Below are 452,080 nucleotides of genomic sequence, written 5' to 3'. Positions count from 1 at the left end.
GAACAAAAGGTTCCCCACCCCTGTTCTAGCCCCTGGCAACCTCCCTTCTACTTTCTGTCTCTATAGGTTTGACTATGCCAAGCATCTCATAGAAGTAGCTGTCAACATTTCAAAATGAGACATTCATAGCAGTATTATTGGTAATAGCAAAAAAATAGAAATAACCTGAATGTCAGTAAATGGGGAAAAAATGTCTATTCATATAATGGAATATTATTCAGCCATAAAAAGAAATTGATTTATGCTACAACACGGACAAACCTTGAAACATTATGCTAAATGAAATGAGAAAAGAACCACAGACGGTCACATATTGTATGACTCCATTTAGATACCACGCACAGAACAGAATTGTGGTTGCCAGAGACTGAAGGACTTGGGAGAAAATGGAGAGTAACTGCTAATGGATTTGGAATTTCTTTGAGGTAATGAAATGTTTCTAGAAGTGAGTGTGGTGATGGTTGTACAACCTTGGAACTAAAACCCACAAAATTGTACACTTTAATGCTGAGTTGAATTGTACGTAAATATCTCAATAAAACTTACCTCAAAAATGACGTATCACTCCACATAAACAATCTGGATGCCGCCCTTGTTGGTGCTGTTCAGTGGTTAGGGATCGGCCCTCAAACTGAAGGGTCCCAGGTTTGATTCCAGTCAAGGGCATGTACCTGGGTTGCAGGTTCCCTGCACCAATTGGGGTGTATGTGGGAGGTAACCAATTGATGTGGCTCTTTCACATCTATGTTTCTCCTCTCTCCCCCTCCCTCCCACTCTCTCTAAAATCAATGGGAGAAATATCCACCAGTGGGGATTAACAGCAAAAAGTGTCAGGTTTGATTCCTGGTCAGGGCACATACCCAGATTTTGGGTTTAAGCCTCGGCTGGGGCGTGTGCAGAAGACAGCCGGTGGATGTTTCTCTCACATTTGTTTTTTTATCTCTCTCCCTTCCTCTAAAATCAATATTTTAATAAAAGTCTATTAAAAATATATGGATGCCCAGCTTCTCTTGGAAAGCACAAGCTATGGCAGCACTGGGTCTGAATTCCTGCATTAACCCCCTACCCTGCCTTGGGGAGCTGAAGAGTGGCTGTCCCCTTTACTGGTAAACAGGGCAGCCAGTCTCCACTCCCTACTATCTCCTGGGCACTGAAGCTGCAGGTCAGGGCCCCCTTTGTTTCTTTTTTGTGTGTTAATCCTCACTGAAGGATATTTTCCCACTGATTTGGAAGAGAGGGAAGGAGGAGGGGGGAGAGCGAAAAACATCGATGTGAAAGACACATTGGTTGGTTGCTTCCCCCATGTGCCCCGACCGGGGCCGGGGATCAAACCTGCAACCCAGGTACGTGCCCTTGACCAGGAATCGAACCCGCGAGCCTTTGGCTCTGACCGGTGATCCACACTGGCCAGGGCTCACTTTGTTTCTTTATGTAAAGTTCCTTGACTGGGCCATGTGTTTGACCCGTCACAAGGATCATGTCAAATAAGCAGAACTGGTTAAAAGATACAAAGTTCAGGTTTCACAGTGTTTATTAACAAGAGTGCCACATGCCTCCCACAAAAGCTGTGACAGCTGATATGACAGTATTCAGTGAAGGGCTCCGATTTTACAGAACGAAGTAAAGGGCAGGGACAGTCCTGGGGAGCAGGCTTGTGGGATTGGAGAGATTCTTATACACTGAGGGGGGTTTTCATGACAGGGAAGTAACGTTGCACTCAAGTCCACCAGAGCCCAAAGGCCTGAGGAGGAGGATGGCTCAGGTGGGAAAACAAACCAGAACAGAGGCCTGCAGGGGGGGATGGAGACAAGGTTCAGTGCCCAAGCTGGCCTCACCCCCATGTGACCCTGCCTTCCCTCATCCATCCTAACATCTCAGCAAATGCTCAACACCCATCTACCTTTGCCCCCCCTCTCAATCTCCAAAGGCTTGGGGCCTAGAGATCATTTTTTTTAATGCCTCATCTCATGCTCCAGCCCCAACTCAGGCTGCAAAGTTGTCTGGTGACAAATGCCTCAGGAGCCAACTGTGGGAATAAGCCCAATCCAAGCCTTGAGTGGGACTTGATGCTAGATTTGCACCGGCACCTTCCTACATCTGCGGGAAGGACCCTCGTAAGCAATGATGGTATTGTTAGCAAGAAAACCCCCGTTTCTCTTTCAAAATTTTTCTCTAGACTTCTTTCAAAAAACAGGACATGAGTGGGACTCCGCTGACTTCTATAGGAGATAAACTAAGCTGTCAGGAGCTGCTCCGCCTAGCTTCCTGCTGCTGTACCCGGGTCTGGATCATGAAGGGACCCATGCTGAGAGTCCACAGCAGACACTCAGTAAAACTGCTTGAATGAATGACAAGCATCTAAACCTGGCAGGAGGTCACTGCTAAGCTCCTTCTTTGCCCATCAAGTCTTTCCCATCCTCTTCACCCAGCCCAGCCAGTGTGCTCCAACTGCTCAGCTCAGAGCCCAGGGGCTGGTGGGAGAGATGTGCGCGGGACCCACTCCAGCTGTGCAGCATTGGGGCTTTTGTGAGACAGTCTCTGCTGGGAGCCCAGACTATCAAACTACAATGAGCAAAAATTTTCACACACACACACACACACACACACACACACAACACACACACACACACACACTTAATATTCCTCTAAACATAATGGGGGAGAACTAAATCTAGCAAGGGAGACAGTGATGTAGGAGGCTATACTGCACATCTCTCATGGCACAGGCTCCCCCAAAAGAAGCTACCCACCAAATTCTAGGACATTCATTCAAATCAGCACGTTGTTCCATGGCAAGCTCCCTGCTCCAGGACCTGGGCTTGAGAAGGTTAGTTTTTGTCAGAGCACACACACCCTTCAGTGTGCATGTGCCCGCAGGCAGGCGTGACTGGGTCAGAAAGGCCAGCAGGAGTGTGGCGCAGCTGGATCTGCTGAGAACACCATATAGCCCCTGCGAAGCCGCCTGCAGAAAGCTGCTGGAACGCTTTCAAAAAAGAAGTAACCACAATGTAGGTTTTAAATATCTTTTTGCAGTAGATAATCTTTTACATTGATACAGAATCATTTTACATTCGTAGATCAGACACTAATAGATGCTTTATTTTAGTAAATTATGAAGGGAAGCTATTCAGAAGTGTTCTCCATTAGCCTGTCTTACCACAACGGGAAGGTCTGGAAACGGAATCTACACATCCTAGAAGCTGAGGCTGAGGAAACTGTTTTGCTCTGGCTGGATGGTGGAGAGCCTTCACCTGCTTAGACTGTGCTTTCCTTTTCTGAACAAACATTTACACAGGAAAAGACAATGCTTCTTAGCATTAAATAATTGAAACACACTTCTGCAAACATGTGTCAACAGTGTAAGTGATGAGAACCAAGCTGTAACGGGCAGTGGGGTAAGGCTCTGGGATAAGGAGACCATTAGCTAGGCTGTGGCCAGGGATGGCTGTGGTCCAGCAGAAGGGCAGGCTCCACTCACACCTGGCTTCAAACAACAGAACTCAACAGTCATGGACAAGAGGCCACCCCAGTGGGGTGGGAGGACTATCCATCCTGACAAAGATCACAGCCCACGTCAGGAACAGTATCTCCAGGGACCCTCTGTGTGGGACTCCCCAGGACCCAAGGCCCTCACGTTCCAGCTGCTTGGTACCCTTGGGAATTAAAACAAATTCCAAGAAGAGCAAGGGCTACGTCTACTGAGGGGGGCTTGCAGGGCCCTAGTTCCTGGAAAAGACAACCTGTCAGGAAAGACTCATTCCAGAACCTCCCAGAGGTTTGATGAGAGGGAAATTAATCACTTCACAACTTGGTGCGGCTTCAGGCTTCATTTTAAAGCTGTAAGCATAGCCTTTAATTCTTTACTAAGATTTCCACCACATTTGATTCCAAATTAGAGTTTTGGCTCTGCAGGATGTATCCAGATGTCTTACTCTGTCTGAGCCAGAAGAGGCTGAGTTACACCCATGGAACAAAAACTTCTACCAGCCCTCAGGCATGCCATGCCTTACTGCCCAGGGGCTGTCCACCATCACCATTCTGTGGAGAGGCGTGTTGTCACATGATTTTGCTATTGCCAAGGCGGTCCAGAGGGCCTCTGTAGGCAAGGCTCGGTGCTGCAGTTCTGGAATCCTCCTGCTTCCAAGGTGCCCTGGCCATGAGGAGGAGCCGCTGCTCCCAGCCTAGTTTCCAGTGGACCGTTTTCCTGAGCCAAGACACAAATGGTTACAGTTTACTGGCACTGCAAGGACAGAAAACTCCTGTGGGTGAGCTTCTATCATCCCTGGGAAGGAGCTATGCCAGGAGCTGCAGCCATCAGGAACCCACACAAGTATAAAGTTGGTCCCAAGAACCCAGTTAGCAAGCACAACTCCTGGCAGCCCCTGGAGGTTACATGGTGCCCTGCATCCCCAGGAAGAACAGGTGTTATGAAACAGGCAGGGAGTTGGGGAGATCTGAGTTCTAAGCCTGGCTCTGCTATGACTCACCCTCTGTGACTGTGGGCAACAGATTCCCACCACTGTGGGATGCAGCCCCCTAGGAGCTGGTGGAGGGAGGGCTGAGAGGCAGCCCCCAGTGCAGCCTCCCCCTATGTCTGCTTCAGCCCTGCACTGCCACTGACTCTGCCACATTACCTAATGCAGGTGTCTCCATGGGCCAAGAAGCTTGGTCCAAGGGGAGCCAGATACACCATGCCTGAGCCTGGTACCTCTTCCAACTCTGGGGGCATCGGGGGGCATGAGGGGCATGAAATTGGTTAAAGTAAGGGAAAACAAGGATTAGTTAACAGAGAAAAACAAAGGGGAGAAACCTCAAGGGTTTTCCTACCTCGGCTAGGTATCAGGAGGTAAACATTTTCTTAAGTTTGGAAAGGAATCCCTCCTTGTCCTCCCCAGCCTCAGGCCTAGCCTTGCCTCCTGCGGAGCTATCCATGGTGCTGCCACCTGGGCACAAACAGCAGAAAAAACTGGGGTCAAGGGCGCACACCTCCAGGCGTCCCATCCCAGGCCCCGCCTACCCCCACCTGGTCACCCAATAGCTCAACAATCAGGAAGCCACCAACAGGAGAGGGGGCAGCTCCCAGGTTGGCCAAGGCTGTCTTGCCTTTTCAGATGCCTGAAGCAAACAGGCGCTTCAGTGTATCCCAACTGCTACCTGAGTCACTGGCCCGGAGGAGGGAAATAAAAACAGCCAGACAATCACCAGATATCTCCATCTTAACAACTGTAACAAAAAATATAACCCAGTGCCAGATGCCTTCCTGGCCAGGCCACAAAGTTTCAACATTAGTTCATTTAATCCTAAGGGATAACCTTACAGGTAAATTTCAGAGGGAAAAACAAAAACAAAAAAACGGGTCACAGAGAGATGGTTTGCGTAAGATCACACAGTAAATGGGAGTTCAAACCTAAGCTGTCGACTCCAAAGCCTAGGTTTTAACCACCATGCCACTGACTCTAAGAAAGTGAAGAGCAATGTCAAGACTAACCGACCAGCTTCCATACTCCTCACTTGCACACGTCTCTGGGATACTCAGGGAAGGATTCCCTGCCTTTCAGAATCCCAGGACATAGCACTTATCTGTAACAACAGGGGTGGAGGACCCTGTATGTTACTGGGCAAGATCTCCCATCTGGGACATCTAACCCTAAATGCTCCAGAAAAAGGGAGATTGCTCCCTGTTTCTTTAGGGCCCAAGCTGAGACTAACGGGAGTAACTCTGTTGTACAAATGCATAATTTTAAAGATCTACCAACCACTAGGTAGGGAGGGCAAAGTTTTGTTATGAGTTAGATTACAGACCTGTACTCAACATTTTAAAGTGTGGGGCAGGTTTTTAACATGCTAGGAGATGTACGCTAAGCACAATGCACAACAGAAGAAAAAAAGGTCATGGTCCCCAAGATCACAGTCTAAGACCCTTTCCTCAATGAGAGGCCCAGGACAACAGGCCCCCAGCAGAAGTGGGACAAGGTTGTCCTAGGTCCAGCCCCTGGGCAGTCCTTTGGACTGGCATGCTCTCACAGCTCAGGAAATGTCCTCAGAAACAGCAGTGGCCCTGAATAAGGACCTGCTAACAGGGGTCTGAGCAATCACCAAAGCCCAGGCAGCAGGGTGACTTCTGATTCCTAGGGCTCCCCAGCTGAGGACCTGGCACTGCAAAACTGGCACAGCAAGCCCCTGTGAGAGGCACCCACTGCCATGTGTGCCCTCCCTCAGTCTTTCACATCCCCTTTTCTTACACAGAGACTTAACAAAAAGGATTCTCCTAACACAAAGGGATCCAGGAATCAGAAATGTCCCATTACTCCTGGCTTCCTAGAGCAAGGGATAGCAAGAGTATTGGATTTCACTATGCCCTGGGTAAGGAGATGGCAAACCTTCATGTGTGTGTGTGTTTGAGAGTTTACATGTGTCACAGATTTACCACTGATGGAGCTTTTAACATGTGCCATGTACCATGTTAAATGCTTACCTATGTGATCTCATTTAATCATGTAGAACCCTATGAAGTAAGTCCTACTATTATCCCAATTTACAGATGAGGAAACTAAGGCTCAGAGAGGTGAAGTAATTTGCCTACTAAGGCTTCACTGCTAATAATGGCAGAGATGGGTCCTGAACCTTCTGACACCAGAACCCAAGCTCTTTACTAGTTATAATGAGGCACAAAAACATTCAGTGACTGCTGACACTTCCTCCCCAACTCTGCTCTCCTCATCACCCCATGGCAGGTTGTGAAGTAGTTGTGCCCCATGGCCACGGAGGTATTGAGCCATGGTGGCCGGTCTGGGAGAGCCAGAACAAGCACCTGGTTAGCTGGTTAATAATTCACAACAGGTGCTCTCCCCACAGGGAGCATACCCACACCTTTCCTTTTCCCTTCCCCTCTACTCCCCACCAGGGCATTACCATTACCTTCCCCACTCCCAAGCTCCTAGAGCCCTTCTTTTGCCTCTATAACTTATTTCCTCAGCCCATTTCTTCTACAGAGTTCTTCTTCCATCTTTGTAGTTTTATAAATAAACTAGAGGCCCAATGCACGATTTTTGTGCCTTGGCCCTCACAACCCCGGCTTTGTCCAGAAAGTCATCCGGATGGTCGTTCTGCTGTTCGGTCTAATTAGCATATTAGCTCTTTATTATATAGGACTAGAGGCCCAGTGCATGAAACTAGTGAGGGGGGGTGGTCCCTCAGCCCAGCCTGCACCTCTCGCAGTCCTGAACCCCTCAGGGGTGTCCACCTGCCCAATCTGGGATCGGGCCTAAGCTGGCAGTCAGACATCCCTCTCACAGTCCAGGACCCCTTGCTCCTTACTGCCCACCTTCTCACTGCTCCTTACCGGCTGACTCGCTGCTCCTTAGCACTTCTGCCACTGCGCTTGCCAGCCGTGAGCCTGGCTTTTGACTGAGCGGCACTCCCACTGTGGGAGCACACTGACCACCAGGAGGACAGCTCCTGCGTTGAGCATCTGACTCTTGGTGGTCAGTGCACATCATAGCAACCGGTCGTTCTGCCAGCCATTCCACCGTTCGGTCAATTTGCATATTAGGGTTTTATTATATAGGATGTTCTCTTACCAAAAAATAATAACAATAATAATAATAATTCACACACACACAAAAACAGACACACACCCAGAAATTCTCACTCCATACTACCAGGAACACAGTCTTACCTCTCTTTCTATTTTAAATCTAGCTAAAAGGGGAATGGGTTCCTTCAGAAGTATTTACTGAACAGGACATCAAAAGGATTTAAGTACTGAACTTAAAATTCTAATCCAAAAATTAGGAATAAACTGTGAGCCTCTGCACATAGATGACAAAGTCTATAAATACATGGCTCTTCTCTCTCTCTCTCTCTCTCTCCCCCCCCCACCCCCCTCTCTTTCTCTCGTGTGTGTGTGTGTGTGTGTGTGTGTGTGTGTGTGTGTGTGTGTGTATGTGTGTCCTGATTTCTCTGAAGACAAGCCTGGGGTAGAAGCTACGTGTCCTGGGCACCCAGGTGTCTTCTGTTCTCATTACAAGATACAAATACAAGTGCTGTACTATGTACAAAGCTGCTTTCAATAAAACTGGCACCTGAATTTTGCACTTTATAATAAATAGGAAATGCCCCATTGTGGAAGTCCACCCCAGCCAAATAAGCATTTCTAGCCTGCACTTTCAGAAGGTGGGCCTGCTCAGTCTACCACAGACAGAGATCAAATCCAATGCCAAAGAATTCCTCTATTAGACCATGCATGGCTTTCCTTAGAAGGGTTGTTTTCTCTCTCTTCCTCAGAGTGTTTCCCAGCCAATGGTTAGGAAAATAAATTCAAAACAACTTAGCTAACATTTACCATGAACCAGCCTTGGGCCAGGTACAGTGCAAAGTGCTGGGGGTTCAAAGATGAAAAAAACACTGTAGTTACTATAGGAAGAGATTCCAAGTCAGAACTATATGATGGCTGTTCACAGGTGAAGCCAGGGGAAGAATAACCAGGTAATATTCATTCTATGAATCTGTACTACCCTTCTGGATCAAACTCCTATTGTTATAAGAAAGGTCTAGCTGACAGCCGTGGGCAAACTACGGCCCGCGGGCCGAATCCGGCCCGTTTGAAATGAATAAAACTAAAAAAAAAAAAAAGACCGTACCCTTTTATGTAATGACGTTTACTTTGAATTTATATTAGTTCACACAAACACTCCATCCATGCTTTTGTTCCGGCCCTCCGGTCCAGTTTAAGAACCCATTGGACCCTCAAGTCAAAAAGTTTGCCCGCCCCTGGTCTAGCATGTATTTGGGGGTTCAATGCTTGTCCCATCTTCCCCATTTGTACTGTAGCTGGATGAGGGCAGAGATCCTGTCTCTGTGCATTACTTCCTAGCACACAGGAAATGCTAAATGAACATCTGTTTGAAGAAACAGGGGCCAACAGTACTCCAGGATCTGACTTCTAGGGACGGGACCCACCCCACAGGTGGAGGTACAGGTCTACACTCACAGCCTGACTCCCTGCGCCATCTACACACACAACCTGAGCTAGCAGAGTGCCTCTCATTCTACTAATGTATCTTTTCCCTCACCTGCCTCTGCCCTGTGTAACGGGGGTTTATAGTCAATAATATCAACCACATCAGAGAATAGAACATGCAGGAATTCTCAAATAATTAGCTCAGGAATAACACACAGCTAAATGTACATGTGTGTATTATCAGAAGAATTAATGATGGTCCAGAAACAATGAGCCACATTGTGTCTATAACTAAAAAAGTCACAAAGTAATCTGAAAGTGTCCCAATATCCTGTGTCTTTTTGCTTAAGCGCTAAGAGTCCCTAAGTACACTATAAGTCTTTGTGGTTCAGACTGGGAAAGAAGCTAGGGACAGCCATTAAGGTTTTCAGCAGCTGCATTAGGGAACAAAAATAAACAAAGGATGCTAAACCCACCAAAAACTTTAGGTCAATTTCCTATGTAATTGTGTCTATTTCAAATGCCTTCCAGGTACTCTTTCCCATAATGAAAGCAAAGACACTCAGGAATCAATCTGTATCTACAATAACTCTCCTGGGTCTCTAATGACTCTAACTCACATGTACTTAAAGGCTATTGAAAAAAGTCCATTTTATCCTAAGAACTACTGATAACTGAACACAACTGCTTCTAGTATGACTTCAGTTAATACCTTTTGTTAAATGCTTGAAATAAAAGAGATTGAGGCTCTACTCAAATAAACAGGAACCACTATTAGTGAAGATGCCAGGAAATGGGAATTATATGTACTGTCATATTTTTCTACGGGGACTACAAAAGTAACTTTCTTCCCAGTGTAAATGGAAGCTTAACTACACCCAGATAGCAGACGGATAGTGCATTCCTTGAAGCCAATTCTAAGATTCTTTTTTTTTAAAGAATAGTTTATTGATTTTTTTTAAAGAGAGAAAGAGAGAAGAGAGAAACTCGATGTGAGAACGTAACAGCAATAGGCTGCCTCATGCATTCCCCCAACCAGGGGATCAAATCTGCAACCTGAGCATGTGCCCTGACCAGGAATTGAACCAGCAACCCTTTGGTACACAGGACCACACCCAACCACCTAAGCAAGCCACACTGGCCAGGCCCAATTCTAAGATTCTTTTTTTTTTTTTTTAATTAACATATTTTTATTGATTTTAGAGAGGAAGGAGAGGGAGAGAGAGAAAGATCAATGATCAGAGAGAATCACTGATCGGCAGTCTCCTGCACACCCCCTTCTGGGGACTGAGCTCCTAACCTGGGCATGTCCCAACCAGGAAATCGAACTATGACCTTCTGGTTCATAGGTTGACACTGAACCACTGAGCCACACCGGCTGGGCCAATTCTAAGATTCTTAAATGCCATTTATGTCCCAGCCAGGTAGCTCAGTTGTCCTGATAGGCCAAGGTTGTGGGTTTGATATGAATCAGGGTGCATAAAAAAATCAACCAATGAATGCATAAATAAGTGGAACAAAAAATTGATGTTTCTCTTTCTCTCCCTTCTTCTCTCTCCCAAATCAATCAATCAATCAAAAATAAATTTTTAAAAATTTATGCCCGGGAGCCAAATTTCCTATTGGAATACAACTCTGAAATCACAATGGGAATAGAAAAGTTATATAATTTGGCATACGCATTTCATTCTATAAACAACTTTTCAGAAGTGCATCCAATGCATATATTAAAAGTTAATCTAGCCCTAACCGGTTTGGCTCAGTGGATAGAGCATCGGCCTGCAGACTGAAGGGTCCCAGGTTCGATTCCAGTCAAGGACATGTACCTTGGTTGTGGGTGCATCCCCAGTAGGGGGTGTGCTGGAGGCAGCTGATCGATGTTTCTCTCTCATCGATGTTTCTAACTCTCTATCCCTCTCCCTCCTCTCTGTAAAAAATCAATAAAATATATATTAAAAAAAAAAAGTTAATCTATACTCAGTAAAACTGTCAATAAAAAAAATAAACTTAAAAATAAATCCCCACCCAAGGATATATATATATATATATATTTTTTTTATTCTAGAGAGGAAGGGAAACATGAATGTGAAAGTGAAACATCAATCTGTTGCCTCCCACATGCGCCCTGACTGGGGATTGAACCCACAACCTGGGTATATGCCCAGACCGGGAATCGAACCCAAGACCTTTCTGTACATGGAACAATACTCTAATCACTGAGCTACACCAACCAGGGTAATATAAATCTTAAAGGAAGAACTGGCAAAGTACTGTATCAAACACACAAGAAGCTCCCAATAAATTCTGGCTGAATAAGACAAGAGGGAATTAGCTATCAGGACAAGGAACCATAAAAATAGTGAGGGTTCTAAGAACACTCAGAAGCTAACTATGATCAACTCTCAATTTAAATGGTCAGAAAGGGGTTTTAAAAAGCAACAACAGGCCCGACCAGTGTGATATAGTGATTAAACATCAACCTATGAACCAGGAGGTCACCATTCAATTCCCAGTCAGGGCACATGCCTGTGTTGTGAGCTCGATCCCCAGTAGGGGGCGTGCAGGAGGCAGTCGATCGATGATTCTCATCATTGATGTTTCTCTTTCTCCCTCTACCTTCCTCTCTGAAATCAATAAAAACATTAAAAAAAAAAAGCAACAACTGGTGACTACTAATACCCAACATTCTAATATAGTGTACAAGGCCCATGTGCTTGTGCAGGGCTTAGCTCAAGAAACCCCAAGTTCTGGGTGGGTGCAGAGAGGAGGGCAGGCGAGAGCTGTCTGCAGAACAAATCTCACATGCTATGCGATTATGGTAACATTTGGGATTCAGAAAGGAGAAGCTGGAAGTGTACATTAAAATTACACGGAATAACTATTCCCACTGTTTCCACTTCTTTTTTGTTCAAGGGTATAACAAGAAAATAAGGAAAAAATATACATATGTATCACACCATTTAAAACAAGTATCTCATCCATGCTTGGTTAAGCCACGGGATTTGTGGTCACTACTTTTTCACAGAGGACTTGGTCTCCTGGACTCAACAGGAGTTCAGCAAAGTCCATGCAAAGGCTGCTCCTGCTGGGACACCCCTCCCTGCTGGGTGGAGTGGGAAGTGAATCCAAGACCAAGCCCTCTACTTCACTGGGAAACCGACCCTCTGCCCCCGTCACCTGCTCTGAATGACCATATACAGTACTAATCTACTACTCTTCAAGTTCTGAAAACACAAGAGGTCCAGACAGAAACAAAATGATGCAACAAGGACGAAACATGTTTACAGCTGAAGCCAATTACACTCTCAGTACAGCCTGTCCTGACGGGAGCAGACGTCCAACCAACAGAGAACCAGCATCTCCACAATACAGCAACCCCCTCCCATGGGAAAAGGGCTGTGGTCACCGTTTCCCATCTCCAGAGCTTCTGCCTGAAAGCATTTGGTATCAAATATCACTAATATTTAACTATACTCTGTAGACAGAGCGTGACATTTGAGCTCAGGGTAAATAAGGCATCTGTTCATTGCCAGAGGAATTCAAAGTTAGACCTGCTGGGAATAGGCAGATTTGAAGCCACGTGACGACGGTTTTTATTGATGTGGAAGATGTTATCAAACACTCTGCAATCTTGGTGAAGCGTTCTGGGTCAGGAATGCATAAAGCCTACCATCCCTCTTCTTAAGCTGTTACAAGGAACTCTATGTGGTGATGTGCCCAAGGTCACAAGGCAAGTGGCAGAACCAAGGATAGAACTCAGAAGAGCAGCTCTCTGACACACCAGGCTGCAATCAGGCAGGAAGCCATCCAGTACTCTAACACAGAGGAAGGAGGAGCAGCTGTGCTCTGGAGCACAGTTACACTTGGCTGCTCTGAGCCCTCAGCTCCCCTCTTTCTTCTGTGCTCTCTGGAGGCCCCATGAAGATCCCCAAGTGGAAACAACATGCTTCAAAGGGACTGAGGATGCACATGTGCCGTCGTGCCACCTTACCGGTGCTTGTGCTGGTGATGCCATTCACTGTCCCCTCCACGTCAGTCTCATCCTCAGCATAGCTCAGGATCAGGTTGTGTTGCCGGCTTGTCAGTCTCCTGTGGAGCAAGTACAGTCAGTGTCAAGTGTTTCCTCTGGGCAGCTCTTTGAAGGATGAGACCTAGGCTAGTGTAGGAAATGTGGGACCCCCAACCCAGACAGAATGTACAGCCTGACCTGAAGAACCACATCACATCCTCAAAGCTTCTGTAAAAAAAATCTCCTAAAATACCCTAAGTGTTTCAAACAACTGCCTCTATGGCTGTACTAAACAGTTTACTGGGGCGGGCCAAGGAGCTTTAGTAAGCGCGCGTGCGTGCGTGCGTGCTTGCCTGCGTGTGTGTGTAGGGAATTAAAAGGAGTGCTGGCAACTTAGTTCTCCCCAACAGAGTCAGCATGCCTGTTCTGGATGCCCACAGCATTCTGCTTGGATCTTTCTTCCAGAGGATGTGGGCATCCTGTGCCATGATCTGGTTATACATCTGTTTCTCCCACCAGAATGTGAACACCCTGAGAGCAATAATAATAAAAGCAACAGCAGCAATAGCTAAGCATTCCCTATGTATTATTTATTTAATTCTCCAACTCAAGGAGGTCAACCTTTTTCATTATGTCCACCTTGCAGATGGAAAACCTGGGCAGGACACACTGACTTAAAGAAGTAGCCTGCCCAAGCCCCAGCACTGTGGTGGTGCTAAACCACCACACTGTCACACTCAGCATAGGACCTGGCACGCAAAAGGCCCTCAAATGGCCCTTGCTTGATGGTGAAAGTGTGCAGGGATCCCGCAGGCCTTGCCATGGCTAAGTGGGCGCTTACTTTGGAACTCTTATCTTGATGTGAATGTAGTGATCTCCGTAGCCATAACTGTTAATCCGAGGGATGCCTTTCCCACTCATCCGAATCTTCTGGTCTGCCTGGACCCCAGGGGGGATCTACAAGGAAAAGAAGCCTGTGGTTTTCCTCGCTCCAGTTGCCCACTTGGGTTTCTAGACAGAGCCCACCACCAACAACATGAAAACTGGCTAAGCTGGGGTCCACCCTGAGCAGAGCCAGTAATAAGGATATAGGGGCAGGTGACCGGGGAGGTGAGCCAAGGGAGGGAGCACGGAGAGCCAGACCTCAAGAGGCAAAGCCAATACAGAAGTGTACTACCGAAGCTGCTCCCTGGCTCAGCAAAGGAGGGAATGGGACTTCAGAACCGCTGTCCCTGGTGATGACACCATCAGGCCCAGAGTTTGTGACCCAAACTCAAGGAATGGCCAGACATTCCTCCTGTCTCCCCCATTTCCATTTCCCCTGAATCCCTGACATGTTGGTTGTTTACAGGTTCTAGCCACTTGTCAGCCATTTTCCATTTCAAGATAAAAAAAAAAAAAAAAAAAAGGAAGCAATGAAGTAGGAGGGTGGTGAAGACAATTTTGCCCCTTACCGTCACGCTGATTGTCTCGTACAGGCCTTGGGCTCTGGCTGTACCCCCAAGAAGAGCCTGAGCTATGGAAATAAAGAGGTCAGAGTGGATGTCTGCGCCGTCCCTCCGAAACACGGGGCTTTTCTCCACCTAGGGTCAAACACAGGACATGGGCATTATACACAGAGGCCTTCTGGAAACAACATCAGCCTGTGTCAGCAGCCCGAGCCCAGGGCCTAAGATGCGCTACACTGCCTCTATGCTTGGGGTGTAGCATGAGGAGGAGAGCATACTCACCAAAGAGAAGCACTATACCAAGTTACACAGATTCATTTCTATACTATAATGCCAGAGTGCCTAGATTTCCTCAGGCTCAGATCAAGCCATTCAAGTATGAACAGAAATAAAGTAAAACTGGCTTATTGAACATTAAAAAAAATCTTACTTTACTAGAAAGTAAAGAGGAACACAGACTAATAAATCCATAAAGGCAAAAATGGTTTTCCAAATGGTCATTTGGCACAAACTACCTTTAAGACAGCTGTCAACACTAGAATTATTTTGATTTCATAAGTACTGTTTTTGGGTGTGTAAAATTTAAAATACTTTTACTGATTTCAGAGAGAAAGGGAGAGGGAGAGAAAGATAGAAACACCAATGATGAGAGAATCATTGATTAGCTGCCTCCTGTACACCCCCTATTGGGGATTGAGCCCACAACCTGGACATGTACCCTGCCCAGGAATCGAACCATGACCTCCTGGTTCAGACATCATGAACTGAGCAACACTGGTCGGACTACCAAACTTGTCTTATCTATTGGCTTCCAGCTTGCTGTCTTTGTCTTTCTCAGTCTAGAATATTCACCCTTTAGTTTTGTCTGTTTCAAATTATGAAATATTTCACATGTATATAAAGTACAAAGTAAATAACATAATACTACAAATAAGATGTTATGAATGCAGGTGAAGTCTCCTTGCTTCCTCCTCACCTCTCCAGAGTTAACTACATTGCTGAATTTAGTATTTATCATTCCTACAAGCATCTTTTAACTTCTACAACATATTTACATGTCCTTATTATATTACATCAACTCAAGTGGTTTAAAAAGTTATATAAATTATCTTCCTTACACCCTCTTGCAACCTTTCTTTCCCTCCTCTTTGTAACTGAGAAGTCTTGTTACACATGTGGCTCAGTTTCTTCCTTCTGACTGCTCTTCAGTTGTCTGCAACCACAGAGAAGTTCACCCACTATTCTCTTCTCCAAGGACAGAGGGTTGTCGTGTCTTACTACAATGAATGAGGCAGTCACACACACCTTGTGCCTCTGCCTGCTGCACCTGTGTGGGCGTTTCTCAGTTATGTAGCTAGTGGAAATGCCAGTAGAAGCCATTATCTCCTATAAGGTTTCCCTTATCTAAGAAAACCACGTTTGCCCTTGTATATAGTGGGTAAAATTGTACCTTTGAGACGTACTGTCCCTACCAACAATTTGATACATAAGTAAAAACACAAGATGTTTTCTGTATTTTTATGTTGTTGTTGTTTTTTGTTTACAACTTATAAGTATCTTAAAGCAACTCTATTCTCTCCACACCTGGCACAAAAGATTGATAACACATTTAATAACCCCACCAAGATGGCCACTGCTCTCCTTGGAAACTGGATGGCAGGACGTATCCCAGGAAGCTCCCACTTCTCCATGACAGCAAGGCCCAACAGAGACTGTGCAAGCAGAGCACCTACCCTGAACGTGATGAAAATTTCTCTTTTTCCTACAGGCATCCTCACAGTCTGGCCATCCTCAACTCCTGCGAGTGAGAACAAAAGTTCAAAAAAGAATGATTATTTGGAGATCTCCCATGGCATTTTCCACTCAAGATTCAAGCCACTGAAAGCCTTCCTCATTCCTGTTTCTCGTTAATGAGAACACCAGTTATTCAATATGGCAACAAGTACTTTTCAACATTGCACCATACAATAACTCATAACCAAACGAGGGCACCTTCTATTTATTAATTGAACCCTGCTGAACACCTGCCTCTTACCAGGGCCACATAGTGCCTCAAGGAGTGTCCAGTCCAGTAGCAGAGAAGAATATTAATCAAATAACAACTCTAAAAATGAGTTATCTCAAATAGAGCCATGTTCTCCGAAGGAAAATGTCACAGCTCCAGGCTAACGTACATCTAAGGAACAGGAAGGGTCTCAGGTGGCTTCCCTGGGGAAGCCCAAAAGACCAGAATTAACTGCTGAAAAGATGATGGAAGCAAGTTTCAGACCCAGGGAACAGCAATATGCAAAGACTGTTCTAGGAGGCATTATGTCTTGTTCAAGGAGCTGGAGGAAAGTTGGGAAGACTGCAGGGCAGGCAACAAGGGAAAGGCTCCTAAGAGAGGAGGCTGGAGAGGCCAGCACAGACCAAGAGAGGAAGCCTTTTCTTTGCCCCTGAGAGTCACTGCAGGATCTTCAACAAGGTGAGTGGCATGATCAGACTGTCCTGTGAAAAGAGCACCCTGGGAATAAGAGCCAATTGGGGAGAGCAGTCTCAGGCGGCCCCTGCCTCCAGGAGGGATGGTGGTGCAGACTGGGCTAGCAACGGGGACCACACTGGCCTGTGGAGTAGACGGAGATGAAGGAGCTGCTTCGCCATGCACGGGGAAGAGTGAACATGCCAGGTCCCTGCTCCCCAAACTGACATGTAAGTACAGACTTTAAGGCTAACTACGGCAGAGAGGAAAACGCAAGCAGATTCTAATTCCTCCTCCAGCCCGGGGCTCTAGGGCCTTCACACGGGCTTTTACAACAGCCAAATCACAAGGAGACAATGTTTCAGCTCCAGTCCTGTGTGTGGAGGAGCCCGAACTCACCTGCAGGCACAGGGATAACCACTTTCTTCTTCTGCTTGGCTTCTCCTGCTCCTCTGCATATAACACATGGAGTTGTGATGATGGTGCCTCGGCCACCACATCTCCGACACGTGGAGCGCATCACAAAAGGGCCCGTATTTATGGTTTCCTGATAAAAGGAGTAGAGAAATGAAACCCTTAAGTACACAGGTAAACTCTGACAGCCAAGGCTTTTGGACCACAGTATGTACAATATAAATGTTTCATTAAAGACTCTTGTTCTGCTCTGCCCAGGTAGCTCAGTTGGTTATAGTGTTGTGCTGATATGTTAAGGTTGCAGGTTCGATCCTGTCAGGGCACATAAAAGAAACAACCAATGAATGTATAAATAAGTGAAACACATCAATGTGGTTTATTTCCTCTCTAAAAAGAAACGCGCAACTCATGTTCTGTGTGCATACGCACTAAAACATACTGCCTGAGAACACAGGTGCAGGTGCACGGGCTCAAACTGTTAATCTGACCTCTGACCTAGAACCCACTGACCTCTGAATTCCAAATCACTAAGTTCCCAAAACACCTGGGAACTGAGCAAATACATTTATTTTATTTACCAGAGGCGCGATGCAGGAATTCGTGCATAGGGGGGAGAAGGGGGGAGAGGAGGAGAGGGGCAGACTGTGGGAGGTTGGCCACCAGGCCCGAGGAAGGAGCCAGCCTTCCTGAGAAAGGGACTGCGTCTGCCACCACCCCGACCCCGCCACCATGGTGGGCGGCCCCCAGGGAAGGGAGAGAGGACTGGAGTGAGACAAACCCTTGTGTGGAGGGCTTTCAATAGATCGCAACGAGGGAGCTGCTCTGCTATGTACGAAACCCCGACCCAGAAGCAGGTCTCTACAAATGGTTTAGCACCAGGGGCTGATGGGGGCCGGCCAGGGGAGGAGCCGAGGGAGGTTGGCAGTACACATCATAGCGACTGGTGGATTGGTCCTTCAGTCATAATGGCCACTTAGGCTTTTATATATACATAAATTTACTTCTTTTGAGCAAATACATTTTAAAAAGAGTGCTCCCCCTCCCATTACAAAAGTGATAGCTGGGAAAACAGAAACATAAAGAGCAGAATGACAACTGAATGCAATCCCGGCCTGGTCACTGACCCTGCTATTTAGACCACTCCAAGGGGGGAGCAGCACAGGCCTCTACTCCCTGATGGCCATAGAGGAAGAACTGGGCTGATTTCACCAACCCCTCCCACCTATCCCAGGCTCCCGTCCTACTGTCCCCACCCCCTAGCATGGGTACCTGGGAGCAGTGAGGCCAGCAGCTACTCTTATAGGCACTGGTGCTCCTCAGGCTCCTCCTCCTGGAATGTCTTTTCCCTGTTTCCCCTCTATAATCCCCCAATCCTTCAGGAGTCTCCCCAGCTCCTCCCAGAGCTGGTGAAGCCTTAGGATGTATGGCCACTATCAGCTCTTCACTTGCATTTTAATTAACCTAACAGCTTTGATTTTTTTTTTATATTACCAAATATATGTGTATCAAATACACTGTTGTGGCAAATCAAAGGACACAGAGATATACAAAGAAAAAAGTTATGCCCTAGCTGGTCTGGCTCAGTGAATAGAGCATTGGCCTGCGGACTGAAGGGTCCCAGGTTCAATTCCGGTCAAGGGCACATGCCCAGGTTGTGGGCTCAATCCCCACTGTGGGGCGTGCAGAAGGCAGCTAATCAATGATTCTCTCTCATCACTGATGTTTCTATCTCTCTCTCTCACCCTCTCCTTCCTCTCTGAAATAAATAAACGTTTAAAAAAATAAATAAGAAAAAAGTTATGTCCTGGATGGTGTATTTAAGTGGTTAGAGCATCAGCCCATGTACCAGAAGGTCACAGGTTTGATTTCCGATCAAAGGCACTTACCTGGGTTGCAGATTTGATCCCCAGCCACAGTTGGGGCACGTGGGGGAGGCAACCAATCTCTCTCTCTCTTCCCCCGCCCTGCTTCTCTCCTTTCCACTCTCTAAAAATCAATGGAAAAAATATCCTCAGGTGAGGATTAACCAAAAAAAAGTTATTAATCTCCCCATTTTGACTCCCAAGGTTAACCAATCTATTAAGTTCATAGTTTGAAGTATTCTTTCCACAATTTACTCTCTATATAAAAAAGTCTTTTTAAAGGTAAAAATATTAGTTTATTGTACACATTGCTCCGAAACTTTCTTTTCTTTCCTTTTTTTAAAAAAGGTTTTTATTGATTTTAGAGAGAGAGAAAGGGAGAGGGAGATAGAAACATTGATTAGAGAGAAATATTAATCAGCTGCCTCCTGAACAACAACTAGTGGGGATCGAGCCTGCAACCGGGGTGTGTATCCTGACTGGAAATCAACCAGCAAACGCTTGGAACATGGGACAACCAAGTGAGCAACACCAGCCAGCTGGTACCTTTATTTTTATTCATTTCAGAGAGGAAGGGAGAGGGAGAGAGAGATAGAAACATCAATGATAAGAGAGAATCATTGAGCCGAAACCGGTTTGGCTCAGTGGATAGAGCGTCAGCCTGCGGACTGAAAGGTCCCAGGTTCGATTCCGGTCAAGGGCATGTACCTGGGTTGCGGGCACATCCCCAGTGGGAGATGTGCAGGAGGCAGCTGATCGATGTTTCTCTCTCATCGAAGTTTCTAACTCTCTCTCTCTCCCTTCCTCTCTGTAAAAAATCAATAAAATATATTAAAAAAAAAAAAAAAAAAAAAAAGAGAGAGAGAGAATCATTGACTGGCTGCCTCCTGCACGCCCCCTACTGGGAGTCAAGCCCGCAACCTGAGCATGTGCCCTTGACCAGAATCGAACCTGGGACTTCAGTCCACAGGCCGACGCTCTATCCACTGAGCCAAACCAGCTAGGGCAATATCTTTATTTTTTATAAGACAGATTCCCAAAGGAGAAATCACTGGGACAAATAATTACTATATTTAAAACTTTGCATATTACACTTATTTGAAAAGCTAGCATATATGCATGGTACAAAATTATAAAGTAGAAAATGGAGGTGCAATTAAAAGTTAAGTGTCTCCCCTCATTCCTGAGCCCTGATTATTCCAGGTACCTTTCCTGAAGGCACATATTTCAAGTCATCTACATGCATTACAAGTTGTCAGTTAAGCCAAAGTTGTATACTATGTATACGGTTCTGCAGCTTTTGTTTTGTTTTTACAATTTAATATCCTAGGCAAGCATTTTCCATCACTGTAGTTTTCCATTATATGGATGCACCATGATTTTCCAGACAACTCACTCGTGATGGTCACTGAGGTTGTCCAGGCCTTTACTATTATGCACAGGCTGCAAGGGACAGCCTCTGCATGTGCAGCTTCCCTTCCCAAAAGCCAGACTGGTTTCTACTTTCACCATCAGGGCACGTGAATGCCTATGGCCCACAGGCTTGTCAGCATGGACTGTGCCAATCTTTGAAATGTATGCCAATTTGGAGGATGAATCAAAGGCATATTCTTATTTCCACTTGCATTTCCCTGACTGCTAGTGAGAAATGTTTACTGGTCACTTGCATTTCCTCTTCAGTTCATTTTGATCAGTTTTTCCAATGAGCTGTTGGTCTTTTTCTCATTATTCTGAAAGAGACCTTGACATACAGTATTAGAAATATTAATCCTTTAGCAAATGTGTTGCAAATGTTTTTCCCAGTCTCAAATATTACATTTTAAAAGAAATACACTTTAGCTTTACTATCTTACCTCAATGCTCACTTCAGAAATGTTTTTTAAAAATTCACAGCAATTCAAGGACTCAGAAAAAAGACCTTAGAAGTGAGAGGGAACTGGAAGCAATCATAAAACATATCTAAATATCTGCAACAAGTGAAAGTAACTTGGCTCACACAACTGTAGCCACAGGAATTCATCCTCTCCAAGAGCGCCCTCTCTCAGAGGAATGCAAGCTCACTACAACTTTGTTACTAATTTCAAAGGAAAAAATAACTTTATATGAAGAAACCTCATAGACACTACCTTAACTGATTGTGATCAAATGTAACATTATCACTAATGGGACAAACTGACACTTTATGACCATTAATATGATCCACTGAAAAAGGCACTATATCTCTGAGGTATGAACCTAAAATGAGAGGAGTTCTATTAAAAATAGCTGTCTTATAAAGGGAAGAGATCAACCAAAGGACTTGTATGCATGCATATAAACCAAACCGATTGACATGGACAACAGGGGGATGAGAGCATGAGTGGGGGGGGGGGGGGGGAGGATAGGGGTTAATGGGGGGGATGAGGACACATTTGTAATACCTTAACTAATAAAGAATTTTTTTAAAAAAATAGCTGTCTTCTAATCCTAAAAAAAAAAAAACAGTCAAGGTCATAAAAGAGAAAGAAAGGATGAGAAACTGTTCCAGATTAAAGGAGACAAAAGGAAAGATAAGCAAGTGCTATACAAGGTCCCCATCTGGATCTTGGACGGGGGGGGGGGGGGGGGGGGACACACATAGTAAGGACAGTTGAATTAATCTAAGTACTGTATAGATAATGGTAGTGTAACAACATTAAATTTCTTTATTTTGAAAACTGTACTGTGGTTATGTAAAAGAATGTTCTTGTTTTTAGAAAACACACACTGAAGTATGCAGTAATAAAGAAACAGAATGTTTGCAACTTACTCTCAAATGTTTGGGGAAATGTGTGTACATGCATGCATGTATGCAGAATACATACACAAGGAGAAAGGGGGAGGAAATGAGCATACCAAAAATGACAAAGCAAGTAGAACAAAATGCTAACAATTGGTGAAGCTGAGTAAAAGGAATAAAGGAGTGGTTCTTTTTTTTTTTTTTTTAATATATTTTATTGATTTTTCACAGAGAGGAAGGGAGAGAGATAGAGAGTTAGAAACACCGATGAGAGAGAAACATCGATCAGCTGCCTCCTGCACATCTCCTACTGGGGATGCGCCCACAACCCAGGTACATGCCCTTGACCGGAATCGAACCTGGGACCTTTCAGTCCGCAGGCCGACGCTCTATCCACTGAGCCAAACCGGTTTCGGCAGGAGTGGTTCTTTATACTGTTCTATAAGCTTGAATTACATCAACAAGTTACAAAAAAATAAAAATGATTACACTTCAAGCAAAGTGTCCCCCAACAACACCAACTTGGATTCAAATTATCAAATATCAGCCTGGCTGGCATGGCTCAGTGGTTGAGCATCGACCTATGAACCAGGAGGTTATGGTTCAATTCATAGTCAGGGCATATGCCCTGGTTGCAGGCTCGATCTCCTGGGGGTGTGTGCAGAGGCATGTTTCTATCTCTCCCTCTCCCTTCTCTGAAACCAATAAAAATATATTTTTAAAAAAATTACAAAAATCTCCCAAAGCATATTTTTAGAGAAAGAAGCTAAGTTTCTTTGCTTTGTCTGTATTACTGACCAAGACATAGCATGCTTGGAAAAATACAAAAGGTTCTAGATAAAACAGTTCCATGTAGTTATGAATTCTCAAAGCCGTAGGTACTGCTCAAAAAAATATTCAAACATAGAAAAAAGGAATGGTGGAAAGTATGGATGGGCATGAGGTCAGAGTCCCCTGAGTAGGTGGGAGGTTGAGGGTGGTGGGGGGGGGCAGGGGCGGGCGGGCAGCTCTAACTTGCTCTTACCATGCCGGAGCCACCGCAGTAGTGGCAATGCTGCACCTTCGTGCCAGGCTCATTCCCCTTGCCATTGCACCGCTCACAGGTATCGGTGATGTTCACAGTGAACTCCTTGTTGACACCCTTGGCAGCTTGATTGAATGTCAAATCCATGATATACTAGAGAAATCAAGGAATGGCCTGTCATCTTTCTTAAAATAGGGGAGGGTACTAGCCAGCAGTTTGCAGTTACTTTACTTTTAAAGACTTAATTTTTTAGAACAAAAATTGAAAAGAAGGTACAGAAATTTCCCACATACACCCTGCCCCCACCCATGTACAATTTCTCCCATCATCATCACTCACCAGAGTGGTACATTTTTTAATCAAGGGTAAACCTACACTGACACATCATAATTACCCAAAGCCCACAGTTTACATTAGGGTTCACTCTTGGTGTTGTACATTACTAGTATATGGATGTAGACCAGCGGTTCTCAACCTGTGGGTCACGACCCCTTTGGGGGGGTCGAATGACCTTTTCACAGGGGTCGCCTAAATACATCCTGCACATCAGATATTTACATTACGATTCATAACTGTAGCAAAATTACAGTTATGAAGTAGCAATGAAAATAATTTTATGGTTGGGGGTCACCACAACATGAGGAGCTGTATTAAAGGGTCGCGGCATTAGGAAGGTTGAGAACCACTGGTCTAGACAAATGCATAATGACAAACATATACATCATTATAGATCAAAGAGAATATTTTCACTGCCCTAAAAATCCTCTGTGCTCTCCCTATTCATCTCTTCCCTCCCTAGTTACTTTGCAACTGCTCTACTTATCTGTACTCTGCCAAGTAAGAATAGATGGGACTTAACTGTTTATGCCCTACTCCTTAGGATTTTAAAGAGGTAATGTTTGTTTTAAGTAAAAATGCATTTTTCAACAAATTGTTCACAAATAATACTTGTATACAGTCCTTACAGACAGTTCAAATAATCCATAATCATAACTTAAGTCATAAACATTCCCCCTTCCTCGTCAACTCTGAGAATGTCTTATTAGGACATAAACATGGAATTAGGACTGGGAATGTCTTCCCACTAGATTGAGCTCTCCTGGATAAAATATACCCTAATAAGGGACTCTGAGAGCCTTAGGTGCTGCCTGGTTAAGCAACAGTAATACTCAAGTCAAAATAGATGTACAATATACATTCCCTATATGATTTTTTAAATTTTTGAATATTTCTTATCAAAATGGCTGCCTCCAGACCATTCCATTTAAGCTGCTTTGCCTTTTCTTTGAGAAACAGAAACTGATAAAATCTGTTTACACCACATTTAGCAGCTAAAATTTGAATGGTTCTTCAAAATGAGCTCACCTCCTGAGGCTGACTGAATACGCTCTGGAAATCCCCAAAGGAAGATGATGAGAATTCCCCAAAGATCTTCCTGAAGAGCTCCTCTGGGTCGACGGTGGGGCCTCCTTTCCAGTAGCTCTGCCCAGAGCCACCAGCCCCAGGATCAAAGCCAGTGGAGCCGTAGGCATCATATTGCTTCCTCTTCACTTCGTCACTCAGCACCTTCCACAAAAGGCAAGTAGTCAGGTGCTCCCAGGTCTCCGGAGACCCAGGGACAGACACCCGTACAGACAATGACACTATTAACATTAAATGTTCTGACTTTGACAATCCTGTAGTTATGAGAAAGAATGTTCTTATTCTTAGAAAATATTGAAATACTTGGGAATAGAGAGATACAAAGTCTGTGACTTACTCTCAAAAGGTTGAGGGCCAATGTACATACACAGAGAGCAGATATATCTTATATGTCCTGATATCCTATATATTCTGATATCCTATACATCCTGATATCCTATACGTCCTGATATCCTATACGTCCTGATATCCTATGTGTCCTGATATCCTATGTGTCCTGATATCCTATACGTCCTGATATCCTATGTGTCCTGATATCCTATGTATCCTGATATCCTATACGTCCTGATATCCTATACGTCCTGATATCCTATACGTCCTGATATCCTATACGTCCTGATATCCTATACGTCCTGATATCCTATGTGTCCTGATATCCTATATGTCCTGATATCCTATACGTCCTGATATCCTATACGTCCTGATATCCTATACGTCCTGATATCCTATACGTCCTGATATCCTATATGTCCTGATATCCTATACGTCCTGATATCCTATATGTCCTGATATCCTATATATTCTGAACTCTTTTTGCATGGTCAGAATCTGGGAAGAAGGCTCACTTTTTAAAATTTATTTATTTATTTATTTATTTACTCCTCACCTAAGGATATTTTCTCCATTGTTCTTCAGAGAAAGTAGAAGGGGGGAGAGAAACATCAATGTGAGAGAGACACATCAATTGGTTAACTCCCGCACGCACCCTGACTAGGCCTGGGGATTGAACCTGCAACCCAGGTTTGTACATTTGACCAGAAATTGAACCTGAGACCCTTCAGTGCTCAGGCCAACGCTCTAACCACTTAGCAACACTGGTCAGGGCAAGAAGTCCACGTTTAAAGGCCTCCGGAATTGTTCAGTAGCTTCATGTTCTGTCCCGGATCACACTTTAAATTCCTCCAGGGCAGTGGTGGTCTTCTACTTTTACAGGATCCACCATCCCCTCCAAAAAGCAATGCCCTAAGTAAGAGGGGGTGATCAAATAGGTGCAGAATTCATCCAGCAAGGTGTTCCCAGACCCAGCGACAAGTCCAAGCTTTGTTAATATAGACTGGACCTTGTGTGTTTTTTGTTGAGATTCCAAGTTAGATCTAGCATGAGACCTGGGAATCTCTTTTTTCTTTAACAAGATGAGCTGGTGCAGGGACAAAGCCTTCATACTGGAACTTAGGACACATCAGGTTGCCCTGTGCAGCACACTCTGATGCATACATGCAGCTGAATGACAGTAACTGCACACACCGGTGGTTCGGGTTACCTCATAGGCTTCTGCCAGCTGGGAAAACTTCTCCTTGGCTTTGGGATCGTCCTTATTTGTGTCTGGGTGATATTTCTTGGCAAGCTATGGGAGGAAACGGTAAATTACTATGAACACAAAATGATTACTAAAACTGAATCCCAAATACCTGTCACAATTTTGTCTCCTTCATAGTAGTTGTCTCTCTATAACTTTATAAAAAATAGCAATAATACAAGGTTTAAGACATCAAAATAAACCATGTCTTCAAATCTGAGGTATGTACACATTTTTCAACTACAACAAATCTCTACCAAAAATAACAATTAATTATTTAGAACTCGAGCACCTTTGTGAAAGATGCAAAATAGTGTGTCTGGTACACTTTCATCTATGTAAAAAAGAGAGGAAAATAACTGGATGAAGAGATTTCTGGAAGAACATACAATAAACTGGTAACACTGCTACAGGAGGAATATGGATGAATGGAAAAAAGACTTCAAAAAAAAAGAAAAAGAAAGAAAAAAAGACTTCAATGTTTACTACCTTGTCCTTTTTGCATTCTGAGTAAGAGGAATATATTCAAAACATACATTTAAATATTAAGAACAAAACTACATCTTGCTCTTTGGTCCCAGCAGCAGAAGCAAGACGATGAAGGGGACGTCATCGTTCAGCAGGCGCCACAACCCGACGCACACACTGTGCCGTCCAGTGGCTCGAAGCCTACCACCCGTCCAAGTCCACCTACGGCCAGTGCGGCTACCCCGCCAATGCAAGAGGGAGTATAAGTGGAGCGCCCAGGCTAGCCGACGAAACACTACCGGAACTGGTCACATGAGGCACCTAAAAATTGTGTACCGTGGATTCAGGCATAGATTCCGTGAAGGAACGACACCTAAACTCAAGAGGGCAGCAGTGGCCGCATCCAGTTCATCTTAAGGATTTCAATGGTTAGCCATGCAACAAATATCATGGTTTAACATTTTTTTAATTAAATGAAATTTTTAAAAAACCTAAATCTCACCTGGCTGTCCTGAGCATACAGGTGTGCTGAGCAGCTCTAAAACGAAGCCTACCTTCTGGCTGTGCTGAGTAGTGCTGTGTGCTTTGTAGGTGTTCACCACTGTTGGCTGGACGCCTGGCCTTCCAAGTTTGGATTACCACAGGTCCCTTATATGACGGCAAGGAGGTGCACAGAAACAGAATCCTAAAGCTGACAGTGTCTGGGGAGGCCGTTTGGCTCCATCACTGCCAGCAGCTGGCTGCTTAATCTGCTTTCTGGAGATGCTGGTCCTCACACCAGCATATGGATGCATGTCAGAGGCTGTGAGCTAAGCACTGAAGGCGGGGGGGGGGGGGGGGGGGGCGGTCTCAAGCATGGCCAGGCTACAAGGCAAGATATGTCTATCTACTGGCTGGTCCCAAACTCCAAGACAAGATATATTAAAACATGAGACTCGCACAAGGAGCCGAGAGGCCTTTTATAGTCAGAAAGATCTGTACTTTCGTCTCACGTACACCATATATTAGCTGTGTCCGCCTTGGATGTGTGTCATAACCTCACCAAGCCTCTTGCCATTAGGATTTATCAAGATCTGAGTCCAGCCTGGCCAGGTATGGCTCAGTGGTTGAGTGTCGACCTATGAACCAAGGGGTCACTGGTTTGATTCTTGGTCAGGGCACATGCCTGGGTTGGGGGCTCGATCCTCAGTGGGGTATGTGCAGGAGGCAGCAGATCAATGACTATCTCTCATCGTTGATGTTTCTATCTCTCTCTCTCCTTCTCCCTTGCTCTCTGAAATCATTAAAAATGTATTTTTAAAAATGATCTGAGCCCTAGCTGGTTTGGCTCAGTAGATAGAGCATTGGCCTGTGAATTGAAGGGTCCCGGATTCAATTCCGGTCAAGGGTACATGCCCGGGTTGCAGGCACAGTCCCCAGTGGGAGGCGTGCAGGAGGCAACCAAACGGTGATTCTCTCTCATCGTTGATGTTTCTATCTCTCTCTCCTTTCTCCCTTCCTCTCTGAAATAAAAATATATCAAAAAAAAAAAAAAAAAAAAAAAGCCAAAACCGGTTTGGCTCAGTGGATAGAGCGTTGGCCTGCGGACTGAAAGGTCCCAGGTTCGATTCCGGTCAAGGGCATGTACCTGGGTTGTGGGCACATCCCCAGTGGGAGATGTGCAGGAGGCAGCTGATCGATGTTTCTCTCTCATCGATGTTTCTAACTCTCTATCTCTCTCCCTTCCTCTCTGTAAAAAATCAATAAAGTATATTTAAAAAAAAAAAAAAAAGGAATGAAGTACTTATACATGCAACAACATGGATGAACCTTGAAAATATGCTAAAGTGAAAGAAGACAGTCATTAAAGGCTATATGTTGTATGATTTCATTTCTGTGAAATGTCTGGACCAGGCAAATACATAGATTGAAAGGTTAGCAACTGCAAGGGCAGAGGAGAAAGAATGTGGTCTAAGTGCTAATGGTATGGGGTTTCTTTCTTCTTCTTCTTCTTCTTTTTTTTTTTTTTTAAATATATTTTATTGATTTTTTACAGAGAGGAAGAGAGAAGGATAGAGAGTTAGAAACATCGATCAGCTACTGGGGATGTGCCCGAAACCAAGATACATGCTCTTGACTGGAATCGAACCTGGGACCCTTCAGTCTGCAGGCCAACGTTCTATCCACTGAGCCAAACCGGATAGGGCTGGGGTTTCTTTTTGAGTTGTTGAAAATGTTCTAAAATTGATTGTGATGATGACTAGAGAACTAAATATATTAAAAACCAGTGTACTGTACACTTTTTAAAAAAATTAGGAAAAGGAAGTAGCAATCCAAGCCATAACCTGTTAAGTCTGTCTTGATCAGTACTTGGTTCACATACATTGGCCCTGGAAAAAGTTTTTGCTCACCCACAAAAAACTTTTTTTTTCAATTTAAACAATCTTGTAGTGAATTTTTCATAAAGGTAATTTATTTTTGTATTCAATTCATATTTTATTTAATTTAAAGATCTTCTTTATTCTGATATTGTGGCTTTCCTATTTTTATGGTGTTTAGATCCTCTTTCTCTTACCAACGACATTAATAGATTGTACTTGTTATTTTTTATATATATTTTTTTTATTGATTTTTTACAGAGAGGAAGGGAGAGAGACAGAGAGCTAGAAACACCGATGAGAGAGAAACATCAATCAGCTGCCCACCCCCCGCACGCCCCCGACTGGGGATGTACCCGCAACCAAGGTACATGCCCTTGACCGGAATCAAACCTGGGACCCTTCAGTCCGCAGGTCGACGCTCTATCCACTAAGCCAAACTGGTTAGGGCTGTACTTGTTATTTTTAACATCGATATTAGACAAAATACAAAAGTTGGCACTCCTACACTGGTGTCCCCATTTTTTATTTTAAATTTTTGATCAGAGCAAAAAATCTGGGAACCATTGGTCTAAATAACACACATGCCACTTTACAAATTGGTCCTAATATATTCTGGGATGTGATGATGGAAATTTCACACTTTCTGAGTTAAGAGAAGAAATAATTCTAAGGCCATAAACTCATATCTAAATGCAAAAAATGACTACCTAAAACTTAAACCAGCATGCCTACTACAGAATAAATTTAAGTACAAAACCAGCTATTTTAAAGAAAAGAAAAGGAAAAAAACACAACCAGCTGTGGCCAGGCCAGCATGGTTCGGTGACTGTGTCGACCTATGAACCAGGAGGTCACAGTTCGATTCCCAGTCAGGGCACATGCCCGAGTTGTGGGCTTGATTCCCAGAGTGGGGTGTGCTAATTCTCTCTCATCATTGATGTTTCTATATCTCCCACTCCCTTCCTCTCTGAAATCAATAAAAATATATTTTTTAAAAAAACACACACACAGCTGTGAAAAAAAGTTTTTTTAATCTCTTTTCTGAAGCATTAATGGGTACAGTATCATGCACTGAAAAACACAGTCCAACAAAGCCCATCTTTATCATATCATTCTATACCAGTGATGGTGACACGTGAACTCATTTTTTTGGTTGATTTTTCTTTGTTAAATGGCATTTACATATATAAAATAGATATATAAATCTTTGTTTTACTATGGTTGCAAATATCAAAAAATTTCTATATGTGACACGGCACCAGAGTTAAGGTAGGGTTTTTCAAAATGCTGACACACCGAGCTCAAAAGGTTCGCTATCATTGTTCTATACTATCAGCAGCCTGGGTCCTATTTGTATGGGCGTATACACATGGCACTAATCAGTATCAGACTAAGTCAACAGCATTCCTTCTACAATCTTGTCTCTAAAAGCTGGCTTTCATACAGACCTGGTAATAGGCTTTCTTGATCTCTTTCTGGCTGGCATTTCGGGGCACTCCTAATATCTGGTAATAATCCTCTTTGGCCAGAGGGGTACTCGTGTGGAAAGAGGCAGTACAAACAAAAGGGTAACTTTTTACTCCTAAAAAAGAAAAAAGAAAAGAAAATCACTTAGGGAATATGCTCAACAAAAGGAAACTGTGAGTAAACTAGCCAGGTTATACCTGTGAAGTAGCAAATAGATCACAACTTTAGAGCCTGTTCTCCGCTGCACTTCAAAAATGGCTAAGGTGCCTGGCTGGTGTGGCTCGATGGTAGAGCGCTAACCTATGAACCAGGAGGTCACGGTTCGATTTCAGGTCAGGGCACATGCCCGGAGTTGTGGGCTTGATCCCCAGTGCGGGGGCGTGCAGGAGGCAGCCAATGAATGATTCTCTCTCATCACTACTGCTTCTAACTCTCTCTCCCTCTCCCTTCCTCTCTGAAATAAATTTAAAAATATGTGTGTGTGTGTGTGTGTGTGTGTGTGTTTATCATTTATTTATTTATTTATTTATTTATTTATTTATTTATTTATTTATTTTAAATGACTAAAGCCAGCACAGCTGGTGTGGCACAGTGGTTGAGCATCAATCTATGAACCAGAAGGTCACGGTTAGATTCCTGGTCAGGGCACATGCCAGGGTTTCGGGCTCAATCCCCGGTGTGCGGCGTGCAGGAGGCAGCCAATCGATTCTCTCTCATAATTGCTGTTTCTTTCTCTCTATCTTTTTCTCCCTTCCTCTCTGAAATCAAAAATATATTTTTTAAATGGCTAAGGTCACTGTATACAAAGATTTTAAAACATGTCAATATAAAACTGGGTGGGGCTGATCCTCCTGGATTAAACTACCAATGTAGCTCATTAAACCACCAAACAAACGATACCCCAGATGGGGGCTGCACCTGGAGATGATTAAAAAGGGAGTTAGCTCCCGTTCCACTGCTTGAGAACGCACCACATGCCAGGTATTTTCATAGACTTTACCTCACTTAATGCTTAGTAACTCCTCAGGTTCTTTCCCTCTACCAAGCAACCTTGGATATCTGCTCACGGGGTAGGGTGGTGCCAGAGTGTGGTCCCAGGAACAGCACCATCAGCCTATTACAAGCGCACATTTTCAGGTCTTCCCCCTCGCCTGACTCAGAAACTCTGAAGGTGGCTCCCAGCAGGCTGTGTTCAACAAGCCCTCCCGGTGATGATCCTGTTGAATGCTCAAGTTTGGGAACCACTATGTTTATTAAATGGTTCTCAGTAGTCTTTAGAGTCACGCATCTCTCAGAGAATCTAATAAAAGCATTGATCTCCTCCCCTAAAAATAATACATGTATAGACACACAAGACTAAAAAGCTCTGTGCCAGAACCTCTGTTTACCACAGAGCAGACAACCTGAAAGGAATCAAAGCAAAGGCAGGCAGCCATATGCCCTGCCTCTTTTCAGGCCTCTTGCATCAGCAACTAGGTGGCAAAGCCAACAGACACAGCTACTCAACTGCCCTTTGTGCATGAAGCAGAGTGCTAACATCACTGTCACAAAGTGAAGCCTGGGGAGCTGCTCTATAATCTCCAGTGCTGCTCCTAACACACAACCCGTCCTGTGACAACTGAAGAAAGGGGAGTGGGGGGTGGGGGGGAGTTAAGGCAGAAGGGATAAAAGGGTCAAAAATGAAGATCATGAGGCAGCTACGTGTTTAAGTCAAACATTAGTCTGGAGAGGATAAGCTTCTGTATTCACCATTCATTCATTCATTCATTCATTCATCAGCAAATGCTCACTGAGCCCCTACCAAGCACTAGGCTTTACACTGGGGATATGACAGCAAGCCATTCAAAGGCACTGCCCTCCTGGAGATTATATTTACTCAAGATCTTAAACCACTGTACCAGGCACTGAGGATATAAGATGAGGAAAAGAGTCAAAACCAATGCCTCCAAGTTCAGCAGTCCCACAGGGCAGTCTGGAAGGCAGTGTGAAGATATATTAGCACAAGGACAGCAGAGTGAGAAATACACAAAAGGTTCACCTCACCAGGGTTTCTCAACCTCCCACAGTGGAGGACTGGATCAGTTTCAGCAGGGGAGGGAAGTAGGAGCTGTCCTATTGTTGGTCAAAACCATTTTGAGCCCCACCTGCAAATCCCTATGTTGGCGTCCTAACCTCCAGCACCTCAGAAGGTGAATGTATTTGGTGATAGGATCTTTGAAACAATCCTGACAAAACACTGGACTTCTAGCCTCCAGAACTAGGAAAAAAAGGGAAATGTTTCTGTTTTTTAAATCACCCAGTTTATAGTACTTTGTTATGGTGACCTTAGCAAACTAATATACCTAGTATGTATTATAGGATGTTTGGTAGCACTCCTGGCCAACTAGTCACCAGTAGCATCACCTACCCCTTCTCCCGCACTATAGTTGGCAGCTAAAAATGACATGACTACACATCCCTTGGAGGGTAAAAATGACCCCACTGGCAACCCCATCTAAGAAGTTCAGGGAAGGTCTTCTAAGGCTCCTGCTGTTAAACTGTAGACTAAGGAGGGGTTTAAATCCATCCAGATTTACCCCGGTCATCCTGGCATTATCTGCAACAGCATCCCCTTTGGCTTTCAAAAGTGCCCTGTTTGGTGACTAAATCGTATGATCACCTTTGGTTTAGAGGCAGTGGCTCATTCCTGTGCACTTAGGAACTGCAGGTACTAGACTCCAGACATGTGTGCATGTGAGGCTCCAGCCTCTGTATGGTGTTTGTAGTGATGGCAGGGATGATGGTTAGAGGTGGGGTGATTAGAAATAATGATGATTAATGGGGCCTAGAAATAAACAGAAGGGCTCTAAGCTATGCTAAGAGTCTAGATTTTATACTGAGGGTAATAGGAAGCCACTGCAAGTGTTAAATAGAGAAGCGATCAGGTTTGCATGAGGAAGAGCTCTCAAAAACAAAACAAACAAACAAGGAAGATTGGGACACTACTTAAAATTAATCTGAGCATAAAAGACAACCAGGGTGTTAAGCATATGGAGGAAGGAGGCAAGATAAGGGATAGCCTAGATAGACTCAGTTAGTTGGAGCACTGTCCTGTACTCCAAAAGGTTGTGGGATTTCTGACCAGGGCACATACTGGCTAGGGAAATAACTGCCTTCTTTCTGTGCTTGGGAGAAAAGTCAAATTTAAAGTGTTTCTAGCCGAAGCAGGTTTGGCTCAGTGGATAGAGCGTCGGCCTGTGGACCGAAAGGTCCCGGGTTCGATTCCGGTCAAGGGCATGTACCTGGGTTGCGGGCACATCCCCAGTAGGAGATGTGCAGGAGGCAGCTGATCGATGTTTCTCTCTCATCGATGTTTCTAACTGTCTATCTCTCTCCCTTCCTCTCTGTAAAAAATCAATAAAATATATTTTAAAAAAAATAAAGTGTTTCTATGTCACCTAATTGTACTACTTGATTTGAGATGAAGTCGCAGACCAGTATTTGGGAGCTAAGTTGATGACTTTAGATGTGATATCAGAATGCACTCTGAAGGATGCCACCTCTCACCTGATACAAAACATACCTATTTTGGGCTGTGGGCTCTCTTGGGATACCAATGAAAGGATAGCTGAGCGCAGTTCCTTAATAATGGCTGCATAGAAGGCTCAGCACTTAATACTTGTCTGTCTGTCTCTCTCTTTCTCTCTCTCTCTCTCTCTCACACACACACACACACACACACACACACACACACACACTGCTCTCCAGCCCAGCTGGTGTGGCTCAGTGGTTGAGCATCAACCCATGAACCAGGAGGTCATGGTTGGATACCCGGTCAGGGCACAAGCCCAGTATTGCAGGCTGGATCCCCAGGAGGGCGTGTGCAGGAGGCAGCTGGTGGATGATGCTCTCTCACCACTGATTTTCTCCCTCTCCCTTCTTCTCTCTGAAATCAATAAAAACATATTTTTTAAAAAATGCTCCCCAACTTGTACAAATGTAATATGAACAATTTTGTTGTTGTTGTTAATCCTTACCCGAAGATATTTTTCCATTGATTTTTTTTTTTTTTTTTTAGAAAGTGGAAGAGTGAAGGAAAGACAGAGAAAAATACATTGATTGGTTGCCTCCTGCACGCACCCTGACCAGGGCCCGGGCCCAAGAGGAGCCGGCAACCAAAGTACGTGCCCTTGACCAGAATCAAACCCAGGACCATTCGGTCTGCAGACTGATGCTCTATCTACGGAGCCAAACCGGCTAGGGCTGTAATATGAATAAATTTATCTAGACATTAGAAAATGTTAGCAAAATATAAAAATGGCCACTTTTACTCATACTGAGAAATATAAAATGATACCACTCCAAATAACCCTGGGCAGACAACTGCTCCGTCTATGAGGCAATACAGATGGCAAGAACAAAATTTAAAAAATGGGATAACATGACCAAAATCACAGCCAATCTTGTATTCCCCAATACCTAGAACAGTGGCTTTGGCATAAGACACTCTCAGTACATACCTGCAAATGAATAAATTTTCAGTTAGGGAAAGAGGCTCAAGGGATTAAATAATTCATTCATACACACACACACACACACACACACACACACACACACACATTGGTAGAGATAAGTGCGCTCACTGTACGAAGTAATCGCAATTACTAATACTTGAATGACAGCATTAACAAAACTGGGACCCAATAGGAAATTATCTTGTCGGGGCCCTTTAATTACCCACCTTTGTAAGGTTACAGATAGCTTAAACACCATTTACACAAATTCTAGGGGACAGAAACAACTAGCACAAGTCAGGCACATTCAGGTTCAACGATTCCTCCTTCCTTCTCTCACAATAATGGAAGCCATCCAACACACAACATGAAAAACTACCATGGCGAACGAAGCACCTAAAGCCTGAATAAATGTTAATTCACTATCACCCGGGCTGTTAAGCAAGCGGCAGGTTTTGAATCAAGGTTTTACCACTTTTTAGCTTTGTGACGTTCTAAGTTGTTTAACATCCAAGCCTTTTTTTTAATCTACAAAATGGAAATAAGTGTCTATCACTTGAAAATGTTCATGCTTGGTGCAGAGTAAGGGCTCAGGAAGTGTTTGTATCTTTCATACAGTTACCAACTTAAGGACTTCTCAAAGAGACCGTTCAGTGTAACCTTCAACTTACACCATGTGGTGGGAACGCGTGCAAATTATGAAAGTACAGTTCTGGGCTTGGGACAGCTTTTCTGATTCTAACTTTGTGACCTTGGGCAGGTCAGCTCCTCTGCTAGAATTCCAACTTCCCATTCTTTAAAATGGGGATGACAATTCCCATCTTGCAGGGTGTCGCTGCTGGGAAATAAGACGAGGTACGAAGTGCCTAGCACAGAGTGGATGCTCGCGGAATGGCAGTGACCGCCTCCCCTCCGCACCGGCTGGAAGGAGCAGGGAAGAGGAGGGAATGGGGATAGGGAGCCGCGGCGGGCAGGAGAGAGGCCTCCGGAGATGTTGACCCAGAGGTGAAGGGTCACGGCCCACGGGACGTTGCACCCCCGCCGCCGGGAGCTCCATGCAGCAAATCTCGTTCACCGAGTAGTCACTGGGGCCTCCTGCTTGCCCGCCTCCCCCAAGCAATTCCGCATGCGCCTCGGAAAACACCCTTCACCCCGCTACTCCCGTAACTGGCGCGAGGTGAGTCCCTCCCTTCCAGGCCTTGGAGCCCCTACTCGGGCACCGGAACCTGCCCTCACCTGTGAGGCTGACACCGGGTCTCAATGTCAGTAGCGCCCCTTGGCCGCGAGCTCCCAGGGAAGGCGCGAAAGCAATAACGCTCAGCTTGCGGCCCAGCGACGCCCCCACCACGCCCCCCCTGGGCGGCCGGGCCCCTGTCCCCGCTGCAGCCGGCGGCCGAGGGGTCCCCACAGCCACCAGCAACCAGCGTGTGGAGCACCGCGCCGCCATCTTGGCCCGGGGACACTGCGCCTGCGCCACCCGGCTCTAGGCGGCCTCACGTGGACAACTCGCGCATGCGCCGCGCCGGCGCACCCGGGAGCGGGAGGAGGTGCGGCCCGCTGCACGCGCACGCAGGAATTCAAGCGTGCGCACGTATAGCGGTATCTAAGGTGTCTTCTTGGTAGCCAAAGCTGAAATGAGATTTGCTCTGAAGACTACTACCAGACATAGTTGCCCTGGAGAACCTTGTAATTACGTGCTGGATAATCAAGACTGCACTTTACCTGTATATAAGGATGTGGTTGAATGTAGCCGAATGTAACTGTTTGAGGCGTCTGGCAAGGAACAGGACTACAAATCCTGGCATGCCTTGCGGCGTCTGTCGCGCAGATCCCAGCATACAGTGCGCGGCTTCCTTTCTCCTGACCCTGACTTTTGGCATGAGCGTTCCTCACCCGGTGTTTGCGCAAGAGCTCGGAGTTCCTACTCCCAAAGCCTTTCCTCGAGCTCACTTTCTCTGGCTAATTTCCCACGCAGCTGCCTTTGGTCGCTCAGGTCTCTCCCAAGCAAATTAGTCTCCAAACCAGTAGTGAACTTGCAGGTCGCGGAGTAAGATCCCCGTTCCCCCAAACAAACTTAATAAATGTTGTGAGGCTTTATCTACTACGTATAGAATGAATGACATAACATCCCTGCTCTGGAGGAGCACAACGATGAGTCGAGAGAGGCAGGCACCTCAGTAACTCACTGCTATGCTGGTAGGTATTTAAGAGATTGCAGGCACACAGATGAAAGGGTTTCTCAGAGGTTGCGGGGTTGAGGTGTCAGGGTGGGCATCTGAGAAGTATCGTTCCGGTTTAAAAAAAAAAAAAGTGAGTCAGGTAGGCGTTGAGGTGAAGAGTATTCCAAGGAGCAAGAGGTTCAAAAGCAGATGTCTAGAGATGGAAAGTGCGTACGTACCCTGTTTGCTTAAACCCTAAACTTAGGGTGTGTGATGGGGATGAGGCCAGAAAGGTAAAACCTTGCCTCTTAAATCTGCACACTCCCACCACCGCCGCAAATAATAGAAAGGGAACCTGAAGATTCATGAATGGATTTAAGATGATCTGTGCTCTTTCTCTCTCCCCATTATACACTGAATTTTTGTGTATGTGTATATTAAGCCATAGCTTTTATCAATAAAATTCTCCACAGGCTCTGAGATTCAAAGAAGTTTAAAAGCCACTGCCCAGACCCTGGCCAGGTAGCTCAGTTGGTTGAAGCATCCTCCAGATACGCCAGGGTTTCAGGTTCAGTACCCAGTCAGGGCAAATACAAGAATCAATCAAGGGTATGGATTCAGTCCCCAGTCAGGGCTCATATAAGAATCAAGCAATGGATGCATAAATAAGTGGGACAACATATTGATGTTTTTCTCCCTTCTTCTCTCTAAAATCAATCAATCCATCAAAAATTAATAAATAAAAAACAACAACAACCACACACTGGCCCAGTGAAGGACAGTTACAAAGCTATTGTAAAATGCAAGGAATAGTTGAGAATTTGGTCTAGGGAACATAGAGCACTGAGGTGAGCAAGGGACATTTTAGAGAAAAAAAGGAAAGGGGTGTCATGGGGATGAAAATGAGTAAAAGAGCTCTTTTGATATATTCAACCAATATTAAAATGTTTCCAGCATAGTAGTTAAGAGTATGGGCTCTGGAGTCACACTGCCTGGGATTGAATCCCAACTCTGCCCCATTACCAGCCATGTATCTGTAGGCAACTTATTTTTACCTCTGTGCTTCAGTTTCCTTTCTCTAAAACGGGGACATAACAGTAAGTACCACTAAGGATCATCTGGAGAATGAGACAACCATGTAAAAGCTTCATATAGTACTTGGCACATAATAAGTGTTCAGTATACCTAGTATATTAGTCCTGCCCGGACAGTATGGCTCAGAGGTTGAGCATGGACCCGTGAACTAGGACAGTGATGGCAAACCTTTTGAGCTCAGCGTGTCAGCATTTTGAAAAACCCTAACTTAACTCTGGTGCTGTGTCACATATAGAAATTTTTTGATATTTGCAACCATAGTAAAAGACTTACATTTTTTAAAATATATTTTATTGATTTTTTTACAGAGAAGAAGGGAGAGGGATAGAGAGTTAGAAACACCGATGAGAGAAACATCGATCAGCTGCCTGCTGCACACCTCCTACTGAGGACGTGCCCGCAACCAAGGTACACGCCCTTGACCAGAATCGAACCTGGGACCCTTGAGTCCGCAGGCTGACGCTCTATCCACTGAGCCAAACCGGTTAGGGCAAAGACTTATATTTTTGATATTTATTTATATATTTAAATGCCATTTAACAAAGAAAAATCAACCAAAAAAATGAGTACACGCGTGTCATAGGTTCACCATCACTGAACTAGGAGGTCACTGTTGGATTCCTGATCAGGGCACATGCCTGGGGTTTGGGGCTCAATCCCTAGTAGGGGGTATGAATGAGGCAGCCAATCGATGATTCTCTCTCATCACTGATGTGTCTATCTCTCTCCCTTCCTCTCTCTGAAATCAATAAAAAAAAGTATTAAAATATTCCTTACCATTATATATGCCAAGCAGAGCTCAGACACAGTTACTTCCCACAGGGAGCCCAAAACCTACAGGGAAAGAATGGGGGGAGGGTGTTGGTTGGGAAGAAAAACTTTCAGGAATAAAAACTGAAAACAAGCCCTGGCTGGTGTTGCTCAGTGGATGGAGCATCGGCCTGTGGACCAAAGGGTCCCAGATTCGATTCAGGTCAAGGGCACATGCCTGGGGTTGCGGCTCGATCCCCAGTAGGGGGCTTGCAGGAGGCAGCCAATCAATGATTCTCTCTCATCATTGATATTCTATCTCTCTCTCCCTCTCCCTTCCTCTCTGAAATCAATAAAAAATATTTTTTTAAAATATATTTTATTGATTTTTTACAGAGAGGAAGGGAGAGAGAGATAGAGAGTTAGAAACATCGATGGGAGAGAAACATCGATCAGCCGCCTCCTGCACATCTCCTACTGGGGATGTGCCCGCAACCCAGGTACATGCCCTTGACCGGAATCGAACCTGAGACCTTTCAGTCCGCAGGCCGACGCTCTATCCACTGAGCCAAACCGGTTTCGGCAAAAAATATATTTTTTAAAAAAACAACTGAGGCCCTAACTGGTTTGGCTCAGTGGATAGAGCGTCGGCCTGCGGACTGAGAGGTCCCAGGTTCGATTCTGGTCAAGGGCATGTACCTTGGTTGTGGGCAACATCCCCAATAGGGGGTGTGCAGGAGGCGGCTGATTGATGTTTCTCTCTCATCAATGTTTCTAACTCTCTATCCCTCTCCCTTCCTGTCTGTAAAAAATCAATGAAATATATTAAAAACAAAACAAAAACAACAACTGAGAACAAGAGGCAAAGGAACTTGCATTTACCACCTCAGGGTGAGTTAGGAACTAGAGCAGAGCTCACTAATATGAAAACTTTGTCGGTCTTGTAACTTCCTCATTTTGGGGTATTTTAGTTTCCTCCTCCCCCGTCTAGTTCCCCATGGTGATTTTTAATTTTTACAAATGTTTTACAATTACAGTTGACATTCAAAATTATTTTATATTAGTTTCAGTTGCATAGTCCCCATAGTTATTAACAGGAAAAATCCTTCACATTGAAAGGATGGGTGTGTTCTTGTTTTAGGGGATAGCAAGAAGGCTGGTTATTCTTTGCTTTTAGGAAGGAGAGAACCCCAAGGTAATGGAGTGGGTGATGGTGGCTACTAATGGACCCATCCTAAGCTTGTTAGCAAAAACTGGAATGAGCACACAGGCCCCACGAACCCACACTCCCAGGCAGGATAAGTTGTGTGCCTTCCCCTACCCCAACTCCCTTCTCCAGTCTAAAGCCGAAAACTTTAGCTTTAAAGAGAAACAAATGTTATTTGCAAAAGGCACAGAGGTTTCTCAAGCATCTCCCCCTCTGCCCTTTTCATTTTAATGTTCCACTGGACCCTTGCTGCTCCCCTGAGGTAGTGAGATCTGTGAGAGCTGGCAGGAAGTTTTAAGTATGCTCTACTCTGTAATATCCTGCAGATACTGACTGTCCAAGGTACAATGGGACTGGTAAAGTCCATGGCTAATCCATGGGGGGACTGCTTACCTCCTCATGTGAGGAACCCTTTCAGGGAGGGCAGAAGGTCCTCAGTCAGTCTCTTCAGAAGCAATAACAGCTAGCTCACAATTTCTCCAGTTGTAGCATTTCCTCTCCTCCCCAGGAGAGTAGGGGATGATTCCAAGCGGGTGTGAAATACATAACCCAGATGTTCCCGGACATGACATCTGCAGTGTCTGCAGTTCCCTGCAGAAGAAGGACGTGAACTGTGTCCTCCTCTCAGTTGCCTGGGTTTTCTGTGCTAATGATTTCCTAAAAGGCCCTTTAAACAACAGGTGGCTCCAGCTCGAAGCTAAATATTCTTCTGCCCAAACTAGGCTTAAACTAATGTTTTGCAAACCTGAAAAATGAAAGGAACTTTCTCCAAGGGAAAAAGAAAGATCACAGACACTGAGAATAAAGTTCTGGATCCTCTGGCAATCAGTAGACTCTAATGTGAAAAGCATCACCTTATTAAAGAATGATCTTTTCTTTTAATATAATGTTATTGGTTTCAGAGAGGAAGGGTGAGGGAGAGAGAGAGAGAGAAACATCAATGATGAGAGAGAATCATTGACTGGCTGCCTCCTGCATGCCCCCTACTGGGGCTCGAGCCCACAACTGAGCATGTGCCCTTGACCAGAATTGAAATCAGGACCCTTCAGTCCACAGGCTGATGCTCTATCCACTGAGCCAAACCAGCTAGGGCAAGGGTGGTCTTTTCTATGAAACTTCCCGTTAGTTGTGAATTATCATTTTGTGTTACTGTTAAAATATTTTGCAAGTTACTGCAAAAAAAAAAAAATCTAACAAAACAGCTCTCGGTGGGCTTAAGCTGGTTTTGCTCAGTGGATAGAGCGTTGGTTTGTGGACTGAAGGGTCCCAGGTTCAATTCCAGTCAAGGGCATATATCTCGGTTGCAGGCTTTTCCCCAGCCTGGGCCCTCGTCAAGCCTCGTGCAGAGGCAACCAATTAATGTGTTTCTCTCTGTCTTTCCCTCTCTCTTCAATTCCCTCGAAAAATCAATGGAAAAATATCCTCGGGTGAGGATTGAAAAACAGAACAAAACAAAACAAAATACCCCAGCTCTGGCTGGGTGGCTTAGTTGGTTGGAGCATAGTCCCTTACACTAAAAAGTTGTAGGTTCGATCCCTGGTCCGGGTGCATATGGGAGGCAACCAATCTGTGTTTCTCACATTGATGTTTCTCTCTCCCTTCCTCTCTCTCTAAAATCAATTTTAAAAACAACATCCATGGGTGAGAATTATAAACAAAAATAAAAACAAATCATTAGGTGTAGTAGTAAAACTTCAGGGCTCCAAGAACACATGAGTATACCTCCATTTGAGAAACAACAAAGTCATGCTGTCAAGGAAGAATTATGAGAGTTTTTCCCAATTTTTAAAATGTATTTTGTTGCATATTGTTTGTTTCCTATGCTAAGATAACCGCATATGCCTTTCTGCTCCATCTCTTGAAATGAACAAGGCAGGGCTTACCTATAAAAAAGTTTTCAATGTGCATCTTTAAAGATATATATATTTTTAAAGGAGAGAGAGATAGAAACATCAATAATGAGAGAGAATCATTGATTGGCTGCCTCCTGCGCACCCCACACTGGGGATCGAGCCTGCAACCAGGGCATGTGCCCTGACCGGAATCGAAGCGTGACCTCCTGGTCCATAGGTGGACGCTCAACCACTGAGCCGCCAGGCCAATATGCATCTTTTTTTTTTTTTTAAGTTGGGATGTTTATTACTTTTTCTACCAGCAGCATGAAAATCACTAGAAATGGTACTTTAGTCCTTTCAAATAATCTGCATTAAAATCATACTTTTCCAAATAATTGATATAGAAGATAAAATTCAGTTTAAAAATCCTCAAAATATTTAGACATCAAAGACAGAAATACTGATTCTTTTATTCCATCAATGATGAGAACAAGAGATCCAGTTTAATCAAGATCTGACATTTATAAATTTTAAGCATTTAAGTGAGCTAAGAGATCAAAGGATTAATATCAATTACAGATAGAGAAGATTATCTGTGCGTTTTCTAGATTCATTATGGTAGCTATGTATTCAGATCATCACAGAAGTTCTCAGATCCAGTGTCAAATTAATGGGATTGGACCAAATGCTCTTGACATCACCTTTATTTAACAGGCACTACATGCGCATGATGCAGGTAGGGGGTGTTTATGAATCCATGCAGTAAAGACAAGACAGACTGGACTGCTGCCCAATGTGCACTGAGCCAGTCAGGGTGCTGCTCTACATTCCTCATGCTCAGTGGTTTCCATGGAAATAAAGGCAGAAGCAGAAATGTGTGCACACGCCACAGCATCCTCTTCATTTGTTCTCCCGTGCTTTCTTTGCATTCTGTTTTTCTTTTACCTTTTCTACTAGTGGTATTACCTGCTGGTGTTCTGCTAACATCTTTAACAATTCCATAATGAATGGCAGGTAATTATGTTTCCTTCTGATATTTTCAATCTTATATCTTTTTCATTTCTGTACTTCTTCAATGAGCATCTGATTTTTGGTGAGTTCTGACTGAATAGTGCTTAGCATACTACCCTGATCTGTATCCATGGGTTCCTCCTCAGCAAGGCATCTCTGTAACTCTGCTATCTTCTGTTCATATATCATTTTTCTGTCAGACACGATGGCGATTAAGTTAAATCGAATTTCACCTTCACTGTACTTCTGTATCCTCTTCTCTATGACAGGCCTCACGGCGCTGATCCAGTCGTCCTGACTGCAGGCCCCTAAGTCAATCGGTCCCTCCCGAAGTCCATCCAGTTCCAATGTGCATCTTAATAAAACATTTCAGGGCCAGATAATTAAATCTAAGGAACTAAATCTAAGGCACTGAAGCTGCTTCATCTATCCCTCTCTTGCAAAAACTCTGATCTATGGAAACCACTGACTTTAGAAAAAATTAAGGGAACATCCTACAGAAAATGTCTTTATTGGTGTCATAGGTTTGTTTTTTTTATCCTCACCCAGGGAGATGTGTGGGTTTGTGTTTTTTTTCATTGATTTTGAGAGAGAGAGAGAGAGAGAGGAACATCAATGTGAGAGAGAAACACCCATTGGTTACCTTCTGCAAATGTCCCCACATCCTAGGTATGTGCCCTGACCGGGAATTAAACCCAAAACCTTTTGGTGTACAGGACAATGCTCCAACCAACTGAGCAACCTGGCCAGGGATAGTGTCATAGTTTAAAATAAGAATACTTCCTGCTGGGGTGGGTTAGGGGGCGGGAGGAGGGGGTAAGAGATCAACCGAAGGACTTGTATGCATGCCTATAAGCATAACCGTGTTGACGCGATGTGATTTCTGCCCAGTGCTCTGAATGTCAAAGTGAACAAATTCAATGAAGCACGGGTAAATGGCGGGAGTAACTATGACTAAAAAAAAAAAAAACGATAAAAAAAAAAAGCATAACCAATGGACATAAGACACTGGGGGGTCGGGGAGGTTGGGAGAATGTCAAGTGGGGGGGGGAAGGAGACATATGTAATACTCTTTGTAATACTTTAAGCAATAAAAAAAAAAGAATGCATCTTAAGGCTATTTGATGCTTTTGTGCAAGTTTTTGCCTTCTTTTTCCTTGATGGTCATTTTTCTTTCTGCTAATGTTTCTTTCTTCAGTTACATGAAGTGCTTTGAATTTTCTAAAATGAGGACTTCAGCCCTAACCGGTTTGGCTCAATGGACAGAGCATCGGCCTGCGGACTCAAGGGTCCCAGGTTTGATTCCGGTCAAGGGCATGTACCTTGGTTGCAGGCACATCCCCAGTAGGGAGTGTGCATGAGGCAGCTGATCGATGTTTCTCTCTCACTGATGTTTCTAACTCTCTATTCCTCTTCCTTCCTCTCTGTAAGAAAGCAATAAAATATATTTTTAGAAAATGAGGACTTCAGTACAGTGGCCTCCAAAATTCTTGTTATTAATCATTCTTGGAAACAGGCCCTGTGAAATTGAAATCATCCTGCCATTTACCAAGCTAACCAGACATTCTCATATTGCTGGCACTTGACCCACATTTGATAGACCGCCTTTTGGAGTGGAGAGGTGTCTTCCGGGGTTCTTAAAGACAGTGAAATGGAATTACTAGGAGCATAAATGAACAAAGCTGGTCATTCATAGGCTCATGGGACTGGAAGGATCTTAGAGATGTCAGTTCAACTTTGCAATTTATGAAGTAACTTATTGTGCTCAAGTTTGCAGCAGCCTTAGAGCTCTGAACTTTCTACTCGAAAGAATCACTTTCTACAGCCAGAATGGATCTAGGAACATGTAAGATGGTCACTCTCTGGGTCTTCATGTCATTTTGGCCTTTCCTTCTCCCCTGCTGTGGAGCTCAGGTTGGTCACTGTGGGAATGGGGAAGAGGACACTCTCCAACGCTGCTTCTACCAGCCCCCAGTTTGTGGAAATACAGTCACATGATCTAGCACAGCCAGGTCATGGCTTCTCTCTCTCCTGTGAGTGAAGATCAGGGGTTTTGTTTTTCAAGAGAGGCAGAAATCCAAACTTTTAGGAAGTGTCCCAATTTTTAAAACACTAAGTGAATCAACTAAAGTGGACCAGATTTAGCCTAGGTTACCTCTGTGGATGAAAGACTTTCTCACTTGATGACTGTGCCTATTTAGGCAAAAAAACAAAAGCGAATTTAGGGATAACAATGAAGTGACATAAAGCAAATATGGGAGGTTTACATAAACTTTGCAATAGTTGTATAGTTGATTTATATTTTAAAAATTTTGTGAGGCCAAAACCGGTTTGGCTCAGTGGATAGAGCGTCGGCTTGCGGACTGAAAGGTCCCAGGTTCGATTCCGATCAAGGGCATGTACCTGGGTTGCGGGCACATCCCCAGTAGGAGATGTGCAGGAGGCAGCTGATCGATGCTTCTCTCTCATCGATGTTTCTAACTCTCTATCTCTCTCCCTTCCTCTCTGTAAAAAATCAATAAAATATATTAAAAAAAAATTTTGTGAGAAAAGGCACATAAAATTTACCTTCTTAAGAACATCTGATAGGGAACTCATACAACTTAACAAAAGGAAGATAAACAATCCAATCAAAAAATGGGCAAAGGACCTAAATAGACACCTTTCAAAGGGGGACATTCAGAAAGCCAAGAGACATATGAAAACATGCTCAAAGTCACTAATCATCCGAGAGATGCAAATCAAAACAACAATGAGGTACCATCTCACACCTGTCAGACTGGCTATCATCAACAAATCAACAAACAACAAGTGCTGGAGAGGATGTGGAGAAAAAGGAACACTCGTGCACTGCTGGTGGGAATGCAGGCTGGTGCAGCCACTATGGAAGACAGTATGGAGTTTCCTCAAAAAACTAAAAATGGAACTCCCATTTGACCCTGTGATCCCACTTCTAGGAATATATCCCAAGAAACCAGAAACACCAATCAGAAAGGATATATGCACCCCTATGTTCATAGCAGCACAATTCACCATAGCTAAGATCTGGAAACAGCCTAAGTGCCCATCAGTAGATGAATGGATTAGAAAACTGTGGTACATCTACAGGATGGAATACTACGCTGCTGTAAAAAAGAAGGAACTCTTACCATTTGCAACGGCATGGATGGAACTGGAGAGCATTATGCTAAGTGAAATAACCCAGTCAATGAAGGAAAAATACCACATGATCTCACTCATTCATGGATAATAGAGACCATTATAAACTTTTGAACAATAATAGATACAGAGGCAGAGCTGCCTCAAACAGATTGTCAAACTGCAGCGGGAAGGCCGGGGAGGGTTGGGGGGCAGGAGGGAGGGGGTAAGAGATCAACCGAAGGACTTGTATGCATACATATAAGCATAACCAATGGACATAAGACACTGGGGGGGGGGGGGTAGGGGAGGCCAGGGGATTGTCAAGGGCGGGGTGGGGGGGGGGAAGGACACATATGTAATACCCTTTGTAATACTTTAAGCAATAATAGAAAAAAAAGAACAGGAGAGGAGAAAAAAAAAAAAAGAACATCTATTGTACAACCCTGTAAATGTCCTTAAGACTACTAAACTGCACACTTTAAAATGGTAAACTTTAGCCCTGGCCAGGTAGGTCAGGTGGTTATAGCATCATCCTGAGATACCAAGGTTTCCAGTTTGATGACCTCAGAGCACGTACAAAAATCAACCAATGAATGCATAAATAAGTGGAACAACAAGTCAGTGTTTCTCTCTCAAATCAATAAATAAAATTTAAGCCCGGCCAGCATGTCTCAGTGGTTGGGTGTCAACCTATGAATCAGGAGGTCAAGGTTCCATTCCCAGTCAGGGCACATGCCCATTGTGGGGCGGGCAACAGACAGCTGATCAATGATTCTCTTTCATCACTGATGTTTCTATCTCTCCCTCTCCCTTCCTCTATGAAATCAATAAAAATATATTTTTAAAAAATAAATAAAAATAAAAATAAATAAAAATGGTAAATTTTGTTACATGTTTTTACCACAATTTTAAAAAAAGAAAAGAAAAAGAAGCAATAGCTATACATCACAACCAACTCAAGACTGCACTGATGGTGCCTCTTCCAAAGCTGCTGGAATTTAAGTCTCATGTGCTATGAGAAAGCTGCCAGACTGCATAGAATTCCAAATCCTAGGCTTTAGTCAACAATACTGAACTCCTATTTTTATTTTATTTTTAATATAGTTTTATTGATTTCAGAGAGGAAGGGAGAGGGAGAAACAGAAACATTAATGATGAGAATCATTAATCCGCTGCCTCCTGCACGCCCCACACTGGGGGACGAGCCCACAACCTGGGCACGTACCCTGATCAGAACGGTGACTTCCTGGTTCATAGGTCCATACATGCCAGCTGGGCTGACCTCCTATTTTAGTTTATGGAGAACAAAGTTACTCTTAATTCACTTAGTGGGATACTGTTAAGTTGCCTCTTTGTCCTCACTGAACTGAGAAGAGAACTTGCATTTTGGTATCCATCTGTGCCCATTGCCAGGCCAAGCTTTCATTATCATCCTGTGTATAGCCTACCCCAGTGAAGTTGTCTGCGGCAGGCTATGCAAAGGAAATTTTCACAGCAGTTGGCATTTCCAACCAATTATTCCCATTCCTCAGATCAAAGTCCGTTTTTCAGACACACCTAACCAGGTGTCTGTCCTTATTCAGAAAGCAAAATTCTGGAATCATGGAGTCAGTTTTTATTTATTTTTAAAAATATTTTTATTGATTTCAGACAGAGGGACAAACATCAATGATGAGAAAGAATCATGGGCCCTAACCGGTTTGACTCAGTGGCTAGAAAGTGTCGGCCTGCAGACTGAGAGGTCCCAGGTCCGATTCCCGTCAGGGGCGTGTACCTTGGTTGCTGGCACATTCCCGGTGGGGTGTGTGCAGGAGGCAGCTGATTGATGTTTCTAGCTCTCTATCCCTCTCCCTTCCTCTCTGTAAAAGATCAATAAAAAATATATATATATATATTTTTTTTTAAAAGAATCATGGATCGGCTGCCTCCTGCACGTCCCACACTGGGGACCGAGTCCGCAACCCGGACATGTGCCCTGACCGGGAACTGAACCTGGGACCCTTTAGTCCGCAGGCCGAAACTCTATCCACTGAACCAAACCAGCTAGAGTAGAGTCGACTTTTAAAGTAAGAGAAATGCTTGTGCAATGAATGAATGGCCTCAGGTGAAATGAACCCGCTCTCTTTTCTCCTGAGTTGTCCTGGACTAAATAAGCAAGCAGCGCCGGTTGGGCACATTTACTATTTAAAGGATTCGCCATTGCCCCTATCTTTTGCCCCTTCCACTTATCTGTAAATGATACATTGATTTACTTAGAGGAGTCCCGCCTCACAGCGCCCCAGGCCTGAAGCCAAGGCATGCCCTAATAAGGGGATGCTGAAGGTCCCATCCCTTCCGCAGAGACCACCTGGCCTAAGCAGGGTGGGTGGGATGCAGAGGCTGTAGGGTAGACCCCACGGGCAAGGATTGGAGTCCGACCTGGGCTCCTGTTCCCCCGCTGCCATTCACCATCTGTGCGACTTGGACCGAGTTCCCGTCCCTGAAATGCAGCGAGTTCATTCCGGCCCTCACTTCTCCCCCGGGTGGGCGCGGCGCCCCGCCTCCTGGAAAGCCTCGGCAGGCAAATCCCTGCACACAAAATCGCAGCTGCAGCCCCTAGTCCCCACGCACGCGCCGCTGGGCCGGGGGCGGTCAGCGCACGTACGTGACCTCCCCACTCGCGCCGCCAACCCCTTTGCCATCCGGTCCCGGCCTCGGCGGCGGGCGATTGAGCAGCGATTGGTCGGGGGGGGTGGGGCCGGCGGCGCGCGCGCGGTGGGAGCGAAGCAGGGGGCGGGGCCCAGCGGGCCGGAGCGGACTACGATTGGCCGAGGTGTGCAGGGGCGTGGCCGAGGCGGCGGGCCGCGGGTGGAGCCGGAGGCCGCGGGATTCGCGGCTGCTCGCAGTGCACCTGAGAGCCGACGCCCGCGTCCTCGAACCTGGGCTTGTCACCGTCCCTGTCGCCATGAGCCGCTTCAAGGTGTCCAAGTTCCGGCATACAGAGGCCCGGCCGCCCCGCCGTGAGGTGAGCCCGGCCCGCAGACCCCGCACCCCCTTCCCCCCGAGCCCGTCTGTCCCGAGGCGCCCCCTTCAGGCCCGGGACCGGCGTCCGGGCCGCCCCGTCGTCACCCGGCAGGCAGTGTCCGCAGCTCCCGGGACGCTCTCAGGCCGCTCGGTGAGCCCCGCGGGCGGTCGGCCCGCCTGCCCGGCCCCGGGCCCCCGAAGTGGCATAGCCCACCCGGCCAGTCCGAGGCCTGAAGCCCGCAAGGCTGCCTGCCTTCTCGGCTTCCGGTCGTCCTCGCCGGGGAGCCGCGGCTCGGCCGCTTCTGGCGCCAGCTCCTCCTCCCTGACTCCCAGTCACTCCTGCCTGGGGCTAGGGTGTGGGAGATGCCCCTTTCTGCCCTGGCCTTGACGAGTCCCGCTGTGTCAGATGGACGCGGGGAGCCGCACCGCTCCTTCGGGTTTCCGCCGGCGCTTCCTCTCCCTGCTGGCTCTTCCCTTCCTCGGGGTGATGCTGCCAGGGGCTGGGTGGGGCCTGGGGAAGCTCGAGGAGGTGGAGCCCAGAGGTACTGGGGGACTTCTCAGGCCCCTGGAAGGCAGCGGGCCTCCCGAGGAGTGTGCTTCAGGGCGGATGCCACCCCTGGTCTGCTGCTCCTCATGTTATTTGGAGGGCCTGGCAGTGTGGTTCAATAAGTGGGCCTAGGAACTGACCCTATGTAGTGACCCTTTCAGGGGCCAGCGCACATCAGCACAGCTGGGGGCAGAAGCCTGGTTTTCACCTCCTGACAGTATTTCCCCTGCATCTCCCATGCACTGTGCCCAGCTGCTGGAGCCACAGCAGTGACTAGGACAGCACTTCCTTCCTGTGTTGCATACAGCCTCACGAGGGAGACCGCCAGCAAGCAGACCAGGCATACAAGGGCATTGCAAGTTTTAATAAATGCCCTGCATCATCAGGGCAGGTTGCAGAGATGGAGATAGACAGTGAGGTGGGGGTTAATCTCACCAGGGTGATCAGGGCGGGCTGCTGGGAGGAAGTGACATTTAAGCTGAGGCTGGAAGGGTGGGATGCAGCCAGCTAGAGGGAGAGTGGGGTGGGAAAGTGCCTGGTGGAGGAACGGAAATGGGCCATGGTGGATGGAAGGCAGTGATGGGGAAGCATGTTGCCCAATGAGTCCAGAGCGATCTTGCAGAATCCGAAGGCCACAGGAAGAAGTTGGCTTTTCTTCTGAGTGCAGTGGGGAGTTAGGAAAGGAAATGGGGTGGGGTTTGGATTTGCATTGAGATCATCCCTCTGAGTGCAGTAAGTACTGCTTGGCGGGGTCTAGGGTGTCCCTGAGGGTTCCTGGGGCTTGTTCCCAGGTGGTCCTCATTCCAGCAAGGTAAACAGACAGGCATGGAAACAGATTATGGAGGGAATTTAAAACAGTTTATATTAGGGAAATGGGAGAACAGGTGATCTGTTCTTGTTTTCAAAAGTATTTCCTGTCACTGTATTTGTACTGTAAACATGAAGCAGGAAGGAAAAAGAATGCAAAATGATAATGTTCTTTTATCAGAGGCAGGTGAACATTGAAAATGAAACGCGTGGTGGAGGTGGTTTCCGGGACACTGTGGGGGGGTAATTGGGGATATGTGAGTGCTCGATTGTTAGGTGGCAGGAAGGAGTGTTGAATGATGTTTTGATACCAACAGAGAAAACATGTGGACCTCGCCTATCTTAGTCTCAGAAAAAGTGCTCCTCTGCTCCTTCGGGTGTGGGGGTGTTAACACTATTGCCTTTTCTCGGCAGTGTGTCATTCACTATGGGATTTCCGGGGAAGGCCTTGCTTTTACCCTCCTCTGGGCTTGGGGGTTTTCTCCTAGTGTTTGGAAAAGACCCCTGGACTCCGGTGGAGGTCTTCAGCAATACAGTTGAGGAAGCTGAGTCTGTATTCTGTCTAGGTGCTCACTTCTCTGTCCTCTGTTTCTCTCTATTCCTTTTAACAGAAACAACACACAAATGTGAGTGAACACTGCCCAGTTAGCCCCTTGACTTCGTTCAACCTGAGTTTCCTTTTGACAGCCTCCTCTCCCTTATCAGAGAACTGATTTAATAAGCGAATCTGGTCCCTTTTTGACTTAGCTTATCATTTCAAGAACTTTTGCATTTTTTAAGGGACTGTGTGAATGGGGACAGAGTTTGATCCAAAGGAATGCATCTCTAATGGTGCAGCTTTAAGGTCCCCTGAATCATGCCTCAACCCTTGTTTTAGGCAGTTGCAGAGCCCTGGCCTGCAGGGTTCTTATTGTTTATTTCCAGGCCTGGATCACTGACATTCGAGCAGGAACTACCTCCTCTTGTGGGAACCATATCAAATCCAGCTGCAGCTTGATCGCCTTCAACTCCGACCGTACAGGTAGGGAGGGGGACATGGGTGTGGAGATTCAGACATTGTCACCCAAATAGGATGGGGCAGAAGGGCAGACTCATTGCAGGCTGGAGGCTTGAAGGTAGCTCAGAAGTTAGCACTATGCTGGGCCTTAGATCCCTACAAACTGGTCGACATGCGGTAATCAGATCGGTTTTGGTGAGAATGTGTGTGTATACTTTGTATAAACCATGTTGGCTCTGGTCTTCGAGAGCACGGCCCAGAGGGTGGGGAGGGAGCTGTTGCCTTTGTTTTCCAGTTGTCTCCATATGCTCCCCACTCCTTTTCTGGGAGCCTAGTGTGGTTAGGATCAATAGGAACCAAGATTTATAAAACTCCTTGCGTTAGTTGGGACTCTTTTAGTTGCCAGTGATAACTCAAACCTCAAACTGAATTCTTTTTAAAAAAAATATGTTTCTTTTTTTTAAAAAATATATTTTATTGATTTTTTACAGAGAGGAAGGGAGAGAGATAGAGAGTTAGAAACATCGATGAGAGAGAAACATCGATCAGCTGCCTCCTGCACATCTCCCACTGGGGATATGCCCGCAACCCAGGTACATGCCCTTGACCGGAATCGAACCTGGGACCTTTCAGTACGCAGGCCGACACTCTATCCACTGAGCCAAACCGGTTTCGGCAAAAATATGTTTCTTTATTGATTTCAGAGAGGAAGGGAGAGGGAGAGAGAGAAAAACATCAATGATGAGAGAGAATCATTGATTGGCTGCCTCCAGCATATCCCCCACTGGGGATCGAGCCCGTAACCTAGGCATGTGCCCTTGGCCGGAATCGAACCTGGCACTCTTCAGTTCACAGGCCAATGCTCTATCCACTGAGCCAAACCAGCTAGGGCACAAACTAAATTCTTTTTTTTTTTTTAAATATATTTTATTGATTTTCTACAGAGAGGAAGGGAGAGGGACAGAGAGTCAGAAACATCAATGAGAGAGAAACATCGACCAGCCGCCTCCTGTACACCTCTCACTGGGGATGTGCCCGCAACCCATGTACATGCCCTTGACCGGAATCGAACCCGGGACCCCTCAGTCCGCAGGCCGACGCTCTATCCACTGAGCCAAACCGGTTTCGGCGCAAACTAAATTCTTAAGCAAGAATGATATCCTTTTGACTTGTATATCTAAGAAGCCCAGGGACTTCAGGCAGAGCTGTATCCAGAGGCTCACGCGTGCTGTAAATCCTGGCTTCTCTCTTGCCCTCAGCTTTGTTGCCCTTGGGTAATGACTTCTTTCTTAGGTAAAGCTGGAGAAAATGGCAGCTGCTGGCACCTTACCTCTTATGATCCCCAGTGCCAGAAAGAGTCTCTTTCCCCACTACCTTCTATATCCAGTGTCACGGAAGGTTCTTGTGTGGGGCAAGCACCTAATCCTGGGCCAATTATTATATCTAGAGGGATGGGATCTCACAATTGGTGGAGGCTCTAGGAAGGTCCAAGGCTGAGCTTTTACTAGTAGATCTTGTGTACCCTGGGAGTCCTAGGCTGGGAGGTAGATGGTCCCCATTAGACTGGAAGTCAGAGCAACTGTGTTTATTTGGCAGGTGTGCTGGGCATTGTGCCTCTGGAAGGCCAGGGAGAGAACAAGAGACACGTGACCCACCTGGGCTGCCATTCTGGTGAGTGGGGGCTGGATCCAGGAAGTCTGGAACTTGCTCCGCCTCCTCTGGGGCCAGGGATTCATACTCACCTGGTCTCACAGGCCCGTGACTTTCCAGGTCCCTCCTGTTGTTGTCACTGTTCCTTCTGACAGGTGGGGTCCTGATTAGAAGGCTAAATCCTGGTAGAGAATTCGGGCCTGGCAGAGAGGAAGAAGGCTGGGTGCTCCATGTGTTAAGCTGGGGGGAAGGGGGGTTTGCACCACCAGCCTGCACCAGACTCCCTGATGCTGGCTTCTTATTACTGCAGAGGACTCCACTTTATGTGGTTCTTAGCCCCGTGTCCTTTCCTGGAGCTTAGGAGACCACCCCTTACCACCAGGCCTCCTCCCCAGCCAGACTCCTCAGAGCTCTCCAAGGAAAATGTGGGCTGGGCTGCAGGGCCAGAGATAAATTGTCACAAAGAGAGCTTTTGTCTGCCACAGTTACTTCTAGGGGCTCCCAACAACCTGCCTGGCAACCTGCCCACTTTCAGGAAACAGTTTGCTCTCCTAGGACGGCTCCCGGCTATCTCCTTGCTCCCTGTCCAGCTTTGGGAGCTGTGGGCCAGTCCTGGCCTGCATTCCTGGCTGTCTGTTGGATGGCCTTAGGTGAGAGAAGGGGGCTAACCTTTGGTCCCTGATGTGGGTGTGCAGCTCAATGTAGGAATCATGATGATGATGATGATGATGGCAGTTCTTAAAATAACAGTAATGAAGATTGATGGAGCCCTCTCTATGTCCCCCCCCCCCCATTTTCTCATCTAATCCTTTTTTAAAGCTTTTTACAACTTTATCAAGATATCATTTACATATCATTAATGTTACCTGTTTTAAATGAAGAATTTGATGGCTTTTATTAAAGTTACAGGCTTGTATATACCACCATTCAGTTTTAGACATTTCCCCAGAAGATTCCTCATGCTCCTTTGTGCTTAAACCATTTCCATCTCAGGACTGCAGCCTCAGGCAACTGTTGATATACTTTCTGCCTCTGCAGCTGGGGTCTGCAAGCTACTGGTGTGGCCAAATCTGGCTTGCTGCCTGTCTTTGTAAACTGTTGTTTTGGAAAACTGCCAGGCCTTTTCATCGATGGCCAGTCTGTAGTCACTTTCTCTCAACAACTGCAGCGTTGAGCAGAGACCATATGGCCCTAAAAGCCTGAAATATTTACTACCTCACCCTTTCCAGAAAATGTTTGCCAGCCTCTGCTCTATAGACTGGCTTTTTCTGAACATTTCACATAAATGGAAAATACCGTGCATGGTCTTTTGAATCTGCCCTCCTTCACTTAGCATAATACTTTGAGATCCACCTGTGTTGCAGCATATGTAAGAAGTCTGCTTTCTCATCTACTCTCATGCCTTTTTCAAGTATATTTAAAAGCAACCCACTTTTCAGCTAGGAAAACTGAGCCTCAGGTTAGGACCTTGCCAATGTTGATATTGCTGCCGGCAGAGCCAGGACTATCTGACCTTGTGCTCTTAGGCACCCTTCTGCTTGCTTCTAGATATTTTTTATTCATGGGAGAGTTGCTCCAAATTGGTGGAGTTTGTGAGGTGGTGAGTGCCCTGTGACTTGGGGGTTCCAAATAGAAGCTGGACCAGGTTTCTGTTGGCAGGTGGTAGCCTCACTGTAGCTCCAACTATTCAGAGCCTCTTTTTGCAGGAGCAACCTTGCTGGGAAGCTGCAGTGAGAATAGCTGAGCTCCAGCTCTCTCAGAACCTGCCTTCAAGGCACCAGTCCCAGTGGTGGTGGAGAGACTGTGTTGCTGGGCTCTGGCTACTGCCCTGTCTTCAGGATGCCCAGACTTTGGGGTGCCTTCTATGTCTTGCCTCAGGGCCAAGTGGCTCTTTGGGCAGGGAGGCATTTAGAGGGCCTTTCTGCATGTCTAGGCTGTGGGGTGAGCTGGGGATGTGCCCCAGTTTGGGAAAGACAGTGTGATGATGTGCTGAGTCTGTAGGTTCTGAAGCTGGACAACCTGGCCTGACCCTCAGCTTTGCCCTTTCTTCGCTGTGTAGCTCTAGACAAGTTACTTCATATCTCTGTCCTGTGTCCTTGTCCTCTACTTGGGTGATGATGCCACAGTGCCATCCTGGTGGGTCACTGCGGTTTTGGTGAGATAAATGCACATGAAGGACTCAGGCTTCTCACATCGGTCACATTAGTACCTCTTACTCCCTCAGCATGCCAGACTGCCTACATTGGCTGTTGCTCCGGGCCTGTGCCCTGCCCTGTCCAGTTCGGAGCCTGCAGGGTGGGGCAGCAGGGGTTTGTGGCCAGGAGTCCAGGCTGAGGCTGTCCCAAGGTGTACCTGTCCTCATACTCCCCTTTCTCTTCCTTATCTCCGGCCGGGAGGAAAATGTAATGCTTGGCCTGTGGAGAGGCAGGCAGTAGGGTGGCCACTCTGCTCTTTGCTCTGGTGATACAGGCCTGGCTGTCCTGCTTACATTCCCCTCAACACTCAAGCCCTGGCTTTGTCTCTGCCACCCCCGCTTCCCCCAGACTCATTTCCCCTCTGGGCTCTGGTTCACTCTGTGTACCCCAACCCCCACCCGCCAGAGCTGGGAAGTTCAGGTTCTTTGGTCGCAAAGAACAGACCAATTCCAGCTTGCTTAAGACAAAAATAAATTTATTGGGAGATTCCTGGGAAGCTTCCAGAATCAAAGGAGCAGCTAGATGTGCAGATCTTAGGAGGGACCTGGCATGGAAGCTGTCAGCTCCCTTTGAGCTGGTGACCCTCCACCTAGGCCAGTCCCTAAAGCACCCTGTTGCTAGGCCTTCCCATTCCAGGTTTGATTCTCCTAAGAGAGAGCTGGCTGCTGGGGCACACAGATCAGGTGCATTCCCACATTGGGACTGGTCAGCCCTAGCTTTGGGGGGAGTAATGGGGTAGAGAATGCCTAGGTCAGGCATGTGACAACCACCTTCCTCCTCCCCCTACTGCCTCCTCCAGGATTCACCATGCACCTCATTGAAGGCTTCCCTACCCCTGATCTATGGGTCACCCCTGTGGGCAGAACTTGCTCCTTGTTGCATCTGCACAGATGTATATGTTTCCCTGAGGAAGTGCTGAGGGACAGTCAGACTGAGTGGTTTGTGAATCCCACTCAGTCCGACTACAGTGGGGCCAGAACTGTGTTCATTCACATATTCTTGCCAAGCCTTATGCTAGGCTCTGGGCTTTAGGTGACTTCAGGTTCCTGGTAATCCAAGGATTTTTGTTGTTGTTTTTATAGAAATACCTTTTATTTTATTTTTTTAAATACATTTTTATTGATTTTAGAGAGAAAGGGAGAGGGGAAGAAAAAGAGAAACATCAATGTGAGAGAGAAACATCCACTTGTTGCCTCCCGTAGGCACCCTGATTGGGGATTGAACCCTAAACCTGAATATGAGACCTGACTGGGAATCGAACTGGTGACCTTTTGGTGCATGGGATGACACTCAACCAACCAAGCCACGTCAGCGAGGAGCTCTTTTCCCATTGCCCTGCTGACCTCTCCATGCCAGGTCTTTGGCCACCCTGGGTCCACAGGGCTCTTGGGGAAATGTGTTGCAGGCAGGCCTATTGCAGTTGCCCATAGTTTGCAGAGATGCCCTCCTTCTGGGACTTTGAGCCTGCTTCCATGTGTGCAGATGTCACCTCTGAAGCCCTGGGCTTTGATTCCAGGCCTTGGGAAAAGAGCATGTTGGGCTGGAAACAGGATGTTCTGGCGGGTTCTTGTTGGGCCTGAGTCAACCATTCCTCTCCCGCAGACCTGATCACGGACTTGGACTTCTCTCCCTTTGATGACTTTCTCCTGGCCACAGGCTCAGCAGATAGGACGGTGAGTGGAACCATTAGAAGAGCTACTCAATGCCTCACCCACTCCTATTTGGGGCCTTCTGAATCCCCTGAGCCTCTGGGGCCCTGACCCTTCCTAGTCCAACCCCTCCCACTACCCCTTCAGCTCCTCCACGGATTTGCAGGGCTAGGCCAGCCCAGACTTTCTTAGTTCCTTAACTCACACCAACTCCCACATACTCCTGTGCACTTGCCGGAGCCCTGCCTATGATGTACTGTCCTACAGCTTGACTCCTAAAGACATCAGGGCTGGGGTAGTGTGGGAGGCTCAGAAGAGATGGATCAGAACCCCTGATTTCCCTGCTCCCATTTCCCCCCAGCCTTTAACCACACTCATGATCCTGAGCCAGGTCTTCCTCCTTTTCCCAACACAGACACACAGCCTCATGCCCAAGCATGACCCCTGGAGTTGGGGGCAGTGAGGACCCTCCCTTTCCTGGGCTTACAAACTTACTCTTTCCCGCAGATGAAACTATGGAGACTGCCAGCCTCTGGCCAGGCGCTGCCCCCGGGACCTGGGCTGGTGCTGGGCCCCGAGGACACTCGAGTAGAGGTGCTGCAGTTCCACCCCACTGTGGATGGCATCCTGGTGAGCACGGCAGGCACAGCCGTGAAGGTCTGGGATGTGGCTAAGCAGCAGCCCCTAACAGGTATGAGCCACACTAGCCACGTCACTTTCTGGGCAGCCCCCTTCTGGAAAATGTTCTGTTTCTTTGTTTATGTGTTTGATATCATGAGTTGTAAAGTATCAAAAACTCACTTGTACATAGTATAAAACCAAGTCTTAGGAACACTCCACCATCTCCATTTCCTGTGGCACCTGTTTTATTTTTTTATTATTATTATTATTTTTTTTTAAATATATTTTATTGATTTTTTACAGAGAGGAAGGGAGAGAGATAGAGAGCCAGAAACATTGATCAGCTGCCTCCTGCACATCTCCCACTGGGGATGTGCCCGCAACCCAGGTACATGCTCTTGACCGGAATCGAACCTGGGACCTTTCAGTCCGCAAGCCGATGCTCTATCCACTGAGCCAAACTGATTTCGGCACACCTGTTTTAATTACAGCTATTGTTTCTACTTTATCCTCCACATGTCTAAATAACTTTTTAATACTGTTCTTTCTTGAGTTGTATGTCATTTCAGTTTTGAAAACAATCTATTGACTTCTACCCATGAGATGAGAATTTGCTCTCTTATAGTCCCAACCCATCCCTGCCTCGCCATGTTTTTCTTCCTCTCATCTTCCCAATATAGATTGACCTTGTCTGTATGGGCTTCTATAACAAAATCCCATGGACTGGGTGGTTTATAAACAGTAGAAATTCACTTCTCACAGTTCTAGAGGCTGGGAGTCCAAAATCAAGGTGCCAGCCGATTTGGTGTCTGATGAGAACCTACTTCCTGATTCATCGTCAGCCATCTTATTCCCTGTGTCTTCACATGGTGGAAGAGGGGAGGGAGCTCTCTTTTATAAAAGTACTAATGCCATTCATGGATGCTTCCCCCCTCACGATCTAATCACCTCACAAAGGCTCCCACCTCCAAATTTCATCACAATGAGGGTTAGGTTTCAGCATGTGAAATGTGGAGGGGACACAGACATCCAGAGCATGATAACAACTTTGAGCCAGACACCTCAGTATTTGACTTGTTATGACGTTGCAGTATGAACCTCAGCTGAGCCCAAGTGTTTTTTTGTGGTAGTGTCACTGAGTCCGTTTTGCAGAGTCCTTCCTTTTTAGGGGAAAGACACAAGGCTCAGCTCTGGCCAGCTAGATCAGTTAGTTAGAATGTCATCCACATACACCAAGGTTGTGGGTTTAATCTGTTCAGGGCACATAAGAGCCTCAGTCAATGAAGGTATAAATAAGTGGAACAACAAATTGATATTTCTCTTTCTCCCTTCCTCTCTAGAATCAATAAATTAAACACATACAAACACATACAGAAGGCTCAGAGAGTTGAAGGACAAACTGGCACCCCAGAGCTGTGCAGTGTCCAGGATACACCAAGCTCACAGTGGGGCTGAGGCCAAGGGTCATTAGTAGCATAACTAGGAGTCTCAGGATTCCTCTCCTGACAGCATTAGTCAGTGCCCACCATGGAGGCATCTTGTGCCACAAGGAATGGAAAGTACAAGGTGCAGGCTTGCCCCCAAAGAGTTCCTGGCACAGTTGAAGAGACCAGCCTGACCCTTGAAGCAGAGGTGAAGGTCACTAGGCAGATGTCATTAGGGAATCACCCCACCTGTAACTATCATCTCAAGCCCTTATCACATGCCCAGCACTGTGCTGAGAGTTTAATTATTCCTCAGCACAACACAGCAGTTCCATGAGGGTGGGGTGCAGGAAACCTTGGAAGGTTTCAGAGTAGGAGCATGGCCTGACCATGGTAGGGCTGAGGAAGGAGCCCCTGGATATAGTACAGAATATCTGGAAGGAGCTGCTGCCTTTGTTCCTCCCACCTGAGAAGGGACTCTGGCAGTTGAGGCCTTCACCCCAGAGAGTTAACTCCAACTAGGCCCATCTACTTCCCTGTGTTCTCATTGCCCAGGGCAGGGTGTGGGGCCCCTGCTGCCCCTCTTGACCTTGGCTGCTTCTCTGCAGAGCTGGCAGCCCACAGGGACCTGGTGCAGGGTGCTGTCTGGAGCCGAGATGGAGCCCTGGTGAGCACAACATGCAAGGTAAGCAGGTGGGAGGTGAGGCTCAAGTCAGTGCCTGTGGTGGGCCTGAGGCATGCCCTCTTCCTCTCAGGGCCATGGTGTCATGGAGCACACATTCTAGGCTGTATTTGTCAGGCTGGGTGGTATTTATGGGATAGAAGGCACATGAGCCCCTCCCTCACTTCAGCTGGCCTCCCACCTCAGGCTCACACCTACATCTGCAAACACCTATCCCACCTTGGTACCAGGGCCTGGGGTCCCTATTGGATGAGGGCCCAAGTAAAGCCCCACTCTGGCCCTGCGGGGCTCTGGTTGGTGCCATTTGGCTCCCATCACCAACTTCAGGCAGCCTCACCTGCCTGCCTATCTGCTTTGTCCGAACTTTTAGGAGAATTCAGACTCAGGACACTGTGTCAACCCTTATACCCAGTATGCAGATCTTGTAGTCCTCGCTGACACTAGGCCGCATGCTTGCCCAGTCCTGTGGGGGTAGGGGCAGCCATTGTGGATCAGGGAATCAGACAGATCTGTAATAATAAAAGCATAACATGCAAATTTGACCAGACATCTTTCTGGACAACCTTCGGATGAAGCAGGGGCTGTGAAGGCCTCCATGGCGGGGTGAGGGGGGTGGGGGTGGGGCAGAGTCCCTTGCATGAATTTCATGCATCAGGCCTCTAGTTAAACAATAACTGACCTGTGAGATGGGATCTGAGTGAGAGACATGAAGTGCTTTAAGCAGGTCAGAGGAGCCGGGAAGGCTTGGCCATAGACAGTGGACTTGGGTACAGGCTCTGAAGAAAGGGTTAATGACATAAGACATAGAGAGGTTCCGGGAACTGCAGGTTTGGGTGCAGGGGCCAGGGCAGGGCTGTGTGCAGAGAGCAGAGTCGAGTGCACAAGGGTTGTGCTTGTTATTGTAGAAACAATCAGAAAACACTGGAGTGATTAAAGCCAGAAGAGGGGCAGCCTATAGTGTGAAGTGAACAGATTTGCATTTTGAAAACTCCCCAGCTGCCTTGTGGACAGAGCACTGCAGGGCCCATATCCAAAAGTAAAGGTGCTACAGCTTCTGGGGGAGGAGAGGAGTGTCCTCAGCCAGGGTGGTACAGAGGGGCAGACTTGGGGATGACAGCTGTGGGTTGGTGAGGGGCTGGATGTGAGGAGTGGACGGTTATGATGCTGGCTTCTGGGTATTGGCTATAGGCCTGTTGGGTTTGTGTTACCTGGGACATTCAAGCAGAGATACCTTTTGAGTTCATGGGTTAGGGCTCTGGGCAGCAAGCTGAGCTGAAGATAGAAGGGTGGGCACTATCTGTGTTATGTGGTAGAGTCTGTAAGAGGTGACGGACACTCACTTGTTGGATTTGGGGACATGGGTGACCTTCAGGACCTTTTGGAGTATATTGTGGCCTAAAGCCACATGTGAAGAATGGGGGGAAGGCAAGGAAAAGCCTGCAAGGGCAGTTGTGGGAAGTGTGGCAGGGATAGGGAATGGGGGACAGGAGCTAGTCGGGAGGGGGTATGCAGGTAAGGACACCTCTGAAGGAGAAAATGTGTCTGCATACTTGGTGGAATCTATTTCCATTTCTACTATTTTTTTCCACCTTCTTGGAGGCCCCATTTCCTGGTTTTTTAAAACTGAATTTATTTGTGTGGCATCCTATATAATAATGCAAATTGATCATCACACCCTCGCACAAGATGGCCGCCACAAGATGGCTGGCAGGGGAGGGCAGTTGTGGGTGACCAGGCTAGCAGGGGAGGGCAGTTGGGGGTGATCGGGCCAACAGGGGAGAGCAGATAGGGGTGACCAGACCGGCAGGGGAGGGCAGTTAGGGGTGACCAAGCCGGCAGGGGAGGGCACTTGGAGGCCACCAGGCTGGCAGGGGAGGGCAGTTAGGGGTGACCAGGCCTGCAGGGGAGGACAGTTGGGGGCGACCAGGTTGGCAGGGGAGGGCAGTTGGGGGCAACCAGGCCGGCAGGGGAGGGCAGTTAGGGGCAACCAGGCCAGCAGGGGAGGGCAGTTAGGGGCAACCAGGCCAGCAGGGGAGGGCAGTTGGGGGCGATCAGGACGGCAGGGGAGTGGTTAGGGGGTGATCAGGCTGGCAGGCAGAAGCGGTTAGGGCAGGCAGGCCAGCAGTTGGGAGCCAGCAGTCCCGGATTGTGAGAGGGATGTCTGACTGCCGGTTTAGGCCTGATCCCTGGGGGGGTCCCAGATTGGAGAGGGGGAAGGCTCAGCTGAGTCCCTTTCCCCCCCCCTCCAGTGCATGAATTTTGTGCACCAGGCTTCTGGTCTATATATATAAAAGCCTAAGTGACCATCTGACCAGTAGCTATGATGCACACTGACCACCAGGGGGCAGATGCTCAATGCAGGAGCTGCCAAGCTGCGGTGACTTGGCAGCTGTGGTTCTCGGGTGACACACCTGGAACCATAGAGGAGGGAGCCAGGAGAACTGCCCTCTTGCAATCTGGGACGCCTCAGGGGATGCCGGAGAGCTGGTTTTGGCCTGATCCCTGTAGGCCAGGCCGAGGGACCCCACCAGTACACGAATCCGTGCACTGGGCCTCTAGTTGGTTAATAAAATTACTTCGGTTTCAGGTGTTACAATTCTGTGATACATTATTCATGTATTGTGTATTCACCATCCCAAGTCACGTCTCCTTCCATCACCTTTTATACCCACTTTACCCTCGTCAACCTCCCCCTACTCCCCTTTCCCTCTGGTAATTACCATGCTGTTGTCTTTGTCTATGAGGTTGTTTCTTTTTGTTTTTTGTTTTGTTGATTGCTTAATCCCTTCACCCTTTTCACCTAAACCCCTCTCCTCTGACACCTGTCAGTTATCTGTATTTATGAGTCTGTTTCTATTTTGTTTGTTTGTTTATTTTGTTCATTAGATTCCACATATATCATATGATACTTGTCTTTCTCTGTCTGGCTTATTTTACTTACCTATTTCCTAGTCTTTATTAACTTTCCCCCTCATTTGGTTCATTAAACAATAGGTTCCAGACATTGGCCTGAGCTTTGGGTGTGAGGAGGTAAATAAGACTGGGCTGCTGGCCCCTAAGAAGCTGCTGCTCGAGGACAAGGTGGTCATGTGGCAGCCGTTGCTCAGGCTAAAGGCTGGTGAGCATGACTTTCAAAGGGACAGTGAGGTCAGGGCTGGTCCTCTGGTATGAGCCCTCACTGAGGAAGGGACAGGCATCTCAGGCAGGGGAACCGGCCTGTCAGAGTCCTGCGTTTAGGCTGTGAACTCCGCCTCCAATGAGAAACCTGTGTTTCCTTGACGTGTGAGAGAGACAAGCACAGAATGAAAGAGAGGAAGGGAGAGGGAGGGTTGGAAGGAGGAAGCTGGAAGATGCTTCCTATCAAAGCCTCCCCCCTCTCAGCACCATCTCCCTGCTGGTGAGGAAACCTCCCTGATGCCTGGCCTGACTCCCATCCTACCATGGAGCAGCTCTTCCTCTCAGGGCCTGTGATTCCCCTGCTAGGCCTGGGCCCAATTCCACCAAAGTCCTTTCCTGTCCCCCTCCCAGCTTCTCCAGGCAGCCACTAGGGGGTGCACCTGCCTCATGGATAGTTCCCCAACTCTGCTACTGTGAGCCCAGAGGACATGCTGTCCCCCACAGCCTATGCCACCCCCTCTGTCCGTCCCGTAGACCCCCATCAGCACAAGACCAGCCTCCAGTGTCCAGCCTGAGCCCTGGTTAGATGGCCCAATTACCTTTAGGGACTGCTCACGTACCAAGACTGTTACTGACTTGTGAGAGGCACTGCCATTGTCCTCAATCTACCAAGGGCTCTGGGTTTGCCCAGATCACAGAGCACCTGAGTGGTGGAGTTGGTGTTTGAATCCAGGTTGCTGGCTCTCCAGCGTGGCTCTGCCACTCAGGTGTGAGTTGCTCCTGCTGCCAGGAGGGGATCTCTCTTGCTTGGCATTTCTTTGTCTCTCCCTATCCTCTGTCTGTCTCTTGCTTCCCTGTCTCTATCCCTTGTTATCTTTCCTCTGTCTATAGTTGTCCTCTTTCTATTGTTCTGTCTCTCCCTGTCTCTCCCTGTCTCCTGTGCCTCTCTGTTCCCTTTCTGTCTCTCTTTGTCTCTTGTCTCTCTCTGCCTCTCTCTGTCCTCTCACTTCTCTCACACTGTTCTTTCTGCCTGTCTCTGTCCCTCAATGTCCTTGGCTGTCTGATCTCTGTCTCTAAATGACATCCTGAACATCAGGCTTTGGAGTGGAGTGGTGCTTTCGAGCTAATCCTGGACTGTGTGTGGTGTCCGCCTGACACATAGCAAGTGCTCACTAAACTAGCAGGGAAAGCTTTGCCAGGAGTGACCCAAAGAACCCTGGGAACCTGCTGAGGTGTGTCAGGAAAGCCTGGGACGGTCCGCCAAGGGAGGTGTGGCTTTCCAGGCCATCTCTGAGCTGGCCCCTCCCTTGTTCAGCTGCCCCTTTATTCCTGCCACTCACTTTCTTCACATGGCAATCTCTTCCCCTCCACATCACATGTCAGCAAGCTCATGTCTCCACATCTTTTTTCATGCTTTCCCCCCCCTTAAATATATTTTTATTGATTTCAGAAAGGGAGGGTGAGGGAAAGAGATAAGAACACCAATGATGAGCCCTAGCTGGTTTTTCTCAGTGGTTAGAGCATTGGCCTGCAGACTGAAGGGTCTCAGGTTCGATTCTGGTCAAAGGCACATGCCCAGGTTTCGGGCTTGATCCCCAGTAGGGGGCGTGCAGGAGGCAGCTGATCAATGATTCTCTCTCATTATTGGTGTTTCTTTTTCTTCCCTTTTTATTTATTTTTATTTTTTAAAATATATTTCATTGATTTTTTTTAAGAGAGGAAGGGAGAGGGATATAGAGTTAGAAACATCTATGAGAGAGAAACATCGATCAGCTGCCTCCTGCACACTTCCTACTGGGGATGTGCCCGCAACCAAGGTACATGCCCTTGACCGGAATAGAACCTGGGACCTTTCAGTCTGCAGGCTGACGCTCTATCCACTGAGCCAAACCGGTTAGGGCTCTTTCCTTTAAAAAAAAAATTACTGATTTCAGAGAGTAAGGGAGAGGGAGAGTTAGAAACAATGATGAGAATGGGTTTTGACAAATGCATAATGCCATGTACTCACCATTATAGTATCATACAGAATACTTTTACCAACCTAAAAGGCCCTGCGCTTCACCTATTCATCCCTCCCTCGTTGTCCCCAAACCACTGGCAACCACTGATCTTTTTGCTATCTTTTTCAGATTTGCCTTTTCCCAAATGCCATAAAGTTGGAGTCACATTGGCGTCTTTCACTTAGTAATATATATTTTTGGTTTCTCCATGTCTTTTTGTGGACTGATAGCTATTTTTTAAAATTATGGTAAAAACACATATCAAACTTAGCATCTTAACCATTTTTAAGTATACAGTTCAGTAATGTTAAGCATTTTTACATTGTTGTGAAACAGGTTTTCAGAACTTTTTCATCTGTAGAACTGAAATTCTACACCCATGAAGCAACTTTTCTTTGCCCCTCCCCCAGCCCCTGGCAACCACCATTCTAATTTCTTTATGTCTATGAATTTGACTACTTTAGATACTGCATATGAGTGGAATCATACAGTATTTGTCTTTTTGTGATTAGCTTATTTCATTTAGTGTAATGTCCTCAAGATTCATCCATGTAGCATGTGACAGGATTTTCTTCCCTTTTGAGACTGAATAATATTCCATTGTATGTATATACCACATCATTTTGTTTCTTTATCCATCCATAATGGTCACTTGGGTTGCTTCCATGTTTAGTTTAGCTACTGTGAATAATGCTGCTTTGAATGTGGGTGTGCAAATATCTCTTTGTGACCTTGTTTCCAATTCTTTCTTTTTTAAAAAAAATACTAGAGGCCTGGTGCATGAAATTCATGCACGGGGGTGGGAGGTCCCCTCAGCCCAGCCTGCACCCTCTCCAGTCCAGAACCCCCCAGGGGATGTCCGACTGCCAGTTTGGATCGGGCCTAAACCGGCAGTTGGACATCCTTCTCACAATCCAGGATGCTGGCTCCTAACTGCTCACCTGACTGCTGCCTGATTGCCCCTAACTGCCCCCCCCCCCCGCCGCCAGCCTGGTCGCCCCCAACTGCCCCCCCGCCCCCCCCCCAATGCTGGCCTGGTCACCCTCAACTGCCCCCTCTGCTGGCCTTGTTACCCCTAACTACTCCCCCTGCCAGCCTGGTCACTCCCAACTGCCCCCCTGCCGGCCTGGTTGCCCCCTACTGCCCCCCCTGCTGGCCTGGTTGCCCCACGCAGCCTGCTGTTCAGTCATTTGGTTGTCCCTCACTAACCCCCCCTGCCGGGCTGGTCGCCCCACGCAGCCTGCTTTCAGTCATTACTGTGATGGTGTCCTGGACAATTTGCATATTCCTCTTATTAGTATAGATATTTTTATTGATTTCAGAGAGGAAGGGAGAGGGAGATGGAAACATCAATGATGAAAGAGAATCATTGATTGGCTGCCTCCTACACACCCCCTACTGGGGATCAAGCCCGCAACCCTGGCATGTGCCCTTGACTGGAATCGAACCCGGACCCTTCAGTCTGCAGGCTGATGCTCCATCCACTGAGCCAAACCAGCTAGGGCTCCAATTCTCTTTGGTATGTACTCTAAAGTGAAATTGCTGGATCATATGATAATTCTATTTTTACTTTTTTGAGGAACTACCACACTATTTTCCTAGTGGCTTTACTATTTTACATTCGCACCAACAGTACCCACGTGTTCTGATTTTGCCTCATTCCCACCAACACTTGTTATTTTCTGGATTTTTGATAGTTATCATCCTAATGGGTGTGAGATAATATCTCACTGTGGCGTTGATAAGCATTTATCTGAAGATTAGTAATGTTGAATATCTTTTCATGTTTTTTGACCATTTGTATAACTTTGGAGATAGGTCTATTTAAATCCTTCGCTTATATATATATATTTTTAAAATATATTTTATTGATTTTTCACAGAGAGGAAGGGAGAGGGATAGAGAGTTAGAAACATCGATGAGAGAGAAACATCGATCAGCTGCCTCCTGCACATCTCCTATTGGGGATGTGCCCGCAACCCAGGTACATGCCCTTGACCGGAATCGAACCTGGGACCCTACAGTCCGCAGGCCGACGCTTTATCCACTGAGCCAAACCGGTTTCGGCCCTTCGCTTATATTTTAATTGGGTTATTTGATTTTTTTGTTGTGGAGTTGTATGAGCTCTTTATATTTTCTGGATGTTTACCCCTTATCAGATATATGATTTGCAGATGTTTTCTTCCATTCCATAGGTTCTTTTACTCTGTTGTGTTCTTTGATTATAACAAAAGTTAAGCTTGATGTAGTACCACTTGCCTATTTTTACTTTTGTTCCCTATGCTTTGGTATTATATCTAAGAAGTCATTACCAAGTCCAACATCATGGAGCTTTTCCCCTATGTTTTCTTCTAGGAGTTTTATGGTTTGGGCTATTAGCTGTTTCTTTTTGTCACTGAATGATATTCCATTATGTGAATGCACCACAATGTATTTATTCACCTACTGGGGATATCTTGGTTACTTTCAGTTTTTTTGCAGTTATGATTAAGTTGCTATAAACATTTATGTGGACTTGAGTTTTAACTCATCTGGGTAAATACTTTAAGAGACAATTGCTGTATCATATGGTAAGAATTTTCTTTGCTTTGTAAGAAACTGCCAAACTGGCTTCCAAAGTGTCTGCATGATTTTGCATTTCTATCAGCAGCAAATGAGAGTTCCTGTTGCTCCACACCCTCGTTAGCATTTGGTATCTTCATTTTTGTTTTTATTTTTAGCTATTCTAGTAGGTGTGTAATTGTAACACATTGTTGTTTAAATTTACAGTTCTCTAATGAGATGTGATGTTAAGCATTTTTAAAAATATATTTTTACTGATTTCAGAAAAGAAGGGAGAGGGAGAGAGAGAAACATCAATGATGAGAGACTCATTGAATGGCTGCCTCCTGCACGCCCCCTACTCCGGGTGGGGGGATCAAGCCCGCAACCCAGGCATGTGCCCTTGGCCGGAATCGAACCTGGGACCCTTTAGTCCACAGACCAACGCTCTATCCACTGAGCCAAACCGGCTAGGTTGAGTTAATTTTTATGAAAGGTGTAGTCTAAGTCTAGATGTATTTTTTTACATGTGATGTCTAATTGTTCTAGTAACATTTGTTGAAAAAACTATTGTCTTTGCTCCTTTGTCAAAGATCAGTTGACTATATGGGATCTATTTCTGGGCTTTCTTTTCTACTCATTTAATTTGTTTAGTCTATTCTTAGGCCAATACCACATTGTCTTGATTGCTTTTGCTTTAGAGCAAATTCAGGTAGCATCAATTCTCTAACTTTGTTCTTCTCCTTTAATATTGAGTTGACTATTGTGAGTCTTTTGTCTGTCCATATAAACTTTAGAATCAGTTTGTTAATACCCACAATATAAGTTGGAATTTTCACTGGGAATGCATTGAATCTGTAGTTTAAGTTGGGAAGAACTGACATCTTGATAACATTGAGTCTTCCTGTTCATGAACATGGACTATCTCTCTCTCCATTTATTTAGTTATTTGATTTTTTCATGAGCGTTCTATGGTATTCCTCATAGAGATCCTGTACATATTTTGTTAGGTTGATAGCTAAGTATTTCACTATTTTGGGTGCTATTGTAAATGGTATTGTGCTTTTAATTTCAAATTCCAGTTGTTCATTGCAGGTTCATTGTTGTTCAAAATATGAAAGTGTGAATCCATAGTGATTGAAACAAAGTGGAACCATCCCAAAATTTAAAAAGGAAAAGCTGCCCTGACCGGTTTGGCTCAGTGGATAGAGCATCGGCCTGCGGACTGAAGGGTCCCAGGTTCGATTCTGGTCAAAGGCATGTACCTTGGTTGCGGGCACATCCCCAGTAGGGAGTGTGCAGGAAGCAGCTGAATCGATGTTTCTAACTCTCTATCCCTCTCCTCCCTTCCTCTTTAAAAAAATCAATAAAATATATTTTAAAAAATAAAAAGGAAAAGGAAAAGCTAATCAATCCCCACATCCCCCAGCCCTGGTACCCATCTTTAACACATGGCTTGTACTAGTCGACATCTTTCTCCTTGCTCAGCAAACTTGCAAAACCTATAAATACATGATTAGACAAATAGGGGATTTTGTTTCTTTTTACCAAGTAGGATTGCACCATGCCATGTTATTCTGCATCTTCCTTTTAGCACTTAAGAATTTATCATGAATACCCCAGCCAGATAGCTCAGTGATTGGAGAATTGTCCTGTTCACCAAAAAAGTTGTAGGTTGGATGCCCTGTCAGAGCACATACCTGAGTTGCAGGTTCGATCCTGGTCAAGGGCGCATACGGGAGGCAGCTGATCGATGTTTCTCTCTCACATCAGTACTTCTCCTCTTCCCTCCCTTCCTCTCTCTCTCAAATCAATTAAAAAATAAAGAACTTGTCATGGCCAAGCCTGCAAATAATGGATTCAGATTCTGCCCCCTCTCTCCCAGTTCTTTATGCACATATGTTTATGTATGCACACACACAGATATAAAGTCCTTATATAGATATAGGCATTTTCTTTTTTTCCTTTTTGTCTGTTCCTATTGCCATCTTGGGGTAATCTGGAACTGTGTGCTAAGTGATGGCTAAGATGTGTAAGCTCATCATCTTGGTTAGACATCAAATTTTTTAAGTGTAGAAATGACATTGTCCCGTGAGCCCCTCTGGGCCAGCACAGGGCTGGACACACATGTAGTAGCTGGTAACCTAGAGTTTTGTTCTGGGTTTCAGTTTCTCCATCTGTGAAGGGGTCATGGTGATAACACTGCCTCACGAGGTGGTTGGAAAGATGGGGCGAGATCCTGCATGTAACATGCCTGATACTTAGGAAATGTGGACTCTTGTCAGTGAGTTCTCTATTGTGAGTGACTAAGGCAGGAAAAGGAGCCTGTCCCCTGTGGTGAGAAGGAGGAACCAGCCTGGGGAGGGGTCTCCTGGTGCTGAACACCAGCCCTGTATACTGAGGAGTGGGACCATCAGAGCCTGGGATCCAGGAGACAGGCTGGCCCCCAGGGACCCAGCCCACCCTAATTGCACTCTTGTTGCCTCCTCTTTGCTTTTCCAGGACAAGCAGCTGAGGATCTTTGACCCCAGAGCAAAGCCTGAGGCCTCCCAGGTGAGTTGTGTGGGCAGCAGGGCTTGGTTGAGGCCCAGTGGCTCCAATATGAACAGGCAGGAGCAGGTTCAGCCTCCTGCTTGACAGATTCTGCCACACCCCGTGCCCCTGGCCAAGGCCCATTGGGTGGGTGTGGGTCACCTAAGAAGTGGGCTCCAGCTCTTTCCAAGAAGCATATTCTGGGTCCTGGGAGGGTCTGGCTTTGATCTCAGGGTGGGGCACAGCCGGGCTGCCCACAGCCCTTCACTGGAGGTGTCCTGTGGCTTCAGGAAACTAATTTGAGATTCCAGCTTCCTCTCCTTTAAGACCCTCATCCCCACCCACCCTTCCTGGCATGGCCAGCAGAGGCTAGCCACAGAGGAACCAAAAGACACAGTGCTGCCTTCTGCAACCCTCCAGTCTCATAGTAGGCAGACTCTAAGTCTTTGTCCAGGGTCTGTGGGCTGTGCTGTGGGCCTGCCCGATCTGAGGGACACAGTAATGACCTTGTTTGGTTTTGTCTATTGTGAATGAGGTGTGTATGGCCCTATGAGTTCTGAGTGAGAAGGCTGACCCCTGGGTTCATGTTATAGGCATTGAGCTACTTCAGAGTCATTCCTTCATTCTATAGCAGCTTGGTGCCAAGCTTGGAATGTTCTGTGGTGAACAAGACAGACACATGGGGTACTTTCCAAGGGGTTTCTCTTGCTGAGGCAGTTTAGTGCTTCCCTGAGGAGATGGCTCGGAGCGGAGGCCTGAGTGTTGCAAAGGGGACAGCCAGAGGTGGGATGAGCTTGCTTCAGGAGTGAGTGCCACAGAGGAGAGCCAGGGCCCATGGTGAAGGACCTCTCACCTTTGCTGTAGGAAGCCACTAGAGCGTTTTAAGCATCAATGAGCAGATTTACATTTTGTAAAAGATTTTTTAAAAAGAGATGAGGGGGTTTGCACTTTTTAAAGGATTTTTCTAGAACCTGAGGAGACTTCTTCCCTGGGAAAGGTGAAGTTTAAGGCCCTGTTGCTAGCTCGGGAGAAACTCCCAGCGAAGCCCCGGTCTCATCACAGATGTCCTGGTCTCCATTTCTAGAGCTTGTTTCCCCACCTAAGTGGAGGAAGGGATAATCCACCAGCTTAAACCCAACCAGCAGTAGTTAGGGGCCCTGGCAGCCCCCTCCCACCCCCACCCCCCCCACCCCCCCTCACACACCCACATAGGTGTGCCTACACAATCCCCCTCATTAGCCATTCGCAACTTTTTGCCCAAGACTGTCCAGTCAGTTCCACTTCTGGCTGGCTGAAGACCAAAAGGAGGCTCTGCCCTGACAGGTGAACCAAGCTGGGCAGGAGTGGTTTTAGCACTCCCCTCCCCCAGGCCGTGCCTCTGTGGCTGGTGGCGATGGCTGAATCTGAGAGTTAGGGCAGTGAGGGTGTGAGCAGTGAGCTTCACTGTAACTTTCTGTGGCTAGTCGCCAAGCTTTTGCCTGGAAAGAGGGTCCCAGGCTCAGCTTGAAAGAGGGAATCTGAAGCCCTGTTCCCCCAGCTTTCTCAGGTTGCCCTCTGCTACCCAAGGCTTTGGGGAACAGTGTGTGGCACCTCCATTCCTGCCCTGACTGGGCATTGCCAGCTTCCCTGGCCTGAATGTTTTCTTCCTTTTCTTCGTTTTCCTCCTCTTTTTCCTCCTCCTCCTCCTCCTCCTCCTCCTCCTCCTCCTCCTCCTCCTCCTCCTCCTCCTCCTCCTCCTCCTCCTCTCCTTCTCATCCTTCTCCAGCAAGGAGGGGATGGTAATGGTGCTGAGGAAGAGATTCAGTGGCTGTTGTCCAAGGGGTTCCGAGTGCCTAGAAGAGGGAGGGAGAAGATCTGGTTTTGGAGGGAGCCCCCCTAAAGGGGCTTCTCAGTGAGGAGACCTGGGAAGAGCGTGGGTGGCTCCCACCCACTCCCTGCTGCTGGGACAGTGCCTGTGCTTGTGTGGGGGCAGTGAGCCTGGAATGCTGCCTGTGCATGGCCCTGCCCCCCTACTTCCGCCCAGGGCATCTGGCCCACACCTGGCTTCTATTAGGAAAACTGCTGCTGGCGGCCAGGGTTGGTGTGAGCCGAGGGGCCAGCTCCAGGGATAGGCCTTCTGGGAACACCATCTCCTGAGATCCTCTTTCCCCACTAGAGGGGAGCGTTTGCTGGAGGAGGGGTCAAGGAAAGAAATGTTGCCCTTGGTCCAACTTCTGTCCTCCCTGCTCCAGTGGCTGTCCGTCCCCACAGCCTGGAGGCTGGTTGGGGAGGCCTGGGAGTCCTTCCTCCGCTGCCTTTTTTACCCTGTATCTGACATGGAGTAGGGGATGCTTGGGCAGCTCCCTCCTATTAGCATGCCCTACTTTGTTTTTAGATTACACTTATGTCCCAGGCCCTTGGCATGAGCCACCTCCTTCCACCCACCACCGCCTTCCACCCTTATGACTGGCCTATGAAGTCTGCCCTTTGATCATTTCTGCCCCAAGATCACACAGCTGAGTAGCAGAGGCAGGTGTGGTCTGGGAGCCCCTGGACCCCTCTGCTGTCCCTTCCCTATACCAGGTGGGGGTGTCTGAGTCCCTGAAACCATGGGTGTGCCATGGAAAGTATCAGTCCATAGCTGAGGGGGTGTCCAGGGAGTAGTGAGGCTTTAGTACACTGTCAGGGGCAGGAGTGGGGCTGGGACAAGCCTTCTAACCTCTGGTGTGGGCAGGTGGACCTGTACCTTCTGAGCACCCTTGTGTGTTGGACAGGCCTGGGGGGAAGGGCATCTGGAGCCCAATACTGAGCCTAGCTGAGAAAGGAGCATGGGTGAATGGGGTGGGTGTCTTGCCATTGGAGAAGGCCCTCTCACTTGAGGAGGGAGCGCAGGTCAACTCCTCCAGCTGCCCTGTCCCATATAGGAAGTGTTGCTATGGCAGCAGAGGAGGGATTTGCCTGCACTGCGGCCAGAATGCTATGCTCCTGGTGCCCCACTGCTGGGCAAGTACTACTGCCTGATCTCAGCCCTTCCTTTTCTCTTATGGAGCCATGGGTGAGTGAGACATGGGGGAAGGGGGACTTCTCCACAAGCAGGGTACCCTGCTGGCTGTTCCCTGTGAGAGGAAAACCCCCAAGGCCTGGCCTGCAGGTTTGGAATTACCACCAGTGGCTTCCCCTGGGCCTCCTTTTATAGGGCTGGAGCTTGGGTTAGCAGGATGCCTGGGTCCTAGCTGCAGCCTCCCTGCTGCCCCAGGAGAATGAGAATCGGGATCTGGAAAAAAAGGCTCCCTTCCCTGCCCTGAGTCCCACTGAGGTGCTGAAAGAACTTGCTATTTTTTTTTTTTATTGACCTCAGAGAAGAAGGGAGAGGGAGAAAGAGACAGAAACATCAGTGATGAGAGAGAATCATCGATTGGCTGCCTTTGCATGCCCCACACTGGGGACTGAGCCTGCAACCCAGGCATGTGCCCTGACCAGGAATTGAACCATGACCTCCTGGTTCATAGGTTGACGCTCAACCCCACTGAGTCACGATGGCCGGGTGAACTTGCTATTTTTGAAAATGAAAATCACACCCATGATCAGGAGATAGAGGAGAGGGGATGGGGTCAGTGGCCTTCCCTTCCCCACCCATGGCCCCTGGGGAGACTGAACTGGGTATGCCCACCGTGTGCACTCTGGGCTCAGCTTAGGCTCTTACCTTGTCTTCACTTCTTGGTTTGGAGACTAGAAGGTGCAAGTGGAAAGCTGCAGGGCAAGCGGGACTCACCAGCCCACACTGCCCACCCCAACTGTCTGGGCCTGTTTCCTCCAGTGGGAGTTTGTTCAAGGACATTTGTTGGATATCCAAGGTGGCCCAGACGCAGCCAGGACCCTGGGCTTTTTGTGGCCCAGGCTCTGCTGCCTTCTAGCTGTGGCTCTGTCTCCTCACCTGTCTTCATCTCAGGTTCCTCTTGCATAGATAGAGAGCAATAACCATGGACTTAGCCCACAGAGGGTAAGAGGCTCAAATAACCAACAGGTGACTTGGGGTAGATAGCTCCTGCTCTCTGGGCTTTTGGTTTCTGCATGTGTACATAGGAAGGTAGGAGATACAGGCTAAGGTATGTTCCAACCCCAGCCTGTGCCTCTGAATGAAAAACTACTCCATCACTGCCTGAGGACCCTGCTAGCTGGGTGTCACCTCCTCTCCCTTGCTCCCACCCATCCACCCTCTGCACTGGGCCCTTTGCTTTCCTAGGCCCCCTGCACTTCTGGCATGGCTCACATCTGCTGATCCTTCATGTCTTAACTCAAATGTTACCTTAAATCTATTTCTCTCAATTATACTCTTTAAAAAGATACATATACACACACACATATTTATTTGTGTGTTGTTTTTTGTTTGTTTTTTCAGAGAAGAAGGGAGAGGGAGAGAGAGATAGAAACATCAATAATGAGAGCGAATGATCAGCTGGCTGCCTCCTGCACACCCCTCACCGGGGATTGAGCCTGAAATCTGGGCATGTGACATGACCAGGTATCCAACCATGACCTCTTGGTTCATAGGTGGATAATCAACCACTGGGCCACACCAGCCGGGCTCAATTATCCTCTTATTGTACTCTGTTGTCATGCTTTAAAATAATGCACATTAGACCCTGAGCACACTTCACCACTATTAACACTCCTTGAAACTACCCTCCAGAGTAGGTCCCACTATGGTGCTTGTTTTACAGATAAGGAAACTGAGGCACAGAGACTCTGAGTATCTCATACTGGGATGAGGCTCTCAGTGGCCAGGCAGGGTTTTCACCCAGGCAGTTTGACTCCAAAGTTTGCAACCTTAACTGCCACCTTACCTTTTCATGGCATTTGTCATAGCATATCTACACTAATAAAAGAGAAACATGGTAATTAGTGTCACTCCGCTACCCTTCCCATTGGCTAATCCCCCTGTCACTCACAGAGTAGGGCCGAGATATGCAAATTAACTGGCAGCCAAGATGGCGGCCGGCAGCCAGGCAGCTGATGTGAACAGGGAGGCTTGCTTGCTTCAGTGACGGAGGACTCCAACGTTCCCCGCCTGACTTGCCGGCCTCTCAGCTGCAACTCTCAGCAACTATGTTGCGAATAAAGAAGCTAAAAAAAACCCCAGAAACCTGCTTTACTCAGAGGAGCTTCAGCCAGCCGGACCGCAACATTGTATCAAATACAGACAGTAAACAAAGGCCAGAAACCTGTTTTCAGCAGCCTAGGCCTCAGAGCTAAAGCTGACCCAGAATAAAAAAAAACAAAACAAAAAAACGGAGCGGTTGGGAGCTTCAGTCCCAGCCTGAAAACAGCCCTCAGCTCCTCAGCCAGACTGGCCAGGCACCCCAGTGGGGACCCCCACCTGAAGGGTGTGTGACCAGCTGCAAACAGCCATCATCCCCTCATCCAGGCTGGCCAGGGGCACCCCAGTGGGGACCCCCACCCTGATTCGGGACACCCTTCAGGGCAAACCAGCCGGCACCCACCCATGCACCAGGCCTCTATTCTATATAGTAAAAGGGTAATATGCCTCCCAGCACCAGGATCAGCGGAGCCGCGAGGCCTCCCGGCACCGGGATCAGTGTGACGGGGCAGCGCCCAAACCCCCTGATCGCCCTGCAGCTCTGTGTGTGACAGGGGGCGGGGCCCCAACCCCCCCGCCCCCCACGGGCCCTGCTCTGTGTGTGACGGGGTAGAGCCATAACCTCCCCATTGGCCCTGCCCTGAGTGTGCCCCAACCACCTGATTGGCCCTGCTCTGTGGGTGATAGAGGGCGGCGCCCCAACCCCCTGATCCGCCCTGCCCTGAGTGTGACAGGGGACGGTGCCCCAACTCCCCTATCGGCCCTACTCTGTGCATGACAGGGGGGAGCTCCCCAACCCCCTGATTGACCCTGCTCTGTGCATGACAGGGTATGGAGCCCCAACCCCCCAACCGGCCCTACCCTGAACGTGACTGAGGGTGGCATCGCAACCTCCCAATCTGCCCTGCTCTGTGCATGACAGGGGAAGGCGCCCCAACTCCCCAATCGGCCCTGCTCTGAGCCTAACTAGGGGCTGCACCTAGGGATTGGGCCTGCCCTCTGCCACCCGGGAGCAGGCCTAAGCCAGCAGGTCGTTATCTCCCGAGGGGTCCCAGACTGCTAGAGGGCACAGGCCAGTCTGAGGGACCCCCCCTTCCCCCGAGTGCACAAATTTTTGTGCACCGGGCCTCTAGTCTATATATATAAAAACCTAAGCAACCATTAGGACTGGTTGACTGAATGATCAGTCGACTGGTTGCTATGACGTGCCCTGACCACCAGGGGGCAGATGCTCAATGCAGGAGCTGCCCCGTGGTGGTCAGTGTGTTACCACAGCCAACCTCCTGTGGTTGGCCAACCTCCCATGTCCCTCTCCCCAGCCGGCAGCCCTGATCAGCCCCAATTGGGACTGGGCGAGATGGGCCCCGATTGGCCCCAATCACCAGCCAGGCCAAGGGACACCACCCATGCACGAATTTGTGCATTGGGCCTCTAGTGGTGATCCTTTATTTGGTTCACATCTGTCTCCTGACTTGTATATTCTATGAGTTTGGAGATCTTTTCTGTTCACTGACCCAGTACCTACTATAGTGTGCAGCTCAAATGCTTGTATTGAGGGAAAGATTAGCAGTCCTGCTTCACCCAAGTACATGACTATTCATCTGAGATCTCTTTGGTCCACCACCAGCTCTTAGCATAGTGCGTGTCCTTTGAGAGGCTTCCCATGTCTATTGAATGAATAGTGTTCAGATGCATTGTGAGCCATCTGGTTTGCTGCTTACACATGGGGTATTTGCATGCTGTTGAGAGGACGAGAGCCCATGTGACACTTCTGACCTACTCTAGGGTGTTGGGGATGGGGCTGACCTTCACCCTGACCCCACAGCTCCTTTTGTGTGGAGAGAGAGGAGTGTGGGTTACTGGTTCTCAGGCTCTAGCTTTGACTTCTCTGTGCCGGCTGTGGCTGGGTGGGAAATAAGCAGTGAGAAAAGCCCCTTGAATGACGCTGAGCTGTTTCCGATGGTCTCCCACGCTGGGGTCTGCCTCTGCGGGCTGGGGAGGGGGCTCTGGGCCAGCTCCTTACAGGCTGCCTCCCTCCCTCATTCATTCCCAAGGAGATCGTGGGAAGCTTGGAGGAAGCTGGCCACAGTTTGGGGTGAGCTATTTTTGGTAACAGGGTCTTTTGTCTCAGGCTCTAGAGGCCAGGGTGACTGGGAGGGAGCTGTTTGCATTTCCTCTGGCCTCTTGGACTCCCCCCCGTCTGGGCCCAGGGGACAGGGTTGCATATGGTATGAACTCAAGCCTCTCCTTCCTGGGTCCCAGTGAGCCTTCCAGCTGGCAGCTCTAGCACCATGGGAGGGCGAAGAGGGGTACTGCTATGCCTCTCCAAGGACATTCCACAGAGCTTGGCACCAGGCCCTCTCCCCGGCCCCCTGGCAGCATCAGGAGGCAGCAGTAATTCTAGTAATCCCTTGATTTGCACAGCGCTTTGCAACAGGCCTGTTTCTCTCAGTTGATCCTCATATAGTCTCAGCTGATCCTCTCCACAGTCCTGGGTAGTAGGCAGCCTGGGCAATATGAGCCCATGCATAAGTGAGAAAAATGAAATTCTGAGAGGCCACACAGGTCCCCAGAGCCTGGGATGGTGACAAGAAGCTGGGTGATACCTCCAGGACACCTGCAGGGGCAATGACATGCTACCCTTCTGAGTCGCTGTAGCAAGGGGGCCCAATAGTGAGCAGGACAGCCTGACAATTCCCTTACGAGGAGGGAGACTGAGCCCAATCTGGGTGCTGGGTCTTCTCTCCAGGTATAGCACTGCCTTCAGCTGAGGTCCACCCTGTAGTGATATGAGGCTTCCTCAGTCTCTAACCAGCTCCCAAGGTACCCCGACCTGGCCCCTCCTTTGCTCTGTTGGGCTGTCAGGCTAGTGGCCCTGGGATGATTCAGTTTTCTCTCCTGCCTCCTGCAGAGCACACAGGCCCATGAGAACAGCAAGGATGGCCGGCTGGTGTGGACAGGCACCCAGGAGCACATTGTGTCCACTGGATTCAACCAGGTAGGGCTCCTTGAAGGTGAGCAGGGACTCATGCCAAGAGAGCAGGGATGAGGCCCACTGGGAGGCAGGGGCCGCAGGCTAGCTCCAGGCCTGTCCATATATGGCCCTGAGTGCAGCCGGGTCTCAGAGCCCCAGGGGACCAACTACTGCTGAAAACTGGTAGATTCCATTTGTAATAGCTAAGCCTGACCCTGGGAACTGTGGCAGCTCCCCCAGGGACCAGAGTCCATGCAAGGAAACGCCCCTTGTCCCTGTCACCTAAGGGCTCTTAAAGGGGCAGGACCTAAAAACCCAAAAATCTCCCATCCTTGCATGTTTCCCCCTACCACCACTGCCTTCTAAGCTCTTTCTGGGGCAAGTGCCTCTGTGCCAGGCTGTGTCCCTGGGCACGAGGTTCCTGGGGAGCCCTGGGGGCTGACAAACGGACCTCTGAGCCTCTCTCTGTCTCCTCCCCACAGATGCGTGAACGTGAAGTGAAGCTGTGGGACACCCGGCACTTCTCCAGCGCCCTCACCTCCCTCACCCTGGACACCTCACCTGGGTAGGAGCAACCAACATGTTGGGATGGACTGGGGGTGGGGTGGGGCAAGGGCCCAGACGATGTCTTGATTCCAAACCTGTGAATGGGCACCAATGCTAAGGGCTCCTAATGTGCCATGGCAGGGCCATCTGCAGACTACAGGGCTCAGTCCAGCTATAAGGGCTTTACCTGGCTCAGATCCTGTCAGAGACATGACTCATCACCGGAGCAGTCAGGGGGCGTCTGAGGAGCCCCCTGGAGCTTCACCATCAGGGAGTGGTGAGGCAGCCCAGAGTAGGTGAATTAACCCAACTGACCCATCTCACGTGGCACTTAGTCATGGGGCAGACTTTTGGCCTAGGGACTCAGGTTGGTGTATTTTGGCATTTGGGGAGGAGACTGTGACACGGTGGATGCGTGGGTCGTCGACATGAGAATGCACTTGATTTTGCTATGGGTGTTTTGGGGGGGCTGAGGCTACAATAGCAAGGTGGACTTGGGATGGATGTGGGGACAGATGGGCTGGCAGGTTTGGAAGCACAAAGAGCAGAGGGAGGCAGGCCTTGAAATTGTGGGCTTTATGGGGCCTCCTCAGCCCTGGCTACATGCCCATCCCTTCTTGTCCTTGGTGAGGGGTATGCAAATGCACCTCATCCTCCCATCCTCCCAAGAAGTATGCAGGAGGATTTGTGGTGGTGCCCGTGGGGCTCTGGGCTGAGTCCACTCTGTGCAGAGATGGCTCAGGGTCACTGTGGCTCACTAAGTGCTGAGGAGTGACCCATCCCTTCAGTCTACATGGACCCCTTGTACAGCTGAGGAAAGAGGCTTCAGAGTGTAGGGGACCAGCTAAGCTGGGACGGGAGGAGGCAGGGACCTGGCACCTGTTCCAAAGCCTTAGCCTTGCTCAGCTATGACTCTCAGAGGGACTTGCTGGGACCCTCAGCACCACCACCAGGCAGGGGCCTGCAAAGGTCAGAGCAGGGAGAGGCCTTGGTCCTTGGATATCCTGTCAGCCACTTCCTCTTCTGTTTCACAACTGGGGAAACTGAGTCACGAGGAGTGCTATGACGTCTCCAAGTTCCAGGAGCAGCAAGGGCTGTGTCTGGGGTCTGAGTGCCATAAGAACTGGCAGGGTACTCCCCGGTTGAGTTTTCAGCGAAGGGGTAAAGGTCAGGGTGGCATTGACCCTCCACTCCCATCCTCTCACAGCCCTGGAGAGGCTGAAAAACTGATGAAGTCCATTTTGCAAATAAGGAAGGTGAGGCTGAGCGAGCTCCAGTGCCTTCCTTGGAATTACAATTGGGTGAGGCTTTTGCCTGCTCTGGGCCCTGGGGTTTCAGGGGCGTCACTAGGACCCACATGCACTGGAGGAAATGGAGCTCCCTGGGCTCTTGGCTCTATTTCCAGCATCCCCTCCTCTGGTGCAGATTCTGTACTGGCATCTTGTCCTCTTTGCTTCCCTACAGGGCCCCCAGCAGGGGGAGGGAGATGGTCAACCTGGAAAAGGGACCCAGCACTAGCCATTAAATGCTCCCCATCCACCACTTCCTGCCTTTCAGGCTCCACCATTGGCCTGTGAGGGGTCGCCCTCCCCCTGAAGAACAGCCCCACCCCACCCAGCCCAGCATAGCCTCTGGAGGAGTTAACTGATGCCCAAACACCACAGTACCAATGGCCAAGGCTGACCCTGTAATTATAGCAGTTAAGAATAGCCTTGTAGGGCCAGTGAGGCCTAGAATTTCTCAAATTACTCCCAGATGGGCCAGCCAGGCCAGTGTCCCACCCTCTCCATCCCCAGGTCCTGGTCCCTGCCTCCACACCGGGCCCACACCCTTGGCAGAGGAATTGGGACTCTCCAGTTCTCTACAAAGCTGGTGGACGACAGGGATGTATGCCAACCTCCAGGCTGGCCTGAGAGGTGGCAGGTCCCCTGCCCCCCAAGGTCCCTGGAAGCTAGAGCCCTATACTGCCCTCCTGGGGTGAGAGAGCTGCTCAGTGAACTGAATGGAGAGGAAAAGTGGATGGGTGGGCACGGCCATGGGCCTCCACTGGATGCCCTCAGTTTCTTCTCTGTTTACATGTTTTCCATCTCAATTTAGGCAGAATGGTGTATGTTCTTATAAGAGCTAGAGGGGGCCAGGGATCAGGCACACAGCCCTCCCCAGCCTCTTCATGGAGAACCCAGGGCCCCACCCTCCCAGAGACCTCTGTCTCAGCTCCCTATGCCTTTCTCTTTGTCATCCCTGTCACTTGTGGAGTGCACCTCACTAAAAGGAGATGTGTCATGGTGAGAAGAACAGGACACCAGCGTCCTATCTGCAAAGCCAGATTCAGGCAGCAGGTCCATAGATGGCTGTCCTGCACTTCCTGTGTGTCTGGCCTATGCTTGGGCTAGTGTAGGGTGGAGGTGGGGGGGCCTGATGTAAGTGGAGGTAAGGGGCTGGTGGAGGTGGAGGTGGGGGGCTGGTGGAGGTGGGGGGCTGGTGGAGGTGGAGGTGGGGGGCTAGAAGGATCTGGTGATGAAGCAGCTTGTGCTCCATCCAGGAGACACACAAACACCACCTGTCACAGGTTTGGTGCTTCCGGACTGGGTGCATGGTCAGGCACCTATGCTGTAGGCAGGTAGGGATTTTTTCCCCTCCATGTTACTGAAGAGGCGGCTGAAGCCAGAGAAGTGGGTCCTCTGTTGAGATCATCCCAGCAACAAACTTATGCAGGTTGAAGGCTGGGATTGGATTTGCTTCTTCACACCAAAGTGTCCACCTCTGGCCAGACCCCTAACCCAAGCCCATTCATCAGCCAGAGGCACGAGATCTGTCAGCTAAGAAACCTCCAAACCTATAGAGAATGTTTGAGTTTATTTGAGCCAAACTGATGATAATTGCTGGGAAGCAAAACCTCAACAGACTGAGAAAATGCTCTGGAGAATGCCAATTTTACAGCTTATTTTATGCATTACAATCAAAGGAGAAGTAAGGGGTTAAATGAAATGAATTGGTAGTAGATTAGGAAGGCGGGAGAAAGCAAAGAGGGTAAATCTCTGGGATTGGATAAAGAATATAATAGACACATGCTTCTTTTACATTGGTAGGTATGGGGTAGTTACCCGTTACCATTTACAGCACCTAGGGATGGTATTCAGGGAACAATAGCAATGAAAGTCTCTGTGGTCTCTGCTCAGGTGCCATGGGTATGCCCTGAGGGATCTGGAAAAGGACTTTACTCTGACATTTCAAAAGTAATGCTATCTTAGATGCAAAAAGACTACCCAATTTGAGCTAGAAATTTTTATGTTCAGACCATCCTATGTAGTTACTTTCGGTTTCTAAGTGTGTAAGGCCCACCATGCAGGCCTCCCCCTGAGTTTGTCAGGTTTAGTATATGGCCCCTTTTTGTCCATAGGTCCCACACCCAGCATGTTCTTAGAGATTGGGTGCCCCCTCCCCGCCTGAGTAGTTTTTGCTCACAGTGGCCCCACCCCTCTTCTGGCAATCCAAGCCCTCCCCCATGGCTCACAGTGCTCTCCTGGCCAGGGAGTGGATCTTGGGTGTTGGGAGCCATCCTCGCCTGCTGTAAGCAAGCTGCTGTCTCTCCTCTCCCAGCCTGTCTCCCTATAGCAGCCGTGGGCAAACTACGGCCCGTGGATCCGGCCCGTTTGAAATGAATAAAACTATTGGGAAAAAAAGACCGTACCCTTTTATGTAATGATGTTTACTTTGAATTTATATTAGTTCACACAAACACTCCATCCATGCTTTTGTTCCGGCCCTCCGGTCCAGTTTAAGAACCCATTGTGGCCCTCGAGTCAAAAAGTTTGCCCACCCCTGCCCTATAGGTATGGGCATGAAATGGGAATGTGTATAAGCCCATGTGGCACAGGCCCTATGGCAGCAAGGACTCAAGAATGTAGGGGCTGGCATTTGTCCACATCCATCCCTGGCCTGGCCTGGAGCCATTGGGATTGCCTTGACTAGGGGCTACATCTTGGCTTGCCATCCCCCGCCCCCCCCCCACACACACACACATTTAGGCCGACCCTCCCTTCATCCCCCAGTGCTTTTTCTGGGAGGGCTCACACCAGCCCCCTTTCTTTAGGTCCCACCCACCCCCTGCTGGCCCATGAGGCCAGGGTTGGCTTTGCAGGGAAAACATTTATTCAGCAGCCACCGTGTTCAGCAGCAGCCCACAGGCCCACAATGGCCCCTTTGACTGGGCTGCCGAGGTGGGGGGCTAGGCCTCAGCGTAGCCGTTCCAGTAATGAGACCCAGGCCCACAGGAAATCCACCTGGGCTGCCGCTACTGGCTCAGGAAGATGGGGCCCCACCCAGGCCCGCTGCCACCATCCTCTGCCCCCGCGACCCATTGCTCACCTCCTTCCTTCTCATGCCAGAACCCTCAGCAGCCACTAATTGAATCCAGAGCCTCGCGTGGCCAGGCCTAACTCAGCACTGACATCAACGCCCCAAGCCGCAGGGCCTATTCCCCAGGCTTGACTGAGCTTCCTCCTTTTTTGCCAGGGTGAGGCTAGGAGCCAGGGGCTGTGACCCACAGAGGGGCACAGGCATGGGGCTTTGGGGAGCCTTGCTCCAGCATCTGCAGGACCTCTCTGTGGCCCCAGGGACCACCATCTGAAGTTACTAGGAAAAGGTGCTCTACATCCATCACTGTCCCCAAGCTCCCAGCTCCCATCATCCCTGGTCCTGCCCCTGTCTGTGGTCTTCCTGGAAAACACTCCCACTTCCGGGGTTTTGGAAAGCCAGGCACATTCCAACTGCAGAGAGTAAAGGGACACTGACGGGCCACCAGGTCTCCACAGGCCAGACTCAGATCTCTGATCCTGATCCTTGGCCACCAGCTCCTAATAGTCTCTTACAGCCTCCTCACCCACCAGAGGGCTCCTGCCATTCAGGATCTGTGCTGCCCTTGACTAAGGCTCCTTCTCTGCAGCTGGAGCAAGAGCCCATACAGAGGGGCAACAGGACTGTAGGGAGGGTGAGCTGTGTGTGCTGCCTGCACCATCCATGAGGGCCTGGCAGGACATAGTTCAAGGCATCCCCTCCACAGAGGAAGGCAGGCATGGACTAGCTGTCCAATCCGTCCCTGAGAAAGGGCCCTTAGAGATCCTCTTGGCATGTATCTGCCATGAGCCTCTTACAGGAGCACTGCAGCTGGGTAGGTTAAGGCTGCCCTGTTATTTTTCACTGAGGTTGGAAACTGCCCAGCTTCTGTTGCCCCACTGGGAGGTTGGACTGGGTACCTCAGTGGAAACTGGGTGGACACAGCCCAGGATAGGACTTGTGGGAATGCCACCCTACCCACCATGGCCCTCCCAAGCCCAAAGAATGCTGGCCAGGGCCTGGTGTCCACTGGGGAGAGGGGTCCTGGCCCCCAGTTCCCCAGAGGGCTGTCCCTTTATACCTACCCTGTACCCCTACCCTCCCTCCACGCAGTCCAGGAACCTGGGGTTATGCCAGAAAAACAATCATTTTATTTTATTTTTTATTTTTCTTATAAAAGGCCTTCATATCATCGTTTGTCTTACAAAAACCAAAGTCCTTGTCTCTGAATTTGAAAACTATTTTCCCAAAATAAATGGGAAAGGATCTCTTATAAATATATTTTAAAAAAACAAAAGCAAAACTTGTTCCTAAAGCGTCTTTCTTTCCAGTTTCATTTGTTACTTCACTCCCTGGGGCCAAGGCTGGGCTACATACCCATCCTTACCCCCACTCTCCCTTTTCTCTCTTTCTGGGGGCTTCCTTCACTGGCCCCCAGAGTCTCCTTGGGTTGAGGGCCTGGCAGCCCTAGGCCTGTGTTACCAGCACACAGCAGAACCTGCCTGCCCTGCTCTACCCCAGAGGTTGCACATGGCAGAGGACAGGGCAGACGCCATCCTCAGAGGCACTTGGGCTCTGGAGGTGTCCTTAGAGGTCTTCACCTGGGTCCTAGCATCTTAGATGAGGAGACCAAGGTCCAGAGAGGGCCAGGGACTTGCTGTAATCACCACAGCCCATGCCCTGATGTGACCTCATCTTATGGATCTGAGAACTTCTTGATCTTATAGCAGGAGGGCGCTATTCAGTCCCAGCAGGGCTGAGAGCCCAGCCCAATAGTCCATCACTCCCAGCTTAGATGTAGGGCTTAGTAGGAAGGGGCCCTTGGAGCCCAGGCCCTGGGTAGCCCATGAGTGGCACCTCACACTCAGGCCCACCAGGTGGGGCCTCCCCACCGCCCTCACTTGCCATGGGGCCTGGTTCTAAGGGGGCCTTCACCCCCTCCAGCTCTAGGGGCCCAGGCCCCACCCGCCCTTTGCCTTGAGCTGCAGCTGCCGCGGCCCGCCCCCGCCGCACGAAGTAGGCTGCCCCTACAGCAGCTAGGACAGCCAGGAGTATGGCAGCCAGGGCAGGCGCAATAAGAAGCGGCAGGTTGCCCTCTCGGGCCTGTGTGACCGGGGCATGGTTGGAGCGGACAGCTGCGGGGGTGCGGGCCTCTCCACAGGCCTCCTCGCCCTCAGGCATCCGCCCAGCCCCCAGGGGACTGACACAGATGGAGTAGGTGGCATTGGGCCGAAGTTGTGTGACCGTGTACTCAGCAAGTGAGGCGGGCAGCCTCAGTGTCACCGGCCGCTTGTCAGGGCCTGACAGGTTTCGGTAGGTGAGGCGGAGGCCCCTGAGTTGCACAGTACTGCCTTGCAGGTAGCGCTGCAGCCCTACCCTCAGGGAGGTGGGGCTTATTGGCTCGATCCCGAGGGGCAGAGGCCCTGGAGGCCTCAGCGTGGCTGGGGTGGGCGAGGGCCATAGTCCCTGCCTCATCAGGCTCTCACAGTACAGACCAGTAAAGCCTTCAGGGCACTGGCAGGCTAGGTGGCCCCTAGCCCCCCGGTGGCAAGTACCCCCATTGAGGCAGATAGATGCTGGGCAGTCCTGGGGCTGAGGGTCAGCTCCCACAATGGGTGGGGTGGCAGGTGGCAGACTCGGGGCTTTGACAGCAGGCTCCGTGGGGTTTTGCCAGGTGGGGGCTGGGCTGGAAGACGAGGGTGTGGGTTCCCACGCCAAGGACCTTGTGGTGGGTACTGTGGCCGTGGTGGTGGTGGCTGGGCAACCAAAGTCGGCATAGTCGAGGTCCAGGAGCATCTGGCCGGCGTTCTTGGGTGGGAAGTGGCAGCGTGTCTCCTCCGGGCTGGCCAGTGCCACTCGGTTCTCCCGCACCCAAGGGCTGAACCAGCTCAGGGGGCACACACAATTGAAAGGGTTTCGCGCAGCTGCCAGGAGCCGCAGGCGGGGGAAGAGGCCCGAAAGCTCATGTGGTAAGGCCTGCAGGCTCAGGTTGCTCAGATCCAGCTCCTGCAGGGCTGCCAGGCCAGCCAGGTCCTCAGGCCGCAGCTGGGCAATGCGGGTGTTGCCAGCCAACCGCAGGCGTGTCAGTCCCTGTAGACCCCGGATGGCAGGTGGCACACACTCCAGCTGGTTGTCTGACACATCCAGGTCGTGTAGATTGCGCAGGCGGCCAAAGAGCCCCTCATCCAGATGCCGTAGCCCCAGGCCAGCCAGCCGCAGCGCCTCTACATTGGCAGTGTCCAGGGCACCCGGCTCAAGGGCCAGGAGGCTGTTGTGACTGAGATCCAGCAGCAGCAGGCTTGGCAGGCGCAGCGGGGGCAGTGCCCGAAGCTCGTTGTCTTGCAGCTTGAGTTCCAGGAGGCGGTCAAGTGCATCAAAGGCACCAGGCTGGATGTGGTGGATTCGGTTCTTGCCCAGGTAGAGGCGCTCCAGGCACCGCAGGCCACGGAAGGTCTCATTGGTGATCTCACGCAGCCTGTTGGCAGTGAGGTCCAGGTTGCTAAGGTTGGCAAGTGGCCGGAAGACCCCACTGGGCAGGCTGGTGATCTGATTCTGTGATAGGTCCAGGAGCTGCAAGCCTGGTAGGCTGGCAAAGGTACCTGGTTCGAGTGTAGTAATGCCGTTGTCAAAGACGTACAGGCCTGCTGTGTTGGACGGCACATCTCGGGGCACTGTGGTCCCCTGGCGGGCAGCGCAGAAGACTGTCTGTGGCTGGTTGCACTGGCAGCCAGATGGGCAGCCCTGCACCCCAGGCCCTGGGGCTAGCAGCAGCAGCAGCAGTGGCAGGGGCAGGGGCAGGGGCACACTGGAGCGCATCTTTTGGTCCCTGGGAGCAGAGAGGAAAGACAGGAGACCATGAGTCAGGGGCCCAGGAGACAGCCATGCCAAGAAGTACTGAGAAGGGAATTCCAAGCCCCCTTCACTCCCTGCCCCCAAATCCTACAGCACACTGTAGTTATGAGTCAGGTCTGCAATGCCTGGGCCCAGTTCCTGTCCCAGTCGCATCACTCTCTTGCTGTGTGGCTTTGAACAGTCACATGACCTCATTATGCTATCAGTTGATACTTCCTGCACTGTCACCATGGTTCAGTGGGTTGATGCATGCAGAACAGGGCCCAGCCCCCAAATACTCAACGACCACAAAGGACCTCTATACCTTCACCCAGTTCTCCCACCTCTGCGGCTTAGAGAGAACATGATCAAAAAGCATCAGGCTGTGGCCCTTCCCCCAGGCTCGCACCCCAAAATCTCTGCTGAGGTGGACAGGGAAGCAGGGGGAATGGCGGCTCCCTCCCCGACGCTTCTTCGAGATTGGTGGGCAGTCAGCCCAGTGCGTAAGTAGAGAAGCTGGCTGCCCCAGGCCACCGGCCCCTGCCGCCACGCTCTACATCCTCCAAGTGAGGAGAGACCGCAGTGGGAAGACTTCACATGGAAACTATGGGATTGGTGTTTTTCCACTTGTGAAGTCAGACCTGCCCAGGACGGGAGCTGTGGGATGGCCAGGATGTGGCCAGTAGGAAAGTTCCTAGGGAAGGGAGCAGAGGTGCTGAGCAATTGGCAGGGGGAGGGTATAGGGAGGGAACCCTGTGTTCATATCCCCTTATGGGCACAATGATAGAAGTAGAGGTGAGGGGATCCAAGCCTCCCTGGGTTGACCCAGGGCTCAAGTTGGGTGGACATTGGTTGCATGGTGGCCCCAGAAGCAGTGCCAGACCTGGAAATACTCCCCAGATTCCTTCATCTACCATTTCTTGGGTTCCACTGTGGGCTGGGCACTGAAGCAGAGCCGCAGCCCTTCCCATGTGCCGGTGTCACTGAGCATTTAGCCACCTCTTGTGGTTTCCCCAGCAGCCATTCCAGGTGGAAACTATTTTCATCACTCCCAGATGACAGAAAAGGGGGGCTCCTAGAGGTGCAGTGACTTGCTGCCGTTGCACTACTGAGAAATCTGAGCCAGAGCCCCGGTCCTTAAGCAGGTCCAGGTGTGGCTGTGCCTGCTGCCTGATGCGGGGCCCAGTCTGGCAGGGGTAAGTGGGAGTGGCTCCCCCAGTCATTCCAGGCTCTAGCTTGTAGCTTGACCTGCCCAAGAAAGGATGGGGCCACAGCTGGGGCCCACCTTCATTCAGGCTCCTGGGGAAAATCTAGGTGCCACCCCCAGCAGTAGTCCCCACGATCTGAACCTGTATAGCCCGAGAGAGGCCAGCACCCCTCCCTTCCAGGCACCTCTGCTTACACAAGGGCCTTTTGTGCTGGGCGCAGCCTCCCCTTCCCCCATACTGGCCGGCTGTCAGGCAAAGGCAGGTAACATGGCCCCCCCCACCCAGGGTGCCTTCTGCCCCACTGCCATCTATTTGGGTTGTCCCTCCCTCAAATAGGGAAGTGTGCTGGAATATGAGGTGGAAGATGGGCAGGTGGTCCGAGGATGGATTCAACAAGTCACTGGGGAGGCTACTGTGGTCTTAGGCCAGTTCTAGGTAAAGGCCTGCCGCCAGTTTTGGTACCCTGCCCACCTGCAGGGTCATCCTTGCCTGGGAAGTGGGGCCATTGGTCTTGCCCTTCACTAGTTCACACTGATGACTGCCCTTCACAAGTGAGCCAGGGAGGCCTTCCCTGACCCCTAGCCAGTGCCCCTTCCCCTGCTCTCTAGATTCCTGGCTGTCACATGCATCCCTGGCCCTGCCAGTGCCATCTCAAGGGGGATCTGTGCACCCCACCCAGCCTACTCCCCTGTGAGGACCTACTCCACCCTCACTGACTCAGAGTTCAGCCTGGCCTCCAGATGTGGGCTATGAGCATCCCCCACCCCCACGTGGACGTGGGGGGTGAGCCACCTCCCCCTGAATCAGCTCTCCTGGAGGAACAGGCCGGGGTCAGGAAGAGAGCAGCCAGACTCAGGGTGGGAGGGGACCCCTCCATGTGGCCAGCTTGGTCACCCGTGACGCTGGCTTCCCATAGGACTTGTATAAGGTCATGGTTAAGAACTCATGCTCTCGTCAGGCAACCCTGGGCCATGGGTGTCAGAGCTGTAAGGTGTAGACAGCGGCTTCTCCCAGCGCCTAGGCTTCTTCATCTGTCCCCCAGACGTTTCAGAGGAGACACCTCCCAAGACTGGGGCACTGCTGGGGGCACTCCCCACTCTGCATTAAGGAGGGGGCCAGCATGGGCTCTAGGCTTCGCTCCCTTGAATCAGCCAAGTCCTCATGGGGGAGGAAGGCAGTGACTGCTATGACTCTGTCTGGACCTGAGTGGCAATCTGGCTGAGTAGCTGGGAGCAAAGGCTGCATGAGGAAGAGCGACTGGCATCCTGGGCTGGGGAGACTTCAACAGGCAGCAGCTAACCTGCTTCCCACTCCCTAGGAGGCAGGAGTGAGCGCCTTGGCCTGAGCCCAGATCCATCACTCAGCAAGGACTGGCACAGGGGCTTTGGAAAACAGCAAATGAGGGCGGGTAGCTCCACGGGCTCTCCCACAAGGGCCTGGCACCAAGAACAGAGCAGACATCAGACAACTCCCCCTCCCAAAAGAAGGGGCACAGAGGGCCAAGACTGACCGTGGAGGAGCAAGCATCAGGTAGTAGGATAATAGGAGACAGAGGCTTGAATTTGGGCCCAAGTTCTGCCCCTAAATTGTTTCCTGGGTTTCTCAGCTGCCTTGCTTCACCCTTCAGAGTTGTTCGGAGCACCCAGTATTCTGTTTGTTTTCAAATGCGCAAGTTCTTCTAACAAGTTCTGGAAGCGATTCTGCTTGTCTGGGCCCATGCTGGTGTGTGAGTGCATTGGGGGTGGGGGTGCCTCATGAGGGGGGTTGGGTCATGGCTGCCCTTGTCCAGCCAGTTACAATTTCAGCAGCTCTGAAGGACCAGGGGCCTGGGCTTTGATATCTGATCCGCTGACCTGAGGCAGGGAGGTGGGACCTTTCTCTCTGAAAAGGGTTTGGGGAGAGTTCTGGAGGCAACCCTGGCATTTGGAGGGGGCGGGGGGGGGGGGGGCGGGAGACTAGAGGGAGAGGGCAACAGGGTCCAGGGCTTCGGTCCTCCATCTAGATTCAACAAAGCCCTACCTTGGCCTGGCCCTGCCATGGTTTGGTGGAAAGAGGCAGCAGGCAGAGGCCTGGGCTCTGCTGCTGCTGGCCTTGCCAAACCCCAAGGAACAGTTTTTGGGATGGTACTTTAGGGTCTGACTACCTGTGTTTGCAACCTGGCCATGGGCCTTCACCTCAGCTCCCATCTGTTAAGTTGGGGGGCTGGTAATAGCACCTGGTTTTCAGGGTTGTTTAGTTTGTACTTGGAGTACATTCTGAGTGGTCAGTCAACATTCGCTACTGAGGGTGTTACCCATAATACCTGAGTCCGCTCTGGGAAGGATGCCATAGTGTGAGAGGCTTCATGCTACTTTCAGCACAGACAGGAAGCCTCCTGGGCTGAGGGTAAAGCCTCCAGGTAGAGGCTGCCCACCCCCCTCCCCCACCTCCACCCTTGGGTATGGGCGTAGGAGAGCAGCCTGATGGAGAGGAACCTTTAATTTTGGAGGGGGTAAGGGGTGAGCTGTCTTCTGGCCAGTCCCCTTCAGCATATGACTTCAGGGTGAGGGGAGAGCAGAGTGAGGGCTCTATGAGTAAGGACATCCATCATCGCAGCTCTCAGAGGACCCAGAGTGCCCCCACCCACTCCCAAGTATGGGACACACAGAGGCATCTGCCCTGGGTCAGGCAGGGACTGGAAAATGGGTGGGACCTGGGCATTTGGGTGACTGCATCAGATCTAAGGCTGAAGCATCTCACTGCTCCTGGGGAAGGACAGGACAGCATACCCCCCTCCTGTGCCCAACGCTACAGAGTAAGTGCAGGGGTCGGGTACTATAGGCCTGACCCTGGGGCCCTGGGCCTCTGGCTCCCAGTGTTGGCCCGCCCGGGCTAAGCACTGCCGGCCAGGCCTGGCAGCAGCCCAGCCCAGGAGTCTGCCAACCCTCCAGGCAGGCGGGACTGTGCCGGCGGCCAGGACAGCTGGCTCCAGTTTCGCTGACGTGTCTGAGGAGGTTCAGGGCCCAGGTCGGGCCCACCCGTCTCCCCATCCCCAGGACAAAGCAGGCCCTGGCCCAGCAGGACAGAGCGGTTGGAGTCTCTCTCCTGGGTCCTCAGAGAAGGGGCCAAGAGGGCAGAGCCTCAGGTCCTCAGAGAGGGCCCTCTGTCCAGGTGGGGGCCAGAGCCCTGCCCTATGATTAAGCTGGAGGTCCCCACCAGTCTCGGTGTCTCTGCCTTGCCCCATCCACCACTCCAACTGGCTCTGCTCATTTACAGATAAGACCCTGACACTCAATTCGTTACCTCATCCAGTTCCCTTCCCTTTCTGGGCTTCCATCTCCCACCTGGAACCCCAAGGGCTTCTCAGTCCCAGCTGCACATCAGAATCACCCTGACAGCTCTGGAAAGTTCCTGATGCCTGGGCCCCACCCCCAGGCTCACTAAATAAGAATGTCTGGGGTGAGGTCTGGCAAGCTGTGTTTTGGAAAAGCTCCTTGGTTGAGTCTCCCCTCCAGCCAGGGCTCAGACCCTGGGACAGGAGGCTGCAAAGGGGACAATCTGGACATCAGCTTGTTTCTCCCAGTCAAGGCAAGATCCCTGAGCAGGTGTGGGGGAAGAGCAGCAGCCTGCCAGGCCTCGGGTGGGGACCTTCTGTGACACTGTGGGTGACTTGGTAGCTACCAGACCTGTCAGCCCAGGGCAGGAAGATCAGTGACTAAGGCCAGTCCACAGCTGAAGTGAGCCCTCAGGGCAGCGGGACGTGCCATCTCAGTCAGGAGAGGTGCCACTCTGTTGGGAGAGGACACCTGCTGCCCCGGGAGCTATGTGGTGGCTGGGGCCCAACTAGAAATGGGCCAGTCCAGATGCCTCTCCTGGCACGCGCAGGTGTGATGCCACCAGGGCTGGGCTCAGACACTGGGCCCCTCACTGCCCTGTCCCCACCCAGGGCCAAGCACCCATCAAGAAAGGTCCTAACCCTGCAATTAACCCTGACTTTGCCAGAGGAAGGCCTTAGTCACCAAGGGAGGCCACCAGCCCCACGCCAGCTGGGCCCAGGCTGTCTGGGACCTAGACAGGGTCTGAGAAGGAAGTGACCCCAGAGGAGGTCTTGCCCTTCTCATGCTCACCATGCATAGAGATCTAAGTCGCCTTGTGGCAGAAGTGGCTGGCCCTTCCTGGGATCTGTGAACTGATCAGTGGGCAGGGATTGATAAGGGGAGCTACCCCCTGCCCCCACCTCCCCTCACTTCTCACTGCTGTCTATCCAGTGACCGCCCCAGCCCCAGCGCCAGCCCCTTCTCAAGGCAAGCCAGCTCTCTCCTCCCTCCTTAATTAAATCTCTCAGGCAGCCTCAGAGGAATGTCAGAGCCTTATTGCATTTCTCTGGAGGAGACTGGTGGGGGGGCCTTCCCCAACCTTGGAGAAGAACTGGCTCCTCGCCTGCCCCCACCCCCTAAAACCGAGGTGGTCTAAGGGAGCCTGCCCCAGCCTCCTCATACCCAGGGAAGCTGGAATGAGGAAAAGCGGGGGAGGCCTGCAGGCCTGGCCGGCCAGGCGGCCCAGCCAGCTAAGGGAAAGCAATCCGGCTGACTCTGGAATGTGGAAACCGATAAAAGGAAGAAGGCTGAGCCTGCGCCCGCCCGCCTGTGGTGTATGCAGACTCCCGCAGCACCCCTGCCCGCCCCCAAACATAGCCCTGCTCCAGTCACGCGCACACATACACCCACGCCCAAAACACGCCCAGTGGGCTGTGTTCTTACACACACACACACACACACACCCTCCCTCCCCATTCTCCAGGAACTCTCACAAATTCCACAGCAGTGAGGGGAGCTGGTTTTCTTGGCAGTGCAGACAGAGCCTTGGGCTCCCCAACCCAGGGAGGAGACTCTAAGGAGAGCTGAGGGGGGCTCCGGAAGGGGTCACTAACCCATTTAGGTGGCATTGCTGCCCTTCCCATGAGTTGAGGGCTTGCCAGTGGTCAGGGATGCTTCTCTCTGGTCACCAGGGGGTACTGGCCGGCTGGCCTGCTGAGGTGGAAGCTGCCTCCTGGGCCCAGCTGGGACCCCGCTTTCCTGTTTCCATGAGCTGCCTAGCCCGGGGATAGGGTCAACTTAGAAGCCCCCATGAGGACTCAACTCTCTTTACCTGGGACTTGTCCCAACTCCCTCAGGGCTGTAGTGGGGGGTGTCAGGACTCATCTTCTGCCCAGGGCATCTCCCTGGCCCTGGGGCTGCCTGCCAGGAGGGCCTTCTTGGGGAAAGCAGAGCATGTCTAAGGGTCTTCTCGTGTTGAACTGCCTTCCCCATTTCCAGAGTCGAGAGTGGTGCCATCCCAGCAAATGCCCTGAAACACTGGCCCCCAATGGTCCCATCTGACTCTCTGGACCCACAGGTCCCAGGGTGGCTGTTTCAGTTTACAGCAGCACAAAGCCAGGGAGGTGGGGTCAGGCCATGCCTAGGCCCCCAGCCTGGCATGAGTATGCTGGTTGTCCCTCCCTGGGCCCAGGAGAGACCAAATAATGGTCTGGAGGGAATCCAGCTGGGCTGCTCATTACCAGAGTCCTCTTCCTGCCTCTGACACTCTGTTTACAGAAGCTCTGGGGCCTGATTCCCCTGGGAGAAGACAGCAAACTCAGGGGACTGCTCTCCCATCCCCCTACCCGCTTGCCTTAGTGCCGTTGGGCCCTGCCAACAACTGGGCCCTAACTGGATTCACTGTCTGCTGGACCAGCTTGAATGGACCCTACTTGGAGGGTACCAGCCCAGCCACCCCTTTGTACCCTTAACATCCAAAAGTCCAGCGTAGTGAGAAGGGTCCTTTGATGTCCAGTCCGGTTCCTCTAGCCCCAGAAGCTCTTGGCCTGGGGAGGGGGGACACTGGGACCTGGTGCCTCTCTCCAGAGCCTCACCTACCCTTGGTGCAAAAGGCAAGCAGGGGACACTGGGACCCTCAGGGCCTCTTCTCTTCCTCCTTCCCACCTTGCAGATTCCATCCCTATTCCCCAGGGTGGCGAAGTGGTCAGCAACCCTGGTGTGGGAATGGTTAAGGAATGGTTGGCACCAATCAGCTGATCTGCCAGTGACCACAGGGGGACCTTGGCAGCCCTCAGGCCCCAGTGCTGCCAGCCCTGGGACACAAAGAACTAGGCTGGCTCCAGGCCATTGGGTTCAACGCCCCTTCTCTGAAAGAGGCAGAGATGATAATACCTGGGGCCCAGGCACTCAAGGTCTGCAGTGTCTTGGAGTGGAGGGGGTGGGAGGGCGGGTGGCGGTGTGGAATGGTGCATGAGTACCTGCCAGCCACCCGCTTACACCTCCCTGGGTTGCATACTTGTGCCCCCTCCACTTCAGCTCTGTCCTGAGTGACAAGGGCCCTCAGGACCCTAGCGGGCCAATCTGCACAGGGGCACCGGGGTTCTAGGTACAGAACTAGACCGTCCCACTTTACGAGGTAAAAGTAACCCAAGACTGGCGTGGCCATCCCCTCAAAGGGATTTGATTCATAAAACTGGTCATGCCGGAGGGCCCAGCCGTGGGAGGAGGAAGCGAGGGAGGGGGTGTTTATTTTGTCTACTCGCAGCCCCGCCGGCCGGTCGGCTAGCCCTTGTACACACACATCGGCGCGCGCACCCGGCCAAGGGACTGTCCGCGGCCGGGTCGGCCCAGGTGATGGTGCGGGGCTGAGGGCGCATGCCCGCCCTGAGTGCGTGTGCGTGCGGAGGGGGATCTGCGCGTGTGGTCGGCGCATGTGCATAACCCGCCTCCGTAGCGCCCCCCATTCCCGTCCGCAGCCCCCCAGCCCAGCAGACACTCACCGGACAGCAGTGGCGGGAGCCGGGCGGGGCGGGCCACGGCCTCAGTCCTTCCCCGCCGGCCAGACCGGAGGGTTCCTGGGTCCCGAGGCAACCGCGTCCACGTACCCCCGCCGTGGGCTCAGGCTGCGAAGGCAGCTCGCGGGAGGCGGGTCGCGCCTTTAAGGCAGGGGGGAGGGGCTGCCGCTGGCGGGGGGGCGGGGTTGCTCCCCATTGGCCGGGGCGGAAAGGGGCCAAGGGAGACCCGCCTCCCCTACCCACTGAACGGGTCATTTGGCTGGGCGTCCTGGTCCTCACCCCGCAACCTCCCTAACTCGGGGGCGGGAGAGATCGTGTCTTTCCCGGTGCGGAATCAGGAGTCCAAAGCTCCAGGCCGGCGAGCCGTGTTTGCCTTATGACCCGGGACAGGTCCCTGTTTTTCCGTATAGAAAGCAAGCGAATTTCAGTGAGACAGAGTCCCAAACTCGGATGCTTGTGACATAGCAGACAGGTGATATAAATCCGAGGAGCAGACCCCAGAGCCTGTGCAGACCTGGACAGGCAGGGGAGGAGGGGAGTGGGGGCAGGTGTAGGAACTCAGCCCCCACGACCTGCTTCAGCCTGCCAGAACTTTGGGTTTTTCAAGAGAAACTGGAAATCTGGATTTTTATTATATTTTTTAGGTGAAATCTCTGAATGTGCTATTGTTGGTAGTTAATCCCAATTTCAACAACTCCTGGGCAGGCTCTTCTGAGAGCCTCCTAGATAACAAACTCTTAACACCAAATCTGAGTTCTGGGGTCCTTTTAGACATGACGACTTTCAGACTGTGAGCATCCCTGGGTCACCTTTCCCGTGTTTTAGATGAAGGGACTGAGACACAGAAGGGGAAGTGACCTTCTGTCCAAGGCACCACAGTTACAGGCAGCTCCAAAGCCAGAATGTGTATGTGGGGGTGGGGGGCCTGGGATGGGGAGGGAGGTTGGGCCTCACCGTCAGTGGGTGGGGCCTGAGTGCAGCTGACAGTGGCCCTTGATGGGGCAAGAGGGACGTGTGCCAGGGGCTGGACTAGTCCAGAAAAATCCCCTGCCTTGGAGGATTCCAGGAAAAGGCTCTGCCCTCCTCCCATACATGTTTGTGGTCAGAGGCATGCCTCAGCTTTGGGACCCAGCTCAGCTCCTAAGTTCCAGAGGCCCCCTGGACACCCGCCTCTTCTAGCCTGGCCTGCAGCCAAGGCCTTTGCCTGGGGCAGCGTGAGTCTCAGGCCCAAGGGCTTGTCCCATGAGGCTGGGCCACACCATGGGGGGGGGGGGGGCAGCATAGGTGGTCTTTGCGGGACTTGATCACCTCCAGAAGATGGACAGCCTCCATGTCCAGTTGCTAATTAGCTAAGTAGGGTCCAGCTGCAACACTTACCTCCCAGACTTCCCCTCTCAGCTCCTAGCTTCCTCAGGGCTTCTCCCCCACAGGGCCCCTTTCCAGGATAGGCAGGGGTCTGGACGCCACACCTGCCCTCCTTGATTATCTTGATATTTGTGTATGTGTAGCATAACTTTTGCACCACTGTTCCTGTGCCAGAGCTGGCCCTTGGGTGTGTTTCATTTGGCCTATATGGGGCTTTTTAAAACTTTGATGCCATTGCAAACATTAAAAATTCGGTGGTTTCACATTAAAGTGGGACTTCCCAGCCTGCCTGAACAGGAACTCTCAGCTGGAGCCAGTGGCAACTGCCCCCTCTGACCAAACCTCAGGCTCACAGGTCACCGCAGTCCCTACCACTCCCAGTTGTTTCACATGAGGCTGCTTCACTCACTCAGTTTCCTGAAGCACCATGTGGCTCGGGTCAGACTGTCTTTATGTCTCTGCCTTTGTGTCCTGTGTCCCCTAACACCTTCAGGAGTGTCCACAGATACTGTAGGAGGGAGTGGGTGTTCTGAGGACCTCCAGCCTGACTTTTCACAAAGAAGAGGCCCTTGAAGCCTCTTACCTCTGCAGCCAGTTCTCCATGATGGAGAGACCCTATTTGCCTAAATGGTCCATCTCCTGCCATGATCTTGCACCCTGGACTCAGGCCATACTCTTATCCACCTAGAGATTCAAGGGCAGCTTCCAGGAGACAACTCCCAAGTTTGTCCATCCTTTCCTCATATGCCTTCAAGATACCACCTCCCTTTAGAACCTGGTTACCTGGAGCTTCTTTGAGGAGTGTGAGGCCGAGCTTAGTCCAAGGTCCCCACAGCCCAGCCTGGGTGACGGAGACAGATCCAAGGGACCTGACTGCTTTGGACCAGTGGCATTGCCAAGATGTGGGCTGATGGGGAGAACCAGAGAAGGCCTAATGAAGCAGGCACACCTCACTACTTCCTGTGTTAATTGTCAGAATATTGGGAGAGTTGATAGAATTATCAGAGATTGATCCCCTGTGTGACCCACTCTGTACCACCATCATCCTGCATCTTCTGGGAACTTGGGCTCAGAGCTAGGAGGCAGATCTGAGCTCTAGACCGGACCCTGGTCAGAGCCCTTTTCAGTGGCAGGCCCAGATGTTAGTCCTCCCCCTGTGCCATAGCAGCAGGAGAGGTGACTATGCCAGCTCTCACCACCTCTGGCCCTCTGCCAGGCAGGGGCTCCATTCTGCATTCCAGACCCAGACCTAGCATGGCTTTCTTGGTAAGGCCTGGGGTCAGGCCCATGCTAGCTGTTGGCCAACCCTTGGGGCTGGTGCCATGACCCTATTTCCTGGCCAGTGCCTTGGCAGGCAGGTGCTCCCGCCTTACCGAGCTGCTCAGATAGCTCTGCCTGAGGTGAGGAAGACTGGCTTGACCTGTTGGAGGAGCCAGCCCTGCCCTCTATGACTTCCTGCCCCCGCACCCGAGCACCTGAGTCAGTAAGCTGGCCAGCTGGGACTGATGGGGGTGTGTGCAGGGAGGCCAGGTCAAACCTCTTAAGGAGGTTGGTGTAGAGCACAGGTGAGCCATAAATGCTGTGGTGGAAACTACAGTCCCACCTGTTCTCACCAAGGCAGCAGGAGTGCCCAGCCCACTTGTCCTCAGACTCTGCCCTGAACCCATCACCTCTTGTTTCCACTCCCCCTACCCATCTCCACATGGTAACCTCTGCACATCGGCTCCTATCCCTGTTTTAATACTTCAGATGTGCCATCAGCTTTTCGTTGCTTATCTGATGGAGGCAGAACACTCCTTCTGATGTATTAGATCCCATCTTGTCTTGCATCTAGCCTCCCCAAGCCTCAGACCTTCACCGTAATTGCCCAGGCCACCAACTACATTGTCCTCATTCTTCAAACAGCCCCTGCACCTACCTGCCACAGGCCATTTGCTCATGCTGCTCTTTCTGCCTGGAACTCTCTCCCCTGGACTTGGGAATATCCCCTCTGCTCTCTGCTGTGTGTCCTCAGAGAACTTTCCCTTCACATATTTATCTGTGGACTGTGTCTGCCTCTCCAGGTTGGGAACTTCTGGAGGTCAGAGGTGGGGTCTTTTGTATCCACCTCCAGTCATGCCTGTAGGTGGAGTCAAGGGCTGGGCACAAACCAACTTGCCTAAGGAATGAATGATTGAGAATGAATTGAGTGAAAGCCCTGTTAGAGCTGCTGGATGGACCTGTGTCCAACCCCTCTGAAGCCAGCATCAGTGTGGGGGGCACCCCAGGCCACACATTCCTTTGTCCCTCCTGCCTGCCCCTGCCCCAAGGCAGGCAGTGGTCAGACCAGGTCAAGAAGGGCAGTCCTAGCCCTGGCTGATTTGGCTCAGTAGATAGAGTGTTAGCCTGTGGACTGCGGGGTCTCGGGTTCGATTCTGGTCAGGGGCGCATGCCTGGGTTGTGGGCTTGATCCCCAGCAGGGGGCATGCTGGAGGCAGCTAATCAATGATTCTCTCTCATCATTGATGTTTCTGTCTGTCCCTCTCTCTCTCTCCCTTCCTCTCTGAAATCATTAAAAATATATTTTAAAAAAAAGAAAAGAAGGGCAGTTCTGAGCCAACTCTCCCTGCTGGGCTTGAGAGTAATTAGAGGCTGTATTACTCACAGGTGACCAGCCCAGGGTCTTCCAGGAAGCTGTGGAGACACCCAGGGCCCCACCCAGCTGCTCAGCTCACTCTGTAGCTCCCAGCAGGGTATGTGTGTGGGGTGTAGGTGGGCAGCAGGCAAGCTTTGGGAAGTTGGCTGGGAGGGGTGGACAGGCAGGGGAGGAGAGGGCTGGGCCCTTTGTTGCTTGGGTGGGGATAGAGGCAGCTGTCACAGCTGGGTGACTGCTGACCACTGGGACCACAGTAAGGACAGGATTCTGTGTGGAGACAAGTGTCAAAATGGGGACCCAATCCTGTGGGTCCCCAGGGACATGAAACCAAGACCAGGAAACAAATGGATGAAGGCACCTGCCAGAGTTCTGGACCCCCTGCCCCTGAGATCGTGGGCTGGAAGGCAATGTTCACAGGGCTGGGGGCTGCGAAGGGCCTCCTCAGGGCCTGGAAAAGGGGCATCGTAAATCCCTGGCCAGCCACAGGCCCTTGGCCAAAATCAGATGGGTACAGAGCAGCAGGGGTGCTGGGAGCCTCCAGCCTTCCCTCCATGTCCCAGCCACCGCCCCTCCCCAGACACGCCTTGGGAACGGGGGGGGGGGGGGGGGCGGGGGGGGATGAAGAACGGGGAGGCAGGGAAGCCTGGCAGCAAAGGAAGCCCTGCTCTGGCTCAGGCTTGGCCGCAGGGGATCAAGGTTGGTGTGGAGGGGAATTTGAGTCTCTAAGATGTCATCAAGGCCCCAGGAGCCTGGGGTGACTGAGGAGATGGCCCCCAAACCCTAGTGCAGACCTGGAACATCCACCCAACTGCACTGGATGGGGATGGAGGGAACCCCCGAGTTCCAGCACCTTCTCACCTGCCCTGGTAATGCTGGCATGATGTCTAGGCTGCTTAAGGTGGGACCAGGGACAAGGGACAAAATGTGGGGTCTGCCTGGGGTGAGATTGGGGCTGAGGTACAGAAAGAGGGGATGGATTCCCTGTGCCCAGGGCCCAGCACAGGTTCTAAGTGAAGCAGGTAGCAGATGGAGGACTCTGGAAAAGAAAGTTTAGGATGTTGGACATGCTTGGTGTGTTGGTAGCACAGGGAGATGAGACGGAGGGTTCTGGGGGACTAGCTGAATGCAGCTGGAGGGACCACATCCCTCCCAGCCACTGTGATGCTTGGCCTGAGCCCTTATCTGGGTCACAAGGCTCACAGACCTCTTACTGCCCTTGGACCTCGGGTGGCTGGCTCCACCCATCAACCAGTTCTCTCTCCCACAGGTCTCTGATGCCCCTCTTGGACCCAGACTCTGGGCTCCTGGTCCTGGCAGGAAAGGTAAGGGGGAAGCTGGAACCACCCCACCACTAGCACCCCTACCCATGTCCACCCACGTCTGGCCCCTGGGGCTCATGCCAAGCCTACTGCTGACCTTAGACCTAAGCAGACATCTGGGAGAGTGGGGAGTACAGGATGCTACCGCCCTCAGAAAGGAGGAGCCAGAACAGTGTTCCCCAGGCTCCACTAGTGCCAGGCTGAGCAGCCTCCTGCCAGCATCTAGGCCTCCAAGTCTCCATCCGTGGATGTCAGCGTCATGAGAACGGTGAAAATAGGGCAGTGTGGTACAGAGTAGGCAGTCTGTAAATACTGAACGTATACTCCCAGTGCTGATGAAGAACAGGTGAAGTGAAGTCCACTGAGGGCTCAGCTCATTGCCCAGCGCATGGTGTCTGCCATGCTTCTGTAGCTTGGGTCCTTAGAGAGGAATGGGAGAGCTGGTACTGGGCCTGGGGCTGCCCCAGGTCACCGGAGTTTGGTCAATGAGGTTCCTTAGGCTAGGCTCATTTCAGGGTGAGAGTCAGCTGTACTGCTACGAGGTGGCCCCCCAACAGCCGGCACTGAGCCCAGGTAAGCACTGCCCTTCACCCTCCCCTCCCCTCTGTTTTTTTGTTTTCTTGGTGTGTGTTTTTCTCCTCCCTTTCTCTTTCTTCCCCTGCCCTCTTTCCCTTCCCTTCTCTCTCCTCCCCCTATCCCCTCCCCTGACCACCCTGATTCTTTTCCTGTGGTTTCCCCAATAGTGACCCAGTGCCTCCTGGAGAATGTGCTTCGGGGGGCTGCCCTTGTGCCACGGAGGGCGCTGGCTGTCATGGGCTGTGAGGTACTCCGAGTCCTTCAGCTGACTGACACAGCCATCGTGCCCATCAGCTTCCACGTGCCCCGCAAGGTGAGGGGGGCCGGGGTGAGTGGCTGGGAGGGCCTGGGGGCCTCGTGCCTCACTGACCACATACCTGTCTGCCACCAGGCTGTGGAGTTCTACGAGGACCTATTCCCCGACACTGCAGGCTGCGTGCCTGCCTCTGAACCACACTCCTGGTGGGCTGGGAGCAACCTGCAGGTAGGACCAAGGCCTGGCTGGCTGCTCCTGGTCTCCACCAGCCCCTGGAAGCCCTCCTGACAGCAGCCCCATGCATGCCCTCACAGTCCAGCCGTGCACTAACTCAGCTGTCCTGTGTCCCCCATCCCTTCCCACCCCTCAACTGCTGCCTCCCTCACAGGTACAGAAGGTCAGTCTCAACCCGACCTGCCAGCCACACCCCAGCTTCACTTCCTACCTGGTGCCCCCTGCAGAGCCCTCCCCTGATGCAGTCCAGCCCGCGAAGCTGCCTACAGGCAACAAGGACCCCAGTGTGAGTGCCAGTGGGAGGCCCCTGGTCTTTTTAACCTTTTCTAGCTGTCAGGCATGCCCAACATGTAGTAGAAAGTGAGACTGTCACATCAAATCTAGACTTCTGGCTTCTCTTGAAATACTGGCAGATCTTAACCACCCTGCACCCGCCTTCCCACAAATGCTGGGAGCCAGCAGCTGCCACCTGCTGTCCCATGGTCTGAAGTTCCCTTAACCCCCATGTTATTCCCACCCCCCGTCAGCATCTGCCATTATGCCCCTTCCTCATATCCCAGAGCCAGGCTTCATGCCCAGCTCAGTGTGCCACAGTCCAGGAGGAGGGGCCCAGAGTGATGATCCAAGCATCCCCTCTCTTTGGCCAAAATGCCAAGGGGCCTGTGACTGATCCCAGGTGCTTTGCCCCCAGGAGGGCTTCTCCTCCCCTCCCAGCTCTCTGATCTCACCCTCCACGCCATCCAGCTTGGAGCCCTCGCTCTCCAGCACCAGTGGCATTGGCACCAGCCCCAGCCAGAGGTCACTGCAGAGCCTTCTGGGTAAGTGGGGGGTGAGGGGGCAGCTAACCCTTCCACCCCCAGCCCAGTCATTCTCCTCTGTACCCCAGCCTGTCTCCCCTCCTGGTGGAGTCCCATGTCCTGTGGTATGAAGTCAGTCTCATCTGGAAGAGGGTGGCCTGGACCTTCCCTGGTGCCCTTCGCTTTCACTGAGATACCTCGAGTTTCTTTCCATTTTGGGCCAGTTGTGTTGGCTGGAACAGCAGGGGTCTGGGCCTGGGCACATGCCCTGCATGGTTCTGCAGTGAGGGGTCCTCCTGCAGGGAGCCCAGGGTGGTCAGGTAGGGTATCCTTATAAGGCTCTGTGTCCCTACTGCCCACCAGGCCCCAGTTCCAAGTTCCGCCATGCTCAGGGTACCATCCTACACCGAGACAGCCATATCACCAACCTCAAGGGGCTCAACCTCACCACCCCCGGTGAGAGCGACGGCTTCTGTGCCAACCAGCTACGTGTGGCCGTGCCCCTGCTCAGCAGTGGTGGGCAGGTGGCTGTACTCGAGGTGAGAGCCCCACCCTACTACAGCTGCCCCTAAGTCCCTGTGGGACACTAAAGGCATCCATATTCACACCAGTCCACATTCCTGAGCACAAGCCATGTGCTAGGCATCTACCCAGTGTCCCCTTTAATACTCCCAGCTGCCCCATGTGGGGTGCCACTCTTATCCCCATTTTACAGATGAGAGTGGTGAGGCACAGAGAGGTTTAGGGACCTGCCGGGACAGCTGTGTAAGTGGTGGAGCTGGGGATTTGAACCCAGGCCACCTAAGCCCTACGCTGGAGCTCTTTCCACCATCTCACGCTTCCCCACAACCTCCCCCCCCCCCCCCACACACACACACTTTCTGGGGCCTCACAGTTGTCACTTAAGACTCAAAGCACAAGGTGGGTAAGGCAAAGAGTTTGGGCCACCCAGCAGTGGGGCATCGGCTACAGGGGGTGGGGACCCAGGCATGCTGTTTGCCTTGCAGCCCTGCCTGTTACTAATGGTACTTGGGGTGGGGGCACCTCCCACAGCTTCAGAAGCCTGGCCGCCTGCCTGACACAGCACTGCCCACCCTTCAGAATGGGACAGCCGTGACCGATCTGGCCTGGGACCCCTTTGACCCCCACCGCCTTGCCGTGGGTAAAGAGGCTGGGTGCTGGGCTTGAGGGACGGTCCCAGGATCTTGAAGAGGAGCAGGGGGAGCCTGGGTGTCTTGGGCCCAGCAGTGGTGAGCCTTTGCTTTCTGCAGCTGGGGAGGACGCCAGGATTCGTCTGTGGCGGGTGCCCCCAGAGGGCCTAGTGGAGGTGCTTACTACGCCGGAGGCTGTGCTGACAGGTCAGGTGGGCCCTGGTAGGGCAGGAGGCGGAGGGACAAGCAGTGGCTCCTAAGGAGCTCAGTATCACCCCATGCCTTGTCCTCAGGTCACACAGAGAAGATCTACTCTCTGCGCTTCCACCCCCTGGCGGCCGACCTACTGGCCTCTTCTTCCTATGACCTTACCATTCGCATCTGGGACCTTCAGGCTGGAATTGAACGGTTAAAGCTGCAGGGCCACCGGGACCAGGTAGGATAGCTGTGGGGGCAAGCGCCCAGCCACAGAGCAAGAGACCACCTCTCACCTCCCTACCTGCCCCCAGATATTTGGCCTGGCGTGGAGTCCTAATGGGCAGCAGCTGGCCTCTGTCTGCAAGGATGGATGCTTGCGGGTCTATGAGCCCCGGAGTAGCCCTGAGCCCCTGCAGGTAAGCAAGATGGGATGGGGGCAGTCCTCAGGCCCATTGGGGGCCTGGCTGACCCTCATGTGCTGTATTCCAACAGGAAGGCCCAGGGCCTGAGGGGGCCCGTGGAGCCCGCATTGTCTGGGTGTGTGATGGTCACTGTCTGCTGGTGTCTGGCTTTGACAGGTGAGGACTCAGGAGCTATCGTACCTATTTCCAGACTTTAGGAGCCACTTGTGTCTCCCTCTCCCAGACACACATACACCTGTCAGGCATGCAGAAGCTGTTTTCACCCATCACTTACTGGATGGATGGATGGATGGATGGATGGATGGATGGATGGATGGATGGGAGGGAGTTAGGGATGTGGGAAGGGAGGGAAAAGTGAGTCAGCTGGGGGCCCAGAGGGATGAAAGCTGGGAACTAGTTGAAACACACTAAACAGAAGCAAGCCTACTGGGAGGGCCAAGGATTGGGCATTTGTCACTTAGGAGGAGGGATCAGGGAGAGCCTCCTAAGGGAGGTGTAGCAGGGAACTGGGTCACAAAGGAGCTAGTAACCAGAGGATATCAAGTGTGGGTGGAAAGACCAGGAAGCTGACCAGCCTGGCTGGAGCAGAGGGCAGGAAACAGACCCTGGGGAGAAAAATCTAGACTTATTGGGCCACAGTGGCCATGGGACAGGTATCAGGGCCCGGACTGCTGAGGAGCATTGGAGGGCAGTGAGGGTTGGGGGGAGTAGTTAGGGAAGAGGGGTTGAGGCAGGCGACTAGTTAGGACACTATTGTATTAGGCCAGACCACTAATTCTAACGGCTGGATCAAAAAAGAGGATAGGCAGGGGCCACTCCTCTGGCCCTGAGGCCCCCCGCTTGACAAGATCAGGGTCTTTATTGGAGTCCTTGCCCTGCCTCATGCCCCTCCAGCAATATGAACCTGTTTCTGCACCCCCCCAACCCCCAACCCGCTGTAGCCGAAGTGAGCGCCAGCTACTCCTGTACTCAGCCAAGGCCCTGGCTGGTGGCCCCTTGGCAGTGCTGGGGTTGGACGTGGCTCCTTCCACCCTGTTGCCCAACTATGACCCAGACACCAGCTTGGTGCTACTCACGGGCAAGGTAAGCAGGGGTGCACAGGTGCGGGGCAGGGGCCAGATGAGAGGAGATTGGGTGAAGACAGCTTTAGCTGACCACCTCACTCTCCCCTCTATCACCCCCTCCAGGGTGACACCCGAGTGTTTTTGTACGAGCTGCTCCCTGAGGCCCCTTTCTTCCTGGAGTGTAACAGCTTCACTTCGCTTGACCCCCACAAGGTGAGCCCTGAAATGCCATTTACCCGGTCCTATATGGCTCCCCCGCCCTCTCATGGCCATCTGGGGAAATGCAGGGGCGTGTCAGGTGTGCTCAGCAGCTCCTAGGAGCTGGTGGTTAAACTCAACCATTATTGGAAGTTAAACTATATAAGGTTAAGTTATATAAGCCTGCAAATAAGTTACACTAAAAATGAAGGCAAGAGAACCAAGATGGCGGCATAGGTTAACGCCGGAGTTTGCTGCTTTGAACAACTACTTCAAAAGTGAAACCAAAAAACGGAAGGGACATCACCCAGAACCACAGGAACGCTGGCTGAGTGGAAGTCCTACAACTAGGAGGAAAGAGAAATGCATACTGACACTCAGAGGAGGCCCAGTGCTTAAGTCAAATTCTGAGGTGCGGAGTGCGTGGAGCGGGCTGGCGGCGGAGGGCGCGTTTGTTGTTTTCAATCGGGAGGGAGTCGCAGACTCTGAGCTCCAGATACAGGCGAGTCTTTAGGGACCCAGGCTCAAACGGGAGAAGCGGACTGTCTGGCTTCGGTCAGAGCGAGTGCAGCTTTCTCTCCGAGCCTTGCAGCGGGTGCTGGGACTCAGAGAGGCAGAGCCCCTGGGGACAGGACTGAGAGCCGCCATAACTGCTCTCTCTGGCCCACCCTGTTGATCCTGTGCGACCCGCCCCGCCCAAGCCCTGCACAGAGGCATTTACCGGATAGCCTCAGGCAAAGGCTAGATTAGCACCTCCCTAGAGGACAGAAGTTCTCTCACTGCTGACACAGCTGATTCTCATAGCCACTTGGCCTGGAGGTCAAACCCTCCCTGGAATTAGCTACAACAATCAAGATTTATCTATAAGACTGCGAACAAAGACCACTAGGGGGTGCACCAAAGAAGCATAACAAAATGCGGAGACAAAGAAACAGGACAAAATTGTCAATGGAAGAAATAGAGTTCAGAACCACACTTTTAAGGTCTCTCAAGAACTGTTTAGAAGCTGCCGATAGACTTAATGAGATCTACACAAAAACTAATAAGACCCTCGATCTTATATTGGGGAACCAACTAGAAATTAAGCACACACGGTTTGAAATAAAGAATATTAAACAGACGCCCGACAGCAGACCAGAGGAGCGCAAGAATCAAGTCAATGATTTGAATTGCGAGGAAGCAAAAAACATCCAACGGGAAAAGGAAAATGAAAAAAGAATCCAAAATTGCGAGGATAGTGTAAGGAGCCTCTGGGACAGCTTCAAGCGTACCAACATCAGAATTATAGGGGTGCCAGAAGATGAGAGAGAGCAAGATATTGAAAACCTATTTGAAGAAATAATGACAGAAAACTTCCCCCACCTGGTGAAAGAAATGGACTTACAGGTCCAAGAAGCGCGGAGAACCCCAAACAAAAGGAATCCAAAGAGGACCACACCAAGACACATCATAATTAAAATGCCAAGAGCAAAAGATAAAGAGAGAATCTTAAAAACAGCAAGAGAAAGTAACTCAGTTACCTACAAGGGAATACCCATACGACTGTCAGCTGATTTCTCAACAGAAACTTTGCAGGCCAGAAGGGAGTGGCAAGAAATATTCAAAGTGATGAATACCAAGAACCTACAACCAAGATTACTTTATCCAGCAAAGCTATCATTCAGAACTGAAGGTCAGATAAAGAGCTTCACAGATAAGGAAAAGCTAAAGGACTTCATCACCACCAAACCAGGATTATATGAAATGCTGAAAGGTATCCTTTAAGAAGAGGAAGAGGAAGAAAAAGGTAAAGATACAAATTATGAACAACAAATATGCATCTATCAACAAGTGAATCTAAGAATCAAGTGAATAAATAATCTGATGAACAGAATGAACTGTTGATTATAATAGAATCAGGGACATAGAAAGGGAATGGACTGACTATTCTTGGGGGGGAAAGGGGTGTGGGAGATGCGGGAAGAGACTGGACAAAAATTGTGCACCTATGGATGAGGACAGTGGGTGGGGAGTGAGGGCGGAGGGTGGGGCGGGAACTGGGAGGAGGGGAGTTATGGGGGGGAAAAAAAAGGAACAAATGTAATAATCTGAACAATAAAGATTTAATTTAAAAAAATTAAAAAAAATAAAATAAAAAATATATTTTTTAAATAAATAAAGAAAAAAGAAAAAAAAAAAAATAAAAAAAATAAAAATGAAGGCAAGCCATCGAACATACTGTCCAACCTATGAGGGAAGTCGGGGGTGAGGGGGTAAGAGATTAAGCAAAGGACTTGTATGCATGCATATGAGCATAACCAATGGACACAGACAGCAGGGGAGTGAGGGCATGTGCTGGGGGGTGGGAGCAGCTGAGGAGAGGTCAATGTGGGGGAAAGGGAGACTCATGTAATACTTTAAACAATAAAGAATTAAAATTAGCCCTAACTGGTTTGGCTCAGTGGATAGAGCATCAGCCTGCGGACTGAGGGGTCTCAGGTTTGATTCCGGTCAAGGGCATATACCTTGGTTGTGGGCACATCCCCAGTGGGGAGTGTGCAGGAGGCAGCTGAATTGATGTTACTCTTTCATCAATGTTTCTAACTATCCCTCTCCCTTCCTCTCTGTAAAAAGTCAATAAAATATATATATTTTTAAAAGAATTCAAATTAAAAATATAAATAAATAAATAAATAAATAAAAGCAAGCTCTGGCCAGTGTGGCTCAGTTGGTTGGAGCATCATCCTGTATACCGAAAGGTTGGGGGTTCGATCCCCAGTTGGGGCACATATGGAAGGCAACAAATAGATGTTTCTCTCTCTTTCTCTCTCTCTCTCTCTCTCTCTCTCTCTCTCTCTCTCTCTCTCTTTCTCCCCCCCCCTCCCTCCCCCCTCTCTTTATCTTACCTGGGGCTCAGTGATTGAACATCGACCTATGAACCTGGAGGTCATGGTTCGATTCCTGGTCAGGGCACATGCCCCATTGATTGTGGGCTTGATCCCCAGTGGGGAGTGTGCAGGAGGCAGTCAATTGATGATTCTCTCATCATTGATTTTTCTATCTCTCTCCCACTCCTTTCTCTCTGAGGTCAATGAGATATATATGTTTTAAAATTAAGGCAATAAAGCCCTAGCCAGTTTGGCTCAGTGGATAGAGCGTCAGCCTGTGGACCAAAGGGTCCCAGGTTCGATTCCAGTCAAGGGCACATACCTTGGTTGCAGGCTCCTCCCTGGCCCAGGCCCTGGTCAGGACTCATGCAGAAGGCAACCAGTCGATGTGTTTTTCTCACATCGATGTTTCTCTCTGTCTTTCGCTTTCTCTTCCCTAAAAATCAATGGGAAAATATCCTTGGGTGAAGATTAACAAAACCAAAAAAAATGAAGGCAATAAATACTCAATTTATCATTTCCTAATTATTTCACCTGACTTTATTATCTTTTGTGCCATTGAGGTTATTTACATCTGTCAGAGCTGTCCAATGGAAAGTACTATATGATGGTATGCTACTGTACATTCCTTCCCACATCTGTATGTAACAAGTCAATGAAATCAGCCATGGCAGTAGCTTTCAAACCCTGGGAATAGGCAATGAATCAGGGCATTTTCCTCCAGAGAGCCAGTTGTTAAACATGTAACAGCCCTGACTGATCTGTTCAGAAATGGGCCTTGGTCCTGGTGCTCCTAAGTGAGGAGTACTGGCACCCTGGGGGTCGGTGCCCAGCTGTGAGCTCTGGGCCCCAGACCCAGCTTGACTCCCCTACCCCCTCAGGGCTTTGTACTCCTGCCCAAGACAGAGTGTGATGTGCGCGAAGTAGAGTTTGCCCGATGCCTGCGGCTTCGCCAGACCTCCCTGGAGCCCGTTGCCTTCCGGTTGCCCAGAGTCAGGGTGAGGATGGGGGCCCAGTATGCCAACACCCAGCCCCTTTCTGGGGCTTTGGGGCTTGTGTGGCCCTTCCCAAAACTGCCCCCCCCTCACTACTTTTTGGGGCACCTGTTCCCTTACCCTGCTGAGATTCTGAAACTCACAGAAACTCCAAAGTGGAGCCCCTCCCCATGCATGGCAGTGTGCACTGGGCCTCTGGTCAGTGCCTCTGGGCAGCCTCTTCCTCCCTCCCTGCAGAAAGAATTCTTCCAGGATGATGTGTTCCCAGACACAGCCATGAGCTGGGAGCCCGTGCTCAGTGCCAAAGACTGGCTGGGAGGTGCTAACGGACAGCCCCGGCTTCTCAGCCTGCAGCCCCCTGGCATGACCCCAGGTCAGAAGAGGGACTGGGGTGGGTAGGAAGCAGGGAGTGGGTCGGGGTTAGAGAAAGGGGCAGAAGACAGATCCTCTGTCCCTGCTGGCATGCAGAAACCTCTGGTGCTCCTAAGGATGGGATGGCTGTGTCTCCAGGCTCAGTCACTAAACCACTGGAGGGCAGGGTCCAGAGTCTATGTTGCCATCACAAGTCCCCACCCCCAATACATGCACACTCACATACTCACATACTCATGCTTGCACACAGCCTGGTATTCAGGGCAGGCCTTATGAACAGAGGGTTGAGTAGTTGTTAATGCCACCTCTGGGGGTCTCTGCCACAGAATCCCCTAGGTGGCTGGTTCCAAAGGTTGGGCAAAGATCCCCCACCGAAGGGACTCTTATGCCTGATGCTTGTCCTTGCCCCGCCCCAGTGAGCCAGGCCCCCCGGGAAGCTCCTGTCCGGAGGGCCCCATCCTCAGCACTCTACCTGGAAGAAAAGTCAGACCAGCAGAAGAAGGAAGAGGTAGGCACAGGAGAGGGCTGGCCGTGGGGAGGGGATGGGGTCCCCTTAGTTGCCCTTCACTTCTCTAGCCTGACCCACATTGGGCAAAGTAGAACAAAATGCCTCTTTCACAATCTTGATGGGGTTCAAAGTGGGGTCCGACATTCTTGGGGTCAGAGATCCTATTCCCTTCCCACCTCTTCTCCTGTCCACTCTCCTAGCTGCTGAGTGCCATGGTGGCAAAGCTAGGGAATCGCGAGGACCCGCTCCCCCAGGACTCCTTCGAAGGTGTGGACGAGGACGAGTGGGTGAGTGAATTAGTGGGCCTGGCATCCCATCCCTCCCTACTCACCCCTGCAGCATGTGCCACCTCCCTTCTCCACACCTTCTCAACTCCCACCCACTTTTTCCTTTATCTCTCCAGGACTAGTCTGCCTACCAAGCCACCACTGGCCTCACCTGCCGTTGCCACCTCCTAGAACCACCTAGTGCCCCTGCACACCTCATATCTTACCCTCAAACTGGAAGGCACCTTTTGGCTCTGGCATAACTCATCCCAGAAACCCTGGCTTTCTTTGGGCCTTGAGCACTTCCATGCCCTCCAGGCCTTGCTAAAACACCCGTGGATTGTCTGCACCTCTGCTTTCTCTGGTACTGCCAACTTCTCAGCTGCCTGCTAGCATGTGGAGCCAGAGTCATGGGGGTGGAATGAGTATGGGGGTCAGTAGCATGTCCCTGAGCAAGCCCTGGAATCCCGGTTTCCCTACTCGGACATGGGCTGCTTTCGCAGAGCACCTTCAGTTATTACATGCCACCTCATCTTGCCTGCTGACCCAATTCTGGTCAATGGCCTTTGGGGGCTGGCCCCCTGCCAGACCGTTTGGAGCAGGACCGGCCTCAGGGGTCTGGGACAGTCACCCTGCTCCCCAGGCTTGAAGCCAGGAGAAGCAGGCATCACAGGCTCATGGCCTGTTAAGGGAGTGTGAGCCCCACAGGGGCTGGCCTGCACATGCCTGGGATATTTTCAGCAATTAAACTTTTCTAAGCTTGCCAACCTCTTGTGCTGCTGTGGTCTCTGGGATGGCTGGGAAGGGAAGGGGACAGGAGTATAGGTGAGGGTTCCCTCTGGTCCCAGGTTCCATTGTGCTCCTGAGGCCGTTTCCAGCATGCTCAAAAGTCCATTCATTCATCCAACACAGAGGTATCCAACAATGCTCTGCATGGTAGATACTGTAAAACAGATGGGGGTGACATGGGCTTCTCAATGTACTTAGCATAGTCTTATTATGTAGGGTAGCCAGATTGTGTGCAAGTAAGCAAATAGAGAGCCATAAAGAAGATAAATGATGTTGAAGAGAGTGACTGGGATGCAGGCGAAAGAGTTTTTAGGGTCTGGGAAGGTGACATTTAAGAAGAGAGCTAAGACCCAAAAGCTGAGAAGCCACAGAGAGAGCCATGAAAATGTTTCAGACAAAGGGCAGGATGGCCTGGGTGCTGAGGGAAGAAAGAATTTGGAGAGTTGGACGAAAGGAAAGAAGGGCAGTGGTCCATAACGTAGCACAAAGCAGCCTGTCTTTCATTCATTCAACAAACATTTGGTGCCTTCCAGGTGCTGAACTTCCAGAGTGGAGTAAAGAGATAAACGTTATCCACCAGGAATCCACATTCTAGTGGAAGGAAAGATTATAAACAAAAATAAAAATAAGTGAATAATATAATATGGTAAAAGATGATAATGTAACCAAACCCAAGTTTGGCTGCTTGCCACCGCAAAAAACAAACTCATTAGACAGGTGCTAGTGAAAAGGGAAAGAGGTATCATTCAAGTGCTGGTCATGTGAGGAGATGGAGGGCTGTTGTCACAAAGCCCATCTCAACATCTCAGTGTAGGCAGGGTTATTGTTTTTTGTTTTGGTGTTTGTTTGTTTTTAAATATGTTTTCATTGATTTTAGAGAAAGAGGAAGGAATAGGGAGAGAGAAAGAGAAATATTGATTGACTGCCTCCTGCACACCCCCCACTGGGGATCAAGCCCACAACTCAAGTGCACTGGTAACCTCTTGGTGCATGGGATGATGCTCAACCAACTGAGCCACACTGGCCAGGGCCAGGCAGAGGCTTTTATAAGGAGGGAGAGGCAAAGCATAACAAAGAAATCAAGGGAAGGGAGTTGAAAAGTTCTCTCCTTGCAGTCCAGTCCATTCCAATAAGGACCTCAAAATTGGTCAAGTGATGGTCTAGTGCAGTGGTCGGCAAACTGCGGCTTGCAAGCCACATACGGCTCTTTGGCCCCTTGAGTGTGGCTCTTCCACAAAATGCCGATTTCTGTGCATGGGCCATGAAGTTTCAATCGCACTGTACGTGCTCACCCACATGTGGTATTTTGTGGAAGAGCCACACTCAAGGGGCCAAAGAGCCGTATGTGGCTTTCTAGCCGCAGATTGCCGACCACGGGTTTAGTGCAGTGGTTCTCAACCTTCTGGCCCTTTAAATACAGTTCCTCATGTTGTGACCCAACCATGAAATTATTTTCGTTGCTACTTCATAACTGTAATGTTGCTACTCTTATGAATCGTAATGTAAATATCTGATATGCAAGATGGTCTTAGGCGATCCCTGTGAAAGGGTCCTTTGACCACCAAAGGGGTCGCGACCCACAGTTGAGAACCGCTGGTCTAGTGTGTGTGTGTCATTCTGGTCTTCATCATCCTGGTTTTTTGTCCTTCTGGTTCTATGTTTGAAGATCAGCAGAACTCCCAGACCTGGCCCTAGCAGGTTTGGCTCAGTGGATAGAGCGTCGGCCTGCAAACTGAAGAGTCCCAGTTTCGATTCCAGTCAAGGGCACATGCCCAGGTTGCGGGCTGGATCCCCAGTCAGGGGTGTGCAGGAGGTAGCCAGTCAATGATGCTCTCTCAACATTGATATTTCTATCTTTCTCTCCCTCTCCCTTCCTCTCTGAAAATCAATAAATATATTTTTTTAAAAAGAATTTTTAAAAAAGTTAAAATTAAATTTAAAAAAAATCCCAGACCTAGGATGACTGAAGGTCAGAGTCTGTATCTTCTGAAGTTAGTTCCTAGGATTTGTATACAAATATGCTGTTTATCTACAAGCTACATATTAAAGTCAGCACTTACAGAAACAATGTCAAAAGAATAGTGGGGTGGGTTATAATTTTCCATTGTTACAGTTCCCCACTATCAATTTTTTTTCCATTTCCATGGAAGTTAGGGAAGTTGTAGACAAAATATTTCAGAAAACTAGAAAAATTCAGGATCTAGTCTAGTTCATAAGTGAAAAAGAAAATTTTACAATTAACTGAACTAGAGTCTAATATTCATAACTGTGTATTATAGGTTCTATTGAAATATATCTTTTCTCCTAAAATCACCCTCATTTTTATCAAAGAGCCAAATTAAGACTAACTCATTTACTATATTAAGTCCAGTTTCAATTTGGCCTGATGGTTTGCATAAACACAATAGGAATAGCAATTGATCATATAGGCTTTTTAAATCTGCTTTGCTGGAATCTCACAAGAAAGTTTCCTCAGGACAAAGAAGCCAAGTCACACAGTTGCCATAAGGCTTTTCCTGCAACACCTATAGGTTTGGGTAAATTCCTCAAGTTCTTGAAGTCCCCAAAATGTCTTGAGGTTCTTTTCTTGCCATCTGCTAGGAAAGCAATCTGTCCCTTACCTGGAAAGACTGCCATGAACCATATATATAAGCAAGGTACCAGGCCATTTTTCCAAGGGGCTTTTATAGGCTTCAGAGTCAATCTTCATTCCTTAAAGCCTTTTTGCTGATATCCAGAGTCTAGGCTTGTCTTTCTCAAACTCCACATTCCAGTCAAAGTCTTGATTAAGAAAACAATAATTGGGAATTGGCTTTATGTGTCCTGTTATTAAAAAAATCAGATTTCTATTGGGTTCATACAAATAAATATATTGCCATGAAAATAATAATACTCGAAAGATAGAAACCAAGATGGCGGCATAGGTTAACGCCGGAGATTGCTGCCTCGAACAACCACTTCAGAAAAACCATTAAAGACGGAACGGACATCATCTAGAACCACAGGAAGGCTGGCTGAGTGGAAATTCTACAACTAGGAGGAAAGAGAATATCATACCCAGACTCAGAGGAGGCACAGTGCTGAAGTGAAATACTCAGGTGCGGAGTGCACGCGAGCGGGCTGGCGGTGGAGGGCGTGGTTGTTGTTTTCAATCGGGAGGGAGTTTCAGACTCTGAGCTCCAGATCCGGGCGAGTCTCTAGGGACCCAGACTCAAACGGGAGAAGCAGGACTGTCTGGCTTTGGTCGGAACTAGAAGGCAGCTTTCTCTTCCGAGGTTTGCAGTGGTTGCTGGGACTCTGTGAGGCAGAGCCCCTAGGGATGGAACTGAGAGCAGCCATAACTGCTCGCTCCTGCCCGCCCTGTAGATCCCCAGGGACCCGCCCCGCCCAAGCCCTGCGCAGAGCTATTTGCCGGATAGCCTCAGGCAAACGCTAGATTAGCACCGCCCTAGAGATCCAGCACAGAAGCTCTCCCACTGCAGACACAGCGGACTCTCATAGCCAGTTAGCCTGGAGGTCAAATCACCCCTGGTATTGCCGACAACAATCAAGGCTTAACTACAACAAGACTGCGCACAAAGACCACTAGGGGGTGCACCAAGAAAGCATAAAAAATGCGGAGACAAAGAAACAGGACAAAACTGTCAATGGAGGATATTGAGTTCAGAACCACACTTTTAAGGTCTCTTAAGAACTGTCTAGAAGCCGCCGATAAATGTAGTGAGATCCTCAAGAAAACTAATGAGACCCTCGATGTTATGATAAGAACCAACTAGAAATTAAGCATACACGGACTGAAATAACGAATACTATACAGACTCCCAACAGCAGACCAGAGGAGCGCAAGAATCAAGGCAAAGATTTGAAATGTGAAGAAGCAAAAAACACCCAACCAGAAAAGCAAAATGAAAAAAGAATCCGAAAATACGAAGATAGTGTAAGGAGCCTCTGGGACAGCTTCAAGCGTACCAACATCAGAATTATAGGGGTGCCAGAAGAAGAGAGAGAGCAAGATATTGAAAACCTATTTGAAGAAATAATGACAGAAAACTTCCCCCACCTGCTGAAAGAAATAGACTTACAGGTCCAGGAAGCGCAGAGAACCCCAAACAAAAGGAATCCAAAGAGGACCACACCAAGACACATCATAATTAAAATGCCAAGAGCAAAAGACAAAGAGAGAACCTTAAAAGCAGCAAGAGAAAGAAACTCAGTTACCTACAAGGGAATACCCATACGACTGTCAGCTGATTTCTCAACAGAAACTTCGCAGGCCAGAAGGGAATGGCAAGAAATATTCAAAGTGATGAATACCAAGAACCTACAACCAAGATTACTTTATCCAGCAAAGCTATCATTCAGAACTGAAGGTCAGATAAAGAGCTTCACAGATAAGGAAAAGCTAAAGGAGTTCATCACCACCAAACCAGTATTATATGAAATGCTGAAAGGTATCCTTTAAGAAGAGGAAGAGGAAGAGAAAGGTAAAGATACAAATTATGAACAACAAACATGCATCTATCAACAAGTGAATCTAAGAATCAAGTGAATAATCTGGTGATCATAATAGAATCAGGGACATAGGAAGGGAATGGACTGACTATTCTTGGGGGGGAAAGGGGTGTGGGAGATGCGGGAAGAGACTGGACAAAAATCGAGCACCTATGGATGAGGACAGTGGGTGGGGAATGAGGGCGGAGGGTGGGGCGGGAACTGGGAGGAGGGGAGTTATGGGGGGAAAAAAGAGGAACAAATGTAATAATCTGAACAATAAAGATTTAATTAAAAAAAGAAAAGAAAATAATACTCATTAAGAGTTTTTAAATTCTGGAAGAATAAATAGGGAGAAAAATATAAATGCTTTAATATTGCTTATCAAGGTACAATTTACCAGTTTGCTCTAAGAAAACAAATGTTTTTAAAAATCAATATTGTCAACAGCCTTCATAAGAATAATAATTAGCTTCAGTTTATTCAGTCCCATAATTAATTTTTGTTTATCCTGATTATTTTCCAATATTTCTATAAATCCAGTTATTCCTTAAGAGTTCTATAAATTTTATCTATTTTAACAATATGATCTGGAACTTTACTGTCCAAAATTCATACATTGAAATAAGTTAGAAGATGTAACATTTTTGCAAATGCATCAGAGTAATACAATGACTGTCTCTAAATGACAAAAAATACTTAAAATACCATGGTTATAGATCTGATTACAGTGCAGTTTATTTTATAACAACATTTGAAGATAACACTCAGAATTACAATGAAAGTATATCAGACTAAGAAATCAATTAATTTGTTCCCCACTGTCAATTGTACCTGGGTTTCTTGTGTGGAAATTACAGTTGGTTTTGAAAAATATAAGGGAGCTTCCTGGCCTTTTCACTTATTAAAATTATCATTCCCCGTCAGCAGGGCATGTGCCCAGGTTTCGGGCTCAACCCCTCAGTGGGGGATGTGCAGGAGGCAGCGAATCAGTGATTTTCTCATCATTGATGTTTCTATGTCTCCCACTCCCTTCCTCTCTGAAATCAATACAAATATTTTTTCAAAAAAGAATGGAGGTTTTAGTCAGACACAACAGGCCACATATAATATGATACCATTTACATGAAACTTCCAAAACACAAGTCCACCGAGACAGAATAGATTCGTGGTCACCAAGGGTAGGGGGAAATGGGCAGTGACTGCTAATGGTGAGGTTTTTTTGGTGGGGGCGGGCAGGGAGGGTGGATGATGAAAATGTTCTGGAGCTTGTAACTGTGAATATACTAAAAAGCACTGGCCCTAGGCAGTTTGGCTCAGCTGATAGAGCCTCGGCTTTCGGAGAGAAGGGTCCAGGGTTCCATTCCGGTCAGGGGCATGTGCCTCGGTTGCAGGCTCCTTCCGGGCCCTGGTTGGTGCGAGTGCAGGAGGCAGCCAATGTGTTTCTCTCACATCGATGTTTCTGTCTGTCACTCTCTCTTCCACTCTCTCTAAAAATCAATGGGAAAATATCCTCCGGTGAGGATTAAGAAAAAATAAAAAGCATTGAATTGTACATTTAAAAAAGATGAATTGCCCTAACTGGTTTGGCTCAGTGGATAGAGGATTGGCCTGTGGACTGAAGGGTCCCAGGTTCGATTCCAGTCAAGGGCATATACCTTGGTGCAGGCACATTCCCATTAGGGATGTGCAGGAGGCAGCTGATCAATGTTTCTCTCTCATCGATGTTTCTAACTCTCCATCCCTCTCCCTTCTTCTCTGTAAAAATCAATAAAATATATTTTAAAATAAAATAAAATAAAATAAAAAGATGAATTGGTCCTGGCTGGTTTGGCTCAATGGATACAGTGTTGGCCTGCAGACTGAAGGGTCCCAGGTTCGATTCTGGTCAAGGGCGCAGGCCCGGGTTCTGGGCTGGGTCCCCAGTGGGGGTCCTGCCCATCAGTGATTCTCTCTCATCATTGTTTCTATCTCCCTTCCTCTCTGAAGTCAATAAAAATATATATTTTAAAAAGATGAATTGTATATGTGAATTACACCTCAATAAATCAATTAAAAAACGGCCTCATTGAGAAGGTGACATTTGAGCAAAGAATTGAAGGAGGGAATGAGCCCTATTTTGAAGTTTTCTCTTTTCTTAAATATTTGTGAGAACTTGGTATCAAACTCCTTATGTTCGGGTGATGTGTATTTATTGCTTATCTCTTAGTACCACATCTTTTGGCAAAATCAAGGGGGAAAATTGGCCCACTTCTGACCCATGCATTGGGTGACTCCTAGCGCACCGGGATAAACTCGAGGTCACAGAGGGTCCTGGGACCGCCTGTCACCCGCGCCGGATTAGCTCCGGAGCCCAGCGCGACGCAGGACCCGCCCCCAACTTCGCCCAGGCCTCCTGCGTAACCACTGACACTCCGCCCCGCTGGATCGAGGCTACGCGCATGCCCAGCGTGGCGTCGCGCACGCGCTCTCCGTAGCTCTCTTCGACCTTTGACCTGCCGGCCGCCCTTGAGCCGGGGCCGCGAGGCGTGGAAGACGGAGCCCGCGCCCCCGAGGCAGAGCGGCTGCCATGGTGAGGCCTGAGTCGGGGGCTGCCCGGGGGTGGGACGGGGGAGGAGGCCGTTTCGGGGCGAGGGCGGCGAGTTCCCCTTACGTGCCCGGCGGGAAGCGGGGCCAAGGGCGTCGCACCTGGGGGTACCTAGGCGGGCGCTGGCGGCCTGGGAGCCGGGGAGAGCCGACTGGCTGGAAGGCAGGGCTCCAGCGGACGCGATGGCCGTGCACCAGCCACGTGCGAGCAGCCTGAGGCGGAGCTGAGCCCTGCACGCGAGCCTGCCCTGTCCTGGAGCTAGTTGTTGGTGCGGTCCTGTTAGTGTCCCCACTTGGAAGCTGGCGAAACGGCCCCGAGACTTTCACAATAAAGTGGTAGAACTGGCTGGGGCTTGAACCAGGCCCCGCGACCCTGAAAACGGTGTTTCTGCGGTACCATTGGCACCTCGAGCCAGTGCACACACCTGGGCCACGCTGGCTGCGTCAGGGCACTTGGGACCCCCTTAAAAATGCAGGGTTCTGCTCAGTTGTTTACAGCGTCGTCCCCATACCAGTGAATGCACGAATGGGTGGAACAACAAATCTCTCCCTCTTCCTCTCTCTCTCTCTAAAATCAGTAAATTAAAAATGTATATTTTTAGAAAATACAGGGTCCTGAGCTCTGCCCCGTCTTAAAGTGATTGATGCAGGGGTTTGAGGAAACACTTCTTAACTGAAAGTGGGAAGAAAAACAGAAGAGCTTACAAGTGCCAGCCCCTGCGCTGAGGCTTTAAGTAGATTTTCATGGAATTCTTTCTTTTTCTTTTTGATCTTTATGTAATTCTTAAAGAAGTCGGTGCTTCTCACTGTCCCCATTTCACAAGAGAAGGAACCTGAAGCTCTGCATGTTTGACTCCTCCAGGGTCACTCATCCCACGTGTGCCTGGGATGGCACCACTCCTTCTGTGTCCCAAGACTTGACGTTTCCCATCACATGATTTCTGCCTTGTAATGGTCACTGCCGTTTGTTGGGGCCCTATGATGAGCCCTCGCTCCCACATGTAACTCTGAGCCACCCTCAAGGGCTGAGTAAAATGTGGCTCTGGAGGAGTTTGTATCCTCTAGGAGAAGGTAGGCCAGTCTGTCAATTAAGACAACTTGATAAGATATTAATAGGACAAGAACAAGTGCTATGGGAAGGTAGAAATGGGAGGAGACTGGGAAGGTTTCACTTGGGTGGGGGTCACGTGAGTAGGTCTTGAAGGATGTTGGATTTTGATGGTATTGGAGTGGAAACGAGGATATTCAAGGTTATGGGTATGGAGTTTTTTTTTGGTGGAGGCAGGGGATGAAAATGTTTTGGAACTAGTGATGATGGTCACATAACTCTGAATACACTAGAAAGCACTGCGTTGCCCACTTTAGAAGAATGACTAATGCGGTGTGTGAATTCAGAGCTGTAGAGATTTCAGGTAAAGAAGTAGAGGCGCTGATGTAGTAGGAGTGAATGGTGGAGAGAGGTGAGGGAAGAAGAAACCAGAGAAGTCATCTGTGCCTGGACCGAACTGGAGAGTGGACTGAATTTGCAGGCGGTGTTGGTGGAGAGTTGTGTGTGTTGTCAGGGGAGGCTAGAGCCCTCCTCAGCAGAGGGTGTGGGGGGCATTTGGAAATTCTGTCTGGGGACTTAGAGATTATGAGACTTCAGTTTGCCCAAAGCAGAGCCGACAGTGTCTTGGTTAAATGTCACATTCATTCAAATATGTATCAGGCACCTGCTGCGCCAGCCACAGGCCAGGCCCACACATACCATGGTAAATTGGACAGTTGTGGTCTTGACCTCCCTCCTGCTTAGTTGTGATACCAACAGCTGTTTGCAGGGGCCCTGTATGAACAGAGCCCCATCCTATCTCAGTGCATCCTTGAAAGAAAGGGGTGAATCTCAGTGGCTGTCTCTGCCCACCAGCCTGAGGGCCTGGAACTGTTCCTCGAAGGAAACATTGCACATGGGTTTGTCTGAAAGCCAGGCTCCCTTGTTGATGCACTTGATTTGGGATAAACCACATTCCTGAGTGCTCTCCCACCCCCAGCTGCGGACCTTTGGTCCTGCATTAGGCCAGGATGCTTCCCAGGTGAGAAAGCATGTGTGCTGTCCACAGCTCGGAATCCTGGCTCTGACCTCTGCTCCTTAACTGTCAGCTTGGCCTGAAGTTGGATGCTGTGTCAGCCAATTGCTCTGGCCCAGGGTCTTCAGGCCCAAATGTCAGTCTGTGGACTATGGGCTTTCTGAGAGAGGCCTCAGCCAGTGGCTGTCTTCATCACCTGTGGTAGCTATAGTTGGCAGAACTCTGCTCCCCCATCAATCTTCAGCTCTGAGCGTAGTTGACCCACAGTTGGTGCTTAGCAGGTGTCTGGGTCTTGAATAGATGAATGAGAGACTTGGCTATACCTCTCATCTCTAGATTATTCAACACCAAGTAGGACCTGGTGCAGAAGCAAAGGCAGCTGTTGAGTTGCTCTGGACCTGCCACTGTCTGTCTGTCCTCTTGGTCTTATGTGCATTGCCTCCTGAGGGTCTTACAGCTCTCCTGTGAGGAAGGTATTATTCTCCCCATTTTGCAGATAAGAAAACAAATTCAGCCCTGGTTGGATAGCTACTTCAGTTAGAGCAGTGGTCGGCAAACTCATTAGTCAACAGAGCCAAATATCAACAGTACAAGGATTGAAATTTCTTTTGAGAGCCACATTTTTTAAACTTAAACTATATAGGTAGGTACATTGTTATTAACTTAATTAGGGGACTCCTAAGCTGGCCTTTGCTAAAAACGTCCTCAATCTGATTGAGGTACGTTCGCTGAGGTAGACCCCTTCCAACTCTCCCATCCACACTCGTCTTGTATACCTGTTTCGTCTATCTCCTTTCCGAAAACCGACTTCTGCGCATGGGCCACGAAGTTTCAATCGCACTGTACGTGCGCGCCCACATGTGGTATTTTGTGGAAGAGCCACACTCAAGGGGCCAAAGAGCCGCATGTGGCTCGTGAGCCGCGGTTTGCCGACCACTGGGTTAGAGCATTGTCCTGATATGCCAAGGTTGTGGGTTCAAATCCCCGGTCAGGACACATACAAGAATCAACCAATGAATGTGTAAATAAGTGGAACAGCAAAGTGATGTTTATCTCTCTCCCTGACCCCTCCCTTCATCTCTCTCTAAAATCAATAAGTAAACAGAAAAAAAATTCAGAGAGGTTGAGTAATTTGCCCAGTGCCACACAACTAACAAGAAGCAAAGCTGGGGCCTGGCTGGCATGGCTCAGTGGTTGGGTGTTGATCTATGAACCAGAAGATCAAGATTTGATTCCCAGTCAGGGCACATGCCTGGGTTGCAGGCTCAGTCCTCAGTTGGGGATGTGCATGAGGCAGCCAGTCGATTATTCTCTTTCATCATTGATGTTTCTCTCTCTCCCTCTCCCTTCCTCTCTGAAACTGATACAAATATATTTTTTAAAAAAAGAAAAAGAAGAAGCGAAGCTGGGGATTCCAGGTTATGTCAGCCCAGCTCCAAAGCAGCATTCTCACTCTGCTTTCACATTGCTTCTGAGGTCCCTGGCTTTTTGCAGCCTTCTCCCCTGAGTAACTAGAGAATCTATTAAATGAGCTGCTTTATTGGGAGAAGCTTTGTTACTCCATAGTGACTGGCCATTGTCGAGTTTTTTTTAATAGTAATAAATGAAAACCAACATTTATTGATCACCTACTGTGTCATCAGGCTCTGTATCAGGCACTTTACACACATTACCTCATTTAATCCTTATGGCAGTCCCATTGTTGGTGAGGAATCGGAGACTCGGGGGGTTGAGAACTTGTCCAGGGCACACAGCTGGGATTTGCACACAGGTAATCCCAAAGCTTGCCTGTGTAACCACAAGACCACACGGCCTCCCCTGGGAGTTGGCTCTCCCGGGAACCTTGTAGTCTAATTCGGCTCACCAGGCAGCTCCCTTAGCTACTGGGAAACTGCAGAACAGCCCAGCCTTCCCTGCAGCCACAGAGCTCTCGCAGCTGGAACCATGGAGCCACCATGCCACTTTGGTTTGAAGCCTAGAGGGGATGGTAGGGGGAATTGCCCATTACAGCCTTGTTCTTAACATTCATTTTTTTAGCAACAGTTACTACCCTGGGCAGAGTGCAAGGTGGTACAGTGGTGGTGCACTCAGGCATGTGGCAGCAAAGGAGGGTATGTTCTGAAGGCTGAAGGTGCCAGGCCAAGGAAACCCTCTGGAGTCACCTAGTGGCCTATCAGTCTCTCTCTGTCACTCAAACAGGACCAGCAATTCATCCCAGAGCCTCCTGTCCCACTTGAGAGCGGCTTTAGGTGGGGTTGGGGAGGCAGGTGAGGCTTCCCAGTCAATAGCATGTCCATTGTTTGTCTTCACACCTGCAAGGCAGCTGGCTGGAGCCCTGACCACAGGAGTCTTCACTGAGCTTTGGTTTCTGGTGTGAAATACAGGACTTAAGAAATTTCCACCCACTCGTGAAATCCAAACCCACTTCCATTTATTAATTCCTGACAATGGCCCAGAATTACTAGGGAAGGGCAGGTTCAAGGGAGGCCAGTTCTGGAGTCTGGATTGCACTGGAATCTGACAAGACCCTCTGGCCTCTGGGTTGGGTCCTTGCTTCTTGTCAGGTTGCTTTGTTACCCTTCCTGCAGATCCCAGAACCCTGTGTGAGATGGGCGACCTAGGGATGCCATGGCTGATAGCACTGGCTTTGGGATCCTTGCCCACCTTCCCCTGAGTACTAGCTGTGTATCTTTGGGCTGGTCTCTAAATACCTCTGTGCTTTAGTGTCTTTTTTTGTTTTATTCTTTTTGTGTTGTTATTTTTTATGTCTCAGTGTCTTGAGTTGTTAGGGTTAATGGCACAATAGCCCTAGCCGGTTTGGTCCAGTGGATAGAGCATTGGCCTGCGGACTGAATGGTCCCAGGTTTGATTCCGGTCAAGGGCATGTTCCCGGGTTGCGGGCTCAATCCCCAGTAGGGGGCGTGCAGGAGGCAACTAATCAATGATTCTCATCATTGATGTTGCTGTCGTTCTCTCCCTCTCCCTTTGTCTCTTAAATCAATAAAAAATATTTGTTAAAAATAAAAAATAGCACAATAAACAGAATGTGTTTGGCATGGTGCCTGTCACTCTTGCTTAGATACTTGTTGCCGGATAGGAAATCTAAAGACAGAAAAGTACAAAGAACAGGGGAAACCACTTGGATGTGCCCCATGAACAGTGTTGACCTGCAGTGAGCATTCTCCAGGTGTCCTCTACCAAGTTTGTACCATCTCTCACACACAGCCATTTTCACATGGGCAGGCTATATGTAATCTCTGTTCACTGTAAGATCTGCACATTTGCCCATCTCAGCTGCCTTCCTGGTCCCCTAGGCTTTTGGCTGCTACCTGGACATTTCTTATGCTTTCTCCCAGTTTTGGCTCCCCTTGGTCCCTCGGCCCAGGAAGCCCCAGTATCCCCATCATAATTCTACCTGCCCTTCAAAGTCCATCCCAGTAGACATACTATTGTCTCCTAGTAGCTCCATCTCATTCCTGGGTTCCCATCCATGCCTCTGGTCACGTGCTTAATGAGACTCCCCACTTGCCTCTGGGGTGCATGGACCCCTGTGGCCTCAGGGTGGGACACTGCCATGTGGTGCCTTGGAGGATTTCCCTGCAAGGCCTGGAGGTGTGGGAGCTCCAAGGACAGGGGCCCCTGCATCTGATTTTATTTTATTGATTTTATTGATTGATTGAGTTTAGGAGAGGGAGAGGGGGGAGGTGGGGGTGAGAGAGAAATTGATTTGTTGTTCCATTTATTTATGTATTCATTGGTTGACCCCTGTCTGTGGCCTGACCAGGGATTGAACCCACAACCTTGGAGGAATAACACTCTAACCAACTGAGCAACTCGGCCAGGGTTGGGCCGTGTATCTTTGTAGTCTAAATGTTGCCTCTCAGTGAGTGAGTGAGTGAATGAGTGAGTGAGTGAATGAATGAGTGAGCCGGTGGAGGAATACGTAACAGCCCTGCGCTCCCTCATTACTTGGTCCTTGATGTGTTTGTCTAAATGCCTGCCTCATGGCCTTTCCCTCCTGGAAGGTACAGAGTTTTTGCTGTGTTGTGTTGAATGGAGTACACTTGAATAGTGTTGGGAAAATTAGAATGTCACCAGTAGAATGAGGGTTGGACCAGCCGGTCCCAGAAACACGGAAAGTGCCCTCGTTGGCCTAGATGCCAAAGTGAGTTAGTGGGCGAGTCTGGGACTGGCCCTAGTTCTGGCTCCTGGCCAGTGTTATTCCTGAAGCCAGTGGCTTCTGTGCCCTGCAGCCACTTTGCCTTGGCTCCTGTCTGCCTCTCCCAGAGGCCAAGGGAGAAGCCAAGTGGTGTGCCTCTGGGGACCTGGTCAGGTTTACCCCCTCACCTACTCTCTCATGAACGCCTGAAGCCACCCAAAGTAGCTTTTCTTTAGAAAAGGCCTGTGGCTGCCGTTTTGTGTTTTATTACCTCAATTTTCTGGGGGCCACTCCGCAGCCATTTCCAGGGTGCCACCTCTGGGGGCCGCAGCCTGCTAACCAAATGCCTGCTTTGCCAACAGGCCAAGTACCTGGCCCAGATCATTGTGATGGGGGCGCAGGTGGTGGGCAGAGCCTTTGCCCGGGCCCTGCGGCAGGAATTTGCAGGTAAGCTTGACCCCTGTCTCCCCCTGGGGTGGGAGCTCCTGCCCAGGTCAGATTTTCCCCATAGCAATGGGCCCCCGCATGCTGGGCCAGTTGTGAATGCAGGATTTCTGTGGGTTGGGGTTCTGGCAGCTTGGGTAGCCTGGGGCACTTCCCATGGTTGGGGGCAATGATGGACTGTGAAGCATTCCCATAAGAGAGAGACCTGGTTGACAGGAGCATACAGGCAGGAGTTGGCAAACTGGCCTACCTAGCCATTTGCTTTTGTAGATAAAGTTTTATTGGAACACAGCTATACCCTCTGGCTGCTTTTAAGAGAGTCCAACACGGACTAATTGGCCTGCAAAGCCCTCTGATCCCTTAAGTGAAAGTGTACGGGCTTCTGTATCTAGGGTCATTGAAAAGGAAGTGGTCACTGGAGGCAGCCTGCTTTGGTGTCCTAGGTAACCAGTGGGCAGAGCTATTGCTGCCTCCCCTTGCCACAGCTTCGCTCTGCTCCCCTTAGCCTAAAGATCCCCAACTTTCTAAGTGCCCAGATGAGGGTGCAGTAGAGAGAAGAGGGACAGGGTAATCTTTGTGGTCTAGGCAGGGGACTAGGCTCCAGGTTTGGTGACTAGACCCTGCCCCCTAGTGGAGCAAATCTGTCCTCACTTCAATACCCCTCCAACACTACCCCCCCCCCCCCCCCAAAAAAGAAACCACTCCTGGAGAAATGCCCTCTGGCCACTTGGGCCTCCATGTGCCACTTGGCAGGGGCGAGCCACCTACATGGAAGGCCAGGTGAGCTCTGGGCTACTGAGGGTGAGCACTAACCCCATGTTCACACAGCCAGCCGGGCAGCAGCTGATGCCCGGGGACGTGCCGGACACCAGTCTGCGGCCGCCTCTAACCTCTCCGGCCTCAGCCTCCAGGAGGCGCAGCAGATTCTCAATGTCTCCAAACTGAACCCCGAGGAGATCCAGAAGGTGAGGCCACTGGGCTGGCTCTGAGACAAGCAGACCAGAAAGGGGGGTGGGGGGACAGGCCAGCAGCGTGGGTAAGAGTAAAGGAGGCCTGGCAGGAAGGGGTAGGGTAGACTTGGGGTACAGCCAGCTGGGACTCCGACTTGTGGGAGCCAATGTCCCTTGTTAGTTTTTAGGCCCAAGGGAGGCAGTAGCAGGGGCATTGAGCAGTTGGTGGTAGCAGCCAAACCCCTCCCTCCGTGGGTACCTGTTCACCTTTCTGCCCCTTAGTGGTTGTAGGGGCTTCCTGTGTGGCGTTTCAGGCATGCAGGGCGGAGGGATCGAGCCCTTTTGCTTTCCTTCTTTGTCATCTCCTAGCTTCCCCCGCCTCTGTAACCCAGAGACTGCACACCTCTCACCGTCTCCCCTCCTCTGCAGAAGTACGAACACCTATTCAAGGTGAATGATAAATCTGTGGGCGGCTCCTTCTACCTGCAGTCAAAGGTGAGTAGTGTTTGCTGCTGGGAGGAGGGCAAGCCATGTTCCAGGTAGTTCAGGACTTGGCAGGTAGAAAGATGTGTGGGCCTTTCCCTGGTGCCCCAACCTCAGGGAGACCCCCTAAACTGTCACTCCTTTTGGCTGCCTCGGCTGTTGGGTTCTGTCAGGCTGAGTCCTGCATCAGCCTGGACAGTGGCCCTCCCAATAGCCATGACTTTGAGGGAAGAGGACCATTAGCTGGTGGGTTGCTAGAAGCAGCTTCAGATCCCATATGACAGTCCACATGCCCTGGGTTGTCTCCTTGTAGGGGGAAGTCCCCAGGCCACTTTTCCCACCCCAGGCACTAGACCTGCCTCATGCTGTCCGGACTCACAGCTGGAGCTGGACCATCTTGTGTAGGCCACCCTACCTAGCTGTTTGTAACTCCTTCCCCAGGTGGTCCGAGCGAAGGAGCGCCTTGAGGAGGAGCTCCGAATCCAGGCTCAGGAGGACAGAGAGAAAGAGAAGAGGCCACAAACGTGACCACTGGCTCCTCCCACCCCCCCCCTTCCACCTCTAATTTATAGCTCGTTAATAAATGTCTTTTCCGCATTTCTCAATTGCATGTCTAGATTCCAGAAAACAGACTGCTCTTCCTGCCAGCCATGGGCTGGTGGGAGAAGGGCAAGGGGCTGGGTGGGTAAGTTTGGCAAGAAGCCAGGCAGCCTACCCACCTGGCCTGGCCTGTCCGTGGAGAGCCAGCCAAGTTCTGTTATGTACTGGACACAGCCACTCCTGCTGTCAGTGCCAGCACCAGGTCCCTCCTATAGTACGACCATCCTTGGATCTGGGGACAGATCCATCCTTCTCACCGGGGACAGATCCCTGGGCACCCAAGCTCTGTCACAGAGCACCTCTCCACACTGAGTGTGACTCTAGCGTCTCAGTGACTGGGGCAGAGAAGCCTCTCATTGCACGGAGGCCCTGCAGCTGGGTCTTCCTAAGGGCTAAGCCACTTACCAAGCCACAGCAGGTACTGCAGGACAGGCAGCTAAGCCTGTGCGCTTTGTCTGGAATCTTGCTTTTCAGCTCCTAGCACTCCTGCTCCCTCAGCACCTGACCCCTCCTACCCTCCCAGCTCCCAGCAGGATGTTGAGGTGATGGCACCCACAGGGTTAGGAGGAAACCCCAGAACGGCCTCTGGGTGCCGCAGGCTGGAGTGGGTGACCTTAGAGCCAGACACAGGACAGTTGGAAGTGATCTCTTGTTGGGTGGCTCAGCCTCTGGCACATCCACAACAGAAACCATCTTTGCAACTCACTTTTATTGTTTCTTTATAAACTTCCTCTCACATGGAGGAATATATTGTTATAGTCATTAGCTTATCTTTTTTTTTTTTCTTTTTACTCTATGCTAACAGCAGTGGAGCCAAGAGGAGGAAAAACATAAGCTACGATAGAAAGGCACTTAGAACCTGTTAAAATACTGATATCCTGGAATGTGCAACAACAAACCAACAACAACACATATACCAGCTCTCTTGAGCCTGGTCTATCACTGAGTCACATGCTGAGCTAATGTCATCTTCCAGTGCCCTGTTCCTCTGCTCCCGGGGCTTCCACTGCAAACCCACACCCCTCATCCCCCAACTGGGGACTTAAAGGGCCTGGGGCCCTTCATGGGGTGGGGATGCCTGGGTCCTGGATGAAGCCTGAAGGAGGCCAGCTCCTTCCTGTTCTGCTCACAGCCCCTTCGAGAGGCAGAGCCAGCACTGCCAGGCCCTGTTAGGGCGGGCTGGGTCAGGGTGACCCCTCTAGGACAGAAGGGCAGTCCAGAAAAGGGTAGGGGTCAGCAGAGCTGCTGAGGAACAGTAGGGGGACTCTGGAACTGCAGGGCTACTGCGGACCCCACTGCTGTCCAGCAGCTCCCTTGTTCTGTCAGGGAAAGGGAGGGGTTGCTCACTGATGCCAAGGACTGTGCAGGCCTGGAGCCAAAGCTCCTGTGCCTAAACCAGTGCCTCGGCACAGTGAGGGTTCAGGGTGGGGAAGCACTTGCTGCGTCCCCAGGGCCTGGTGGGAGAGCCCATTCCTGGGGTCAGGTAGTGGGCACCTGGAACACCAGCATCCTTGGCTTATTCTGGCCCCTGGGATTAAAAAAAAATGTCTAGGACAGGGGCTCAGATGGAAGAAGCCAGAGGAAGCAGCATGTCTTAAGTCCAGGCTTCCACCAACTTCCCCGTCCCAGGTGGAAGGGCTGGGCCTCCCATAGCCAGTCTTGACTGCTTCACCATCCCCCAAGCCCAAGGCCTCAGTCCATGGCCTCTGGAAAGCTCCTGTGCCCAGCACTGGCCTGTAGCCCTCCCTTACCTGTGTGCTGGCTGTGACTTGGCACCCCCAGCATGAGAACTGTCCCAACCTGGGGTCATCCCCAGCCAGCTTCCAGCCTCCTACCGGCCTGCAGGTGTCTGCAGTCCCAAGTGCAAGAGGGACACTGCCCCAGGCCAGGCCCACCCCACCTGTTCCCTGAGCCAGGCCTGCCCGAGGTCCTGGCACCTCCCTTCCCCACACTCCAAGGCTCCCTACAAGGTAGAGGGGAGAGGCCAGTGGTAAAGAGGCAGCTGAGTGGTCAGCTGTTCCCTCATTTTGGAGAGCACCGTCCAAACCAGAGAAGGGCTGCTTCGGATAGGTAGGTAGGTGGTGAGGGGCAGTGGGCCGAGCAGGCCTCCCTCTCTGAGCAGGAGGCACCTTGTCATAAGGATAAGGTGGCTCTTCCTGTGGCTTTGCAGGGGCCTGCGTCTGTCTTGCTCTCCCTCTGGAGGGTGGGCCAGAGGGAAAGGGGTCCAAGGAGCCCCCGAGCGGGAGCCTGGTGAAATCGGGCAGGATGGGTAGGGGCCTCAATCCCAGGGCCCCTCGTCACAGCTTACCACATGAAGGGGTGTGGAAGCCCTCGGCCAGCAGAGGGGGCAGATGCCACCCCACCTGCCCCCACTGCTGGGATGTGGCTGGCAAGTGACAAGGTAGGGAGGGAGGGTGACCTGTCCAGGTTGGCCACTGGGTGAGGGAGGCACCAGGGTGGAGGACAGGGCCAGGAGACTGAGGGCCAGAGGTGAGCAAGGCCTCAGCACTCAGGGGCTCGGGTCTCTCTGGCGAGTAGGCAGTTCCTCCTTTGGGAGCCGGGGACACCAGCAATGACCTAGCACCATCCTTGCCACCCAGCTTGTCTGGGGCTGGGGCTGGGGCTGCCAGGGGAACACAGCCAACCAGGCCCTGGGGGCAGGACATTATTGCTATTTCGCAGAAAAGTTTCCGTTCGTCGGGGCAGGGCTGGGAGCTTCGGGTCGTTGTCCCTGGGATGAGTTCAATTCACCACAGCTGGTTTGAGCAGCACTGAGCCCGGCGGAATGACCACCCAGCCAGGGGCCAGGGCCTCTGGGCTGCTGGCCGCCGAATTGACGCCTGTGGACAGGTCCAGCACGGTGCCTGGCAGCAGGGGGAGTCCTTCCGGGCGGGGCCGGGAGCGGCCACTCTCAGTCCTCTCCAGGGGGGTCTTGCGGCCCTCCAGGCCAAGGGCCCTGACTGGCACTGCCCCACGCCCCTTCTCCCCCTCGGCCTTGCCACCCGTGGAGCCAGCCAGGAGGGAGACCACAGGCAGGCCCAGTCCACCAACCCCAAAGGGTGAGGGCATCAGTGGATTCTTGGCCAGATTGAGGGGCAGGACAGGGCCTGGCAGCTCATGGCCCATGCCCGCCCCACTCCCCCCACCCCCACCATTGCCACAGGCCAGGGCACTGAGGTCAAGGGGGCCGGGGGCCAGAGGCAGGGGCAGGCCGGGCAGGCCAGGGCCTCCGAAGAGGGCAGCCGGGTTGGGGATAATGATCTGGGCCCCACTGACATAGGGGCTGCCATCGGGGGCAGGCAGTGGTGGTTTGGGGGGTGGGCGCAGTTGTAGGAGCTCCTGCTGCTCATGGGACACGAAGTGGCCATGGGCCTTGATGTGCTTGCGCAGCGAGCTGGGGTCCGTGTAGCGCTTGTGGCAGCCAGGCATCTTGCAGTAGTAGGGCTTGTCCACGTAGTGGGTTCGAGTGTGCTTGAAGCGGTCACTGGAGTTGGAGTAGCGCTTGTTGCAGCCCTCATATGGGCAGACGTAGGGTTTCTCACCTGCGAGTGGGGCTGGTGTGAGAGGTCTCCCAGCCCAGTGTCCTGCCCGCACCTACTACCTACTCGGCAGACCCCAGACCAAAAGTACAGACTCCCATTTGAGGGGCAGTGTCCTCAGCACCTGGCATGAGATGTGACTCTATGTCGAGGCAGCAAGGCACAGCCACTGAACAGCCAGCCTGGTTACCCTCAGAACCCCTGTGCACTGACTGTGTGCCTTGGCCTTAGTGCTATGCTTCACATTGCAGGTGACAACAGCCACGTCAATAAGAGAACTGATAAACCTGACTACAGACTTCCATAAAGCCCCTACTAGAGGCAAGCCCACAGTGAGCACTGCATGAATGCCGACTGCCCTTTATGCAGCCTTTACTCAGCAGAATGGCTCCAGATTTACTAAGCGTCTGCTCCCTCACTGGCCAGGATGGAGCCACGTGAGGCTATGGGCCTCTGAAGTGTGGCCACTCCAAACTGAGATGTGCTGTGGGTGTAAAATACATACCAGATTCTGCAGACTTCAAACGAAATGAAGATTTTCAGTGTCTCATTGATATATTTTTAATTTTGAAATGATAATACTTTGGACATAATTGGGTTCCAGAAAATATATGATTACCGTTCATTTCACCTATTTCTCTGTACTTCAATGCAGCAATCAGGAATTTTAAAATCAGGTGTGTGGCTCTGTTGGCCAGTGCTGGCCCTACTGTGTGCTGACATATGGTGAGGAGCAAAGCAGACAGAGTGAGTGCAGTCGCAGGTGGCATGAGTCAGACAGTCTTACAAACAACAATGCCGAGTGTGGCGGGAAGACCTGCCTGTGCTCCGGTTTACTGAGGGTCTCACCTACAGGAGAGGCTTCCCCCAGCAAGTGGAGCTCGAAAAGGGACCGTCAACAATGGGATGCATCCCTGTCTCTTGGGTGCCCGTGGATAGCCAGGCGCCTGCCCAGCTGCTACCCTCCAGCACCCCCTCACCTGTATGTGACCGGTTGTGGATTTTCAGGTTCTCCAGGCGGGAGAAGCTCTTGCTACAGGTGGGGCAGCGGTGCGGCTTCTCATTGGTGTGCGTGCGGATGTGGATGAGCATCTTGTACCTGCTCCAGGGAGGGCATAGAGCACAGCTCAGCTCAGTGGACACCTGTGCCCCCTCCCTCCTGCCGGCTCTCGCCCTTCCTCACCTGGCATTGAAGCCTCGACCGTGACGGGCGCAGCCTTCCCAGTGGCAGCAGTACCCCGCATCCTTCTCTGGCTTGACATGGTAATCATTAACATGATCCACCAAATCTTGCAGGAGCTCGAAGAGCTGGTTACACTGCGGGGCCAGGGAGGGTTCTGAGCCCATGTGAGGCCACCTGCCCCAGGCCCTGTCCCACTCTTCCTGGCCCACACTCACCTTGGCCCAACGACAAACGAGCTGCTTGGGCAGGGGTAGCTCTGGCGAGAGGCACTTGTCCTTCGGGGGGGTGAGGAAGGAGGAAGCAGGCAGATGCAGGGCTCCCCCCGAGCCCAGAGGCAGGAAGAACTGGAAGGAGCTGGGGACACTGTCCAGGTAGCGCAGCGGCTGGAAATCCTGGGAGGAGAGGGCGAGGGGCAGAGGTGGTCAGTGCCCCGTGGGGCCAGCAGGCCCAGACCCCTTCTGTCTCCTATAGCAAGTTGAGTTGTCCCCACAATATGTCCTAGTCCTAACCCCCGGTACGTGTGTGACCTCATTTGAAATAAGATCTTTGTAGATGTGATCAAGTTAGAAGTGTGGTCTAGACAGTGGGGGGGGGGGGGGGGGGGTGCGGTCCTAAATCCAGTGACCGGTCTTATAAGAGAAAGAAGGAGATTTGGATAGAGACACACATAGAGGGAAAGAGGCCATGTGACAACAGACAGACAGATTGGAGTGATGTAGTTCAAAACCCACACCTCTCCTTACCGGGGCAGTAGGGACTGTGGGCAGGTCACCGTTGCCTTGGCGCTCGGGGGACAGCGAGCTGCTGCCATTGGGGGAGTCCAGTCCTGATGATGGTGACAAGCTAAGGTCTACCAGTGGGGCCGCTGAAAAGCGTCCCTCCACCTTCTCGGGGAACTTGGGGTTCAGTAGGAAGCCTAAAAGAGAAGCACAATTCAGGGGAGCTGGAGTCAGGAGTCCTGGTGGGCTAGGCCCTCCCACCTCTGAATCCGAAGCCATGACCCTGGAAGCAAACCCCAGGCACGCCACACCCCCGGCCACCTGGGACCCCAGGTATCTGAGCAACAGCCTATATAACTGACATGTGATCGTGGCCATCATGAGAGCTCCGCCATCAGTTGCCATGAAAAGTGGGAAGTATCCATTTTACAGATAGAATGATCTGGTACATAGGGTGAGCAGCTGACCAGGAACGTGAAGCTAGGAGCTTCCCATCACATTGGCAGATAGGGACCTTTTTAACTTGCCCCAGGCCCCGTCCGCCTCAGTGCTCCCCTCCAAAACGTGAGGTTTGGCTAGGTCACTTCTAGAGCCTTCAAGCTCAGAAGGGGTAGATGTGGTTCTCAGGAGCACCAGAGGCAGAGCAGGAGGCCTGGGCCCGAAGCAGCCTAAGAAACACTTGCTGGGCCAGGTCCCCAGCTCTACTGACTGCTGGCCACCCAGGAGCTGGGTCTCAGGGCCTTTTGTTACCACACAGAACCTCTGCTTCCCCTTCTCAGCTCCTCCAACTCCTCCCAGAGACCTCAACTTGAATCCGGACTCTGCTGTCCCAGCTTTATAAACTGGGCAGGTAACGTCCTTCCTCCTGGGGACAATGTGACCTCCAGAGATAAACTGCTGGGAGGATGAATGGCCAGAGTGTGGGGAGCACTCTAAGCCAGAAGCTGTGAGGGACTGCAGTTACGTCCTGGTGGGCACACCTTGGACATTCTTCCTATTGCCACAGCTCCATCAGGGCCCAGAGACCATGGCCTGACCCGGTGCAGTACCTGAGGGCGGGGAGCCCGGGGAGCATGGGGTGGGGCTGTCGTCCACCAGGCCAAGCTCCCTGTGCAGAGCTCGGTGCCGGACCACACTCAGCGTCCTCTCCCGCTTTTCTCTCGCCGCCCGGAGCTTGGTGATGCTCAGCTTCAGGTCAAGCGGCTCGTCCAAGGAGTGCATAGTGGTGGGGGGCTGGGGTTGGAGGTGGCAAGCTGGTATTCAGGCAAGAACCTAGGGGAGGACAGGAGCTGTGCTGTGACACTGATCCCAAGTCCTCCTTGGGCTACATTCATTAAAGCCCACAGGAGAGGGAGGCAGTGTGTGTGCAGGTGTGTGAAGGCTGTCTCCCCAGGTAGGGAAACCTTCTGAGTGGCCTGGCCAGCAGGTATCATGAAGAGAGCCAACCATCTACTCAGTTCTTCCATGTCCACTTCCCACAAGTCTTTTCTGGTAGGCAAAGCTCAAAGAGTCCATTTTGCCATAAAACCGAGTTTTAGAGACCCTGCCTCAGGTCACAGAGCTAGGAAGTGGTAGAGCTACCAGATTCAAGGTCAGATCTCCCAAGAAATAACCAGCCAAGTCCCAGCGGTCATTTCTGACTGAGTGGCAAGTCATACCTGGAGCACATGCCTGGTTTGAGCCGAAAGACCCAAAACCAGGCCTGAGAAGCAATAGGTGTTCTCCAAGGTGCCATGAGAGGTCCTCAGCTACTGACTGCTGAGGGATGACTGGGATCTGTGGTCACCTCTAAGGGAACAAAGCTGAGAGATGGCTGAAAAGCCTGGCCCCAAGGGATGGGGGTGCAGACAGGTGGCATCGCCTCACAGGTGAGATCAGAAGAGGTGTCCATAGGCACAGGGAGCCGGAGGGCTCTGGGCCGCCACTAGGGGGCAGCTGGGGGCTGTGGCCCAGCCAGGCCAGCCAGGGGCAGGGTTGGAAGGAAGTGGACCAGCTCTGTCTGGTGGTTACTAAAAGATATGCATGTATCATTTTTGTGTGTGTGTGTGATGACATTCTTTTATTACGAGTTCTCATGCTGGAATTTTTACCATTTTCTTAGAATGTCTCAGTGATGTAATTTTCTTCACATAAAAATGACCCAAAAGCAAGGTCAGCTCCTCATTCCAAATTAAAACTTCTTACAGAGGCAGTCTTTTCGCATGCGGGGAAGCAGCCACAGCGTTTCCTTGCGTTTGTTAACTGAGATGATTACTCCCTGAAAACCTATCTGCTAAACAAGCCAACACTGAGATACTCCCTGCCATCCACTGAATCCAGGTTTTCACAATTTATATATTTTTAATTTTTAAAAGAATATATTTTATTGATTTTTTACAGAGAGGAAGAGAGAGAAACACAGATGAGAGAGAAACATCGATCAGCTGCCTCCTGCACACCCCCCACTGGGGATGTGCCCACAACCAACATACATGCCCCTGACCGGAATCGAACCCGGGACCCTTGAGTCCGCAGGCCGACGCTCTATCCACTGAGCCAAACCGGTCAGGGCAAGGTTTTCACAGTTTAAAACAGAATAATCCCATCAGCACCATGTGGTAAGAGACTGTGCATGTTTTGTTTGGTGTGTCTCCTGGGGGCCAGTGTTGCCTACAGAGCTGTGTGGTGCTCTCTCCACGGAGCAGGACAGGGGAGGACAGCCCCCACATCCCCACTCGTTTTCTCCAGGTCAAGCCCCTCAGCAATTTAAACAGTCCTCACCTAGTCCCAAGCCCTGGCTCATCTGTTTCCTAGGACAAGCTCCACTTTTTTGTTGTTGTTAATCCTCACCCAAGGATATTTTTTCCCCATTGATTTTTAAAAATATATATTTTTATTGATTTCGGAGAGAAAGGGGCAGGGAAAGACAGAAACATCAATGATGAGAAAAAAATCACCGATCGGCTGCCTTCTGCATGCCCCCCATTGGGGATCGAGCCCGCAACCCCGGGCCTGTGCCCTTGACCAGAATCGAACCCGAGACCCTTCAGTCCAATGGGCCGTCACTCTATCCACTGAGCCAAACCAGCCAGGGGTTCCCTTTGATTTTTAGAGAGTGGAAGGAAGGGAGGGAAGTGGAAAGTGAGAGAAACATTAATGTGAGAGAGACACATCGATTGGTTGCCTCCCACATGGGCCCATTCGGAATCGGACCTGCAACCCAGTTAGATGCCTTTGACTGGGAATCGAACCCAAGATCCTTCAGTGAGCGGACTGACCCTCTAAGCATTTAGCAACGCCGGCCAGGGCTAGGCCAAGCTCCACTTTTGCTAAGACCCTCCAAGCACACAGAGAACTTAGGACCCTCAGCTACTGGGGACACATACAAAGGCCCACCAGCACATGCTAATATTAGAGTCTCTAAGCCTAGTGTGTGTGTGGGGGGAAGGGTATTGCATTATCAGAGCACCGTTGGCTGCACTTGGCCATGGGGCCCAGGTCTGTGATTTGACTTGTTCCTGTTAAACTCCATCAGGTAAGAGCCAGCAGATCCGTTTGGATTTGCCCCCCAGGCCATGCATGGGCCAGGAGCTCCCAGCCATGCAAGGGGGGCTGGGACCAGACTGCCTCCCTGCCCTTCAGGAGCCCCAGATCCAGGCAGGCAGGTGAGTGAATGACAGTGATGAGTAGCCATGGGCCCCCTCCACTCTCCTGGATGGGGGAGGAGCTGCCCTCTGCCTAACCCACCCCCTAGTCATGTCAGTTTGTCTGTGTGTCTGCCTGTCCCTCCACCTGTTTATTTTTAGACACAGGCCCCTTCCAACCTCCCTGAAGCTCCTCTGTGTTAGGAGCCTGGAAAGAGAGGAAGGAAGTAAATATTTATGCTGATTAAGAATTCAGGAGCCAGGAAGGGCTGGTGGCCTGGCCCTTGGCTGGCCTGGGGCCACAGGCCTCCCCAAAGCCTCCACTTCCCACCCCCAACCCCCAACCCCACCTTGCAGAGAAGGGGACCATGAGGGCAGAATCGTTTGGAGATGAGAATTCAAAGTGACACTGACTCTCATTGGCGTCGTTGTCCAAGCAACATCCTTTGGCACTTGCCCCACTGCCCTCCTCCCAGACCAGAGGGGACCAGGGAGGAGCCCTGAGCCCTGGGTCACCTTGTTCTGAAGACCTGAAGGAGATACTGCCTCAATCCAGGACCAGGGAGGGCCCCAAAAGGAACCTGTCCCCCAGGGTGGGGCCCAAGGTGGGAGGGGGTACCCCTGCCCCCCACTACGGCCCTTGGGTTTCATTCTGATGGGAGCCAGAGCCCAGCCTCTCCACTCCTGGAAAAGGAGGAAGGTGCTGCCCCCAAAGCCCACAGTCCCAGCAACCTCATCCCCAGGCTGGCCTCACCCCAATTTCCCTCCCAATGGGGGCCCCACTCCAAGGGGAAGATGCCGGTGACCCCACTCCTTGGCCAACCTCAGTGTCCTCTTTCACCCCCATCCCCCATCCCCCAGCCAGCGGCCAGTGCTGGGCTCCAGCTCTGCTCTTTGTTCCTGGGCTGGGTGAAGGGGGCGGGTGAGAGCCGGCTATGCTCGCGGGAGGCTGAGGGGGCAACCCGGCTGGAGACCCTGGGGCTGGCGCTGTGATAACCCGCAGAGGCCAGCCAGCCACCACCCGATTTAATGCCGGGCAACCAGGGAGGTGGGAGGATGGAGACGCTCAAAAGGGCAGCTGTCTTGTTCTGAGGGTGCAGACAAGTTTCTTAACCAGTGGTGGGGCCCGCAATACACCCCGTGCGGGCACTCAGCAGGCACCCCGTGGGTGCAGCGCGGAGTCCCCTGGGAACCTGGCTTGATGATGTGACTCCGCTCTGCGGGTGCTGGTGCGGGGTGGTGGGGCTCTGTGTGGGCGGGATGCTGGGTGGGGAGGCAACGCAGAGGTGGTTACGCTGCCTGCCGGGTGCTGCACAGCAACTCCAGCTGCGAAAGGAACTAATTAGAGTGAAGGGAGCTGAGGGAGCGTGGGGCTGTGTGGGGACCACCGAAGTGGTGGGGGCGGGCAGGGGTCATCTGGGGGTGGGCCACGCTGGCCCTCGGGCCCGCCCCTCCCCCTGCCCCACCGCACCCTCCCAGCCGGCTGAGCCTAGACAATGGCTGCTATTGTGTGTTGCCTGTGGCCCAGCAACCGGCCTCAGCTGCTGGGCCCACCAAGACCCCCCCGCCGCCCCATACCCCTGGCCTACCTGGCAGGTCCCCCCAACACTTCTCCCCTCCACAGGCAGAGCACTACATGGGGAAACTGAGGCCCTGTGGCTAGGGTGGATGGCATACAGAATGGGGGATCAACATCCATTAAATACCTACCCTTCATGTACTGTTTGTCCATGAATTCTCTGAACCCTCGCAAACCCCTACTGTGAGTAGATGTAGTCATTTCCCCTCATACAGATGGGGAAACTGAGGCTCGACGTCACCAGGCTAATAGGCGCAGGTTGGAATCTGCTCTGGATAAAGCCCCTCCTTGCCTGCTCAGGGGAGGACGGTGGGCTGCCCTGAGCCGGGAGGAGTGCCTGTGTAGGCGGAGGGGGCTCTGCACAGCCACCTAGAAGCACTCAAGGTCTCCTTGGCAGAAGCAGAGAGAGGGTGGGGCCCTTGGTAAGTTGGGGGCTCTCCTCACAGTAGCGTAGAACCAGGTCCCTGACCACCAGTGTTGTCAAGGTCAACATGAGGAACACCCCTTATTCTCAGAGTAGCCCTGAAACTACCCTTTGGTCAGCCATGGCTCATCCAGCTTAGGACTTACGGACAATTCCAAGATGCAACTCTCGGAAGCCCATGTGGCTTTCTTGATACAGACTGGAGAGAGGAAGCAAGTCCCTGGCCTCCCTTGTGCTCCATGGGTGCCCTGTGTCTGGTGACTAGGACCATCACTGCCGACATGCTGGTCATACAAATGGAGAAACTGAGGCCCAGAGAGAGAGAGCACTGCCTCAGGTCACACAGTGGGTGGCAAGCCCAGGACTGGAAGCCATGGGTGAATATTACAGGATAACAGTATCAACAGCCAGTTGTTGATAGTTGGGGAACGTGCTAGCATGTGTTCAGGCAGGTGCTCTTTCGTCCCCATTTCACAGATGCAAAAACAGAGGCTCAGGGAGATTAAATAATCTGTCCAGGGTCACACAGCTTGTCTGTGGCAGAGCTGGGCTTTAAGCCCAGGTGAGTCCAGAAACTGTGTTCCCCATTAGCCTCTCCCTCCTGTGCCAGTGGATGTGGGGAGAAGCAGGCAAAAAGGCTCCAGCTTGGCACCCTCTCCCTGCCTAGGGGTTTGCCTGAGCTAGGTGCAGAGCCTAGGAGGGGCAGAAGGCAGTGGGTGGGCGCTGGAGAGGCCGGCTGGGGGGTGGCCACAGGGAAGCTTGGAGAGCTGCAGGCAGATATGCTGCCAAAGCAAAGGGCCCACAACCCTGCATTCCTGAGAACCACAGCAGCTCCACCCTGCTCTGGCTAAGAGTTCCACCCTCCATGGCAGCCAAGCAGCAGGGGCTAGGGACAGGGGCAGGCCTCCTCCTCTCCTGGCCCCCTTTCCTGACTGGGCAGCAGAGCATACCTAGGCTCTAAGCATGGGGTAGACCACCTGGGTCTCCAACATGGTTCTGCCACTTCCTACTCATGTGACTTAGGGCAAGTGGGATGGTAATAATAGTAATAACCCACTCCCATTGGGTTTTGGGGAGAAACCAATGCAATGGTGCACAGTCAATGATTACTTAGTGTTTCCCATTGGTAAGCGACATTCAGCACCTCGAACAGTACTGGGTGCACAGTAGGTACGTAATCAGATATGGAATAAATTGTCACCATAGCTGAGTTCTCCAGCCTCTGGCCAGTCTAGTAGAGTTGTGAGGGCAGCTGAGGAGAGGACTGGCCCTCCCGCTGTTCCCACAGACACTGCAGTCTCACACTCATCTGGGAGCATGTGGGCTTCGGTTTAGGGCAGCCGTGGGCAAACTACGGACCGCGGGCCGAATCCGGATCCTGCCGTTTGAAATGAATAAAACTAAAAAAAAAAAAAAGACCGTACCCTTTTATGTAATGATGTTTACTTTGAATTTATATTAGTTCACACAAACACTCCATCCATGCTTTTGTTCCGGCCCTCCGGTCCAGTTTAAGAACCCATCGTGTGCCCTAACCAGTTTGGCTCAGTGGATAGAGCGTCGGTCTGCGGACTCAAGGGTCCCAGGTTCGATTCCAGTCAAGGGCATGTACCTTGGTTGTGGGCACATCCCCAGTAGGGAGTGTGCAGGAGGCAGCTGATCGGTGTTTCTCTCTCATCGATGTTTCTAACTCTCTATCCCTCTCCCTTCCTCTCTGTAAAAAAATCAATAAAATATATTAAAAAAAAGAAAAAAGAACCCATTGTGGCCCTCAAGTCAAAAAGTTTGCCCACCCCTGGTCTAGGGTGTAACTGAACAAGTGTGTGCCCCGCAGAGAGCCTCAGGCCTCTGCTGTCCTGTGGAAGGGCCACAGCAGACCGTGGTCACTTCCAGAGACTGACTGCTTCAAAGAAAGAACACTGGGAGGCCCTGGAGAGGTTCTGAGCGGCCCTGGAAGGAGCAGGCCTCCTCCCAGGATGAAGGGGAGGGGCTTATCCTGAGGCCTCTGCCCAGCAGGTCCCAGGAGAGGGGCCAGGGCAGGCAGCATTTCCTGGAAGAGCATGGGGTTTGACTTCCCTGGGAACCTCCTGCTCCCAAGACAGGCCCCTCCCCCATCACCACAGGGGTGCTCAGCCAGGACCCTGGGCGTTCCCCATCCTCTGCGAGCACCCCCAGGTGAACCAGCCAAGGCTAAGCGCTCTGCTCTGCGCTATGGGGGCCTCGGAAAAGGCCCCGCTGGGCAGCACCTGCGCAGGCATGTTCAGACAGTGCTACCCAGGGCCAGGCTACCGGTTCCAGTCCTCTATGCCTCCACCCCTGGCTGTGGGGCCTCAGACGGCTCCCTGTAGCCCCCTCCCAGCCTTGGTTCCCTCCACCGTCACAGGTACCACAATCACAGGCACAGTCGGGGCACCCTGCAGGACTTGCCTGGCTGGGTGCCTGGCACACAGGAGGTGCCAGCAACTGGTAGCCCTGAGGATTCTTGTTCCTGGCCCCAGGCTGGAGTGCCCCATGCAGTAACTTGGCCTGCCAAAGTCACCCCGATAGTTCAGGCAGCACTGGAGCTGGAAGGCATGCAGCTGGCGCCCCCAACACTTGTGCTCCCCAGGTGTACTTCCTTCTCCAACATCAGCAGGGTGACACCGGCTGGGGGCAACAGCTCACACATGGGCCCTAACCAGCAGATGAACACACACACAGATGTGTGTGCCCATCCAGCTGCAGGGTCCAGCCCGGCACAGAGGTCTCCCTCAGACCTGGTGGCTCTAGGCGCCCTAGTGCAGCCCCCGCCCCTGCCGCCCGCCTGCCTGCAGCCACCTTTGCACAACTATGTCTGGTATTTTCCTGTCTGCCCAGCTTGGGGGGGAGGTGGTATGTGGGGCTATGAGCACTGCCTGCACCTGGGCCTCAGCCAGAGGCGAGCCCGCCAAGCAGCCCCCACACCAGCCCGCCCACACACCCACTGGTCAGCAGGCTGGGAGGGAAGGGCTGGGCCCAGGCTGCCCAAATCCCTGGGAGGGGCCAGCACTGGGGAGCCAGACAGGACACACACCCAGCAAGGCCTAGACACTGGACCCCGGGCCCTGCCAGTCAGAACCGCCGTTCTCAGTGGGCAGCAGGGCACTCCTCCAGAGCTCTCTGGGGCCAGCAAAGGTGTTGGTCAGTGTCCCACAGGACATGGACGGGCACCCACAACACCCCGCGACATACAGGTACGTGCATGTGTTACACCTGTGCACATACAGGAGACACGCAGGACATGGCAGGTAACCAGTGTCAGAGTCTTAGGCTATGGTAGTGAGCAGGGATGAGGCCTGTGGCCCACCCCTCCCATCACCAAAGGATGGGCACCAGGCCCACTGAATAGCACCTGCCAAGTCCCAGCAGGAGGGGAGGTGGGCAGGACAGGCTCCGGACTTTGGCCTTTCCCTCCCAGCTCATTTACCCCCTCACTCAGTTATGCATTCCAATACCAGGCCCTCCACTCCGTTCCGGAGAATGAAGGGCATCCAGACTTCAGTGGGGGAACCGCTGGCAACAGAAAAACAGTATTAGGGGTGAGTTGCTCCTGCCAAGTGTGTGTGGGGGGGGCGGGGGGGGGATCCAAGTTGGCCACGTGGACATGGGGTAAAGCAAGAGGGAGCCTTGGGTCCTAACAAGTTCTGCAGGCTACAATGGCCGGCATGCCTCCCCTCACCATCTCCATTCACCCTCACCACCCTGCCCATTAGGTGCTACTCTCCCCATCTTCCAGGTGAGGACACACGGCGGCTCAGGGCAGTTCAGCCGCCTGCCAAGGTCACAGAGCTGTAAGGGGCACGGTTGGGATTCACCTCCAGGTCCGAAGCCCACACTCTAGGTCCAATGCTGCAGAGGCCAGGAGTGTGGCCTCAACTCGCCCACAAGGAAGCTGTCTCTCATTCAGCAGAGGAGGAGGAGGCGGGGGGGGGGGGGGGGGCTAGGCCAGGCCCTGGGGGCACTGAGGAGCCACGGAGTATCCTGCACAGAAAGTGCCATCATCCTTTCCAGCCCAGGATCTCTTGTCCCCAGACTCCCCCCTGCAGGACCTCCTTTCTCAAGATTCCCTGCCTCCATGAGCTTGGGGCCCATCTCTTAAGTGGCAGCTCCTGTTTTACAACCCCCTGTCCCTATAATCTCCTCCAGCTGCCACTCCCTTTCGACCCCCTACTTCAGCAAGTCTTCCCTGATGCAGCCTCTGGCAGCTGTACATGAGCTGTTCTTCCAGGTGCCTGAGAGCGGAGCAGAGGCCCTGGCTCTGTCCCACACTCCAGGGCAGCATCCCTGGCCCCGCCATGGCCCTGTACTGCATGTGACACTCACCCTGGGTCCAGGTCCTCACTAATGCCACAGTGTCACCAGCGCTGGAGCATGCCCTCAGTGCCCAGCCCTGCACATGGTGTCATAGTCATTGCCCCCAACCTTCAGCCGCAAGTACTCACCTCCCCTGCACCTGGCATTCAGAGCCTCTTTCCAAGAAGGGAGGCTTAGGGCGGGCAGGGACGTCTCTGGGGCCCCAGGCAGCTCTGAGCCTTCTAGGGGTGCTGAAAAGCAGGCCTCAAGGAGCAGACCACTGCCCCCTCTTTCACAGCCCCCCACAGCCCACTCCATCCACCAGCGTGAACTGGGCATTGATGCAAAGTGCTGGGGCTCAGAGCCAGAAACCAGGCCTGCCCAGTGTGGTGTGGGCCAGGCTCTGGGCCTCGGTTTCCCCATCCAAGAAAAGAGGAGCTGGCCTAGGACTGGAGCTCAAGCATCCTGACCATGCTCCTAACAGCAATTGTCCTTCACTTTCCCTGATACTTGGTCTTCAGTACATGTTTGCCGCGTGAATGACTCAATCTGTGGTGCCACCAGCCAGGTGAGGTGGGCAGGTATGGAAGGGCTTACAGCCCAAAGAAGGAAGTAGCCTGCCCAAGGTCAAGGTGAGAGGCAGGGCCTGGACACCGATTCTTCCTCCTCCCCTGGAGCAGGGCGAGGGTGGGGCAGCCAGAATCGCCCTGGTCAGTTGGGATGACCAGAAGGACCCAGTTTCCCCAGCTTCATCTCCTGCCACTCCCACCCAGCAGCGGCTGGGGGCCTACCCCAGAACAGCTGGACAAGACCAGGCCCAGCGGGGGCTCTACCACAAACCCTGGCTCCACCCCATGCCCTTCTTACCAGCCGCCCCACCCTCCCCTGCTTGTCCACTCCAGGCAGCAAAGCAAGTCCAGAAGCCAGGGGGCAGCCTCCAAGCCCAACAGGAAACATGCCAGGCCTGGCCTACTTCAGGCCCTTGGGGCCCAGGGTCCATAAGACCATGCAGGGTGACCACTCGGTGTTCTGAGGTGGTGCCGGGGGCTCGGCCTGGAAGAGGGTGGGGCTGGTAGGCAGACAGCCAGCAGTACTGGGGTGGGGGTACTTTAAAACAGGCAGAACAATGGAGGGCTCCATAACCTGGGGGGAGGAGGACATCGCAGCTGGGGTTAGTCAGCCTGGAAGGGTGGTGGTGGGTTGGGGGGGTTCTGGATGCAGGAGGAAGTGGACCAGAAGAGAAACGGCTCAGGCAGGCTGGGACTTCCCAGCAAGACGCAGGTGGATATGGGAATAAGGGAGGGAGGCTTGATCCAGACACAGCTGTGCCCCATGTCAAGCCCATGCAGTGGATAGGAGGGCAGGAGTGGAGCTGGGGGGATTCCCAGGCTGAATTGACATTTCAGAGGCCAGGGCCAGAGAGCCCTAGGCTCCAGTCCCTTCTCTCTGTCCCTCCCTAAGGGACCCCAGGCAAAGCCCTCAAATCTCTGAGCCTATTTCCCCCCACCGGTGCCCACAGGCAGCCTCCTTACTCCCAGGGTCCCAGTGGGGCGCTGGCCTGTGAGCACACTGTGCAAATGGTGGCCACCCTCTGTCAGCGGCAGAACTGTTTTCCCTGAGGCACCCAGGGCTGACTCAAGCAGCTCAGCAATCTCCAGGGGCTTCTGCAGGCTCCCCACCGCCGTTGGCCATGACTGGAAGAGGGGGCCAGAGGCTGGCCTGAGTGCCCTCCCCAGGCAGCCATCTGCCAAGGCAGTGGTACATGTGCACACATAAGTCAAATGTCAGGTGACTTCTTAGGCAGTGAAGTCAAAGGGCTGAGGAGATCCGAGCCAACCCCCAGTTACGGCCTGGAAGCTTCTCATTCCCTTACCATCTCCCACCAGAGAGATGGCATCTGGAACAGACAGGGAACCCCCCCCCCCCCCCCGCATTATACTTCCCAGCTCTGTGCTCCCAGGCTCCTCCCAGCCTGGCCACCAGTTAACCAGAACCCTCCATCCCACCTTGGAGGGGGCATGGAAGGCCAGTGCTCCCCCCATCAAGATGCCCAGAGCCAGGGCCTGTCCTATGCCCAGCATGAGGAAGTTTGTAGAAACATCCCAGTCAGGATGGTCAGACAACTGGGGCTCCCTGGGGACCAGCTGTGTGGAAGCTCCCAGAGCTCCCCTGGAGGAGTACCCGAGCTAGAAGAGAAAAAAGGGCCAGGGACCCTAGCAGATCTGGGCCAGGCCTCACGTCTTCTATGGACAGGTCTGGAGTAGAGGCCAGGAGGATCAGCGCAGGGAAAGGATAGATGCTTGGGGCCCAGTGTGCACAGCTGCTGGGGCCGATTCGGGCTCCCCTCAGGAGCAGGGTCCCTTTTCACTCCAGGCTGGGAAACTGGCCATCAGACACCACCACTGCAGCCATGGCGGACCCCCAGGAACTTGGACCCCCCTGATGCCCGCGGGCCCTTTTCCATCCTGAGCTTCAGTTTCCTCATTTTTCTAATAGGGATCAATGGAACGCTCTCACAAGGTGAAGATGTCAGTGCCTGCAAAGTGCATGGGGCCATTGGAAGGCACTGTTGATTTTTTTCAGGGAGTTGTTACCAGGGGATCCACCCATGCTGCTTTATCCCTGACCCACTTCTCCCCCACCCACTCCCTGGGGACCTAAGATGGCATTTTTGTTAGTTGCAGAGACAGCAGAGGTTTACGGGGTTACGTGGGAGCCAGGAGAGAAAACGGGGTCTACTCCAAGCTGTGCCCCTCAAAAAGACCCCCACTCCCCCAGCAAGTCCTTCTTTGTCCTAGCATCAAAGCAGCTGCCCCAACCCTGGCTATCAGCAAAGCACTAGAGGTCCTGGTTGACCATGGGAGCCCTGCCTAGCCACACCTGATTTAGAATTCTCCAGGTGTGAGCTGAGGCATCCACCTGCGAAATCCTGGGCAGATGTGTCCCCAGGGCCTTGAAGGAGCTGTGGTCGCCCACACTCAGGGCTGGGGCAAGGTTGGATGTGCTGGCATTCTCAGAGAGGTGAACCTTCAGACACGTGTCTGGGCCTCAGCCTCTCTCTAGGGCCCTTTCACAGACCCTGGAGGGGGTGGGGGATCCACATCTTTCTGGCTGGCCTCAAAGAGCCCCTCACCAGCTAGCGGTGTTCCCCACCTCTGAGAAGGGCCCTTGTCTGGGTGAAGGGAGGATCCCTCAGTACCTTCCAGGGCTCACCCCTCTGACCTTAGTCATCTGTGTGAAATGCACAATGACAAAATAGCCCTGAATAGAGGAAGGATTCTCTCAGCTTCAGAAAAGGCAACCTCACTCTTCATCCTCCCATTCCACCTGGCTCAGGCCTCTCCACTACACCCCGAATTTCCCACTTGGGTAAGAAGCCTCTTCCGCTGGCCCCCCCTGGGCCCCAGGAACCTGGGAAGCACACCCCACTGGAGGGAAGAGGTAGGAGCAGGAGTCTTTCCTGCCCTGTCCAGCCCCTCCCCCCTGCCCAGCATCAGGGGCCCACCCCAAACACCTTCCAAGGAGCTCAACTGCAGGCCCCACTCCCCACATCTGGTCACCCAGCCACAGCTTCCCCCCCCCCCCCATCCTGGGATTGCCCCAAACTCTGCCCAGCACCCGTACCCGCCCCCTTGCCGAAGTGGGAAATTGGATGGAAAACCCACATGGGAAAATATCAGGAAAACACATTCTTCCTTCTATACCACAGCTCAGACCCTGGGAGGATTAGGTGGCAGGAGACACTCCCACTGCCCAGGGCCAAGGCCAGGCCAGGGAAGGAAGGCAGAGAAAAGTGGGGGCCCCAAGGTGGGGCTGAGAGGGGTCTAGCCCCCCCCCCCCCAACAAGCCCTAGGAGGGGCCCTGGAGAGCTCTGTCTCCTTCGAATCATTTCAGCCTGTCACCCTCCACGGGCACTCCCAGTGAGGCAGCCAGGGGAGCCCAGGCAGGAGGAGACATGGCTGTGGCTACCCATTCGCAGCTGGGCTTTTAGAAACAACAAAAGCTTTGGGGGGAACGTGGTTCACACGATTGTTTAAAATGAGGTTTTTGGATGTCTGTGGCATCCAGTTATTCATACTGGCTCCACCCACGGACAATTGAGAGTTGGCTTTTGTTGGCCTTACCCCTCTCTCAACATGCCTCCGCCCCCCACGTCTTCTCATGGACTCTGGAGCTCAGGAAGCTCACCTTGTCTGACCCTTGGTTTGACAGATGAGGAAACTGAGACCCAGAAAGGGGAGGAGCAGGGCTCAAACACCCCTGGGAGTTGGTGGCCCAGCCAGGACTAAATTCCAGGATGTCAGACTTCTAGGTGGGGGCTTTTCCCACTCACCCTCCAGGCTGTGGCCCAGCTCCGGCGTATCCCCCAAAGTCACTAACCCCCAAAGCAGTGGTGCCTAGAAGTGGGGTGACTCACTGTCTGGCTTCCTGGTGTTCCCCCTCCCCAGCAGTGAGGGAGGAACTGGCAGGTGTCCCTGTGTAGAGAGCCAGGAGCAGGGAGAGGCCCCCCAGGGGGCCTGTGCCAGGGTCACTCAGAGGGCGAAGAGCCCCAGCTGGAGGGATTTAACACCAAAGGTTAAAGGTCACAGACGGAATGGTGGGCAGGCATGGGGGGGGGTCAGGGGGTCAGCACTAATGGCAGCTCCGGAAAGAAGGGGGAGGACAAGGCGCTGAGGAAAACAGGACTGCTTCCAAGAGGTCCTCAACCCCCATAAATGGTGGCCCAAATCCCTGGCCACTGCCTCCTGCTTGGTGGGCTACAAACAGTGCCACGCTGAGCGGGGAGTGGGCTGTGAAATGAGCTGGGCTGAAGCTCAGAAAGGGGTGTCCTGGAAGGGGCCCCCAGGTGCAGCCCCTCCCCCAATACAGGCCAAGACCAGCTGGGAGGCCCAGCTGTGGCCCAGAGGGGAGAAGGAGGAGCAGAGAGGGGGAAGGCGCGGAGGTCATGGGGAGGGATGTATGGGCTGGGCTGGAACAGCTGTGGCACTGTGGCACTGGTGGGTTGGGGGAGGGATGGGTGGGTGGGCAGACTGAGGGAGCCCGTTTCCTCTTCCCTGAGTCTGGGGGCTGAGAAAGCCCTGGAGGGAACACTGGGGAGCAGAGCGTCTTCCCTAGCTGTCTGTTAAGCCCCACCTTCTCCCCAGGCAAGTAGGACCCTTGGGATGGCTGTCTCCCACGACCACAGCTACAGTCCTGTCCCTGGTCCAGACCAAGAATCACAGCAGCCCAAGCCGTGGCCAGGTCCAGGTCCAGATCCAGGGCTGGCCTGGCTGCCCCTTCAGTGTCAAACATTCCCTTCAGAGCCAAGATCCTGGGCTGAGATGGCTGGGGGCCCAGGGCTCCTCCCAGGATCCCTTCCCGCTTCCCAGGCCCCTGGGCAGGGCTGCAACCATAGTGGACCTGGGGGGAGGAGGGGGGGGAGACAGGCCAGGCAGGCCCTCCTGGACAAGCGACAGGCGGCATGCTGCCCTGCTGTGGCCTGAGTACCCGGCTGGGCAGGGCAGTGTGCCAAGGCCTCCAGGTGCCAGCCTGGATTCCAGCCCCATCCCAGGGGGACAGGGGGAAGCAGGGCACAGGCATTTCCCTCTCTCCAGATGCACCTGCCTCACCCCCTCCAGACCTTTCCTCAGGAGGGTTAGGGACCCCTGCCCTCCCCACTCTGCCAGGCCCTCTGCTTGCACGGAGACAGCAGGGGTTGGCACAAGTGCTGGACGGGACTCTAGCTCCTGGTCCAAACGCGGCAGCACCCTGTCCTGAGCCTCAGGGGCGCCTCCCTCCCCTGCCCAAGGAAGGGTCGGGTCTAACCAGGGTCAGAGACTTTCGGGGACAGGGAAGAGACACCTTCCAAACCCAGTTTCAGAAACAGCCCCGACGCAGCCGTGAAAAGAGGAGGCTGCCCAGCAGCCCCAGACAACTTCTTGCCCAGGCCGGAGGGGAGGGGGGCTCCCACCGCAGCGCGCCCCCCCTGCGGCCGCCCAACTTCCCCGCCGAAGTTTGCTCCTGCCCCGGGTCTGGACCCGGCCCCGGCTCGGCCCGGCCGCAGGACCGACGGACGGACGGAGGGCAGAGGGAGGAGAAAGACAGAGAGACCAAAGGACGGAGTCGGGGAGCCGGCGAGAGAGGGAGCGCGCAAGCCAGCGAGCGAGGGAGCGAGCGCAGGGGCCCCGGCGAGGGCTCACAATGGCCCGGGGCGAGGCGCGGACGCGGCAGGGGGAGGCGACCCTCTCGCCCTGCAGCCCCCGCACGACAAGCCGGACCCCCGCCCGGTCCCCGTCCCCACGATGCGACGCCAGGGGGCTTCCTACCTCGGCGGCGGGGCGGGAGGCTCCCGGCTGCGGGCTCCGGCGGTCGGGGGGCGGCGGGGAGTGAGCGGGGGAGGGGCCGGAGCGGGCGGGGGCCGGGACGCGAGGCTCACCCGGCGCGGGCTCCCCTGGCACGGCCGCCCGGCACCCGGCCGCTCCGCCACATCTGCAGCTCCGGCGGGGAAGGTGGCCGCGGCGGCCGGGCCGGGCCGGGATGTCTTGCGGAGGGAGGGAGGAGGGCGGAGGGAGGCGGCGGGAGGAGGGCCCGGCGGGCTGCGGAGGAGGGGAGGAGGAGGGGCGCGGGGGGCAGCCGCCCTCCCTCCGCCCTCCCCCGCTGCTTCCCTCCAGCCCTCCCAGCAAACCCCTCTCGCCGCCGCGGCCCCAGGCCCGGGGCGCCAGCTGCCAGGCGGGGAGTGCGCGTCGGGGGGAGGGGGCGGCCGCGCGCGGGCGCTGGGCCGGGGGAGGGGAGGGCCGAGGGCAGCCAGGCGGCGGGGAGTCGGCACCCGGAGGGAGGGAGGGGGCGCGGGGCCGGGAACGTCCTCTCCGTCCCCATCCTCGGGCTCGCCCCCCCGCGGCCCCGCCCCCAGACCGAGGGCAGCGCTAGGACACGGCCTGGAGGTGGCCCGGGGGTGGCGGGGGGGAGGGAGGTCCCGCCCTCGGGGAAGCCCGGGGAGGGGGCGGGCTCGCAGTGGACCGAGGGGGTGGGGGGGCGAGGGGGGACGTGCGGGTCCAGAGGAAAAGCCCCGAAAACCGGGAAGATGAAGGAGGGGGCGGGGCCCATCACCTCCCTCCCGCGGGGTCACCTTGGCCAGGCCCCCCGCAGCCCCCGGCGACGGGGAGGGCAGCTAGAATGCCTCTCCGCCGGCCCAGATTTCTCCGCCCAGCCCAGTTCCAGGAACGCGCGGGCAGCACCCGGCAGGCAGAGGCCCCAGCTCCGCATGCGGGGCAGCGCACGCCGGGGTTCGAGGCTGGGCTCAGCGCCTCCCGCCCGTCCAACGCCGCCCTGGTTCCCCCACCCCCGCCTTTCCCTCGGCCTCAGTCCCCTCACAATGGAAGGAGGACCAGGTCTGACCCGGAGCGGTCCGGGCGTCCTCTTGGCCCCAGTCTTGGTCACAGCAGTTGGGGGCAACCTGGGTCCTCCAGCTGGAGCGCCAAGGGGTCCTTGATTGAGCATGGCCCCGCAGCGCCCAGCGCAGTGCGGGTTGGAAAGTGGAATGAGCGGATAGAAACGAGTGAGAAAGCCCCCAACCTGCACCCGCTAAATTGTTTCTACCTCCTGATGTTGAAACCGGACTGGCGTTCTTGGGTGTGTTTTGTTTGAGCCCCCAACCACTTGTCTTCTTGCTGCTCTGCAAACCTTGGTTTAAAAAGGGCCCTGCATCTGTTGGCCAGCCCTGCCACTATGCAGCTGGCCTTGAGGAGTCTAGCGGACAAAAAGCATCTTCTATAGGTGAGGCGTCTGCCTCGGGGCCTAATTCTACCTGCATCCTCGTTTTGCGGAGCGTCTGGCCGAAGCACACAGCATCCCCAGGGCCTGCCACAGTGCTGGGCACATAGTAGGTGCTCATGAACTGTTACGTGGATACACAGTAGATACTCATTATATTTTGGGCAAATGGATATATAGTAGGTGCTCATGACTGTTTCGTCAATGGACACAGAATATGTGTTCATTCCATTTTAAGAGAATAAACACATAGTAGGTGCTCCTGGCCTGTTGCATGAATGGACACATAATAGCTCTCATGACTGCTGCGTGAATAGACACAGAGTAGGTGCTCAAGAACTGTTTAGTGATAGATGAAAGACCAGTAGGCCCGGAAGGTAGTGATTTGGAAGTGACCCCACCCCCACCCGGGTTTCCCTCGTGCGGATAATGTGCAGTGAAGTCGGGTTAAACATTAGCGAGCAGATGGGCCCGGTGGGAAGTCCAGCTTCGCTACCTAGAGCCTTCCAGGAGAGGGCTGTTAAGGGCCGACTCACCGGGTCCAGCGGGTGCGTCGGGGAGGGGGGCAGGGGGAGGGTGGAGGCTGAGGGACGCAGAGCCCCCCTCCCGGCGTCCGGGATCGTGGGGATTCAGCCCGCAACTCAGCCCTGCATCCGTTGGTGTCATAAAAGTTTGATCTCTACCAGGCTAGGCTCCAGGCCCCCGGGGAATCCACGTGTATGAAAATGGTACACAAGGGGCTAATTTTATATCAGTGGAAAATGCTTACCGAGTGTTTGCCGGATGCCAGGCACTGTGCAGTAGTGCAGTAAAGAGGGACAACCTCAGTTGCCCTTGCTCTCCTGGAGCTTATAGTCCAACAGGAACTGAATCCGGTGACCAGGGAAATCCAATGATCTGCGAACCATAAAGGGGACTTGACTATAAGGAACCTTCACCCTTTAGGGCAGCGGTTCTCAACCTGTGGGTCGCGACCCCTTTGGGGGTTGAACGACCCTTTCACAGGGGTCGCCTAAGACCATCGGAAAACACATACATAATTACATATTGTTTTGTGATTAATCTCTATGCTTTAATTATGTTCAATTTGTAACAATGAAAATATATCCTGCATAGCAGATATTTACATTACGATTCATAACAGTAGCAAAATTACAGTTATGATGTAGCAACAAAAATAATTTTATGGTTGGGGGTCACCACAACATGAGGAACTGTATTAAAGGGTCTCGGCTTTAGGAAGGTTGAGAACCACTGCTTTAGGGCCTTTCTTATACTTCTCTACATACACTTGTTTTCATGGACAAGCAGGTTGCTTGCAATGAGAAATGTGATTTGGCATTCCCACCTTGGGATGGTGAGTAATAGCATCTTCTTTCTGAGGTTGTTTCGAAGACGAAGTGCATTCTCAATACATACGGTATTAGCGATCGCTACCAAGTGTCAAGCCTGATCCAAGGCCTGTCAATTCCAGGACCCAGCTAGTGTCCCCTTGGCTGCAAATAAGCCCTTAAATTGGCTCCTGCAAATCCAACAAGAGTGAAGGACGCTGTAATTTTGGTGGAGTTGTCAGTCGGTACCCAGTTCTTTGCACCAAATGCTGCCTGATTTTCACTATATCCACAACAACCCTGAGGGCGGGTCCTATTATTATTGCTGTTTTACAGAGGAGGAAACTGAGGGCACAGGGAGGTTAAGTAACTTCGTCCAGTTCTTAGAAGCTGGTAGGAGGCATTGCAATCTCAGTCAGTCTGATTCCAAAGCTTGCGTTATAATTCACTGTGTCCCTGGGGCATCGGATGGCAGGATGGGGTTTTGTGACATCCAAGAGGGCCAGGCTCTGAGCGGGCTTCAGGGGGGTTGCCTTTTCCAGGAGGCAACACCTACTGTAGCAGTCTGTCCAGGCCTGGCTTCCTCCTTCTTAGTAAAAAGTAGGTAAGGAGAGAGAGGTGTCCTCTTTCCCCACATCATGCTGAGTTTTCTCCCTGCAGAGTCCTTACTCGGAGCACTCATTCTTTGCTACCTGTTCCCTCCCATGTGTAATGGACTATCTCCCCTGTTATATCCTAAACTCCCCAAGGAGTAGGATACACGGGCATTATTTGCTTTGTCACTCCCTCTGCAGAGTTCCTCCCAGGATCTGGAATATAGTAATGCTTCATAAATATTGCTCTTATGGCCCTGACCGGTTTGACTCAGTGGATAGAGTGTCAGCCTGAGGACTGAAGGGTCCCAGGTTCGATTCCAGTCAAGGGCATGTGCCTTGGTTGTTGGTTGCGGGCACATCCCCAGTAGGGGGCGTGCAGAAGGCAGCTGATCGACGTTTCTCAACCATGTTTCTAACTCTCTATCCCTCTCCCTTTCTCTCTGTAAAAAATCAATAAAATATGTTTTTTTAAATGTATTGCTGTTATGAACTGAATGTTTGTGCCCTCCCTAAATTCACAGGTTGAAGCCCTAAACCCCAGTGTAACTATATTTGCACATGGAGCCTTTAGAAAGTAACTAGGTTTAAATGAAGTCATAGAGGTGGGGTCCCCATGATGGGATCAGCACCCTGATAAAAAGAGAGATAAGCCCTAGCCAGTTTTCTCAGTGGATAGAGCATCAGTCTGTGGACTGAAGGGTCCCAGGTTCGATTCTGGTCAAGGGCACATGCTCAGGTTGTGGGCTTAATCCCCAATGTAGGGATGATTCTCTCTCATCATTGATGTTTCTATCTCTCTCTCCCTTTCTCTGTGAAATCAATAAAAAATATTTTAACGGCTCCCACCCGGCTCCCAGGGCTGGTCCCATCCACGTGGTCCTGACCCGCCCTCCAGGAGCGACAGCAACAGGACTGGATTGGGGGCTCCTGCCCTAGTGGACGCAGGAGACCACAGTTGCCAGTACAATACCGGCTGTCCGCGAGTCTCGTGCGGGGGCCCGCGAGATGGCCGGCGGGTGCCCTTGGCCGCACTTGAACCCTACGTTGTGCCTCAAAAAAAAAGAAAAATAAAAAAATAAATAAGCCGAAACCGGTTTGGCTCAGTGGATGGAGCGTCGGCCTGTGGACTGAAGGGTCCCGGGTTCGATTCCGGTCAGGGGCATGTACCTGGGTTGCGGGCACATCCCCAGTGGGGGGTGTGCAGGAGGCAGCTGATCGATGTTTCTCTCTCATTGATGTTTCTGACTATCTCTCTCCCTTCCTCTCTGTAAAAAATCAATAAAATATAGTAAAATAAATAAATAATAAATAAATAAATATTTTAAAAGAGAGAGATAAGATCTCTCTTTCTCCGTCTCTCTTGCTCTTTCCTCTCTCTCTCTCTCTGCCATGTAAGGACACAACAAGGTGGCCATCTGCAAGCAAAGTAGGGAGCCCTCACCAGGAAGTGAATCTGCCAGCACTTTTACCTTGGATTTCCTAGCCCCCAGGACCCTGAGAAGTAAATGTGTGTTGGTTAAGTTCCCCAGTCTATGGTATTCTGTTATAGCAGCCTGAGTTGACTAAGATAATTACAGATAGATATATTTTGGGGACTGAATCTTGTCCCCTAATCTTTCATCAATAAACATTTATTGAACATCTGCTAGGTTCCCATTCATTCAACAGATGCTTATTAAGCTATCATTATGTGTTCATTCAACAACATTTATTGAGGGTCTACTGTGTGCCCAGGGTTAGACAACCCCATCCATGTCTTCAAGGAGATATCTCAATCTAGTGGGTACCCCCTGTCTGTCAGCACCCAGAGGGGAAGTGGCTAATCTATTCACATACATTGTTCTTTAATGCACAATGCTAGTTCCAGCAGGGAACTCAGTATACGCAGTTTCTCTTTTTCCAGACCTTTATCCAAGGAGCTGAGAGTGAGCATAAAGAAGTGAGCCTTAAAAACTACATTGCAGGCCCTAGCCCAGCCGTGGGCAAACTACGGCCCGTTTGAAATGAATAAAACTAATAAAACAAAAGACCGTACCCTTTTATGTAATGATGTTTACTTTGAATTTATATTAGTTCACACAAACACTCCATCCATGCTTTTGTTCCGGCCCTCCGGTCCAGTTTAAGAACCCATTGTGGCCCTCGAGTCAAAAAGTTTGCCCACCCCTGCCCTAGCCCATTTGGCTCAGTGGATAGAGTGTCGGCCGGCCTGCGGATTGAAGGGTCCCAGGTTCGATTCAGGTTAAGGGTACATGCCAGGGTTGCAGGCTCAGTCCCCAGTAAGGAGTATGCAGGAGACAGCCGAACAATGATTCTCTCTCATCATTGACGTTTCTATCTCTCCCTCTCCCTTTCACTCTGAAATCAATTTAAACCAGCGTTTCTCAACCTGTGGGTCGCGATCCCTTTGGCAGTCGAACGACCCTTTCACAGGGGTCACCTAAATACATCCTGCATATCAGATATTTACATTATGATTCATAAGAGTAGCAAAATTACAGTTATGAAGTAGCAACGAAAATAATTTTATGGTTGGGGTTCACCACAACATGAGGAACTGTATTAAAGGGTCGCGGCATTAGGAAGGTTGAGAACCACTGATTTAAACAAAACAAAACAAAAACCCTACATTGCAGGCATAGGAGAAATGACAGGAACTAAGATAGATGCATGGCAGCAGACCATGACCTCTGGCCCTTGAACTTAGCCCAGCCATTGGATCTCTCTGAACCTTAGTTTCCTATCTGTAAAATGGTGATTCTCATGCCTGTTACAGGGCTGTGTGAGGCTCAGGGGAGAGGGTACACAGGGGACTTCCACCAATGCCTGGTAGGGAGGAGCAGCAGTGCAACAAATGGTAGCTATTGTTATTGAGGAAGCCTGCAGCCTTCTGTGAGTGGAACCAGGCACCAAGGATGGAATGATGGAGGGAGTGCGAGCAGGATGACTTATTAACCTCGAGCTGGCAGCCTGATGAACATCTCTCCAGTTGGCACTGTCTTGCCATGCCTGCTGGCTTGCTGTGCCTGCAGGGCTGGGACAGACTATGGGTGGGGTGTTTATTCTGGGAAGCAGCCCTGACTGCTCCTCACACCCTGTGCCAGTGAGAAAGGAGGGCTTCAAGTCAGAACTGAGGCCCCTTCTGGGCCTGGCCTGGCCCTTAAAATCCTGCCCAACTGCCTAAAGGGCCCGGGGCTGAGAATGCCCAGGAGGCACAGCCCCAAGGATCAGCTGGGTCTTTCAGGGTTGGGACACTCTCCCTGTGGGGCTCACCTGACCCTCAGGGAACGGGTCCTAGAGGGCTGGAAGTACTCTGCTTTTGGAGTTCTGGAGGCCAGGCTTGGATGTCAGCGTGGAGGTGACGCTCCAGGGCTGAGAGGTGGGGATGGGTGACCCTGGAGCTGAGGTTGTGACTTCTCTGCTCCTAGAAGAGACCCTGAGTGCTTTAATCAGGGTCAGCTTCCTGATTTTCACCCGTGCAGTCCCACAAGCTTGGCACTTAGAAGGGCTCATGCTTTGGGGCTTCATGTTCTCCCATCACCATCTTGAAATTCTTAATTTTTTGTTGTTGTTAATCCTCACCCCGAAGATATTTACCGCACTCCCCCCCCCCCCAATGACTTAGAAAAAGTTGGAGGCGGGAGGGAGAGAGGGAAACATCGATGTGAGAGAGACACATGGATTGGTATGTGCCCTTGACTTGGAATGGAACCTGCCACCCTGCCGTGCCCAAGCAGGTGCTCTAACCACTGAGCCATCAGCCAGTGTTAATCATTTATTAACACACGGCCCTATTTTCCTTTTGCATTGGGTCCGGCCAAAGGTCCAGCCTGTCCAGCCTTCATGCTCTGGTTTCCCTCCAACGGGGCGTTCACGCCCACCGCTCGGCCACACCCACCCCTCCAGCAGTGCCCAGGTAAGCCCATTCGGGAAAGGTGGCGGCGGGCTAGCCCCTCGGAATGGCCCAAGGCCTGCGGTGTAAATGGCGGGTATGTCCCTCGACCTTTCTGAGCCTCTGGATGACAACATTGTACTGACCTCGGTTGGACTGTTAGTACAACAGCCCAACTGCGGGAGGGTTAAGAGAAAAGTTCATACAAAGGGTATGGTGCCTGGTACAGAATCCGCGCTCAATAAAGCAGAACTATTATGTTTTAAAAATGAGGATTATTGCAGGCGCTATCTTGGAGGGAGCCAAAGAGGGAGCGGTCAGCCCCGGATCCCCACGGACCTGCCCCGGGAAGGAGGAGCCGCCCCTCCCGCCTTCCCGGCTTCCCTGGGAGAGACCCTCCGCTCTCTCCCCCGCCCCCTTGCCCGGGGCAGGGACGAGGGGGCGGAGGAGCGGGAGCGACACATTTTTGAGTCGTGACCAAGTGGAAACTCCCTCCCCGAGGCGGAAGCCGGGGGCGCCCCACTGGGGCCGGAGCCTCCGCCGGGGCTGGACTGGCGGCCGGGGGGCCGGGCACGGCGGGGGGCCCGGGGCCCGCCCCTGACCCTCCTCATGAATATGAATGAGCGGCCCGGCCAGCGGAAGCGGGAGGCTCACCCGGCCCGGCTGGCCCCGCCTCCGCCGGGGGCGCGCGGCCGGGGGGCGTGGCCCGGCGGCGAACGCCCCGCCCCTCCGCCCCTCCCGCCCCTCCCGCCCGCCGGGGCCTTTTCCGGCTGGCACGCCCCGGACGTGACCTCGCGGGTGCGCGTTGGAGCCGCCCGCGGGGAGGTGCCTGCGCCCCCAGCACAGGTAGGGCAGTCCTTTGTCCCCGGCGCCACCCCCGAAAGCCGGGCGCTGCCGCCGGCCCCGGACCGCGGGTCCTGTGCGCGCGGCCCCTCTGGCTGCGGCCCAGGGCGGGTCCGGCCCCTGAGCCAGGCTCCTGGGCGCGCCCGCAGCCCGGGGGACGTGGTAGGAACCCTTGGCTCGCCCCGGCGAGCACGGGCACAGGGTAGAGGCTGGGGCAGAAGCCTTGCCCGCAGAGGGCTTGCGGGCCCGGGCGAGGGAGGCCCGCGGGCGCATCAGAACCATGTCCAGTCTGTCAGATGCGCGAGGACAAAGGCGGGGAAGGGCACCGACCGGGCGACTAGGGAAGGCTCTCGGGGGGGATGACTTTTGAGTCAAGACCTGAAGGAAACCAGGGCACCAGCCGGCGCGGGGGAAGGGGTGGGGGTGAGGGGGGTGCAGTGCCCGTGTGGCTGGAGTGGAATCATGACAATGGCTCACGTGCTGAGCAGGTGCCAAGCCCAGTGCTCGATGCTTTATGCATATTATTCCCTGTCATCATCAGGACAACCTGGACCTGGGCACTGCTGTCAGCTAAGAGGAACTCGGGGTCAGGGAGCCCAAGGAGACTGATGTCATTGCCTGAAACACACCCAAGAGACCCAGGGTGGGGTGACCTTAACCAAGATAGGTTCCCCAGCTACTCCTGTTTCCTCCCAGAGTACCAGAGGGAGGGGCGGTGAGCGACTTGAAGGGAAGGGTGGGCTGTCCGGGCCCTTTTTGCTGACAGTCTGCCCCCCCAAAATACAATTTACCCAGCAGTTGGGGCCCTGAAACCCGGCCTAAGATTAGTGTACAGAACAAAGGTGTCCAGGAGTTTTCCTGGACGGAAGTCTTTTCTCTCTGTTCTCCTGGGAGAGCCTTGTGTTGTCTGGGAAGCACTTGTCACTCTAGGCCCTGGAGCAGGTACTAGTGGCTTTGGGGAGGGAGGGTAGAACTGGGAAGAGGCTGCTGCTGGCGCTGGGCTGGGGGGAAGCCTCGTGCGCTGGAACAGTAACAAAGATGGTGTCAGCCAGGCAGGCTGTGTGTACCCACCAGCAACTGCAGGACAAGCAGAGTCACCGAAACATCCCTGTGAGCCTGGATTGATTAAAGCACAGCCCCAGAGCTCACCCAAGTCTGCACCGGCAAGCAGGTTCTCTGACCACCGACCAGACGTAGTGGGAAGGGCCTCGGGGTTGCCGATCAGGGCTTCCTTTGCTGGCTGTACCCGTCGCTTCTCTGCTGTACAAGTGGAGGATGAAGGCCTGTGGGTTTCTCATGGAGACCTCTGCTCCAGCCTGGCAGAGCTTCAAGTCTTGGCCTTTGGGTTGGGGTGTAAAATGTGGAAGATTAGGAGTGGGACCTAGCCCTGTGAGTTTGAGCCTCGGGAGACCAGTGAGTCAGGTCCTGGTGGTACAGGACCACAGGGGAACTTACTGCTAGGCCATTTGGTAGGTAAGAAGGAGACTCAGAGGTTAAGTGGTTCACCTGAGAGCCCACAGCTATGAAGGAGCAGAGATGGATCCAGGTGCAAACCACTGGAGTCCAGAGGCCAAGCCCTGCCCCTTAGGGAGTGGATTCACCCCAACAGAATATGTGGCCATGTGCTTGCTATAGCGGAGACCCTCCCACCCAACACACACACACACACACACACACACACACACACACCACTCTGTGGGGACATAGGGATGGGGAAGTGATGATCCCCAAAGGGGACAGAGACACTTTCTATTCTCAGATTCTCAGCTATGCAGTCCAGGCCTCATCCCTGGGCCTTTGCATCTGGGCTGAATTGGCCTCTCCCTTCTCAGGGTGGACTGGTGTGGGAGGGACCAGAGGCACTGTAGCGGTCGTCTGCCAATGTCTTCTGCCAGGGGACTCTTCCCGATGAGGTCTCAGTCTTTGGTCTTGGGCCCGGGCCCAAGGGCAGAATGATGCCACCTGGGCACCTGGAACCTACCTGCACGCCCTGGCCTTGAACTAAGGGTGCAGTTGAAGCTATGGCCACTGAGTGTGAGGGTGCCAGGATGGAGGGAGAGAGGTCTGAGGTGGCACATGTGAGTCATGAGACTTGAGTGAATAGAATGCCAGGAGATGGGAGCTGGTCCCCTCAAATGACCCCTGTGGGCCAGGAGTTGTGAACACTCTGCACATTGCTTCCTGTTGATCTGGTCCCTCCTTCCCTTTTTTCTTCCTTGGAAATATTCTGAGTCTTAGAACCCCAGTGGGCTCTCAAACTCAAGATGCTGACCAATAAGTCTGGGGCGAGGTTCAGGGATTTGTTTTTTAAAATATATTTTTATTGATTTCAGAGAGGGAAGGGAAGAGAGAGGGAGAGATGGAAACATCAATGGTGAGAGAGGATCATTGATTGGCTATCTCCTGCACGCCCTCTACTGGGGGTGGAGCCTGCAACTACAGGGCGTGCACCCTGACTGGGAATCAAACCGTGACCTCTAGGTTCATTGGTCAATGCTCAACCACTGAGCCACTCTGGTTGGGCTGAGGATCTGTATTTTTAACAAGCTCACATGACTTGTGATGCATGTGGTCCTCTGACTAGACCTGGGAAACTTCTGTCCCAGGCCTCCCAGCCAGGCCGCTGTGAGGAACCCCTTCCAAGCCTTCGGGCAGATAAGAGACTCGTGTGCCTGATGGTTTTCCACAACTAAAGTTAGATGCATTCTCACTTTGCTGTCATCAACTGAGCTTCTCCCCTGTTGAAAATAAATGATGGAGCCCAGTTGGAGTGGCTCAGTTGGTTGAACATAGTTTTGTGCATCGAAGTGTTGCCAGTTCGATTCCTGGTCAGTGTACGTACCTGGTTGTGGGTTTGATCTCTGGTCAGATACATACAGGAGACAACTGATGTTTCTCTCTCCCTCTCTCTAAGCATGTCCTCGGGTAAGGATTAAAATAACAATAAATAAATGATGGAGTCTCAAGCAATAGCCCTGTCTTTAACCTTCCCCTGCCGAGTATCTCCAAAGATCCGGCTACCCTGGGTCACCCACTTATTTCTGAGCTCCTTGCTCTGTCCCGAGCTCTCCCCTCAAAGCACATCATGCCAGATTCTGCTATGTCCTAAAGCCCCATGGTCCCTGGAACAGGTGTTCCCCTAAGGTTCCATCTTTGGACCTCTTCTGCTTGACAGGTGTCCTCATTTGAAGAGCAAAAGGGAGAGGAACACTTCTAATCCAATATTTATACCCAGCCTCTGGGGGGTGCCAGCCCCACTTTTTTAGGGGCTACCTTAATGTCTCCCCTAGGCCAGCCCACTGGAGCTCTTCCAAATAGCCTCTTTGATTTGAGGGGAATCTAGCCACATCTGTCACTTAGGGTGGTCCAGCTGGGTGGGACTGTCTGGCTCCTTCCTGAGCTGCAGACCCTGAGAGAGAAAAGAGGGCCTGCCATCTTTAAGAGAGCCCCTCTTAGTAGCCAGGCTTCCCTGTTGGAAACTTCTGACTTCTTGTTGCTTTCCCTGTTAAAACCATTAGTCCTGGCTTATCTTCCTGACCTCTGGCCTCTGAGCCTCCACCCCCATTGGTGTCTGTTCTAGTGCCCCAGACTTGCAGCCCCAGCATCTCTTCATACCCTACCACCCTACCCCACCCTGCCAAGGCACTATCGTCCCTTGTTTGGGGGTCTTTGAAACTTACCATCAGCCTGCTCGCTTCGCTCAGAGCCAAACACAGCCCAGGGATGTATGACGAGCACTTTGGACTAGTTTGTCTGTTGCCCACTCAGAGACTGCCCAGCTCTGCTCCATACTGCATTGGGCCACACTGCCCCTGCCTGGAGTTAGGGGTGTTGGTTCAGACCCCGATTTTGCCCTAACCAGGCTCACGACCCGACAGATTCCTGGAGCCCTCAGTTCCTGTTTTCTCCTCTCCAGTGTGGAAGGTGGTAATAACAGTCCTGACTCCCAAGGCTCTTGTGAGGATTGACATTCTGTGGCTTCATCTCTGAGGGTCCTTGGAATATAATATTTCCTGATCTGTGTCATGTTATTTAATCCTCAAAACTACCCTGTCAGATAGAGTGTTGCTGTCAGGCCCATTCTGTAGATGAGAGGGCGACTCAGAGAAACCAAGTGATTTGCCCAAGAGCACAGCTAGCTATAAACCAGCAGAGGTGGGATTATTCTAAGGCAAATCATTTCACGCCAGAGCCCAAGTTTCTAACCACTAACAGCTCTACCCCTGTACCCCTGTGCTATGGCTTCTCTTTCTTCATCTTGAGTTCATTCATTCAAGAAATATGTTTGGCATGTCTACTACCTAGGGATATAGCAGGGAATGAACAGAGGAGGCTCTGCCCTTATGGAGCTTACATTTTGGTCAGGACACATCGGAAGAAATGGATAGGAACTATAGATACTTGCCCAAGGCCTCTCTTCCTCACTGTCTGACCTGGGGGCACAGACCAGGACCCCCTATCTCGCCTCCTTACTGTTTCTTGCACCTGAAGACCTCAGGAGGTAGACATTGGCTGAATTGGACTGGTGTGGGTTTGACCCTTGTGGAGGTGGAAGTGGATCACAGCAGGACCTGGTGTAGGGCTTGAAGGCCTTGGAATCCTAAGGGGATGGGAGCAGTGGCAGTGCTGGCATGGAAGGAATGGGAGTACAGTTGGGCACCACCACCCAAGCCAGGCTGAGGATACACTTTATTAGGGAACTACAAATCAAAACCATACTGCTTTACACCCACCAGGATGACTATAACAAAAAAAGAGAAACAATAATAAGTATCAGGAAGATAGGGAGCAGTTGGAACCCTCTCATTGCTGGTGGCAATGTCAAATGGTGCAGCCGTTTTGAAATAATCTTGCAGTTCCTCAACATAGAGTCACCATTTAACCCAGCACTTTCACTTCAGGAGAATTGAAAACATATGTCCAGGCAAAAACTTGTACATGGGTGTTCATAGCAGCATTATTCTCTTGACTAGAATCGAACCTGGGACCCTCCAGTGTGCAGGCCGACGCTCTATTCACTGAGCCAAACCAGCCAGAAGCAGGAAACAACTCATATGTTCATCAACTGATGAGTGGGTAAACAAAATGTGGTCTAGCCATACAATGGAATATTATTCAGCCATGAAAAGGAATGAAGTTCTGATAGATGCTACATGAATAAACCTTGAAAACATTATGCTGAGTAAAGAAGCCTTACACAAAAGACCACATATTGGATGGTTCCATTTCTATAAAATGTCTAGAATAAGTAGATCAATAGAGATGGAAAGTAGACTACTAGTTGTCAGGGGTAGTGGGCACAGGGATTGGAGAATACTGTTAATGGATGCAGGGTTTCTTTGGGGGGTGATGAAAATATTCTAAAATTGATTGTGTTTAAAAAAAATTTTTTTAAATCAATTTTGGAGAGGAAAGGAGAGGGAGAGAGAGATGGAAACATCAATGACGAGAGAGAATCATTGATCGACTGCCTCCTGCACACCCTGAACTGGGGATTGAGCCTGCAACCTGGGCATGTGCCCTGACCAGGAATCAAACTGTGACCTCCAAGTTCATAGGTCAACACTCAACCACTGAGCCATGCCAGCCGGGCATAAAATTTATTGATTTCAGAGAGGAAGAGAGAGATAGAAATATCAATGATGAGAGAGAATCATTGATCGGCTGCCTCCTGCATGCCCCCTACTGGGGATCGAGCCTGCAACCATGTGCTCTTGACTAGAATTGAACCTGGGACCTTCCAGTGTGCAGGCCGATGCTCTATCCACTGAGCAAAACCAGCCAGGGCTGAATTATATACTTTAAAATGGTAAATGGTATGGTATGTGAATTACATCTCAATAAAGCTCTTACTCAAAAAATATTAACCAGACTTTCCTGCATTAATGCTGACAGAAGGCACCAGGAAGTGGATTCAAGAACTTGCTGAGTGATGGGGGAGAATCTTTGTGGTTACATTGCTGTAATTCTCATGAAATGGTTGTGGAGAAGTGATTGTGGAGGAGGCTTTGATTCATCCTTAAGGCCTCAGCTTATGTGATATCCCTGAGCTTGCCCGCCCCCTCTCCCCACAACCTCATAACCCTCCCTTTGTCACTTGCCATCACTCCTAGTCCCTTCTTTCCACTTTAGCACTTCCCACACTTGGAATTATTTTCTGTGGAGCCGATTTTGTCTGACTCTTGCTGGGCTGAGTTCCATGAGGCCAGGGGCTTGTCTGTGTCTGGTTTACCCCACAGTAGGTGTTCAATAAATACCTGTAGAGTAAATGAGTGAATGAATCCATACAGGATAGGGGAAAAGTAGTTTATAGTTGTGAGGACCTGAAACCCAAAGTCTATTCTTGTATTATTATTTATTAATTATTGTATTATTTCCTATACAAACAATTATAAACCCACATTTGCCCCACCCTGTATATACTGATAACTGGGGGAGGTCTGGGCTAGGGTCCATGATTGCTGCAAGGGAGGGAGTGAGCAGAGTGGATCAGGGTGTCTCCTGGCCCCAGTGGCTTTCTTTCTCTCTGTTTCAGTTCCAGGAGAATGTCTCTGGAAAGGAAGCCCAAAGCCTGGTCTGGCTGGGAAGAGGGGAGCGGGGTGGGGAGCAGGAATGGGGGCTGGGCGGGCCTGGGGAGGAAGTCTGCAGCCCCAGGCTGCCGAGGGCGTGGTGTCTGTGTTTGCACCTTTGGAATGTGGCTGATTCACTCTGGGGAGAGCCATGTGCAGCCACTGTTGCTGCCTTGGATCTGACATCTGGAGGCTGAATTCCCGGAGGAGACAGATTCTTGCTAAGCAGATGCCAACTTTGAAGGTCAAACTGAGTGATGGAGGTGCTTTAGAAGGAGGTCCAGAGACTCCCTCCCCCCTGCCCTTCCCCCCCCCGCCCCCCAGCATTCTGGGAGAGAGGTGAGGCCCCATCCCCAGCCGTGTTCCAGCCCCTAAGCTACCAGAGCTCTGCAGTCAGACCTGTGTTCAAAGGCCAGTTACTTAACAATTCATATCACAGCAAAGGCCGAGGCCCTGGCTGGCAAGTGCTCAACAGTGGTGCTGGGACATTGGAGTGCATCGCTCCATCCACTAGGCTCTCTGTCACCCAGCTTGGCTCTCCCTGAGTTCCAGCAAGACCCCAGGCTTCCCTCTTGTTGGGTCTCAGCTCATCCCTGACGCTGATTGGACAGGTCTGGGTCAGGAGCTTACTCCAGCCCAGGGTAGGCACCCCTAGTGCCACACAGGGAAAGTGGGAGTGAGGGGTCCCCCAAAGGAACCAATGCCAGGACGTGGGCAGAAACAGCACACAACCCCACTCGGCTCAGCTGCCTCCATAGCACTGGCTTCTGGGGCTCATGCCAGGCACTGTGCTCAACTTCATGGCTCTTACCTACTGAGTATCCCGCTGGCTATGTTCCTTAAGTTCTCAAAAGCTCATTTTCTTTCTTTCTTTCTTTTTACTACTCACCGGAAGATATTTTTTTCCATTGATTTTCAGACAGAGTGGAAGGACCTGGGGTAGAGAGAGAAACATTGAAGGGAGAGAGACACATCAATTGGTTGCCTCCCTCAGGTGCCTGGTATCAAACCTGCAGCTGAGATGTGTGCCCTTGACTGGGAATTGAACCTGAGACCCTTTGGTCCATGGGCTAGCTCTAACCACTGAGCAACTGGCCAGGCAGAAGCTCATTTTCTTATCTATGAAATCTCATAGGCTTCTTTTAAAGATTGAATTAGTCAGTAAGTGACAATCCCTTGGTACCTGCTTGGCCCACAGGAGGCAAGGTGCTAACATGTCTAGTTCCCTTTCTCTTCCCTGTATCTAGATATTATGTGATCTGTTCTGTGATGGTGCAGGCAGGTGTGTGCACACGTGTGCACACATGTGTATGTGTGTACACGTGTGCACATGCATGTAGCATGCCCTTTTCTCTCCTCCAAGGAGTTCTGTATTGTTTGGCTTTCCCCCAGAGGCTTAGGGACTATATAGGACAGAGGGTAGAGGCAGGAGGGAGAGGGAAGGGGTTGAAGGAGAAGTGTATGGGCCTCCCTTGCTGGTCTGCAGGCTCAGGCCTGCCTCTGGGAGTCACCTCACTGTTCCCTCAGTTCTCCCTGGGGCTGGAGGGGGCCCAGGCTCTGAGGAGTGGCTGCCTCTGTCCCTCCCATGTCACGTTAAATGCATGTTGGTCATTTGACATTGGGGGACAGCACTGAAACAGGCTTGCTGATCTCATATTCTCTCCTCTAGAACCCTGGAACCTGGGGGTGAATCAGAGAGGAACCCAGGCTTGGGGCTTCTCAGAAGAAGAAACCGGTGCTCAGAGTGTTCTCAGCCTCTGGACGCCTCGGAGAAACAGGGGCTTCTGGGGAGGCGGAGAGCAGGCCTGCTGTAAGCTTTCCAGTTTTTGCCAGCTGAGGTAAAGCGCCTCTCAGACCCTGCCTGGCCATGGAGCACTAGGCCGCGTGTTCCGCCTCCTTGGCGCAGTGTCCTCCCCTCCTGCCGGTCCCGCTTGGTGCCACACCTCTGAGCTGCCCCAGGGCTGTGGGTGCCAGCTCATCCCCACCCAACCACCCAAGTCCTTCAACTCTTTTCCCAAACGCCACCACGTGCATCTGGTTTTTCTCATCTCCATGGCCATTCTGGCGTTTCATATAATGGAATCATGCCATATGTGACCCTTCGTGTCTGGCTTCTTTCACTGAGTGTCATGTTTTCAAGGTCCATCCATATTGTAACACCTGTCAGTACTTCATTCCTTTTTTTGTTAATCTTCACCCGAGGATATTTTTTCTATTGATTTTTAGAGAGAGTAGAAGGGAGGGAAAGAGATAGAGAGAGAAACATAGATGTGAGAGAGACACATCTATTGGTTGCCTCCTACACATACCTCAACCCAGGGCCAGGGTAGGTGCCCTTGACCAGAATCGAACCCACAACCCTTCAGTCCTTAGGCCAACGCTCTCTAACCACTGCTCGGGGCTTAACCCGCTAGGGCAGTACTTCATTCTTTTTAATGGTCAAATAATATTCCATTGTGTGGATAGATCAGAATTTGTGTATCCATTCATTGATCAATGGATGTTTGTGTTGTTTCTACCTTTTGTGAATGATGCTGCTATTCCTGTATAGTTTTTTTGGTAAAGATGAAGGTTTTCAATATAAGTGCTTTTTTTTTTTTTTATTCCTCACCCAAGGACATGCTTAGAGAGTGGAAGGGAGAGAGAAGAGGAGAGGAGAGAGAGAGGGAGAGAAAGAGAAGAGAGGCATCGATGTGGGAGAAACATTGACCAGCTGTATATGTGCCCTTACTGGGAATTGAACCCCCAGCCTTTCTTGGTGCATGGGATGATGCTCCAACCAACTGAGCACTCTGGCTGGGCTCAATATAAGTGTGTGTTTTTTTTTTTGACAAATACTTCATTTAATCCTCACAACAGCCCTGTGTGTCAGTGCTGGCATGCTCTCCTCCTGCAGATAAGGAAACTGAGGCTCAGAGAGGTGAGTCAAGGTCACACAGCTGGAAGCACTGGGATTCTCTAGCTCTTGGCCATCAGGCCCCATGATGCCTACTGAGGTGTTTCGGTTCGTTTTCAGCAGAGCCTTGCCAAGTGCTATCCCACAGTAAATATTGCTTATTCTTCCATGAAGGCTCATGCAGAACTGAAGCCCCAGATGTGCTCCAGGCTCTGTCATGGTGAGTGCCAGTCATGTGCTCAGTGGTAATCCTGTGGCTCCACAGAAGCAACCTCAGGTGGTTATGGGAAGTCCCTACTGTTGCAGATTCATCCACACATCTGGGACTGGGCATTTCCTGCTGCCTCTGAGTACATTTTCAGCCTGCTTGCTTTCCTAGGGTCCCAAGGCTGTCTTTCATCTCTTGCCTTGGATCTGGCCACTGACATGTGTTTACCTGCTGGTGACCTTTGCTTCTTCCACCTTCCTTCCTTGTCATACAAGCCATGGTTCAAGTCGGCTCTGCCACTCTGGCTCTGTGGCTTCAGGCAAGTTTCTCAACCTCTGAGCCTCTATTTGCTCACCTGTGGTGGAGGAGTCATAATACTACCTATTGATACACTGATTAGGTGGCTGTGGAACTAAGAAAAGGGAGATGAAGTCCGGCCGGTGTGGCTCAGTGGTTGCGTGTTGACCCATGCACCAAGAGGTTGCTGGTTTGATTCCCGGTCAGGGCACATGCCCAGGTTGTGGGCTTGATTCCCAGTGGGAGTGTGCAGAAGGCAGCTGATGGATGATCGTTTTCCCTCATGTATGTTTCTATCTTTTCCCCTCCCTTCCTCTCTCTGTAAAAATCAATAAAAAAATCTTTAACAAAGACAAGGGAGCTGTGCCCGCTCAGTATCCAATTCCTCACACACACTTGGGAAGCCACCCATCTCTGGTCATTCCTCCCTGCAAAGGCAGGCTGGCACCTGGCCCGGGGAGGGGGCAGGAGCTTTGTGTCTCTCCCTGCCCCGGGACAGTGGGAGGCTCCCATGACTCAGTTCTGCCCAAGGAGGGGGAAGTCAAGGCCAGGCCTCTGAGGTAGGGAACCTAAGGGACCTCCCTGTCCTCCTCACTCTGCTCTCTGCCCATCTCCCCATCTCCCATCTCCCCATCCAGTGCTTCCGGCAAATCAGGGCAGGGCCCAATGCATTCTCTGCTGGTTGTCCTGGCCCGGTCCTCCACTCCGTCCGTCCCTAGATCTGCAGCACAAACCGGCTGCCCGGTGGACCACCCTGAGTGGGTGCCATCGCCCACAGCCCGAGGGTGGAGAGGCAGTCATTCGGAGGGGATGTGGATCAAGGATGGGAAGACCTCTAGTCGCCAGAGTGGAGCCTTCAGCTCCTGCCAGGGAAACCCTCCCAGCCACTGCTTAGCCTTTCCCAGCCCTGCCCTCCTCCTTAGCTGCTCACATTTCAGCTTCTGAGTTACTGGCACCACCTTGTGCTGCTGAGGCCACCGCACCAGACAGACGTTAACCCCCCACGTGCTGGCAGCGGGCTCCCTGGAAATAGCGGAGGGGCTCGGGGTCCACAGGGGCTGAGGGAGGAAACAGCTGAAACCAGTCCCTGTGCTCTAGCCTGGCTCCCCTGCTGGGCATTATCTCCCTGTCTGCCCAGCTGAAAGCGAAGCCTCCCTGACCCCTAGGGGTTGTCCCTTTGGCTGCCTGGACACTGACAGTCGGCCACGGGATGTGGTGTCTCTATCACCAGGTACTTGACCTTGTCCTTTCTTGTAGACTCTGTCTTCTCCCTCCATATTTCTTGCCACACCCAGCTGGGCTCCCCTCTTGTACCTGGACCACTAGTCCCAGCCAGTCTTGAGGCCGTAGGAGGTTGTGAGGAGCCTGCAAGGAGCCAGGTGCTGACACCGACTAGCTGGGACAATCTTGGGCAAGTCCTTGGGGTATTGGATCACAGACGTGGGTGCTGTAGTGAGGATGAAATGGGGAACTTGAGTAAAGCCGCCAGAGCATCAGCTGGCACTTAGAGGCACTCAAGGACTCCTGCCCACATACACGTGGGCCTCCCCCACCACACACCCAGTCCGGAGAGCGACTGTTTCCTGGCTGCCTCACCCCTCGTAGCCTCTCAGGCCTGCTTTCTCATCAGAGCAGACCTCTGTCCCGCCCCTGCCCTGGCCATTCCCAGCCCAGCCCCAGCCTTTTCCATCCGCAGGCAGGACTGGACATCCTGCCTTCTCTCCCTCACCTCGCTCTTCCTCTGAGGAGCTCCGGCTGCCCAGAGAGACATTGGGCACCTCCTCTGAGCTCAAGAGCATCCCCAGTTGTCCTCGTCCCCTATCCCTCTGATTTGGACTTTCTCCCGAACCCCAAATGCTCCCGCCTGGTGTCTTGTGCCCCTTTGATGATCCTCCACCCTCCCTGCCACACCTCCTTGGTCCCTGGGCTGATTCACTCTCCTTTATATTGCCCCAGGCCCCTGAGCTCTCTCCTCCCCTCCCCTGCACTCACGGGGAGGGCCCAGAGGGAGTGTCAGCTCCCAGCTTTCCAGCTATGCCATGCCTCAGGCTCCTGTCTTCTGGGTGGGATCTTCACAGCTGAACTTGTGTTTACCGAGATCAACTGAGATAGCAGTCAGCCGTTTCATTTTTAAAAATATTTATATTTTTTATTGATTTTAGAGAAGAAGGGAGAGGGAGAGAGAGATAGAAACATCAATGATGAGAGAGAATCATTGATTGGCTGCCTCCAGCACATCCCCCACTGCAGATCGAGCCTGCAACCCACGCATGTGCCCTTGACTGGAATCGAACCTGGGACCCTTCAGTCCGCAAGCCGATGCTCTATCTACTGAGCCAAACCAGCTTGGACAGCCATTTCATTGAAAACCGAGATAGTCCAGACAGGTGGCCATATGTTGAGTTTTTATTAAGGGAATGCACCTCACTGAAGCAGGCATACCTGGTTCCTCCTTGTTGACATGGTGAAAAGCAGAGAGATATTTCCCTGGGGAAAGTCCCTCACGGAGGGAGGTGGAGGAGCTGAGTGCTGACCATGGAGGGAAGCGAAGAGGGATGAGGGCAGGAGCCCACTCCAGTGGTCTGTAGCAACGGGCCTGAAAGTAGGAAACAGAACAGAAAGGGGGCAGAGGACACAGGACACCTCATAAGTAGACTCCAGTCCCCCCTTTTTATTCTCACCCAAGGATATGTTTGTTGATTTTAGAGAGAGGGGAAGGGAAAGAGACAGAAACATCGATGTGAGAGAGAAACATTGATCTGTTGTCTCCTGTACGCACCCCAACCGGGCATTGGATCTGAAACCTAGTTATGTGCCCTGACCAGGAATCGAACCCATACCCTTCTTGGTGTACGGGATGATGCTCCAACCAACTGAGCCACCCAGCCAGGGCTCTAGCCCCCTTTTCAAGATCTTGCTTATGAGCAAAGGGAGTCAGATCGGGCTGGACAAAGGAAGTGGGCATCTGGAGGGCAGAACCTTTTGAGCCTTCTGAATAAGCCCAGTGCCTCCAAGATCGTTAAGGCCTTGGGGGTGCCGGAGGCTGGAGCCCAGCCCCTCCACCCCAATCTCTGCCTTGGCTTCTCTAAACATGTTCACTCCGCTTGCTCTCTGAGGATCCTTTGTGCCAGGCGCCCTCTAGTGGTTGGGGGACCCCAGCCTTGTTGGCCCAGAGATCTCTGTGTCTAGGGTAGGACAGGAGACCAGGGCTTTGGGGGATAGTGTCTGACCCCATTCTGTTTTCCTTGGAGTATTCAGGATCCCCTCCCAAGCAGGGGCTTTTTGCTTCTATGGGGCCTTCATTCCTGACCCAAGAACTTGTATCCACACCCCACACCCCATCTCCTAAACAGGTTGGGGCCCCACATGTACTAGAGCATGCTGGGGTCTGAAAGGCCATCTGTTCACCCGCCCCCTCCCCGCCCCCTCCCCCCCCCCACATTCATGGCATATTTGCTTAGAGGAAAAGCCTCAAAATAGGATTGGGACCCTAGATTCCTGTTTAGGTTCCATCTCCATTTCTCTGTATGTCATTAGGGAAGTCCCTTAACTTTCTCTGCACCTCCTTCATGTTTCCCTCATCTGTGGTAACAGAATTCTTCTAAGGCCTCCAATGACCTTTGCCCTTATATACTCCCCTTTCATGGAGTGGGCAGAACCTGTGAATAGAGCATCACTCCCATGATTAGCTTATGCTATATATGCATAGTTGACCTTGAGATAGAGACATTATCCTGATAATGTCAGGCTAACAATATCCATAAGTTTGACCTAATCATATGAGTCTTTTAAAAATAGAGAGTTTTCTCTGGCTGCTTCTGGAAGGGGAAATTGGAGAGATTTGAATCGAGAGAGGGATTCATGCCTGGGACATTCTCTTGTTCAGATGGAGGAGGCCAGGGCACAAGGACCTGAAGATGGCTTCTAGGAGCTGAGAGCCAACCCCAGCCAGTAGCCAGCAAGCCAGTGAGACCTCATTCTACAGCCAAAGGGAACTGAATCCTGCCAACGTCCAGTGAAGTTGGAAGAGGACCAGAACTCCAGATGAAATCAAAGCCACAACTGACACCTCAATTTCAGCTGGTGAGACCCTGAACAGGGAACCCAGCCATGCCATGCCTGGCTTTCTGACCTCCTGAACTGTGAGATGATAAACAGGTACCGTTTTAAGCCAATAAATATGTGGAAATTTATTACACGGCAACAGGAAACGAATACATCATTTGTCCAAAGAGAAGAATCATATTTTAGAAACATGTAAGATAAAAATGAGAAAAGTCAATATTACCCTTCCCCCCCCCCCCCCCCAGTGCTGCTGTGTAGAGTGAAAATGTGCGGCAGCTTCTGTATTTACAGTCCCCCCTCCAGGCTGCAGTTAAACCCACATTCTTAGGGTTCATGTCTTTCACCTGAGCTTCCAGCCATTCTGGATGAGGGCACGTTTGTTTTGAGAAGGGCTGTGCTAATGGCACCATCAGAGCAGCCAGATCCCACTTTGGCTGAAGAAAGGAACCTGGAACCCTCTACTGGAGGGGATCCCTGGACTTTGGCCATCTTTAGGGTCAATAAAGCCATTTAAAAAATAACAGCTTTATTGGATACGATTCACCCATCTGAAGTGTAAACTTGAGTGGTTGTAGTATATTCAGAACTGTGTAACCATCACCACAACCAATTTTAGAACATTCTCTCATTGCCCCGAAAGAATCCCCCGATTAGCACTCGCCCCTCATTTCCTCCTAATGCCCCCTCATTCCCTTGGCAACCACTAATCTTTCTATCTCTATAGATTTGCGTATTCTTGACATTTCATGTAAATGGAATCATACAGTGTGTGACCTGTGTCTGGCTTCTTTCACTTAGTATCATGTTTCCAGGGCTCATCTATGTTGTGGCATGTGTCAATATTTCATTTCATTTTTTTTTTTGGTACTTCATTGCTTTTTACGACTGAATAATATTCCATTGTGTAGATGGACCACTTCTTGTGTATCCATTCCTCACTAAAGCCTGTTGATGACTCTCATTCACTCCTCCTACATGGAATTTGGGGCGGGGCTGTGGGAAGGGGAGCAAAGGGGAGGGAAGGGCGCTGAGTGCCAGCTCAGTAGATGATCTGCATTTCTAACAGGGATCATCCATGGGCATTTCATTAATTACACTCTTTAAAGAGATCTAATTTTTTTAAAGGGCAAGCATTCTGCGGGCTGATTTTCACACCACTCGATCCTCTGTGCAGTTGTCGCTGCTGTAAAGCAGGTGAGCCCCATATTCAATGTCAACCTCACAACATGGCTGTCCCTTTCACCTGCAGCAAGTTTTATTTATTTTTATTATTTAATATATTTCTATTGATTTCAGGAAAGGAGAGGGAGAAAGAGATAGAAACATCAATGATGAGAGAGAATCATAGATTGACTGCTTCCTACACACTTCACACTGGGGATTGAGCCCGCAACCCAGGCATGTGCCCTGACCAGGAATCGAACCATGACCTTCTGGCTCATAGGTCAATGCTCAACCACTGAGCCACTCTGGCTGGGCCACCTGCAGCAAGTTTTAACAGGGAAATAGGGCCGGGGGTTTGGCCTCTCCTCTGTCCCTCCTTGCACATCACCAAACTCTGTCATTCTCCCTGGGCCAGCTCAGACACCTCTGGCCACCACCACCCATGGCAACCTGGTACCAGTGATATATCAACTACACTAATGATGCCAGGCCTGCCACTAACTTCTCGTGATAGCCTGCAAGCTAGGTGCTGTATGACCTCTGTTTTACAGATGAGGAAATGGATAAGGTTGAGGAACTTGCCTGGGGTCACCCTGGAGCTGGGGTTCAGGCAGAGTCTGGATTCTGAACCACACTGCGTAACTACTAGTCCTTTCTGGAACTGTTGTCCAAAGAGCAGGGAGTGTGTGTAGACAGATGAGAGAGGTCTGAGGACTGTGGCCCCAGGGGGTAGCCTCCCAGATGCCAAGAAAAAAAGAATTTCAAGAAGGTCAGATATGGTGAAGACAGAAAACAGAGCCCTTTGGAGGTCACCAGTGACTTTAGCAAGAGCAGTTCTTATGAAGTTAGTTTTCCAATTTTCCCAGCACCATTTATTGAAGAGGCTTTTTTTTTTTACACTCCATTGTGTGTTTCTGTCTCCTTTGTAGAAAATTATTTGCTCATATACATGTGGTTTTATATCTGTGCTCTCAATTCTGTTCCATTGATCTGTGTGTCTTTTTTTCCTCTGCCAACACCATGCTGTTTTGATTATTGTAGCTCTGTGGTATAATTTGAAGTCAGGTAGTATGATACCTCTGGCTTCATTCTTTTTTCTCAGAATTGCTTTGTCTATTTGGGGTCTTTGGTGGTTCCATACAAATCTAATGATTTCTTGTTATATTTCTTGAAAAAATGACATTGGGATTTTGATGGGGATTGCATTCAATCTGTATATTGCTTTGGGTAATGTGGCCATTTTAACTATGATGATTCTTCCAATCCATGAACATGGAATATTTTTCTATTTTGTTGTCTTTTTCAATCTCTTTTAATAATGCTTTGTAGTTTTCAGTATATAGGTTTTTTACATGCTTTGTTAAGTTTATTCTTAGGTATTTTATTCTTTTGGTTGCAATTGCAAAAGGAATTTCTTTTTCTGAAGTTTTATTGTTAGTCCATAGGAAGGCAGTAGATTTTTGTACACTGATTTTGTATCCTACAACTTTACTGTATTTGTTGTTGTTTCTAATAGTTTTTGTGTGTGGCATCTTTAGGGTTTTCTATGTGAAGAATCATGTTATCTACAGAAAGTGACACTTTTACTTCTCCCTTCACGATCGGGATGACTTTTATTTCTTTCAGTTGCCTGTTGCTCTGGCAGAACTATCTATACTAATAAAAGGGTAATATGCTAATTAGACTGGGAGACCTTCCGGACATCCTTCCAGACAAAGCCATGGTGATGGGGCTGAGGCAGAGGAGGTTAGGGGAGATCAGGCCAGGAGGGGAGGGCAGTTGGGGATGATCAGGCCGGCGGGGGGGGAGGCAGTTGGGGGCGAGCAGGCCAGCAGGGAGGGGCAGTTGGGGGTAAGCAGGCTGGCAGGGGGGACAGTTGGGAGCGATCAGACCGGCAGGAGGGGCAGTTAGGGGGGAGCAGTTGGGGGTGAGCAGGCTGGTGGGGGGGAAAGTTGGGGGAGAGCAGGCTGACTGGCAGAGTAGTTATGGGCGATCAGGCAGGCAGGCAGGTGAGTGGTTAGGAGCCAGCGGTGCCAGATTGTGAGAGGGATCCCAGATTGGAGAGGTTGCAGGCTGGGCTGAGAGACACCCCCCCCCCCACACACACAAATTTTGTGCACTGGGCCACTAGTCTATATAATAAAAGCCTAAGCAACCATTACGGCAGAACGACCAGTTGCTATGACATGCACTGACCACCAGGGGCAGATGCTCAATGCAGGAGCTGCCCCCTTGTGGTCAGTGCGCTCCCACAGTGGGAGCACTGCTTAGCCAGAAGCTGGGCTCATGGCTGGCCTCTCCCGCTACCGCGGCAGCACTAAGGAGCAGTAAGCAGGTGGGAGGTAAGGAGCGAGGGGTCCCAGACTGCGAGAGGGCACAGGCCGGGCTGAGGGACCACTCTCCAGTGCACGAATTTCATGCACCAGGCCTCTAGTGTTGAATAAGAGTGCTGAGAGTGGGCATCCTTGTCTTGTTCTTGATTTTAGAGGAAAAGCTTTCAGGTTTTCACCGTTGAGTATAATGCTGGCTGAAGGCTTGTCATATATGGCCTTTATTATGTTGAAGTACTGTCCTTCTATTCCTATTTTATTAAGTGTTTTAATCATAAATGGATGTTGTATTTTATCAAATGCTTTTTCTGCATCTATTGATAAAATCATTTGCTTTTTACCCTTTCTTATGTAATGTGGTGTATTACCTTGATAGATTTGCATATGTTGAACCACGCTTGTGCCCCTGGAATGAACCCCACTTGCTTGTGATGTATTATGATTATTTTTGAGGTATTGTTGTATTCCATTTGTTAGTATTTTGTTTAGATTTTTACATCTGTATTCATTAGAGATATTAGTCTGTAGTTTTCTTTGTGTTATCCTTGCCAGGTTTGGTATCAGGGTTATGTTGGCCTCATAAAATGTGTTAGGAAGTATTGCCTCTTCAATTTTTTTGGAAGAGTTTGAGAAGGGTAGGTTTTAAATCTTCTTTGAATATTTGGTAGAATTCACTGGTGGAGTCATCTGGGCCTGGACTTTTATTTTTGGGGAAATTTTTTTTTAAAAATATATTTTATTGATTTTTCACAGAGAGGAAGGGAGAGGGATAGAGAGTTAGAAACATCGATGAGAGAGAAACATCAATCAGCTGCCTCCTGCACACCCCCTACTGGGGATGTGCCCGCAACCAAGGTACATGCCCTTGGCCGGAATCGAACCCGGGACCTTTCAGTCCACAGGCTGACGCTCTATCCACTGAACCAAACCGGTTAGGGCTATTTTTTGGGAAATTTTTGATGGTTTTTTCAATTTCTTCACTGCTGATTGGTCTATTTAGATTTTCCAATTCTCATGATTTAGTCTCATGATATTCTAGGAATAAGTTTTCTTCTAATTGCTCCCATTTTCTCAGAGAAAATGAGATGTGAGGTCATGAGCTGAGAGTGAGGAGCAGGAGGAGGTGATAGAGGTCTTGCTGAAAGGAGAAGGTGGGAGAGAGAATGTACTGGGCAATATGAAGCGACTACTAGCCATCCAAGATCCACTCCAGGATCTTGGTCTGGCATTTAAAAATAAGATCACTTGCCCTTGCCCGGTTTGGCTCAGTGGATAGAGCGTTGGCCTGTGGACCAAAGGGTTCCGGGTTCGATTCCGGTCAAGGGCATGTACCACATTTGCAGGCTCTGCCTTGGCCTGGGCCCCAGTTGGGGCTTTACGCAGGAGGCAACCAATCGATGTGTTTCTCTCATATTGATGTTTCTCTCTGTCTTTCCCTCTCTTTTCCACTCTTTCTAAAAATCAATGAAAAAATAGCCTCAGGTGAGGATTAACAAAACAATAAAAATAAGGTCACTCAGTAAGGTTGTGGGATTTCCTTTTCCCAGCCCTGTTCTGCTTGGGGGGTAGTTGCAGGGCAGGTGGGGTTATTAGATTTGAAAGGGAAAGGGTATGTAAGATGATTGTATTGATAGACTATGAATTCTGAGCCAGATAAGGAGGGAAGTGAGGGAAAACTACTGTGCATAAGCTAAAGCCAGCCCACTGATACATATTTTTTTTAATTGATGAGAGAGAAAAAGAAACATCGCACTTGGTTGCCTCCCATGCGTACCCTGACTGGGAATCAAACCCACAACCTTTGGTGCATGGGACGATGCTCCAACTAACTGAGTCACCTGGCCAAGGCTGTTTAACTTTTAAAAAAATTTATTTTTATTGATTTCAGAGAGGAAGGGAGAGGGAGAGAGAGATGAAAACATCAATGATGAGAGAGAATCATTGTTTGGCTGCCTCCTGCACGCCCCATATTGGGGATTGAGCTCGCAGCCCAGGCATGTGCTCTGACCAGGAATTGAACCAATGACCTCTTGGTTCCTGGGTAGATGCTCAACCACTGAGCTACACCAGCCGGGTAGCTGTTTTTTTTTTTTTTTTTAATTGTGGTAAAATATATATAACATTACATTTGCCAACTTAACCATTTTAAAGTGTATGATTCAGTGGCATTAATTACATTCACGATGTTGTACCACCATCACCACTGTTTACAAAAGTTTTCATCACCCCAAATAGAAACTCCATACTCCTTAAGCAATAACTTCCCATTCACTTATCCCTCCAGCCCTTGGTAACCTCTAATCTACTTTCTGTCTTAATGAATTTGTCTATTCTAGATATTTCACATGAGTGGAATAATATAATACTTTATCTTTTGTATTGGCTTATTTCACGTAGCATTATGTTTTCAAGGTTCATCTATGATGTGGTATGTATCAGAACTTCATTCCTTTTTAAGGCTGAATAATATTCTATTGTATGGATGGTCCATGTTTTATTTATCCATTCATCAGTTGATGAACAGTGGGGTGGTTTGTACCTTTTGGCTATTGTGAATAATGATGCTGTGAACTCCACTATACAATGATATGTTTGAGTCACCGTTTTCATTCTTTGCGGAATGAAATTACTGCAGCATATTGTAACCTCTGCTTCATTTTGTAGGGCTCACAAACTAAGAGTGGTGTCATGGACAGAATAATGCCCCCCCCCCCCCCGATATTTATATCCTAATTCCCAGTGCTTGTGAATGTTACCTTACAAAGCAAACTTTGAACATGTTTCGGATATTGAGATTGGGAAATTATTCTGGATTATTTGGGTGGGTCCAAGGCCATCATAGAAAGGAGGCAAGAGAGTCAGAGAAGATGTGATGACAGAAGCAGAAGTTGGAGTGACACACTTTGAAGACGGAGGAAGGGGCCATGAGCCAAGAAATCCGGGCCACTTCCCAGAAGTTGGAAAAGGCAAGGAAATATAATCCCCTGTAGAGCTTTCAAAAGGAACACAGCCCTGCTGACACCTTGATTTAGCCAAATATAACCCAATTGGACGTCCGACTTCCAGAGAATAAATGTGTTATTTTAAGCTACTAAGTTTATAGTAATTTATTACAGTAGCTATAGGAAACTAATACGTATAACTTTTATGTGCAGTTTACAGAGAAGGTTTGCTGACTCCTAATTTAGAGCAAGAAGGTACTATCAGATGTCAAGGATCTCAGGGGTTATGCTGAACACCTTCCGAGGCTCCAGAAAGCACAGTGAACTTGAGCTTAGGAGTTGGGAAGGGGAGGGAAATGGGATCGGATTAAGGGACGTACAGAACCTCCTGGGAATGGAGGTTGGCCTGGATTTTGGGGACTTACTGTGCTACTGCTATAGTAATGGGAGAGAGGTGGAGTGTAGGACTGGGGGCAGTGATGGTATTTCAGGCCTTAGGGCAGGAGCTGCTGGTCCAGCGCAAAGGACTTTGGGTTTGTGCATCTGAGGGTTCTCTGTGAGAAGGTGCCTTTTGCAGAAATGGAGAGGCCAGTCTTAGTGACAGAGCTCATGGGGACCAGGCTGGGTCAAGGCAGTTCTATAGGAAAAGAAAGAGCAAGGGGGTAGATACATTTCTCCCAGCTGTTATTCATTCATTCATTTATCCATCCATCCTGGCACTGTACATGTTGTTCAGTGTATAGTTATGGGGTTCTGTATCCTGTTGTCCCTCATCGTTTCCTGAGCACATTCCCTGTGCCCACAGTTGAGGCCTTCCAGGGACTGTGATGTTAAGTGGCTTAGGCTCTGTCTTTAGGGAAAACTGCCCAACAGTTTGCTTTAGGGATTGGGAAACATGCATGCAAAACTGCTCAACATCTACAAGGTGCTCTCACTATCTTATAACAATAATAATCTCTAACTAGAGGCCCAGTGCACAAAATTCATGCACTGGTGGGGGTTGGGGGGGTCACCTCAGCCCAGCCTGTGCCCACCCTCTTGCAGTCTGGGAGCCTTTGGGAGATGTCTGACTGACAGCTTAAGCCTGGGGAGCGGGCCTAAGCTGGCAGTTGGACATCTGTAGGGCTGCCATGAGCTGGGCTTTCGGCTCAGGGGCACTTCCCCTGTGGTGGGAGCACACTGACCACCAGGGGGCAGCTTCTGCATTGAGTGTCTGCCCCCTGGTGGTCAGTGTGCATCATAGACCTGTTGTTCCGCTGTTTGGTCAATTTGCATATTAGCCTTTTATTATATAGGACTAGTGGCCCGGTGCATGAGATTCGTGCAGGGGGAGGGGTGCCCCTCAGCCCAGTCTGCACCCTCTCCAATCTGGGACCCCTCGGGGGATGTCCGACTGCTGGCAGTCAGACATCCTTCTCACAATCTGGGACTGCTGGCTCCTAACTGCTCACCTGCCTGCCTGCCTGATCGCCCCTAACCACTCTGCCTGCCAGCCTGATTGTCCCCAACTGCCCCCCCTTCAGTCTGATCACCCCCAACTCTCCCCCCCCACCCCCCCAGCCTGCTCACCCCTAACCACCTCTGCCTTGGCCCCATCACCATGGCTTTGTCCGGAAGGATGTCTGGTCTCCCGGTCTAATTAGCATATTACCCTTTTATTAGTTTAGATAATTGATATAGGATAGGATAATAACAGTAACCCTTGTTATTGGTAGGAATATTTCAATTAGGAGGTGCAATGTGGGCGGAACCTTGAAGGTGAATGGGATTGAGAAAGGTGGTGGGCAGGAGGCAGGACATTCCAAGGCAGACTGGTCTTCTGGAGCCTGGGGCCCACCCTCCAGGAGCCAGGGGAGGGCCTGGGGAAGGAAGGTGGGGACCTGGTGAGGGTGGTGGCGGGACAGAAGTTCGTTAGCTAGTGTCCCTCCCTCCTCCGCCCCAGGCCATCAGCCCTGTAGAAAGCGCACCCTGGTGGAGGAGCAAGTCTCGCATTTGTTTCGCCATGAATGAGAAGCTGCAGCCTTCCCTCCGCCCAGGCCAAGACTCCCGCCGTCCTGCCTCCTCGCAGAGGGGGAAAGTGTGCATGTCGAAGGTTAGGACGGGACCCGGCAGCAGCCACCAGACCTCCCAGCCGCGCTGGCAGCCTGCCCCCAGGCCGCTGCCGTCTTGGCCTCCCTCCACGTTTCCCTCCCTGCCTGGGCCCCCGCTTCCTAGGGCAGCCCCAGGATCCGAGGCGCCCGGCGCGCCCCCTTTGCATTCCTCTCTCCAGCTCCGGGATTCCCAGGCTTTGGAGCTGGGCTAGGCGGCCAGTGCCGGGCAGCTGGGCAGGGAGGGAGGGTGGGAGGCAGTAGGCTGGCCGGCCTCCGAAGTCGGCCCCAAGTTGCATGTGGGAAGCGGTGGCTGTGACGCAAGTTTCCAGGGGGCCCTGAGCTCGGAGGGAGCGCGCCAGAGCGGCTCCACTCTGTGCAGTTACAATCGTTAAAAGGGAAAAGCCCCTAGCAGCACCCCAGGCCGCCTTCCCCGGGCCCAGCTGCGCGCCCCCCGCCCTCGAGGGCCGCAGAGCGCGAAGACCCCGCACTGGGCAGTCCCCGCCGGACCCCGGCCGCACTGGCTGGGCTCCCCCGCGGTGGCTGGCTTTTTTTTCTTCCTAACGCTTGCCAACCTGTCAGCTGATGGACCTCATCACCCATAGTGGCGCATGTAGCTCAGCCGCAACTCGCTCCATTCACGCCGTGCCTTCCCAGTCAACCCGCAGCCCCCCGCTTCTCGCGCAGGGGGGAGGCCCGCAGACCCGGGCGGCCCCTTGCCCACCGGGGCCCGAGCCCTTCTCATCACGGCTCTGCGCCGCCCGGGGGGCGCTGCAAATAGTCCTTTGTTTACATGCAATTCCTTACTCCGCGGAAGGAGGCCGGGGGAGTGCTGAGTTTTCACCAGCTGTTTCCCGCCTTGAAACAGACATCTGATCAGCTGCAAACACACACACACATACACGCGCCCGGGGAGGCAGGCCGGAGAGACCTCCCTCTCGCCCCTCCCGCCCGCCTCCCTCCCCTTGCCGCCGCCGCCGCCAGCATCTGGGACCGGCCGATTCTGCACCACCGTCCGGCGCTGCCCTTTGATTCGGATTTCCATCTTGCATTCTCCGGCGGACCGCGGGACCCGGCTCGTGCAGAGGAGGGGGGCCGATCGCTATGGAGTATTTCATGGTGCCCACTCAGAAGGTGCCCTCTTTGCAACATTTCAGGAAAACAGAGAAAGAAGTGATAGGAGGGCTCTGTAGGTGTGTACTCCTCCCCCTACCCCCTATCCCCTTCCTACAATTGCAGCCCCGGGCGAGCCAGCCCGAGCGGGCGCGTGTGTGCGCACGCATGGCCCGCGCCGCCGACCCCGCTCGCTTTTCTTAGCCTCCCGGGCGGTTGCAGCCCCGTACGCCGATCTCGCGCCGTCCGGGAACCCTCCTCCCTCGGAACGTGGGGGCCCTGAGCGGTCCCGGTCACTTTTGTCCGCTGCAGGCGGGCGAGTCGCGACGTTTGTAATTGCAAACAGACCCACGTGGTTCTGCAGCAATCCCGGCCATGCTTGGTGCTGGTGGCTTCCCTCCCCACCCCGCGCGTCCTCCTCCCCCCTCCCGCATTGGCTTCCTTCCTTTCCCTCCTTCCTCGCTGTCTCTGGGCATCCCCTCCAAGAGGGTCTGGGGGCCCCGGGGCGCGCGGGGGGCCGCGGGCGGGCAGCTACAATGCAGCCACGCCGCGGCTCGGGGCGTGGGGGGGGGGCAGGGAGCCGGGTGGTGTGCCTGTTTGCCGGACGGAGTGCTGCGGCGGGGGTGTGCTCGCACAGGGGTAGAGGGGTGGGTGGGACCCTAGGGACTCGCGCGGCGAGCCGGGAGCGCCGCGGACCCGGGCACGTTGCGGCCGCTGCTTGCTCGCTGGCCGCCCGGGCGCTGTTTACTAGCGAGGCCTGGACGTGACTCTGCAGCCCTCTTGGAGTAGGCGGACCTCGGCGCGCCGCCTCGCGGGAGCTGTAGTTCCCCGCGACCCTCCGGTGCGGCATTGTGGGAGTTGTAGGCGCGCCCGGGCCACGCTTTCCCCCGCACAAAGCTCAGCGTCTGCTGGCGGGATGGGCGAGGCAGGCCAGGTGGGGGAGCGTTTGGGGTAGTGGGTACCAGAAGCCGCGCCGAGTCTCAGCAGACCCTGCACGTAGGTCTCTACCGCAGACTTTCCCTCCCATCGCACGTTCTTCCCCGAGCCATAAAGCGAAAGCGGCAGGTCTCCCCGCGGGGTGAGCGGGTGGGTGGTCCGAGGTCTGCGGCGCTCCGCTACTTTGCACATTGGACCCGGGTTGTTAGAAGAAGCCACTTTACTAGTTTGACCCGGTTGCTCCAGATCCACCTTTTACAAAGGGTGATGCCTTCTCGGGCCACTCCCACCAGAATCACCCTGGACACTTGTTAAAATGCCGATGTCCGCAACTCCGATAGCTAGAAGGGAGGGCCTGGCCATCTGTATCCTGAACACCACCCGGGGTACGGCAGAGCTTCGTGGGGGGTTCCCTCCGCGTGCCCAAGTTCGGGATTTGCAGTCTCTTTCCTGAGGCACTGCTCTAGGAGGGAAATGGCTCCCTAGGGTTGAGGCCACGTGCTCTGCTGCCAGGGAAGGCAAGGCGTGGATATTGAGGGAGGTGGAGCCCCAGATGGTGTGGCCCAGGCTGGTGAATACCAGGCGCTGCGGGTTGGGGGGAAGGTTGCTGCACATGTACTACCACCCCCGCACCCCTCAACTTCGCTCTCACCTGGACTCTCAATACAGGCAGGCTGGGCCAGTTGGTGGGTTGCAGCTAGCAGGGCCCCCCTGAGTGTTGGCTGCCTGGGGGGTCCCAGCTGTAAAACATTAAAAAAAAAAATATTCTGGTGCTCTTAATATAGGTCTATAGGACTTGTTTAGCTAGATTTTCTTAATTGAGTTGTCAGTCTCCTGAGTTAAGTAGCCTTACGATTCCTGTGTGGGATGAGGACGCATACTTGGAGGGGAAACAGTTACAGCAAGTGGTGGGGCTGGGACTTTAACCCTGACCCCAGGGCCCTGCTCGTAGTCTCTGTTCTTAGCCCCTCCTGAAATGAGAGGAGGGCTGGGGGGGGGGGGGGGAAGGGTTGAGCTGCTCCAGATGCTAGAGAGGACAATGCCAGTCCTGACCCTGGGCAGGCTGGGCGCAGTGGATCCTGCTTCACCCTGTCCCTAGCCCCCCTGTGGAGGAGTCCATTTGTCCCCCAGGGGCCAAGTGCTTAAGGTGGCAGGACTCCCTACAGGGCTGGGCATGGGGCATCCTCAGCCTGCCTCGCTGGGAGACACTTGTCGGCTTGCGCACTGGGTGTGGAGCTGGGGCCTCTAGGTTTGTTCATTTTTACTTATTTATTATTTGTTTATTTTTTACCAATTTAGCACTTTATTTATTTATTTTTAATCCTCACCCGAGGATATTTTTCCATTGATTTTTAGAGAGAGTGCAAGAGAGAGGGAAAAACAGAGAGAAATATTGATGTGAGAGAAACACATCGATTGGTTGCCTCCTGCACGAGACTCGACCTGGGCTTGGGCCGTGGAGAAGCCTGCAACTGAAGTACGTGCCCTTGATTGGAATTGAACCTGGGACCCTTCAGTCTGCAGGCCAGTGCTCTATCCACTGATCCAAACTGGTGAGGCGGTTTGTTCATTTTTATTTTATTTTTTAAATATATTTTATTGATTTTTTACAGAGGGGAAGGGAGAGGGATAGAGAGTTAGAAACATCGATGAGAGAGAAACATCGATCAGCTGCCTCCTGCACATCCCCTACTGGGGATGTGCCCGCAACCAAGGTACATGCCCCTGACCGGAATCTAACCTGGGACCCTTCAGTCCACAGGCGACGCTCTATCCACTGAGCCAAACCGATTAGGGCGGTTTGTTCATTTTTAGAAGGGATTGTGGGGTAAGGTCGGAGACCTGTAGAAGATCGAGGTTGTGGGTCGGACAGGATCTTCTGGCCAGATGGACTCACTTTCAGACTGGTAGACTTCGTCCATTCTTTGGACTAGGAGGGCTCGCTGCCTCTTCAGAGGGACCCTCTCTCTAGCCCTGCCCGCCCTGCCCCCACGCACTCCCCCACCCCCCCTCCCCCGGCACTGCACAGCAGGATCCTCACAAGCTTGTAGTTTGGGACCCCTCACTTAACTGCTCGCAGCCTCTGTAAAATGGAGCACCTTGAACTGTGGCTACACAGAAGGAAAGTGCTTGGTAGTTAAAATGGCTCTCAGCCCTGGCCGGGTAGCTCAGTTGGTTAGAGCATCATCCTGATCTGCCAAGGTTTTGGGTTTGATTCCCAGTCAGTGCACGTACAAGAATCAGCCAATGAAAGCATAAGTGGGAAAACAAATCAATGTTTCTGTCTAAAAAAAAAAAAGTCCTGGCCAGTGTTGCTAAGTAGTTAGAGTGTTGGCCTGAAGGGTCTTGAGTTTGATTCTCGGTTAAGGGCACGTATTTGGGTTGCAGGTTCGATCTCTGGCCCAAGTCGGGGCGCATGTGGGAGGCAACCAATTGCCGTGTCTCTCTCATGTCAATGTTTCTCCCCAGTTCCTCCTGCTATTCCACTCTAAAAATCAAGGGGGAAATATCCCTGGGTGAGGATTAACCACAAAAAAGGCTCTCAAACTCTGAGAAGCAGGAGTTTAGGGACTGCCTCAGTGGGGAAAGAGACAAATTGCTCCTAGAAGTTAGAAATCAATTAGGGGCTTTTGAATGTGTTGGGTCCCTGATCTAGTATTGACAAGGCATCTACTTGGTGCCAGTGTTGAGGATATCACAGAGAACCAGAACTGGCCTCTGCCCTGAGTTTGCAGTCTCTTAGAGTTGTCCAGGGGTTCTCCTGGAGCCCTGGGTATGAACCCTGGAAAAATAAGGCATCCTGTTGTCCTCAATCTCTCTTTTCTCCTCTTTTAAACTTCACCATGGCCCTGTGAAGTGAGGCAGCATTTCCCCAAATTACAGATGGGGAGACGGGCCTTTGATATAGATGACGTGGCTAAGCTTGGGGTCCTACGGTTAGTAAATTTGCACTTGAACCCACTGAGGGGCCGGAGAAGCTGTGAGGAGGAGGTGTTTCTGGTGGGAACAGCCTGGATGTGGTGTGTCTGGGACGGAGGGCAGGAGTGGCAGGCTGGTTGGAGTGGCGGGTCTATGGATAGAAACAGCTGGGATGGGTGAGGGCCCCGGGCTGCCTCAGTACCTGCTGCGGAGAAGGATGAGCACCTTGGGCGTCCTTGGTGAGGGTTGTCGTCCTCCCGCCTGTCCTTTGGATTATGGTAGAAATCCTGGGTGGCTCTCTCACCTCTGATTGTATAGTTGTTGAGTGGCAGGTGTGTGAGTGACTTCGGGACAGTGTGACATGAGAGTTGTCAGTGGCTGATTTGAGGCTGGAGCCCGACAGGGGTGTCCAAGGAGGATGGGGGTACTGCCCTTGGACTGAGAGAGAGGGACAGGTACAGGACAGGGTCTAGACTTCAAGAGTGTGCTCCCTGCCCTGAGCCTCTGGTTGGGATGCTGGCGGTGTTCCCGGGGGGCGTTCTGAAGGTACTCTGGTAGTGGGTGGGCCGCTCTGGTCTTGGCACCTGAGGCTGGTACCCAGACTGTTTCTTGGCAGGTGCTCTCCCTTATTCCTGAGGCAAGGCAGTCCCTGGGCATTTGGGGAGGGAGAGAAGCAAAAGATGTTTGGTGTTAGTGGACCAGGCCACCTTCGTTGCTCACTTGGGGGCTCTGAAGTTGATGGGGAGGTCTGGAGGACTTCTACAGTTACTGTAAGTTGTGTTTACTTCTGCAGAACTCTGAAAGAAATGCGAAAATGCTTTAATGCATTTGTAGTATTAGCTGGTAATTCCAATTAGTCATCCTTTATTGGAGCCCCTGGTTGGCCAGCACTCCACCAATCAGAATCCCTGGTTAGGCAGCATTCCACCAATCAGAACTCCTGGTTGGGCAGCACCCCTGGTTAGTTGCATCTATTAAAGAAACTGTCATCTGGCCTTGGCCTGTGTGGCTGAGTTGGTTGAGCCTGGACCTGTGCACTGAGAGGTGGCTGGTTGATTCCCAGTCTGAGCACATGCCTCGTTTGTGGGCTTGATCTCCAGCAGAGGGCGTGCAGGAGGCAGCCAATAGATGTTCCTCCCTTCCCCCCTCTTTCCTTCTCTCCCTCCTTCCCTCTAAAAGCAATAAATACATAAAAAGAAAAAAAGGAAAAAAAAAGGAGCCTGACAGCTTGGCTCAGTGGTTGAGCATCGACCTGTACACCAGGAGGTAACAGTTCGATTCCTGGTCAGGGTACATGCCTGGGTTGTGGGCTCCATCCCATGTGGGGCCTGCAGGAGGCAGCCGATCGATGATTCTCTCTCATCATGGATGTTTCTATCTTGCTCTCTTTTCGGAAATCAATAAAAATATATTTTAAAAAAGAAAAGAAAAACAAACGGTCAGCCGGTACTTCCAGGACCATTTAGGCGAGTGAATGGGAAAGTCTTGGTGGCAGCCCAGGTCCCCACCAGGAAGAAGTCTTTTCTGGGACTTAAGTCTGCACTGGCTTAACCAGCAGCCGGTTCCTGAGCCAGGAGGCTGGGCTGATGGATTTGGTGTTGAAGAGGACAGGATGGAACATCTGGAAGAGGCCGGCTGGCGGCTTTCAATTAGCAGGAGACAGCATAGGCCCCTGCACACTGCCCCGCCCCCGCCCTCTGGGAACTTCCACTTGAGAAATGTCCCTGGGAAGCCAAACCACTGCCAAACCACCGGGTGGTTTCTGCTGTCTTCTTTGGTCTCCTCAGTTTGTGGACGTCCTGAGGAGATGGGAGAGGCAGAGGGTTGGCTCCCCAGAGCTGAGATTTCATGGGCAGATGAGCTGGCTTGGGGGGCAGGAGTCAGAGGGTCTTGGGGTGCTGCCTCTTGCTGACATACACGGCTCTGGTAAACAGTGGGCTATGTGTGAGCCATCGGTAGAGGGTGCCATCAGCTGGTGGGGAAGGAGAGTGTGAGCTTGGTGCCTGCTGCTCCCTGGTCTGGCTGCCTGACCTTGGGCATGTCCCTTCCCCTCACAGGACCCTGGACTCCTCATTGCAATAGGATGATGCAGCTACCTCGCTGGGCTTCTGTGAGAGTCGGAGGGAAATATGTAAAAAAGTTCAGTGAATGCTAATAGTGAACATGATGGCGGGGCATACCTGTGCTTGGTCCTTTCTACAGGAGTAATTGTCACCTGCCTGTTGGGGTGTGCTGCTCTGGGACAGTGCAGAGCCCCATCTACTCCGTGGCGAGACCTCTGAGGGCTCATAGCAGGGTCCTGGGATCCAGGTTCCAGTCCCAGCCCCAACACTTGCTGAGCTAGATCTTTTCCAATCCTTTGTGTCGTCATCCCACACAGGAATTATGGGCCACACAACTCAGAGGAAGATTATGACAATTCAGTGAGAAAATTCCAACAAAATGAGTCCTTAGCACATTATAGCAAAAACTTTAAAAAGACTTAAAAAACCACCCACACCTTATACTCTGTTGCTAGGCCCTCCAGGTGAGCCTCCAGGTGGCTCAAGGGTGGACGTGGGGCTCCTGTTTGGCTCCTTATTACTTTGATCTGTTCTAGCCTTTGGGCATCACCAGGGGAAACCCAGGGACTGGGTGAGTGGGGTTCTTTCCTTCTGTCACTCCCGAGGGGGAGGATGATGCTGCCAGACCGAGTCACCCGGTGGTTTGGCTTCCTATGCACGTTTCTCTCCATCTTTTCTTGCCCCAAAGATTCCCGACTTTAATCCACCCGTCATAGGGCTTCTGGAAGGCACTGCCAGGCCCAGGAGCCTGGACTCCGTTCTAACCCACCTTCCCCCGAAGGTCGGGCACACCTCTGCATATCAGGTCTCTGACCTGCATCCACTCTGGCCACATGAGTCACCTCCACTGCAGGGCAGGGAAACTGGGAGAAGTGAGGTGCCCCCAGGTACCTGGCTGTCTGACTTGAAAACGGTGTTCCTCCCCTCTGTGAGCCCTAAGCCCCATCTATAAAGTGGGGGTCATGGACCCCCTTTACAGACTGACATTCTGAGGCCTTGCCCTCTGTGGGAGGGGCCCAGGGAGGCCCTGGGGGAACTGGTGGAGGAGAGGTCTTGTCTCGACCCTGAGCAGCAGCTGACGTAGAGCCCGCTCCTGGCTCATCCCCAGGTGACGACCCTCTGTCGGGAAAGGCTGAGGCACAGGAAGGGGCAAGGACAAATCCAGGGTCCTGCAGGGAGCTGAGGTGGGGCAGATGGGGTGGGCTGTGGGGCCAGGAAGGGCCTCAGCTGTCTCCAGCTGTTGAAGATGTGTTTCCCTCTTGGTTTTCATGTAGATTCCTTTCTGCCTGGGGCTGGGCGTCGGGGCCTGGCATAGTAGGGGAGCTGAACCAGGCACCTCTTTGAGCCCAGGCTCCCCATCTATGGAAACGGGCTGCCCAGAGTCCTTTCCCCATTACCTCAGACCCAAGGGTGTGAGCCCAGGCTTGGACCAGTCACCCCGGGGGAGGGGGGGGCACATCAGGAAGAAACCAAGGCTGTGGCTTTGGGTGGGGCCAGTGGCCTCTTCTGGGAGCCTAGCATCTGGAAGCCATCAAGCCAGGGGCGGGGGGTGTTGCAGCAGCAGGCTGGGAAGGAGGAGGCCACACGTAGGCCCACCCCTTGGGAGCAGTGGCTTTGGGCCCGCAGTCCCTGTTGTCGTCTCTGCCTACCATCGCCTCAGCCCACAGCCTCACTCCCTTCCACTGGCTGCCTTCTCTCTCAACCCACAGGCTGCTACTCCTACAAGATGCAATGGCATAATAGGCAATAACATTGCTCATTGCATGCTGGGAGCCTTGTTTCTCTGGCCCAGGGTGGTCTGCCTCTTGGAGTACGTGTGCATGGAGAACTGTCCCTAGGGGTGGTTGGCTTGGCATCCCTTCCCTGGAGTGAGTGCTACCTGTCTTGTCTTTGAAGTCTTAGTGCAGGGTAGCTGGGGGCTTGCATAGGAGGTTGTGGCTGGAGATGTGGCTGTGGGGACTCAAAGGGAGTAATGATGTCTTCTTCAGCCTCAAGCCTGTGACCCTGAAGGACGTGGTCCAGGTGCATAGCAAGAAGCTCAGAGGAGCCCCGGGAGCAGGTGCCTCCAATAGTCACCTGGGTCCACCTGCCTCAGAATCACAGGGATTCTAGCTAGCCGTGTAGGTTTTGGGCCACTCAGACCTGTTGGCCAGACACTGGGGCTGGGACCTGGGGTATGCACAGTGACTTTGATACCCAGGTATCACAGAGCACGCTCTTCCATCACCCTCCTGATCTGCTGGGGTGTAGGATTCAGGTCTGGCGTCCTTTGCAGAAATAGAAATGCAAGTTACACCCAGGGTCCTCTGGAGATGAACTGTTAAAGACTGGGGCCCTTTGGGGACAGGGCATGGAGGACACCTAGCCTGAGCATGTCCCTGCCTTCCCTGGCAGTCTTGCCAACATTCCACTGACCCCTGAGACTCAGCGGGACCAGGAGCGGCGGATTCGGAGGGAGATTGCCAACAGCAACGAGCGGAGGCGCATGCAGAGCATAAATGCAGGCTTCCAGTCCCTCAAGACCCTCATCCCCCACACAGATGGAGAGAAGCTCAGCAAGGTGGGCGAGGGCTGGGAGGGCTTCCTGGAGGAGGAGGTGGGCTCAAGCAGGGAGAAGGAAGTGAGCTTCAGTAGACGCAGCCAGCTGGGGCCCCTGACGTGTCCCTCCTACCCTCAGGCAGCCATTCTCCAGCAGACGGCGGAGTACATCTTCTCCTTGGAGCAGGAGAAGACCAGGCTTCTGCAGCAGAACACACAGCTCAAGCGCTTCATCCAGGTAGCACCTGCAGAGGCCTCCCGTCACCTCAACACCTGTCCTCCTCCTGGCTCCCTCTCCCTGGCATGGGCATGTCTGGGCTCACCACTGGCCTGGGACTCTGAGGCTACAGGTCCCACCTTCCCCACTGACACGCCTACTTCAGGTACTTGCCTTCCTGCCTGAGCTTTAGTTTACCCATCCATGAAGTGGAGTTGAGTGGCTCCGAGAGGAACCGGGTGACTTTTGGCAAGCAGGTCCATTCTGCCTCTGTTTCCAGCCTGTGGCCATGGTTGGATTTGCAGAGTGGGGCTCCCAGTGCCCAGAGCACCTGGGTTGACAGCTTTGGGGGTCTGTGATGGAGCTCTCCAACTTCCCCATTGATGGTGGTGATACGAGGGTGTCAAGGCACACTCACCAACTCCTTGGGGTCCCCAGGAGCTGAGCGGCTCGTCCCCCAAGCGGCGGCGGGCAGAGGACAAGGACGAGGGCATCGGCTCACCAGACATCTGGGAGGATGAAAAGGCGGAAGATCTACGGCGGGAGATGATTGAGCTGCGGCAGCAGCTGGACAAGGAGCGCTCGGTGCGCATGATGCTGGAGGAGCAGGTAAGGCAGGCCGGCGGGTGGGGTGGGGGTTTCCAGTCCCTCTCTCCCTTTCCCCCTGTCCCTGCTTCCCTGGAGCACCTGCTTTGTGTCAGGTTTAAGAGTAGGGGGTGGGGGTCCACTGGGGTTTGAACCAGGTAGGTACCTGCCCTCAGGGGTCACCATCTGGGTTGGGTAGGAGGATTAGTCAAAGGACCTTATACTGTAAAAATGCAGCTGTGAAAAAGGTCCTGCAGGAAGCATGGGCACTGGGAGGGGGATTTGGACTGGTTCCGCCCCACAGCTTCTCTGTCAAAGTGACTTGAGCCGAGGGTGGGAGGTTGGCCAGGGGTGGGTCCCGTCTCACGATTAACCAGGCAGAGAGGGGAGAAGGGTACTCCAGGCAGAAGGAAGAGCATGAGCAAAGCCCTGAGGCTGCAGGGAGGGAGTGAAGGAGTGAGGGAGATGGCATGAGGGAGGTCATGGCAGGAGAGGAGTTGAGTCAGAAAGGGCCGGGTGGGCTATGGCAGGACTTTGGTCTCCTCCAGGATGACAGGCTCCGGCTGGGGTTGGTAGCAGGAGAGAATGGCCTGTTTGGCAAGGGTAGAGCATGGGGTGGCTGGCCTCGGCAGCCCTGAGGGCCCGGCACTGGAGGTGATGCAAGGGTGTGGTCCAGGCCCTGCCCTGAGCCTGCTCTCCCCTCAGGTTCGCTCGTTGGAGGCCCACATGTACCCTGAGAAGCTCAAGGTGATTGCACAGCAGGTGCAGCTGCAGCAGCAGCAAGAGCAGGTGCGACTGCTGCACCAGGAGAAGCTGGAGCGGGAGCAGCACCTGCGGACCCAGGTGGGCAGGTGGCCTCGTGCGGGGCTGTGGGCTCTGGCAGGGCAGGGCCTACATCAGTGATGGCGAACCTTTTGAGCTCGGCGTGTCAGCATTTTGAAAAACCGTAACTTAACTCTGGTGCCGTGTCACATATAGAAATTTTTTGATATTTGCAACCATAGTAAAACAAAGAGTGATATTTTTGATATTTATTTTCTTTATTTAAATGCCATTTAACAAAGAAAAATCAACCAAAAAAATGAGCTTGCCTGTCACCTCTGACACGCGTGTCATAGGTTTGCCATCACTGGCCTACATCGTAATAATGCAGACATTCTTGGTTCCCAGGTATCTTGTAGACATTATTACATGAATCCTTGTAGAAGCCCTTTGAGGCTGTTCTACTGATCAGGAAAGTGAGGCACAGAAAGGCTAAATAACTTGAACGATGGCTGTCTAAATCCAAAATCTGTTTTCCTGACCACCATTGCATTAGATGTCGGAGTGCTTGCTTGGTGCTGGACAGTGAAGGGGCCACAAGTCCTTGGATGTCTGGGAGCCCCTCTTTAGGCTGCCTTTTCTTTGCTGCTTAAAATAAGGGCGGCCAAACTGGCTGGCCTCCTATCAGTGGTGGCAGAGGCTGTCTCCAAGCAATGGGCAGAGGGAGATGGGTTTGGAGGGCATCCTACACCCTCTGTGACCTCCCGAAGGGAAGGGGAGCTTCCTGAACCTTTGGAGAAAGACTGAGAGCCTCTGTCTCACAGCTCCTGCCCCCTCCGGCCCCCACCCACCACCCCACGGTGATCGTGCCGGCACCGCCACCCCCTCCCTCCCACCACATCAACGTCGTCACCATGGGCCCCTCCTCGGTCATCAACTCTGTTTCCACGTCCCGGCAAAATCTGGACACCATCGTGCAGGTACCTGGTCTCGGGAAGGAGGCAGCATGTCAGGGTTGTCCTCTGGGAATAGGCCCTTTGGGAGACATTAGAAAGCAGGAACTGAAGGGGAATGAGACGGGGCTTGTGTGGGGGAAGGCTGGGAAGCTGGGTGTGTGTGTCTCCATCCCCGAGTCTCCCTCTCTGTTTGCAGGGATTGGAGGGGGAGCTCTGTGAAGGTGAGGGGTAGAGATGGGGGACAGGCTGCCCCGGAAAACCTTGTTCCTTCCCTCCACGTGGGGTTTGTTGAGAGGGTCTTTTGCTACCGGAGCTCCCGGCTTCCAGAATTCCTACATCCAGCTCTTGGTCTAGAACTTCCTTTCATCTCCATCTCCTAGGACCTGAGATGGGGATGGAGGTGGCAATGGCTGGGAGGGTGACAGTTAAGCCTCCTACAGAGGTGCCAGCTCTGTGCGTCAGGCCCAAAGTCACTGCTGTACGCAGCCTGGGGCAGAGACCCCTGGGGAGTCCCAGTGGCATCATCTCTATATATAAAAGCCTAAGCGACCGTTCGACCGTTCGACCGTTTGACTGGTAGCTATGATGCGCACTGACCACCAGGGGGCAGATGCTCAATGCACAGGCATGGGAACATGGAACAGACTGATGAATCTCAGAGGGAAGGGGCGAGGAGGGAGGGTGGGAAGAGATTAACCAAAGATCTTACATACTAGAGGCCCAGTGCATGAAATCGTGCATGGGTAGGGTCCCTAGCAGCTGCCGGCCACTGGCTGGGGCCTTCCTTTGTTCCATTCCGCCCCCTGGTGGTCAGTGCATGTCATAGTGAGTGATGGAACTCCTGGTTGGTCAAACTCCCAAGGGGACAGTTTGCATATCAGGCTTTTATATATATAGACTAGAGGCCTGGTGCACGGATTCATGCACCGGTGGGGTCCCTCGGCCTGGCCTGCGGGGATCAGGCCGAAACCAGCAGTCTGACATCCCCCAAGGGGTCCAGGATTGTGAGAGGGTGCAGGCCAGGCCAAGGGACCTCAAGGGCCTCTAGTAAAAGAAATAAACAACTAGACCAAAAAAAGTCCATTAATCCCTGGACCTTTAGTTGCACATAATTCCAGCAAATTGAATAGTGAAATTAATAACAAAGACCTTATATCAGTGAACAGGCCAACTTTGAAATATATAAATAAGTGAAAGATGCTGGTGACCTCCAAGCAGACCTGCACTGTCATCTCCAAGGGGTTTTTCAGCTCAGCAAAGGGGTTTACTAACCCGGCGGGCTGCCTGCTGCTCTGGCAGGCCACCTGCTGCTCTACCAGACTTATTTCTGGACCTTTCTGGTGTGTGTGTGTGTGTGTGTGTGTGTGTGTGTGTGTGTGAGTGTGAGTGAGGGGAGATGGTGGCTGGCTGTGTCCCTCCAGCCGTTCTCACCGCAGCCTGTCCCCCCAGGCGATCCAGCACATCGAGGGCACCCAGGAAAGGCAGGAGCAGGAGGAGGAGCAGCGGCGAGCTGTAATTGTGAAGCCAGTCCGGAGCTGCCCGGAGGCCCAGGCCTCTGACACTGCCTCCGATTCGGAGGCCTCGGACAGCGACACCATGGACCAGAGCCGGGAGGAGCCGGCTGGGACTGGGGGGCTTCCCTGACCACCCCCCAGCCCTCCTCTCCCTTCTTGGGGTTAGAGGGGGCCGGGGCAGCAACAGGAATACACGCGGGCCAGCGAGTGAGGAATTTTTACAAAATTACAATGTCATTTGGGTCTCTTTTATGACCTCTTTTTCAATACTGTAAGTCAACCTCTGAGTGAAGGCCACCCAACCTGAGGTCGGGGGCTGGGTGGTGGGTGTTGTGGGAGCACCGGGACACCTGGGGCTGGGCCTCACCCGGGGGGTTGGGGAAGCTGACACTTGAGGTGCCTGGCCTCTCGCTGCCAAAAAGCATTTTTTTTTTTTTTCATTAAACATGTTTTTAAGAACAGGGAAAATCAAAACCCCAGCGCATTTCTGCCCTCCCCAGAGCCAGCTCTGTGACCGTTAGTTTCTAACTCCCCCTTCCCTCCTCTTTTTGGTTTTCTTCTTTCTCTAAGCACTTAATGGGTTGGGGGTCTGGCTGGGTCAGGACTCTCTGGGGGTCTGGGGTGGAAGTTGCTTCTCCGTTGGGGTTTGCTGCTGCCCTTTTGCCCTGCCCTTCCATCCCTGCCCCACCTCAGCACTAGGATTTGCCACTCTCCACCGCCAGCTGGCCTCCACCTCTCCCTCCAGGTTTCCCATTTTCAACCCCCAGAAATGTCTTTGTCTCTCTGTTCTGTTTGTTGGGTTTTTCTTTTTTCCCCCCTTTGTTTGTTTTTTGTTTTTCTTTATTTTTTTGTTTTTTTTTTATAACAATTTCGAGGTCTTTGTGTTCAAGGAGAGCTATTATATTTTGTTAAGAAAGTGTGTGTGGGGGGAACCAAGAGGCCACCATGCCTTTATAAAGAAAAAATAAAGTTTGTACTTTGTTTTTTAGATTGTGTCTCCTGGATGTGTGGTATCCTGTGTTGCTGGGGAAGGCTTACGGACGAGATAGAGTATGGGATGCTACTGGGACCCACCAGAGGGGATTAGATGTGTGTGTGGTGTTGCAATGAGAAATCAGCATCCTTACATGCACTGGGATTACTCTGGGTATTCTGCAAAGATAGAGATGGTATTGGGGGATGGGAGGAGTGGCTCCCAATTCCTTGGTGGGGGAGCAAGGAGAGAATGAACAACCAAGCCACAGATTCCTCTCTCCAGAGAAAGGACACAGGCTCAGGGTTCCTGGTTGATTTCTAGGCTTTATTACTTCTTCAACTTGTGTAACCTCCCTGAACCTCAGCCTCATCTACAGAAGGGAAGGACTCCCTCATGGTGTGTTTAAGAACTCAGGTCCTGGAGTGGGTCTGCAGTAGCCAGTTCTACTTTGGGCAAGCCATATATATATATATTAGAGGCCTGGTGCACAAAATTCGGGTGTGGGGTCCCCTCAGCCCGGCTTGTGCCCTCTTGCATTCCAGGAGCCCTCGGGGGATATCTGACTGATGGCTTAGGCTCGCTTCCGCCACTGCCGCTGTGCTCGCCAGCCATGAGTCCCTTGGCCTGAGGTCCCTGTGGGAGCGCACTGACCACCAGGGGGCAGCTCCTGCATTGAACGTCTCCCCCTTGGTGGTCAGTGCATGTCATAGTGACCGGTTGTTCCACTGTTTGGTTGATTTGCATACTAGCCTTTTTTGGTATAGGATATACTAGAGGCCTGGTGCACAGATTCATGCAATGGTGGTGTCCCTTAGCCTGGCCTGTGGCTCTCCGACATACCCAAAGGGGTCCCGGATTATGAGAGGGCGCAGGCCAGGCTGAGGGACCCTACTGGTGCACAATTGGGGCTGGGAAGGGACTGTGGGATGGCTCCAGGATGTGTCCAGCCCGTCTCACCGTCTCACCCAGTCCCAATTGGCTGGACCCAAGCAGCAAGGTAACCTACCAGTTGGAGCGTCTACTGTCAGGTGTGGTCAGTGCACATCACAGCTACTGGTCAAACAGTTGCTTAGGCTTATATATATATACTAGAGTTCCGGTGCACAAAAATTTGTGCACTCGGGGGGAAGGGGGGTCCCTCAGCCCGGCCTGTGCCCTCTCGCAGTCTGCGACCCCTCGGGAGATAACGACCTGCTGGCTTAGGCCTGCTCCTGGGTGGCAGAGGGCAGGCCCAATCCCTAGGTGCAGCCCCTGGTCGGGCTCAGAGCAGGGCTGATTGGGGAGTTGGGGCGCCGCCCCCTGTCACGCACAGAGCAGGGTCAATCGGGGTTGGGGCGCTGCCCCCTGTCATGCACAGAGCAGGGCCCATCAGGGGGATTGGGGCTCCGTACCCTGTCACGCACAGAGCAGGGTCGATCAGGGGGTTGGGGAGCTCCCCCCTGTCACGCACAGAGCAGGGCCCATCAGGGGGTTGGGAGCTCCCCCTGTCACACACAGAGTAGGGCCGATAGGGGAGTTGGGGCACTGCCCCCTGTCACACAGAGCAGGGCAGATCAGGGGGTTGGGGTGCCACACCCTGTCACACTCAGGGCAGGGCCGATGGGGAGGTTATGGCTCTACCCCATCACACACAGAGCAGGGCCCATGGGGGGCGGTTGGAGCGTCGCCCTCTATCACCCACAGAGCAGGGCCGATCATGGGGTTGGGGCGCCGACACTGTCACACTCAAGGCAGGGCCGATGGGGAGGTTATGGCTCTACCCCATCACACACAGAACAGGGCCCGTGGGGGGGGGGGGCGGGGGGTTGGGGCACCGCACCTTGTCACACACAGAGCAGGGCCGATCAGGGGGTTGGGGCGCCGCACCCTGTCACACACAGAGCCGCAGGGCAATCAGGGGGTTGGGGAGCTCCCCCCTATCAGGCACAGAGCAGGGCTGATCAGGGGGTTGGGGCGCCTTCCCCTGTCACGAACAGAGCAGGGCCGATAGGGAGGTTGTGGCCCCACCCCCTGTCACACACAGAACCGCAGGGAGATCAGGGGGTTTGGGCGCTGCCCCCTGTCACGCTGATCCCGGTGCCGGGAGGCCTCGCGGGTCCACTGATCCCGGTGCTGGAAGGCATATTACCCTTTTACTACATAGGGTAGAGGCCTGGTGCACGTGTGGGGGCTGGCTGGTTTGCCCTGAAGGGTGTCCTGGATCAGGGTGGGGGTCCCCACCGGGGTGCCTGGCCAGCCTGGGTGAGGGGATGATGGCTGTTTGCAGCTGGTCACACACCCTTCAGGGTGGGGGTCCCCACTGGGGTGCCTGGCCAGTCTGGGTGAGGGGCTGAGGGCTGTTTTCAGGCTGGCGGGTGACGAAAGCTCCCAACCGCTCCTTTTTTTCTTTTTTTATTCTGGGCCAGCTTTAGCTATGAGGCTCCAGCTCTTAGGCCTCCGCTCCTGAAAGCAGGTATCTGTTTTGTTTCGGTTCTATAATTGAAACAATGTATACCTCCAGCCCTGAGATCCCGGCTCGCTGAAAGCAGGTTTCTGGGGTTTTGTTTAGCTTCTATATTTGTTACAATGTTTCAAACTGCAGGCTCAGAGGCCGGCAAGGCAGGCGGGGAACGTTGGTTTCCTCCGTCACTGAAGCAAGCAAGCCTCATGTTAGTTTCAAGCTGCCTGGCTGCTGGCCGCCATCTCAGCTGACAGTTAATTTGCATATTGCCCTGATTAGCCAATGGGAAGGGTAGCGGTCGTATGCTAATTACCATGTTTCTCTTTTATCAGATAGGATACACATACGTGTGTGTGTGTATGTATGTGTGTGTGTACACACACACACACACACACACACACACACACACACACATATATATGCTATATAATAAAAGGCAAATCAACCGAAGGGTGGAACAACTGGTCTCTATGACACACACTGACCACCAGGGGGCAGACGCTCAATGCAGGAGCTGCCCCCTGGTGGTCAGTGCACTCCCACAGGGGGATTGCTGCTCAGCCAGAAGTTGGGCTCATGGCTGGTGAGCGCAGTGGTGGTGGTGGGAGCCTCTCCTGCCTCCGCAGCAGCGCTAAGGATGTCCAACTGCTGGCTTAGGCCTGCTCCCACGCCTAAGCTGTCAGTCAGACATCCCCCGAGGGCTCCTGGACTGGGAGAGGGTACAGGCTGGGCTGAGGGATGCCCCCCCAGTACATGAATTTTGTGCACCAGGCCTTTAGTATATATCTATGTCTACTATATACTATATATATCTATAAAAGATTATTTATTTTTAGAGAGAGGAAGGGAGAGAGAGAAACAATGAAAGATGTGTGAGCAAAACATCTGGGAATTGAACTGGTACCCTTTTGGTGCACAGACCAATGCTCAACCAACTGAGACACACTGGCCAGGGTGCCACTTATATTTGAGCTTCAGTTTCCTTTTTTGAAAGTTGGGAATAATAAAATAAATAATAAATAGGAATAATAATGGCACAAAGCAATGCATATTGGGGGTGGGGGTGGGGGTGGGAGTGGTCCTTTTAAGTCCTTAATCTTCTATGACCAGAGAGCATTTTACAATGTATTCTTCGCCTGCTTTTCCTGGTGCTCACACTGTGCCAGGTACATGGGGACTGAGGCCAGAGTGTAGTCAAGTGAGGCCAAGTCACTTCTCAGCCCACAATGAATGCCTCCAGACATGAACTTGTTGACTAGAAAGGCAGATGGGAGCCTGCATTTTTAAGAACTTTTATACATTTTAAAAGGTGGAATTCACAATAAAATCAACCATTTTAAAGGGAATGATTCAATGTGGCATTTAGTATTCACAATGTTGTGCAACCATCATCTCTAGTTCCAAAACATTTCCATCACTCCAATATGAACCACTTACACTCCAAAACGACCGCTTACTAATTAGTTTTCCCATCACCCTTCTCCCAGCCTCCACCAACCACCAATCTGCTTTCTATTTTCTTTAGTATTTGTAAAAATTAAGACTAATTTACATTCGGTAAACTTCACACTTTTCATTCTTGGTTGTGAGTTTTGACAAATGCGAACAGTTGTATAAACACCACCACAAGCACAATATAAAGTTCCCTCATCCCCAGTGTTGCCTCAGCTTCCTTTGTGGTCCACCCAGCTCCTGGTAACCATCCATCTATTCCTACAGGTTTGCCTTTTCCAAAATGTTGTAAATAGAATCATATAATATTTAGCCTTTTGAATCTGGAGTCTTAACATTGCAACTAAATGTGGGGGTACATCTAACTAAATTTACATAAGTTGACTACGTGTCTGAAGAGAGGGACTTAGCTAGAATCTGGGCGGGGACGCCCCTTCCCAAGGCCAGTCCAGCGGCCCCAGGGGCTCTGTGCAGTTCCTAAGAGAGTCAACAGAGGGCGCTGCGGACCCGGAACACCTGGCTCCGTGGCGACAGGCCAGAGGCGGGGCTTAGGATGGGGCCAGGAAAGTCCTCCTCCCCGGACTTGCCTGGAGGCCGCAGGCGGTCTCACCAGCGGGCAGCGGAAGTCGGGGAACCGCCCCTGGCCCCGCCTCCTCGCCTCGCTCTGCTGGGCGCTTCGGTGCGCATGCTCTGCGGCACCCTGGCCGGCTAGCGCGCTGGTCGGCCCCGCCTCCGCACCCGCGGCGGACGGACGGCGCGCGCTCACGCACGCCCGGAGCCCAAGTGCCGCAGAAGTGCGGCTCCGGCGTGTCTTCCGCGCGGAGGCGCTCGCCGACTTCCTTCCGCAGCTGCCAGCCCGCCCGGAAGATGTGCTGTGTAGCGCCGGCCGGTGGGGCCTGCGCTGTGGGACGGAAGTCCGGCGCACACGTGACTTACCACTGTTTTAGAGGCCGCGGAATAACTTGTGACAATTTCAGTAACTGTTAGGGTTGCTGAAAGGGGAATGCAGGAGGCCGAAGGTGGTAAAGAATTATAAATTTACTTCTAAGAACAGAAGGGCTGAGATCAAAATGGCATCAACGGGGCAGAGCAGGGGAGCGGGATATCTATGTCTCTTGCAAAGGTCGGTCAGACTAACCGGGGGGTCCGGGTGCAGGTGGGGCCCAGGTGGAGGTGGGGACCGGTGCAGGTGGGGCCCAGGTGCAGGTGGGGGCCCAGGTGCAGGTGGGGGCCGGTGCAGGTGGGGGCCGGTGCAGGTGGTCCATGGAAACTGGGAGAGGTGGTTTACTGGAAACTGAAGACGGTTAATCATGAAACAAATCTTTGGGAGCGGCAAGAGCCCCAAGTAGGGCATAATGGAGCGCAAGAAGGAGCCTAGTAGTAACATTCCTTTTAACCCTCACTATCGGAAACATTGTCATATCAGGACAGGTGAGGAACGTAAGAAACTATGCACAAGGTGTGGCACAAGGTGTGTCGGAGTGCGTCTTGCCCAGGCCACACCTGTCATGGGTCCAGGGTCAGGAGCCTGGTCCAGGTCAACGGCTGCACGTGGACTAGTGCAGGTCCAGCCCTGGGAGCAAGTGGTGGTGAGAAAGTGCAGCAGTGTCCTGTAGCAGTGCAGACACTGGCCTGGGAGGAGGAAGAATGGAGAAGATGTGGGAATGTTACCAAACTCAAGGGGTTTGCTGCTTGGGTTGCAATAGTCAAAAAGGAGATGTAGTTATCACAAGGTAGTTTTACTTGCAGCAAATAAAGGAGACAGGAGGTTCTGCCTTCTAAAAGAGAGGCTTAGCTATTCTTATGTACACTATTTGGTCAATTATATGTTGGGTTCTTTATACTTGGCTACTTTTAATTTTAAGTTTTTAAATATATTTTTGTTGATTTCAGAGAGGAAAGGAGAGAGAGAGAGAGAGAGAGAGAGAGAGAGAGAGAGAGAGAGAGAAAGAGAGAAAGAGAGAGAGAAACATCAGTGGTGAGAGTGAATCATTGATTGGGTCCCTCCTGCATGCCTCACACTGGGGATTGAGCCCACAACCCAGGCATGTGCCCTGACCGGGAATCGAACTGGGACCTCCTGTTTCATAGGTTGATGCTCAATCACTGAGCCACGTCAGCTGGGCTGTACTTGGCTACTTTATTTTTTATTTTTATTTTTTAAAACATATTTTATTGATTTTTTACAGAGAGGAAGGGAGAGGGATAGAGAGTTAGAAACATCGATGAGAGAGAAACACCGATCAGCTGCCTTCTGCACACTCCTCACTAGGGATGTGCCCGCAACCAAGGTACATGCCCTTGACCGGAATCGAACCTGGGACCCTTCAGTCTGCAGGCCGACGCTCTATCCACTGAGCTAAACCGGGGTCAAGGAATGTACTTGGCTACTTTAAAAAAAATTATTAAGTAAATACTTTTATTGATTTCAGAGAGGAAGGGAGAGAGAGAGAAACATCAATGAATGATGAGAGACAGTCAAGCATCAGTTGCCTCCTGCACGTTCCACACTGGAGATCGAGCCCACAACCTGGATATGTGCCCTGACCAGGAATTGAACCGTGACCTACTGGTTTATAGGTTGATGCTCAACCACTGAGCCACACTGGCCAAGCTATACTTGGTTACTTTCATTCCTTGATTTCCTGTCAGCTCATCCAGTTTACAGCTGGAGCTACAAAATACTGTGCTACATTTTAACATTTAGCAAGAAAAAACATTTAGAACTGCCCTGACCTTGAGACACTTGTCCTATCTAACAGGAAGGGGATCAGAGAGGACTTCCAAGTCATACTAAGAAGCTTGGACTTTTTTGTTTGTTAAAGGGAGGGGGGTCTAGGAGAGACATGATCGACCCAACATTTAACAAAACCCCATTTTAAAAGCCTTTTTTTGAAGTATCTACTGTATGAAGGACACTCAGAAGAGGGGGTGTAGTTTGTGTTTAGTCCCGTGAATTTTCACCAACTGAATACACAACCATGTAGCCAGCATCCCCCCAAGCCCTCAAGTGGTTTTGCTACCGGAAAGGGGACCTGCCCTGGCGGATCTGCCTAGGGCTGGCCGGTAATGTGTGGGTTCTTGGCTTCGTGCAGGAAAAACTTCACAACACGAGTCCAGGAGACTATGAAGGTGCTGCGCACGGTAAAAGCTGGACGCAGTAAAACAAGAAAGGGCTTAGCGTAGAAGAAGCAACAGGAGAGCCGAGGCTGGGCTGCCCTAGCTCTCTGGGAAGTCAGAGAAAACGGGGCCTTGGGAACAGGTCCAGGGGTGAGCCTGAGATGAGTTGCTGCTGCCTATGGCTCCCCTGCTTGTGAGTCTCAGTTGATTAACTGGCCTCAGACCAGCATGTAAAGCACATGCAAATCCTCCAGCTGCCTCTTAGAGCTGGCTGGCCACATGGTCCTTAGCCTCGTATTTTTGATGGCTCTGGTTTCCACCATGTCCCACCCGAGTCCATCTCACTGCCCCTTCTTTTTTTTTTTTAAATAATTATTTTATTGATTTTTTACAGAGAGGAAAGGAGAGGGATAGATAGTTAGAAACATCGATGAGAGAGAAACATCGATCAGCTGCCTCCTGCACACCCCCTACTAGGGATGTGCCTGCAACCAAGGTACATGCCCTTGACCGGAATCGAACCTGGGACTCTTGCGTCCGCAGGCCGATGCTCTATCCGCTGAGCCAAACCGGTCAGGGCTCACTGCCCCTTCTTGATCCAGCTGCCCCTCTGTGCTTTCCGGATGCTCCTGTCCCTGTGTCATTTGTCTTTTTCCTCTTTTTGTTGTTAATCTTCACTTGAGGCTATTTTTTTCCATTGATTTCTAGGGAGTGGAAGGGTGAGAGGAGGGGCGGGAGAGAGAGAGAAACATCGATGTGAGAGAGACACAATGATTGGTTGCCTCCTGCATGCACTCCCTACTGGGGCTGGGGAAACTGAGGTAGGTGCCCTTGACCAGGGATCAAACCCGCAAGCCTTCAGTCCACAGGCCGATGCTCTAACCACTGGGCCACCGGCCAGAGCCAGGAGGGTGTCTTTTTCATTTGAGTTCTGCATGCCCTCCTGTGCCCTAAAAGTCCTGGGCTGGGGTGGTTAGCACCAGCCCCTGCCTTGTTTCCCTCTCCTCTTCTGCCCTGCTGAGTTGCAAGTTTCTTCTGTTGATTGACAAGAGCGCCTGCTGCCTAGAGGAAGGCCTAGGCCTGGGGGCTGCAGGCCAGGACCAGCCCTAAATCTCTGTACAAAGGAATGAGTTCCCAAACCTGCGGTCCCCTCCACGCTCCTGGTGTTAAAGGAGCTAAGAGGAGGCACAAGTCACAGGCCTCCCCGGGTGTAGCCTGTCTCGGTGATCACCCTCAGAATCAAATGAAAGAGGAAAAGGAAAGTGATTTGAGAAGACTGCACGAGTACCAGAGATTGGTTTGTTGATACTTGTCTCTCTCACATTGCCTCTTGCCCTGTGAGAGATACAGATGATGCTCTGAAAATTCCGGTCGCAAAGAAGATGGATGGAAATTTCATTTGCTTGTAGGTAGACGGAAATGTCAGTGGGTCTGGCCAGGCACTAGGGGTTAGTGAGGGGCTGCTTCTTTGAGATTAAGGGAGAGATGGTCTCCATTCACCATGGGATCCTCATGGTGTGTGTCCCTGACTGTGGGAGGCAAGTTGAGGGGGCAGGTGAGGAGTTCTGGCGCAGTGTGGCTTGTTCTAGACGTCACATGATACTCAAAATCGTGGAGTTGGTGCTCTCTGGTAGTGAGTTCCCTGTCACTGAAGATATTCAAGCAGAGGCTGGATATATATATCTGTCAGAGTTACCATGGAGGAGATTCCTGCTGTGAGCGGGAATTTGGGTCCTTCTATGGTAGGTGACCTATACTTACTAAGATAAATGGGAAAATGCTCTCCAAAGCGTTGCTTCATGCACTGTGTCAGTGTTGAGTGTGGAGTGGATGCAGACAGAGGCCTGCATTGTCAGGGTCCCACTTGGTTTCCCCAGCCCCTTGAGGAACTGTTTCAGGCATGGATTAATCTAGCAAGTCACTTGCCAAATGAAGGATCAAACTATAGGAACCATGTGAAGGTGGGGACCCTTAGGCTGAGGACTCTCGCAGCGTTTATGTATGTATGTACTGGTATGTATGTATGTATATATACATGTATGTATTCATGCATGCAGGAACACAGTCCCCCACTACCACAAAGTATGCAGTGGAGTTTCCCACATTGGGGGAAATCGCAGGAGGCAGCACGCCCGTAGTGCAATGGATCAGCCTTGCCCCGGGAAAACTATCTTCGTGGTCATGGTAGCTCTCCTGCCAGGTCAGTGTGGCAGCTTCTGTTTATTACTGAGCTGGGGCAGGGGAGGCTTTTGCCCTGGAAGGTGGTGGGGTGGTGGTGGCTGATGTGGGATGAAACCAGTGTGGAGATTTCATAGGCTAAGTGAGGTCTGTTTAAGAATTTATGACTTGTGTCCTGCCTGGTGTTCCCAGTGGCTAGAGAATCGGCCTGCACACCAAAGGGTCGTGGATTTGATTCCTGGTCAAGCGTTGCAGGTTTGATCCTCGGTCCCAGTTGGGGCGCATGTGGGGAGGCAACCAATTAATGTCTCTCTCACGTTGATGTTTCTCTCTGTCTCTCCCCCTCCCTTCCACGCTCTAAACTCAATGGCGAAAATTTCCTCAGGTGAGGATTAACAAAAATAAAAAAATAAAAAAGTATTTATGATCTGAGGGTTTATCTTTAGTTGTGTCTACCCTCATTTTTAATCTCTCTTATTTTCCTAACAGTCTTTGTTTATTCATTTAAAAATTATTATAAAAATACATATATATAACATAAAATTTACCATTATAACAATTTTTAATGTACAATTCAGTGTCATTAAGTATATCCACAGTGTTGTGCAACCATCACCACTTACATTCATCTTCAGAACTTTTTCATCATTCTTAGTAGAAACTCTACCCACTATACAATAACTCCTGTGACCCTTGCCCTCCAGCCCCTGGCAACCACCCTTCTACTTTCTGTCTCTCTGAGTTTGCTTATTCTAGGTACTTAATACAAATCACATAATATTTATCTATTATAGGCTGAGTTGTGTCTCCCCCAAATCCATATGTTGAAGTCCGTATCCCCCGTACCTCGGAATGTGACTGTGCTTGGAGATAGGGTCTTCACAGAGGTACTTACAGTGAATGAGCTCATATATATGGGTCCTAATCTGATAGGACTGGTATCCGTATAAGAAGAGGAGATTAGGACACATAATACAGAGATAAACATGTCCAGATATAGTGAGAAGGTGGCCAACTGCAAGCCAAGGAGAGCTGCTCTCCTCAGGAAAAAATAAATCTGTCCACACCTTGATCTTGGACTCCCAGCCTTCAGAGCTGTGAGAAGATAAATTTCTGCTGTTTAAGCCCGCCAATCTGTGGTGTTTTGTTATGGCAGCTCGAGCCAGCTAATACCTTGTCCTTTCATAATTGGCTTTTTTTTTTTTTTTTTTTTTACTTAGCACAATATTTTCAAGGTTCATCCATCTTGTAGCGTGTACTAAATTTTCTTTTTTTTAAAGATTAGCATTTGTAAAAAACATATTTTATTGATTTCAGAGAGGAAGGGAGAGGGAGAGAGAGAGATAGAAACTTCAATGATGAGAGAGAATCATTGACCGGCTGCCTCCTACATGCTCCACATTGGGGATCAAGCCCACAACCCGGGCATATGCCCTGACTGGGAATCAAACTGTGACCTCCTGGTTCATAGGTCAATGTTCAACCAAGGAGCCACACCGGCTAGGCAAACATTTTTTTTTTTTAAATGGCGGAATAATACTCCACTGTATGGGTAGACCACATTCAGTTTATCCATTCATTTGCAGGTAGACACTTGGGTTCTTTCCACCTTTCCAGTATTGTGAATAATGCTGTATTGACCACGAGTGTACAGGGATCTGTTTGAGCCCAAACAAGGTATCTTTATTTATTTTTAGAAGTCTATTTTAAAAAAAATTGGGAGACCAATGTAACAAACCTAGGCTTATTGAAAATGAAATCAGTAACTCCGACTCTGTAGCCCCATCCTGAGCCAGCACCAAGACCTCTGTTTGCCTGACCCCTGTTCCTCAAGCCCCCAAAAGGACAAGCATGTGAGGACCCAGGGTCAACTCAGGCCACTTTCCCACATTGGTACCACCTCCATCCCACCCTCAGTGGGCACACACCCCTGGACCAGCAGGCTGGGTTTAGGCCCAAGAAGGGAACAGAGAGGTTCTCAGGGTGGCAGGGAATCACAGCTGTACCCCAACCGGCTCAAAATCCCAAGTTAGCAAAGGAAGGCAAAGAGGATACTGGCTGGCACTCCCACTCCCCTCCCCCCAGCCTCCCCCGACAACAGCCTCACATCCTGATCAGTGACACTGTGATTCTGAGGTGCCAGCGGGGCTCCCAGTGGCTTCAACAGCCCCTAGGAGATGATTGCAGAAGGCGTGGGGCCGGGGGGCGGGGGGGGCAGTGGCGCCGGCATTTGTCCTGCCACCTGCTCAGTATTAGCCAGATGAGCTGCTCCTCCTAGCTTGTGCCTGGGATGTGTGTGACCCCTCTCCCCTCCGGAACATCCGTGGCCGGGAACCAGCCCTCTTGCCAGAGAGAAAGCATATGTTTATACATTGAATTGTGTAGGAATGTTCATAGCAGCTGATTGGTAATAGCTGAAACTTGAAAACAACCTAAATGTCTCTCAACAGTTGAATTGATAACAGTTTGTGGTACTGTAAGTCCTCAGTTACCATTGTCAATAGGTTCTGTGATTTTAAGCGAAATGACATAATGAAACCAGTTTTACCATAGGCTGTGTGTGTGTGTGTGTGTGTGTGTGTGTGTGTGTGTGTGAACACTGACTGGCTATTTTATAATATTAAGAAAGTAATTGGGGGGAGGGTAAGAGATCAACCAAAGGACTTGTATGCATGCATATGAACATAACCAGTGGACACAGACAGTAGGGGGGCGAGGGCATGTGCTGGGGGGTGGGAGCGGCTGGAAGAGGTCAATGGGGGAACAAAAGAGACTCATGTAATACTTTTTAATTTTTATTGATTTCAGAGAGGAAGGAGAGAGATAGAAACATCAGTGATAAGAAGGAGTCATTGATTGGCTGCCTCCTGCATGCTCCCTACTGGGGATCGAGCCCCCAACCTGGTATGTGCCCTTGACCGGAATCAAACCGGGGACCCTCAGTCCATAGGCCGACACTCTATCCACTGAGCCAAACCAGCTAGGGCTGTAATACTTTAAACCAGTGGTCGCCAACCTTTTGGACCTCACGGACCACCAGTGGTCTGTGGACCATTGGTTGACGACCGCTGCTTTAAATAATAAAGAATTTAGGATGGCGGCATAGGTTAACGCCGGAGATTGCTGCCTCGAACAACCACTTCAAAAAACAACTAAAAGATGGAATGGACATCATCCAGAACCACAGGAAGGCTGGCTGAGTGGAAATTCTACAACTAGAAGGAAAGAGAATATCATACCCAGACTCAGAGGAGGCGCAGTGCTGAAGTGAAATACTGAGGTGCGGAGTGCGCGCGGAGTGGGCTGGAGGCGGAGGGTGCGGTTGTTGTTTTCAATCGGGAGGGAGTTTCAGACTCTGAGCTCCAGATCCGGGCGAGTCTCTAGGGACCCAGACTCAAACGGGAGAAGCGGGACTGTCTGGCTTCGGTCCGAACTCGAAGGCAGCTTTCTCTCCGAGGTTTGCAGCGGTTGCTGGGACTCTGTGAGGCAGAGCCCCTAGGGACAGAACTGAGAGCAGCCATAACTGCTTGCTCCAGCCCCGCCCTGTAGATCCCCGGGGACCCGCCCCGCCCAAGCCCTGCGCAGAGCCATTTGCCAGATAGCCTCAGGCAAAGGCTAGATTAGCACCTCCCCAGAGGACAGAAGTTTTCCCACTGCAGACACAGCTGACTCTCACAGCCAGTTGGCCTGGAGGTCAAATCCCCCCAATATTAACTACAACAATCAAGGCTTAACTACAACAAGACTGTGCACAAAGACCACTAGGGGATGCACCAAGAAAGCATAAAAAATGCAGAGACAAAGAAACAGGACAAAACTGTCAATGGAGGATATTGAGTTCAGAACCACACTTTTCAGGTCTCTTAAGAACTGTCTAGAAGCCGCCGATAAATGTAGTGAGATCCTCAAGAAATCTAATGAGACCCTCGATGTTATGATAAAGAACCAACTAGAAATTAAGCATACATGGACTGAAATAACGAATACTATACAGACTCCCAACAGCAGACCAGAGGAGCGCAAGAATCAAGGCAAAGATTTGAAATGCGAAGAAGCAAAAAACACCCAACCAGAAAAGCAAAATGAAAAAAGAATCCAAAAATACGAAGATAGTGTAAGGAGCCTCTGGGACAGCTTCAAGCGTACCAACATCAGAATTATAGGGGTGCCAGAAGAAGAGAGAGAGCAAGATATTGAAAACCTATTTGAAGAAATAATGACAGAAAACTTCCCCTACCTGGTGAAAGAAATAGACTTACAAGTCCAGGAAGCGCAGAGAACCCCAAACAAAAGGAATCCAAAGAGGACCACACCAAGACACATCATAATTAAAATGCCAAGAGCAAAAGACAAAGAGAGAATCTTAAAAGCAGCAAGAGAAAGAAACTCAGTTACCTACAAGGGAATACCCATACGACTGTCAGCTGATTTCTCAACAGAAACTTCGCAGGCCAGAAGGGAATGGCAAGAAATATTCAAAGTGATGAATACCAAGAACCTACAACCAAGATTACTTTATCCAGCAAAGCTATCATTCAGAACTGAAGGTCAGATAAAGAGCTTCACAGATAAGGAAAAGCTAAAGGAGTTCATCACCACCAAACCAGTATTATATGAAATGCTGAAAGGTATCCTTTAAGAAGAGGAAGAAGAAGAGAAAGGTAAAGATACAAATTATGAACAACAAATACACATCTATCAACAAGTGAATCTGAAAATCAAGTGAATAATCTGATGAACAGAATGAACTGGTGATTATAATAGAATCAGGGGCATAGAAAGGGAGTGGACTGACTATTCTTGGGGGGAAAAGGGGTGTGGGAGATGCGGGAAGAGACTGGACAAAAATCGTGCACCTATGGATGAGGACAGTGGGTGGGGAGTGAGGGAGGAGGGTGGGGTGGGAACTGGGTGGAGGGGAGTTATGGGGGGAAAAAAGAGGAACAACTGTAATAATCTGAACAATAAAGATTTAATTTAAAAAAAATGTTAAGCTGCCTAACGGTATGGTGTCTTATGCATTTTTGTAACCCAGAATGTTGTGCACAGAGTAAACAATTCAATAAATATTTGTTAAAAGAAAGAAGGAAATTTTGTAACTATGTAAGGTGACAGATGCTAACCAGACTTATTGTGGTGATCATTTCCCATTTATGCAAATAATGAATCATTATATTGTATACCTGAAACTAATATAATGTTATTTGTCCATTGTAGCTCAATTAAAAAAAATTGTTTTAATGAAAAAAAAAAAGAATTTAAATTAAAAAAAGTAAAAAAAAAAAAAAAAGAAGAAACTGAGAGGCCCCAGCCCATGGCAGGGAGCAGGCTAGAAACGGTGGGCAGCATTTTTCTTTCGGACTCGGGACTTATTTGGGCTGGGATATTGAAGGAGAAGCCCTCTGGTTTGACATGTGTAATGCTTTTCCCCCGCTGAGGGTGCCAGCTGGAGGCCCTGCTTGAGGTATGGCAAAGCCAAAGCTCCCACCCCAGGACACCCTCCACCACTCGGATCGGATTAGAGTACCATAGGCTAACTGACACAAACAAGAGTTAAGTTCCTATGGCACCTCATCAACATCATAGGAGAACAACGTTGAACAAAACGACATTATTTGCGGGTGTGCCGTATATCCACACCATGGAATACGACTCAGAACAAAAGGGAATGCACGATTAATATATGCTACAACATGAGCAAAGCTCAAAATAATTTTGCTGAGTGAAAGAAGTCAGATGAAAAGGAATCGTATGGGCATGATTCCATTTTTATAAAAATCCAGGAAATGCAAACTAATGGCAGTGACTGCAGATCAGTGGTTGCCTGGGGAGGGATACAGGGAGGGACTGTGAAGGGACAAAAGGAAAATTGGAGAGTGAGGAATCCGTTCGTTATTTTGATTGTATCCAATTAGACGTCATTAAAGCTGTTTTAGAGGAAAAGCACACAGTAGATACCTAATCGATTCTTGTTCCTTTCCAAGGTGCTGACTGCTACCCTCACAGTGACACCCTCCCCCAGACAGACGAGCCAGTGTCTGCTTTCCCTCGGCTTTATGGAACTGGCTCTCTGGGGCGGTCACATGCCCTTAGGAAAATTGCATCAAACAGCATTCGAGGAGGCGACAGAAGGCTTGGAACCCCTGCGCCACTGGAAATGGATCCCTGTCCCTCCACCCTCTGACTTACATCACATCGTCAGATGCGTCTCTTAGCTCCATCGGCATTCTGCCTCTTCCAGAGGTCTGGGAAGGTTAAACTCCGAGCCATTGACCTCAAAGGTCGGACATAGAGGGCTTTCCTTAACTATTAGGGCTTTCTTCTCCTGACCTTTGGGGAGGGGCTGAAATGTATGTCTGTGGTTCTCAAATAGGGTTCTTGTTGCTTGGCCCTGAAAACTCCCTCATTCAGAAAAACTGAGACATGTCAAGGTCATTGACTTGCTTCAGACTTTGGATCAAGTTAGTGCAAATACTGGGAAGACTCAGGTCCCAGACCTAACTCGAGGGCCGTCCCACTCCCTCCCCCACCCCCCCCACCCCCGCTGCTACCCCCGCCTGTGACCCACATCATATGACCTCAGGGCTGCCGAGGGAGAGACAAGGCCCTGCCTGCTGGGGCCTGGCAGCTGGCACAGCAGCGGCAGAGCAGGCTCCTGTCAGCCTCGCAGGGTCGGTGCTGCTTCCCCATCACGCCCGCCCAGTTGCCCTAGTGACTGTGTGACCCTTCTCCCCCGCCCTCGCTGCCACCAGCCCTATAAATAGAGGCAACGAGCAGCTGGGCTCTCTTGGCAGTCACCATGAGGGCGCTGGTTCTGCTCTGCTGCTTTGTGGCGTCTCTCCTGCTCCCAGGACAAGCAGGTATGACCCCACCCCCGTGGGCCAGGCCAGACTTCAGCTCTGTGCTGTGGGGGGCTCGGGCAGTAGTTGGAGAACGAGGCCTCCGTGATTCCTGGGGCTGATGGCTGGTCTCATCTTGTCCCCGTTCTCTTCTCCCCCGGGGTCCAGGAGAAAGAAGTGGGTGGTGGAGAGAGCCTGATCACATTCAGGGGGCTCTCGGGGAAGTCAGAGGAAGCAGAAGCAGTGAACTGAGAGGTCCAGGCAGGGGTGAGCCTGAGCCAGGGGCCAGAGAGAAGGTCTGGCCAGTAGATGCTAGGGAAGAGGACCTTGAAATTCAAGACTAGAGGAGCCTCCTAATGGGACAAAATGAACCTATCTTAGAGCGGGAGGTGCCCCTGGAGGTCACTGAGTTGACCCTCCCCCCCGTGGAGACCTGGCAGGGGGCCTGGATTGGCATGGCTGAGGACGGGGGACCATGCTGGGCAGAGTTGGGGTTCGTCTGAGGAGCAGTGGGATAGAGTGGGGGTCGGTTCGGGATAGGGCTGGAGATAGAGTTGTGGATGAGGTTGGGAACGGAGTTGGACAGAGGAACGGGACTGTTCTGGAGTAGAGCTAGGCTTGGCGGGAGCTTTGTTAGAAGTGGCTGGGGGCCGGTGTGCCATGGTTTTCCTTTGACATCTCAGCGCTGTGAGGCAGAGCAGCTCTGGTTACAGCACGGGGGTTATTTATAGGTGTGGAGGGGATACCAGAGCATTCTGCCACCTCTCTGTTCCCAAGATTCCTGGGGCTAGGTTCCCCCGGGGATGCTTCAGGGTGCTCTGGGGACCCCCTCAGGAATCCGGGACTCTGCTCTGCCTTTTGATGACTGCAGTCTCCATCCACACAGGGGATGTGGGGGCCAGAGCGCTAGCCTTTCTGATCTTTGAGGTTCTGATTTTTGAGGGCCCAGTCTCAACCAGGAGAGCAGGTGGCTGGGGCAGCAGAAGCCATTATCTTGCAAGTTAGAGGCCAAGGTGGGGGGGCTCCAGCTTCGCATGTGCTGCTGGGCCCTGCCCTTGTCTGCCCTTGAGTTAATTTGGGCTCCGTGGGGCTGCGGCGGCTGGAGTGTCGAGGATTCCAAGCGGCTGTCAGGTGGCTAAGTATGGAAACAGCCGCGTAATTGGATCCTGAGCCCCGAGCCACTGCCACCCTCTCCCTTTCAAAACCCCTCCCCTGCTCCGCCCAGCCCCAGCTGCCACCTCTGCTTCCACACAACAGGCCCAGGAACTTTTAGCCTTTTAGGGACATCCTTTATCTTTTCTCCCAACGAGGGGTCTGGACATCTGGAATGTTCCCCAGGCCTCTCAGGGGGAGTCTTGGGGGAGGGAAAGGAGGCAGTCAGGTGCTCTGTGCAAAGATCCTCTCTCTGCATGCTCCTTCCTTCCTGGACTCTGAGGTGTGCCCTGGCCCGGCTTCTAGGGAGGGGTTGTCCACCAGTGGGCAAGGTTCCCTCCCTCCTCACCCTGCTCGCACTTGGGCTGTGGGTTCTTCCCCACGTGGATTGGATCACTACTTCAGCTGTAGGTTGCATACCCCAAAAGATGGCTTCCTTCTGCACCCACTGGGAGGTTCCAACCATGAGGGTGGCTCCCCTCCACACCCATAATGACAGTTTTTCCGACTGGTTGATTCTCTCCCAGAACTGTGCCACCCTGCGCACGGCCACAGCTTTGCTCCTGGACTTCCCGCCTCACCCCTGGGGCCTCATTTCCATGCCCATGTTGTTTGCTCCTCACTGGGTGGCAGGTGTTCTCTACAACCCCCCATTCCCGTTTCCTGGGGGAATCCAACAGAGTCTTCACGTTGCTCCCATGGCCCTCTGGGCCGGGGCAATGGCTCCACAGTCTCCTCTCCTCATCTCTACGTGGGGGACCAAGTGCCCCCCCAGATGCCAGGACATTGATGGAGCCACCAGGCCCCCTGACCCCAGTCCTTTGTAACCATCAGGGTCCTCCTCTTTGTCTTGGGGACAGGCTTGCTGAAGGACAGGGGAAAGCAACCTTGAATCGATTTACTCCGTCTCCTCATTTTCTAGGTAAGGGAGCCAAAGCCAGAGGAATGAAGAGATGTGTTCAAGATTAGACAGTGAGTTAGTGACAGGCACTCCCAGCCTAGGGCTAGTCTCACCCTCTCTGGGAGTTCCCGCCCTTTCTTGGCCTCCCAGAACGCCTCTGCCTGTCAGGGCCGGTGAGGGTGGTGGAGAGGCTTCCCTCAGGATGCAGGACAAGAATGATGCCATTGGTCCATTGACTTCTTGGAGGGCGGGGTTGGATGAGGGTGCTGGGTTTAAGCCGTTGGCATTTGTTAGGCTGAATATGGGACGTCTTGCTTCCTGCTGCCTCCTGGAAGCAGAGAGAGATTGGGGACAGGCAGGGCAGTTTTCTGACTTGGTGCATCCCTTGTCCTGCAGCCCAGTCCTGGTTGCAGATGTGCACGTCTGCTCTGGTCCCCACCCTAAAATCCCAGGGGTTGGTGCATGCTGGGGCTGACCCACCCCTCCACGAGAGATGAGGGTCTATGGTCCCACCAGGAAGTATGCCCTCCCAAGACCCCCTCCTCACCCACCTCAGGCTGGTTATTTCTGGGGAGAGGCCCATTCACCTTCCCTCAACAGAGCCATGCAGCAGCAGCTATGATCCACCGTGGGGAGGTCTGCTGAGAGAGTCATGAGCTTGGGCATCCTGGGGAAAGAGCAGACCCCAAAGACTTTCCAGTCCCCTGCAAGCTGTGTCCCCAGTGGGCTCTGTGTTCCTAGCTCAGTGCAACTTGATGAGCCTCTAGGGAGCAGCTGGTCCACCACTTTCCTCACCGAGTCTGCGAAGTGCTAGCCTGGGATTTGCTAATGGATGCATCCTCCCAGATGTGGACGCCTTGCTCGGTGAAATGGCATTTTGGAAATGCTGATTTTGCCCCATGTCTGGATGTGACGCTGAAGGTCACACAGCCTTCAGTGTTTGTGGCAGGGCCAGGTCTGGAATTCAGGTTTCCTCGCTTGCCGTCCAGTGTTTTTGGCCACTTGTGCCCTCAGAAAGGAGGTCCCAATGGGACCAGTTGCATCCACCTGGCTGTTTAGTGCTCACTGAGGTGTAGTGGGCTGGGACAGAGCTAGACCCTATGGACTTAGGAGGAAGACGGCTGTTCCTCCTCTGACCCCGTCTGAGAGGCTGAGGACAGGGCCTAGTACTGTGCCTCCTGGCCTGGCATAAGGGTGGTGACTGGGGGCGTGGGAAGGGGTGGGGTCTGCCACTGTGGGATGCTGGGCTTACCCCTCTGTTTTAGGCTCCTTCTTTGCTCCAAATTCAAATCCAGCCCGACTGATGACATGACCCCTTCATTTAAATATTATTGGAGTATTGGAAGCCCATTCATTCAAACACCTTGCCACATTTCATCATTCATTTATCCCAGATTTATTACGTACCTTCTATCTTTTAAGTGTGGTACTGGGGGAATTCAGATAGGCCTTTTGTCCTTGGAGAGCTTACAGTTTGCTAGGGGAAACAGGGTGTCTTCTGCCTTAGGCCTGTACATGGGAAAAATCAGACACACAGAGGTGTCATAGGGAGGAACAGATGAATTGAGGTGGGATGCAGGGGAGTGGATCAGGAAATGTTTTATAGATGAGGGGGCATTTGAGTTGGATCTTGAAGAAGGTAGATTCAGACTGAAAAGATGGAAGGAAGAGAATTTCCTGGAGTCAGGAAAGAGTGGAGCTCTGAACCAGGAAAGGACATGTTTTGCCTGGGATAAGGGCAAGCAGAGAGAAGTGGGGGTCATGGGAAATCTCTCTGGAAGGCTAGGTTTGGGCCAAAGTGTAAAGGACCTTGAGTGTTGGGCTGAGGACCAGGACTTTGCCCGGTGGACGGTGGATGACCACTGAGGGCTTTGGAAGAATCTATCTGGCAGTTGTTTGTAGGGAGGAATAGAACAAGGGGAGACTGATTAGATAACCATGTCAGAAATGCAAGTGTGAAGGTGTGAGCTCAGGCGAGAGAGTGGGAGTGGAGAGGAGGGGCGGACCCAACAGAGCTGGGGCAGAATCCCTGCTCAACCTGGGAGCTGGGTGGGAAGCAGCCCCTGTGGGTTTAGTGCAGGTCATATGATCTCACCAGAAAAGGAAACCTGGAACATAAGAGAAAAGAACAGATTTTTTTTTTTATTTATTGCTTAAAGTATTACAAAGGGTATTACATATGTGTCCATTTAAGAACAGATTTTTAAAGTTCAGTTTGGGTCATTTTGAATTCCAGGTGCCAGTTGGAGATATTTAGCTAGAAAGGTGGGGTTGGACTGTGGAGAGAAATCAGGCCAGGGATCCAGAAATGAGATTTGTTTGGGTAAAGGTGAGGGTGAGGCTGTGAGACTGCCGAGGGAGCTGTAGATTTGGGGAGTGGGAAGAGAAAGAAGATAAATGGACTTCAGGAAGAGACAAGGGCCTGGAAGCCAAGGGAAAGGATGCTTCCTAGATGCTGAGGAAGAGGAGGCGATGGCTTTGACACGCAGGAGGTCACTGACAGATTATGGTGTGCCGTGTGTGTGTGTGTGTGTAAATATATATATATATTTTCAAGATTTTTAAATTGCTTTTTAGAGAGAGAGGAATGGAGAGGGAGAGAGAAAGAGAGGAACATCAATGTAAGAGTGAAATATTGATTGGCTGCCTCCTGCACACCCTCTGCCGGGGATCGAGCCTGCAATCTGGGCATGGGCCTGACAGAGAATCAAACTGGCAACCTTTCGGTGTACAGGATGATGCCCAACCAACTGGGCCACACTGGCCAGGGCAGGGGCCATGTGTCTTTAGTGAGGACGTGGAGGAGGCAGCATATTCAGAAGGTGAGACTTTTAACATTGAGTTTGGGAGGAATAGAGGACAGTAAGAATGAGTGGGGGTGGGTGAGTTTATGGAGGTAGAGAATTTTATTTTTAACACTAGCACAGACCAAGTGTGTTTGTGGGCCAATGCGGAAGGGTGAGGAAGTGACTAAGACGCCAGATGCTTGAGGAGGGTGGATGAGGTCTGAAGGAGGTCTTCGGGGACAATGGCACAGCACTGCGGAGCCCTCAGAGAGGTACCACAAACTTGAGGTGAACTCAGTAGGCCTGGTACCAGCCAGGGACCTGACCTAGTAAGGATCCTGGTCTACACTGGGGATTGCTACAGAGGGCCTGGAGGGCCACAGAGGGGAGGGGACCAGACTGATCTTCCCAAGAACTCTGTGGGGTGGAAAGGGAGCCGGTTGCTCTGATTCGTTAGGTATTGAATGCAGGGCCAGGATCAGAGCCTGGCTCCCATGCTGGAGAAACACTGGGCCAAGTCGGAAAGACCTGAGGCCTGGAGATGAAGTTGGTGAGTCAGCAGTTTGGTCACAGTGAATGTTAGTCTTGTTGTTGGTGAGCCTGCCCCACAAGCCAGGTGCTGCAGAGGAGAGGACAGAAGGCAGATCAGGCGTTCATTCAGCAAAGGTCCACTGGGCCTACAATGGGTAAGGTACTGGGTTTGGACTCTGTCAGGATTAGTGACTTCAGTGGAAGCTGGCGTGGAGGCAAGTGGCCCGAGTTTCCCGGGTGATGACCTCGGTTCTCCTTCCTAGTGGAATGGAAACTGCCCAGGCTCAGGTTCCCTCTGAGGTCTTTTCCTGGCTGTGAGGCCTCCCCGCAGCCCCCCCGCCCCCACCGGCCCCGCGGCCCGTTGGAGTGGCTCATTTTGGGATGAGGGGACTGAACCAGAGGAGCAAGTTGAGTCGATGAGCTGGCTCGTGTTCTCTCACCACCTGCTCTGGGGATTCAGGCCCCTCAAAGCCTGCTCACCTGCCTTCTCAAGGGCCTTCTGAGACTTGAAAGCTGGAAGTCTGTCGTCAGGCTCCTGCATTCGCCCTGTTGGGTCCTTTTCTCCCTCTTGGTGATGCCCTTCTCTTCTTCCACACTGGCCCTGCTCTGTGCCCCCTCCTAAGACATGCCATCAGCAAAGGCCCTGAAATTCATTCTAATGAGGGCCAATGGCTCAACACTTAGACTGTCACTTTCCCAAATTACTTTTTTATTTTATTTTTAAGATATGAAGGGTTGTTTTTTAAAAATATATTTTTATTGATTTCAGAGAGGAAAGGAGAGGGAGAGAGATAGAAACATCAATGATGAGAGAATCATAGATCGGCTGCTTCCTGCACGCCCCATACTGGGGATTGAGCCCGCAACCTGGGCATGTGCCTTTGACCGGAATCGAACCTGGGACCCTTCAGTCCATAGGCTAACAACTCTGCCCACTGAGCAAAACCGGCTAGGGCTACTTTTTGTTTTAAAGGAGTCAGAAGATTTTAGCTCAAAAGAATGCATATCTAAGGTGGAATGTCCCATTACTTTGATGGGCAAGGTCTTACCAAAAGTCCCTAATGACAGCATTGAGGCAATAAATAGTCCACTCCATCTGAGCACAGGGGGGCTGAACTGTGGAGTGGGGCTTTCTCTATCTGTCCTGAAAGAGGGATTAAGAGAATGAATGAACTGGAGCCATGGTGGGCACAGCTGTAGGCCTGCCAAACGACTTGCCCAGTGCTCTGGAGGCCCCAAACCTCTCTGCTACCCCCCATCCCTGGAGTCCTCAGCAGGAGGCAAAGGGGGCAGCGTAATTTGACAGATGGGATGGGTCAGATTTTTGGAAACATTTCCCTGGTCTGCGTTGCCTGTGCTTTCGTCTTTCTCTGGGATCAGGAAGTTCTGTCCTATGATTGGTTTCATACTTCTCTAGCCCCAAAGGTGGTTTTTTGCTCAAGAGACATGCCTGTGCTTGTCTCTGCTTTGTCTTCCCTCACAGAGGTCTCTGGAGCAGGAGCATCCTTTCTGGAGCTGCCCAGCCCTCTCCAGCCTCAGGGTGAGGGCTCAGATGGCAGAATCGACACCTGCCTTTTAAATTCCCCAGCTATTAGGAATTCAGCTATACACACCCTCATGGGCCTATAGCAGCCTCCTCTCCCCCAGCCTCCAGCTCGTCCCTAGTTGGAATAAATGGGAGGCTGCCACCCGCTGCCCAGGTGGTGCATGTGCCCAGACGCCTGATTTTGAAGAAGACCATGAGACTGTGGTGCTGGTGTCAGCTCCCATCTGGCCATCCCAGGAGCCTGTTTCCCCTGGGATTCTGTCATTGGGGCCACAGGGAAACAGAGGTGCCACGGCTTCATCCAGCTCCAAATCCTGGGGCCCAGAGGGATTTCAGGTGGGATGTTGGCCCAGGTGGGACAGGCTCCCTAGGCTCATTGCAAGGGTGTTAAGGGATGACAAGAGGCTTTTTCCTCTCACTCTTGAGTGCCCCCTCCCCCGAGGTCCTTGTCTTTCACAACCTTGAGAGCCCTTGGTCCTCTAGTCCTCTGTCAATTCAAGAGTGCCAAAGGGCACAGAATGAGTGTGGGCTGGAAGGAGGGCTCAGCACAGAGTCCTGGAGAAGTGGGAGATGTGGCCGTCCCTTGGGAGCCCTCCCTGCGTTGGGGAACCAGGATGGGGTCATGATTGGGGCGGGGGCAATATATGATCAGCAGGAGGCAACACAGATTGGGACGCTGCAGGATCTTAGAGGGAGAAGAGTGAGGTTGGTTAATCACACGAGGTGGGTGCTTGAAAGAGGAAGGAAAAATGGGAAGATGAGGGACCCTCTCTGAAAGGCCCAGCTCTTCAGCCCGAGGCCACACTGTGCCCCTGGTGAGGTCCTGGCCAGCCACACTGTGAGGTAGGAATGGGCTATGTCTTTGCATCCAGGAGCTGACCTGCTATTTCGGGAGATGACACATGCTGAAAAAAATGTAACTAACACCCCAGCAGCTCTGGTTGGAGTTCAGAGGAGGGTTGGAAGGCCAGCCTCGTGGAGGGGCAGGGTTCCCTCTGGACTGGGTGGAAGGGGATGGCCATTGAACTGTCAGCTCCAAGAGGACAGGGGCTGTGTGTTTAATTCACTCTCAGCTGCGTCACCAACACTTAGCACGCGCTCAGCTCACTGAATGCTCTTAACAATGTGGATGAATGAGTAGATGATTTGTGCAGGCAGAGCTGGAAGAGCATCTGAAATAGTCATCAAAGCCAGGAGTGGGGAATCACAGAGCATTGCACTGGTAGGGACAGGATGAGACCAGCTCTGGCTAGAATGCGGGGCTCCTGTTCAGGGGAGACCAAACTACCCTGATGGGTTGGGGCCCTTTGCAAAAGGTTTTGAATGCAGAGCCAAGCAGTTCTCCCCCTGGTTCTGTCCTGAGGACCTCAGCATACCTAGCCTGTTCCCCTTGTGGCTACCCCCCACCCCCTTCTCCTCCCTCCTAGATATTTTTGGATCCTTCTAGAGGAGGGACTATATTCTGAGCTCAAACAGGTGCAGGCAAAGCCTGGCCTGGAGTCCTGGGCTGAAGGAAGTGGGTTGTGCTGGGAGTTCAGTCCAGAACCATGCCAGGGGAGAGCCCTGGGGCTTGGGAGCCCCCTCCCATCGTCACCTGGTCACTGCCAAAACGGTAGCCCCTAATCCTCCTTCAAGTGGCCATTCTGTTGTCAGCTCTGTTGTCTCCCATAGAATTTTCCCTGGATGGCAATAGGCAAAGGCTTGACAAAGCTGTTGCTTTGGAAACGGTCTCTGATGTGCACCTGATTCCACAGCTGCCTTCCCTGGGCACCTGTATCGACCAGAGAGGCTTCTAGCCACTTTGGTGGTTACTTGATTTCTTTTCTTTGCATTTTCTCCTACCCTTTATTCCAGATGTTAGGTTGTAGAAGATCACATTTCTCTACCTATCACAGGAGGTCAAGACACCAGGGGTGCTCCCTGGGATCTGCGGAGGCACCTGGAAAAATTAGGGGAGGGTCACAGTGCTCACCGTGGCCTGGGGGAGCCCATCCTGGCCTCAGGTGCCCAGCAGAGTGAGCTTGGATGCGAATTGTGACAGGTGGTGAACCCACTGTCTTTTCCTGCCTCCGTTTCCTTTCTGAATTGGTGTTTAGGCCGCAGAGCCCCACACTGGAGGCTGCCCGGCAGGAGCAGAGCAGCCAGCAGGAGTGGGGCCGGCAGGCATACTGGGGCTCCAGAACAGAGCAAGCTGGCTTTGTCCTGTTTGCCACCAAGCCCCTTACCATCTTTGCACCTGTTTGTTCGCCTCTAAAATGGGATACGAATACGTTGTCCTATTTACAGCATGGGGTTGTTATGTGACGAAGATAAGCAAATGGCTATGGGATGCTTAAAATGTTTTCTGATATCAGATACTTTTTAAGGTTAAAAGGACTAGGACAGTAATTACAGGCTATCACTGCTGTCAGTACTGCTGTGGCTTGACAACTGCCACCAGTTTCCTCAAATATCATGAAATATGAACAACTGGGGGAATCTAGCTACATAGCCGCGCCTTCGCAGGACTGTTAAATCCTCGGGTTTCTCTGTCCTCAAGGAGCTTACAAACCAGGAGGGGAGACAGTCGCCGCTCATAATATGAGGAGGGAACCATATAAGGCAGGTGTAATCAGGGGCTAAAAATAAGTAGCCTAAGAGTGCAGAGAAACGGGGAGCAGCTGGGGCGAGAGGGGGCCTCGGCTAGTGAAAGCACCGCGTGCTTGGTGTGAGGTGGGTCGGGAAGACTTTGTAGGGCTGGCTTAGGTGTTACTTTCTATACTATTTTCTTGGCTCTGCCATAACAAATGACCACAAGCCAGGGGACTAAAACAACAGTGATTTATCCTCTCACAGTCTGGAGGCTGGAAGTCTGAAATTAAGGTGTTGGAAGGGTCATGTTTCTTTTGAAGGCTCCAGGGGAAGAGACTTCTCACCTCTTCCAGCGTCTGAGAGATCCTGGCAGTCCTTGGCTTGTAGATGTATCTCTACAATCTCTGTCCTCCTGTCACCTCTTCTCTGTGTGTCTCTGTGTCCTCTCCTCTTTTCACAAGGGCACCAGTCATTGGACTTAGGGCCCACCCTAACCCAGTATGACTTCATTTTAACTAATTACATCTCCAAATAAAGCTACGTTCTGAGGTTCTGGGTGTCCGTGAACCAGATATCTGATATTTAAAAAAAATGTTGGGGGGACACTCTTCATCTGTGATAGTTCCTTAGCCTTGGACCCAGATTGCTGAGCAGTTGCTGGCTCTGAGTATACAGCTCTCGTGTCTCTCCGGGGTGATAGTCTTCTACTGGGCACAGATGGCACCTGTTTCCTTGGTCAGCTCTGGCCCCATGGTCCATGCGATTGCCCCAGCAGCTAATTTGGAGTTCTGCTGATACACCCAGAGCAAGTGTGTTGAATGAATGGATGGACAGCTGGCCGGGGGCAGGGAATTCCAGGAGCAACCACCTAGTCTAGTGGTGAGGCTGGGGAGGACAGTGGGGAGAATTTTCCAGCTCCCTGTTGGGTGTGCTCAGGTGCAGATCGAGTTGGACTTAGCACATCCTGAGGGCAAGGATGTTTGGTTCTTGGCTGGTTGTGTGATGGAGAGAGCAGTGGGCTAAGAACCCAGAAACTCAGGCCTGGTGTGTTAGGTGACCTTAGCCCCAGCTCTCCCATGTGCACCCTACACACCCAGCCCCAGCGCACACGGGAGGGTCAGCAGGGCACAGGTACCTCCTGAAGCTCTGCAGAAGCCGCTTGGAAGAACTTCCAAGTGAATCCTCTGCTGAGTTCATGAGAGGTTCACATCTTAGCATTGCTGCCTTTCTCTGCTCTCCTCTCCCGAAGCAGGAACCCCCAACTGGAAGGGCAGTATGTGGGTCTCTTCATGGCAGAATTAGGGGTCCCCAACCTGGAGTCTGGGTGTTGAGGCAGCCGTGGAAGCTGGTGGCTGTGGCTTTGTGGCACACTCTGGTTTGTCGCAGTTCTAGAGGAGAACAGGGTGTCCAGGGGCTTCTAGCCTTTCCAGAAATGCTCACCAGTGAATCCAGTCTGTACTCCTTGGCCTGGTGTACACTCACTCTCCTAAGTCCGGCATGTCCCACCCTCCTGACTGCAGCCATTGTCCCCTGCATACACTTGGCTCGGCTCCTGCAGCCTCTGACCCCAAATGTCCTACGTCCTCCCCAGGAGACCCTGGTTCCACATCCTTGAGACTCTGCTCTTTGCTGCCAGGGGTGCTCTCTTCAGGCTGCTCCTGCCCAACCTCCAATTAGATGCTACTATCTTTAAGGAGAAGATCTTAAATGCAGGAAGCCAGTGCATGATTATCACAGCAACCTTCTGAGCTGGTGGGGCAGCCACTTCTAACCCTTGGATCACATCACAAAGAAATAGGCCTGAGCAGGTTAAGTGACTTGGCCCATGGTTCTGAATCCTGGTCCTGAATCTCTTCTCTCCTGGAAAGAACTTTGCCATTAAGTTGAGAGAAGGCCTTATATTTGCCATCATCATCCATCCAGCCATCTATCCAATGGTTGTTCTGGATGCTGGGATACAAAATCCCTGATGGACAGGAAGCCAAATAAGTAAGTTGTCTAATTTATTAGATAGTTATGGGTGCAATGGAGGAAAAGACTAGGGAAGGGAGATGGGGAAGGCTTGTTGGAAGACAGCATCACCAGGTGGCTGGGGAAGGCCTGGCAGAGAAGGTTTTGGAGAAAGAAAAGAATTAAAGATACTTGTGTGTGTGTGTGTGTGTGTGTGTGTGTGTGTGTGTGTTTAGCAGCTTTATTGAGATATAATTCACATACCATATAATTCATCCTTTGTAATAAGATTTAGAATATTGAGTACTGTAGAATTCAATAATTTTTATTGTATTCACAAATAGGTGCAATCGTCAGCAAAATCAATTTTAGAACATTTTCATCACCTCAAAAAAGGAACCCTGTACCCACTCAGCAGTCACCCCCATCCCACCCACTCCCACCCTCTAGCCCAGCTGTGGGCAAACTACGGCCCGCGGGCCGGATCCGGCTCGTTTGAAATGAATAAAACTAAAAAAAAAAAAAAAGACTGTACCCTTTTATGTAATGATGTTTACTTTGAATTTATATTAGTTTACACAAACACTCCATCCATGCTTTTGTTCCGGCCCTCCGGTCCAGTTTAAGAACCCATTGTGGCCCTCGAGTCAAAAAGTTTGCCCACCCCTGCTCTAGCCTCTGGCAACCACTAATCTCTATAGATTTGCCTATTTTGGACATTTCATCCAAATGGAATCATCAATATGTGGCCTTTTGTGACTAGCTTCTTTCACTTAACGTAATGTCTTCCAGGTTCATCCATGTTGTAGTATCAGAACTCCATTCCTTTTTAGGGATGAATAATGTTCCATTGCACCACATTTTGTTTATCCATTCATCCCTTCATGGACAATCGCATTGTTTCCATCTTTGTCTATGTGAGTGGTGTTGCTGTGAACATCAGTGTATATGTTCTTTTATGTGAGATATGTTTTGGGGAGATTTTATCTATTTTTAAATTTTTATTGATTTCAGAGAGGAAGAGAAAGGGAGAGAGAGATTGAAACGTCAATGATGAGAATCACTGATTGGCTGTCACCTGCATGCCCCCTACTGGGGATAAAGCTCACAATCTGGGCTTGTGCCCCAGCCAGGAATCCAACCCTGACCTGGTTCATGGGTCAACGCTCAACCACTGAGCCACGCTAGCTGGGTGGGGAGATTTTATCTTTTTTTTTTCTTAAAGGATTTTTATTTTATTTTATTGATTTTTTTACAGAGAGGAAGGGAGAGGAATAGAGAGTTAGAAACATTGATGAAAGAGAACCATTGATCAGCTGCCTCCTGCACACCCCCCTACTGGGGATGTGCCCACAACTGAGGTACATGTCCTTGACCGGAATCGAACCTGGGACCCTTCAGTCCATAGGCCAACTCTGTATCCACTGAGCCAAACCGGTTAGGGCAGGAGATTTTATCTTAACATTAGAAATACCTTATACTTTTCTAGGATTGTATGATTTCAGAATCCCATCACATGTCATCTGAACATCCCACTATGTAGCACGTAGTAGGTACTCCATCAGTAGCAATGGCATGAAGGCACAATAGACCTGGGGGTGGGCGGGGAGGGTATTTTTCTTATCTCTCTTTAAAAAAAATATTTTTATTGATTTCAGAGAGGAATGGAGAGGAAGAGAGAGAGAGAAACATCCATGATGAGGGAAAGCCATTGATTGGCTGCCTCCTGCATGCCCCCAACTGGGGACTGAGCCCACAGTCCAGGCACGTGCCTTGACCGGGGACCAACCCGCGTCCTGGTTCATAGGCGGACAGACGCACAACCACTGAGCCGTGCCGGCTGGGCTCTTTTTTTTTATGTTGATGAAACAGGCACAGAAATGCTCAAGATCCCACTGCTGGTTAGGGAAACAAACTCAGACTCCTGACTCTGTTCTCCTTTTCCTTCCCCAGAGTCACAGGTCCCCAGGGCTGCCCCCTTCGGTGCCCCCCAGAGCAGCTCTGCCTGACACCGGGGTCCATTCCATGGGCAGGTTCTGCATGGAACCAGGGCCTCCCACCACTGTCTACTCCTGTCTCTTTGTATTCTCCCTCTGGAATATCCCCTCGCAGGGTAGTAAGGCCAGCTAGACACCAGACCCATGATGTCCCTAGAGCCGATGGGCATAAGCCCCTGTTGGCTGCCTGTGGTCTTGGAGATGGACCATAGCCTGGGCTGGGGGAACTGGACCAGGCCTGGTACAGCCTCCTATGGGGTGGGGGTCCACCCTTTGCAACCAGTAGGTCTCTGGGGATGGGTAAAGTTTGACTCCATGGTCAAGGCCCAAGGATAGTGTTTCCCAGATACTAGTGTGTGTGAGAATCACTGGAGTGCTTGTTAAAAGGTCAGACTCTTGAGGCTCCACTCACCCTGAGTGTGATTACGAGGGTCTGTGGAAGGGAGCCAGGAATGGAACATTGTAAACTAAGCTCTTCTGTGATCTTTTTGCAAATGGCCTTGAGCCATACCTTGAGAAGAGATGACCCACAGTGGGAGGTTCATTACTGTCAAGTGCTCTCAGGGCATCCAGCAGATATTTCAGGTATAGAGACATTTGCCAGGCACATGCTGGACACCCTGGATCCCACTGGGGACAAGCCACAGGCTCTAGACTCAGGGACCTTATTCTTCATGGGGACACAGGTTAAAAGAAAGGCTGTCATATAGGGTGATAGGTGTTGTGGGGACACAGAGCAGAAGTACCTCAGAACTGAGGGATCAGGATAGGCCTCACAGGGGATGGGCCTCAAAGCTCACATCTGAACTAGGAGCCAGAATTAGGCCCAGGATGTGGGGGAAAGAAGAACAGAATGGTGTTGGTGCTCAAGAAAACTGGTTGTAAATCCACACAGACTAATAGGATTTCTCTTTTTTTAAAAAAATATATTTTATTGACTTTTTACAGAGAGGAAGGGAGAGGGATAGAGAGTCAGAAACATCGACCAGCTGCCTCCTGCACACCACCCACTGGGGATGCGCCCGCAACCAAGGCGCATGCCCCTGACCGGAATCTAACCTGGGACCCCCCCAGTCCGCAGGCCGACGCTCTATCCACTGAGCCAAACCGGTTTGGCCTAATAGGATTTCTTAAAGAATTCTGCAGGAGATTGTCATGTGAGTTTGGATGCTCAGCATGTTGTTAGGCCCTCTGGGGACATAGAGAGGCATTGGTCCAACCTCTTGTCCTAGAGCAGATGCTGAGTTAGAAAGGAAGCTAGGACATAGGCACACCCCTCAGAAGGTCACAGCCACACAAGGCAGGGGCTGTGTCATTTGGCTCAGTGTGGAAGAGTTACAGACGCTGAATCAGTGGAGGTCAGCAAGGGGATTCGTGTGACCTGGAGGTGTGAGAACTAGAAGGCATCACAAAAGGTGAGAGGGAACAGGTGAGGCTGGAGAAGCAGGAGGGCATCCCAATGCAGATAGTGGTGTGGGCCATCAGAAGGCCTGTTGTGGGTTGGATTGTGTCCCCCTGAAAGATATGTTGAAGTCCTAACCCCCAGAACCAAACCTCTGAATGTGATCTTAGTGGAAATAGGGTCATCACAGATATAGTGAGCTAATCTGCTGGTGTACTGTGAAAAAGAGGAGATACAGAAAAGAGGCACAGGCCCGTCCGCTGTGGCTCAGTGGTTGAGTGTCAACCTATGAATCAGGAGGTCATGGTTCAATTCCCAGTCAGGGCACATGTCTGATTGTGGGCTCGATCTCCAGTGTGGGGCATGCATGAAGCAACTAACCAATGATTCTCATCATTGAGTTTCTATCTCTCTCTCCCTCTCCCTTCCTCTCTGAAATAAAAAATATGGTTAAAAACAAAACAAAAAAGGAAAGAGGAAAGAAAAGAAAAGAGGCACAGGGAGAAGGTCATGCACAATGGAGACAGAGATTGGAAGCATGCATTGACAAGCCAAGGATTGCTGGGAATGACCAGAAACTGGGAGAGGCAGGAGGCAGCCTTCTGGGGGGACTTGGCTCTGCTGACACCTTGATTTTGGACTTGCGGCACTCAGAACTGTCAGAGAAAATACCTTTATAGCTTTGAGCCACCAGGTTGTGATGCTTTGTTACAGCAGCCACAGGAAACTAATACCCGGCCAGGCTCAGGCTTCCATGCAAGGATTTGGGGCTCTGTCCAGCCTGGTGGTGGGGGACCCTTTGGGTAAGCGGCCTGTTGGAGCACCTCAGATGCAGCCTGGCAGCAGCCTCTTAGGGCCCTCAGCACTGACCAGGGAGGGTCACCCTGGGGACAGCAAGTGCAGAATGTACGCCTGCTCTGGCCCCACCCTCTGCCCTGCCCTTGGCTCTAACCTTCCTCTCCCCAAGGGAGCCCGTGGGAACTGAGGAGTAGATGCCTGCCCTGGCCTCTTGCGTGGCCACCAGGCTGCCAAAGGGAAAGAAAGTTCCCAGGTGTTATGAGCCTCAACTGGTTTCAGTGCTGAAGAGACAGGCAGAGAGCCCAGGCCCCAGGTCGCACTAAATTCACCCGAGAAGGAAGCTACTCTCAGTTTAATTGGTTGTAATGATTCTCCCTGGGGGTGGGGATGCCCAGAGAGGGAGCCCTTGGGCATATTTCCTGTTGTTCACCCGGGAAATGGTTGATCACATGCCTGAGGTTCAAGTGTCTAGGCCACTTGGGAATACAAACTGGAAGCAAGTCTGCCTCTAAGGGAGACATGAGCTTTCTAGAATGTTCTAGAATGTTCCACTATAGAGTGGCCTGGGTGTTATAGACACTTTTGCCTGTAGCATTTTCCAAGCTTTGGAGTGATAACTGGGGGTAATGGATGGATTTGTTAGGAGGCTTTGAGACTTTGTCCCATTCACAGAGCAGCAGACAGGGAGGTGGTCTTTCATTTCTTTCATGATTCAGACTCTGAAAGGTTCTTCTGGTCCAGTCTTCTTGTGGCCTCTGCCTTCCTCAATTCAGGTAGCTAACAGCTGATCTCACACAGGCTTAGGAACCAACTGTCCTTTGTCTCCTGGTGATGGAGACAGTGAGCCTCTCCTTGCATTCTTCTCCAGATGACACTGGGAGTGCCGCAGACTAATGGCAAACTCAGGGCTGCTTGGTGCCGGTGATCTCTGGGAACTTCAACCCCATCCCAGTCTCCCCCAAATCTCTGTACAGAGCTCTGTTCAGGGACACGGCAGATGTCGGCCCTTGGCGGGCCATATTTTATAGGAACAACTAGGGGAATGGATGGGTGATCGATCCCAGGATGGCTGGGTTCCAGGGATAGGGCAAGATATGGGATAAAGCAGTGGTTCTCAACCTTCTGGCCCTTTAAATACAGTTCCTCATGTTGTGACCCAACCATAACATTATTTTTGTTGCTACTTCATAACTGTCATGTTGCTACTGTTATGAATCATCATGTAAATATCTGATATGCAGGATGGTCTTAGGCGACCCCTGTGAAAGGGTCGTTCGACCGCCAAAGGAGTCTCGACCCACAGGTTGAGAACCGCTGGGATAAAGGATTAGAAATGTCAGGGAGAGAAGGAAGTCACGGTTGTTTGACACCCTGCACAAAAGACCAGGGGAGGGGTCTGGAGACCTTGTGTTTTTGTCTGGTTTTGTCCCCAACTTTTGCTAGGTGACTTCCAGCAGGTTCTTTTTCTGCTCTGGGCCTCGGTCTCATCTGTGAAATGGAAAAGTTGAGCTAGTTAATTTCTAACTTTTTTCCCAGTTTTAAAAGAAGTCTCTAATGAGATGTAACTGTAGGGCTGCACTATAGACGAGGTTTGGGATCAGAATGTCGGGAACCAGAAGTGGAACCCATCTGCTGTGAATTTGGTGAAGCCCCCTGGGAGAGAAGGTGAAAAGACCTGGTGTTTTGGTGCCTGGACTGCAGTTTTTCCGGAAGGGTCTATGGATGGGAGCACACAGAGCAAAATATTTGCTGTTGCTGCCCAGCCTCTGCCCTTGGCTAGACCTTCTCTGAGCAGACTTGGGGATGGGCGGCTTCTCGGGTCTTCTTGGCAGTTGGGGGTGAGATTTGCTAAGGGCACCACACTGCTGACCGGGGTAGGGGAAGCTTCGTGCTGCTGACGGGGGTGAAGAGGCGCCTGGGGTTGTGCAGGCCTGTGTGTTAGGCCCTTTCAAGCCATGAAAACCTTCGCTCTGATGTCAGCCACGCAGAGCTCCACTTGAATGGGAACTGGAGCCCCCCTCACTCCGTCTCTGTGGCGCGGTCAAAGCTCATTCTCGAGGCCCAGGTCGGTTCTGGAGGGTGTATTGTTTTGCTTCCTGTGCTCTCTTATCACAAGGACATGAGGCCATGCTGGCACTGTGAGTGGCCTCTCTCGGGCAGTGTTGCCTTTTCTGAGAGTCGTGAAGGGCCCTCAGCGGCTCTGCCTCCAGCCAGGGCCTCTCATCCATTCTTACAGACGCCCCCTGACAGGTGGTCTGTTTAGATGTCCCCCTGAGTGCGCGTTTGTGTTTGGGTGAAGTGCAGGGTCACCTCGCTTCAGTGGCCTGATGGAAGGGCTCTGGGAGGTAGAGGGCGTAGGGGAAACCATGTGAGGCCTTAGAAGTTTCTGGGTGAGTCAGTGCTGATTGAAACTGGGAGTCAGTGACTGCAGGAGTTAACTTGGGGCTCAGCAGAACAAGATCTGAGCCCGGGAGTGTTGACAGCTAAGGTCCATTTCTGTCTCAGGACAGCTGGAACCTCATGCAGGGAATAGGGCTACCCCCATGGTGCCACAGCTACTTGTTTGAGCAGCTTCTGGCTGGGAGAAGGGGCGACAGAGTCCCAGCCAGAAAGACCTCTCTTGGCCTACTAACTGACCCTCCAGAAGCAGGGGGGTCAAAGGACTAAGAGAGGTGAGCCAGCTCGGCTTCTGTCCAAAGCTGGTTCTGTTTTGGTCCACTCAGTGAACCTGGGATTTGGCCTGGCATTGTTGCTCTTCTAGGAAATAATTATTATACCAGACATTCATAGAATGCTTTTCAACATCGTTTGCCATTTAAAATACTCGAAGGGGATTGACCAAGCAGGTGCTATTATCTGCATTTTGTATGGGTGAGCGGAGTTGGGTATAGGAAGAGTGAAGAGCAACTCAAGGTCACATTGCTGGTTAGTAAGACAGTAAATGAGCAGGTCCCAGCTCTCCTGACTTTCAGCTGCACCCAGAAAGACCAGTTTGGCTCTGTGATGTATGGCAAAGGAAAGACCTGAGATGTGGCCCTGGCCCAGGCTGGGAAGGTGTCAGACCCATTTCCAAGCTTCTGAATCAAGCAGACTACCTCCAGCTTTCTTGGGTTGGGCATGAGATGGGTCTGGCCTCATTGTTCCCTTCATCTGCTAAGCCCATGAGGGCTCTGACCTGAACCCAGGGTTGACTGGGATGTTAGGGACCAGACTTCTTTGGCTCCCGGTTGGGTCTCTCCCTGTCTGGTGCCCCAAAGTTAAACCATCAACCTCCCAGAGGGTCATCCTTGTAGAACCCAGGGAGATTCTATTTTTTTGGGTGGGAGGCGGGAGAAAGCCAGCCACCTGCCTCAGTTTGTCTCAGAATCTAGCCTGAATCTCTCCCTACTTCCCGCCCTCTCCTGCCAAGCTCAGCTCCTCTGAAGGTAGGAAATACTGCCTAACAACTCCTGCAAGGATTTCTGTTCACTTGAGGCTGGTCTCTGGGAACACTTGGTGCTCCACAGGATGTCACTTTAATAATTGAGTCACACTGAGTGGTTAGGGCTTCACGTTTTGCTTCTTCCAAAGGCATTTGCCTTTTGAAAGCAATGTTCACTCTCAGTCATGAATCCCCCGGGCATCAGTGACAAGCCTGTGGATGCATAATGATGGTGGGATTGTGGGCGCTTTCTCTGTACCTCCTAAACCAAAGATTCCCAGAAATTAGAGGTGGGACAGGGAATAATCTGTCAATTCTTTAGACTTTGTGGATTACAAACAATTGTCTTGAAGTCTTAAGCAATCCTTTTAAAGGAAGGTAGGAGAGGTTAGATTAAGAAGCTACCGTCCTTCTGAGGCTGACATCCCCCCCTCTTGTTTCTGGGGGGCAGTATCCTGTTGCCAGGAAAGCTCACAGGACTCCCAGTTAGCGGTGAGCTGGGTTCTAGAACCAGCCTGCTGATAACTAACCTAGCTAGCCCTGTGGCTTTGGGACAATAATTTATCAGGGCATTAGGATTCTCAGCATGGAAATCAAATAGTCTGTGAGGTGGTCCCTTTTGACTCAAAATCCCTTGGTTCTTTCTGATTGGTGCCTTTGTTGTTGTATCCTATCCCCTGGGTGAATCATTTTTGGGCTCGAGTCCAGCCAGGGACAAGCTGTCCTGGTGGTATTAGCCTTGGTTTTAGGAGCTTGGCCAGGGGCCAAAGAACCTTTTGAGAGTAGCTGCCTTATTCATTGCACCTTTGTCTTCTTGTCTGGAGGAGAAGAGGTAAAGGCTAACAGAATGGTGAGAGAGAAGGTTTCAGGGGTCCTGGGAGGATGTGGGCAACCTTTGCCTCTTATACTTCCCTTCTCTGGTCCTTTTTGGCATTGGCATCTGCAAAGCTGTCTGCAGGCTCATCCAAGAAGTGAAGGAACAAGGGACCCTGAGTGGTGAGCATTTACTCTGTAAATAAGGTCAAGAAAAAATATGATGCCAGAAGAGGCCACTGACCATTTTCCCACTTCAGATAAGCCCAGAAGTGTTCAGAGATAAGATCTAGAACAGGGGTCCTCAAACTACGGCCTGCGGGCCACATGCAAATACAAATATTGTATTTTTTTAAAAAAATATATTTTATTGATTTTTTACAGAGAGGAAGGGAGAGAGATAGTCAGAAACATTGATGAGAGAGAAACATCGACCAGCTGCCTCCTGCACATCTCCTACTGGGGATGTGCCCGCAACCCAGGTACATGCCCTTGACCGGAATCGAACCTGGGACCTTTCAGTCTGCAGGCCGATGCTCTATCCACTGAGCCAAACCGGTTTCGGCAAATACAAATATTGTATTTGTTCCCGTTTTGTTTTTTCACTTCAAAATAAGATATGTGCAGTGTGCATAGAAATTTGTTCATAGTTTTTTTTTAAACTATAGTCTGGCCCTCCAACGGTCTGAGGGACCGTGAACTGGCCCCCTGTTTAAAAAGTTTGAGGACCCCTGATCTAGAACATGCAAGGGTCAGTCCGCTCACTCCGGCTCTGTGAACACTGTTTCTGAGGTGTTGTCAGCTGCACTTGAGGCACAGCCGACGAGGTGTCCAAGTGTGGGTAGAGGACAGACTGGTGATAGATGTGGGGCTCCCTGAATGCCAAGACTGACTCCCTGGGACAGATATGTCCTCAGATAGAATTGGAAAGTGATTGTCCCCCTGGGACTTTATTACTAATGACTCATTTGCATAATTGTGTATGAGTAACGGTCAAACGTATTTTACTTGTGTTTGACTTTGGACTTGATAGTTTCAGTTCAAATGGATGAGAAGTAATGTGGAAGAATAACCTTGGCAGAGCCTTAGAGGTACCTGCTAAGGAGACTGGGACAGGTTGGAATTGAGTTTATATTCTGTTCCTCCAGGGTGGAATAAATTCAGTGCTTAGAGGAGGACTCAAAACAGGTCAACAAAACTCTATCCTGAATAAACCTCTCTTCTCCTGACCTCAAGACAAATCCTCTGACACTTGGTACTGAGGTGGCTCAGAATCATGGTTCTCAAATGCTGGTGTTCGTTAGAATCACCTTGTGAAACACCAGACTCACACTGACCCACCTCAGGAGTCCGGGCATTTATGCTTGGAAAGCTCTCGGGTCTCAGATGCCACCTCCACGTGGGCCAGAGAGCTTTGTTTTGTTTCTTGACCTGCGTTCTAGCCCATTCTGGGAATGGCTTGTTGAGCTAATACCTTGACTCTCCTGTGTCTACTTCCTCATTTCAAGGGAGGTTAATAATCCTTGCTTTCTCTGCCTCAGAAGACTGCTAGGAAGATGAAAGAAGAACATGAAATAACTTTGGAAAGCATGAAGTTCTATGTGGAGGCAAGACATCATCTAGCTTAATGCCTGACATGTTTGATTAAAATGAAAAGATGCTGTAAGGGGGAGCTCCTTGGAATGTTGGAGAAAATGATCAAGAGGAAGCTAGAGGACTTTTAGGGAATAAGTGGGGGAGACAAGAGCAGTAGTTGTCAACCACCTACCCCTTCCTTAAATGGTGAGATAGACAGAGCCAGGGAGAGCTGCTGGGCAGGAAGTGCAAAGTGGGTGACTGAACCCCAGCTCCTTCTTCATCCCTCATCCTCTAGTCACTTCCATGGACCTCTCTCCCTTCATGGGACATGGTTTTCAAACTACCCAAGAGCAGAAAGAACTCTAGACTGAGAGCCATGAATTTGGGCTCTGTCTCAATTCTACCCCTGACCTTGGGCAAGTCTCCAAAGCTACCTGGCCAGAGCTTCCTCTTCTACAGTTGGATCACCAAGGCCTTTGGCAACTCCAGAGTTAGCTGAGTCCATGTGAAAAGTGCTTTGGAAGGAGTTAGAAGCTGGGAAATGATCAGATGTTTGGTTGGTAGAGGAAAGAGGAACTGAGCCTGAGGCTACTGGTGAGGCTATGGGTGGGGGCAGCGGCTGAGGCTGATCCCCCCAAAAGGCTGAAGGCAGAGGGGTGTTGGGAGAGAAAGCAGAACTGGTATATGCTGTGCTATGTTCAGGGCACCAGCTTCTCAGGCATATGGGCATTCCATGGTCTCCACGTACCTTGATGTAAGCACCCAGGCCTATGTGGAGCTGGGGCGGCAGCCTTGGCAGCAGCACATACAGTATGGCATTACATGTCCTGGGATAGACCAAGGCTCATCTTACCAGGCTCTTAACCCACCCAGGGTATCCTGGGTCTTCTGTCCCCAACCTCCTCCTCCGGGGACCAGTGGGGGGCTTCAGTGAGATGCTAGGGAGATCAGGGAGGGAGGGAAGGCACTGTTTGATTTTATAGAATTGAACTGAGCTTAATCAGAGACTCTTTATGCCTCTGACTGTGCCTCCCAGAGGAGAGATTGGGCCCAATGTCACAGCTGCTTCTTGGGGATCGAGCTCTGTGGCCCAATGGCACAGCTTGTTTCATTGAGAGACTTTGTGTCAGAGGAATTATTTTTAGCCCAGGAAGGAAGGTCACTGGGCGTGAAGCCATCACCCTTGGCCTTTTTCATTCCAAATTGCTTAGCAGAAGGTCAGGGGCAGCTTGGCACTAAGTCATAAGAACGAGGGACGAGTCAAGTGTGTATATACATGCACACACTTGTCTTCTATTCCTGCTTAGGAATGAAAATACGCAGCAGTGTGAAGGTCATGGTAAAGTCCCAAAGTCTGGGGTCCTCATCTCCCTTGGGACTGACTATACAGCCCTCTCATTCCCATCAGGTTCAGAGGATATTTTGAGAATATTAAAAATGCCACAAGTGGTCAGACTCATTCTTTTCTGCCCAACATCATCACGATTGCCGTCATTATCACCCTCACCACCAGCATTACCCTCACCATCACCACCATCACCACCATCACCACCACCACCACCATCATTATGGTCATTATCGTCATTGATAGGGGGCAACAGGGACCTGTGGAAAGGGATGTATTCCCCAGAGGAGAAGCCTTGACCATTGCTATTGGTCACATGCCAAGCCCCAGGCGACCCATCCAACTTGGGAGGCCCCAGTGTGCACATGAGTGGGGAGAGGCTGGGAGCAGAAGCCTCAGAGCCAAGGTTGTTTGGCCGAGCAGTGGTTTACACCTTTGGCTGCACATTAGAATTATCCACGATCTTTTTTGTTAAAGTGCTGATGCTGGGGATATACCCTACTTCAATCAGAACATTTGAGGAAAGGGAGAGGAATAGGACCGAGAACCTGAGGATTTCAGTGCTGAGGACATTAGTTTAGAGGTAGTTTTACCAGGTGTTGTAGACCAGAGCTTCTCAAACTGTAATGTGAAAACTGATCGTTAAAATGCATTGGCTCCGTGGGTCTGGCTGGGGCCCGAGAGTCGGCATCTCTACCTGGCTCCCCAGGTGGTGCTGATGCTTTGAATGCTACCCTCCGAGCAGGGCCAGGCAATCTCCTCTGCAGCTCTGGAGTTAAATGGCCTCAGCCGGTTGCTAGCTGTGTAATGTTGGGCAAGGCATCCAGTGTCTCTGATTCCAGTCCTCTCATCTACAAAATGGTGCTAAGAGTAAGACTTGTTTTATGGGAGCAAGTAAGATTTAGTAAGTTGAGTAAGATCAAGTAAATTAATGTTTTGTATATAAAGCGCTTAATGCCCTAACCGGTTTGGCTCAGTGGATGGAGCGTCGGCCTGAGGACTGAAGGATCCAGGTTCGATTCTGGTCAGGGGTATGTACCTTGGTTGCGGGCACATCCCCAGTGGGGGGTGTGCAGGAGGCAGCTGATCGATGTTTCTTTCTCATCGATGTTTCTGACTCTCTATCCCTCTCTCTTCCTCTCTGTAAAAAATCAATAAAATATATTTTTTAAAAAATAAAGTGCTTAAGCATTGCCCTAGCCAGTTTTGCTCAGTGGATAGAGCATCGGCCTGCAGACTGAAAGGTCCCGAGTTTGATTCTGGTCAAGGGCACGTGCCTCGGTTGCAGGCTCCTCCCCGGCCTGGGCCCCGGTCAGGGCTCATGTGGTTGGCAACCAGTCGATGTGTTCTCTCACATCCATATTTCTCTCTGTCTTTCCCTCTCTCTAAAAATCAATGGAAAAATATCCTCAGGTGAGGATTAAAAAATAATAATATTAAAAACAAATAAGTAAGTGCTTAAGCATTGCCTGGTACATTGAATAGTTATACAAATGTATCTCATTTGATATATATCTTGCTGCTCAGAGACTTTCAGTCTCCTTGGGTTAAACCAAGTTCCTGCCATAGAGGGTGGTGGTGGGGGCATAGATATGCAGGTAAAGGAATCAGGATATATAGGTTTTCAGGTGGTAATGAAGGAACATTTTAATGAGTAACCTTCAGGTCCCTCACTAAGGGATGAATTCTTCTTGTACCTAAATCTCACCTCTTCATAGCATTTTCCCTGGGTCAGGCAGGGTCCCAGCCTTGGGAACACAGGGAGGATTAAACCTTGCTTCCTGCAACCTAGGAGCCAGGAAGGGTCTGGAATGTGAGCCAGGAGAGAAGGTGCAGGCAGGGAAGGGCAAGATACCGGTGGGAAGGGGTAGCCCTGTGCTTCCCTACACACCATGGCATACAAAGCCTGGACAAGGAGCAGCAGTTCTGGGTTCCAGTCACCCACTAGCCAGACACCTGGTGTCTTGGGCAAGTCAAAGTCTTTCTCTGGACCTTCGGCTCTGAAATGTGGCTGACAGTGATGAGGGAGGTTTGGATGCGGCCATCTATGTGAAAGTGCTTGGGGAAGTGTTATATCAATACATGGGGCTCCTTTATAAGAAAAGGTGCCCAAACTTCCCATTCTTCTGAATTTGATAGCAGCATAGGTTGCATCTGTGGGGACTAATGAGAAAATATTTGTTCTTGGTCCCTGGAGGCTTCCCCAGCTTTCAGGGCACAAGGCGTGTGCGTACCCCCAGGCAGAAGGGGTACCCCAAAAAGCGGCTTTTCTTTGTTGAGGCCAAGATGGGAAGACCAGGCTGTGGTCCAAGAGAGGGGGGTGTCTGTACTCAGCAGAGGAGAGGGGCTGCTTCCTCAGAAAGAACCTTGTGAGTCAAGGGAGCTCGGGGGCTGTCTCAGCTTCCCCAGGGCAGGGCCCCATGGTTCCTCGTCCCCACGAGCCAGCAGGGTCCCCCTACCGCAGGCCTTCTCCTTAAACAGGTCCAGTCTGGTTGGGAGGGGCAGAAGGAATAGGCTCGACCTTCACTTCTGACCCCATTTTCCACATAAATTAAACGTGTCCCTTGACAGAGGTCTTGGCAGCACAGACTAAGCCCCTACGTTGTTCTCTCCTGCTGGGTTTCCCCTGTGCCTCCAGCTTCCTGGGAAAGCTGTCAGCTTTAGAAGGGGATACCCTCAGAAGAGGTTGGCTAAGGCCACCGGGAAGCCCTGGGCCTTCTAGTTTTGGATATCGTCCTCTCCTCTGACCACGTCCTCTTTAATCTAAGGTAGCAAGGCCAGCAAATGCCTGCCCTTAAGGGGACAGGGTTGGATGTGTGACTTAATAAGGCTGAGAGCCACAAGTAATCCCCTAAGTACTCTGCCGTGTAACCTAAGATTATCTGGCCTGCACACACCTGTTTGCACTCCTTTGCTGATAGCAGTATAAAAAGCACGCTAGTTAATGACTCTAGGAACTGACAGGGCATCTGGCCTATCTTGGAAAGATCTCCTGGTGAGCCAGGCTACACGTGCCTTCGTGCCTGCGGCAAGGTTGAGGAAGGACTGGAAGGGCTCACCCAGTTTCCATCCCTACACAGTCGTCAGGACCCAGCAGAGGCTGTCAGGGTCGGGGGAGGAGCTGGGGAACGGGTGTCAGCAGCTCAGTCCCGCAGTGGCAGACAGTGGGGTCTGGAACTCCCCCAGCCACGGCCTCTATGTCTTGGGAGGGGGGCAGAGTAACGCCCGCCCTGCTTGCTGCCCAGGGCAGTTGTGAAGACCTGGGAGGGAGATGCCACCGATACCAGGTCCACACCTCACTCCCGGAAGACAGGAGCTAGGTTGAGTTTAGACTCTTTTGAGAAGTAAAGTGAGTGCCAACCCTGTGTAACTGACCAATCGTGTTCTAATCATTTAGAACTGCAAGTTTCTGCTTCGGGTGGCACAGAAGATGTTGGCAATTTGTTGGAGAATCATTTCTCTGCTGGAGATGCAAGTCTAGAGGAGAAGGAAAGGGCGCTTTATGCAGAGGCGGCCCCTCAAGAGAAGAACCTGCTCCTTCACTCCCCAGATGGCAGGGAGGCTGAGAGCTCGGAGAAGACTGCCACAGGGGCCTCCGCCACTGCCCCCAGCCCAGGCTCTGACCCTGAAGCCAGCCTTTCCAATGCCTCAGCCTCAGCTCCCCCCGGGGACCCTGTGGAGCTACCAGGAGCAAGCGCCCTCCCTCCAGAAGGGGAAGAGGGGACTGGGGAAGGAGGGAGGCCAGAGCTCAGTGCCAGAGAGGGCTCACCAGAGGAGGCGGGAGGACAGGCTGGGAATGGCGTGGTCACTGAGGAAGCCAAGGAGGTCCTAGGGGACAGCCCTCCGCAGGGAGCAGCTGCGGGCACTGCAGAGCCTGAAGGCACAGGGGCCTTTCCCGTGGCAGGAGAGACAGCAGGCGAGGGCATCCCAGGGCCTGATCAGGGGCCAGAAGGGCCAGATGGAGTCGTGGACGTGGACACAAAAGCCAGGGAAGGGCCTGAGGACCAGGGGGAGCCCGGCCCAGCTGTAGAGACAGGGGGCACCCAGGAGGACCGCCCCCTGGAGGGCCAGGCGCCAGGGATGTTGCAGGAGGATCTGGAAGCTGCGTCCTCTGAGGAAGAGGGTGGTGGCCTCAGCAGAGGCGAGGAAGGAGGAGTTCCATCCCAAGAAGAATCAGAAGAGGACAGCGGCTCTGGGGCTAGCTCAGAGGAAGCGGGGGGCACCTCCGAGGAAGCGGGGGAGCCCCAGGAAGCAGCAGGAGCCCCAAGCCCTGGGGACGAGGGGGCCCAGCCGAGCTCGGAGGAACCGAATCCAGGGCCCGAGGGGGACGAGGCCCCGGAGGCCAAGGCAGAGGAGCCCGTGGAGGGGGCTCAGGGTAGGGGACCCCAGAATTGCTCCGGCACTTGGGCGGCTGCATTCTTCCTGGAAGTCTTGTATGTAGTGGGACAGGCAGGGACAGGGTGGGGCGGGAGAGCCCCAGCCAGTCCGGGTGTAGGGGGTGGAGGCCTGGTCCAGTGTCGCTGGCCCAGGGGGTGCCTTCAGGCTGCTCATGAGCCACTTCTTCCCAGTTTGGAGGAACTCGGTGAGAGGCCATGCCGTGAAGGGCTCAGAGGAACCTGGTCGCTTCTGGGTTAGGTCCTTGGGAGCCTGCCCTTTAGGATCCCTGATACAGTTGATCACCAACCAGTGCCTTAGCCTGGAGGACAAGGTGGCAGGGTTAGAGACCCTGCGCAGGCTGGTGAAGAGATGTATGGGTGGGGATGTAGGTTGGGATCCCCCTACCCACAGGGACCACATCAGTGGGCTAACACCTGGGCCTGCCCTTGAAGACTAGGCCATGTCAGGTGGGGCTGGGGTCAGGATTGCGATAGAAATCTTAGGCTGCCGTGACACTGATGCCCCGCGGATGTCCCCGTGAAGCAGCAGCTGCTGTCTCCGGACCGGGGAATAGGGAAGGAGGAGGGCAGGGCCAAAGCCAATGGGCAACACTGAGCGGGTATCGAATCCTAGGCATGGCCAGGATGCCATGGCTGCATCCACCGGGGACGCTGACCTGGACCAAGAGCTGGGCTTTTAGGATGGAGGAACTGGGATCAGTCTTCCCCTTCCATCCTTCCAGTGTGACGTCCCCCCGGCTTCCCTGCAGAATTCCGTTCTCATCTCTCATCAGCTACTTGCACCCTCTATGGGCCCTGGCAGTCAGCCAGCCCCTCCCTCATCCTGTCTTCCCTGTCCTGGGTCTGGGGTGGGGCTGCCTGGGTCCTGAGATGCTCCAATAGACACATCGATCTTCTCCGCTTCCATCCGGGTGGGACTACCCTCCCTCTGCCCCACAGGCTCAAGGCCAGCCCGCTTCTAATTAAAACCCTTTGTGCAGCCAGTTGGCAGAAACGGCCGCCCTGGGGACCTGCAGGCAGTTGTGGGCATCTCTTGCTTGGTCAGAAGCAACCGTTGAACCCCTCTCCGCCCAGAGGCTCCTCTTGCCCGTGCCTCATGGCAGCCTTATCCATCTGATCACGTGCTCATTTGATCAGGTTCTTTTGCTTAGAATCCCTCCCTGGCTTCCAGTACTTCTAGGAGGAAATGCAGACTCCCATGGTCCTCCAGGTCAGCCCCAGCGGAGCTCTCCTGCCCCACAGCACACACCCTTACCCACGGAGGCCCAGCCACCTTCCTGCTAAGCCCCTCCTGTCTCCTGTCCCTAGCTGCACCTAGTTAACTCCTCACACAGTGGAGCGTACTCATAAGTGGCCCTTCTGGGAAGTTTTTTAATCCCCTGCTAAGACTTCCTAGACACACTTCTTTGGCCCTCACAGCATCTGGAATCTTCCCTTCTCTGGCCACATTGCTGTTTATGATGATTACATTACTTTTAAGATGATTTCTCCCCCTGCCCCGCTAGACTGTAGGAAATCGACACACGGCCAGGAGCTGTGCCTGTTTTGGGCACCTCCGTCTTCCCAGCACGATGCTCAGTGCTCGGCACATCACACCTGCCCAGTCGACATTTGCTGAATACATAAACTGGGCCACAGAGCTTCGCAGATGTTGAGTTGGGATTTTCAAAGTTCTTCCTAGAGACAGAACTCCATTCAGTTGAACCTGGCAAACTTTCTGTCAGCACTTCCTCAGACCCCGCCCTTGTCCATGTCTAGGGGGCTTAGAGCCCAGCTGGCTCGTAGCTTTGCTCTCACCCTGCTCTCTGCTTCTGTCCGCAGAAGAGGCCGAGGATGTGAGTGAAGAAGCCCCACTGAGGGATCGCTCCCACATCGAGAAAACGCTGATGCTGGTCGAGGACAAGCCGGCGGACGATTACTCTGGTAACCAGAGGGAGAGGGCCCAGGGCCTGGGGCTGGGGCTGGGAGGCCTTGGGGCGGGGGCTCTGAGGCCAGCAGGTCACCCCAGGGAGGAAAGCCAGGAGGTGGGGGGCTTCGTGGAGGAGACTCTGCAAGCAGCGTCCAGGCCTGGGGGCTCTGGATTGGCAGGGAGGAGGGAAGGCAGCCCAAGCAGTGGGATCAGCGAAGGGGTAAAGGACGAAGCCCAGTGCCCTGTCTGAGATGGTGCCAGCTTCCACTGTGGCTGGGAGGGGCGTTAATAGAGTTCATCACGCTTGCTTTGATTTTTTACAGTTTACAAAGCCCTTTCGTGCCCAGTATTTCATTTCACCCTCACAATAACCCAAGCTTTCCGCGGAGCTTACTGTCTCCTCTTAGTTGAGTTAGTGAAAGCTCAGAGCAGGCAGGGTCAGGCCCTCTTCCCCCCCCTTTGTGCCTCACACCCTGCTTCACCACCTTTGAGCTCCCAGCCTCCCCCTGTGAGTCACCTCTCCCTGGAGTCATGGTCTTCCCAACACGGTGCTTGGGATGTCTGCATCCTCTGGGGGGAGGGTGGGGGAGGGGGTTCCGTCCAAGGCCTTGGGGCTCTGGGTTGGCAGGAAGGAGGAAAGGCAACCCAAGCAGAGGGACCAGTGAAAGGGTAGAGGACAGGGTGGCTGTCCTGCCCTGCGGGCTGCTTAGCGCCATACCTCCCTGCCCTCTGAGTCTAAGGCAAACACAAGTAGAGGTGGAGGCAGAGAGGAGAGGGGTTCCTCTCTGCCATGGAATGGGCCTCAGTTACCTGAAGGCTGAGGTGGTGCTTCAGGGCACGGGACTGAAGAGGGAGAGAGGAGAGGGTTCGATTAAAAAGAAAGGCAGCTTTAGGGGATGGGGAGGGAACGCCTTGGGTTTACAGATTTCTGAGGGTTGAGATGTGGACCAGCTCCTCCTTGAATGCTAATATATGGATAGTTGCTGGGCTGCAGATGTTCCCTGCTCCCCACGAGGCAGGGCTAGGGCTGCCCTGGGAAGGGACCTGGTCCACAGTGGTCAGCAGTCTGGAGTGCGCCCTACCTGACGTCCCCCTCCCTCACCCTCCTCTGTCCACAGCGGTGCTGCAGCGGCTTCGAAAGATCTACCATTCGTCCATCAAGCCCCTGGAGCAGTCTTACAAATACAATGAGCTTCGGCAGCACGAGATCACAGGTACAGTGTCCCAAGGTCCGGTCTGTACCTCCAGCCTGTCCACACTCCCCCATGAGGTTCCCGAGCTCTTTGTGTGGCGGCTCGAGGACACTGGCCCTGAGCTCTCCTAAGTTCTTGGAGACCCCAGGCATGTGACTCATCCTTTCCCTGCAAGAGTACCCCATAATTTGCCCTGACCGGTTTGGCTCAGTGGATAGAGCATCGGACTATGGACTGAAGGGTCCTGGGTTCAATTCCAGTCAAGGGCATGTACCGTGGTTGCAGGCACATCTCCAGTAGGGGGTGTGCAGGAGGCAGCTGATCGATGTTTCTCTCTCATCGATGTTTCTCTCTATCCCTCTCCCTTTCTCTCTGTAAAAAAATCAATAAAATATATTTTAAAAAGAAAAAAAAAAGAGTACCCCATAATTTGCACAGAGTTTTCCGGAAACATTTCATTTGTAAGCACTCATTCTTCAGTAGTGCAGTTTTGGATTCCAAAGGCAGTGATGCCAGCTTCTACCCCTCATGTGCTCAAGGGCCCCAAAAGCTCCCTGTTCACTTACTGAGCATGTCTTAAGTCCCCTGATTGGCCTGGAATCCTTCCCTCCTCCTGTTCACTCCTCTTGGTCAGCTTCCCTCAGGTCTGGATTATTTTAAAAATTGATTTTCAAAATAATGAAATAGGGTATACTTGGTGCAAACAACAACAACAACAACAAAAACTCTCCAAACTAAAATAGTGTAAAATAGTATACATTGAAAAACAAAATCCCTTTCTTGATTTCCAACACCTCTAATTCCACTCCCCGAGGCTCCCACTGTTATAGTTCCTCATGAATATAATTCCCTTGGATATGTGAGCATATATAAGCATGTCTTTTAAAGAAATATTTTTATTGATTTTAGAGAGGAAGGGAGAGGGGGAGAGAGATAGAAACATCAATGATGAGAAAGAATCATTGACCGGCTGCCTTCTGCATGCCCCCTACTGGGGATTGAGCCCAAAAACCTGGCATGTGCCCTGACTGGAATCAAACCGTGAACTCCTGATTCATAGGTCGACACTCAACCACTGAGCCACACCAGCTGGGCACAAGTATGTCTTTTCCTGTTTGTTTTACAAAGATGGGATCATCTCACAAAACTCTGTGTGTGTGTAGCTACTCTTGCCCTTTGAGATAGTTGCATGGATGCACTGCACTGGCTGATGGAAAGCAGGGTATTTGACATTTTCAATTAAAAAAAAAATTCCAACCACTGCTATAATTGTTACATATTTCACGCAACTACATTTGTACGATAAATTTTTACAAGTAGAACACTGGAAATTAAATATTTTGATAGTTGTTGCTAAATTGCCTTAGGTTGTACCAATTTGTACCCATAATGACAGGATATGAGAGCTCTTGTTCCCCCATAGCGATGTCTTTTTAAAGTGCTATGTATCTTTGAAAACTTTAATAATGATATCTACCTGTTGTCTCAATGGTGAGTGCCATTAAACATTTTTCTGTGTTAACTGGACACTTCTGTATATTATTAAAAAATATCTTTATTGATTTCAGAGAGGAAGGGAGAGGGAGAGAAACAGAAACATCAATGATGAGAGAGAATCATTGATCAGCTGCCTCCTGCCTGCCCCACTGGGGATCGAGCCCGCAACCCAGGCATGTGCCCTGACCTGGAACCAAACTGTGACCTGCTGGTTCATAGGCTGACACTCAACCACTGAGTCATGCCTGCCGGGCTTGGCTGCTTCTGCATATCTCATGTGATGCTCTTGATGGTTATAAAGTGTATGTGATGTAGAGTATACCTTATTCCTGCTTTCCAGAAGAGGGACTGGATGCCCAGAGATCACATAGCTGGAACTAGGGGCTATAACTCTCCTTCTCCGAGAGAACGCCCTGTTTGCACAGTGATGTCTATTGTTTCTTTTTTAAAAATATGTTTTTTATTGCTTTTAGAGAGAGCAAGGGAGAGGGAGAGAGTGAAACATCAATCGATTGCTTCATGCACACCCCTACTGGGAATCGAACCTGAAACCTGGGAATGTGCCCTGACAGGGAATTGAACCCATGACCTGGAACATGGGACAGTGCTCAACCAACTGAGCCACAATGGCCAGGCTCTATTGTTTCTTGCAAGCCTAAGAGCCAACCGATCGATCCTCTTTGGCTTCATAGAGAAAGTGCAGGTGTTGTGAGGTCACAGTCTCCCAGTTGCTTCCCTGCCCTCCACTCCCGCCTTCTCCTGCAGCCTTCAGAGCTGGCAGTTTGGCGCCCCCGCTGCCCCAGGAATAGCGCTCTGCAGGGAGGACATCCTGACTCCTGAGCTCATTTTCCAGACTTGGCTCCCCTTCCCTCTTCTCCTACCAGTGCTGGGACTCCCCTGTGCCCCTGGGCAGTCTCCTGCACAACCTCTGCTCACAGTGTCTCACCTGTAGCCTCCTTTATGTGCTAGTAATGCCCGCTGCTGCGGAGGGAGGGCTGAAACAGCAGCCGGGGAGAGCCCTGGTGGTGGTTGGTCTCAGCTGCGGGCTGAAGGTCCCCGGCCTGGGCTGGGGTAAAATAGACTTTTTGTAGGATCTTAGGTTATCACTGGGGATTCCTGCCATCCCCTCAGCCTGCCTATCCCTTCCTGTCCCCAAGCCAGGGGTTGATGCCCACAAAGATGCCAGCAACTCATGGGGCAGGGCCATGGTGTTGCTTTCAGGCAATATATATGTGCCCACCACTTGCGAGGTACCATCTTGGTCTTCTAGGATTGGTTTCACCTTAGAGAAAGAAAACTAGTGCATCAAGTAGGAGGTGCAGCCCTGGCTGGGTGGCTCAGTTGGTAGGAGTGTCATACCATGCACCGAAAGTTTTTGATTTGGTTTCTGGTCAGGGCGTGTATGGGAGGCAACCAATCGATGTTTCTCTCTCAAAATCAATGGAAATATATCCTCAAGTGAGAATTAAAAAAAAAAAAAAAAGCAAGGTACAGAAAAAGAATACCCTCCTCCTCTTTCTATAAAAAAGATGAGGAATATGTTTTCTACTAGCATTGCTTATATATGCAAGGAAATATCTGAAAGAGTATGTAGGGGGTCTAGGCCAGGGGTGGGGAACGTCTGGCCTGCGGGCCATATAAGGCCTGCAAAACAATTTGGTCTGGCCCTGCCAAGGCATTAGGGGTGAGTTAATTAAATGTTTGACCAAATATATGTAGCAGGCTAATTTTTTAAGCTGATAATTTTGTATGGCCCGCGATGATGTTATAAATATCCAAATGGCCCTTGGCAGAAAAAAGGTTCCCCGCCCCTGGTCTAGCCAGACTGGGGACAGGGATGTGAGACTTCTCACTTGTGTACCTTTTTATACTTTGATTTTTTAAAAAATCCTCACCTGAGGACATGCTTAGAGAGAGGAAAGAGAGAGAGGGAGAGAGAGAAAGAGAGAGAGAGAGAGAGAGAGAGAGAGAGAGAGAGAGAGAGAAAGAGAGAAATATTGATGTAAGAGAGAAACATCTTTTGCCTTCTGGGAATTGAACCAGCAACCTTTTTGGGCATAGGACAATGCTCTACTAACTGAGCCACTCCAGTTGGGCTTTATACTTTGATTTTTGAACCAAGACATTAAATAAATTAAAACAGAAAAAAATAAATGGAGTGCCTGATGTTTGGAGGCCTATCTATCTGCAGGCTCAGGGAGACAAAGAAGTCTGGAGAATTTTAGGCACTAAATTATGCAGGGCTGACCCTCTTTGGTTCAGAGAAGGGTTGAAAGAGCTGGGGCCGGCACAGGGTGGCCGCATCCCCCGGTTTTGAAAGCATTGGAGAATTCTGCTTTTTCTTTTAGCGACTCCAACTAGAGTGGCCTGTGCAGAGTATTCTCTCCAACATTGGACACAGGACCCAAGAACCCAAGAATTGCCTAGTCAGTACTTGGTCTTGGGACCTGGCAAATATGTCATGAACTTTGGAGGCTAATATTTGAGACTGGCCCCAGAGCCCAGGGTGGGGCTGAGTCTGAGATGGGATTTCAAGAGGTGCAGCTAAAGGGAGGGAGGCTGGGGACAGGCAACGTCAGTGTCCAGGCCGCCTAAGATTGTATGAACCTCTCTCATACCCTTTCTTTAAAAAAAAAACACAAAACTTTATTGTTCAGATTATTACAGTTGTTCCTCTTTCCCCCCCATAGCTCCCCTCCACCCGGTTCCCACCCCACCCTTTGCCCTTACACCCCCCCCCCACTGCCCTCATCCATAGGTATATGATTTTTGTCCAGTCTCTTCCCGCACCCCCCACACCACTTCCCCCGAGAATTGTCAGTCCACTCCCTTTCTATGCCCCTGATTCTATTATATTCACCAGTTTATTCTGTACATCAAATTGTCAAATTATTTATTCACTTGATTTTTAGATTCACTTGTTCATAGATATGTATTTGTTGTTAATAGTTTTTATCTTTACCTTTTTCTTCTTCTTCCGCTTCTTAAAGAATACCTTTCAGCATTTCATATAATACTGGTTTGGTGGTGATGAACTCCTTTAGCTTTTTCTTATCTGTGAAGCTCTTTATCTGACTTTCAATTCTGAATGATAGCTTTGCTGGGTAAAGTAATCTTGGTTGTAGGTTCTTGCTATTCATCACTTTGAATATTTCTTGCCACTCCCTTCTGGCCTGCATAGTTTCTGTTGAGAAATCAGCTGACAGTCGTATGGGTATTCCCTTGTAGGTAACTGAGTTTCTTTCTCTTGCTGCTTTTAAGATTCTTTCTTTGTCTTTTGCTCTTGGCATTTTAATTATGATGTGTCTTGGTGTGGTCCTCTTTGGATTCCTTTTGTTTGGGGTTCTCTGCACTTCCTGGACTTGTAAGTCTATTTCTTTCACTAGGTGGGGGAAGTTTTCTGTCATTATTTCTTCAAATAGGTTTTCAATATCTTGCTCTCTCTCTTCTTCTGGCACCCCTATAATTCAGATGTTGGGACGCTTGAAGTTGTCCCAGAGGCTCCTTACATTATCTTCATATTTTTGGATTTTTTTTCCTTCTTATTTTTCTGGTTGGTTGTTTTTTCTTCTTTGTATTTCAAATTTTTGACTTGATTCTTGGGATCCTCTAGTCTGCTGTTGGGTCTCTGTATAATATTCTTTATTTCAGTCAGTGTATGCTTAATATCTAGTTGATCCTTTTTCATATCCTCGAGGGTCTCACTAAATTTATCGGCGGTTTCTAGAAAATTCTTGAAAAACCTTATAACCGTGGTTTTGAACTCTATATCCAGTAGTTTGCTTTCCTCCATTTCTGTCATTTGTGACCTGTTTCTTTGTCTCCACATTTTGGCCGCTTCCCTGTGTTGATAGAGTGGCTTTCTGTGCTAGGTGTCCTATTGGTCCCAGTGGTTCAGCCTCCCCAATTACCTGAGGTGGACACTCTTGGTGCACCCCTTTGTGGGCTTTGTGCACAGTCTTGTTGTAGTTAAGCCTTGATTGTTGTTGGTATCACTGGGAGGAATTGACCTCCAGGCCAATTGGCTGTGAGAATCAGCTGTGTCTGCAGTGGGAGAACTTCTGTGCTGAAGACACCCTTCTGGGGCAAGACTTGCTTCAGTGGGGCTTTGGTGCTCACTGAGTCTGCCCCCTGAGTGTGTCCCTTATGGATCTGAGGAGTTTTAATCTGGATGGTCCCACTCTGACTACTGGGGACACTGGCTCTTGGATCTCTAAGGAGGTGCTAATTTAGCCTCTTCCTGAGGCTACTCAGCAGGAGCTACAGAGAGATCTGCAGATTCCTCTTCTTTGTTTGGGGTTTTGAGGTGCCCAGATGAGGCCCAACTGTGAAGCAATGCAAGCTGCTGTGGGGCCCTGGACCTTCTTTTGGATGTTCTGAGTCTCTCTGACCCAGCTGCAGTTTGTTAAGTAATTTTGGATTGCAAAGGGCCAGACCATTCATATGCAAAAGCCTCTTCACACAGCTTGGGTGGGGCGGGGTCTCAGGGAATCAACAGGGTGGAGCAAACAGCTATGGCTGATCCTCAGCCCTGCCCTAAGAGGCCCTGGGTCTCAGTGTCCCGTGGTAATCGCTGCAAGCATCTCTGAGAGAAAGCCACCCTCGAGTTCCGCCCGATGCCAGACAGTCCAGTTTCTCCCTGTATGAGTCTGGTTCCCCAAAGGCTCGCCGGGAACTGGAGTTCAGAGCCGTTGGGAGCTTGTGACTCCCTCCCGATTGAAAAAGACAACTGTGTCCTCAGTTGCCAGCCCTCTCTGAGTGCGCTTCCGTACCTCTGCACTTTACTTCCGCACCTCCTCTGAGTCCCAGTGTGCTTTTCTCTTTCCTTCTAGTTGTAGAATTTCCACTCAACCAGCCTTTCTGTGGTTCTGGATGATGTCCGTTTTGTCTTTTAGGTGTATTTTTGAAATGGTTGTGCGAGGCAGCAATTTCAGGTGTTTACCTATGCCGCCATCTTGGTTTCTCCTCTCATACCCTTTCTTCTGTTACCAATCCAGAGAGCAGAGTTTTCACAGCTCCCTGCTCTGTGGCAGCTCTCTGCTCTCCTTTTATGAACCCTTCTCTCCCAGGCTGAAACTGGGAGGCCTCACGCAGAGTAAGCTCTCCATCCGTGTCTGTTTACTTCGCTTGGTGCCTCCTTCCGGTGCTAGTGCGCCAAGCATCTGGGCAAGGCCCAAATGGTATCTTCTGGTATCTTTTAACTGGGTGATTGCACTTACGTAGCAAGCGATGTACTACTGATTGCTACATGCTGACTGGTCCGACGTAGAATTCCACAACCCAATTAGATGGACTGTCTGGGATGCAGTGTGAAGAACTGTGTCGCTCCTGTAGTGAGAAACTTGTTAGCTCACTTCCACCTCTAACTCCTGCTGCCCACAGATGGGGAAATCACTTCCAAACCAATGGTGCTGTTCCTGGGACCGTGGAGTGTTGGCAAATCCACCATGATAAACTACCTCCTCGGGTTGGAGGACACTCGCTACCAGCTTTACACAGGTGGGGTTTTCTTGTGTGATGCTTGTATGTCAATGTCATATGAAAAATCGCTATGAAAACAAAACAAAACATTTGTATGTTTTTATGTGTCATCAGCAATAATGAAAATCACATACAAGGAACCAGCAGCTACACTCATGTTGGTAGCAGCATTATTCACAATACACAAGAGGTGGATACAACCCAAATATCCATCGATGTACGAATGGATAAACAAAATGTTATTCAGCCTTGACAAATAATAAAGTTCTGATACATACTACAACATGGGTGAAACGTGGGGACCATTTTTTTTATTCATATATTTTTATTGATATTAGAGAGAGAGGAAGGGAGAGGAAGAGAGAGAGAAAAACATCTGTGTGAAAGAGAAATGTTGATTAGTTGCCTCCCATACATGCTCCAATGGGGAATTGCACCCACAACCTGGGTATGAGCCCTGACCAGGAATTGAACCCGTGACCCTTTGGTACATGGGACAACGCTCCAATCAACTGGGCCACACCAGCCAGGGCAAAATAAACCAAATTGTCATATGATTCCATTTAATGAGGCACCTAGAGTCATCAAATTCATAGAGACAGAAAGTAGAATGGTGGTTGTTGCCAGGGGCTGGGGAAGTTAAGAATGGGGAGTTAGTGTTTAATGGGTAATGAAAAAGTTCTAGAGATGGATGGTGGTCATAATGCTACTGAACTGTACACGTAAAATGGTTAAAGTGGTAAATATATATATATATATATATCTCCATCCATAGTTAACAAAAGGTAAGTCAGTCACTGGCTTAGCAAACATAGTAGCTGATTCTTGTGGCAAACCCTCCCTGAAATACCCTGCTTACCCACCTACTTTGCAGTAGGTCTCTTCCCAGGAGATGACTATTCCTACTAACCTTGTGCCTATGTGTGCAGGTGCTGAGCCTACCACCTCTGAGTTCACGGTCATCATGCATGGGCCCAAGCTAAAAACCATCGAGGGTATTGTCATGGCAGCTGACAGTACCCGGTCCTTCTCACCCCTCGAGAAGTTTGGCCAGAATTTCCTGGAAAAGCTGATTGGCATTGAGGTTCCCCACAAACTTCTAGAGCGGGTCACTTTTGTGGATACACCAGGCATCATTGAGAACCGCAAACAGCAAGAAAGAGGTAATTCAGCACTCATTTCTGACACAGGGTGAGCCTTGGACAGTGGGTGGTAGGCAGGCAGAGGGGAGGAAGTGTGGCTAGCATTGCCCAACACCAGGGGATGTGTTCTCTGCCTCCAGCCCCTACTTGTTTTACTGTGGTGCCACTTAGGTGTGGAGTACCTTGTCCTTTTACCTCCCCAAGGACTGATCTGGTTTGGAGGTGATCATTATTTTCCCAAGAGGAAGCTGATCTTCTCTGCAAGTAGCTCCTCAAGGTCCACGCTGGGGCTGAGCTGTCATTTAGGAGGCCCGGGCTGTCCTGACTGATTAAGGGCCTGGATTAATTGGGTCTCAGTCCAGGTGTACTTGACCTCTGGCTAACCTGGGGCTGGGTTGAACCTGACCTTTAATTCTTCCTGCTTTACCAGGCCTGCTTCAACATAAGCCTGTATCAAAAGCCCTACCTACCTTCAAGTGACAGGGGAGTGCCACTTTGGGCCCAGCAGGCACTAGGCTGTACATAGGCCACTGAGTATCGTCATGACTCAGGGTTATCTGCAGAGATGAGTCATAACAGGCATTTGTAGAATATATGACCAGATTATAGATCTCAGTTTATGGCTCTCACTCCTGTTTTGGTTATAACCAGACCCTGTTTTATGACTAGTAATAATATTATCACTAATATTGACCTTTATTTTACTCCTAGTATATATTAGGTAGTTTTACGCGTTATTGGCTGATTGTTGTAAAATAATTCCAAGACAGGTATTCCTAGCCTCTTCATTTTGAAAATAAGAAGTTGAATGAATCAAAAGATATTAAGCACCTACCTTGTGACCAGAAGTTTTAGTTAGGTGCTTTCCTGTATTTTTAGCAACATAGTACTCTTGAGATCAACCTAGGCTTCATAGTTCTTCTCATTTTATAGCTGAAATGCTAAAACTTGGAAACATTTAATATTCAGCTGTCCAGTGACAAAGCCCCAATTCTAGCCCGGGTCTTATGCCAGATTCACATTTCTTTCCACTAAATGATGGATCCTCTCTCTTTTTAATTTTTATTAATTAAATTTTTTTTACAATTACAGTTGATATACAATATTATGCTAATTTCAGGTGTAGAACGTAGACATTTATATAACTTAAGAAGTGATCACCTCAATAAGTCTAGTACTGGTAGATCCTCTCTTTCACATCCTTCTAATTCCCTGACTTTTTTTCCTTCAACATCTTCACCACTGCCCCGGATCTTTTTAGATAGTAGGAAAATCTCCATTTCAAAAAGAGCATTTTGCTTCCCTGGAACCTTGGATTTCACTTAGATTAAAGCAAGATTCAGGCTGGTCTTGGTTGAAGGTTGACAAAGGGCAAGAGATACACAATTAATTCTTAAAAGCCTTCAGAAGGCCAGAAAATCCTTAATGCCGTGATTTCCTTCAACCTGTGGAACGGTTTGGTTCTGGCAAGAGGCACCAGGGGCTTGGGCTGATGCTTGCTCAGCCTGACTTCTCCCTCTCTCTCCCAAAGGTTACCCCTTCAACGATGTGTGCCAGTGGTTCATTGACAGAGCTGACCTCATCTTTGTCGTCTTTGACCCAACCAAGCTGGATGTGGGTCTGGAACTGGAGACGCTGTTCCGCCAGCTGAAGGGGCGTGAATCCCAGATAAGGATCATCCTGAACAAGGCCGACAACCTGGCCACTCAGATGCTCATGCGGGTCTACGGGGCTCTCTTCTGGAGCTTGGCCCCGCTCATCAACGTCACGGAGCCCCCAAGGGTCTACGTCAGCTCCTTTTGGCCGCAAGACTACAAGCCCGATACCCACCGGGACCTGTTTCTCAAGGAAGAGATCTCCCTCCTGGAAGACCTGAACCAGGTGATCGAGAACAGATTGGAGAACAAGATTGCCTTCATCCGCCAGCATGCCATCCGGGTTCGCATCCACGCCCTTTTGGTCGACCGATACCTGCAGACGTACAAGGACAAAATGACCTTCTTCAGTGACGGAGAGCTGGTCTTCAAGGACATTGTGGAAGATCCTGATAAATTCTATATCTTCAAGACCATCCTGGCAAAGACCAACGTCAGCAAATTCGACCTTCCCAACCGAGAGGCCTATAAGGACTTCTTCGGGATCAACCCCATTTCTAGTTTCAAGCTCCTGTCCCAGCAGTGCTCCTACATGGGGGGCTGCTTTCTGGAGAAGATTGAGCGGGCCATCACCCACGAGCTCCCCGGCCTCCTGGGAAGCCTGGGGCTGGGGAAGAATCCAGGTGCTCTCAACTGTGACAAAACAGGGTGTGCTGAAACCCCAAAGAATCGCTATAAGAAACACTAGGTTGTGGTGTGGCCAGTCTCGGGTTCCTGTTGGTGAATGAGCTTGTGTTCTAACTGTCTGAGAAGTCCTGGTTTATTAGCCCTTTGAGCCACACTGGCACAGAATCATCACACATTGGAGATTGGGGAGTTCATTGAGGCCAGTGGTGGGGGAAGGTGTGGGTCGAGGGAGGAGAGTGGAAACTGTGAATTATAGTTTGCTTGTCTCATTGCTTCAATTAGGAGGCCTGATTGAGGCAAGTCAGGCCATACCTGCTTTTCCTGGGTCCTATCTGGGAGGGACAGAGAGCAGCTAAATTCTAGGGTATACTGAATTGATGAGCATTAAATAAGCTAAAAGCAGCTGAAGTTCCTTTCCCCCCTGTAAGCTGGGAAAAGAGAAGACATGAGTCAGTGGGACTGTCCTGGTCCTTTGTGGCTGCCTTCCACACAGTCTTCTGTGTCCCCCCGCCAGTGCTCAGCTGTCTCTTAAACTTTGGTTGACTTCACTAGGGGATACTCTCCTGGGCCTGAATTAACCTGGGTTTTGAGCCCACCCCCAGGCTCTCTTCCCTGTTCCCTCCAGGGTTGGGAGGGATGGTTTAGGGTACCCGAACACTAAGAGAGAACAAGAGTTCCCAGGCTAAGAGAAGCATCTGCCTCCCCCACGCCATCTCTCTGACGTGGTGTTCTAAGCCAGCTGGGAAGCTGAGTCCCTTTATTGGCCCAAGAGAAGGGCCAGTGTTCTATGCATTCAGGTAATTCACTGGAAGTGACTTCAGTGAAAGTACAGCTCAGAGGGTTAATTGGTTTGCAGTGTGTCTTTGTTTATTGCATGTCTTGGAAAACTTGGACCCTAAAGTCTTTGGGTTTCAGAGGGGACAATGGAGACCTAGCTCCTTTTCGTTGGGGACTTCTCTGGGCAGCCCGCCTCTTCCAAATTTAAGAGGAGGCTGTTTCCACAACTTCTCTGTGGAGACACTCTGCAGAAGGGTCGTTCCTTCCTGATTTTCATCGCCATGGCTTTCCCTTTCCCTTCTTCTCATTCCCTGATGTGCTAACACTCAAAACTTACAGGAGTCAGAACCAGCACCAGTCATCAATGTCAGTGGCAACTAAGGCTCAACCTTCAGTTTTCCACCTGAACTTGATGCTGATTCCCACCGGACATACCGCAGGAAAGCCTGGGCCTTCAGACACCAATAAGTGTGGATATGTGTGTATTATGTTGTCCAAGAGAGATTAGGGAGATAACAGATGCCAGAGGGCATAGCGAAAGACCTTGTGAGAGTTCTGCCTGGCTGGTGTGCCACCCAGAAGGGCAGCGAGGGACTGAGGATGGGGGAAGGACCCTGGAGGGAAGGAGCCATTTGACAAAAGGCGGGTAAGGGAACAGTCTGTGCAAATCCTGGAGACTGGGCCCAGGGCTGCCTGAGGGGCTCCTGCCGAGTGAGCCAGCCTCTCTTGGGAGCTTTGCCAGGAGGCATGGGTCAGGACCCGCCAGCACCAGGAAGTCATCCTGGAGCAGAAGGAAAGTGAAGATGAAGGCAGAGGGAGCAGAGCGGCACTGAGGATCGGCAGTGGAAGTGAACTGGCAATCAAACCATGCGGAGAACTGCAACTTCGGAATTCCTGTTTCTCAGAATTAGTAGCGCTCTGGTGCGGCTGCAACAGAGGCTGCTTCCTTTGGCTTCGTGGAGGACCTGGAACCTCCCTCAAGAAAGCCAGAGGCCCCACAGCCTTCAGGACATTGTTTCTAAGGACAGAGCCAACCAGAGAAGAAAAAGGATCGCCTAGGGGTGTCCAAGGAGCCTGGTGACAGGGCCTATGAGCTGCTTTTCTTCTCACCAAGAACCAACGCTTGCCTCATCTCTCTGTCATTTACCCTCTCGAGAGTCTGCCCTCCCACCTTGCTCCTTAATGCCCCTAAGGCACTGGAGCTCCTCGTGGCATATCTGTGCTTCTCAGTGCAGTAGGGGAAATAAAATATGCAGAATTGTATGGGCATTGTCACAGCTACTACCACCATTGCTTTGGGGGAAGAAGGTGGAATGAGGCTGATACATTCATACAATATTTATATTTTCAGGGTGGTGACATTGCCAGTGTGACCCCCCCCCTTTCTTTTCTCCATCCATTTTTCTTTTCTTATTCCTAATCCTATGCTCACTCCTTGACTTACCTTTTCTCTAACTGCCCGCAGGCTTGTCTATCAGTCAGCTTGGACTTTAAGAGCTATTTTGTGCCTCACTCTATGGAGGTGGATTTTAAGCAGAATTCTGACTTTTATGGTGGGGGTATAGGGGGGTGGGTTGAAGGCTGGGGGGCATTTAGGATCCAGAGATCCCTCAAGAGGAGTATTTGTGCCTGAATAGTAGCTGTTTCTCTCCAAAGTGGAACCTTTCCAGTGTTCTTTCCATTCTGATTTCATCAGGTAGAAAGTCTCAATAAAGTTCCAATCTCTCTTTAACACATTGTACTTTGATTGTATCCAACCAGTTCAATCTCTTTATCTTCCGTTAAATCTAGTAGAGTGTACTAATTTTCATTAAGACTGTTTTTTAGAGTTTTAGGTTCACAGCAAAATTGAGAGTAAGGCAAGAGATTTCCTATACACTCCTCCCCCCAACATGCATAGCTTCCTTCACTATCAACACCCCCCCAGAGTAATACATTTGTTACAATTGATGAACCTACACTGACCCGTCATAGTCACCCAAAGTTCATAGCTTACATTAGGGTTCACTCTTGGTGTTGTATGTTCTGTGGGTTTGGACAAATGTTTAATGACATGTACCCACCATTATAGTGTCATACAGAATAGTTTCACTGTCCTGAAAAATCCATGTGCTACACCTATTCATTCCTCCTGTCTGCTCTCATTCCCATGTACCAATTTTTAAATCTTGGGAATAGGTTGAAAATTTATAATTGCATCTCCTTACCCCTCCCTGTCTTCTTTTCAAGCTTCCTTCTTCTAGCCTCCCAGTGTCAAAGATGACCTGTTCCCTCAGTTGGCTATGAAACTAAGGCCTGCTGTAGTATAATGGTAAACTTGAAGAAACACTTCCCTGAAATTGTCATTCTCCCTGCTTCTGTGGCAGTCCCATTAATAGGAGTTATTGAAAACTAACCCAGTCTCTCACAGAGGCATTTGATCCACGCCCTCAGGCACACAGCTGCCCACTTGGTGCCTGAAGGCTCTGGTGGAAGGAGCAGAAAGGTCTGCCCTGAATGTAAGGATGGCATCTCCCTTGGCTTCTACAGGAAGTGGTGGCCCCATAGCATAGCCTGGGCCTCCTGCCTATTCTTGTCTTTAAAGAAACCTGAGCCCTAACCGGTTTGGCTCAGTGGATAGAGAATCCGCCTGTGGACTGAAGGGTCCCGGGTTCAATTCCGGTCAAGGGCATGTACCTTGGTTGCGGGCACAACCCCAGTGGGGAGTGTGCAGGAGGTAGCTGATCAATGTTTCTCTCTCATCGATGTTTCTAACTCTCTATTCCTCTCCTTTCCTCTCTGTAAAAAAATCAATAAAATATATTTAAAAAAACACAAAACCTGAACCTGTCCATGTCTCCCCAAGCCTGTGCCCTTCAGAGCGGAGGTCCCCATTCCCCCCCCCCACACACACACTTGAGAGCATGTTTCTTTAAAAATATATTTTTTTAATTGATTTCAGAGAGGAAGGGAGATGGGGAGAGTGACAGAAACATCAATGATGAGAGAGACGCATTGATCGGCTCCTGCATGCCCCACACCAGGAATCAAACCATGACCGCCTGGTTCATAGGTTGATGCTCAACCAGCCAGCCATGCTGGCCAGGTGAGAGCATGTTTCTTAAAAGGACAAGACCTGGGTCCTCGGAGTTGGTGGGAGGTTGGACTGCCAGGCCAGGGAAGATGTGGGATTCAGCTGCTTAGCCACCTGCTCTGGGTTTTCCTGTCAGAAGGGGCTGATCTCAGGGCCTGATGAGTAGGGCAATGCAGTTCATTTCCTCCCTCTCCCTTGCTCTCCTCTTGATTAGGGTCCACAGTCCACAGTCTAAGTAACTGAGCAAGCTGACCTAAGACCACTGCTGCCTACCCACACCTGCCCCAGGTCACTTCTCCCACCCCTGATTGCAACCAGCATGTTCCCAAGACTGGGAGAAATAAGGAGCTTTTCCCTGGAAAAGGGAAGGTAGGTGAGATCTGTTTTGAAGATAAATATAACATGCCAGAAACTGCTGGCGTGACCAAACTGGACTATTTCACAAGCCTCACACCTTACCATCTTTAGGTTAAGTCTGCCATTAAGACGATAGGTAAGCAAACACAAAATGGAGGAAGCAAAATCAAAGACCATTCTAAACATCGGCCAATGATGTGAGGGGCTAAATGGAGAGTATTTTTACAGGTATGTGTACGTACCCTCTGCATATATGGGGGTTGCATGTGGTTATATCTACACTAATAAAAGAGAAAAATGGTAATTGGCGTACGAGCTACCATTTTCATTGGCTAATCAGGGCTATATGCAAATTAACTGCCAACTAAGATTGGCAGTTAATTTGCATATGTAGGCACAATGCAGGGAGGCAAAAGGGAAAGCAGGAAGAAGCCCCCTGCCACTGACAGTGATTGGAAACCCAGGGGGGAGCTAAGAGCTGGGGGGCAGGGCAAAGGCGGCCCTGGGGCCTGGGGCCGCCTTTGCCCTGCCCCCCAGCCATGATCGGAGAATCAGGTGCCTTTTCCGCCCTGGCCAGTGATAGCAGGAAGTAGGGGTGGAGCCAGCGATGGGAGCTGGGCACGGTCGAAGCTGGCAGTCCCGGGAGCTAGGGGTCCCTTGCCTGGGCCTAAAGCGAAGCACACGATCGCGGGGCCGCTGCAGCTGTGGGTCCCCGCTGTCCGGGCCGGACGCCTCAGCCAGAGGCATCCTGCAGGGGCAGGGGCAGAGCCCGCGCGATCGCGGCGCCCCCCGCTGCCACTGCGGGTCCCTGCTGCCCGGGCCAGACGCCTAGGCCAGAGGCGTTAGGCCTGGGCAGGGGCGGAGCCTGCAACCGCAGGGAGCTGGGGGTCCCCTGCCCAGGCCTGACACCTCTGCCGAAGACCTCAGGCCTGGTCAAGGGGCCAATCCGGTGATTGGTGATCGGAGGGTGATGAGGGTCAACTCCTCTGGCCGAGGCATCAGGCCTGGGTGGGGGGCGGAGCCGGGGATAGGGGGGATATGATGGTCCCCTTGCCCAGGCCTGAAGCCTGGGTCAAAGGCGTCAGGCTTGGGCGGGGGGTGAAGCAAGCGATCAGAGGGAGATGGGGGTCCCCTGCCCAGGCATGATTCCTGGGCCAGAGGCCTCAGGCCTGGGCGGGGGCCAGAGCCAGTGATCGGGAGGAGATGGGGGTTCCCTGTCCAAGCCTGACACCTCTGGTGGAGGCGTCAGGCCTGGGCAAGGGGCCGATCAGGCGATCGGAGGGTGATGGGGGTGTACGCCTCTGGCCGAGGCATCAGGCCTGGGCAAGGGGCAGAGCCAGCAATCGGAGGGTCTGGGGGTCCCCTGCCCAGGCCTGATGCCTGGGCCAGAGGCATCAGGCCTGGGCTGGGGGCAGAACCAGTGATGCGGGGAAATGAGGGTCCCCTGCCCAGGCCTGACACCTCTGTCAGAGGCGTCAGGCCTGGGCAAGGGGCCGATCCTGCTATTGGAGGGTGATGGGGATCAACACCTGAGGGCTCCCAGTATTGAGAGGGGGCAGGCTGGGCTGAGGGACACTCCCCCCCCCCCCAGTGCATGAATTTCGTGCACCGGGCCCCTAGTATATATATATATGGGGTGTGCAGGGACCTTCATGTAATGTCTGTGTGTGGACAAACAGCTGCGTATGTGAGTTTTTGTGGCCAAATGATGCCCCGGTACCTAGCACAGTGCCTGGCACGTAAGACTCATCACCCATGTGGCAACAGAATGAAAGAAAGAATAACTGTTTTTTTGGGGGGAGGGGGTAAAGATGAGGTCTGTGCATTGCATCTTGTGTGGAGAGGGTCCAGAGGAACAGGTATGTCTGGGGTGGTGGGTGGGCATGGCTGAGAAGTCATTGTATGAATGATGTGGGAATGGATTAGGGGAGCATGCGTGAGTGGAGTGGACCCGAAGCCCAGCCCAGTATGGAGACCCAGGGAAATTTTAGCCACAGAGGACACCCTGCCAGACCCTGGGCTTTGCAGGAGTTGGATGCTACTCCAGGCAACCACCTGAAAGTTAGAGCCTTCAGAAACTCACAAGTCCTGGCAACATTTCATGCCAATTCCACTTTCTACAGCATTAGGCTGAGGCTTTTCCCAATCCAGGGAAACCCTTTCTTTAGAGCAGGGGTGGAGAACCTTTTTTTCTGCCCAAGGCCATTTGTATATTTATAACATCATTTTCGGGCCCTACAAAATTATCCACTTAAAAATTAGCCTGTGACATTTGGTCAAACATTTGATTAATTCACCCCTAATGCCTTGGCGGGGCCAGACCGAATGACTTCACAGGCCTTCCTCGGGCCGATGTTCCCCACCCCTGCTTAAGAAGAACTTAGAGGCAATAAAAACAGGAGTATAAGAAAAAAAGTAAGTGAGAGTAGAGACACAAATTTGCCTGTAGCAAAGGTGTATTCAACAGATTCTTAGGAATTCCCTGTACCCACCTCTCATCCAAAGGATAAAATAACATGCACAAATGAGTGTTTTTACATGTCTGCCTGCACTGTGGAACATGTTCTCTGTTTTCACATAATGACAATGGGGAAGGGAATCGATTTCTAGAGTACTCCTTTGTGCCAGGAACTGGGCTGTAGGCGTAGAGACATCATCACACTTATACCTTAAGACAATGGGATACTTTTAAGAGCTGTGCCCCAGGCCACACGCCGAGTGCTTTATGTGCACTATTTCATTTAATCCGTCAAGAACCCCACAGGAAGGGGCCATCCAGTCCAGCATGCTGGAGTCACATTGCTTGGGATTCAGCCTGGGCTCCACCACGTACTAGCTGCGCAGCCTTAGACAAATGTCTTAACTTCTCGGTGCTTCAGTTTCCTCATTCATAAAGTGGAGATATTAATAGTCCTCTCATGGAGCTGTCAGGATTAAATGACTTAATATTTGCAATGTGCTTGAAGTAGTACACAGCCCACAGAAAGCATTCAGTACATGTTATGACTATTATTCATATTTTACTGATGAGGAGACTGATGGTCAGAGTGGTTGAGATGATGGCATGTGTAAGTGATAGGGTCAAAATCCTAGCTGCTGCCTGACTCGCCCTACAGGTTATCGTAGGTTACTGGCTTAGGGTCATATTGGGTGACACTGGCCTCCCTGATCCCAAAGTGGAAAAAATTCAGAACTGCCTAATTTTTTAAGTAGTCACTCAGCATCTTGAACCTTGGTAGTAACAAAATTTAAACCATTTAAAAGTAATTTTCTTTAGAATTGTTATTGAGGATTATTTCCTGAACAAAAAAATACTTAAAATTGAAAAACAACAACACATACCCACTTAACGCTCTATTTCATATTTTATTTTCACCACAATCATCTTATAAAATGGATAGGTATATATATTGTCCCCAAACCCAAAATAAACAGGAGGAAAGCAAATCTCCAGAGAAAATGTTAAAGTTCATATAGCTGGTACATGACAAATCAAACTAAAAGGCCAAATGTCTACCCATTTCACTATTTCTGCTATATTCAATCACATCAATTTGTGTTAAACTGGAGCCTAGACCAGTACATTTTTCTGACACACTAAAAAGAGTGATTTTGTATTTGCGAAGAATGCAAAAATATGTTTTGGATATATTTCCATTTTCTTAAAACTTCTGGACTCCCCCCCCCCAACTTAAAATGATTTGGAATTTTGACATATTTATTCAGCCATAATCCCTGCTCTAGGGGAGCTAAGCATTGAATCAGGGATACCAGGCATGGAACTGGAATGACTAGGGAGGGAAGTCTTCAGGGATAAAGTGACCACATTTTCATAAATGGGGATACATGGTCTGACAGGAGGTTTTTTCTCTCTCGTTTGCAAAGGTAATTAGCTGAAAAGTCTGACCAATGCATGCAGACCGTGACATTTATTTAAACATTCAATAGATTCTCTTTGTGGAGGAGAATGCACTTCCACACCATCAGGGCTCTTCTGAGAACACCGCCACACCCGGGGGTTACCAAGCTTGGGAAGAGCGTGGGATTCTAGCTACACTTTGCAGGATGGGCAGGTTCGGAAGGTCAGGGATCAGGGGATTGGATCCGGGGAAAGATCCAGGGCCCAGACTAAGAGAAAGGGAGATAGCGGTGTGTGGCGGTGGAGGAATCAAGGTGAGATGAGGTAAGTGGGGGAAAACCAGCCTTTAAATGGAAGCCCGAGGAGTCTGGGCTCCAGGCCACCGCAAAGCTCTGACAGGAGGGAGCCATGAAGAAGCAGGGAAGGTCGGGCCGCCCTGGGCTGCTGGAGAGGTGAGGGCTGGAGGCCAGGGAGCCCATTTTCGCAACATTGATAGTATCCGTTGGGCAGTGTCCCTCGGACCCCTGACCCCCGGCCTGCTGGGCGGGGGGCCCTGGGTTTCTGTCCTGCCCACCCCGAGGAGCTGGGGACCGACTGCTGGAGCCCCTTAAGGAGGCGGCGGGAAGAAGCCCCATCATTAGTCGGGCCCTGGGCAGACCAAATCTGTGTCTCTTCTTGGACCCTTGTGACAGTTCGGTCACTCCATCCCAGATGACCAGGGACAGCGGACGTACGGACACGCAGCTGGTGCGCCCAGGGCCAGATAAGGATGCGGGGCTGCTCCCGCCCCCACTCCCTCCCGCGGCGCCGGGTCTGCACAAGTCCCGCGGGCTCGGGCTCCCAGCGCGGCCCGGCCCGCGTCCTCACTGCGGCTGGAGGACCTCGGCGGGTCTCTGCCCGAGTCGTGAGGGTGGGGGAATCGGGAGCCTGGCCGACTTTGGACTCGTCCCTCAAACCCGCCTCCTCGCACACGCACACATCGGCTAGTTCTGAGGGGGGCTCATCAGCGTGACCCCGCGGACCCACCGAGCGGCGGCACCCGCGCCGAATCCCCGCAGGGTCTGGCCGGAGCCCACTCTGCGCATGCGCCTCCACTCGCGGCCGCGGCCCGGCCCAGGCCCCTCCAGGCCGCGCGCCTCCGAGTCACGCGCAGGCGCTCACGCATGCGCAGGCTCGCGGCGGCGCTCCCTGCGCGCGGGCTCGGCGGAGTGGGGTGGGCGGTGCCTCAGCGCCCGGGCCGGGGCGGCGGGTTCCTGTCCCCCGGGGCCGGCCCGCGAGCTTCGCCCCCTCGGCTTTCACCCCCCCCGCCCCCCGCAGGGCGGAGGCGCCGCGATGGCCGCTGCGCCGTGGGCTCGCCGCTCCCCTCCCTCCCGCTCGGTGCGCTGCTGGCTCCCGAACCCCCGCAGGGTGTCGGCAGTTTTGATTTGGGCCGGGGCGGGCTCTGGACCTGCTCACGCTTGTGGTGTGAGGTCACGGAGTTCGGGAGGCATTTGAGGAACGTGGAGAATGCCGGAGACAGATCGGGGCTGGTGGTTATTCTGTTGTGGTTTTCTCCTGCGGCCAGCCCTCAGGTAAAACAGGAACCGAGACTTCAGAGGTTCCCCCACCGCCTCCCTTAACCTTCAGAAACTCAGAGGAACTTGAGTGCAGACCGCCCTCCCCTCCCGCTCCTGGGGACAGACTCCCACTTACCGCGCCCACGTTCCCCTGCTTCTGTGCCGGGAACTCCAGATAAAGGGGACGGGAAGGGTGCTGTTCTCACTAGGATGGAAGCAGGGTGGCAACCATGCGTGGGTAAAATGTTTAATATTTTAATCCTGCGGATTTGGCTTCTGTCATTTGCTTGCTAAAATAATGGAAAAGTTATTTTGATTTTTCTGAATTATATAAATCATCCCATTCGATTGAATATACCCTGTTGATTGTAATTGGAATTCCCCATGGGTTGTGCTAGTACTGGTTTTAGAAAACACGTTCCTCTGCACCTGGAGACCAGGACAGCACAATTACTCTAAATTGCCTCAGTGGCTCCAGATAACGTGTTTCTGCGTTGACCCCATGGTCCCGAGACCCGATGGCTCCAGATAATGTGTTTCTGTCAACTCGGTGGCCCCAAGACCCAAAACTATAATTAGTCTTTGTAGATAACGAATCGGCTCAATCTAGCTTCTGTAACAAACTGCTTTGTGCAAACCAGGTCCCTCACTTCAAACCCAAAGATGTAATCAACACCTGTGTGATTTTTGCCTCTATAAATCTGGTGTTGCGGTCATTTAACCACCATGAGGTTTGGAGAGCAAATTGCCCCCTTGTAGTCCCAGCTTCGAAATAAAGGTGACTCCTTAATTCGACTTCTTGAGGCGTCCTTGAGTGATTCGCGGGGTACGTTACAACAGGATGTCTTGCTTGTGGCCCCTGGAGTTCCCCGAGTCACTCATTGCAGGAGCTAAAAAGCAGGTCACAGGTTCTGTAATATCTCATCAAGTGGGCTTAACCTCCGTTTGAAACACACCCAGTGACGGGGATAACAGTCCAGGGTGTTTGGTGTTGCCCGACAGGATGCTGGTGTCCGTGGCTCCCTCTGCCCTGCTCACCACCCGTGAGGTGGCATCATTTCCCTGTGCAGCCCTGTGGAGGAAGCACTGGCATCAAGAACTTGTGTACCTGTTTCCCTGCTTGGACTCCCCCCTCTCCCATGCCCAGCTCCCGTCATAGGACCCAGGAAGGGGCCTCTGTGGCTAAACCAGGGTTGACCAGTTGGTTATTGAAAAGTCACGGGACTTTGAATCTCCTGGGTTTTCATGGCTGTTGCGTTGGAGTAGAGGTCATTTGGGCATCTGGTACCCTGGTGGCATGAGGAAAAGGAAAATTCTTGGAAGGGAGTTAGGTAATTCCTGACGTAAGGCTTGGGGAAAGAATGAGCTGATGTGGGGCTTGCGGAAAGCTGCTTGGTTGGCTAACCTGCTCTCTGCACTGAGAAGCTTTATTCCCTTACTAGAGGCCTTGGTGCATGAGATTCGTGCACTGGAGGGTCCCTCAGCCTGTGCCCTCTTGCAGTCCAGGAGCCCTTGGGGGATGTCCAGCTGACAGCTTAGGCCCGCTCCCCCTAAGCAGGCAGTCAGACATCCTTAGCGCTGTGGAGGTGGAGAGGCTCCTGCCACTGCTGCTGCGCTCGCCAGCTGTGAGAGGGGCTTCTGGGCTTCTGGCTGAGTGGTGCTCCCCGTGGGAGTGCGCTGACCACCAGGGGCAGCTCCTGCGTTGAGCATCTGCCCCCGGTGGTCAGTGTGCATCATAGCGACCAGTTGTTCCACTGTTTGGTCGATTTGCATATCACCCTTTTATTATATAGGATAAGCATCCCTTTCCTGGGTTTAACTTCACAGCACTCTCAGTAGTGGCAGGGAATTGTAGCACAAAAGAGCCATGTGGTTCAACTCATTCTTTTTACACAAGAAGAGGCCGAGGCTTAGAAAAGGAAAGAGATTGACCCAGGGTCATAGAGAGCCAGCTTGTGGCAGAGATGGGACTTGAATTTAGGTCTCCTGATTCCCAGGTCTGTTGTTATTCTCCTACACCATGTATATTAAGGGGGCAGCAAAAAACAGATGGCATAATTTCAGTTGGGTAAATTGAGGCAGGATGTAGGAAAGCAATATGGATGGTGAAATATTCTGGTGCCAGTAACAGGGATCTCACCATCTGTATCTGGAGGCAGAGAGACTGGAAGGGAGAGGGTCATCTTTCTAGAACTGGGACTTTGGGTCAAAGTGCTCAGGAATGCAGTTGAGAGTATAAAAACCTCTTCGCTTTCTCCCTTCAGATCTGTCCAGGCTCCCCGGGGACCAAACCCAATGGGAAGTCAGAGGGCAAGGAAGTCTTGATTAGTCCATATACGTCAATTCTAGAGCACAGCACAGTGTGGGAAATAAAGACTGTACTGGGAGGGACAAATGAGAGATACTCAACATGCAATCTTATTTGTAGTATAATAATGGTTTATATTTCTTGAGTGCTTAATATGTGTCAGATATGTCCATTGTCTCATTGCATCTTCCCATAAACTTGTTTTCACCATTTAACAGATAAAGAAATGGACTAGTCACACCACTTGAGAATGGAGGTGTGAACAACAAAGCTGCCACCTGCGTCTCTGGGGATCTTATCTTGTGTATAGTCATTTCTTTGTGGATGTCTGTGGAATGAATGAATGAGGAACAGACACAAATAGAATTCAATGTTAAATTTCCCTGAAAATCCTTAGCAGAGAGGTTCAATTGTAGAGTCTGGAGGCTCTTTGCAGAGGTAAGTCCCATGCCTGCTGGTATCTCCTGCTTATTTGTAATAAGTCAGGTTATTCAGGTTATTCAGGTTAAAAGAGTGGATATATAGATATGACTTTTAAAAAACCTTGGACTTCTTTATTTTCCCAGTGAAGGATAGCTTTTAGAATTAAAACATTTTCTCTCGTAGCCACCCCCTGATTTCCGATGCCCCACAATCTGGGCAGGGGCTCAGGATGCTGCCTCTCTTCTCTGCTCAACTCCTCACTACTCCACCCACAAACTTAGTTCTGCTAATTGCATCGCTGGTGCAGCTCCTGGAACACAGTGTTCTTCAGGGATGGACCAACAAGTTGTTGGTGAAGAGTTTTACCAGCACAGCTAACATGGCCTGCTGTATAGCAGAAGCCTCAACTTAAAGGCACTGAGCTCTTTCCTCTATGCTTTCTCTTCCTTCACCCCCTCCTCTCTTCAGAATCCCCTTTTATTGGCCTCTTCCTTCCTAAAGTGTCCCACAAAATATTTCGTTTGTTGTTTATCGTTCAAGCTCCTCAAGCATGGAAAAGGAACCTAATGATCACATGCTATGTTCCCAACACTGTGCCGGATGCTTCATAGCTGTTATTTCATAGTGATCTGCTAGGTAGGGACCCTGCAGATGAAAAAATCAAGGCTTCTGGCGAGGTGACTTGTTCACCCTTACACATTATTAAGAGCAGAGCTGGTATTCGAACTCTGATCTAACTCCAAGGCCCATCCCAGCACACTTCTCACCTAGAATAGACCCTGCTGCTTTAATCTTTGTGCTCCTCTTGTCCCTTTGCTATTCAGAGCCTTTCCCTTGTGCAATCGCCTGTCTTCCTGGGGCTTGGACATGTCGAATATGACTGTTACAGCCCACCCTTGTGGATCTACCTAACAGTTGATTCCATCCAAGTCTGTGTGTCCTCCTTCAGTCCTTTGCTGATGATATCTCCTCCATTGGGAAGGCCATTTTACCTATTTCCAATCCATTCTCTAAAGCCCAGCTCATATTCTGCCTCCCCCATGATGTCCCTCTAAAGTCATCGACCTTCAGAGTCTCAGATTTACTTTTGTGGGCCTCCCTTAAAGGATTTATCACATTATCTCCTGTATTTACAGTAATTTGGAAATGCAACTTATTTTCTTTGTTGAGGCAGGGATTATACTGTAATAGTATTTGTATCTCTTCATTTCCTTACAGAGAACCTTCCACATTGTAAGCCACCAGTGAATGAGTGCATCAGAGGAGTTCTTTGTGGTGAAAAGAGTTTGTAAAGTGTAGGTTTATCCCTCAACTTCACATGTTGACTGTGCTTAAAACAAGACTCAGCTGTGAGATAAATTTGTACTGGTTAAGTTTGGGGGTTGGGCGGTGGAAGGCATCTTGTGGTTTCCTTGAGGCACTTCGAATTTGGGGAAATGAAGAGACACCAGTGAGGGCAGGCAGTGGAGAACAGGATGCTTAGGTGGAAGGTCCTACACATCTGTCTGTCCATATGGGTCCCAAAAAGAAGTGGACTGTGTCCCTTGACCTTTATCATGACTGCCGCTTTTCTGAGGCCGTTTCCTGTGTTCCCTGGTCCCTTTATGTTTGCTCCGATAGACAAAACCATCACATCTGCTTTCACCACCAGTGGCGAGGGAGACTTTGGCCCCAATGGCAGCTCTCCCTCCTTGGGACCTCTGTAAGCTCAGAGCACACATTTCCCATATCACTTAAGACTGACAGATGCTGGGGTCCTTTGGCAGAGAACGGTGTGAGAGAACGGGCGTGGGCTGGGATGATGACTCACCTTCTCTGTCACTGCCTACAGCTTGCTTGAAAGCCCTTCAGAATCAAAACACTTCCCTAGGAGAGGCATAGAAGGCTGTCCTTACAGATAGCAGCTTGGGTTCCTGCTACTGCAAAAGTCTGCCACTGCCTCAATGTTTCAAAGTTTAGGTCAGTGAGCAGCCATCCAACTGCATGGTCATGGAAAACAGGTAGAAGTAACCCAGAAAGAAATGCCCTGATTTGGGCATCAGACAACCTAGATTTTAATTGGGCTCTGCCAGGAGCTCCCTGTGTGTCTAAAGGTAAGGGACTCATTTTTTTAAAAAAATATATTACTGATTTTTTACAGAGAGGAAGGGAGAGGAATAGAGAGTTAGAAACATCGATCAGCCGCCTCCTGCACACTCCCTACTGGGGATGTGCCCGCAACCAAGGTACATGCCCTTGACCGGAATCGAACCTGGGACCCTTGAGTCTGCAGGCTGACGCTCTATCCACTGAGCCAAACCGGTTAGGGCAGGGACTCATTCTTTAAGTAAACCTATTCCTACTGTGCTAGCTAAGATCAAGGAAGTCTACAAGAAGTCAAAACCTATTCCTACCCCAGATGGGCTCTCAGTCTCTGTAAATCAATGCAAGTCATGGTAATAAATTCTATACAGAGCAGAGTAGCAAGGGGAAATTTAAGTGAAGAGTTGACACTTGAGCTGGACCTTGCAATTGGAATTTTCCTGGCAGTTGAGAGTAAGTCTATTGCAGCTTTGGAGAATATTGTGCAGTATATTGTCAGTGGAATAAGGTCAGTGGAATGTAGAGGGGGGTAAAGGTGAAGAGAGGGGATTAGACTTGAAGGTCTATCTGGGTCTAGCATGAGGGGCCTTCACAGGCTGTGAACTTTGAACCTTATCTTGAAGGTAGAGGGGAGACTTTGAATCAATCTCTGTTGTCGAATGATCACTCTGGCAGCAATGTGGAGGGTTGATTAGTTGGAAGGGTCAAAGATGAAGAGACACTGGCTAGAAGACACTAGGTAACCCTATAACAGGCAAGGATATTTGAGGACTTCAACTGTGGGATTAGAGAAGGTTAGGCTAAAAGTAAACTGCTCTAATCCCCAAACTAAAATTCTCTGCCCCTGAACACCTGGACCTTTGGTCCTTTTTTTGTACCTGCCCCTTCCACCCTACTCCTAGTTTATTACCTTTATTGTTTGCTCATACTCCATCGGGGTGGGTGGGGGTTTGGCCTGTTTGGGTTTTCTCCCTACCCATTTTCCCTGTTTTCAGTTCTGTTCACCCAGCACTTCAGATGAGACCTCAGCTCCTGGTAGACAAACTGGTAGGAAGCTTTATTCTGCCTCAGGATCCTTCCCACTCCCCCCTCTGGCCCTGACTTTGCTCTCTCCTCTGGCATTGGACCTTGGGTCTCCAAATTGGCAATGGAAATTATGCCATCCTTCCTGTTACTCTTTCCAAGAGAAAGGATGAGACACCATGTTTATTGGAAGTTGTTGACAAGCAGGAACTAGTAAAATGGATTAAAGGGAACTTGGCATCTTGGTGTAAGAGCGAGCCAAAGGTGAAATACAGGGCAGTCCCGCAGAGTGATCCAACAAGTCTGAGCCTTGATAAATTTAGATCAGATCTATAAAATGTAATCCTGAAAGCGGAAGTATGTGTCTCCTCATGATCTCTTCACTGTTCTCCCAGGCTAAGTTCACAAGTATTGCCCCTTCTTGCTATACTTGTTTGTAAAACTGTCACCTTATGATTCTTGGGCCTATAGACTTCAGCAACCAGTCAACAAGTGTGCCCAGCCTCATGCTGCTGGGATAAAATATAGATGCTCCCTAGCTATGTTCTCAAGGAATCAGGAGCTGCAATTTTAGTTTAGCTAGGAAAGCAAAACACTTGTGAGAACCAACTAGAGAACAGAAAATATGAATAGTTAAGAGGGCAGTTAAGATTTGGTGTGAGTTATGCTGCCAGTACCATAGAACTTGAGAAAAAAGGTCTTGGTCTCCTGGGTTCCCTCATGTAGGCCTAGATCTAGCTGAAGGTCTCAGCTGGATCCCAACCAGTCTCAATACAAGGTGGGGGGCCAAGCCAGCTTTATGCTGCCCTCACATGGGGCTGTATTCCTATTTCCCAGATGTTCCTGCTGTCCCCTCAGCCTGCATCTCCCCATTTGTCAAGATTCTCCATTCATTCTTCAAGGTCCAGCCCAAATACTTGCTTTTCCACAAAGACTCCTCCCTCCCACCAGTCTGAAATGTCCAAGATCCTTTACAGCCCTTTGTTTATAAGTCTGTTCTGACATGTATTCCATCCTGTTATCTATTTGTTAATGTCATGGATCTTGTGATGTATTTGTGTTCCCACCAGTTCCACAACATTTTGAGTTTCTTGTTAGCTGGGAATTTCTGATTTATTTCTCTAACTTCCAGTGACGAGCCTAGAGTGGTACCCTGCTCAAAAAATATCTGTTAAATGGATGAAAAATGGTTTAAAGGTTCTGTTCTCCCTGGCATATCAGTTATATAAATCCAGTTCTGTAAAAGTAGTCCTAAAATCAGAAGGGGGAGGTGCCTGTTTTCTGAGGCCAGTTTCTGGCAGGGGAAACCACAGTTGGATGAAAGTCCATTGTATGTTGGGCTTCTGTGGACACACAAGAGAAGGGTATCAAATTGTTTCTTGGTCTTGACCTTTAGGATCAAAAGTACAACCATCTATACCAGCCGTGGGCAAACTATGGCCCGCGGGCCGGATCCAGCCCGTTGGAAATGAATAAAACTAAAAAAAAAAAAAGACCGCACCCTTTTATGTAATGATGTTTACTTTGAATTTATATTAGTTCACACAAACACTCCATCCATGCTTTTGTTCCGGCCCTCCGGTCCAGTTTAAGAACCCATTGTGGCCCTCGAGTCAAAAAGTTTGCCCACCCCGATCTATACTAATACAAGGGTAATATGCTAATTAGGGCAGACGTCTTCCGGACACCCATCCGTCATCCATCCAGACAAAGCCACAGCGGCTGCGAGGCCTGCGGCTCAGGCTTCGCAGCTGCTGCGGCTGTCAGTGGCAGCATCAGCAGGTTGATGGGGACGGCACCTTCCCCTGGTCAGCCTGGTTGCTTCCTGCAGAGGGAGGCCAGACTGCAGCTTAGGCCTGCTCCTCGTCAATATGACATCCCGTGAGGGCTCCCACACTGTAAGAGGGGGCAGGCTGGGCTGAGGGACTCCCCGCCGCCCCCAGTGCATGATTTTTTGTGCACCAGGCCTCTAGTAGGGTATAAGTGGCAAGGTTGCCCTCCCTTAGCTTATGGAAAGAGTCCTGGAATCAGAAGAATTGGGACCAGTTCTGCTCCAATCTCTGGTGAGAATATACTTGCCTTATTAACCTCTTAGGATTCTTCTGTGGACCAAATGAGGTAAGACATGTGAGTTCTTGGAAAAGTATATAGTGTGACTGGAATATTAAGCATCCTGTATTTTCTTCTTATTCCTAATCTCTAATTTTTCATTCTTTCTATAAAGAAACTCTCCCCCAGCTGGCATGGCTCAGTGGTTGAGTATCAACGTATGAACCAGGAGTTCACAGTTCGATTCCCAGTCAGGGCACATGCCTGGGTTGTGGGCTCGATCCCCAGTGTGGGGCGTGCAGGAGGCAGCCAATGATTCACTCTCATCATTGATGTTTCTATCTTTCTCTCCTTCTCTGAAAAAAACCCCCACAAAAAACCAACACCTCCCCCCCCCCCCCCCGAAACTCTCAAATCACCAGCCACTAAGGCCAACTTGGAAGAACTTAGCCAGTCTTTGTGTTCCCATTTAGGCCCAAAGACTATATCCAAGATGGCAGAGAGGGAAGAACATGGTTTTTTGGCTCCCAACCAGGTGATTCTGGGTAAATAACTTCAACTCTCAAGCCTCAGTTTCCTCATCTGTAAAATGGAGACAATCTTCACCTCATCCACCTCCTAGGGTTGTTGGGAGGATCAAACAAGACAATGAATATGACAGTGCCTTGTAAACTGTAAAAGTCTGTTCAAATGCTATAGATTTACTTTTTAATCTGTGCTGAGGGCCCTGGATGAACTTTGCCAAGACTGTTGCACATCTAGACAATGACATCATATACATGTTATTGGGGTGGGGCAGAGACAGCAAGCGCAGAGTCACAGGGGCAGAGTAGAATTCAGGAGGGAACCTCACTTGCTGCCTGCCTGTAGAAGACCTGATTCTGTTGTCACTCATTCTTTTGATTAGAAGAAATTCAATCTTCTGGTTTTCAAACTGTTAAAGACTCTGCCATGACCTCTGTGCTCAGGGTCAGGGCCTCTCTTAGTTCTCCGTCTCCAGGGTCGCTTAGCCTAGACATGGTAGGCATTTAGGATGAGTTTGTTATTGAACAAAATACAGGTAATGTATTTTGTGAAATCTCTCATCATTATTCTCATTTCCTTTGTGTTTGTAAGTGCTGGTTGTAGGTAAACATTAAAAGAACACACCAGACTATGATTCAGAGAAATGGTAGTCCCACTCATGCTTGAAAACGTGACTAGTCAGTGTTACTGAAAGGTCAGGCTCCAGAAATGGGGTATCCCCACCTGAGTGCTTTGTAAATCCCAGGAGGCGGTGGAGCCAGAGTCAAATGGGAAAGGCTGTGTGTGTGCCTGTGGCCAGAGGGCTTTTGGATCCCTTCATTAGCCTTGCTGATCACTGGAGCTGAAAGAAAATGGCTTCACCCACAAAAACTTGTATTTATTGTGTGCTTGGCCGTGTCCTGGGTGCTTTGAAGAATACGATAAACGTCAAGTTATGGCTTCTGTGTTGGAAGTGCTTAGACCAGAGTTGGGAAGATAAGCTGACTATGGAGGAGCAGAGGATCCCCCTGGCAGGTGGTGTGTGTTCAGGCCAAGGGAGTGGTCGGTAATTACTGACATAGGAAGGCAGAGGATCCTCAAAAGCTCAAGAGTGTGGGTACGACTTTCCAGAGGAGGTGTGAAGAAGACAAAGTCAATCTTTGAGGCTCGTCTCTATCTTCAAAATGACTTCTTTTCTTTTCTGGCCCCAATTAGGAAATTGCATTAGATTTCTATTGCTGCCTACCAACCAACCAAAAATTCAGAGCTTAAAAATTCATTCATTCATTCATTCATTCATTCATTCATTCATTCATTACCATACTGTTCTATAAGTCATATGTCCAGGCAGGATGTGCTGGTTGTCAGCTGGGGGTTGCTCTCAGCTTCTAGAGGCCACTCCCTCACTTTTCCATGTAACTCTCTCCATCTTCAGTCTAGCAACTACTTCAGAGGCCCCTTGTGTTTTGAATTTATGACTTCCTTTTCTGTTATCAGCTGGAGAGAACCTCTGCTTTTACAGGACTCTTGTGATTAGGTCAGGCCTACCTGTACAATGTCCTTTTGATTTGCTTAAAGTTAACTGATTAGTAACCTTAATTGCATCTGCAAAATCCCCTTTGCCATGTGCTAACATAATCGCAGTCCTGGAGAAATCTTGGAAGTCTGTGTTAAGATTCTGCATATCACTGATACATTAGTAGAAGGGGGAGTAACAAGGGGCTAACCTCAGGCAGTATCAGGAGGGATGGAAGGGAGAAAGAAAGCTCAGGTATGGTAAGCACCAGTACCTGGTATTTTCACAAATGTCATCTCCATCCTCACATCAAAGCTATAAAGTAGGTATTGTTAATCATTTTATTAGTGGGAATACTGAGTCTCAAAGGGGAAAAAAGGCACAGCTACGGAATGGCAGCTCTAATTCCAAAGCTTTCTCTTTCTATTCCTTCATTTTGGGAAAGAGGAGGAGGGTGATAATGACATATATTGGGGAAATAGAATCCACAGCTCTTGGCAGCTGATTTGCTGTGAGGAAAGGAAAGAGGAATCTAAGATGATCTAAAGCATTGAGTCTAGAGGAGGAGGAGGATAGTGGTATCACTAATAGACATAAACCCAAGGGCTAATTCAGTGGTGTAGGGGAAAGACACTGAGTTTCTGTGCGGATTTCAAATATTCAGTATCCCCATGTTCTGTTAATCCATACCTTTTATCTTCAGAGAATCTGGTTTTCTCAGCAAAGAGAGGCCAGGGCCCCCAGTCTTGATGCCTGGTGACCGTTTTAAGGCCTAGGCATGGCTGAGAACCCTACAGGTGCTATGTGCAAGCAGAGGGACGGTGAGAAGGTTGGGATCATCACTAGTCATTGGCAGCATCAGAGCTGAATACAGAAACCCCCTTTTGCTAAGTATCTGGGCAGCACTTGAATTTTTTGGACTTTGATGTCCGGAGCCCACAAATGGGTCCTACTGTGAAGTTGGTATGCGGATGGGGAAGTTATGGTGCCTGTCCCTGTTACTCCTCTGGACCACCATTTCTGGTAAATGAGATCACTGGCAACTCGTATTTCACTGTCCCTGTCTCTCCGCATATTGTTTCAGCTGATTACAAAGGTGCTTTGATGGACAATATGTGATCTCTGTAAGAGACCACTTTCTGCAAGAGAGGTTGGTGGATTAAGTAGTGCACGTATCAGTGTGCTTCAGAGTTGCTCCCTCACCTCAGTTTCTCTGCACTGTGGGCCTTCACACTCACAGGAGGATGGCACTTCTCTGTGGCCTTGTCCTTGCCCTGTTTTTAAAGACCTACAACCTCAACAATACTAACACGCTCATAGAAACTGTAATTCAGAGCTTCAAAGGAGGTATGACTAAGTTGGATGTTTCCTCTAAGGGTCATTCCAACTGTGATTCTCTGTGATTTGGGAATTTAGTGGAGAGCGGAGGGCCATCTGGAAAAGCTGGCACTGAGAAGGCTGATGACAGGGAAGAGGGCCCCTTCCTGGGGCATGAAAGGGTGACTGGGCTGAATTGGTTGACAGAAGAGAAGGCCTTCCAAGCTGGGGGAAGAGATGAACAGAGAGACCTGCAGGTTTGAATATGTGAACCCAGTGGTCTGAACCAAGGGAGGTAGTGCTACCTTAATCTGAGGAAATGACTCTGCCCTCTTCCTTCCTCCTTTCATTAAGACTTGGGACTTTTTAGCTTCCTCCTCTGCCCTGGGTGTACAGGTGGGGATAGGGAGCTATTCTTTCTGGCCTGGGCATGTCTGTAGAATACTGTTTTCCCTTGAGGTTCACTCCTGCCTCCCAGTCAGTATTCTTTCCTTGGTCCCACCTGTGTGTGTGTGTGTGTGTGTGTGTGTGTATGTATGTATGTATGTATGTGTGTTTTTCTTAAATCCTCACCTGAGGACGTACTTTCATTGATTTTATTTTAAAATATATTTTTATTGATTTCAGAGAGGAAAGGAAAGAAAGAGAGAAACATCAATGATGGGGGGGGGGGGGGGACCATTGATTGGCTGCCTCCTACATGCCCCACACTGGTGATGGAGGCCATAACCTAGGCATATGCCCTTGACCGGAATCAAACCCAGGACCTTTTAGTCCGTAGGCCGATGCTCTATCCACTGAGCCAAACCGACTAGGGCCCACCCTGTTTTCTTTTTTTTTTTTTAATTTATTTTTTATTTATTTTATTTTTTTTAATTAAATCTTTTTTTTTTAATTAAATCTTTATTGTTCAGATTATTACATTTGTTCCTTTTTTTTTTTCCCCCCATAACTCCCCTCCTCCCAGTTCCCGCCCCACCCTCCGCCCTCACTCCCCACCCACTGTCCTCATCCATAGGTGCACGATTTTTGTCCAGTCTCTTCCCACATCTCCCACACCCCTTTCCCCCCCAAGAATAGTCAGTCCATTCCCTTTCTGTGTCCCTGATTCTATTATAATCAACAGTTCATTCTGTTCATCAGATTATTTATTCACTTGATTCTTAGATTGACTTGTTGATAGATGCATATTTGTTGTTGATAATTTGTATCTTTACCTTTTTCTTCCTCTTCCTCTTCTTAAAGGATACCTTTCAGCATTTCATATAATCCTGGTTTGGTGGTGATGAACTCCTTTAGCTTTTCCTTATCTGTGAAGCTCTTTATCTGACCTTCAATTCTGAATGATAGCTTTGCTGGATAAAGTAATCTTGGTTGTAGGTTCTTGGTATTCATCACTTTGAATATTTCTTGCCACTCCCTTCTGGCCTGCAAAGTTTCTGTTGAGAAATAAGCTGACAGTCGTATGGGTATTCCCTTGTAGGTAACTGAGTTTCTTTCTCTTGCTGTTTTTAAGATTCTTTCTTTATCTTTTGCTCTTGGCATTTTAATGATGATGTGTCTTGGTGTGGTCCTCTTTGGATTCCTTTTGTTTGGGGTTCTCCGCGCTTCTTGGACCTGTAAGTCCATTTCTTTCACCAGGTGGGGGAAGTTTTCTGTCATTATTTCTTCAAATAGGTTTTCAATATCTTGCTCTCTCTCATCTTCTGGCACCCCTATAATTCTGATGTTGGTACGCTTGAAGCTGTCCCAGAGGCTCCTTACACTATCCTCGCATTTTTGGATTCTTTTTTCATTTTGCTTTTCCGGTTGGATGTTTTTTGCTTCCTCGCATTTCAAATCATTGACTTGATTCTTGCGCTCCTCTGGTCTGCTGTCGGGCGTCTGTATAATATTCGTTATTTCAGTCCGTGTATGCTTAATTTCTAGTTGGTTCCCCAATATAAGATCGAGGGTCTTATTAGTTTTCGTGTAGATCTCATTAAGTTTATCGGCAGCTTCTAAACAGTTCTTGAGAGACCTTAAAAGTGTGGTTCTGAACTCTATATCTTCCTTTGACAATTTTGTCCTGTTTTTTGTCTCCGCATTTTGTTATGCTTCCTTGGTGCACCCCCTAGTGGTCTTTGTTCGCAGTCTTATAGTTAAATCTTGATTGTTGTAGCTAATTCCAGGGAGGGTTTGACCTCCAGGCCAAGTGGCTATGAGAATCAGCTGTGTCAGCAGTGAGAGAACTTCTGTCCTCTAGGGAGGTGCTAATCTAGCCTTTGCCTGAGGCTATCCGGCAAATGCCTCTGTGCAGGGCTTGGGCGGGGCGGGTCGCACAGGATCAACAGGGTGGGCCGGAGAGAGCAGTTATGGCGGCTCTCAGTCCTGTCCCCAGGGGCTCTGCCTCTCTGGGTCCCAGCACCCACTGCAAAGCTGGGAGAGAAAGCTGCACTCGCTCTGACCGAAGCCAGACAGTCCCGCTTCTCCCGTTTGAGTCTGGGTCCCTAAAGACTCGCCCGGGTCTGGTGCTCAGAGTCTGCGACTCCCTCCCGATTGAAAACAACAACCGCGCCCTCCACCGCCAGCCCGCTCTGCGCACTCCGCACCTCAGAATTTGACTTCAGCACTGCGCCTCCTCTGAGTGTCCTCATGCATTTCTCTTTCCTCCTAGTTGTAGGACTTCCACTCAGCCAGCGTTCCTGTGGTTCTGGGTGATGTCCCTTCCGTTTTTTGGTTTCACTTTTGAAGTAGTTGTTCAAAGCAGCAAACTCCGGCGTTAACCTATGCCGCCATCTTGGTTCTCCCCACCCTGTTTTCTTTAAAAAGTCCCATTTTAACCAAGGAACTTTATTTTTTAATTTTATTTTTAATATATTTTTTATTGATTTCAGAGAGGAAGGGAGAGGGAGAGAGAGATAGAAACATCAGTGATGAGAGAGAATCATTGATTGGCTGCCTCCTGCATGCCCCACACTGGGGATCAAGCCCACAACCTGGGCCTGTGTCCTGACCTGGAATCGAACCGTGACCTCCTGCTTCATAGGTCAATGCTCAATCACCAAGCCATACTAGCCAGGTTTAACTAAGGAACTTTACTTGCTTCATTTTCATTTTTGCAGACAAATGTAGTATTAAAGTTGAATGCATTTAAATGTCATTATATAGCTTATCTAACATGACTATTTTGTGTTTTATTGCACATTTTATAGAGGCACATAAGATGGGGCCTGTTTGTTTTTTTTGTTAATCCTCACCTGAGGACATTTTTTTCTATTGATTTTTAGAGAGAGTGGAAGGGAGAGGGAGAGACAGAGAGAGAGAGAGAGAGAAATATCGATGTGAGAGAGACACATCGCTTGGTTGCCTCCTGCATGCACTTTGACTACGGTCTGGGGATTGAGGCTGCAATTGAGGTACATGCCCTTGGCCGGAATCCAACCTGAGACCCTTAGTCAGTGGGTACTGAGCCAAACCAGCTAGGTGATGGGGCCTATTTTTGGTCCTAATGATATGGAGAGTTTTCCTATCAGGTGGGTGGGTAACACTGGACTGGAGATCCCATTCTTTTCTTTGAATCTGACTACAGTAGGAATAAATAACTCCAGTGATCATACAAATCATGATGAAATGAGTTTACTACTATCATAGCAAGGATTCTTTTATTATACACATAGAAATCAACTGGAGATAGTTTAAGCCAAAGAGTAGAATCTATTTAAAAGACTCAGAGATATATCATGAGATCAAAGGACAGGAATACCTGTGAGGCTTAGGAAGGGACATGAACTAGGAGCTGGATAGCCATCAAGAAGCAATGTCTAAGTGTACTTGTTTCAACCTGTGCTATGGCAGATGGGCTGTCCTGCCTCCAGCCCACACATGAGGCAGAAAAGGATTATCCCTATCTGCCCAAACTATAATTCCCTCCATTCAAGAGATCAGCCAAGACTAAATGAGGGTCTTTTAGTTCAGATTCCAAATATGTTCTGGAGAACTGCCCTAAGTCCAATCAACAGAGACTAGTGTGGGGTCACAGAACACAAACGCTGGCTGTTGGAGGCCTGGCCTGTGGGAGGGGCCTACTTCATCACAAGCGGTTTGCTCCAAGTGTCCCTCTGCTAAACCAGACAGATGGCCAGCAACTCATTGTTACTGGGATGATTGTCCTGTTTCACAGTGAACAAGACATTGTGCAGAGACAGTGCTGGCAATGGAGACCGAGTGATGGGAGAAACTACATAAAGGACTTGTATCTGGCTTGTTTCTGATTCTCAGTTCTTCATGGTTTGTCCAGTTTTACAGTAGAGGCCTTGAAAGATGTAGAACTTGGCTAAGAAATCATCATATGTGTTGCTCCCATATGATGTGTTGGCATCATATGTGCTGCCTTCTCTGATGCTCAGTGGTTGCATGTATCTCAAACCATATCCTATTTTTTTTAAGTGCTTAACTGCATAATTTAAAGGTTTTTGTTGTAAGGGATGCAGGCTTTTAAAAAAATGGTTCTTGGAGGAGAAACCAAGATGGTGGCATAGGTAAACACCGAAATTGCTGCCTCCTACAACAACTTCACAAATACAACAAAAAGACAAAACGGACATCATCCAGAACTACAGGAAGGCTGGCTGAGTGGAAATTCTACAACTAGAAGGAAAGAGAAAAGCACACTGAGAGTCAGGAGCTGCGGAAGTAAAGTGCAAAGGTATGGAGGCTCGAGCATGCGCGGAAAGGTGCTGGTACCTGAGGACGCGGCTGTCTTTTTGAATCGGGAGGGAGTCACAAGCTCCCGACTGCTCTGAACTCCAGTTCCGGGAAGTCTCTGGGGACCCAGGAATCATACGGGGAGAAACTGGACTGTCTGGCAGTGGGCAGAACTCGGAACTCAAGGGTGGCTTTCCCTCAGAGGTGCTTGCAGCAATTAAATTACCAGGACACTGAGACAAGCGGCCCCTTAGGGTAGGGCTGAGGATCTGCCATAGCTGCTTGCTCTGCCCTGTTTATTCCTTGAGACCCCTCCCCACCCAGGCTGCGGCAGAGGCTTTTGCATATGAATGCCCTGGCCCTTTGCAACCTGAAAATTACCTAACAAATTACAGCTGGGCCAGACAGACCCAGAACTTCCAAGAGAAGGCCCAAGGCCCCACAGCAGCTTGCATTGCTTCACAGATGGGCCTCATCTGGGCACCTCCAAACTCCAAAAAGGGAAGGGGAATCTGCAGATCTTTTCATAGCTCCTGCTGGGTAACCTCAGGCAGAGGCTAAATTAGCACCTCCTTAGATCCAAGAGCCAGTGTACCCAGTGGTCAGAGTGGGACCATCCAGATTACAACTCCTCAGATCCATAAGGGACACACTTAGGGGGCAGACTCAGTGAGCACCAAAGCCCCACTGAAGCAAGCCTTGCCCCAGAAGGGTGTCTTCAGCACAGAAGATCTCCCACTGCAGACACAGCTGATTCTCACTGCCAATTGGCCTGGAGGTCAATTCCTCCCAGTGATACCTACAACAATCAAGGCATAACTACAACAAGACTGTGCACAAAGCCCACAAGGGGGTGCACCAAGAGTGTCCACCTCAGGTAACTGGGGAGGCTGAGCCACTGGGCCCTATAGGACACCTAGCACACAAAACCACTCTACCAACACAGGGAAGCATAAAAAATGTGGAGACAAAGAAACAGGTCACAAATGACAGAAATGGAGGAAAGCAAACGACTGGATATAGAGTTCAAAACCATGTTTATAAGGTTTTTCAAGAATTTTATGGAAACCGCTGATAAATTTAGTGAGACCCTGGAGGATATGAAAAAAGACCAACTAGAAATTAAGCATACACTGACTGAAATAAAGAATATTATACAGAGATCCAACAGCAGACTAGAGGATCCCAAGAATCAAGTCAAATATTTGAAATACGAAGAAACAAAAAATACCCAACTGAAGAAGCAAAAAGAAAAAAGAATCCAAAAATATGAAGATAGTGTAAGGAGCCTCTGGGACAACTTCAAGCGTACCAACATCAGAATTATAGGGGTGCCAGAAGATGAGAGAGAGCAAGATATTGAAAACCTATTTGAAGAAATAATGACAGAAAACTTCCCCTACCTGCTGAAAGAAATAGACTTACAAGTCCAGGAAGTGCAGAGAACCCCAAGTAAAAAGAATCCAAAGAGGACCACACCAAGACACATCATAATTAAAATGCCAAGAGCAAAAGACAAAGAGAGAATCTTAAAAGCAGCAAGAGAAAGACAGTCAGTTACCTACAAGGGAGTATCCATACGACTGTCAGCTGATTTCTCAACAGAAACCATGCAGGCCAGAAGAGAGTGGCAAGAAATATTCAAAGTGATGAATAGCAAGAACCTACAACCAAGATTACTTTACCCAACAAAGCTATCATTCAGAATTGAAGGTCAGATAAAGAGCTTCACAGATAAGAAAAAGCTAAAGGAGTTCATCACCACCAAACCAGCATTATATGAAATGCTGAAAGGTATTCTTTAAGAAGAGGAAGAAGAAAAAGGAACTCTTACCATTTGCCACAGCATGGATGGAACTGGAGAGCATTATGCTAAGTGAAATAAGCCAGTCAGAGAAGGATAAATACCACATGATCTCACTCATTTGTGGAATATAATGAACAACATAAACTGATGAACAAGGACTGATCCAGAGACGGAGAGGCATTGATTGGACTGTCAGGCCTTGGAGGGAAGGTAGGGGAGGGTGGAGGTAAGGGGGAAAGATCAACCAAAGGACTTATATGCAAGCATATAGGCCTAACCAATGGACATGGACAACAGGGGGGTGAGGGCATGAGCGGGGGGGTGAGGGTGGGGGGGGGTAGGGGGTAACATGGGTATAAGGACACATATGTAATCTACACTAATAAAAGAGAAAAATGGTAATTGGTGTACGACGATACCCTTTTCATTGGCTAATCAGGGCTATATGCAAATTAACTGCCAACTAAGATTGGCAGTTAACTGCCAACAAGATGGCGGTTAATTTGCATATGTAGGCACAATGCAGGGAGGCAAAAGGGAAAGCAGGAAGAAGCCCCCTGCCACTGACAGTGATCAGAAACCCAGGGGGGAGCTAAGAGCTGCCCCCCAGCCATGATCGGAGAATCAGGCGCCTTTGCCGCCCTGGCCAGTGATAGCAGGAAGTAGGGGTGGAGCCAGCGATGGGAGCTGGACACGGTCGAAGCTGGCAGTCCCGGGAGCTAGGGGTCCCTTGCCTGGGCCTAAAGCAGAGCCCACGATCGCAGGGCCCCTGCAGCTGCGGGTCCCCACTGCCCGAGCCGGATGCCTCAGCCAGAGGCGTTAGGTCTGGGCAGGGGCGGAGCCTGCAACCGCGGGGAGCTGGGGGTCCTCTGCCCAGGCCTGACACCTCTGCCGGAGGCCTCAGGCCTGGTCAAGGGGCCGATCCGGTGATTGGTGATCGGAGGGTGATGAGGGTCAACTCCTCTGGCCGAGGCATCAGGCCTGGGTGGGGGGCTGAGCCGGGGATTGGGGGGATATGATGATCCCCTTGCCCAGGCCTGAAGCCTGGGTCAGAGGCGTCAGGCTTGGGCGGGGGGTGGAGCAAGCGATCAGAGGGAGATGGGGGTCCCCTGCCCAGGCATGATTCCTGGGCCAGAGGCCTCAGGCCTTGGCAGGGGCCAGAGCCAGTGATCAGGGGGAGATGGGGGTCCCCTGTCCAAGCCTGACACCTCTGGCGGAGGCGTCAGGCCTGGGCAAGGGGCCGATCAGGCGATCGGAGGGTGATGGGAGTCTACGCCTCTGGCCAAGGCATCAAGGCTGGGCAAGGGGCAGAGCCAGCAATCGGAGGGGTCTGGGGGTCCCCTGCCCAGGCCTGATGCCTGGGCCAGAGGCATCAGGCCTGGGCTGGGGGCAGAACCAGTGATGGGGGGAAATGAGGGTCCCCTGCCCAGGCCTGACACCTTTGTCAGGGGTGTCAGGCCTGGGCAAGGGGCCGATCCTGCGATTGGAGGGTGATGGGGGTCAACGCCTGAGGGCTCCCAGTATGTGAGAGGGGGCAGGCTGGGCTGAGGGACACTCCCCCCCCCAGTGCACGAATTTCGTGCACCGGGCCCCTAGTATCTTAATAAAAAATATATTTTAAAAAAAGAAGTTAAAAAAAATGGTTCTTGGAAGGCAATTAGTAAATTATTGGTAGAGAATTGCCCAGAAATTATTTTTTTCATGGACTTGTTGAAACAGGCCTTTAACTGATGGATTGATACATTTTCATGTTTCTTGAGAACTATTGTTCTTTAATTGAAATAGTATTTAATACTGGTCTTGGGTACAGAAGACTGGATTGGGTATCTGGGCAAATTATTTAGTATCCCTGAACCTCAGTTCTGTTTCTGTGAAATGGGATCAGTAGCAGGATCTACTTCTTAGTGTCAGGGAAATTACATGAATTAATGGATGCTATGTGCTTAACATCCTTCTTTTCATAGAAGCATTCAGTAAATGCGATTTTACAAAAATAGTTGATTAAGTGTGTTTGCTAATAAAGGTTAATGAGGAACAAATTGTGCTTTATTTTTTAAAGCATAATCTGTGAATAATATTTTAAAAATATTTGCTAAGTAGCCTATGTTTAGCTTATAATAGAGAGCTATGTTTATTTTTAAAAGTAAGAAAAGTAGGCTTTTTGTGTGTCAGAAGAAAGGCATCCCTGGCCTAAGATTTTAGGCATGGGTCACGAGATCTTATTTTTAAATTGTAAATGCACATAATAAAATTTACCATCCTAAACATTTTTAAGTGTATAGTTCAAAGATAGTAAATACGTTCATATTGTTGTGCAACCATCAACACTATCCTCTCTAGAACTCTTTTCATCTAGCCAAACTGAAACTCTGTACCTATTAACCAACAACTCCTTGTTCCCTCTCCCTAGCTCCTGGCAATTGCCCTTTTACTTTCAGTCTCTGTGAGTTTAACTACTCTAGGTACTTCATGTAAGTGGAATCATACAATATACTTGTCCTTTTTTTTGACTGGCTGATTTCACTTAGCATAATATCTTCAAAGTTCATCCATGTTGTAGCATGTGTCAGAATTTATTTCCTTTTTAAGGCTGTATAATATTACATTGTATAGCTAGATCACATTTTTTTTCATTCTGGAATATAAAGTTCTTTTTAATTAAATTATAGTTGGCGTGCAATATTGTATTAGTGATTTGAAATTTATATGCCTTACAAAGTGGTCACCACGAGAAATCTAAATTTGTAACTACCTGTCATTGTACAAAGTTATTGTGATATTATTGATTGCATTCCCTACATGTTACTTTGTATCCCTGTGTCTTATTTTATACCTGGAAATTTGTACCTCTTAATTCCTTCACCTTTTTGCCCAACCCTCTGGCAGCTATCAGTTTGTTTTCAGTATCTTTGAGTCTGTTTGCTTGTTCATTTGTTTGATTTTTTGGATTCCACATATAAGTGAAAGGATACAGTATTTACTTTCTCTGATCTATTTTACTTACCATAATACCCTCTAGGTCTTGGCTAGACTACATTTTGTTTATCCATTTATCAGCTAGTGGACACTGGGTTGCTTCCATCTTTTGGCTATTGAGAATAATTGTGCTATGAACATAGATGTGCACACATCTTACTCAGACCCTACTTTCAATTCTTTTGGGTTTATATCCAGAAGTGGATATAATTCTACTTGTAAGTTTTTAAGGAACTGCATATTGGTTTTTTTTTTTTACAATGGCTACACCATTTTCACTCCCACTAACAAAGCACAAAGGTTTCAATTTCTCTACATCCTTGCCAACGCTTTTTATTTTATTTTATAGTAGCCAACCTAATGAGTGTGAGATGATCTCTCATTGTGGTTTTGATTTTCATTTCCCTAATGATCAGAGATGTTGAACATGTTTTCTTGTGATTGTTGTGTATATGTCATGAGATCTTGATTAAGATATCAATGTCGCCGAAACCGGTTTGGCTCAGTGGATAGAGCGTCGGCCTGCGGACTGAAAGGTCCCAGGTTCGATTCCGGTCAAGGGCATGTACCTGGGTTGCGGGCACATCCCCAGTAGGAGATGTGCAGGAGGCAGCTGATCGATGTTTCTCTCTCATCGATGTTTCTAACTCTCTATCTCTCTCCCTTCCTCTCTGTAAAAAATCAATAAAATATATTAAAAAAAAAAAAGATATCAATGTCATCTGATGTATGTCATGTCCTAGTTGCAGGAAAAGTACCTAAAGGGGCAAACTGCAATCTTTTAAATCTGTGGGTAGTGACTGCTAATGGGTGTGGGATTTCTTTTTGGGGGTAATGAAATAGTCTAAAATTAGATAATGGTGATGGTTTCACAACTCTGGGAATATGCTAGAAACCATTGAATTGTGTAATTTAAATGGGTGAATTTTATGTTTGTGAAGTAGACTTCAAAGCTGTTTCAAATTGCTGCCTTTTGAAAGTAGAACTGAAACAGTAATAGTGATTGGCCAGCTCTATTGAGTAGGAGTGAATGTTACAAATTTTTGGTGAATTTACATTTCTACTCAGACTTTCAGTCACCCTCTCTCTCTTTTTACTTTCCCAAATCAGTTCTAAGTCCTTCAGTCTGATTCGGACTTATGTAAGTATACCTTAGGTTTTTCTAACACAGAAAGCCTCTTTATTTCATCTGAGGGGCACGGAAACTTACTTTGGCAAAAAAACTAAGTTAGACAGGGATGGGTCAGCCAGCCTCGGGTATCTCTGGGTCTCACCTCCCCTGGATTTGCAGAGGCTGACTAGAGAGAGAATATCATGATTCATGGGTCTCCTCAAGAATGGGGTAAGCAATTGCCTAAGATGTGTTACGAAGGGCCTCAAAAGGTGCCCTCCCAATTCCCACACTTAAGTTATTCCCCTTTATTTGATGACCTGAAGTCACACCATTACTTCCATAGTCCTGGATATGTCACCATGACATGAGGCCGGCCCCTAGACTGCCAGGAAACCCCACCAGAACCCAGGGCTTTCTCAGGCTGAGAGCCTTTGGGCTTAAGTCACAGACTTGCATGTGTACGAAGAGCTTTTCAGAGGCTTCACTTTGCATGTATTCAGCTTAGCAGGTTTCTCCTTGGTGAATCTAGAGGGGTACCCTATTGCAAGCTTATTGGCCTGGTAAGAAAGGTAAGTGGCTAAGTAAGCTAGAGGACAGATGGAAAATACAGGGTATCCCCCCAAGATATATATACACTTTGCCCGGCTGGTGTGGCTCAGTGGTTGAGCGTAGACCTATAAACCAGGAAGTCAGGGTTCAATTCCCAGTCAGGGCTCATGCCTGGGTTGCGGGCTTAATTCCTAATAGGGGGCATGCAGGAGGCAGCCAGTCAATGATTCTCTCTCATCATCGATGCTTCTCTTTCTTCTTTCTCCCTTCCTCTCTGAAAAAAAAAAAAAAATTAAAAACGTATATACACTATAACAGCTGATAGTTTAATTTTGAAAATGAAATGTATTTTAATAAACACTGCCTTAATAATTATTCAAAGTGTGTGTATATATATTTTTGGGGGATATCCTATAGTTTAAAGTCGGAGGTGCCAGAAACATATTTGGATAGAGAGTTGTCAAGTCCTTCTATCCCAACAATACTTCTATAGGCTTTAGATATTACCAAAAAAGAGTGTCACCCTTCATCCACCATCCTTTTCAAGATGAGGAAATGGATGCAGGGAGAAGAAATGGCTGGCTCAGGGCTGCATGGCCAATTAGTAGTAGAGCCAGAGCTCCCGGCTCTCCTGCCTGTTCACGTTCCACTCAAGCTCCATACATCTCATCTAGCCCAGCCAACAGTCTCTGGTTTCAGAGCCTCGGTTGCAGAGGAGGAGCCAGGACTATGGACACCGATGCAGCCCTCTCCAAGGGCCTCCCGAGCAGCAAATGTCCACCCTTCCACACATGTTGCTTTTGCCACTTTCTTTGGAGTGGGCTTCTCTCCTGGTTTCCCTTCCGCCTTCTTTGCTGCAGCCTCCTCAGTCTCCATGCCAGTACCATCTGGAATTCTAACTCTGCTAAAGATCTCCGTAACTTTGCCCACCCCCTCCGCCATGCTCAGCCGTGTGGGCCCACACCAACGCAGATTTACCAAGTACAGAGCGTTCTTCTTTTATTTATTTCTGATTGCTTAGGGAGAAAAATGTTGCTTCTCAGACTTCAGAGTCTTAGCACTTAAGTAGTGATAATGGAAAGAAAGAGATTTGTAAAATAGTCCCTCATGCTTTCCTCCTCCAATTTCCTCCTGGCAATGGTCTGTGGCTTAAGTAGGTGAGATACCCAGGCCAGGAGAGGCTGTTTCATCCCCTTGGCCTCACAGCCGCCTGCTCTTCGGTCATTTCACAGATCTTCTCTGAGGTCAGGAGTCCTAGAAAGCTCTCTATGTCTTGGAAAGTGTGGCCTGCACTCCTTGTGCAAAGGGAGATGCCTTTTCTTCCTTCTCTCCAACTATTTCTCCCTTTCCTCTCTTTTTCCTCCTTTATCCTGCTCTCCTCCCTTCTCTCTTCTTTGTCCTCTTCATTTCCAGATTTTCTTGCCCCTGTGACCAAAAGCCATCCAGTTACTTCCCATCTTGTGCTATATCAGCAATGTGGTTATTTAAAAAAATATATATATTTTATTGATTTTTTTTACAGAGAGGAAGGGAGAGGGATAGAGAGTTAGAAACATCGATGAGAGAGAAACATCGATCAGCTGCCTCCTGCTTACTGGGGATGTGCCTGCAACCAAGGTACATGCCCTTGACTGGAATCGAACCTGGGACCCTTGAGTCTGCAGGCCAACGCTCTATCCACTGAGCCAAACCGGTTAGGGCTGGTTATTTTTTATATGTAGATATAGTGATACAGTTGGCTCATTCATCATTGTTTATGATATCAACCATCTGCGAACGACTCAGGCCAGAACCTAGCTCGAGAGGCCAGCCTATTCCCAGGGTGGGATTCTCTTCCTCCTTCTTTTACTCAAGTTAAGCAATGGGAAGGCCTTGTTGCCTGTTGATGCGGTGTAATAGGGAAGCCTGAGGTCTGTGCTCGTTTGCACCTTGTTGTGCCTTGCCCCCAATCCACTTTCAGGCAGAAGTCCTTGATTGGCAGAACTCAGACACCCCTCCGTTGTAATGACCCCCACAATGCATTCTGATTCTTGTTTGCAAGCTATTCTACACCCCTAAATGTGAGGGAGCGTTTGGAGCGTGTGGCTGCACTTGATTAATCATTGCATCCATTGTGCCATCACATTGGCACATAGCTCGTGAAAGGTGTAAAGTGGCCTCTCTGCTATTGGAGCGTTCATGGCATTTAGAATGTGTAGCCTGCAGTGGTGCAGGGCTTGGCGCCTCTCGCCTCCTATTATTAGTTTTTTGTTTTTTTTTTTCCTGCAAGTGCCCTGCTGCCACCCCCATACCCCAAATACAGTTAGGACAGAGGTCTCCAGCCCTGCACACAGAGTCTTACAACTACTAGATAGTCAATAGTTTTGAGCCAAATGAAAATGCTGCTGTCTGACTGTTTTTAACCTCCAGAATACTAAGTGTCTTTTGACAAGAAGACCAAGTATTCATTGCTCAGGGTGTCCTGATGCAATTGATGGTGGAGTCCTCAGGCCTCCTTCCCAGCGTGGGAGTTCCTCTCTTCTGTCTCCTTACACAGCCTCCCTTCAGGTGTGAAAAAAACCCCAAAACTTTAAAGATATCAAACTCCATGTCAGTTTATTGATTTTTTAATCAAAAGATAGAACTGTCAGGCTAACCAGCTATCTCCTTCCTCCTGCTGCAGGAAAATCTCCCTGTAAGGACAACGCGGTATCACAAAGTTGCTTGGTGGGCAGTGGACTCAGATGATGTCAAAGGGAGCGTGCTCAGACGCAGGGGCCTGTGTGGGGGTGGCCAGCCCGAGGTAGATGGCTCCAGCCCAGCTGAGTGCCATCTCCAGCAAGCCCACTGCAGAAAAGGTAGGTTTTCTCTGCAGAACACAACGTGCCCTGCAAAGGTTATGAAAATTGGTCAGAGAGCATGCTCAGATAATCACGGGGTCCTGGGGTGATCCTGAGCAATTTGCTAAAGCCTGTGGGGGAATTGGGTGATTTCCTAGCCCCTCGAATAACCCACGATGGCTGTGGCTAAAACAAAGAGGAATCATCTCCCAGAATATATTTTCTCCTCCCTCCCTCCCTCCCTCCCCCCGTTTATTTTCCCTCCCTCCCTCCCTCCTTTCCTCCCTTCCTATATTCTCTCTGTTTTTCTTTATTCTTTTTTTTCTGGGGTCTTTTAAAAAATGTAGATTATTTTCAATAAAAGGCACATATTTTAAGTGGATAGTTCAATAATTTTTGACAAATATATACTCTCATATAACTACTATGTTGATCACCCTGGAAAGTTCCCTTGTGCCTTTTCCAGTCGAGTCCCTCCACAAATGTCCATCAACTGATGGATAAACAAAATGTGGTCCATCCGTACAACAGAATGTTATCCAGCCACAAAAAGGGATGAAGTACTGACACATGCTACAACATGGACTAAGCTTTGAAAACATGCTGAGTGAAAGAAGCCAGGCACAAAAGACCTCGTGTTGTGGGTTCCATTTAGATGAAATATCCAGAACAGGCAAATTTATAGAGGCAGAAAATAGATTAATGGTTGCTAGGGTGGGGACTGAGTGCCAATGGGTATCAGGTTTCTTCTGGAATTAAATAGTGGTGATAGTAGCATAACTCTGAATGTACTAAAAATGACCACATGTACACTTTATTTATTTTAAAAAATATTTTTATTGATTTCGGAGAGGAAGGGGCAGGGAGAGAGAGATAGACACATCAATGATGAGGGAAAATCACTGATTGGCTGCCTCCTGCATGCCCCACACTGGGGATGGAACTCAACCAGGCATGTGCCCTGAATGGGAATTGAACTGTGACCTCTTGGTTCATAGGTCAGTGCTCAACCACTGAGCAACACCGGCCTGGCCACAATGCACACTTTAAAAAGGTGAATTTTATGGCACATAAAATGTATCTTAATAACGCTGTTACTTAGTTTGTAAAGTATATGATTGTCTAACCACTACGCTGTACACCTGAAACTAATACAAAATAACATTGAATGTAAACTAATTGAAAAAATAATAAAAATAAAAGGAAAAAAATTAGGAGCCTGGCCTACAACAAGAGTTATCACCAGAGATAACTTCTTACCTAACTATGTGGCAGGGCAAACTAATAATTATTAAACATACGCTCTCCCTACAATTACCTTCTGAAGCCGTAAGGTGTGTTACCTATCCCTAGCTCAGAATGGCTTATGTACCTCAGTTTCCCTTTCTCTCTCTGAACCTCTCCTGTATCTCTGTGAGGTCTCTGACTCTCTCATGGATGCAGAGTTCCCATACATATGTATGTAATTAAAGTCAATCATTTTCTCTTGTTTTTTTTAAAAAAAGCCGTTATTTTAAATAAAGATATGGAGCATTCCCATCACCCCAGAAAGTCTTTACACCATTTCCCAGTCAAATTCCTTTTGGTAGAGGCTGTCACAGTTCTTTTTTTTTCTCCCAACATAGATTATTTGTGCCTGTCTGTTCTAGAGCTTCATGTAATTAGAGTCACATATTTGGCACTCGGTTGTGAGAGAGAAACATTGACCTGTTGTCTCCCACATGCACCCTGACCAGGGATTGAACCTGTATCCTGGGTATGTGCCCTGAGAATTGAACTGGTGACCTTTCAGTGCATGGGGCGATGCTCAACCAACTGAGCCACACCAGCCAGGGCAGATCCATTTTAATTTAATTTAATTTTTTGTTATGATGTAAGGAATTGTGGTTCAGTTTTTTCCTTTCGGATAGACAATTATTCTAGCCCATTTGTTAAAAATAATTTTCACCCCATTGAATTATTGGTATCTTTGTTGAAAATCAATTGACCATATACACTGAGTGGCCAGATTATTATGACTGGCCAGATTATTATGACCACCCCATCAGTACTTTATTGACACTTCCAAAAATACTGAATATTGAAAACTTCCTAAGCAAATACTCTCAAGGTTTTATTATTATTATTATTTGTATCATAACTAATTCACTTCATTGTACTGTTGGGGTGGTCATAATCATCTGGCCGGTCATAATCATCTGGCCACTCAGTGTATATGTAGGTGTATTTATGGACTCTGTTTTCTATTCCACTGATATATTTGTTGTATGCTAGTGCTAATATCAAATTGTCTTGATTACTGTTATTTATAGTAACTCTAAAATCAGTGAGGGTAAGTATTCCAACTTTGTTCTTTATTAAGATTATTTTGACTATTCTAGGTATTTTCATTTCCACTTAAATTTTAGAATCTGCTCACCATTTTCTAAAAGTTTTTAAGAATTTTTATTGTAATTACCTTGAATCTATAGATTAATTTGGGGAGAAATGACATCTTAATAATATTGTGTCTTCTAATTCATGAACATGGCGCATCTCTTCATTTATTTAGGTTTTCTTTATTTCTCTCAATAATTTTTGGTAGGCTTCAGTAGAAGTCTTAAATTTATCCCCAAGTAGCATTTTTATTTTAATAGAGGAACCCACAAGCCACACAGGGGTGAAGGTGAAGTGGCAGATAGATGATGGGCTGATATTTGGGATTGGGGCCCTCGTAGGCACCCCAAATAATCACTAATAAGAAGCAGCTGGTCTTTTTGCTTATTTCTTTTGTTATGTTACCTGTGAAATGCATAAATGTATACTGCCCCAAATCAAAAGGTACAAAACGGTATAGAATGAAAGAGTGGGAGTATCCTACCACCCATGTAAAAAAAAAAAAAAAGAAGCAGAAGCAGCTGGGTACACAGGTAATTTTTACAAAATCCCCTCCATCTGGATATCAGAATCAAGCCAGTTCTCTGCCTAGGGACATGATAGCCAAGAAGTCTGTGTTTGCTTATTTCCTCCATGCACTGAAATGAACACATTCTTAGTTCTTCTGGACCCTGGGCATACTATGCTGGTCAGGCACAGGTTGCTCCTGCTTCCTGACCCCTCTTGAGAGAAACTGCAATGCCTTCAACTCTGGCTGAGTCTCCTTAAGCTGTTCCTTGAGGAGCAGTGGCCAGCAACCTCTGCAGGGGCCTGGCTTGAAGAGCTGCGCTTTGGTGATCTGGGAAATGTAGCGGAATCAACCACGCACTTGATAGAGGAAGGGTAGAGAAGAGATAAGAGACAGAGCACGAGAGGGGAGCTGAATGACTTCACTGGCAGAGCACTAAAGTAGGCGGCCATGAATGCTTGAGGGTTGATCAATGGCCTGCTTTCCCATGCTGCTTTGCATTTCTAGTGGCTTTCCAGTGCCAGTGCCCGGGAGGGGTTACTCTCCTGGGTTTCTGCTCTTCCCACAAAGCTCAGTTTTTGACTTCTCAGGGGTCCTTGAGGGTTGGCTCTGTGACTAAGATTCCTCTCTTTCTTATTTCCACAAGCATCCTAACTATATTGCCTGTCCACTTCCATGAATTAATGACGGAACTGCTGCTTCCTACATCCAGGAGTACCCAAAACACATCTGAGAATTCCTTTGAATCTATTATGTTACCTCAGTTTGGGGCCTTTTGTTTTCCCCTCGGTTGTGAGGTTGTGTAAGTGTGTGCATGTGAACACAAGTAACTAGGGCTTTCCACTTTATCTTTGCCGTCTTGTCACACACAGTTAGAGGTCTTACTGATAATTTGGAGTGAGCCCATTGAAGGCATCCTGAACGGGGGTGAAGATAGTCTGAGAGGCATGCCACAGGGAAGACCTGAGAGAACTGCTGTTCTCGGAGATGCTTGGGGACGCACGACTGCCTGGAAGAAGGAGCACGTTGGTTCCTGATGCCACACGGGGAAAGAAGCTATAGGGTAAACGTATTGGCTTGATGTAAAGAACTTCATAGGAACTGTACAACCATGGAACAGGGTTCCTCACCTGATTGTGATTCCCATATCCCTGGAATAAGCTAGTAGATGCTGTCAGAGATTCCCGTGCTGGACGGGATACTGTGACCGTCAAGGTCCATTTGATTCTGTGTCTAACACTTTACCAGGAGTTGGTGAATGTTCTCCTCCCAAGAAGATGACTCCTGGGGAGAGGAATCCAAAGAGACATTTTGGAAGGTGAAATCTCAGGGGCAGACATCAATGTGGAGAGATGGTTTGGGCCGGGTACTTGCCATTGCCCCTCAAATTAGACTGTAGCTGGTAAACAAGACCAGCCATGATCCGTTTCACCACGTGGAGATGCCTTCCCCATCACTGTTCTCACCCATCATTTGTTTGCCAAAAGTGAGCTCCCCCAGACCAGTTGGGCTGGGCTACCTGCTTCTTGTAGCCCAGTGATGGCGAACCTATGACACGCGTGTCAGAGGTGACACGCGAACTCCTTTTTTTGGTTGATTTTTCTTTGTTAAATGGCATTTAAATATATAAAATAAATATCAAAAATAAATATCAAAACCTTTGTTTTACTATGGTTGCAAATATCAAAACATTTCTATATGTGATATGGCACCAGAGTTAAGTTAGGGTTTTTCAAAATGCTGACACACCGAGCTCAAAAGGTTCGCCATCACTGTAATGTAGCCTCTATCCATGAAAAAGTGCCAGAAGGTGTGGCATAAGGATGGCAAGAGAGAGAGGAGGTTGCTGCTGCAGGAGACACCTACTCAGGCACTTTATGGAAGGCACCCTTCTCTCAGCATCAGCGTGGAGCCAACTTTTCTTTCTTTTTATGACTCAGTCATCATTAATTAGAAAAGCTGGCTGAGTTTTCTTCATTTCAGTCAGAAATTCTGCCTATGCTTAAGCTGTAAGCGCCATAGGAATTTACTGCCTTCTCATTTAAGGACTCATAGGAAACGTGTCCTTTCCAAGTAGTCCTCTTTGGACAGACCTTCAACCCCCTTCATGGTTTCTGTGGGTGGAGGATAACACTCTTTTCATGTGCTTTCGGCTGGTCCTACCATTGATTTATCTTCTCAAGATGCATGTCTAGCCCTAGCCAGTTTGGCTCAGTGTGTAGAGCATCAGCCTGTGGACTGAAGGGTCCCAGGTTCGATTCTGGTCAAGAGCACATGCCTGGGTTGCAGGCTCGATCCCTAGTAGGGGGCGTGCAGGAGGCAGCTGATCAATGATTCTCTCTCATCATTGATGTTTCTATCTCTCTCTCTTTCTCTCTCTGAAATCAATAAAAATATATTTAAGAAAAAAGAGATGCATGTCTGGGGTCTTAAGTGGGGGCTAGAGATGAGGAATACATCACTCACTCCCTATCATGGAATGAGAGGCATCATGAATTTAAAGAAAAAAGCCTTGAGGATGGACAAGTCTGAATTTGTTTGAATTAGTTCCCGTACTAGTTAGCTGTGTGGGCTTGAATAGTTTATTAACTCATCTAAGCCACAGTTTCTGCATCTATAAACTCGAGGTGATGGCATCTCTTGTACTTGGTTGTATGGAAGTGCCTAGTGTGGTACTTGGATCTGAGTAGGAGCTCAATGAATGCCACCTCCCTTCCTCTTCTTTTCATCACTTCCCGGAACTCCAGTCTTCATTCCGTCCAAGGCCTCCTTAGCAGCCATCCCGCAGGCACACTGGTGGTCCTGCATGCCAAAGGAGTAGTCTTATTGGATGGAAAGTCTTGGTGCCTTTTAGAACTTGCAGAGGGATTCATAGACAGAGTAAGTGGCCATTTTATGCTATTTTGAGCCCGACCTGAGGAGTTGATACCTGATTCCATCTGTTACTTGTTTACTTACAACCCTGAGGTGGCCTGAAATTCCTCCCATTAGTCATTTCCATTTTTAAATTATCTTCTGGACTCAATAGATTGATATGGAGAAATAGCCCATAGGCTGGAGTATAGAAAGCCATTTTCAAGGGTTGAGAGGAAGGCCTGGTTGTTGTCTGTCTCTCATCCAGTATCACATTGGACCCTTTAAAAATAAATTCAGTTGGCTGACACCTTGAAGTGGAGACTCTGTCATTTACCTTTTTAAATTTTTATTTTAAAATATATGTTTTTATTGATTTCAGAGAGAAAGGGAGAGGGAGAGAGAGATAGAAACATCAAACACATTGCCCTAACCGGTTTGGCTCACTGGATAGAGTGTCGGCCTGCGGACTGAAGGGTCCCAGGTTCGATTCCAGTCAAGGGCATGTACCTTGGTTGCGGGCACATCCCCAGTAGGGGGTGTGCAGGAGGAAGTTGATTGATGTTTCTCTCTCATCAATGTTTCTAACTCTCTATCCCTCTCCCTTCCTCTCTGTAAAAAAATCAGTAAAATAAATTCAAAAAAAAAGAAAGAAACATCAAACACAGAAGCATCAACAGACTATTGAACCTCAGAGAGAAGTCAGGGGAGGTTGGGTGGGAAGAGATCAACTGTTGAACTTGAATGCATATATGCATAACCCATGGACATAGACAATGGGGTGGTAAGGGCCTGCGGGGGTGGGGGGAGGACAGGAGCGGGCTGGTAGAGGTTAATGAGGGTAAAAGGAGGACCTATGTAATACTTTCAGCAATAAAGATTAAAAAAAAAAGCAATGATGAGAATCATTGATTGGTCGTCTCCTGAGGGATCAAGCCCACAACCCGGGCATGTGCCCTGACAGGGAATCGAACTGTGACTTCCTGGTTCATGGGCCAATGCTTAACCACTGAGCAACACTGGCTGGTTTACCTTTTATAAAAAAAATCTGGAGTCTTGAGTGCAGGCCTTGCCTTCAGTAGGAATTATCAACATTTTTCAATGATCCAGTGAATGTCTTTTTAAAATTATATGATTCTGACACAAGCTACAACATGGTTTGACCTTGAGGGCATTATACTAAGTCCCAATCACAAAAAGGTAAATACAGAATGATTCCACTTATAGGAGGTATTTAGTGTCATCAAATTCACAGAGACAGGAAGTAGAAGGGTGGATGCCAAGGGCTATGGGAAGAGGAAATAGGGAGTTGTTTAATGGGGACAGAAGTTCAGTTTGGGAAGATGAACAAGTTCTGGAGATGGATAGTGGTGATGGTTGCATAGCACTAAAAGGGAACTTAATGCCACTGATCTGTACACTTAAAATGGTTAAAATAGTAAATTTTTTGTTATATATTTTTTAGCACATTAAAAAATTATTTGTGGCTCAGTTGGTTGGAGCATAGTCCTGTACACCAAAAGGGGGTGGGTTCAATCCCTGGTCGGGGTGTGTACGGAAGGCAACAGACTAATATTTCTCTCTCTTTTCTCTCCCTCTTTCTAAATTCAATAAACAAAAGTGTGTGTGTGTGTGTGTGTGTGTGTGTGTGTGTGTGTGTAATCTAATGGTGTCCTAAATTTTAAAAATTGTAGTATAGTAAATTATTCCTCAAAGATAGTATTATGAATTAATATGTAAAAATATTGATGGATATGCTTATTCAACCAACACTCCTCAGCATTCTGCTCCATCCAAGCCCCTGAGCTCAGAGTGAGGATCAAAGACTCAGCCCCAGGCTTATTCTCCCAGACCTAAATTTTCAGGGTAAAGCTGAAGACCTGGCCCATGAACCCCTGATTCAATGAGTGAAGGTTGGACTAAGCCAGAGGAGACTGAGGAAGAACTGCTCAATTTGGGGGGTGGGGTGGTAGTGGTTTAGCTGGAGTCTGTTGTGTGAGGAGGGTCTCAGAAAGAGGGAAGGGGCCTGTGCTGGTAGACCAACCTTGGGTGCAGACACAGTCGTAACGTTGTCAGGTGAGCCTGAGAAATGGCAAGAAGTTTGGTGGGCCTCAAGTGGGGCCCTCCGTGTTCAGTGAAAATGAGATGGAAGGAGTATGCCACAGTGACCCCAGAGTCCTTAAATCTGGTGCCAACCTCATTCCAGTCAACTGTCAGCTGGCAGCTTTGGCTAAGTTAAAAAAAAGTCTCTGTAAATCTCTGTTTTCTTATCAATAAAATATTTCTTCCCAAGTTGACAGAATTAAATGAGAAAATGTGTGGAATGTTTAATTGAGCTATATCGACACCATCTATATCTACATTTATATCTGTATCTATATATCATCTATAGATCTATATCATCTATGTTTATAACACATACACAGGTTGGGAGGACTCTGAAGATCTGGACACAAACCTTGATTATTTATAGGTTTTGCTTCTCTATTTTCCACCAGGGCATTTGGGCTCTGGGGAGTGATGAGAACATCTTGGGTGTGTCTGGTTCCCTTGGTCTCCCCAGCCCAGTCTCTTTGTTATAGAGTATGGCTGAGAGTGTGGGACCCAGGGTGGAGGATCTTGGTGGAGCCTGGGGTGTCAGCAAGGGTGGTTGTTGAGGTTGTGGGAGCATAAGGCTGACTATTTTGTTGATTACTGTGTTGGAGTCCAGATCAGAAATCTAGTCCCTTGAGTGAACCAGATTGCTTTGTTGCCATGGAGACCACTCTCTTGGTTCAGACCCATTCCTCCTACTTACTACAGAAATAGTTTGGGAGACAGTAAGGTCATTTTCATCAATGAAAGATGATGCAAGATGACGCGCGTGGATGGCAAGTATGGGTGACTTAGTTGTGATACAGCCCCCCAAAATAATTTGTCCAAGAACAGTGTAGGGAAGGGACGGGAATGAGCACTGTGAGGCTCCATTAGCTTGAGTCAGTTTAGCAGGTCTTACACAGTCCTCTCTTAGGACCATGGAAGGTTAACTAGGGGAAGCTAAATATTGGGACCTAGAGAGGGGAGAGAGGAAGTCAACACAGAGGGACTAATGGATTAATTCTACATAATTGACTGGCAGTCCAGTAATAATTGGAGCTAACATTTATTGAACACCTACTATATGCCCCAAGCTGTACAAATTATACCCCTCTACCCCAGCTAATACTCATGCAAGGATATTTTCTCTATTGATCTCTAGAGAGAGTGGAAGGGAGGGGGGGGGAGGGAGGGAGGGAGGGAGGGAGGGAGAGAGAGAGAGAGAGAGAGAGAGAGAGAGAGAGAGAGAGAAGAGAAGAGAAGAGAAGAGAGAAGAGAAGAGAAAAGAGAAGAGAAGAGAAGAGAAGAGAAGAGAAGAGAAGAGAAGAGAAGAGAAGAGAAGAGAAGAGAAGAGGAGACACATCGATTGGTTGCCTGACTGGGGCTGGGGATAGAACCTGTAACCCAGGCACATGCCCTTGACCAGGATTGAACCCATGATCCTTCAGTGCATGGGCTGGCACTCAAACAGCGGTGGGCTTTTTATTTTTAAATGGGAAAATATTATGTTTTTATTTTTATTCATTCCTAATATATATTTAGTATTTCCTTCAATCATGAGTCTAGGCAACAGATCACAGTGTTATTATCAGAGTTGTGCCTTTGTCACCTTGGAAATCAAAGCTATTTAACCGAAGAGGACTGACACTGCAAATCGACGAAATGATCTAGGCTATTTTCTGGAACCTGGGGGTGTCTCAGGCTATGTAAATACAAATAGCATTCCCTCCCTCTTCCATTGCTTTATGAGCCATGTCAAGATAACGACTGAGGGAACAATATGTGCAAAATGTTCAGATTATCATTGTTGGAGATTTTTATCATGTGTCTTCAAGCCAAGAGGTCAATTTATTGGACTCATATGAAAGTCCAAAAAGGGCTCTGATTAACTAGTCAGTCTCGTTTACTTTTTTGTTTGCTAGTTTATATTTTCTCCTCTGTATTCATTCTTTTATTGAGATATAAGTTACATCTCATGAAATTCACCCAAAGAGATAAATAATCACTTACCAAAGGCAACCAGTTGGCAACTTTCAAAGCTTGGGTTTAATCTCCGGTCTGATGTCCTATATGTATTCTGGACACAGTGGCTAAGTGCAATTGAAAAGGTACAAACTGACTTCATGTGCTTCAGTTCTGCCTAGGCCAGCCGTGGGCAAACTACAGCCCGTGGGCCGGATCCCGCCCGTTTGAAATGAATAAAACTAAAAAAAAAAAAAAAAAAAGACCGTACCCTTTTATGTAATGATGTTTACTTTGAATTTATATTAGTTCACACAAACACTCTATCCATGCTTTTGTTCCGGCCCTCCGGTCCAGTTTAAGAATCCATTGTGGCCCTCGAGTCAGAAAGTTTGCCCACCCCTGGGCTAGGCCCAGCTTTTTGTGACTTTTCTGGCCTTTCCTTTGTAGGGGGAGGGTATGTCTGGGACTGTGAGGTGATGAGCCCATCCTTTGTCTTGGAATAAACCATGCATCGCCTTTCTCTGGTTTCACTCTTTTTTTTGAAATTAGTTTTAGGTTTATTGATTTGCTTATTTAAATTTATTGAGGTAACATTGGTTATTTATGGTTACTTGGTTATATGTTACAGGTGGACAGTTTTATAAGACATCATCTGTATATTGCATTGTGTGCTCACCACTCAAAGTATGGTCTCCTTCTGTCACTATATATTTGACCCCCTTTATCCTCTTCATCCTCCTCCCTCTGGAAATCACCATACTGTTGTCTGTGTTTATGAGTTTTTTTGTTCTTCCTTTGTTGCTTTCTGTTTTATTTCCCACATATGAGTGAATCATATTGCTCTTGTCTTTTCCCGTTTAAGTATTTCACTTAGCATAATACTCAAGATCCATTCATGTTGTCACAAATGGCAGTATTTCATCTTTTCTGATGGTTGAGTAGTATTCCATTGTATATATGTACCACACCTTTATCCAATCACTTATCAAAGGATGACACTTCAGTTGTTTTCATATCTTGACCACTATGAATAATGCTGCAATGAACATAGAGATGCATACATCCTTATGAATAATTGTTTTCCATTTTTTTCAGGCAGATACCCAGAAGAGGGATTGCAGGGTCATATGGTAGCTCTATTATTAATTTTTTGAGGAACCTCCAAACTGTTTTCCATCGTGGCTGTACCAGTTTATCTTCCCACCAGCCGTGAATGAGGATTTCCTTTTCTCTACACCCTCTCCAACACTTGTTATTTCTTGTCTTATTGGTAACTAGAGGCCTGGTGCACAGATTCATGCACCGGTGGGGTCCCTTGAAGTAGCCCGTGGGGATCGGCCAAAACTGGCAGTCCAATGCCACCTGCTGCTCCTGCTCATCCCAGCCCCACTGCGACTGCCACCACTGCTGCTCAGTAGCCTCGCTGCCGCCCCGCTGTGGTCTCTGGGCTGTCGCTGCCAGCTATGAGCCCTGTGTCTGGCGTCTGGGGTGCACTGACCACCAGGGGGAAGCTCCTGCATTGAGTGCCTGCCCCCTGGTGATCAGTGCACATCATAGCGATCGGTCGACCAGTCATTCGGTCGCTTAGGCTTTTATATATATATATAGTCTTTCTAACAGGTGTGGTTTCACTCTTTTTGTGTGTTTTCAGCCTTGATTCCAGACATGCACCTGCTGCCTAGAGGGGAGTTTTCTAGACTGAAAAGTCAGTCTTTACCTCAAGTATTATCTTCCTCTCCCTGAACACAGGTAACTCACAGGAGTGGATGTTTCTGACAACCCAATCTTATTACATGGTAAAAGGTGAGAAAAGAAAACCAAGTCCAAGTAAGTTTTCTGTTGTCCTTGACAGAATTAAAAATGAATAAAAAACAAAGCAAAACCAACTAGTTCATCCATTTTCTTTTTCTCCCCCCCCCCCCCCCGCTCCATTTTCTTAAAGCCTGTGTGTATCATGATGAATGTGGCCTTTGAGCTCCAACCTTGGTGCCTGGGTCATGGGTCTTTAAAAAAAATTGTTAAGTGATTTATAGCAGAGCAGACATGAAGCTCCAGTTACAGCAAATAGATGAGCACAATGGATTGCATACAACATTTGGATATAAATATGCCCATTTAAAAATAAAAGTATGATATTTTGATGTGTTAATAACATGTTGATAATTGCACAATAAGCAGACTGGTATCATGATGAGGTCTTAACTTGGTCCACATTTTTAGGCCTATAGTAGGTATTCAATAAAATAGTCATTGAATAACTCTGGGAGTCAAGCTGACTGAATGAACTAATCACTGGACTTTTTTTTTTTAATCCTCACCCGAGGATATTTTTTCCATTGATTTTTAGAGAGTGGAAGAGAGAGGGAAAAACAGAGAGAAACATCAATGTGAGAGAAACACATTGATTGGTTGCTTCCTGCACGAGCTCTGACCAGGGCCTGGGCCGGGGAGGAACCTGAAACCAAGGTATGTGCCTTTGACGGGAATTGAACTCAGGACCAGCAGGCCAACACTCTATCCACTGAACCAACGGGTGAGGGCATGGACTTTTGACACCACAATCAGATAAACAATTGAAAAAAAATTATTGATTTTAGAGAGAGAGAGAAATACTAATTTGTTGTCTCACTTATTCATGCATTCATTGGTTGATTCCTGTATGTGCCCTGACTTGGGATCGAACCCACAACCCAGGTATATCAGGATGACGTTCTAACCAAACTGAGCTACCTGGCCACGGCCAGACAATAAACAATTTAAAAGTGCATGAATTCTGTGGTTATTCCATGACTCAAAATAATCTTTTAAAATAAACCATTGTCAAAATAGTATTGTGAATTAGAGAACAAAAACCCAATTTAAATCTGCTTTCATCAAGGAAACCTTATGTAGTAATCATTTGTTTCCCACTTTCCCTAGTGGTCTGAAGTGTGGACAGCATTTGCTGCTGACTTAAGCAAGCAGGCTGCCTGCTGTGCCCCGTTCAGCTTTTGATCAAGGCAAATTCAGGGGCTGCTCTGGCAGTTAAATGCATAGACACGGAATGTGATGTGATGTGATGTGATGTGATGTGGCTGGATATGAATTGGGAGGGAGAGTTTTTAAGTGTGCCTAGCCACTCACCTTCATGGGTCCAGTGGAAGCAACCAGGATAGAGTCCCCTTTTAGGAATGCCTTCTCCACCCTCCCTCATTCCACTTGGCAGGCTAATAATAACCTTGGAGTCATCTTGACTCCTCTTTCTTTTTTATATTCCTTATCAGATCCATGAGCAATTCCTGTTGGTTCTACCTTGAGCATATATGTGTAATCTCACCACTTTGAACTACCTCTGCTGGTACTATGCTAGGCCAAGCTACCATCATTTCAGACCGAGGCTATTGAAGTAGCCGCCTACCTGGGTGTCCTGCTTTTGCCCTGACCTTCTTATAAACTATGCTCAACGTAGTGAGCAGAGGGATTCTTTTTGAAAATGTAACACAAATCACATAACTCTTCTCAATTTTTCTAAAAAATTTCCAGATCCCCATTATTCTCATAGTAAATCCTTACTGGGATTTACTAAGTCCTTACAGGGACTTATTCCCCATTGATCTCGCTGAGTTCGCCTGCCACTCTCTCCCTGACTCACTCCAGTCAGTCACACTGCCTTCTTTTCTGTTCTGGGAACATACCAGGCAGCCTCCCATCTCCATGACTGTCCAACTCCCTGATTCTTTGCTCTGCCTAGAACATTGTTCTCCAGATAGCCATGTGGTTCACTCTCTCACATCCTTCAAACCTTTGCTTTCAAATGTCTCCTCCTTAATGAGAACTATCCTGATCACCCTCTTTAAAATTGTAACAATTCTCCCATCCTCACCAGCCCTCCTTCTGTATAATGCCAGGGTTGCCATTCCCACAGATTAGGAAGTGAATGGTGTTCCCTGAGTTTGTCCAACTCATGGCCCTGTTATTGGCTTTTATTTTTCTCCATAGAGAACTACACAATTTTCTTTACTTTGTTTATTATTTGACTTTTTCCCACCTATGACTTGAATGTAAGTTCCATAATGGTAGGGATTTTGTCCCCCCCCCCCCCCCCCCCGCCATGTCACCAGTCAGCGCATAGCAGGTGCTGAATACAGATTTGTGAATGAATAACTGATAAAGAGTTGTTTCCTCCTTTTCAATCTTACACGTTTTATTTTTCCTAATTGTATTATTAGACTGACTGGAACATCCTGAATAATGTTGAATAGAAACAGTGAAAGTTGTTAATTGTTGTCCTTCCTGATTTTCAAGAGACTGCTTTTAACAGTTTAGCATTATGTATTAGGTTTGCTATAGGTATTTCTTGTATGTACTATTTATTAGGTTGAGGAACTTTCTATTCATAATTTGCTGAAAGTTTAAAAAATTATTTATAGTTGTGGAATTTGATTGAATGATTTTTCTGCATCTGTCTACTGAGATTATCATGTGTCTCCTTTAATATATTAATGTGGTTAATTACATTAATAGATTTTCTAATATCAAACCAACCTTACGTTTCTGAAGTACTCAAACTAGCCAATGGGAGGAATACAAGCAGAGCATGGCAACCTTGCCAAGCTGGGAAGACAAGCATAGGCATTTGGAGAGGCTAAAGCAGTTTGAATTTGCACAGCAGAGTCCCAGAGTAGACAATCCTATGGAGAGAAAGCGTTCCAGGAATCTGGAGATTGTAACTGGATACTAAGCCACATATACTAGTACGTAGAGTGAAACTCCATGAGGCTGGTCAAAGGACATGTGGGGAACTGCAAACTGAACAGTTTCTAGAGTCATATTGGTCTGGGAAATATTCGAGTTCCAACCAGCTACAGGAGAAAGTTCTCACTGAATTCATTGAATACAGACATCATTCATAGAGACCCCGGAGGGTCAGCCTAGTAGTCAGACTAAACTATTTTTAGAGTAAAGGCTTTTAAGACTCATCCTAACAAAGCATAACAACATACCTTGAAAGAGTTAACTTAATCTGCATGTAACATAACTGCCTGTCAGAACAAAGTCTAGTACTCAGGAAAAGAAGGCAGCAAAACCTAGCACTCAACAATGTAGAATTCACATGTAGATTAAGACTCATAAATGACAGAGATAATATGATTAAAAGACAAGGGCTTTAGAACATCTATTGTAAATATGCTCAGTGACATATAGGAAATCACTTAAATAATAAGTGGAAGGAAAAAAAAATAACCAAACGGACCTGTAGAGCTAAAAAATTTAATGTGGCCCCAGCCTGTTTGGCTCAGTGGGTAGAGCGTCAGCCTGTGGACTGAAGGGTCCCGTGTTTGATCCTGGTCAAGGGCACATGCCTGGGTTGCGGGCTTGATCCCCAGTAGGGAGCGTGCAGGAGGCAGTCAATCAATGATTCCCTCTCATCATTGATGTTTCTATATTTCTCTCCCTCTCCCTTCCTCTCTGAAATTAATAAAAAGTATATTAAAAAAATTTAATGTGAAATGAAAATTTTGCCAGATTAATAGCAGATTAGACTCTACAGAAGAACAGGTCAGTAAACTTGCAAGCATAGTAATGGATATGATCCACACTAAAGCACAGAAAGAAGGAAAAATCCAGGTTGGGACGGCCCCGGTGAGGCTGAAACGGATAATAAAGACCAATATAAACTGATGAACAAAAATAGATGCAGAGGCAGAGCAGCATTGAACAGACTGTCAAACTACAGTGGGAAGCCTGGGGAGGGTTTGGGAGGGGGTGCGGTTAAGAGATCAACCGAAGGACTTGTATGCATGCATATAAGAATAACCAATGGACACAAAACACTAGGGGGTAGGGGAGGCCGGGGGGAAAGTCAAGGGGGAGGGAAAGGGGGACATATATAATACTCTTTGTAATACTTTAAGAAATAAAAATTATTAAAAAAACAAAAAAGAAGGAAAAATCCCACTAGATCCACTCTGTCCTGTGGGAAAATATTAAGCAGTATGTGTAATTGTATGATTGAAGTCTCAGAAGGGAGAGGGTCAGGAAAGAAATATATTTGAGGAGATACTGGCCGAAGTTCTTTCAAATTTAATGACAACTATAAACTCACAGATACTCAAAAAATCACAAGCAGAATAAACATAAATAAAACCAAACCCAGCGGGGGGAGGTGGTAGGCTAGAAAGGGTCAATGTGGAGAAAAAGGGCACATCTGTATTATTTTCAACAATAAAGATAAATTTCAAAAAAGAAAGAACAGAAAACCAAATCCAGACACATCAACACCAAATTGCTGGAAACCAGTGGTAAAGAAAAAATTGTTTAAAATTTCAGAAGGCTGGGTTGATACATCTAGGTTGATGACATTTGCTCTATTATTCTGCAAGAAATAGTTTGTTGTTCACTCACTGACAGGGACATTTGGGTTTCTGCTTTTTGGTGATTATTAATAAAGCTGCTATAAGCATTCTCATACAGATGAAAAAAAAATCCAGAGAATAACGATACATTAAAAATAGAAGAACAAAGGTTAGAATTGCCACAGATTTCTTGTCAGAAACAAAATAAACTAGAAGACATCAGAACATCTTTAGAGCCTAAGGACAAAAATGCCGTCAGTCTGGACGTCTATATCTAGTGAAAATATTCTTCAACAAACAAAAACAAAAAACACAAGCATTTTCAAATACTAAAGCTGAGAAAATTTGTTTCCTGCAGATATGCACTTTAAGAAATATTAGGGAATCTTCTTCAGGCAGAAGGAAAGTGATACCAGATGGAAACTTGGATGTACACATAGGAATGAAGACCACTGGAAAAAGGAAACAGAAAAGAATTTTTCTTATTTAAAAATTTTTTAAAAGGTAATTGTTTAAAAGCAAAACAAACCTGGTACTGTGGAGTTTATAACACATCTAGATGTAAAAAGTAGGACAGAAATAGCATGAAGATTTGGAGAGGAGAAAACAAAAACCAGCATTTCCTTGACTCTTTGGCAAGTTGATTGGCTATATGACTGTGTTCTGGTCTGTGAGTTGAGCGGAAGTGGCACATGCAATTCTCCGGAGATAGAAAGATAGAAGGCATGTCTTTTATCTCTTCCTTCTTCCTGCCTGGAATTCTGACTGGAGCTCCAGAAACTTGGACAAAAGAGTGACCTTTGGATAGTGAACAATGACTTTTCCTTCCTTGGATAATGAAAGAGCAACAAGATCTAAGGAGCCCGGTTCCCCAACACCATGGATTGCCAGATCAAACCTGGATGGGGCCTTCTGGATATTTTTCAGTGAAAAATAATTTATCTTGTTAAGTTACTGTTATTTGGAGGTTTTCTTCAACCCAGAGCTGAATGCAATTCTAACTAATATGGTTAACTATTTAAAAGAGTAATGAATGCAATTGGTAAATCTGACAAGATGATCTAAAAAAAAAAAAAAAGAAGAGAAAGCTCTGGCCAGGTGGCTCAGTTGGTTAGGGTGTTGTCCCGATACAACCAACCAACTGAGCCACACTGGCCAGGGCTGGCTCTGACATTCTAAAAGACCTAGGTTGTGTCTTTTGCTCTGTTATTGTTCTATCTTGGCATGGGAGAAAGAAAGTGTGCACATGTATAATTTCATAGCAACCAACCATTAGGAAGGGCAGGCATAACTTCTGTTCCAAGCAGGAAGCCTGTTAATAAAGAAGAGAGAAGCCCCTGGAACGAAATGATTCCATTTTGCTCCCAGGAAGCAAGCCCTGGCCATTTTCTCATTCACTGGCAGGTGAAGTCTGCTCAGGCTTACTAACCAAGGTTGGCTTTTAGAGCTTCTGGTGGGGCTGCCATGCATTTGGCACCAGGCTGTGAGCAGGGCTCCTGAGTGAAAACAGCTCCCCTGCCCGCCTTTCAGAGCCTTTGTCTGCACAGTGCTGTTCTTTCCAAGGGCCCCTGTCTCAGGATCACCTGAGACTCAGAAATTCACCAGGAATCCCTTTGCAGCATTGCGCATTCCAGATCCCTACGTAGAGAGGCCACACCCAGATTCCACATAAGAGCCGCAGCAGACCAGCTCTTTCTGTACATGCTCTCCACCTTCCTGAGTGTTCCTGCCTCATGGCTGAGCCATGTGTCTGCGTGTGTGAGTGACATCGTTGGTCCCATATGAGAGGTAAGATTCTTCTTTCTTTTTTTTAAAAAATATATTTTATTGATTTTTTACAGAGAGTAAGTGAGAGGGATAGAGAGAAACATTGACAAGAGAGAAACATCAATCAGCTGCCTCCTGCAACCAAGGTACATGCCCTTGACCGGAATCGAACCTGGGACCTTTCAGTCCGCAGGCCGATGCTCTATCCACTGAGCCAAATCGGTTAGGGCAGATTCTTCTTTCTTAAAAAGAATTATTGATTTTTGGAGAGAGAGAAAAAGGTGGGGGGGGGGGAAGACAGAGAGAAAGAGAAACAGAGGGGGTAGGGGGAGAGAGCGCGCGCGCGCGAGAGAGTGAATGAGAGAGAGAGAGAGAGAGAGAGAGAGAGAGAGAGAGAGAGAGAGAGAAGACTTGTTGTTCCACTCATTTATGTATTCATTGCTTGATTTTTGTATGTGCCCTGACCGGGATTAGAACCCACAGCCTTGCTGTATTGGGACGATGCTCTAATCAACTGAGCTACCCAGTCAGGGCCAAAGTAGGTTTCTTCATCCCAAGCACATTTCTGCAACCAGCCTGGTTCCACATTGGGAAGTAGACACAATGGTGGGAGTCTGCCAGTGTGCTCTGTGCAGTGCCTCTTCTGCAAGGGCAGCTCCAGACACCCACACTTCACCTCGCAAATCTTCCAAAGGCTTCTGAGCCTCCTCTCCACATGACCATCTGCCTGACCTGCTTAATTGCCTCATAGTCCCTCTGCACTGCAGCCCAGCTAGCCTGCTGGACCTCCCCGGCACAACCCATCCCCTAGCCTAGGGCCTCTGACTGGGACGTGTGTCCTTGTGGGTCCTAGCCACAGTCTGATGCCCCCTCTGTGTTAGAGTTCTCCAGGGAAACAGAACTAACAGGATGTGTATATAGTAGATAGATGGGTAGATGGACCTAGATCTATCATCTAGCTATATTGATCTACCTAGCATCTATCCACAGAGATTTATTTTAAGGAATTGGCACATATAATCATCGGGGCTGGCAGGGCAGGTGGCGGGTTGGAGATCCAGGGAAGAACTGATGTTGATATTGATTTCAGAGAGAGGGCGGGAGAGGGAGAGAGATAGAAACTTCAATGATGAGAGAGAATCATTGATTGACTGCCTCCTGCATGACCCTTATTGGGGATTGAGCCCACAACCTAGGCATCTGCCCTGACCGGGAATAGAGCCGTGATCTCCTGGTTCATGTGTTGATACTCAACCACTGAGCCACACTGGCTGGGCCAAAAGATATCTTTTAATCAAATACAGTTAACCCTTTAAATAGTGCTGGGCTCACCCTTTTCCGTCCTGCTTGGGGTGAGGTTCTGTGGCTTTCTCTGACCCTTAAGCCTGTGCCCTTTCTTTGTCTCCTTGACTCCCACAGAGCCCTCCACCCCTTTTCCTGACATGCTGATTGTTCTCTTCTACTGATGGCATTCATTTGGGATGATGGAAAAAGTCATGGGTGTGTGAGTCAGGTCCGGGTTCTAGTGTAGACAGCTCCTTTCCTTGTAAGTGATATTGAAAAGGTCACTTTAGTCTACTCCTTGTGAAATGGTGATGTGTGCCCACCTCTTTTTAAAAATTTTATTATTTTTATTGGGGTGACATTGGTTAATTAAATTACATAGATTTCAAGTGTATAATTCTACAACGCATCATCTGTATATTGTACTGCAGGGGTCCTCAAACTTTTTAAACAGGGGGCCAGTTCACTGTCCCTCAGACTGTTGGAGGGCCGGACTATAGTTTAAAAAAAAAACTATGAACAAATTCCTATGCACACAGTGGCGGCAAAAACACCCGGCGGGCCGGATAAATGTTTTCAGCGGGCCGCATGTGGCCCGCGGGCCGTAGTTTGAGGACCCCTGTTGTACTGTATGTTCACCACCCAAAGTCAAGCCTCCTTCTGTCACCCTTTATCCTCCCTTTACCCTCTTCTAAAAAAAATATGGAATGCTTCATGAATTCGCATGTCATCTTTGTCCAGAGGCCGTGCTAATCTCTTTATCGTTCCAATTTTAGTGCATGTGCTGCCAAAGCAAGCACATGTGCTCATCTCTTACCACATGTGAAGTACCCGGCACAGAGTGGGCGCTTCATTTACTTGACTTCCTTTTCTCTCCAAGACCAGGTGCTACCTCCTCCCCTCACGTTGGCCCCTCTCCCCAGCTGGGAACGTGGATTGGAAGATTCCATATTGGTGCGTTAGTGAGGATTCTCCTGAGAAACAGAACCAATGGGATGTATATTTATAGAGAGAGGTGTGGGGCCTGGAAAGCCTGAAATCTACAGGCGAAGCTGGCAGACTGGAAATTCCAGCAAGAGTTGATATTACAGTCAAGTCTGAGGGCAGTCTGAGGTAGAATTCCTTCCTACTCATGGGAACCTCAGTCTTTTCGACTTATTGGATGAGGCTCACCATATTATGGAGGGTAATCTGTTTTATTCAAGTCTACTGACTTCAATGTTAATCACATCTAAAAATACTTCACAGCAACATCCAGACTGATGCTTGACCAAAATAAGTACCACAGCCTGGCCAAGCTGACACATAAAATGAAATTTCACACCTGCCTTCAAGGTTCACCTTTGATGTTGATGGCTTACAATGGCTGGCACTAGTGAGTGTTTACTGCAGACCAGGTACTGTGCTAAGTGCTTTCTTTGACTTGTTTGATTTAACAAACAGCTACATGAAACAGTTTCTATTTTGAATCTCAGTTTATAGAGACGAGAGCTTAAGTTGAGAGAAGTTAAGTAACTAGCCCAAGGCTGCACAGCAAGCTGTGGAGCTGGGGTTTGAAGCCAGGCAGTCCCAATGCAGAGTCCGCTGATGCAGCCTCACACAATGCTGCTGCCTCTTCTAGAATCTTAAAGAGACTGCCTGCTTCCCTGGGCCCTATTGGGGCTTGCAGGTCTCCGAGGCATTTTCTGTCTTCTGCCCCTGTCTTATCTCCATACCTGCTTGTTGGGAGCAGGTGGAGGGTTTGTTGAATAACTGAAGTCCAGAATTGTATGTGGTCCAGTGTCTCTGACTTCTACCTTGTGCCAATGAAGAAGGAGACCGGCCAGATTTCTGCCATGTCCCTGTCCTAGCAGCCAGGGCACTCCTGCATGGCCACCTTTCCTGGCTGGGCACTGGTGGGACCACACCTCCTGCAAATGGCACTGTGACCACCGGACTCAGCTGATAAGGAGTCAGGAGGAAGCCCAGCTCTGGGCTCTGGAGTCAGATGAGGTTAGTCCCTTGTAGGGCATGGTGGCCTGCCTGCAGCAGATGCACTTAACACAACTTCCGCCTTCTTGGAATACTTGAGCGGCCCAGGAATGTGATTTTAGGCTGTCCTGGCAACACTGCCTTGACCCTTTAGGATTAATGTTCTTTCCCAACCTCCCTGAATCTCAGGAACCACTGATTTTGCCTGCCCGGCTCAGTGCTGTGCTCACTCACTGCCCTGGGAACCAGCAGGCTGGCCCTGTTTCCTGATTCCTGGATGATGGGCTTCCTGGCCTTGGCCCCGTTACCTGCCTGCTCAAGGCCTGTCCTGTCGTAGGTTGTTGCAGGAGCAGTAACCACCACACACCTGTCCCCACTGATGAACAGGTTGACACTCTAGGCCTAAACCTGCCTCCTTCCTCTAGCAGTGGTTCTCAACCTTCTGGCCCTTTAAATACAGTTCCTCATTTTTCGACCCAACCATAAAATTATTTTTGTTGCTACTTCATAACTGTAATGTTGCTACTGTTATGAATCGTAATGTAAATATCTGATATGCAGGATGGTCTCTTAGGCGACCCCTGTGAAAGGGTCGTTTGACCGCCAAAGGGGTTGCGACCCACAGGTTGAGAACTGCTGCTCTAGTGGGTTGAATAGTGTCTCCTCAAGAGATATTCTAACTCCTGATCCCTGGTACCTGTGAATGTGACCTTATGTGGAAAAGGGGTCTTTGTAGACATGATTAACCTAATATCTTGAGATGAGAACATCCTGGATTGCCTGGGTGGGCCCTAAATCCAATGACAGCTGTCCTTATAAGAACCAGGCAGCCCGGCTGGTGTGCCTCAGTGAGCATTGACCTATGAACCAGGATGAACCAGGAGGCCATGGTTCAATTCCCTGTTAGGGCACATGCCCGGGTTGTGGGCTTGATCCCCAGTAGGGGGCGTGCAGGAGGCAGCTGATCAATGATTCTCACTCAGCATTGATGTTTCTAACTATCTCTCCTTCTCCCCTCCTCTCTGAAATAGATAAAAATATATTTAAAAACAGAGAAGAGAATGAGGCAGAGGGAGATTAGAGATCCTGAGATAGAGGAGGCCATGTTAGGATGGAGGCAGAGATTGAAGCCATGCAGGCCCCCAGCTAAGGACTGCCAGGAGCCCCCAGGAGCTGTGAGAGACAAGGAAGGATCCTCCCCTAGAGCCTTCAGAGGGAGCAGGCCCTGCTGACACCTTGACCTTGGACTTCTGGCCTCTAGAACTGTGAGACAATAAATTTCTGTTGTCTTAAGCCACAAAATTTGTGATAATTTTTACAGCGCAACAGCAAAGTAACACATCCCCTAATTATGGGTGTGGAATCCAGGATGCAAGACCGGCCCTACCTTGGATTGAGAGCCTGACTCTGGCCAGCTTGTGGCCTGGCTGTGCAGCCCCTTGTATGTACCAGGGACCCAGTGCCAATGAGGGAGGGACTGGATGGAACAGGAGTAAATTGAGTGCAGCTGAGTTAAAAGGTGGCATTCAGGGACTCACCTGAGTTCAAATATTCCCTATAGTATTTGTTAGCTCCACTTTGGTTTCCTCAGAAGATAGAGACCATAGTGGGAGTTATTACTATCGGGGTGGGACAGAGAGAATAACAGGCTGGGAAACCAGGTATTCTAGAGCACTTCTGCCATGGACTGGCTCTGTGACCTCCGATGCCTGTCTCTGTGTGAGGAGGCCAGTGTGGCCTGTCCCCGCACTTCACAGCACTGTCGTGAGAATTAAAGGAAGGAGTATCGGTATAAGACTCTTGCAAACTGTAAAGTATTTCACAACTCAAGGTATTTGTATTATGATTTATAGGGTGATTATCTGTCCCAATGCATTTATACTGCCGTGTGCGTTTGAATGTGCCTTTGTGTAGCTCAATGGGGGTGGGAGGAGGTGGTTTCCAAGCTACTTAACTCAAAGGGAATCATGATTGTCACCCCAGGTGACTTCTGATAGCACAAGCCCTCACTGAACTTCCATGTGAGGCCAGTGAGGCTTTTCGAGAGCTTTTGCTGAGTTTGTATGGATACATTCTGATTTGTGCTGTGTCTGGTGGAAGATCTGTGCACATCACAGATGGAGAGGAAACCCTCCAGATCTGGCAGCAGCCTGAGTTGGATGGTTGGAGAAGGCTGTTATATCTGTCCCGTGTCTGGCACCTTTATGCTTCCTGGGGGTGGAGAAGAGACCCAGGACTCTCCAGTGACTCCCCTCCAGTTCTTGGCATTGTGAGAACGTAATTATCTTCCTTTGTATATGATTATGCACCCAGGGCCTAATGCACAGTGCCTGGCACATGGTCCCCAATCTCAGGGTTTATGGAATGACTGATGCTCTAACCTGGAGATGAAGGAAACTCTGGCAGTTTATAGGTTTCAACAGCTGGGAATGTAGCCCAACTACTTCCAGAAAACATACAAGAGAGAGGGTGTGGGGTGTATCATTACTTGTGTCTAAAAATCTGATGACTAATTAATATGTAAATGCTAAGTCACTACAAATGACAGGTGGACTGAAATGATTTGGGGAGGGGAGTTAAACTGTAGACAGGCTATCTCTCAGATTACTGAGGAAAACCATGAAATGGGGCGTTTAGGGTTGCATTAAGTGGGGGAATGAAAACCATAAGAGCTGTCTCCAAGGACTTCCTGCCCAGCTCAGTCGGGAAGTAGAAGACAGTGGGATACATGAAGGACCACCACAAGGCTTACAAAGGGTGGTGCTGGGGCCATGGGGAGTGTTGTGGCTGTAGGAGTCTGATCCGGTTTTGAATCTGAGCTCTGTCCCTAGCGTTTATGTGACTTTGGGCACCTCGCTCTTCAACCTCCAGTTTCACATCTCTAAAATAGGGACAATAATATCTACCTCAGAGGGTTGTGGTAAGGACCAACTAGATCACAAGCGAAAGTGTCCAGTGGTTTACTATTATTACACTTACTGGCTTGGGCAATGCACTTTTCTGAACCTTAGTTTCTTCATCGGTAAAAATGGGATACGTGAGAGTACATGGCTCACAGCTGATGTTCAATAAAAGTTTGTTTTTATTTTTAACTTTTAAAAAAATTTTGAAACAGTTTTAGACTTAAAGTTGAAAAAACACTAGCAAGTTTCTCTTATACTTTATAACTAAGCTTCCCTAATTTTAACATCATACGTAATCACAGTACAATGGTCAAAACCCAGCAAATTAACATTGGCACAATGCTATTAACTAAACTGCAGACCTTATTCCTTTGTCCTTTTCTGTTCCAAGTTCCAAATCAGGATCCTGTACTCCATTTAGTTGTTGTATTCCTTAATTTTCTTCAAATTGTGACAGTTCTCAGTCTTTGTCTTTCATGACCTTGACATTCTTGGTGAGTACCGGTCAATTACTTGGAAAAAATATTTCTCAACTTTGGTTCGCTTGATGTTTTCTTATGATTAGATTGAGGCTGTGAACTTTACGCAGAAATACCACAGCAATGATCTATTTTTTGTTTTGTTTTTTCCTTTATTGCAATAAATACACATAACATGAAAACTTACCATTTAGACCAGTGGTTCTCAACCTTCCTAATGCCGTGACCCCTTAATACAGTTCCTCATGTTGTGGTGAGCCCCAACCATAAAATTATTTTCGTTCCTACTTCATAACTGTAATTTTGCTACTGTTATTGAGTCGTAATGTAAATATCTGATATGCAGGATATATTTTCATTGTTACAAATTGAACATAATTAAAGCATAGTGATTAATCACAAAAACAATATGTAATTATATATGTGTTTTCCAATGGTCTTAGGCGACCCCTGTGAAAGGGTCGTTCGACCCCCAAAGGGGTCGCGACCCACAGGTTGAGAACCGTTGATTTAGACCATTTTAAAGTGGCATTTAGTACATTTACAGTGTTGTATATCTACCTTGTCCAGAACATTTCCACCCACCAAAAAATCCCTTACCCATTAGCAGTCGCTCCCCATGCCCATCCCTCAGCCCCTGGCAATCACTAATCTGCTTTCTGTCTCTATGATTTTGCCTATTCTGGACATTGCATATGAATGGAATTTTTTGACTGGCTGTTTTCACTAAGCATCATGTTTTCAAGGTTCATCCGGGTTGCAGCATGAATCAGTACTTTATTTATTTTTATGTATGAAGAATATTTTGTGGACAGACCACATTTTACTTTATTTTCTAATTCAACAGTGAAACCTGGGGTGGGCTCCGCCTGGTGGATGAGGGAAGGAGGGAGGAGACCCCTGTGACTGGCAGGTAGTACTGTGAGGTGTGGGGAGAAGGGCCAGGATTGGCACACTGGGGAGTATAGGACTGCATTTACATGGTGCAGACAATGCTAATGGAGGCCACTTGTAGGACTGTCCACCGGGCAGCAGATTGCTTCCAAAGTCTCATTTGTGGAAAAGGAAAAACAGTTTCTATGAGGAGGGGGAGATGACCCAAGGATGGGAAGGGAATCTCTGGGGGTGGAGAACCTGGTTCTCAGTGGCACCGATTTTCTAGGGGCAACCACGGCCCCTGGAGACCTGCCCCTCTGTCCACCAGAGGCTGGGTCCACCGGGGAGCATGCTCAGGAAGGCGCCGGTGCTGGGGGGAGGGCATGTGCTCGTTGCTTATAGGGAAGGGGCGCCTCCCTTTAGGGTAGGCAAATACAGTAGTGGCAAACTTCTATTTATAAAAAAGGTGTGCCGAGGGGGAGGGCAAACATCTCCATTTCCTCAACCTCGCACCCCAGCTGTTCCCGTGCTAGCAGGCCTCCCAGGTTTCCCCGAGCGGATGCGGGGACCGAACCGGGGGATAGGTGGTCTCCTAGCCGGCCCCCCGGGCCCGGCCAGCCCGGCTGCACCGCAGAGCTCGCGCCGGGCGCGGCGCTGCCCCGGGCGGAGGGCGGAGCCGCAGCCCGCGCCCGCCCCCGCCCCGCAGCCCCGCCGGCCTCGTCCACCCGGCGCGCGCACCGTGCGCGTCTTAGAGGCCGGCGGCGGCGTCGGCGGCGAGCGCGGGCTGCGCGTGCGCGCTGCGGCGGCGGGGCGAGGGGCGGCGCGGGCGGGAGTCTGTCAGTGACAGCGGGAGGGGGCGGGGAGGGGGCCGGAGACGGCGGCTCTTCCGACATGAGGCAGCGGCACCGCGGGGCTCGGCAGTGGCGGTGGCCGCGGCCGCGGCGGCATCTCTAGCTCGGGAGGCTGCCCCGGGCCGGCGTCCCGGGCCGGCGTCGCGGGAGCGGGCTCTGCGGCAGTGCCGCGCACGGGCCGCCGGCGGAGGGGCCCGCGCCCTGCCTTCGGTGCGGGCGGGAGGGGCCCCGGGCATCCCCGCTCGTGGGGTCGGCCTCGGGAGCGGGCGGGAGGGGCTGGCCGCAGCCGTCTCTGGACGGGTCGCGCTGACTGGGGCGGCCGGAGCGCCGCGGGCTCCGCCAACTCGCCGCCCGCCTCCCGCGGGGCCGCCGAGCGCGGGGCGGGACAGCGGGGTCTGGCCGGCGGCCTGACGCAGTGGAGGCGCCGCGCCGCGCGCAGCATGAGGGGCCCGCCGCCGCCGCCCGGAGAGCCGCGTTCGCCCGAGCGGCCGGCGGCGTGAGAAAGCCGGGGGCCGGACCCCACTCCGCCGCCGCGGGGGGCACAGCAGGCGAGTGTGAGCGCGGGGACACGCCGCGGGCGCGGGCGGTGCCGCGGGCGGGGTGGCCGCCGCCTGGTGGACCCGGGGCGCTCCGGCCCGCGCCGGGTGGCCGGGGTCGGCCTCGAGGTGGGGCGGTGGGAGCGCGGATGAGACATGACCGCAGTGGTGTGAGCAGATGGTGCCTTTGCAAGTAGAGCGCGGGGGCAGCCCCTGGGAACGTGGGCAGAGCCGGTGGCCTTCAGGTGCGTGTACCCCGGCCTAACTCTGCTTGTCCCGCCGACAGGTAGCGGCGATCCCGGCCGGGGGCGGCTGCGGGCGCGCGGCAACATGGCCTCCCCGCCCCACCAGCAGCTGCTGCCGCACCACAGCACCGAAGTGAGCTGCGACTCCAGCGGAGACAGCAACAGCGTGAGGGTCAGAATCAACCCCAAGCAGCTGCCGTCCAACAGCCACCCCAAACACTGCAAGTACAGCATCTCCTCCAGTTGTAGCAGCTCCGGGGACTCGGGGGGTGTCCCCCGGAGAGCGGGCGCCGGGGGCCGCCTGCGCAGGCAGAAGAAGCTGCCCCAGCTGTTCGAGAGGGCCTCCCGCCGGTGGTGGGACCCCAAGTTCGACTCGGTGAACCTGGAGGAGGCTTGTCTGGAGCGCTGCTTCCCGCAGACCCAGCGCCGCTTCCGGTACGCGCTGTTCTACATGGGCTTTGCCTGCCTGCTCTGGAGCATCTATTTTGGGGTCCACATGAGATCCAAACTGATTGTCATGGCAGCCCCCGCTCTGTGCTTCCTCGTGGTGTGTGTGGGCTTCTTCCTGTTTACCTTCACCAGGCTGTATGCCCGACATTATGTGTGGACCTCGCTGGTCTTCACCCTCCTGGTGTTCGCTCTGACCCTGGCTGCCCAGTTCCAGGTTCTGACGCCTCTCTCAGGACGTGTTGACAGCTCCAATCATACTCCCTCAGCTAAGTCCACAGTCACTTGCTTATCTCAAGTGGGGAGCTTTTCCATGTGCATCGAAGTGCTCTTTTTGCTCTACACCATCATGCACTTACCTTTGTACTTGAGCTTGTTTTTGGGAGTGGCGTATTCTGTTCTTTTTGAGACCTTTGGCTATCATTTCCAAGATGAAGACTGCTTCCCCTCACCCGAAGCAGGGCCCGGGCACTGGGAGCTGCTGAGCCGAGCCCTACTCCATGTCTGCATTCATGCCATTGGGATCCACCTCTTCATCATGTCCCAGGTGAGATCCAGGAGCACCTTCCTCAAGGTGGGACAGTCAATTATGCATGGGAAGGATCTGGAAGTGGAAAAAGCCCTGAAAGAGAGGATGATTCACTCTGTGATGCCAAGAATCATAGCTGATGACTTGATGAAACAGGGAGATGAGGAGAGTGAGAATTCTGTGAAAAGGCATGCTACCTCCAGCCCCAAGAACAGGAAGAAAAAGTCTTCCATACAGAAAGCCCCTATAGCATTCCGCCCATTTAAGATGCAGCAGATCGAAGAGGTCAGTATTTTATTTGCAGACATTGTGGGCTTCACCAAGATGAGTGCCAACAAGTCTGCTCATGCTCTGGTGGGTCTCCTCAATGATCTGTTTGGTCGCTTCGACCGGTTGTGTGAAGAGACCAAGTGTGAGAAAATCAGCACCCTGGGAGACTGCTACTACTGTGTGGCAGGGTGCCCCGAGCCCCGGGCCGACCATGCCTACTGCTGCATCGAAATGGGCTTGGGCATGATAAAAGCCATCGAGCACTTCTGCCAGGAGAAGAAAGAAATGGTGAACATGCGTGTTGGGGTTCACACGGGGACTGTCTTGTGTGGCATCTTGGGCATGAGGAGGTTTAAATTCGACGTGTGGTCCAATGACGTGAACCTGGCCAATCTCATGGAGCAGCTGGGAGTGGCTGGCAAGGTTCACATTTCCGAGGCCACTGCAAAATACCTAGATGATCGGTATGAAATGGAGGATGGGAGAGTTACTGAACGCCTAGGCCCGAGCGTTGTTGTTGACCAGTTGAAAGGTACGTGTATTTCTTTGCCTAGTCATTTCCCTCCCTAATCCTGTTTGTGTTGAAAAAAACAAAACAAAAACACAAACCAGTCTCTTTCCAGCGTCAGTATTTGTCTCGATACCTTACTGTGGGGGCATCTCAGAGCCAGTAGGACTTTCCCTCCATTGAGTCAAATATCACAGATTTGTTCACACTGTGGCAGTGCTGACCTAGGTGAGACCATAGAAGGAAGTAGAACTTTGAAAATGTATTTCCTTGCCAGTTGGCTGTTAATATTTCTGAAATTCTGGGGGCAGGCCTGATGAATGTCAGGGTACCTTCGAAGCCCTGCAGTCAGAACTTTGTAGCACTTTAAGAAGTTGCCTTTGCATTTCATTTGGTCACCCTTAAGTCCCATCAAAACGTTTTCTTGTGCCCTTTTCCAACAATGTGAAGAATAAAACATTTCTCCTGTCTAGGCCTCCCTTTGCTGGGACAAGGAAGTCATCTCAGCCCTGTAGGACTCTGAAAATTAGATGGAATCATGTACTCCTAAGTGTACACTCCCTTTGCCTATGTCTCTTTAAAAAAAAAAAATTTGCATTTTCAGCTTTCAACTTTATTTAATGATGCTTATCATGGTATTTGTATTATCATATAGACTACAGTATTTTAGAATGTTGAACTTCTCAAACCATCAGGTGACTTGAAAGTAAGCAGTGCACTCAGAGCAATATTTAGACCCCCTACCTCCAGCCCCTCAGATTAGTATCTGGTCCCTTGTCCAAGTCTTAAGTTCCTTACTGCTATTCTTGATGTTTTCACTGGGCTTCTTTAATTTTATTATTTTCATACAGGACAAAAATATTTGAAGTCTAGGAAGTGATATTTAAGTAAGTGGGAACAAAAGTAAGGATTCTGAAAAACACTTTTGAAAAATAGTCCTTATGTTTTACTAAAATCTTCCAGATTGAAGGAACATCTACTTAGGTAGTATGTAGAGAAAATCACATGGATTTTTAAAAGCCTAAATCAGTAAAGCTATATTATATGTTTTATTGTGCCCACATGTTGCATAATCACACAGTGAAAAACCCCAGGAAAGGGAATCCTCAGAAGGAGAAGTAACAGCTCAAATCAGAGATGGGGGAAGTAATCAGAGACAGTACATGGTTGAGTTTGAGGGCCTGAATAGGTTGTCAGCCTTCAGACAATCCTATATGCTCAATTGATATTTTCTTTCTCTGCTTGTGATCAGAGTTCCCCACATCATTTAGTTATTGGTTATCTGGCCAGGGTGCTCTATCCTTCTCCTGATTTTTCTTTATTAGAACTTTATTAGAAGTTGTGTTTCTTGGGCAGGCCTGTAGGTAATTTTGCTAGTAGTTGAATAATGATGTAGTAGAAGAACATTTTCACCTGATAATTACCTCTACCTAGAGCAGTGGTTCTCAACGTTGGCTGCACATTAGAATCACCTGGGGATCTTGTTGAAATTCTGATTTCTGGGCCTCATTATTAGTAACAAAGAAACAATTTCCGGAGGATGAGGCCCAGAAATCAGGATTTTAACAAGATTCCCAGGTGATTCTAATGTGCAGCCAAGGTTGAGAACCACTGACCTCGAGAGTTTTAAATGCTACATTGATGAGGTCAGAAACTACACTTCGCAGTTCACTTGAGAGATTCTTCCATGACAAGTGTTTTTCCCTGTAGGAGAGTGGCTCTCGCTCTCGACTCTGAAGGTGCCAGTGGAGTGGGGTGCAGATGTAATTACTGCTGGACATTTTGGCATCTATAGGCTCTGTCCTCAGAAATAGTGGGATAGATTCCAGAGAATGGAGCTGTGCTATACTATGTAAAATTAAGTATGACAATGATAGCAATTCTGTCAGGGATACTTTGAACAGGGCATTACTTGAATTTCAAAAATAAGAACAGATGTAATCATTAAGTATGTCTGGAAATGGCCAAGTCGTTGAATTTTTGGCAGTACCCAAATTAACAAAAAATTTTTGTTGATTGATGGGTAATTTTATTTTCAGTTTATGGACCAAGGGTCTAAAGACGCAGGCAAAAAAATCTAGAATGGGTTTGTTGATTTTTTTTTAAACTTCAAATAGTGTATGTAAATTTGGTAAATTCCCTTTTTCTCTAAATTGTGTGTATTATGTATTTATAAGGAAAAATTTTAGTACTGGATGGAAGATAGGGAAAGACAAGGCTTAGCTAAACCAGTGATTTCTTTACATGGTATTCCCTCCTTTAACTGTTTCCCTGAGACCATGAATTTTGCTGTATTCAGCTTATTTGGAAAATCTTTGTGGACAGGACTCCACTAATAGAGGATGTCTACACAACTTCCTGCCCCTTTTTGAAATTGCACAGTTCGATTCTCCAGACATTCAAATCTGCCAAATTGAGATGATCACATGGTGTGTAGAAAACGCTTTTCAAACATGGGGTTAAGGTTATATATGTAAGATTTCTTTTAGCCTGTCTTTGGATTTGTGGTAGATATTTTTTTATACAATGTTGGGCATTAGCCTTTCCCTCTCATCCCCTTTTCAGAATATGGGGTTAAAAATACCCAGTAGAGGGCTCTGTAGAAATGAACATGGGTAGAGTAAACTGGGGATTCCTGAACTAGCCTGGCAGCGTGAAAGGAAGCTACTCCTCTATTTTATCCAAACAGGCTTTGTGGAAGGTGGACTTTGATTATTTATGCACATTCACTCACTCCTTGGAAATCTTTATTGTGCTCTTACAATGCACCTGGCCCTGAGGATGCACAGATGGAGTCATGACAGTTCCTCACCTCTTTGAGCTCACAGTTATAAATGTTATAGAGTATGTAGAGTCAGGAACGCTTTAGGGAGGTGCATGAACTTGGGGTGAGTTTTGAGATTGAGCAGTGGCTCTCCAGGTAGATAGAAGCAGAACATTTGGTGCAGTGGGAATAGTATGGGCAAAGGTTTGAGGTTGTGTTTCTTGGTGGGTTGGGCAATTGTAAGTAGTTCATTAGGACAAGGAAGGTTGTGGGTGACTTGGGAAGGGGTTTGGATTCAGTCCTGTAGGTAATGGGGAGCCACTGATAGGTTTTATGCAGGAGGCTTAAGTGATCTGATTTGCAGTTTTAGAAAGCTAACTCTTTAAGTTCCAGGGACAGTATTAGAAGGTATGAGACTGGAAATTAGTCAGCTGTTTCAGTAAATCCAAGCAGGACTGATGGTAGCTTGAGGCAAGGTAACAATAGTGGTGATGGAGATGATGGGAGAGATATGAGAGTAGTAAGATCAACTTGATAGACTTGGAGCCTGGTTTAAACAGACAACTGGGGGAGGCAAGGGGCTTGCTTGATGGTTTGAATGGGAAATGACATTTCAAGTTTCTGGAATTGTCCTGGGGACAGTTTTAAGTCAGGAATGGGTGAGAGGCCTTTGAAGTTTCTATGGTATGGTGGAGAATGCAGAATATGACAGGCCAGGAACCCCTGGCTTGTTCATTCATTCATTCATTCATTCATTCAACAAATAATTCATTTTGTGCTGGGCACAGTTCTAGGTGCTGGGGATACAGCAGTGAATACAGCAGACAAAAATTCCTGCCTTTTGGTTGTTCCGCTCTAATACTGCAGTCAGACAGTAAACAAATAAGTAAAATATAAAGTTTGTTTTATGTTAACTTCTAAGGAGAAAATATAAAGCAGGAAAAAGGATATGGAATATGTGTTTGTGTGTGTGTGTGTAATTTTAGATATGGTGGCCAATCACTGAGCGAGAAGGTAGCAAGAATTTTCAGGACTAGGAATTTGGAAATTATCCCAAAAGTGAGGAGCAGTTATTATTAAAAACAGGGAGAAATAATATGATTTGAATGATGGGAGCAGGGCCCTTCCACACCATTTGGGATGAACCACTGGACCCTGTTCTATTCTGCCTTGGGCCACAAGCAAAAAGATGATGTGTTTGTCTAGAACTTTTGGTTTTTCCTATTATAGGTCGAGTCACAAAGACCAAAGGTGAAACTGTCAGAGAATGCTTCCAGACATCTTATTTCTCCCCTCTTAAATATTAGGAAGATAAAACAAACGTGCTCAGTCACTCCACCCACAATCATGGTTTTATAGAAGAGGGGAGAGTTTTTTTGAAAACAGGAAGGGAACTGTCTAGCATGCTCTGCTGAGGTAAGAGAGGCTCCTTCCCTTGGAATAGGCTGGAAGGTCAAGTTCCCCTCCCCCCAAGGCTGATGGTGGTGGCAGCAATAGTAGAACCAGAGGGTGGAAGCTGGGACAGGACAGATTTGAGAAGGTGTTGGAATTCTGGGATTGTAATGGTCAGGAGTAGCCCTGACTGGTTTATGAGTCTTTTTCCACAAGCCAGTGGTTCTTACACTTTTTGGTCTCAGGACCCCTTTATACTTTTAAAAATTACTATGGAAGCTAAAGAACTTGTGTTTATGTAAGTTATATATTGATATTTACCTTATTAGAAATTGAAACAGAAGATTCAGAAGTCTTTCCTTGACTCATTTAAAAATAATAAGCCCATTGTACCCATTGCATGTTAATATAAATAACATGTTTTTATAAAAGTAACCAGATTAAAATATTTTTTAGAGGTATTTGTGCTTTAATTTTATTACTTTTTGTTAATCCTCACCCAAGGATATTTTTCCATTGATTTTTAGAGAGAGTGGGAGGGAGGGGGAGAGACAGAGAGAGAAAAACATCAATGTGAGAGAGACACATTGATTGATTGCCTCCTGCATGCACTCCAACTAGGGCCAGGGATTGAGCCTGCAACCAAGGTACGTGCCCTTGGCAGGAATCGACCCCAGAACCCTTCAGTCCGCAGGCTGATGCTCTATCTAACAAGCCATACCAGTTAAGGCAAAAAAATATTTTCATAAAGAAATTTGGTGAGAAGAGTGGCACTATTTGACATTTCTGCAGATCTCTTTAATGTCTGTATTAATCAAAGACTGGATTTTTAAAAAACTGGTAAAATACACGTAAAATTTATTTATTATTTTAGCCATTTTAAAATATGTCAGCTAGATTTTTTTTAGCTTCTTTGGCATTGTTGCAGGATGTTGATGAATGTGTAGAAAATTTGGCTTTACTTTGATGTAGAGGTAGTTGGAAAATGGAGGAACATTTTAATCGCCTTTTTAGATAACTGTGGATATTTTTCTTAGATACCAAACTAACACCCAACAGACAAGTGGTAGTTTCTTAAGGGTTACTTGCAAAATGGATCTGAAATCCTATTAATCAATTTCTTTATATGCTATTAAAAGCCCATTGGATTCTTGAAGCATGAATCTTTACCCAAGTGTGTTTTGTAACATCATGCATTGATTATTTCAAAAATATTGGTGTTTTGTTATACAGATCTTCCCAATGTCAACATAAACAAAGCCTTTAATATTGGGAAGATGTCAATTTCACAGTGGCAGATAAGAGTTTTCCAGAATTTTTGTTTTCACTTGAAAGTTTGAATTTTATCATTGGCAACAAATACTGTCAGTTGTTTTCCTTGAAGTGGCAGACTCATTTTGTTCATTTTTCAGGAACAGTCTGCCAAATACTCATCTAAATGACCATAGTTTGTTTGTAGGTCAAGTATAAAGAATATTCTACCAAAAAAGCAGCTAGTTCAGCTTGTAACCCAAACAGTTGCATGGATGCTTTTCTTGACAATCATGGTACATCTGAGTGCAATGGAAGTGCTGTAGGCACTTTTTCCCATTTGTCACAGATTATGAGAAAGACATGCATTCAAGGTTGAGATTTAACACTATTATTCATTTTTACTGCTTCCTCAAAGGACATTCTTAAATGAAACTGACTTTTTTTCCCTTTTGCAAGTATGTGGTGGTAAAGAACACAATGATGACTAGTACAGTTTAGTGCCATTGCTTTGATTCAGGCATCAGCAGTTTTACCCACGATTACTTTTGTACCGTCATTGCCAATGTCAACACTGCAAAAGGCAAATAACATCATAGCATTATTATGGAAAAAGTTTTGACTTCACAGATACCTTGCAGAGGTCTCAGGGACCCCTAGGGGGCTACAGACCACACCTTGAGAACTGCTACCCAAACATACATTCTCAAAGTAGATGAAACAACTCAAATTGGAATTATGATAGACATATCACATTTATTGTAGAAGTAGCTAGTGACTTTAGTTCATACATTTACTTTTTCTCAACAACAAAAAAATCCTTTTGTGATTCTGCCAAATATTTGTTGCTGGTGTTTAGGGTTTATGATGAAAACTATCAACTTGGTTCTTTTAATTTATTTTTGCAGGGCTCACCCTTTGGTGGTTGGGTGTATGGAATTTGGTTTCTGATACATTTGGACTTAATTCTGAGTTCTGTGATTTCTGAGCCATGGAACGTTGGACAAACTATATAGGGACTCTCCAGTTTAAAGGAATGACAATACCTCTGTCAGAGGGTTATGGGGAGAATCAAATGAGATGATGATTAAGTAAAGCACTAGCATAGTGACTTGATCACAACAGCTGTTCAATAAATAATAACCAACTCTTTTAGCTGGTGAGTCACATTTTGTACTGCACTCAAGGGTGTTTCTTTTTTCCTACATTCTATTTGTTGCACATCTTGTATAATTTGGGACTGAAACTCAGAACACACCAGGGACTGTGATTGTGTCAGTTTCTCGAATTAAAAAGGGCAAGTGTCCAAAATACAAAAACACTGATAGCTTGCCTTGGATAACTGTAGTTGCCAAATTTGGCAGCTTCTTTATTGAAAACCCCAGGGAGTTCAGGCACTATTGTTCTTGGGCTGATTCTGGTCCACAGGGCTTAGAGGTACTTAACGTGATGTGACCCCCTTGATAGTTGAAGAATTATAAGGAAATCTTCAGCTTTGAAATTCTGGAGATATTGGCTGAGTTTTGAACTTGAGCAGTTATTCAGCTCTCCTGTTTTCTACTGTAAATTCATTTACTTATTTAACAAATATCAAATGAGTTTCCACTATTTATGAAGCCAGGACTAGGTTCTGGAAATAGAGCTCTCTGGCCTCATGGAGCCTACAACCTAGAAGGGGAAGTAGGCATTAATCAAATAATCACCTAAACAAATATGTACTAGATATGCTTATCGTATTACAAATAGGGCTGGGAGGTAAGGACACTTAACATCTCCATGTTATACACTAGGGAACTGAAGCACAGAGAAGTACTTTGGGATGGTTACACAACTAGAAAGAGCTGCTAAGTGGTGGAGCCGGTACAGTAGTTTCCCATTATCTGTGATTTCGCTTTCTATTGTTTTAGTTATCTATGGTCAATTGCAGTCCAAAAGTATTAAATGGAAAATTCCAGAAATAAGCAATTCATAAGTTTAAATTGTGTGCTGTTCTTAGTAGCATAATGAAATCTCAGGCCATCCCACTCCATCCCACTGGGGATGTGAATCATCCCTTTGTCCAGCATATTCATGCTATATAACTACGACCTATTAGTCATGTAGTGGCTGTCTTGGTTATCAGATCAATTGTCACCGTATCACAGTGCTTGTGTCCAAGTAACCCTTATTTTACTTAACAATGGCCCCCAAACTATTCACATAATTAAAATTTTTTTAAAATATATTTTTATTGATTTCAGAGAGGGAGGGAGAGAGAGAGAAACATCAATGATAAGAGAGAATCATTGATCGACTGCCTCTTGCACATCCCCTACTGGGGATGGAGCCCATAACCTGGGCATGTGCCCTTGTCTGGAATCAAACCCGGGACCCTTCAGTCCTAAGGCCGATGCTCTATCCACTGAGCCAAACCAGCTAGGGCTACTCACATAATTGTTATAACAGTGTATTGTTGTAATTGTTCTATTTTATTAGCTATTGTAAATCTCTTATTGTGTCTAATTTATAAATTAAACTTTATTATAGGTTTAAACAGCAGGTCCTCAAGTAATGTCATTTTGTTCAACATCTTTTATGCTGTAGGAACTTAACTTGTTTATATCAATTAGCCTATGGTAAAATTGGTTTCAACATATGTCATTTTGTCTAAAGTCCCAGAACTTATCCATGTCGTCAAGTGAGGACTTATTATATATCGTTGACCCTTGAACAACTTGGGGGTTAGAGGCCTTGCAGTTCAAAATCCATGAATAATACGGACCTCCTTTGTAGTTGAAAATCTGTGAATAACTACAGCCGTCTGCTTACGTGGATTCCCAACTATAAAGTTGACCTGTGAACAGGGGTTTGAACTTCAAGGATAAAATGAAAAAAATCAGTGTATAAGTGGACCATGTAGTTCAAATCCGTGTTGTTCAAAGGTCAACTATATATAAGGCTTGGTACTATTCAAGGTTTTAGACATCCACTGAGGTCATATTTGAGGTCTTGGAATGTATTTCCTGAGGATTAGGGGCGACTACTATATTTAAACTCAAAGGACAGTATTAGAAAACACTATTTCCCACTGCATAGAATAATTGTAAGGATTAAAGGAGAAAATGATGTTAAGTACTTAGAAAAGTGCTTGGCACATGTCACTCTTGAGATTAGATTCATGAACTAGTGTTATTGAAAGTGGGGACAATTAGCAGCAGCAACAGCAGAAACAACTATCCCTTTGTTTAGCTCTTTCCAGTTCAGAGTGTTTTCATGCACATTGTAATCTCAACCATTGTGAAATCTTAGGATCATGGGAACTGTGTTCAGAAGTTTATATTTTATTTACTTGCTTCTTTCCCTTTATATACTAGTTGTCAGTCTGAGTCAGTTTCTTAACATCCTCTGAAGGTGACCAGTGACTTTTTTCAAGACTTAATATAAACTTTTGGATTTTAGCTTCTTGATATATTTCACTCCATTACAGATATCTTTTTTTTTTTTTAATGATGATGATCAAATTCTTCCACCTTGGCCCTTGCTGGCATGGTTCAGTTGTTGAAGAGTGTCGGCCTGTGCACTGAAGGGTCTCCGGTTCTATTCCCAGTCAAGGGCATGTACCTGGGTTGCAGGTTCAATCCCTGGCCACGTGGAGGGCTCGTGTGGGAGGCAACCAATTGAGTGTCTCACTCACATTGATGTTTCTCTCTCTCTCTTTCTCCCCTCCCCCCCCCCCCCCGCCTACTCCCCTTTCCTCATTCCCCCCTCCCTTCCACTCTCTCTGAAAATCAATGGAGAAATATCCTCAGGTGAGGATTAAAAAAAATTTTTTTTTTTCCATCTTGGGTCTGTGGAAATCCCTCCAGGTTGGCCCCTGAGTCTGTTTCATACAGCCCAGTAGTCTTTAATAGCTTTCATACTCATTTAGTAATGTTTTAAGGAGTTGAGAAATTATAGGTGTTAAAATCTCATTAATTCTGTTTGATATATTTTATTCAGAGACTGAGCTAAAGTTTACCCTTTCCTTTCTTTGAAAAGAAAATTAATAGTCTATGCATGTTTATATGAAGAATTTGTACCACAGACAAAACAGTTTGTGTTTCTTAAGCTTTTTGGAAGGTTTAATGTACATTTTTACAACTGACAGTTTCTTCTACAAAATTTTCTTACCAACACCTGTTTAGTGGCAGGTGCCTATGAATGTTGGTAACTAGGGATAAAGAACTATAAAATGAAAAAAAAATCCTAAACTAACATGTAGATTACCTGTTTGCAGACTAAGAGTACCCTCAGCCCAGCAAGCCCCATCCCCAAGGACAGTTGTGGAAGGTTCTAGAAGGCCTAACTCCAGAAATTTCATAGGAACCTTGCTCTGAATAGTGCTTCCTGGAATGACTGCTCTGTCACTCTCCTTTCTATTTGTATTTTATGTGTATTTGACGTATTTTGTTTATGATCTGTCTCTACTTTACTAGAATGTGTCTTGAGAGCAGGAATTTTTGCAGATTTTATTTATGGCTGTATTCCTAGCATCAGGAACATGGCCTAGCATATAGTAGATGCTTCATAATATTTGTGGGATGAATGAATGAATATTCTAACTACTTGAGCTCCACGTATGGACACTCCATTGTGTGTGAAACCACACTCCAGACATCTATCTACACAGAACAAACCAAGAAGAAGGTAGAGAGCAGACAACTGGTTTTCTAGTAATGGTTGATTGGTTTATTAAGTAGATGTTATGGGCTGGGCCTTGGAAGGATCTAGGGAAGGAGATAGAGAGAGCTGCGAATATAGTGCCTGGAAATGTGAAATAAAGGCCCATGGGTGCGTGAGAATGGCTAGCCTCAGGACTAAGGGTCCCAGGGCCACTACAGTGAAGACTGTGAGGTAGGGCTGGAATTCAGGTAATTGAAAACCCAAGTGTTTGTTTAGGGCCTAGGAAATACAGTTTGAATTGCTTAGTTTAGGCAACAATTTTTAAGTTTTAAAAAATGGATATTTTAAGAAGTGTATTTATTTTTAATAATACTATAGCTCTTTATAATTCTTACTTGATTTTCATGTATACACATGAAAAACAGCATACCCTTTTTTTGGGCAAAGCTCCTGGCTAGTCCTTGTGCATAATTTCCAGGATTTTTATATAATGCTATTAAATTCTGTTCATTTTTTTCCTTCCAAAGAAAAATGTGCTAATGAAAGCAGCTTTTGAATAATTTATATTTGTGTTTGAATTGTTTGGGAAATATTAAATTAGGTTTCTTACCATTAGTTTGTAGAGAGGGAAAAAAAACCATGTGATTTATTTTCTTGTATATGGATATTAAAATACAATATACCATTAAAGCTTTGACAGCCGAAACCGGTTTGGCTCGGTGGATAGAGTGTCGGCCTGCAGACTGAAAGGTCCCAGGTTCGATTCTGGTCAAGGGCATGTACCTGGGTTGCGGGCACATCCCCAGTGGGAGATGTGCAGGAGGCAGCTGATCGATGTTTCTCTCTCATCGATGTTTCTAACTCTCTATCTCTCTCCCTTCCTCTCTGTAAAAAATTAATAAAATATATTAAAAAAAAAAAAAAAGCTTTGACATTTTAAGTAGAAGTGCATTGCATATTGATTCAGTTAGTTTTGCCCTATTAAGTGGTTAATATTCAAAGTGTAGATTACATTGCATTCTGTAATTTCATAAATGTGTTCTTTTTCCCTTGAGAAAATGATTCTTATGTTTATTAATGTTAATTTTTGTTTTGTGAATGAGCTGTCTAAAAACCGATGGTGTGTGGCTAGGGGATTTTTCTGAAAGTAAAGTACTTTTATAGAATTACCTTAGTATTTGTATAAATGAATTTGTTTAGTAGATTACTTTTTCATCTTAAGATGTTTTCTTTACTAACTGGTTAAGCACTTTTGGGAAAATAATTTAATCTCTCTGGTTCTCAGTTTCCTCATATTTGTAAAATAAAAAGTTGGAATTAAATGTGCTTTAAATTTCCCATCATTCTCTAAGACTAGCTGAGCTTCTCAGGTGATTGGGAAATAGTATGCGTTCTTAATATGAAGAAGTGGGTTTTTTTGGGTCTATTTGTTTAAAGTATGAATCCTCATTTAGTTAAATTTAGCATATGAAAACTCAGATTTACAGAATTGCTATTGCAGAACATGTGTGAGATTCTTAATTTGCCAAAGTATTTTTACTTCCTTTGAATATAAATAAAAAAGATTGAGTTAAAGAAGTGTAATTTACACATGCTTTTTTTTATTATTATGTTTGTTGAATAAAGCAGGGTGTCAATTTGATTACGAAAGTTTAAGGAACACTTTTGAAATGGCTTGGAGAAAATGCAAAGTGATTAAATTTTTTAAAAATGTGCTTCAATTTTTTAAAAAATGTGCTTGTTTGAACATTATTTCGGAGAGATTGGAAGGTTAGTTGCCAATAAAATAAATTTTACTGTGTTGGCAGTAGAACAGAGCTAATATTAGATTAATAATGTTCTTACTGATTATTCCATTAATAAAAAACTCACTTGTTCCTGATGGGTTCTTGTATCTGCTGTGTGTTTAGTGTGCCTGGGTCCTATATATTTACTATCTATTTAGTGTGACTCTAGTTCAACAATTAATGCACCTGGAAAGTGGCTACCTTAGACTTTGTAATTAGAAATTAGAGGTCACTAATGATAAACAAAAACTGTTGGATTTAATTATAAAGGATTTATAAAAGATTTGAGTGGGTTTCTTATCCTTCTTTCTAAATAGCAAAGCAGCTCATGGAAAGTAATATAACATTTGCTGTGATTTGCAATGGCTGGTGAAACAAAGTAGAAAAGGAAAAACACTATACTTTGTTCTGAAAGACAGTGCTGTCACTGGGTACATATGTCATCTGACCTGAGAGAGAATTTTACCTCAACAAAGACCCAACTTGTGAAACTCTAGCTTCCCTTAGAGAAACTGTTACTCACAGTTTGCTGGAGTCATCTGTTTTCTAAGGATTAAAGTGCCTGACTCAGTGTGTAAGTAATTGCAGAAGGTTAAAAATTTTTAGAACTATCATGCAAACAACAAAATTTCAAAGGACATTTCTCATCTGTGACAAGCATTTTATAGAGAACTTCTCAGCTGTAATAATGAATTAACTCTGTTCTTTCTGACTCTTGAAAGAAATTGTGATAATGAACACTTTCAGAGCTGGTGATTCTAAGTTATCAACTTTGCCCCTCTGCCATTTGAAGTTCAGATGGAAATGTTTGCTTTCATAGCTCTAGTCATGTTGTTACTTTATTTAGCAGCTATTAAATTACCAATTCCATATACTCCTTTGGAGGTGTTCCAGTTTGCACTAAGGTTTCTGTTCCTTTCAGCAGCATTGCTTATGGTGTGTGGAACTTTCCTGAACAAGGAATATGAACAGTGTTCTTAGAGTGGATGATTTTAAGCTTTTCTATTTTAATAACCACTTTTTTGAGATATAATTCACATACCACACAGTTTACTCATTCCAAGTATGTGATTCAGTGATTTTTAGTATATTCTCAGGTATGTGCAGCAATCACCACAGTCAATTTTAGAACATTTTTATCATCCTAAAAAGAACCCTAAACTCATTAACAGTCACTCCTCATTTCTCTCTAAACCTCCCAGCCCCTGGCAACCATGAATCTACTTTCTGTCTCTACAGATTTGCCTATTCTGTACATTTTGTATAAATGGAATCACACAATATATAGCCTGTTATGACTGGCTTCTTTCACTTAGCATATTGTTTTCAAAATTCATCCACATTATAACATGTATCAGTACCTCATCCTTTTTTATGGTTGCATAATATTCCATTGTATGGATAGAGTATATTTTATCTATGCATTCATCAGTTGATGGAAAAGTGATTCTTTTTGAAGTTAACAATCAAGCTGATTGTTTAAATATAAGTTGAAATGATAGAAAATATTTTTTTAAAAATAAATTTTATTGATTTTTTACAGAGAGGAAAGGAGAGGGATAGAGAGTTAGAAACACCGATGAGAGAGTAACATCTATCAGCTGCCTCCTGCACACCTCTTACTGGGGATGTGCCTGCAACCAAGGTACATGCCCTTGACCGGAATCGAACCTGGGACCTTTCAGTCCGCAGGCCGATGCTCTATCCACCGAGCCAAACTGGTTAGGGCTGATAGAAAATCTTTTATTATATAATAATATATCTTGACTGCCCAGCCAGCGTGGCTCAGTGGTTGAGCAGTCGACCTATGAACCAGGAGGTCATGGTTTGATTCCCCCACTCCCACCCCGGTCAGGGCACATCCCTAGTGGGGGGGCATGCAGGAGGCAGCTAATCAATGATTCTCCCACATCATTAATGTTTCTATCTCTCTCTCCCCTTCCTCTCTGAAATCAATAAAAATATATATTAAAAAAATAATATACCTTGACTAAAATTTAGCATTTTCACCAGTGTGTAGAAGTTTTCTTGAAAGGCATGATTAAGTGAGATTTAATACTGACTTATAATTTAATGCACATAATCACTTTAGTTATTTTTTAAACAGCTATCCTCTTTTCTGAGCTTGATTCAGGTTGATTAAATATTAAATTCTCTGATCCTTTCTCTTAGTTCCTTAACAGACAGCTTTAGGGGCAGCATATGGATGAATATGAAACCAGCTTCATTTGATACAAATATCAAATATAGAGTTGTTAGATATAAATATCAATTATAGTAAGTCTTTCTGGATGGTTGAGTTTTCTGAAGAGGTGAGGATTTTCCTTTTTAGCTTAAACATTTGGTTGTACATTTCTGAAATATATAAAACACTTTCTTACCTTCAGAATAATGAAATATGCCAAATACAATTTAATTTTCTTGAGGACTCATTTATATTGGTTGTTATTTGGCTTTTACTGATATAGCAACTATCCTATAAGGAGAGGAATTTTTGCTTTATTTTAAATAGCCTGAGATTGCTTTGTTTTTCCAGTACTTATGTTTTAAAATATTTTTTGCTTGCTCTCTTTTTATCAGCTTATGTAGCTATTAGTATGCTTTGCTGTTGGTTTTCAATTTATTACAAAACAAAACAAAAAACCAAACACATGATCAAACTTGTTAACCCTGCAAAGGTAGTTTGATTAAGAGAACTATGAATTTGGTCTTTGTGCAATTTTTGATTGTCAGCTATATTCTGAATAAGTGAGTTTGCTAGGTAGTGAGTTCAGGATTCGTAAGAGGTTATTACAGTTACTTTTAGTATATTTTTTTAAAATATATTTCATTGATTTTTTACAGAGAGGAAGGGAGAGAGATAGAGAGTTAGAAACATCTATGAGAGAGAAACATCGATCAGCCGCCTCCTGCACATCTCCCACTGGGGATGTGCCCGCAACCCAGGTACATGCCCTTGACCGGAATCGAACCTGGGACCTTTCAGTCCGCAGGCCGATGCTCTATCCACTGAGCCAAACCGGTTTTGGCTACTTTTAGTATATTTTTAAAGGGGAGGTGAAAGGGAAATTTGAATCACATTTGTGTCTTAGAAAAAGGAACATGTTTTCCAAAAGACCAAAGTAGCTTTCTTTTGGGTATGTAGAAATAGAAAATAGGAACTATAGATTACTAATGAAGAATTAATTAGAATTAATAATTCTATAACTAGTTATAAAGCTACAATGTTAATGGTAACTGGGGATGTACTGATTATTGTTGAAATTTACTAGAATTTTGGGACAGAACTTTGTAGACTTTCTCAAGAAAAATCTGGTAAAAAGTTTGTGTGTTGTGTTCTCTAATATACTGCCAAGGCAGAACTGGCCATATTTCTTCCTTTTCGTAAGTTTAAACTTACAAAGATGTGCATGAATTTTCATCCTAGAAATTTATTAGTCTGGCATTCAGTAGCATTGAAACAGTGCAAATTGGTGGTGTGGTTTGTTCTTGGAAGATTTGTTCTTTCTGAAGGGTGCCAGACTGCCTAGTATATTCTGGGCAGGTTTGTAAGTTACATGATCTTCCCACTGAACCTCACTCCACAGGTATGTCTGTATGTCTGCCAAGTCTACCAAAACATCAGCCTTTCTCTTTGTAAGGTTGTTCTCTTCAACTAAATATTAAAATAGATTCAATTCTTAGGAGTGTGGGTTGTCAATGTCTCACTTTTAAAAGTGGTCAATATGTAGTTTGCTCAAAACTGGCAGTCTGAGAACTGGTTTCTCTTAGGGGAAGTGAGTCGCTTAACCTGAGGGGTTAGGGCTAGGATTAAATGAGAAAATGCACATAAGAGCACCTGGTACATGGTGGGTGTTTAGAAATATTTTGGTTTTCACCCTATGCCCCTTCCCTCAAAATTTGTTTTCATCAGTGTTGAAATTCATGTAATTGATGGAAGTCCAGGAGCAGCTATGAGGAAAGGGAGGCACAAAGGGAGCATGAGCTCTGTAATGCTGAAACCTCATTCCAGACAAGCTAGCAACAAGGAGCTTGGAGGGCCCACATTTAGATTTAAGGAAGGAGTCAAGTGCAGGCTTCCCTAATATCCAGACATAACTTGCCTTTTTGTCATTGTTGCTTGCCTGCCCTTTGCACATGCTTCCTCCAGCCCCGATAGCAATCTCCTGGGGCTGTGAGCACCAGACACAGCATGATTGCTGTAAGGGAGACCATGAAAAACAGATACACAGAAGGTGGACATAGTGTACAGAAAAATAAAGCAGGGTGAAAACACAGATACTGATATCAGTGACTTTATATCTGGTGGGTGAAAGGTGCATTAGTATCTCAGAATAACTGTTGATTAATGTTATGGCTGATTGAAGATCATGAATGCAGCACTTGAATTCCCACTTCCCCCCTTTTGCAGATGAAGAAAAATATATTTTTGTACGTCAAGTGCTCAGTTATGCTTCTTCACAGGGAATCTCATGCCACTCATCCAGTGCCTGGGCTTAGGGGTTGACATTTCTTATGATAGCTTTTGTAAGATTGTCATAAAAATCCTTGGGTAAGGACTTAGGATTTATCTAAACCTAACTTGCCTTGCAATCTAAACTCTAGGCCTGGTGGTGTTGTCCCAGTTGCTTTCGTAAACTTGCTCTGATACTGACCCACGGACGTCAGGTTTCTTGTACCATATCTAGAACGTTCTAAGGACTCATATTCTGCCACTTTTTCTCCATTTGTTGTTATCCTACAAGTTTCTTGATATTCTGTTCACTTTTTAAAAGTTGACATGAAATTCACATAACAGAATATTAGCCATTTAAAGCTAATTCAGTGGCATTTAGTTCATTTACAGTGCTATACAACTGTCACTTCTAATTCTAAGACATTTTCATCACCCTAAAAGAAAACCTACCTATTAAGCAGTCAGTCACCACTCCTCCCTCCTCCCAGTTCCTGATAATCACCAATATACAGTGACTTTGTTCACTGTATATTGAAGTGGTGTTGTGATTAGGATAAAATTATTAGTTTCTGTCTCTATGTTAGATATTTCATATTAATGAACCACACAGTACGTGGCCTTTTGTGTCTGGTTTCTCTCACTGAACATCCCTGGACGTTTTCCAGGTTTCATCCAGGTTGTAGCATGTATCAGTGCTTCATTCCTTTTTATGACTGAATAAAATTCCATTGTTTATTCATCTGTTGAAGGAACCCAAATGTGACTATTGTGAATAATGCTGCTGTGAACATTTGTGTTTTTGTTTGGGCACAAGTTTCCAGTTATTTTGGGTATACGCCTGAGTGGAATTGCTGGGTCATATAGTAACTATGTTTGACTCTTTGATATACCTATGTCACTTTTTAGGATGAGAGACATGTAAAAAGTCGCATCTGGCAGTCAGGTATTTCAGAAAACCCCCTTCAAGTTGAGAGTCAAGTTGGTAACAAGTAGTGTTGTGAATTATGTGTCTTTTTTGAAGTGACTTTGTTCACTGTATATTGAAAAGGTGTTGTAATTAGGATAAAATTATAATGTAGATATGACATGTTTAGAGAACTTTTCATTTTGATAAATATATGGGTTTTCGGCAGTCTCCTCCAGGATTTGGCAACTTTGGAATGGTGTGTTAGATAAATAGTCACTATCTAGGGCAAGCTTTTAAAAAAATACTATTTAAATATTGACAAGAAATAAAAAAAATAAAAAAAAGCCCCAAACAACTCTAGGAACTTTCTTGTTCAAATGAATTCAAACGGTCTAAATACAGCATGGTAAAATTAGGCTTTCGCTTCGGTTTCCGTGGGGCATGTGAGCCCATGGGCCTCTTGTGCCTGTCGGGGACACTCTCTGCTTGTTAGCTATCCTTAGAGTGCGGGAATGTGGGATACTGTCCACAGAGAGTAGTGTTCCCACAGCGCTGCCTTAATATAGAACGTTTTTCTAAAAAAATGTTGGCTACTGAAAGAGTTCCACTCCCAAACATGGTCATTGGTTCAGAGTTCATTTTTATTTGTTTTTATGTAGTTAAAGGCAAGAAAAAGTATGTAAACTTGTCAGTGTTACCAAGTATCAGAATTGCTTAGGGTAGAGGAGCAGAAAGCTGAGTTTCTAATAAAAAAAACAACACTGTTCCTCCTTCAGGGCAAATAAAGACAGTGATCCCTCTGTGGCCACATGGGGGAGGTTGGAGGTTGGCCAGGCTCAGGCTGCTGTTTGCTGAGAAGATGAGTGGGTGGGCAATGTTCACTGTTATGAGGAACATGCTCCAGGGACAACCTCAGTGCTCCCCTCTGGTGAATGGTATTGCTCCCCAACTTTGCTTATTGACCCCCCTGAAAAGTTGCCCTGGTAGGGGAGCTAGGAACACCCCATAGGGCAGCTGGATTACAATGGGCACAACTGGATGGCCACCAAAAACTGTTAGGTAGCCTTTGGGCCTATGGAGTCCTGGCAAATGTTCCCCTTTTGTTAGGATGTTTCTCAAGCAGGTAGGTGGGTAGATAAAACTATTCTGTTTGAGTGTGGTAGCTTCTCCAGGAGACAAAAAGAGCATGCGGTATGTGTCAGGATCCCATCAGGGAGGAAACAGTTCCTTGAAAATGCCCTGTTACTCTGCTGTTGAGCTACAATTTTTTTTTCCCAAGTCAAAAATTTTATTTATTTATTTTTAAATCTTTATTGTTCAGATTATTACAGTTGTTCCTCTTTTTTCCCCCCATAGCTCCACTCCACCCTGTTCCCACCACCTCCTCTGCCCTAACCCCGCCCCCCACACTCTGTCCTCATCCATAGGTGTACGATTTTTGTCCAGTCTCTTCCTGCACCCCCTACAGCCCTTTCCCCCCGAGAATGGTCAGTCCACTCCTTTTCTATGCCCCTGATTCTATTATATTCACAAGTTTATTCTGTTCATCAGATTATTTATTCACTTGATTTTTAGATTCACTTGTTGATAGATGTGTATTTGTTGTTCATAGTTTTTATCTTTACCTTTTTCTTCTTCTTCCTCTTCTTAAAGGATACCTTTCAGCATTTCATATAATACTGGTTTGGTGGTGATGAACTCCTTTCGCTTTTTCTTATCTGTGAAGCTCTTTATCTGACCTTCAATTCTGAATGATAGCTTTGCTGGGTAAAGTAATCTTGCTTGTAGGTTCTTGCTGTTCATCACTTTGAATATTTCTTGCCACTCCCTTCTGGCCTGCATGGTTTCTGTAGAGAAATCAGCTGACAATTGTATGGGTACTCCCTTGTAGGTAACTAACTGTTTTTCTCTTGCTGCTTTTAAGATTCTCTCTTTGTCTTTTGCTCTTGGCATTTTAATTATGATGTGTCTTGTTATGGTCCTCTTTGGATTCCTTTTGTTTGGGGTTCTCTGCGCTTCCTGGACTTGTAAGTCTATTTCTTTCACCAGGTAGGGAAGTTTTCTGTCATTATTTCTTCAGATAGGTTTTCAATATCTTGCTCTCTCTCTTCTTCTGGCACCCCTATAATTTGGATGTTGAGTCGCTTGAAGTTGTCCCAGAGGCTCCTTACACTATCTTCATATTTTTGGATTCTTTTTTCTTTTTGCTTTTCCAGTTGGGTGTTTTTTTACTTCTTCGTACTTCAAATCTTTGACTTGATTCTTGCAATCCTCTGGTCTGCTGTGAATCTCTGTATATTATTCTTTATTTCAGTCAGTGTATGCTTAATTTCTAGTTCGTTCTTTTTCATGTCCTCAAGGGTCTCACTAGATTGAGGGTCTCACTAAATTTATCGGCGGTCACTAGAAAATTCTTGAAAAACCTTATAACCGTGGTTTTGAACTCTATATCCAGTAGTTTGCTTTCCTCCATTTCTGTCATTTGTGACCTGTTTCTTTGTCTCTGCATTTTGGCTGCATCCCTGTGTTGATAGAGTGGCTTTCTGTACTAGGTGTCCTATAGGGCCCAGTGGCTCAGCCCCCCAATTACCTGAGGTGGACGCTCTTGGTGCACCCCTTTGTGGGCTTTGTGCACAGTCTTGTTGTAGTTAAGCCTTGATTGTTGGTATCACTGGGAGGAATTGACCTCCAGGCCAATTGGCTGTGAGAATCAGCTGTGTCTACGTGGGAGAACTTCTGTGCTAGAGACACCCTTCTGGGGCAAGACTTGCTTCAGTGGGGCTTTGGTGCTCACTGAGTCTGCCCCATGAGTGTGTCCCTTATGGATCTGAGGAGTTGTAATCTGGATGGTTCCACTCTGACCACTGGGTACACTGGCACTTGGATCTCTAAGGAGGTGCTTATTTAGCCTCTGCCTGAGGCTACCCAGCAGGAGCTACAGAGAGATCTGCAGATTCCTCTTCTTTGTTTGGGGTTTGGAGGTGCCCAGATGAGGCCCAGCTGTGAAGCAATGCAAGCTACTGTGGGGCCTTGGGCCTTCTTTTGGATGTTCTGGGTCTCTCTGACCCAGCTGCAGTTTGTTAGGTAATTTTAGATTGCAAAGGGCCAGGCCATTCATATGCAAAAGCCTCTGCACACAGCTTGGGTTGGGCAGGGTCTCAGGGAATCAACAGGGCAGAGCAAACAGCTATGGCTGATCCTCAGCCCTGCCCTAAGAGGCCCCGGGTCTCAGTGTCCCACGGTATTCGCTGCAAGCACCTCTGAGAGAAAGCCGCCCTCGAGTTCTGCCCACTGCAAGATAGTCCAGTTTCTCCCTGTATGAGTCTGGGTCCCCAAAGACTCGCCCAGAACTGGAGTTCAGAGCGGGAGTGTGTGTCTCCCTCCCGATTGAAAAAGACACCCATGTCCTCAGTTGCCAGCCCTTTCCACGTGCGCCTCCATACCTCTGCACTTTACTTCCACACCTCTTCTGAGTCTCAGTGTGCTTTTCGCTTTCCTTCTAGTTGTAGAATTTCTACTCAGCCAGCCTTCCTGTGGTTCTGGATGATGTCCGTTTTGTCTTTTAGTTGTATTTTTGAAGTGGTTGTTCGGGGCAGCAATTTCAGGTGTTTACCTATGCTCCCATCTTGGTTTTCCCCCTGTTGAGCTACAATTTGCCTTCTCTTTTTAAAGCCAACTTTGCTGGCATCCATTTGTTGAACAAAGTTTCTGAGGGTATGAGGATGAATATAAATTGTAGCTGTATCTCAAAAATCTCCCAGTTTACCTGCATCATGCTGGTGGGAATCTAAAGTGGAGCATTCTTAGGCTGTGGGAAACAGCCTGGCCACTTCTCAAAATGTTAAACACAGCGTTATCATGTGACCCAGCAGTTCTACTCCTAGGTGTACACCCAATTGAATGGAAAACGTACGTTCACACAAAAACTGGTAGGCGAATGTTCACAGCAGCATTGCTCATAATAGCCAAAATGTGGAAACAACCCAAATGTTCATCTAATGCAAAACAGATAAAATGTGGTCCATCCATATTATGGAATATTATTCATCCACAAAAAGGAATGAATTACTGATTCATGCTACAATCTGGATGAACCTTGAAAATTTATGCTTAGTGAAGAAGCCAATAACAAAAGGCCACATAATAAATGATTCCATTTCAAGTGTCTAGAATAGGTAAATCCATCAAAACAGAAAGTAAATTAGTGGTCGCCTAGGCATGGGGAATTGAGAGGAAATGGAAAGAGACTGCTAATGGGAACAAGGGTTTCATTTTGAGGCAATGAAAATGTTCTGAAATTGATTTGGTGATGGTTGCACAACTTTTTGAATATATTAAAAATCACTGAATTGTATGGTATGTGAATTAACTCTCAACAAAGCTGTTATAGAAGACAAATAAGCCTCCCAGACTAACATTGACAGTTGGAGTTATATTGTAGTAGAAGGTAATAAGATCAGAGATAGAGATTTTGTAGTTCATATGTGTAGAACAGAGGGGGATGAGATGGATGTGTTGTTCCGGCCTCTTGGGAGAGAGAGTGGTCATTGGGTAATCAGTGAGCTTTGGGTGATCTGGTTCACAATTTTGGAGATTCAGAATCTTCCTTTCTATCATTGTTCAGAGTGTACAAAATGAGGAGGACTGATTCATGCTAATCACGAGACTGGTGTATAAACTATGCACCAGTGTATTACTTTACATTGGGGAAGATGGTATGCTTTTCCAGTGTCCAGGGCACTTCCTCTATGATATCAAGATATCTGGGAGGCCTAATTAATAGTAAAAAGATTACTTAAGTAGTGTAGTATTCAAGCAAATGATCTTAAAGCATGCGATGTATTATTTAATTATGGGGAAATTACAGTGTATATGTTACCAGGGACTGGAGTACAGATTGAGTGCCTTTTCTGAACTGTGTAACCACTGCCAAATCTTTCCTTAGAGAAGATGTTATAAAACAAATATACAAAACAAAACTTTATCATAAAATAGAAAACTCCCTACTTCATAAGAAATGCAAACTTATGTAGAAATGCTTACAGATAAAGCCAATTAATTTTAAATTAATAGTATGTGAGTTAATGAAGACCCAACTAGAAGTTGCTTAATGAAAATAATTTATTATCTCACATAACAACAATTATGGCATTTCCAGGGTTAAGTCAGAGTTTGGATGACATTGTCAAGGACCCATGTTTTCTGTCTTCGCTTTCTGCCATCCTTGCTATGTAGGAGATGTCTTCCCTTGTGGCACGGGTGGCTGCATCCATTCCAGTAATACAATGACATCCAACGAAGAAGAGGAGCTTTTCCTCTCATGCATATCTTATTTTATTAGCAAGGAAACTTTTCCTAGACGTTCCTGAGCACATCTCCCTCAGGTCCCTTTAGTGCCAGGGATCACCAGCAAGGGGAGGGAGGCCCTGTGGCCTAGACTGACTTTGCTTTATCCATTGGGGGCCAGGCGGGGTGGGGTGGGGTCTTCTTGAGCAGGTGGAAGGTAGATTCCCCAAAGAGAATCAGACTTCTGCTATTGAGGAAGATTGGAGAGAAAATGGCCTGAAGGGATACAAAGCATTAAGGCTGTGACTTTAGTTAAAACATGTGATGTTTTATTTTTTTATGCTCACCCAAGGATATGTTTATGGGTTTTTTGTTTGTTTGTTTTTTGTTGAGAGAGAGAGAGAGATATTAATGTGAGAGAGAAACATTGATGTGAAAGGGAAGCATTGATCTGTTGCCTTCTGTATGTGCCCCGACAGGGGATTGAACCCAAAACTTAAGTATGTTCCCGGACCAGGAATTGAACCTGCAACCCTTGGGTGTATGGGATGACGCTCCAACCAACTGAGCCGCCCAGCCAGAGGAAAACATGCCGTGTTTGTTTTTTTTTAAAATATATTTTTATTGATTTTAGAAAGAGAAAGGGAGAAGGATAGATAGAAACATTAATGATGAGAGAATATCATTGATTGGCTTCCTCCTGCACATCCCCTACTAGGGATAGAGCTGCAACCTAGGCATGTGCCCTGAACTGGAATCGAACCAGCTGAATTTGCTCAAAAAGCAGCACTTTTGCAACCCTCCCCTCTCTCCTCCTCCAGATTGGACCTACTTGCATCTTCCTGCTGTCCTCCTAACCCAGCCGTGGGCAAACTACGGCCCACGGGCCGGATCCGGCCCATTTGAAATGAATAAAACTAAAAAAAAAAAAAAAAAAAGACCGTACCCTTTTATGTAATGATGTTTACTTTGAATTTATATTAGTTCACACAAACACTCCATCCATGCTTTTGTTCCGGCCCTCCGGTCCAGTTTAAGAATCCATTGTGGCCCTCGAGTCAAAAAGTTTGCCTACCCCTGTCCTAACCCAATGGTCGGTAAACTGCGGCCCCTTGAGTGTGGCTCTTCCACAAAATACCACATGCAGGCGCGCATGTACAGTGCGATTGAAACTTCGTGGCCACACTCAAGGGGCCAAAGAGCCGCAGTTTGCCGACCACTGTCGTAGCCCCTTCCATTAGCTCTAGCCCCCACTGCCTCCACACATCCACTGGTCTGGGGGGTTACTGCAGGTGCTTTGATGGTAACTGTGTGGATGTGTATGCATAAAAGGAAGACATTTAGACTTAATGTGGGAGGTAAAGTACTCTTAAAGGTTTTTGAACGATGCTATGACTGTCAAGATGAATGTGATTTTAATGTGTTTAAGAGATTTCTTAATAATCACCTGTTAAGTGTCTTAGATTTCACTGCTGTGCTTAAAAAAACACTGTATTAACAATCATAATTCTTAAGCTATCATCTGGAGCTCTGAGAAGTATTGGTTGTCTTGCAGGGATGAGGAAGTGTCTAGAGCAGCAGTTGCCAACTGCTGGTGGTCCGTGAGGTCCGAAAGGTTGGCTACCGCTGGTCCAGAGCATAGCCAGTTCTTCCAGAGTTGGGGAGCACTCCAGTCCTAAGGCTGGCAATAGGAGAGGTGGAGATGGGCTCATGGTCTGGTATAAGCTATTTACAGCATTTTCTTTAATGTTAAGTGAATAGAGTTCTCAAATACCCGATAATTATTGGTTCTCATTTGTTTTTCATGAGTGAAAATATGTGAAGTGCCAGCGGTTCCTGGAATATAAACACACAGTGAAAGTATTTTCTCTCCCTGTGTCTCCTGTCCCTGCCCCAGGCTGTTCTACCGACATACATTAGCATGTCTGTCTTCCTTTTCCATAAAGCACAGGCCTATAAATATTTCTTAGTTTAAAAATAGTGTTTTCTCTACCGTGAGTCAAGGTTCAGTTCTCATCTATCTAATTTTAGTTCCTTGTTTTTGTGAAGGAACACAAAATGTTTTCTTTAACCAGAAAATAGTAAAAAGTGCACACAGAGACGGAGGAAACTGCTTGCTACTTTTCCCTGTAGTACAGACTTTTCTACATGAGGTTTTCTTTTTTGTTGAATAAGTATTGAAAAACAAAATTGTGAAGACAGGAGTTTACAGAAGGTACATGCAGAACAGAGTGCTATCTATTGTCCATTTGTTGCTCTGTGGAATGTTTTTGGAAATAATGTTAGAGACATTATAGAACGCTCTAGTTCTGAAAGTGTGTATTTTTTAACTGTCTCTATTAAACTAATTATATATGAAAAATTAATGAAACACTAAAAACAAATAATTATATTAAATCTATTACCACAAATGACCGCTATTTATGATAGACTTTGAACTTCTTCATATTCTTAGGTACAAACAATATTTTTTTCTTGGTTAAAATTGATGTCAACCAATGTGTATTTTCATTTTCTGATGCTACTTTATATATATTTTCTTTGCATCTATATAACTCACATATTTTTATTTGTAAGGAGAATATAATATTCCTTTGAATTAATGTATTACAGTTTGTTTAACCATTCCTGTTTGAGCTTTTAGATTGCTTCAAGTTTTTTTATATAAGGCTTTTAGGCTTTTTCAATGCAGATATAATTATCTTTTAACAAAAACGGTGTCATGTTAAACATATTGTTTTAGAACCTCTTTTTTTCACCTAATAGCTCATAAACATCCTTCCACTGTTCATCTGTATATACATTTATATCATTTTAAATGACTATAATTTATTTGGGGAATATCCCTTATTGGAAATTGAGATAATTTCCAGATTTGTGTGACTATATATCATGATACTAAGATGTACTTTTTCCAGACATCAATCTCTTAAATTAGGATACATCATATAATATACTGTATGCCATAGTTTAGTTGCAGTACTTTCTTTTATTTCAATGATACATCTTATAATCACTGGCATCTTGGCTTTTTTATAATGATATGGCAGACATCCTTACTGCTACCTTAATTGTCTTTGCCCCCCATGAATTACTGGTGAGGTCAAACCCTTTTTTTCATATGTGTATTAATTGCTCAATTGTATTCTTTTATGAGTTGCCTGTGAATTAAGGTGTTTGTTTTTTCTTTATTAATTTGTATTTAAATAAGTATCTTTGATCTTTATCTTCCATGTATGTTGTAAAATTTCCTCTAGTGCATGATTTGTCTTTTAATCAGGATATTTTTTGACAAGTAGAAATTTAAAATTTATATTGGGCATATCTATCAGTTTTCTTTTATGGTTTCTAACTTTGGTGACATGATTAGAAAAGTCTTTTCCACTACATGATTATGTAAAATATGAACCTATATTTTTCTCTAATGCTTTCATATTTGCTTCTTTTCTTTTTTAATTCATTTTAGAGAGGGAAGAAGAATAAGAATAAGAAAGAGAGAGAGAGAGAGGGAGAGAGATGTGAGAGAGATACTTCAGTCGGTTGATTGCCTTCCTTACATGTCCTGACTAGGGATCAAACCTGCAAAAGTATGTGTCCTGACTGGGAATTGAACCCAAAACCTTCAGATTCATGGGAGATGCTCTAACCAACTGAGCCACAGTGGCCAGGGTTATTTTTTTTTTATACTGATGTCTTTAATCCATCTAATATTTATTTTAGTGTAATATATGGGTGGTCCAAGTGGTTAGGCAGTTTTTTATACAATTTATTTGTATATACAGTTTATATATAACATTGTTATATACCATTTGTGTATAATATATAGAATTCTGATTTTTTTAATATATTTTATTGATTTTTTACAGAGAGGAAGGGAGAGAGAGTTAGAAACATCGATGAGAGAGAAACATCGATCAGTTTCCTCCTGCACATCTCCCACTGGGGATATGCCCGCAACCCAGGTACATGCCCTTGACCGGAATTGAACCTGGGACCTTTCAGTCCGCAGGCCGACGCTCTATCCACTGAGCCAAACCGGTTTTGGCTATAGAATTCTGATTTATATGTGAGTCTGTTCTTGCAGATCTTTTTGTTTTTCTCTTTTTATATATTTATTCTTCCAGATCAAAGTTAGACTTAAGTTGTTTCCTCACAGACTCCCTTTGGCATTTTGATTCAAGCTCTTTCAGGTTACATATTAATTTGATGTCTACAATTTTGAGTTCTCATCCATCAAGCTGATATATGTATCTCTCTATTTATATAAGTCCCTTTTATGTCACTCAGTAAGATTTTGTAGTTTTTTTCATTAGGTTGTACATGTTTATAAAATTAATTCTTAAGTTTTACTATTTTTCATTGCTACTATGAATAGGATCTTTTTTGTTTATGTTTTCTAACTAGTTGCTCTGTTGGTATGTAGGAAAGCTGCCAATTTTTATAATTTGCGTAATAGTAAAACCCACCCATTTTAAGTGCACAGTTCAGTGAGTTTTAACAAATGTTTGTAGTTGTGTAACCATTACCACACTTGATATAGTGTGTTTCCATTACCCCTAAAAATTCCTTTAGCCCCATTGCAGTCAGCCCCTCTCTTGTCCTCAGTTCATGGTGACAACTGACATGCTTTCTATCAGTATAGTTTTGCCTTCTATAGAATGTTACAGAAGTGGTATCACATAGTATGTAATCTTTGGTTACTAGTTTTTTTTTCCACTTAAAATAATGCTTTTGAGGTTTATCCATGTCATTGCATGTATTAGTAGTTTATTCCTTTTTATTGCTAAATAGTATTCCTTTGGAAGTAGAAGAGGGTAATAGGAGACTTGATATACAAATTATATATTGTAGAATTGTATACCTGAAACCTATATAATTTTATTAACCAATGTCATCTCAATAAATTCAATAAAAAATAAAACATTACTTTGTATAGATATACCACAGTTTTTACAAATCTACTTATCAGTTGAGGGATGTTTGGGTTGTTTTCAGTTCTTGTCTATGATAGATAAAGCTGCTATGAACATTCACAAATCTTTTGTGAACATATGTTTTCATTTCTCTGGTTAAATACATAGGAGTAGAATTACTGTGTTGCATGGTGAGTGTATGTTTAACTTTATACAAAACTATAAAGCTGAAGTGTTATTTTTATGTGTAACCAGATACTTAATTGAATGCTTATTTTAAAAAATCAGACAGCCTTAGATTTTCTTGGTAAAATATTATATAAATTTAAAATTCCTTACTTTGCAGTCTTTATATCCCTTATTTCTTTTTATTGAGCTGAGAAGTAAAGGTCAAAAATTTTCTCCACTTGGAGTTACAATAACAATGACTAGAGTTTGTGTTTTCCCTCCTTAAAAAAAGAAAGGGTGATGTAAAGTACAGGAAATAATCATAATAAAGGAAATGCTGGCCTGTTTCTTAAGTGCTCATTGCCACTAAACTGGTCATTTAATTCCTAAAGGACTTTGGTGAAGGCTGTTTGATGTACCCTCAGCCAAAAAGACCTCAGAAGCAGGCTAGAAATAAAATCTGTCCTGAATGTTCTTCCCTGTACTCCGGTAGCACTAGGAATTGGACTCATGAGGCTATGCTACTTCATTCACTTGTGATCTTGGGTTAAAATTCCTGTGTGAATTTTGAACAAAACTATAATTCCCTTGAATTAAGTTCTTGAAATTTTGGCCCCATTTTATATACTGTAATCCAATAAATTGAGATAGCTTGTCCACATGCTAGCCATGGAAAGTCTATAAAGAAAGGAGAGTGAGTCTTAATTATCTCTGTCATTTGGAGCTCTTCAGGGTTTTACTAATAGATGTCTCCTTAATTTGTCAACATGCCTTAGATGAAGTTCACTGAGGGCCCATGGCAATTTCAGCTGTTGATTGGGTGCCCTTCTCATTTTCTTGTAACCATTTCAGGTATATTTTTCTCAAATCCCCAGTGTGCTGTACCTCTTGGCAATATTCACTAGACCACAGAGATGAAACTTGAACATTTTTCATCTGCACAGGTGGATTACTCATCCTTCTGTGTGTCTTGGCAGATGTTATAAACCAGTGATTTTTAACCAGAGTGCTGCGGCGCACTGGTGTACTGCAAGAAACTTTAAAATACGCAATACCTGACTATTTAGTCAAGGACACTGACCTCCTTCCCCTTAGATTGTCAAATAAAAAAATGACAACACCCAACACAACAATAGCTGTCTAGTGTGAATGAATCAAAGTTATACCTGTTTTTTTGTCAGATGGGCAAAAAATACATTTTTTGGTGTGGCATAGAATTTTGATAATTACTTTATATGTGCCATGAGATTAAAAAGGTTGAAAATTGCTGATATAAACCCATGGAATGGGAGGTAGAAAAGTGGGACTCTTGTCATTTGGACAGAAAAGATGCAAAATCTAAATATGTTGCTTCGTTGAATTTTCCAATGGAAAGGTTTATAGATTTACCACTTTAAATCCTGGATTTGACTTTTGCATTTATCTTTTTAGCTTCGATTAGCTTTTCCAGCAGAGATGTCATAGCTGAACAACTAAACCTGAACTCAAGAGACTGGGCTCTGATTTTGTTTTTGCTTTTGATTTGCCATCACTTAGTGCTTTTCTTTTCTCCTCACTAACTGTCACTTAAAGAAATAACAGCAAAGTAAATTTCTTGTAAACACATCCAGTTTCCCTTTATCACTTCTACCATAAATTAATAATCCTCTGTTGTTTAAAATTTTAATTTAGGCATTAAAACAAGGGATTAAAATCAAGCATTAAGAGTACTCAAAATATAATTTTTTGTTTTCCTTAAATTGCATAAATAATAAAAATAAGCAACTGTGTTGCATGCTTCTCAACATTGGAGGTGTAATCTTTTGGCTCTGTTGATATTCTACAAAAAGTGGTTCTTTAAAGTTTAACGGTTTTACTAGGTTTTTTGTTACTTTAGAAATAACCTTTTTTTTCCTTACAAAGAAATATTTAACTTCTTTTTTTCCCCTCTGTCATTTTTTAACCTTCTTTGTAGACAATCTGTTAGTACATTTTCTCCTCATGTCCTTGGGCAAGAGGGCGGTACAGGAGGCTGGGGATCAGTGCCCATCCTTGTGAGGAGGGTGCCTCCCTCTGTGTCTGGGAGATGAGCTCTCTAGCATCCAGGGAACATCTGATAGTGACCACCCACCTGTGCCTGTGTTAACTGGTCTGTTCCCAGCCTCATGTCTTGTTTGTTCAACTGACAGCTGGGCACCTCATTAGGATGATCAGTGTACCAGAGTGTTTGGCAAAGTGCTAATCACACAGGCATTCACAATGCCAGTATCAGGGCAAAGAATTGTGTAAGACCCTTGCCCTGTTTTAGCAAGAGTTGGCTCTTAAATGCATTTGTGACTAAATTTATAAGCTCTTCAAATTCAGAATTGTATTCTATTTAGTGTAATAACTATAAGTCTGAACTTTAAGGTTAGATGAATCTGGATATAAATTGCATCCTAGCTTTATTGCTTACAAGCTTTGTGATCACCAGCAAGGGGCACCTGTACTAGTATTTGCATATGTCATGGGAATTTTGTAGTCAGTGAACAGCCCAGCATTTCTCAAATATAAAATGATTCTGGATATATAGTGAAAAAAGTATTGAGTCTTATACCTCTGTTATGGAATATTTATTTGGCTCAGTGGATAGAGCCGTCAGCCTATGGACTGAAGGGTCCTGGGTTCGATTTTGGTCAAGGGCACATGTCCGGGTTGGGTGCTCGATCCCCAGTAAGGGGTGTGAAGGAGGCAGTCGATCAGTGATTCTCTCTCATCATTGATGTTTCTAACTCTACCCCCCTTTCTTCCCCTCTGATATCAATAAAAAAATATTTTTTAAAAAAAGAGTCCTAGCCAGTTAGCTCAGTGATTAGAACATTGGCCCTCAGACTGAAGGGTCACAGGTTTGATTTCAGTCGAGGGTATATTTCTCAGTTGCAGGCTCAATCCCCAGCCCCTGGTTACAGCATGTGCAGGAGGCAATCAATCGATGTGTCTCTCTCAAATTGAGGTTTTTCTCTTTCTGTCTCTCCTCCTCCCTTCCACTCTCTTTAGAAAATCAATGGAAAAAATATCGTTGGGTGAGAATTAACAACAACAACAAAATTGAAAAAGTCAGGCTCAGCCAGGTGGCTCAGTTGGTTAAGCATTGTCCTGTGCACCAAAGGGTTGTGGGTTTGATACCCAGTCAGGACACATGACTGGGTTTTGAGTTTGAACCTGGTTTGGTATGTATGGAGGCAACTGACCAATGTTTCTCTCTCATGTTGATGTTTCTCCCCCCTCTCCTCCTTTCTCTCTCTCTAAAATCAATTTAAAAAATTACAAAGTCAGGTTTGTAAGGCATAATTTGCATACACTAAAACTCAGCCTTTTTAGGTGTATAGTCTGGCTGTTGGTAACAGGTATTATGCTTGACTCTATGAGTTCTTTGTCCTTTTCCCCTCTTTTTCTCTTTCCTTTTAAATTGAGTATTTTGTTGTTGTTGTTTGTTAATCCTCACCCGAGGATATTTTTTCCATTGATTTTTAGGGAGAGTGGAAGAGAGAGGGAAAGAGTGAAAGAAACATCGATGTGAAAGAAACACATCGATTAGTTGCCTCCTGCATGAGCCCTGACCAGGGCCCAGGCTGGGGAGGAGCCTGCAACCAAGGTATGTGCCCTTGACTGGACTCGAACCTGGAACCCTTTGGTCCACAGGCTGACGCTCTATCCACTGAGCCAAACCGGCTAGGGTTAAATTGAGTATTTTTTTATGACTTCATTTTTGTTTCCTCTATTAACTTATTGATTGTATCTCTTTTTCTAATGTATTTTAGTGATTTCTCAGTTTACAATATAAATCTTTATGTTAGTCTCTCTTCTAATATATTACTTGATCTATTGTGTAAGAATGTTGTAAGAATACTTAATGGTATTAGTGTCATAATACTATATTTTACTCCAAATTACTATACTACATCACTATACTAATCCTATCTAATAAAAGAGAAAAATGGTAATTGGCGTACGACGATACCCTTTTCATTGGCTAATCAGGGCTATATGCAAATTAACTGCCAACTATGATTGGCAGTTAACTGCCAACTATGATTGGCAGTTAACTGCCAACAAGATGGCGGTTAATTTGCATATGTAGGCACAATGCAGGGAGGCGAAAGGGAAAGCAGGAAGAAGCCCCCTGCCACTGACAGTGATTGGAAACCCAGGGGGGAGCTAAGAGCTGGGGGGCAGGGCAAAGGCGGCCCTGGGGCCGCCTTTGCCCTGCCCCCCAGCCATGATCGGAGAATCAGGTGCCTTTGCCGCCCTGGCCAGTGATAGCAGGAAGTAGGGGTGGAGCCAGCGATGGGAGCTGGGCACGGTCGAAGCTGGCAGTCCCGGGAGCTAGGGGTCCCTTGCCTGGGCCTAAAGCGGAGCCCACGATCGCGGGGCCACTGCAGCTGCGGGTCCCCGCTGCCCGGGCCGGACGCCTCAGCCAGAGGCCTCAGGCCTGGTCAAGGGGCCGATCCGGTGATTGGTGATCGGAGGGTGATGAGGGTCAACTCCTCTGGCCAACGCATCAGGCCTGGGTGGGGTACGGAGCCGGGGATTGGGGGGATATGATGGTCCCCTTGCCCAGGCCTGAAGCCTGGGTCAGAGGCGTCAGGCTTGGGCGGGGGTGGAGCAAGCGATCAGAGGGAGATGGGGGTCCCCTGCCCAGGCATGATTCCTGGGCCAGAGGCCTCAGGCCTGGGCGGGGGCCAGAGCCAGTGATCAGGGGGAGATGGGGGTCCCCTGTCCAAGCCTGACACCTCTGGCGGAGGCGTCAGGCCTGGGCAAGGGGCCGATCCTGCGATTGGAGGGTGATGGGGGTCTATGCTTCTGGCGGAGGCGTCAGGCCTGGGCAAGGGGCTGATCCTGCGATTGGAGGGTGATGGGGATCAACGCCTGAGGGCTCCCAGTATGTGAGAGGGGGCAGGCTGGGCTGAGGGACACTCCCCTCCCCACACACACCCAGTGCACGAATTTCGTGCACCGGGCCCCTAGTACTATATTATAAACTCCAAAATACATTATTGTTATTTTTTTTACTTTAAATAGATTTTTAATTTCTATTATAGTTAACATACAATATTATATTAGTTTGAGGTATATAACCTAATGAATAGACATTATATAACTCACTAAGTGATCATCATGATAAATCTCACACCCATCTGACACCACATACATAGTCACAACAATATTATTGACCAAATTCCCTATGCTCTACTTTTCATTCCCATGGCTATTTTGTAACTACCAATTTGTACTTTCTAATGCCTTCACTTTTTTCACCCATCCCCCTAAAGCAGTGGTTGGCAAACTCATCAATCAACAGAGCCAAATATCAACAGTACAACGATTGAAATTTCTTTTGAGAGCCAAATTTTTTAAACTTAAACTATATAGGTAGGTACATTGTTATTAACTTAATTAGGGGACTCCTAAGCTGGCCTTTGCTAAAAACATCCTCAATCTGATTGAGGTACGTTTGCTGAGGTAGACCCCTTCCAACTCTCCCATCCACACTTGTCTATCTGAAACAACTCCCCCGCGCTGTGTATCCCGCCACGTCTCCTGTCACCCGACCGACCGACACCCCCCCACTTCTTCTAACACCACCTTCTTCAAAATAGACTCGCCCAGGCCGAAAACCGACTTCTGCACATGGGCCACGAAGTTTCAATCGCACTGTATGTGCAGGCCTGCATGTGGTATTTTGTGGAAGAGCCACACTCAAGGGGCCAAAGAGCCGCATGTGGCTCGTGAGCAGCGGTTTGCCGACCACTGCCCTAACGCTCCTCCCATCTGGCAATCAAAATGTTCTCTCTATGAGTCTGTTTCTGTTCTGCTTATTTGTTTTTTAGATTCAATTTTTTTTTAAAATATATTTTATTGATTTTCCACAGAGAGGAAGGGAGAGAGATAGAGAGTTAGAAACACCGATGAGAGAGAAACATCAATCAGCTGCCTCCTGCACATCTCCCACTGGGGATGTGCCCACAACCCAGGTACATGCCCTTGACCGGAATCGAACCCGGGACCTTTCAGTCCGCAGGCCAACGCTCTATCCGCTGAGCCAAACTGGTTTTGGCTCAATTGTTGATAGATATGTATTTATTGCCATTTTTTCATATTATCTTTTTTTTTCTTCTTAAAGAAGACTAACAATTCATGTAATACTAGTTTGGTGGTGATGAGCTCCTTTAGCTTTTTCTTGTCTGGGAAGCACTTTAAATGTCTTTCAATTCTAAATGATAGCTTTGCTTGGTAGAGTAATCTTGGTTGTAGGTCCTTGCTTTCTACCACTTTGAATATCTCATGCCAATCCCTTCTGGCCTGCAGAATTTCTGTTGAGAAATCAGCTGACAGTCTTATGGAGCTCACTTATAGGTAACTAACTGCTTTTCTCTTACTGCATTTAAGATTCTCTCTTTGTCTTTAACCTTTGACATTTTAATTATGATGTTTCTTGGTGTGGGCCTCTTAGGCTTCATCTTGTTTGGGACTCTCGGCACTTCCTGCACTTACATTTCCTTCACCAAGTTAGGGAAGTTTTCCATCATTATTTTTTCACATAGGTTTTCAAATTCTCGCTCTCTTTCTTCTCCTTCTGACACTCACATGATGTGAATGTTGGTACACTTGAAGTTGTCCCAGAGACACTTTCTACTATCATATTTTTTTCTGATTCTTTTTTCTTTTTGCTCTTCTGATTGGGTGTTTTCTGCTTCCTTAGATTCCAAATACTGATTTGATACTCTGCTTCATCTACTCTACTGTTGATTCTCTCTAATAATATGTTCTTCATTTCTGTTACTGTTTTAATGTTTTTTATCTCCATTTTTATGTTTCATATCTCTTTGCTAAAGTTCTTTTTAAGTATATTTATTCTTCCCCTAGGTTCATTGAGAATCCTTATAATCAGTGTTTTAAACCAGTGGTCACCAATCTTTTGGACCTCACGGACCACCAGTTGGTGACCGTTGTTTTAAACTCTGCATCTGGTAGATTTCTTGTGTCCATTTTGTTTATTTATTTTAGTTTTGTTCTGTTCTTTCATTTGGTACATATTTTTTGTCTCTTCATTTTCGCTGCCTCCCTGTGTTTGTTTCTATGTATCAGGTAGAGATGCTATGTCTCCTAGGCTTGGTAGAGTGGCCTTATGTAGTAGGTGTCTTGTAGGGCCCAGTGGTGCAGTCTCCCCACTCACCCACTCTGGGTGCTTAAGCTGTGTTCCCTTCCCTCACATGTGGGCTATGTGCACCCTCCTATTGTAGTTGAGCCTTGATTGCTGTTGACACATCAGTGGGAGGGATTTACCCCCAGGCCAATTGTCCGCTGAGTCTGCCCCTTGAGTATGTTGCACATAGAGGTGATTATGTGATGTTCTGGCATGGTGTGAAGCTATCCATCAGGTGCTCTGGCCCTGTAGCCTCCTGGGAGGTACGCGCCAAGATCAGTAGCTACTGGTGTCCTACCCAGGACACCCAGCATGAGCTACAGAGTCTTCTGCAGATGGCTGCTGTTTGTGCTGGGCTTGGAGATGCTTGGGAGAGGCTAAGCTGTGAATCTATCAAGGCTGGCTGCCGCTAGTGCTGGACTTGGGGTCACTTAGCAAGAGTCAAGGAGTATGCTGAGGCCAGATGCTGCTTGTTTAGAGTTTGTGAACCTTTGAGAGGTTTTAGGAAAGTTTGAAACATGAGCCAAGACAGATCTTTTGTATGGAAAAGCCCCTGAAATGCACAGCCTCCCTGATAAAAGAGCAGATTAAAATGAGAATGATAAAAAATGTCTTAATCTCTTTCATTTGCAAAGATGAAAGAGATAGGTTGTAGTTGTTGTGAATGAGCAGGGAAATCAGGCACTCTGAAATACTATTGGTGTTTTAGAATAAAAATTGAGAAATCCTTTTTGGCAATATCTGTCCAAAATTTTACATGTTGCACCATTTGACCAAGCTGTTCTATTCTTGAAAATTTATGCTATGGATATACTTGCATAAGTGTGCAAAGATGTATTTAAGAGGGTCTTGGTAATCATGTTACTTATAATAACAGAAAACTGGAAATTGCTTGAATATCTATCAATTGTAAATTACAGTTGGTCTATCCCAGTGGTCAGCAAACTCATTAGTTAACAGAGCCAAATATCAACAGTACAATGATTGAAATTTCTTTTGAGGGCCAAATTTTTTAAACTTAAACTATATAGGTAGGTACATTGTTATTAACTTAATTAGGGTACTCCTAAGGCTTAGGAAGAGCCACACTCAAGGGGCCAAAGAGCCGCATGTGGCTCGCGAGCCGCAGTTTGCCGACCACGGGTCTATCCAAATAGTGGAATACTTGTCAATATTTGTAAGAAAATGGTAGATTCGTGTGTACCAACATGAATAAAATAGCCGTCATTTTATTGTTAATTGAAAACAAGTGACTATACCATACATGAAACATGATTAAATTTTCCAGATATATTTGAGAGTATGTTTACATAGAGATGAAGGTATATGCTTTAAAGGATATACACAAATCTATAAATAGTGGTTGTCACTAGGGTGGGATTAGAGGAACTTTTAATTTTATATTTACGTAGAGGCCCGGTACACAAAAATTTGTGTACTCGGGGGATCCCTCAGCCCGGCCTGTGGCCTCTCGCAGTCTGGGACCCCTCAAGGGATATCCACCTGCTGGATTAGGCCCGCTCCCCGGAGGATCAGGCCTAAGCTGGCAGTCAGACATCCCTCTGGCAGCCCGGGAGCCCTCGGGGGATGTCCACTTGCCAGTGGGGAGCAGGCCTAAGCTGCAGTCGGACATCCTTAGCGCTGCTGAGGAGGTGGGAGAGGCTCCCGCCACTACCACTGTGCTGGCAGCCATCAGCCTGGCTTGTGGCTGAGAAGAGCTCCCCCTGTGGGAGCACACTGACCACTAGGGGGCAGCTCCTGCATTGAGTGTCTGCCCCCTGGTGGTCAGTGTGTGTCATAGTGACCAGTCATTCCTAGTCGTTCTGCTGTTAGGGTCAATTTGCATATTGCCTTTTTATTATATAGGATAGAGGCCTGGTGCATGGGTGGCGGCCGGCTGGTTTGCCCTGAAGGGTGTCCCGGATCAGGGTGGGGGTCCCTGGCCAGCCTGGGCGAGGGGCTGATGGCTGTTTTCAGGCTGGCACAGCCCTTCAGGGTGGGGGTTGCTGCTGGGGTGCCTGGCCAGCCTAGGATACTTTTTGTTTCATATTTTTCTTCAACAAACATGTTTTACTTTTATTAGCAAAAAAATTATTAAAAGATTTTAAAAGCCATTACATGAGTTATCCTAATCAGCAGAAATGCATGTTTAAGTGATTTAAGTGAGTGAATGCAAAACAAATCCTCACTCCACACTGGGTACAGATAGGATTTGGACTTGTCTTGCTGTGAGCGTATCACATTCTATACATGCTTCATGTATTAAGCTTAAATTATAGATCATAATATAGATCATAAACACTTTGTTTTCCCCATATATAGAAAAACTCTATTTAAAGACCTTCAAATCCCAAAAGTAAAAAAGGGAGAAATTGTTTGTTACCTTTTCCCCCTAGCCTATTTAATTAAAGAAGGAACCAATTTTTCACCCAAAAAATGAATTTATAGAATTAGTTCAATTATGGAAAGAAAGGTTTAGAGATATGATTCTCCTGACCTAGTGAGAATATACAAATTCACAAAGTAAATGTTTGAATGCATTAGCTCACAGTAGGACAGTGTGTCTAGGGGGATGACATTGTATCTGCTGGTAATGGAGAGCCTGTCCTCTTGGTCAGCTTGGGCTCTGACTTAACCTGTTTCTGATGGTCACTTGGAGGCAATGTTGGTTTTGGAACTCCTCAGGGGGTCCATTCCAGTTTAAGACGGTTCATAAAATACAGCCATCTGGGATGTACAGGGTTACCCCAGAGCAGGCATTTAGCCTTGAAATTGACTTAGCTGCTGTTGCAGGATGACTCAGTTGAGCCAGAACTGTCTTAATTTGATAACTATCCTAATTTGAACCAGAAGTTGTGGATTTGACCCAGAACCGTCTTGGTCTGCAGTGGAGTTGTGGTGTGTATAATGCTGTCAGATTATGTTCATTGTTGGAAGCCTGGGGAAAGGAAGTGACTTGCTTGGCCAATATAAAAATAGCCATAGAACAAGAGGAAGGATTTAAAAATTAGTCTTTTACTAAGCTTGTGAAGTAATGTTGGTTATAAATATTATTTCAATCTGTTTCATAAATCCATTAAAAAAAAAACAACCACACACAACCCTGCACTTTGAGCAGGATTTCATGTTTCTAACTTGGGATGCATTTTTTCTCATCCACCTTCCGACCCCTACACCATCTTGTTTATTCTAATGGTTTTTTAAAAGTTGTCATTTCAGTTCTTAAAACTCTTTCATAAGAGCTGAGCATCAGCAACAGTTTTCTCTAGTTCTGTCTCAGATGATGATTTCCAGTTTAATTGTATAACAGACAAGGAAATTGATAGCAAAGTTGCATTTGCTTTGTAATAATAAAGAATCTTTCCAAAAGTAAGTCTTTTTTTGAACTGTATGTAAATGGGAAAGTTGGGATGAACAATTTTATGTTTAACTGGGCATTTTGAAATATTGGTAGTTCCTACAAGTGGGAATATTTTAAAGCTAAGTGTTTTGATATGAATTATTTGTTATTCTAAAGAGTAATATTCAGCTTTTTCATGGGTCTTATGGAAATGATATTGGACATATGCCTATCTCATTAAAAAGTAAAATTATTGCTCTAGACTAGGGAGAGGAGAGAGAAAATAAAATATAGTCAAGGTGTTTATAGTAGTAGATGAAATTGGAAAACCAAATGTGTTTTTTGCTAGACAAAAGACTTATGGGATATTACATATTAGAACTATGTAATACTTCTTAAAACTCTAGGGCTACATGTTTTTACATTTTGGGGGGTTCCATGATGACATGTAGATGGAACTTCCCAGCTGCATCTCAGACTTTCCAGGCAAATTCTTACCCATTCCTAGAATAGGGTCCCTTATCTGTTGCTAGGAAGTACCCCTGTGCCTTGAGAGGCAGTGACAGGAAATGGAAAATACATTCCTCTTAAAGTCATGGGCCTGGCCCAGCTGGTGTGGCTCAGTGGTTGAGCATTGACCCATGAACCAAGAGGTCCCCAGTTTGATTCCTGGTCAGGGCACATGCCCAGGTTTCGGGCATGCAGGAGGCAGCCAATAGATGATGTTTTTTTTCTCATTGATGTTTCTATCTCTTTATCCCTCTCCCTTCCTCTCTCTCTCTCTCTCTCTCTCTCTCTCTCTCTCTCTCAAAAAATAAATAAAAAAATAAAATCAATAAAAAAACATTTTACAAAAGTAATGCGCCTGGATGGAAGGCTGCATGTTGCTATGTGACATTAGACTTTCTAGCATTATTTCAGATTGAATACCTGTCTTATGTCTTGGTGGTGGTGTAAGGATCTTAAGAGGAGATGAATGATGCTTTACAAATGTAAAGTATTATTCCATTAGGGAAGCAAGGAATAAAACTGGAAAGCACCAAATATTTGGAAGGAAACTAAATTGGGGTTTACTTTTTCTTTTGGCCAATGTGCACTTGGGAATAGAAAGTGAAAGGGATGTGCAGGTGTTCCAGTCTGGATGGGAAGGGGTGGGGCAGTGAGGATGGCAACTTTAAAGACCTAGATGCCTTGATCTTAGAGCACCACTAATTTGTACTTAGCTCACATCCAGTAAATTACTATGTAATTGACATAACAATAGAGAGGTGTTTTCTAACAGTACTCTGGTAGCTCCAGTCTGGCAGTGGGTCATTAAAGATTGACACGTGTAGTTGTGGAGTTGCTATAAAATGCCAAAATTTTAAGGCTGGTAATGGATTAGACTACAGGAAAGGCTGTGGCTAATGCTTATGATCTTTCACTTATTCTTCCTTTGTCACCCATTCAGTAGCCATGGGTACTGAACTAAGAGTGGGCTCTGAGCAAGGATCAACCTGTAGTGAGTGATGTAAGTAGAGGATGAAGAGTGAGAAGTATTAAGGCAGCCCTTGAAATAGTTGTTAATTTTTTTCTTTCATCAGGTACTTTAAAAACAAACAAGCAAACAGAAAACACATTATTCTGGACAATTTCAAATATATTAAAAATCAAGAAAATAGTAGAATGAACTGTTGGTTGTCCATAACCCAGCTTCAAATAATTATCTACTTATGGCCATCCTTGTCAATTTCTATTAAAAAAAATACAGAACTTACCTGATTGTGTTGATTCTGTGGCTCTATTTGGAGAGAAATACCATCTTAACCCTATTGAGTCCTCCAATCCAAGAACATAGTATCTGTCTCCTTCCAGTTATTTGGATATTATTTACTACCTTAACAATGCTGTATATTTTTCAGTACAACCATCTTGCACCACTTTTGTTAAATTTATTCCTAATTTTGATGCTGTGTAAATGGAGTTGTTTCTTAGTTTCATTTTTGTATTGTTCATTGCTAGTATATAGAAATAAAGTTGATTTTTGGATGTTGATCTTTTGTCTTGTGAACTTGATAAACTCACTTATTCGACTAGGTTTTATTTTGGTAGACTCATTAGGATTTTTCTGTATATAGGATCATGTTTCCTGGGAATAAGGCAGTTTTGCTTCGTCTGTTCCAATCTGTATATTTAAAATTTTCATTTCTTGCCACACTGCACTGGCTAGAGCCTCCAGCATGGTGTTTATTAAAAGTGATGTTCATACACACAAACCCAGGGAAAGGCCCTGAAGGACAGAAGAAAGAGGCTGGCCATTCCAATCTGGTAATCAGAGTTTATTAAGGGAAACGTACATACGTGGCATGTCTTGGGTGGCTGCTAAACAAAGTGGATATTCTCCACCATGCTTGGCAGGAGCCAAAGAAGTATGTAGGGTAAAAGGGAGAGTGGGGTAGTCACAGGCACTAGGACGTGAATGCTATCAGGTATGGGAAATTACATGCTTGACCAGGTCAGGACAATGACGTGTTCCAGGAGTCAGCATGTAGTGGGAGGCTGGGGAGGGGCGCTGATTTATGTCAGAATGACCATCAATTACTATCAAACAGTCTCTAAGTGGGGTTTGTGGGAAGCAACCTCCCCTTTCTGGCCCAGGTCCAGCTCATGGGTCAGACAGCAGTCACGTCATGTAACAGGCTTTCCTCCACAGTGTTGAGAATGGACACCCTTGCCTTGATTCTGACCAAGTGAACTTTTGATTTTATTTATTTCCTATGTTGTTTCTAATTCATTGATTTCTACTCTGGTGTTTCCCCCTCCCCCTGCCCTCCTATTTATTTGGGTTTTGTTTACTTTTCTTTTTCTAGTTTCTTAAGGTAGAAGTTTAGGTTATTAAGTTTTTTTTTACCCCTACAGACTTTAAGTTATAAATTTTCCTCTAAGCACTTTCCATAGCTATATCCCATAATTTGATCTGCTATGTTTATTTTAATTAAGTTTGAAGTACTTTTCCAGCTTCTCTTGTGATTTCTACTTTGATTCTTGAATTATTTAGACATGTATTCTAATTACCAAATACTTGGGGATTCCCCCTTTTTTTTTTCTCCTGTTCTTGATTTCCAATTTAATACCATTGTTGTTGAGAACATACTTCATATGATTTTAATCTTTTAAAATGTATTATACTTGTTTTTGGCTTAGCTAATTGTCTGTCCTGAAGAATGTTACATGTGTGTTCACAAAGATTGTGTAGTTGGCTGTTGTTGATGGGAAGTGTTCTGTAGATGTTACTTAGGTCTGGTTGATTGATAGTGTTATTCAAGCCTTGTGTAGCATTGCTGATTTTCTGTTTGGTTATATTAGTTCTTTTAAAAAATACATATTTTTATTGATTTCAAAGAGAGGAAGGGAGAGGGAGAGAGAGATATATAGAAACATCAATGATGAGAGAGAATCATTGATTGGCTGCCTCCTGCATGCCCCACACGGGGGATCAAGCCCGTAACCTGGGCATGTGCCCCCACTGCGAATCGAACTATGACCTTCCAGTTCACAGGTCATCCCTCAAACACTGAGCTGCGCGGGCTGGGCATTATAGCAGTTCTCAAAAGTGAGATAGTGAAGTCTCTAAATATTTTTGAGTTATCTATTTCCCCCTTCAGTTTTGTCTGTTTTTGCTTCATGTATTTTGGGTTTCTGTTGCTAAATGCTTAGAAGTATACTAGAGACCCGAAGCACGAAATTCATTTCAGGGGCTTGGTCCCCACTGCCCTGGTGGCTGCCTCGGCCCCTGCTCCCGCAGTGGCCGCCTCTGCCTCAGCCCCCGTGGCTTCAGTCTGGTCTAATTAGCATATTATGCTTTTATTATTATAGATAATTATTATATCTTCCTAATGAATTGACCCTTTTATCATTATACATTTTTTTCTTTTTTTCATAGTAATAATTTTTGTCTTAAAGTTTATTTTGTTTGATGTTTGCATAGTTACTGCAGTTTTCTTATGGTCTTGTTTGCATAGAATATTTTTTTCTATCCTTTTACTTTTTATACTTCTGGTAAGGAGATCTGTTAGCAACAAATTCTCATCCTTTGTTTATCTAGGAATGACTTCATTTTTACTTCATCTTTGACATATAGTTTTGTGGGTATAGGATTCTTGGTCAACAGGGTTTTTTTCATTTTTGTTAATCCTTACCCGAGAATATTTTTCCATTGGTTTTTAGAGAGAGTGGAAGGAAGGGGGAGAGACAGAGAGAGAGAAACATTGATGTGAGACACATTAATTGGTTGCCTCCTGCACACACCCCGACCAGGGCTGGGGATCCATCCTGCAACTGAGGTATGTGCCCTTGACTGGAATTGTACCCGGACCCTTCAATCCACAGGCCAGCACTTTATCCACTGAGCCAAACTGGCTAGAGTGAACAGGTTTTTATGTATTTATTTATGTATTTATTTATTTATTTATTTATTTATAGCATTTTGAACATGTCAAGTCACTTCTGGTTTCCATCATTTCTACTGTGAAAATCAGCTGTTAATCTTATTTTGGTTTCCCTTTATATGATGAGGTTGTTTCCTCTTGATGCGTACAAGATTTTCTCTTTGTGTTTGGCTATCAACATTTTGATTATGCTGTGTCACAGTGGGTCTTTTTATGTTTATCTGACGTGGATTTTATTGAACTTTGAGTTTGTTGAATGCAAAGATTAATATTTTAAAATCCAATTTGGGTAGTTTTGGCCATAGTTTTTCAAATATTTTTTTTCTCCTTTCTCTCTTTCTTTTCCTTTTGGTACTTCCTTTACATGTATGTTGGTCTTCTTGATGGTATTCTTTGCATCTCCAGAGACTCTATGCCTCCCTGTTCTGGTTATTCTTTATTTCTTTATCAATTTGGATAATTTCAAATTTGTTTATTGTTTCTTCTACCTTCTCAGATCTGTTGTTGAGTCCATCTGGTAAATTTTCATTATAGTTACTGTATTTTTGAACTCCAGAATCTCCATTTTTTAAAAAAATATATACTTTATTGATTTTTTACAGAGAGGAAGGGAGAGGGATAGAGAGTTAGAAACATAGATGAGAGAGAACCATCCATCAGCTGCCTCCTGCACACCTCCTACTGGCGATGTACCCACAACCAAGGTACATGCCCTTGACTGGAATCGAACCTGGGACCTTTCAGTCTGCATGCCGACGCTCTAGCCACTGAGCCAAAGCAGTTAGGGCCAGAATCTCCATTTTTTAATAACTTCTATCTTTTAATTGATATTTTCTGTCTGATGACTCATTGTCACCATACTTTCCCTTTATTCTATAAACATCGATTCCTTCAGTTCTTTGAACAATATTTATGATAGCTACTTCGAATCTTTGTTAAGTCCAATATCTGGTCCCCCTTAGAGTTTCTATTGATGGCTCTTTTTCCTGAGTATAGTTTCATGAGGATGGTCCACAATACTTTTATGTCTCTTTGCATGTCTTATACTTTATTTTTTTTAACTGGATATTTTAGCTCATATATTGTAGCAATTCTGGATTCTGATCACCGTTGGCAAAATCCAGGTGTTTTTGTTGTTGCTTTTTGTTTGTGACTTGCCTGGATTAATTTTAAAGGTCTGTCTCCCCAGCAGTGTGCAACTGCTGATGACCCTGCTTATTATTTTTTTTCTTGCTTATATATTTATTAAACCTGGTGTCTTAAGGATCACACCTGAGTCAGCATAGCTTAGTGGTTAGCCAGTGATTATTCAGAGGTGTGTTTAAACATCTTAACTCAGTAAAGCTTCATCATTTTGTAATGGATCTGTGTGTTGGTTGAGGAACACATTACAATTCAGGCAATTTACAGATCTACCTTGGCTTTTACTTTCTGCCAGGCCTTCCTTCTACTGCTGCTTCTGTGCATTTGTTAGGCCTCACTTCAGCCAAGAATTGGTAGGTAACTTGGACCCTCGTCAGTCTCTCCTGCATGCATGCATCCTTTCAGGACACAGAGACATGTGGGAGCTTATCACTGTGGCTTTCTTACTCTTTGCATCTGCCTGTCACATTTTTTGGTTAGTCTGCTGGTCTGTTGCTTGTCTCAATTAGTATTGCAACCTAAGGCTATCTGAGATGTTGGCCATCTATAATTTTTATTAGCATTGTTGTATATGACAATATCTTTGGAAATGAAATCTACTCCACATCAAGTCAACCCCTTTAGCAGCGGAGCCACCAGTTTTCACAGCTTGTCCCTGGTGGATCTACCCCTATGATGGAGCTGAGGTGAGAGGACTCCAGGCTAAAGTGCTGCAGATTGCGACTTCTAAATCGGGGGTTTTGTAGTTCTCTCGAATAAACACTTCTCAATTTATCATAAGCCTTTGGTTGATTTCCATTCCTGAAGTGGTTGTTTTTGACAGATCTCTCCCATTTTACCATTGCTTTTTTGAGAATTATCTTAGTGTTTTTCTCATAAGCTTGTTGTAAAAAATTTAGCAGTATACAACACCAATTAGAAAGGATATAGCACCCCTATGTTCATAGCAGCACAATTCACCATAGGTAAGATTTGGAAACAGCTTAAGTGCCCATCAGTAGATGAGTGGATTAAAAAACTGTGATACTTCTACACAATGGAATACGACACTGCGGTAAAGAAGGAGTTCTTACCATTTGCAACAGCATGGTTGGAACTGGAGAGCATTATGCTAAGTGAAATAAGCCAGTCAGAGAAAGATAAATACCACATGTTCTCACTCATTTGTGGAATATAATGAGCAACATAGACTGATGAACAAAAACAGAGACAGAGATAGAGAGGTATCGATCAGACCATCAAACCTCAGAGGGAAAGTAGGGGAGGGTGGGGGTAAGGGGGCGAGAGCAACCAAAGGACTTATGTGCAAGCATATAGGCCTAACCAATGGACACAGACAACAGGGGGGTGAGGGCATGAGTGGGGGGGATAGGGGGTAACGTGGGGATAAGGACACATATGTAATAACATTCTTTTTAAAAAAAATTTTTTTATTAAGTAAAAAAAAAAAATTAACAGTATAGAAATGTATAAAATGAAAATGAAAAGTACTTATTACTCCTATACCTTAAAAGATAGCCACTGCTAACAGGTTAGTGAATTGCTTTTCAGTCTAAAGCCTTACTTTAATTATTGTATTTTTGGTTGTATCTCCTAGGCACACAATTCTGTTACTCTTTACCCCCACAGTTTCTAATTCAGAGAATTCTTTTTAGCTCCTTGATTCAAGGAGATAAATGTAATTAGCAATAATTAATTTGGCTAACAAGACACAAGGATAAAGTATTAATTCTGGTATGATTTATATACTTTAAATAGACTTGGTTCTGCCTACAAATTTCACAGCATCACTCTTATCTAGTCTCCTCTACAGTTTTCTCATTCCTCTGCCCTTTATGCTACTGATAGCTCATCCCTTCCAGGTTCTCTGGGAAAGTGCCTGCTCAGTCATTTTCCTTGTGATGTCATTCTGGCATGGTTGCACTTTAGAGGGTTCTCCGAAGGAGGAGGCAGTGTAGTATAGGGTTAATGGCCTGAGCTCTGGTGTCACATTGCTTGGGGTTCAAATTTCAGCTCTCCTCCTCCTGAGCCTTTGTGGCACTGGTTTCTTTGGGCCTTGGTTTTTTCATCTCTACAGCGGGGCCAAAGATAGCCCTTACTGTATTGGGTTGTGATAATGATGTAACAGGACTCTCTACATTATGTGCTTTAGAACAGTGCTTGGTACATTGGGAGCACACAATAAATGCTTTCTCTATTCCTCCTCCTGTCATCAACATAATTGTTAACAAGGACTCATCCCTTCACAGTGATGTTTCAGATAGGAGAGAAAATTTTGAGCGGAACCTCTTCTCTGCTAACAGACACTCTGGCATTAGTTAAACCACTGAGCAGAGTCAGGACTCTCCTACAGGCTGTGGGAAGTGGTGCTAACTGGGAGGTGGGAGGTTGAGAAGAGATGCTGGTGTTGGGAAGAAAACAGAACAGTACAGTGACTGGACATGCACAGAATAACACAAGCTGAGATGATAGAGTGACTGTTAATGGGTGTGGAGTTTCTTTTTAGGGTGATGAAATGTTCTAAGTTGATTGTGCTGATAGTGGCACAACTCTGTGAACATATTAAAAACCACTGAATTGTATACTTTGAATGGGTAAATAGTATGGAATGTAAATTATAGCTCAATAAAGCCATTAGTAAAATATGGTGCAAAGGAAATAAAGAAGTTAAAGAGGTAGTTAATCTCATCTTTATTTTTTCATTACACTATATTTTTGGCTCTTTTAGATATTTCCAGCAAACAAGTAACATAAGTTGGAAAAAAAAGCATGTTATTGTATCTGCCAAAACCCATTATAGACGTAAAATAGTAGCTGAATAAGATTGAGGTTGGTTCCATCAGTGCAGTTTGCCTGAAAAAACTGGGCTCTTAGGCAGACCTCTGCTGGGACCAGCCATGTGTCAGTGCCAGGCTTGGGCCTCGGAGGAGAGCTTCAGTGATTTGCACTCGCCATTTCCCAGGGCTGCAGTGGGTGAAGTTGCTGTAGAGAGGCAGCTTCACAAATCACAGCCCTAGAGGACAGGCCTGCTGGGTGTGGCAGCTTGTCAGTGGGAGCTGATAATAAAAATGCACATATAAAACTCGGCATGTCTCTGGGCTTCATCATACTCGACTATCACAACAAAGCCGGGCGTAGTGCTGTGCTGTTGGTGCAGAGGTGAGGTGGAATGTCTTGGTCAGCCCCCGAAGATCATATGTTGCCTCCCGGTGTTCCCAGGAGACCAGTTTTGAGGTCAGAATTTTGCTTTTTAACAGTGAGGGCTGGTTCTGGCTCCTGGGAGGATTAATGCCCCCTTTACATTTTCTTTGAAGCCACAGAATTTTTGTACAGGTATGAAAAGTCTGTGTATAAATCAGATGTGCTTTAAATGTTTTGAGGTCTGATAATAAGGAGATTATTATTATTTTTTAAGTCTTCACCTGAGGACATGCTTAGAGAGAGGGGGGTGGAGAGAGAGAGAGAGAGAGAGAGAGAGAGAGAGAGAGAGAGAGAGAGAGAGACTAAGACGTTGTTTGGTTGTCTTCCATACAACCAGGGATCAAGCCCACAACCCAGGTATGTGCCCTAACCAGGAATTGAACCAGCAACCTTTTGGTTCACAGGACGCTGCTCAACCAACTGAGCCACTCTGGCTGGGCAGAAAATTATTAGAGAATCTAAGATGTCACATATTTTTCTGAAGAACTTCTGAGAGGGGAAAAAGTCTATGGAGGAACTTGACCTGTTCCCTCTTGGTTGCAGACTTTTATATTCTGAATCCCCGGTTGATTGCTCCCAGCTTCAATGTTTCAAACATTGCTTGTCAGTGGGCTTGAGAAAGTGGCTTCAAAACCATTTCCCAGAGGTCCTCAGTAAACCAGCCACCTCACTGTTATACCCACAACACTTTATTGCCCACTCAGGAATCTTTGATACAAAGTTACTAACATTTAAGAAGCGACACCTTTATTCGGTTACTGAATTGTTCCAAAAAAGCATTTCTAAGGCTTCCTCACTTGTGAATTCTGCTGAGTAGATCTAGCTTTCTGAGCCTGGTTGTGCCTTTGCTGTGTGTGAGAAGGCTTTACAGAGTTTACTTGGCCAGTCCCTAACCCCGTCCCCACTTGCTCTCCTGCCTTTCTTTACTCTGTGCCTTCTTCCCTTTTATCGGGGTCCTGCTTTCTGCCTCTTTCTGACCTTTCAGAATCCCTAAGTGGTGGATGCATCATTGAATTTTATTTACCTAAAATAATTAGTTAGGCCCTAACCAGTTTGGCTCAGTGGATAGAGCATTGGCCTGTGGACTGAAAGGTCCCAGGTTCGATTCCGGTCAAGGGCATGTACCTTGGTTGTGGGCACATCCCCAGTAGTGGGTGTGCAGGAGGCAGCTGATGGATGTTTCTCTCTCATCGATGTTTCTAACTCTCTATCCCTCTCCCTTCCTCTCTGTAATAAATCAATAAAATATATATTTTAAAAATAATAATTACTTAGGGTTTCATAATCTACTGATGTAAAACTCTGGAAAAAACAACAACACAGAACAAAAAATCTCAAGAATTGTTGTACACATCCAGTATTTTTTGAGTAGCTTGATTTTTCATTATTACAGGTGCTTCCCTCATCTAATCTCCAGCAAGGCTTGTTGGCTGGACAAACAGTGACCAGAAGAATTTTAGAGATACAATTTGAATTAATATTATTTCAGAATTGAGTCTGGTGACATCTTAGTCCTTGCGTTCTGCCACAGTTTGAGAAAGTCAGGTATTTTATTAAGTCCATTTCTATTTTCACATGCCGCAAATATGTGAATAAAACTCAAATCTTTGTGTGTGGTAGGGGAAAAGGTGACAGAATTCTGGAATCTGATTCTGGTCATCAGTATTCTCATGTGTTTCCTGAAACCATTGTTTCTGCTATTTAAATTAAGTAATTCCACAAGTATGCGCTCAGTAAATTATATGTACCAGGCATGAGTCTCAGTTCTGTGATACAACAGTGAATAAAACAGACAGAAAGCCTTGCTTTTGTGGACCATATATAATAAAGTGGGGGAGTAAAAAATTGACACATATATTAGAAACCTATATAGTCAGTGTGCCCATGGTAAGTGCTTTGAGAAAATTCAGCATGAAAGGGCAGGGGTTTTGGGTGCTGTAGGGTGAAGGCAGTTGAGAGGCCTGGTGGTGGTGCTTACAATTGTAAATAAGATGGTGAGGGAAATCCTTGTTTCCTTGGATATTCCCTCCGAGGGAGACCCTCTGCAAATTTATAAAATACGGTTTTATTACCAGGAAAGAGTAGTTTGTGAGCTCTCTGCAGCAAGTAACTTTTGAAGTTGGCATTGGCAGGATGTTGTGCAATCAGGCTTGTTGGCTGAGTTTCAGACCCCCACATCTGAAGTGAACCACAAGTTTGCAATCATTCCCCATGTCATCCAAAAATATTTTGTGACCTTGCTGGTTGGCAGTTTTTTAAATGTTATTTTAAATCTCTCCAAAAGGGAAACATCAAAGCGCAGGCTGTCCACGGCTGCCCTCCTCGATACACACAAACAGCTGCACAATACAATCAACCATTGTAGTGACATGTGCCCAACCATTATAAATAGACACAAGGCTTGAACGTGAAAAGCTCCAGAGGAAAGGCAAGTGTCTTCTTGATGAATGAGCTCGGCTGTTCCCATCAAAAGCCCTTCTCAGACGTCAACATTATTTTATGTTTCACTGACTAAGTTAAAAAACAACTGTGTTTTCTGCAGAGGCACTGCGTAATTTAACCATTTCCAATATTCTGCTCCAAAAGTATTTTCTCTTTTTGTTATTAATCATAGATATTTCTTGTGCTTATTTAGGCATGATTGCCTGATGACTCACATTACTGCATTTTAAATTTTTATATGATCCTATTAAGTGATAGATTTATGCATGACGTGGTATGATTTATGGCTGGAAAGGCACGCCTATTTAATATCCTGTTCATTTTCATCATTTTAGCCCCCATTACAAGAAATTTATATTGTAGTTTATTTGTGACATGCCAGAACACCTAAAACTGTGCCATTTATATAGTAGGTTGTGAGCAATTTAAAAATCAGTTTTTGCCCTAGCCGGTTTGGCTCAGTGGATAGAGCGTCGGCCTGCAGACTGAAGGGTCCCAGGTTCGATTCTGGTAAAGGGCATGTACCTTGGTTGCGGGCACATCCCCAGTAGAGGGTGTGCAGGAGGCAGCTGATCGATGTTTCTCTCTCATCGATGTTTCTAACTCTCTGTCCCTCTCCCTTCCTCTCTGTAAAAAATCAATAAAATATATATCTAAAAAAAAAAAATCAGTTTTCCTCTTAAGGAAAAAAAATTACAGTGTGCACCTTGAGTTAGTCTCTGACAGTCTCCACTGTTCGTGTGTAAATTAAGAGCAGCAATGTCATAAATGATTTCTACGTAGCATGTGGCTTAAGATGCTAGGTCACATTCAGTTAGCTGAAAAATGAACACATTAAAGTGCTTTGCCTTAATTAAGCTAACATGTTAAGTGAGATTTTAGTGTTATTTAAAAGGCATCCTATATAATAAAAACGTAATATGCTAAGGGTTGGACTGATCTGTTAACCGTTTGGTCGACCACTAGACCAGTTACTGTGACGCACACTGACCACCGGGGAGCAGACACTCTGACCAGTAGGTTAGCTTGCTGCTGGGTTCTGGCTGATCGGGACTGGGTGAGAAGGCCGGACATGCCCTGGAGCCCTCCTGCAGTCCCTCCCCGGCTTGCCCAACTTCCCGTAGACCCTCCCTGACCAGCCGGCCCCCATTGGTGCCGATCGGGACTGGGCGAGATAGCCCCAATCAGCCCCGATTGCTGGCCAGGCCGAGGGACCCCATGTGTGCATGAATTCATGCACCAGGCCTCTATTCTTTGAGCAGTAGTATATTCATTTTCTAGGGCTACTGTAATAAAGCATAACAAACTGGATGACTTCAAACAATAGGAATTAATTGTTTCATAGTTCTGGAGGCCATAAGTCCAAAATCAAGGTGTGGATAGGGTTGGTTTCTTCTGGAAGCTCTGAGTGAGGATTCATCCCGTGCCTCTGGCCCAGCTTCTGGTGGCTGTCGGCACTCCTTAATATTACTTGCCTTGTAGACACATCACTCCATTCTGCCTCCATCTTTTACGCTGCCTTCTCTGTGTCTTTGTATGTCTTTTTTTTTAAATTAAATCTTTACTGTTCAAGTTATTACAGTTGTTCCTCCTTTTTCCCCCCATAGCTCCCCTCCACCTGGTTCCCACCCCACCCTCTGCCCTTACCTCCCCCCCCCCACTGTCCTCATCCATAGGTGTATGATTTTTGTCTAGTCTCTTCCCGCACCCCCACACCCTTTTCTCCCCAAGAATTGTCAGTCCACTCCCTTTCTATGCCCCTGATTCTGTTATATTCACCAGTTTATTCTGTTCATCAGATTATTTATTCACTTGATTTTTAGATTCACTTGTTGATAGATATGTATTTGTTGTTCATAATTTGTATCTTTACCTTTTTCTTCTTCTTCCTCTTCTTAAAGGATACCTTTCAGCATTTCATATAATACTGGTTTGGTGGTGATGAACTACTCCTTTAGCTTTTCCTTATCTGTGAAGCTCTTTATCTGACCTTCAATTCTGAATGATAGCTTTGCTGGGTAAAGTAATCTTGGTTGGTGGTTCTTGCTATTCATCACTTTGAATATTTCTTGCCACTCCCTTCTGGCCTGCATAGTTTCTATTGAGAAATCAGCTGACAATCATATGGGTACTCCCTTGTAGGTAACTAACTGTTTTTCTCTTGCTGCTTTTAAGATTCTCTCTTTGTCTTTTGCTCTTGGCATTTTAATTATGATGTGTCGGTGTGGTCCTCTTTAGATTCCTTTTGTTTGGGGTTCTCTGCACTTCCTGGACTTGTAAGTCTATTTCTTTCACCAGGTAGAGGAAGTTTTCTGTCATTATTTCTTCACAAAGGTTTTCAATATCTTGCTCTCTCTCTTCTTCTGGCACCCCCATAATTCGGATGTTGGTTCGCTTGAAGTTGTCCCAGAGGCTCCTTACACTATCTTCATATTTTTGGATTCTTTTTTCTTTTTGCTTTTCCAGTTGGGTGTTTTTTGCTTCTTCGTATTTCAAATATTTGAATTGATTCTTGCTGATCCTGTCGTCTGCTGCTGGATCTCTGTATAATATTCTTTATTTCAGTCAGTGTATGCTTAATTTCTAGTTGGTCCTTTTTCATATTCTCAAGGGTCTCACTAGATTTATCAAGGGTCTCACCAAATTTATCGGCAGTTTCTAGAAAATTCTTGAAAAACCTTATAACTGGTTTTGAACTCTATATCCAGTAGTTTGCTTTCCTCCATTTCTGTCATTTGTGACCTGTTTCTTTGTCTCTGCATTTTGGCTGCATCCCTGTGTTGATAGAGTGGCTTTCTGTGCTAGGTGTCCTATAGGGCCCAGTGGCTCAGCCTCCCCAATTACCTGAGGTGGACACTCTTGGTGCACCCCTTTGTGGGCTTTGTGCACAGTCTTGTTGTAGTTAAGCCTTGATTGTTGTAGGTATCTCCTGGAGGAATTGACCTCCAGGCCAATTGGCTGTGAGAATCAGCTGTGTCTGCAGTGGGAAAACTTCCGTGCTGGAGACACCCTTCTGGGGCAAGACTTGCTTCAGTGGGGCTTTGGTGCTCACTGAGTCTGCCCCCTGAGTGTGTCCCTTATGGATCTGAGGAGTTGTAATCTGGATGGTCCCACTCTGACCACTGGGTACACTGGCTCTTGGATCTCTAAGGAGGTGCTAATTTAGCCTCTGCTTGAGGCTACCCAGCAGGAGCTATGGAAAGATCTGCAGATTCCTCTTTTTTGTTTGGGGTTTGGAGGTGCCCAGATGAGGCCCAGCTGTGAAGCAATGCAAGCTACTGTGGGGCCTTGGGCCTTCTTTTGGATGTTCTGGATCTCTCTGACCCAGCTGCAGTTTGTTAGGTAATGTTAGATTGCTAAGGGCCAGGCCATTCATATGCAAAAGCCTCTGCACACAGCTTGGGTGGGGCGGGGTCTCAGGGAATTAACAGGGCGGAGCAAACAGCTATGGCTGATTCTCAGCCCTGCCTTAAGAGGCCCCGGGTCTCAGTGTCCCGAGGTAATTGCTGCAAGCACCTCTGAGATAAAGCCGTCCTCAAGTTCTGCCTGATGCTAGACAGTCCAGTTTCTCCCTGTATGAGTCTGGTTCCCCAGAGACTCACCCGGAACTGGAGTTCAGAGCAGTCGGGAGCTTGTGTCTCCCTCCTGATTGAAAAAGACACCCGCGTCCTCAGTTGCCAGCCCTTTCTTCGAGCGCCTCTGTACCTCTGCACTTTACTTCCGCACCTCCTCTGAGTCTCAGTGTACTTTTCTCTTTCCTTCTAGTTGTAGAATTTCCACTCGGCCAGCCTTCCTGTGGTTCTGGATGCTGTCTGTTTTGTCTTTTAGTTGTATTTTTGAAGTGGTTGTGCGAGGCAGCAATTTCAGGTGTTTAACTATGCCGCCATCTTGGTTTCCTGTATGTCTTTTTCTGTGTCTTGTAAGGATACTTTCATTGGAATTAATGTCCACCCTAATCCAGTATGATCTCATATTGATCCTTAACTAATTACATTTTCAAAGACCCTATTTCCAAAAAAGGCCCCATTCTCAGGTTCTGGTGCACATGAATTTTGGGTGGGGAGACACTATTCAACCCACTATAAGTAGCTTGCATTCAACATGTGTTTATTGAGTACCCTATTTGAGCACTTAAAAAGCACTAAATGTGGTGTGGGGGTGGGGATTCAGAGATAAATGACAGCTTTTCCCTTATGGAATTTATGGCATCCTATTCTACACTCAGAATTAATGATCAGATGCCATTTAGTATTTAAAGTAAGAGAGGCACTACTAACATGCCTTTCTGTCTAGCCATCCAGACCAAGCAGATTGTTTTAAGAGCTGCCCCCTGGTGGGTGTGACCAGAACTGTGTAGTTGGGGTACTCACTAATTTTGTGCCAACCCTTCACCCAGATTCCCTAAATTGTTAATGTCCTACCACATTCATCTCTCTCTTTGTCTCTATAATACAAACACATGCACACACACAGACACTTTTCTCCCCAGGAACCATTCAAGAATAGATTTAAGACAGTGTCCCTAAGTACTTCTGTGTATGTTTCTTAAAAACAAGGACACGGTGGGGGGGATGGGGGGAATGTGGGGATAAGGACACATATGTAATAACTTAATCAATAAAGAAAACAAAAAACAAAACAAAAACAAAAAAACAACAAAACAAGGACACGTTCCTGTGTAGCCACCATATACCCACCCAAATCTCAGGATAGTAACATGGTCATTACACATCTTCTAATCCATAGACCACCTTCGCGTTTTGCCAGTTGTCCCAGTAATGTCCTTTACAGGCCCAGGAGCCAATCCAGGGTCACAATTTGCATTAGTCGTCATGGCTATTTAGTCTCCTTCAGTCCGTAACAGTTCCTTAGTCTTCATGTTTCATGGCCTTCTCGTTTTTTGAAGAGAACAGGTCAGTTACTTTGTAGAATGTCCATCAGTTAGGGGTTGTCTGATGTTCCCTCACAATTAGATAAGGTTACACATTTTTGACAGGAGGACTGAAGCAGTGGGGTTGTGCCCTTCTAGGTGCATCGTAACAGGAAGGCGTACAATTTTGACTCGTACCATTTCCAGAGATGTTAACTTTTATCATTGGTTGAGAAAGTGTCTACCAGGTTTCTTCACTGATAAGTTAGCATTTCCTAATTATTAAGTATTTTGAGACTGTAAATACCCTGCTTCTCATTAAACTTTTACCTACTAGTTGTAGCATATTTTGATGATTCTTACCTGAATTAAAACATATGGTGGTTGGGTTTAGATGGATGTGTCGGTGCCTTGTCCCGGAGCAGATAAGGGCAACATACAGCCCGAATAAGCAGAGGAGATTCAGCTGAGAGACAGTCTGCAGCCAGGAAAGACAGAGAACTCCTAGAAAAAGGGAACGGTTAGAGATTGAGGCTGAAACCTCACCCAGAGCGCTGGCTCAGCCGCGGAGACTGCGCCATCTTGAGTGGCTGTTACCGGCATCCAGAGATCGGCTACTAACCCGGAAGCAACGGCTCTCAAGCAGCGCAACTACGTGAACTCAGAGGAGCCCTGCTTCTCCCCACAGAAAGATCCAAGCAACAGCGGCCTCCTGATCACCACACCCTCTGTCTGAGGAACAGTTGCTGTGTGTGAAACCTCCCTCCACCAGCTATAAGAGCCACCACAGCTGTGAACAGCACCCACCAGAGAACCTGCTACCAATGGAGGAGCAGCTGCTACCACAACCGCCCAAGGAGCAACCACAGCCCGAGGAGCCACTGCCACCCAGGGAGCAGCCACTGAACGACTCAACAACTAGATAGGTCAGTGAGATCAAACATAGGTAGACAAAGAAACCCCCAAAGGAAAGAAAAGGAGGGCTCGCCAGAAAAGCAGCTAAGCAATACAGAGGCATGCAACATGACAGAAAAAGAATTCAGAATAAGGGTCCTAGAGAGCATAAACCGGATGGAGGAAAAAATCAACAACTTATGCAAGAAACAAGAAGAAACAGATGAAAGGATGAATAACTTATGTAAGACCCAAGAAGAAATGAAGAGCGATATAGCTTCAATAAAAAACACCATTGAAAGTATCAAGAGTAGACTAGGAGAAGCGGAGGACCAAATTAGTGAATTAGAAGACAAGGAAGCAAAACACACCCAAACTGTACTTCAATTGGAGAAAAAAATTAAAAGACAGGAGGAGAGCCTAAGGGAGCTTTGGGACAACATGAAATGAAACAACATATGAATAATAGGGGTGCCAGAACAACAGAAAGAGGAACAAGGATTAGAAAACCTATTTGAAGAAATAGTATCAGAAAACTTCCCTGAGGTGGGGAAGAAAAAAGTCACACAAGCCCAGAGAGTCCCAAACAAGGTGAACCTGAAAAGACCCACACCAAGACACATCATAATTACCATGGCAAATGTTCAGGACCAAGAGAATCTTACAGGCTGCAAGAGAGAGACGGAAAGTTACATACAAGGGATCTCCCATTAGATTATCAAATGATTTCTCAACAGAAACACATCAGGCCAGAAAAGAATGGATGGAAATTTACAAAGTGATGCAAAGCAAAGGACTGAATCCAAGAATACTCTATCCAGCCAGGCTATCATTCAGAATTGAAGGGGAAATAAGAAGCTTCACAGACAAAAACATATGGTGGTTGTCAGACAGTGGTTTTCTAATTGCATCACTTACTTTATATTTACTAGTTGGTATCCCACTGTAAGGTAGCACTTTTTCCCTTTTCCCTCCTTCTCTCCTAGCAGTAGCCTCATAGATTCCTATTTTATTCATTAGGCTATAATCCATTGCTATCATTCTCTACTTTGATGCTCAGATTGTCCCAGATTTGGCCATCAGGAGTCATTTCAAACTGGCTCTTGTGTCCTTTTGACATGTCTACATCATTCTTGGAGTACTTCCTTACTTTTTGGCACAACACATTCAGGATTATCTTGAATTTTCCTTGCCAAGTCCTGGAATAGTAATTTCTCCAATAAGTCCTGGTTCCTTTTAGTGGAGAATGGTTTTTAGAAACCAAGATCTGAATGCTAGATGTGTCCATTGTTATTGGGACATCTTGGCTAGTAGACCTTCTCGGTGGACGTAGTTATGAAACTAAATATATGTATGTACTCTTCTACACATATGTGCACGCACACTCAAGTATGTACATATATGCAGGTATGCACACATGCATTTATATTCTCTATCCACCCAGTGAGCTATAAAAGCCGTGATGTGTCCAAGTATAGTCAGATCACATAGTTCATCCTAGCTTTCCAGGCTTCCCTGGTCGTACCTCTCTTCTCCAACAATGAGACTGTCACATGGCTCCATCATCTGTGATATTTATTTGTCAGTCCCCTTATATGTAGCCAATTTTCCCATCCACAGGCCCTCTAGACCTTGGTACATTCCCCAGCCCTAGGAGCATTCCCTACTTGTACTGGGACCCCAGTGGTGGGCAGACTCCTTTCAGCCTGTGCCAGTGAGCAGTACATACACTTCTGAATCTATGCTGCTGCCTTAAAAAGGCATTTAGTGCCTGGCCTGTGTTGTTCCGTGGTTAGAGTGTCCACCCGAGCACCAAGGGTTGCAGATTCAATTCCCAGTCAAGAGCGTATACCTGGGTTGCAGGTTTGATCCCTGGATCCAGTCAGGGTGTGTGAGGAAGGTAGCCAATCGATGTGTCTTTCTCACATTGATGTTTCTCTCTCTTCCCCGCCCCCTGCTCTTCCTCTCTCCTGCCCTCTCTCTAAAAAAAAAAAAAAAAAAAAAAAAAAAAAAAAAAAAAAAAAAAAAAAAATCAATGGGAAAAATATCTAGGGTGAGGAGTGAAAAAAAAAAGCCTTTAGTTAGTCTAGGGATAGTTCTTCATAGTAACAGCCTAAATGGAACAATGTATCCAGGCAGAAAGTGTTCAGTGTTTTGTTAGTGGATAACCTTGGACATGGCTTGGATCTGTTGGGGTCCAAGAATGCTGGGGTTGGGCCAGAGGGGAGTTGTGTTCAGCATCAGCAGAGCAGCTGTGCCTGGTTGTTGGGGCCAGCTAGACCTTGCCTTCTTTGGACTTCCCTTCATCACAGGGAAAACCTTCATCTGTATTTCCCCAGCCTTTCCTGTGTGGTCCCAGGTTAGGTTCTGCTCAGCTGTGGAAGGCAGGGAGAAGTTGCTGTGTTGTCCATGGTGTTTGAGGCAGACACACCACAGGTGCTCTGCAGTGGCTCTCCTAGAAGTTCCTCTCGTGACTCCTCCTGTTGAATGCTCTGAGCTACTTGCTTCAGTCATGGTCTCCAGACCTCTGTGTCCCCAGCCCTCTGCTTCCCTATTTTTAAAACTTTCTAATCTGGGAATACTATTTCCTTTTTGGAGTTGTGACTGACACAGGACCTTTGATCATTGCAAGTCCTGATGACCCCAGAAACTTTCTGGCCACTTGCTTGGGCTTTGAGTCATGGTGTGGAGACTGGGGGTTTCATTTGATGGCGACATTATTGGGTTTTCTTCAGTGAATGATCAGAGGCCCTGCCTGGGTGACTCCTTGAGAGCCCAGGGTTCCTGGTGTTCTGGGAGCTGGAGTGGCCCTGCTAGAGGGCTGTCAGGGGGAACACTCAGTAATGTTGACATTACTGAACACCAGCTGAGTGCAGGACACTAAGTCAGGCTCTGTGGAAGAGAGAGGGGTGAATAATGACACATGTTCCTAACTTCAATAAATTTCCATGTAATGTAGAAAAGGCAGACATGGGCAGTCCTTAGGAAAGTAGAGAGTTGGAGGTGGTCCTGTTCTCTGTCTTTACTGCCCTGATCTTCCTCTAGAGGTAGACTGGGTGGTTCTTGAAGGTATACTGATTTTTCTTTTTACCTCACCCATGCCCTTTCAAATAGTGGAGTTGTAGAGTCTTGCTATTTTTAGGTAGGCTTTAATGGATCCATTTTCATAATAAACTCCATCTTGACATTATACTGCCATTTGTTGAACAAAGAGAAGTTATATAAACTGCAGAAGGGAGAAAACATGACAAGGGGATGAACTGCTGTGTTTCACAGTAAGTGTGTGTAACTAATGGAGGATGATTTTTCATTGTCCAACAAAAAAGTAATCAAAATTTGAACAATATGCAGTGACTTTCTTTTAACAGAGACTTCATCTTAATGTTATTAGTGTTATCCTCGTTAAAAATGGTTGTGCAAATAAGAATTCAAAATAGTATTTATGATTAATTGAATCTTTTTTACATCTGCCTGACAATTCCTGATGGTTGGGTGTTTTCTTTTCCCCACAAAATGACAGGGAACGAAAACGAATGAAAAGGTCTCTATTGGCGTCCTTCCCAGTCTCAGACCTCTTTCCACCTAGGACGAGAGCAGTGGAGAACTGGGTCCTCTCCTGGGGCTGAAGGGAGGATGGCATTACAAGTCCAAGTGGGTCAGGGTGTGGCCCCAGTCAGAACAGAAGTGCAGCTCGAGAGCCACTCCCATTGAGAGGCCTTGTTGCTCCCTGGGTAACACGGGTTCAGGGGAAAGTTAGAAGATATCTGCAATTTAAGCAATAGCAGACATTTGAGGGGATGCAAGGTCATCCAAAACAAAGATCATTCCTCTTGTATTCTTGGAATATACTGCAGTTTTCAGGCCCTGTCAGCAAAGTCTGTGGGCAACCTTGGACCAGTCCTACAGCTTACTGTACAGGAAAACATGCTGTCTGCACAGTGTTGGAAGCAAAGAATGAAAGATATCCAAAATTCTATTTATTTAAAAAAGGAGTGGCTAAAACTGTGATCATTTAGCTGCCATCACAGTGAAATGTTTCAACCAGAAGCAGCTTCCTGGTGACATATAGGCAGAGTTTTAAAGTCTGTCTTTGTAGGCATCCATGTCATGTTGCTTTCCATCCTGAATGAACACCAGCGGGTATCTTAGGGTCCACACATAAGTGAATTGGTTGCAAAAGAAGCCTCTTTGTCAATTCAATACCCCCACTCCCAAAAAACTAAAGATTTTTTTACATAATGACTTTGTAACAAATACATAAATCCCCAGTCATTAACTGGAGAGAAATGTTACCTTCTTGATAAGGGAGAAAATGTTGGTTTAAGATTATCTACATTGAGGTTCCTGTCAAGATGGTGGTGTAAGTAAACTCAGTACTTGGAACTTTCCGCAACAACATCAAAATTGCAACTATATTACAGAACAACCATCATTCATAACTACCTGAAATCATGCTGAGCAGAAGTCCTACAACTAAGGATATAAAGAAGAAGCCACAATGAGACAGCTAGGAGCGGCAGAAACAAGGTACGGGCTGGTCTCACACCCACCTGTGGCCGTTAAAAATTGGGAGGGCTATCTTAGCTGTGGAGGTCCCGCTAAAGAGTGAGAGATTCCAGTCCTACTTCAGAAACCCCAGCCCAGGCTTCTAGTGCCAGGAAGAAAAGTCCCCATAACTTCTGACGGTGAAAACCAGTGTGGATTGTGGCTGAGTGAGACTGCTGGAGAGCTGCTGGAGTCCTAGGCACTTCTCTTGAAGGAACCAGGCACCGACTTACTCATATTTACTCGCTCTGAGTTCCAGCACTGGGGCAGCAGCTCAAAAGATGCCAAGGACATAAGGAACTGAATTGTCTGGCTATAGGGCAGACTGGAGGGGCAGCTTTCTCCCAGACAGAGGTGCTGGCAGAGGCCATTGTTTCTCTGCTGATTCCTTCCCCACAGAGCTGGCAGGTGAGCAACATACCTTTGTCTCATCCAACTTGCAGGCCCACCTAAGCTGTTTTTGGTGGCTTTTCTATGCAAATGGACTATCTTACCTCAGGATACAGACTTTTCTAAAATTTCTCAAACAAGCAGGATCTGGCCTCTGTGTACCCCAGTAACCTGGACCTCTGGCTAATTGGCCCTAGAACCAGCACCAGCTGGCCTTGGTTGGCAGCTTGACTTCTCCTGGGCACCTCCAAGCCCAGCATGAGTAGCAGCCATCTGCAGTTTGCTCTGTAGCTCATATTGGGTGGCCCCAGGCAGGGCACAGACAGTGGCTGATTTTGTATCTCCTGGGAGGCCCCAGAGCCAGTGCACCTAGTAGGCAGCTGTCGACCATGCCAGATTACCATCCTACCACCTTCACGAGCTACACACTCAAGTAGTGGACTCGGTGGGCACCAAAGCCGCACTGAAGCAAGTTCTGTTCTTTAGAGTAAGCCCCTGTAGAGCAGCACCTCCTCTATAGTTGCAGCTGGTTCTTGCAGTCAGTTGGCCTCAGGATCAGTCCCTCCCAGTGACGAGCCAACAGCAATCAAGGCTCAACTACAACAGGAGGGTATACACAGCCCACACAGGGAGCACACCTGGAACATCCAGCTCAGGTGACTGGGGAGGCTGCACCACTGGGCCCTTCAGGACATCTCTACCAACTATGGGAGACTTAGCAACTCTACCTCATTGATAGAAACAAACACAGCCAAATGAAACAAAGAAACGGGTTCTAAATGAAAAAACAGGAGAAATCTCCAGAAAAAGAACTAAATGAATGGCGGCAAGCAAACTACTAGTTACAGAGTTGAAAACAATGGTTATAAGGATGCTCAAGGAACTTAGTGAGAACTTCAACAGTATATAAAAGGATATGGATCCATAAAAAAGAACCAGTCAGAGATGAAAGATACACTAACTGAAATGAAGAATAAATTATAGAAAATCAACAGTAAAGTGGATGAAGCAAAGAATCAAATCAGTGATTTGGAAGAGAAGGAAGCAGTAAACACCTAATCAGAACAGCAAAAAGACGCTGAAACACTGAGCTATGCCAGCCGGGCAAGAAAAAAGAATTTAATAAAATGAGGGTAGTAGAAGGAGCCTCTGGGACAACTTCAAACATATCAACATTCACATCATGGGAGTGCTGGAAGGAGAAGAGAGAGTGTAAGAAATTGAAAACCTAATTGAAAAATAATGATAGAAAACTGGTGAAGGAACTAGACATACAAGTCCAAGAAGTGCAGAGTCCAAAACAAGATGAAGCCAAAGGAGTCCACACTAAGGCACATCATAATTACAGTGCCAACAGTGAAAGACAAAGACTCTTAAAGGCATCAAGAGAAAAGCAGTTAGTTACCTACAAGGGAGCTCCCATAAGACCATCAGCTGATTTCTCAACAGAAACTTTGCAGCCTAGAAAGGATTAGCACAAAGTGATGAAAAGCAAGGACTTACAACCAAGTTTACTCTACCAAGCAAAGATATCATTTAGAATTGAAAGGACATATAAAGTGCTTCCAAGTCAAGAAAAAGCTAAAGGAGTTCATCGTCACCAAACTAGTATTACAAGAAATGTTAAAGGGTATTTTTTAAGAAGAAGGGGAAAATAGATAAAAAATATGAATAATAAATGGTCATAAAGATGAATAAAACCTTACCTTTTGCAACAGGAGGGATGGACCTAAAGGGTATTATATGCTAAGTGAAATTAGTCAGTCAGAGAAAGAGAAATACCATAGGATTTCACTTATGTGGAATCTAAACAACAATATAAATGAACAAACAGAAACAGACTTCACCCTTTCTCTATAATAGAAGTGTCAATTAAATTCATGATTGACAATGACAGATTGAAACACACGCATATGCTTGGTGCCAGTGAGATCTTTATATGTACCACACGTGTACGAGTCAACTTAGCCTTTTATATATATAGATTTAGAATAAACTTGCTTAATTAGACCTGCTTTCTGATATAGCTTAACTTTTTCCAGCCCAGTGAAGCACCCCAACTTCTCTTTCAGGTAAGTGTCAGCAACACAGCAGTAAATAGCAACATGAAGCAGATTATTATTGTAGATCACACAGGGAGAACAAAGGGTAAAATATTAAACTGCAGCAGTGTTTGACTATATTCTGAGCAGTGAGGAAACCTGAAGTCCTTTTCAAGTTCCACTATTTCTTACTTCTTTTCAGTCAGGTCAAGTTTTTAAACTTTCTAAATCTCTGTTTTCTGGCTAATGAAAAGAAAAGATTCTACCAAGTCTCCTATCTACCTACTCCAGGACTTCTGTGAGGATCAAATGAGAAGAGGCACATGAAAACGCTTCACAAACGTTTGGTTAAACTGTAAAATGTTTGCACCTGGTTATAAAGCAAGTTGGGTTCCTAGGCTGAAGAAACTCCAAGGAGGCTAGTTGCTAGGGAGAGGAAGCCGGGTGCTGCTACGTGACTTCATTACCCGGTGCCCACTCTCCCTGGAAATTTCTCAATCATCCAAACCAGAGGACCCCATGTAACTTTGTTTAAGCTGGGTTGTGGGCCGCATTTTGTGCTTTGGTGTCTTGGCAGCATTGGCTGCAATTTGGTGGGGTGTCACTCGGGGGTGGTGGTAGGGCCTGTGTCCCACTTGGGGGAAGCCAAGTGTTGGTTTGTTGGCGCCAGGTCCGTGGTGCCATTTATTTTTAAATGGCCAGTGCGCGTCATGGCAGCTCCTGCATTGAGCGTCTACCCCATGGTGGTCAGTGTGTGTCATAGCTACCAGTTGGACGGACAGACACTTAGCCTTTTATATATATAGATGTTGTGTTCACACAAAGCAAAATTTTAGACCAGATTAAAGTTGTAATTGGAGTTAGTTGTATGACAACATATTAAGTTCAGTTGTTTCATTTAGTAAAAATTAAATTTTCAAGCATGAAATTCTGTACTCAAATTCTTTTCAAGTATAATTGGAACACTTAAAAAGACAAGATTTACAGCATTAGTGGAACACATAAAAAAGGCAAACAGGCAGCACAAGGGCGTGTAAATGTGCCAATGTGTGAGATGTTTGAGAAATTGCGCTGGAAGTACATGGAGAAGAGGTGAAGATAGTGGACATGGGAGATGGGGTTGGGATGGCAATCTGTGCTGCATTGGAGTATGTATTTTATTGTTACCAGTAACTTATAATAGTACTGACTTCATAGGACTGGTGTGGGTTACATGTGATAATGTATGTAAGTGCTTAGTGCAGTATTTGACACACAAGCATTAAGAAACAGCTATAGCCCTCCTTAGAGGAGATCAAGACATTGAATCAGTTGCTGCGGGACAAATCCGCGGAGCTGGAGGAGAAATCCACGGATCTGGAGAAAAACTCGGCGGATCTGCAGAAGAAATCCGGGGATCTGGAGAAGAAATCAGCGGATCTGGAGAAGAAATCAGCGGATCTGGAGAAGAAATCCACGGATCTGGAGAAGAAATCCGGGGATCTGGAGAAGAAATCAGCGGATCTGGAGAAGAAATCCGCGGATCTAGAGAAGAAATCCGGGGATCTGGAGAAGAAATCCGCGGACCTGGAGAAGAAATCAGGGGAGCTGGAGAAGAAATCCGCGGATCTGCAGAACATATACGCGGAGCTGGAGAAACTAAGAAAAGAGAATGAGGCCTTGGTCTCTGCCACGGGTCCTCCCAACTACGGGGTCAGCCTCCATCTCTCCGTGGCTGCTGTGCTCCTGCCCCTGAGCCTCCTGGTTCTGCTGGCCTGAGGTCCCAGGAAGCCTTTCAATTAGGCACATTCCAACCTGGCTGAGAGCTGTTCACCCAGGGACATGGGGATTAACCTCAGAATGCAGTCTAGGCTCCTTTTCTGAGAGTTTCCTGTCATCTTGGAAAGATAACAACCTGGTTCCAGAGGCGCTCTCTCCCATTTGGCCGGCAATCTATCCTAATAAACTTTCATAGGATTCAAAAAAAAAAAAAAAGAAAAGAAACAGCTATATATAGGAGGTTTTAAAGCAAGGTATGTTGGGTGACAGTTGCAGTGGTTCTCAACCTGTAGGTCACGACCCCTGAAAATACATCCTGCATATCAGATACTAGTAGCCCAGTGCACGAAATTCATGCACATTAAAAGGGAATTAATTGCCCTAACCTGTTTGGCTCAGTGGATAGAGCATCGGCCTGCGGACTCAAGGGTCCCAGGTTCGATTCCGGTCACAGGCATGTACCTTGGTTTTGGGTACATCCCCAGGGGGTGTGCAGGAGGCAGCTGATCAATGTTTCTCTCTCATCGATGTTTCTAACTCTCTATCCCTCTTCCTTCCTCTCTGTAAAAAATCAATAAAATATATTTTTTTAAAAAGGGACTTAATTAGCAGAGATATTTTAATATTGCTATTTGCCCTTTCTCTATAATAGAAGTATGAGAGATGAAAGGAGGTTAGTAAAATGTATATGAAAATCATATAAATTTATTAATAAATAAACAGTAACAAAAGGATATAACAACAACAGAGGCATGATATAAAAACGATAAAAACATGACATGAAAACAACAAAAACATGATATAAAAACAACAGTGATGCAAACAATGACTGATAAAGTGATTAAACTTATTCTAATATCTCCCTGTACACCACATGAAGAGTGAAAACACTTTCAGAGTGCTTGATTAATTTCCCTTGTGATGAAGTACTTAGAACTTTAACTGTAACATCACATGCTCTTCAAACTCGAGAGAAAGCAACATATAAATGACCATGTGCAAAAATGGGTTCAGGTAGGAACATGCCTACTCAGTCTAGAGTTTGTCCTTGTGATTTATTAATAGTCATCACAAATGCTGGCATCACGGGAACCATCGTTGAATCAATTTAAATGGGAGGCCAGTGTCAGATGGGGACAAATTAATTCTTGGAATCAGAACAGCCTCTGTCTCTGCAGATCCTGTTAATACTTCAGCTTCGATAATGTTAGGTCGTAATCTTTTGATAATAAATCTGGTACCATTACAAAGACCCCATTTACTATTGAGATTTCTCAATAGCATGATGACTGCACCACTTTCAATTTTAATTTATGACACAGCATTCCCAAAGGAGTAATACTATTTAGAAATTTGATGTGGAAATTTTCCTTTGTTTCTTATTATGGGGTGGGGCCACAATATCAGTAACAAAGAAACAGAATTAAAACTTCATTGTTTGAGCTGCTACAGTGTTTTGGACAAGTTCAAGCCTTGGACTGATGAGAGGGCACAGTCCACTCATTGCCACGTGCAAGTCCCAGCTTGGAGGGCAGGGCCCTCCTAGCACAATTATAGCCAACAGCTATGGTTGTAAGCTTGAACCTATGGTCCGAACATGTGGCCCCACGTGCCTGAGTGATGTGGGCTTGATAGAGTTCAGGTGCATGTAGTTGAGTAGGATTGAAACCCAGGAGAATGTTTGTAAACATCTTGGTCACACCCTTACTTTGCCTTGTAGCATCTGCTTTAAAATAAAGGCGTGGCTGTGGGTGTTGGTCGCTGACTCTCAGAGAAGCAGCGTCCCACTGAGACCCGGCTTTCATTCTCTTGTCTGTCTTTTTTAAACCTTTCAGCCGCCCCACTCAGTTTCACCCCGTGCTGGGGTGGCACACTTCAGAAAGATTTGCCTCCACGCTCTCAGGGCGGGTTCCTGCCTCAAACTCCGCCCTTACAGGAAACGGCTTTGGGAAACAGCTTGGGTGAGGGCGCAGCTGTTGCCAAGACAACCCATGTAGGACTGACTGCTGCTCGGTCGCTGGCTGTTCGTCTGTATGTGACGAACACCACCCATGGTTTTTATATAACTAGATTTACATTACGATTCGTAACAGTAGCAAAATTATAGTTATGAAGTAGCAACGAAAATAATTTTATGGTTGGGTCACAACATGAGGAACTGTATTTAAAGGGTCGCGGCATTAGGAAGGTTGAGAACCACTGGTAGTGGGTGATTTGAAAGAAGAGAAATTGGAAGGCAGTAGGACTGATTAGGAAGCTATTTTCCAGTATCCAAGAGATATGAAGGTTCAGGCGGTGGATGGAGCTAAGATGATAGATTCAGCAGGGAGACCTGATAGGGCTTGATGGTAAGGGAGAAGAAAGAGAACAAAGTTACATGGGGTCCTCTGGTTTGGATGTTGAGGAATGTCCTAGAGAACGGGAGAAAAGCAGCCCTGTGGATAAGACCCAACTATACTGCTCATCCTTTCCAAAATGATACTAGGAGACTTCATATAGTAAAGATTGTATACTTACGTAGGTTTTTCTTTTCTTTTTCTTTACACCTCGCCTAAAGATATTTTTTTCTATTAATTTCTAGAGAGAGTGCAAGGGAGGGAAGAGGGAGAGAGGGGGGGGGGGAGAAAGAGAAACATCTACGTGAGAGAGACAGATCAATTTGTTGCCTCCTGCACAAATCTCTACTGGTCTGGGGAACCTACAACCGAGGTATGTGCCCTTGACTGGGAATTGAACCCTCAACCCTTTGGCCCTCAGGATGATGCTCTAACCCAGGGGTGGGCAAACTTTTTGACTCGAGGGCCACAATGGGTTCTTAAACTGGACCGGAGGGCCGGAACAAAAGCAGGGATGGAGTGTTTGTGTGAACTAATATAAATTCAAAGTAAACATCATTACATAAAAGGGTACGGTCTTTTTTTTTTTTTTTTTACTTTTATTCATTTCAAACGGGCCAGATCCGGCCCGCTGGCCGTAGTTTGCCCACGGCTGCTCTAACCACTGAGCAAACGAGCCAGGGCTAGGTTTTTAAAATGTAGGTTTTTAAAATGAAGGAAAACCTTACACTGATTATTTCTTTTCCAGAGCCAGTTGGTAGTCCTGATGTCTATTCTCTTGCATTCTAATACATACTTCTCTTCAATGTTGTGTGATCCCCTGTAGTACAGGTCTCTACTTTAAGACAGTTGATAGATGTGGTCTACGTTAGTCAAAAGCATTATGCACAAAACTCGCAAGGAAGTGTGGCATGTTTGTGAATTCTCAAAGAAGTTAGAGAGGACTAGAGTTTACCACTGCATGATCATGAGAAACACCATCTCCTGGGTTGTGTTCCAAGGTTGTCTGTTCATCTGAGGATGAAAACCAAACTACTGGAAGGTGTGGAACATACAGGGTGCTCGTCCTGTGTACTGAGAGGAGGTCAGAGCTCTAATCCTGACATCATGGATTATGAGGAGCTAGCTTGTATTTGGTGAACACCAAAGGGCTGGGTCCCTTGGCTTCTTTAAGGCCAAGACCTGGGGAGTTGGAGATCTAGTGAGGCAATCATGAAATGAAGTCAGAAGAAGCCAGGAGAAGTGAGCCTCCCTGAGAAGGAAGAAGGAAATGAGGATTCCATGAGAATAAAGCTGCTCAGTGTTTCTTCCTCATGCATGTGGCTGTCTTCTTATGCACACAGGGTTCACAGGTTAACCTGAGAATACATGAGTATGTATGTATGTTTTGTGTTTTTATGTGTAATGAATGAGTATGGCCAACTTTTAAGTGAGCATGCATAATCAAGTATTCAGTATTATACTTATGTCAATTTACTGTCTTCAATTTCAGAGTAATTACTAGCATGTTATTTAATATCCACACATGATTGCGTATTATATATTAAGTAATTAGTAAGACATCTTCACCTATCCTGTGGGTCTTTCTTAAGTTCTAGAATACATTACTGAAATACACATACTCAGCAACTGGCAGAATTCTGACATTGATTCCCTGGAGTGATGGCTGTTATGGTGTGAAAGGCCAAGTGGAAGCTACTAGAACTGCCTCGACCTATAAGATAGTACACAAAAAAACAAGATTCCTGGAAGGGTTGCAGAGACTAGTGCCACCATCTAGGATTTGAAAGATGCAAGGGTGGTGATTCCCACCACATCTCCATTCAACCCACCTACTTGGCCTGTGTAGAAGATGGATGGATCTTGGAGAATGACAGTGGGTTAGCATAAACTTAACTAGGTGGGCGCTTCTGTTGTGGCTGCTGTGCCAGCTGTGGTTTTGTTGTTGGAACAAATCTACATCCTTCCTGGCACTTGAATGTTGCTTTCTTCTGTACCTGGCAGGGTCTGCAGTGTACCTTCACAGTTATACCTTAGGGTTCTAGCAGCTCTCCAGCCTCATGGCAGAACACTGGTCACACTCTTCATTCCACAGTCTATCAAAAGGGAAATGACTCAGCTAGAGGAGAAAGGAGCATACAGGGACTTTGAATCCTCTTTTGGAGAGAGAGTTAGCATGTTTTTGGTTGTAAGATGGAGGGTTGCATTTTATTAGGTGGGAGCCTGATTTTATTTGGAAGTTAAATATGGACGAAAAGAGGTTTATATATGTACCAAGTGGACAGGACTGGACTGTGGTGGACTCATATTCTGCCCCTTTGGCCAAATAGGGACTCTGTAGCTTGAGCCACAGGAGACAATTTACATGAAATATAGAAGTGAAGTAGCAGCCACATTCTTTTCACACTCAGAAAGTCCGTGCAGCGGCATTGGGAACTACTGCAGCTTGAGCACATTGTGTCTGATCTGCCGACTCACCTTGTTGGCATGGGGAAGCTGTCAGGCCTGCAGCCCCTTCCAACATCTTTGCTGCATATGTGACAAACAGCTTTTCTGTATCTTCCTCCAAACCAGCGGTTCTCAACCTGTGGGTCGCGACCCCTTTGGAGGTCAAACGACCCTTTCACAGGGGTCGCCTAAGACCATTGGAAAACACATATATAATTACATATTGTTTTTGTGATTAATCACTATGCTTTAATTATGTTCAATTTGTAACAATGAAATTGGGGGTCACCACAACATGAGGAACTGTATTAAAGGGTCGCGGCATTAGGAAAGTTGAGAACCACTGCTCTAAACTATTGCCCAAATGCTGATATAATATTTGAACAGACCAGAATCAGGTACACAGTCCTATTTTATAGGGCAGCATATCACAAATATACTGGGATAGTAGTAAACATTTATTGAATGCTTCCTATGTGCCAGGCATTTTTCTTATATTATTTAATTCTCACAGCAATCCTGTAAGCTAGGAATTTTCATTGCTCCAATTTTACAAATGAGTAAACTAGGGTAGAGAGAGTGTTCAATAACAGCTAGTTTTAAGGTGGTAAAATCGGTACGTAAAGCCAGACTGCCTGACACTAAAATCTGTGTTCTTAAATTCTAGAGTTGTTTGTTTCTCTCTAGACCTCATTCCTTCCAAGTAGTCTTTAATCCTTGCCAACCACGTTCTCTGAGTGTGGTTGTTCAGCCAGATTATTTCCATGTACCACCACTTCCCTCATTTGTTTGAATATTGACTTGTAAGAAATACTTATAAAATGCTTACATGTGCCAGGCACAGTTCTGAGCACTTCATGAATATTTACTCATGTAATCCTGATAATAACCCTGTAAGGCAGGTGATGTTAATCATGTCCTTTCAGATTAAGAAACTGAGCCACAAAGAGGGTAAGTAATTTTCTTAATGTTAACAGGCTATGGGTACAAGAATTGGGGTCTGAACGCAGGCAGTTTGGCTCTGGATTCCATGAGCTGACTGTTGTCAGCTTGTTAAGAATGACTTCAATGAGAGGTTGTTAAGGCTTCCTCCATCCTGTGTATGCAGAGAATTTGTCTTCAACTTGGAATCTTGTATATTTAGTTCTGCAATAAATGAGTCTACTGACCAAGTCCTTTGGAATTAAATTCCAAGCAGCTGTAAACAATAAATATTTTGTTTCAGTTATCTTTGTAGCAATAGCAGGAGAAAAGAATTAAGGACCAAAAGCTATGGGAGTTTTAAATATTTTTTTGTGAGTGTTTATATGTGACTTATGGGAATAACATCCTGGAAAACAACTTTGTTTAATGAAAAACAACGCTCTTGCAACACCTTTAATAAATCAGTCTGCCGTGTAAGTTAGGTATGTTTTTGTAGCAAGCAAATTGTGAGAACATTTGGCAGCTAAGAGGTAGCAGCCTTGTCATAATTGTGTAACCACGCCAGAAGTTAAGCAGTGGGGCTGGCAAAGTGTGGTGGCAAACCTGTGGCAGCCTGGAGTTCAGTGGTGGGGCTGCTCTCTTCCTCCTGCAGCACTGCCATGCAACTGTACTTTGCAGTCTGTTCTTTTGCAAAACCACAATTTTGTAAAAATTGTGAAATAGATACAGAAACAGAAGGCCACATAAACAAATATACAATCAAACGAACGCAGGCAGTTTGGCTCTGGAGTCCATGAGCTGACTGTTGTCAACTTGTTAAGAATGACTTCAAAACACCAGGCCCTAGCCAGTTTGGCTCAGTGGAATCTTGTGTATTTAGAGCGTTGGCCTGTGGACTGAAGGGTCCCGGGTTTGATTCCGGTCAAGGGCATGTACCTTGGTTGCAGGCTCCCAGCCCTGGTTGGGGTGCATGTGGGAGGCAACCAATCAATGTGTCTTTCTTACATCGATGTTTTTCTTTGTCTCTCCCTCTCCCTTCCACTTTCTCTAAAAATCAATGGAAAACTATCCTCAGGTGAGGATTAAAAACAAAAACAAAACAAAACAAAAAAACCCCACAAAAACCCAGAACACCAGCCACTCAGATGCCCCCCTCCTTGGTCTTGCCTTGACCTGGAGTCACATCTTCCTTATCCTTCTCTTATGGTGTTCTTACCCAAGTGTGTTTCTTTAAACACTTTCTAAGATTATTTGGTTTTGCTAGATTTGGGGTTGCTTTTGCTCCCAACTTTTTTTTTTGAAAAATTTCAGACCTATAGAAAACTTGAAAGCATAGTGTAATAAACACTAATATGTGATGTGTGTGTGTGTGGGTATCTCCTCTTTTTTCTTTCCTCAGCCATTGAACCAAGCATCATGGACTTGCACCCTTAAATTCTTCAGCATGTTTCTCCTAAGAACAGGACATTCTCCTGTACAGACAGAATAAATAATCACACTCAAGAAATTTAATATTTAAAAAATACTCTTATCAAATATATAGTTCATATTCACATTTCCCCCGTTGTCCAATAGTATCCTTTAGAGCTTTTCTTCTTTTCATACAGGCTCTAATCATGGATTGTTTATTGCATTTAAGTTATCAGATCTGTGTCGTCTCCTTTGATGTAGAACTATTCCACAGCCTTTTTTGTCTTTAATGATGTTGGCATTTTTGAAGACTTTGGATGCCTGTTTTTTAAAATAGACTTTTGCATTGACATATAATGCACATAAACAAAAAATGCATGAATTATAAGTGTACATTTGAAGAATTTTCACAAAATGAACACATCTACATATCCAGGACCCAAATGAAATAGAGCATTGCCAGCATTCCAGATAAGTTGGGATTTCATATCAGTGGACTCTGCAATTATTTATTTACTTGGAGCTGCTTCTGTTACTCAGTATTGTGCTTGTAAGATTCATCCCTGTTGCTTATAGTTGGAGTTTGTCCATTTTCATTGATGTAACATATTCTCTGTATGACTGTATGGCAACCTACTGTTGATGAACATGTGGATTGTTCTCATCTTGGCTTCTACAGAATTCCTACGAATCTGTATGTACTGTATCCTGGTGCATACTTGCCTGCAATTCTGTTGGGTAAATAAATGGTTAGAAGTGGAATTGTTGGGTCATAGAATATGAGTATCTTCAACACTAACAGATAATACCAAATTGTTTACCAGTGACTTTACCCGTTTTTCTTTTCACCAGCAGTGTAAGAATTGTTGTTCTACATCCTCACCAGTGCTTGTCCAGTCTGTCTGATTTTAGACACTCTGGCGGGTGTGTGGAGGTTCTTTTGGCAGCTTTAATTTTTGATTCCTTAATTTTACTTGCATTTCCCTGGTTGAGTGTCTTTTCTTAGTCTGTTGACCACCTGAATTTGTTTTTTTGTTAAGTGCCTGTTCAAGTTCTTGCACATTTTTCTGCCGAGTGGTCTGTTTTTATTTTGTTTTGCTTTCTTACTGATTTTTAGGAGCTCTTTATAATTAGGCTACCAGCCCTGTTAGTTATATGTGAAGCAAATTCATTTTCCCTCTCTAATCTTGCTTTCTAACTATGAAATTGCACTTTTTGTAGAGGGAATGGTCAAATATTGTCAGTTTCACATGGTTCAACTTAGTATGTTATAATCTTTTCCTTTGTTAGGTTAATGCTTTTTGTGTCCTATTTAGGACACTTTCCTCTACCTATGCCTTGTAATGTTGCTTCTGTCATAAATTGTGTCCATACATGTGTCTATTTCTGATCTCTTTGCTCTTTATTTATTTGTCCTTCCTTATGTCAATACTCCACTGTCTTAGCCACTATAGCTTTGTAAGAGTATTGGAATCTTGTAACACAAGTCTTCCAGGATATTTCGTAGAAATGGAATTATGCAGTATGTGATCTTTTGTGCCTGGCTTTTTTCATTTAGCATAAGGTTCAAAGTTTATCCATGTTTTTAGCATGAATTGAAACTACATTTGTTTCCATAGAAACTTCCCTTATTAAATGCCTGATTGCTTACACCGTTGTTAAAAAAGAAACAGGCCCCAAATGGAGTCACTTGTGCTAATAAGCCCGTGTCACCAAACCAAGACTTAAATACCTGACCTAACTGTAGTTTCAGCCTCTCCGAGGGATGTGATCTTAACCAGTCTGGAATTATCTGGTTGGCCTAGTAAGGTAATATGCCTGCTAGATCCCCACCTTCCTCCAAGGAAGATGATCTTGCCAGAAACAATTCACTTTTTGCTAGAAAAACTTCCTGGCCCTGGCTCATTCTGCCTATAAACGTCTTTCATTTTGTACATCTCCTCAGAGTTCCTTTTTATTTGCTAGATGGAATGCTGCCTAATTCATGACTCATTGAATAAATCTAATTAGACCTTCAAAAAAACACTTTATTCGTTTTTCTGGCTGAATACTATTTCATTGTATGGATAGATAATCAGTTGATGGACCTTTGGGGTGTTTCCACTTTGGGGCTGTTATGAATATCAGTGTACAAATTATTGTGTGGACATATGTGTGCATTTCCCTTGGATACATACCTAGCAGTAGAATCATTGGCAACCCATATTATAACTGTGTTTAACATTTTGAAGAACTGCCAGAGTGTTTTCTCTAGAGGCTACAGCACCATTTTACATTCCCACCAGCAGTGTATGAAGATTGTATTTCTCTTCACCCCTGCTCACACTTGTTATTGTCTGTCTTTTTAATTATAGCCATCTTAGTGGGTGTGAAGTCGTATCTCATTGTGGTTTTGATTTGCATTTCCCTGATAGCTAAGGATGTTAAGTATCTTTTCATGTGCTTTATTGGCCATTTGTAATTCTCCTTGAGAGAACTGTCTATTCATACTACCCTTTGCCTTTTTAAAAATTGGGTTATTTGATGTTTTATTGTTCACCATAAGAGTCCACTATATACTTCATCTCCAGGCATTCACAGCATATCGCATCACTTCACTCTCCTGTCTCCTCTGGCTTTTCCTTCATAATAGGCTTTAATTTGTGAGTTGATTAATTGGTGCATCAACTTACCTACTCATTTATATATTTATTCAACAGATATTTGATTGCCTTAGTTGTGCCTTTGCTATTTCTTTGCCTTCTTAGTACTATTCTGGAAGAGCTAGCTCCTACTGCCATGTTTGGCTGGTAGTTAATTGTTAGAGGTGGGTTTATTTTGTTAATCCTCACCCGAGGATATTTTTTCCATTGATTTTTACATCTTCTTGAAGACTCTAGGTACTTTACCTTGAGAGCATTTATACCAGTCTGAACCTCACATCCCCTGACGTGGCACCTTCTCAGAGACAGGCATACCTCACGAGTCCTACATTCCTGCCCTCACGCCCCTAAAGTCTATAAGTAGGTGTGTCTATCTTTTCTTCTTTACAGAAGTTTGCCTCCTTTTGGTAATGTCCAGTCTCTTCACTTGAGTTATGGGTTTTCTCTTCTCTCTTCAGCAACTTTGTTCCTTTAGCTACCTTCCTTTTCGCACATCTTTTCTTTTTCTTAAAATACTCACCCGAAGATATGTTTTTATTGATTTTTGAGAGAGGTGAAGGGGGGGGGAGGGAGGAGAGAGAGAGAGAGAGAGAGAGAGAGAGAGAGAGAGAGAGAGAGAGAGAGAGAGACATCAATGTGAGAGAGAAACATCAATCAGTTGCCTCCTTTATGCACCCTACTGAGGATCGACCCTGCAACCTAGGTAGGTATGTGCCCCGACTGGGAGTCAAACCCTAAACCTTTTGGTGTATGGGACGATGCTCCAACTGAACCACCAGGCCCGAGCTTCCTGCATCTTTAATCCTTCACCTCTCCTGGACCATTCCGTCAGGCCACAATGTTCCCTAGCATCTCTGCCCTGCAGAAGTCCTCCAAGGTGCCACATTACCCCATTTCTCTGCCATACTCATGTCTAGACTTCTCTAAAGAATTAACCACAATCCTTTTCTTGACTTCGCCACTCACATGTCAGCCCACCCAGGGTGGCCTGTGCCACCACCACCCCAATGCATCACTACTTGGCATTGCACTGCCGGCCTTCATCCTATTTGTGTGACTGTCATCTCACCTCCCTTGTCCTCACACTTCTTTATTTGAGTTCCCTCCCCCACTGTTTTTGACAGTGAAGATCCTCAGGCTTATTTCCTGGCTCTCTCCTTTATCATCCTCTTCGTGGATGGTGGTAGTGACATCCCATCTCTCTGAGTGGGATGATGTGGCTGCCTCACTGAAATCTTCACTTAGGAATTTCACAGGCATCTTATCTCAAAGGGCCCAAAACTGAGCTTCCCATTTTGTTCTCCAAACCTTTACCTCCCCGGTCTTACCCCGTAAATGTATCATCATCCATTTACTGAAGGCAGAATCTGAGGAGTTACCCTTGTTCCCTTATCTCACCCCCACATCAAGTCTATGGGCACATCTTGTCGGTTCTGTCTGGATGCTATATCCTGAATCTGTCTGCTTCTATCCTGTTGTCTCTCTAGGCAGGGCCACTCTTACGCTTGGCCTGGACCACAGCCACAACCTTGGATTGAGTCCCTGACACTACTTTTGAAGCCTCCCAAACCATTTACCACCTACAATTGAGTGGGTTTTTTAAAAAGCAAGCCAGCCATGTGGGACCCTGAGTAAGATCCTGGAACTGAAATCAGACCTCCCTTCCCCCACCCCAAAAAAAGGGTGAAATTTGAATAAAGTCTATAGTTGAGTTAATAATATTGTATTAGTGTGAATTTCCTGTTCTTGATTATTTTTCTATGCTTGATGTAGTACCGTACGACATTAACATTAGGACACGTTGGGTGAGGAATATGAAGGAATTCCTTGCATAATATTTGCAACTTTTCTGTATGTCTAAGTTTAGTTCAAATTTAAAAGTTCTTAAAAATTAAAATGTAAAAAAAGAGGGTAGGATTGTGTGTACTCCCATGCTTAAAACTCTACTGAGGCCTTCCACAAGCCTAGCACATAACAGAGTGTTCTTGATGTCGAATGCCACACTTAACTTCTTTACTTTGCTTCAGCAACAGTGGCCCTTTTAGCCAGGTGACGACATGACGATCTTTTCCACACACACTGATCCCTCCATCCAGTGTTGACCTCCTCAGACCCACAACCAAGATCAGCTCCTTCTCACCAATGACGTCTCCACTTCAACACCATTTTTTCTTCAGGGTCTTCCCTAACTCCCGTATCCAGACTAGCTCCCCACTGACTATTGTTCTCCATTGCAGAAACCTTTAATTTTCTTTATGGTCCTTATCCAAAGCTGGTGACTAGTGAAGTTGTTTATGCTAGTTTTCATGGAGTCAGTGATGGTGAATGTCACACTCGTAGTTTTATCTTAGTGTCTAGCCTGGCATATAGCAGATGCTCAGATTGAATCAATAAACAATTCCTTGTTCCGTGTTGCATAAGAAAAGTTTACTGTATAATTCATTCTCCAGAGAAGTTCCAGTACTTGTAGTGCTTCATTCTGCCCTTCCTTGATGTTTATGTTGTTTGCAAATGGACCACTACTGCAGAGATGTGACTCAGTTCTTCACCTATTTGAATGCCCTTTGTGCTAGGTGTTCATCTAGGTACTGTGGGTACTAAGATTAGTAAGACACGGTCAAATAGAAGGTATTATTAGCATTTATAATAGGCTACCCTCAATGTAGGCAGATTTCAGGAGCTCATCTGTTGAAAGAATGAATAGAATATGTTAAGAAATCATTTTCTTTTAAATTGCTGCAGATATACACACCTCATATGTTATATTTACCATTACGTCATAGATACACACATACAACCTTGGGGAATCTTCAGTCTTTCAGATAGCCTCAGACTGTTTCTCCCTTGGGAAGGAAAAGGATGGGCAGGAAAAGGATGAGCAGAGGACGATGGGATTTATGACCTCTCTTAGAGCATGGGGCTCTGTTCCTGCCCTGCCTTTGACAGGTACCCACTGGAGTATCCTGAGGTGGCTTGATGAAAGGCTACACAGAGGGTTGTTTGGGAAATTGTTAGAGGTGGGTTTATTTTGTTAATCCTCACCCAAGGATATTTTTTCCATTGATTTTTAGAGAGAGTAGAAGGGAGGGGGGAGTAGGAGAGAGAGAGGAAAAAAACATCAATGTGAAAGAGACACATCGATTGATTGCCTCTGGCACACATCCCCACTGAGGCCCAGGGACTGAACCTGCAACTCAGGTACATGCCTTTGACTGGGAATCAAACCTGCAACCCTCTGGTGCGCAGGCCTACGTTCTAGCCACTGAAGCAAGCTGACCAGGGCATTAGAGGTGTTTTTTATGGTCTCAGTGATTAAGGATTATATTTTGTCCATGAATTTAATTTTATTCAAGATGGTACAGAAGACATTACAAATTAAGTATGTAATAAAAATGCAATAAAAAAAGAGCCATTGGATCTGATGGGGTTGAGAACTCATGGTTCACCCTCTGGTTTCCTTAAGGCAGTGGTTCTCAACTTGTGGGTCGCGACCCCTTTGGCGGTCGGACGACCCTTTCACGGGGGTCGCCTAAGACCATTCTGCATATCAGATATTTACATTAAGATTCATAACAGCAGCAACATTACAGTTATGAAGTAGCAACGAAAATAATTTTATGGTTGGGTCACAACATGAGGAACTGTATTTAAAGGGCTAGAAGGTTGAGAACCACTGCCTTAAGGTGTTATTATGGGTCCTCAGGGAAAGGAATTAAAAAGAACCAACAGGAAAAAAAAAAAAAAGAACCAACAGGAATGTCATGATTCATGATGGTCCCCAGATGAGGTAGAGCCTGCTACTGGGCCTGCCACTTTGGCAGGGAGGCACCATCAGGAAGTGCCTTGCAGAAACTTTGGGTGTTGATGATACAGGAATTTCTGTGATATGAGCAGGGGACCAGGTGTTGTTATCTGTATTTATGTTAGGAAGGCACAATATGCACATCAGTCGGCTGCAGGGGTGAATTCCTTGACCACTGGTAGCTTGATAGCAGTGGGCAGGGTGTGGTCCCTGGTGCTCTCAGCAACAACACATCATGTGTGATTTCACAGTGCTCAAGAGATCTGAAGTCACATAGACTGCTGTGGATGTTCCGACAGTACGTTGGCAGGAGAGGAGACCCTGGAGTAGATGGGATCTTTGAGGGGCAGAAGGAGAAATGAAGTTGGCCGAGGTGACTAGAGCCGTGGTCGGCAAACTGCGGCTCGCGAGCCGCATGTGGCTCTTTGGCCCCTTGAGTGTGGCTCATCCACAAAGTACCACGTGCGGGTGCACGTACAGCGGGATTGAAACTTCGTGGCCCATGCGCACACGTCGGTTTTCGGCCTGGGCAAGTCTATTTTGAAGAAGTACTGTTGATATTTGGCTCTGTTGCCTAATGAGTTTGCTGACCACTGGGCTAGAGTGAGTTTACCCACTTCTTGAATTTGCCTATGGCTGAGGCCTCAGCAGAAGAGGCTGTACAGCAACACTGCTCCTGAAACACCTTCTCCCGCCCTGTTCTCAATGGTTTGTGCCAAATCTTATTAGCATAGTGGCTGTGTGCCTAGTTAAACATTCAAGCCCCAAGGAGTCAGAGAAAACCTCCCCCCACCCCCCACGAAATGGTAATTTGTTCAGTCGTGTGTTTTACTACATGTAATGGGTGTGAAAGATCAGAGAGTTTGGTGTCCGGTTTACAAACTGCTTTTAAGTATCATGTAAAATTTAAAGGGTATTAAAAAGTGGAAAATATGGCATATCTTATAAATAGTCACATTAAAAGCATTTTCAGGAATAATATATGTCAAGCAAGGTTGATCTTTATATAGCTGAGCTCTGAATTAGATTTTTGAACCAATTTTTCAACCCACATTTGTTGCTAATTCATTCCTTTCCTCCACTAAAGAAGAACCTAGATCGTCATTGTTCAACATGGCAGCAGCTAGCCATATGTAGCTATTTCAACTTTAAGTACAATTCAAACTATTAGAAATTTGGTTCTTCACTCATACTAGCCATATTTCAAGTCCTCAGTAGCCATGCGTGGCTAGGGGCCACTGAACTAATAACTAGCATTATTACACATTTCCATTTTTGCAGAAAATTCTCTTGACAATCTGGGTCTAGATTCTTTATACACTCCATAACCCACTTCCTGTGTTATCTCATCACTTGCAGTTGCTTTCAGGGGTTTGATGAAAGCTTCTCCAGTTTTCTGGAGCCATCTGGAACTCTCTCTTCCAAATCCACCTCTCATATTCCTTGAAGCCCAGCTCTATATAGCTGAAATGTTAGGGCCAAGCCATATTGCTGAGTGGGCCAATGTCTGTTCCTCCCCTGGCCATGAGTCAATCTGGTTCTTATCTATTCCTTGGGACCCCCTGTCCAATTATTTACTTGCAAGAAGTGGCAGGCATATTGGCCTAAACCTATGGCAGTCATGAGGATTTCCTTAACCAGGGATAATGAAGTTGTCACCTCTCAGCCTGGTTAACTTATAATTTGAAGACCTCCTCTCATATTATGTACTAGTGGCCCAGTGCACAAAATTCGTGCAAGGGGGGGTGTCCCTCAGTCCGGCCTTCACCTTCTCCAATCTGGGACCGCTGGCTCCTAACCACTCACCTGCCTGCCTCCCTGATTACCCCTAACCACTCTGCATGCCAGCTTGATCGCCCCCAACTGCTCCCCCTGCTGGCCTGCTCGCCCCCAACTGCTCCCCCTGCTGGCCTGCTCACCCCCAACTGCCCCCTCCCCTGCTGGCCTGCTCGCCCCCAACTGCCCCCTGCTGCTGGCCTGCTTGCCTCCAACTGCACCCCCCTGCTGGCCTGCTCACTACCAACTGCACCCCCCTGCTGGCCTGCTCGCCCCCAATTGCCCCCCCTGCCGGCCAGCTCATCCCCAACTGCCCCCCCATGCTTGCCCCCAACTACCCCCCCTGCCGGCCTACTCACCCCCAACTGTACTCCTGTGTCAGCCTGATCGCCCCTAACCGCCCCTGCCTCAGCCCCGCCACCATGGCTTTGTCTGGAAGGATGTCTGGAAGGTCTCCTGGAAGGTCTCCCAGTCTAATTAGCATATTACCCTTTTATTAGTATAAATACTTTGAATATCTTACAATTTTATTTGTCAATGATACCTCAATAAAACTGGAAATTAGGCTATAAAAAGAAACATACAAAAATATACTAAAATATTAACAGGACAGTAGAATTATGGAAAACATTCACTTTCTATACTTCTGGTGAGGACTCAAAGTATGCCTTTTTTTATTTCTCTATTTTGGTTTTTCCATTTTAATATGTTTTTGTGGTGCCTGGCCTGTCACCTTCCCTGACTTTGATTTCTTTGACTTTTGTTCAGCAACTTTTCTTCCATTCTTGAGCTCCATTTCTGATTTTTTTTTTTTACTGGTTTCCACAAATTCTGTTTCTTTCTTACATTTAATTTATGACATATTCTTTGAATCAATGGTATTTTATATTACGTATAATTTTATCCTATTTATTTATAACCTTTCTTATTTTAAATAAAACACAGAGTTAATAGTTGGTGTTAACTAACCTAATACTTGAAGCATTTCTTTTTTGAATTGTGGTATAATTGTGGAAAACTTAAAGAGTTTTAAAAACAAATGTCTGAAGATCATGCATATGGATGACTATGGATTAACCTCAAACATATTGCTGGACCAAAAAAAGCAACTTTCAGAAGAATACTTGTAAAATGATGTCATGTATGTAAATTAAAAAAGCATATTGATGTATTTTTTTTAAATTTTTATGTTTTTTGAAAACCTAAAGCAATGCATGGGGAAGAGCACCATGGCAGTGGCATTCTGGGTTGCACATGGCAAGCCTGGATGGCGGCTGGCAGCGGGGCAAGCGGCAGATTGCAATGTCCCGCCCTGCCTGCAGTATGCAAATTTTACGGCCATCTTTGTTGGGTTAATTTGCATACTCTTCTGGTTGGCTGATGGGTGTAGCGAAGGTATGGTCAATTAGCATCTTTGTCTTTTATTAGTGTAGACTAGAGGCCCGGTGCACAAAATTTGTGCATGGATAGGGTCCCTAGGCCTGTCCAGCAATCAGGGCTGATGGGGGCTTTCCGGCTGCCAGCTGGGCCCTCCCGTCCCCAGCTGCCAGCTGCTGGCTGGGGCCTTCCTTCATTCTGTGCTGCCCCCTGGTGGTCAGCATACATCATAGCAAACGATCAAACTCCCGGTTTCTGGGTCAAACTCCCGAGGGGAGACTTTGCATGTTAGCCTTTTATATATATATATATGTTTCTATGTCTAAAATAATTTGTCATCAATTCAAAAATTCATGCTTATTTTAAACACAAAGTAAATAATATCTGATATAGAAAATGAAAATAAATGAGAAAAATTTCTAATATAGAAAGTGAATGTTTTTCATAATCCTACTAGAGGCCTGGTACACGAAATCTGTGCACTGGGAGGGGGGTTCCCCTCAGCCCGGTCTGTGCCCTATCGCAGTCCGGGACCCCTTGGGGGATTCTGACTGACGGACATCCTTAGAGCTGCCGCAGAGGTGAGAGAGGCTCTCGCCACTGCCTCTGTGCTTGCCAGCTGTGAGCCCGGCTTAGGGCTTCTGGCTGATGGCACTCCCCCTGTGGGAGCACACTGACCACCAGGGGGCAGCTCCTTCATTGAGCATCTGCCCCCTGGTGGTGAGTGCATGTCATAGTGACCAGTTGTTTCGCCATTCAGTCGATTTGCATATTAGCCTTTTATTATATAGGATTATCCTGTTAATATTTTGGTGTATTTCTATCTTTTTTTTTTTTAAGATAATGGCTTTTTTATTGGAAAAAGAAATAAATAAAAAGACTAGCATTTAGAACTTGGAATGGACGTAAATATTTCTTGAACAGGAATGCTGATGATTGTGGTAAAGTTCACAGCCACAGATTACCTCTGCTGGCTCCAAGTCATGGTTCAGAAGGTTTTGAAAACAGAGTCTAAAAATGCTCCCTTGGTAAAAGTTTCTTTTAAAAAATTTGTGTGAATGGCGACAGCCTGATACCCATTTCAATCTAGTACAATGTAGACAACACTAAACCAATACACGTGGGCATGCCACCAGGTTGTGTCACATGGTTGGGGCACATGGAAGTGCAAGAGGACCATCCTGCTACTGGGGCTACGTCTCAGACAGTTTTTTCTTCACCCATTTTTCTACACACATCCTGAGCTAAACAATTTTAAATGTGTTTGTTTTCAGTAAGCCAGCTATAACAATTTATACTAACAAACTGAACTAGAACCCATTTGAATAGGTTTTGTTTTTCCACTTTTTGTTTTTAATACAAATGCCTACCTGTGCTCAGTTGTCAAGCTGCATGCATGAAAAACTGGCCAGCCCAAACAGTGTATTAATCATTAACAAATGGAACTGCAAGGAGTCCACTACATGCTTCCTTATAATTAAGGGAGTACAAGTATTTATATTGTAAAACTGGTGGGTAGCTTGATCTTTAGGAGACATGACCACCAACCAACACATGCAGATATTTTTGTGTATGTGGACAAAAGGTACTTTTGACATTTAGTTTTGCTATATAGAAACAAAATAAGCAAATGATTTTTTTTTGTAAGAGGTAAGTAAAATACTCAATTTGATTTTTCTGGGGGCAGGAAGTGAAAGTAAGTCTTCATTTTTCAGTCATCATCTATATGAATTCTTTATAGTTGATTTGCCCACCTCCATCAATATCTCCTTCTCTGATCATTTCATCTACTTCTTCAATTTTTCTCCTGTGTTTGTCATAACATGATGTAGTTCTGCCACACTGATGTAACCATTGCCATCCCTGTCAAATACTCGAAATGTCCTGTGGATTAAATTTCCAACTTTATTGAGGTATAAATATATATATTTATCTGTATATATATAAAACCCAAACATGCAAATAGACCAAATGGTGGAACACCTGAACAACCGAACAACTGGTTGCTATGGCATGCGCTGACCACCAGGGGGTGTGCGCGGAACTTGGCAGGCGATGGCAGCAGGCGGCAGAGCGTGGAACATGGCAGGCATTGGCTGCGGTGGGATGGTGGAGCAGGTGAGCAGGGGCGCCAGACCAAGGCAGGGCACCAGTCACTGCCATCGGGGTGAGCCTCTCTCTGGTGGTTACTGAAAATTGTTTGCTCCCGTGCGCCACGGTCCTGCCCAGTGCTCACACCCGCTGCCGGCGCCCGCTCCGCTCACACCCACTGCCAGCGCCAGCCCCCCCTTGCTCCCGCTGCCAGCACCGGAACTGCCGCTCGCACCTGCTGTCAGTGCTTGGCGCCAGCCCTGATTGTTCAGTGCCGTCACCAGGTGCAAGCTGAGGGCTTCTCCACCTCCCCCTGCTCCTGAGGGGCGATTGGGGCAGCAGACGCTGCACCCACTGATGGCACCAGCCCCAATTGCTCCGTGCCATCAGCGGGTGCGAGCAGAGCCAGCGCCGTCAGCACGTGGGAGTGGCAGTGGCAGAAGTGGGGCTGCTGGCAGACGGGACCAGGGGCCGCTGCAGGAGGGGCCAGGTGGGGTCATGGAGGATAGGCTGAGACCTGCCCCTGTGCCCACCGCAGCCTCGCTGTGGCCCACAGTTCTTTCAAGGTGCATGAATTCGTGCACTGGGCCCCTAGTTGACAAAAGTCTAAGATATGTAAAGTGTACATTGTGATTTGATACACATGTACATTGTGAAAGGATTCTCTCATCTAGTTAACATTTATGCACAACACTCATCAAAAGAGAAAATCTTTTTAAAATATATTTTATTGAGATAGAGAGTTAGAAACATCGATCAGCTGCCTCCTGCACACCTCCCACTGGGGATGTGCCCGCAGCCAAGGTACACACCCTTGACTGGAATCGGACCTGGGACCTTTCAGTCCGCAGGCCGACGCTCTATCCACTGAGCCAAACCAGTTACGGCAAAAGAGAAAAACTTGATGTGAGTTAAAAACTGATTGACTTGAAAAGTGAGGAAATGCACATCCATCACCTCACTCCACACCTCTTCTTTTGTTTGTATGAGAATTTAAGCTCTATACCAGGGGTGGGCAAACTTTTTGACTCGAGGGCCACAATGGGTTCTTAAACTGAACCGGAGGGCCGGAACAAAAGCATGGATGGAGTGTTTGTGTGAACTAATATAAATTCAAAGTAAACATCATTACATAAAAGGGTACAGTCTTTTCTTTTTTTTTTTTAGTTTTATTCATTTCAAACGGGCCGGATCCGGCCCGTGGGCCGTAGTTTGCCCACGGCTGCTCTATACTCTTAGCAAATTTCAATTGTATAATGCAGAGTTATCAACCATAGTCATCATGTCTTATGTTACATCCTCAGACCTTGTATTTCTGTGTTCTTTTTTTTTTTTTTTTAATATATTTTATTGGGTTTTTACAGAGAGGAAGGGAGAGGGATAGAGTTAGAAACATCGATGGGAGAGAAACATCGATCAGCTGCCTCCTGCACACTCCCTACTGAGGATGTGCTCACAACCAAGGTACATGCCCTTGACCGGAATCGAACCTGGGACCCTTCAGTCCGCAGGCCGACGCTCTGTCCACTGAGCCAAACCGGTCAGGGCTATTTCTGTGTTCTTAATGTAGTCAGAGTAACACTTTGTTTCTTTCCCAGATGTTAGCTGCTCTTCATGTCTTCCTTTCTCCAAATACTCATCAGCACGTTTGGGACCTGCTTGCTGGAGGGTTTGGAACCTTCCTTCCCAGGGAGTCTGAATGCCTGGGCCTTCTTCTGCCCACTTCCATCTGTCCTTCAGATTTGTAGCAGAGCCCCACTTTCCATTCTAAGACAAGGGAGCTTCTGGAGACTCATCCCCCTTTTTGTGAGAGGCTGTAGACTGCAGCTCCAGGTCATGTTTTCGTACAAGTCACACCTCTGCATGTTGATGTGCCCCAGAGCCCCCATCCCTCGTAAATGGGTACTCACCATTCAGTGCCTTGGTTTTGCTTTCAGTTTTGCTTCTTTGAGGGTCTGCACCATAGCTGTGATTTTCTTGAGGCATAAATTACAGCCACATGCCATGCAAATTCAGAAAGCCTTAATTTGAGTTGAAAACTGGTCGACTTGAAAAGTGAAATCCACAGCAAGCATGTGACTGTGCTGGAAATGTGATTCCTATCTGAAGCTGGCGTGGGAGAGCGAATCACCTAGCCAGTGACCTCTGGAGTGGCAGAGCGGCCCCACTCTTGACTTCTCTCCTCTATTGCCCAGCAACACTTTTAAGGCTTTTAGAAACATACCACACAAACAAAACGGATTCTTCTGAGGAAGGTGTAAAATAGAAAGACTGCCTCCAGTGCTGAAGTGAATTTAGAAATATTGGAGATATCTAAGAAGATACTGTTTCTTTTTAACAGTTTTTTGTTGTTGTTGTCCTTACCTGGGGATATGTTTATTGATTCTAGAGAAGGGAGGGAGGGAGGGAGAGAGGGAGAGGGGTGGGGGGAAGAGAGAGAGAGAGAGAGAGAGAAGAGAGGGGGGGGAGAGAGAGAGAGAGAGAGAGAGAGAGAGAGAGAGAGAGAGAGAGAGAGAAACATTAGTGGGTACACGCCCTGACCGGGCATTGAACCCGCAACCTTTTGATGTACAGGACAATGCTCCAACCAACTGAAAATATTGTTTCTTGATGAGAAAACAGAGGTTTTAGGTTTCTTAGTTATTTGGCTTGAGCAAGTCTGCCATGTGCTCTATGGGAACAAGAAAAATGCAGTTTGGGGAACTGTTTCAATCAGTGCTCCAGCCATTGTTAAATCACTCATCCAAAGAGAGAAAGCCTTGATTTGAGTTGAAAACTGGTCGACTTGAAAAGTGAAATCCACAGCAAGCATGTGACTGTGCTGGAAATGTGATTTGGGAGCAAGCCAGAAGCCAGGATAAACATTTCCACGAAGTAACAGGGTGCTGGTGTGGCTACTCCCAGGAAAAGCCCATCAGGAATGATGAGAATTGTGTATTTTGCTTTGCATAATGTTTCCAGGTGAGGTAGGGTGAGCTTGGCTAGGTTGCCTTTCTTTTCAGCTGAAGATGCTCACAGGAAGTGTCAGTGTGGGTAGCATTGCCCCTGCATCAGAAGAAGATGCCTTTTCAAATAAATGTCCTCGTGGATGAAAAGGAGACAACGGTGTTCAAGTCAGCCAGGGAAAGCCTGAGCCTTCCGCTTTGTGGAGGTAGAGGCAGGCGTGGCGTGACGCTCAGGCCGCCTTGCTGTGCTGTGCGGGGAGCCCTTTCTGTCGTGGGGGAAAGGGTTGGCAATCTAAGAAGAAAGCTTGGGTGTCAGCCCAGCTTTTCTGGACTAGACTGCAGCAGTGAGAGTTGCAAATCTGATGATTCTTGGAGATACCGTGTGAAGGTCAAGCTTTTGTTTTGTTTTGTTTAATTCCTCCCAGGCTTCTAAACTCTGGTCATGTTGAATTTTTAGTTCTTCAAGGTTATTTAGCCTTAGTTATTTGATTTTCCATCCTAGCTCTCCCATGTTATCTATTTTGAAGCCTTTATTTTTAATATTTTTCTTTTACCTGCCACTGCCCACTCATTTTCCTTGAATTCCCAATGATGTTTCTTACTGGCTTTATTTTATTTCTTCTCTGAATCTGGGAACTATTGTTGCTTCTAGCTGAAGTTCACATAGCTTTATTTTTTCTCTTTTTTAAAAAAACAGCTTGATTGAGGTATAATTTACATACTATATAATTCATTCCTCTAAAGTATACAATTCAGTGGTTTTCAGTATGTTCACAAAGTTGTGAAAGTATTACCACAATCTAATTTTAGAACATTTTCATCCCCCCCAAAAGAAACCCTGTACCCATTAACAGTTGCTTCCCACCTCTCTCTCTACCTTCCACACCTCTGGCAACTACTAGTCTACTTTCTGTCTCTATGGATTTGCCTATTCCAGTGGTCGGCAAACCACGGCTCGCGAGCCACATGCAGCTCTTTGGCCCCTTGAGTGTGGCTCTTCCACAAAATACCACATGTGGGCGCGCACGTACAGTGCGATTGAAACTTCGTGGCCCATGCGCAGAAGTCGGTTTTCGGAAAGGAGATAGATGAAACAGGTATACAAGACGAGTGCGGATGGGAGAGTTGGAAGGGGTCAACCTCAGCGAACGTACCTCAGTCAGATTGAGGCCATCTTAGGAGTACCCTAACTACGTTAATAACAATGTACCTACCTATATAGTTTAAGTTTAAAAAATTTGGCTCTCAAAAGAAATTTCAATCGTTGTACTGTTGATATTTGGCTCTGTTGACTAATGGGTTTGCCGACCACTGGCCTATTCTATGGACATTTCATATAAATGGAAACAAAGTATGTGTGCTTTTGTGACTGGGTTTTTACTTAGCATCCTATGGCTTTATTTCTGTTTTCAATGTATTCTGATTTTTGGTTTTATTTTTCAATTATTTAGCTCCCACCTATTCTCAGATTTTAAATTGAGCCTTTCATTTATCTTTTTCCTAGAATCTATTTTCCATTGTCTGTGTTATGTACTTAAAACTTTAATTCTTAAAAGTAAATATTACTAGTAATTTTTAAACTCTTAGTTTAACTAGTAAAATCTTTAACAATTTTTTCTCAGTTCTCAGGGGAAAAGACTACAGTCTGTGACTCTTCTTGTATCTGCTTCAGGAGTAACCTGACATACTCTCTTCTGTCTGACGGCATTCCATGTTATCATTTGGTGAATAACAATGCATTAGTTGTTAGTCTGTTTTAGTTCCCATCACCTTTCCTTCTAGCTCTCTTGTTTTATAGCCTCTTCTGATTATTTAAACTCTATTATATTACAATATTCCAAGATAGTTATCATAGATCTTCATTTTTCTCTCTTCTCACCATAAAATGCCTTTTGTCACTTCTGAACTGCCTGTCAGCCCATAGAGTTGAATTCATGTAATTATTTCTTCTTGTAGATGTGTGTCATCACCTCCTTATTATCCTCACATTCACTGCCACCCTCCCACTCTCCGATTTAATTTTTATGAGCATTACTTCATGCCCTTTCTTCACTTGCTTTGAGTTACTCCTGAGTATTCCTGAAGACTCTTTAAGGAAAAGCACCGCCTTTCCCTTTTTATGTGCATTAGCACATGAAACCTCACAATATCCCGTTGAGATGATTTTGTTATTAGTGTTTCACTTTGTAGATGAGGGAACTGAAGTTGCGTGTTTAAGTCACAGTTTTCAACTGCACTCGGTCTCTGAAGTCAGGGTACTCTTTTTTTCTTATCCGTTTCTTTCAACACTTAGCCCAGGTCCTAACCCTCAGTAAATACTCAATAAATATTTAGTTTGTTGGATAAGTGAATTAGTGAATGAGCAAATGAATGAATGATATACTACTTGGTAAGCTGTTCATGGGTATGTGAAATGTTATCTTTCAGAGGTTTTGTTTCTGTAGCCTTTGTGAAGGCTAATATTAAGTCGTAATTCAGGAATCTTTTAGAGATGGGAGGAATGGGACTCTCACAATGTTAATACCCAGCAACATAGCATTTAACAGAGTAGCATTTATTAATGCCAAGTATGGAGGGTGAGAGGAAGACAGTGCATGGGAACATGGTCACGAAGTGATTGTCTGGCCACTCATATTTGGCCATGCTGGCAGCTTATTTACCCATTACTGGTAGAGAGAGGGAGCTGAGTGCAGAAAGCACCCGATTCAGTAGCAGGATAGAGAGAGAGGGAGAGGAAATATGTTCTTCTAAAAGTTTGGTTTTTTTTGCCCTGGCTGGACGACTCCGTTGGACATCATCATGTACACTAAAAAGTTGCGGGTTCAATTCCCAGTCAGGGTACATTCTTAGGTTGTGGATTCAAACCCCAATCACAGCGCATATGGGAGGCACTCGATTGTTGTTTCCCCTCTCTCTCTTTCTCCTCTTCATCCTCCTTCTCCCACCCTCTCTCCCTCTTTCCCTCCCTCCCCACCTTACTCTCTCTAAAAATCAACAAAAACATATCCTCAGGTAAGGATTAAAAATTTGATTTGTTCTGCTTAAGGTTAAGTCAAGATCGGGTTACACAGGCATGGTACCTACCTTTGGCTTCTTTCACCTGCTTGGAAAAATCTACCTCATATTTTATTGCTTGGGACTTCAGTTTTTAGAAAGAGGTTAAGTTTCACTGCTAGCCATTTGCTGTAGGAACTTGTGGTTTATTGTCAAGTATTGGAACAACCAGGATGAATCAATTCTTGTGATTAGTTGTTTTACGTAAGAGTAGAAAGGACCGAGAGCCACCCAGAGTATTGTAATGTCAACAAAGTGAAAAACGTTATTGTTGTTTTTCCACCAAAACTTTTGGTCTTCTTTTTTTTTTTTTAATATATTTTATTGATTTTTTACAGAGAGGAAGGGAGAGAGATAGAGAGTTAGAAACATCGATGAGAGAGAATCATCGATCAGCTGCCTCCTGCACATCTCCTACTGGGGATATGCCCGCAACCCAGGTACATGCCCTTGACCGGAATCGAACCCGGGACCTCTCAGTCCGCAGGCCGACGCTCTATCCACTGAGCCAAACCGGTTTCGGCAGTCTTCTTAAGCAGGAGCTATAGGTAATTATGAAATAACCTACCTATAATTTTGTACGCCTGAGTTATTTGGTAGATTAATATTAAGAGCACTTTTAATCTTTATTTTTCTTATTGACTAACTAGATTTTAGCTTCAGTAATCTTCATGCTACTCAGCCGTTACAGACCTGGTTATGAGGAAAACTGCAATACAAAATGAAGTAACTTTTTAGAATGTGTATGAACTAACCCAATCTGATTGCCTCTCTTATGTTTATTGTTTCAAATCACTGGTGATGCAAGCTTCTAGGCGCTTGTTATATTATGCTGCTAGTTTCCAGGGCTCCATCTCCAAACATTCTTTTCTTCCTGATTATTCTCTTCTTCTTGTTGAGTTGACAGTCAGGTCCTTAATTCTTTGTGATTCAGGATATCTCCAAAGCAAGTGTCCCACAGCAAAGGATCAAGATACAGAAAAGAGGCCAGAATAGTCTTTCTTTTCCAAACTGGACTATGGCATTCACTCAAATTACCCTCAGTTCACCAAAACTAAGCATCAGCTGTGTGTGCAAGGCAGCTCTTGTCCTGAAAGACTTGATGATATACTTAAGGCTTAAGAATGTTAACCACGTCACTCTCCTCGAAACAAGCAGCCAGAGACAAGCTCCTCCGTCAGACAGGAGCCCAGTGGGGACCGTGTAACCCCACCCTTCAGCCTCTGTAAAATTAGGCTGATAAAAACCATAAATGCTGGTGAGATTTAAAATCAATTACCAGGAAGGAATATAAGAAATCTTATTAATTACTTTCCTGTTTCCTTATACTTAATAAAAATCATTTAGCTGCCTTATTTTGACCTTCTGCTCATGAAGAACCATTCTTATGAACTTGGACCTCAGGATTCACGTGTGTGGTTACTCATTAAATCCTTATCTTTTATAAACTCTATCAGACTTGACAAGGCTGGAACTCAGTCACTCAGACCTAATACATTTCCTGGGTATTTCACATCAGGCAGCTAAGCTCTCTCTGCCTTACTGTATCATGCTGATGTCCCTCCAGTTTTGGCAAAAGGTTTCACTTTAAATTTAGCTTTATATTGAAACATAAATAAAAAGATACTTAATTTGTTCACCAATGTTGCTTGCCATGGACACATACACACGTTCGACCTGGGGAACACGAGGGGCAGTGTGTCATCACTACAGGTTGGCCATTGGGGGGCTTCCTAAAGAAAAATTCAAGTTAGAAACAAATTTGGAGCAATTACTGATTTAACCATTTTGCATATGCTTTTGTACATAGGAGCAAGAAAAAGACTCCAGTGATGAGCACGTCAAACACCCACATCTATATATATATAAAAGGCTAATATACTAAGTGTCCAACCGTCTGACTGGTCACTATGATGCACACTGACCACCAGGGGGCAGATACTCAGCGCAGGAGCTGCCATGACATGCACTGGCCATTTAAAGAGAAATGGCACTGCAGACCTGGTGCCCACAAAGCAACACTCAGCTTCCCCCAAGTGGGACACAGGCCCCGCCACCACCCCGGAATGACAGCCCATCAAACCGCAGCCTACGCTGCTGAGACCCCATGGCGCAAAATGCAGCCCACAGCCCAGCCCAACCCAGAAACGGTCGCTGTGGGCGCCGGGTAATGACATCACATAGCAACACCCAGCTTTCTCTCCCTAGTGACTAGCCTCCTGGAGTTTCTTCAGCCCAGAAACACAACTTGCTTTATAGCCAGGTGCAAACATTTTACACTTTAACCAAATGTCTGTGAAGTGTTTTCCCCTGCCTCATCTCATTTGATCCTCACAGAAGTCCTGGAGAAGGTAGATAGGAGACTTAGTGGAATCCTATTTTCTTTTCATTAGCCAGAAAGTGGAGATTAAGAAAGCTGAGAAACTTGACCTGACTGAAAAGAAGTAAGAAATGGTGGACCTTGAAAATGACTTCAGGTTTTCTCACTGTGCAGAATATAGTCAAACACTGCTGCAGTTAAATATTTTACCCTTTGTTCTGCCTGTGTGATCTACAATAATAACCTGCTTCATATTGATATTTACTGCTGTGTTGCTGACACTTACCTGAAAGAGAAGTTGGGGTGCTTCACTGGGTTGGAAAAAGTTTAGCTAAATCAGAAAGCAGGTCTAATTAAGTAAGTTTATTCTATAGCTATAAAAGACTAAGTTGACTTACACACGCAGGATACATATAAAGCTCTCGCTGGTGCCCATCGTATGTGTGTGTTTCGATCTGTCATTGTCGATTGTGAATTTGGTTGACACTTCTATTATAGAGAAAGGGTGAATAGCGATATTAAAATATTTCTTTTAATTCATTTCCTTTCAATGTGCATGAATTCATGCACTGGGCCACTAGTTGATAATAATAGTTAAGGTTACTGAGTTCTTACTATGTGCCAGGCACTGTTGTAAAGCCTCCATGTGTGTTAATTGTTTAATCCTCACGTGAGCCGTGTGGGATGAATCCTGTTTTTAGCCTCACCTCAGGAGAAAACCAAGATGCAGAGGGCTGGGGTATCTCACTCCAGGTCATGCAGTGAAGAGGTGGTGGGGCCTGAATCTGAAGTTACTCTGCAGAAGCCACACCCTTACCCATCTCTCTAGGGCCTGCTGTAGAAGCGTTGTGCTGTCACCACCACATTTGGGGGGAGTAGGTTCCTGTTCCCACAATTAACTTTCTGACTCCCATATTCCCTACCTGCTTCCCATCCACCGTGACTGGCAGTTCCACAGCTCCCTGGCCTTTCCTAAGCCTTGTGCCTGCTCCCCACCCTCCCCATTGCCCCCAGCATGAAGACTCTTGGAGCTGGTCTACACCCCACCTGCCTGGTCCCAGGTCACCTCTGGCCATTCACCCACACTCATTCTCCTGTGCCAGTCCCTCTCAATTTACTTCCATCCCTCGACTCTATCTGCCAAAAGCTCTCTTTCTGGAGGGCCTGTTCATGAACTGTTGCAGTAGCAACCACGGCCTGACAACAGCACCTCAGCACCTGGCCCTGCTGGCTTTCATCGAGCTGACCTCTCTTCGTCTTGCAGTTCTTAACGTGAAGGGCACTTCATCTAGGGAGGCCTTCCCTAACCTCCAAGTCTTTGCAAGGTTTCCCTCCTGTGCTTTCCAGAGCACCATCACATCCTCATCCTGCCTGCTGACTAGATCCCTCTTCAGGTGATAGCCCCATACAGATAGGGGTCATAGCTGATGTGTTCTAGCTTGTTCTCCCAGTACTCATCACAGTGCATGGTACAGAAGAGGTGCTCAGTAAGTGATGAATGAGCAGTATCACAACAGTCACAATTCATAGTAGTAACAACAAACCTCAGGGATATGCTCCCCAAGGCAGCGTCAGAGCTTGTGACTGCAGACCTGGGCGCTAATGCTGCACCCTCCCTGGTGGTGGGCGTGTTCCTGCTTTGAAGCGCTTCAGCATCATGCATGTCTCAGTGGGACTCAGGTGGCTGCCCTTCAGGTCTGCTGGCTCAGCCTTTTCCCTGCTTTAGCTGTTACAGCTCCAGGAAAGGCTTCCTTCACTGGCGCTTACAAGGTCTGGAGCTGCACTGGCTCTTACAGGTCTGGAGTTACCAAGGACACTTTGTGGGTTTGAATGCTGAGAGCAGGGCCTCTTTGGCTTCCTTGCCTTTATGCTCGGTGGCGTTCCTCAGGGAGCAGCAGCTTCAACCATAGCAGCCCCGAGCCAGCAGCATCTCGAAGGGAACACTCTTCTGGGGTCAGGACCAGCTGCTGGCATAAAGGAAAACCTCTCCCTTCAGTGGCAGCTTCTCACTCTCTGCAATAAAAAAAATGTCCCTCCTTCTGGTCTCCCAGGTTGCCGTGTGCAGTGGCAGCACATGCTCCCTCGGGAGTCAGGGGAGGGACCATTAGAGCAGCTCCACAGACTGGCCTTGTCATGCACTTCTGTGATGACCAGGACTCAGCCCTGCCAGCCCAGGACTCTAAGGCCAGAAACAGGACTTTTCTCTGATTAGCCCACAAAGGTTGAATTTTTCAACTCTCCCAAGGGGAAATAACAAGATCAATTCAGTGTTGTCTGTGACAAGAGCCTGAGAAATTCATATAAAGTTGCTTTTACACTTCCATTGTATTCTAGTTCATGTTCCCAATTCAAGATTATGCATGTAATTAGTTATAACTGTAATTGGGATGTGCATTTTTGTTTGAGGGGAAAAAGGAAGACCGTAGTTAACAGTGAGCATGTTAGCTATCTCCTTTGGGGTTAATTAGCATCTAAAATTACTTATCTAAGTCTTCTGATTCCCACCTGGGATTTAGCTATACTCAAGGATCTCTAGGTGTCTTAAAGGACGGTTGCCAAATTCTTAGAAAGTTGACTTACAAACATACCGTAGAGTATTTTTATGAGGAGAGAGGAAATGAACAAAGATTAAGTGATTAAATGGTGGTGTAATTATAAAATGACTAAGGATTATTGATTAAATAGTCCCTAGGTTATTTGATTAATTGACTTTAAAGCATTTATTAAATATATACGGAGTGTAAGAAACCATGCAGGTTCAGCAGTGTAGACATGTCACCTCTTGATGCAGTGTTTCCATGATGGCTTTTCATTACCACCTTATGCTGGAGCTTAAACTCTCCAAGACAGTCCCCTGTTTTGTTCTTAGTATAGGGTGGGGCAAAAGTAGGTTTACATTTGTTCATATGGAAAATAATACAATAATAATACAAGAATAAGCTCTGTGTTTTCCATACTCACAAATGTAAGCTTACTTTTGCCCATACTGTATAACATGCACCAGGCCTAAAATAAACATTTATTGAATAAATTATAGTTACCCCCTTCAATACATTTGCAGTCTGGTTAAATTCTAGTAAGGACTTCTGCCCTGGCTGGGTGGCTCAGTTCCTGGGAGTATCGTCCCAGACACCAAAAGGTTGCAGGTTTGATTCCCAGTCAGGGCACTTACCTAGGTTGGGGATTTGATTTCCAGTCAGGGCATGTTACCGGAGGCAACAGATAGATACTTCTTTCTGACATCAATGTCTGTCTCTCCCTTCCTCTCTCTAAAATCAATAAAACATATCCTTGGGTGGGGATTTTTTAAAAAATGTTTTAAATAAGATTTGCTTCTTTTTCAGAAATTTGTTGATTGCGGCCTGGACAAGCTCCTCATTATTTCCCCAGCAGATAGTTCTGACTACCAAGAGCAGGGACCTACATGCCTGTGACAGCTGCTTAACAGTATAGCGTACATTAATGTGTTATTTCAGCCTTCAGTGAGAATTGAAAGATGTAGGTTAATTGTCCACTTAACCAACTTTTTTTTTTTTTTTAAATGAGGATTTTAGGAGAGGATAAAATTTGCGTAGACTGCAGCTGGATGAAAGCTGAATGTTTTTGCTATGAATATCTGGATCCAACAGAAAATAGTTGATAAATTTTAATCAAGGGAGGTTTTAATTACCCCTGTGGGTGCATATTATGGTCTCACTTTTCATAGTAGCTTTGCCTATGTCAGGAGACATAGGTAAAATGGTCCATCCTCTAAATCCCTTACAACTAACTAGACCTACTATTTACTGTATATGTCAGTGACTGGTATTGAGAGATGAAAACAAACCCAAGAAATGCAGAGGGGCCACCATCATTTGGCTCTGCTGCTGTCACAGAGGAGGAATTTTTTAATGCTCATTTCAGCCCTCAAAGGTAAAATGTGCAGCCATCATTTAAAGAAAACATAATGTGAGTAAACGGTGTTGCTTGGAGGCCAGTGTCCCCCTGAGGCTGCACATCTCTGAAAAGATGGAAGTCAGTAGTAAAATATGACATATTCACATTTTCACTTTACTTTCAGCTTTCCAGGAGCAGGTCCTGCATGGAGAGCAAGAATGGAGCTGTATTTCAACCAAAGGCGGTTTCAACCTGTGCTGACTGTAATTTTTATCCATAGGTTTGAAGACATACCTGATAGCGGGTAAGAGAGCGAAGGAGTCTCATTGCACCTGTTCAGAGGCCTTGCTTTCTGGCTTTGAGGTCATTGACGGCTCACAGGTGTCCTCAGGTCCTAGGGGACAGGGGACAGCATCACCAGGGAGTGTCAGTGACTTGGCGCAGACTGTCAAAACCTTTGATAACCTTAAGGTTAGTTTTTTTTCCTACTTCTAAAATTTTATAATAATCTATAGTACAACGTGTAAAATAATAAACAGCCTTTGGGTCTGTTGCAGATGACTTGGGATGCCCTTCAATTTGGTTTTGTGATTTTTTTCATGTAGTATGAAAGAAGCAGCATTTTGCATTTTTAATCTTTTCTTTTTTGACATATTCTGCACTTCCATTTTCTTTCTGCATTGCATAAAGATGCTTCTCACTTGAGTTATTATTCCCTTTTTCTGCGACCTATGATGTCTTTGGGGATTTCTAAAAGCTAATGATAAATGATAGTGAAGGTGATTCTCCTCACGTTTTGCTGGAGAGCTAGTTGGTCTCTTATTTCAGAGACCACTTTCTCAAGTATTTCTGTGTCTCCTGATATCGAATGTTTTCTAATTATTTTACATTTTGTTGGTGTGGGTGAACCTTATGATGTAGCTAGCTGAAGGAGTGCAGGCTTGCCAAGAATATTATAGTATTTCATTATTGGAACAGAAATGTCCTGGTGGCTGTTGAGAAGTACCCATTTCTGTCATAGTGAACTAAGGAATTAATGTGATGGACCTTGGGCACATGAACTCAGCCTAGGTTATGAGCTGATCCTCAGTTTTCACATTTGACTTAGTTCTCTCACTTGTACCTCTTGTTTATTTTTACAGTGTAAGTATTTGCCATTTCCATATTTTTTAAAAAAGAGACAGTTAAGCCCTAACCGGTTTGGCTCAGTGGATAGAGCATCGGCCTGCGGACTGAAGGGTCCCAGGTTTGATTCTGGTCAAGGAGACACCCCAGTAGGGGGTGTGCGGGAGGCAGCTGATTGATGTTTCTCTCTCATCGATGTTTCTAACTCTCTATCCCTCTCCCTTCCTCTCTGTAAACAATCAATAAAATATATTTTTTTAAAAAAGAGAGAGACTGTTAAAACATATATCCACTTCACTGTTTTGTGCTCTCAAATATTAACCTTAATGATATATTGGTCAGGATGATGGCCTCTTGTTATGGCTTTAATCCAGTCTGTTCCTTCTTATCCACATTCATTAACAGGTTTGGAATCTAGCTATGTTGGCATTTAAGCCTAACAGGCACCACACTGTGACAACCAGCTGGAGTATCCAGATTATTTCCCTGTGTCAGAATCCACCAGTTACTTTATGTGATTATTACATTCAGGTTTATTGACAGCACTCATATATCATTTCATTGTGTGCTTTGTGAACTTAGTGCAGGGTTTCTCAGCCTCAACACTATCAACATTTTGGGCCAGATAACTGTGACAGAGGCTGTCCTGTGCACTGTGAAATGTTGAACAGTGTCCCTGGCTTCTACCCACTAGGTGCCTGAGCTCCCCCTCCTCCCATGGTGACAACTAAGACTGTCTCCAACCATTGCCCAATGTCCTTGAGGGGGCGGAAGGGGGGGCGTAAAATCACCCCAGCTATAGAGCCAGTAAGGTAGGTATTAGATCTTGTCTTCCCCATACTCTCTGTGACACATGCATAACAGCTAATGTATCTGAAATTTCCTTGATGCCTGTGCACTTTCAAAACAGCCTCTTTGCTGGGCTGACGCCGTGCAGCAGTCAGAAAGGAGCTCTGGGTGCATCGAGTGTCAGTGAGTGTGGCAGGGAAGAGTCACGTCAGGGAGGAGCATAAGTACGGTTTCATTATCTGGGCAGAAACAGTTTCCTCCAGGCTTCAACCTGATATGTATTTAAGTAAACAAATAGAGCTCAAAGCCAAAATAAGCAATTTGTTGTATTTGCTGCCATTTTAGATTTTGTGCATGTGGGTTTCAATCCATTAGGGAGTGCATTTGCTGACTTTGATTTTTTTTAAAAAATCTGGGTGGACAAAAACAATATATTTAACATATTCTATTACCTTGTATAAGTTTTCCAAATCATGATTGAAAGTTTTCTGAAAATCTTGTGATCTATGAAAGTTGACCATGTTTGCCAAAGGAATTTGAACCAAAAAAATAAAATAAAATAAATCTTTGGGCCCCTTCTGGAAGGGATAGATGAATTGGATCTTAAAATATAATTTCTGGGGTATTTTGATGGTGTTGAGGGGCGGGGGGGGGGGGTCATAGGACACCATGACTAGGGTTGTCCCAGAAAGTTAGAATTACAGTTGGAGTGGAAGGAGCAGGAAGAGATAGAAGACCTGGTCATCTCTTCAGGCTTCACTTTGGGAAGTCTTTGCCACACTCTTGCCTTCTCTGCTTCTAGTGCCTGAGGTGAGGATCAGGTGAGAGCAGGCGTCTGTGAGTGCTTTATAAATTACTAGAAGCCCGGTGCACAGTGGGGTCCCTCGGCCTGGCCTGCACCCTCTCACAATCCGGGACCCCTTGGGGAATGTCAGATAGCAGATCCAGACAGGAGGGAGCCCAATCCTGTCCTTTGAGCATCTGTCCCCTGGTGATCAGTGTGCATCATAGTGACTGGTCATTTGGTTGCTTAGGCTTTTATATATATAGTCTAGAGGCCGGGTGCATGATTCATGCACCAGTGGGGTCCCTCAGCCTGGCCTGTGGGATTGGGCTGAAACCAGCTCTCTGACATCCCCCAAGGGGTCCCGGGTTGTGAGAGGGTGCAAGCCAGGCTGAGGGACCTCACCGGTGCATGATCGGGGCTGGGGAGGGACACAGGAGGTTGGCCAGTGGGGAGGGACTGCAGGCAATCGGCCGGACCCCAGCAGCAAGCTAACATACCAGTTGGAGTGTCTACCCCCTGGTGGTCAGTGCATGTCATAGTGAGCGGTTGAGTGGTCTTAGCATAACATTAGCATATTATGCTTTGATTGGTTGAACAGACGACTGGACAGATACTTAGCATGTTAGGCTTTTATTATCCTATATAATAAAAGCATAATATGCAAATTGACCAAACTGAGGAATGACCAGTTGGCAGAGGGGTGGGGCCGGTGAGCAGGTGGTGCCAGGCCAGCCAAGGTGCATGCCACTGGGCAGAGGGAGGGGACAGGTGACGGGGGGGGGGTGGTGAGTTGGCAGCAACCAGTAGTGGTGGAGGGGCGATTGGGGGAGCAGGGCCAACCGCTCACCTGCCAGCACCGTCTCCTGATCAGCCCTCCCGGTCACCTCCCACAGAGGGAGGCCACTGGCAGTGGTGGGGGGGTAATGGGGGGCGGGGCTGGCTGCTCGCCAGCTGGCACCGTACCCTGGTCAGCCTGCTGGGTCGCCTCCCGCAGGGGGAGGCCAGACTGCAGCTTAGGCCCGCTCCCCCTGGGGATTGGGCCTAATCTGTCAGTCAGACATCCCCTGAGGGCTCCCGGACTGCGAGAGGGCGCAGGCTGGGCTGAGGGACCCCCGAGTGCATGAATTTTTTTTTTAAATATATTTTATTGATTTTTTACAGAGAGGAAGGGAGAGAGATAGAGAGTTAGAAACATCGATGAGAGAGAAACATCGATCAGCTGCCTCCTGCACATCTCCCACCGGGGATATGCCCGCAACCCAGGTACATGCCCTTGACCGGAATCGAACCTGGGACCCTTCAGTCCGCAGGCCGACGCTCTATCCACTGAGCCAAACCGGTTTCGGCGAGTGCATGAATTTTTGTGCACCGGGCCTCTAGTATAGGATAAGCACTGAGTAACGGAGTGAACCAATATGAGCTATCAGCCTAAACTTGAAAGGCAGAAAATTGAGGTCTGCCTTAAAGATTATATAGATTATAATCTGACATATAAGATGATTCCCTCAAGTAACAGTTTCTAAACAATAGAAATGTGAAATACCAGTTGCTTGCTCATTCATTTTTTGAGAAGGTTTTTCCTCTAAACTTGTTACTGCCTCATACATATGTCATTGACTTGTTGCCTTATATTGTCTGTACTATGGTTAGTTCTTCTCATTAGCTGGAATCACAGACTAGCTCCTCCTAATCCTTTTCCAGGGTCTGTTGACTCTTCCTGCCAACAGGCTTTGATCTCCTATCACCTCATCTAGCCAGAGTTAGCTCTCATGTAGGTTTGTCACAGACCCCACATTTTCCTCCTACTTTGGTATAAGGCAGTGTTTCCTCTGTGTTCCCTTGAGCAGTACTTTCTCTGGATGGAAATAGGTGTCAAGTGTAAAAAAAAGTGTTCTGTGGTCAGGTAAATTTGGGAAGTTCCAGATTAAACAACATTGAAAAGGTTTCTTTACTGCAGGACTTCTCAGTGCCTTTAGTATGCTAATATGCATACAGTACTTCTGTCTCCAGAGATGGATGTGGTGTGCAGCATTCTCAGGCCTCGTTGACCACAGATTTTTTTTTTAAGCTGCACCTTTTGGAGAAATGCTTGTCTAGTGGAAGGAGTTTCATGCAAGAAACAAGAAATTAGAGAAAAGGTGTTCAGTAAATATTCATCAAATGAATACATGCAGTCTTGGTCCTGTTGCTCCTCTTACCTGCAGTGCTCACCACTTCCCTTTCCCTAAAAACTCCTCTTTTCCTTTCATGGGTCATCTTCATTGCAGTTTTTTATGACTCCTCTACATAATAATGTTATAACATTATAGCTACAAAATACACAATATTTAATATTTGCCTTATGTTTTTGTTATACGCCTTCCTGTGAATTCTTTGAATGCAGGCAGGGCCCATGTGTTTAAAAAAAACTTATATTTTCCCCAAGTGTCCAGCATAATGCCCATAATGACCATTTTCTTTTGGCTTAAATTTTTAATTCTTAAGTGACACACAGGAAGATAGAACTCTGTAGAGGTAGCCTAGAAGGCCTAAACTGAGAAGCTTGAGCAGAACTAAGTAGAACCAAGGTTATGTCTAGGAGTCATTTGTTTTCCCTCCTGGCACACCTGTGCTATGTGTCAGTAAGTTATTTCTCAGTACATACCTGGGGAATTCTTATCTAATATTTCATAAAATAGTCTGAGTATTATGATATCCTACCAAGAAACTAATCACGTCAAAGGACAAGGGCTTTGGTCCTGAGGTCGTAGGTCAGAGAGAACCCTCTCACAACCAAGCATTGGCTTCTTGACTGGCAGTGAAAGTTTTTCATCAGGAAGCCTTGGCATTGCAAAATGGGGGGCTGTGAGGTACACTGCTAGCACCGTGGCACTCGGCTCTCTGAGCCTGAGCTTCCAAAAATAGCCCTGGGATTTGGGATGGGGGGAGGAGAAGTCAAGAAGGGAGCCAGGCCCTGGCTGGTGTGGCTCAAGTGTTGTCCCATGCACTGACAAGTTGCCCGTTCGATTCCTACACAGGGCACATGCCCAGGTTGTGGGCTTGATCCCTGGTGGAAGGCATGCAGGAGATAACTGATCAATGTTTCTTTCTCACATAGATGTTTCTCTCTCCCTCTCCCTTCCTCTCAAAAAAAAAAAAAAAAAAAAGTGAGCCCAGGAAGGAGATAAGGACTCTTCATGTCACAGTCATGGAAGGCAGCTTTAGTGCCATGGGAAGGGCCAGAACTCAAAGTCAAGGTTGTTCTCAAATCTTTGGCTTTGGGACTGTGAGCAAGTCACTTAACTTCTCTAAGTCACAGTGAAATGATGATGAAGTAATGCCCATGAATGCTAGGATTGTAGTAGATGCTCACTTAACAGCAGGACGTGCATTCATTCACTCCATGTGGAGACATGGACAGTGACCACAGTAGGAGTAAAGGACAGGAGACATAGATACTGTGTTGATTTGCCCACAATGAGTCATTGTCTTGGGAAGATCTTGCCTTTTCAGCTTGTTCTGACTTGAGAGAGATTTTTCTGTTATTGCCCTTGATGGTTGCTGTGGGGGATGTAACCACGCTGTTACAGAATTTACCAGGCAACTGAAAAATACACAGGAGTACTGGAGGCACAGGAAAAACCCATTTATTTCCAGACGTTTCACATGTACTGGTACAGTGACTCAGGGGAGTCTGTTTCTCTTCAAATCCTAAGCAAACCAATATGGAGGAAGCTTTCCCTTTATACCCCTTTGGTTTCTTTATCCCCCAAATATGGATCATACTTCCGGACCTTTTGCGGGCTTTGCAAAAATGCCCCATGTGCTGGGATGGGGGAAGTGAGATCACATCTTAAGGCCTGGCCTAGTGCCAGCACTGATAACTCCATCTGTGGGTTATGTTATTGTTCATGGTTTATGGCCTCTAAAATGGGAGTAGTAATTTAGGTAAACAGGTCTTGCAGGACAAGATAATTAAAGAAGGGGCAGTGAAGACTGCGGGGAGCCGGTCCATCCTTGCTGTTTCTAGGGACCTGGCATATATGGCATACTGTTCTTAATATGTTTGCTCACCTTCTTGGCACTATGTGTTTTAACCAAGGTCACCTCTCCGAGAAAGGTTGAATCCCCAGGTAGGGATTTTCCCCTGAAGTTAGGGAGGGGATGAAACTCCTTAACTACGTGCCAGGCGGGTAGTTAATCAATTTAACTACAAACAATCATGCTTAAGCTACATAATCTTTACTCCCTGAAATGGAGATAAGAAACGCCCTAACCTTTGTAATAGAGATTGACAGGATTAGAATCAACTGGTATAAATACAGATGCAACAAGACAACAACAGACAGAACTTAGAACACAGAACCTAGGCACAGAACCTGCACAGAACGTTCTCTAGAGACAGAAATACTTCGCTGGAGAGAACATGGCAAACGATCCTGGACTGAACCTGACTGCGGAGATTGGCAGGAGAGCCTGACTAGAACCTGGTGACTGAACCTGACTGGAGAACCTGAGCAGAACCTCTCTGGAGATCGAGACCAGAACTTGGCTGGAGATCCTGGCTAGGCTGCTGATCAACTGAATGCTATCTCTGTGTCATTCCTTCTTCGCCAACTCCGTCCACACCTATGGGGAACCCCTGGACCCGCTGGGGTTGGACCCCGGCAGAAGACTATAGGCTAACAATGTGCATTAGGTTACTGGCACAGATTCAGATTGCTAGCCCCCCGGAAATGTCTCATTTTCCCCATCAACGTCACAAATATGTAATTGGTGTAGGGACACTTGGCCTGCTTAGTGTGATCTCAGCTCTGCAGTGGTGGCCTGCTGCTCATTCATGAAACTGTGGATGATAGATCAAAACTACACATGCCAATCACAATAGCTGCTCTAATGTCTTTGTGAAGAACCAAGAAATAAAAACCAAATGTGTGGGTGGTTTCTTTTTTATCACATCAGTCCTAAACAGTGAACCGTGTGAGCTGTGACAGCATCTTAGTGCATCTCTGAAAGACCTCACTGGCAATGCACCTGCTTGGCTATCATTGTGAGTTTACCTTAATCTATTATTCCAAACCCCAGGCCTGTGTGCTCACCAAGTGAAAGTTTCTACATGTTTACAGTCAGTAATGAGGCTGATGGTATGGATTTGTCCACATGGGGAAATTTAGAGAGACCTGTCCTATTTTCAAAAGGGTTGTACTTTTCCTAGGAACCATCCTTCTGTGATAGTTGCCGTGACTTTGTAATGACTCTAAGTAAGTGATCACTTCTTTTATCTCCTTGTCATTTGTATTATTTGTATGTAAAATCATTATGAATAGGCTTAGCTGGTTCAATGAGGAAGCATAAGGCCTCTACTTTTCATTTTAATTCATTATAGGAATGGAAAAGGTAGTAGATATCTCCCTCTCCCTCCTTCTCTCTTTCTCTCTCTCTCTCTCTCTCTCTCTCTCTCTCTCTCTCTATATATATATATATATATATATATATATATATATATATATACATACATACACATATATACACACATACACATATATAGCTTATAAATTATTATAAAGGATAGTCTGAATTGATAGTGGTGATGGTTGAACAATTCTGTGAATATACTTTAACCATTGAATTATGCACTTTAGATGGGTGAATTGTATGGCATGTTAATTATATCTCAGTAAAGCAGTTATAAGAGTAAATAGTAGTTTAACTGCTGGCTTTGAAATATGGATATAAAGTAAGTTTTTTTTAAAGGACTTTTCAAGTTTTATCTATATTTTTAGTTGTGTGTGTGTTTCCTTCAGTTAGGAGAAAGCACATCACATATAAATGGACAGAATACATGTAGAAGGAATGAGCGAAAGAGAGTCCCATTAGAACATCACAGTAATAAATGCTGCAGGCAAGATCCATCAATGAACTCTGAAATTAGTGGGTATAAGTTTAAGGAGAAAAGGGATATTTGCGTAGCCCCCAAACATCTCCTCCCTCCACCCTCCACCAGATATTTATTCATTATAAAGGGAAGAATAGTAACTTACAGTGGAAAACCTGATAGCCCCCCCTTTCATCACATGATGAAGGTAGCATCATGATTAATACGATGAGTGGTATCTTGTGCCCCCTGATGTGAGAAGGGCACATCACCTCTTTGGAGTTCTTCCTCGAATCCTAAACCTTAGTCAACCATGTGAAAGCATCAGACAAATCCAAATTCAGGGGCTGTCTACAAAATACTTGACCAAGGTACTTCAAAAGTGACAAGGTCATCGATGACAAGGGAAGATAGGACCTGCCACAGACCAGAGGCGACTAAGGAGAAATAAAAACTAAACGCCTCCAATACTCTCAGGCTGTCCGCTTCCTGTTCCTAAAGCTTCTGGGTTGCCTTTCTTTTTTTGTAACAATTACTGCTTCTATTTCCCTCTAATATTTTGCAGCTATTTTTCTCTGGTATTTTATTAGCAGAAGTCATCTCTGCGCCGGCCCACCAGTGGCATGTTGTAGCTCAGATTACAGGTGTTTCTGTTCGCTTGGAGATGTCATATATGCATGGCTGGGATTAAGGCTGCTGCTACCTGGCCTGAAACTCCTGCTATCATTTTCTAACGGTGTGACTTTGGCCAGTCCCTTCTCTTCTGCCTCAGTTTCCTCCTGTATAAAATGGGCTAATCATAGTGTAGGCTTCATAGGTGCTCATGAGGACTAAAATAAAGTGATATGGGCCTCGGTAAGCTGTATTTGCTATTCGTATTGCATGTTCCTGTCTGTCATGTTCAACCTGAACTTATTTTTTTAAATCCTCACCTGAAGATTTTTTTCCCATTGCTTTTTTAGAGAGAGTGGAAGGAAGGAAGGGAGGGAGAGAGAAAGGGAGAGAGAAACATTGATGTGAGAAAGACATATTGACTGGTTGCCTCCTGCATGAGCCCTTACTGGGACTGGGGATTGAACCTGCAACCCAGGTACATGCCCTTGGCCAGGAATTGAACCCATAACCCTTTAGTGCATGGGCTGACGCTCTAACCACTTAGCAACACAACCAGGGCTCAAACAGAATTTTGAGTTTGGGGAGTAAGGGGTGCCTCTGGTCACAGGACAGTTTGCCAAATAGTCATACTCAGCAGACTAAACAGGTAAAGCCAGGGCTTTTCTGATGTTTCCTCCTCGGTTCTCAGAAAAGAGGTTTCCCTGTTCCCTCCCTTGACAGTTATGAAAAAGAACAGCTGTTAGCTTAGAAATGATTTATCTTTTGAAGAGAGATAGCCTTGAAGAAAAAAACGATTTTATAGCTCTGTGCCATATACTCTGAACAGATTGTAGGGTACATGCATTGAAATGTGTTAAAAAAACAAATGCAACTGCACCCAAGTGTGTTAGAAAAATAGTTATAATCTTCCCTTTGAGCCTACGTCCACGTTGGGGGAAGGAACACAGATAATCTGGGAAAATGCAGAGCTTGCTCTTGGGTGTTCTCCAAAGGGATCTCGGGTTTCCCAGGCAATAGCCAGCCTACTCTTTGGCCCATGAGGTGCTCTGTGTGGGGACCTTAGCTGCTCTTGATGAAGCTTCCCTTGGTGCCAGTGCGCCAACAGTGCCACTTAAAAGAACCAGGATGTGGCCCTAACTGCCTTGGTCACTTCTGAGAATGAGGCAGAGGAGATCAGAGTGCTAGGATTATTCCTCGGTCCTCCCTGTGCCAGGAAAGGAGACCAGAGAGAGGCTGATGGTGGTCGGGTCACAGAACCGCACTCTGGCCCCCGCTGTTGGCAAACCTTTGAGCATTATGAGGATTAATTGAGATCAAGTGCACAAGGCTGCAGACATGACCTGGATAAGGGCCTGGTTATCATTCACTGGCGTGCCCTCTGCACGTCGGCATTTCTAAATCATAGCATCTGCTATTATGGCAACTGTGCTCTTTATCTAATGTGCTTGCCACCATGCTTCCTTGTGAGTCAGTTGCTCAAATGTGCCTCCAAGGCGCAGGATATCCCTGGTAGTTAGTTTCCCAACTCCTCTGAAATGCTTCCCCGTGAGGGCTTCTCAGGGATGGAGCCACTGGCAGCAGCAAAGGGGGAGAGATGGACATTTAATGGGTTGGCAGACATTTCACAGAGGTGTCTGGGTGCTTAGCAAAAAGCAGTTTGTGAGATGCTTTAACCCAATTAAAATGAACCTGAAAATACTTAAAGGAAAACAGCTGTTGCCGATGAAGGGAGGCAACCCCACATACCTGTTCATGGGGGAGCCCTCCTCATGCAGAAGGCGCTCTCCCCAGAGAGCAGAAGGGGCTGTTGAGATATGAGAATGTCTCCGTCAGGACAGATGGATTTCTTGAAGATTTTTCGTTTCATTTCTTTTAAAGTGTTAAACCCCCTTCCCCAAAGGAAAGCAGCTGAAGAAAAAGTAGAACGACAAAGAGCAACATTTTCAAAGCAAGTGCAAAACTGGTTCTCCTGCCCAACCCCAGTCCCACTTTGTGGGCAGAGCTGCTGTGGGAGGCAGAGTGAGCAGTGAGCACTGTTTGGGCCATTCGGAGCCCAGTCACAGGCCCTACTCTACTGCTTCACACGTGACCCCGACGGGCCCCCAGGCCTCCCTGAGTGCAGACTCCTCGACCGTTTATGAACATTTGGTCTGACAGTGTATGTCTGTGCCTTTGCTCCCCGAGGTTCTTTTGTGGGCAGCTCTACAAGACCTTATCTCCATATTAGAACATTTTATCACAGCAGAGTACAGGCCACAGATCCTCTCTTTGTCACAGGGATGTAACTTTGACTTGCCTATCTGTGAAGACCACTGCTCCAGGCTCCCTGGAGACTAGCTGGTCCCCATGGGCACGCCCAGTTTCCACTAGCCTCCCAATCCCTTTGCAGCCAAGGCCTTCATAGAAAGGGTGCAGAATCTGAGTTGTGTGGCCTTGATTCCTATCAAGGGGATCCTTTGTGAAGGGCGTGTGCCCTCTGCTGTCCAACAGGTTCGATGGTCACTGTTGTATAAATGCATAAAACATCTTATATATGTAACACTAGTGTGCTGTGGGAATTCCTAAGAAACAGATGGCCTGTTTTAAAGTGCATCAGGTGTGTGAATGTTCCCCACATCTCACGTGGTTCAGGGTTCAGGATCTGGAAGAGGGACTGCACACAAATGAAAGAGATGAGACAAGAAATAATAATTTGGAAATTGGGGGGCCAGGCGATAGCCCTCCCAAGAGGATGGACTCGACTTGTGCTCAGGCTTTGTCATCCTTTTATTTACTTTGGGATACACCTATAGCCCTTAGGCAGGCAAGTTCCAGTAACAGACAGACTATCTTATCAGTAAGGATTTACATGACTATCTGGTGGGGAAGTTGCTTCAGCTACCATTGTCTGGACTAAACAGTGGGTGCATAGCCCTGACCTTTGCTGGGGATCAAAGGCCACCAGCCTTCTGGGTCCACACCTCTCTGCTAGTGAAGGTAATGGGCGGCTTCCCGCAAGGTGTACTTGAGGAGGGAAAAATACTAGAAATGACTACGCAAGAGCAGATACCAAGGATGGCTGTTTATGATTAAGGACATTAAATTACCAGACGAACTGTCTTTATAACCAGAAAGGATAGTGACCAGAAGTTTTAATATTAAGTACCAACATTTATTGAATACTCACAAACACATCAAGCATTGTGCAGAGCCAAGCTGTGATAAATGCATGCACATCTCCACTTGCCAAACCCTCGCCCATGGCAGACATCACAAGTCAATCTCAGTTCTCCTCCTGTTGGGCCAGCACGTGGCCTCATCATCCTCAATTCACTGTTCTAGGAAGTCAGTCTCATGGGATTAGAGTCAGTGCACAAAAACCAAGCTGATTTAAAATACCTCTGACATGCTTTACTTGTATTGACTCATTTTGCCCTGATAATAATTCTTCAGGGTAGATACAATCCCTTTTACCAAGGAGGAAAATGAGACTTGGAGAGGATCTCTATTAAGTGGTAGAAGCAGGATTCAGTGAATGAAGCAGGATTCAGTTTAATTTCAAAGCCAGTGCCTTTAATCACTGTTACACTACTTCTCTAGTCTTAATGTTTAAACAATGGTCAGAGAAGTAGCTGTTCATACTCTTTCATCATGTCTTTACGAGATTGGTGAATTCCTGGACCTTAAGGGTTTGACTCATTCTCTCAAACCATTCCCATACTCCAAGCTGTATCCACTCCACCCCCAGGCCTGCTTGGCTCCTGAAAAGGCCGGTATTTCCCTAGAGAAGCAAGCCTACCACCACCAAAGTCAATTACTTCCAATACCCGATAGGAGGCACCCATAGGACCATGCTGCACATGTCTTGGGCACAGTTACTTAATTCCTCCTTTGGGGGCTGAGAGGGTCACTGTGGGGGGGTGGTGTTGGGGGGAGATTGGATTTTGTTATATGAGAAGATCAATGGCCCCATTGGTAAAATGTTTTGAAGTTTAACTCAGATGATACCGAGATGTGCTTTAAAATAATTTTATTGATAAGTATTGACAATTAGAACATTTTACCCCTGTTAATAATGTCAGTTTTTAAAGAGCTATAAGCAGTTTTACCTAGGTGCTACTGTTTGTTCAGGTATGTTAGTTAATGGTTTGGCCAGCTCTTTTGGCATGTATATTTTCATTTTTTGAGGAATACAAATGTCCAAACTTAGCTTGTGCATTATATAAGATTCCCAAATTACACACCTCTTTAGCATCTTTGTTTCTTTTATTTAATATAGTGTGGGCCTGAACTCTAACTTGAGATGTGATGACACTTATTTTTAATTTTTGAAATAATACCTAGCCTCCTACAATGTTTTCCAATGCTATGCAAGGACATTTTTATAGTCCTAATAAATCTTTGCTGCTAAGTCTATCTCCTCTACTGGAAACAGTTAGTTGCTATCTCAATGACACTTCCTAGTTTAATGGATCACATCCTATATAATAAAAGGCTAATATGCAAATTGACCAAACCACAGAACGACCGGTCGCTATGATGCACACTGACCACCAGAGGGCAGATGCTCAGTGCAGGAGCTGCCCCCTGGTGGTCAGTGCGCTCCCACAGGGGGAGCGCCGCTCAGCCAGAGCCTGGGCTCACGACTGGCGAGCGCAGCAGCCGTGGTGGGAGCCTTTCCTGTCTCCGTAGCAGTGCTAAGTATGTCCGACTGCCGGCTTAGAATGTCCGACATCCCCCAAGGGTTCCCGGATTGCAAGAGGGCGCAGGCCAGGCTGAGAGACTCACCCTTCCCCCAAGTGTACGAATTTCATGCACTAGTTAATAATAATAGTAAATTTATTGAGAGCCAGAGATGATGTTAGGCTAACTATATACATATCCATTAAATCCTTACCACGTATCTTCAAGAAAAGTGTTATCATGCTCTTTTTATAGATGAGATAACTGAGGTGAGTGATTTGAACAAGGCCATCCAAAACAATAAGAATTCGAGGTGGGATTTGAACCCTGGTTTATGAGAGATGAAAGCCTTGCTGCCCTTTCACTCTATCTGTCAGGATTGTCTTGCCTTTCCTTTTCCAGGTCAGCTAATTTCTGTAAGCTTTTAAGAATCCTAGGTCTATAAACAGGTCCCTCTGATTATTCAGCCTATTTTATAGGAACTGTCACATAGAGCTCATAGACCTTGGCGTAGTGCCCTCATATAGGATAATGGCAGGTTTATTGAGGTATGATTCACATACCAAGAAAGTTACCCTTTGAAGTATACAATTTGGTGCTTTTTAGTATATTTCCAAAGTTGTACAACCATTACCACAATCAAGTTTAGAACATTTTCATCACCTCCTAAAAGAAACCTCATGTCTATTAGATCACTACCCATTCCATTATCCCTCTCCCCCCTGTCAGTGCCCAATCTCCTTTGCATCTCTGTGGATTTGCCGTTTCTGAACATTTTATATGGATGGAATCATACAATATGTGGCTTTTTGTGTCTGGCTTCTTTCACTGAGTGTAATGTTTTCAAGGTTCATCACGTTGTAGCCTGCAGTACTTCATCCCTTTTTCGTTGTTTTTGTTTAATCCTCACCCAAGGATATTTTTTTCTATTTGATTTTTAGGGAGAGTGAAAGGGAGGGAAGGAGGAGGAGAGAGAAACAACTATGTGAGAGAGACACATTGATTGGTTGCATTCTACATGCACTCCAACAGGGGCCTGGGATTGAACCTGCATTCCAGGTACATGCCCTTGACTGGGAATCAAACCCATGGCCCTTTGGTGTGAGGGCCAATGCTCCAACCACTGAGCAGCACCTGCCAGGACAATACCTCATTCCTTTTGATGGCTGAATAATATTCCATTGTATGGGTAGACCACATTTTATTGATCCATTCATCTGTTAATGGACATTTGAGTTGTTTGTACCTCTTGGCTGTTATGGAACATTCATGTGCAGGTCCTTGTGTAGATGTGTTTCCATTTTCACTTTGTCAGTTTGTCTTTAACTCATCCTGGTGTGGTTCAGTAAGCCTTCCGTTTGGTTACAACCATTCTGTGTGATAGCAAATTACAACAATAGAGGACTGTTTGAATTATATATTGTGGTCATCTTTTCTTGGTGAGTTCCTATGGTCTGTTTTTTCTTGTAGACCTGCCCTTCATGCAAAATTACATTTGCTCCCAAATTGGAAGCTGGTGCAGAAGAAGGAGCAATGCAAAATGGCTGTCAGGAGGAGCATAAAAATAAAAACAAGGTAACAAGCTCCTGGCTGTCATACCTGTCAGTTCTTCTCTGGCGCATTCATCTGAGATGACACTCCTGTTGTCAACTTCTCGGTTCTGGAAATACTTCCTTTTAGGTGACCCATTCCATACCTCTAGTCCTTTTGTGTTTTGAGCAGACCAGTAAAGAACAGGAATGAGTCAGAACTAATCCCTGAGAAGTAATGCTGAACTGAATGGGATCCCTAATGGGCAATAAGGGTTTAAAGACATGTGGATTGTAGACCTAGAAGTTGGATTCAACATATGGTAGACGGTGGGTTTGCAGAGAGAAGAGGGGACTTCAGGATAAGAGACCCATCATGGAGAGGGGCTTGGGATTAGGGACAGCAGCAAGGAAGCTGCCAGAGAAACCTCACTTGGAACCAGAGCCAGGACTGGAGTGGAAAGCAGATTAAATAGCTGGGAAGGCTGGCCCTTCAGGAAACCTACTCCGGCACCCTCCACCCTCATGTCATCTGCCCATGGATTGTGCGACACAAGGTCCGCCTGTGTTGCAGACAAGCAGTCACCCTTTCCTAAGCTACAGCCCATATAGGTTTTCTTTCTCTGGATCCACTCTTGCACTTCTCCCAAACCTTCCCCATAGCCCTCTGGAACCCTGGTTCTCTGGTCAGCAATCTGAGAGCCTCAACCTCCCTGGTTGCCTGAACGCCTAGAGTTGCGATTTGACAAATCAGGGGGATAGGGAGAAGCAGGTGGGCGGCGAGGTTGAGAGTTTGGATTGGGACCGAGATTTGAAGGTGCAGCGTGCAGTGCAGTGGGACCCCAGCGGAGCAGAGGGGTTGGGTGGAATAGCATGCTGCACACCCACGGGTCACCTCTGTGTCTGCTTCCCTCTGGCGTGAGGCAGGTTTCTGGAGGTCATAATTCCAAAACACAGAACGGACTCCTCAGCCCTCCCCAAGAGGAGAAGCTCACCAACAGCCAGACCTCCCTGTGTGAGATCTTACAGGAAAAGGGGAAGTGGGCAGGTGTCAGCTTGGACCAGTCTGCTCTCCTTCCACTGAGACTCAAGAACATCCGGGAGAAAACAGACGCCCACTTTGTTGATGTTATCAAAGAAGACAGGTAAGAGGGAGCTATGGGAATTGAAGTAAAATTTGCAGATAGAAGCCTCTCCCTTTCTCTAAATTACCTTATCTATCGTGTTGTCAATATATCACTTTACTTTGAAGTAATTTGAAACTTACAGAAACATTGCATGAATAATACAAAGAATTTTCTTTATACCCTTTGCCTGATTTTTCTAACTTTTAACATTTTACTGTTTGTTTTAGTCTCCTCTCTCTCTCCCTCTTTCTCTATAAAATTTATAATTTTTTTCTGGACCACTTGACAGTAAGTTGAATATGTCATTATCTTTACTCTTTAATACTATATTTCCTAAATATAAAGATGTCCTTCATATAATCATAGTTATCAAATTTGGTAAATTTGGCATTGTTGTGATATTTTATATCTGTAGCACATATTCCAGGTTTTGCTTTTTTTTTAATCAAAATAAGCTTTATGACAGAGGGAGGGGAAGAGGAAGAGAGGGAGGGAGGGAGGGAGGGAGGGAGGGAGGGAGGGAGAGAGAGAGAGAGAGAGAGAGAGAGAGAGAGAGAGAGAGAGAGAGAGAAACATTGATTGTACATGCCCCAACTGGGGATCAAACTTGCAACCTAGGTGTGACCCTGACCAGAGGTAGAACTCACAACCTTTTGGTATACAGGACGGCACTCCAACTAACTGAGCCACCTGGCCAGGGCTCCAATTTTGTCCATTGCTAGCACTTCCTTTTTCTTTAGCGCAGGATTCTGCCCTGGGTCACAGGTTTCATTATGCAGTGGCATGCCTCTTTAGTCTTTTTAAATCTCAGGCAGTTCCTCCGCCATTCGGTGTCGTTTATGATGTTGGCTTTTTTGAAAAGTGCAGGCCTGGTTCTTTTATAAAATATTCCAAAAGTTGAATTTGTGTGACGTTTCCTCATGCTTACATTCAGGCTGGGCAGATATTACAGAAGGGGTGTGTCCTTCTCAGGTATCATATCTAAAGGCTCCCCGTGTCCATTGGTCCCTCATTGGCATAGTAATTTTGATCAACCAGACAAGTATGTTTTAGACTGTTCCAATTATAGTTACGATTTTCTTCTTGTGCCTAATAAGCTGTCTGTGGGAAGACGCTTTATGATCATGTAAATATCACATTCCTCATCAAACTCCCCTAGTTTAATCTCCATGGATGGTTCTTGCCTAAACAGCCTTTACTATGCTGGTTTAGAAGAGTGATTTCCCTGCTCCAGCACCAACTGCACAGTTATCATTTGGTGTCTAGCATTCCACTGTAAAGAGCCCCTCCCACTTATTCCTTCATCTACCCCTGTATTATCAACCTGGACTCACGGAGTTCTGTTCTGCTTGACAGGATATAGTTTATCACTGTCCTGATTCTAGTTTGATGCTCTGGTTGTACCAAATCTGGCCTTGTGGGAACCCCCCTTTTGGCATGACTCCATCATTTATTTTGAGCAATTTCTTACATTCTATCTACCACAGCAATTTTCAACTGGTGTGCTGTGAGAATTTTTAAAACATGCAATACCTGACTATTGAGTCAGGAGCACTGACCTCTTTTCCCTGAGGTTGTCAAATAAAAATTTTTTTAAAAAAATGAGAACCCCAACACAATAGCCGTCCAGTGTGAATGAATCAAAGTTATACCTTTTTATTTGTCAGATTGGCAAAACTATGATGTATTTTTTTGGTGTGCTGCAGAATTATAGTAATTAGTTTATGTGTGCCTGAGATGAGAAAGGTTGAAAATCGCTGGTCTAGCACAGCAAGGATATATTCCAGGCTTGTTTAGCATCTTCCCTGCCCCCACTCAGGAATCAGATGTTTCTCAAAAGAGCCCTCACTCCTTTTAGTGAAGAATGGTATTTAGATGTGTTAGTTATCAATGCCTAACGTAATGTCATCATGGTCAAAGACATACTTTATGTGATTTCAGTACTTTACATTTATTGATTCTTGGTTTATAGCCTCACATGTGGTCTTTTTTTTTGGCGAACATATTTTTGCACTTGAAAAGAATTGGAAAATATAAATAGACCGATTAGCAGTGAGGAAATTGAAACAACCATCAAAAACCTCCCGAGCCCTAACCGGTTTGGCTCAGTGGATAGAGTGTCAGCCTGCAGACTCAAGGGTCCCAGGTTCGATTCCGGTCAAGGGCATGTACCTTGGTTGCGGGCACATCCCCAGTGGGGAGTGTGCAGGAGGCAGCTGATCGATGTTTCTCTCTCATCGATGTTTCTGACTCTCTATCCCTCTGCCTTCCTCTCTATAAAAAATCAATAAAATATATTTTTTTAAAAATTAAAAGAAAAACAAAAGTCCAGGAACAGATGGCTTCACTAGTGAATTCTACCAAATGTTCAAAGAAGATTTAAAACCTATCCGTTTCAAATTCTTCCAAAAAATTGAAGAAGAGGCAATACTTCCTAACACATTCTATGAGGCCAGTATAACCCTGATATCAAAACCTTGCAAAGATAACACACACAAAAAAGAAAATTACAGACCAATATCTCTGATGAACACAGATGCAAAAATCCTAAACAAAATACTAGCAAATCTAATATAACAGTACATAAAAAAATAATACATCATGATCAAGTGGGGTTCATTCCAGGGGCACAAGGATGGTTCAAGATGTCCAAATCAATCAATGTAATACACCATAGTAACAAAAGAAAGGATAAAAATCATATGATCTTATCAATAGATGCCGAAAAGCATTTGGTAAGATACAACATCCATTTATGATTAAAACACTCAATAAAATAGCAAAGTACCTCAAAATGATAAAGGCCATACATGAGAAACCCTCAGCTAATATCATACTCAATGATGAAAAACTGAAAGTTTTTCCTCTAAAATCAAGAACAAGACAAGGATGCCCACTCTCACCACTCTAATTCCACACAGTGCTGGAAGTCCCAGCCAGAGCAATAAGGCAAGAGAAAGAAATAAAAGGCGTCCAAATAGGTAAGGAGGAAGTCAAACTGTCACTTTTTGCAGACGACATGATTTTCTGTATATAGAAAACTCTAAGGATTCCACCAAAAAACTATTAGAAACAATAAACAAATACAGCCAAGTTGCAGGATACAAATTCAATGTGCAAAAATCCATTGACTTCCTGTATACTAACAACAAAACTTCAGGGAAAAAAAATGGAAAAACCATGTTTTTCTCACATCGATGTTTCTCTTGGTCTTTCCCTTTCTCTTTCACTCTCCCTAAAAATCCATGGGAAAATATCCTCAAGTGAAGATTAACAAAAACAAAAACAACAAAAAAAAAGCCTTAGCTGGTTTGGCTCAGTGGATAGAGTGTTGGCCTGGGGACCAATGGGTCCCTGATTCGATTCTGGTCAGGGGCATGTACCTTGGTTGCAGGCTCCTCTCTGGCCTGGGCCCTGGTCTGTGCTCATCCAGGAGGCTACCAATCAATGTGTTTCTCTAACATCAAAGTTTCTGTCTTTCTGTCTCTCTTCCACTCCCTCTAAAAATGAATGGGAAAAAACAATTCCTTTTGCAATTGCAACCAAAAGAATAAAATACCTGGGAATAAACTTAACAAAAAATGTGAAAGACCTATATGCTGAAAATTACAAATCATTATTTAAAGAGACAGAAAAACACACAACAAAATGGAAAAATATTCTGTGTTCATGGATTGGAAGAATCAACATAGTTAAAATGGCCATATTACCCAAATCAATCGAGTTAATGCAATCCCCATCAAAATCCCAATGTCATTTAAAAGAAATAGAACAAGAAATCATCAGACTTGTATGGAACCAGCAAAGACTCCAAATAACCAAAGCAATCCTGAGAAAAAAGAACGAGGCTGGCGGTATCACACTACCTCACTTCAAATTATACTACTGCCAAAACTGGTTTGGCTCAGTGGATAGAGCGTCGGCCTGCGGACTGAAGGGTCCCGGGTTCGATTCCGGTCAGGGACATGTACCTGGGTTGCGGGCACGTCCCCGGTGGGAGATGTGCAGGAGGCGGCTGATCAATGTTTCTCTCTCATCGATGTTTCTAACTCTCTGTCTCTCTCCCTTCCTCTCTGTAAAAAATCAATAAAATATATTTTAAAAAAAATTATACTACAGAGCTACGATAATCAAAACAGCTTGGTATTGGCAGAGAAACAGACACACTGATCAATAGAATAGAATAGAAAGCCCAGCTATAAAACCAAATGTATATGGATAGATAATTTTTGACAAAGGAGTTAGGAACACACATGGAATAAAGATAGTCCCTTCCATAAATGGTGTTGTGAAAACTGGAAAGCTTCATGCAAACAAATGAAACTGGATTACAGGTTGTCCCCATGTAGAAAAGTTAATTTAAAATGGAGCAAAAGCTCAGACCCAAAACAGTAAGTTACATAGAAGAAAATATAGGTACCAAACTTATAGACCTGGCTCTTAGAGAACATTTTATGAACTTGACCCCAAAGCAAGGGAAGTAAAGGCAAAAATAAATGAATGGGACCATATCAAACTAAAAAGCTCCTGCACAGCAAAAGAAACTGACAACAAAACGAAGAGGCAGCCAACTAGGTGGGAAATGATATTTGCAGAGCGTAGCTCCGACAAAGGTTTAATTTCCAAAATGTATAAAGAATTCAATTTGGTGTAAAACTCAACACCAAACAAAAAGCAACCTAATCAACAAGTGGGTAGAGCACCTGAAAATACACCTCTCCCACGAATACATATGAACAACCAGTAGATATATGAAAAGATGTTCAACCTCACTGGCAATTAGGAAAATGCAAATCAAAACTACAGTAAGACACCACCTTGCCCCCGTTAGAATGGCCATTATCAACAGGACAAGCAATAACAAGTGTTGGAGAAGTTGTGGAAAAAAGGGAGCCATCATTCACTGCTGGTGGGAATGTAGACTGGTACAACCACTATGTCAGTTCCTCAAAAGATTAAGTCTAGAGCTACCATATGACCCAGCAATCCCTCTTCTGGGTATATACTTGGAAAACTCAAAATCATGTATTTGCAAAGATATATGCACCCATGTGTTCAATGCAGCATTATTCATAGTGGCCAAGACATGGAAACAACCGAAGTGCCCTATGATAGAGGACTAAGTAAAGAAGATGTGGTACATAATGGAATACTACTCAGCCATAAGAAAGGATGAACTGGCGCCATTTGCAACAACATGGATGGACCTTGAGAACATTATGCTAAGTGAAATAAGTCCATCAGAAAAAGCTAAGAACTACATGATTTCACTCTCATGTGGGATACAAAACTGAAACTTGTAAACACAAACAGCAGTGTGGTGATTGCAGAGGGAAGGGGTGGGGGGGAATGGGGTGGTCTTAATATAAGATAACAGGGGAAGATTTGACTTTGGGTGGTGGGCACACGGTGCAATATACAGATCTTGCAACATAGAAACCCACACCTGAAACCTATATGTTCATGTTGACCAATGTCACCCCAGTCAATTCAATAAATTTTTTTTAAGGCAAAAAAGAGAGTCCACTCTGTTGCAAAGGAAGGAAGAGGCAGATGTACAGTGAACTCTGCTGTGTGACAGGCACATGCTAGGCACTTCACCTATTCCATCTGATTTAATTCTAGTAGTTATTATATAAGGGAGAGAGACTATAGCCCCTAGCTGTATTTGCCTTCTGAAACCATGTTAACATTTTTAAAAAATTTATAGCAATTTTCTGCAATAGAAAAGGGATATTAACTATTTGCTGGCAATCCATAAAAGAACCAGTTACATAAAGCAGGTTTCATTTCTCTGCTATAAAAGTCATTGAGTGTTATCGTTTTTCAGGTTTCACACACAGTCTGCATTTGTGACGGTCGCATCAAAATTACACTAACTGTAATCACAATTTTGTGATAATATTCTGTTAGCTTTCTTTGATGGTGGTGATTACTGTCAGTACTCTGAATGACAGGACAGGCGGCTCCGAATTACATTTTCATTGTTAGCCTTCAAATCGATCTAAGTGCCTCAGTACAGGGATTTGCTGGTCCTTCAGAAGATGGTGTCCTAGAACAAAAAAGCCACCTTCCTCTCATCCTGGATATCGGGAAGATGTTTTCAAAAGCAGGGTTCTGCTGATGTGTGCTATAATTATGGTGAATGGTCATTCTTTAGTGGGAGGAAACATAAAATGGGATTATGTTTAGCATCGCTTTCCAGAGATATATCCTAAAAGGGGTGGTCGAACCATGTCTGAAAAAGTCAAGTAGTGACTTTTAGATACAGCTTTTGTGATATGCTTAATGAGTGATGTTTTGGTAAATAATTGCAGTCTGCTGATAAAATAAATATGATTATGCTTCATGTTGATCAGTTGCGTTTTTCATCTCTTCCAGCCTGATGAAAGATTATTTTTTTAAGCCACCCATTAATCAGTTCAGCTTGAACTTCCTGGACCAGGAGCTAGAGCAAGCCTACAGGACCAGCTATCAAGAAGAGGTACATGTTCCTTATAATTTTACTGAAGAAACTTGTTGTTACTAGACAGTCCCCAATTCATTTTGTGCTTTGGAAATCTTCCTTGTTTTCCTGGGTGACAGGAAAAGGAAGGCTAATACTGATTTCCCACAATCTGCAAGCTCTGAATTGCATCTTTATGTGAATTTATCTACACAAGGGAGAAAACTCCAAATCTTTCTGTGCTCGTGAGTCTAACGACCAAGGCTTGTCATTTCCCAGTCCCTCTCCTCTGCAGCTGGTGCATCCACCATTAGTGCTCCCCTAGGACCTTGTTTCATGTCTATCCCAGCACCCAGCACAGAGCCAGGCCCTGCGTGAAGGCATGAGCCTCTCTTACTGTCACTTGACATGCCTGTATTTTCATCTGCTGCTGCTTCAGTCCCCACCTGTTACTTCTGTCATGAAGCCAGCTTTTACCCACCCTGAACCTGGGACCCAGACATTCAGTGGAAGCTCCCAGCACATGGCTTTTGTGCTACTGACTTTACAGACAGAATCAGTGACTTTACCAGTCAGTAACTCACTTTTCAGGGTCAGTAGGTAAGGTGCCTGTGAGAACTTACTGGTGTGCAGTCAGTTGCTGTGTGACCTTGGGCAAGTTCCTGAACTTCTCTTTCCTTAGTTTCCTCATTGTTAAGCAGAGAAATAGTCGGGAGATGGCCCACCTAAAGCTCTTATCACCCTGTAACTGGTTGGGGATAGGCAAATATTTGTGTTTTCCCACCCAAGCTATACTCCATGACCATCTGTCACAGCATCTATTCATGTACCGCCACCTTTCTCTTACTCCGAACAGGTTATGAAGAATTCTCCCGTGAAGACTTTTGCCAGTGCCACCTTCAGCTCCCTCCTGGATGTGTTTCTGTCAACAACAGTGTTTCTGATTCTCTCCATCACCTGCTTCCTGAAGTACGGGGCTACCACCACGCCTCCCCAGCCAGTCACCCTGGTGGTCTTCGGGGTGGCCCTGCTCCTGGAGGTGCTGTCCCTCATGGTCTCCGTCAGGTAAAGGCTCACCTGCAGGGCGGTTCTCCAGCTTTTAGCCTCTGGCTCCCTCTGCTGGCTCCACAGTTTATGACTGAACAGTCTGCGGCACAGCTGACCAGCGGACTGAAGCAGGCTGCCTCTGCAAGCTCATTTCAGGTGAAGGGTCCTCTTCCCTTCCCTCCCCCAGCCCTACTTCACAGGTTTCTCCCTTGAAGACCCTGGCCCTGGGCACAGGTGGGCACTCTCCTTACCAGAGAGTCAGTGTCCTCTGCAGCCCTGATGCCGCCGGCCAGTCCTGTATCTTCCAAATCAGAGATTTTAAAAAAAGAAGAGGTGGGAAGATAGGGCATAAGAAAGGAAAGGAAAAGGACGTGTACAGGGTGCAAATGATAGGAGGCTGCCAGCAGATAAGCAGACGCCTCTCCTAGAGAAAAGAGCGAAACTATAAAACCCTTAGGAGACATCATAGGTGTAAGTCTGTGAGCTTGGGTCAAGCAATGGTTTCTTAGACTTCACACAAAAAGCACAAGCAACCAAAGAAAAAATAGTTGGACTTCACCAAAATTCAAAAAAAAAAATTTAAATATATTTTATTGATTTTTTACAGAGAGGAAGGGAGAGGGAAAGAGAGTTAGAAACATCGATGAGAGGGAAACATCGATCAGCTGCCTCCTGCACACCTCCTACTGGGGATGTGCCTGCAACCAAGGTACATGACCTTGACCGGAATCGAACCTGGGACCTTTCAGTCTGCAGGCCGACGCTCTATCCACTGAGCCAAACCAGTTAGGGCCAAAATTCAAAATTTTTAAGTTGAAAGAACACCATCAAAAAAGTCAGAGAGAACCTGCGGAATTGGAGAGACTATTTGCAGATCTTATCTATGACCAGGGTCTAATATCTAGAATGTAAACTCAATAATAAAAAGATAACCCATTTAAAAATGGACAGAGAGCCCTAACCGGTTTGGCTCAGTGGATAGAGCGTTGGCCTGCAGACACAAGGGTCCCAGGTTCAATTCCGATCAAGGGCATATACCTTGGTTGCGGGTACATACCCAGTACGGAGTGTGCAGGAGGCAGCTGATCGATGTTTTTCTCTCTCATCGATGTTTCTAACTCTCTATCCCTCCCCCTTCCTCTCTGTAAAAAATCAATAAAATATATTTAAAAATAATACTAAAAATAAAAATGGACAGAGGGTCTGAATAGACAACAGTGGCCCCTCAGAAGCTGGGCCCTCAGGACCTGCCCAACTTGATGTCAGGGTTCAGTTTAACACTGAGGAAGCCCACAGCTGCTCTGTACATTTCTGACTAGATGTGAGTGCACGGGGCATTCTGTTCACAAGCACCCAGACTGCCTGTGCCATCTGCCTCCTGGGCACTATGACACTGGGTCCTTGCACCACAACCATCTCCTCTGTTCAGCCCTGTCACTCCCAACATGGCAGCCTGTCAGCCTAGTAGACTCCCAAGCTGGGGGTAAAACAGAAACAGGGAGAAGGGCCCTGACCATAAGTTTCTGCTCCTCTTCCTCAACATCCCAGGACAGGAAGCAATAGCTTCAGATCTGGCCCTGAGTGAGTGCCCCCCTCCCTTCCACACTCACTGTCATCCTGCTCCCCTCTGAAGTCCCCAGGAGGGGCCATTTGCTGAGGACTGCTAGAGGCCACACGCTCATCTCCTGGCCCTGGTTGAGGTAACTCAGGTGTATCCTTGCTGTCTCCCCAAATTCCCTCCAGCTGAGTGGAGCTGTGTTACCTATAAGTGACTCCTCTATTACACAGCCCTCCCTGTGGGCCTGCCCCTCTGGTCCTGGCTCTGCAGCCCTCACTGAGCTGCCTGGGACATAAGTCAGCTCTGCTTCTGGGGAACCCAAACTAAGTCATCCTCAGGCCCCTAGTTTGGTTTTTTCCTTTTTAAACTTAGATTTTTAGTTTTTTAAAAAATACGTTTATTGATTTCAGAGAGGAAGGGAGAGGGAGAGAGAGATAGAAACATCAATGATGAGACAGAATCATTAATTGGCTGCCTCCTGTACACCCCGTACTGGGGATCAAGCCCTCAACCGGGGCATGTGCCCTGACCAGGAATCGAACCATGACCTCCTTGTTCATAGGTCAATGCTCAACCACTGAGCCACACTAGCCGGGCTAAACTTAGTTTTCTTATATGATTCACATGTAATGAATCCACTTATTTCAGTCATCCCCATATAATTTTACAGCTCTTCTATCTCCCCAAAGAAAACACATACCCATTTGCAGTTACTGTACTCCCCTCCCTTCCCCAACTCCAGGTTCCCTTCTGGCACCGACCTACAGCTCGATATGCTCTTGATCTCTCTGAGGCTAGCATTGTCTCCATACATTTTTTAAAAACCCTTTATACCCTGTTCCTTGGACCCAATTCTGCAGGATCGGGGCTAAGCCACACTTAGAGACTGCAGCGGGCTGCATGTCAGACAGACGCCAGGCCTGGCTGTGCCCGATGCCGAGGTGCTGGGCCGGGTGGATGTGGCAGCCACTGTGCCCCTGAAAAACCTCTGGTGTGACTTTAAAAGTTCACTTTACCTGGGCCATCAAAGCCTGGGAGAGGTTCCGACCCTGAAGGACACATTTATATTTAGGATCCAAGGCTAGCAAGAACCTACACTGAGGAATATGCAGGTTCCCCAGGGAGGCCGGTTCTGTGGCTGCTTCAGTGGCTGGCCCGGGCCGGGCACCTCATCTGGAAGGCTGTCTAGTCTCAGCTCAGGACTTGTCCTTCCAGACATTTGTGCTATGCCTTCGACAGGCAAGCGAACCGGGGTCTTGTCCTTGGAATTCTGCAGCCCTGAGACCTTTGTGGAGGGCTTCCCAGGCTGCCTTCCCTGGCTGGGGCTCAGCTCCCTCTGTCTCCTTGTAGGGCTTATGTATTCTGTCTTTGAGCATATTTGTGGTTATCCTCGGAAATATTCCAAGGATTCCATTAACCTTTTAAGTATCTGGAGGCCAGAATAGTCCTGGACTTAAAAGGGTCAGATGGGTCCTAACTGGTTTGGCTCAGTGGATAAAGTGTTGGGCTGAGGGGTCCTGGGTTCAATTCTGGTCAAGGGCACATGCCCAGGTTGTGGGCTCGATCTCCAGTAAGGGGCGTGCAGGAGGCAGCCGATCAATGATTCTTTCTAATCATTGATGTTTCTACTCTCTCTCCCTCTCCTTTCCTCTCTGAAATCAATAAAAAAAAATACTTTTTAAAAAAAGGGTGGTCAGATGGGGCCTGGCTCTGTGTGGAGATAGCTGAAATTTAGGGGTTCCTCATGGAGGCTGAACATAGTGCTGTAGGTGTCAAGGCCTGAAGGTGCAGGTGCCTGGGTGCATGTGAGAAGTCCTGATGGGTCTTTGTGCACTCAAAGTTCAGCAGCGGCTCCTGGCCCCTTCACAAGCGAGGACAGTGGGCCGCCTGACCCCCCTTCACCTTTGCCAGGGGCTGGCTTCAGAGAGGGACTGTGTGTGGGGGTCTCCCTTCTGAGGCAGAGCCCCACGGCCCTCTCTTCCATTTCCCACTGCTGGAGTCCAGGCACTCCTGACTCTAGGATCCCTCACTTAACCAAGGCCATTCTTACCTTCAGAACCACAGTTCTCAGCCCCACATATTCAGCTCCCTTCTTTATGAAAAGTATTTTATGATGTTCACATCACTCTCCTGAAATATAGCCCACCTGTACACACAACTTCTAAAAGATTCAGTGAAATGCTGTCACTCCAATATGAAGGAGAAACAACAAAAAAGCCATTTAAAATGAAATATGTAGTGCTTCACCTCAAATATGCGAGGGCACCACCATCTGGAGTTCTAACAGAATTGTCAGCTGTCTGCCCCCCTGTGCACAATCCCTGCCAGTGTGGCAGCTCCAAATGTGGATCGTTGTGGGCGTGCAGGTTTGATGGCACAAGCACCATGGGCTGAATTGCAGCCTGAGATTTCTGAAACGTTGACCAACTCTTGGTGACGTCCCAGACAAGACAGAGGGTAATCTTGCTTGTTTTACACACTAGTTCATTCCCAGAAAAGTGTATGTTAACAACTCGCAGAAACCACTTTCTGTTTGTAAACGAAATGCCGCTAGGCTGTAAGGCTGAGGTCATTGTCAGCAGGCTTTTCATCCCCACATGTGTCCGGGGGCGTGTGGCAGTCGTGTGGGGTGCAGGGCAGAGCTTCACTGCACGTTGCAGAATGCTTCTCTAGATGTCAGTAGAACCCCTCAATCATTGGGGCAACCAATGGGGCCCCACAAAATTCCCTGACAGCCCCTGAACCACCCACTCGAGACCTCCTGCCCTAGAAGCGGATGACAGTGAGGTGGGCACTTTCACAGGAACTGTTAATGTCTGTGTGCCCAGTTCTTCCCTGCTGTTAGCCCCACAGAGGCTGGCTTGGCTCTTTATCAGCACATCTATCTGAAGGCATCAAGTGAATCGGGTGTGCTGAGCCGAGCACGGCCAGTGTACTTGCCCTCTCCCACGGTGAGGGGGGTGGGGGCTCTGCCTGTGGTTCATGCAGCGGCACCAGCGTGGGTGAGAGGGGGCAGCGGTGCCGGCTGTGGATCCTCCGTCCCCTCTTCTCTGGCAGGCCTGCCCACCCACAGACACCCTGTCTCCTTTCTCTCCTCCCTGTTACAGGATGGTGTTTTTCCTGGAGGATGCGATGGCTTGTACCAAGCGCCTGCTGGAGTGGATAGCTGGCTGGCTCCCACGCCATTTCATTGGGGCCATCCTGGTGTCACTTCCCGCTCTCGCAGTCTATTCACACATCACTTCCGAATTTGAGACAAACATACATGTAAGTAAAGACTTGGCAATTTTATTTCTGTGCTCTCTGGACTCCTTCATCACTTAAAAAAAAAAAAAAGCCTGATGACTTGGGACACCAATTTAATCTAGGCCCTTAAAGAAGTACAAACTCTGTTATTCTGTGAGCTGGTCTTTTGAAAAGACTTGCCTGGGACGGAGGAGCAGGCAGGAAGGTGATCACGAAGCCTGCCCAGGTGCTCAAGCCTGGCATTGGCCACACTCACGAACGCTGGATAAGATGCTGCCCTGCCCTGGGGAGAGTGCCCAGTAGATACGTGTGCTGTCCGCCAAGGTCCAAATCTGTTATTTTTTAAAATATGTTTTTACAACATAAAGAAACATTGTAAGCAATACAAGATCGTGTGGTAATGTGCTGGTCTGCAGGACTGGCGCAGGTAATTGACTGATCTGATCTGCTGCTGGTGATCAGGGCAAGAGAGAGCTTCTGAATTAAACCCCATGAAGAATGAATTAATGCTCTTGTGGAAGATTATATTTTGGGTGAAAGTGACTGTAACATGAACTACCAGGTGGGCTGACTGTGTTTGATGCTTTAACACTAAATTACATTTCCACTGATAGGCAGCAGGTACCTGAAGGAAAGGCTTTTTGAAGGTAACTGATTACACGGTAATCTCAGAGGGTGTGGCCCACTTTCCCTTTTCTCCAGAGTGCAATTTCCAACCATCTGGAGAATTTTTTTTTTCATGCAAACATTTTTAAAAATATTTTTTAATTGATTTCAGAGAGAAATGGACAGGGGAGAGAGAGATAGAAACATCAATGATGAGAGAGAATCATTGACCAGCTGCCTCCTACTGGAGATCAAGCCCACAGCCTAGGCTAGTGCCCTGATCGAGAATCGAACTGTGACCTCCTGGTTCATAAGTCAGCACTCAATCACTGGGCCACACCAGCCGGGCTGGAGAAGAACTTTAGGGCCTCATGAACTTGTACCCTGAAGCTTTCTGTAATTAACCTAATGATTCATGCTCTGTCCCTAAAACTGCTGGATATTTTATGATAACTTCAATATCAAAGACACAGATAAATGAGCAAATCATGTGATCTTGTGGTGGTCAGGTGGTAAGTGGGCCGTGAGGTGAGGAGGTGGATGGATTCCTAACTGAGCGCCTGCCCCTCGTTGCAGTTCACTGTGTTCATGGACTCAGCCATCCTCATCGCCGTCGTGCACTACTGTAACTTCTGCCAGTTCAGCTCCTGGATGCGGTCCTCCTTAGCCACTGTCGTCGGGGCTGGGCCCCTGTTTCTGCTCTACATCTCCCTGTGCCCAGACAGGTACGTGTGCCACCATGGCTCGTGTCTGGCACTCTCGATGCCAGGGCCACCTTTCCCAGCGTCATTGATGTCTCTCTCACCTCAGTTTCACATCAGCGCTAACACCGTCAGCTCTAACAGATAGTGACTGTCACAGCGTGAGATACCATTCAACACGCATATTGTCAACAAGTGGCGAAATGCCCAAAAAGTAGTGTGCAAAAGTAAATAAATTTAATAATGTGTTTGCATTTAGACACTCCTGGCTGACTACCCCCGGGAGAGAGAATGCAGTAGTCACATGTTTGAACTTATTTATAATGGAGAAGTTTGAATTTAGGAAGGTCAGACCAGGTGCTGTTTCATACAAGACAAATGAAGGAATAAAGGTACAGGTGGACACAAAAATGAAAATCGAAAGCGGGTTCTAACCTAATTTGAAGTAGAGTTAATGTTCCAAGACAGATTGCAGACTGCTGAAGGAGAGGAAATGATGAGGTATGACTGTGCAAGTGACCTGAGCATTATTCATAAATATTGTGTCAGAACAGCTCCCCACACTATCGCATGAAGCATTAGAGTCATCACGAACCACTGTAAATATGTTCTTATTTGATATCCCTCCACATGTCGAAGAATATATTGAGTCCCTGGTACTCAAATAGCCTTCAAAACCATATCACTGGTAAGTGCTGAGGATAGAGTAGGCGGGGTGGGAAAAGAAACAGGAGCTATGTGAGAGATCCCTGGGGACAGGGTCAGTTCTTCATGCTGTACTGCAAAAATAAAAATAGGATGGGTTCTGGCTGGTGTGTTAAGTGGTTAGAGCCTCTGCCCCAGGGGACATGGGGGAGGCTTACCAATGGATGTGTCTCTCACACATTGATGTTCCTCTCTCTCCCCCCCACTCCCACAAACCCTCCCTTCCACTCTCTAAAAATCAATGGAAAAAATATCCTCGGGTGAGGATTAACAACAACAGAAAATACATTGGATGGCAATATATGTGCTGTATTTAAAATATCCTATATTAATGAAATCCTTTTCACATGTTCTAATAATTGAATAATGTTTGGTTCTTAGTTTGTTACAATGTGTTTAAAATTGCCTGTTGCATATTTGCAACTGGTTTTGTGGCTTTTAATCATTTTCAAATTAAGATGTAGTTGAAAATACAATGATACTTTGGATAGCAGGATGCACACAAGTGAGGAATTTATTCAAAAATTGCATGATAAGGTCTTGAACCCGATAAGCTTCCTTTTCTGTAACATCCTTCTAAATTGTTGACTTTTTGTGTAACTACTTATAAAAACAGTTTACCATCAGCATGCATGGAAGAGCCACTTATTTACAGTTACACTCGGTTTAGGCTAGCAGGATATTTGAGTTGCATGAAACATTTCTTCATTGTACTTTGTAGGATATCTAATATTCATGGCTCCCCAGATTATTATGATAACCAGAGAGACCCCCAGCATTTCCAAAATGCCCCCTAGAAATGGTATGGTTGCTGAGAACCATTGCTTTAGTAAGTTCAAAAGTAGTTTATCCAGCCCTAGCTGGTTTGCTCAGTAGTTAGAGCATTGGCCCATGGACTGAAGAATCGTAGGTTCAATTCCAGTCGAGGGCATGTACCTCGGTTGCAGGCTCAATCCCCAACCTGGGTCGGGGTGCACGTAGGAGGCAACCAATTGATGTGTCTATCTCACATCAACGTTTCTCTCTCTTCCTCCCTTTCACTTTCTCTAAAAATCAATGGAAAAAATTTCCTCAGGTGAGGATTAGCAGGAAAAAAAGGTAGTTTATCCAGTTTGTCACGATATCTAATGAAATCGCCATAGTGTATCTTTGGGTAAAACCAAAGCAGTGGTTAGTAATGGACAGAGTAAGTGTCCTTCCTCAATTCACTTTAATAACAACATGAAGGATACTCAAGTTCTGTGCAAATTAAGATTAACGAGAATATAGAGTAGAACTGTCATTCAGTGTCTGAAAGGAAACTGTAATGAGTAGTTAATTACTTTAAGCAAAACAAAGCCTACATCTTCTTTTCTGAAGTTGCAGCCATCTGGAATTACGGTCATTATGAAGCTCTTAAGAGCCTGAAATTCAGCAAACTGCCTTTTATCCTTTTAGCTCCCTCACAAACCACCTCGTCAGTTATTTACACTGTCATTCAGTCACTGGTGTGCGGCTTTTCCACTTGGGTCCAGAGAGCCATTGTAATGGGGACCCCTCATCACCTCTTTGCCCAGAATTTAAAGAACAGATCTTGGGTATGGCTGGCTGGCAATTGAATTTCCCCTTGACCCAGTACTTCTCCACACACACAAGATCTGTGAGCCCATTTAGCCATCGTCACTGCTAAGTCTTTCCAGGGCAGGAAATATATGGGATGGTAAACAAAAATATAAACTCATCTCCTATAAAGGGGAGGGGACTCTGAGAACTGTGGCCAGCTTTTCGGGGACACGGACACGTGGATACAGTGATGTCACAGTCATGTCTGGACAGTGTGAGACGAGGACATGAAGTCTCATAATTCATACCTGTGATGTAGCTCTTGCTTTTCTTTCCTTTTCTGTAAAGTCATTTAACACCTCACGTAATTATGAAAGCCACTCGTGAGCCCTCACCTGGCCCTTACTGCCCAGGAGAGCTGCTCACAGATGCTGTGCCATGTCCTCCTTTGCAATGAGCCGGGCTCCCTGGATGGGGAGTTTGCAGTTGATTTCAGGACTGGGTGGGTTCTGGGTGTAACACAATTCCAAAAGACGATGCTAAGAATGTGGAGAAATTAAGAGCTGTGTGTGTGTACCTTCCCTAACCAAAAGAGTTCTTTAAGTATGAATGGTTTCAGTGCAATAGCAAAGTCTGGCTTCTCCCTAAGATGTAATCTGCCAACACCTCTAGCAATTCCTTTCAAAATTGATCCTTTGTCAGTAGACATTGCTTTTTTTTTTCTTTTCTTTTTTTTTATTGCTTACAGTATTACAAAGGGTATTACATATGTGTCCCTTTTTCCCCCCACCCTTGACAATCATTAGACATTGCTTTTTGAACATGACTGAAGTTTCTATTCTATAGACACCATGATTAAATCCCAATTATAAAATTCTAGTGGCCTGGTGCACAAATTTGTGCACATTGAAAGGAAATTAATTAGAAGAAATACTTTAATATCACTATTCACCCTTTCTCTATAATAGAAGTGTCAGCCAAATTCACAATCAACAATGACAGATTGAAACACACGTGTGCGATTGGCACCAGCGAGAGCTTTATATGTATCACTCATGTACGAGTCAACTTAGCCTTTTATAGATATAGAATAAACTTGCTTAATTAGACCTGATTTCTGATTTAGCTAAACTTTTTCCAGCCCAGTGAAGCACCCCAACTTCTCTTTCAGGTAAGTGTCAGCAACACAGCAGTAAATAGCAACACAAAGCAGATTATTATTGTAGATCACACAGGGAGAACAAAGGGTAAAATATTTAACTGCAGCAGTGTTTGACTATATTCTGCACAGTGAGAAAACCTGAAGTCATTTTCAAGGTCCACCATTTCTTACTTCTTTTCAGCCGGGTCAAGTTTCTAAGCTTTCTAAATCTCCACTTTCTGGCTAATGAAAAGAAAATAGGATTCCACCGAGTCTCCTGTCTACCTACTCCTGGACTTCTGTGAGGATCAAATGAGATGAGGCACATGAAAACGCTTCACAGACATTTGGTTAAAGTGTAAAATGTTTCTACCTGGCTATAAAGCAAGTCGTGTTCCTGGGCTGAAGAAACTGCAAGGAGGCTAGTCGTTGCTCAGGAGAGGAAGCTGGACGTTGCTATGTGACGTCATTACCTGGACGGACACTTATTAGCATATTAGCCTTTTATATATATAGATGTGCCTTTGAGAGTTTTCCTGTTTTATTTCGTTTGGTGATTTGCCTATTCTCCATAGCTGATGTAAAGGCTTGATAGCTATATCATTGCCTTTACCTTGTATTATTCTTACTCAACATACAGTATCAAATTATAATAAAAAAATTAACTGTCTAACTTGATCTCCACATAAAAAAGAAAAATTGTTCATTTAAAGTCTTCTCAGATTGCTTTATACAATGCCTTTTATAATATTTTTTTATTTATTTTAATTTCAGTTCCATAGTAATTTCACATCATGGTGCAATACAGAATTTCAGGTAAGCTTTTAACATTGTGCTTAAATCTGAATCAATGAGAGTAACTATATTATTACTGCTTATTCCTAAACTTCCTAAATCCAGTTTATCTTAAATAAGAAGAACAATATATACATTCTTAAAAGAATAAAGGAAAATATCTACTTGTTGAAATATCAGATCATAGTTATATTTTATTGGGAAAGTGAAATGATAGCTAAGACATCTGTTAGCCCTGGCCTGGTAAGGCAGTTGTTTAGAGCATCATTCCGATACACCAGGGTTTCGGGTTCCATCCCTAGTAAGTACACATACAAGAACCAACCAATGAATGCATAGCTAAGCGGAACAACAAATCAATGTTCTACTCTCTCTCTCCCTATCCCCCTCCCTCCTTCTCTCTCCCTTCCCCTCTCTCTAAGCTAAAAAATTTTTTAAAACCATATGTTAAATTTTTTTAAATTTTATATAAGACTTTAAGAGATCTCACCAATTAAAGAAAAGTACTTACTTTATTCTGTAAAATATTTTTAAATAACTGACTAGAAATTTGAAATAATAAACGCTTGCTTTACTATAAACAGTAAAAAAGGGGGGGGGGCGATGTACAGTCAAATTGATGAGAGGGGATCAAAACAGACTGAGAAAAACATTTGTGGGGCTGTTGTTTTTACTTTTGGGGGGTGCGGGGGGGGTACTGTTTTAAAAAAGAGCAAATTAAGACCTGCATAAATAAAAGACAGAAAAAACCCCAAAATATTCACAAGAGGAAATGTAGGTGGTAAATATATTACTGCTAAAGTCATTGCACATTTAAATAACTACAGAATTCTTTTTGGGCTTTTAAATGGGATCTTTTAAAAGTTAAGACAAAAATACCCAACACAAAATAAATAAATAAATAAATAAATAAATAAATAAATAAATAAATAAATAAATAAATAAATAGGAAAAAAATACCCCACACAGGCAAGGGTGTGGCACATTCATAAATCCTGGTGGTGGTTAATTTTGTGTAGCTACCAGGCACTTATAAAATATAAGTTTTTAAGAACTTTACACATTAGGTGACCTTGTCCCCATCTTCCCGACGAGGAAGCTGCAGATCAGAGAAGTTAGGAGCCTGCCTGTGGTCACGCAGCTGGTCGCTGGCAGTGTGTAAACCCTGGCCTCTCGTGACGAGGCCATGCTCTATCTGCCATGCCTCACCACTCCTCAGAATGGTACAGTTGTTTTAGAAAGTACTTTGACAATCTATAAAAATGCTCGTAGCCTTTACGTAAATAATTCTTTTTGTTTATCTGCTGAGGAGATAATTCAGTGTATGGTAAAGGCTACATGCCCCAAAATATCAATCTCAATTATTGATAATATTGAAAATTCATCATCAACCTCAGTTTTCAATAAAAAATTATGACATACATACTCAAATTTTATAACTGTTAAAAATGCAGCAACATGGGAAACATGTATGGTTTTCATTTATTATGTGAAGTTACATATGTTCTGTAGCTACAGCTAGGCAATTCATTGTATATGAAAAGTGTAAGATGTAATAGTTATGATCTAGTAATGAATGATCTAGTGGTGAGTAATGATATTTTTCTCTGTAATTAAAAAATTAAATATCTGTGGACATTTAGATCTTGGAATGAGAATTAAAGTAACTATGGAACAAAGGCAGAATGCGAATGTGTTTCTATATATGATGACAACCATAGTACTTAAAAGCAAAACAGCAGCTTTTTAAAGTTAATTTTTATTGAAGTATAATATATACAAATAAAAGTACCCAGATCATAAGAATACAGCTCAATGAATTTTCACAATTACCAATACCACTCAGAACAAGAAGAAAAAAAACACATTTCCCGGTCTCCAGAAACCCCCCTGTGTCCCATCCTGGTGGCCCCCCACCCCTGCATCCGAAGCATAGATTTTAAATGGCACTGAAGTCCACGAAAATGTTAACAAATCCTGTGTTTACCTGGTTAGAACCACGAGTGACCTTTGTTTTCTGTTTTTCTCTGTTTTTTAATCTTCCTACTCCATGATTATGAATTATACTGTATGTTACTCTAAATTTCATTTATGACCTAATGTCCAACTATTAAGTCATGAATTGATCCTTGCATTTAGTCACATAGAATTCCCCCTTTTGAAATGGCCTTTGCTATTTGAAGTTAGGAATAGGGCCATCGCCTTTGTTCCTTCTGTAATAGAATAAGAAATAGGGGTTATAGATCGGAAGTAATTCTCCCATCTGTGTTACAAATCTCTTCTGTCACAGGGCAGCCCTTGGGTACTAGCTGTAAATGTGTGTATTAGGACTCTTTTGAGGCTTAAAATTTAAGCGAAGGTAAAAGCAAACATTGTCTTCTGTTCCTCTTTCCCTGCCACCCTGGCACACGCTTCACTGTTCCCCTTCTCCAGCCACGCTGCTGGCTTTGTCACAGCACAGCAAGAAAAGCAACAAAACTGGTAGAATGGTGGAGGAAACCTAGACACCTCCCCCGTTTCTACCACAGGGGTTCCCGTGCCGGCCGTGCTGTTAGGATGACATTAAGCCTTGGTGCTGTCACCTCATAAAGAGGCTGTTCCTTTGTGTCTCCACTGTGGAGAAGCAGAAAGAAGCCGATGAGACGGGCTCACTTACAGAGAGGAGGTTTACTTCTCCTCTCCCTACTCTAAAGCCAGCCAGAGGTTTGAGGGGCTAGAGTAGACAAATCTGTTTTAGTCATCTAAAATAGTTATTCTGTCCAGTGCTTGAGATTCAGAATAGGTATTGCCTCACACTGGGGAACCAGAGAACAGCCCCTGACGGCAGGCGCGGTTATTGGCAGGAGGAGAAATTAAAAGGACAAGTTGGAGATTTCCAGTGGAATTGTAAGGGCACAGTATTTAAATGGCAGCAATTCCACTTCCAGGAGTTTATCCCACAGACACACTCATTCTTATGCCCAGTGACACAGAGCAGGAACATCACTGCAACATGGTTCCCGGCAGTAAAAGAAGGACACAACCTAACGCCTGCAGGAGGAAGTCTGGGAGTTACTGTACATAAGGCATGTCAAACTCAACACGGGCCAGATGAGCAAGGTTTAAGTTTATGTGGACCCAAAAAAACCCAAAAGCTTCAATTTTCATAGAAACCTAGGTTTATTTTGATAGAGACATGCTGAATACAAAGGGCTGAAATAGAACATTTTAATAAAAATTAATATTTTTTCTTGAACATTAACTTACCAGACACTGAATAACTGCACAAACTAATAAGCGTAACGCAGATAAACCTATTTTTCTTGTTCTCCAAAAGTGAAATATTTCCTGTTGTGCACACCAAACAAGTCAGTCCAAGACTAATGATGTGGCCGGCAGCTAAAATATTTGCTGCTAGTATTAGTGGAGAGAAATGGTGCACCTACATGTAAGGCGTGTAAGGAAAATGAATGCAACACGATTATAGTAATCAGTCATTAGCAAATGTTGTAGTTCATTATTAATAACTAGAGAACCGGTGCACAAAATTAGTGCATGGGTAGGGCCCCTAGGCCTGGTTGGTGACCAGGGCCGATTGGGGCCTTCCTTTGTTTCATGCCGCCCCCTGGTGATCAGCACACATCATAGCAAGCTGTTGGTCTCCCAGTCAAACTCCCACAGGGACAGTTTGCATATTACGCTTTTATATAGAGAGATTATGTATAACAGGATATAGTAAAAATTAAGTTACGAAATTTTTATTGAAACGTTTCTTACATACCGTTATATTGACTGGGCCACAAAAATATTCGTTGCAGGCTGTGAGTTTGATACACTTGCTGTGCATCCATGCATTAGAATAGCATACAGCCTCAAGAAAATGACACTGTTGGTTATCTTGGAGGAAGGACACATATTTTTCATTGTTTATATAGTTTGAGATTCTTATAATGTGTAACTCTTAAAAGTATACATTTTATACTTTTTTTAAAAATGTTAAGTTATCTTGAATGACTGGCAAAACAGAACTAACTCAGAGTGGGGGATGGTATTTATACATTTATACAGGTAGAGAGTAGAGAACTTAGAAATTTTCTTTGTAAAACTACAAGTCTTTCAAAACGAAAGTTGGATTAGAAATCTAAAAAGTGAATATTTCAGAGAATGTTAAATTTCTTGGGTCCGATAATGGTGTGGTTATGTAGGGAGATACCCTCATTCGCAGGAGATACACACTGAAACATTCAGGTATGAAGTGTCAGTGTTTACGACTTACTCTCAGAATGTTCAGCAACAAGTGTGTGAGTGTGCGTGTGCGCACGTTGACAGAGAGAAAAAGGAAACTGGCAAAACGTTAACAACTGTTGAATCCCGGAGAAGGATGTGTGAGGTTTGTTTTGCTAGTCTCTTAACATTTCTATAAAGTTGACATTTTTCAAAATTGAAAGTTGGAGAAAAAGAAAAGATTTTTTAAAACCAAAGAGCTTCTGAAAAGCAAAGCAATGACAGGACACGTATGAAAGAAATCAGTTACAAAAGTCAGTCTTTATCTCTCCACGTCTTTGGCTAGCCAACTAAGCAGAAATGGCTTCTGCAGCTGCAGTCGTTGAGGCTTGAGCTCAGAACATTTTATGCAGGATGCCGGCTAGCTGGGCTAGTTCAGAACCCGGAAGTACGGAGCGTAACCTTTCCTTTAAGAGGTGCATGTAAGAAGAGACCTCTTTCTCTTCTCTTTCCTCTCCAGCTCCGAGAGAAACCCGTGCAGTAGTTCATTGCTGCATGACAGCAGGAGACCGGTCAGCCTGATTGGCCAGGAGGTGATTCTCGCCTTCTTTCTCCTGCTCTTGTTGGTCTGGTTCCTGAATCGAGAATTCGAAGTCAGCTACCGCCTTCACTACCACGGGGACGTGGAGGCGGACCTTCACCGCACCAAGATCCAGAGCATGAGGGACCAGGCAGACTGGCTGCTGAGGAACATCATCCCCTACCATGTGGCTGAGCAGCTGAAGGTTTCCCAGACCTACTCCAAGAACCACGACAACGGGGGAGTCATCTTTGCCAGCATCGTCAACTTCAGCGAGTTCTACGAGGAGAACTACGAGGGAGGCAAGGAGTGCTACCGGGTCCTCAACGAGCTGATCGGGGACTTTGACGAACTCCTGAGCAAGCCGGACTACAGCAGCATTGAGAAGATTAAGACCATTGGGGCCACGTACATGGCCGCATCGGGGCTGAATGCCACACAGTGCCAGGATGGCAGCCACCCGCAGGAGCACCTGCAGATTCTGTTTGAGTTCGCCAAGGAGATGATGCGCGTGGTGGATGACTTCAACAACAACATGCTGTGGTTCAACTTTAAGCTCCGCGTCGGCTTCAACCACGGGCCCCTGACAGCGGGGGTCATCGGCACGACCAAGCTGCTGTACGACATCTGGGGAGACACCGTCAACATCGCCAGCAGGATGGACACCACGGGAGTGGAGTGCCGCATCCAGGTTAGTGAAGAAAGCTACCGTGTCCTCAGCAAGATGGGCTACGACTTTGACTACAGGGGCACGGTGAATGTCAAGGGCAAAGGTCAGATGAAGACCTACCTTTACCCAAAGTGCACAGACAATGGGGTGGTGCCTCAGCACCAGCTGTCCATCTCCCCAGACATCCGCGTCCAGGTGGATGGCAGCATCGGGCGGTCTCCCACAGACGAGATTGCCAACCTGGTGCCTTCTGTACAGAACTTGGACAAGCCATCTCTGGGTTCCGAGAATAACACACAGGCCAAGGACCCTCGCCTGTCTTCTAAGAGGCCCTGGAAAGAGCCTGTCAAAGCTGAAGAAAGGTGTCGATTTGGCAAAGCCATAGAAAAAAGTGACTGTGAAGATACGGGGATGGAAGAAGCCAACGAACTCACCAAGCTCAACGTCTCCAAGAGTGTGTGACGCAGCACCTGACCGCTGCCCACGGTGCTCTGTTCCTCGAAACACAATAATATTTGTATTTGGCTGTTGTGCGCTCCAAGCGCCACAGTTTCCATCCCCAGGCGTGGCGTCACGTGGTCATCGCAGCCCTAACTTCTGTGTAGATCACAGTTATTCAGGGTTCATTTCCATCCATTTCGCTCCCTTTCTCCCCCGGAACGCCCTCCCCCTGGTGTAACCGTTCAGCAGCGTGGAGAACAAGTGCCTTCAGGAGCTGGCTGTGGCTTCAGAGTCGAGGGACAGAGACCACAGGGTAGAGGTCATGGCATTGGGTATTGTTGGACTTTTAAGACAAAAGCTGTGGTTAAGATACCATTTTTATTGCTTTTTCTCACGAGACACTTTTCTTTGCTAATGCCATGTTTTTGAGGCTTGTTTTTCTCTATATAATGAATAGTGTTTTCCTGTGACCGGACCGTTCTCTGTAAATACACACACGCACACACACTTGCATTTATGAATCTGAGCTCAAGTGCCAGTCACTCACCGAGGGGAGGTCAAGGACGGCAGTGTGGGCCGAGAGCAGCGGTCAGCCGGACGGCCCGGCGCCCCTCCCGCCCTGCGCCTTCCCGAGCGCCCGGCCCTTGTGGGCTGCGGGCGCCCCGCTCCCCGTACCTCCACACGCAGGCCAGCGCTCCAAATGCTGGCCCGTAACTACGCTGGGGAAGCCAGGCCTCAGGAATTTACAAGCTGTTTTCGTTCTGCCCTCGTGCGGCGCCGAGGGGTCTCCCAGCTGGGAGCGCAGGGGTTTGTCCTTGAGGCTGACTCGTCTGAGAGGAAAATGAAAATAAATGCCTGAGGGTTGCATTTATTTATTTATTTATTTATCAGGAAATGTGTTTTCAGGGAGGGGATGCCAGGCCGTTCTGCTGAAGGCACACAGCGGAGGGTGAGACGTTGTCTGTTAGTGCTTTCACCTCTTTGGCCACCTGCCCTGCAAGGGGGCCAGACAGGACCCAGGGGCATGGCCCGCGCTCAGGTCAGAGCAGCTCTCCGTCGCCACGTTTCACACCGAGTGCCGCTCCTTCTGCCCTGCGTGACGCGGGGCGGGTAGGAACCGGTGGGGTATGCAGCCTGGGGTCTGGGCTGAGCGCGGGGGCAGCAGGCAGTGCGGGCACTGTCTTGGCCTTCACCCATTCAAGAAGTTTCTCTATCCTTCCCACTGCCAGCCTGTGCTGGGCCTGCTTGGGGCAGGACTGGGCCTGGTGAATGAAGGCCAGCCCTCTCCAGATGGAGGTCTTGCACTGTATATTGGGGCAGAATCGTCTGGACGCAAATGGGGTGTTAATCCAGGACAGTGTAGAAAACAATTCTGTGCCCTTTGTTGCCAATCCTCCTTGTAATTACATTTTGCCACATGAAGTCTGAACTTTATGTAGAACTGAACTCGGGCTACAGTTGCCTTGTCATAGTCATAGTTATTGTTAAGGTGACACTGGCACACGGCTCCTGGGATCATTTGAGAACTAGCTCCTTCTCTGTTTAAGGTCTTCACCGACATGCTTTTCACCGGTAAATCTGTGTGTAATTTCACAGCTGCGTTAAGTTATCACTCCTCCTCCCCAAATTTGTATAGAATCTGTCATTTCCAGCATCATGACATATTGATTCTGATCAGCCATCTCCCCAGGGGACAGCCACCCGGCTGTTCAGCCATAGCAGGACCACGCCATCCTGGGGAACTGAGCATGCTCAGTAACTACGATCTTCCTTCAGGTTTCACTGTCACTTTGTTGTTCTTCCAATGCCGGAGAAAGGATGGTTGTGACAATACCTCTTGCTTCTAAAGAATGTATTCTTATAAAATATTGCAGAATTTTTATTTTTATTTTTATTTAAAAAAACACTACCTAATGCTCTCCTTGTCTGTAAGGATTGTGGGCGTGTTCGGGGTTTCTTCCATCCGTATTCAGGCGTGTGTGTGAGTGCGGCTCTGCTCCTTTGCCTGCTCGCTTCAGGCTCTGGAGCTGTGGCGGCACCTAAGGGGCTGGGCAGTTGCCTACTTGTTACCAGTGTCTCTGTTGTTGCGCCCAAAACGTACTCTGCAAAGTTCATCTCTGCACCCACTTCCTTCCTATCGAACTCTTTCCCCCCTTCCCCACCTACAGAGGTGTTTATGATTCCTGGCCCTGGGAGTCCGAGAGGCTGCAAACCACCGGGAGAGTCCGACCGCATGGTGGTCTGGTTCAGCATTGTGCAGACCGGAGCCTGTGATGGACAGCTCGCCCTGAGCCTTCCTAAACAGCCAGTTCAGATGTGCTCTCTAGTCCTTCCCAGTTCCCTGCTCTGGAGCATACCTCATCACGGAGCCACAGAATCCCTGCAGCGGAACTGCTGTGTGTCCCACCGAGCTGGCATTGAACAGATAGTTGCTGGAGACAGATGGGTTTCCAAGCAGCAGGTTCAAGCACTCCCGGCATGAGGATGCATTCTTCAGAGTGGCAATACCTCTCCTGAACTTAGGGCAGGAAGCAATACTTCAGAAATGAATGTGTGTAAATAGTTGCTTTGAGTTGCAATTGCTATTTTCTTCTTGGCCCCAGGTCAGATCAAATTATATATATATGTATAAACAAGCACATAATTTTATCCGATGCAAACAAACGTAGAGCATCAGTTATTAAACCCTTAGGTAGCTTGAAGAGTCGCAGAGATTATGCAACACCTGCACACGACTCCGTTAACACTGACTTCGCTTGTGGAGGCACCTGCACATTTGCACATGACACTGAGAGCCAAGGGCCACGTGCTCCCGTGATATGGTCTGTAATAATCTGTAGTTTCCAAAGATCAGTCTGCGTTTGCATTTCTAAATTTTTGAGGTACACATTTTTTTGGTTGGTGGTTTCAGAAAATCACATGCCTGGAATCTGAAATTAAATTAGCAAGGACCAACTGTTTGCATTTTCCACCTTTCCTTTGCTTTATTCTTGGTAAATTGTTAATTTTAATCATTTCAAAATGCATCCACTAAAGAAATGGACATTAAAATATTCTAAAATCTAAATACTTGATGCCTGGTATTCTCATTGGAAAGGTCAGTACCACTTCAGAGATTGGGGCACCCCTTGTCTCCTGCAATTTGTGGCTTGAAATAGGAAGATTTGCTTTTCTTTTGCATCATGACTTTGAAAACAAGGCAACTAAAAAAAAATCCCTGTGTGTCCTGTGGGGTTTTTTTATGGACATATTTGCTACAGTTAACTTTGGTTGAGAAGTATTTATTTTTACATGGAACTTTAAACACACACACACACACACATACACAGAGAGAAAAGCAGGTTGTAGGACTAATTTTGCTTGTGATGACAACCCCATTTTATTGGGCCTCCTAATCGTTTTTTCCTGCATTATCTTAAGAGAAGGGATTGACTAGGAAAGGACAGTAGCCTCTCCCTTGCAGAGTTCCTGGGGGTGCCCGTACCACAGGGAAGTCACAAAACCACTTCAGAATCTGAAGTCCCAGAGACTTTCCCCAGAAAAACACACATGCCATTTATACATCTCAGGGGTTCACGACACCTCCAACTCTGGAGCCAAACAGAACCTGCTGGGGTTGAGACTCTTGTCGACTCAGTGAGAGGAGATGGAGAT

The 452,080-nt window shown here is 47.7% G+C and overlaps 9 protein-coding genes, 3 non-coding genes and 1 pseudogene across 31 annotated transcripts; 8 read left to right on the top strand and 5 right to left on the bottom strand.

Annotated features, from left to right (window-relative positions):
* Positions 1-1,509: 1,509 nt before the first annotated feature.
* Positions 1,510-36,193, bottom strand: DNAJA3 (DnaJ heat shock protein family (Hsp40) member A3). Of its 2 annotated transcripts, XM_059692972.1 has the most exons (12): positions 35,958-36,193; positions 30,210-30,343; positions 25,898-25,981; positions 24,301-24,501; positions 22,936-23,088; positions 17,277-17,424; positions 16,153-16,217; positions 14,426-14,554; positions 13,813-13,928; positions 12,954-13,051; positions 4,828-4,943; positions 1,510-4,204 (listed from the first exon to the last, which is right to left on the bottom strand). In XM_059692972.1, exons 1-11 carry the CDS (start codon positions 36,166-36,168, stop codon positions 4,840-4,842), a joined length of 1,443 nt encoding a protein of 480 aa, XP_059548955.1. In that variant the 5' UTR covers positions 36,169-36,193; the 3' UTR covers positions 1,510-4,204; positions 4,828-4,839. The 2 variants fall into 2 exon arrangements, with proteins under 2 accessions (XP_059548955.1, XP_059548956.1); XM_059692973.1 differs by lacking the exon at positions 4,828-4,943 and having other exon boundaries at positions 35,958-36,192.
* LOC132232484 (large ribosomal subunit protein eL37-like) lies at positions 26,531-26,819 on the top strand (annotated as a pseudogene).
* A 12,564-nt stretch (positions 36,194-48,757) lies between the features above and the next one.
* On the top strand, positions 48,758-110,456 carry CORO7 (coronin 7). The gene is made up of 28 exons (XM_059692977.1): positions 48,758-48,923; positions 51,201-51,297; positions 52,870-52,944; positions 56,721-56,791; positions 57,275-57,458; positions 59,421-59,497; positions 69,655-69,705; positions 77,673-77,759; positions 78,218-78,300; positions 99,734-99,788; positions 100,301-100,358; positions 100,529-100,674; positions 100,753-100,845; positions 101,006-101,137; positions 101,543-101,669; positions 102,012-102,187; positions 102,702-102,810; positions 102,920-103,006; positions 103,093-103,235; positions 103,309-103,413; positions 103,490-103,575; positions 104,361-104,502; positions 104,607-104,696; positions 108,430-108,546; positions 108,781-108,916; positions 109,332-109,423; positions 109,624-109,710; positions 109,827-110,456. The coding sequence occupies exons 1-28, from the start codon at positions 48,864-48,866 to the stop codon at positions 109,830-109,832; spliced, it is 2,772 nt and encodes a 923-aa protein (XP_059548960.1). The 5' UTR covers positions 48,758-48,863; the 3' UTR covers positions 109,833-110,456.
* Positions 83,747-94,596, bottom strand: VASN (vasorin). The gene is made up of 2 exons (XM_059692971.1): positions 94,452-94,596; positions 83,747-86,442 (listed from the first exon to the last, which is right to left on the bottom strand). The coding sequence occupies exon 2, from the start codon at positions 86,430-86,432 to the stop codon at positions 84,408-84,410; it is 2,025 nt and encodes a 674-aa protein (XP_059548954.1). The 5' UTR covers positions 86,433-86,442; positions 94,452-94,596; the 3' UTR covers positions 83,747-84,407.
* Positions 110,457-117,025: 6,569 nt separating the features above from the next.
* Positions 117,026-130,645, top strand: PAM16 (presequence translocase associated motor 16). 5 transcript variants are annotated; one of them, XR_009452537.1, is made up of 6 exons: positions 117,026-117,541; positions 118,346-118,626; positions 124,140-124,224; positions 124,975-125,186; positions 125,541-125,666; positions 126,096-126,259. XR_009452537.1 is itself a non-coding variant. In XM_059692996.1 (6 exons), the coding sequence occupies exons 3-6, from the start codon at positions 124,167-124,169 to the stop codon at positions 130,138-130,140; spliced, it is 357 nt and encodes a 118-aa protein (XP_059548979.1). In that variant the 5' UTR covers positions 117,053-117,541; positions 118,346-118,626; positions 124,140-124,166; the 3' UTR covers positions 130,141-130,645. The 5 variants fall into 5 exon arrangements, 3 of the variants coding, with proteins under 3 accessions (XP_059548979.1, XP_059548976.1, XP_059548978.1); XM_059692996.1 differs by lacking the exon at positions 126,096-126,259 and adding an exon at positions 130,045-130,645 and having other exon boundaries at positions 117,053-117,541; positions 125,050-125,186; positions 125,601-125,666; XR_009452538.1 differs by lacking the exon at positions 118,346-118,626 and having other exon boundaries at positions 117,255-117,541.
* On the bottom strand, positions 126,947-148,359 carry GLIS2 (GLIS family zinc finger 2). Of its 3 annotated transcripts, none has more exons than XM_059692979.1 (7): positions 147,938-148,339; positions 132,745-132,967; positions 131,720-131,892; positions 131,192-131,368; positions 130,977-131,110; positions 130,774-130,895; positions 126,947-129,796 (listed from the first exon to the last, which is right to left on the bottom strand). In XM_059692979.1, exons 2-7 carry the CDS (start codon positions 132,914-132,916, stop codon positions 128,997-128,999), a joined length of 1,578 nt encoding a protein of 525 aa, XP_059548962.1. In that variant the 5' UTR covers positions 132,917-132,967; positions 147,938-148,339; the 3' UTR covers positions 126,947-128,996. The 3 variants fall into 3 exon arrangements, with proteins under 3 accessions (XP_059548962.1, XP_059548963.1, XP_059548961.1); XM_059692980.1 differs by having other exon boundaries at positions 130,774-130,892; positions 147,938-148,327; XM_059692978.1 differs by having other exon boundaries at positions 130,977-131,368; positions 147,938-148,359.
* Positions 148,360-152,155: 3,796 nt separating this feature from the next.
* LOC132233981 (small Cajal body-specific RNA 23) lies at positions 152,156-152,277 on the top strand. Its single transcript, XR_009452818.1, has one exon. It is a non-coding gene; the product is annotated as a small Cajal body-specific RNA 23 (non-coding RNA).
* A 2,930-nt stretch (positions 152,278-155,207) lies between these two features.
* On the top strand, positions 155,208-193,192 carry TFAP4 (transcription factor AP-4). Of its 9 annotated transcripts, none has more exons than XM_059692968.1 (9): positions 155,208-155,224; positions 164,282-164,422; positions 169,900-170,171; positions 188,027-188,192; positions 188,310-188,408; positions 188,826-188,996; positions 189,678-189,815; positions 190,559-190,714; positions 192,140-193,192. In XM_059692968.1, exons 3-9 carry the CDS (start codon positions 170,161-170,163, stop codon positions 192,332-192,334), a joined length of 936 nt encoding a protein of 311 aa, XP_059548951.1. In that variant the 5' UTR covers positions 155,208-155,224; positions 164,282-164,422; positions 169,900-170,160; the 3' UTR covers positions 192,335-193,192. The 9 variants fall into 9 exon arrangements, with proteins under 9 accessions (XP_059548951.1, XP_059548949.1, XP_059548947.1 ...); XM_059692964.1 differs by lacking the exon at positions 155,208-155,224 and adding an exon at positions 155,947-156,046 and having other exon boundaries at positions 164,282-164,450; XM_059692966.1 differs by lacking the exons at positions 155,208-155,224; positions 164,282-164,422 and adding an exon at positions 155,938-156,046.
* Positions 193,193-202,236: 9,044 nt separating this feature from the next.
* On the bottom strand, positions 202,237-202,400 carry LOC132233986 (U1 spliceosomal RNA). The gene has a single exon (XR_009452823.1). It is a non-coding gene; the product is annotated as a U1 spliceosomal RNA (small nuclear RNA).
* A 6,515-nt stretch (positions 202,401-208,915) lies between these two features.
* Positions 208,916-253,449, top strand: SRL (sarcalumenin). Of its 2 annotated transcripts, XM_059692956.1 has the most exons (7): positions 208,916-209,230; positions 235,398-236,375; positions 238,219-238,320; positions 239,425-239,520; positions 246,379-246,495; positions 247,407-247,640; positions 249,151-253,449. In XM_059692956.1, exons 1-7 carry the CDS (start codon positions 209,170-209,172, stop codon positions 249,960-249,962), a joined length of 2,400 nt encoding a protein of 799 aa, XP_059548939.1. In that variant the 5' UTR covers positions 208,916-209,169; the 3' UTR covers positions 249,963-253,449. The 2 variants fall into 2 exon arrangements, with proteins under 2 accessions (XP_059548939.1, XP_059548940.1); XM_059692957.1 differs by lacking the exon at positions 235,398-236,375 and having other exon boundaries at positions 208,930-209,230; positions 249,151-253,443.
* Positions 253,450-258,221: 4,772 nt separating this feature from the next.
* On the top strand, positions 258,222-302,619 carry LOC132233024 (uncharacterized). 2 transcript variants are annotated; one of them, XR_009452535.1, is made up of 5 exons: positions 258,222-259,538; positions 262,050-262,269; positions 284,540-284,714; positions 296,126-296,301; positions 301,168-302,619. XR_009452535.1 is itself a non-coding variant. In XM_059692954.1 (3 exons), exons 1-3 carry the CDS (start codon positions 259,131-259,133, stop codon positions 296,215-296,217), a joined length of 675 nt encoding a protein of 224 aa, XP_059548937.1. In that variant the 5' UTR covers positions 258,222-259,130; the 3' UTR covers positions 296,218-296,429. The 2 variants fall into 2 exon arrangements, 1 of the variants encoding a protein (XP_059548937.1); XM_059692954.1 differs by lacking the exons at positions 262,050-262,269; positions 301,168-302,619 and having other exon boundaries at positions 296,126-296,429.
* A 1,937-nt stretch (positions 302,620-304,556) lies between these two features.
* Positions 304,557-304,660, bottom strand: LOC132233919 (U6 spliceosomal RNA). Its single transcript, XR_009452769.1, has one exon. It is a non-coding gene; the product is annotated as a U6 spliceosomal RNA (small nuclear RNA).
* Positions 304,661-311,350: 6,690 nt separating this feature from the next.
* Positions 311,351-451,493, top strand: ADCY9 (adenylate cyclase 9). 3 transcript variants are annotated; one of them, XM_059692958.1, is made up of 11 exons: positions 311,351-311,488; positions 311,763-313,499; positions 408,539-408,729; positions 423,561-423,665; positions 424,547-424,764; positions 431,128-431,230; positions 432,048-432,256; positions 436,904-437,063; positions 438,225-438,373; positions 442,512-442,553; positions 447,256-451,493. In XM_059692958.1, the coding sequence occupies exons 2-11, from the start codon at positions 311,807-311,809 to the stop codon at positions 448,445-448,447; spliced, it is 4,062 nt and encodes a 1,353-aa protein (XP_059548941.1). In that variant the 5' UTR covers positions 311,351-311,488; positions 311,763-311,806; the 3' UTR covers positions 448,448-451,493. The 3 variants fall into 3 exon arrangements, with proteins under 3 accessions (XP_059548941.1, XP_059548943.1, XP_059548942.1); XM_059692959.1 differs by having other exon boundaries at positions 311,366-311,494; XM_059692960.1 differs by lacking the exon at positions 442,512-442,553.
* Positions 451,494-452,080: the final 587 nt, after the last annotated feature.

The sequence above is a fragment of the Myotis daubentonii genome, chromosome 4, assembly GCF_963259705.1.
Source record: "Myotis daubentonii chromosome 4, mMyoDau2.1, whole genome shotgun sequence".
In the NCBI taxonomy this organism is placed as follows: Eukaryota; Metazoa; Chordata; class Mammalia; order Chiroptera; family Vespertilionidae; genus Myotis; species Myotis daubentonii.
Note: the sequence above shows the minus strand (reverse complement) of the source record. Positions and strands in the feature narration are given on the sequence as shown.

Bases quoted from the DNA above. Each gene is read 5' to 3' on its own strand.
- ADCY9 (XM_059692958.1), top strand. From the start codon at position 311,807: ATGGCCTCCCCGCCCCACCAGCAGCTGCTGCCGCACCACAGCACCGAA. The intron at 431,231-432,047 runs GTACATGTTCCT...TACTCCGAACAG, and splicing joins GGACCAGCTATCAAGAAGAG to GTTATGAAGAATTCTCCCGT. The intron at 432,257-436,903 runs GTAAAGGCTCAC...TCCCTGTTACAG, and splicing joins TCCCTCATGGTCTCCGTCAG to GATGGTGTTTTTCCTGGAGG.
- DNAJA3 (XM_059692972.1), bottom strand. From the start codon at position 36,168: ATGGCGGCGCGGTGCTCCACACGCTGGTTGCTGGTGGCTGTGGGGACC. The intron at 23,089-24,300 runs GTGAGCTCATTT...TGATTTCTCTAG, and splicing joins TATTCAGTCAGCCTCAGGAG to TATATCATGGATTTGACATT. The intron at 13,052-13,812 runs GTAAGCGCCCAC...CTTGCTCCACAG, and splicing joins ATCAAGATAAGAGTTCCAAA to GAGACTGACAAGCCGGCAAC.
- TFAP4 (XM_059692961.1), top strand. From the start codon at position 179,395: ATGCAATTCCTTACTCCGCGGAAGGAGGCCGGGGGAGTGCTGAGTTTT. The intron at 188,193-188,309 runs GTGGGCGAGGGC...TCCTACCCTCAG, and splicing joins ATGGAGAGAAGCTCAGCAAG to GCAGCCATTCTCCAGCAGAC. The intron at 190,715-192,139 runs GTACCTGGTCTC...CTGTCCCCCCAG, and splicing joins ATCTGGACACCATCGTGCAG to GCGATCCAGCACATCGAGGG.
- SRL (XM_059692956.1), top strand. From the start codon at position 209,170: ATGAGGGCGCTGGTTCTGCTCTGCTGCTTTGTGGCGTCTCTCCTGCTC. The intron at 238,321-239,424 runs GTAACCAGAGGG...CTCTGTCCACAG, and splicing joins GCCGGCGGACGATTACTCTG to CGGTGCTGCAGCGGCTTCGA. The intron at 247,641-249,150 runs GTAATTCAGCAC...TCTCTCCCAAAG, and splicing joins CCGCAAACAGCAAGAAAGAG to GTTACCCCTTCAACGATGTG.
- LOC132233024 (XM_059692954.1), top strand. From the start codon at position 259,131: ATGCGCAGGCTCGCGGCGGCGCTCCCTGCGCGCGGGCTCGGCGGAGTG. The intron at 259,539-284,539 runs GTAAAACAGGAA...CTCCTGCTGCAG, and splicing joins CTCCTGCGGCCAGCCCTCAG to GAAAATCTCCCTGTAAGGAC. The intron at 284,715-296,125 runs GTAGGTTTTCTC...GTGTGTTTTCAG, and splicing joins GCAAGCCCACTGCAGAAAAG to CCTTGATTCCAGACATGCAC.
- CORO7 (XM_059692977.1), top strand. From the start codon at position 48,864: ATGAGCCGCTTCAAGGTGTCCAAGTTCCGGCATACAGAGGCCCGGCCG. The intron at 78,301-99,733 runs GTAGGAGCAACC...TCTCTCCCACAG, and splicing joins ACCCTGGACACCTCACCTGG to GTCTCTGATGCCCCTCTTGG. The intron at 100,846-101,005 runs GTAGGACCAAGG...CCTCCCTCACAG, and splicing joins GGGCTGGGAGCAACCTGCAG to GTACAGAAGGTCAGTCTCAA.
- GLIS2 (XM_059692978.1), bottom strand. From the start codon at position 132,916: ATGCACTCCTTGGACGAGCCGCTTGACCTGAAGCTGAGCATCACCAAG. The intron at 131,369-131,719 runs GTAAGGAGAGGT...CTCTCCTCCCAG, and splicing joins CCACAGTCCCTACTGCCCCG to GATTTCCAGCCGCTGCGCTA. The intron at 130,896-130,976 runs GTGAGGAAGGGC...CCCTCCCTGGAG, and splicing joins GGTCGAGGCTTCAATGCCAG to CAGGTACAAGATGCTCATCC.
- VASN (XM_059692971.1), bottom strand. From the start codon at position 86,432: ATGCGCTCCAGTGTGCCCCTGCCCCTGCCCCTGCCACTGCTGCTGCTG.
- PAM16 (XM_059692993.1), top strand. The intron at 125,187-125,600 runs GTGAGGCCACTG...CCTCCTCTGCAG, and splicing joins ACCCCGAGGAGATCCAGAAG to AAGTACGAACACCTATTCAA. The intron at 125,667-130,044 runs GTGAGTAGTGTT...TTCACATTGCAG, and splicing joins CCTTCTACCTGCAGTCAAAG to GTGACAACAGCCACGTCAAT.